At 38.8% G+C, this 503778-nt stretch overlaps 3 protein-coding genes and 1 pseudogene across 6 annotated transcripts; all 4 read right to left on the bottom strand.

Annotated features, from left to right (window-relative positions):
* Window positions 1-107559: 107559 nt before the first annotated feature.
* Window positions 107560-135160, bottom strand: LOC131044928 (secreted RxLR effector protein 161). 3 transcript variants are annotated; one of them, XR_009105734.1, is made up of 3 exons: window positions 134829-135160; window positions 122445-122634; window positions 121864-122270 (listed from the first exon to the last, which is right to left on the bottom strand). XR_009105734.1 is itself a non-coding variant. In XM_057978409.1 (2 exons), exon 2 carries the CDS (start codon window positions 125373-125375, stop codon window positions 124707-124709), a length of 669 nt encoding a protein of 222 aa, XP_057834392.1. In that variant the 5' UTR covers window positions 125376-125428; window positions 134829-135160; the 3' UTR covers window positions 123816-124706. The 3 variants fall into 3 exon arrangements, 1 of the variants encoding a protein (XP_057834392.1); XR_009105733.1 differs by lacking the exons at window positions 121864-122270; window positions 122445-122634 and adding an exon at window positions 107560-107895; XM_057978409.1 differs by lacking the exons at window positions 121864-122270; window positions 122445-122634 and adding an exon at window positions 123816-125428.
* A 13475-nt stretch (window positions 135161-148635) lies between these two features.
* Window positions 148636-455402, bottom strand: LOC131044912 (2-C-methyl-D-erythritol 4-phosphate cytidylyltransferase, chloroplastic). 2 transcript variants are annotated; one of them, XM_057978402.2, is made up of 12 exons: window positions 454956-455402; window positions 454794-454867; window positions 408784-408846; window positions 366111-366166; window positions 355515-355594; window positions 320461-320543; window positions 305860-305937; window positions 288413-288481; window positions 265139-265207; window positions 221277-221323; window positions 149146-149236; window positions 148636-148991 (listed from the first exon to the last, which is right to left on the bottom strand). In XM_057978402.2, exons 1-12 carry the CDS (start codon window positions 455095-455097, stop codon window positions 148938-148940), a joined length of 906 nt encoding a protein of 301 aa, XP_057834385.1. In that variant the 5' UTR covers window positions 455098-455402; the 3' UTR covers window positions 148636-148937. The 2 variants fall into 2 exon arrangements, with proteins under 2 accessions (XP_057834385.1, XP_057834378.1); XM_057978395.2 differs by having other exon boundaries at window positions 454950-455395.
* Window positions 189799-192961, bottom strand: LOC131046051 (28S ribosomal RNA; annotated as a pseudogene).
* LOC131044903 (uncharacterized) lies at window positions 225191-227791 on the bottom strand. Its single transcript, XM_057978387.2, has 3 exons — window positions 226453-227791; window positions 225950-226358; window positions 225191-225834 (listed from the first exon to the last, which is right to left on the bottom strand). Exons 1-3 carry the CDS (start codon window positions 227713-227715, stop codon window positions 225632-225634), a joined length of 1875 nt encoding a protein of 624 aa, XP_057834370.1. The 5' UTR covers window positions 227716-227791; the 3' UTR covers window positions 225191-225631.
* Window positions 455403-503778: the final 48376 nt, after the last annotated feature.

Genomic DNA, 503778 nt, shown 5'->3' with positions numbered 1-503778 from the left:
CAAAGAGGAGGAAAAAGGATGTAAGGAAATAAGACTGAATAAAGGGGTTGGCAAAAGTTAGAGAACCAATCTAATGTTTTGCAAGTGTTTCAATTATTAGCATATGAACTAGGTGGATGGTGAAAGGCGGAGGAAAAAGAAGCCTGATTGTCGAAGAGACCAGATTGCAACGTTTGTGTTTTTGGTGTCTAAGATGAGCTACTATTTGTTTTAAAACCATAGTTGATCTGTGCTAGTCTTTTTGAGACTGTAGACTCTTGTTTTCTTTCTCTTTCTTGTCTGCATGTCTCACTCCATGAACTCTGATTATTTGTGTATGCTTCTGTCTTCACTAAAAGTAGAAAGGGATAACTGACTCCAACTTGTGGCATGGGAATTGATTTTATATTAAAGGTTTGAGTGATTATGTTTTGATAAATTGAAAGGAAAATTTATATTTTGATGAAAATTAGGGGATTTTTCATACATCAAGGCCATATGTCGCACAGCGTTCGGCACAAATAAAAATGTTGATCAGATAGCCTCAGTTGAGTTGGACTACTTGGCTCATTAGGTTAGACGTAAGGGTTAGTGGATCTTGATTGTATCCTCAATACAAGCCAAGAGGCACTAGGTATAGAGGAGGGGAAGAAGTCTGGCTAGTCGCCATGTTATGTTATAAATGCTTATTAATGAATGATTTTTTATTTTTGATGTTTCTTTAGCCAGTTCAATGGATATTATTTTGTTATTGAATGGATGTGAGATTCTTAAGTGTGCTCTCGTTGAAATTATTTTCTTGAATGGGATTGGCTGAAATCTGTGTTTGTGTTTGTGATACCTCAATACCTTTGAAATTGAGGTTTGCTTTTCCTTGGTGAGTGGAAGGAATGCATGGGAGAAAATATAGAAGGACGCTGAAGCTGTAAGGTAAATGAAATATCCCCTTTTTAATTTTTTTTTTTTCAGTTTTTAAACATCACAAACACCCGTTAAGGTTAGGAAATATAAAATCAATACTGCTGAAAGAGAACCATTCCACTTTCTGATCACCAAGAGCCCAATGTGGGAAGGTGAGAGCATACGATGAATATGGGATCGTTAGCTCCAATAATCAATTGCAATTACAATGCTGGGTGGCAAGCCAACCACTTCTGCTTGTCTAGTGGGCAAGAACAACTAAAAGAGAATCACTCAACCACTTTTTGGCAGGAGGACGATTATTACAACTAGGAAATAGATCACTCAACGACTTATGTAGTGGGAGGACAATTATTACAAACAAGAAAACAAATCACTCAACCACTTATGCAACGAGAGGACTAAAATACGATGAGATAAGATAGGTGGCAAAGCCTGCCTCTTCCACTTATTCAGTGGGTCTTGTGTTACAATTCAAAATAAGATAGCTGTTAGTATTACTAATCAGCTTTACATTGCATAGCATGAATTTTTAGATTAAAGATATCACTGTCCGAAGCTGCAAATAATGTTTAATGCACTCCACAAGCTACAAAAGACCAACTACCCCCAAAAACAATCTCACACTCCAAATTTCAGAATATGATATACTTTTCCAGTAAGCTGAAGAACACAAACCAACTACTTCTAACCACACTAAAATGCACACAACTCCTCCAAAACTCAAGCGAAAGACTCGAGACTGATTGCAAAAAGACGTCCAAGCTAAGACCAACACAAAACAACAAACTCACTCAAAAAATCTATGCACACATTTCTAAGCAACTCCAACATGGTACAACTTGGGCATGAGAGTGATTGGCATTACAAAATTCACATCTCCAAATTAAACTCTTAAAACTAACATATAGAATCACCTAAGGCCTAGGAAAATAAAGGAAGAATACCCATAAGCCACAAAGATTCACCCATAGACTTATGATAAAAAAATAAACCACTTCAGTTTTACAACCGACCAACAACTTGAAAACTCACAAAACACCCAAAACACGTCAGAAAACATCAAATGTTACTACATCAATGAACTCCATCTGTTCTTCAATGTAAAGAACATTCTCACAATCTCAACTAGTTGCTATCTTTCAAGCAAGAAGCCAAGAACCAGCTAGGAGGTATGCATTCCTCGAAGCAATCACTCTGAATTTCTGCAACACTTCATTGCCAATAAACATGGATAGTTTCAAATGAAGGCCAAGGCACATATTTATAACTTCCTCCCAAATTGAACTTATTTTCCCTCAAATGTGGGATTAGACATTCAAATTTCCTTAATTTGCATTTCATTTCATTTTTCTCAAAATCGCCCATCACATGGTGGCAAATACACTTTATGAAAAAAAACATCAATAGTGTATTATGGCATCCAAAGAACAAAGTGAATTATATCATAAAATTATCTTATTTTCCTCCTAAGGCATCCATCTTGCCTTAATTGCTTATTCTAGCAACTAGAATTAGTTTAGGAGCCCCCCCCCCTCCAATTAAGTTGTGGGTGGGAGGAGGTGGCTGGGATTGGTAGCGATGATTCAAAGAGCTTCTTGGCTTCTATACATAACATGCCCCCGTCCCCTACTATCTATAGGCTATCATGATTGGGAAGGAAAGGTTGGGTGAAGAACGACAGATTCCTTCCCTCCCCTTTCAAATAGTAGGGGCCATAGAATTGTAGGGGCCCTCCCACCACTAGAATCCCCAACTAGAATTGCCTACCGGATGTAGTTCAATGAGAAAGCAGTTCGAACAATAATTCACTTATAAAATATTTTCCTCAACCATGAATCACCCAACATATAATTAAGGAAATGATTTTAGATATCAATATAACTTAAGCAATCCCCCTTAAATAAATCATCCAACCTTTGCCTTAAGTTATTATTTAATTTAAAACACCATTTTTCAACAAATACTTAACTTGCCAAAACAAGTTCCAAAATTCCTGGAAGACAAACTGCTCAAACTGACCTATCGGAAATAGTCATCTGAACTGACCAACTGAACCCCTGCTAAAAATAGTACTTACTAAAAATAACATATTGCTAAAAATAGTAAGTGTTTCCAAAGTGATTTTTACCACATTATGAGCAACCGTCTCAACTTACTACTAAAAATAGTAAGTCCAGAAAAGTCTTCAGATTCATTTGCATGTTACACCATCGCGAAGCTCTCTGAAAACCCAGAAAAAACCCAGAGAAATAAACTGCCCTCACCTCCACTTACTAAAAATAGTAAGTCTGCCACACTCCACTGCTTGTTATGCATGTACCCTCATTGCGAAGCTTTTTAAAACCTAGAAGAAATCCATAACCAAAAGTGACAAACTCCAACATGCAAGCCACCAAAAATGCTGAAACATCCTCCCAAGGGTAGGAAACCCTATTTTCTGCTCTCGACTAGCCTACGAGTCTTCGGAATAGGCTAACGGCCAACTGAACTAGTCGTTGCTGAGAAGGGGACCTTATAGTATAATCAATGAAAGGGGAGTTGAGTGGTACCCTATAATTGAACCAATGGAAGAATTTGCAAGTAAGAAGTTCTTATTATCCCCTGTGGCACATAGCACATTCTGTAGGGTGGCCTGGTGGAACAACAGATTCACTTCCTCTATTTGGCATGAAGCAGTCCATCTCATGGAATGGACCATGAGTGTTTGGGGAAATCCATCTAACTCTTTATTCCTATCTTTTTGGTTAAAAATAGATGTGTATTTAAATTAAGAATGAAATCTATAAGTATGAGAACTCCTCTTTGGTTCACTAAATAAGAGGCCGAACTTAACTTGTCCTCTGTTATATTCATTTGAGGAGATTTTTGGATATTGTAGGAAGCATTATGGAGGAACCTATGAGCAATTTTAGCAAGGAAAATTGCTTGAAAAAACATTGGAAGAAACCTTCAATGTTTTATTTTTTGGATACATGGTAGGATATAATGCAAATTTAGATATAAATTTGGTACCCATTTTGTGTTATAAGAAATATGGAGTCGTAACTTAGATGACTATTTGAATGATTGAATCATTGTTTGTTTATTAATAAAGATAAAATAGGTTTTGAAGGGACCCAAAACCCTCTTCAAAATGACCAACAACAAACCACACGTCTAGAGTGAACCAACAAATACAGGTTTTAAAGGGATAGCCAGTGAGACAACAATCAAACTACAACGGAACAAAACCCTTGGACCTCAAGTCCACAAACCACAAAACAATGGAAATTGCAATAGGCAGCTAAGCAATGGCTAACTTTTTCCTATCAATCCTTACCCCCTTAACCCTAGGATGGGAGTTTGAAACCAATTTAAAAAGGCTTCTCTTCCTTCTTTGGATGGTCATCCAAGAAATGTTTTTATCTAAAGAAACCCACAATACAGAAACCTAGTGTAGGGGTAAAGATCAATAGGCTCCTTTGTGAGAGGCCATTGGAAATTCAAAACCCATTGATGCAAATCAGGGAGGGAAGACCAAAGTCCATTGAACTTGTAAAGAAAACTGTCACGAGAAAAGAAAATTTCATTTTCAACCACCTCCTTACCACACACCACAACTAGAGGAGCAAGAGAGCATCGCATCGGGCGAGCCTTCCCACACAGAGGAGAAGAAAGCACAACTGAACCCACAATGTTAGCAATGGAGGGACAACCATTTGCCACCCTATGAGGGTTAACACAAACACCCCTAGAACCAATGATCAACGAATTGACAATGAACAACAATCTAACAATGAACGACAACCTAGCGATGAGCTGCAAGCGACAAATCATCGATGAGTGGCTTTGAACACAAAAGAGTTTCAGCAGAGGGGGGAAGCAACATTTTTCCCCAAAATACTATTATGTTCCATTGAATCATTGTTTGTTACCATTATCAATCAAATTTGCACCTAGGCTAAGCTATTAACTCAATCACTTGTTGATACATGGGATCTCCTTTAGGTTGTGGGTAGCCTATAGCGAAGGAGAACCTCCAGAGCAGGCTGGTTCCTTTAACTACGTACCTAAACTACTGACTTTTGCTGAGCAAAGGGTAAAGAACTATTTGAAATGAACTAACAATGCTGAAAAATGACCTATAATTAACCAGGTGATTCACCAAAGATGTTTTTTAGCTTACTACCTTGCCGCTTTAAACTTACAATTATTCAAAAGGTCATTTACTTACACATTTTATGACTTCCAACTACCCACACATCAACAATTCACAAGAAGGATGTTTTGTAATGCTATTTTGAAGGATAACTCAGAGGTTTTCACAACTACAACAACTATACAAGATTTTAACAGAACCTATGACCTGTGCAAGTAAGCCACCAACTGCTCAAGTGTTGTTATTCTGAACATGTTTTAAAGGTTTATGATATGTGAACTCAATAAGAATGAACACAAACTGATTGCAACATATAAGACAATCACATAAAAAGGTATAAAATGACACAAATTGCTTCAAAGAAATGACAAGAAGATATTGAACTTGAAATATTTGCTTCTCATTGATTGAAAATGAATGATTACAATGCCAAATCAGTCTTGAAGGTGATTGAGTTTTTGAGTTACAACTTTTCTTAATGCTTACAAATGATGAAGAAGAGCTAACTGAAAAAGGCTACAGCTGAGTACATAAATACAAGAAACATCATGTGTGATGAGCTTGCCTTTAATGATTGAAAAAGTCTTCAAACGTTGCTGGGTCAAATACAACTGAGTTTGCCTCCAAAAAGGTCTTCAAACTGCCCAAAATGGTGTCTTAAATGCTTCAACCCACCTTTTGACCATATCCATATCCTTGAGAAGCCTTGAAGAAGCCCTAGATACTTGAAAATGCTGAGAACTTGGTTAAAATTGCTCCCTACATCCTCTCAACTTGCTGTCCAACTCAACAATCTGCCACTGGATGCTTGGGAATGGCTTGGAAATGTCCTTCAACTGCTACTAATTTCTCTCCATCACCTGAACAACTCATCAACCGCCTCTTTATTGCTCCTAGATCTGCTCATGTGACCCTATATGCTTGCTTGATTTTCCATCATGTTTCTTTGACCATCCCCTAAAAATAACATTGAAGATATCCTACTCTCATGAGCTTTCATGACACACAATTTCTTCAAAGTATTTCACTTCATACGCTACACTCTCAACAGTGATAACTTTCTAGAAAACTCACTATATAACTGTAGATATCACCTTTCTCTGCTAGCTCTTAAGCAATGTCACTTTGTGCCTTTGACTCAATAAGTTGTACAATGCAACTATAACCTTTGTGTTGATTGTCTTCAACGTGCTGAATACTGTCTTTTCTAATTGTCCACTGTCATGTCACAAGAACCACCGTGTCTAGGACTATCATCTTATCATTGTCAAAGTAATCAAAAGTTATGTGACTGTTGTTACTCTGCAAAAGTTTCTATGGCATTGAAATTTACCACAAAGAGTGATAATAAACATTTGCCGGTGAGATTTACTTTGTGTTGGCATTGAAATTTGGACTGTCAAAGTAATCTCTCAAGGTTGTTATTGAGACAATAAACTTGGACAATCCAAATTTCAATGACAATAAACTTGGACAGTCCAAATTTCAATGCCATAGAAACTTTGCAGAGTAACAACAGTCCAAGTTTATTGTCATTGACAATAAACCTAGTTGAGTAGGGGTTTGAGTGCCTCGTGACTTTAGATCTCTAATATTAATTATAGAATTAATTTTATCGAGTAGACTCGTTTAGTAAAATATTTTGAGTCATATATGTTATGTTTTGAGGATTAGTCATAGTAATTCTTAAGAGATCACCTAGAATGCCTTGTGTGTAAAACACAAGTAGGCATTTGTTTATAAATCAGATAATCTTATGCAAACTTAAGGATAAAACATATAATTGTTTTATGCTATTAGAAATTCTTAATGGGGCACCTAAAGGTGCTATATTGTAAAATGATGTTTTCTTGCTCGCTTAGAAATTGACAAGTAGGAATTTATTTGTACAATAGATAATCTTATATTGCATTCTTGAAGGATACAAATTAAATTGTTAGTTAACTATTATTAAGACTTAGTAAAGGTTGTGGTTAGACCTTATAATTGATCTTATTATGTTAACAAAATGGGAAAATTTGTAGTTTTCTATTTGAATAGAAATTTTGTTTGTATGATAGTTAATGATTGACAAAATTGCATTTGAGCTATTTTTCTAATAAAGTGATTGAGAAAAATAATCTTCATGGATTTCCACACTTGAATTCCAAGCTAGCAAAGTGCTTAGAACATCTCAATTGGTTTAGATTTCCTACTATGTTGATATTAGTGAAGTGGAATGATATATTTGGGCATCCTTCTTCCTAGCCTCTACACATCCACAAAAAGTTAATCTTTAGATGATAATGATTATGTGGTTGAACTTCTAAATGCTTTCAATATGGTATAGTGACTCATTTGCACTTTGTTGGAGTGAAGATGGAGGAAGATCAACATATGACTTTGCTACCTTGTTATGAATATTGGGAGCACCTTAACCAAGTTGAAAATGGATGAGGTGGTGACATCCTTACTTTTTAAAAAGAATCAAAGAAAGAGTTCTAAATCTACTAAGGAGGTCTTATCTAGTCATGGAAGATAAAAGTAGAAAAACAAAAGTGATAATAAATGAGAGAAATCTAGATCCAAACGTTTTGAGGGATCCAAATCTCTTAGTTATGCCAAGATGAAGTGTTGGAATTGTGAAAAACTTTGTCATTTTGAATAGATTACAAGGAGGAAGAGAAGAGTGCTTTTGACAATGAGTGAAAAATACACCCGTGCCTTTTTTAATTCACCTCACATTGGGGTTGGTTCTTGATATGTGAAGTTTATGATGGTGGGAAGGTGTACTTTAGAGATGATCCACATATGTTTTTTTTTTACCATGGTAGAGTCCTAATTTGATTCCCTAATGGATGAGTGAATGAAATCAATGGTCTATTGTGTATCCCTAATTTGACATGAAACTACTTTTTGTAAGTAAACAACGATATAGGTGTGTAGGTTGTTGTTTTTTTTAGTGGAGAGGGCAAAAATGGTGAAAATGGCTATGGTGCTTGTTAAGGATGTCTAGATAGGCAATCCATTTCAACTAAATCCTTGCATAGTTAAATGCAATAACTCATTTGGTTCTACAATGTAAAGATCTACAAAATCTACACCACCATTAGAATTAGTAGGAAAGAGGAGTGTTGCATCCACTTTTGATGGTCATGTCTTATGGGTAGATTAGGGTGCACATGCTTTGGAGACTAAGCTATTAGTTGAGAAGAAAATATTATGGCACACAAGGATGAGCCAAATAAGTGAAAAGAATTAAAGGCGTTTAAAAATAAAAATCATGTCAAGGGGTTAAATGATTGTAATTTTGAATTTGATTTTTGTGACTTAAGGGCTGGTCCATTCATCTTGGGTATAGAGATTAAAAACAATAGAACAAACTTAAAACTTTGGTTGGGATAAAGTATGTGAATTCAATGCCAGACAGATTCAACATGACAACTTATAGACCATTATATGTTCTTATCTGGCGGGGACCAAGTTATTAGTCGACTAGTGTCCAACTTCTCTTAGTAAGACGAAGGATATGATTAGAGTACCTTATTCTTGTGCCATTTAGAGTTTAATGCATGCTATGATTTGTACAAGACTAGACATTACTTAAGGGGTGGGAGTCCTTAGCTGTTTCATGGTTGATCCTAGACAAGCACATTGGGATGTATTGAAAAGGGTCTTTAAATATTTGTAGGGTATCTTTTACTCACATTTTTATCATGCTAGTTTTAGTGGGAACCGACACAATGATAATTTATGGATTTAGGTTTGGCTGGCAATTTTTTTAGCAATAAATCCATTAGTGGATATGTTTTCACTATGTTTGGTAATGCAGTAAGTTGGATAAGCAAGTGATTGGTCAAATCTAATTTATCCATTGTATGATCAAAGTGCATGACAACAAATCATGCTTATAAGGAAGCCATCTAGCTTAAATATTTGTTCTTAGATGTGGAGTTGACTTTAGGAGCTATTATAGTTCTATGCAACCATCATAGTGCAATATTGTAATGTTCCCATTGAATATGGTCTAGCATATTGAAACTACGTTTTTGGAGGGACTATTAATTAGTTCGAACCAACTACTAATCTTGAAGTCATCACCATAAACATATGAAGTGATTCAATTATATTTAGTTTAACATTAAACGATTGGTTAATTAGTGGAAAGATACGATTTAGAGAAGGCAATGATAAACGCTTGCTAAGAGACAAGACGTGTCTCTTAGAGCATTTTTTCCACCGTAGATGAAGGCCATCCAATTCATTAGGAAAGACATCAATTCAATTTATCTTTTATTCTTTTATCTAGTTTGGATTCCCTCTTCTAAGAGCAATTGCCTTTGGCATTTCGGTTGCATAAGGAACACAATCATAAATTAGAGACAACACCATCTTAAGTTGCAAGCACATAAGTATACATTAGGAACAATAATGTATCATCATAGAGTGATACTAACATCTACAACCTGCATATTTTTATCAGTGGATTAGACATAGCAACCATTTCAAGGAGGAACATTGCATGATCATCATCAGGATGTTAGAAAGAGAAAGATCATTCATCATCTATGAGTCATAAGGAGCAACATACCTCTATTCACATGCATTCAAAGTACTAAATCAGATACAACAATATCTAGATATTGCAAATTATCATCTATATATACTTAAACATTCTAATTACCAAATATTTGTGCATATTGATAATTGTATATCTGAACTAGTATAAATACCAATATATTTCATAATTCATATTATTTGAAAAGGAGCATCAACATCTAGTCAATATCATCAAAGTAAGAAATCCTTCACAATTAGATAATTGCCCCTATCTCATAAGTAACCAAATAACATGACATTACAAGTTGTATCAAAGCTAGAAGTTCTGCCAGCTTGTGAAGAGACAAGTATGGGAGAAGTCAATGAAAAGATACAGTAATTCATGGAGGATCAACAAAATAGACAACAATAGTTAACACAACTATTAAAAACATTGACTCAAACAATGATCAATATCAATCATACAATGAAAGAAGAAAAGAGTAATGAAGAACGTTCAAATATTCACACCTCAATGTTTGGACCAATAGTTCCCACCTTTACTCCAAATATTGATCAACAAAGGAACGAAGAACCAAACCTAGCTAAACTACAAAAATAGTTTCATCAAGACTAGTTAAATGGAGGACCACAAACAAAAATGACCCTTTAAGATTACATGGATTTGAGAATGATGCACTTGTCCAAGAAGGACCAACATTCCAATTTAAAAAAAGAAGACAAGAAAAATTAACTTACCATATCTTGATGGCTCAAATAGAATCGCGACACATGCATGGATACAAAAGGTGGACACCTACTTCCAAATTAATCCCATGATGGAAGAAGCAATCAAATTTGTATTTTTACACCTAGATGGGGTTAGACAAGAATGGTGGTACCAAGGCATAATGACCATGGGACATGCACAAATTACCTTGTACACGGATGTCACACAAAGGTTGATTGAAAGATTCGACAATAAAGACACTGAACTTTAATTCAAAGAAATAACACAATTAAGACAAGAAGAATCAATCGAGGATTATATCACAAAGTTTTAAGACTATCAGTATTGGTTGATGACATATCCATAAAAATATTGATTGCATTGTTCATAGATGGTTAAAAGGACCCTCTCAGAGGCTGGTCAAGGCCCTTAGTCCAAATACTCTACAAGAGGCCATCAAGAAAGCACGTGATATGGAGACAAACACGCCTAGGAATGAGGAGTAAACAAAGCCATCATATTGAAAGGAAACACCCAAGAAAAATACCAAGGAAAGTAAACTTTGTTTCACTTACAAAGTACCATGGAGACTAAAACATAATTGTAGGAGAAAGGGAAAAGTCCACTACATAGAGGTTAGATCCAACAATGAAGAAAAATATAAAATTAATAATCACCAAAAGGAACTACAAGAGGAAAACCTCCCACCAAAGGAAGAGGAGAGTATAATTGCTACCATGCCGAGAACTCCAAGATTTAATTTCTTCAAGGTACGAGGTGTATTACAAGGACAAAAAATTGCATTGCTAATGGATAGTGGGGCAACTCATAACTTCATTAATTCAACGTTAGTAACAAAAAACAGGTCTTCAAACAGAAGAACATGAAGGATTAAAGGTAATGGTGGTAGATAGCTACCAAATAATGTGTGCAAATAAAGTTCCAAAACTAAAAATCACTATTGGGGACCACACTATGACCGATGATTTTTATGTTGTAGATTTGGGAGACACCAATGCCATATTGGGCATCTAATGGATGACATTCATTGGGAAATACTCACAAAATTTCCAAACTATGGAATTCAAGTTTAAAGATAAGGACAAGAAGGTGGTATTCAGGAGCCTATCGGATGGAACCTCTTGTGTGGTATCAACCAAGAAAATGGAAAGCATATTTAGGCATGACGACATTGCATGGGCGACCCAATGTCTAATTTCCACCAAGGTAACTAATAACCAATCCAAATATTATCACGATGAAGATTTACAAGCCATTCTAAGCAAACATAGCCTAGTTTTTGGAGAAATACCACTATGTACCACTAGGTAGGCCTCCACATAGGGAGTTTGAGCATACTATTGAATTAGAAGAGGGGGCAAAACCCATGATAACCACTCCATATAGACATCCTAAAAGTTCAAGGATGAGATCAAAAAATCAATCAAAGAATTACTCGACATGGGGCACATAAGACCAAGCTCAAGTCCATTTGCATCATCTATAGTTTGTGTAAAGAAGAAGGATGGAACCCTAAGGATGTGCATTGATTATCGAGCACTTGGCAAAAAGACAATTAAAAATAGATACCTTATACCCAGGATTGATGAATTATTGGATGAAATACATGGAGAATTTTCTTTTTCCAAAATTGATTTGAGATCGGATTACCATCAAATAAGAGATCAAGAAGAAGACATCCACAAGACTTCCTTCTGGTGCCATTTTGGCCATTATGAATTTTTGGTCATTCCATTCGGTCTTAAAACACACCAATAACCTTACAATCTTGCATGAATCACATATTCAACAAGCAATTGAGAAAATTTGTACTAGTGTTTTTTGATGACATCGTTATATACAACAAAACTTGGGAATAACATCTGAGACACTTGGATGAAGTCTTAGGAATAATGGAAGCAAAATATTTATATGTCAAGGAATCCAAATGCGAGTTTGGTATGATTGAAATATTATATTTGGGTCACAACATTAATGAGAAGGGAGTTCAAGTACATCAAGAAAAGATACAAGCCATTTTGGACTGGCCTACACCAAAAACCCTTATTGATTTACGAGGATTCTATAGGTTATGCAGTTATTATAAGAGATTTGTCAAAGGATTCTCATACCTGAAGCACCCTTCACAAGCTTAACAAATAAAGGAGCTTTTAAATGGATAGATGAGGAACAAGGGGCATTTGACAAATTAAAGGAAACCATAAGCAATTGTCCAGTCTTAACACTTCCAAATTTCCATCAACACTTTGTTCTAGAATGTGATGCTTTGGGAAAAGGGATAGGAGCGATATTGATGCAAGATGGACATCCTATAGATTTCAAAAGTAGAAAGATAAGAGACAATGCAAGATTTTATTCCACCTACAAAGAAATGCCAACCATAATACATGTGTTAACCAAATTCTAACAATACCTAGTTAGTGCGAAATTTGTGGTAAGAACTAATCATAACAATCTAAAGTATTTTTTGGAACAAAAGGATCTTAATGAAAGACAAAAAAAGTGGGTTGACAAAGTCCAAGCCTATGATTTTGATATAATATGTCAAAGGAAAGAGAAATATGGTCACTAATGTACTATCTTGAAAACTAACCATTTGTTCCTTGTACGTGATATCAAATGATTGGAAGGCTCATCTTCTAGCTAAATACTCAAAGAATGCATTCACTAGTAATCTAATAGAGGGAAAAACTCAAGATGACCAATACAAGGTGATGGACGATATCATCTACTACAAAGAGAGGATCTACATTATACCTGAATCAAAGCTTAAAGGAAAAATCTTGAAGACTGTCTATGAATCACCTACGGTCGGACATCCAAGTTACTTCAAAACATACAAACAAGTAAGATAAAGATTTTGTTGGAAGGGGTTGAAAGATAATGCTCTTCAATTCGTAAGGGAATGTACTACATGCCAACAAAACAAAGACAAACACACCCTGCCTGTTGAGTTATTACAACCTTTACCTATCCTGAAACAAAATTGGGAAAGAATATCAATGGATTTCATCACAAGCCTTCCAAAAGTCCATGGCAAAAATTGCATTTTTGTGGTCGTTGATCAATTAACTAAACACACACACTTTTTGGCCATCTATTTAGAATTAAATGCATCTCAAGTAGTAGAATTGATCTTTCAAAGAGATATTCAGGCTCCATGGATTACCCAAGAATATTGTAAGTGCTCGTAATAGAAAATTCCTTAGCATATTTGGACTAAATTATTCTAGTTATAAAAAACCAAGTTAACTTCTAGCACTAGCTACCATCCCTAAATAGACAGTCAAACTGAAATTGTAAATAAATGGATCAAAGGGAATTTACATAATTATGTAGTTGGACAACAAAAAACATGGATCAAATGGCTCCACTTAGGGGAATTTTGTTACAACACTACATACCATATGCCAATTAAGATGATACCCTTCAAATCTTTATATGGATATGAGGCGTTATCATTTTTGGAGTTGGCCTTTGGCGAAAGAAATGTACCTAGAGCAAAGGAATGTGTCCAAGAATGCCAAAACATTCTTAAACCACTTAAAGACAAATTGCAAAATGCTCAAAACCAACAAAAGTTGTATGTGGATAAACATCAAATTAAAAGAAGATTTGAGATTGGAGATTTGGTATACCTTTGACTACAACCATATAGACGATCAAACTTGAAGAAAAGTGGTGCAAAGAAATTGAAACTAAGATTCTATGGACCTTACAAAGTGATCAAACAAATTGAAGAGGTAGCATATGAACTAGAATTGTCAGAAAGTAGCAAGATCCACAAAGTTTTCCATGTGTCTTGTCTAAAGAAATCCCTAGGACAACAAATCATTGCATTCAAAGAGCTTCCACCCTTGAATGAGGATGACAAACTGATCTTGATCCCTGAAAAGATTATAGATATAAGGGAAAGGAAGATAATGAATAGAGTTCTTAAAGAATACCTTACTAAATGGAAGAATATTCCTCTTAAAGATGCAACATGGGAGAATGAACGAATTCTCCAACATCCAAACCTTAGATTGCTTGTGGGCAAGGCATCTTAAAGTAGGGAGACTGTAATGTCCCCATCAAATATGGTCTAGCATATTGGAACTACATTTTGGAGAGGCTATTAATCAGCTCGAACCAACTATTAATCCTTAAGTCATCACCATAAATCATATGAAGTGATTTAATTATATTTAGTTGACATTAATTGATTGGTTAATTTGTGGAAAGGCCCACAATTTAGAGAAGGCAATGATAAATGATTGCCAAGAGATGAGACGTATCTCTTAGATAATCCTTTCCCATTGTATATGAAAACCATCCAATTCATTTGGAAAGACATCGATTGAATTTATCTTTTGTTCTTTTACTTAGTTTGGATTCACTCTTCTAAGAGTAGTTGCCTTTGGTATTTCAACTGCATAAGGAACACAACCATAAATCAGAGACAACACCATCTTAATTTGCAAGCACATAAGTATACATTAGGAACAACACATTATCACCATAGAGTGATACAAATATCTACAACCTCCATATTATTATCGTCAAATCAGACATAGCAGCCATTTCAAGGATTAACATTGAATGATCATCATCAGCATATCATAAACAACAAGGCCACTCATCATCTCCAAGTCATAGGGAGCAACAAACCTCTATTCACATGTATCCAAAGTACTAAATCAAATACAACAGTATGTAGATTTTACAGATTATCATCTATATATACTTAAACATTGAAGATTCCTTTGCTTATTTATACATATTTACATATGAGACAACAAGTGATGTCTCCTGCTCCTGCTCAGGCGTTTTCAAATTCCTGCTCGCAATGGCTCCCCTGCGTTGGCCCCTACCGTTGTGAATGGCGCTGCTGGTGTTGGCGTCACTTCTATTGTGGGTAGTGGTGGGGGATGCTTCTCGGTGCCCTTTTCCACTGCCTTCCCTCCCCTTTTTAATGTTGGGTCTGTGTGCGTTTCTCCCCTGGTTGTGGGTTCTAGTTCCCCCACGATTGGTGTTCCGGTTTTGGATTTGGATGCCCTAGCTATTGTAGATGATGCTCCAGTTATTAGGGAGTCTCCTAGGATTGGTGTTTCTCTTGACGACCCTCCTTCAGGTGCTAATGCCCTGCCCAAACCTCTTTTTGCTGGGATTTGTAGATTTGCTCGTGTGGTCAGATCTGTTTCCCATCCTTCCAAGGGGGTTCGACCTCTTCCTTGTGCCAAGACTTCCCCTGTTGTGGTTTGTGGCCAGAAGGTTGTGGAGAATGTTGATTTCTATAAACGTTGTGCTTTGGTCTGCAGATTTGATGGGTTTGGCCTTCTCTTCTGGACCTTCATCGTTGGGTGAGTGATTCTTGGAAGCCTTTAGTTGCTCATGGCATTGAGCTTTTCCCTTGTGCTAAAGGATTTTTCGTTACTTCTTTTACCTCTACTCTTGATCGTGATTTGATTATGGGAAAGTTATAGACTTGGAGGAATCTCCCCCTCTCTATTAAGCCCTGGACTTATTCCTTCAACTCCCTTCCTGAATCTCTCTCTGTTCGTCCGATTTGGGTCTGCCTCCCCAATCTCCCTCTCCATTTTTGGGAGCCTTCTTGTTTCAAGGCCATCGATAACTCCATTGGAAGCTTCTTGAAGGTTGATGATGCCACGTTCTCCATGGGTCATTCTACCTTTGCTCGTCTATTAATTGATGTCGACATATCTCTGGCCCTCCCCAGGGATGTGGTTCTTATGGTTGGGGAGAGGCCTTGGACTCAGCCACTGGATTATGAGGGCCTCCCATTTCGCTGTCAAGGGTGCTTCTCAATGGGTCACTTAGCTTCAAACTGTTCTCTCTCTCACCGCATAGGTGTTGCTACTTGGTGGAAGGGTGTTACTGAAGATCACTTGACTATTAATGCTTCAGACTCTTTTTCGATTGAATCCTCTCGAGATGAGGTGCCCCTTACTGCTGATGAAGCCTTTGCTGATATTACCACTATAGTGGACTCTTCCACCCCCTTGGCTCCTACATTTGTTGCTCCTGCGCCTCTGCTTCGCTCTTCTCCTAGCGGTTCTTCTCTTGATGTTGTTCTACAACAACATTCTGTTGTTGTTCTGCAACAACAGTCTAGCAGTGTCTCTGCAGGGTCTTCCCCGCCTGGTTATTCTTTGATTCCTAATGACAATGGCTTTCCTGATGGTTTACAAGCGGGATCCTTTCCGCTTGGTCATTCCCTTGATGGCCTCGACAGTAGTATTGCCCAGATTGTTGTTTTTCGCAGGCGGAAGGGGAAGTCCTCCCCGAACCCCCATGGATTGGGTGTCCACACCCCTCCTTGAGTTGGGTTTGAGTTGTTTAATGTTGGACAAGTTCCCTTTGTTCAACCTTGTTGGTCCCGAACTTGCTCTGATGTGCTGCTTTTCCTGCCTGTGGGCTTTTCTTTTTTTTGATAGTCTCTATCTATGTTAAGGGTCAACGCCCTAGTTAATGCTGCTTTTTTAACAAGTAATCTATATTCTCTAATTACCAAATAGTTGTTCATATTGATAATTGTATATCAAAAATAACATAAATACCAATATATTTCATAATTGATATTATTTGCAAATTAACATCAACATCTAGTCAACAACATTTGTAATAAATCCTTCACAAATAGATAATTGTCACTATATCATAAGTAACCAAATAATGAGACATTACAAATACATCTAGCAAAGAACCTCACCTTTCATATGAGGATGACACATATTCTGTCCAATACTATATTTATTCATTACATGTTAAAGAACAAGAAGGTGATGTTAGAGAAATTTAACACTTTATATAATGTTGCAAATGCATTGACGAAGAATTGGTGAAAACGTAAAAATTTAGGTGGCATTATAAGCTTGTGTTTCTCTGCCACTAGCAATTAGTTGATAGTGTTAGTACTCCCTTTGCTCTTGCAAAGTATTTAAAAAATGAGAGAATGTTCAGAAACGTGTCTCAAACTTGCTCCTAATTTAAGAATATTAAAAGATAATTTTCAAACTATAAAATAAAATAAAAAATCAATTTCTCAACTCTAGAGTTTATTTATCATCACTTCCAACATGTATGTCTCTTCAATCTCTACAATTAAAAAAAGTGGCCCTAGTGGCCTCTTGGGTCAAAAGTTATAGCTTCTAGAAATTGGGCCTTCCACATTTGAAAAATAAAAAATATAACACATAAAAGAACTATTAGAGTGAGTTACAAACCATAAGACATCTTTTAATGGATATAATGGAGTCAAATAGAATGCTAACGTTGGTGAGTGGATTATGATGGGCTTATAGATGGTGAATGGAAAATGACATTTTTAGCTCATGGACTCTTATTGAGATTTGGGTGTTGAGTTTCTAACTAGAGATTCAGTTGCCACATTTTACACTAATACATTTGGTGTAGAATTCTGACGAAGGTTTCCGACGAAGAAGGTATATTGTGACCAAATTTAATTTTTTTTTGAAAAAATACCCGAATTCGTCGGAATTCCGACGATAATTTCACATTTGGTTTTGACGGAGAAGGCATTAGGAATGTTTTTATTTTTATTTTTTAAAAAGTGCCCGCGTTCGTCGACAACATGCATTACTTAAAAAAAAAAAGATATACCGCAATTCAGTTTAACCCAAAGCTACAATCCCATGCAAGCAGAGCTCTATCACTCCTTGCGTGCGATCTCCTCCACCCAATCCTAAATCAAACGACCTGCCTATGAAAAGCAGAGCTCTATCACTCCCACCCAACCCAACATTTGAGATTCACTGCGGCGGCACATTCCAACTTTGACAACATTTCGCGCAATTTAACAACTAAAAGGTTAGGGCGCTCTACTTCATATGAATTTTGCATATGAATTTTCATTTTGGGGTTGCACATTATCGATTTAACATTGATAATATTGAATTTTGCATATGAACTTTGGACCTACTGCAAGGGAACTTTATGCCATGCTATCGACAACTAGATAATCTATGAAGATCATGATTATCGACAACTAGATTAACCTTGATCATGCTAACAAAATATGTAAGTTGAACCTTAACAACAAAATGTTGAAGAAAACCCTTAAGTCTTGTTGAAGCTCCCATACATCATATCAGGAATAATCCTAAAAAAGACCTCTTTCCTTACATTCCCATCACCAGTATACTAGAGCTAATAGACATACTAGCATGCATAATTCCTCTGAAACATAGCATTAATTCACAAGGGCTTCAAGAATGATAGCCAGATAATTGCCAATTTCTACTACTTTCACCACAAAAGCCGCCGAGAGCCAACCATCTTCTGCATCTAGCATCCTTTGGAAGGGGGTTAAATTTCTGTTGATGACCCCAATTCGGTACACCTCCCATGCATCTTCTATTAGGGTTTTCTTTCTTTCCTTCTCCGCCTTTGCTTGGACGTGCTCCTCTTCCTCATCGTTCGGGTCCTCTTCCGAATCTGATGAGATGTAATTGCTTGAGTTGAAGTACAAACCCAACACGCTTACCCAGCTACTTAAATCCAGGTTCAAGATTTCGTTAGCAACGGCCTGCCCATCCACAAAGCGAATAAACCCATCTATCTTTTGGATACATGCCTCCTTTGAATCCAAAACATCGACCATTGGGCAGAGAATGTCTTCGTAGACAAAACCATCACACCAATGTCTACCACCACCCAAGATGGAGGTCACCAGTCTCCATACCGCATCTCCTGCCCTATCATCGGTATGAAACAACCTCCTGCACTGTATTTGAAAACTTTCCTCTCTACACATGCAACTCAGACCGAAATGATGAACCATTTTTGCGACCCTTAGTTGAATATCGCATGCCTCCTCTCTACAAACACAATGGCCTTTTTATAATGATCAATCGTGAAACTACTAGGCCACAATTATGGAATCGATTAGACCAATCTGATTCCTCTTGATTGAATATTGTCCTCGATATCTTCCTACAATATGTGCATAATCTTTCTGCAGTGCCAGCTATGTACCTCCATTTGTTATATTTCTCATACTCATCCTTCTCTCCTATCGAGATTGGTTTATCGAGATCCTTAGTACAAACCAAGGCGAAATTTCACATTTTTTAACCTATTCCTACTCTGATGTTATGATTTGCACGATCCTTATCGCTTCTTACTATCCTTAAGAGCTCTGCACTCTGTACCTCGTGAATGATTTCTTCTTTTTCATATCTTGACTCGATACTACTGAAGCTTTAGAGCATGTATTTCTTTTGGAGTCTGTATGAGAGAGATTGGGCAAATATGCAAATAACAATAGACCGTTGGACTTCATCGGGTAATTGAGAAAAGAAGAATTGGAGTGGTACATGAAGAACTATCCTCAACACTCTGTCACTTTGGATGTAGTAAAAAAAGAGAATTTTTAGCAAACTTTGGCACCCTAGAAATTCCAACTGAAAGTGTTAGTAGGATGCAAAACTTAACACAAGGAGACAATTAATCAGTTAAAAACTATAACAAGAAATTTAAGGAAGCATATAGAAAACTGGAGTAACCTTTAAGTGAAAAATAGAAAATAGAATAGTTCATACACGTATTACATAGAGATATTTGAGCAAGATTGGATAGAAGTACCTAACAAATATGTTTATTCGATTGCCATGGCATACCATATTGAAGCTCAAACATGGAGACAACTGAAGAAAGATAGGAATGCTAAAATCCTTGAAGATTTACAACTAAAAGTACATAAATTAGTAGTACAACAAGTAAACAAGGTCGGTGAACCTATAAAGCCTAATAAAATTTGGTATACATACTATAATAGGTAAGGGCATATCCAAAACGAATGCCCCAAGGACAGATCAAAGAAGACACTAGCTACAATGAAATTAGTATGACCCAATTCTATGTGCTATGCTATTTATCAAGAATGAAATATACATCTAAAAAAAGATTGTCTGAAGAAAAACCTCCAATCTAAAATGGAGGAAATCAATATTGTCATAATCACAACTATGATGTGGATAAGAAAATCAATGTTGGATACTAAATCCCACACTGGCAAGATAACCACAATTCCTACTGCATGTTGAATAATTAACAACAAAGTTATCACGACAACAATAGACAATCTAATTATAGAGGAGGTACATGAAGAGATTGAAGCAATAGAAGAAGAGGCGATGCAAATTGTTTTCACTGTGGAAAAGTGAGACATCATGCATTTATATGTTTGGCAGGGAAGAAAGAGAAATGTGATTTTTACGAGCAAGACACTCAATATATATTTTCATATGAAAATGCAAGGATATTGTTTCAAAAACTAGCTAGTCAACCTACCCATAGTGATGAGTTACAAAGAGAAGCAATAGTGATTTGAAGATGCTACAACAAGGAATTAGAGGATGTCATAGAATGGATATGGGGTCCTTGGATACTTCTATGGAAGAGTACTCTAGAGGAAAACCAGTCATGGAGAATAAGAAGAAAAATAAAACTAGATGGGAGAAGAAAGCACATGTTCTAACTAGACAAGGTACTGATATAGAAAGAATAAGAAGAAATAAATGGTAGAGGAAGGTTATGAAGAAAATTATAGTCTAGAAGAAGAAGATGATGAAGAACCAAAATATTTTTAGCCAAATAAAAAGCAACATGAGAGAGTGGTAGAGTAGGCTAAATAATCAACAATTCGACATTAACATGAAGAGGAGGGTTGTTTCACTAAGGAAGAAGTTCAAATGCTTTAAGAACTAGTAGCCCTTGCCAAACAAAAGGACTTGGTGCTTAAATTAAAACAAGGGGAAAGTACTGGAATAAGAAGAAACAAGTGAACCAGTTATTTGAGGACTAGAATTGGAAGAATGGTTGAAAGTAAATAGAACCCAACCCACCACCTCAGAGTTAAGGAGTATGTAAGTTAGTCAAGTGGTTGGATAAATAGACCAAATTTGTAGAAAATAGATGTCAAAAGGTTCACAAGAATGAAGAAGAGGCAAATCCAAAAATAGATATTAAGGTAGGAAAAGGAGAATGACAATTACAAGTAAAGAAGGATTCTAAAAATCACTATTATAATTAACCACTTAATATCTGAGAAGAAAACATAGCTATATCAGATAGCCCAAAAATGGCAACAATAGGAGACTATTAGGAAAGAACTAGTTGTAGTATCGATAATTGAATTATTGACACATTTTGAGGAACTATTCCCCTAAACTTTCATGGAGATGAAGGGAATTAAGGAAGTAGGTATTATTAAAATACAACTAAAGGAGACCACTAAACCACATAGGAAAAGATCATACTGCGTAAACCCTAACATGAAGAAAAGGGTGAAAATAGAGCTAAACAAAGCTATCCAAAGAAAGATTCATTATTACTCGTGTTGACTACTTAGCCAAATTGGTAGAAAATAAACCAGCCAAAGATTATATTGCATATACTGCTTCTAAATTCTTGTACAATAATATCATTACCAAATTTGAGTTCTCCTTAAGTATCATAAGTCATGAGGGAAAGCATTTTGTCAATAAAATAATGTTGTCTTTGATTATATTTGGCATAATAAAAGGTGAATTTTAATAATGTTATCTTTGATTATATTTGGCATCTAAACTCATTGGTAAGTTCTTATGTAGAAATGTTTTGATTCTTTTTAGTTTGTCTATCCATTTGGAATGCACCAAAGCAGTTATAAAAAGATCTTTGAAAGATGTATAAAAGTATACAGTTTCATAGAGTTCACAATATTTATTATTCTATTATTTTTGAAACGTGATAATGAGCATGTGAATTACCTGAAATATATAATTATTGAATAAAGTTGAAACCTTAATTTCAAGTTTATAAAAAATTTCATTTCAAAAAGTAAAGTAAATATAGTAGTTAATGACATATGCCTAGAGGCCCCACTGTCCGCATACCAAGAATTCCTAGGAATGTGCTGGTATAAAGATAATATACCATTGAGGAATCTTTATCAAACTTACAATTGGGGTAACTAGTGTTTGTACAATAATGATTTTTGTTTTATTTCCAAGTTAAATAACCCCGCCAATGGGTGGAAAATCTTGTGTACATATGTGTTTTTATACCTTATGCTTTGTATGGTTCCATGATGTAATCTACACGTGCAAAGTGTGTTGGAGAGATTGGTTTTTGTGTCTCATTCTGATAAGACAATGAGATGATGAGTTTTGGGTGCTGTGAATGCAAGAATCGGGCTTTGGAAGAGTTAGTGGAACTCTAGAAGGGTGTGTGAAGACATCACAAATATTTACCAAGGGTTGGTAATGCCAAATACCCAAGCCAAAGAAGGAAGATGATGACTGGCCTAATGACAGTGCTTTAGACTGCAACAATGCAGCAGTGGGTTAAAATAATCCAAGTGAAAAGGGGTGTAAGCAAGGGGTTTGTGTGTGTTTGGTGACAGGAAAGAGATTAGAAGGGGTTCACAATATTTGTGATAAGAATTTGGATTATTGGGAAGGGGGTTTGTCCCTTGAAAGTGTGACTATCCCAAGCATACATGACTGTCTTAATAGGACAGTGTTGCAGTAGTAGGATACTTTGTGACCTTTAGGGTGGTTGGGAGGGTAAAGCAGGGTGTTTGGCTATGAAAAAGAGTTCCCTTGAAGTTGTCATGCAATATCTTGGAGTGGTATGCACCCATTTGGCATTGGGAGTTGTGTCTAAGAGCCATTAGAAGTCCTAATTGGAGTTGGACTTGTGTGAGTAAGGTTTGAGAGTTTTGGTGTGATTTAGGGGTTGGAAGGGCTTAAGTTGGCCTTGGGAAAATTGAATAAGCCTAGACTAATGTATTCTACTGGTTGGATGTGGGTTGAGAAGCATGAGTCTGCTTTTGGGGTGTTCAAGCCATGTGAGCACCCAATAACCTTGCGAGGCTCTTGTAGCTCTATGAAGAGTAATAACCTATTTGAGTAGGTGAGTTGGGAGAAATATCTCCACTAGTTGGTTGTGTGTGTGGATTCTCTGCATCATAATCATATTCTTGGGATCAAGGAAAGGAGCTCATAAGGCCATGAACAATATAAATCCTAAAAATACCAAGGGTCATGATCCTATACACACCTACATTATTTAGAAGAATGAAAAAAACTAACAAGAATCCATGGTGTTTTCAAGTTTCTAATAGTTCCTAACAAGAATTTTCTTACATTATTTAGAAGAATGAAAAAAACTAACAAGAATCCATGGTGTTTTCAAGAATCCATGGTGCATGGGAATGGATAGTTACTTTCCTTTTAGACTAACTTGGGTCTATGAATCTCAATGGTGTTTATCCCAAAATTATATGTAATATCATTCACTTGCACCCAAGGTGTGACTGAGAATTTTGTCTTACTTGTCACTGATTTGGACAGTATTGAGAGGATCCTATAAGGATGACTATCACCATACTCTCGATGACTTCACAAAATTGATAATGAATTCACATGAGACACTCATGGATTACCCCAATTAGACATTAGTCAACTTAAGATATGATACAAGGATTGCATTCCACAAAGCCATTAGCATATCACCTGCTCTAAATCACCACAAAGCCATTAGATATGTTTTGAGATGAAAAAGAAGAGTTAAATGGTTTTGGTTCAATTTGCATAATTCCTATGTTCAAGTAATTTAATTTGGTATATTATACTAAAACGTGATTTCATAAATAACATTTCAACTTCTATATAACTAGTTCTATAGCCCATTTTTTTTGCCTGTGAAGAAAGACCATGTCAGACAATATCAGCGAACAAAAAAATAAGGAGACCATTGCTAGATTGTGGTCTAACTTGAAAAGAAAAGGTGATGGAAAATGTTATTGTCCCTGCAAAATTTGTAAGGAGTTAAAGACTAGAAGACTTATAATCAAATCAAGTAAGAAACATTGTAGGTTGCATGGTCACATTGAAGGGGGACATGATTATCATCCATTGGTAAGTTTTTGATTATATCATTTTAACAATTTATATACATAAAAAATCACTTGATGATGAGATCATGATCATGGTTTATTTATGTTTATCATTTTATATAGGTCAAGAACCCCAGAGCACATGATATGGATCAACACAACCTGGAGAATATGGCTTTCGAAGTGGAGGAACATGGAGGTGTGAATATCGAAGCTGAAGATAATGATCCCATGGAAGATGACGATCATGAGCCACAAAACACAATTGAAGATGATGGTACAAATACATTGATCCATGACACATTTAGTACTGGTGCATCTAATCATGATGATGAAGATGACCTTGATGTTGTTCATGATGTCCCTCTACTTGAGAAGGCATCTGAGGCCCTTTATGAAGGCTCCTAGACAACTCTTCTCTCCGATGTATTGTTGTTGGTGAAATTGAAGGTTATGAATGGTTTATCCAACATAACAATTACACATATGTTAAGGTATGTAATATATGTCATTATAGTTAATAAGTGGTGAATCATGTACCATTAATATTCTTTATAATAACAAATTATATTTTTTTGGCTGTAGATTGATAGGTGAGTTTTTGTTACCACCATCAAATATTCTACCTCGCTTATACTGATAATTATCTGCCATTATGAAAGATATTGGAATGGAGTATCAAGCAATAGATGCTTGTCCCAATGATCATATTATATATTACAAACAACATGAATTTCAAACTGAATGCCCTGAATGTCATATCAGTAGATATCGAAGAAATCAAATAACAAAAAGGGTGTCTCGCAAGGTTCTTCGTCATATTCCCATTATTCCATGTATGCAACGATTATTCAAGTGCACTAGCTTGACACAATTTATGGATTACCATGCGCGCAATAGAAGTCGAGATGACATTATTCGAATGCCTGCGGATGGTTCAACATTTATGGACATAGAGGAAAAGTGGCCACACTTTAAAGAAGAACCTCGTAATCTCAGGCTTTCATTGGCGGCGAACAATGTCAATCCATTTGGAGAGCTGAGATCTATTTAATCAGTGTGGCCTGTTTTTGTTATCAACAATAACATTCCTCCATGGACGCCAATAAAGAGGGAGCACATAATGTTGGCAATGATTGTTCCAGGTATTTTATCATTTAATAGTCGTCTACATTTAACTATAAATATTGCAGTAAAATGGTCATAATAATTATGTAATGTTTTTGTTTATTCGATTAGGTAAGTACCAAGTTAAAGATATGAATGTATATATTGAGCCTCTTATCGACGAGTTGTTGGAGTTATGGAATGGTGTCACTATGTATGACATCTCTAGACCAATATGACAAAGACAATTTCAATTCCATGCGATGCTTGTATGGACAATACACAATGCCCCAGGGCTAACACATTTTTTTTGGTATGTTATAGTGTTCAAGTTGTGTATGATAATTATAATTAAAAAAATTAACATATTTAATCCAATTATGCATTATCTTGTAGGTCTTCAAACAAAGGGAAAATTTGCATGTCCAGTTTGTGGTCCAAAGATGAAATCTCGTCATTCAAAAAGTTTAGGAAAGCAGGTGTATGATGAGTATAGGCATTTTCTCCAAAAAAATCATAAGTATCAAAATACTGAAAAACATGTTTTCAATGGGAAAGAAGAGAATACATCAAAGTCACGAAGAATGACACCTCACCTGTGGAAGTTGGAATAGAATAGAATTAATCGTCAAGGTCATGACATTCCATCTAATGGTTTATGTCATAAAACATCTTTTCTATTATGTTTTGTTTACTGATGATGTGATTGATGATCATCAAGGTCATCAAGGCATTAATGGCCACCTTCCTAAGGGACCAAAAAGTTATCCTCGACAATTTAGTAGGTTGCCCTACTACGAGCAGTTACAAATTGTGCATTTGTTTGATACTATGCATATTGGAAAGAATATAACATATACATTATGGAAAATATTGAATGGAAGGCGTGACAAAGAAAAAATGTCAAAATTTGTAGTGACATTCAGGGATCCAATCATGCAATGAAAAATGTCATTCAATCAAATAGCCATGGAAACCAGATTAATATAAGTGATCTTCCTTGGTTATTAACGGACTAGCAAAGCAATGCTATAAAAGAAGTCATACGAAAAATTCGATTTCCCACAGGATTTGCTACGAACATAAATAATCTCATATCAAAGAAAAGTGAATTTGGGTCAGGGATGAAAATGCATGATTAACATACCTTCATTAAGGTAATTCATGTTCTTGTGTTTTTACTATATATTTGTATATTGCGCATGTACTTTTCATTGTATTATGTTAGAAAAAATGAAAAGATAATTTTATAATTTGTTGCAGTACGTTCTACCTCTCTCTCTCCCAGACGACTTCGACAATAATGTCAAGCAAGTCATATATGATCTTGGAAAATACATGAGGTAAGTAGTGATATTTGTTCAGTTCGTTGTATAGAAATTATATTTGCGATTTCTTTTACTTGTTATGTAATACATTTTTTTGCGTCTTGAATATCTTGTAGGTGGTTGTCATGTAAAGAAATCCATAAAGAAGATATAAAATATTGAAAGAGAAAAATTCCTCATCTAATGTGTTAAATGCAAAAGTGTCTACCTTCAGATTTTTTCAATGCACAAGAACACTACCTCATACACCAAGTTGAGGAGATTGAATTGTGTGGACCTGTACACACTAGGTCAATGCGGATGGTTGAGAGGTACTTGAAATTTTTGAAAGCTTTGGTTCGACAAAGAGCACATCTTGAGGGTTCTATGGTGGAGGGTTCTATGGTGGAGGCACTTGTACATTTCTAAATATATTCCTAAGTTTGCAGCAAAGATCCACGTGGATCGCATTTGGGATCCTAACCCCATTAACAAATTCGAAGGGGGGTACTTGATGGGGAAAGGTAGATTGAGGAAAGTGAGAGGTAATTATAAGATGTTATTGTAGTTAATTAATTCTTAATCTTCAAAATAAATTGATTGTAAGACGTCTATTTATTTTTTGTACAGTTGGTCGAGAGTGGGATGCACTAGATTTGTATATTGCAAACAATCTTGATTGGATGACAGTATGGATTGAACATTGTCAACATTCTGGTCACACATTAACATGGGAAGGTGTGGCTTGATTGGTTAAAGAATCTCATCGTAATGGAGATTCCAATGTTACGCAAAGGGAAATTGATTTAGCATATGGTTTAAGTTATAAACAGGTACATATAAATTTATTAATCATGCATATGTTTATCAACTCACGATGCAATAATTTTTACATGTTTGACATATCACAGGTCAAACACCACAATGCTATGTGCTGCAATGGTCATAAATTTTGCAGCAAAAAGTTTGATGACACGAAGAAAACTTGTGATTCTGGGATAATTGCAGTCTTTGAGGTGACAAATATTTCATCGAGAAATGACATACATTCTCAAGAGTCTAAAAAATCAATACTATGGCATTTTGGATGATATACTTGAGTGTGACTTTAATTCCTTCAAATCAGTTTTGTTCGTCGTCAAATGGTACAGGATACGATTGAATAAAAATGATCCTGATAGAACTGTTATTGAACGTGATAATGGTTTTAAAATGGTTAATACAAGGTCATTTGAACCAGTTGGGGATGAGCCCTATGCTCTGCCAAGCCAATGTGACTAGGTATTTTACTCAGAGGTTCCACATAAACCGAGTTGGTCATTTGTTGTTAGACATGATCCAAGAGGAAGGCCGATAAAGTATAATGTGATGGAAGAAGAAGATACCGAAGAAGTAGAAGATGATGTAGATGATGATCACGATCGACAGTTACTCGATGATGATGAAGAAGAAGAAGCTAATGATGATGGTGATCATGATGATGGTGGTGGTGATGGTGATGGTGATGGTGATGGTGATGGTGATGGTGATGGTGATGACGATGACGATGACGATGACGATGATGGTGGTGGTTGTGGTGGTGGTGATGATGATGATGATGATGATGATGATGATGATGAAGATGAATGAAATGTATGAGGTATGCGATTAGTATATTATCTATTTAATATTGATTTCTTGATAGAAATTTATTTGACTTCTATGGTTAGATAATTAATTCATTATGTTTTGAATTCTAATGCTATTACATAATTAATTCATGATGCACCTTTTAATGTTTTTAATTCATGTTCTACCTCTAGCAGGTCCTAATAGTAGAACTATGCCACCCCAAGGAGATGGAGATAGGGAGAGTGACTATTTATGTGACATTTTTTAAACTTTGTGTTTATTTATGAAATTTGGATTGTTTATTAGCTATGTGATGGATGTTGATTTAAAATACATATGTGATGGATTACATGTTTATGATGATACATGTGACATTTTTTGAACTTTGTTTTTATTTATAAAATGTGGATTGTTTATTACCTATGTGATGGATGGTGATTTATGATACGTATGTGATGGATTACATGTTTATGATGACACATACGTGATGCTAATTATGATTCTCAATTACATATATGATGATACATATGTGATGCTTATGATGCTTATGATACATATGTATTTATTGTTTATCAACTTACAAATGTAATGCTTATGATTCTCAGTTGATGGTGCTGATTTCATGTATATATTTTGTGTGATGTTGTCACCCTTGGTGGGAACGGGTCATTGACTACAGACATTTTCAACCCTTTAGTTGAGGATCCTGCATAGTCTACATAAAGTAAAGGTAAGGGGTAAGTGAACCAAGATGGTGAACAAAAAGGGGGGTATAAGTGGCCATTTTTTTTTGAAAACAAGTAAACCTGAACTTCAAAGAGCTATTTGAAGGTTATGCACTCAAAACTAGGAGTTGAGAAAAGAATAAGAATTGTAGTAATCTGAATCTAGTTTCTAAACTACTAATTTTTTTAAAAATTAGATAAGATTAAGAGGGTCAAACCTTTCACACACGGAAAAGTGTTCCTGATTTTTTCATAAAAATATAACATAGCTGTTTTCGTGCGCTACACAAAATATATAGTTAGGTTTAGTATTTTGCAAAATATTTTGGTAGGATGATAGGTAAGAGTGAGATATAGAAGGTGTGTATTTTTTTTGTAATTCTCCGTTGAGTATTTTGTTTTTTATGTTTTTTGGAAGTTACCGCATCCTAAAAATTTGGTACCTGTTCGTGCGCTAGACATAACTTGCATCAAAATAATAAAAAAATGCAATTTAAAAAAAAAAGTGTATAGAATCTAGTGTAGAACAATAATATGTAATTTATTTTGAATTTGGTCAAGTATATCAAAAGTTATCAAAAAAATGATAGACATATGTCTGTGAGGGCTGTCAAGGCACTGATAAAGAAAATTAAAGTTTAGCATGCTAATGTTGTCCAAAAATAGAAAAAGTTATATGGTCAGAAAACTAAGAAGATGTGTGAGATTATGGTGGTAATTTTAGAGATATCCACTTGATCATTTGTAAACCTAATGATGATGAAGTCAAGAAATCATGTTGGAGGATGAAAAAATGTGTAAAGGGACAAAAAAGGGGGGAAAATGGGCTTGCAAGCCTTAGGGTCATTTTCCAACCCTCTTAAAAAGCCAAAACCCGCACGGGTTTTAAAAAACAAAAAGTACTATTCGCAGTTTTAAATAACCCGTACAGGTTATGTAAAACTAAAAACATTTTTTTTTGTTTCACAAAACCCGTACGGGTTATGAAGAACTAAAAACATTTTTTTTTGTTTCACAAAACTTGTATGGGTTATGAAGACATAATAATGTATGCTTGTAAACTTAGCATTTACTACACATGTTTTAGACATACCTAGATATATGTGTTTATGTATGTATATATGCATATCTATAGTTATATATACATATATGTTTGTATACATGCATGTATCTCTTCTTTTCCTCTCTCTCATCTTCCTTCCCCCATCATTGTCTTTGTCTATTATGAGCCCTAATTGTCTTCCTTGAGTTCTATCTCATCTCTCTCCCCCTCACACTTCTTTTTTTTTTTGATTCTCTCACCCTTTTCTCCTTATTGTTATCTCTCTACCTCATGTCTCTCATCCTCTCCTCCTCCTACTCTCTCTCTTTCTCATTATCCTATCCTATTCTCACCATCTCCCCCTTCTCTCTCTTTCTCTCCCCCTCCCTCTCCCTCTCCCCCCTCTCCCTCCCCTCTCGTTATCTTCTCTCTGTCTCTATCTGTCTCCTTGTCTGTCTCTCTCTCTGTCTGTTTGTTTGTTTGTCTATCTCTCCTATACTCTCTCTCTCTCTCTCTCTCTCTCTCTCTCTCTCTCTCTCTCTCTCTCTCTCTCCCTCTCCCTCTCTCCCAATTTCTTTTCTATCTCTCCCCCTCTCTCTCCCTCCCCCTCTCCTGCTCTCTCTCTCTCTCTCTCTCTCTCTCTCTCTCTCTCTCTCTCTCTCTCTCTCTCTCCCTCTCCCTCTCCTTTTCCCAATCTCTCTCTCTCTCTCTCTCTCTCTCTCTCTCTCTCTCTCTCTCTCTCTCTCTCTCCCTCCTTTTCCCACTCTCCCTCTCTTCATATCCCCTATTCTCTCTCTTACCCCCCTCTCTCTCTCTCCCTCTCCTTTTCCCAATCTCCCTCTCTCTCCCTCTCTCCCTCCTTTTTCCCAATCTCCCCCTCTCCCTCTCTCCCACTTCTTTTCCCAATCTCCCTCTCTTCCTATCCCTCTCTCTCTCTCTCTCCCAATCTCCCTCCCTCTCCCTCCCTCTCTCTCTCTCCTTTTCCCAATCTCCCTCCCTCTCCCTTCCTCTCTCCCTCTCCTTTTCCCAATCTCCCTCCCTCTCCCTCCCTCTCTTCCTCTCCTTTTCCCAATATCCCTCCCTCTGTCCCTCTCCTCCTCTCCTTTTCCTAGTTCTACATAACCCGTATGGGTTATGGGAAAATCTTAATATATTTTAGTCCCAACGGCCTAAAAACTAGCATTGCAAGTTGTTTCAAGGCCCCACTGCTTCCGCACATGATTTTCTGGGACAGTAATAGTCAGTTTTTCATATTCTTTTGTCACTTTTGCTTTGGAATGATTGATTTTACTCGTATATTGGATTTTTTTTGAAGTTATTTTATCATTGTAACTTTATATTATAACAAAATCATGATCATTTGTTGTTTTTTTGCTTTGATCATGATTGATTTGTCTTGTATTTTGGTTTTTTTGAAGTTATTTTATTACTGCTACTTTAGATTATAACAAAATGATTATCATTTGTTGTTTTTTTGCTATTTGATTGTGGATTGTCATCATGATGTTATGTGTAGGACAATGGGAAAGAACAAGAGAGGAACAAATGAACAAAGAGAGGCAACAAAGGAAAGACAAAGGGATTGTATGAAGAGATTACGTGAAGGTATGTCATCTAATGCACCTAATGAAAGTGATGAACATTCAACAATTGAAATTGATATGATGAATGCACCAAATCAAAATGATCAACATACACCAATTCAAATACATATGATGAATGCACCTAATTAATGCAATGAACATACACCATTTGAAAATGATTCGGTGAATGCACATGTTAATAAAATTGAAGAAGATATACCATTTGAATTTGATGTGATCAATGCACATAATGCACCTAATGAAAATGAAGAGCATGCACCAATCTTAACACCTCTTAGAATAATTTGTAGAAAACCAAAGTTCCTAATAGATATTGATGAAAATATTGTGAAGCCAATGCATGATAAAATATCCGAAAGAACTTGTAGAAGAACGGTTAGAAGAATTTGGAATAACCATTTTGAAAACTTAAATCAAAGTGGAAGATGCCAATTAGTTTTTGAAATGATTAAAAATTTGAAATTTAGTGAGACAATGAAAATTTTGGGGTTAAGAACATCCGAAAATAATAGTGAAAGAACCATTGTGAGAAATCTTTTTGATGCATACGAACCCATTGGTTCGAAATCACGCACTAAAGATGCTAATGTTACTCATCATGTCCTCACATCAACCATAATGGGAAAGGAAATGAAAAAATCTCATTTAATAAGCAAAACAAGCAAGTCATTAAGGATAAGTAGAACTGCATTACACTATGCCTTAGAGAGGCGAAAGAAAATCGAGGATCCTAACAATAATTCTCTTTGGGCATTCTCGGGTAGACTTCCACGCAAGGACAAGGTTGTTGTTGATGCACTAAGAACGTTAATTGAGAAATATTGGCATGACAACACAAGGGTTTCACCCAACCAAAGAGATGTTGTTAGAAGGCGAATTGGAATTAGTAATCGTGAGCCACATCCAAAACACTATTTAGATACCACTCAAACACAATTTTATGAAAGGTTTCTTCAAATCTTTCCTTAGATTAAAATTAGTCAAAGATTTTTTGAGATGAAAAAACCATTTTATGTTAAGATTAATCATGCATGTACTACATGTTGTAGGGTCCATGTTGAATTTTCCATGCATTATGATATTTATCGCTATATCTGTTGTAATTTGCACACTAACGATGTTTTGCAAGAATGTGGTCTACAAGCACCTCCTAAGTCACCGAGAGAATTTATTTGAAGTGTACCATGTAGACGAGATGATGGGTGCATTTACTATAAGATGATGTGTTTGAGAGGTTTGTGTCCTACATGTGGTGGTTTGCAATAGTTGCATAGATGCCTACATCTGGATAACACACATGAAATTGGTAAGGAACTAGTTTCTATTGGAAAATATAAGTCAGTCACATATGGTGTTAAATATGGAAAAGAATTAAAGAGGTGTGAGTTAGTGAAAAGGGATATATGCGTAGCTGATTTTATGAAGATGTTTCAAGAGAAACTAGTGTATGAGTACATAGGTCACACACATAGAGCTAGGTGGTTAGATGAGCAATTCAAGTTGTGTAAGGACACTTTCCCCCTCGGCACTATTGTCTCTGTTGTTGATTTTGCTGAGAATTATACACTAAAGCCGCAAAATGAAGTACAATCTATGTATTACCACTCTACACAAGTTACAATTTTTGTACACATAGCATTCATGCATGCACATGATAGCACCAAGGAGGACAAAAAGGTTATAAGATAATATCACTTCTATATTAGTGATGATCATACTCATTCCTCAGAGTTTGTGCAAGGATGATTTACAGTCTTCTATGATAGTTTAAGGGAAAGAGATATAAGATACAACCAACACTTAATATGGTCGGACAATTGCACTGCACAATTCAAGAATGCAAGGATGTTCTATTGGTTGACTAGGATGCATGTGACAAGTGGTGTGCAACATTTTTGGAATTTCATTGAGGCATGGCATGGAAAGGGAGAGCATAATGATGCGGAAGCATGTGTGAAAAGAGCTCTTACAAGAGAGGAATTGAAGTACGAAGGTGGTGCAATGTTAATAGATGCAAAAACAATTGTGCAATAGTGTAACTCTACGATGGGACCAGGTAATAGAGGTAAGTCTATGGTTTCTAGATATTTTTGGTTATTAAGTGAATCTAACATTGAAAACTATCTAGATTGTTGTACACTTACTAGATCAAGTGACATGCATTCATTTAGAAGTTCAAATGCAACATCACTAGTTATTTATACTAGACAAATTGCATGCTTTTGCTCTTCATGTATGCATTTTTTGTGGGATGAATGTGAATCAAAAGAGTGGGTTGACCAATGGGCTTGTAGACCTTTGCAAACCTTAGATACATGTGAACTTCCTAGAGCACTACAAATGAACCAGATTGAAGCAGCAGTGGATTTTGACCATGTATCAGACATAGTTGAACCAGGTAAAGGGTTGCAATTTGCTACAATTTTAAGCTTAATTTATTAGTATTAACTTATGCTGATTTTGGTATTAACTTATATCCTTCTATTAAATGCAGGTCATGTATATGCAGCTATTGCGAATGAGAACAACGAAGAAGGAACAAATTAATTTTTTTGTCGTTGTATTGAGGCCAAAAAGAAATTGACTTCTATAGTGGTTGATGGAGAGGGTATTGAGTACCCAATAGGATCTGTTGTTGTGACAGGGACATGGCTTAGAAGGTACCATTGTTGTATCGAGTTGTATTGAGACCTCTTAAACTCATTTATTTAGTAGTCTTTGTATTGATTTTGGTATTAACTTATCCTTCTATAAAATGCAGGTACCCTATCAAAAATTCTAATGCCTGGTTGTTTGAGGACTTTGAGACACATAGACATATTCTTCATTACTCAAACCTTCTTGTTGCAACAAATATTCATTTGATTAAATATCGTGGTACACCTCTTAACAAGGACTTGTGGAAAGTTCATGAATCAAACCATGAGGCAATACTTGAGACACTAAGGGTTAGAGCTGATCCAGAAGGTTCACTTGCTTTATTTTGGGCCATCTAGAAGAATAATTCTACAATATGGTAGAATAATTTTGACAATTTTGTATATATCTTTTGCGAAATGTTGGAACTTTGCTTTTTTGGATGTTCTCTACATGCATATGAGCTGTAATATGCATATGAGTTGTAATGTGCACATGTAGATGCCAAATTTTGTATATAAAAACATCAATGAGTTGTAATGTGCATATCTAGATGCTAAATTTTGTATAAAAAAACAACAATGAGTTGTAATGTGCATATCTAGATGCTAATTTTTGTATTAAAAAACAACAATGATTTGTAATTTGCATATTTAGATGCAAAATTTTGTAAATATAAATAGTAATGAGCTTGATCATTTATATAAGATGCCAAATTTTATATATGAAAGTGTCCATGGGGCTGATTTGCAAATTTTGAGAGCCCAAATTTGTACCATTTTATTATAAATACATTTGTAATAAACTTGTACCATTTGATTATAAATTTGTACTATTTGATTATAAATAACTAAGTCCGATTCTGACATATGTTAAATAACTTGCAAATGGGTATTTGAATATGCAAATTTTTTCCAAGTGTTTTGGGAAAGTTGAGTTATTGTTGAATTACCCGATTTGAAGGGCTAGTAGGAATAGTCCGAAACTGAGAGAGGCCTTTTTAGGCAGTGACAACACAAACCCGTAGGTTCAAACAAATCGTTCATAAGTGCCATGGTCTTCGAGTTACACTATGTCAAAGTTTGACCCTTTTTTCCACTTTGAGCGCTCAAGGGAAAACACTGCTATGAGGAGGCTCATAATGATCAGACGTCTTGGGGAGTGAGACAAGGGCACACCTAGTGTAAAACTGGCCACCCAGATGCACTCACGTTGACGGTTCATTCCCACAACAAGTAGAACGAAAGATGCACTATTTTGCCACCTCTCACTGACGGTTTTTGATGCAACAGAAAAAATCTCACCACAAGAAAATGGAATCGAGTTGGCTGAAACCAAGAGAGGATGTTTTAGGCAGAAAAAAAATGACCCCATGGGTTCAAACGAATCATCCATAAGTGCCACGGTCTCTGAGTTACGCGATGTCAAAGTTTGACCATTGTTTCCACTTTGAGCACTCAAGGGAAAACGTCGCTACGAGGTGGCTCATAACGATCGAATGTCTTAGGGAGTGAGACAAGGGCACACCTAGCGTAAAATCAGCCACCCGAATGTGCTCGCATTGACGGTTCGTTCCCACAACAAGCAGAACGAAAGATGTAATATTTTACCACCTCTCACAAATGGTTTTTGATGTGACAGAAAAAATCTCACCACAAGAAAATGGAATCGAGTTGGCCGAAACGGAGAGAGGATGTTTTAGAAAGAGACAACATGACCCCATAGGTTCAAATGGATCATCCATAAGTGCCACGGTCTTCAAGTTACACAACATCAAAGTTTGACCTTTTTTCCACTTTGAGCGCTCAAGGGAAAACGTGGCTACGAGGTGGCTCGTAATGATCAGATGTCTTGGGGAGTGAGACAAGGGCACACCTAGCATAAAACCGGCCACCCAGATGCGCTCGCACTGATGGTTTGTTCCCACGACAAGAAAAATGACAGATGCAGTATTTTGCCACCTCTCACTGACGATTTTTGATGGTTTTTGATGCGACAGAAAAAATATCACCACATGAAAATGGAATTGAGTTGGCTGAAACCGAGAGAGGATGTTTTAGGCAACAACAACATGACCCCATAGGTTCAAACAGATTGTCCATAAGTGCCACGGTCTCCAAGTTACGTGACCTCAAAGTTTGACCTTTTTTCCACTTTGAGCGCTCAAGAGAAAACGTCACTACGAGGTGGCTCATAATGATCAAACATCTTGGGGAGAGAGACAAGGGCACACCTAGCATAAATATAGCCACCTGGTTGGGCTCGCGTTGACGGTTCGTTCCCATGACAAGCAGAACGAAATATGCACTATTTTGCCACCTCTCACTGACGGTTTTTGATGCGACAGAAAACATATCACCACAAGAAAAGGGAATCGAGTTGTTCGAAACTGAGAGAATATTTTTTAGGCAGTGACAACAAAACCCCATTGGTTCACATGGATCATCCATAAGTGCCACGGTCTCCGAGTTACACGACGTCAAAGTTTGACCATTTTTTCCACTTTGAGCGCTCAAGGGAAAACCTCGCTATGAGGTGGCTCGTAACGATCAGACGTATTGGGGAGCGAGACAAGGGCACACCTAGTATAAACCCAACCACTTGGATACGCTCGCATTGATGGTTCGTTCCCATGACAAGCAGAACGAAAGATGCACTATTTTGCCACCTCTCACTGACGGTTTTTGATGCGACAGAAAAAATCTCACCACAAGAAAACATAATTGAGTTGCCCAAAAATGAGAGAGGCTTTTTTTGGAAGCGACAACATGACCCCATTGGTTCACATAGATCATCCATAAGTGCCACGGTCTCTGAGTTACGCGACGTCAAAGTTTGACAATTTTTCCACTTTGAGCGCTCAAGGGAAAACATCGCTACGAGGTGGCTTGTAATGATCGAACGTCTTGCGGAGTGAGACAATGACACACCTAGTGTAAACCAGGCCACTTGAATGCACTTGCGCTAATGGTTCGTTCCCACGACAAGGAGAACAAAAGATGCACTATCTTGCCACCTCTCACTGATGGTTTTTGACGGTTTTTGATGCGACAAAAAAAATATCCCCAGAAGAAAACGGAATCGAGTTGCCCAAAACTGAGAGAGCCTTTTTTAGGCAGTGACAAAATGAACCCATTGGTTCACACAGATCATCCATAAGTGCTTCAACTCTTCTTTTATAGGCGATTTGGATGAATAGGTGTGTCTCTTACCCTAAGGCCGACTTGTTTTGGAATAAAATTTAAATGAAAACCTTACCTAAGCCGACTCATCCTTAGATAAATTCGCTCCAATCTCTTCATGCACGAAGGACTCATAGAAAATTCACTCAATCAAAATACACAATATCAACATTACCGGTAATAGTACTTGGGTATACACAATATGGGCAATAGATAGTTTAAAAGTATACACCATATGAGTTACAAGTAATGAACAAATTGGATCACATTTCAAGACATATACACAATGAACAAATTTGATCACATTTCAATAGCAAATAACTAAGTTTCAAGAATATCATGTTTCATATATATCAATGAAAAAGTTGGATCGAGTATCAAGTTTCATATATATCAAAATGAACATTAATCGTGTACATATCAAAAAATGGCATAGATGCCAAATAAATAATAGTTACAAAAATGTGGCATGTGCCATGTCTGTCAAAGTCGATATATACATATACAAATGTCAAATATATAAAAAAGTTGGTCCTTCAATGACCACAACTATAACTATATGTCTCTATCGGTATCTATGACTGTGGCAGATCATCAAAATCGAGCCTCTTCGAAGCAGTACGTGGCTACACAAGGACAATTCAAATGTCGAATCAGATATATTTTCTCAATATAACATCAAAATAACTAAATACCGAACTCTAAATTGTGTGAAGTTGAAATGTTGATTACCTCATCTCTATCTTCTACAATTGGGTGAGGCTGAGGATCTGTGGGATGTCCTGAAGGAGGTTGTAACTGGTAAAACAACATCAATACATGTTAATAACATATATGTCAAATAAAACATAATAACTAAAAATGAATAGACTAAAAAACTAAAGCATACTGAAGCCTCAGATGGATGTGATGTGGTCGTAGGAGGCAAAGTCACAGATGAATCAGTTATGACCATTTCCTATATCCATGGTAAGTGATCCAAAGGATTTAACTAGATGGTTTCAACTCCATTCCATTGTGCACTTAGTGAAAAGGAGTTGATCTAAGACAGACATACCTTTTCCCTTTGTCGTGTTGGATCCCATAATATACGTGTAGGACTTCTACTGAAATGGAATGGTAGAATAACAATAGGAAGTTTGGAAGGGGCATGTAATAGTTTAAAGGAAATCATACAAGTTAATAACCCAAAGTTGTTGACAAAATAGATAAAATAGATATTTTTAACATATGTAAAAAAAATGCACACCAAAGCCTCGTATAGTTCTCCTATAACCTCAAGAGGCCTAGTCGAATCTGATGCAACTATTACCATTTCCTATATGAAAAATGATAACATATGATATAGACATAAAATGATTTAGTTATTTCGAACAAGCAAGAATGCAATCCAAAGTGAATATGAAGATATCACCTCTTCCCTATGCTGAACCTCATCGACATCAGGTGCATTCATTAATTCTGTAAACCCCATATGTTTCTGTATATAGAACAAATAAATTAAGTGCATTTATCAATATCTACATATACATGTTTAATCATAATACATTTCAACAATTGAATTTAAATTGTAATGAATTACCTTCTGTCGTTTGGGTGTCCGAGAGGATATCTTTTTCTGCCTAAGAGTGCTAGAGGATGGCTTTCTCACACGAGATGTCCTCGAGGCAGGTGGGGTAAACTAATGGAAAAAAATTAACATAAGGGAAAAGAGCATGTATTTAATATATCGCTTAAGTAAAAAATATATAAATTTAAATGGTACTGCATAGCTATCTTGGCCAAAGTCAATGGCCGAAAGCATGATATCATCAAGTTGGGACATCTCAGCCACTAATAAGCCCTACAAAATACCAAGTAATGATACATATAATTAACAAAAGATATTTTGAAACCAATGTATTATTATATTTTTAACAAATTTACAAATCTTTACCTCTGGTGGCGAAACTACTCGTGACCATGGAGTCGACTGAATAGTATGTGGTGTACTCCCACCACCTGCTGCACCCTGTAATGCATTTGATTTATATGTCACTTTAAATTGTTCTAAAAATAAAAATTCATTTCTTTTTATAAGATTTAGTCACTTAATTGATAACATATCATAAACAGAATTAAACGCACCTGTGTCTGATAGAGAGGGTACAACATATTGAGCAGTTCATCGATGAGGGCCACATCCTCTGCAGTGGAAGCATGGCATCTACTCCCGCAACATGTACACGAATGAGATGTCGAACCATCCTTGTCCGCGTCAGTGTCTACACCAGAACATACACCTTGGAAGGTGGGGTACATATGCTGAATGGGTTGGCTCGTTATGCATGAGGTGCTGCTGATGAAGGAGGTGCCACTGAGGAAGGAAGTGTTGTTGATGAAGGAGGTGTCACTAATGAAGGAGGTGCTGTAGGTGCTAGTACATCCTCTGCTTCGACTAGTTGTGTGCCATGCTGAACAATGACATCAGTCAATGATGCAGCTGCCTGAAGAGGCTGTAGTTCCATAGACTCCTTAAAGGATATAGGGACAATGACATGAACCATGGGTTTAGGAGTTGTACACCTCCTATGCTGTGGGTCTACCACCCTATGGGCCCCAGGTCTATCCTGCATAGAGCCTCTCCCTCTACCCTAAAATTATCAGATGTCAAAGTAATTCGGCTTCTCGCCGAGGATAAACTAACAATACAACTTTCTCAAAAAATATAGAGGCACCTCCCAATTATTACAAGGTGGTTGGTCAAAGACCATATACCACCTATCCCAAAAAGCTTCTTTCAACCTAGCATGAACACACCAATGTATAGGAAACCGAGTTGTATTTAGTTCTAGGTTGTTACTGGTAACAAGATCGGTGAAAAGAGCACATATGTCAGCTTTACCTATGCCCTTTTTCTTCACTTGATCATATGACAACCCATCCGCATAAAATGTTTGACATCTATCCCTCCATGAACCCCATTTCGTAACCTCCCTAGATACCTCATTTACACTATTAGCCATTGTTTCTAGTGTTCTGGAGAGGGTTGAGTGGTGCACAAGCCTAGAGGTCCTCAACCTATTCACCGATGTAGAAATTTGGGCACTATTTAGTGTAAGGCGATTGATGAGATCCTCTTGTGTGGCATCTACATGATCTAATGGAGGACGTGGAGGGTTTCGGGGTGGTGGTGGTTGTTGAGGAGCAACATTTTCAGGATTTTGAGGGTTTTCTTGTTGCTCTTGTGCAATGTTAACAGGGTTTTCTTGTGTTGCTTGTGCAAGAGGAGGTCTTTGTTGTCTATTTCGTTTTTGGGGATTGCTTGAAGAATCTGACATCAAATTAATAAAAACAAAACTTAGATCAATTAAAAAACCCTATTTTAATTAAAATGCAAACAAGAACAATCAAACAAATCAAATCTTACCTGTTCGAAGGGGTGCCATTGTTGAAAATTGCTCTCAATGTTGAGAAAACCCAAAATAGTCGCAAACCCATGCGGGTTCCATGTTTTTTTTGCTTCCCCTTGCTGCTGTTCCATGGGTTTTGGCATTGAAAATGACCAAAATCCATGGCCTACACAAAAGAAATATGTTTCTCAAAATCCGTACGGGTTTAGAGGAACTTTTGGTTTTTAAAATTGTTTTTCCTCTAGGCTTGGTGTTACCAAGCCTAGCACATTTTTGAATTTTTAGAACCCGCATGGGTTATGAAAAATTTGGTTTTTTTTGGCATGTGGCCACTTTTCTGTTCACTACCTTGGTGCACTTACCCTAATGAATTAAAAAATTTACAATGATTATGATGACAACATCTTTTTTTTATTTAATACTCTTTCTGTCTAGAAAGTTCATGTTGTTCATGTTGTGTGCTATGTAATTTTTAGCTAACATAAGATAATTGAATTACATGTGCAGGAACCTGAACCCCTTTGACGAGGATCCTGCACAGTCTCATGGATCGACAGGTATAAGTCAATACACCCTATAGAAACAGTTTATTTTTTTAAAATTACTTGAAAAACAAACTTCTTCAGTTTTTCAAACCTCGACATTAGCAGCAAATCTAATACAGTTATCAACACTTGAGGCCCCAGTTGGACTTATTCAAATTTTAATCTCAACGTCAACTTTAGGGCCAACTTCTTCATCAACATTACCCTCATTTGCAAAATATCTCTCTCATTACCAACTAACTCTCTCATTTGATGGAGTGCAGGTACCACCAAATTGGTATTTGTCATATGTGGCTTCCTCGAGTGAGGGAAATGCAGGAATAGAAAATGAAAGTGAGACATGTAGTAGGTCTACAATAGGGAGATCAACTAGAGGTCAAAAGATTAGAAGAGAATTCAATAAACACATGAAATTTTTCCTTGCTCAAGGGGGTTCATGTTCTTATGATGATGAGCCCAAAGGCGACATTGAGGTTCCCTTGAGGTACAAACATCTACAGAAACAATGGGTACCCGAGGAACTTCATCCAATAAACACCAATTTTTGTGTTAACGATAGGATATATCGCATAGAACATTCGTCGTTACATGGTTTGGGCCTATTTTCCATGGACGACATAAAGGTTTGTTACAACAAAGTTGTTGAATTGATGGAGTTTGTCGGACCTTGTTACAATTACAATAATTGGATGCAGATTGTTTGATATAAAAAAAGTATGCGTAGGTATGCACTGTCAGCAAATTATATACAACAGAAAGATAATGATCAAAGTAAAGGAGTGGTTGTATACATTGATGGAAGACCAAAAACAACATGGAATATTGCAGGTTTTATAAATAGTATGCGACTTGGGTCAACTAATAAACAACCCAATTGCATATTTGAGGCGCGCGAGGGAAATCATGTATTTGTATGTGTGATAAAATCAATAAGTGCAGTGGAAGAACTGCTAATCGATTACAATTTGAATCGTATAGATACAAACAAAGTTACTATTATGGGGGTGGTACGTACTATATTCCATTTAAATTAACCAACCTCCAATTAATGACTCCAATATACCATTTTATTATGAAGTTTTTTTGCTAAGTTTATTGGTTTCATTTCGCTAACGTTTTTATAATTTTTCTTTGTCATGAGGCGACATGGATCCATCACATAGCGCAGATAGGGATGTAGGTCGTGACACTTCTACCGAGCAAGTAAACCTCATTGTAATTGTACAAATTAGATAGAAGCAAACTGTTACATTATTATGTTCTTTTTTTTAGTGTTTTAGAGTAATTTTGTAATTGTTAATGATATTCTTGTCACAAACAGATGTTTGGGGAAAGGCAAAGGGAGCTATAGTACCTGAGCACCTCTCTAGGGATGTGGACTCAACATGGTTAAGTGATGATGACCCTGCAAATTCCACAAACCCTATGGAATTGATAAAAAAGTCTATTAGAAAAATTAGTAGAGAGATTGTTGCTTTGGCATCTGTGGAGCCTCAGACTAATGAGATACGAGAGAGGATGCAAAAATTGATTCGGACAATAGAAAAATTGCAAGTAAGTAGTAATGAAAGATTTAATTATAACAAAAGTCCAATAATGGTTTATATTTTATACTCTTTTATGTCATTAACTAAAATATGTACGTGTTGTTTTTACAACAATTTATGTGTCATCGCCAAACTGGTGTCCTGTAGTTCAGGTGATGATGATTTTATTGGCTTATCACTTGCTTGGCTTATCACTTTGAGTACCGAAAATACATCATACTTGATACTGTCAATGTTCATAATAAAGGTTCATCCTTGTTTACAATTCTTGCACTTTTAATATATTTAATGTATCATTCTTCAGGTGCTATCAATGTTCTTGTGCAAATATCGCCGGTGCCTCATCAGAGGTTACCCCCACCTGTATTGCTGACTACAATGTTGGCAACATGCAACATGTAGACATCCTCTACTGCACGTCATATTGGCCCGCCCACTGTTGGTAGATCCCTCTTTTTCTCTATCTCCCGTTATGTGTTTATTTCCCTTCAAGTGTTCTTTCTTGGGGGAATTTCATAGTGGATTCATTTTCTGTAGCAGGAGATGCACATGAGGATGCGCTAGAGGCAACTAACACTGATAACATACCATCATTTTCAGGATCTTCTCGTATTGCTAGTATGGGAACGTTGCAGGCCACATTGGTGGTGAGCGACGAAGAAATGATTCCCTTAAAGATACAAAAGGTTCCATGTACTTTAAAATTATTATCATATATAGTATAATTATAATTTACTTTCTGATCACTCATTTTGGACTAATGATCCCATGAATTTTTTGCAGGAAATGATATTTTTTATAAAAATCTTAATGACATTGCATTGCAGATATTTGGACCCACCATACGTAAAAGGTGGAACATCATATGCGAACTAACCCTAATCCATTATTTTGATTTCATATCATTGCTAGAATAGTTTTCCTTTGATCCATTTCTTGAACTATAATAAATGTAGCTTTAGTTCATTTCTGAATCTAACAGGTTAGTTTTTGCTTTAAAAGGTGGAATGACCAAGAAAAAAGGTTAAAAGATGAATTGACAAACCATGTGGTTGAGTGGTTTGGAAAAGACACATTCGACAAAACCAAGCTCCTTGAAAAAGTTTTCACATATCTAAAGTATGTGAGGGACATATACAAGACCCATTTAGAGAATAACATAAAGTACGAGCATCCCCCATGATTCCAAAGAGGGAGTGGAAGGACCTGATTTTGGATACGAATGAGAGAATTGAAAGGGAAAAAGGAAATACACCACTAGATGCTAGAAGAAGGTATGGGATACTATTAAGAATGTAATTATGTACTAATTAATTACTCTTTATATTTATATAATCTAACATATTTCAAAATTTTCATAGACTGAGTGACACGTCAGATAAGCAACCAAGGCGAGACAAGAAAAGCACGGGCAACACAAACTCGGGTCTGGTGGTTATATGAAACTTGCCGCACGAATTGTAAGTATTTGTAAATGAAATATCACATCAAAATATTTATAAATTGCAAACGATTTTTTTCTTATCAAACAATGCAAGCAAAATTCACGATACCAAGAAAAAATGCAGGGCTCTGAATTCAATCGAGTGCCCATAGAAGATGACAAGAGAATTGTCTACCAGAAAGGCTATACAGTCGTGGTTGATCGGCTACAAGAATTGAGTGGGCAAATACAAGATTCTGGTGCATCCGTCACACAGGTAAATAAGCTAAATGAAAATTGTTTCAAATTGAATACTTTACCTGCAATAATCTTCAAACATAAAGTGACTATATTTGTTTTAAATAAGAAAGCAATGATAACAATGTGCATAACATTGGAATGCAACCCGCTAACCGTGAAACACCACTTGCACATGAAGGTCCAGATGTGCATCCCAGTAGTGGAGGTATTCATTTGCTATTCAAATTTATCTATGTAATTATTAATACAATTAAACATATTAATTTTTAATTAGAGTAGTAATTAATGTAACCTTTTTTGTTAATATTTTAGAGCATGTAGTCAGTGGTGACCAAGTGGAGCATGATCTGGGTACACAACATCATGAACATGATGTTCCCCAATCAGGTAAAGAGGACCACTGTTATTCCTTTAAAAAAAATTAATTGCAATTGGTGTTCAACATTAATGTAACCTTTAGTATTTCAACTCCAGAGGATCTAGAGGGTGTTCAACATGTTGAGGTTAAGGCTAGACAAAATGATGTGGCCCCATCAGGTAAAGAGCACAATAGTTATGTTCTCTAAATTAATGAAATACTTGTAACAATTATAAAAAATATTTTGAATTTTACCCATTTCTTTGTTATTGTAGAGGACCCCCCTTCGCTTCAGTGTCCTCATCCTTAGTATAGGACTAGGTATACATTGAGATCACGAGAAGAGGGCAGAACAACTAAAGAGGGGAGAAATGATGAAGATAACGATGCTCCACTTAATATTTTCATAGCTTCAAAGAAAAAACAAAAAAAGAAATGATTGTAATCTACCTTATTTGATAATGACTGATTTTTATGTGTTAATGAATGTAATTATGTGCTAATGAATGGTTATGAATGATACGTGTTAATTAATATTGATGAATGTTGCATGTTAATTAATGTTAATCAATGTTATTTATTAATGAAAATTATGTGATATTAATGAATGAATGTTATATTTTATTAATGGTAGAAAGAATGAATGAATGTTAGATGTTAATGGGGAATTTAGAGTGATGTTAGGGGGGGTGAGGGGCCAAATGAGCTTCCACCTTCATGTGGTTGGCCTTGTTAAGTAGAGAATATTAAACTATTCTCGAAACCAAGCGAAGCTCAATAAGATAACACACTTTTCAATATTTCATTATGTTGCACAGTTAATCTTATTGAATAATGTATATTGAATCTTAATTGTAGGGTCCAACAGAGCCAACACGAACAACACCACCACAAGTTTCTGGGTATAATGAAATCCCATATTGTCTTGTATGTACACTAACAATATGAGTTATGCTTCTAGTGTTGATATCCATGGCGAGACTGCAAAAGTTATGAATATGCCTCATCCTTGTAAGTTTTTTTATTACTTGACATTTTCTTTATCATTTTTAAATTTTCCTTATCATTTTAAGTCTAACCACTTTTATATGGAATTAATTTTTCTAGTTTTTATTACTTGACTCCATAGTTGCTCTATGTGAGGATTATTATGACTATATGTTGCTATTACTTGGTGATTCATATGGACTATTATTTAAGCATTCTCCTTATCACTGTTGTATGATCTTCATGGTTTCTATCTTATATTTGTCAACCAATCTTAGATTTTCCCTCGATGATCATGTATTTTCTTTCTATTTGTATTCCCCATAATTTGAGTCTTTCTCATACTATTTTTTTATATGCTTTCTCATCACCTAGACTAATGCATAAAGTTCTATCATAAGCTAGATAGTCCCTCATTGTTGAAAAGAAAACCTTTGAATAGTAGCATACTATTTTACCATCTTATAACAAGATGGCTCCCATGACATCCTCAGTAGCATTTGTGTAAGCTTCAATGAGCAACAAAGAATTAGGCAAGGTCAACATTGGAGCATTGTGATGCAGAGCATGAAAATTATATTGTCAAACGTAATTGACAATATTCAGAGCATGATTATGCTAGCCTGTTGGACGAACCTTCTTTAACAACTACTCAGTTAGAACTAATGATTCAACCCTCTTCTTAAATAAATCAAAAATTGAATTGATCTGGCTAGCATTGAATTCTTATGAGTATGCCTTTAACTCTTAAGTATCTAATATGTTTTGATCATTCCTACTCCATGGGTTTTTTATATGTACACTTCCCTCATGTATACCTTGTGCTTGTACCATGTCTCTCATGTGTCTGGCATATGTGTTTTATATCGTATGTGTATTTGTGTTACTTCATGAATGAGATGTTTTCACATGTCTATTCCATGAATACCTCTCTCTTGTATGCTTTATGATCAATGTGTCTTCAACATGTCCACTCCATGAGAACCTTTCTCATATATGCTTGTAACTTATGTGTATTTATGTATTACTTCATGGTTTACAAGTATGATTAATGCCTTGCATGCAGAGATTACTTTAGTGGCGAATATTCGCCAATGGCAAATTTTTCACGTCGGCCCTATCGGAAATGGCAAATATTTTGTACCATCTGGGGGTGGCCATGTTGCCAGAACATTATCAATTTCCGTCAACGTCATGGCCCGATCGCCATATGTTTTATGCAATTAAATGTTTCTATGCAATGATTTCGCCAATACAATATATGGTGGACACATGGTAAATTTAATTATTTTGCCTACACTCTTCGAGTTTGCCTTAATAGATGACCTTAATTCGCCTATAGGCATGTGAAGATTTGTTATCCAGGGGGACCCAATTTGCCCAACATCTTGTCGACGCGTGTCTCCAGTCACCCCAACTTTCGCCAACTATATTGTATTCACTATTTGCCTATTATTTGGACGATCTATAATCGCCTTGAAAATTACGTAAGTCGTATTTGGAAGACCTATAATCGCCTCGAAAATTACATAAGTCGTATTTGGATGACCTATAATCGCCTCAAAAATTACATAAGTCGTGTTATAATTACACGGGATTCGCCAAATACTTGTATACTGGTAAATTCCCACGGAATTCGCCATATAAGGATTGGTATAAATACATGCAAAGATCAGATCTATCTCAACACAATCTGGTGGGTTCTAGGCTCTGAATTCTGATCAATAGTGAAGTTTCAGACCAAGGAAAATCATTATTGTTGACTGTATTGGCGACTACTAGTTACCTAAAGCCTAAAGGTGAGCGATCATATTTTTGAAGTGGTATATTATACATTATAGTCTATTATTGCTTCTTCAGCAAATTGATATTTTTTTGGCAGCCTTTATTTCATTGGAGATGTCGAACAGGAAGAGGGGTAGGAAACCTGAATGTGGGGAAGGCCAGGAGAGGCCAACAAAAAGCAGAACGTTGTCTTCGTACTTTGGCATTGGAAAAGATTGTGGTACTGGTGAAAATCAGGAAGGTACATCATCACAAGTACAAGTACAAAATTCGCCACCTACACCGCATGTTGAAGATGGCGGCGAACCTGTTATCTCAAATCAGGATGATCTTGAAGAAGATTATCTAGTAGATACCCAAGTTAGCTGGAATGATATAATCGACTTGGGTGATAATTCCATTGATGATAATGCATGGAAGGGGAAAAGAAAAGCCATATCAAAAAACAGTGAGCCACAATCAAAAAAGGATCGAGAGTGGGATATGTCAGTCAGGAATTTTCAAATTAATTGGGCATCGAAGTATCCATTCATTGAACCAGTGGAGAATCCAATTGAAGGCAAGCCTCCAATAGAATGCAGGTGTAAGATTTGCACTTGGAAAAATAAGAAGGAAATTAGGTTGCAGCTAAAATTTGACACCATAGAAAAGCACATGGGTAAAGTTTATGAAAAACAAATGATAGACGGGGTTGAAAAATCAGTGATAAGATGGAAAACAAAGGATGAATGTAAGCATGCGAGGAATGCCGAAGAGTATTATTTTCATGAGAAATTACAGACGAAGCCTGCTGAAGTTAAAGGTTCTATTGAAGCTATTTTTAGAAAAGCAATGCAAATAGAACAACTGGGAAAAGTTGTTCAGTTAAGCGTTGTTTTATATATTTTGAGCAGAGGGCGTACTATGATAGATTTCCCATCAACTAGTGGTTTATTACACTTTTTGAAAGTTCCTAACTATCCTAATAGACACTGGTCAGTAAACAGCGGATGGGAATGGGCAAGTTGTCTTGCTGAGGTTGAAATAGAAGATGTATAGGAAAAAATAAGAGAGTCAAACTTCATTGCATTTTCTTTAGACGAAGTTATGGCAGTAGACAATACTTCATGGGTATGCATGCATGTTTATACTGTAGAGAATCATACCCGCCAACCTCATCTACTATCTTTTGCTAAAATGAAGGAGAGTGCGACAGCGGAAAATTTATTTCAACTAGTAAAGAGAAGTTTAATTGAATATGGAGGTATGGATGACATGACGGTAGCCAAAAAATTGGTTTGTGTTGGAGCAGATGGAGCTTTAGTAATGCAAGGTCACAAGAACGGTCTTTGTACAAAGAATGAAACTTCATTTGCACTGTACATTACTGCAATTCACTGCATGGCTCACAAAATGAATCTAGCTTTTGGAATTGTGAGCAAGTTTGCTTCGATTAAAAAAATTGAAATTTTAATCAGAGAGCTCTACTCACACTTCTGTCAAAGTCCCATGCGATTTATGGAATTTCAACACTTTGCTAATGGATTAATTGATGGGAACAAGCTTCTCAAGGATAATGATACCAGATGGATCTCTTTGGATGGTCTAGCGCATCGAGTGTTTTCAGAATATCCATCCTTGATTGGACTATTTCACACAACTCGCTACGAATCAGATCAACCGAAATTTCCTGAACTTCTTGGCAGGTTAAGTAATTTAGAGACACTCTTAACTTTAGCAGCTCTTCTGCCCATGCTAGAGGAAATGAGGAATATTATGAAGGCTTCCCAAAAAAGAGCTCTGTATATTGCAGAATATGCTACGCTGCGTAAGATGACATGCATGACCCTCGATAATCTCTATCGAAATCAACCAACACTATCTGATGAAAAATTTGTTAAGTGGCGGACACTCGCAGATTTGAACAATCCTGATAATTTTTTACAAATCAGTGCAGATGGGGAGGTATGTGCCAATGTAAGGGGAGTTGAGATACCAATGCACTTCTATGCTACGGTTGACCCTGAGGAACCAGGAAAGCGCCCCAGGAAGAAACTAGCAAGAGTTACAAAGGAAGATTTCAACAAGATTGTTGAGACTGTAACTACTTTTGTGAAGAAAATTGCATATGATCTTTCCTCAGAAATTAGAAGCAGATTCCCTCCTGACAACCTACTTGAAGCCATGTCTATTGTGTTTCCTCATTATTGGAGCCTCAACAGTGCATCTGATTTTCGAAGTAAGCTACTGACTTTTATAAAACAATTTTGCATATCCAGAGAATTGAATGGAGTAACTATAAATGGAATATTAGATGAAACTCATCTTTGAGAGCATCATCTCATTTTGCATACGCTATGAAACAACAATATGCCAAAATGGAGAACCCCCGCGAAGAGGGATCAGTAACAAGGGTTTGGAAATATATAGCTGAGAACGGATCCTTATGCGATTCAATGCCAGAATATGTGAGGCTTGCTGCTTTATATCTTACCATGATATTGGGTTCAGTGGAAGATGAGAGAGTCTTTAGTGCTTTGGGGTTCCTAAATCAAAGCTAAGAAACAAACTAGACAAAAATTTGGAAAATTGCTTGAGGCTCTATACATCTAGGTATGATGTCCACACTTTTCCTTATGATAGGGCACTGCAAATCTGGAGGTCCAAATGTGAAAGAAGAGGTTTGGGCAACACTTCAAACCAAAGTGCCAGTGGGACTAGTGGACCTACTGGTAGCATTGAGATGCAGTTCGGCGAAGATATGCAGACTCAGACTCAGAGTAAAGAAACCACAAATGAGAATCAAGAAAGCACTGAATTTGATGAGGATGAATGGCAACTATAAGAGATTGGTATTTATTAATCTTAATACTGTATCTCATCATTCATATTACAAAAGCATATTACTTTTTGCAATTAGAATTTAATATTGATTTGTAATTTTATTTTTCAACTTTTTATTTCCAGATTTAAAATAGCATAATAAAAAAAAACCATAATGTGTTTATTGATACAAAGATGTTTATTGTTTATTTATACATGTTTGAGTCTCAAATCTGTGTGATATATTTCAAAACCATATGATAAATTTCATTCAATAGTAATACACATGTCGAGAACTTAGATTTTCATTAATTTTTTCAAAATATAGCCATATGATATAATTCATTCAATAGTAATACACCAATCTGTGTGATTCTACATGCCAATTGCAAAAGTGAATACAAAGTTTCAGAACCCTTTGCAAATGACCCTAAATTCCCTTTTATAGAAACAAGAGAGCAACAACAACTCCTGTATGATTCTCCAATGTCCATGCAAAAGTGAATACAAAGTTTCAGAACCCTTTGCAAAATTGCAAATGACCCTGAATTCCCTTTTATAGAAACAAGGGAGCAACAACAGCTTCAAGTCGAATTGCAAGTTTGCAACATGTCAACACTGAACATCAAAATCACAAACTCAGCACATATTTATATGGCCATCACAGGCCGTATTAGCAATTTAACATATGCTACATGTTTGATGTCTCTTGTTCAAAAAAAAGAGTTCAAAATTAAATATTAATTCACGCCATGAGTCATGACAAATTAACATAGATAATAGCTATAGCAGTGCCTAAAACCTACTAACCAGAAATAGAGAAATGCATAAATGTTAAAGCAAGGGAGAATTTGAGAATACAAATTTACTGGCTGAAGTTTTGCATTGTGCATCATAGATTCATAGGCTGGATTAGCAAAATAGCAATAGCGAGTGTTGTTTTTTTCCTATTCATAAATTAGATTCATAGGCTGGATTAGCAAAATAGCAAACAGGAAAAAAAAAAAACCTTGAATTTAAGAATAAAAGAAGAAAATTGTGCAATACATACTATGATTCTTAAGAATTTTGTGCCAGTTTTTGTAGGGTGCTCCACTCTTCGTCTGATGGAAGGTCAATATTTTGTAAACTATGGAAAGTCAACTCCAACTTCGTCAACATTCCATATTTAGAAGATTTACTTGACATCACTGTTTCATCCAATAGAAAATTTAGAGTTGTAAATGGTTGGATGAATTCCAGAAAGCTTTTGGGAGTTGTGTCCTTTGGAAGCAAGTCTAAATCAGACTTCATTTTTTTCTCCATGATTTTTTTGTAAGCTTCTTCTCCAATGAATTTATTTTCTGTGTCAACAGGCTTAGGAAAACCAAGTTTAATCAAATTATTTTTCTTTTCTTGCAGCTTCATTATCTTTTTTCCACAACTGTCCATAACTTCTGATGTTTCCCTTAGCTTCTGGCATTTTTCAATGATAGATGATGTCTTAACTGTGGCATCAATGCGGATCTTAATTCCCTTGGATGCCAAGTAGCTGTCACTGGAACTATAGACTACTTTCTGAATCTTTTTTGCCATTTCCTCTTTTGAATAAACATGTGTGCTCTTCTCATAGTGCCCTTTGATTTTAAAAAAAATTTGTCTCATACTTTCAGTCAATTGAAACCATTCACACAACTTCTCACTCCTCTGCATTATTTGCCGCCAAATGTTTTCTTGTATATACTTCGTTGTATTTTTCATAGTATCTTTCAATCTATCATCCAAAGTTTTTATTTTATCATTTGCATTGTGCAGGTCTTCTTTCATTTGTGCACATTTTTTTCTTTCTTCCTCTACTTCCTCTTGCAAATGTTTTTCTTTTTCCTTCCCATATCCAATAGGTCCTGTAATTTTTTCATTTCGGCGACAACAGACTCATAACTTTTGTATAATTTTTGAAAAATGGCTTTTTCCTTAGCAATTTTATTACTGCTTTTAGCTAGTTTTTGTGTCAGGTCCTTCTATTCTGCATCCTTCTTGTCCTGCTCTGCAATTTCTACTACAGAGCCCGAATTTTTTATCCTTTTCTATAATTCATTGCACTTGCTATCTGCTGCTTTCCTCCTTGATTTCTCGTTTTCCAGGTCTGCCTGTAACTTTTCTATTTGTTTCTCCAGTTTATTTTTTTCTCTCTCCACCTTTAGCAGTGAAGTGTAGACCACTTAGTTAGTCCTTTTTGACACACTAATTTTGTCCACATTATGTACTTTGGAGAAATCCATTTGGAGGGTGCTAACTTGAAATTGAGAGGGATCTATCTGACTGTGTGGTGGATTTTTATCTTTAGATGGGCCCGGGGGCATAACAACCATGAACTCCATCATATCTTTCTGTGGGTCATATGTTGGAAATACCCTGTTCCTTACAGGCTGTTCGTTTACAACTTCAGACACAAAATTCCTATGAAATGCTTTCTTTTTTTCTTTATTTGCTTTTGTCGTGTGTTCAAATTTTTCATAGTAATCACGAAATTGAAAATCTGGGCTTGCTGAAGCAATTGAATGTTTGAAAGGTGATATAGGAATACCATAGGCTCCAGTTCCACTTATTCTTGTGGTTTTAACTAATGCTTGACCAGGAATAGGATTACCAACAACAGTTCCTGATGCTGTCCCACTCCCACTGACACTTTCATGTGTAGTTTTCATAGTCTTTTGAGGTGTGTGATCTGAAGCTGCAAATGATTGATTTGTAGTGTTAGTGGCACTTGATATAGGATTCTCAATAGTATGAGATTGAGTATCTACCTCTAGTGGCCTCTTGCGAGAGATATTTTGTTGTTTCCCTTGTCCAACACCAATCACAACGACACTTGACTGAACAATAATAGGAATACTATCCCCAGATTCCCCACCAGTGGCAGTGGCACTTAATTCACCACCAATGGGAATACCATGATGTGGTGGTGGTTGTGGATTTGAACCAGAAACAAATGTAGGTGGACCCTGAGGGTAATGAGTAGTACCTATCCCTAGTGAATCTGAAGAATCAAGTCCAATGACTGGTCTATAAGGACCTTTTGATTTTGACCCTGATGGATTTTGTACCTGAAGTGGATACCAAATGCCCTCTCCTCTAGGACCTAGACCACCACCTTCAAATCCCATTTTTTCCACAATGCTTGACCCTTTGATATATTTCTCTTTCATTGCCTCATTGACTGCACCTAATATTTTAGGGATTGTAGTAGTTGTTTGAGTGGGCTCAACCTCAGGATCATACTGATCAACATCTTCACTCCTGTCATATGATGTTGTGGGATGCTCCATATTCCATAATTTTCTAAACTCTTCATCCTCGTCGATGCTATCAAATTCTGCACTTGTCTTTGGTTCACCGAGATTCCTCCTCATAGTCCAAAAATCATTTATTTTGGTTTGAGTCCAATAATTCTCTTTACATTCATGCAGAATTGATTTGGGAATAGTTTTCTTAGATGGATTAGCAAATTTTATGTAGAAATTGTAGGACCTCCTATTTTGGATGCCCTGGCCCTCCATAATTTGTGATGAAATTTCTTCTGTTGAAATGTTATTGTCAGCTGCAATTTTCTCCATCTCTTTTTTAACCTCATCCTAGGAGTCCTTGTTTCTAAGCTTTTCTAGCAATGGTTTACTTTCATGTTGACATAACGCTGAAGAGTTCCCATTTTTCTTAAGCCTTGCTTGAACTACACTGATTGGATCATACTGCCAGAGACCCTCGTCACCAAAGTTAAAAACTGTCAAGAAATCATGTGCCACAGCGAATGTTTTTCTCTCAAATGTGAACCCTCCACATGAGAAAGGCAAGGAAGGAAATATGCTCTTCTTTTGCTAACCATGGAAGTGCCTATCCGTGCTCTCCAATTGCCGTACATACTCTAATGCAAATACCCTCTCTGTCACATGTATTGGAAGTCTGTATGGTTTTACTGCCAATCCGTAAAACCTTAACACAGTGAATTCTTCCATGAAGAACTAGTCAGCCAATTCTATTTGACTTTTGAGTTGAATGCAATCTCTACAAGACACAGGCAACCTATGCATTGGAGTGCTTGTAATTTCATTATACATTGGTGCCAAAAAGAAGTCTACAAAATGGTTGTAGTTCTTTCTGTTATCATGCATCCTTATCTTTGGGCTCCAATCATATATTGGATAGTCTGTTCTCTTCCCAGTCTTCTCATCAATCTTATAGCTCACAATTTGAAGCTTGTTGGTCTCAAATATTGCATGATACTTGGATAGAAGGAGATAGCACAAGTAGGATGAGAACCTAAATGTCTTACAGGAACCTTTTTTGATCATAAGTAATTGTTTTTGCATGGATTTTACAATGTGATCAATAAAATTATATCTTACTGGCTGACTTGCACAATGTATATTATAAATCATTTCAAGAAGGCTTGCACCCACTTCCCTATCATTTTCCAATCCCAAGCAAAATGACAGCAAGGAAATAGTATCCCCAACCCATGGAACAAAAAATTTAGAATCATAAGGAGGCTTATGATTCTGATCCAACACAATACTAGTACCAATCTTTATTAGACCTTTGATAAATGAATCTCTGCGACTTGGATCGAGACTCTCATAATTCCCTGCCAGCTTTTCAAGATCAATTTGGACGTTTGAATTTTGGGCTTCAAATCCTAGGTTCAACAAACGAGCAAATTCTCCCTCGTTTATGGATAGAATTTCCTCTTTTGTATTTTTATTGACAATTGCTTTTTAATCTTCATCATAATTTTCGGCGCAGACCATGACAAAATCAAGACAAGGGAATACTTCAGGTAACACCATGCTTCCCAATCCAACATCCCACGATGCGATTTTATTTGTTTTTTGTTGTAACATTGGGTTGAAAACAGTAAATTTTGCCCTGGATGCATCTGCCGCCTTACTAGACAATGTATATCTAATATCTATGATACGCTTTTCACCATGGATAGCAGGGTCATAAATATCATGGTATTCATCAGTGAAACCTGGTGTTTTAACCAGTTCGGTTAGGTTAAGGTACATTTTGTTTTTCACTTGGCTTCTTGTTGAACTACTACTTCCCATTTTTCCCATCACTATTATTGTTAATAATTCAAAATAATGCTAGGCAGCTAGATAAAAATCTGAAAATGCTAACCCTCAAATTGGACCACGAGATTACCAAAAGCAAAAAAGGCGGGATGTAGGTGTTCTAGATTTTACCCGGAAATTGGAATTTCTATTTCACTATATTGGTGTAGACAGTCTCTGTTGCAACTTGCATTCCTCAATCTAGTAGCTGTTTCTGAATCTCCCTCGATTTATAGGTTTATCCAAGAAATTAAAGACGATTATGACTTACGAGTCTCTTATTATGAAAACTCTAAAAAGTAGAAAAGTAAAACCTAAAGGGCAAAATATCAAGAATCATGTTGTAATTTTATTAATTACTATTAATAACTATTCGATGCCGAAGGACAAAACATTCATTACTTCAGTATAAATTCCGAGGACATTAAGAATCATGTTGTAATTTTATTAATTATTATTAATAACTATTCGATGCCGAAGGACAAAACATTCAATACTTCAGTATAAATTCTGAATTTCTGAGGACATTAAATGTAATACGTTCAATTCCGGGCTAAGTTCTCCCAAATGTGTTCACTTCCCACATTCAGGCCGAAATCCACCCTAAGCCGTTGATCTTTGCTCATCCAACGGACGAGGGACCAAGGTACCTGTTGTGACTTTACGGGTGTGTTTTTTAAGTCTGTTAATAATTTTAAACTTTCATCCGAAAAAGTGCTTTACAGACTTACTTATATTTAATTAAATTTAAAACGTTTCAATTTTGGGCGACGTTCTCCCAAATGTGTTCACTTCCCACATTCGGGCTGAAATCCACCCTAAGCCGTTGATCTTTGCTCATCCAACGGACGATGGTACCTGTTGTCAGTTGTCATGGGTCCCATCACTTCTGCTAGTTTTTAGGCACGTCACCATACTCGTGTCACTTTTCCGGTTTGATTTTTAGTCTATTTAATCATTTTAAACCTCCGCCCGAAAAAAAGCTTTATAGACTTAATTGTATTTAATTACATTTAAAATGTCCAATTCTGGGCAAAGTTCTCCCAAATGTGTTCACTTCCCACATTCGGGCCGAAATCCACCCTAGCCGTTGATCTTTATTCATCCAACGGTCGATGGTACTTGTTTTAAGATGTAGTGGGTCCCACGACTTCTGCCATTTTTCGGGCACGTCACCATACTCGTGTCACTTTTCTGATTTGATTTTTAGTCTATTTAATCATTTTAAAATTCTGCCCAAAAAAGAGATTTTTAGACTTAATTATATTTAATTAAATTTAAAATGTCCAATTCCAGGCGAAGTTCTCAGAAAGGTGTTTGCTTCCCACATTCGGGCCGAAATCCACCCTAGCCGTTGATCTTTGTTCATCCAACGGTCGATGGTACCTATTTTTCGATGAAGTGGGTCCCATGACTTCTGCCATTTTTTCTGGCACGTCACCATACTCGTGTTACTTTTCTGGCTTGTTTTTAAAGTCTACTAAATCATTTTAAAATTCCACCCGAAAAAGAGATTTATAGTCTATAGAGTCATAGACTATAAGTATAGACTTTCACTTAATTCTATTTAATTAAATTTAAAATGTTCAATTCCGGGCATTGGGCAATAGTTTGAGATAACTATTAAAAATAATGTTAATATTATTTGTAAAAAATTTAAATTCAAAAATAGTATTAAACATGAAACTTAGTTTCTAGAATAAAACAAATAACTAAATAAAAATATAAATTTTGATATGCAATTTGAAAGGTAAAAGTTTAATATTAAAAAGAAAACATTCAATATTAAATCTAAAATATTAATTTAACGTTTAACAAAATTCTTTGAAAATATGTTTACGATATATCATTTTCAAAAATAGTTTAAAAATATATATAAAATTTCAACATAAATTTAGTCTATTAATTTAAAAAAATGTGCAACTGCAGTCCTCAACCTGTTAAGGCGAGAAAATTTGGAAAGTACAAATGCCAAGGTGGCGATTAATTGTTGCACAAGGAGTTGTCTGCGGCATGCCACATGAAAGGAGGAAGGGGAGGATGACAGGAAATCTTTTTCCTGATCTCATGGCATTAATGTCTTATTGTGCACATTCATTACCCGACCTATAAGAGTTAAGATGGAGGCAGATGTTTTTACCTTTTCATTTGTGTACCACTTTTTGCTTTGAAGCAGCTGCAAGTGCAGAACAAATCTGTAGTTCATAGTTCGTAGAATCATACCTTCTGCAAGACAATGGAGGCCAATTTCACACTTCAAACAGACAAGAAGTTGGTGCCCTTTTTGGGCAAAGTATCTGATAAACGAATGCAAGGACTATTCAAGTTTAAGGAGGAGAAGTTGTGGGCGGCAACTCGACTGATGCTTGCGAAGGAGGTGGCACATATCAGTCACCAGTATCGAACTAACATGGAGGTTTACTCTCTGATTATGGCGTGGGCTTGTGAATTCGAACCGGAGGTGGAAAAGGTAAAACTCACATTGGTCAAATTGATTGATGGGGAGTTTTTGATTAACCTGGATTCAATCTTGGAGTGGGTGGTGTCAGGAGTTGGCATTCGAATTATGGAAGGGGACGACCAGGAGGAATTGCTTCCTTTTATTCGTGGCCCAGAGGATGAAATCAAATACCAGTGTCGTGAACGAGCCCGAGTGGGGTGGGAAGCGATGAAACTCTTTGTTAAATTAACGAGGGTGGATGAAGTCCTGAATGCTTTGCATGTGGTGGCAAGGATGGAGGTTGGTAGGGCATTGAGAGATAGGGCTGAAGAAGGAAGGGCCATACAGCTACTGGCAAGCTTGGAGGGCGACCCCGACTTCAGGTTCCTAAACTACATTCCAAAAATGAAAGCTGAAGCGGCAAAAGGGAAAGCCAAAGCATCGACCTCTGAGGAGGGAAGGGACTAGGAGGACCAGGGGGATAGTGAGACTGAGTGAGCGGCCTATCGGCAATGAACTAGTTTTTTTGTCTGCTTGCTATAAGCTGTGGACAAATTTTGTATCTTGAAACGTTTCAATTAATTGAATGAAAAAACATTGACCGATAAACTTTTGTATCTTGCAACTTTTGAAATTTTGTATTTTGAATGACTATATAGTAATAGTATATATTTATAAAATTATAATCAACCATAATCAATGTACAAATAATTAATGGAATGAATTGAATTTTTTTTTTTATAGCATTACATAAAAAGATCACGGTATTAAATTTATTTCCATTGTTTAACAAATAATTGAAATAACGTAGCTCATATACAAAAAGCATTTGAAAGAAATTAATTAATAAAAATGAAATAGAATCATAGAAAGCATTTTTATATCCATAAGAATGTAAGAGGCAAAGTGAAACAAACTGGAATTTGAAAAATTATCATTAAATTATTTATGCTTTTGAAATTTACAATTTTTTCATCAGAGACTTGAGTCCCCCAAAAACTTAAAAGCCAAAATGAGTGAGCCTCTGGCACTCAGCCTGTTAGGGTTCAAGGACATAGGAAAAAAAAACTACAGGTAGTGGAATTGTTTACAATGTTTCCCTATGAATCTGGCCCTCCTTCCATGTAGAATTCTTCAGACAACATAAGCTAAGAGAATTCTTCAAGCCACATGTAGTTTGGAAAGTCGTCCAGGAGGAACTATTTTCGGAGGAAGTCCCTGTGACGCGTCAGCTACTCCACATTCAAGTTTAGGAGAAACGGTTGCCTGGCCACTGGCAGTGTTTGATCAGGGAGGAGAAGCTTGGATAAATCACTCGCCCAAGGGATCCCCACCCCTACTTCTGCAATAATGACAAGAGTAATGTCGTCTCCAAGGAAGTCTTCCTTAAAAATCTTCCTCAACAGCATCAACACATCCACCTTGTCTCCTCCCAAGTCCAGAAGAGACGCTAAGAAGCGGGATGTAAGGTTCGTGTTAACACAGTACTTATTTTCGTTTCGCAAAAATTCTTTGCCCAGCACCATCCACACAGCTGCATTGGTGAACAACCCAACCTCCTTGCAGACTGATTGGAGGGTTGGGTCTCTAACGGAGCCTAGAAAGGCCCTCTAGTCCTCTGCAAAAATGCTTCTCAAGTGGATGGGAGTGTCCATCTTGAGAAAACAGATTAACAAATTAAACAACCTGAGCAGTGAGCCTATAAACCTAAAATACCGTGAGCTCTGACGATTTATCTACTAAATGGCAAAGGCTAATTGAAGATGAAAGAAGCAGAGATCATATATAAATTGTTGAAGCTCTTGATTGTAATAATTACTTCTTTAACAATATTAACTGCTATAAATTTTTTTAAATCTTTCGTATCTCTGCAAATCTTTCCCATAAATGCACAAGTGTGCGAAATTAGAAACATCTATGAACCAGTACCAAATTGGCAAGTATCACATTGGAAGTCATGGGGACAGAGTGGATTGCCGTAAGTGAAAAGATATATATTAAATGAATGAAATTATCGATCGTGATTCGTGACATTTGATACGTGTCTATTGAATCCAATTCCATTCCGGGCACTTTCTGGTGAGCTATGTTCTCTTCAGAAAATTGGGCTGAAATAAAACTTCAGCCATTGATATACGATCATCGAACGGTTTAAAATCATTGATAGATTTTAGGTATGTGTCACCCTTTACATGTCAAAGAGGCCGCGCTTATTGATACATCGTGCAGAGTCCGGACTCAATGTATTATGTGATGTGATGTGCCTTGTCTATTAATGGCAATGAATTTATGAAATCACCAATGAATTATATATTATACCATAAATAACAAAATATTCGCCAAAACAAATTAATTTTTTTTCAAACGGTGGATAAAAATCGCCAATACATTTAAATAATTTTTCCTTCGGAGTAAAATTTTTCGCTAATACAATTATATATTTGTTCCTTTTAACAATAATTATTTGCCTCCCACAATAAATATTTTCCCCATAGAACAAGGTATTATTCGCCAGAAATTTATGGCATTTTCGCACACTAGAAAAAAATCGTTAGTACAAAATAATTTTTTTGTCATTTAAAAAAAAAAGTTCGCCATCGATATGAAATTTCCCCCCGAAAATAATGTTTGATTCGCTAGGATTTTACACAGTTGCCCGCGGGGGGGGGGGGGGGTTTCTTAAAGTTATCCCTGCTTGCATGTATTCATATGTATGGTTTGTTCTTTACATAGCTCCTCCATGCCTTGCATATATGCATGTATGCTGATTCTTTGCTTACATGTATCCATTATCTTATGCCTTATGTGTACACTTCACATCTTATGGTATTTATTTATACTTTATGCTACGTGTATGCACATCTTATGGTATTTATGTATACTTTATGCTATGTGTATGCTGCATGCCTTAAGTGAGTTCATGTGTACACTTCATGATTTACATGTATTTGTCCCTTATGTGTACACTCTATGTTTTGCATGAATTCTTCTTGCCCAAAGTATATTCGTGTGTATGCTCTATATGTATTCTTTATGTTTTATGTGCATACTTCATGCTTTAAGTGCATCCATGCGCCTCATGTATATTTCTTTTAAATACATTTTTTATGTATATATACCTGATAAATTGTGGATATTAATGTGTCTATTGTGTCTTCAACATGATGTACTCATTATATGATTTATACATGTACTTTTTCATATATGCATTGTACCTTAGGGGGTATTTGTGTGTATTACTTCATGTCTTGCGTGGATGCTTCATGCTCCTGCCTTGCGTGTAACAATATGTATGTTTCATGACTTAAGAGAATTCATGCTCTACATATATTCAAGTGTATGCTTTATGACTTCAGTGGATTCATCCGGATGCCTCATGCTTTATGTATGCTTCCTGCTTTATGCGTTAAGTATATTCACGAGTATGCTTCATGATTTAAGTATTCATTGTATGCTTCATAATTCAAGTGTATTCATTTGTATGCTTCATGCTTCAAGGTATTCATTTTTATGCCTTATGACTCATGTGTATTCATTCGTATTCCTCATGTTTCAAGTGTATTCTTCATGCTCCATGCACAACATGTGTGCTTAAGTGAGTTCTTGGACACTCTACGTGTTACAATGAACATCCCATGCTTTATAAGATACATATATTCACATCTATGATCCTTATTCAAATCATGCCTTAAATATATTCATGTATTTGTATGTACTTATTTATTGGTATGATCCAAGATTTACGTTTGATCAATATCTTATGTGTATTCATGTGTCTTGTGCACTATATGTGTCAAAGGTATATTTCATACTTTATGTAAATACTTCATCCTTTATGGGGTTGCCTCATGTTGTTGTGCTTTCATCATGATTACTTCATGGATGTATGGTCCTCCCTAATGCATACTCATGTTGTTGTGAAATTATTTGAGTTTGCATGGGTATGCTAGGTATCATGTCACCTTGATTTTTTCAAGATCAACTTGAATGGGAGAGTGGTTGATAATCTAACTAAATTTGTATGGTGCCAAAATTTCATTTGTTGAGGTTGGTTTGCAACTTATGTTGGAATAGCTCCCCAACTCACTTAAATTATTGAATCCTTTAATTGGACAGAAGCATGTATAGTTGATTGTCTGCACTTTTGGAAGTTGGAGGGTCTTATTCAACTTTGTAATGCAATAAATTCTAATATTGGAGCTTGTGTAAAGTAATGTCTTATTCAACTGGAAGGTCTTATTCAATTCTGTAATCCAATCAACTCTGATGTTCAACTTTTAGAGTAACATCCCATACAGTTGCAACACTTCAGCATTAGATGAGCTGTCAATAACAATACAACTAGGCTTTTAGAGTAACATCCCATACAACTAGGCTTTTTGTTATGTTCCATGGATATTTTTGAAAATGTTATTGACAAGGACTTGATTTTGTAATATTCAGGGAGAAGTTCAATCGCTTGATAGGTTTATTATAGTCACGAGTTGTAGATAATTCTCCCGGCATGGAAAACTATGATGTAAAAATGAGAGAAGACCTTAATGGTAGAAATGAACCAATCGAAGTGCAAGTTGCAGAGACTTAGAGATGGCAAGATGAGAGGAAGAAGGCAAGGGAAGATAAATATAACCTTTCTTGTGGCAATGACTTGTTTTCTGATGCATTGTCTCTCTTTCTTACCGGAAATGTAAGTCGACACATTTTGCTTGTGTTATCTATTCTATAGTTTAATGTGTATTTCATTTTCTTCCAACCCCCATTCAAGAATGATAAATCATCCTATTGACAATACTTATTTATTCATTTTTTGGTATATTGGATATAATGGCACATGTTGTAGGTTTGTGATGATGCTTGTTTGACTCCAGAAGATATAGAAAAAGCTTTTATGGGTATGCAGTCTCAAAGGGCACCAACATCCACTTCACATTTGCAGCATAGACCTTTTGGATATGAGAGTACACCATGTCGGTTATTTAGAGATGCATACACGCCAGATAGACCTAATGCTTATCAACTTGTACCATGAACAACAAAAGGTGAGTTGTTTGGGAATGGGCAGGTTGAAGACCCCATCCAATAGGCTCAATAGACTTCAATACCCGAGGTCTCAAAACCAAGGTCAAGGTCTGAATCATACCCCACATGCTAAAAGGGAAACAACAAGCACCATTGTAATTGGCATGCATATTCCTTTTTTTTTATAAAGGAAATCACCGTCGAAATTCCAACATCAACCCAACTTTGCACCGACGGTCAAACCGTTAGACCAACAACATCCTCGTCGGTGCATAGTTCCTAGCAGCCATCGAAATTTCGACACCAATTGAAGAAACATCCGACGAGGATGTTGTATCTCCGATGACACTTTATTGTCAGATGCTCGTCGTAGTCGTTGTTGATGCAATTTCCTAGCCAACATCAGAATTTTGACATCCATCCGATGACATTCTTTGGCTGGATGAGCGATCATGGCCATCGTCAGAAGAGTTCAGGATGTCGTCGGAAGTTCGACGTTATATGGCACCTTCGAAATGCCCGACGACGAGTTTTTGATGACTTCATTTGTCGGCAGTCCGAGGAAAAGTATTCAAAATTCCGACAATAGGCTGTTGGAAATCAACCCCAAATGTACTAGTGTTATTTAATTTTAATTCATTTTTTATGATTATCATTGGATGGTTTCATGTATTGTTTCTCCTATTTATTGGGTACTTGAGATCTAGAGGTTTTGATAGTGAGTATTGCTTGTATGATTATGTTAGAACTATTTTAGATCACTTATGGTGATACTCTTGTAAAGTCTTACACTCTTCATATATATTGTAACATCTGATTACCAAATAATACATTAAGTTGTTTTAAATGGAAGATTTTTCTCTTGAAAGGATTTTTACCCATTTAAGTCACTACATTATGGTATATAGTTTTGTTTTATATTTTCTCTTTTAATTACACATATTTCATTTATTTGCACACACTTCTTCAAATAAATTAGTGTAGGAAGCACATTTTGCAACTATACTTATCATTAATATTAATCTATAATGCAATCAAATACATGTAATATCAAAATGATATCCTTAACTTTGTTATTTAAAATTCCAAACACACATGTAACCTATAAGATAATGGCCAAATATGGTAATCTCTATAAATTATTCAGCACACATTACTTCCAACAAGCTCATGCATACTATTATAACTTAATTTATGCCAATTTGCCATTAAGGACATGAAAGCTCGGGATATAACCATTTTCCTATTATGGTTGGTGCCTATTCGAGTAGCAATCAAAGTTAAATTAAAATTAATTTCAAGTGAAAATTAGTTATTTCACTTGATTTACTTGTTAGCTCAAGTCAACAAAAGTGATTGCATGTGGAAATAATTACTTTTATTTAAATGATATTTATCTTCAACTAGTTAGAAATATAACTCCTTTATAATGGTTAAATAATAGTTATCATTTTTTATTGAGTTTTTATCGAGTCAATTTAGAGAACTTTTATTTATTTATAAGTAGGTTTGAATGGTGGAGATAACTTTTTCTTTTTAATGTTTTTTTGATAAATTAAATAATTTTTTTTAAGGAAAATAAAGGAAAAAAAGGAAGAAAGGGAGTTATTTTTAGAAATAAATTAGAAGAAATGGGAGGAGAATCAAGGATCAAGAGAACATAATTGAGCTCTTATTCTAGGTACTAAGTATCTTACTGGCCTATTTATGAACTTAGTTAATCCAATTGAAGAATATATTTTAGAATTGAATCTTTAATGTTCTATAAAGAAATGCATTATACTTGTAACTCTTTAAAGATTTTACTAAATTATGTGGCTTGGATATATTTTATTTGGGCAAGAACAATGACTTTTGGATCTTATAAATTGATTCTAGTATGTCTAGGCATGGTTCTATTTTCTTTAATGGATTTTGTGAGCAGGGCTATTCAATTTTTCATTAGTATTGATTACAATATAGTCTAGTTCGATTTATTTTATGTTTGATTCAACAAAGACATTAGATGGTCAATTAGATTAGGAAGTTGCATAGATTGGTTTAAGTTCCTACTATTTCCTTAGGTAGACCTTTTCACATTTCTTTTGTGCCCTATTCGTTAGCATTTTCTAATGAGAGTCTCTTTGAAATTTGTTGGTAGTGAGTTTCTCTATTAGTCATCAACATTTTGCCATATTGTTGGTTTTTATGGGAGGCCTTTCCTTGTTTTGTTAAATTTTCATTTATTATGGTGTGCATCATATCACAACTAGATGGTTATGTTCATGGAGGAGTAATATTTCAAATTATTTTACCTTTACTATGTTTGGCAAGTTGTTTCTATTCTATTTCAAGATATCCACATTTCCATATACCCTATTTGACTCAAAATTTGATTTTTTCTATATGATATAGTCTTTGTAATGAAACAATATTAACAAATGATAACAAGTATTAATTAACTATACACACACACACACACACACACACACACACACACACACACACACACACACACACACACACACACACACACACACACACACATAAATGGTTTATATTTAACATAAATCTATATTTGAACAATTCCTAAAAGGTCTTGCAAGTTGCACGTTTATTTATTACTAAACTAGAAAACTCATTGATTTTTCCATATAATAACACATTGCCAATCCCTAAAAGATACTCTTATATGTAACTAGAGGATGAATTAATATGAACTTCAATATAGGTAGTACCTAATATCCCCACAATTAAAGATAGTATCCTATAGAGAGGCTAATAAAGAAGCAGATGAACTATCTAAACTCGTTGTAGAAGGAATTGAAATAAAATCATAACATAATGACAAAGAAAGGTAGGAGGTGATTCATTATAAAGAATTGAGCTTAAGGGGGTGCAAAGCTTTAGGGAACAATGACTGAGGAAGAATTAATACTCCAACAATACTCTTGTTACATAAACTTCAGGATGACCTTACTACTAAGGGAGAATTGGAAAGAAATAGGCAGAAGATAAAAGAGGAGGAAAGACATATTAGAAGCATGGTTAAATAATAGACTTGTCCCTAGGAAAATCACTGAGACCATATGCATCAGAATTATAAGACAAGGACACAAAAATGCAAAGAAAAACGCTGAAATTAAATATCTGTATATTGTTGAACTTTGATATATATTTTTTAATGGTTCAGGGTCATCAAATAAATACAATCATGAACTCTTATATGCTTTAATCATGACCATACAATCATCAGGTAGTTATCTCTAATAGCCCATCTTTTTTTATTTTGAAGTTTATGGAAGTTAGATAGGAAATAATAGGAATGGATGGAAGGAAGAATTCCTTTTCTTTCAGATATTTATGAAAACCTTTTATGATAATATATTTTTGGCTTTGTCGTTTATTGATAAAAAAAAGATAGTCTCGTCATAGGGGTTGAGTCACATTTGTTTAGGGTAATTCTCTACACTAAATGCTACTCATATACTTATTGTTCAATAACTTTTCTGCAAGACCAATTGAATAGCTCACATTGTGTGTGTGTGAAAAACTGGAATAAGTATCTGCAAGCTGTAAGACACAACACTTCAATTAAGTCATTACATGTATGGTTAGACAAATATAAGCATGAATAATAAAACCATAACAAATTGACCAATTGCCTTCTAAAAGATGCGAGTATAGACTTGCTCTCAGATTTGTATAAGCAATACCAGTGACTAGACTACACCAATACGAAGGATTTAATCTATATGAGCATGATATTAAGCTAAATGGATGCAAGATTATGCTAGATGGATGGATAGTAAGCTTTATGAATTCAAGCAATCATAATTGAACTAAATATGCAAAAAGAAATTAAACTAAGATGCAATAATCTCAAAAAGAAAGCACAATATCTTCAATAACTCCAAAGCAAAAACTGTATAATAACAATAAATCTCCAGGGTGTTTTGAATGAGAGATGAAGGCTGAATTTATAGAGAATCACAAGAGAGATCAAGAAAAAGCACAATTTAGGATAATTGAAATAATTGAGAGACCAGATTCAGTAAACCTTGAGATAGATTCCAATTATAGTTTGATTGAAATGCATTCAGATTATAAGTTTGAGTTTGCATTGGAGACAAAATTTAATTAATTCTATGCACTTGTGATAAAAATAGGTAATTATATGCATATTCTTTGATTTATTCAAGAAAAGAGTCTTTTCAATACAATTGAATTTCTTTTCTCAAAAACTTTGAGTTCCAATTTTAGGGAATGATTAAATTCCTTTAATTGCTTTTCTGATTTCAAGTTCTCAATTTAGAAGAAAGAAATAATATCTCAAGTTTGATTTCTCTCTCAATTCAATTCTTTTATTTTATTTTCAATTTAACTCTTGCTTTGCATATTGATTCCTCTTTTGTAATAAATTAATTCCTTTTTTATGATTAATGACAAATTTATTAATTAATTAAATATGCTAGGATATTTAATAAATTAAATAGGATAATTGATCAAAATGATTTTCTTGGAATGATTTAATTAATTAAATAAATTTTAATTAATATATAGAATAATTCACTTGCCATGTAATATTCAATGATTGAAGAATTAATTAATTGTGTGCTCAAAGTTGATTTAATTGTCTTTGGTTAGGAACTTGGTGATGTTGTCAAAATTAGGGGCCCATGGTTTAAGTGACCAATTTTAGGGTATTACATTTGCCCCTCTTTGAATTAATGTGCGAGCAACGCATTGGTTCAAAGAATAGTTGATGTCTAGGAGATACCAGTTTTGAACTTGATTGATCACGAACCAGATGAAGAGCAAGGTGTTTAGCTTGATTTGAAGCGATGAAACTGAACAAAGTTGATTAAAGCGAAACCGATCCCAAAGTTGATTGAACTAGGACCAATAAAGAGAAAAAGATACCGAACTTGAACTTGATTGATCAAGAAGTGGATCTTACTAGTCTAGAACTTGATTGAACTAGACACAACAAGCAAAGATAAAATCGATCTTGAACTTGATGGATCAAGATACAATGAGTGAAGATAAACTGTCCAGCTTGATTTGAAGCGATGAAAATGAACACCTGCTTAGATTGAGCGTGTGATCAAAGATACTCTTTAAACTTTTGATTAAGTTTAAACGAATAATCAGCTTGATGAAAAATGATGAAACTGACTAACGTTAAGAGACTAATTCAGATGGAGGCAATATCAGCTTGATTTGAAGCGATCAAACTGATATGCCCCTAGCGATTGATTTGATTAAGATGATCAAGAAATCTCAACTTGATATGAAGCGATGAAGCTGAGATGCCCCTTAGCAATAAGAATTTGTTTGATTTTCTTTAGTTGAAAAGAAAAAAATTTGTTGGACTTTTGATGAAGATTTGATAAAAAAAAAATTCTCGCTTTGAAGATGTAGGGTCATGGGGTCATGAGTATTCCCCCTCAGGAGCGAAATCGAAAAAGAGTGAGGGTACATGATTTTAGGCAATTGTTGACAATGATAATGACTTGAGCAAAAAGGTTTAGTCGGAGGAATATTTGAAGATTTAGCGATGATTGATGAGAAATTGAGCGCAAATTGAAGAAAAAGAATGAACATTTGAGGAAAGCGCTAAGTGGGCGCAGTTGTACAAAATTGAATAGAAGAACAATCTCGGATTTCGATTTTCGATCTCGAAAATGGAATCAGGATGAGCAAATTAGCTAAGGGTACAATTTTCATGTCCATCGGAGCAAGTTGAAAAATTAGGTTTTGGGCTATATAAGGGGTCCAAGTGTCATTTTCAATTCATTTAAACCTCTCCAAGTTTGAAATTTGAAAAGCCCTCTGCGAAGAACAATGGTCATTTCGATCCAGGAGCACCGATTTGAGCGCTAGAGACGTCATAATCAACCACGGATTTACGAGCCAATGGTGAGTGACTAATCTTATGCCTTTTTATTTCATCAATTTTGGATTTTTTTGTTGAATTTTTTTGTTTTTTAGTCATTTAAAATTCGGTCCGTATCGTTTTGTCGTGCGAGACGACAATGTGTCTCGTACGACAAACTGTGCTTTAGTATTTTATCATTTGAGGCCATTAGTTTTGTCGTTCGATACCTCCCCATGTATCGTAAGAATGTTTTCTTAGAAGACCACTTTATCATGTGGGTATATGTCTTTTGTTGTATAGGAGTCTTTTTTCGTGCTATAGCTATTCCTGACTCGTACGAGTTTCTGCCTACACTGTGAAATGTTGTATAAAAAACAGTGACCTTTTTTAAGGGTGCAAACATGAAAATTTGATTTGGCAATTGATGTAGTTGTTTTTGTGTGATGTTTACTTTGTTTTGTAGCAAAATTTGAATGACTTTCTAATGCTCTATTGTTTGATTCTCGCAAGTGTGATTACCACATGTTCATTTCCAATGCATCTATCCTTCGACTATGAGGCTAGTGCGTGAGTTATCCGATATAGATAGAGAACATATTGACTTGTGCGGGTTTGCCCACCTTTTACAGATGCTAGATATCCATGTGAATCATAGGATGCTTACTGCACTAGTTGAGAGATTTCATTTTGAGCATAACACCTTCCATTTACCAGTTGGGGAGATGACCATCACTCTAGAGGATGTTTACAGGATATTGAGGATTCCATTTGCTGGGGATAAGGTTGATTATGGTTCGGCTCAACGTCCTTGTATATTAGTCTTGAGACACATTTTTCATGATGAGGACATCCTTACATGGGCTATTAGTTGGGATGATATGATGGCCAGGTATAGTGAGCAGTTTCCCTTGGCATGTGTTTTGGTAGGATTCATTGGTTGCTTTGTTATGCCGGATAGGGGACAACAGGGTTTCTTATGTGGTTGGACTAGGATACTAGAGAGAATTTTGGATCATCCTGAGAGATTAGGATGGGGTTCTTTTTTATTAGCCCGCATGTATCGTGAGATGCATGAGGTTGTGTACAGGGAGGGGAAGAGCATGGCATTAGGGCTCTTGATTTTACAGATATGGGCCTGGGAGCATCTCCCAGTTTTCTGACCTATTATGGAGGATGCCAGAGATCCAAAACAACCGATAGTTTATAGATATTCTGGATATGTTACTTAGCCCCATCTGGGCAAGACAGAGTACTGGCAACGACAACTCGATGATCTGATCGTTGTTGTCTAGAGACCGTACACGGGCCTTGAGCTTTGGGATGACTGGAGAGCTGTGCAAAGAGATATGTTCATGACTCATCCTCTTATCGATAGATCTATGATGGTTATTGAGTGATTCATAGTATCTCAGGTCATGAGGCAGTATGGTAGGCCTCAAGGGATTTCATAGGAGTTTACTGCATATGCTCGTTATGCAGACGAGGAGAGACGAGGATGGTACCCTAGGTTGTCCTACACATTGAGCATGTAGGTGTTGATAGGGTTACGTTGACTTCGGTAGGATTATTTGGATGACATTGCAAATGTGGGGGTATTGCCCCAGTACTGGATTGGTTCCAGCAGCATTTGTTCCCTAGGTTTACGGATCCAATTGAGCAGGCACCTCTCATGGAGGAGGTTGAGGATGATTCCCCTACACAGGCACATGGACATGCACAAGGAGAGATATAGGGACAGGGACAAAGAGAATAGGCTCCTATGCAGGCTGGTGGTGATCCTAGTGCGAGCAGCAATAGGGTACCGGCTGGGGGGAGACAACAACAAAGAGGTGAGGGCAGATCCCTAGGAGCTGTTTATGTGAGGATGAGTGGTCTAGGGTAATGAAGGGACAACAGAGAGGTGAGGGCGGATCCCTAGGAGCTGTTTGTGTGAGGATGAGTGGTTCTAGGGTAATGGAGGGTGGAGGAGAGGAGGATCGAGTAGCTCCTAGACAGGTATGACAGAGGAGGGATGAGAAGGGTGGAGATGGAGGTGAAGATGGAGGCGGAGATGGAGGCAAAGAGCTTGTGAGGGAGAAGGGGGTAGCTAATGCAACACAGTTGATGAGAGCGAGATTAGCAGGTTTGTAGTCACAGTTGATAGTGGCCTAGTCATAGCTTGCAGATTGGGACCGACAGCTGGTGGAGCTCAGAGCAGAGCGCGATCATTAGGTCGCAGAGATGAGGGCAAAGCGAGATGCTCTTCAGCAGGAGGTTTTGCACCAGACTAGTCGGGCAACATATTATGTGGCAGCGTATAGCGTAGCTGTTCCATTAGCTCAGCAGGTTGTACCCTACTCTCAGTACATGGCACGATCTAAGGGAGCTTGGGCACCGAGGCAGGATGTCAGTTAGTAGGCTCCACCTCCTCCACCACTTGCCGATGAGGGAGAGACAAAGAGCTAGATTTTTATAGCTCTTAGATTTTGTTAGATACCCCATTTTTTTAGCCCATACAATTCTTACTCCAATGGGAGATTGTATATGACAATTAAATCACTTGTACTCTGAGATATTGATGATTATATATAAGAGATCTTGATTTGATTTCATTGTACTTGTGTCGTTTGATTTATGAGATGTTTTTCTATATGTATGCATATCTGTTCAGTATGGATGTATGTAATGCAAATGAATATGATTTGTTTGTTTTTGTTTCTTTTCATATGCAAATAAATGATGAAAATGAGTAATGAGTAATGCAAATTATTTATTTTTTCTTTTCTATGCAATAAGATGTATGTAAATGAGTGTATGAATCTATATAAAATGCTTATGTATGCAGCTAACATCTCAATACACAAGTACTCGATCAGAGAAATGATGAAACAAAGACCACTTAGTTGAGAAATGATGATACTTCAAACCCTCGTTCAGAAGATAAAGAGATCATTGTTATCATGCAGAAATCACTCAAAATGCAGAAAATACAGAATGAATGTAACTTAAACTAGTCACTGGATTTGGAATGCTTAATTTTTATCACCGAGCGTTTACAAACATAGCAGGAAGAATAGAGTTCCTTCCTTTTCATGTGCAATTAATTATCTTGTTTGCAATGACCCTTTTTTTTCGTTCATATCCTTGGACAGATCACACATGCATCCAGATTGCACATTTAAAGAAATTCCCTCAAAACAGACAAAGAAATGATGCCAACCTCCCTGTAGCATACAAATAAGCGGAGTCGAGGTATGTGTGGTGATTTCACCTTGATGTGAAGGCTCTTATCATAGACACCCAACTGATTAGATGTTTCCAGATCATCAGAATCATTCCTACAAGCAGAAAACAAAGAAAAATATTATGCCCCCAGTCCTTGCTCCTCTTAGTCAAGATAAACTTCCTCGAGTTACTCAAAGGGAATAATAATCGAAAACCAATATAAAAGACAACACACAGAAAATTTCATGCATATCTCAAACTGTTTAGTGATTGTTTTCAGTAATTTTGTTTTGCTTGTGTACTCAATGATAAAACTCTTCATTAGTTAGGAGACAGGTGACTGACTCAGATTGGACGATTAGGTATCACTGACAGAATGATGACTTGGTTGATACTACTTAGGAAACATAAATTACGCAGTCGATTACCCTAAGACTAGGACATTGATCAATTTCAAGCCATGAGGGTTCTAAAAGAACCAAAATGTCATAAAAGCGACTAAAAGATATGTACAAGCAAAATCAAAGATGCAGGAAAGCGGGAAATGCCAATGTTGTGTTGATAGATGGAGAACTTGAGTACAAGAGGCGCCTGTTTGCCAAGTTTTCACCTGCTTGGCAAATATCTTTTTTTTTAAGGACTTTTTAGCTGTACAGGTTGCGCGAGTAGAGAATACTAAGTGAAGAAATTATTCAAGTGGATAGTGTTGATCGGTTCATGAAGATATTCTCCTTCTAATGTTGAGAGTTGATAGGCACCAGAGCCAAAGATTGCAGTAACAATGTAGGGACCGAGCCAGTTGGGTTCAAACTTCCCTTTGTTGTCTCGAAACTGTTGATTTTTAGGATTTTCTCTCAGAACAAGGTCACCAACCTGAAATTATCGTTGTCGAACCTTCTTGTTATATCGTTTAGACATTTTCTTTTGATACACTCTCAGATGACCAAATGCCACTTGCCGACGTTCATCCAACAACTTGAGTTCTTGCAATCTAGTTATTATGTAGTCTTGATTAGTAGCAAGACCTTGCAAAGAAACTCTCAAAGATGATATTTCCACCTCAATAGGTAAGACTGCTTCAGATCTATACACCAAAGAAAAAGGTGTAGCCCCGGTAGGAGTTCTAATACTTGTTCTATAAGCCCATAGTGCAGGATTGAGTTGCAGATGCCAATCCCTCCGAGATTTGTTTATTGTTTTGTGTAAGATAGTCAACATGTTTTTGTTAGATGCTTCAACTTGTCCATTACCTTGAGGGAAATATACGGATGATCAATGTTGTTTGATTTTGAATTTTTCACAGAGCTCATCTAGATCTTTATTCTTGAATTGTCCTCCATTGTCAGTCATAATGGATGAAGGTATCACATACCTATAGATGATATAGTTAATGATGAACAAAGCTACTTGTTTACCGGTTGCTTTGATGAGCGAAACCGCTTCTACCCACTTAGTGAAGTACTCAGTGGAAGCTATGATAAACTTGTGTTCGTTGGATGATGCGGGATATATTTGACCAATGAGATCAAAGACCCATTGCTGAAAAGGCCAATGTGTAATATGAGATCACTTGCTGGAGCATGTATGAGATTCCCATGTTGATAGGGTTTCCCTAGCTTGCGCACACTTCTCCTATTCGTGTTGCTCACTCCACCAACTCCTTTAGGCCTTGCTATGCTTCAAGACCTCCTAGTCCATCTCAAACTCTGTTAGGACTATTTTTTTGTCCACCTTAAGGTGACATTCAACAAGTGTCTTCACTAGCAACTCTACCAATTCAATGCTCCTCACTAATTCTCAATCCTTCAAACTGGCATTTTGTCACTCTCACCCCCAATGTTGTCATGTGTTTAGTAGAGGTGTGGAGGTGTTAATTAAATGTGGGATTTGGTCAACAAGGTCCTTTTGTTTCATTTCTAAACTCATCATCTTCCTTACCAATTTCAAGAAAATGCTCAAAAAGAGGGCTACTAGGAAAGAGCCCCAATTAGGCCTCCAAATCCGGGTTTTTAGGATTTCTTGGTCATACGGTTCAAGTGACCCTGGGAAGAGTTTTATGATTCTTCAAACACTCTTTTAACCTCAAGATATTTTGTTTTTTTTAGACCCCCAAGTGTTCGTACAATGCCCTAACCCAAAAAATGAGATTTTACTAGGGTTTTAAAGGCTTCTAGGACTGTGACTGTTCAACTTGGTGAAAAGGTCATCAAATGGATTTGTCAAGGTTTCTCCTTTCATCTGAAACTCTATATGGACCTCATGATCAATTCCAAATTCTTAGGTTAGATTTTTGGTTTCACCCCTGCATTCTTTCATCATTTTTCACCTTGTCTCTCCTAGTCAGGTTGCAACAGGACTCGCCTAGGGCAAGGTGGAAAAAATAGAAAACTTCATTTCCAGAACTCCTCCCTACATATTTACAATGTACATTGGGTTTCCTACCATGTCCCAATAGCCCGTGATGATTGCACGGTGGGATTTTATGGGGCAGCCATTTTTCAGAGGTATACTATTTACAAGCCAAAACTGGCTTCTTGAAGACAAAAAAATTAAAAGAACTAATAAAATCTATTTACAAAGCATGAAATGGATTGAATGGCACCAGAACACACCAAAGAAAAACTATCCAAGTTTGGTTGAATAGATTCAATCCATTTGTATTCACTCTTTTATGCAAAATAAGACAAAAACAGTTATAACAGTTCGAAAATGAGTGGTTTCAGATTGTCATTCGCAAAAATCAATGCTTCCAGCCTTGGTATCCATGCAAGAGAGGGTTTAAATAGTCTTCCCCACATGTGGAGGCATATTAGGCCAATTTTTTATCCCTAACTCCACCGCTAAGCTCTTTTAGGACCAAGTTGTCATGACAACTTTTATAATTTTTCACATCTTGCCTTTCTCACTTAGGCAACCTATTACAAGTCATTACTAACTTCTATTTCAACATTTCTAAGGATATTTTGAACCCCTCTAATACTTTAATCAACCTATTCCTCTTCTGACCATCTAGAAGGCATCATTGACTACTCAAACCAAGAACAACCAGCTAAGTGCAAACCTAGAAATAAATCAATTAAACTAGGCATACACTTGACTCAACCTAGACTCTAATCACACACATTGGACCCTTCTGGAGTCCTTATTGGAAATCTGACTTGGATAAGGTCAGTACAAGCCAAAATTGAAGAAGGACCATTAGCCTAAGTCCTAGGTGCTCGTGTACCATTCTCCCAAACAAAAGAAAATTAAGTCACCTCCTTTTAGCGATCCTTGAACTCATTATCTTCTCAGCCTTTAGACTTGGTTTTGCTGGCATTTGAAGGTTATTTGCATCATCTGCTATCTCTGTTTGATTGTGATCTGAATCTGGAATTGGCCCTTTGTAAGCCACTAAATTTTCTATATTGAAAACCAGTGACAGTCCTATTTTACTTGGTAGATCCACCTTATATGCATTTTCTCCATAATTGGCTAAGATGGCACATGGACCCAATCTTCATATCTACAACTTATTAGGTACCCCTTTCTAAAACCTTTCTTTTTTGAGGTGTACCATGACAAGATCTCCTACTTGGAATTGTAGGTTCTTTCTTCTCTCATCAACCTTCTGTTTGATCTTAGTTGTGTTATCTTTCAATGCTTTCTTAACTAATTCATGTATCTATTTCATAGACTGAGAAAAATCTTCAGCATATCTACTCCTTGTTGTTGCATTCCATAAGTCTCTTAGTTCAAGTATACCCCTTGCGTGAAGACCATAGATCACCTCAAAAGGGCTCTTGCATGTGGTTCTATTTATGGTATCATTGTAAGCATATTCAGCTTGTGCCAACACTTGATCCCATGTCTGACTATATTCCTTGGTAAGGCACCTCAATAGGTTTCTTAAACTCTTATTTACCACCTCGGTATGTCCATCTATTTGTGGATGGTATGCAGACCCAAAAGATAGATTGATGCCAAGATTTTGCCCAAGTGTTTTCCAAAAATGACTCATAAACTTTCAGTCCCCGTCTGAAACAATGCTCATGGGCAATCCATGTATCCTTATCACTTCCTTAAAGAACAATTGAGAAATATGACATGCATCATGAGTGGTCTTTCAAGGTACAAAGTGGGCCATCTTACTAAACTTGTCCACTATGACATAAATGCTATCAAATCCTTGCTTTGTCCTTGGCAAACCCACTACAAAGTCCATACTAATGCACTCCCAAGGTCTATTTGGTATGGGAAGAGGTTGGTATAAACTGGCATTTGAAGATGTGCCCTTGGCCTTTTGATAAACAATACAGGTTTCCACATACTTCCTAACATCTTGATTCATCCTAGGCCAATAGTAATATCTTTGGACTAACTCTTGAGTTTTGTTGACCCCAAAATGACCACTAAGACTGCCATTATGCTTCTCTTGTATGAGATTTTCTCTTAATGAACCTCTAGGCACACAAAGTTGTCTTCCCTTAAAGAATAACTGATTTTGCAAGGTATAATCAGACAACTCACTATGGAAATGGTTTTGGTACTCTTTGCATACCTCATAAGCATTGGAGAAATCTTCATCATCCGGGTATAGGTCTTTAAAACTATCAACACCTATGCTTCTAAACTGAATTTCTTGGACTGTCAAGTGTCTCCGACTCAATGCATCAGCACCCTATTTAGTTGACCCTTTTTGTGCTTGATTATAAATGTGTAGGCTTGCATATATTCTACCCACTTCATGTGCTTGTGACTGAGCTTGTCTTGTGAGTTTAGGAAGCTTAAAGCTTGATTGTCTGTGTAGACTGCAAATTCCTTAGGAAGGAGATAGTGTCTCCACTTCCTCAAAGCCTGCACTATTGCATACAACTCCAAGTCATATGAGGAGTATTTCCTCTTAGCATCACTTATATTCTCACTATGAAAAGCTACTGGTCTTTCTTCCTGACTTAGGACAACACCTACTGCAACATTGCTTGCGTCACATTCCACTGTGAAGAGTTTCTCAAAACTAGGCAACACCAAAACCGGTTGAGTGGATATCCTTTCTTTCAAGGTTTCAAAACCTTTATTTTCTTGTTAATCCCATTGAAACTTTGCCTTCATTCCACCTTTGATAGTGTCCAACATTGGTGCACATATAGCACTGAATTGCCTAATGAATTTCCTGTAATATTGAGCTAGACCATGGAAGCTTCTCACCTCTGTTGCTGACTTAGGAGTAGGCCAATTTACTATGGCTTCAACCTTGCTAGGATCCATCTTGATATTTCCATGTGACAACACAAACCCAAGATAAACCATCTCATGCTTCAGAAATTCACACTTGTCCAAGTTCATGGTTAGTTTCTCCTCATACAATCTTTGTAGTACAATTTGCAAATGCTTAACATGACCTGCGTTATTCTTACTGAAAAATGAGAATATCATCTAAATATACCACCACAAATTTACCTATGAAGTCCTTCAACACCTCATTCATGAGCCTCATGAAGGTGCTTGGGGCATTTGATAAGCTAAATGGCATTACTAGCCATTCATAAAGACCCTCTGTTGTCTTGAATGTCGTTTTCCATTCATCACCCTCCTTAATCCTAATTTGGTGGTATCCACTTTTAAGGTCAATCTTGGTAAAGTATTTGGCTTCCCATAAACAATCCATTAGGTCTTTTATTCTGGGAATTAGAAACCTATATCTAATGGTGATCCTATTTATAGCCCTAGAGTCAGTGCACAATCTCTAAGTACCACCTTTCTTTGGGGATAAGATAATAGGTACAACACAAGGGCTAATGTTTTTCCTAATTAGGCCTTGGTCTAAAAGCTCTTGAATTTGTTTAGAAATTTCAACATTTTGTAGGCCGCTTTGTTAGGTAGGGATGCTTTGGGTATGAAGTCAATTTGATGGTTTATGGCTCTTTTAGGAGGTAAGGTGGCTGGATGTCCATCACTCACTATTTCTTTGAACTGTTTCAAAAGGTCTTGAACCTCTATTGGCAAACCCGGTTTCTCCTTATTATCTTCCTCTTTAGGTTTCATCACTAATGCAAAACCTATTCCCTCACCTTCCTCAAGGGTCTTCAAAAACTGTTTTTCACTCACCAAAAGGACATTAGGACCTGTTGCTTTCTTTTCACCTTCCTCAAGGATATATCGTATCTTGAATGTGACTCCATCTTTCTTGAATGAATATGAATTATTGGCTTCATCATGAATAGCTTGTCTATCAAATTGTCATGGTCTTCCTAATAGAAGATGGCATGCATCCATGGGCAGGACATCGCATAACACTTTGTCCTTGTACCTCCCAATGGTGAAATCCACCCATGCTTGCTCGTTTACCAAGACATGTTGGCCTTTATTCAACCAAGTGACCCTATATGGGTTGTTATGAGGAATCCTTTGTAACTTGAGCTTACTCATTGCCTCTTCTAACACAATGTTTTCTATTGACCCCGAGTCAATTATCACTTTACAAACTTTTCCTATAATCTTGCATTTGCTTCTAAATAGTGATCTCCTTTGGTTAGGCTCTTCCTTGACAGGTTCTTTGATCAAAGTTCTTCTTATCATTAGGTTGTCACCTACCTCTAATTCTAAAGCCAATTCTAAGGTCTTGCTACTTGAAGACTCTTCTTGAAGGTAGTTTACCCTTCTCTCACCACTCTATAATGAAGCTCCCTTCTCTGGACATCTATATGATGGATGACCAAGCTGATTCCCATGGTAACATTTCATTGAGACAAAATATGATGAACCTCTACCTTGTCCACTAGTTCTTCCTCTAAAAACATTGTTTGATCCCCTTCCTCTACTAGATTCTCCTCTATTTGAACCAACTTCTTGTTGCTCAATGAGTTTAGACTCACCTTGTGTTCTTTTCTCTAAATTTCTTCCTCCAAAGCCTCCCCTATGGCCTCTATTTTCTTTCCTCTACCTCTATCCCTGCTACTACTTGAATCATTTTTCCTTTTTAGTTTTTCTTCCACTTAAGGGTAAGTTGATAGCTTTGATGTACTATCTTTGGGCTCAATAGACTGATTTCCTCTTGGATATTCCATCTTAGTCCATTTACGTATCTAGCTACCTTAAGGATTTCTTCTTCTACAACATGAGACCTAAGACTAAGTTTGCGAAACTCCTTCATATAACCACTTACGTCAAGGTATTTTTGCCTTAGGTTTTGTCTTTTCCTATGGATCTGTACTTCATAATCATCAGGGAGATAGGCTTCTTTAATTTTGACTAACATCCCTTTCCAAGAAGAGATGGGAGTTTTACCCACTTTCTTCCTCTCATCCTGCACAAATTTCCACCATGTGAGAGCGGCTCCCCTCATCCTAGAATTGGCCACTTTGACTCTTTGAGCTTCAGTTATTCCTTAACAGTCAAAATGGTTCTCCATGCCCTCTATCCATTCTAGAACCACTTCTACTTCCATCTTACCAGTGAACAATGACAATCCCTCTAGTGATTTACCACTTAAGCCTTTCAATGCCTTTAGGAAAGGTTCATGTTCCAAAACAGGATCATGTTCAGGTACTTTGTCTACTTTTGACACGTCTTTACCCTTCCCTCCTACTCCTTCAACCTTTAGCAACACTTCATTTGCCTTGGTTTCAATTTCACCAATCTTACCTTCCAATTCTGCCAATTGTTCCTTCAGGAGCGTATTTTCTTCCTCCTGATCATCCACTTGCTTTGCCAACTCTGCATTGCTCACCATGTTGTCTCCAACATACTCTTCCAATTCTAAGGACATCAACTTTACCTATCCCAAATCTTATAGGCTCTGATACCAATTTGATAGGGTTTCCCTAGCTTGCTCACACTTCTCCTATTGGTGTTGCTCACTCCACCAACTCCTCTAGGACTTGCTATGCTTCAAGACCTCCTAGTCCCTCTCAAACTCTATTAGGACTATTTTTTTTTCCACCTTAAGGTGACACTCAACATGTGTCTTCACTAGGAACTCTACCAATTCAATGCTCCTCACTAATTCTCAATCCTTCAAACTGACATTTTGTCACTCTCACCCCCAATGCTGTCACGTGTTTAGTAGAGGTGTGGGGGTGTTCATTCAATGTGGGATTTGGTAAAAAATGACCTTTTATTTTTTTGCTAAACTCATCTTCCTTACTGATTTCAAGAAAATGCTCAAAAAGAGGGCTACTAGGAAAGAGCCCCAATTAGGCCTCCAAATCCGGGTTTTTAGGATTTCTTGGTCATATGGTTCAAATGAACCTGCAAAGAGTTTTATAATTCTTCAAACACTCTTTTAAACTCAAGAGATTTTGTTTCTTTTAGACCCCCAAGTGTCCGTACAATGCCCTAAACCAAAAAAATGAGGTTTTACTAGGGTTTTAAAGGCTTCTAGGACTGTGACTGTTCAACTTGGTGAAAAGGTCATCAAATGGATTTGTCAAAGCTTCTCCTTTCATTTGAAACTCTGTATGGACCTCATGCTCAATTCCAAATGCTTAGGTTAGGTTTTTGGTTTCACCCCTGCATTCTTTCATCATTTTTCACCTTGTCTCTCCTAGCCGAGTTGCAACAAGACTCGCCTAGGGCAAGGTGGAAAAAATAGCAAACTTCATTTCCAGAACTCCTCCCTACATATTTACAATGTACATTGGGTTTCCTACCATTTCTCAATAGGCTGTGATGATTGCATGGTGGGATTTTATGGGGCAACCATTTTTCAGAGGTGTAGTATTTACAAGCCAAAACTGGTTGCTTGAAGACAAAACTGTAAAAGAACTAATAAAATCTATTTACAAAGCATGAAATGGATTGTATGGCACTAGAAAACACCAAATAAAAACTATCCAAGTTTGGTTCAATGGATTCAATCCACTTCTATTCACTCTTTTATGCAAAATAAGATAAAAACAGTGATAACAATCCGAAAATGAGTGGTTTCAGATTGTCATTCGCAAAAATCAATGCTTCCAACCTTGGTATCTGTGCAAGAGAGGGTTTAAATAGTCTTCCCCACACGTGGAGGCATCTTAGGCCAATGTTTGAACCCTAACTCCACCGCTAAGCTCTTTTAGGACCAAGTTGTCATGACAACTTTTACAATTTTCCACATCTTGCCTTTCTCACTTAGGCAACCTATTACAAGTCATTACTAATTTCTATTTCAACATTTCTAAGGCTATTTTGAACCCCTCTAATACTTTAATCAACCTATGCCTCTTCTGACCATCTAGAAGGCATCATTGACTACTCAAACCAAGAACAACCAACTAAGTGCAAACCTAGAAATAAATCAATTAAACTAGGCATACACTTGACTCAACCTAGACTCTAATCACACACATTGGACCCTCCTAGAGTCCTTATTGGAAATATGACTTGGCTACGTTCAGTACAAGCCAAAATTGAAGAAGGATTATTAGCCTAAGTCCTAGGTGCTCCTATACCACATGTAGCTGACACTTCTCACAAGTTTTAGAAAAATTAATAACGTCTTTCTCCATGTCTAGCCAGTAGTAGCCATCCCTTAGTAGTTTCCAAGCTAAAGTTAGACCATTTGAATGAGATCCAAAAATACCTTCATGGACTTCCGATAATGCACATTGGGACTCTTTAGTTTCTAGACACCTAAGCAAAGTACTATCCAAACCTCGCTTAAATAGGTCGTTAGTGATGATGACGTATCATGAAGCATTTCGGATTAGGTTCCTTTTCTCATTACAGGTAAGGTTTTTTGGGACAATTTGGTCTCGTAGATAAGAGTAAATGTGGCTATAGTGAGATGAGTCATGTCCAATAGTAGAACAAACCATCTGGGACTCAAGAGAAACATATGCAGGGTAATGTAACTCTTCAACCAGGAATTCAAAGAAAAAATTAGATTCTTGTAACTCTGGTATAGATGCCAAGGTGGGCATAGCATTTTTTGCTTTGTGTGCAGATTTGGGAATCTGTTGGAATGATACAAAAGTAAAATACTTCTTGAGATTATCCACCATTCTCTTATAAGGCATCGATTTCTTATCTCGAGTTTGATATGTATCATTGATTTGATTGATGATTAGCTGAGAATCTCCATAGATGTGTAATTCCAGAACCTTCCATTTGATAGCCAGCTTGATCCCGTTTACCAAAGCTTCATACTCTACAATGTTGTTTCTGCAAGGGAAAATAATCTTATAAGCCTTTGGGATTGAATACTTTTGAGGAGTAATAAAAAGTATTCCAGCACCAGAACCATGTTGAGTGAAAGACCCATCAAAGAACATCTTCCATGATTGTTGAGTAAGGTGCATTATTGATTCATCTGGAAATTATATATGCAGAGGTTGAGTGTCTTCAAGTGGAGCATCAACAAGTTGATCTGCAATTACCCATCCTTTGATGGCTTTGCATTCTACATATTCAATATCAAAATCTGTAAGAACCATGACCCATTTAGCCAATCTTCCTATAAGTGTTGCTTTGTTGAGAAGATATTTGAGTGGATCAATCTTAGCTACTAGCTTGATGGAATGTGCTAACATGTAGTGTCTCAATTTTTGTGATGCAAAGACTAATGCCAAGCATTCTTTTTCTATTATAGTGTAGTTCATTTAATAAGACACCAATGTTCGGCTGATATAATATATAGCTCTCTTTTTTATTTTCATCTTGTTGTGCCAGAAGTGCCCCTAATGATGAATTAGTAGTTGATATGTATAGAATCAATGGTTTACCTTGAATTGGTGGCATCAATATTGGTGGATTAGATAGGTATTCTTTGATTTGTTGAAGGTGTTGTTCACATTCTTGATCCCAGTTGTATGTTACTCCTTTCCTTAATACTCTTGTGAAGGGTTGAGCTTTATCTGCTAGCTGAGAAATAAAGCGTCTGATTGACTGGAGATGTCCTTGTAGATTTCTCATTTGAGTGATATTCTTTGGAGGTGGAATTTCCATTATAGGTTGGACCTTCTCAAGATCAACCTCAATTCCTTTCTTTGAAATTATGTAACCAAGTAATTTCCTTGATGTCACTCCGAATGCACACTTTTTAGGATTTAGTTGAAGCTTGAATTTTTCCATTCTATCTAGTATGAGACCTAACTCTTGAATATGTGTGGATCTCTTCATAGTCTTCACTAAAGTGCCATCAACATAATCTTCCATATTCTTATGCATCATATCATGAAAGATAGTTGTTACTACTTTTGGTAAGTTGCTCCTGCGTTCTTTAGCCCAAATGGCATGACGTTCTAGCAGAAGATTCCCCATGCACAGGTAATAGTTGTCTTTTCTTGATCTTCAGGAGCTATTTTGATTTGATTATAACCGAAGAATCCATCCATTAGTGAGTACATCTCATATCCAGCAGTCATATCCACTATCATATCAATGTTAGGCATTGGAAAATTATCTTTCAGACATGCTTTGTTGAGATCCCTGAAGTTTGTACAAACCCTAATAGATTTGTCTACCTTTGATACAGATACCATGTTTGAAATCCATTATGCGTAGTCTATTGCTCTGATAAATCCAGCTTTTAGCAATTTTTCTAGCTCAACTTTGACTAGAAGCCCCACATGAGGGTGCATCTTGCAGAGTTTTTGTTTGACTGGTTTAACTCCCGGTGTAATAGAAAGATGGTGCATGGTGAGATCAGGATCTAGGCCTGGCATATCAGAGAGTATGTCCATGCAAAGTTGATCTTCTTTTCTAAAAAGAGATTACTGAAATCTTTTAAATCTTTTCCTGATAATGATGAGGCTAAGTGGATGATATGTGGTGTCTCTTGATTCCCAATATTTATTGGTTGAGTTGGTCAATCAATATAGAAGACCTTTCCTGGAAATGACTTGGCAGTATATCAAGTATCTCACCTTCAGGTGCCTCAGATAGGTTTTCACCCTTAGGTACGTCCTTTATTTTTTCTATTTTTGATTCTGACACCACCATGATGTGGTTTTCATCGTCAGATCTTATATTTTTTCTTTTTTTGATTTTTGTGACTAAGATACTTGATATCTGTTTCAGTCATGTTCTCACTATGTTCGCTGGTGGAAGAGTCCATTGGTTCAACTGCATTAAGGTAGTAGGCTAACGTGTAGTCATTGGCAAAGATAGGTACATTCATAGGTTGGTTTTGGAGACTATAGTCAATTAGTTTAGGATAAAGTTTGGACAAGCTCGAGAGAGTTCACAGTATTATCATCATAACTCCAGACCAATAAGTTGAGTTCTAGAAGACTACCTTGCGTAAATGTCTCGAGACCAGGAATAGTTACAACATGATCATTGAAGTGCACGTTAATATTTAGTTGACCAAATACAATAGACCTACTCATAGCATCATTTTCTATGCCAGACTAGACTACATATCGTGGTTCGACAGTAACAAGATCAATAGACACATTCATGACAGAGGAGTCAGAGTTTGATGCTGAATAGGTATTGTCATCAATAGGACTGTTGTTGGAGTCATCAGAGTCATAAGAGGAAGTTTTCGACTCTTCTTCAAGTGATTGAGTGAATGTATGTATAATGTCAATACCTACATCTTTGATGTTGCAAGTTCCTTCATGATTTGGTTCCTTTATCACTTGTATCTGACATACCTGTTGACATAACCTTGATGGTTTTATGAATTTTTGTCTTCTACTCCATTCAACTTCTTCTAGACTAATGACTGGTTCTATTTCTATATCTTCCAATTTTTATTGTGTAGTTCCATACCTAACCTGTTCTATCCTATTAGAGAGAGACATAGTAGGTGAATTTTTTTCTTGTCTTCTTCTTTCTTTCAACTTTTGTTCACAGTCTACCTGTCTTTTTAGTTTGATTTCTTCTATCTTTGTTTGTAGTTTTAAGTGTATCAGCTCTTGTGTGTCATCTGTGATACCATTGGACTCTTTTGGAGTTTGTATACTAGATGTATCTGAGAGATGATCTGGACCCCATTCATACTCATTCAAGTCAGTTTCTGAATCATCTACTTGTTGTCTACCAATGTATGTAACTGGGATTTTCAGTGGTGCAAACAATTCTCTGATTCTTTCTACCTCTTCTCTCATATCCTCTAGGACTTATACTCCTTGTAATGTTGTAGCTGATACCATTGGAACTTGATTACTGATTGTTTCCTCTCTCTTGATTGCTATTTCTTTTTCTTCTTTTTCATAGTCTTCTTGCATCTATTGAGTATTTACTTCCTGTGATGTTGAAGGTAGTATCTTTTTCCTCCACTTAGACTGATGATTGGAAGTATGTTTCTGGTCTGATGTCTTTCCTAGATTATATCCCAGTCCAGCTTTGTCATTTGCAGACTTAGTTTATAGATGAATAGGTTCAATAATACCTTCTTGATTTTTTCCCAGAGGACCAGTACATGAATATCCCATGTATTGAATCATTTTATATCCTGGACCATATTGTGTCAGAGAAATCTCACAATGTCTTAATTCTTTGTTTTCACTATCTTCTTTGAAAAGCCATTTGAGAACATCATCCTCTTCTATTTCATTTGCAAGGGAAGTAGAGGATTGTACAAAGAGACCATCATATATGACATTTGGAGTGGAAGTCTTTGGCTTCATAACCTTTGATGGTTTTCCTGACTGTTTGGGTGATGGAGGAAGATAAATGAGTGAAATTATTGGTTCTATCTTGTATCCATCCATGCCAGTATCTATGATTTTCAATTTCTTTTCTAAGTTCTTCATCAAGGTTTCTGAACTTTTAGCTGTAGAGGCTGCTCTATTATGAGGCACAAAGGTATCAACACTCTTTGTCAATGCATTACAGGGGGAGTTTGTGTCAACAGGAATATTGACTTCAACCCCGTTATAAGGAAATTCACCGATGATATGCAGATGGAACTATCTTCATTTCATGAATCCATGGCCTGCCCAGTAAGATGTTGTATGACAGAGGAAGATCAAGAACCTGGAAAATAACATCACTTTCTACAGGTCCTACTCTAATTGGTAATAGTATCAGACCTTTAGAGGTTCTTTCTTCTTCATCATAAGCTTTGATTGTTATTTTCTTAGTCAGGTCAATGACATTTTCAAAAAAACCAGCTGTGTAAGCAGATTATAGGTACTAACATTCAACCCAACACCTCCATCTATCAAAACACATTTAACTCAGTGTTTATGGATCATAGATTCAATGTGCAATGCTTGGTTATGTGGGTGATTCAGTGAGTTGTCATCTTCTTCAGAGAAAGTAAGATAATGAGGCGAAGTCAGGTGACCCACCATAGATTGAAACCGATCAATATCTAAATCTTTTGGGACAATAGTTGTGAGTAACGCTTTGTCGAGGATCTCTTTATGAGCAAAAGAGATTTTGAGCAATTCAAAGATGGAGATTTGAGCATTCATTCTTTTCAATTGTTCGACAATGCTATAACTAGGAGAGAATGATGAAGCCAACTGTTTGGATTTAGCCATGTTTGTATCTATTTGTCTTTTCAAAGAACTTGGTAGGTTTGATGTTGTTTGAGTAGGAGTTGAAGAAATAGCTCCTTGGAGAGTGACTTTCTTTTGAGCGTGGGTCACAACATTTGCATTTTGTGATTCATTTTGTTTATCTTTGATTATAATCACATTGCAATAATCAGGTTGGGAAGACTCAATCATGTTAATCACATTGTCATTGCTGGTATAGGTGTAATTAACTTTGGTGCCTCCTTTTGACATTGAGGAATCACCTTGTTCATAAATAGGTAAGGGATCTTTGAAAGCTTTGTGATCAGCATTAGTTGTGTAATTTCCAATAATAATTTTGCTAGCGTCAATGAGATCTTGAATCTCATGCTTGAGCTTCATGCAATTGTTTGTGTTATGACCTTTGTTTTGATGGTATTCATAGTATTCATTTTCTCTCCACCATTTTGGTTTAACTTCCAGATCATATGGCCTAGAATTGTCTGGTAAGGTTATCAGATCATTTGCCAATAAAGTTTTGAAAGTAGATTTGTATGATTCCTCCAGAGGAGTGAAGTCACATTTAGGTTTCGAAAGCCAAGGTTTCTCTTTAAACCACTCTTTTACTTTGTTCAGAGGGTTTTCTGTTGTGGTTTCAGCTGCTTTGAGTGCTTGCGTACCACTAGCCAAGTTAAATATCGTGGATTTTGATTTTTCTTTAACAGTGTCTACCACTCCATCATTAACAACTTTTTTGTTGTTGTATTTTCCATATTTCCAATATTTGTTCTTTTCTTTGGAGCTAGAAGCTTGACGTGTTTCTTTCCAAAGTGAGATATCTCCTTTCTTTATAAGAACATCTTCTATTCTTAGGGCACTATCTACCATTTTGTTGAATGCGAGATATACTTGCATTTGGATACTGTACTTCAATTCAGGGATTAAGTTGTTGATGAACATATCCATCTTCTCATAATCTGGAATAGGTCGTGAATATCTAGAGAATATCTTTCTCCATCGTTGGAGAAAAGTGAGAAAGGGATCTCCTATTTTTTGTTTGGTATTGCAAAGCTCTATCGTAGTGACTGGGTGACGAATGTTATTGGAGTATTGTTGTAGAAATAGTTAGATTAATTCTTCAAAAGTTTTTATTCCCATAGGTAGGCTTGAGAACCATTCCATAGCTTGTCCCCCTAAACTTCTCGGGAAAAGGCACATGAGATATGTTTGGTCATGCATGAACTCCATACATAAAGCACAAAATTCTCTAATATGGTCTTGGGGATCTGAGTTGCCATCATATTTTTCAAATTTTGGGATCTTCACTCGTGAAGGAAATGGAGGCATGTAAATGTTTTTGTCAAATGAAAGGGCATATTGTGTCCAAAGAATATTGTTTTGATGATTTATCCTTGTTTTTCAGTTCTGTGATCTCAGTTCGTAATGCTTGTAATTGTTTGTTTACCATTGCTAAGGGTGTCTCTTCCTCTTTAGTGATGAGGGTCTCAATCTTATAACCAGTAGGAAGTTTAGCTCCTTGCTTTGCTAGTTCTAGAAAATAGTCTTGTTTTTCTCTAGCCATGATAACCTTCATCATTTTTCGAAAATCTTTATCTTTTTGACATTTTTGTATATCAATTTCTAGAGGTTCAGAGGCTTCAGATTCACTTGATGAGGAATCACTGTCAGTAGCCTGAATACTGAGATCGTCATAAGTTTTGTGCTTAGCAACTTGTCTTTCTTGTTTTTTTCTAGATATGGTGGGAGACAAGGGTTGATCATAAATTGGCATATCTGATGATGAAGGTTTATCAGTGAGAGGATCCTTTACATAAAATGGATTATTTTGATATGAAAAGGATTGTCCTTTGCCCTCGGCAGCTTTCTTACGAGAAATTCTACTTTGAATAGGCATTTTTATTGACTAATGTGACCTAAAGTTGTTTGTGATGCAGAAGTCAAGATCAAATTTGGAGCTATTTGTTCATTTAACGTATCGATTGAGAGAAGCAACTAAGATTGATTCTAGTTTCAGGAAAGATCTATCCTGTGTAAGACGTTTATCTAAGTTACCTAGTTTGATTTAAGAGAAGTGTCTAAGACTCGGTCTGGTTTCAGGAATGATCTATCTTGTGTAAGACATTTATCTAAGTAACTTAAGTTTGATAAATGGTTGATTGAACTAGCTGAAAGATGATTGACAAAATCGTGCAACACGATGATAAAAGTGCATTGTTTAGGTTTGTTTATGCTCAGAATGATGATAACCAGTTTTATGCTCGCTGTAGACAGTTTTGGGCAAGTTTTGACTGTTTTGGACTGACAAAATCAGAGATTCGTACGACAGGTTTTACAGGACCAGGCGATAGTTTAATAGCTTAAGGACGATAGAAACATATTTTCGTATGAGTTGCTGGCTATGTTCACACGACAGTAGATGGGTATACCTCAGACGACAAACTGATGAATGTAATGGTTTTTTGTACGACATAGAATCAGAGATCAAACGATAATTCCCTAAGCAGGACGATAGTTTATTAGATTTCGTACGACACTGAATGAGAAACCAGACGACAAACTGTTAGACCTAATGAAATTTCATACGACAACAATTATATAGTAGGATGATAAATCAGAAGACTCGTATGACAACTTACTAGGCAGAGACAAAATTTTTGACAAACCAAGTTTTTAATGACTGACGATGACCAGTTTTGAGATGGACTGAGTTTTTGGACAGCTGAGATAGACTAGTTTGCGACATGGACAAAGTTTTGACTAAGATAGCCTAGTTTTTGACACAGACATAGTTTTGACTAAGATAGACTAGTTTTTGACACAGACAAAGTTTTGACTACTGAGTTGTTTATTGTTTTCTCTAGTTTTGGTATTTCAATTTTAGTTTCAGGGATGAAAACACAGTAAACACACAATATGTATAATGACTTCAATCACAACACGCTAACCCTATGGAAATTGGTGAGAGAAGAAAACCTTTGCTTGTAGACTCAGGTACACACCCAATAGCTAATCAGAATATGACCGTTGAGTCTCACACAATAGATTCTCAACGCTGTATTAGCCGACTCCAAATGCTAATGGGGCACGAAATGGCAAGTATCTTGGGAGAGTTACTATCTCTCTTGCACAAAGATTATCCCCCCTTTTGGAGGTGAACCGGGTAGCTTCTAATCTTAATTGGAACTAGTAAGGGATCCATTTGACGCGTCAGAGTATAAAATCAATTAAGAAGTCTCCCAGCCTTGAAAACCAAGGTTTGATATATCCGAAGCTACAAAGGAGAGCTATTCCCGAGCACTATCGTTGACTTGATTTTCATCAAATCGCGTTTATTTTATAGTGGGTTGGAGTACTTGGCGTTTAGCTGTTCCCACTTGGGTCGTTCCCCTCTCACCGACCCTAATGGCTTTGGCCTTATAGGCTCCTCGGGAGGGTAGGCTCGCTAAAGTTACACAAATCTCAAACCTAGAAAATGCCTCAAGGGTCTGGATTTCTGATTGTCTATGCAGACAAGAGCATACTCTCCTACCTCTCAGAATTTTCTTAAAACATGAAAGACAAATTTGTTGGTATTTTGGTATGGTTTTGTCATTGATGTCAACACCTACTAGACTTTATCAACTATAGCACTTTAAGAGAATCAACAATATTCACCGGCAAGCAAATGACTTATGCACAGTCACCGGTATCTGGTACACCATCAGGATATAATGATCACTGACACTTGGAAGGGCATGGAAAACACTTGGTTATGTCAAAGACATCATGTGGACACCTTGTCTTGGAGATTTGTTTATTGGTATATTCGTATTTGCATATTTGTTGTTACCGGCAAATAGGTCCAGGTTATACACCGATAGGTTTATCTTTTCCAGATCAGCATGACACGCTATGGAGATGACTTATTATTGTTGTAAATGCATTAAGCCGACATGTTGAATCAGTTATTGCATCGGGCATTAATTTATTTGTAAAATGATTTTATTGTAATATCTTATAGAGTCGACCTACTAAAATTGGTCTTAGGTTATGATATAAATATAAGATCTTATTTGTAAGATTGGTAAGGAAATGCGAAGAAGAATTCTGTGAAGGTATATGCGAGATTAAGCAGAGCTATACATGTAGACATCATTTGAAGGTGAAGCAAGGTTTTTGTGAAAGCATATCAGAACTACATCGGTATTGAATCCAACATATGAAGATGCTATTTTGTGTTTGAGCAGTGAGCTCTAGGCACTTGGCCTTTCTGCATGTGCAAACCCCATTTGTATACACATACTATCTGTAGTAGTATCATCTGATTGTGGGTAAGGTTTCCCACCATGGTTTTTCCCCTTACAGGGTTTCCATGTACAAATATTGGTGTTATGTGTTGTGGATGACTTTGTTCTTTTATTTCATGCATTAATCTTTACCGGTATTGCAATTATCTGATAAAACTATCCACCGGTATAAAAGACTGGTTCACCAATATTAAGCAGTAAGTTGGTTAAGTTGTTTTGTTTTGAATTTATTTTACAACTAATTCACCCCCCCCACCTCTCAGTTGTCAATAGGACCTAACAATTGGTATCAAAGCTTAGTCCTCTTTTGCAGAAGTTTAGCAGCTTGAGGAGATCCAATGTCTACTAACTATTTCAGGAAGGACAGTCCTAAACTTGGTGGAACCAACTATGGCATATGTAAGATCAAAATGGAGACACATTTAAATTGCATTGGAAAGGACATCTGGGATGTTACAAAGAATGGCTATACTGCTCCTACTCAAAGCCAACCTAATCCACCTAACTTGACTAAAGATGAAGAAAATGACTGCAAAGCAAGAGAAGCACTTTTGAGCGCATTAACAGATCAACAAATCATGAGATTATCAGACAGATCAACTGCTAAAGCTATTTGGGATCATTTGGAAACATTGAATGAAGGAGATTCCATAGTCAAAATTGCAAAGCTTGAAAGCTTCCGGGTCGGGTATGAAAATCTGAAAATGGAAGAAGATGAAAGGATTTCTGCTTTTATGGAAAGAGTTAATGAAATTGTTTTGGGTATTAAATGTTGTGGAGGAACCTTAAGTGAAGATGAAATTATTTCAAAAGTTTTAAGAGGATTGCCACCGACATACAAAATGAAGGTCACTGCTATAAATGAGTTAAGAACAATGCCTAATACATCAGTAACTAGAGATACATTGATTGGAAAACTTTCAGCCTTTGAAATTGAGGAATTTGGTCTTGTTGCTACTATAAAGACAGATTTAGCTTTTAAAGCATCAACATCATCTGTATCATCATTTGACAAATCTGATTGGAAAGCCTTTTATGCAAGAGAACTTGAAGAACTTGAAGCACTATTTGCAAGTAAAATGCCTAAAGGTCCAGTTGGAAGTAAGTATGAAGATAAAACACCCTTTAAATGTTTTAACTATAATAAGATTGGTCATATGGCTTCAAGATGCCCTGATAGACATGCTAGACTAAGAGAAGAAGCTAGAAGGACATACAAGCTTAACCCTAAATATCAGAGATACAAATTTAAGAAGAATAAAGATAAATCTTGTTATCTTGCTGATGAAGGAGTGACTGATGATTCTGATGAGGATCTAACAGACAATGGATGGGTTTTTGTTGCTATAACAGAAGATCAACCGGCACCTACAGTCCAACCGGTAGAGCAGACCTTGGCAGCTAAAATTGAAGTAAAGGATGAATGGATCATTGATTCAGGATGCTCATATCATATGACAGGAGATAAAGGTAAATTCTTGAACTTTCAAGAATATAATGGAGGTCTAGTGAGATTTGGAGATGATAAAGCTTGTTTGATCAAAGGTAAAGATACAATATCTCTTGATGGTAAGCATAACACTGACAATGTTTACTATGTTGAAGGTTTAAAGCATAATCTTTTGAGTGTTAGTCAATTAGTTGAGAAAGGATTTCAGTTACAATTCAAAAATGGAAAATGCAAAATCATGAATAGAACTGGTTTAGAAATTGCAACCGGTAATCAAACTAGAGGAAATATCTTTCATTTGAATAATAGTGAAAAGACATGCTTGATTGCACATATTGATGAAAGTTGGCTATGGCATAAGAGACGCTGTCATGTAAACTTTGATTGCATGGTGAAAATCAGTACTACTAAGGCAGTTAGAGATTTACCTAAAATTGTCAAACCTCACAATACAGTATGTAAGGAATGTCAATTTGGAAAACAAGTTAGAACTACCTTTAAAATTATTCCAGAAAAATCCAATAATGCTCTTGACTTAATTCATACTGACTGATGTGGTCCAGCTAGAACCAAAAGCTTGCAAGGTGATAGATATTTCATGCTAATCATTGATGACTATTCTAGAATGTGTTGGGCTACTTTTCTAAGAGAAAAATCAGAAGCACTTGGGAAGTTCAAACTGTTCAAAGCAATGGTAGAAAATGAAACCGGTAAGAAAATCAAATGTCTAAGATCAGATCAAGGAGGAGAATTTACATCTAAGGAATTTAATGCATTCTGTGAAGTGAATGGAATCAAAAGACAAATATCAACACCTCGGACACCACAACAAAATGGAGTTGTTGAAAGGAAAAACATAATCATCTTGGATACAGCTAGAAGTATGTTATTAGAAGCAAATCTACCACATGTATATTGGAGAGAAGCAGTAAGTACAACGGTCTATACATTCAACAAAGTTCACATCAAAGGTGAAACTGGTAAGACCCCACAAGAACTATGGTTTGGTATTACTCCTACTCTTAAATATTTCAGAATATTTGGAAGTAAATGCTATATTAGAAGAGATGAGTATATTGGGAAATTTGATCCTAGAAGTGATGAAAGAATATTTCTTGGTTATTCATCTAAGAGTAAAGCATATAGATGTTTTAACAAAAGATTGCAGAAAATTGTTGAGAGTACAAATGTGAAGATTCATGAAAAATTCAGAGGAACTTCAAGGTATATAGATTCTGAACCGGCAACAAAATTCTAACAAATGAACCTACACTGAACCCACCAGTATAGAATGAAGATCCATTTACACCGGTACCATCTGAAAAGTCCACTGTGACTGAGGAACAACAACAAACAAAGACACCCCGGTATGTAAGACTAAATCATTCTGAAGATCAGATAATTGGAAACAAGTATAAAGGAGTTATGACAAGAGGAAGATTGGCAAATGAAGAGGTATGTCTTATTTCTCAAATTGAACCATCATTAGTTAATGAGGAATGCGAAGATAAATATTGGATTAAAGCTATGGAAGAAGAATTAGAACAAATTGAGAAGAATAACACTTGGACATTAGTTCCCCGACCTATAGATAAAAATGTAATTGGAACCAAATGGGTATTTAGAAACAAACTTAATGAAGATGGTAAGGTTATCAGAAATCAAGCAAGACTAGTGTGTAAGGGATATTCTCAAAAAGAAGGAATTGATTACAATGAGACCTTTGCACCGGTAGCCAGAATTGAGGCAGTCAGATTATTTTTGGCTTTTGCAGCACACAAGAACTACAAAGTATATCAAATGGATATTAAATGTGCATTTCTGAATGGAGATCTTGAAGAAGAAGTTTACATTGAACAACCTGATGGATTTTCTTTGATAGATAACAAATATATGGTTTGCAGGTTAAGGAAAGCTTTGTATGGATTGAAACAAGCTCCAAGAGCTTGGTATGCAAGACTGGATAAGTATCTTTTGAAGATTGGTTCTTCTAAAGGTAATGTGATAGCAACTTATATTATAAAGTGACTAATGATGACATCTTGGTTATAGAAGTTTTTGTTGATGATATAATCTTTAGAGGAGAAGATGGACTATGTAAAGAATTTTCTATTGAAATGCAACAAAAATTTGAAATGTCTATGATTGGAGAAATAAATTTTTTTTAAGGATTGCAGATTACACAGACTAACAAAGGTATATTCTTGAGTCAATCCAAGTACTTAAAGGAGTTACTAAAGAAATTTGGGATGGAGAACTCTAAACCGGTAAGCACACCTATGAATACAAGTGACAAACTATCACTAAGGGATGAATCTACACCTGTTAATCCAACTAGGTACAAATATATGATAGGAGGTTTAATGTATTTGATACAAACCAGACCTGATATCATGAATGCAGTATGTATTGTTTCAAGATTTCAGAGTAATCCTAGAGAAAATCATGAATCAACAGTAAAAAGGATTTTTCGGTACTTACAAGGCACAACAAATCTTGGATTATGGTATCCTAGAGATGAAAACTTTGAATTATGTGCATACACAGATGCAAATTGGGCAAGAGATGTGGATGATAGAAAAAGCACCAACGAAGGAGCATTTTTTCTTGGAAACAGACTAGTTTCTTGGTTGAGTAAGAAACAAAGTTGTACATCCTTATCAACAACAAAATTAGAATATGTTGCAGTGACAACTGATTGTACATAGGTACTATGGCTTAAACAAATGTTGAAAGACATAAAGGTAAAATGCAAGGAACCTATAACTATCTATTGTGATAACACTGCAACAATTGATATATCTAAGAACTCAGTACTACATTCTAAAACCAAACATGTTTCTATCAAACTGAATTTTCTAAGGGAGAATGTTGAAGCAAAAGAAATTAAACTGGTTTATGTGAATACTAAAAAGCAGATTACAGATATTTTCACTAAACCTCTACCTAAGGAGACCTTTGAATATCTTAGAGATCAACTTGGGGTGATTCCCCCACCGGTAGATACTTAGGAAGTTGATATCTATCATCAACTGGCAGAATTAACAGTTACTTCGGTCTTTGATGAGGAAGCTACTTCTCAGGGGGAGTAGTTGGTATAATGTATTGATTGGTATTTCGTATATGAACTTGGCTTGGTAGTAACTTTGGCATTTTATGTTAAAGGGGGAGAGATTGGTATGGAAAAACACAAGGAAACACATGTTACTCTCAGCGGGCGAGATTGTTACTTTGGGAGAGGTTACTTATATTTTGATAATTATTGGTATTTTGGTATTTGGCATTTCTGTTTTGGCACTTTGATGGTTTCTCCATCTTGTGTTGCCATCAATGCCAAAGGGGAAGATTGTTTGTATTTTGGTATGATTTTGTCATTGATGTCAACACCTACTAGACTTTATCAACTATAGCACTTTAGGAGAATCAACAATATCCACCGGCAAGCAAATGACTTATGCACAGTCACCGGTATCTGGTACACCGATAGGATATAATGATCACCGGCACTTGGAAGGGCATGGAAAACACTTGGTTATGTCGAAGACATTGTGTGGACACCTTGTCTTGGAGATTTGTTTATTGGTATATTCGTATTTGCATATTTGCTGTTACTAGCAAATAGGTCCAGGTTATACACCGACAGGTTTATCTTTTCCAGATCAGCATGGCACGCTATGGAGATGACTTATTATTGTTGTAAATGCATTAAGCCGACATGTTGAATCGGTTATTGCATCGGGCATTAATTTATTTATAAAATAATTTTATTGTAATATCTTATAGAGCCGACCTACTAAAATTGGTCTTAGGTTATGATATAAATATAAGATCATATTTGTAAGATCAGTAAGGGAATGCAAAGAAGAATTGTGTGAAGGTATATGTGAGATTAAGCAGAGCTATACATGCAGACATCATTTAAAGGTGAAGCAAGGTTTTTGTGAAAGCATATCAGAACTACACCGGTACTGAATCCAACATATGAAGATGCTATTTTGAGCAGTACATCCTTATTGGATTTAACCATCCAATTGTAGTCAGTGTGACTCCTATTTTGTGTTTTAGTAGTGAGCTCTAAGTGCTTGGCCTTTCTGCATGTGCAGACCCCATTATATACACTTATTATCTGCAGTAGTATCATCTGATTGTGGGTAAGGTTTCCCACCGTGGTTTTTCCCCTTACAGGGTTTCTACGTACAAATATTGGTGTTATGTGTTGTGGATGACTTTGTCCTTTTATTTCATGCATTAATCTTTACCAGTATTACAATTATCTGATAAACCTATCCACCAGTATAAAAGATTGGTTCACTGGTATTAAGCAGTAAGTTGGTTAAGTTGTTTTGTTTTGAATTTATTTTACAACTGTTTCACCCCCCCTCTCAATTGTCTCCGGGACCTAACAAGATTTGTTCACTAACCAGATAGCAAGTTAGGTGCCTTAAAAAAATGAGTTTAATGAATACACAATGTTTACTCGAATCTCCTCAGGCAACCTGCAAAGACAATGAATCAGTAGTCATATTGTCTTTGTTTGACAAGCACAATCTTCGACAAGCATTCTGCAAAAAAATTGATTAGGCTGTGAAAATTCCTTAGACATACAAACAACAAGCTAGGGTCAGCATTAGTATGATAAAAATTGAATAAGAAAACCTGAAGAATGAAATTTTCTTTTAACCAAAAAAACACAGAATACTGTACGACAATTCTCACTGAGTCGTACGATAATTCGTATGAGATCGCACGATATCTGCAGTTTGTCGTTCAGTAGTGTGGGAAAACTTGTACGATATATCGTAGCAATTGTACAGACGAAAATCTAAAAAAATAAAAATCTGAAAAATAAGAAAAAGTTAGTCTTTGAGGCCGAAAGATGTAGTCTTCTGGCCCACGGTGGGCGCCAGGAATGTGTGTGTGAAAAAGTGGAATAAGTATCTACAAGCTGTAAGACACAACACTTCAATTAAGTGATTACATGTATGGTTAGACATATATAAGCATCATTAATAAAACCATAACAAATCGACCAATTGCCTTCTAAAAGATGTGAGTATAGACTTGCTCTCAGATTTGTATAGGTAATACCAGTGACTAGACTACACCAAGACGAAGGATTTAATCTATATGAGCATGATATTAGGCTAAATGGATGCAAGATTATGCTAGATGGATGGATAGTAAGCTATATGAATTCAAGCAATCATAATTGAACTAAATATGCAAAAATAAATTAAACTAAGATGCAATCATCTCAAAAAGAAAGCACAATATCTTCAATGACTCCAAAGCAAAAACTGTATAATAACAATAAATCTCCAGGGTGTTTTGAATGAGAGATGAAGGCTGAATTTATAGAGAATCACAAGAGAGATCAAGAAAAAGCACAATTTAGGATAATTGAAATAATTGAGAGATCGGATTCAGTAAACCTTGAGATAGATTCCAATTATAGTTTGATTGAAATGCATTCAGATTATAAGTTTGAGTTTGCATTGGAGACAAAATTTAATTAATTCCATGCACTTGTGATAAAAATAGGTAATTATATGCATATTCTTTGATTTATTCAAGAAAAGAGTCTTTTCAATGCAATTGAATTTCTTTTCTCAAAAGCTTTGAGTTCCAATTTTAGGGAATGATTAAATTCCTTTAATTGCTTTTCTGATTTCAAGTTCTCAATTTAGAAGAAAGAAATAATATCTCAAGTTTGATTTCTCTCTCAATTCAATTCTTTTATTTTATTTTCAATTTAACTCTTGCTTTGCATATTGATTCCTCTTTTGTAATAAATTAATTCCTTTTTTATGATTAATGGCAAATTTATTAATTAATTAAATACGCTAGGATATTTAATAAATTAAATAGGATAATTGATCAAAATGATTTTCTTGGAATGATTTAATTAATATAGAATAATTCACTTGCCATTTAATATTCAATGATTGAAGAATCAAACGAGGTTTGGATAGCACTCTCCTCGGGTGCACGTGACAAATCCAAAAAATCCTTAAATGAAGCCCATGAAGGTATTTGTGGAAAACATTCAAGTGGTCTTACACTATCTAAGAAACTTATATGCTTGGGTTATTATTGGCCAACTATGGAAAGAGATTCCTTCACATATGCCAAGAAATGTAAACAATGTCAGATTCATGACAATCTGATACATGCACCAACACAAGAGCCGCATCCTTTGGCATGATCATGGTTGTTTTCTCAATGGGGTCTGGGCCTAGTAGGAAAGATTCATCCTTCATCTTCAAATGTACACAATTTCATTTTGACTACTACAGAATACTTTACTAAATGGATTGAAGCAGTGTCTTTAACAACAGTGGAAGGGAAACAAACAACTTCTTTTATCCTCAACTATATCATCTATCTCTATGGCATCCCCATCTTCATTATTACTGATAATGGAAGACCTTTTGAGAATAAATATGTACAAGAACTATGCGAGTAATTGTGTGCTCAAAGTTGATTTAATTGCCTTTGGTTAGGACCTTGGTGATGTTGTCGAAATTAGGGGCCCATGGTTTAAGTGACCAATTTTAGGGTATTACACATTGAGTTTAACAAATTGCAACATAACAAAGTTATGTTGATTCTTCAATAAATGTTTAAACAATACTAACAATCATCTCTAAATTATGAAATGAACCAAAAAGAAAAGAGATCTAGGAAAGCTTGTAAATATATTGAACTAAATGACTTTCTCAAATTTGAACTTCTCCTTCCTAAGCCACAAAAATTGCAAAATCAACTTCAAAGTTTTATACCTTGATCTTTTGTACAACAAGCTCTCAAGTCTTAACTCAAAGTCCTGATCAATACTTAGTATGGTGTTTTGCACATCCATTAAGATTTGTCCATTACAATAAATCAATATAAAACAAAGAAACCAATGCTTTTTGCTACTATTGAACTCCAAAATCATTGTTCTGCCTATGTCTTATTCCAAAATACAATCGTTGTGTACCTAGAAACAACCTTAGTCTAGCAATCTATTATGATTCTAAATTTGTTTGGTTGTATTATTAAGTTATTGCCCCTAAATTATTAGAAATGGTCCTATTTTATGATGATTTCCCTCCTATATTAATTGTATTGTTCTTAATACAAATGTACCCTTGGAGGAAGCCACTTGTCCAATTTTTGGTTAAGCATGTTCCACCTAACCTTTTTGTCGTGTTAGTTTATATTATCTTACCTCTATTTTAGAAATAATATCTAAGATGATTCTAAACGAGGAAGTATAGTTATTTATAATATTGTTTATTTAGGAAAGTGACAGTATTTGATTTTATTTGGATTGAAACATTTTATGTTCCTTCTTATAAGTGAATATAAAATATTATAATTTTAATTGAGTTTAAAATTAAAACATGACTAAATTGTTAAGTGAAACTGTTATTAGAGTCACACTATTACACACATACTAATTTATTTATACTTATTGTTTTGTAAAAAGGGTGTGAACTTAATAAGCCATTCTAGTAAGTAACCATAGTTTCACCTAATTGTATATGAAGTGGTATCGTCAATCCTCTCAACCATCTAAATTTAGGTAATAAGGAGTAAGATTAGTATCTTCATATCCTCTTAACCATCAAAATTTAGATAATAAGGACTAAGGTCATAGCAACTAATGATATGTATAATTCTATCATTCATGGATGCATTATTTTATATCATTTATTTATTTTTTAGATTAAAAATTAGGTCTTATTTGATCTATTTAAATATACCAAATTTATGGGTTAGTATATTATTTAAACATTAAGATTTAGAACATTTTATAATATTATAAAAAAAATTGAAAACCATTCATAGCATTGATATCATTGGTAACTTTGGTTCATATGTATGGCTAACATTGTCACACTTGAACTATTGCACTTGTAGTCTAATATAGGTACAATAATGACATTGTCCCTATAAATTATCATAAAGTAATAAGGGATATCTTATAAACTTATCTTTCATAAATGATTAATTTTCCTTGTATAAGAAACTAATGAAAGATTAATAGCAAGCAAAGGGACCAATTTATGTTTGTTAGTGATAAAGAATCACCATCATATAGTTCAAAGGGTTCAAAGGGAAAAATGAATCACCATCATATAGTTTAAAATGACAATACAATTATAATCTAATAGTTATATAGTTCAAGGAATTTATTTTATTTTGTTAGGAATAGGTATTTAAGAGAAAATTATTAAACAAGGGTTAAAGCAAAAATTAGTAAACATGTATTGGTGAAAGTTCCTAAACACTTTTTGAATCATATGCTTCCTTTAGTGAGTAGCAGTTAAAGAGAAACTATTTAGGAGATTTGGGTCTTAGAAAGGGTTGTGTGCTCACACTAACAATTCACATAAAACATAGCTTAGAAAATGGAAATCCATATTTATTACACCTTGATTTTATTTAGAAATAGGTAAGTAGGAAATATGGTGAACGAAAGAGGTTCTCTATACATAAATTTTTACTTGTGAGGTAAGTTTGTTCTTAAAGTAATGTATTTATCAGCTTATATCAAACATTTAATTACATTATTCACTCAAGTAATTCACAAGAATCTTGAATGGATTGTTTGATTCCTCAAAGCTTTAGGACAAATTCTGAGATAAGACTCTTTAATGACGATGATCTTGATGCACTTCATGTTGGATATTGTTGAGAAGTTTGTTGGAATGTTTTGTTGTCATTGATGTCAACATATTCGTCTGTGTGTTTCAGTGTTGTAGTCAGATTAAGTAATTTGGTTCAGCCAGTGTGTTTCAGATGAGTTGTTGCAGATTAAAGGGTTTTGAGATAAGTATCTCTAGTTGATTCAACAAAAGTTTCAATAGTCTGCATGATGATTTGATCAAGTTCTGTGATCTGGTATTGCGGTTGGTTTTTTTGTTGTTCAGTGTTTTGGATTTTGCTCTGGAATTTCAATATCTTTGTTTGTGGATTTGGTAGAAAGTTTGGGATGTTCTGGTGTGTCCTCAACTCAAATAGTTCATGATTTGGATGTTCGCAAGAGTATCTTTCATTTGGAGAGTTAGTTGAGTTAGTGTTCTTGAGGTTCAGTATAATGATGATGAAGATTCTAGTAAGTGGTGATGTTGCGGTTGTTGTTGTGGTAATTCATGATGCTTGTGGATGTTTCTTGATCATGTCCTATTTGTGTTGGTGGTCTGCGTTGATCGTTGTACGTGTTATTGAGTTTTTTCCTTATTCTGGTGGTTTTCTTCATGTTCTTGGCCGACATGATAATTGTGGCATGTAGCGGAAGTTCGAGGCATAATTATTGGAGGAGTTTCTTGTTCGCGGTGGTGATTTGGGTCCAGACTATGTCTAAGTCGACATTGTTTTGGTCCGCATGTGTTATTCTAGCTGTGTACTTATATTTTATAATTTGTATTGTGGGTTGAGCCGACTTTGAAATATAGGTTGATGATTTGTATAAAATGATGTGATTTCATGTTGCGGATGTATTTGTGGAATCTACAAGTGTGTGTAAAGTGCGAATAATGCTTTGATCTTTCAGTAGCAGAGGAGAAATACGAATGACGTATAGCAGAGCAGTATATGAACTTAATCGGAACTGTAACTAGGCATTAGGAGATGCTATTATATTAGTTCATGATCTTCCGACTATAATCCAAATCTTTTTGTAAGACAGCGAGTCTTCTCCAGGGTTGTAGCCCTTGTTGTTATTGTGTTTTGAGTAGTGAGCTCTAGGCATTGTGCCTGAATGTATTGGCATTCCCCATTGTAATATTTCATATACTTCTAGCATGGTATCATCTTATTGTGGGTAGGTTCCCACCGTGATTTTTCCGTTTACCGGGTTTTCCACGTCAAAAATCTTGGTGTTATGTGTGTTATTGATGTGGTGTTGATTTATGCTTTCATTGTTAATTATCAGATCTGAATTTGAGTTTATGTTAAGTAAAGTTTTGTGAAAAATGATTCACCCCCCCTCTCAATTTTATACCTTGTTGCCAACAATTGTTATCAGAGCTAGATCCTCCAAAAGAAGCTTGGCCGCTTGAGGTGATCCGGGATGACAACTTATACTTACAAGAAGGATAGTTGGAGATTTGATGGAACAAACCACTCTCTATGGAAGAACTAGATGGAGTGTCACTTGAGATGCATCGGTGAAGATTATTGGCAGATTACAAATAATGTATATAATGTTCCTCAGAATGGTCCTTCATCTCCGGATGAGATTAAAGAACCTGAATTCAATATTAGGGATAAGGAAGCATTATTGAGTGTTTACTGACTCTGAGATGAATAATGTGATGGATTTATAGACAACTCATGAGATCTAGAAGAATCTAGAGGCTTTGTATGAAGGTGACAGTCATCTGAAAGTTGCTAAGTTGCAAAGCCTAAAGGGATAGTATGAGATGCCGAAGATGGGAAAATATGAGAACATTATATCCTTTATGCAGAAAGTGAATGAGCTTGTGTTGAATATCAGATGTGTCAGTGGAGTGTTGGATGAATCAGAGATTGTGTTAAGGTGTTGAGATCCTTGCCTCCTGCTTACAAACATAAAGTTGTTGTTATCGAGGAGATCCAACTGGTGACTAATGTGACTAGAGACATGCTGATTGGTAAGCTTGTTGCCTTTGAGTTGAGCGAATTTGGTGAATCTCTTCCTAATTTTGAATCTGCATTCAAAGCTACTATTTTTGGGAAGTACAGATATGATCTAGGAGAAATTTCTATAAGGGTGTCCAGATATGAGAAGGAGATGAGAGAACTTGAAGAAGAAGAAAAAGAACTTGAGGAGTTTGAAGTGCTTATTGCTAGAAGATTTCCTAAAGGTGTCGATAAGTACGAAGGTAAATTGCCTCTTAAATGGTTTTCATGTAACAAGATAGGAAATTTTACCTCAAGGTGTTCAGAAAGAGTTTCTAAGAAGCCATTTAAACCATATAAGACTAAATATCAAAAGAACTCTTATTATGCTACTAATGAAGGTGTGATAGATGACGAGTTTGATAAGGGAAATTCAGGAGACGAATGGGTGTTCATTGCTATCAAGGAAGATGATCTGGTTACTACTGATTCTACTAGCTGCATTAATGAGGAGAAAGCTTTGGCGGTAAAGTTGAAGAGAAAGATGAATGGGTTATTGACAGTGGCTGCTCTCATCATATAACAAGTGATAAGAGTAAATTTGTGAGTATGGAGAAGTATGATGGTGGTGTAGTAAGGTTTGGTGATGAAAAAGATGGTATAATCCATGGTAGAGGTTGTATTTCTCTTGATGGTAAGCATAATACTGATGATGTCTTATATGTTGAAGGTCTAAAGCATAATATTTTGAGTGTTGGATAGATGGTTGACAAGGGATATGATCTGCAATTCAAGAATGACAAGTGTAAAATCTTAAGTGGCTCCAGAATTGAAATTGCATCAGGTACAAAGACTGAAGGTGATATCTTTCACTTGAATGCTGGTGGTAAAATTTGTTTGCTTACTCGGGTTGATTAAAGTTGGCTATGCCATAGAAGGATGTGTCATGTGAATTTTGATTGCATGGTCAAGATAAGTTCTATTCATGCAGTGAGAGATCTTTCTAAGTTGGTAAAGCCTACTAATCCAATATGTAAGGAATATTAGTTAGAGAAGCATAAAAGAGTTACTTTCAAAAGAAAATAGTAGAATTCTAATGGATTATTGGTTCTTGTGCATACACACTTGTGTGGTCCTTCTAGAGTAAGAAGCTTGTAGGATGACATGTATTTCATGTTGCTGATTAATGACTATTCAAGGATGATGTGAGTTACTTTCTTAAGGGAGAAATCTGAAGTATTGGAGAAGTTCAAGATTTTTAAAGCTATGGTTGAGATTGAGACTGGACTGAATCTGAAGTGTTTGAGATCTGACAGAAGTGGCAAATTCACTTTCGGTCAGTTTAGTGCATTTTGTGACGAGAAGGGGTAAAGAGACAATTATCCGCACCTAGAACCCCTCAGTAGAATGGTGTTGTAGAGAGGAAGAACAAGGCAATTCAAGAATCTGCTAGGACTATGATGATTGAAGGAAATGTTTCGCATATCTATCGGAGAGAAGTTGTGAGTACTGTTGTATATACTCTTAACACAGTGCATATTAAAGGTAATACCAATAAGGGTTTATGAGTTATGGTTTGGTCATGTTCCTACTGTTAGACATTTACAGTTACTTCCCCCATTGACGAGAAGAGTGAGTATTGGTGGGCAACTCCATCTTGTCTTTGAAGTTGTGGTTGTCCAGACATGCATCAAACAGGTGTCCCCTCGACCTGTTGTTTCCATTGGTGATTCGGGACTTCCAGGATCCTAGTAGTAGGTTGGCTACAAGGAGCACAATGGTTTATTTTATACTCTTTTCAATTCCCTCAAATTGGAGTGATGGCGGGATCTTTTCTCCCCTCCCACTATTTGGATTTGCGGGTTTTGCTCCCCTCAACACGGATGCCGGGGAGTCCATCTTACTGTTAGTACTCGCTGGACCTATTCCTTGCTTCCAGGTTCTTTTCGGCAACTAGTGTACAAATGATTTGGTTAAGTTCTTGTGCCCACTTACAAAGGAGGGGGTTGTGCATCGTTCGATGTTGATCTGAATCCGAAAGTCAATCAAATACTTGCTTGAGTAATGAAATAGATGTTGCAATTAGTTATATAGATTTTTCTTGGTTATTCAATTAAGAGTAAGGCCTATCAGTGTTATAATAAAAGATTGAGAAAGATAGTTGAGAGTGCTAATGTGAAGGTTGATGAAAGCAATATGAGACAGATAAGAACCTGTGGATATGATTCAGATGATCAGGATGTCAGTTCAGATAAAGGAAAGCAATTGCAGACCCAGAATCAAGATTCAATTGATTCGAAAAAGCCTGCGAATAAAGGAGAAAGTACAAGTGCTAGTGTAGAAGACGGAGTTCAAGAGTCCGGTAATTAGGAAAATTGTAAGACTTCCAGGTATGTAAGACTAAATCATTCAGAAAATTAGATCATAGGTGATAAGAACAAAGGTGTGACGACTAGAAGAAGAATTGTTAGAGAGTATTGCTTGATTTCTAAGATTGAACCTAAAAATGTTGATGAAGCTTGTAAAGATGAAAATTGGGTTAAAGCAATGGAAGAAGAATTGAATCAGATTGAAAAGAATAATACATCGATTCTTGTTTCCAGACCTAAGGATAAGAATGTAATTGGAAATAAATGGGTCTTACAAAATAAATTGAATGAACAAGGTGAAGTTGTTAGGAATTAAGATATACCTATTTGTAAAGGTTATTCTCAGATCGGAAGGAATTGATTTTGAGGTGACTTTTTCTCTGGTAGCTAGAATTGAATCTGTTAGATTATTTCTTTCTTATGCTGCTTACAAAGATTGCAAATTATAGTAGATGGATGTCAAGTCAACCTTTCTTAATGGTGAGCTGGAAGAAGAAGTTTATATTGAGCAACCAGATGGATTTCAGTTGACAGATTAGAAAGACATGGTATGCAGGTTGAAGAAAGCACTGTATGGACTGAAGCAAGCCCCCCGGAGCTTGGTATGCCAGATTGGATAAGTATTTGATGAAGCTTGAATTCAACAAAGGTATTGTTGATAGTAGTTTGTATTTTAAGATTGATCATGATAACATTTTTCTTGTTGAGGTATTTGTTGATGATAATATTTTGGGTGATGATAGTTTGTGCAAGAAGTTTGCTGATAATATACATAATAAATTTGAAATGTCTATGATTGGTGAGATGAAATTTTTCTTAGGATTGCAAATTACACAATCAAGTAAAGGTATTTTCATATCTCAATCTAAGTATGTGAAGGAATTGTTGAGGAAGTTTGGTTTGGATGATGCAAAGCCAGTTGGAACTCCTATGGTGATCAGATGTAAGTTGACAAAGGATGGTGACTCTCTGAAAGCAAATCAAACCAGATACAGATCTATGATTGGTGGAATTCTCTATTTGACTCAGACTAGACTGGATATTATGAATGTTGTTTGTCTTGTTGCTAGATTTCAAGTTGATCCTAGAGAATCTCATGTTGTTGCTGTGAAAAGAATTTTCAGATATTTTGAAGGAACTATTTATTTTGGTTTGTGGTATCCTAAAGATAATGGTTTTACTTTGAGTGCTTTTACATATGCTGATTGGGTAGGTGATGTTGATGACTGAAAGAGTACTAGTGGTGGTGCATTTTTCTTGGGAAAGAGATTGGTTTCATGGATGAGTAAGAAGCAGAATGCTATTCTCTATCTATTGTAGGCTGAATACATTGTTGCTGCTAGCAATTGTATACAGGTAATATGGATGAAGCTTATAGTTATTTATGACGTGCGTACTGCTATATACTGTGATAATTCTAGTGCTATCAATATTTCTAAGAATCTGACATTGCATTCCAATACTAAGCATATATCAATAAAGTTTCATTTCTTGAGAGAGAAGGTGAATGAGAAGGAAGTCAAATTAGAGTATGTGTCTACAAAGGAACAAATTGCAGATATCTTCACGAAGTCTTTGCCTAAGGATGCTTTTGAGTATCTTAGGGAGAAGCTAGGGGTGATTGCCCTTCCAGATAAGAACTAAGATGTATGGATTTGCATCGGTCCGGTGGATATCACAAAGATATCTTGTGACCTCGATTGATGTGTGGTGACTGCTACTCAGGGGAAGTAGTCAGTGTTTCAGATATTCAGATTCACTAGTACAAAAACAACAATAAATGACTAAAAAAACTACTAAAAATTGTATATAAATGACTAATCTTGGTCATGTGACCATTAGTAGTTTATTGTTGGTTATTTATAATGCGACCAAATTTATGACTAAACTATTTTAGTCATTAATTGGTTATTTTAATTGATTGATTTGGTCATTGATTTAGTCGTTAATTTAGTCATTGATTATTGATAATTGGTCATTTATTTAATCATGGTAATGATTTATTTAGTCATATATTTAATCATTAATTTAGTCATTGATTGTTGTTAATTGATCATTTATTTAGTCATGATAATTATATATTTAGTCATTACTTTAATTATATATTTAGTCATTTTTATTCACCGATTTCCATCCATTAGTAGTATATTTAGTCATTTTTATTTATTGGTTTCCATTAATTGGTAGCAAATATAGTCATGATATAAATAATTTATTAAATACCATAAATTTTGTAGTGCAAAAATAACATAATATTAAACTTGAACTAGAACATAAAAGCAAATAAAAATATTACATATACGAATAAGCTACAACATGCTAGAATTTAAAGCTTGATTCAACAACATGATAAATACACCATGATAATTAAGACCCTTGAACAACACATTCAAAATATTGCATAAAACAGTGAGCCAAAATGTCTAACTAGTACATGACAAACATGATCAATTGTCATTTTTTGCAAATATTTTAGTGGCCACCGTGTGAAGGTTCCCTCTTTCTTTTTCAGATGACCAACTCCATCTATTTTGTCTTCATAAGCAAGGGGTATGTTACTTGTGACCGTTAAAATGTTTACATTTAAATCTCATGTTCTTTTCAAGTTACACCCTAACTTTATCCCCTTCTTTGAGTTTATCAATACATTTCTACAAAAAGTAAAAAAAATAACACGTTATATTACACAGGTAATGAATACCCTTGTTTGCATAATAAAACAACCATTACTTAAATAGTACTTGCATGTGTATGTTAAAATAATTGCAAAAGAAAAATTTCAAAAATAATTACTGTAGCATAGGAATTTGGAAATCATCACAAACAAGATAAACATACTAATCATTAGCTCAATCACATAAACTCATTGCAACGATCTATCCTAATTACATCCAATAAAGACATAAAGATAAAACATTCAAAAGTAAATACTATGCAAACCATATGTGGATATGAATGCTTCCTTCATGCGGCTCCATTGTTCTTCTTTCCTCTTCAAATAGTTTGGTTGTGGATCTCACCTACAAGTGCACACACATGATTGAAAGCAAGTAGGTAAGAAAATTGCTCAAAAGTACTCGAAGCGTGATTGATTAGAAATTCGATAATCTGGTTAGGGATCAAGAATCAAGGGATTTGAGTGAAGAAATTCATCCAATTTATAGACAAATTGGAGAAAAAGATCAAATTAGCATGATAATGATTCGAATAGAAATCCAAATCAAGAATAGCAAAGTTATGACAAGTGTATGACAAATTGCTATGCAAGGATTTATGACAATTTATGACAATTTATGACAAATTGCTATGCAAGGACTTATGACAAGATTTTGGAATAGAAATAGACATTTAGGAATTTAGGAGAAATTAGAAAATTAAGTTGGAAATAATGACTTGGAAATTAGGAAATTGATGCAAATTAGGTAAATTAATTAATAATTTCTCATTCATTAACTAATTTACAAAAATAGGAGGAAATTAATTAGCCAATTAAATAAACATTTAATTGTGACAAGAAGACCTAGGATAAATAAATAAATTATTTAACCTAGAGGGAAAATGCCAAACAAGATTAAATGAATAAACCATAAAACCTTGGAAGATGAATTAGAAATGCAAAGACGACAATTAGGTCTTGACAAAGGATAATTGATATCGATTCGATCATGATTTTGGATTGATAAATGATTGAGATTGATTGACAAATTGATCAATATTGATAAAGAGACCAAATTGATATGCGCCAATTGACATGATCGAAGAGGACAAGGATCGATGACAAATCGATCATAAAACGATGAGATTGACAAGTTGATAAGAGATTGACAAGATTGACCAAAATCATGATCAAAGATTGCTATCGACAAGACCTAATTCGAAAGCGAGAAAAACTAAAGAATGCAGAAGAAGGACTCGATGCTCGCAAATGATAAAGACCAAGTGCGTGACATAGGAGAAATGTTAATGCGACGCAAAAACCTAAAATGAGGCAATGCGCAAATGTTAAAGTATGATCCCGCAAGCATTGACCATTTTTAGGTGTCTACATTTTGCCCCTCTTTGAGACAATGCGATTTTAAGCGTTGTTTCAAAGAACAGTAATGAAAATGCCCCAGACAATAACAATGACATATGCATGCCCCCTCGAGGAATTGGCCGGAAACATCGAGAAAAGAGGCCAATTGATCGATAAGAATGATAGAAAATGATAGGAGCAAACAGACTACCAAGACTGATGGAAGAAATGTTATTAAGAAGAAATTAGACAGAGGACAGTTAGAGACGAAGAAAAACTTGCTTTCACTAATGCACTTTGTAGGTGAGAACCTTTATTTAATGTAGCAAAATTGATGCAGAGCATCATGGCATTGAAGGCCAGAGCTGGAACGCAACCCTTTTTTGCAAAAGACAGACACATCGCAGACAAACAACAATCACAACAAAAAGGAAAAGGACCATAAACCATCCCGGTCACTCTAAATCACTCAGTGACATCATCAAGCAACATAGGAACATGACCGAAGCCAAAGACAAATCAATAAAAAGATAAGATGCACAAATTCCAACAAATCAAACAAACATCTTGATCTTCATTGTCAAAAGTTGAAAGTGCTGATAGGACGATCATGTTGTCTGGTTTCAGGACACGCGGTACCCCGTCTAAGATAGGACATAGTCTGGTTTCGAGTATACCACACCTTGTATAAGACCCATGATAGTGTGCCAAGGACGAATGATTTTGATGTTGATTGATATGACAATTTTGATCAGTTTGAATGTCTGATTTGATGGAAAAGCTCATATGTTTAACGCATGATTTCATTAAAGCACAATGTTGGATTGCGAGTCGTTGGATGTATGCTCAGTGATCTGTCTTATGCACCAAGAAGATATTTATTGCAAAATGCGTGTTTTTTGGATTTTAATGTTTTGAAAAAAAATTTGTTCATTTTTTCAAGACTTTATATGACTTTTTAGGGATTTTTTCAAGACATTTTTCAATTTTTTTAGAGATTTTTTCAGGACTTTATTTGATTTTTTTGAATTATTTCAGGACATTTTTCAATTTTTTTGAATTATTTCAGGACATTTTTTTGATTTTTTTGAATTATTTCAGGACATTTTTCAAATTTTTTTTTGAATTATTTCAGGACATTTTTCAATTTTTTATGATTTTTTCAGGACATTTTTCAATTTTTATGATTTTGCCCCCAGTGTCTAGCAAGGCAAGGAATATGACAGGTGAATAAATAGGCTTTCTGAAATGATGGTGGATAGAGGGAAGACAAAGGCCTTTTATCATGGAGACAATACAGATACAATTTTCAAGGGCTATTGCGTGATGGGACAAGAGACTGGATATGACAATGTAAAGCAGGAACATGGCATGAGGGACATGTCAAGAGGTTTTTGAAACCATGTTGAAATTTTCGTCCTTATGTCAGATCAAGATCAAGGAATGAAAAAGAGTGTATGGATAGTGATAAGATATGGATAAGATAAGCAAGACCAAGAATGGATAAGGGACATGGACTGAAGGTCGAGGTAGGCTATGGGATAGTGGCAGAAAGTTGCAATAAGACAGGGAATATGGATGAAAGGTTGTAATAAGCAAATGGATAAATGACCAAAAGCTATGATAGACTAAAAGCTGCAAACAAGATGCATGATGCTCATGAAGATCGTCAGCCTTGTCAAGATCAAAGGTGGAAAGAGGAAATGGACAAGAGGGACAATAGGATATGAAGGGTAATGACATGGTATGATAGGATAATGAAGGGCAATAGGATATGATAGGATAAAACCTGCCCCCAAGTGTGGTGTGCAAGAAGTTCATAGATTATGCATGACGCCTGTTTGCCAGGTTTTCATCACGGTACTTGCCCAAGGTGCCTGTTTGCCAGGTTTTCACCAGTGGACGAATTATTTTTGCTTTACTTTTTTTCTTTTGTCTTTTTTTTTTTCACTTTTTTTTTTTTTTTTGTCTTATTGACTTTTTCAATAGAAGATGGACACATGATAGGGGATGGAAGAAGGACTCAAGCGTCTTTTTGTTTGGATAGTAGCCTTGAAAAAAATGGACCATGACCTTTAAAAGTATGCTCAATGACGTTGGTAGGATAAGGACATGGAAAAAGAGATGAAACTAAGGCAAGGATTTATGCAAAGGATGGGATCAACGGGATCGAAGGATGGAAAATATGCATTGGATAATGGATAGGGTATTGGAAGAATTGGGCTTCAGTGGATGGAAATGAAGGCAAGACCGACATTGGCACACACCTTGAGGGGTGATGGACTGATGGAGGACAAATGTATTTTGGATATTGAGATTTTGACGAAGGAAAGGCTATGGATTTTGGGACATAAGGGCCCAAAATGGATAAAGAAGGTGACAGAGGAACAAATTTGAGAGGGTTGGATAGAGGAATAGCAATTTTGGATGCCAAGTTGGATGTTTCTTTAGGCTTTTGTGCTTCAAGGAGCCACTTAGGGATCCACATGGTTTTTTATTTTTCATGCTTTTGTGGTTCCTTGGAGTGCATTGCTTGCATAAGGGATTTAGGAACCCATATATATTTTGACTTTGCTTTATTTTGCTCAGTGGGCCTTTGTGACCTTTTGGATTTTTCCTTTTCTTTTTGGATCATATTTTTCTTTGCTTTGACATGTTGATCCTTGAATACATGTGGATTTCTAGACTTATGACTTTTATACTTGGCATCCAAATTGCTTGGAGGGGGAAAAGAATGCATGGATGGATATGAATGAAATGGAGTTCTTTTGGATGGATGAAATTTACTCAAGGATGTGTGCCTTTGCTGACCTTGCATAGAGGACGAAGGGATATAAGGACCTAGAATGGATGGAAGTGATGATGGGGAAGGTGGACATTTGGATTTTGACTTTGAAGGGATACCAACGCCTTGAGTGTGAGCTCTGTAGCCATGACCCTTAAGATCTTCTTTCATATTGAAGGGTTCTTTCTCATGAAGGTCTACTCTTTTGCCTTTATGAATATCTTGACTTGTAGGATACTCTTTTCTTTGGGAAGAAGACGCGAGTCCATTATGAGGTGGATATGAGATGAGAGAAATAATGAGATCTTGAAGTGGATCGGATTGCACCAAAGTGGAAGAGCCCATTATGCATGTCGAGGGTTCATGAACATCTTGCACTGACACGTTAGAATCATGAGGGGGATTAGGATCATGAGAGGGACTAGGATTTTGTAGTGGACATGGTTCAATGACAGGCTCTTCAAGAGATGGAATGGGAGAAATAATGGGATCATCAAAAGGAATGAGATCTTGGAGTGGATATGGAGCATTAAGACAAGGAGATGGAGGAACAAAAGGATCTTGTGGAGGATTTAAAGGAATAATTTGATCTTGACAAGGAGGAAGATCATTGGAATCCTCTTTAAAGGTGCTTTGCTCTTGACTTTTAATGGGATCATCGGAAAGGATGGAAGGGATATCTTGATCTTTCTTAGGAAGTGGAATGTCAATGGGATTTGAAAGGATATTGTGTTCTTGGAATGGAAGGGGATCATTTGGGATTGGATGGACTGGGATATCCTGATCTTGCTTAGGGAATGGAGTGTCAATAGGACTTTGGATAGGATGGACAAGAATAGGGGAATCATCATGAGTTTCTGGGAAAATGGGATCTTGGTCAACAATTGGATGGGATGATAAGGTTTTGGGATCTTGATCTTGATCTGTTTTAACACGCGTTTCTTTATGCTCTAAATTATCCTCTTGACATGGGGTTAGACTTTGGATATGAATGGAGGATTCTGGCAAGGGCTCAATGTTTTGGGATGAAGGAAATGCACTTTGAACATTTGTGATGGATTCTGGCAAGGAATCAATGCTTGAACATGAGGAAGAGGGACTTTGAATGGGGTTCTCTAAAACAGGTAATGGCAATAAAGTGCATGGTGGCATTGGGTCTTGTATTTCTGAAACATGACAAGGATATGCATCATGAATTGGATTATCAATTATGGATAGCTCTTGGATAATTGCATCCTTGGGTGTATTGTTTGATGAGGACAATATGGAAGGTTCTTGTGAAACTTCTAAAGGTGTAGGGATAGATGCCACTGGAGAGTCAATTTGTTTATGGGGGGATGAGGCATTGCTAGACATAATTGTATTATCTTGATCTTCCTCAAAGAACTCACTTGGTAGTTTCCTTAAGAGCATTGCAATAAAGCCACCTTTCTTTCGAGGTTTTGACATGGTTGTATCTGGAATTTGAACTTGTTTGGCAAGGAGTTGGTTCTGATCTAATGTCATGTTTTGATATTGGACTTGGTTCAATTGTTTTGACATGTTTGAAACTTGGCTTGGTGTGTGCTGCAACCTTTGTTTTTGAATGTTTGGTTGGTGTTGTTGACGTTGATATGTTGATTGAACTTGTTGATATTCCACCATTGGTTGAACTATTTGTTGACATTGTATAGTTGGTTGGACATATTGTTGAAATTGGACCATTGGTTGTGTTGGTTGTATATGTTGAACAATTGGTTGTATTGGTTGAAAATCTGATTGATAGTAAACACCTTCTTGTTCTTGTTGTGGAGGCACATACTGTTGAAATTGATGTTGTCTCTTTTCTTAAAATTGTTTCATCATCTCTATTTGTGAGAGGAGAGCTGGTATGTCTGATCGTTCAAGAAGAGATCTTACATCAATTGGCTCAATCTTTAGATTTCGACCTAGAAATTTTTGAAACATTTTGGACATTTGTGATCTATTCTTCTCAATGTTTTTCACTTTTTGTTCCAATATCTCCTCTTCTTGAGCTAGTTTCTCCTCCAGTTTTTGTATTTGGACATTTGTTTCATCATAGAAAGTTTGATTGATATTGCCTTGTTGTTGGGTTGGATATAATTGTGATTGCATTGTCGGTTGATATGTCAAACTTTGTTGCATCATTGGTGCTTGGAACCTTGTTTCAATAGACATGTCACTATGCAAATGCAATATTTTTGAAATTTTTCAAGAATAATATATGATATGCAACTAAATGCGAACTAAATAGACGAGCATGCAATCTATGTTTTTGGTTGTTTTTCAAGATTTTGACAAACTTTTTGGAATGCAAATCTAAAAGAGACCCTTAGGAAATTGAAATGATGTCTAGACCTCAAAGGACAAAAGGACCAAGTGACAAAAGGACAAAATGACAATGTCTCCCCTATATGCTTAGATACTAAGCTAGGTTTGACCAAATGACAATAATGACAAAAAGACAAAAGTTTGATAAGGTCTAGACTTCCTAACAATGACTTAGGGTTTATCAAAGATTTGGATTACTCAAGTATGACAAAACCTAGTTTTTGAGACTATATGCAAAGGGACAATTACTATGCAAATAACCCTAATATGATATGATAATGACCTAAGCTTAATGAAGAGACCTAGGGTATGCAAATATGAATGTATGACAATGGTATTACTCTAATGCAAGAGGACACATGCAAATGGATGACCCTTATTGATATGCAAAGGAGTATGACCTAGGTGAAACCTAACCTTGGTAATTGACAATGACTTTGCAAAACCTAAGATGAACCTAAACCTAAATGACATGAATGTTGAGACAAGATTTTGAAAAATGTTTGACAACCATGTTTGAAGATGTTTTGAACTTTGTTGGATGAAATGCTCTTATGTTTAACCTTGTTTTGAATCAATCTTGCCTTGTTCTTGAAATGAGATACAATTCAACTTTTGACAAGCAAAGAATACAAGATATTGCAACTTAGACTCAAGACAATCATGCTCATTCCCACATTTCTTATGGTAGGCAAGGACATTAGGTACTTGAGAGGTAGACTCATTATGGGATTCAAGGAGAATACATAGATGCTTGACCCCACGGGCTCCCCTCCATGGCACTCACTTCTCAGGACAACCAAGCATCAGTCCCCATGGAAATCTCCCCATGGCGAACTTAGTATCTCTTCCAAGTATCCGAACTTGTCCTTCTCAAGCAACTAGAAGGGTTTTTGGCTTCTAAAAACAAGGTGTTTAGTAAGGATTTCTGTTAAGTGTTACTCCTTGATGTCACGCAAGCGTGATTGAGACATTAAGCCCATCAAGATACCAAACAAATGTAGTCGCGCAAGCACGATTTAGACCGTGAGGTCCTACTTAGATGTTGATATGAGAAAGAGTCCAAGGGTCATCACTTCCCAAGTAACTGCAATTCCCACGTAACCCTTCCTTCAAAGCTTTCGCCCATCAGGTATTTGTTTATAGTGAGTTAGAATGCCAAGGTATTCTAGCCGTACTCACTTTGGGTCATTCCCTTCTCACGATTATCACTTGCTTGCAAAAGCAAAGTGGTCGAGAAGGCAGACCCTCTAAAGGTGACACACAATCAAAACAATGAGCATGGTATCGAAGATCTGGATTTCTGATCACCCTAAGAAGGATGAGAGCATACTCTCCTACTCCAATGTCACACTCAACAATCAAAGCAAAAACATGTTCATTCCAACCTATTTAGAAATCACTAGGTGCCTAAAACATTAATGACAAACACCAAGTTTAGTTGTTTCTCCAAGGCAACCTGCAAAACCCAAGTTAGAAGTTTGAGGTGTTTATTCTTTGACTAGCGAACCTGCAAATAATTCATTAGTAGTTTGTGAAATAATTCTTTGTCAAGCGTTTTGCCACAAAGCTACCAACAATGTTAGAGAATCAAGAGAAATGAATCACCATCAAAATTAATCCATTAAAGTTGTGATTCTTTGTCCTCTTAGATTAATCTATGTGAAATTTATCAAATTTACCACTCTAGATTAATCTAGATAAAATTTGCATGAATAGATGATTAATTTGTCAAGCTAAATTAATCTAGATGAAAGTTGCATGATTTTATTTTTTGAAAATTTTGACCATTTGCAGTAGCATAATTAAAAATGTCATAACTTCCTCAATATTTATCCAAATCACAAACCGCAATATGATCTGGAAAGGTAAAAACGTGATCTAATATACCCAGAAATCGTTTATTTTAATTTTGCACGAAATTTTTTACATGATCAATTGATTATGACTGTTTTTTTTTTAGAAGAAAAATCTGCAATTTCTCCACAAAAAAATCTGCAACTTCACAAAACATTCAAAAAAATATTAGATTCAAGCATGTTCACGTCGGGTTCACCAATTAATGTACGTTAGGAATTCGGAAATCATCACAAACAATATAAACATTAACCATTAGCTCAATCACAAAAGCTCATTGCAACGACCTATCCTAATTACATCCAATAAAGACATAAAGATAAAACATTCAAAAGTAAATACTATGCAAACCATATGTGGATATGAATGCTTCCTTCATGCGGCTCCATTGTTCTTCTTTCCTCTTCAAATAGTTTGGTTGTGGATCTCACCTACAAGTGCACACACATGATTGAAAGCAAGTAGGTAAGAAAATTGCTCAAAAGTACTCGAAGCGTGATTGATTAGAAATTCGATAATCTGGTTAGGGATCAAGAATCAAGGGATTTGAGTGAAGAAATTCATCCAATTTATAGACAAATTGGAGAAAAAGATCAAATTAGCATGATAATGATTCGAATAGAAATCCAAATCAAGAATAGCAAAGTTATGACAAATGTATGACAAATTGCTATGCAAGGATTTATGACAATTTATGACAATTTATGACAAATTGCTATGCAAGGACTTATGACAAGATTTTGGAATAGAAATAGACATTTAGGAATTTAGGAGAAATTAGAAAATTAAGTTGGAAATAATGACTTGGAAATTAAGAAATTGATGCAAATTAGGTAAATTAATTAATAATTTCTCATTCATTAATTAATTTACAAAAATAGGAGGAAATTAATTAGCCAATTAAATAAACATTTAATTGTGACAAGAAGACCTAAGATAAATAAATAAATTATTTAACCTAGAGGGAAAATGCCAAACAAGATTAAATGAATAAACCATAAAACCTTGGAAGATGAATTAGAAATGCAAAGACGACAATTAGGTCTTGACAAAGGATAATTGATATCGATTTGATCATGATTTTGGATTGATAAATGATTGAGATTGATTGACAAATTGATCAATATTGATAAAGAGACCAAATTGATATGCGCCAATTGACATGATCGAAGAGGACAAGGATCGATGACGAATCGATCATAAAACGATGAGATTGACAAGTTGATAAGAGATTGACAAGATTGACCAAAATCATGATCAAAGATTGCTATCGATAAGACCTAATTCGAAAGCGAGAAAAACTAAAGAATGCAGAAGAAGGACTCGGTGCTCGCAAATGATAAAGACCAAGTGCGTGACATAGGAGAAATGTTAATGCGACACAAAAACCTAAAATGAGGCAATGCGCAAATGTTAAAGTATGATCCCGCAAGCGTTGACCATTTTTAGGTGTCTACAATTACAATGATTCTATAGCTGAAACAAAAGACATTGCACCAAGGGTTCAAAGAGAAGTTTGAATCTTGAATATAGTCAAAAGAGTAGTTGTTCATTCAACATGCTTTCAATTTCAATAAAGTCAAGGAGCCGCTTCAAGGGTTTGGACGTGAAAAGAGCTTCTATTAGGTATTGGAGAAGTAAGCAGGGGTTGTCAACAAGTCATAAATACCATCTTGATGAAGTCAATAAAGCACCATGCATGTTATTCTCGCATATTTCAGGTCATCTCCTGCATATTTCAGGTCATCTCTTGCCAGTTTTCACTCACCATTCGTAAAAGAGCTCATTAAAGTCACAATACATGCAAGTTGGGAGTTATCATCGTATTATTAGTCAATGTATGGAAACAAAGAGGTTTTTATTGAGAGACTTCAAGTTTAGAAAATCAAAATGAATATGAAAGAGATCCTAACCCCTCTTAAATCTAGAAATAAATAGCTTGCATGAGCATTTTACTTCATATATTGTTGTCATTACATAGAGATCTGTTTGTGGCTAGGATTTCATATAATAGTTGTTATGAAACCTTTGTATAGAGAAAAGACTATTTTCAGGCCTAAACACAAAGGATACCACACAAGGAACTTAGAACAGTGAGAAAAGGCAGATAACACAATGAAAGCACCGTGAAAAACACTGTTAATAAAATATCTTGGAAAACACTATTAGCTTGTCAGCATTTGGAGATGGAGGTCCTTTCAGTTTTGATTCTTTCATGGGGAGGAATAAAAACATAAAGAGAAGTAAAAAGAAAGGAGAGTCAAGTGGAAAAAAGAAGCCAAACCTATGGCAAGAGATAACTCTAGCATATTTACTATTTATATGAACTTTGATTTGTTTACTGTAAGATCAGTATGTTTTAAATCTCATGTCTTTTTTGATAGCCATGACATTCATGGTCATTCTAGTTTTTATTGGTAATTTCTGCGTTTGTCCTTTTCAGAAAATATGTTCAATTGCTTCTCTGGCTGCAACCTAGGTGAATAGTGAAACCTTGTTGCATTACATTATGGTCTCTATGATTAGGAAGTATTAGATTGTTTTGATGTATATGGTGATTATGAGTGTGTTGATCTTTCATTTTGTCATTACAACCTACCACGTTATGCTTTCTTACCATGTTGCACATATGGTACTATTATCTTGTTGTATTTATTATTTATTTTGATGAGTGTAACATGCATGTCCTATACTACATGATTAGATAAACTAAATAGTAAACTTCTACAAATTGTTTGCGAACTGGCTAAGTTCAAATTTGGATGCTAAAGTAAAGTTAGGCATTTTTCTATTGCAATATACAATATTTAGTATCTTCGTGTCTTACTTTTTATTTGAACCTGGCAAAATAAGAGCTAAATTTATTATTTTGTAAGAAAGTTAATAGCATAATCCATGGTAATATAGAACCTGGATGCCTTCATTGCTATATAGTCCAAAACTACAAAGTAGAAAAATATCTAGGTAGCTCCTGTAGTGAGTCTAGCTCTGAATCTGGTAGTGTAATGAAAGCTTACTAAATCAATTGAATAACCTTGATTCATAAGTCAGTTCAGCTTTAGTGAGGTCATTATCATGCATGGTATGAGTAATTTAAGGATCTTAAAGACAATCATATAAATATGCAGACCAAATATCGGTGCAGTCAAGATAGAGAAGACTAGCAAATGGCCCGAATAGAGAATTATTTCATGATAAGAGTCATGGATGACAGTATGGTTAATAACTTAATACAATGAGAAGAGAAGTAAAATGTCTAGAGTCCACAGACTCAAAAACATAAACATAGCCAATGACTAAATAGGTGCAGTTCTCAGTCATAAATCACAGTAAACAGTCACAAGAATAGCCATTCACCCCATTTGACACAACCCTTAGCACAATAACAGTGAGAAAGGGAATCATAGTAGTAAATGCAATCACTGTGACCTAGTAAAAGTTAGTGGTATCTCTCAGAGTATTCAAATCATCAAGGATGCATTAATAATGATGAAGACATCATCAAAATGAAAGAGCCAGGTTTCAGTGATCTTAAACACAGTTAGCAAGGACAGACCTAGGGAAATATCCTTGTTTTTGCACAATACATCACATCAAGATATAGCAATGACAACAAACAACTATGGATGCCACACTCATGTACAAAAGAGCAGCCCTGTGTAGATAAGAGGATCATATCAAATGTCTTAGAGCAGTAAAGATGGTCTGTGATTCTTAATCATCGTGAAATGTTAAAAGGTTTTATGTTGACACTTCAAAAAGGCTTTATGACAGTGAGAAGATATCATCAAGCTCAAGAAGCATTCATGGAGGTTGAGTACCAAAGAGCAGGGATAAAGTAGCCAAAGGTCACTGTCAAAAGCAGTGACAAATTAAAAAAAAAACATTCTCATAACAGTATAGCTTGATCTCAGTCTAAATAAAGACAGTGCTAAGCAGGTCACAAAGCAGATCTTTGCTTCAAATAACATTCCAAAAGATACTTTTGGAAGAAGATTGATAGAGACTGGGAAAAATGGATTAGGAAGAGTCACTCAATAAAGAACAATATAAGAGCAGTCCCATTAACCATTGATGTTGCAGCAAATAAGAGCATGAAATTGTAGGATTGTTTTTTTTCAAAGTATGTCATTAATCATCCGTCTTCATCACAAAAGAAGACAGTTAACAAAGGATACGTTGCAGGCCTCATCTCAGTCAGAACAACATAAGGAGAAGCCCATGTTTGAAGCGAGCTACAAGGAGTATACCTTAGAACTCATAATGCAGTTATAGTATTAAAAAAAATAGTGATTTGCAGTCACAAAGATTTCTAAACAGAAATATAGAGTTATGAGAGCTTTGATAAGTACCCATGCAATGAGATGTGATGAAAGACAATGATCTTAGTGCTTAATGCAATCAATGAGATGTTGTGACAGTCTATAAAGCAGTCATGAAGCGTAGAACACTTGACAGTGAAACAGACCATTCACAGGATTAGAAGCCAATAATGACAGTGCCCATAGGACAGAGAAACTGTAACAGTCCATTGTTAAGTTGAGAAGGCATTAGCAACACACTTCAAAAGATGATCTTAGTCCATCACACAAAAAAGAGTTGTCAAAGAGATGAAAATGCTATATGATACAAAAGGGTAGTCCATGTTGTCTTGAGGACCATATAAAGAGGTCTATAATTTCATGATAGTCATTCACAGTCAACAATAATAGTATAAATCACAGTTAATGAGCTATAACAATGTGACCATCAAAAGCATCAGCCTCTAAGAGCTAATACAGTCCAATCTAGACATAGACAACCATTGCATTTTCAAAGGACTGCGACAGTGCCCTATACCATGAGGTAAGAGCACAGTCATCAAACATGTCATAGTCACAAGACTTCAAAAGATAAGTTACAGGTAAGAGTATTTGCAACCTTTGTAGACTCAACCAGACAACATAAGAACAATAAAAAGATGTTATGACATTCAATGCAAGGGTAAGAAGATCAGAAAAAGGCTTTAAGAGCAGAGATTATAAGTCAAAGAAAATGATCGATGAGACCCTAGGGTATGATCAAACACAATGATTAGAAAATAGTGAAAGAATATTAACAGTCCTCTGCAAGAAAGACATTCTAATACAGACCTTGAATAACAAGATATAGCCATTGAGAACCTATGTATCATTTGCAATCCATATTGCAAGAGAGAAGATCAAAGACAATCATGAAATGATGACAGAATCTTCATAAGATTTAAGACATTTCTTTTGACTGTTAAAATGGTGTCATAACATCACACCATTATGGGCATACAATGAAAGTTCACAAAAGTCACCAGTCATCAAAGTGCAGCCATTCACAGTTGAGGGGAAATGTAAAGGATCTATTCAGCTATATCAAGGTCTGTCAAGGATAGGTTGAAAATCTAAGACAAGAAGATAGCCATTAAAGATGAAGGATACTCAAGTGACACCAAAAGATACATATTACAGCATTCAAGTGGCACCTACTGCCCAACACATCTGCTTCCTTCCATGAAAACATGTCTAGAGCATAAAACTCATAATTCAAGACTTCACAAAATGATTAAATTCGTGGTTGTTTTGCATCAAATGAGGTTTACACCTTGTGGAAATGAAAACATCAAGGAAATCATCCATATCAATTGTTACGCAAAACACAACCACCTGAACTCAACCAATATCACAAATAAGCCTATCATGCCCATATCAGATAAGTTCAACCAGATCAATTTCTAAACATGAGATCTCCCAACAAGCAAGAAGACAAAGCACAAGATCTTTTAATAATATACACCCCGACCACAATTCAATCTTTCTATAGTAACATTGCACATAAACAAATCTATGAAATTTTGGAAGCACAAACAAGGTGCACAAATTCCTTGAAAAAATTGCTTAAAACAAATCTGAACCACAAACTATAATTACAGTAGGATGTGAACAAAAATGAATTTAACAAAAATTATCAAAAAAAATTCATGAAAAATGTGAGGTAGGTGTAGAGCATAATTCCAACATCTTCCCTGCCTGCACTAAAATGGGAGCTTTAGAACAGAGCTTTAAATTAAAAATTTCAACATTTTAGAATAAATTATATTTATAACTATAATGTTGTGTTTATTTTTAAGTTGGAATTATTGTTTTAGGACAAAAACTAGAAATTTTCTAAAAAGGAACATATCAGTAAATCAATATACCTACATGCAAAATGGGTAGGAGTAGACAAGGCACATGATCTGTTTGACAAAATCCCTTAGCGTTGTCTTCTTATGGAATGTAAAGCTTGCAGGATGTGCACAAAATAGATTTGTTGAAAAGGCTTTGGAAACTTTCAAGCAAATGAAATTGGTAGGTGTCAAGCCAAATTCCACAACATTTGCCAGCATCTTTCCTGCTTGTGACAAAATAGGAGCTTGTGAACTAGATATGGAAATCTATCAAAACATAATGGAAGGGGGTTTTTTTAAGACAAGGCTAAGTAGTCCTTTTGTTTGATGCATGAGGTGAAGAAATAAAATTTAGCAAAATAAAAAGCTATTCCAACAAATTAAACACCACTCCAATTCAGGTATTAATAGACTTGAGATTGAATTTGAAATTGTAAATACACAGGTATACATACTGTGAACTCTCTTTGATATGGTGTCAAAATCAAATTCCTATACATAAATATTATAAAAATAATATTATTGGAGTAGAGGACAAAGTGAAGATTTTGTATCTCTACAGAGCCAACAAAAAAGGTTTTCATTTTCTTTGTTCATCTTGACAAATTAGTTTTTTATTACTCTTGTACGGATTCATTGCGAGTTTCAATTTAAATCTTTATTCTTAACAAATGCATTTAATCTCTGACTCGGGTATGAAAATGGTGTTTTAATGGTGCCCGTGGCGGGTTATGAAATTTATGAGTTGTACAATGAGAAGGAATTTGTTTTAAAGTGTTCTTTTTTTACGTGAATTGTTCAGTACACTACAGAAAAACAAACCTTGTCTTAGGAAAAATATAACACCTACAAGCTCTCACAATTTTTGTGATTCTTAGCTGAATCTTGGGATGAAAAAAATATCATCCCTTGAAAATACAAATCAAAGAAAGCATGCAAGCAATAGCTAAATCCTTAAAAAACTGATAGAACCAATTAGACAAGAGGAAAGATTTGGGAAGATCAAGAGGATGAAAGGCATTGGTGAATGAATTGTAATGGAGAAGGAGGGAAACAGATGTTTGAAACTTTAAGGAAATTAGGGAGGGGATCTGACAAGTTATTGGAAGAAAGATTGAAACGGTTGACACAACGCTAGATAAAAAATCCCATGGAATAGAGCTTAAAAAATGATTGTTCTAAAAAATGGAAGATCTATAAGAACAAAGAATGCTATGCTATGACCAATGCCAATACATAAAATATCAAAGGATTCCAGATACATACAGTGACAAATATGTTAGTTTTACTTTCAGATTAACAGTAAACTTAGAAAATAGATTTAGTAACTAGAATTAGATTATTTTTTGTTAGATTTTTCAACTCAGTGAATGACAGAAAGCAAACAAAAATGAGACAAGACAACATCACCCTGGGAAAACCTCCTAGGAGGAAAAACCCAGCAAGAAGAGATCCTCAGATCTGATTATGAGTTATACACAATATTTTGATTACAACACTTATCTCTTTAGGAGGTCTGATATGACCACACTTAGGGCTGATGTAGATGGCTAATCAGTATCAGGTCTGCACCTCAGATCTGCACTTTTGTCTTCATCAACCAGCAACCTGGTCTACACTTTTGACACCTTGTTCTTGACAACAGTTTGCCCCTTTCAATGGAGATATCCACACCTAATGTTTACACCTTGGCAGAAGATGTAGTTCGCATTCATGCACAACAAATAACTGACTAAATTCACTTAAACTTCAGAGTTAATTCGCATTTGTGAGGGAAGATGTCATGTGTTTAATGAGGTCAAGTTCTTCATTTATATGTGGCAAGGGACCTATTTGAGGTTGGCTTGGCGCCAATTCTTTTATTTATTTTATCCCCTTTTGTGTGATGTCTTTTGGGTTATAGGGTCGGCCCTATTAGAGGGAACACATTTCCCTTAGAGTGGCATGTGAGAGGGGAGAGAAGGTCCAATGTTGCCTTAAGGCAATTGGAATCCGCATCCTACCTAGTTACAATCAACACTCCTTCTTAACTAGGGAGGAAATAATTACATAATCAGAATATCATAATCTTCCATCTTGCACACAAGCAAAGAATGGATTACATAATCAAAATGTTGTAGTCTTCCATCTTGCACACAAGCATAGAATGGATCCACCTTACATTGCTCGTAGAGGGTGGAGAGGATATTTTCTACCATCTTACATTACCCGCAACGGATGGTTACATTTGCTCTTCTCCTTGAGAAGAATACCACCTTGCATTGCCTGCAAAGGGTGGTTGATACAACACAATGTATCACTGAGGTTGAGACTCCTTCTCAACCAATGTTTCATTTTCCACAACACCAAGTTTGTCTCTGAAGTACATAAACTTCACTCTCGACAGAGCCTTGGTAAGAATATCTGCCATCTGATCATCAATACTGACATACTTCAGCTGAATGTCGCCTCTTTGCACCATATCTCGAATGAAGTGATAATGAGTCTTCACATGTTTTGACCTGTCATGAAACACTGGATTGACATACATCTTTATACAACTTTGATTATCGCAATGAATAACTGTAGATTCCCAAGGTTGTCCAAACAACTCAGAGAGGAGCTTACGAAGCCACACCGCTTCTCTAGAAGCAATACTTGCTGCAATGTACTCAACTTCGGGTGTACTTAGTGCTATTGAGGACTGTTTTCTGCAAGCCCAAGAGATCACTGCGGATCCTAAGCTAAAACAAATGCCAAAAGTGTTTTTCCTGTCCTTGACACTTCCTGCCCAATCTGCATCTGAGTAACCTTCCAGGGTTATTGGAGTGTTAAGTGGATACTTCAACCCATAACCAACTGTGTCTCGCAAGTATCTTAGGATGTGTTTAGCTGCAACAAGATGAACATGTTTAGGCATGCTCATGAACTGGCTGAGAGCATTCACTGCATAGCATATATCTGGTCTAGTGTTAACTAGATACATCAGGGATCCAATCAATTGTCTGTACTCAGATGGATCTGCAAAATCGGAGTTAGCTGCAGAAACACTCAACTTCTTTAAGTTAGATTCCATAGGAGTAGACATGGGTTTACAATCCATCATTCTATATCTTTTCAAAATATCAATAGAATACTTTCCTTGACTTAAGAAAATTTCGTTAGATCTTTGCCATACTTCTAGTCCTAAAAAATAATGCATTAGACCTAAATCTTTCATTTCAAATTCTGAAGCTAACTATTTCTTACATCTAATGATAAACTCATCTTTACCAGTAAGAAATAAATCATCCACATATAAAACCAGAATTAGCATTTCATCATTGGATATTTTGAAGTAAATGTTAGAATCAACATCATTCTTACAAAATCCTAAACTTAACAAATATTTATCAATTCTTTCATACCAAGCACGAGGGGCTTGTTTGAGGCCATATAGAGTTTTCTTCAATCTGCACACATGAGTATCTCTTTCACGAATCTCATAACCCTCAGGTTGTTCAATATAGACTTCTTCATCAATGACACCATTAAAGAAGGCAGTCTTAACATCTTTGATGTAGCTTCCAACCTCTAGCTGCAACAATAACTATTATAGTTCTAATAGAGGTATATCTAGCAATAGGAGCAAATGTTTCTTCATAATCTATGCCTTTCTTTTGAGAAAAACCACGAGCTATAAATCTAGCTTTATATTTTTCAATACTACTATCAACATTTTAATTTTAAATAACCATTTAGAGGAAACAACAGATTTACCTTTGGAACTAGGCACTATGTCCCAAACATCATTCTTGATGATTGACTAATATTCTTCATCCATAGCTAGCTTCCAGACATGATGGTTCAAGGCTTCTTCAACATTGCATGGCTCATACTCAATGAGATTGCTCATCAATGCAACATAGCTGGAGAATACTTGAGGTCTCTAGCTTTCTCTGAAGGTGCCACTGGGAGCTGCAAATCTTTCAGCTTCTTGAATGGTGTTTCTCACCCAAAGTGGCATCTTTTTGCTAACAACAAGTCACTAGGTATATCAATAGGATTCATGGGCTCAGGTGAATCATTATGCTCTTCTTGAGGTGGAGGCTCAACAGACTCCCTCTGAATCTCAAGGTTAGTATCGATATTCATATCTTGATTATTATTAACCTCATCAACAACAAGTGAACCTTTTGATTTCTTAAAAGCAATATCTTCTTCAACGTAACATCCCTACTTACCTCAACATACCTTTGACCTGGAATGTAAATCTTGAAGGCTTTGGAGGATTCATTGTATCCAACTAGCATCCCTTTCTTTCCGGAAGGCTCCAACTGAGTTCGCTTTTCTTTAGGCACATGAACATATACAGGACTTCCAAAAATTCTCAAGTGGCTGATGTCAGGTTTGGATCCTGTGAAGCTTCTCCAGGAGTCATATTCTTTAGAACACGATGGGGACATCTATTCTGAATATATACTGTTGTTCTAGAAGCCTCAACCCAAAGAAAAGTCTGCAAGTCTTGATCATGGATCATAGCCTTTGCAGCCTCAATAATAGTCCTATTCTTTCTTTTAGCAACTCCATTTTGCTGAGGATTGTAGAGAACACAAAACTCCCTCCTAATTCCTGACTCAACACAGAAGTCATAAAAACTGCCAAAGGTATACTTACCTCCATTGTCAGACCTTAAACATTTAATTCTTTTACCAGAAATGTTTTCAGCCAATGCCTTAAATTCTTTAAATCTACTTAAGACTTCATCAGATCTTTGGTCTTTAAGAAATAAATCCAAGTTTTCCTAGATAAATCATCTATGAAGATTACATAGTAGAGACATCCACTAGGAGAAGCTATAGACATAGGTCCACATAAATCAGAATGAACAAGTTCTAATTTTTCTTTAGCTCTACTTTCACTTCTATGAAAAGAACTTTTAACATTTTTACTCATAGCACAACCTTTACAAGTATCGTCGTGAAATTGACTGAGTTTAGGCATACCTTTAACTATCTTTCCGAGGGAAGAAAGAGCTTGAAAGTGTAAGTGTCCAAGCCTTCGATGCCATAGCTCACAAGATTCAGGGGCCTCATTAATGAGGGCTTGAACAGGGTTAGTGGAGAGCTTATACAAACTATCATATCTATTTCCAATAACTCGAGCAGATTTAAAACTAGATTTCTTAGGCCAAGCAAGTACTTTACCCTTAGAAAATGCTACTTGATAACCTTTATCTTCTAGAGCAGAAATAAAAATAAGTTTCTTTTAATTCCAGGAACAAATAGGATATCACTAAGGTGAAGTGAAATACCAAAATTTAAATCTAAAGAGGTAGTGCCAGAACCTCTTACCGAATATCGAGCATCATCACCAATTACCACATGTAGACTGGTATCCTTTTCTATTAAGTCTGAAAGATGCTCATGATAGCCTGTGATGTGTCTGGAAGCACCACTGTCAATCAACCATGTGTTACTATCTAAGGGTATGTTGCTTGACAAGGCATAAATGAATAAGAAGTCTTTATTTTGTTCTGAGACCTCATTTAGGTTGGCTTCCCTTTGTGGGGTTCATTATGACATTCTTTAGCATAGTGACCAAATTTGTCACATCTAAAACATAGAACACAAGAGAGATCTCTTGGCTTCTTCCAATTACCACATTTCTTGCATTGGGTTGCAAGTATTCCTCTTAGGATTATTCTTCTTCCAATTACCACCTTTCTTGCATTGGGTTGCAAGCATATGTTGATCATCCACTTGAGGACTCTTGAGTTTTCCTCTTGTGGCAAGGCGAGATTCCTCATGAAGGCAATCATTCTGAAGACGATCAAAGGTTGGGAATTCAGATCTCCCACTTATGGATTGAATGAAAAAATCCCATGAGTCTGGGAGACCATTCAATGAGATCATGACAATGTCCTTGTCTTCTATGTCATGACCAATTGTGCCTAGTTGATCTTGTTGGAACCCTAAAATTTGCAATTTTTAGAATTCCAAATTCCAAGACAAGGAGCAAGAAAAATTCTAAATATATATATACATATATATATACACACACACACACACACACACACACACACACACATATATATATATATATATATATATATATATATATTGAATAGGTACAAGTAATATATTTTATATTTGTTGCACAATATGAAACCATAACATAAACACAATAATGGGCATAAAAAATGGAATGTGAAGCACCAAAGGGGGTATTTACATCATTTAAAGACCATTTATCCATTATATACCCATAAAATAGCCTTAAAATACCTCTAATATGCCTAAACAACTTGTAAAGTGACAATTAATTACATAAACTAAGGCAATTTCGGGATTTGGAATTATTTTTATTTAAAAGGGGGGTGTCTTTTCACCCAAAGGGGTATGAAAACCATTCAAACACATATATATGTGTGATGTAAAATGTAAAAAGAAAGAGAGAGAATAGAGATACAAGAGGTGGAGGCAATTTTGTACTTTTAAACTTTTTATGAAAAATAACCAGTTGCATTTTCTTTCTCATATGTGTTGAGAGTTAACATATTTTTAGAAGGCAGTTGCTTATGATATTATCTAAAAGTGGATAAGGTTATTCGTGTTCTTCCAGTAAAATTTTGTGTTTTATATTGTAGATTTGGATCAAAAAGATTTGCTCGCGAATTGTAATTGTTCCTCGTATTTCTTCCTTGGATGGTCTCTTAAAAGTTGGTTAAATTCATTCAAGCAGTTTACAATATAGACATTGAAGTAGAGCTCATAAGAAACAGTAACTGACAGACTCATCGAGAGGTGGTGGGATTAAAAACTGTCTCATAAGTTTACACAATAAGTCCTGAAGAAATATAAGACTCTGTAGCCCAAATAGGAGGAAAGGCACTGATCATTTGTAAACAAACCCTTTAACCATACCAGTTACCCTTTACCTTTAAGCATTAGGATTAGTAGAGTAGGTATAGTAGGTAATTTAGCCAAAGTGTAACATATATACTTTTGTAAGATACATAGATCCATACACACATCTGAAATCAGTCTGTTTAAGAAACTTATGCCATTCTGAGAATAGGAGATATCAGATTAAGACACTAAATCTGCTATAAAAAGCATTAGTTGAAGGAACAACTAGTGAGTAGGTATACCCGCCTAGGTCCTGCAGAGCCTAAAGTGAGAGAGTTAGCAACCAAATAGGTTCACTCTATAAGTTGGCCAAGGCAATTGGAGGGTTTGATCATAGGAGTTGGCATTTCCTTAGAACCTATCCAATCTGTCGATTTGAGACCCAACAGATTGGCGACTCTGTTGGGGAAGAATTATTAAGACTCTGCTGGGGAAGAATTATTAAGACTCTATTGTGGGAGAGAACTCAAAAGAAAGAAATAACTTATGTCCTCTATGAAAGAGGTGGCGACTCTGTAAAAATGAAAATTAAATGAAAAAGATCAGTAGCATTCAGTATGTTCCAATATCCATATTTTTATGAAGAAGCATCTTCAGAAAAGAAATATGCACAGTGGAAACCACAACCAGAAAGAGACAGGAATATTCCAAGAAGATTTAAGCCATTGGATTTCGGTAACATCCCTGAGTATCCAAATGAATTTCCCTGTGAGTTGAAGATCTATATGCCGAGGTTCCATGGAGATGAAAGAGAATCACCAATTGGGCATCTAAAATCATTTTATTGGTTTATTGAGACCTTCAGAATCTACTCAGAAGAAACGATCATGAAATGGTTTGTGCTAACATTGGAGGATGTTGCAGAGCAGTCATTCAGCTTGTTACCCCCACAAAGTATCTCATCATGGGAAGAACTTGAGTGGTGGATCATGGAAGAATTCTACGGTGTAATCGAGGACAACACTTCAGTCGCTAGCCCTTCAATTAGTTATCCATACCAAAATCAAATTCAATCGGATTATGATTGCAGCAATACAATCTACAACATAAGAAGAAAGGAAGGTGAATCTATAGAAAAATTGATTGGTAGAATAATGGTGACTTATTTCCAAATGCTTGATAATACACAACTTAATTCAGCTATACTGGAGGAATTGATCGTGAGAGAATGTGGGTCTGACAGTTTGGAATTAGCATGTTCAATTCTTGAAGAATTGAATAAAAAAATACATGATTTGCGTGAGACGAGTAACATCAACATAAGAGATGCAAATGAAGATGATTATATAGAAGAATCAGTTATCCCTTTGGAAGTCCCATCTGATGAAGAAGCAATTGATGATGTTTGTGAGTACAAGTCAAAACTTGAAGAAATTGTTGCTAACATTGATGAAGAATATTGTACCAGTCATGAGGAGAGTGAATCCATACCTGAGTACCTTGATGATACAATTGATAAAGAGGAGGTATGCGAATTTGAAAATGGCTTTCAAATGTTTTCAAACCCCTTATGTGATGAAGTGATAGAGGAAAATCATATTCACTACTGCCATGGTATGTGTGAAAAGGATTTTCATGTATTCTCAAATCCTTTATATGATGAAGAAAAAATTTCAGATAGTATGGACAATACAAACATGTGTGAAGACAACATGGGTAATAATATGACTAAGTCACGTGATAAAAGGACCACAAAAGTAAGAGAGTTACAAAAGGAAGGTACATCACATAGAGATAAAATAAAAGGTGAAAAGAAGTACCAGTTAGATAATATGCAACATTCCAATAAAATAGAGATGAAGAATATGCGGATGCCACAAGAAGCAAACTTTTGTAAAAGTATAAATATCATTTCCTATGGAATAGGGGATAATGGGAATCCAGGTGAAATAAAGAATTCTTATAAAATAAGAATGGATAATGCATCTTATGACAGGAATTGCCAATCAGGTGATATCACTAATTTCAAAATTTTTATACTACTTCATGATGAGAATCAGATGTTTGATAGAGGAAAGAATTGGTGTCCAGTTTTTGGGCCTGAGGCCACCAAAACAAGTCAATGAATTAGGCACATGGTCTGCTCTACCAGAGATCTAAATTCTTGCTATGCCCACAAGGGGCATCCATCCCCAGACAGAGCCACTGTTGGAACCCTAAAATTTGCAATTTTTAGAATTCCAAATTCCAAGGCAAGGAGCAAGAAAAATTCTATATATATATATATATATATATATTGAATAGGTACAAGTAATATATTTTATATTTGTTGCACAATATGAAACCATAACATAAACACAATAATGGGCATAAAAACTGGAGTGTGAAGCACCAAAGGGGGTATTTACATCATTTAAAGACCATTTATCCATTATATACCCATAAAATAGCCTTAAAATACCTCTAATATGCCTAAACAACTTGTAAAGTGACAATTAATTACATAAACTAAGGCAATTTCGGGATTTGGAATTATTTTTATTTAAAAGGGGGTGTCTTTTCACCCAAAGGGGTATGAAAACCATTCAAACACATATATATGTGTGATGTAAAATGTAAAAAGAAAGAGAGAGAATAGAGATACAAGAGGTGGAGGCAATTTTGTACTTTTAAACTTTTTATCAAAAATAACCAGTTGCATTTTCTTTCTCATATGTGTTGAGAGTTAACATATTTTTAGAAGGCAGTTGCTTGTGATATTATCTAAAGGAGATAAGGTTATTTGTGTTCTTCCAGTGAAATTTTGTGTTTCATATTGTAGATTTGGATAAAAAAAGATTTACTTGTGAATTGTAATTGTTCCATATATTTCTTCCTTGGATGGTCTCTTAAAGTTAGGGTTAAATTCATTCAAGCGGTTTACAATATAGACATTGAAGTAGAACTCATAAAAAACAGTAACTGATAGACTCGCCGAGAGGGGGTGGGTTTAAAAACTGTCTCATAAATTTACACAATAAGTCCTGACGAAATATAAGACTCTGTAGCCCAAATAAGAGGAAAGGCACTGATCATTTGTAAACAAACCCTTTAACCATACCAGTTACCCTTTAATTTTAAGCATTAGGATTAGTAGAGTAGGTATAGTAGGTAATTTAGCCAAAGTGTAATATATATACTTTTGTAAGATACATAGATCAATACACACATCTGAAATCGGTCTGTTTAATAAACTTATGCCATTCTGAGACCAGGAGATATCAGATTAAGACACTAAATCTTCTATAAAAAGCATTGGTTGAAGGAACAACTAGTGAGTAGGTATACCCGCCTAGGTCCTGCAGAGCCTAAAGTGAGATAGTTAGTAACCAAATAGGTTCACTCTATAAGTTGGCCAAGTCAATTGGAGGGTTTGATCATAGGAGTTGGCATTTCCTTAGAACCTATCCAATCTGTTGATTTGAGACCCAACAGATCCTTTAGTTAAGAGATCTTCATGAAGTAAGACATAATTGAATCTTCCTTTGCCATTTTAATGTGAAGTAATTGTTGCCTTAATGCAATTTCTCTACTGAGGTTATTGATCTCATAAATACCTTCTAGACATTTGAATATCTCTATAGCTGTAGTGAACTTGGAGATAGAGGTGACAAGGTGATCTTTGACTGAGTCAATGATGAACTTTCCGGCTTTGAGAGCATTCCTTTTAAACTGCTTTAGTTCTTCTTGATCCGTGGGCACAGTCAGCTCTTTGTCTTGCACAAATTGAAGGAGATCATCTTCCTCAAGAGCAAGTAAAATGCGAACCTTCCAGGCATCAAAGTTAAGTACCCCTTCAAGTCTATCTTCAACTTTCAGTCCTATCATTGTCCTGACAGAAAATGAAACATCAACTGGAATAAAAGACTACTGAAATTTGAAAGTTAATATATATAACCTAGGGCTCTGATACCATGTTAGTTTTACTTTCAGATTAACAGTAAACTCAGAAAATAGATTTAGTAACTAGAATTAGATTATTTTCTGTTAGATTTTTCAACTTAGTGAATGACAGAAAGCAAACAAAAATGAGACAAGACAACATTACCCTGGGAAAACCTCACAGGAGGAAAAACCCAGCAAGAAGAGATCCTCAGATCTGATTATGAATTGTACACATTATTTTGATTACAACACTTATCTCTTTAGGAGGCCTGATATGACCACACTTAGGGCTGATGTAGATGTCTAATCAGTATCAAGTCTGCACTTTTGTCTTCATCAACCAACAACCTGGTCTGCACTTTTGACACCTTGATCTTGATAGCAATCCACCCCTTTCAATGGAGATATCGACACCTAATGTTTACACCTTGGTAGTAGATGTAGTTCGCATTCATGCACATCAGATAATTGACTAAATTCGCTTCAACTTCAAAGCTAATTCACATTTGTGAGGGAAGATGTCATGTGTTCAATGAGGTCAAGTTCTTCATTTATATGTGGCAAGGGACCTATTTGAGGTCGGCTTGGCACCAATTCTTTTATTTATTTTATCCCCTTTTGTGCGATGTCTTTTGGGTTATAGGGTCGGCCCTATTAGAGGGAACACGTTTCCCTTAGAGTGGTGTGTGAGAGGGGAGAGAAGGGCCCGACCCCTTGGCGGATTCCAATGTTGCCTTAAGGCAATTGGAATCCGCATCCTACCTAGTTACAATCAACAAAATAAAGTCTACGAGTAGCATAAGAAAATGAACTTGGATCACTGTTTGAGATTATTGTTGCAAACCCATAGATAGAGGTCTCCATGAAGCTAAAAGGCAGTCTTGAACATCAAATGACAACCACAAGAATATAACAATATCCAAAGACTCAAGATGTAGTGATAACAATGATCTCAGAGAAGCCTCATAAATAGCGAGGTCATCAAGCACAAAGTCTATCAAAGGAGCCTTCATACAATAACAATATTTGATGCATTCCTCACCAAGGAGTATGGACTTATGATTGAGAAAAGCATGAAATACATCAATGCACAATGTCACAGAGATTATATTAGTGAATGCAACCCTGCAACTCTAGTGAGCAACAAAGGAAACAAGGTTTTTGATAGCCAAAAGCACCAAAGAAGGATAGGTTTTTTTTCCAAAACAACTATAAAAGGCCTTGAAGAACTCAAAACAGTGGCTTATTTACTATCAGGATCAGTAATAAAACAATACAATAATGCAGTAATAGAATGCTAGAGACAGTCCTAATTTGTTAAGAGTGAATAGAGGCATCCATGGGGAATCATTCACCGAATAGTAAAGAAAACAGAGGTCTAGTAACAAGTCAAGATGGAGTATTTGTTAATAATATGTGCATTTATTAGTTTTCCTATGCCTTAAGCATTGTCACACTTAGAATCAAAGCATAAATAAGTCTTTTGATATGCAAGCAGTACAATATCTATTAATGTGTATAATGAAGAAAGATCTATCAATGTGTATAATGAAGAGATATGTGCCATATGATAAAGGCAGTTTGTGGAAGAAATTAATAGTCAAAACAAACCGTTTTTATTGATACCAGAGCAAAGTTACATAACCCTACCAAAGAAGATTTTTTTTGAAAATACACGAACCTACCTCTATATCATACATGGGAAGAGTTTGCAAGAAGTGGGCTATCCGACGAAAGGTGAAAATGGAGATTGCAGTAGCTATGTTCACGCCATCCATTGGAAAACCTAGATTATCCTGTCAATGAAGCTGATGGGAAAATATGGGCAGAGCTTTCAGGTAAAATTAAACCCCTAATCCTTCTGGCGTTGTCTTCCCGCGTTGTCTTCCAGGAGCATATAATTAGCGGGAAAATGAATATTGAACGCCCAGAAGAAAAGAACGGGAAGATGATTGAGCAGGATGAAGGCCAATAATGGCTATGAGGGGGAAATATTTTTTGTTTTTGATTATTTAATATTTTTATCAATATTAATCTATAAGGTTAGTTCAAATGGAGAGAAGTAGAGTTTGATTAAGGTGTTTAACTTTAATTGGTTATTAAATAATGGTTAAATTTTAAAAAATAATAGTCATTTTCTATTTAGATCCATGTTTATTATAAAGCAATGTTTTAATACATGGTATAATTCAAAATGGTATCGTTTTATGTAATGGACTTATTTTTTTAATTTGATTGACAAGTTAATATTATGTGGTTAAATTTTGTAAATGTTTTTATCATCTCTCAATATCACGACGTATTATCAAGTTTCTATGTTTTAAATGTAAAATAATATTGAAGTTGTTTAAAAAAATTAATCAATATTTTCAAGAAACAAATTTAAACAAAAATATATATTAATCATAAAAAAATCAATGTTATTGAAATTAATTTAAATTTAAATATTTAAAGATTTTTTCAATGAAAGATCAAATTTTGAAAATTTCATTGAAACCAAAACTTATTTATATTTTTCTTTTCAATTATCATTTCTCAATACCATGATATATTATCAAGTTTCTATGTTTTAATATAAAATAATATTGAAGTTGTTTTAAAAAATTAATCAATATTTTCAAGAAATAAAATTAAAAAATTTAATGTTGTTGAAATTAATTTAAATTTAAATACTATTTAAAGATTTTTTCAACGATTGATCAAATTTTGAAATCAATCCTTCATTGAAACCAAAACTTATTTATATTTTTCTTTTCAATTATCTAAAATATTTGGTAAACTAAAAATAGGAGGATGAAACCCCATAATTTAGAATAGCCATGAAAGAATATATTTGGAAACAAATTAGACTCTCGTGAAGAAAACCAATCTTTATAAAGGAAACAACTTAAAAGAGCACATAAGCATTAGAATATTCGTAAAACCTTCCCTGTCACCATTGCCCTTCTCTCAATTATGATTTTTTGCTCTCTTAACCTTAGTTGTTGTTCTCTCCTAGATTTGTGGTATTCCCTTGAGCTGATAATACCACCATGATTTTACGACTCTTCTATGAAGTTGTTGCTTATGTTTTTCAGGGAAAACTAGATATATGACATTTGTATAATATTTAGTTGTAATAGATGAGTAATAGTCATTTATTTAGTCATTTTTATTTATGTGACTAATTATTTAGTTGTGTTTCTTACCCAATGACCAAATTAGTCATTTATAGTTGTGTTGCAAAAAATGACTAGAATTTAGTCATTTTTAGTTGCCATGACTAAAAGTTTTAGTCAAGTAGTCATTTATTTTCCATATTTCTACTAGTGGATTTGTTAGTTTTGATATTTAGATTTGTGAGAGAGAATTGTGCAGTATGTGCTTTTTGCATTGATGTCAAAGGGGAAGAGAGAGCTATGTGAAAAACCTGTGTTGAGTTGTGTGCACGATCTTAGGGGGACCTAATTATTTTCTTTCTTTGCATTGATTGTTTTTCACATCATATGTTATCATCAATTCCAAAGGGGAAGATTGTTTAATTTTGTTGAGAAGTTTGCTGGAATGTGTTGTCATTGATGTCAACATATTCCTCTATGTGTTTCAGTGTTGCAGTCAGATTAAGTAAGTTGGTTCGCCCAATGTGTTTCAGATGAGTTGTTGCGGATTAAAGGGTTTTGAGATAAGTATCTTTAATTAGTTGATTCAACAAAAGTTTCAGTGGTCCGCATGATGATTTGATCGAGTTGTGTGATCCGGTATTGTGGTTGGTTTTTCGTTGTTCAATGTTCTGGATTTTGCTCCGCATTGCTCCAGAATTGCAATATCTTTGTTTGCGGAATTGGCGGAGTGTTTGGGACGTTTTGGTGTGTCCTCAATTCAGATGGTTTATGATTTGGATGTTCACAAGCATATCTTTCAGTTTGACAGTCAGTTGAGTTACTGTAATTTCATGCTGCAAATGTATCTGTGGAATCTACGGGTGTGTGTAAAGTACGACTAATGCTTTGATCTTTCGGTAGCAGAGGAGAAGTGCGAAAGAAGTGTATCAGACTAGCATATGAGCTTGATCGGAACTGTAACTAGGCATTAGGAGATTTTATTCTATTGGTTCATGATCTTCCATATGTAATCTGAATCTTTTTGTAAGACAGTGAGACTTCCCCAGGGTTTTAACCCTTGTTGTTATTGTGTTTTGAGCAGTGAGCTCTAGGTAGTGTGCTTGAATGCATGTGCATTCCCCATTTTAATATTTCATATACTTCTGGCAGGGTATCATCTTATTGTGGATAGGTTCCCACTGTGGTTTTTCCCTTAACCGAGTTTTCCACATCAAAAATATTGGTGTTATGTGTGTTATTGATGTGGTATTGATTTACGCTTTCATTGTTAATTATTAGATCTGAAATTGAGTTTATGTTAAGTAAAGTTTTGTGAAAATTGATTGACCCCCCCTCTCAGGTTTTTGCCTTGTTGCCAACACTTCCATTATAGAAGTGTAGTCTTTAACAAGTGACTTGAGACTTGGTTGGTCTTGATAAATCTATCTTTGGCTAGAGTAATGCACATTTTATATATATTGATGCTAATCTTGGATGGTAGAGGAATACCTATTAGATATGTATAGATACATATATACATATCTTAGATGGATATATGTATGGATATATGTTGTTCATGTATACATAGATGTCTATCTCTTATGGATAAAAGTTTACTTGAGTATATAGATGGATAAAAGTTTACTTAAGTTCACATATTAACTTAGGTTAAATTGTAAAAAGACAAAAATAGTAAAAAAATTGGAACTTGAGAGGGGTTACAACATACAAAACATGGTTTTTGTACCACATCACTTACCAAAATGTTATCACATGTAAAACAATATTCATTGTATTGTAACATTTACAACATCAATGCATATTACCACAATAAAGTGTAGACAACCTCTTCACTTGATATTTACCATAGGAGAGAGTGTGGTATTCAACCTAAGAAGTTAATTTCGTGTTTAGGAATGAGATACTCTTATCTCATCCCTAGATCACATGAATTTGGTAATACTTTACTTGAGTATTAGTCTTCTCCATCTAAACCTGTGTCTTTTCTAACTTTTCCCTCACAAAATGGTATCAATATGCCTAGTTCTAGCCTAGTAAATGTAATTTTGAGCAAGACAAATTACACTCTGTGAACTACATTTCATCACTATTTGATTCTTAAAGTTAATACAATCACTCAACCTTTTTAGTCACATTTATTCCTTACAAGCATGTGTTGCATAATCCATGGCCAGTAACACATAATAAAATTAACATCTAATCATCCATAAAGAAATAAAGCATAAACAACATTCACTGAATCTCAAATCAAAGTATAAACCAACATAGCATAATATATGAATAAAACATCACAATATAGTGTATCCACAAATATCCACTAAAAAGTCAACCATGGTCAAAATAAGTATCGAAAAAGTCTGATCGAGGGAGGGGTACTACATAAGTGGTTTGCCTTTTGAGGGTTCTTTGTCATTCGTGATGGTACAATTTCATGTATGGTCATACTTTTTTAGCAACATAATATTCTTTTCTTATTCTTGTCTCCAAGATTGGGGGACAATAATTACGTTTCAATCTTCTCTCTTTCCAAAGATTTCATTTTCCTTTGTTGGCATATTTCATAACTTGATGTCCTTTCATCCATAAAATTATCCTACATGCAAGTACACATGTGTCCCTTGGTTAGGACCTATTCCTTGCTTGCAATGGTGTATTTTATGAATAATCTCTCTTTAGTGATTGTGTGTAATCCTTCACTGAGATTCCATTTTTCCTAGCAATGGGAAAGGTGTGTATTCTTAATTTCCTTCCCCTTTCAAAGATGTCATCTTTATTAAAGATCTCCTCTATTTTTTAGAGGTAGAAATATTTAGGCAAAGATCTCTTCCTCCTTTCACCATGCATCCCTCAAAAGGATCCTTTTACACTTGTTGCAAGTATTCTTTTACCACTATCTCTCCCTTGCTTCAAAAGAGTTATGCCTCTTTAGCTTGGAGTTATGTAAATTGTTGCTTAAAGGATATCTCCTTCGCATTGAACATGTTTATCCTTGTCTCTCATTTCTACCTTTATATGTCAACATTAGGCTATGTTCAAATATAAAATGGGGGAAAGGGGTGCATATATGCAACCTCCTTGTTGCTTATGTTCAATTCAATTTTGCAGGATTTCCTTACACACTATGTTTTATTTGGTTATCCTTGTGGATTTCTTTGCATACAATTCTTTGCTTGGTTATCCTTGTTCGATTGTTGTGAATTTCCTTGCATACGATGCTTTGCTTGGTTATCCTTATTTAGGGTTTCCTTGCATACTATGCTTTGTTTAGTTATCCTAGTTGTGTTGTTGCAGTAACACCTTTGTAGTTGCTTCCCTTGTAATAAGAAATATTCGCTTGGCAAAATATTTCCTTTCAATTTGCACTCATCAAACGCCTTGCAATAAGAAATTGAGAAGAGTGGAACTAACTTAACCTAGTTTACTAGACTATTTCGACTCTTACTTTCTTTTCCAAACAAATCACATAACATAACACAACTTGTTATTATGTGAGAGTCAGTGCTCCCATGGATCACGTAGTATAACACAACTTGCTAGCCCATGGAATCCATGTTCCTTCTCTCTCTCTCTCAATGATCACCTAGCATACTACAACATGCTAGCCTATGGAATCCATGTTTCTTTTCTACTTCCCTATGAGCCCATTGCATAACATACTTTGCTAGTTGTTGGATCATGGTTCATCACTCGATGCATGGTCTTTCTCTTTCAATGTGACCACTTGTACTCTTACAATAACATTATGAGAATGATATTAGCAGTTGAGATATTTTAATTATCGAAGTCTCTTCAACTAGTTGACTTGGAACCTTTGTTTTTAGTACAAACCCCTTTTGTGTGTCTTTCTGTCTTTGTTTATCTCTCTACTTTTTGTTTGTTTTTGCTTTGTTTTGTGTGTCCTTGTATTTGATTGTGTGAGTTAAAATCCTAAGCTTGGGGGTTGTTCCCTCAATTTTAGTGATGTCTTATCTCCTTATATTTTTGCTCCTAGTTGCTCATATCTCTCTCTTTCTCCTTATATGATTAATTAATGATGATTCCACCAATCAGATTATATCATTAAAATTATTGAAAAAATAATTTTTTAACCACCATAAAACAAAAAATTATAATTATAAAATACAATAAATTATATGAATATATTGTATAAATAATAATAATATAACATAGAATATTTTACTAAGAAAATAATGGAGAAATTGAAAAATAACACGTCAATATAATAACAAATAAAAAAATAATAGAACAATTAAGCCCCAACTTGTCCCCCCCAAAGTTATGATTTTCATATAAAAGATATAATTAGATTTACAATTTTTTATTTTTTATTTATTTTTATTACTTAAATTGTCTACATCATCCACTTCCTATGTGTACAATCACAAAATTTAAATAAACAAAACTTCAGGACAAACTTAATTGTGACAATTATTGTTCCTTGTATCTCAAACTTACATATCTAAACTGTCATGGCTACAACACATTTTTTATTTATTTTTTATATTAAGCAAAGCAAATTTACAAAACATAAAGCTACCCAAGAGCAACTGAAGAGAATAAAGAAAATCTCTCAAAGGAGACTTAAGTCCAAATAGTTGAACGAACTAAAACCCAACACACATTTCACTTGGAAATGTTTATCCTTGCCAAAACAACAAATTAGGATGTAAGGTGCTTTTAATTTTCAATTATGGTTTTTGTGTGGCACTTTTTTTTTTTACGAGATTTTATAGAGTCAACTGTGTAAAAATAATGTAATCTCTTTCAAAGGAGGGATTGTAAGTTGCTTAGCATAAACTAAGCAACTAAGGAATTTGAACACAAATAGATTGTAAATCCATTTCTAAACTGAGGTAGGTACTGCGTGAGGCAAGCACAACTTTGCGATTAATTGTAGCCACTTTGGAGTGGTGGTTTAAGGCATGGAGTGCCCCACCATGAAATTTGAACATGGAATGATTTACTTATAATGTAAAAACACATCAAAATATCAAATTGAATGTTGGACGAGACACTTGTTTTTTAAAATTTTGTGTGGCCTCACTCAAGTGGAGATTTTAAGCTTGCTTGTTGTGGGATTCAATCAAGCTTGTTTGAGATAGAACTTGTCTCCTTTTAAAAATAATTGAATGAATTAATTACGAATATACAACATATATAAAAGAATTACAAGACGATGTTCTAAAAAGAATGAACCGTAAAGCTAAATCTTCAACATGAAGCTAAAAAACTTAAAAGGCTAAATAAAGCTAAAAAACTTAAAATGCTAAATAAAGCTAAAAAGCTAAATCCTAAAAAGCCAACTATGCGTTCTTATAAAAGAAGCAATAGTTGCACTTAAAAGACTAAATGAACAAAAAAGCTAAATGAGTCGACAACTAAGATGACCATTATAGAATAGATATAATATTATTTAATACCTTCCAAATTTAACATAGATTGACATGTAAGGTAAATCCTTACCAAAATGCTTAACCGAGGTGTTGCAAAACACACTTTGTTATAGTTGGAAAACTTAATGAATATTTGAGTATTTTGTAGGCATTTTCTCAAAATGAGTATTCACAAAGTAAACTTGTGGATCAGAGGTGCCAAGTTTTTGCAACTTGTTACAGTGAACCTGTAACCCTATGGAAACAAAATGCACCAAAAATGTGGCTTAACATTGAAAAAATTCCTTTGTGTAAGGTAACCCTCATTTTGTAGTTGCATTTTACATAATTTATAGTTTTTCAAACAATATGTATTTTTTGAAGTAGCAAAGTTTTTTTTGCCAAACACCTAGTCAAACCCATGTTTGCAAACTATGATGTCTTGTAATCTATTTCACTTGGAAATATTCAACTTGCTTTTGAAGGCCAGCCAATTTATCATTTCTTACAGTCAAATGAGGGACTTAGAATTTCTCTAATTATTTTAACAATCATTAGATGTGAGAATGACCAAGCATGTAGATATTAATTAGTGTATTGGTGAGGAAAAATTAAGATTTCACCAATTATGATAATAAAACCACTAATCTTGCCTACGAGACCAAAAGATTGAAAGATGGGTGAATCTAATAGATTAGCAACAATCCAAATAGGAAAATGGATAAAATTCTGATTCGATTCATTGGTTTTCTTTGCTACCCTCTTTTAGTTGAGAATTGGATGTGAATTGTGAAATTAGGGCAAAACAATGGATAATTGAAGAGAGAGAATAAAATCAAATTGCTACAGGCATCCAACAGAGCCATAAATAGGGATCTGAGCAGAATAAAAGAATTAGAACCTGTTCTTGAAAGTTCAGGCTAATTTTCCAATACCGGATAGTAGAGATTTGCCTTGGTCCTTTGATTTTGGCTTTGTCAAAATCTAAACTTGTTTCTTGTCATCAACTCTGTCAAAATCTCCAAGTACAACTCTAGAGTCAATTCCCTGCACATTGAAAAAGAGAAGAAAAGGTTGTGGATAGGGATTTGCCTTAGGTCAAACCCTAGTTTAAGAATTAACCTTGAATTGAATAATGTAAATACTAAAGTAAATGCTAGGAGATATACCTCAGATCTACAATGATTGATAAGAAGATTGATGATGCAATGTTCTTTAGCTATGATCACAAATATTGGATGTAAAGGCATTAACACATGAACATAAAAGACCCTAATCAAACACACATGTTTGCATGAAGATTGATGTAACTTTACTCCATAATGCTTGAAGTATGAAATGTTGTCTTGAATGCTTGAGGATGTTGGATGATAAATACTTGATGGATGCAAGAATACTATAGATAAGTAGTTGATGTCAAAAAAAAATGATAGGATATCTTTATATAGGGTTCCTTAGGTAAATTACCGATTAGGCCGACCTCAAATGGTCAAGTGTAGCCATGGGGATAGAAATCCATCAAGGAGGGAGAGAGCTTGTTCATATTCAAATTGGGTCATGTTTAAGGGTGACCAAGGCGATGGGGGACACCTTGATCTAGGGCCAAGGCACCCAACACGCTAGTCCTCCAAAACCAGGACCAACAACTCAGAAATCAAGGGAAGGCAACTCTAGGATGGGGCCCACTCAGCGGTGTCAACATGTGATCAACATTGGAGTAAAGAAGACCAAAACAGACCCAAAGGAAATGGAAATAGGGCACATTAAAGTTGGATCACAAACATGAGGTGTGAATTGTACTGGTTACAATTTACGACGCTACATTTAGCCCCCACTTTGACATGAGTATGAGCCTCTACAAATACTCGCGATAAAGTACACAAATGAGGAAAAGAGAGAGGAACAATTAGAAGCAAGATCACGAGATAAGACGTTGCTAATTTTGAGGAATCAATCCCCCAATCTTAGGATATTAACTCACACAATCACATGAAAGGACATAGAAAACAAGATAGGCAAAAAAGTCAAACAAAGACAAAAGGCACACAACACAATGGGTTAGCATTAAAAACAAAAAGCTTCAAGTCAACTAGTTGAAGAGACTTCAATAATCAAAATGCCAGCCACTAATCTCATTCTCGAAATGCTATAGCAAGAACATAAGTGGTCACATGAAAAGAGCAAGAGCATGCATCAAGCAATGAACCATGATCCACAAATAGCAAAGCTATGAGCTCATGGGGAGGAGAAAATAGAGAATATGGATGCCATAGGCTAGCAAGTTGTGTTAGGCTAGATGATCCATGAGAAGAAGAGCAAAAGAGGTTGTGGAATTGACAGGCTAGCAAGCTCGTTATGCTAGGTGACCCACGAGAACATGAATACTTAGGGGACAACAAGCTATGTTATGTTGTGCAATTCATGTAGGGAAGGAGATAATCGAAATAGTCTAGCAAGTTGTGTTATGCTAGTTCCACTCATCTTGCTAAAATGCCATTTGGTTTTAGGAGTTAAGTATCTTGTCTAAGACTTTGGTTTGGTTTCGAACATGCAACAACTTGTATTAGACCTACAATTGAAAAAACTAATGTCTGATCTCGAGAATGCAACATGAGGATGTAACGACTCGTTTAAGACAAATGATGTCCAAAATGATGATGAAGCATGAGGATGCAACAATCCCATATTGATAATTGATAGTTGAAATGCAACTAGGAGGCCGCATATATGCCCCCCCTTAAGATGTCAACATAGTCTTATGTTGATGTCTTAAGGTAGATAGAAACTAGTATACCCACCTTCAACACCAAGGAGATATCTATTAGGCAACAATGTATGCATTCCAAGCTAGAAAGAAAGATGCATGTATAATATTGATTTCATTAAGCAAGGAAGAGATAATTGTAAAAGAAATATCTTGCAACAAATGTAAAGGGATCCTTTTGAGGGATGCATGATTGACAAAGGATGAAAAGATAAAGATATCTAGCTCCGATAGTAGAAGAGATCCTTAATATGATGACATCTTGGAAATGAGAAGAGGACTAAGAATACACACCTCCAATGTTTAGGAAAAAGTGGATTCTTAATGAAGTATTGCACACTTTCACCAAGGAGGGATAATTCATAAAAGATAAACCATTTCAACGAAGAATAGATCCTAAACAAGGAACACACATGCACTCGCATGAAGGATAATTCTATGCAAAAAATAACATCAAATTATGAAAAGATGCAAGTCGACAAAGGAAAAGTGAATCCTTATAAAGAAAGAATGATTGAAAGGCTATTCTTGCCCCCCAAACGTGGAGACACGAATAACAATGCAATTATGTTGCTACCTAAGTATGATTGCACCTAAAATTGTACCACCATGAATGACAATGAGCCCCCAATAGATAAGCTAACAATGCCACATAGTGAGGAGCAACATAATATGAACTTAAATGTTATGTAGAAGGAATAAGATGAAAGTCCAACTTATTGTCATCTAGTATTTGAATGATACTAGTTACAATAAGTTGCTGAATTTTATCTGCAAAATCATGATATTCATTAGTGGAATGGCCATGAATTTGATGATACTTGCAAAAAGAAGGATTGTGTTGATTTTTCTTACAACTCTTTGTTTGATTTTTTAAAGGGAGAGCAATCAAGTTGGCCTTAAGAAGCTCATACAAAATACTCTCTTGTTGTGATGAGAAGTTGTAAAAAGACATAGATGTATTAGACTATGGTGGAGGGGATGCTGACAAAGGACTTTAGAAACCTAGACCTTCTTTATAAAAGTGTGATGTAGATTTATGATAACCATCAAAACTTTGTTGCATACATCCTAAATCATGTCCAATACATCCATGTATAGATGTTGAAAAGTCTAGAGGAGAGGGTTCATTCTTCGTGTCAAAGCCTAAAGAGCCCCCATCATGATCAAGACGTGTTGGAAGGAGAGGTAAAAAATGATTTAGAAGAAGCTTGGATAAATGACACACAAGTCTCCTTCAAGGCTTCATTCTTAGATTGAGGGATCTTATACCCATTGAAAGAGGGTGTAAACTCTAATGTACCCCAATACCTTGATAAGGAAGCGCCATTTATAGGAAATTGTGTTGTTGAAAGAATCATAATATTAAAGGGGGAAATGCATCCCACTTCATCATGAATGAAATTATAAGGATTAGGATCAAACTTGATTGTGTGAAGTTCATTATTAAATATGAATTTGATTGTGCAATGAAGAGTAGAAGGGACTACTTTCATAGCATGAATCCATGGTCTACCTAGAAGAAGGTTATAATTAAAATGGATGGGCATGACATAAATAGGAGTAGGTAAAGTCATGGGTCCTACTTTGATTGGTAATACGACTATACCAAGTGACTCTTTAAGAACATTATCAAAGCCACAAACACAAAGAGGATTGGGTTAAATAAAAAAATAATTCCAATTTATCTTATCTAATAAGTCAACACAACAAATGTTAAGTGTTGATCCATTATCAACTAAAGTACCTCTTATGTTTTGTTCATAAACACGAGTAATCATAAGGGGATTATCTATATTTTTAACCTCTATAGAAGGAAATTCATCTTGTGAGAATGCAATATCATTTGCTTTAGAAGATGGATGAGAAAACTACCTTTTGTAAAGTTGCTTGAATCAACTTATGGTAAGTGAGAAGAACATTGGAATCTTGCTTGTTTATAAAGTTAGGCCCTTCAATACCATATTTTTGTGCTAGTTGTCTTTCCATAGTACCTCTTCTACATATGTATTTTGCAACTTTCAGGATATTAGGAGATTTCTTGGGCTTAGACTTCTCATAACTTGAAACATGAATGGTATTGACTTGATTATGTTCTTTGTTTTGCAAGGATATATCTATAGAAGGGAGAGCATCAAGGAAATTGCTAATGACCTCATCCTCTTGCTCCAAGGTATCTTTACAGGTAAGATGAGCTTGGGGAGAAGGACTAGCTATGTCCATCAACACTTCTTCTCTAGGAGAGGTACCATGTATGGAAGGTAGAGTAACATTAAGAAAGGTGTTTATGATATCATTCTCTTCCTCTAGGATGTCCTTATGGGAGAGGAGCATTTTAGGAGAAAGATCAACATCATTCATCCAAACTTCATCCTTAGGAGAGAGTTTTAAAAGAAGTGTTAATGATCTCTTCTTGCACTAAAGTGTCCTCATGGGAAGGAGAATCCTTAGGAGAGGGTAAACCATAGTTATGAATGAAAGGAATAGCTAAATTATCATCATATGCATAAAAGGGAACATCATGAACATCTTGAATAAAACTTGAAATTGAACTAGCAAAAGAAGATAACAACTCCAAATGCAATTATGATCAAACAAGATACTCACAAGCCATAAACAATGGAATCAAAGAAATGTCAACTCAATGTATGCAATAAAATTCTGCAAAATCATATTTGAAATTAGAATATATGCAAATGTAGCAGTCAGGTTCACCAAATGTATTAGCAAGAAAAAATTAGGTTTTCACCAATTAAGATAATAAAATCACTAATCTTGCCTATGGGACCAAAACATTGAAAGAGGGGTGAATTCAATAGATCTAGCCGCAATCCAAATAGGAAAATGATTGAAATTCTGATTAGATTCACTAGTTTTGTTTGCCACCCTCTTTTAATTGAAATTTGGATGTGAATTGTGAAATTAGAGCAAAACAATGGATAATTGAAGAAAAACAGTAAAACTAGATTGCTACAAGTATCTAATGGAGTCATAGATAGGGATTTGAGTAGACTAAGATAATTAGAACCTATTCTCAAAAGTTTGATCTAATTTTTTACGAAGGGTAGTAGAAATTTGCCCTGGTCCTCCGATTTTCACTCTGTTGAAATATGTACCTGTTTGTTGTCGTCAACTCTATCAGAATCTTTGAGTACAACTCCTAAGTCAATTCCCTGCACATAGAAAGATAGAAGAAACTGTTGTGGATAGGGGTTTGCCTTGGGTCAAAACCCAATTTAGGAATTAACCTTAAATTGAATAATGTAAATGTTGAAGTAAATGCTAGGAGATATACCTCAAATTTGACAATGGTAAATAAGAAGATTGAAGATGCAATGCTCTTTAGATATGATCACAAATGTTGGATGTAATGGCATGACAAACACATGAACATGAAAGACCTAATCAAACACACATGCTTATATAAAGATTGATGTAACTTTGCTCCATAATGCTTGAAGAATGAAATGTTGTGTTGAATACTTGAGAATGTTGGATGATTAATGCTTGGTGGATGCACAAATACTATAAATAGGTAGTGGATGTCAAAATGAATTGATAAGACGTCTTTATATAGGGTTCCCTAGGCAAATTATCGATTAGGTTGACCTCCAACGGTCAAGTATAACCACAGGGACTGAAATCCATTGGGGAGGGATACAGTTCGCCCAATTTCAAATTGGGTCCTATTTAAGGGGGACCAAGACAGTGGGGGGCGCCCTAGTCCAAGACCAAGGCGCCCTTGGTGCTCCAAAAATAGAACCAACAACTCAAAAACCAAGGGAAGGCAACTCCAAGATGAGGCTCACTAAACGGTGTCAATAGGTGACATCAAGGTTGGAGTAAAGAGGACCAAAACAAACCTAGGGGGAATGGAGAGAGGACACGCTAAAGTAGGAGCACAAACATGAGGTGTGAATTTTACTGGTTACAATTTATGACACTACAATTGGTAAATAATGTTATTTAAACTATGAAGTAAATGAACTCTCTTCATTATGAAAATAAGACAATCGATATCTATTTCCACCATTAACTACCTATAAAATACCCTCCACAATTTCATTTATAAAATTATACATGTCTTGATAACTTAAATGAAATCATCTCTTCCTTTGCGCACACATCTACTGATATATATGAATACTTCACAAATTGCATACTTGCATAATAGTTACAAAACAAGATTATTAATTAGATGACGTAAGTATAATCCATATGTTGCCAAATACTCAACTACTGAAAAAAGTACCAATGGAAAAAATTCTTTTTTGTAAAATTGAAAGTACATCTTTCCTCAACAACCAAGTCTTTACATTTAAAAACTTGGATTTACTTCTATAATATATTACAAGACAAGATTATTAAATTAGAAGATGCAACCGTAATCAATATGTCATCATATTCTCCACTAGTGAAGAAAGTACCAACGGGCAAAATTCTTTCTTGTAAAATTGAAAGTACATCTTTCCTCAACAACCAAGTCTTTCCATTTAAAACTTGGGTTTTAGAAAGAAAAAAATAGAAAGAAATGGTACTTTGATGCGTCCTGGCAGCTTAATCTTGGTTCAAAATTCTTTCTGCAACTAGTAAGTCATCTGGTGTAGTCACCTATAATTTAAAAAATAAAAGATTTACTAAGTTCAGAAATATTTAATATATTTAGTATGCTAGGACTACATCTGCTAAAATATACTCTTCGTAGTATTCTCTATCTGATTTGCTTGAGGAATGTTTAAAGAACCTTATGTTTTTAATTACTTGCCTTGATATTTGTATAAGAACCTTGAGTAATGTAGACAGGATGTTTCAAATACTCCACAATAGATACATCATCAGTGACTTCTAAGTTTTCCCTGTAATGACACAGCCTTTTAAGTAAGAGAATTGAAAAGAAACATTGCATTGCTATAAAAAAAACTGTTTATTTAAATTAAATAAAAAAAGGTCTGCATTAAAATATAGTTATGGACAAATTTTCCTTCATCATGGTATGCAGCGGGATCATAGTAGCACATGCATCACAGTTAATGCAGAGAATCTGGTAAATGCATTAAGGTTTATATCGAGAAGCGGAAATTTATGATTCCATAAGCTTTGTTTGTTTGTTATACACTTCTAAACGGATGTCTACAATCTGCTTGATCTTCAAAAGCTATCCACGTTTTTAAATATTATTGACGCTTAAATGAAGTTCACGTTTATTAACCACTTATATACCTCTACAAGCTTTAATACTAAACTCTACACTATTTCATCATTCGTTAACCATTCCTTTTAATATCATCTTTATCATGTTTTTCCATATACTTTATCTACCTCACAGGCCTTGAAATTCAAGTTAACACATATGATGCATAAGAAAAAATAGCGATCCTATAGATCCTCTAGCCTCTATCCAAAATGTCAAATTTTCTTACACAGTTTTAATAACGTTTGCAATGCCTGCCGCTTGTACCGAATTAATTTGTAGGTCCATTTATTTGTTGAGTTCTCAAGCTATCATCTCGTACACGTGGTATAAGAGGATGGGCAAGACTTGGTTTGCTCCTAACCTTGATTATGAAATCAAAGTCTAAGTAAAAGAATTAATTACATATAAACATATTCAAGGTGAAGCGAAAAAAACTCTCCTGGCTGGAGCAAGGAGGATCTCATATGCCCAAAAACTATTGGAATGTGAAGTCCAACGGTCACATGATCATTCACTTTCTCTCAATTCTTGGTTTTACATCTGAATGTGATTGTATAAATGACTGTGCAGTCCATGTATGTATAGATTGGATATCGATTAATGAAGTCATTCCCTGCTTGAGATTGGATGTAGCCTTTATAATGAACCAATATAAATCTTATGTCTCTTTTCCTTCTTGTATTTAATTTACTTTCTGCTGTTTTCTCTGCTCGTTTAAATTAACAAAAACATGCTGGCTGGTACCTACAATATAACCTTCACTTTTTACCTTTATCTGACAATTCTACACACCTTTATCCTTATTTCTACCGTACCTTTTGTCATTTGATACGGTGCATCTGAATTTAGCTATATATCGTCAACCTTCCATTGCATTTCTAAACAGTTAACAAAATTCAGAATTCCAGTTAGGATTTTTGGAATCCATGTAAAGTTTTGAAAACCATGTTTCTTATAAGTACTTTCTGAAAACTCTTCTCTTGTTTCACGTTGAGCTTCTAGGTGTTCCACTTCTGATCGTGCCATTTTGCTTGGGCCATGTTCCTCAAAAAGACAAGGTGTGCATAAAGTTAAGGAATCCTAGCTCCAATACCACTATAAAAGCTATGCTACTTGTATCTTGAGGAGACGGGACAAGAAAAACAATTAAGATATATTATTCAATGCAGGGCAATGCATTTAAAGTAGACAGATGCATCGAAAAGACCGAGGGGTAGTAAAATACATAATTTTTATTGGGTAATGGCCCTTGTGCTGTTAAAAATGGGTGATTGGGGTAGCTGTGAGACAATCAATTCAAGGATTTTATTGCAGTTACACTAAGAGTTGTCTCAATTCATTAGTTACCAGATCTGTGGTATTAAAGAATAATTAAACATATTAAAGGAAGTGGCTAATTGTTATCGACTATTTCCCCCCCACCCTCATACCTCTATGACATACAAAGGTAAAACAACAATAGTAATGTTCAAGAATTAACAAACAAGGGTGCTTGCTAAGGTGGGCGATTATTAATAAACCATTTGCGATTCATCCCATACTATACTAAATAAATAAATATTAAGGAATTCAGACTTCTATAGAACTTTCTGGAGTAAATGTCAAAATGATTAAGTTTGATTCTTACACAGTGATTCCAGAAAGTTCTATGTATTAATTGCTTCGTCAGTGGCTTGCCCACAGAAACATATTGCAATAAGTATTCCCATAGGCTGACCGCTGAACTTGGGTCTCATTTACAATATCTAAGGCTTTACGTTGATGTTTGAGCCTCAGTCTCTCATCTACCACATCTGTGCTTCTGAGATAACCTGTATTTATGTTCAATTTTGTGCCAATAACCTGACACATAGGTATTGCTAAAAGAGATAAGATCTTTAGAATTCAGAAAAAGTATATATGTACATTAACCAAGAAATGAGTAATAATGTCAACAATTAGTATAACATTAGAAGGGAAAATTCACATAGAGCAATAATACACTCACAACTCCCACCAAAATATGCATTTCATGTTCTCTTCTGTGTAGTTATGATAGAGAACATCAAATTAGATGAACATGATTTCACATATTAGAATGTTCATTTTATGTTGATGTTTGATACTTAGGTAGTAGGGTTATGTTGAGGTAGTTCATGTCCTCAATGATGGTTGCTCGTGCAAATGACATTATTCAAATTCTTGACAATGATTGCTTGTAGCTTATAGTCAAGGTTGTAAACACTCTAGACCAAGCCACTTTATTTTCTTCCATACAGTGGAAAAAGTGTTGGTCGAAGAGAAAGAGTAACCAAAGTCTCAATTTGCCAGAGCCTACTTCCAATGTCATAGATTTTTTAAGGGATTCGTAATTCTCTTTAGGTCCCCTTGCCTTGCTCACTACTTCTTACTATGGAGATAACCATATGTTCAGCCACCTTCACACATAGCATTTTAAAGGTTCTAAATTTGCTTAAGCTCTAGAATAGGTTTATAGATCCTCACTTATTGTCACAGCAGTTGCAATATCTCAGATTCTTAGTTTAAGTCAAGTTCATCCTAGTCAGCTGCCAACAAATTAAACTTGGCATAATAGCTCTACTTATCAATAGCATCTGCAATATCTGAGATTATTAGTTTAAGTCAAGATCATTGGCAAAATAGCTCAACTTATGTTATGCCCTTACCACGGAATTTTAAACAAACTTGCAATTTTCTGTTTTTTTTTTTTCAGCTCACAGACATTTCATCAACAGTTGGTAGGACAGCAAATCAAACAACATTTCTGAGTATTAACAATGTAGAGAAATTGCACTTCGTTTATGTATATGTATATGTATATATATATATATATACACACACACCTATATTCCACGGGATTTCTGGGATGGGGATGATAGGGAACGACGGGATATGTTTCCAGTACGAGGGTACTTTTGGGCCATTTTTGAGGGGATAGTAGGGGACGGCTGTTAAAAATAGGGGGATTTTTAAAAGTATAGGGAAATTTAATATATGCATATCATAACAATGATAAAACAATGAACATTCATCATAGACATTAATAAATAGCATAGACTTGAATTGAGATTTCACACGAGAATTGACAAACACTTCACCAAAATTCAAATGCTAATAAATAGCATGGACTTGAATTGAGATTTCACACGAGAATTGACAAACACTTCACCAAAATTCAAATGCTTTTCATTCATCATTGCCAATAAACATGTCATAGACATCCATAATAGACATAAATATTAAACATCCATAACTATAAAATGACATAAACTGTAAACAAAAATGTAAGTCCATAATCAGCCATCCATAGTAATGTCAAGATAGAACTAAGAAAATATATGGCTGTCTATAATCAGCACATGGTAGGTCTAAAAGTCTAAATCAAGATCAAAGCTTGCGTCTCTAAGTCACTGTCACTATGAGGGGATCGTTCTCTTGCTGCTCTTCTCCTTGTTTGCAAATGTAAAAAGTGAATGAGTTTTGCTTCTATTTGTGTGTTTTATGCTTATATTAGAGTTTCTAATATCTTATTGTTCTTTCAAGGTTTGGCAGGGCCAGCCAGACCTTTTATGTAAGGTAAAAAAGTGTTTTTTTTTAATTTGGCGTTGGGAATAAGTTTGGGCCATAAGGGACAGCTAGAAGTCCTCAAGATGGCTAGGGGACACCTAGGAGTCCCTTGGCTGTCCTAGGGACTTCTGGCCATCCCCTACGGCCGAAAAACATCCCCTTTGTAGGAAATGGGCAGGGTACGGGAAAAAAACATCCTTGCGTCCCCAGTATGGAGACGGGGGCACCAAGGTTTGGGACGTGTCCCCATGGAACATAGGTACACACACAAAAACATTTTCACAAACAGGTTGAAAACATGTAATATTGTAGTGAAATTTCAACAAAAATTTGACATACAATTGACTGAAGCAAATATGCAAATATACAAATGCCCAAATTAATGATTTTTGACCTCTCACCTTTTTTTAAATGTGTCTGGTAAACTTGTTAACGTGACCTGTGATGTTGGCATGACACACCCTCCGGCCCCATGTGAAACGCTTTTGACCTGGAGCTATGAACCGGTGAGTTCACAAACGGGGGACCTCATCCCCATTTATCAAAGTTGAGGCTCAAAACCGTGAGCACATTGGATCAGCAAAGGCACAAGCCTGCAATCACAATGGCCCAATGGGGGTTTGAACTTTGGTGGCCACAACAACAGCACCACCACTTAACCAACACATGATGGAAGAACCCATTTTCTGACCTCTCAGTTGATATAGAAGTTGCTGGTATAATATTTCTGAGTGTAACGAACATCAAATACAAGGAAGTGCAGCAACACTCTTACTAGACTTTATATATTAATAGCTGAAGCTATTTATGCTTTATCAGAAATAATGGTAGATTGATTTGCAACTTTTCTAAACTCTTATTTCTTTCCCAAAGATAGCAGTGCCTCCAATAAACATTGAATAACAGTTTGTGAACTGGCGGCCAGCAATGAAGATGTAAACAACAGCCCCAAGGGGAGTTGACTCACTCACAAAATTCCCATTTTCTCTTTTACATGGGACGGCTAGCGATGGAGATGCCAACATACATAAGGAAACTCACAACTTTTCCATTCCCATACCAGTTACTTGGAATCTACTGCAAATTGGGGCAGCTATGAAAATCAATACTTTTAATCTTCAATTTTGTAATTTGCCTGCAAATCTATATAATAATATTTCAATCAACAATCTGAGCAGAAAACTCAAACTGGAAGAAAACAACATATCTTTCGTGCACAATCTCTTTCAAATCTACACCGATCTACACACCTATGAACTCTAGATGAATTCACCAAGGATCAGCAAAATGGGTTTTTGTCCACGAAACCAATATTCATATTCGCCTTGATAAACAACCAAGAATGAATGAAATGATTCTCCTAAACCTCCTTTTATAAGCCACCATGGAGCTTTCCAAAATTTATATTTAAAAATCATTTTTTTTTTAAATAATCCTTTAAACTCCTTTTTAGGTGACTTTATATTATTTTACTTTTTGAACTTTTAAGTCATTTAATGTGTCCTTTTTCAAATTATTAAATGTAAGTTGTCTTTCAAATTACTTTTCAACAACTTAACATTTAACTATTTAATCCTTTGATTATTAACTGCACATCTAGCCAAACTTATGAAAAAATATTAAAATGGATCAAATATGAATTCCCACCGTGCCAAAATACTCTTAAGCTGTCAGGGTGATGAACTTAATGAAAACTGGTGCTTTCCGAAAATATAAAACTTTCCGAGAAGTTTGGGAAGCTCCTAGAGTATTGAAACCGCATCTACAAATTACTGTTGGACTCATCTTGAATACCTGAGCTCATTGCCACTATCAAAACTCCCTCCCAATAAAGTTGGCATTCTCCAAGAATAACAGCATGCATAGATAAACCTCTTTTCAAATTTGTGGTGACCTTAAGAAATTTTAATATAAAAAATTTACCACTTTTTTATTACCAAGATCTCAGGAGGGTGAGTTGAGATCATACAGTGAGTAAACATTATTATTTGGCATTTTCTAATCACCAATATCCTATAAAGGTGAGATGAGAATGCAAGGTGGATGAAGAATGATTCTATGTACTTTTATTTTATCATAGAACATTATCTGAAAGATATCACAATAGATTGCATGACCACTAGAAATCTTCACAAATATGCTAGAATATATCTCAAATAGACAACATACATATATGAACCAATTATTACGAAAAGTAATTGGTAAAATATTGAATGTATTGAAAGAATGATCGAAAGATCATTATAAAGAATTTACAAGATGTTTCTAAAAAGAAACAATCATAAAATAGAAACAAGCTAAAATGTACATTATATTACATAATTGACCATTAAATAAATAATAATAAGATATTCTAATACCCTCCCTTAATGGTCAATCTATCAACTACACCAAGTGGCCCCCTAAATTTCACAAATTTGTCTAGGCTCAGAGACTTGATGAGGATATCTGCTGTCTGGTCCGCCGTTGGAACATATAGCAACTAAACTAATCCGTTTTCAACCAACTTCCGAATGAAATGAGAATGAAGTTCAATATGCTTGGTTCTCTCGTGGAAGACTGGATTTTTGGGTAGTTTGAGCACCCCCTGATTATCGCAGTAAAGGGGAGTAGGACTTGCTTGAGACATTTGCAAGTCTGAAAGCATTCGTTGAAGCCAAACTGCCTCACAAGCTGCCTTAATTGTTACTCGATACTCTGCTTCTGTCGAGGAAAGAGCCACTCCCCGTTTCTCCTTACTAGTCCATGTGACTACACCAGATCCCAAACTGAAAACATACCTAGATGTTGTTTTTTTGTCATCAACACTATCATCAACAGTTTTTGCCCAATCTGAGTCTGTGTAACTAGAGAGTCTAGGATCGTGACATCTGTTGTACAAGAGTCCAAAATTAGAAGTGCCCTTCACATAACGCAACACACGCTTCACGGCTACCCAATGATCAGCCTTTGGAGCTGTCATGAAGTGTGAAATGTAGCTCACTAAGATCAGGCCTAGTAGCAGTAAGGTAGATGAGATCGCCCACCAATTGCTTGAATGTTGATTTGTTCACCACAAGTGAGTCCGATTTGGCTGTCAGCTTCAGCCCTTTCTCCATAGGTGTGGATGTAGGTTTGCAGTCTTGCATCTGAAACTTGTCCAGCAAACTGCAAGCATACTTGGACTGAGATATGAAGATACTACCCTCAGTCTGCCAAACTTCAACACCTAAGAAATAGTGCAGAAGTCCCAAATCTATCATGTCAAAGGATTGGCACAAACTCTATTTGATCTAATCGATCAAAGTTGTCGAGCTACCAGCGATAATGAGGTCATCAACATAGACAACAAGAATAAGAATCTCATTACCAATATTTTTGACATACAAATTACGATCAGATGGACTCCTCTGAAAGCCATTATCTGTGAGGTACTTGTCAATCTTAATGTACCAAGCCCAAGGAGCCTGTTTCAGGCCATAGAGTGCTTTCACAAGTCTGCACACCTGATGTTCTTTTCCAACAACCTAAAACCCTGGAGCTTGCGTCATCTAGACCTCTTCCTGCAACTCACCATTGAGGAATGCACTCTTAACATCCATCTGATGGACTTTCCAACCAAATTGAGCTGCTAAGGCAAGGACAAGCCGAATGGTACTCATCTTGGCTGTAGGAGCTAAAGTCTCCTCATAGTCAATGCCTTCCTTCTATGAGAAACCCCGAGCAATGAGACGAGTTTTTTACTTGTCAAGGCTTCCATCAGCTTTGTACTTAACTTTATACACCCATTTGCAGCTAATGGGCTTCTTCCCTGGTGGAAGAGCAGAAAATAACCAAGTGTTATTCTTTTGAAGACTCTGGTATTCAACTTCCATAGCCTTTTCCCACTCAAGGATCCCTTTAGCCTCAGAATATGTTTGAGGCTCAGAAACACTATGAATGTTGGCCATGAGAGCATAATTAACTGTATGTTGTTGCTTGCCCTTATTTCTGGAAGATTTACCCTCAATGAGCTCATCAGGACGAAGATTACTGATGGTCTTAGCCCACCATTTAGGCCGAAGAGTAGAAGTACCAACATCAGATGTAGGCTTCCAAACATATGCTAAAGAGCCAAAGACTTTCAGATGACTAATCCTGGGTTTGCAACCAGTCCAAGCTTCCTCAGGAGTCTTCCCCTTAATAGCATGTGTGGGAGACCGGTTAAGGAGATAGACTGCAGTGTATACTTCTGCCCAATATTTCTTAGGAACATTCCTGTGTTGCAACATTGACCTAGCCTTTTTTATAATGGTGCTATTGCGACGTTCTACAACATCGTTTTGTTGAGGAGTGTACGATGTGGTTAACTAGCATTTTATGCCATGTGTATCACAGAAAGTGGAGAAAGCAATAGAACAAAACTCCCCCCCATTATCAGACCTAAGAGTAATAATAGAACAACCAAACTCTTTTTCTACAAAGGCCTTAAATTTCTGCAATACAGGAAACACATCTGATTTCTGTCCAAGAAAGTACACCCACATTTTACAACTGAAATCATCAACAAAAAGAAAGAAATACCTACACCCAGTAATAGAAGGTGTATTCATTGGACCACATACATTAGCGTGAACCAACTGTAGTACCTTAGAGGCTCGCCATGAGTCACCATCCTTAAACGGTGTCCTGTGTTGCTTCCCAGTCTGACAAGCTTCACAAACTCGCTAATTCTGATTTTGAATTTCAAGTAGGCCATGTACTAAATCTTCTCGAACAAGTTGAGCAAGGTAGTGAATGTTCAGGCGACCATATTGTTGGTGCTAGAGTCTGCTAATAAAGGAGGATTTAGCTTCAAAAGCATGCTCAAGAGAATCACCTGTATCCATAAGTCTGTAAAGACCATGATCCTCAATGCTAACAGCTACAGTACTGCGTGTCGCATGATCAACAATCGAACACTTGTATGCACTAAATACCACATCCAGCTGAGGAGAGTGCCACATAATTTGGCTCACTAAGAGAAGGTTTAGTTCCATGCTAGGAATGTACTATACATTGAGGAAAATGAGATTCCTCCCACCAGACTGTATCTAAATGTTGCCCTTGATGACAACAGTATACTCTTCACCTCCTCCAAAAACTACTGAATTAGTAAAGGGAGAGAATTCTATAAACCAATCACGCCAATGAGTGAAATGTCGAGATGCACCAGAATCTATATACCAGGCAGAAGACTTCACAATAGGTCTTTTAGCCATGAAGGTGTAAAAGGCAAACTCTTTCTTCTCTGTGTGCTCAGTGACATTGGCTTTAGACTGAGACCCTCCCTGCTTCCGATGTTCGAAAGCCAAACAATTGCGACAATCCTTGATCATGTGGCCATATTTATGACAGTAGTTGCACTAAACCTTCTTCTTCGAACCATCCTAAGCCTGACCGGAGCCTTTTTGGTGAGATGACTGAGATTTGCCTTTATCTATGTGGAAGGATTTGGCTGTAAAGGCTTGCTCTGAGGAGAACGAAGTGGCACTGCTACCAAACTGTTGTTTCCAACGATCCTGCTGTAGAAGTTTGGTGCACAACTCTAGAAATTTCAGGTCAACATTCGTTGAAGTAATGTTGAGAGTTTCTATGAAGTGATCATAGGATTTAGGTAGACTTTTCAGCGTTATTACTACCATATCCTCTTCCTCCATTTTCCGACCAATAGCTTCGAGCTGATCTCGAATGTCCTTAATCTTTGTGGGATGCTCCTGTAAGGACATGCGTTCATCCATCATGATGGAGAACAACTGGTTCTTTTGGAAGAATGCTCGACTCTTGTTGGATGTCTCATGCAATTCCTTTAGGTGCTTTCAAATATCTGATGCTGACTTGCCAGAGGGAATTTGAGGCAACTAGTCATCAAACTTGTCCTGGTCCTATCCAGCTGTGGTAGGACGAGTCTCCTTTCCCAAAATGAGCTCATCAAGGCGGCGGTATTTGAAGATGGTCATCATCTGTTGCTTCCATGTGTTATAATTTTTGCCGTTGAATCGTTGACTGCCCTCTAACATGATGTTGGTCAATGATGCCATTGTGCACACTTTTCAAGGCACGAAAAAACGAGAAATTTTGAAAAGGCGAAAAACTGAAGATGGAAATCTGAGGTGTGAATCCCAATGCAAAAACAGAGGCAAAATCAAGTACAAACTTCAAAAAAGGATGAAGTATGGCTGGCACAAATCCCAAGAAAAAATTTCCGCTGACCTAGAAAAGTCTGATGAGGACCCAAAAAACCTAGAAGGAATTTCCAATTAAAAATTAATTCTGGGAGAAAAACCGAGGGTTTTCTATAAGCCCTAGTCGAAATACACAAAAAAGGGACAAAATATGTTGCTGGTTGAAAGGACCCAAAAACACAGAGTAGCCGGGAGAAAAGAAAATGAAATCCATAGAAGAGGCGTGAAAAATCGCAGGTCACAGAGAAAATTTGTCGCCAATAAGAAAATCGCGTCACTGAAGAACCGCCAAAAAACGCGAAATCGCGTCATAGAAGAAAATGGTGGAAGGAAGAGGCACCAAAACACAACCGTAGGCAAACAAATTCGCATTGTTCTTTAAAAACGTGAAAACAAATTGCGTGTGCACAAAACATACAGGGATTTGCTGCAGAAAAAGAAACCATGGTGCATAGGCAAAAAAACACTAGTTTGCATCATGTGCAAAGTAATGGCATCACATCAGGCAATAGAGAAAAAATCCGACGAAGGTTGTGCGCACAGGTTAGGTTGTAGGTAGACGAAAAAAGACTAGTTGGAAATTACTGGCAAAAAAACCACGAACTCCAAGCACAGAAAATACGATGCAGGAAAATAGAGTAAATAACGCAAAAGAACTGCACATAGGCTGCCTGGAAGAAAATCGCAGTTGAAAGAAAACATTACTCTGCAAAAGGTATCCTGATTCTAAAAAAATTTCAAAAACCCCACAATCTAAAAAAAATTGCCCAAAGAAATTAGTTTTTCAAAAACAAATTTATTTTCTTTCCCGCTCTAATACCATATTACAAAAAGTAATTGGTAAAAATATTGAATGTATTGAAAGAATGATCGAAAGATCATTATAAAGAATTTACAAGACGATGTTTCTAAAAAGAAAGAATCGTAAAATAGAAACAAGCTAAAATGTACATTATATTACATAATTGACCATTAAATAAATAACCAGATATTATTCTAGTACCAAATCTATTATTAGAATATCTTGCTACTCTAAATACCAATACATGTTGGAAAACAAAACAAAAGCTTTCAGTGCAAATGCAGCCTTTCGATGAGATCACCCTTGGGAATACTCATCTTGGAATTGGTCATTTAACATAAGGCTCACGCTTGACAAAAAAATAATATGAAAAATAGCAATTGTCTCCAAGGCCAGCAAGCAACTTATTTTATAACAGCAACAGAGCACAAACTCCAACACCCCATTTCCTCGTCAAAAATAGCAATCAAAATATTAATTAGATTCACTCCTTAAAATAGTCCCACTTTGTCTTGTAACTCTTGTCATAGAATCTACCATGATGAAATCTACAACATGTCCTCAGGTTGTCATGCCCCGATTTACATCAAAGGAACAGCAAACAGAAATAGAAAATTGTAAGACTTTGCATGCTGCAATCAGCCATCTCCAGTAATCAAGGAATATTGCAGATCCGAAATAATAAGAGATAATGAGATAATATTAATAGTGGGTCAATCTTCTTCCCTTTTAGATAGAAATCTCCACAATAACATTAAGGGTTAATTAAAGTTAATGACACTTAACTGAAGGAGCGATTTATCTTTGAAGAGACATACGAACTGTCAAAGGGACAAACGTGCAGACACCATCTTGGGAGGAAGTCACAACCTTTCAACCCCGATAAAGGAGTATTAATGAACTATTATCACAAAATTTTGCACCCTTGCTGAGCTATCAACTCTGCAACCTTGTGAAACATGGAAACAACCCCAAAGTGTGGGACCTTGCGCAAGGGGGTTGAGTCTCTGGAGAAGGCCGACTTCCTTCTCAATCCGGTGCAGGTGTTGAACCAACTCAACACTTCAGAACTAATTCCTAAGCCTATCCTAACAACTTGCAGAGGTAAAAGGGAAGAGAGAATGCTTGAAATAGAAGGAGGTGATGCACCAAGATGAGATTGTTCCTCTCCCCACCGAGATGACACAAAGAATTAACTGAAACACCCAGGAGATGCACAAACTTCGGTTGCATGAGTGACTCCAATGCATGTATGGAGGTTAGAATTCGCTAAGTGTCAAGAGGGGAGAAGGATTCCCACAAATCACACTCAGAAAACAAGTTAACACAACATATATGGAGAGAAAAGCCACAAGACATACACCTATAATGAAGGTAAAAAAACATACACAGCATACATAGGTTGAAAGAAGGCAAGAATTGTGATTTTCAATTAATTATAAGGCCAATGGCCAAACTTACAGTTGCATAAATGTAGGTAAGGCCAATGGCCAAAGGATTCCCACAAATCACACTCAGAAAACAAGTTAACACAGCATATATGGAGAGAAAAGCCACAAGACATACACCTATAATGAAGGTGAGAAAACATACAAAACATACATAGGTTGAAAGAAGGCAAGAATGGTGATTTTCAATTAATTATAAGGCCAATGGCCAAAATTACAGTTGCATAAATGCAAGATAAATACACGAGAAGTGGGAGAGCATGGGATAGCTAAAGCCAACAGGGAGAGAACCCTTTACAATGAGGCTTAACAACCTTTATATAGAAAAATGGTTACAAGGGTGATCATGACCCCTGCATGTCAGTTTGGAAGTGCAAGGAAGTGCATGCACCTGACTTGTACATGCAAGTAACCTAGCCATACCCACAAAGGGCAATCTTGAGAAGGTGGATTGATTAACCTTCCAAAGTCAGACATGACATAAGTCACCAAGCATGGCCCCGTACCTCCCTTGATGGAAATCCTGCTAGAAAACATTTAATGCACCCTTGTGGCTCCACAAAAGAAGGTGCATAAGTCACCAAAGTTGTCGGAGCAATTAAAGCTTTGAGTGTCGATCATGCCATCGGGAAGTGTTGCAAGCCAGAAGGAAGTCCGATGATATCGAAAGCTCGGACTCTCGAAGTGAGGAAGACAAGGGAAGGACTTCGGAACCTTGGGGTTTTGGAGTTCTGGGATAGGAGAAAGGAGAGCAGCAAGGAACTACGGAACCTCGGGGTTCCGGAGTTTCAGAGAACTTCAAAAGGCTAAGGAAAGAACTACGGAACCTCGGGGTTTCGGAGTTCCGGGATAGAGAGAGAAGAAAAGGAACTTTGGAACCTCGGGGTTCCAGAGTTCCGGAGAAGGAAGGGGAAGCGAGGAAGAGAACTTCAAAACCTCGGGGTTCTGGAGTTCCGAAGAAAAGAAGGAAGAAGGGCTAGGAGGGAACTTCGGAACCTCGGGGTTCCAGAGTTCTGGGGAAGGGAAAAAGAAAGGAACTTCGGAACCTCGGGGTTCCGGAGTTCCGGGAGAGAGAAAATAAAGCGAGAGAAGGAGAGGAACTTCGAAACCTCGGGGTTCCGAAAGAACTGGAGAAGGGAAAGAGAAAAAACTCCGGAACCTCGGGGTTCCGGAGTTTTGGAGGAGAATAGGAGAAAGCAAAGGGAAAAGAACCTTGGAACCTCGGGGGTTCTGGGGTTCCGGGAAGAAGAAAAGGCCAAGGGAGGAACTTCGTCTGGACAAGGCTGCACTTCACACTTCATGATTCTCTTCTCCTTGATCAACTGGGGCAGCGCTGGTCCATGGAACATATCTTTGATCGGTTCTCACTGATGGACCAAGGGTGTCATAAAATGACAACATGAACCACACCAAGCAATCAAGGGAGAGGATGGGCTAAGAATTAAGAACAACAATCATTGAATCATTCAAGCAGATCAAAAAGAAGGGAAAATTATTTTCCATAAGATAGAGTACAGCGATCAAGGAAGAAACAATTCCAGTCAAGGATTCGATCACATTAGATCATTGGGTATCTCGGACCATTATTAACCAAACTAAAATTTTGTGGTATGAATAACATATTGGCCAAATTGATTGTGGTATATATATTTACATATTGCTTATGCATAATGGATAATGCTGAAGTGTATATTCATGTGGTAGAATATAGGATATGTTTGCCTGTCATATATATATCAATGCTGCGTTGCTGCCTATGCATAATAGGTAATGATTAAGTATGTGCATATGATAGAAAGGTATGCCTGATTGTCTGAAATCCATCTTGTAGGGAGGTCTTGGGGTGTAAGAAAAAGGGGTATAAGTGGGCTAAGTAGGCCATCCTAGAGTTGACTATAATGGCTCCTAGGACCAAAGGGCACTTACGTAGAAGAGACAAGGAACCCACTTACGACCTCTGCCCAACTCCGCAAGATGGCACTCGTCTTTGGGGAGATGAGACATTGATGGGGAAAGTAAGTACAAGCCGCTAAGCAAGCAAGAGGGCTGTTGTAGACATCCACTCTTGGGCTTAGTGTAGTGTAAATGATGTTCAATTTACATTCAATATGCAAGTTATATTCTATTTTATATTATCTTGTTTTATGTATTATTGATTTAAGATATAAATCTGACTATCTTCTTTTGTATGGCAGGTGAGAGGAGCATTTATAAATTTCGATGTCCTTTCTCACAAATACCATTTGATATATATATAGCAAATTGGGTACGATCAAGCAATGCCTTGATCGGTCATGACTGATCAAGACATTACTTGATCGTGCCCCTTTGCTAATTATATTAATAACAAACGGTGCATATTAACAATCGATGCCAACCGGTATATGTTATACCTTAACAACCGATAACTATCGGTGTATGCTTAACCTTAACAGCCCGACAATAATCGGTGCTTCTTTATCATGCCACCCGATATTAATCAGCGCACATATAACCCGATATCAATCGGTGTTAGTTTATATTAACACCCGATACTAATCGGTGTTTGGTTAATTCGATTAATCATTTGTTTACTATTAATTATGTTAACCGATATAAATCGGAATGCATTAGCATGATTTAGTAATCGGTGAACATAAATAATGATATAGGATGATTATAGATATTAAGCATTTGATCGAATTGAATAGATTAATTATATGCAAATGAAGAATGGTTATTGAATGAAGGATTAATTGCTTGAAGGTTTTCATTATAATTATTGATATGATAAATGATTGAATGAGAGACTTCATTTATCTCATTCAATCATTTATCTTACCAAAGCTATCATGCATTAACATGTAGAAATGGCTTCGGGCGAACCTATCATGTCTCTTCCCCCAAATCTTAATATACTTGTATGATACATGAATTGTGATGTGATCTTGTCTAACCTTGATGATTATATATATATATATATATATATTGTAGGATTCAAATCCAGGAATCATGTTTTTCAAAAAGATATTTTACTTGGTAAAATGTAACCCTAACCCTAAATTGTTGCAAAGGTTATTCTACGACACATTTTAGGGAAATTTAGGAAGGGGGCATTACACAAGTTTACAACACCCTTTTTCAAAAATCCACTCCCCATTTCTTGAAACTAAATATTATGTCAATACCATTTTATTTTTACTTCTAATTTCCCAAGTCATGACCCTCATATATAAAACATGGTTTTCTATCATAATCAAGAAATAAGGATAGAGCCTACATAAGCTACATAATCTGCACATGCAACTTTTGTTTTTCTTGTGAAGTTCTCAAGATCAAACTCTTCTCGAAGACTATCAAGCTCACCAATTACTTGCTCGATTTCTTCAGCTCCTTGTGTATTCTCTTGCTCCCTGAAAAGTTAGAAATCAACAAACTGATCCTCTACCTCCATTAGAACCAACTCGGTATTTTCTAACATGTCCTTTGTTGACTCAAGCTCAAGAGTAAGCTCTTCAACTTTCCTCTTTTTTCCTTGGAAAGCACTAAGGATCTTCTTTGCAGATTCGATGGCATAATCATGATCTGTGATCAATTTGTCTCCAAAGAGTCTTTGATTAGTTGCAGATTAGGGAGAGCAACTTCATCCTTAACTCCTTTCCGTCTCTCTTCAATTTGAGCCTTCTAATAGAGTTCTATCAAACTGTGTGTACGGTCAAACCCAGATAGAACTCGCACCTCATTCTCAAAGGACCTCATGAATTTATCCTTCCACTCGTGAACATGCAAAGGTGGTGTATTGGTGATTGGTTGTAACTGAAAATCAGAACTTTGTTTCTTGTCTTTGTTGCCCTCAAAGCTGCTCCAAGACTCCTTTTCTTCACCACTCAATAGCTACAATTGCTCAATATCATAAAGAGGATCAGATTATACTAAATCTTCAAGTTTTTTGCCTACCACCAACTTCGTGAATAGGTAAATCAGATTTGTATTTTAGAACCTCTTTAAACTTTCCATCATCAAGAACCATATGGTCCTCTTGCTCTACATCCTCCTCAATGTCCTCTTGATCAAAGGACGTGGTAGCCCCCAACTTGTTCAATGAGTCATTGCAGATCGTTGTTCTAAAAGTTTTTGCAGAAACATATTCGTCTTTAGTGGTTGCAACCATCTCAAAGGGGTCATTATGGACTTTTGCCAAGCAAACTCTTTTTCCAAAGACACCTTCTCCTCTAATGACCTCTTCGTAACTTACAACACAATCTGTTTTTTTGAGCCTCATCGGGATCAAAGGGAAATTCATCCCACATGGTTTCCTTGTCATCCTTACCCGTCTTCACACCTGGATCCCAAATACTCAAGGGTTGATTACTTTGTTCAGTTAAAAAGTGCTCACCATATCTCCAACTTAAATCTTGAATCTTCTCTTGGTTTCCACACATTGCTATTCTCACCAAGAGCAATGCTAGAACCCAGTGATGTTCCATCTTCCCACTCAAAAAGTGGATTGTCACATGTCTTCTCTATACCCATCTCAAACAATGGGCTATCATTGATAGTGACATGCATACCAAAGAGGTCTACTTGTTTATTCGTCATAAAATCCTCTTGTGAAAATTCTTGCGAGGTTTGGACAACAAGTGGGAAATTTTCCAACACCAACTCTTCAACATGATTAGATATGAACTCATTCGAATCATCATAAACATCATCACCATAAAAGTTTTCATAAGTTGATTCTACAACATCACCAAAACTACTTTCAACATGCTCTTCATTAGTGAACACATTAGTCTCAAGACCATCATGGAATGAATCTGAATTAGGCTTCAAAACTGTTGTTTTGTTCTTTTCACCAAACCAATCATCATTATTTCCAATCACATGCAAGTCGGAGGGAGTATTTTGGGGCTTTGTCACACATTCTTCATATGCCAAGACAACCTTCCCATCCAAACATTTGTATTTTGCAGCACTTGTTAAGTATACCCTTTTAATGTCGGGATCTCTCATAAGCATGATCAATTATTGTATCAACTTACATATAGATTTCTCCATAGTCATCTTATTCTGAATTTTTTCAGAAAGTACAGGGCAGCAGGAATATCTGATTTCTCTATCACTCATGGAGAAATTTACCAATGGAACTCACAGGCTAGCAGGAAAACTAACTCTGATACCACTGAAATGTCCCCTCACAATTTTTTTTCAATTTTTAAACACAATAATTTCACCCATTAGCGTTAACAAGATGAAATATTGAGAGCAATACATACTGGCGATTGGACCACCCACTTCCACTTTTTAGCGGGATAAACAAATGCTGGAAATTAACAACTTGGCGATATGACCAGCCACTTCCACTATCAATGGTGAAAATTACAAACCCAAGAAATCTGAAATTAAGTAAATGACAATCACTCAACAACTTTTCAGCGGGAGGACTAGGAATAACAAAGCTATCACTCAACCACTTATTCAACGGGAGAACCAAAAATAACAAAATATCACTCAACCACTTATTCAGTGGGAGGACTAGAGTACAAAATGAAATAGATGTTTGCCCTCTCGGGTAAACGGTTAAATACAGAACATAATGGAAATATATTAAATAACCAGCCTCTGTATTAATTCCACAGTCCATGCACAATAAGTGCTTATAACATTACATCTGACACGACTAACATGATCCTACTTTGAAGAAAAGGTACACAATATATAATACCTGAAGGGGTGCGACACAACCGTCACGACTCCAACTACCCATCGGCTAACTAACTGACCGCCGTAACTCATTAATACCGACGACAACATAAACATAATATAACAACATAACATAATGATTATTCCCGTCAACATCATCCCCCCCAAGAAAAGAAGTCGACTCCGACGACTTAATACAAAATAGAGATGAACGACAGGAACTACTGACGCCAGTCAGGCCCGGATCTTATACACTTGCTACGTCCTCGCCTGAAAACCCTTTTCTGCTACCATCCGATGCTCAAGTGCGGATTTCACCAATATTGCTTCCTTTGCCATCACAGTCCTCCTGTGCCTAACCCAAACTTGTCTGCAAAACACGTTTTTCAGTCTCAGCTTCCACCAACTGCTACTCAATTGATACTATCTCCCTAGCCAATTTGTCCTCGATAGCCACCCGTGCTGCTCTCCCGGCATCCAACTCTTGGGTACTCTGAACTAAGTCTCACGCGACTATTGCCTCCAACCTGGTGGTCAGCTCCTCCCGAGTCCTTTGTGCATCCACCAAGGCAACCTCACGTCCAGCCGAGACATACTCCGAGTTCCTCAAAGCGTACTAGTCATGCCTGGAGGTGGCCACAATCTGCTGGCACAAATGCTAGGAGACACCTCAAATCCTCCATCACACTCCCCAAAGGCTAAAAATTGAACTGAATAACTCCCTGGTGTCATACAACTGCGCGGACCTGCAATGCCTTCCCTCAAACTCTGTTTGTTCCCAACCTCCAAATCCGTCTCCCTCTACGGCTTATGGCTTCCCCGCCAATGCTTAGCTGCAGGCTTCTTTCTCACAGTATGGACAACCACAACACTTCTCGTGGTATTCTGTAGCTCAAAAATAAATTGGGGGTTTGGGGGCAGCACCCCCAGCGGGGTCGAGGGGCAGCGCCCCTCGCGGGGTCCTGGGGCAGCGCCCCCGCCGCCAACACCAATTTACAACCCTCAGAATCATACGAAAGTCCATGGCGCACAACATTTCAGAGATATTTTAAGATGCCAAAAACCCTTCTTTTCCATTCTGAATTTCCAGTGTCTTGGCTTCAAACTCCAGCTAATCATTTTAAATTTGGTCGTCGTTGTCTTTTTTTTTTTTTTTTTTCTTTGCTTTTTTACACCCTTCTTACCATACGGACAAACCTCCACTGGCACCTTCGATCGTGCAGCCACCTTCCCGTGCGGTCGACACCCTTCTTACCGTACGAACACACCTCTAGCATACCGACAACATGCTCAACTGTGCACACCGTATGGTCCTCCTTCCGCACGCCCAACGCAGTTCAACCGTACAGTGACCATTGACGACAAAGCGACTGCGTGTGTGTTTGTGCAGTTGCATGGCTGTGCGGCTGCGGTCTGCGCGCTGTGCGGCTGTGGGATGTTCGGTGCGTGAGTGTGTGGGCGGGCGGGTGAGTTGGGCGGCTGCGGGCTGCGTGTTGTGCGGCTTTGTAGTTGAGGGTGCCACCGCCGGTGTCCACCGTACGGTGTTACCACCGCCGGTGGCCCACCGGACGGTGGTCACCGTCAGTCTTACCACCGCACGATGGTCGCCGTCGATGTTACCACCGCCGGTGGCCCACCGCACGGTGGTCACCGTCAGTGTTACCACCGCACGGTGGTCCCACCGTAGGTCCATCCCCTTTTTTTTTTTGACCATACGGTCGCTGTCATACGACTGTACGGTTTTTCTTTCAAATTTTTTCAATTTTTTTTTTAAAATTTTTATTTTTTATTTTTTTAATGACCATACGGATTTTTATTTTTTTTATTTATTTATTTTTTAAGTTGTCTAGAGAGTCTTCGGCTCGGGTCCCTTCTCTCTGGGATCGCCCTTCATCCTTCTCGATTTTCCTCGCCCAAAAGTCTCCTGCTTTTGTCCCGTGCCTCTCGAGTCACCTGCCTGGCCTCTTAGGTCCCCTTCCATCCTCTCGGGTCCCCCTTCGGGCTCTCGGGTGTCCGTCCGGCCTCTCGGGTCCCCTGTGCGCTTCGCGTGGTAGGGTTTCAATTTGGGCCCGTTGGTGGCCAATCTATTTTCAATAGCCATCCGAAGACCTGGAACCACAATTTCTACAGGGACCACGGTCTCCTTCCCGTACATAAGAAGAAGAAGGATAATAAAGATTTTGAAGGTTGCGGCCTTCCACACAGGGTTCCAATCGTTGCCGACACTCTTCGGATTATTTACGTCGCCAGGGTTTGGGGCGTCTCCCTTCCAATATTCTTTGTATTCCGACAGGTACACCTCTATTGGTTGCTCTGGTTCCTCTACTTCGAGCCTGTAGCTTTGGAACATTTCGTAATCCTCCATTTGCCAGTGGAAGAGCCCATTAAGTGAGCATACCTCATCTTCAGAACATCCCTCCAATTCAAGCACCCCTTCACTATTCGGCTCCATCGCGCTCTTGCCCTTGCTTTCATCGGGACCCCCTTCCCCTTTATTAGAGTCCTCTGAGTCCGAGTCGGAAGAGGCGAGCTCTTCGCCAACATCTTGGGTGTGTAAGTCAATGGTATATTCCCGCCCTCCCTTCTCCATGGAAAGGGTATTTTTCTTCCAGTTGTGGTTTACCCTCGCGTTGATCAACCATGCTCTCCCTAGGATGGCGTCATAGCCTTTCTTCTTCGAGGGAATAACCACGAAATCTAACAAGAATGGTTGCGTACCAATTGTCACTTGCTGGGCCATCAACAGGTCGAGTGGCTTAATGCCGTGTTGGTCCGCTCCCACCAGGTTGAATGTGGGTGGCCACAGGGTGGGCTTCCCCAGCCGCTTCTATGTTTCTTCTGGTAGTACATTCACCCCAGATCCCCCGTCCACAATGGTGTCCTTCAGAATGGTCCCACGGATACCCATTTCTACCATAGCTGGGTGTCTACCATTGCTCAAGGCTAGTAACATTGGGTCAGTCGAAGGGCTGACGGAAACCTCCACCTGTGGTGTACTCTTCGAAGCGGTGGCGGGAACCCCTACCTGTGGTGCACTCGACGATGCGATGGCAGGAACCCGTACCTGTGGTGCACTCGACGATGCGGTGGCAGGAACCCCTACTTGTGGTGCACTCGATAATGCGGTGGCGGGAACCCCTACCTGTGGTGCACTCAACACTGTGGTGCTTTGCACATTGGTGAGGATGGCAGTCCTCAATTGTGGCATAGAGTCTAGAAGGTCTTTTACCTTTATCGACACCTCTATCTGCAAGATTTGCCCAATGATGTTATTTTCCGCTTCCGTACGGGATGATGTACTCGCCACCTCGTTGTTCCGTCGTTCGGTCGTCATCTCACGTTCAATGTTGGCCTTTGCCTCCCGTAATCTCTCCTTCTCCATACCGGGGTCGGGATAAGTGGCTTTTTTCGTCTGGGCACGGGTGATCGCCAGTACTTCTTTCTTACCAGTCTTCTCAGCCTTCTCAATGTTGAGGAGATTAACCCCTGCCTGCGGGCAATTTGCGTCCTCATGGTCGCCTAGCCCACACCAATGGCAGAGGTGCTAAGGGGTGGCTTCCTTCGTGCAATCACGGGCGAAGTGCCCCCACTGATTACAGGCCCTACATTGGATAATTGGTCGGCCCTTGGCGTCATACTGGATACGGCTTCCGTTATTGTTATTGTTGCTATTCCTCCCGCCGCCGCGTCTGTTGTCCCGATATCCTCCAGATGATGCCGTTGTGTTAGTATGTTGGCCGGTACCCGCTGGGGCGGATGTTGTGGCCTGCTCCGTGAACAACACCTGGTTCATTTGCATACTTCGGGTTTTCATGTTGTATGGGCACTCCTTGGTGGAGTGTCCCATCACTTGGCAAATCTCGCAGAATGCCTTCTTTTGGCAAGTACCCTTTATGTGCCCTTCCTCTTTGCACTCAGTGCACCATATGTCCCCTTCATTCCGACCAGTGCTTCTCATTATTTTGAATTCCTTTCTCATTCGCTCCATGTCTTTCTGGAGCGCTTGCACCCGTTTGCCAGCCTTGTCGTCGCTGCTGCTTTCCTGTGAAGAGTCATCGTCCTCGGATGAGGATTTATTACTTTTCTTCTTCTTTGATGTTGTGTGTTTGCTCTCCAGGTCCATCGCCCTATTATAAGCGTCGTCATATGATGTCGAGGGTACAATTTTCATCTTCCTCCGTAGGGAGGATTTCAACCCTTCAACGAACCATCGTTTCTTCAATCCATCTGCAGGTTGGCTTTCCATTTTACCCAAGAGTTCTTTCAGCCTCCGACTGTATGCCCGTACTATCTCCCTGGTACCTTGTTTGGTACTGTATATCTCCGTTACAGTTTCATTGTCATCACGGAGCAACCGAAACTCCCCCGTGAATTCCTTCTGTAGATTGGCCCACGTGGCCACTTTTTGCTTGTCCACATCGGAGTACCAATCTATGGCAACTCCTCGTAACGTGGCTGGGAACTGCTGTACCTAGTCATCCTGGTCTGTTACTCCATTGGCGGACCAAATGGTTTCACATGTACGACAGTGCCGTAAGGGGTCTTCCTTGCCCTCCCTTGTGAACTTTGGCAATTTTTGTTTACTCGCCATCCCACCGCTCGGTCTCGCTCCTCTAATTCCTTGTGTGCTTGTACCTGGCGATCCTCCGCCTCCTGCAACTGAACCTCCACTCGTGGGTCCTCCGGAAAAAGTTGCTGACACCGAACCAAACAAATTGCCTCCCGTACGGTACCCTTGTGCTCCCTCGACACCTTCGATCGTACCGTCACCTTCCGTTGTCTCCCTCCGGTTGTCCTCTGAAATGGACAAATTCTTTAGCAAGTCTCTGGTAGCATCGATCAGGTTTAGACTTCGTCTTGTTTGTTCCACCAACTCTTCGCGGCTTCTTACCCTACGATGGTATTCTGGCAAACTGTAGAGTTCTCCTTCGGCACCCTCCGTGACTCCTTCTCCGTTCCCTTCGGGCAACCCTACGACAGTGTAATTCTCTCCGTCTATCTCTGCCTCCGCAACCTCCATGACACCTCCTGGGTTCCCTTCGGGCAACCCCTCGGCCGGTCGTCCCTCGGCAAGCTGCCTTAGCCTACGCCTTCTTTCTATCTGCTGTCTGAGATTCAATGCGGTTTGTGCCACATCCCATTCGTCACTCTGTATCTTTTTATTTTTGTCCTTATTTAGTCTATTGGGCATAAGTCACTTCCATACATAGCAAACACATGCCATGTACACAAAAAAACTTTTATTATTTTTATTTTTATTTTGCCTTTCGGCCACAATTTATATCAGCAGCGTGTCAGGATTATTACAAGGTTCAATTTCCTCCTGGCCTGGCGCCATCTCGTTCCGTTTCCCGTCGGCTGTTCTCTTCGTAGCGTTGCACGATTTGTTGTCGTCACTCTTCCTGGGCAATCTCCTCTAGGCGGGCCTGTTGTGCCAGTGATGCCTGTGCAAGCAACCGCGGGAGGTGGTTCATCAACCGGTTTACTGCCGGGCTAACCTCCAGCGCTGTCCACACAGCACTTGGTGGGATTTCTGCCTGCGCCGCTTCTCGTCGGACATAGGTCTGAATGGCTACCTGGAGCAAAATTGAAAATTCTCGCGTTGCCGTGTCTTCTCCTGTGTAAAGTTCTGTTCGGGTGTCGTCGGCGTCTGGGTTTATTTCACCAACGGGTAGGCCCATTGTGTCTGTGCGCCATCCGTGTCTTCCGTTCCCGAGTACGTCTAGGCAGCGGCGCCAAATGTTTGCCCTCTTGGGTAAACGGTTAAATGCAGAAAGTAAATGCACAAAACATAATGGAAATATATTAAATAACCAGCCTCTGTATTAATTCCACAGTCCATGTACAATAAGTGCTTATAACATTACATCTGACACGACTAACATGATCCTACTTCGAAGAAAAGGTACACAATATATAATACCCGAAGGGGTGCGACACAACCATCGCGACTCCAACTACCTACCCGTCGGCTAACTAACTGACCGCCGTAACTCATTATTACTGACGACAACATAAACATAATATAACAACATAACATAATGATTATTCCCGTCAACAATAGAGATAGGCGTCAAAGCCAACCTCTTCCACTTATGCAATGAGCAATACAAGAAAGTATAATGCAGTATGAAAATGGACTGTTCCAGTACTACTGAATACAGTCTTACAATAAGCTAACTCTGCAGGATATTGTCAGTACATTAAAGCTCCAACCTCTAATGGATACATGAAGGTACTCCAAGAAGCTACAAACAATAATACTGGAAAACACAAGCCTAAATGAACACTTTACCAAATCTGAAATAACACACCAGCATCACCAAAATCAAACCAGCAGCACTATGAAATCCATATATCCATCAAAACACCTCTGAATGAGCTCCAGTAAATTGCAGATGAAACAAAAGAGCTAGACAGCCAAGGAAGGACAAGGAAACACGCCACCAAAGGGGTCTCAGCGAGGGCACACTCTCCAAAACAAAAAATCGAACTAGGGCAAACAACTGCAAGTTCGATTTGAGATATGAAATCAACCACTCCACCAAAGTCTGAGCAAATGGGCGCCAAGAGCATACGAAACTTTTGAATCCGTAACCACAAATTTGAATGAAAGCTCCAATCAGAACGAGCAGAAAAGCGGATCAGCTATAGGGTTTTTTCACCAATTTATCACACGAAACTTCTTGAAATCCACTAGTAATCTTTGAATGAGATCACTCTATCAACTAGGAGTTATCTTTCAAACTCGAAATTGAAGATGAGCTAGGAGGGCATGCAACCCCGAAGCCAAGACTCTGAAAGCAATTTAGTAACACTTCATTATCAAAATTTAGCATCCTAGAACAAGAGCCCAACACTCTTATTCATAACCTTGGTGCCTCCAAATTCAAATTCACATTCCCCCCAAATGGATGCCAAACCCAAATGCAAGATCATTTAACATTAATTTGAAATCTGCATTTCATTTCCCTTTTCTTCCCAAATCAACCTTCAAGAGGTAGCAAAATTCCACGAAAACGCGTTTTCCCCTCCCAGGCCCAAGTCCCCCATCCCCAAAACTCGTCCCCAAAACTTTTTCCCTTTGTCCCCCCGTCCCTGAAGCCTGTCCCCGCGTCCCCCCGTCTCCCCGTCTCCCCGTCCCCAACAGCCGTGGAACAATAAAAAATACTTTATTAAAAATGACAATAAAATAATAATGTTGCGTCCAAGGTAGTCAAGTGAGATATATTATAAAATTAACTTATTTCTCCATAAGGCGTCCATCTTGCCTTATTAATATTTCACTTTATAAAATATTTTTCCTGAACAATAAATCGCCCAAACCTTATGACATAAAATAATACTTTATCTCCTCAAATTGTCCTCTTAAGCCATTAAAAAAATACATATGTCATAGGCCTAGGCCAAGGGGGGCATTAAAAAATATTAAAAATACTTTTTCCATGTGCTGAATAACTGCCAAAGTGAATTGAAGGCCAAAAGTACTAAAAACTGCATTACTAGAAATAGCCTCTAAACTAGACCACTAAAACCTGCCAAAAATAGCACTAAAAAAGTAGCACTTACTAAATATAGCATACTGCTAAAAATAGTAAATGTCCAAATGCATTTTAACCACATTCTGAGCAGCTGTCGCAAATTACTAAAAATAGTAAGTCTGAAAAAACCATCAAATTTATTTGCATGTCACACCATCACGAAGATCTCTTAAAATCCAGAAAAACCTAGAAAAATGAGCTGTCCTCACCCCCACTTACCCAAAATAGTCAGTTTACCAAACTCCATTGATTGCTACGAATGTACCATCATTGTGAAGCTTTCAAAAAACCCAAAAATAATCCAGAATCAAAACTGTAAAAATCCAACATGCAAGCCACCAAAAATATCAAAACATCCGCTTAGAAAATAGGAAACCCTAATTCTACCTTTGACTAACCAACGGGTCTCGAAATTGGCTAACAATCCCCAAAACAAACTAAAGTGGAAAAGGGGACATTACAAAAGGGCATTAGCAACAATTTTCTTCTTACCCTTATCATACTCTATATCCAAACCATATGCATGAATTTTACTAGCCCATTTTTGCTACCTCTCATCAAGATCATTCAGCTCCAAAAAGTACTTCAAGTTGCTATGATCAAACCTAACCACAAATCTCCCACCTGCTAAGTTCTATTTAAACTTCACCAACGCATGCATGATGGTGAGCATCTCTTTCTTGTAGATGGAATAGAGGCTCTCTGCATCCTTGAGCTTCCAACTCTCATAAGCGATGGGGTGTCTATTCTGCACCAATACCATGCCAATGCCTTTACTTGATGCATCACATTCCAACACAAAGTGTTGGGTAAAATGAGGCAATGCCAAGATTGAACAAGTGCTCGTCACCTCCTTGAGCTTATCAAATGCCTGTTGAGCCTCGCCTGCCCATTTGAAAGCTATTTTGTTAGTGAGATCTGTTAGAGGCACCCCTAGCTATAAAACCCCTTAACAAATCTTCTGCAATAACTGCATAACTCAAAGAAGCCTTGTAATTATGTTAGTCTTCGGTGGTGGCCAATCAATAATTGCCTATATCATCTCTTGGTGCACTTGAATTCCCTGAGCAATGATGATGCATCCCAGAGAAAGAATCTTTGTCATTCCAAACTCATGTATGGAAGCCTTAACATACAATGATTGTGCCTCCATGATACCCATGACCCCATCCAAGGGTTTCAAGTTCTCTTGTAATGTCTTGCTATAAATAAGCATGTCATTAGAGAATACAAACAAGAACTTCTGCAACTACTTATTTAAGATGTGATTCATGCAAGACTAGAAAGTTGTGGGGGCATTCGTCAACCCAAAGGGCATAACCATGACACTTAAAAGTAGTCTTATGTATATCTTGTTACCTTACCCTAATCTGAGATCTATTTGAGAAAAGTAAACTGCACCATGTAGCTCATTTAACAACTCATAGATCTTTGGATTGGGTTAACTGTTTTTTATTGTTTTGTTATTTAGGGCACTATAGTCAACACACATTCTCAGGGTCTCATCCTTCTTCTTCACTAGGACAATAGAAGAAGCAAAGGGACCCGAACTAGGTCAAATGTGTCCCATATCTAACAATTACTTTATGGATTTTTCAATTTCATCTTTGAACTTCTTGGGATGTCTGTAAAGAGTTGTGATTACTGATTTAGATCCTTCCTCCAACCCAATCGTATGTTCAAATCCTCTATTTGGAGGTCTCCCTAGAGGGATCTCATTGAAAACCAAACTATGTCTATCGAAAACTTCTTGAATATCATCTTGATAGTGTTGAGGACTATCATTAGAACACTTGCAAGAGTTGAATTTTGGTGTACCAGACATAGTGGCAATAGCACCACCTTTCACTTCCTTAGGTGAAGATCTGTCATCTCCCAACTGCTCATCCTCTAAGTCACAGTGTTTGCTGCCATGGATGTGTTCTGACTTCTCCTCTTCCTCACTATCAGAAACTACCTCACTGTAACATACATTTCCCTTCCCAAGAAACTTGTGTCTTTCTTCCCATGGTTCCTTGCAGCTGAAACACAATTTCTTTCTACATGATTCATTCCAAACTTCATCATCTAATTTTTTTTTCTTAGGCCGCTCCTTGTGGAAAGGCCTTTTACCCTTGTCATTCTAACAAGAGGATCCCTTGGACTGAAATTTATTCTTGGTAGTTGTAGATTCCATGTCTCTAGCCTTCTTGATGGCTTCCTAAAGAGTGCTAGGAATTTGGGCCTTTATCTATCCCCTTAGAGGGTCCATCAAACCATCCATAAACAACACAATCAACCTTCTTTCTGATATGTTTATAAACAATACAGATGGTCTCTAGAAATCAGCAATTTAGGTGTCTACTGAACCTTTCTGTCTCAACTGGGCTAACTCCTTGAAATGATACAAACTTCAACACCATTGTTCAGTTTAATCCACTTAATAAATTCATATATACAAACTCACATAAATGATTAAACTCAGATCGACACACAAAAGACCTATAGCATAATTTCAACTATCATTAACTACCACTTGTGCCAAGGCACTTATTTATAGGCTTATAAAGACACTCTTTTTGATATTTGAGAATAATAATTGATCAAATGTTTAAAGCAAACATTCCAAAAGATGCAGAAAAAGCAGGAAAGAAAGATATTTAAAACAAATCTCATCTAAACAAATATAGAAAGTTAAAACATTCCACAAAATGGTGCATTTCCACACCGCTGAACTTCAAGAGTGCCTTGCTATGGCAGCAAAAACCTGCTTATAAACTTGCAAAATGACTAAAAGCTAAACCAAGTTCTGCGGAAAAGTATCATATTTCAAACAGCTTGTGATGAATGGCGAACCTCCTTGCCATTATATGGAATGAACTGAGGTTTAGTACTGTAAATCTTGTTTTTCCTTTTTTTTTTGGCTTTAATGGCTGACCACTAAACATAAGTGTTACCTTTTTGGTTAATTCTAACAGAATTTAAGTGTTTGGGCAGGCTTACATAACAACTTAGCTAGGCAGAAGTTTTTAATGACATTGCCATGTATTCAAATGCTTTAGTCACATATGCAATGACTTAGCCATTTTTATATGTGGTGAAATTCTATGATGGCTTTTGACACCATTGGTGCACTACCCCTAGCATTTTAACCAAATTAGGATTTGGGCAGAAGTTTAGGCAGAACCAGGCTTAGTGAGTGCCATCAGACACTTTGCCCTATTTTAGTGTTAGGCATAACTTTGTGATGTTTTGTCATGCCAAGAACATGCTTTGGGTACTTACTAACATGGCAAATGACAGCCACAAATGTGCCCCTTTATACTTAGTCATGCTTTTACTTTGTTTTCTTCGCTGAAGACTTTTGAAACATCAAAACCTGACATTTTCTTGATATTTGCTGCTCAAAACCCTGTTTATTCTGTAGTTCAAAATCAGCCTTATTTCTGCCCTCAGAACTGCTATTCACTCTTGTGTTCTACTGTTGAAAAGGTTGACTGCTCTTGTGTTCTGCCGCTTGTCCCCAACTTTCCTTTATCGCTGCTCTTTTCTGTTCTGGAGAATGAGAGAAAAAGGAAAAGTTTAAGCCATTAATACACGTTATTTGCTCCGATAAAGATCAGATCACCCCCCTTTAATTTCTGCAGCAGGGTGGCACTTATCATTATAATTTTGTTTTTACTTGAAATTTTCACGGGCCTAACACAATGCATGACGTCATGTTGACCCTATCAAACAGTAGGGAATCTTTGAGTCACTAGATAGCTAACCATATGATCATAACCCTTTCAAGGCTATCATGGATGGGATTTAGTGCATAGTAATTTTGTGCTTGTGCACCAGGTCAAGAAGCCACCCATTCTAGAAATAATCACTAAAACCTCATAACGTTATAGATTTATGGATTGAAACGTTTTCACACATCGCCCCATTGCAAATGGGAACCCCCACTTTTTCGACTTTTAGGGTAGGTGTTTTGCTTAGGTTGCCTTGGTTTATTGGTAGTTTCCTAGTTTTAGCCTTTGCTTATGAGAGGATGTTGGTCAAAGTGTTGAAAGGATGTTAAAATTGCTAATATGATCCTAAGTTTCAAGGTTGCAACAAGTTTTAAATTTGAGCGTAAATGTGTCTAAGTGTTGCAAATCGGTGATGTTTTGTGCCTAAGCATCAAGTGATCCTTTGGGAGTTGTTTTTTCACTCCTACTAGGTAAATTAAGTCAAATTTGCACCTTGTCCCGATGGAACCCCAATTTTCTCGCTCAAATTCAGATAAATTTGAATAGCTCCCGATGCATAACAATAATATTTGACATGTCCAAATGTTTTAATGGTAAAAATGATCAAATTCCCGATGGTAAACCTTTAACTTAAGGCCTAGAGGTCAATTATCCCGATGGGGGACGTTTTTCCCCAAGTTTTTAGGCAAATTTCTGATGGAGCTTGATTTTCCCCATTCAAATTCGTGATAGGGGGCGTTTTTACCCAACTGTCCTGACATTTGTCCTAATGGACCACGTTTTTCCACTGGGAGGCCCAAAATTTGTCCAAGTGTTGGAAATTTTCTTGATGAAGATCGAATTTCCCCAGGAATGAAGTATGAACTTTAATGCGGATGAAAATGACTATCCTGATGGGGGTCGATTTTCCCCAAGTAAGTTTGTGAGCAAATTTAATGGAACTAAGTGCAGATGATTGTCCTAATGGAAGGCGAATTTCCCCAAAATGTGTTTTGTGACCGAAATTGATGAAGATAACCATCCAGATGGGGGTCAATTTACCCAAAAGTGGATTTTTGACTTAGTGAGTGAAATGAAGAGATTTTTATGCATCCAGATGAAGGTCAATTTTCCCACAAGGGAAATTGTGATGAATTATGAAAAATTTAATGAGGATTTATATCCAGACATGGGGCATTTTTCCCCAGCTAGCCCAAATTTGAGGAATGAAGATGAATTTGATGACAAGTGTGGTTAAATTTAATTGTTTTTACCTTAACAACAATCATTTAATCATTAACAATAATTATTTAATGTTGGGAAACAATTATACAATGATTGAGATTATTTTTTCCAAGGCAAATCGATTCGATTTTCCCAGGCAAGTTTTATCCCACATTGCTTGTGTGGTGAGGTTTCCAAGTAGAAACTAGTTTAAATTTGCCCAACCAGCAATAGAATAATATTATATTTGCTAATGTGACTGATTGAGGACACCGTTTGAAGGCTGATTGGAGTTTCCAGCTGGGTGGTTTTTGCCCAAGTGTCATTTAGACACCATCATTGAAGAGGAGAATTTCCAGAATTGTTGAAAGTTGTTGGTTACCATTGGAGATTTAGGCGATTTTTGTGTTTGGCGCCACCATTAGAGAGAGCTGCGATTTTGTGTGTGTGGCTGATTGCCTCACACTTTGGGCGATTTTTGAAACTAATATGAGGCGCCATTGTTGATCCAGGGCTGAGATATTCATTTCTAGATCTGAACTATTTCCACCTAGCCATGGTTAGTGAAGGGCAATTTTATTTGAACACCATTTTTGGTGAATTTGAAGGCATTTTGTGTCGACACCATTGCTGGTGCAGGTCTAAAACTTCATTTTCTGAGTTCCCTTCAGACTGGAACTTCATTTCCAGTGACCTACTTGTGCCTAGGCATGGTGATTTCTGATTTTGAGGGGGAAAATAATTTAAGTGCAAGTGTGTGACATGGCTGTGATCACTTCCAGCCATTAGTATTTATCTTTTTCAGTGTGTCTTCAGACTTTGGAAGCCATTTTCAGACCTTGGAAGGGTGTATTCAGACTTAAAAATCAGAAAATCAGACTTTAATACACCATTTTCAGAGTGTATTCAGACTTGCGTATACTCTTTTGAGCTTCAAATCAGTCATTTTCTGAGTATACCAGGGTGTCTTCAGACTTGGTACTCAGAAAATCAAATCTCAGACAACTTTCCAACCATTGAACTGCATGTTACAGGGGTGTTCTCAGACATTTACACTCAGAAATCAGAACTGAGACAAAACCTTCGATTGCAATTTCCTCCATTTTCTGAGTTTGGGAAGGTGTATCCAGACATTGTTCTCAGAAAATCAGACTTGATGCAACATTTAGAAACTTAAAATCAGTCATTTTTTTAGCATTGACAGGTGTTTTCAGACCTAGAAATTCATTTTTGCGCACCAAATCATACATTTTTTGATTTTACAAGGGTGTCTTCAGACTTACCAATTGTGATCAGACTTGAATTAAGTCTGCAAATCGGGTTTTCTAATGACAAATTTTGATCAAATCTCTTGTATTTTCCAGAATTTGTTTACCTAATGTTGAATTTCTGATTTTCATGAGCTTACAAGTCTGAAAACTATTTGAGATCAGAACCTTGATTAGTTCTCGAAAATAATTTGGACAAAGCGAGGAAAATTGAGGTAACCTGATGGGGTTCAAATTTCCACTCCATCAAATCGTGATCAAATCAAACAAAATTTCAAGGACAATGAGTCCTGATGGAGATCAAATTTCCCCTTAAGGGCAGAATTACAAAGGAAGGGACAAATCAATTCAAATGAAGATCAATAACAAAGTAGTCCCTATTGGCATCAAATTTCCACCAGGTGAATGAAGGGACAAGGATAATTCGGATGTTTTGAGGACTGATCCGTCCGTATGCGGATGGATTTCCCACCAAGTTTGTTTACCCTCTCGGGTGAATAACTTAAAGTACACAGATAACGCAGAATAATAATGCCATAGATATCAGATGTAATATAAGAGATGTTATTCCAGTCATAATCGTTCCCTTTACAAGTTACATTCTGAAGTATATAAAGATGCCGAGGGGGTGCGAGCGCCAACCGTCGCACCGCAACTACCACCCCTCGGCTGCCAACTAACCAACACAATTACAACTTAATTAACTAGTTTTATTTCCGTGTACAATATTGCCGCCAACATCATCCCCCCCAAAAGAAAAGAAGTCGTCTCCGGATGACTTAATACAAAATAGAGATGACATTAAACAGAATTGATGATGCCAGTAGAGCCCGGAACTTATACACCTGCTGCGTCCTCGCTTAAAAACCCTTTTCTGCTACCATCCTATGCTCAAGTGCGGATTTCACCATTAGTGCTTCCTTTGACATCACAATCCTCCTGTGCCTAAACCAAACTTGTCTGCAAAACATGCTTTTCAGTCTCAGCCTCCACCAACTGCTACTCAAATGATACTGTCTCCCTAGCCAATTTGTTCTCGATAGCCACTGGCGTTGCCCTCGGCATCCAACTCCTGGGTACGTTGAGCTACGTCTCACGCTAGTACTGCCTCCAACCTGGTGGTCAGCTCCTCTCGAGCCCTCTCTGCATCCACCAAGGCAACCTCACGTCCAGCCAAGACATACTCCAAGTTCCTCAAAGCGTACCATTCCTGCCTGGAGGTGGCCACAACCCGCTAGCACAAAGGCTAGGAGACACCTCAAATCCTCCATCACACTCCCCAAAGGCTAATAACTGAACTGAATAACTCCCTGGTGTCATACAACTGCACGGACCTGCAATGCCTTCCCTCAAACTCTGTTTGTTCCCAACCTCCAAATCCATCTCCCTCTACGGCTTATGGCTTCCCTGCCAATGCTTAGCTGCAGGCTTCTTTCTCACAGTACGGAAAACCACAACACTTACCGTGACATCTCTAATGCCCTTCGCCCAACTCCAACAAGTGTATTGTAGCTCAAAAATAAACTGGGGTCTGGGGGCAACGCCCCAGCGGGGTCGAGGGGCAGCGCCCCCACGGGGTATGGGGCAGCGCCCCAGCGGGGTCGAGGGGTAGCGCCCCAGCGGGGTCGAGGGGCAGCGCCCCTCGCGAGGTCGTCGTAGTCTTTTTTTTTTTTTTTTTCCTCTGTAATGTCCCCGATGGCACCAGAGCCATACAACCTCCCCGTACGGTCAACAACCTCCTTACCGTACGAACACACCTCCAGCGTACGGACAACTTCCCGTGCGCTCAATATCCCTCCAGCGTACGGTTGTGTTTGTTTGTGTGGTGTACTTGGCGTGCGGGTGTGTGCAATCTCCTTCCTCCGCGTTGTTTCCCTACTTTATTTATTTTCCTTTGTTCGCCTCTTCGATTGTGTGGGTTAAAATAGCCACCGCACAATGAACCCGCGGTGCCATTGCACGGTGGACACACGGTGCCACCGTACGGTGGGCACACAGTACCACCGCACGGTGACCACGCGGTGCCACCGCATAGTGGACTCGCGGTGCCACTGCACGGTGGATGCGTGTCCCCACCGTACGGTGCACTTTGCCTTTTCTTTTTCTTTTTTTGAAAAAAAAAAAATCCGACCGTACGGTCACTGTCGTACGGATACGTACGACCGTACGCTTTTTTTGTTTTTTTTTCGATTTTTTTTTCAAGTGTCCAAATTCGGCTCGGGTTTCGTGCCTCTGGGATCGCCCTTTCTCGGTTTGCCTCGCTCGAGAGTCTCCCGCTTTTGTCCCGTGTCTCTCGAGTCGCCTACCCGACCTCTCAGGTCCCCTTCCATCCTATCGGGTCCCCCTTCGGCCTCTCGGGTGTCCTTCCGGCCTCTAGGGTTCCCTGCGCGCTTCGCGTGGTAGGGTTTCAATTTGGATCTGTTGGTGGCAAGTCTATTTTCAATGGCCATCCGAAGACCCGGAACCACAAATTCCACAAGGACCACAGTCTCCTTCCTGTACATAAGAAGAAGAAGAATAATAAAGATTTTGAAAGCTGCGGCCTTCCACACAGGGTTCCAATCGTTGCCGACACAATTGATCTTCGGATTATCTACGTCACTGAGGTTTGGGGCATCTCCCTTCCAATATTCTATGTATTCTGGCAAGTACACCTCCTCTATTACTTGCTCTGGTTCCTCTACTTCGAGCCTGTAGCTCTGGAACATTTCGTAATCCTCCATTTGCCAATGGAAGAGCCCGTTCAATGACCCTGTCTCATCCACGGAGCACTCTCCTAGTTTGAGAATCCCTTCGTCATTGGGCTCCCTGCAGCCCCGTCCTTCGTCCCTCGGGTCGCCTTTTCCTTCATCCTCCGATTCTGAAGATGATGCCAGTTCCTCGTCGACAACCTGGGTCCTCAGATCAATGGTGTACTTCCGCCCCCCTTTCTCCATAGAAAGGGTGTTCTTTTTCCAGTCGTGGTTCACCTTGGCTGTAACCAGCCACCCTCTGCCTAAGATGGCGTCGTACCCCTTCTTCTTGAGTGGGATTACCACAAAATCTAGTATGAAAGGTTGCATACCGATGGTGACTGGCTGGGCCATCAAGTGCCGAGTGGCTTGATGCCGTGCTAGTCTGCACCTACCAAGTTGAACGTGGGTGGCCATAGTGTTGGCTTCCCCAGCTTCTTCCACGTATCCTCTGGCAGTACATTCACCCCCGAACCTCCGTCCACGATGGTGTCTTTGAGGATAGCCCTGAGAATTCCCATCTCTACTACAGTAGGATGCTGACCGCTATTTAAGGCCAACAACATTGGGTCAACCGAGGGGCTGACCGGAACTTCCGCCTGTGTGGCACGCAAAGGTGCCTGCGCAGTGGTTTGTATGGAACTAAAAATGGCGGTTCTTAACTGTGGCATTGTTTCTAGAAGGTCCTTTACCCTTATAGGTACTTCCATCTGCAGTACTTGCCCAATGATGTTATATTCCGCTTCAGTAAGGATGATGTGCTCGCCACCTCGTTGTCCCATCGTTCGGCCATCATCTCACGTTCAATATTGGCCTTTGCCTCCCATAATCTCTCCTCCTCCGTACGGGGGTTGGGATAAGTGGTTTTTTTCATCTGGAAGCGGGTGATCGCCAGTACTTCTTTATCACCAGTCTTCTCAGCCTTCTCAATGTTGAGCAGATTAACCCTTGCCTGTGGGCAATTTGCGTCGTCATGGTCGCCTGGCCCACACCATCGGCAAAGGTGCTGAGGGGTGACTTCCTTCGTGCAATCACGGGCGAAGTGCCCCCACTGATTACAGGCCCTACATTGGATAATTGGTCGGCCCTTGGCGTCATACTGGATACGGCTTCCGTTATTGTTATTGTTGTTATTCCTTCCGCCGCCGCATCTGTTGTCCCGGTAACCTCCAGATGATGCCATTGTGTTGGTTTGCTGGGCCGTACCCGCTGGTGCAGATGTTGTGGCCTGCTCCGTGAACAACACTTGGCTCATTTGCATACTTCAGGTTTTCATGTTGTATGGGCACTCCTTGGTGGAGTGTCCCATCACTTGGCAAATCTCGTAGAATGCCTTCTTCGGGCAAGTACCCTTTGTGTGCCCCTCCTCTTTGCACTCAGTGCACCATATGTCCCCTTCGGTCCGACTGGTGCTTCTCATTGTTTTGAATTCCCTCCTCATTCGCTCCATGTCTTTTCGGAGCGCTTGCACCCGTTTGCCAACCTCGTTGTCGCTGCTGCTTTCTTGTGACGAGTCATCCTCCTCGGACGAGCTATCCTTCTTCTTTTTCTTCGATGTCTTGGTCTCGCTCTCGAGATCCATCGCTCTATTGTATGCGTCTTCTACGATGTAGGTGGAACAATTTTCATCTTCCTTCAGAGGGAATGCTTTAGTCCCTCCACGAACCATCGCTTTTTCAACCCATCTGCTGGTTGACTCTCCATTTTTCCCAATAGTTCCTTCAGCCGCCGACTATAGGCTCGGACAGTCTCGTTCTTGTTCTACTTCGTTCCATAGATCTCAATGACTATTTCGTTGTCATCTCTCAGGAGGGGGAACTCTATCCCAAACTCCTACTTCAAGTCGGGCCATGTGCCGACTTTGGCCTTGTCCATATCTGAGTACTAGTCTATGGCCACTCCTCTCAAGATTGCTGGGAATTGTGTTACCCATTCGTCTTGGTCGGTAACACCGTTCGCTGACCATATGGTTTCGCACGTTCGACAATGGCAGACGGGATCTTCCTTCCCGTCGCCATTGAACTTCGGCAGTTTCTGTTTACTCCCCATCAATGGGGGTCGTCTTCTTGGAGGTGGCTGAGCCTATGTCTGGGCCACTGCACCGCTCCCTCCGGTCCCTCCGGTGTCGGTGGTGTGTCCTGCGTGGGTGACTAGAGGTACGGTGTTTTGCCTGCCGAGTGTGGCACCTACCGTACGGTTATCCTCCCCTTTGTTGTCACCCACACCCACTCCTGGCTCCCTTTGGCGATCCTCACTTTGTGGTGTAAGGGATAAGTTTTTGAACCGATCCCGGGTCTCTTCGACTAGATCTCTCCTTAACCTTGTTTCCTCTAGAAACTCTTCGTGGCTCCGCACCCTACGGTGTTCTGGCGACGCGTAGAAATTTCCGTCGGCTTCTGCACCCTCCGTGACACCTCCTTGGTTCCCCTCAGGCCACCCTTCGGCAGGTTGTCCTTCGGCAAGTTGCCTCAGCCTCCGTCTACGTTCTACTTGTTGCTCCAGAATCAAGGCCCTCTGCGCGGCCTCCCACTTGTCTGTTTCTGCTTTTTTATTTCTATTTGTATTTAATATATTGGGCATAAATCACTTCCGTACATAGCAAGCACACGCCATGTACAAAAAAAAAACTTTTATTCTTTTTCCTTTCGGCCACAATTTATCTCAACATTGTGCCGGGATTATTATAGGGTTCAATTTCCCCTTCGCCTCTTGCCATCACGCTCTGCGTCCCACGACGATTGTTCCGTTTGCGCGTCGTCGGCCTCTGGGTTAATCTCACCGACGGGTAGGCCCATCATGTTTGTGCGCCATCCGCATTTTCCGTTCCCGAGTACGTCCCCGGCAACGGCGCCAAATGTTTACCCTCTCGGGTGAATAACTTAAAGTACACAGATAACGCAGAATCATAATGCCATAGATATCAGATGTAATATAAGCCATGTTATTCCAGTCATAATCGTTCCCTTTACAAGTTACATTCCGAAGTATATAAAGATGCCGAGGGGGTGCGAGCGCCAACCGTCGCACCGCAACTACCACCCTTCGGCTGCCAACTAACCAACACAATTACAACTTAATTAACTCGTTTTATTTCCGTGTACAATATTGCTGCCAACAAAGTTGAAATCAAGTTTATCCTATAGGTGTTTAATTCAATGTTTGTTTGTTTTGCGGGTTTGCTACAAGGAAAGCACGACGATCAAGGTTCAATTGAGGTGACGGAGGATGCATATTGCAAGGAAACTCAAACAATGCGGATAAGGACGATCAACATTTCAAGGATTGAAAGAGGATTTCAAGACAAAGATTTCCAAAAGCAAGGATGTGGACTAGATCAAACATGAAGAAGACTTCACCTTGATGGCGAACAAATGAAGGAATGCAAGTTCAAGACATGAGCACAAAGGATTTCACTTCAAGAAATCAGGAACTACATCAAGGAATCTCAAAGTCAAAGGCACCAAGGAAGGGAATACTTCAAGATTGGGAAAATTTTCCAAACATGAGGAGGAAATAGTTCAAAGAATTTCCTAACATATGGATGAAATGCAAAGTATCACAAGGAATTCCAAGCATCATGAGGAATGTTCAAGGATAAGTTAATTAAATCTACAATGCAAGCTGAAGTGGTATTCAAGTCACCATTCGTTCAATCAAAGGGTACCAAGTCAACATTCATTCAAGGAGGGAATAAGTGACACGTGACACTACATCAAATATTATTTATCTTACTTACCTTCATCTCTCATTGGTCAATGTAATGGTGGTTGTAACAAACCCTAATTAGGATTTCTATCTTTCGATCTTGGCCATTGATCTTGAATCGATTTGAGCTATTCATTGCATGAGATATTTATATAAGGCTTAGTGCTCCCATTTGTAAAGGTTAATAATAGAAGAATAGTTAGTAGAAGAAGAGTAGAAGATAGTAGTTAGATCATTAGAAGTTAGGAGTAGAGTAGGAGGAGAAAAGGCAAAAATTGTTGCCAAGGCTTGTAAATGGATACACTACTTTCATTGAAATTATGGTGAATTGTGGCATTCTTTTTACATGTTGCATGGTTTCTTGTTCTTTAACCTCATGGTTTAGATGAAGTTCATTGATCATGAAGGAGAAGTGCAATGGTATTTGCTGAATTCCTTAAGTGTTCATACTTTTGGTAGTTTGTTGATTGTAAGCTACTGTGCAAAGTTAGCCTAAACCTTATGATTATGGTTGCTAAGTACAATTGTGGATGTTTGCTCAAGTTGTGTCAGTATTGGGTATTTGAATGAATGATCCTCAATATGTAAATCTTTTGACTCCTTAGAAGATTACACTAACTTGGTGTAGTTGTTGCTTGTCTTGGCAAAGCCAAATTATGTTTGCGAGAATTTGTCTATCAAAGCACCATATATTATCTTCATTGTCCTTAGGATTAGATTAGACTCTCTAAACCCTTTCCTTTTGATCTTTCTTTGTTAGATGAGTTGATCCCATGTTCCAGCAACGCCCAAGTATTCAAGCATTCATGTACAACGTAAGTTCCTTGTGATTCTAGCATTATCACATCAATCCATTGAGCTTATCCACAAGTCAAGACCTGACATTTCATAACCTTTGTCTCATTTGATCACGAAGCATAACATTTGAGAGACTTTGTTCAAGAGAGGATAAGATACCTTGGTATTTTATTCTGTGTTCGCATGTGCATAAAACACACATCAACAGGTCCACACTCCAGATTTAAATATGCTTTAAAGTACGGCCACAAATATTCATGGGATAGCCATGTTAATTCAGTTATATGCATTAATTGCAGTCTTGCTATGCTTTATTGTGCATCTTCATTTCCACTTGCATTGTTTGGCATAATATCATGGTCATCTACTACAAGGACAAAATTTTCTTTGGGCCTGAGTTGAAATTGAAGGAGAAATTCTTGAGGGTCATTCATGATACACCACTAATAGGACATCTAGGGTACTTCAAAAACTACATGTAGGTTAGGGAGAGATTCTCTTGGAAGGATCTTGAGGATGATGTCTTGTGACACAATCGTGAGTGGATGACTAGTCAGTAAAACAAGTCAAAGCATACTTTCCCCATAGGTTTGCAGCCATTACTTATTCTAGAGAAAAAGTGGTAAAGTATATCCATGGATTTTATTACAGGTCTTCCAATGGTGCAAGGCAGAGATTGTATCTATGTGGTAGTTGACCAGTTCACCAAATATGCACATTTCTTTGCCATTTCATTACTGTACAAGGCACCATAGATTGTAGAGTTGTTCTTCAAGGAGGTGTTTAGAAAACATAGATTGCCAAAGAACAATGTTAGCGATCAAGATAACAATTTCCTCAATGCTTTATGTAAGGAGCTATTCAGGTTGGCTAGCACAATGCTAACCTAAAGAATCAGTTACCACCCTCAAACTGATGGTTAGACAAAGATTGTGAACAAATGGATGGAAAGATATTTGCGTAGTTATGTTGCGGGGTAGCAGAAGGCTTGGATTAGGTGGTTGCACTTGGTTGAGTATTGTTACAACACCACCTATCATATGTTGATTGGGATGACTGCTTTCAAAGCGCTATATGGATATGATGCTACATGTTTTGTAGACTTAGCATTTGGTGACAAGAGGGCTCCTTAGGCTAAGGATTGGATTTAGGAGAGTCAAGATATCCTTAAGTCCCTTAATGATAATCTTTAGAGTGCCCAAAATCAGCATAAGATTTATGTGGATAGGCACATAATTGAGAGAAGCTTTGAGGTGGGTCACTTAGTTTTCTTGTGCCTACAACCTTACATGCAATCTTCCTTGAAGAAGAGTGGTACAAAGAAGTTGAAACCTCACTTCTATGGCCCTTATAGGATTGTATAGAGAGTTGGTGAAGTAGTCCACGAATTGGAGCTGCCAGAGAATAGCAAAATTCATGTTTTCCACATTTCTTGCCTAAAAAAGGCACTTGGGCAGCATATGACATCATCACCAGAGCTTCCACCGTTGGATGAGGGTAGATTGGTTTTGGTTACTAATGCTATTTTGAATGTTGGAGAGAGGCAGTTTAGGAGCAGAGTAATTAAGGAGCATCAAATCAAATGGAGGTACTTGCCCATAGAGAATGCAACTTGGGAAAGTGAACAAATCTTGTAGCGTTTTAATCTACAATTGCTCGAGGGCAAACTATTCCAAAAGCGAGGAATGTAATGTCCCCTTCCAAGGAGTCTCACCGCATAGCAATCATAGAGTTGCTTAGCATGGATTCTGACTTAGAGGCGTTCAGTCATAATCTGACACACGGTAGCTTCGCGCCACTAGCTTTTCAACCAAGCGTGATGACCAAATGTGTGAATCAACGGTTCCTCTCGTACTAAGTTGAATTACTGTCGCGGAGCGGATCATCAGTAGGGTAAAACTAACCTGACTCGCGATGGTCTAAACCCAGCTCACGTTCCCTATTGGTGGGTGAACAATCCAACACTTGGTGAATTCTGCTTCACAATGATAGGAAGAGCCGACATCGAAGGATCAAAAAGCAATGTTGCTATGAACGCATGGCTGCCACAAGCCAGTTATCCCTGTGGTAACTTTTCTGACACCTCTAGCTTCAAATTCCGAAAGTCTAAAGGATCGATAGGCCACGCTTTCACGGTTTGTATTCATATTGAAAATCAAAATCAAGTGAGCTTTTACCCTTTTGTTCCACACGAGATTTTTGTTCTCGTTGAGCTCATCTTAGGACACCTGCGTTATCTTTTAACAGATGTGTCGCCCCATCCAAACTCCCCACCTAACAATGTCTTCCGCCCAGATCAGCGCGCCTAGACGCACCTTAAGGCCAATAACAGGGGCATTGCCCCATCTCCGCCTCACAAAATAAGTAAAATAACGTTAGAAGTAGTGGTATTTCACTTGCGCCGAAACAGCTCCCACTTATTCTACACCTCTCAAGTCATTTCACAAAGTCGGACTAGAGTCAAGCTCAACAGGATCTTCTTTCCCTGAAGATTCCGCCAAGCCCGTTCCCTTGGCTGTGGTTTCACTAGATAGTAGATAGGGACGGTGGGAATCTTGTTAATCCATTCATGTGCGTCACTAATTAGATGACGAAACATTTGGCTACCATAAGAGAGTCATAGTTACTCCCGCCGTTTACCCGCACTTGGTTGAATTTCTTCACTTTGACATTCAAAGCACTGGGCAGAAATCACATTGCGTCGACATCTGTAGGGGCCATCGCAATGCTTTGTTTTAATTAAACAAACGGATTCCCCTTGTCCGTACTAGTTCTGAGTCAGTTGTTCGCCGCCTAGGAAAAGCCCCCCAAAGGGAGCGCCCTGCGTCCGTCGCCCGATCAACATGAGACAGCCCGCCCTAGCCACTGTAGCAACTTGGACAGGCCGCCAACAGCCCACAGGTTCGTGTCGCAGACCCCTAGGCCCAGCCCTCAGAGCCAATCCTTTTCCTGAAGTTATGGATCCATTTTGCCAACTTCCCTTACCTACATTGTTCTATTGACCAAAGGATGTTCACCTTGGAGACTTGATGTGGTTATAAGTACGACCGGGCGTGAACGATACTCGGTCCTCCAGATTTTCAAGGGCTACCGAAGGCGCACCGGACACTACGAAATGCTCTTCCAAGCGCTGGACACTATCTCTAGTTGAACCGATTTCAAGGTGGGCAGGCTGTTAGAAAGAAAAGATAACTCTTCCCAAGGCCCTCGCTAACGTCTCCGGATTTCCTAACGTTGTCATCCGCCGCCACGTCCCGGTTCGGGAAAATTAACCTAATTCCCTTTCGATGATCGCGTAAAGTGCGCCCTTGAAACAGGGCTTCCCCATCTCTTAGGATCGACTAACCCATGTCTAACTGTTGTTCACATGGAACCTTTCCCCACTTCAGTCTTCAAAGTTCTCATTTGAATATTTGCTACTACCACCAAGATCTGCACCGGGAGCCAGTCCACCCAGGCTCACGCCCAAGGTTTTGCAACAACCCCCACATCCTCCTACTCATCGGAGCCTCGCACTTGCCCCGACGGCCGAGTATCGGTTGCGCGCTTCAGCGCCATCCATTTTCGGGGCTAGTTGATTCGGCAGGTGAGTTGTTACACACACCTTAGTGGATTTCGACTTCCATGACCACCGTCCTGCTGTCTTAATCAACCAACACCCTTTGTGGGATTTGGGTTAGCGCACAATTTGGCACTGTAACTCGGCTTTCGGTTCATCCCGCATCGCCAGTTCTGCTTACCAAAAATGGCCCACTTGGAGCTCGCAATTCCATGGCGCGGCTCAACAGAGCAGCCGCGTCGCCTTACCTATTTAAAGTCTGAGAATAGGTCGAGGACGTTACGCCCTCGATGCCTCTAATCATTTGCTTTACCTTATAAAACTCGCACATGAGCTCCAACTATACTGAGGGAAAATTCGGAGGAAACCAGCTACTAGATGGTTTAATTAGTCTATCGCCCCTATACCCAAGTCAGACGAACGATTTGCACGTTAGTATCGTTGCGGGCCTCCACCAGAGTTTCCTCTGGCTTCGCCCTACTCAGGCAAAGTTCACCATCTTTCGGGTCCCAACAGGTGTGCTCGCACTCGAACCCTTCACAGAAGATCAGGGTCGGTCGACAATGCACCCCTCAAGAGGGGATCTCGCCAGTCAACTTCCTTGCGCCTTGCGAGTTTCCCAACTTGTCAACTCACACACATGTTAGACTCCTTGGTCGCGCTTGTGCCGCCACAACGGCCCGCGCTGGCACGCCCCCGAGCTGAGTGGCGAACCAGCTAACGTCGTTCCACACCCAACCGGGGCGCATCGCCGGCCTCCATCCGCTTCCCTCCCGTCAATTTCAAGCACTCTTTAACTCTCTTTTAAAAGTCCTTTTCATCTTTCCCTAGCGGTACTTGTTCGCTATCGGTCTCTCGCCCGTATTTAGCCTTGGACGGAATTTACCACCTGATTAGGGCTACCTTCCCAAACAACCTGACTCGCCGACAGTGCCTCGTGGTGCGGTAGGGTCCGGGCCCGACAGGGCTCTCACCCTCTCCGGCGCCCCCTTCCAGAAGACTTGGGCCCATTCCGTCGCTGAGGATGCTTCTACAGACTACAATTCAGTAGGCAGAGCCGTCGATTTTCATGCTGGGCTCTTCTCGGTTCGCTCGTCGTTACTAGGGGAATCCTGGTAAGTTTATTTTCCTCTGCTTAGTGATATGCTTAAACTCAGCGGGTATTCACGCCTAACTTGGGGACACGGCAAGGGGCCAAGCACATTTTACCTGCACACTAGCAGGCCGCTATGGCCTGGTTGAAGTTCCACACTTGGCCTCGCTCGACCCGCACAAACCAACGCTGACCCGCATAGGCCACCGCTCGTCGCGACGGGGCGAGGGACCTCGTGCTCATTTCAGCTGACTGTGTCGCTGGCGGGCACAGACGACCATTTTCCCTCCTCCGTGCAGGAGGGCAATTTTGGAGTGTGACACCCAAGCAGACGTGCCCTTGGCCGAGGCCTCAGGCACAACTTGCGTTCAAAGACTCGATGATTCACAGATTCTGCAATTCACCAAAACGAGCATCAAATCTTCATTGAAACTTTCGGATAACATCTGGATATACGATTTAAGCCTTCTGCAACCTTTTGGAATCGATTGCAGATCACCGAAAACGGGGTTCTTAGCATCTGCATGAAAAGTTCCCCCTAAGGCATAAAGCCCTAGTTACCGGATGAAGATCCTACACCGGATTCGGGTGTAGATCCATTGTCTGCTTTGGATTCATCTTTTATGACCCACATCTTCTCATGCTTGTATCTGATCTCCTCTACCTTTGCCTTCCCCTTCTCATCCGATTTGTTCTTGTCTACCAGAGCATTATTCTTGCTTCTGCAATATTTTGCAATGTGACCGGTTTTATTGCATGCACGACAAACAACATTTTGCAGAGGTCTAAAGTTAATATGATTTGGTCTCATCCTGCACTAGTTAGAAATATGTCCAAACATCCCACAAGCATAGCATCTCTTATTTTGGAAGTTATTCATTATTGCTCTACACATATTTGACTTGTGACGAAAATTATTGCATATGAAACACTGACCGGTAAAGGTAGGACCATTGTTCATATTGTTCATTCCATTATTTATCCTACTTCTGCATTGATTCGCCATATGACCAAATTTACTGCAAGTAAAGCATCTACCATTGAATTTATAAGCATTAAGTTGTCTTACCGGAGGATTCTTGCTCTTCTTCTGATTAGGTTTTGCATTGCTTTGTCCAGATCCAGAGGATTCACCTTTCTCAAATGCAAGACCTCGCATGTCCTTTCCATGTCTCTATCTTTCCAGCATCTCATCAAGCCTTGTTGAGCTGGCTTTGAATTTGTCTTTGTATTTATTAGCAGTAACAAGTTCATCTCTTAGGGCAACAATCTGTCTTTCAAGTTCTTGACCATTATTCCTTGACTATGTCAACTCCAGCTTCAACTGATCATTCTCATAAGTAAGCCTGAAGCATTCATCTGCTCTTTCCTTTAATGATTGTGTCAAACTCTCTTCATTCTTCTTTCGGTCCTCAATCTCCTTAGTCAGCCTCATCACAATGGATTGCATCTCATTCTTCAATGCAACATTCTCTCTCTCAAGCTTGTCAACATCATTAGCTTTACCCCGATTTTCCATGATTTGATCTTCTTTCTCCTTCAGCGTGTCCATAAATTCCTTCCTCTCGTCTCTTGAAGTGTTCACTTGATCCTTCAAGTCATTAATGAAATCATCAGCAGCATTCACGTTTATTTTCAAGGAATTGATCTCATTTCTTGTTCCATCAAGATCCTCAAGTGCCACACTAAGCTGTCTCTGAAAACCGGAATCCATTGATTCAATCTCCCGGACCTTCCTCAAGCGGTTAGGCTTCCTCAGAGGAACTAGGCTCTGATACCAATTGTTGGAATCAGGGATCAATGAAAGGGTGGTGGTCAATCAATGATCTACCGGTTAGAAAATTTTCTGATTTGACTTTAAACCATTGGAAGCATAAACATGAAACTGAAATGCAGGAACATAAAACAAACAACCACAAAATCCTAATACCGGAATTTTTACGTGGAAACCCAAATGGAAAAAACCAAGGTGGGATTTGAACCCACAATATTATTCCACTATGGCCAGTAGAAAAACAATATACAATATGGGGAATCCACAGGCATTCAAGCATACTACCTAGAGCTCACTACTCAAATACAATAAGGGCTACAACCCCGGAAGGCTCACTGCCTTACTGATTAATTACAATGATGATTTACAGTAAAAGAACTCCAAAATAGCATCTACAATGCCTGGATGAGTTCCGGTTAAGTGCCAAATATACTGACTGTATCACCTTTGTTGTTTTGCTTTGTTCTCTGTATCAATCAGCTACCGGGTCAAGAATGCGCATGTGAAACTGTGCTACAAAGGATTCTTGATCACCACTCACTCACATACATTCATACCATCCATCAAAAATATCTCCCACACCGGTCTTATATATCCGCAATCACAAAATAGATCATTTATCAAGTCGGTCTGCTAATGTAATGTGTAGTCATATGTCGGCTTGACTGGATCACCAAAGATAAATGCGGATTACCAAAACAATGATACAATGATGTTTCTATGTCGGCTCAATCATCACATATACGATTCAATACACTGCAATCATCGGAAAGCTTCCGGACCAAAACTGCTTTGTTCAACCTGAAATACCGGTTAACTGGCTACCGGTTGACATCCTCTTCCGGAAATCAAGATCCGTGATTACCAGATAGGAATCTCATGAAGAGTTGCCATCAATGACAACCCTAAACCAATAATCAACCATTAGAAGCCATCGGATGAGTGTCAATTACCAACAGTTAGGGGATGGCTTGGGTGTCCCCAGCCATCCCGAGGATGGTCATCGGTCCCCGGAAAAAGTGTTGACCATTTCCAAGTTTCCAGGATGGTTTCCAAAAATTTTTGAAGATTGGGGACGGCTTGGAAACATTTACGTCTGTCCCCAAGTCCCCAAAACGGTTTCCGTTTTCAGAACGTGTGCCTTAAGGTCGAAAACACGTTTCCAAGTAACACTGGATTCGAGCTATGGGAGAACTTAGCAGCAAGTGATGACAATCAGCTCCAAGATGAAGGCTCATCAGCCTACATACAGCATCAAGATTTCACCACATAAGCAAAGACAAGAGCCCAAGGAAGACATTGCAACACTCTTAAGTCTTAGCTCATACAATGCAGCTAATAGGATCATTATCATGAACTTCAAGCAAGATAACACAAACAGTAAGATCAATACATTCAAAGCAAGAAGGAAGGATCGAGCATAAGCATCACAAGGTCTACATCAAATGCAGCACTAAGAGTGAATTCTCAAACAAGAGATGAACGGTGAAATGATCAGGAAGAGATATGCCTCAATCACCTACACTTGTGATGATTTACAAAGATCAAGCTAGCTGAGGTGGCGTCCAGTCATCACTTATCCAATCATATCATCTCAAGCTAAGGTGTCCAGATTCTATGTACCTAGCTCATCCATCATAGAGATAACTACCACATATGGGCACAAAGTTTGATGCACCTACCATTGTCATTTATTGGTCAATTATTCAAAGAAAGACATGTGTCCCATCAAATGTAATTTTGTCATTGGTCAAGCATTAAATGCTTTGTAATGGGTGTAACAAACCCTAATTAGGGTTTTTATCTTTCAATCTTGGCCATTGATTGTGAATCAATCTAAGCCACTCAATTGGAATGAGAGCACTCTATAAGGCTCCACTTTTTCATTTGTAGAAGTTAATAACGAATAATTGATAGTTAAGAGTTTAGTAGCAAATAGCTAGAGTAGAGTAGAAGGCAACGATTGTTCCCAAGACATTGTTGTAAGAAGCATGTAAACTTCATTGAAGATATGGTGAACTCTATGTGTTGATTCAACAATTTGCATGGTCTCTACTTCTCATTTGATTTTCATGTTGTTTAGATGAATTGAAGAACTTTGTGTATGATCAATGGTGAAATTTGTACATCCATACTACTAACACCTTGTTGATTGTAAAGTGTCTTGTGTAGTCAACTGGATCCATCTTTGCCAAGCTTAACTTCAATTATCGCTCCTTCATTGATATGCTTCACCTTGAAGATAGCTATGCATGTAGTGGTGATTTGGAAATCATAAAGTTGTCCCTAGAAGATCACACTAGCCTTGTGGAGATGTTCGTTGCATGTCAAAGCAAATCTTAGTTGAATTTCACTGAAGATTGTCCATTGCTCTTACATTCTTAGGATTAGATTAGCCTTCTAAACCCTTATCCCTTTTGCTATTTTTTTTCAAATCAAGTTAAGTGAAATCCCACATTCCAACGACATTTGAGCATTCGAGCTTTCAACATAAGTCGACTTTTTGAAACAGCAATATCACATCAAACAACTGAATCCATCCAAGAGCACATCAAGACCTGACATTGAGAACCTTGGAGCTGTCCCATATGATCACGCAACTTAGCATTTGGGAAGTATTTGTTCAAGAGAGGATAGAATATTTAGTATTTCATTTTGTGTTGCATAGTGTGTAAAAACACCATCAAGAGAATTGGCGCTAGGAGTGCATGACAATAAATGAGCACTTGAAGCAATATATGAATGGTTATGTCGGAGCTTATCAAGTCAATTTTGAAACAGTTCCCAACAGAATTGGCGCTAGAAAGAGGGCATGATCATTGTGAATGCCTAAGCAGCTGAACTCCAGATCTTATCAACTCATATTTGCAGGAGTTATCTCAAGCCTTTTACTCTCTTCCGCGCTCAATAGAATTAGTTGACAGCGAAAGCATAAATGGGAACTCTTGAATAGGTGAATTCAGTGGAAAGAAAGAACGTTGGTCTATCAACTAGACTTGCAAAAGCAAGAAGCATTGCAGGTGATTTTTTTTTCAAATCAAGTGAAATCCCACATTCCAATGACATTCAAGCATTCGAGCATTCAACGTAAGTCCAACTTGTGATTCCAGCAATATCACACCAAAGAACCGAGTCTATCTAAGAGCACATCAAGACCTAACATCGAGAACCTTGGAGTCATCGCATTTGATCATGTAGCTTAGCATTTGGGAAGTCTTTGTTCAAGAGACGATAGAATACTTAGTATTTTATTCTGAGTTGCATAGTGCGTAAAAAAACCATCAGCAGTTTCCTTGTTCAAGAGGGTACAGAATACTTGGTATTTTATTCTGTGTTTTGGGTGTCATAAAAAACACATCAACAAATTGGCTCATTAGAAACACACACCATGCCAATGCTAGTTCAGAGCTATTTTATAATGTAATACTTAACCAACTACATCTTTATGTTACATTGACACTTTGAGATCCTTGAGGTCTCTGCAGGCTACCAAGAATTTATTCATTAACCATAAATCATTCCAGAACTCCACGCTTTTCCAATCCCCCAGCCAAGACACCTGTATATCAGCCCTGATGAAGCTAATACTAAACTCCAAACGTCTGAGCTACTAGCTGCTGTTATGGAGTAATTTCTCCAGCTGGCCCTTGTTTAGATATTTGTTCCAAAGGGTTTGCAATGTCCCTTGCTAGGCTGAGACATGTTTTAACCATAAACAATCTATTTCAATATACTTATGACTCAAACTAAATATATTAGGAGACATTTCCACCTTAACATGAATCCAATCAGTGATATTCCATAGTTCAATCAATTAATTTATTAATAAGTAAATTGTTCATCCCTCATATATCCATAATAAGTTTACAGATCCAAGCCCTTACCTATCTTGGGACCATGCCCTCAAGGTTTATGGGTCGCTGATCCCTACCCTGTCTTGGGCTCATCCTATTAGTTGGATTTAGACCACCCCTCTTTGGAACATCTTAATTCCCAACTTCTAAAATACTGACAGCAGTAGCAAGGATTATATCCAAACAAATTCTTCTTACTATTTATTATCTTGTGAGCTCTTTTTTATTTTACAATCTACTAATCTGGTCTGCCACTATATATTAAATATGACTCTCATACTTATTGCAGTCTAAATTAAAATTACTATTAAATTCTGCATAAACATTATCAAGCTTCATATAGTAAGCATTCTTATCAAAGACATCCCCATGCATAGCATCAAGAACAAGGATGTCACTGTCTGCAAATTAATAACAGTTCTGATCGGTGCTGTTTCATTCCCTTCCAGCTCTTACAAACTGGAGTAAAGAAAACCAATATATAACACCCCATTCCCTCAAACTCTGATTGGTTTCTTTATACATAGATCTCACATAAACTTTCATACAAAGGTTGTATCCAATCAACCATTGAATGTGACTTTTGTTTAATAAAACCGGAAACATATGATTTCTTCATAACCTTAATTATTATAAGGAATAAGACAAATCGGTTTTCATTATAGAAAGCATTTTGAAAAGTTAGCCTCTTTTGACAACAAGTCATAATGAATCGTATTTTGAAAACAAAATATTCCTTAATGAACATCGCTCCATTTGGAGAGCAAGCAACTGTTTTTTCTTCTAATCATACCCGTTTCCTTAACAAAACATATTAATCATATACTAACATTTTATAATATAATATGGTCATCATCGTATTAGTTGCTATCGTTTCTGATATAAATCATTAGTTACCTTGATGTAGATTGATGCTAGTTGTTTTAATCAAATTACTGCTCTTTAATAATATATATGTTTAGATTTGGAAACCATCATATGTGGCCAATGTCTGCAGACTATCTCCATAGTAAAATCCCTTATTATTAATTATAATAAGGGAGTATAACATCAATTAGTAATATTAAGTATATAAATCACGTTTATAATGTAATATTAATTTATTAATAAATATTAACAAATATTAATAAAATAATAATATTTAATAAATATATAAATTTCAAATAATTATTCGTTGATAAATATCATATTAATTAATAATAATAATTGCTTCATTTGTACTATATATAATGATCAAGGAGACGACATGATAGGGTTATACTATTACACCATTGACTTTAACCTAGCCAAAAAGTTCAGCCCCAAAGGATTTTTTTGTGAATGGTGGTTTTTAAGGGTAGTGTTATCACAAAAGCTTGCAACCTTGTTGAGCTATCAACTCAGCAACCTTGTGAAACATGGAAACAACCCTAAAGTGTGGGACCTTGCGCAAGAGGGTTGAATCTCCGGAGAAGGCCGACTTCCTTCTTAATCCAGGTGCAAGTGTTGAACCTCCGGAGAAGGCCGACTTCCTTCTTAATCCAGGTGCAAGTGTTGAACCAACTCAAAACTTCAAAACTTATCTCTAAGCCTAAATTAACAACTTGCAGAAGTAAACGGAAAAGAGAATTGCTTAAAATAAAAGGAGGTGATGCACCAAGAAGAGATTGTTCCTATCCCCAACCGAAATGACACAAAAAATCAAGTGAAATACCCAGGAGATGCACAAACTTCAGTTGTATGAGTGACCCCAATGCATGTATGGAGGTTAAATTCACTGAATGTCAAGAGGGGAGAAGGTTTCCCACAAGTCACACCCAGAAATAACTTAACATAGCATATTTGAAAGAAGAGCCACAAAACATACACCTATGATGAAGGTAAGGAAGCATACACAACATAAATAAATAAGTTTGAAGGAACAAGAATGGTGATTTCCATTCATTATAAGGCCAATGGCCAAACTTACAGTTGCATAAATGCAAGATGAATACAAGAGAAGTGAAAGAGCACATAATAGCTCAAGCCAGTAGGGAGAGAACCCTTTACAATGAGCCTTAACAGCCTTTATATAGAAAATGGTTACAAGAGTGATCATGACCCCTATGTGTACAGGGAAATGTCAATCTGGGAGTGTAGAGAAGTGCATGCAATTGACTCCTGTACATACAAGCAACCTAGCCATACCCTGAAAATGCAATCCTGAGAAGGGTGGATTGACTGACCTTCCAAAGTCAAAGCATGCAGACATGACATAAGTCACTACAACACGCATGGCCCTGTACCTCTCTTGATGGAAATCCTGCGAAAAACATTAAATGTGCCCCTGTGGCTACACAAAAGAAGGTGCACAAGTCACAAAAGTCATCAGACCATTTAAAGCTTTGAGTGTTGATCACACCATCCGAAAGTGTTGCCAGTCGGAAAGAAGTCCGAGGACTTTGGAAACTCGAGTTCCTGAAGTGGGGAAGACAAGGAAAGAACTTCGGAACCTCGGGGTTCCGGGAAGGACAAAGTAGAGCAGCAGGGAACTGGAAAAAGGGCTAAGGAAGGAACTTCGGAACCTCGGGGTTCCGGAGTTCCGGGAAAGAAGAAGGGAAGCAAAGGAAGAGAACTTCGAAACCTCGGGGTTCCGGAGTACCGGATAAAGAAAGGAAGAAAGGCTTAGGAGAGAACTTCAGAACCTTGGAGTTTCGGAGAAGGCAAGGGAAAGGAACTTCGGAACCTTGGGGTTTCAGAGTTCCGGAGAAAGACATGAAGAAAGGCTTAGGACGGAACTTCGGAACCTCGGGGTTCCGGAGTTCCGGAGAAGGCAAGGGAAAGGAACTTTGGAACCTCGGGGTTCCGGAGTTCCGGGGAACAAAAGAAGAGGGGGAAAGAAAGGGAGGAACTTCAGAACCTCGGGGTTCCGAAGTTTTGGGAAAAGAAAGGAGAGGCAACAAAAGGAAGGAACTTCGGAACCTCAGGGTTTCGGAGTTCTGGGGAAGGGAAGAAAACGAAGAGGGAGGTTCCGGAGTTCTGGAGAAGAAAAACAAGAGAAGGCAAAGAGAAGGAACCTCGGAACCTCTGGGTTCCGGAGTTCCCGGGAAGGAAGAAAAGGCCAAGGGAGGAACTTCCTCTGGGCAAGGCAACACCTCATACTTCGTAATTCTTCTGCTTTTCTCCTTGATCAACTGGGGCAGCGCTGGTTCATGGAACGTATCTCTAATCAGTTCTTGCTGATGGACCAAGGGTGTCATAAAATGACAACATTTTGGCAAATTCTGTGGGATGCTTGCTTGCTCAGCATGAAGTCCAGAAGCCTTGAGCATCCATTGGGCACTGAGTCATTGAAAGACCCAAAACATATGTGCGCCATCACTTCGAGGAAAACTAGAAACTAGAGCGCACACTCTATTAAGGAGAATGTGGTGGGTGCACAAGCACTTATGAAAGCAAAACAACCTCTAATCTAATATTTACATAGTCATCAACACCCTCTTCAGAAGCAGGGCTTAAGATGAATCCCATTCACTGGGATTGGAAGAACTTCACCATCAAGCCTAGAGAGCTGAAATGCATTCGCCTCCTTGCATTTAGTGATGACATATGGACCACTCTAGATAGCATCAAATTTGGAGTGTCGCCCAGCTTTGGCTCTGTCTGCATCCCACTTGAGAACTAGATCTCCCTCTTTGAAGACCCTATTAGTCGCCTTTTTGTCAAAAAATTTCTTGACCTGCTCTTGATGAGTCTCAAGTGTATGCATAGCCTGACTTCTAACATCCTCCAGCTCCATTAGCTTAGCTAGCCTTACTGTCATGGCATCATTCTCTGTCAATTCCAATTGATGTGCTAGTTCAAGAGAAGGTAACTCCAGGGAAGTTGGGAGTCTTGCTTCCTTCCCATATACTAGCATAAAAGGGGAGTTACCGATCGCCCTCTTGGGTGTGATCCTGTCAGCCCATAAGGCTGTCCTCAACTTAGTATGTCATGCCCTCTGATTGTCTTCAATCGTCCTTTTAATTATCTTGATGAGGTTCTTGTTGGAAGATTCAGCTAAGCCATTACCCTGAAGATAATAATTGGATGATGTCTTCAAGTATACACCATGCTTAACTGCCCAAGAACTGATTTGGGTTCCCACGAATGCCCTGGCATTGTCTGATATGATGGTGGAGTGGACACCGAATCTTGTCACAACTCCATCAAGGAATTCCAACACTGAAGCCTCAATGGCATCCCTCAATGCGACTGCCTCTATCCACCTAGTGAAGTAATTTGTTGCAGCCAAGATCCACTTGTGGCCAGCACAAGAAGGTGGATTTATCATGCCAATGAAGTCTAAACCCCATTGTGCGAATGGTTGATTTGCTTGGATGGGATGAAGAGGTAGGGCAGCTAGTCTTTGCTTTCCAGAGAAGAGAGCACATTTCTTGCAATTCTTCACCCATCTACGTGAGTCACTGAATAAGGATGGCCCGTAATAACCAGCCATCATTATTTTAATAGTCGTAGTCCTTGCAGAGAAGTGGCCCCCTGAAGAGCCATCATGAAATTCCTCTAACAATCTGTTGACTTGGTTTTGCTTGATACATCTTAGTAAGACTCCAATAGAGTTTTTTCGAAAAAGAGTGCCATTCACGAAGACAGGGAATGGACTGCAACTTGAAATGCCTTCTTTTGGTCCTGTCCAGTCCTTGCGGGTATCTACCTTCCATTAAGAAGGAGGTCATGTCACTTACCCAACTGTTTACCCTCTCAGGTGAATAACTTAAAACACACAGATAAAACACATAATGGAGAATAATAATGCCATAGATATCAGATGTAATATAAAAGATGTTATTCCATTCATAATCGTCCTTGTCCCCTCACAAGTTACATTCGGAAGTATATAAAGATACCGAGGGGGTGCGAGCGCCAACCATCGCACCGCAACGACCACCCCTCGGTTGCCAACTAACCAAAACAATTACACATAATTAACTAGTTTTATTTCTGTGTACAATATTGCCGCCAACATCATCCCCCCCAAAAGAAAAGAAGTCGTCTCCAGATGACTTAATACAAAATAGAGATGACATTAAACAGAACTGCTGACGCCAGTCGAGCCCGGAACTTATACACCTGCGACGTCCTCGCCTGAAAACCCTTTTCTGCTACCATCCGATGCTTAAGTGCGGATTTCACCATTAGTGCTTCCTTTGACATCACAATCCTCTTGTGCCTAAACCACACTTGTCTGCAAAACATGCTTTTCAGTCTCAGCCTCCACCAACTGCTACTCAAATGATACTATCTCCCTAGCCAATTTGTCCTCGATAGACACCCGCGCTGCCTTCTCGGCATCCAACTCCTGGGTATGCTGAGCTACATCTCACGCTAGTACTGCCTCCAACCTGGTGGTCAGCGCCTCCCGAGCCCTCTGCATCCACCAAGGCAACCTCATGTCCAGCCGAGACATACTCCAAGTTCCTCAAAGAGTACCATTCCTGCCTGGAGGTGGCCACAACCCGCTGGCACAAAGGCTAGGAGACACCTCAAATCCTCCATCACACTCCCCAAAGGCTAATAACTGAACTGAATAACTCCCTGGTGTCATACAACTGCGCGGACCTGCAATGCCTTCCCTCAAACTCTGTTTGTTCCCAACCTCCAAATCCGTCTCCCTCTACGGCTTATGGCTTCCCCGCCAATGCTTAGCTGCAGGCTTCTTTCTCACAATACGGACAACCACAACACTTACCGTGACATCTCTAATGCCCTTCGCCCAACTCCAACAAGTGTACTGTAGCTCAAAAATAAACTGGGCCCATCGGGGTCGAGGGGCAGCGCCAACACCATTTTACAACCCTCAGAACCATACGAAAGTCCATGGCGCACATCCTTTATGTGATATTTTAAGATGCAAAAACCCTTCTTCTCCACTCTAATATTTTCAGCGTCCAAGCTCCAGATGTCAACAAAAAATATTTTTCACTCCGGTCGTCGTCGTCGTCGTCGTTTCTTTTTTTTTTTTTTAAAGTTTCCTCTGTAATGTCCCCGATGGCACCCCAGCCATACAACCTCCTTGTACGGTCAACAACAGCACTAACACCTCCAATTGTACAGCCACCTTCCCGTGCGGTCAACACCCTTCCACTGTATGGCTATGTGTTTGTTTGTGCGGTGCTGTGTTTATGGTTGCGTTGCTGTGCACGCTGGGCTGCGTGTCTTTCTTTGTGCATGACAGTTGTGGGTTTCCTTTGCCTTCTTTTTTCTTTTTCTCCCTTTGCGTTCCTTCTCCTTTTCTTTTCTTTTTTTTTTTCGTTTTAATTGTTTTGTCTTTGCGGGCTTCGGGCTTTGTAGTTGCAAGTGCCACTGCACGACGATGGTTACCATCGCCGGTGTCCACCGTACGGTGGTCCCACCATCGGTGTCCACCACACGATGGTCCCACTGTACGGTGGTTCCATCGTGCCCCCTTTTTTATTGCTTTGACCCAGCCGTACGGTCAACTGTCGTACAGACCCGTACGACTGTACGGTTTTTATTTTATTTTTTAAATCCAATTTCCTAATTTAGTTGTCTAGAGAGTCGTCGGCTCGGGTCCCCTATCTCTGGGATCACCCTTCATCCTTCTCGGTTTTCCTCGCCCAAGAGTCTCCCGCGTAGGTCCGGTGCCTCTCAAGTTGCCTGCCCGACCTCTTGAGTCCCCTTCCATCCTCTCGAGTCCCCCTCCGGCCTCTCAGGTCCCCTGCGCGCTTCGCGTGGTAGGGTTTCAATTTGGACCCGTTGGTGGCAAGTCTATTTTCAATGGCCATCCGAAGATCTGGAACCACAAATTCTACAGGGACCACAGTCTCCTTCCCGTACATAAGAAGAAGAAGAATAATAAAGATTTTGAAAGCTGCGGCCTTCCACACAGGGTTCCAATTGTTGCCGACACAATTGACCTTCGGATTATCTACGTCACCGAGGTTTGGGGCGTCTCCCTTCCAATATTCTATGTCTTCTGGCAAGTACACCTCCTCTGTTACTTGCTCTGGTTCCTCTAATTCGAGCCTGTAGCTCTGGAACATTTCATAATCCTCCATCTACCAGTGGAAGAGCCCGTTCAATGACCCCATGTCATCCTCGGAGCACTCTCCTAGTTTGAGAATCCCTTCGTCATTGCGCTCCCTGCAGCCCCGTCCTTCGTTCCTCAGGTCGCCTTCTCCTTCACCCTCCGATTCCGAAGATGATGCCAGTTCCTCACTAACCAACTGTGTCCCGAGGTCTATGATAAACTTCCTTCCTCCATTCTCCATAGACAGAGTGTTCTTCTTCCAGTTGTGGGTGGCCCTGGCTACCACTAGCCACCCTCTCCCTAAGATCGCATCATACACTTTTTTCTTTAGTGGGATTACCACGAAGTCCAGTATGAATGGTTGCGTCCCAATGGTAACTTGTTGGCCCATCAGTGTCCCAATAGGTTTGATTCCATGTTGATCTGCTCCTAGCAGATTGAATGTAGATGGCCACAGCATCGGCTTCCCCAGCTTCCGCTAGGTTTCTTCTGGAAGAACATTCACTCCTGATCCACCATCGACGATGGTATCGGTTAGAATGGTGCCAAGGATACCCATCTCCACAATGGCAGGGTTCCTTCCAGTGTTAACTGCCAGCAGCATGGGGTCTATTGCAGACCCCCCAGGAACATCTGTGCGATGGTTGGTATTGGTGCGTGGTTGGGAGAGATTATTTAGCAACGCCATTCGTAATTGAGGCATCGTCTAGAGGAGGTCGTGTACCTTCACAGGCACTGTTGCTAGGAATAATCATTATGTTATGTTGTTATATTATGTTTATGTTGTCGTCGGTAATAATGAGTTACGGCGGTCAGTTAGTTAGCCGACGGGTAGGTAGTTGGAGTCACGACGGTTGTGTCGTACCCCTTCGGGTATTATATATTGTGTACCTTTTCTTCGAAGTAGGATCATGTTAGTCGTGTCAGATGTAATGTTATAAGCACTTATTGTACATGGACTGTGGAATTAATACAGAGGCTGGATATTTAATATATTTCCATTATGTTCTGTGCATTTACTTTCTGCATTTAACCGTTTATCCGAGAGGGCAAACATTTGGAGCCGTTGCCTAGACGAACTCGGGAACGGAAGACATGGATGGCGCACAGACACAATGGGCCTACCCGTTGGTGAAGTAAACCCGGAGGCCGACGACGCGCGGACAGAACTTTATACAGGAGAAGACACGGCAACGCGAGAATTTTCAATTTTGCTCCAGGTAGCCATTCAGGTATACGTTCGACGAGAAGCGGCGGAGGCAGAAATCCCACCAAGTGTTGTGTGGACAGCGCTGGACGTTAGCCCAGTAGTAAACCGGTTGATGAACCACCTCCCTCGGTTGCTTGCACAGGCATCGCTGGCATAACAGGCCCGCCTGGAGGAGATTGCCCAGGAAGAGCGACGACAACAAATCCTGCAATGCTACGAAGAGAACAGCCGACGGGAAACGGAACGAGATGGCCCCAGGCCAGGAGGAAATTGAACCTTGTAATAATCCCGACACACTGCTGATATAAATTGTGGCCGAAAGGCAAAATAAAAAATAAAAATAATAAAAGTTTTTTTGTGTACATGGCGTGTGTTTGCTGTGTATGGAAGTGACTTATGCCCAATAGACTAAATAAGGACAAAAATAAAAAGATACAGAGTGACGAATGGGAAGTGGCACAAACCACGTTGAATCTCAGATAGCAGATAGAATGAAGGCGTAGGCTAAGGCAGCTTGCCGAAGGACGACTGGCCGAGGGGTTGCCCGAAGGGAACCCAGGAGGTGTCATGGAGGTTGTGGAGGCAGAGATAGATGGAGAGAACTACACTGTCTACACTGTTGTAGGGCTGCCAGAAGGAGTCACGGAGGGTGCCGAAGGAGAACTCTACAGTTCGCCAGAATACCACCGTAGGGTAAGAAGCCGCGAAGAGTTGGTGGAACAAACAAGGCGAAGTCTAAACCTGATCGACACTACTAGAGACTTGCTAAAGAATTTGTCCATTTCAGAGGACAACCGAAGGGAGACACCGGAAGGTGACGGTACGACCGAAGGTGCCGAGGGAGCACAAGGGTACCGTACAGGAGGCAATTTGTTTGGTTCGGTGTCAGCAACTTTATCCGGAGGACCCACGAGTGGAGATTCAGTTGCAGGAGGCGGAGGATCGCCAGGTACGAGCACACAAGGAATTAGAGGAGCGAGACCCAGCGGTGGGATGGCGAGTAAACAAAAATTGCCAAAGTTCACAGGGGAGGGCAAGGAAGACCCCCTACGGCACTACCGTACATGTGAAACCATTTGGTCCACCAATGGAGTAACAGACCAGGATGACTGGGTACAGCAGTTCCCAGCCATGTTACGAGGAGTTGCCATAGATTGGTACTCTGATGTGGACAAGCAAAAAGTGGCCACATGGGCCAATCTACAAAAGGAATTCACGGGGGAGTTTTGGTTGCTCCGTGATGACAATGAAATTGTAACGGAGATATACAGTACCAAACAAGGTACCAGGGAGACAGTACAGGCATACAGTCGGAGGCTGAAAGAACTCTTGGGTAAAATGGAAAGCCAACCTGCAGATGGATTGAAGAAATGATGGTTCGATGAAGGGTTGAAATCCTCCCTACGGAGGAAGATGAAAATTGTACCCCTGACGTCATATGACGACGCTTATAATAGGGCGATGGACCTGGAGAGCGAACACAAAACATCAAACAATTGGTACGCAACCATTCTTGTTAGATTTCGTCGTTATTCCCTCGAAGAAGAAAGGCTATGACGCCATCCTGGGGAGAGTGTGGTTGATCAACGCGAGGGTAAACCACAACTGGAAGAAAAATACACTTTCCATGGAGAAGGGAGGGCGGAAATATACCATTGACCTACACACCCAAGATGTTGGCGAAGAGCTCGCCTCTTCCGACCCAGACTCAGAGGACTCTAATAAAGGGGAAGGGGGTCTCGATGAAAGCAAGGGCAAGAACGCGATGGAGCCGAACAGTGAAGGGGTGCTTGAATTGGAGGGATGTTCTGAAGATGAGGTATGCTCACTTAACGGGCTCTTCCACTGGCTAATGGAGGATTACGAAATGTTCCAAAGCTACAGGCTCAAAGTAGAGGAACCAGAGCAACCAATAGAGGTGTACCTGCCAGAATACAGAGAATATTGGAAGGGAGACGCCCCAAACCCTGGCGACGTAAATAATCCGAAGAGTGTCGGCAACGATTGGAACCCTGTGTGGAAGACCGCAGTCTTCAAAATCTTTATTATTCTTCTTCTTCTTATGTACAGGAAGGAGACCGTGGTCCCTGTAGAATTTGTGGTTCCAGGTCTTCGGATGGCCATGGAAAATAAACTTGCCACCAATAGGTTCAAATTGAAACCCTACCACGAGAAGTGCGTAGGGGACCCGAGAGGCCGGAAGGACACCCGAGAGCCCAAAGGGGGACCCGAGAGGATGGAAGGGGACCTAAGAGGCCGGGCATGCGACTCGAGAGGCACGGGACAAAAGCAAGAGACTTTTGGGCGAGGAAAACCGAGAAGGATGAAGAGCGATCCCAGAGACAGGGGACTCGAGCCAAAGACTCTCTAGACAACTTTTTTTTTTAAAAAAAAATTGAAAAAAAAAACACCACCGTACAGGGCCGTACGACAGATGACCGTACGGTTGGAAGAAAGAAAGAAACGTACGGTCATATGACAGGCGACCATACGATCAAAAAAAATTTTTAAAAAAAAAAAAATTTGAAAAAAAAATCGCACAGTCGTACGACAGGGACCGTACGGTCACAAAAAAAAGGGGAAAATGGCCACCGTACGGTGGGACCAAGGTGACACCACCGTGCGGTGGAACCACTGTGCGGTGGAATCACCGACGGTGACACCACCGTGCGGTGGAACCACCAACGGTGACACCATCGTGCGGCGGTCACACCGTGCAGTGGCAGCCACCGAAGGTTGTTGCCGAGACATGAACCCACCACCGCACACCGCACCGAACGCCGCACAGCCCGACCTTGGCAATAAAACCCCTCGCAGAGGAAGAAGACACCGCACCGCACAACGCGCAGCCCGACCACCGCACAACACCGAACACCGCCGCACAGCAAGGGATAAAGGAGGAGGAAGACGCACCGCACGGCCCGATCAACACGCACAGCAGCCGCAAAAGGAAAAAGAAAAAAAGAGACCAAGCCCGCACAATCCACAAAACCACGTAAGGGCAAAATGACCGCCATAGGTAGACCAAGCGGCCGCACGATCGAAGGTGCCAGTGGAGGTGTGTCCGTATGGTAAGAAGGGTGTCGACCGCACGAGAAGGTGCTCGCACGATCGGAGGTGCCAGTGCTGTTGTTGACCGTACAGGGAGGTTGTATGGCCAGGGTGCCATCGGGGACATTCAGTGCCAAAAAAAAAATAAAAAAATGACGACGACCAGATTTAAAATGATTCGCTGGAGTTTGAAGCCAGGATACTGGAAATTCAGAGTGGAAAAGAAGGGTTTTTGGCATCTTAAAATATCACTGAAATGTTGTGCGCCATGGACTTTCGTATGGTTCTAAGGGTTGTAAATTGGTGTTGGCAGCGGGGGCGCTGCCTCTCGACCCCGCTGGGGGCGTTGCCCCCAGACCCCCAGTTTATTTTTGAGCTACAGAATACCACGGGAAGTGTTGTGGTTGTCCGTATTGTGAGAAAGAAGCCTGCAGCTAAACATTGGCAGGGAAGCCATAAGCCGTAGAGGGAGACGGATTTGGAGGTTGGGAACAAACAGAGTTTGAGGGAAGGCATTGCAGGTCCGCGCAGTTGTATGACACCAGGGAGTTATTCAGTTCAGTTTTTAGCCTTTGGGGAGTGTGATAGAGGATTTGAGGTGTCTCCTAGCATTTGTGCCAGCGGATTGTGGCCACCTCCAGGCAGGATAGGTACGCTTTGAGGAACTCGGAGTATGTCTCGGCTGGACGTGAGGTTGCCTTGGTGGATGCACAAAGGGCTCGGGAGGAGCTGACCACCAAGTTGGAGGCAATAGTCACGTGAGACTTAGTTCAGCGTACCCAGGAGTTGGATGCTGGGGGAGCAGCACGGGTGGCTATTGAGGACAAATTGGCTAGGGAGATAGTATCAATTGAGTAGTAGTTGGTGGAAGCTGAGACTAAAAAACGTGTTTTGCAGACAAGTTTGGGTTAAGCACAGGAGGACTGTGATGGCAAAGGAAGCAATATTGGTGAAATCCGCACTTGAGCATCGAATGGTAGCAGAAAAGGGTTTTCAGGCGAGGACGCAGCAAGTGTATAAGATCCGAGCCCGACTAGCATCAGTAGTTCCTGCCGTTCATCTCTATTTTGTATTAAGTCGTCGGAGTCGACTTCTTTTCTTGGGGGGGATGATGTTGCCAGGAATAATCATTATGTTATGTTGTTATATTATGTTTATGTTGTTGTCATTAATAATGAGTTACGGCGGTCAGTTAGTTAGCCAACGGGTAGGTAGTTGGAGTCGCGACGGTTGTGTCGTACCCCTTCGGGTATTATATATTGTGTACCTTTTCTTCGAAGTAGGATCATGTTAGTCGTGTCAAATGTAATGTTATAAGCACTTATTGTACATGGACTGTGGAATTAATACAGAGGCTGGTTATTTAATATATTTCCATTATGTTCTATGCATTTACTTTCTGCATTTAACCGTTTACCCGAGAGGGCAAACAGGCACCTCCAATTTTAATTTTAAAATTTGATTTAGTATAGCATCCTCCGCCTCCGGTCGGCTGGAAGTACTCGCCGTACCCTTCGCCTTCGCCCTTTCTCATATCTCTTTCTCAATTTCCTCGCGTGCTTCCCGTGTCCTTCGCTTCTCCATCTCCGGGTCTGGGCACATTGCGTGTCTGGCTTGGGTGTGGGTTACGGCCAACACTTCCTCTTCTTTGGTTTCGTCGACATTGAGCAAGTTGACGCCGAACTTCGGGCAGGTGGCATCTTCGTGGTCTCTCGGTCTGCACCATTTGCACAAATATTGTGTGGCCTCTCCCTTCGGGCAGTCTCGGGCGAAGTGCCCCCACTGGCTGCACGCTCTGCATTGTACCATCAGTCGACCTTTGGAGTCGTATTGGATCCGGCTCCTTGTGTTGTTATTGTTGTTTCGTCCTCCCCACCGATTATCTCAGTAGCCTCCCGAGGTTGCATTGTTGTTCGCTTGTTGGCCCGTACCTGCTGGTGCGGACGTTGTAGCCTGCTCCGTGAACAACACCTGGTTCATTTGCGTATTCCAGGTTTTCATGTTGTATGGGCACTCCTTGGTGGAGTGTCCCATCACTTGGCAAATCTCGCAGAATGCCTTCTTCGGGCAAGTACCCTTTGTGTGCCCCTCCTCTTTGCACTCAGTGCACCATATGTCCCCTTCGGTCCGACCGGTGCTTTTCATTGTTTTGAATTCCTTCCTCATTCGCTCCATGTCTTTTTGGAGCGCTTGCACCCGTTTGCCAACCTCGCTGTCGCTGCTGCTTTCCTGTGACGAGTCATCCTCCTCGGACGAGCTATCCTTCTTCTTTTTCTTCGATGTCTTGGTCTCGCTCTCGAGATCCATCGCTCTATTGTATGCGTTTTCGTACGATGTAGGTGGAACGATTTTCATCTTCTTTCGGAGGGAATGCTTTAGTCCCTCCACGAACCATCGCTTTTTCAACCCATCTGCTGGTTGACTCTCCATTTTTCCCAATAGTTCCTTCAGCCGCCGACTATAGGCTCAAACAGTCTCGTTCTTGTTCTGCTTCGTTCCATAGATCTCGACGACTATTTCGTTGTCATCTCTCAGGAGGCAAAACTCTATCCCAAACTCCTTCTTCAGGTCGGGCCATGTGCGGACTTTGGCCTTATCCATGTCTGAGTACCAGTCTATGGCCACTCCCCTTAAAGTTGCTGGGAACTGTGTTACCCATTCGTTTTGGTCGGTAACACCATTCGCTGACCATATGGTTTCGCACGTTCGACAATGGCGGACGGGATCTTCCTTCCTGTCGGCATTGAACTTCGACAGTTTCTATTTACTCCCCATCGATGGGGGTCGTCTTCCTGGAGGTGGCTATGGCTGTGTCTGTGCCCTTGCGCCGCTCCCTCCGGTCCCTCCGGTGCCGGTGGTGTGTCCTGCATGGGTGACTGGAGGTACTGTGTTTTGCCTGCCGAGTGTGGCACCTACCGTACGGTTATCCTCCCCTTCGTTGTCACCCGCGCCCACTCCTGGCTCCCTTTGGTGATCCTCACTTTGTGGTGTAAGGGATAAGTTTCTGAACCGATCCCGGGTCTCTTCGACTAGATCTCTCTATAACCTTGTTTCCTCCAGAAACTCTTCGTGGCTCCGCACCCTACGATGTTCCGGCGACGCGTAGAAATTTCCGTCAGCTTCTGCACCCTCTGTGACACCTCCTTGGTTCCCCTCACGCCACCCTTCGGCAGGTCGTCCTTCGGCAAGTTGCCTCAGCCTCTGTCTACGTTCTACTTGCTGCTCCAGAATCAAGGCCCTCTGCGCGGCCTCCCACTCGTCCGTTTTTGCTTTTTTATTTCCATCTTTATTTAATATATTGGGCATAAATCACTTCCGTACATAGCAAGCACACGGCATGTACGAAAAAATCTTTTATTATTTTTCCTTTCGGATACAATTTATCTCAACATTGTGTCGGGATTATTACAGAGTTCAATTTCCCCTTCGCCTCTTGCCATGACGCTCTACGTCCCACGATGATTGTTCCGTTTGCATGTCATCGGCCTCTGGGTTAATCTCACTGACGGGTAGGCCCCTCGTGTCCGTGCGCCATCCGCGTCTTCCGTTCCCGAGTACGTCTAGGCAACGGCGCCAAATGTTTACCCTCTCGGGTGAATAACTTAAAGCACACAGATAAAACACGTAATGGAGAATAATAATGCCATAGATATCAGATGTAATATAAGAGATGTTATTCCATTCATAATCGTCGTTGTACCCTCACAAGTTACATTCGGAAGTATATAAAGATACCGAGGGGGTGCGAGCGCCAACCGTCGCACCGCGATGACCACCCCTCGGTTGCCAACTAACCAAAACAATTACACATAATTAACTAGTTTTATTTCTGTATACAATATTGCCACCAACACCAACTAAATTGAGTGTTGTTGCCAATTGGTTGATCCTCTTGTAACACAAGGGCAGCCTCTGAAGTAGTCTTAGAAGATGAGACAAGTTGTTCACATAGGCCCCTGCCTCTTACAAGCTTAGTGATCTTGATGTTGATGTCATACTCCATCACCTTGGTTATCCACCCAGCCCTCTTCTCACTGATGTCCTTGTTTAGAAGGAAATCCTTGACACTTGCATGTGGAACTAAGAGTTGGATCCTATTGTTGGACAACATGTGTCTGAACTTTTTTAATGCCCTTACAACAGTGAGGACCTACTTCTTTGCATAGTTATACTTAAGCTCATAGTCCTTTAGCCCCTCACTAAAGAAAGCAATAGGTTGCTCCAAATTATCATCGTTCAGCTGTGTTAGGATAGTTGAGATGCTGGAATCTCCTTTGAAGGTATAGAGGATAAAATCCCTTTCATAATTAGGATTGACAAGGGTAGGGGCCTGAGCAATTGCTTGTTTGATCTCTTTGAAACCGGCCCTTCCCTCCTTGGTCCAACTGAAAACCAAGTTTTTCTTCAACATGGAAGTGAGGGGTTTTACCATGGTGGTAAGGTTGGGAATGAGCCTCCTCACAAAGTTGATTCTACCCAGGAAACTTTGCAATCCTTTCTTGTGACTAGGGAGCGGAAGAGAAAGAATAGCCTCCACTCATTCTGGATCAATGGTCAAGCCCTCCTTGATACAATGTGTCCTAGCAACCTTCCTTGATCAATAGCAAATACATACTTGCTAGGGTTCAAGGACACACCATACTCCCTACATTTTATGAACACCTGCTCAAGATGACCAAGATGGTCAGCTGCATGCTTCGAATAAACAGTTATGTCATGAAGGTATACAAGCACAAACTTTGCTAATACCCCCTTGAAAGCCATGTCCATTGCTCTTCGAAACGTAGCACCTGCATTGGTTAGCCCAAAGGGCATTTTGCAATAAGCATAGGTACCCCACTTAGTAGTAAATGCAGTCTTCTATTGGTCTGATTCTTGGACCAAGATCTGATTGTAGCCTGAATACCCATCCAAGAATGAAAATCTTTTCGAGCCACTGACCTTTTGGAGAATCTACTCCATATAGGGAAGGGGATAGTGATCCTTGAGGGAGGGTCTATTGAGATCCCTGAAGTCAACACATAGTCTGATTTCCCCATTCTTCTTTCTTACAGGGACAAGGTTGGCCACCCAAGAGGAGTGCTTGATAGGGAAGATGATATTGGCTTCTATGAGCTTGGTCAACCCCTTCCTCATTAGTGGCTCAATCTTGGGGTTTATTGGCCTTTGCTTTTGTCTAACTGGCTTTGCATCCGGGTTTAGCTCTATGGTATGATGGGCTAAGCTACGGTCAAAACCCTTCAAATCTTCATAGGTGCTAGCAACTATGTCATCATATTTTTGGCAAAGCTCAACGAAGGCCTCTTGTTCGGTTGAGGAACACACCTTGCCCAAGTTTAGAGACCTACCCTCGCCGACAACAGCTAGCTTGTAATCACCCCTCTTTGCAACCAAGTTCATCCTCTTCTTCAACTGATCATCCGAATTGAAAATGTCTTCCAAGGTAACTAGACCTTTAGGCAACTTGTTGGAATTGAGCTGCATGATTTGATCTCCATACTGGTCTTGCAGCATAGACTGATTTTTAGCAGAAAATTTTGCTTCATTTTGCAAGAAGTTGACAATCTGCTGATCACTTTTTAACACTTGCCAATTTACCTGATTTTTTGGGACAGGAGGCCTTACAAAAAGCCTAATGTGTTGTTCCTTCTCATTTGCAACATGCGTTGGTATGTCGAATTGAGCACCAACCGCTGCAAGCCTATCAGCATGCTTGTTCTGACCTCTAGGAACACCCTATATGTTGAAGGCCTCTAATCCTTCAATCAAGTCCCAAACCCTGTGTTTGTATGATTTGAGCAAGTTGTTTTTTGTTACGCTTTGACCACGGATGTGATTAACAACCAGCTCAATATCTCCAAACACTTGCAAAGATCTGATCTTTCAGCTTTATGCAAGTTGGAGACCTTGGATTAAGGCTTCATACTCAGTGACATTGTTGGTGCAACCAAATTGAAGCCTAAAAGAGAAGAAATATTTCTCTTGCTCATGAGAAACAAGCGTCACACCAGCACCTGCACCATTCTTGTTTCTTGAACCATCAAAAAACATGGTCCATAACCCCTCTGAATCTCCTTGTGTCTTGATGAGGTTAGGGATAGGAGTATCCTCTTCATGGATACAATAGGTGCCAAGCCCAGTCTCTTCAATCTCAGCAAATGGATCAAACTGAAAAGCATTGGCCCATTCGTCCAGCAAGCAATCAAGGACCTCTTGCAAAAGAGTAGCAGGCTCACGGACAATACACTCCCCCTCTTCATGAAAAGTGCAATTCATGTTTATAGGGCTAGGCGTGTAGGGCTCAATGTGATTTTGGGTAATGGGCTCTGCCCTTATGGTAACCTTGGTACCATACCTTGTTTGAAATAGCATGTGGGACCAATCAGAAGACAGGTACCCACCTATTTTGGCAGTGAAGTCTCTAGACAGGCAGATGGCAAAGAAGGCGGGGAGGTCGATGATTGATACGTCTTGCAAGACAGTGCAACCATCCAATTGGACCACCCCTTTAGTCACAAGTTCATATTCTATGCCAAGAAGATCAACTACCTTCTTCGGCATGACTGAGCTACTAGCTCCTGAATCTATCATGAAGTTGTGAACCAAGTTATCTCCTATGATTAAGGAGAGATAGAAAGGAGGAGGCTTGGTGGCCTTGCTTGAATCTTCTTCCTCCTTGGGTTGCACCAAACTGGTGGAGACTGCCCTTCTGCTAACTGTTGCCTCATCACCTAACTGATCGACATCCTTCAGTGCCTCCTTAAGCAAATCCCTTTGAGATGGTATGGAAAGGGCCTCGCACATAATGACATTGAGGTTGGCCTTCTTCATTTGATCAACTATGTTGAAAGGAGCACTAGCTGATTTCAGAGGCCCCTTTGAGGCTACAAGGTCTACTTTTGTTCTTTGGACGACTTGGGCCTCTTCCTACCTCTTGCTCCCTTGCAAAGTATTATGGCTTGTATCATGGCCGGCTACATTGGGCATTGGATCTTGGGCTGATGTTGAAGGTGAGGCAGCTTCCATGGCTCTCTTTTTTTGACCTTGTATACTGTAGCATAGACTCACCATTTGTTTGGTTCAAACCACAGAATTATGCCTCCTGCCAATTGACAAAGGTAGAATCCCCTTGCAAGTAAGTCTGAGTGCTAACACTAGGCTGATTTGGGTCATATTGCAAGCCAAAAGTGGTCAGCTCATCCTGAACCACTAAGGTTTGGACAAACCCTCCATTTTGGAATGCACCATGGTTGTGTGGCAGATTGCATGGTTGACACCAATCCTGCTCTTGGGCGAGGTTATTTTGCATTGGAACTATCCCTTTTGAGTTGCTTGCAGCTGTGGGAATCACACTATTCAAAGGCCTGGCATTGCTCCATTGGTTTTGCCTTTGAAAGGGTGGCCTATTCTGCTGATAGTTCTGATTTTGTGCCTGATAAGGTCTGCTATGCTGGGCTTGTTACCTCTTTAGTGTCACCAACTCATTGCTAAAATTTTGCAATAGAGCCTTGACCTCGTGGAGCTCATTGGAGGATGTAGAAGGTGTGGATGATTGTCCTGCGGGCGCCATAAGGATAGGAGCCAAGGTGGGTTGTTGAGTAGGAGCCTCTGGGAAGAGAGGCATTGGAGGCCTTGGAGCTATCTTCCCAGCCTGAATCAAAAAATAATTTCTGCCCTTACGGCTATGTCATATGCACCCGATAGAGAGGCTCCACCCATTGATTGTACCATGACAGTTATATCGTTGTTGAGAGCTCAAAGATAATACAAGAAGGCATGATTTGGAGACGGCTTCACTAGAGCAGGAATTCTGTTCCATGTCTTATGGAATCTGAAATTGAAATCTCCAATGAACTCGTGGGGTGCCCTCTTGATCGTAGTCAATTGCTCCACAAGTGATAGGTGATCACTTTTGTCTATGAAATGGTTGCACAACCTCTCCCCCAATTCATCCCAATTGTGAATGGAGCTAGACGACAACCCTCTATACCACTGCAAAGCTTTGCCTTTCAAAGATGTGGCTAAGAGTCTGACGGCAACATCATCCTAAGTGATATTATGAACGGAGCAGATGTTTGCAATCTCTTGAATGTGCTCAATGGGGGTAGTAGTTGTTTCACCAATGAAGTATGGTATACTCTTCAACACAGCCACTGGTATATCATTCCATTGAGTCCAAATAAGGGGACTCCCCCCCATTGAAGGTAACAAAAACCTGATTTCTTGCCATGTGAAACAATGGTCTATTGATATGAGTGGTGGGAGCCCTTGATAGTAATGGTCTTGTGACTGGAAGGGTAGAATGAGACCTGGGAGATGGAGTGTTTATAACCCTGACTTCCCTAACTTGTGATAATGAAGGTCTACCTCTCCGCTTTCTAGAGTCTGAAGATGAGAGTTCTTCGAACTGGAAACTACCTCTAGAAGACGCCCTCGTATGAATTATGGGCATGAAATCCGGAGCTGCAACAAGTCATGAGCAAGCAGTGGACCTGTTGAGCAGAGACTCCGGAACCTCGAGGTTTCAGGGCTTCGAACTTAAGAACTTCGGAACCTACGGGTTCTGGACCTCCTAAGTAGAAAACTTCAGAACCTCTAGGTTTCGGACTTCCGAAGTTGCGAGAGTTGCGATGACTTGGGAACCTGGGGTTCCGGGGTCCCAGAGTTATGAACAAGAACTAGACCTTGAGTAGAGTCGCCAAGTGCTTCAAAGGTGACTGCCTCTAGAGGCTGAGATGCTAAGAATAACACTGAATCCTTAACATGTATGTCGAAACTAAGTCCCACCGGGCGTGGCAAAAACTATTATCACAAAAGCTTGCACCCTTGTTGAGCTATCAACTTAGTGACCTTGTGAAACATGGAAACAACCTCAAAGTGTGCGACCTTGTGCAAGGGGCTTGAATCTCTGGAGAAGGTTGGCTTCCTTCTTAATCCAGGTGCAGCTGTTGAACCAACTCAACACTTAAAAACTTATTCCTAAGCCTATCCTAACAACTTGCAAAGGTAAAGGGAAGAGAGAATTGCTTAAAATAAAAGGAGGTGATGCACCAAGAAGAGATTGTTCCTCTCCCTACCCGAAATGACACAAATAATCAAGTGAAATACCCAGGAGATGCACAAACTTCAGTTGCATGACTGACCCCAATGCATATATGGAGGTTAGAATTCGTTGAATGTCAAGAGGGGAGAAGGTTTCCCACAAGTCACACCCAGAAATAAGTTAACACAACATATATGAGGGAAGAGCCACAAAACATACACCTATGATGAAGGTAAGGAAACATACACAACATAGATAAGTTTGAAGGAAGGCAAGAATGATAATTTCAATTCATTATAAGGCCAATGGCCAAACTTACAGTTGCATATATGCAAGATAAATACAAGAGAAGTGAAAGAGCACATAATAGCTCAAGCCAGCAGGGAGAGAACCCCTTACAATGAGGCTTAACAGCCTTTATATAGAAAATGGTTACAAGAGTGATCATAAACCCTGTGTGTGCAGGGACATGTCAGTCTGGGAGTGCAGGGAAGTGCATGCACTTGACTTCTGTACATACAAGCAACCTAGCCATACCCTGAAAAATGCAATCCTGAGAAGGGTGGATTGATTGACCTTCCAAAGTCAGAGCATGCAGACATGACATAAGTCACTACAACAAGAATGGCCCTGTACCTCTCTTGATGGAAATCTTGCCAAAAACATAAATGCGCCCCTATGGCTCCACAAAAGGAGGTGTACAAGTCACAAAAGTCGTCGGAGCATTTAAAGCTTTGAGTGTTGATCACGCCATCTGGAAGTGTTGCCAACCGGAAAGAAGACCGAGGACTTCGGAAACTCGGGTTCCCGAAGTGCGGAAGACAAGGAAAGAACTTCAGAACCTCGAGGTTCCGGGAAGGAGAAAGGAGAGCAGCAGGGAACTCTGGAACCTCGGGGTTCGAGAGTTCTGGGGAACTGAAAAAAGGGCTAAGGAAGGAACTTTGGAACCTCGGGATTCCGAGGTTCCGGTAAAGAAGAAGGGAAGCAAAGGAAGAGAACTTCAGAACCTCGAGGTTCCGGAGTTCCGAAGAAAGAAAGGAAGAAAGGCTTAGGAGGGAACTTCGGAACCTTGGGGTTCCGGAGTTCCGGAGAAGGCAAGGGAAAGGAACTTTGGAACCTCGGGGTTCCAAAGTTCCGGAGAAAGAAAGGAAGGAAGGCTTAGGAGGTTCCTTCGGGGTTCTGAAGTTCCGAGGAACTAAGGAGTTGGCAAGGAAAAGGCAAGACTTAGCAAAGAAACCTCAGAACCTCGAGGTTCCAGAGTTCCAGGGAAGGGAAGAAGAAGAGAAAGGATTCCGGGGAACAAAAAAAGAGGGGGAAAGAAAGGGAAGAACTCCGGAACCTTGGGGTTCCGGAGTTTCAAGAAAAGAAAGGAGAGATAACAAAAGGAAGGAACTTCGGAATCTCGGTGTTCCGGGAAAGGTAAGAAAACGAAGAGGGAACTTCGGAAACTCAGGGTTCCGGAGTTTCGGAGAAGAAATACAAGAGAAGGCAAAGAGAAGGAACCTCGGAACCTCGGGGTTCCGGAGTTCCGAGGAAGGAAGAAAAGGCCAAGGGAGGAACTTCCTCCGGGCAAGGCAACACCTCATACTTCATAATTCTTCTGCTTTTCTCCTTGATCAACTGGGGTAGCGCTGGTCCATGGATCGTATCTCTAATAGGTTCTTATTGATGGACCAAGGGTGTCATAAAATGAAAACAGGTAGCACCGTCACATTGCTTACGCTTGCACAATTTGTCCTATTTGTACAGTAATAGTTTATTTTTCTCATATTCTCTGGTCCATGGGGACTATCTCCAAATTCGGTTTCTCCCTTCTTGAATAATCAACAATGATTCAAAGATTTCAATTATGTTTTTTTTAATTAAAATATTATTTTTTTGGAAGGTAGGGCATCCAAATATGGCCCAGGTATGTCCTAGGTGCATGTCGGACATTCCCAAGCAGAACGCATAGGCCTTGGTCATACCCTAGACATACTCAGGGCATACTTGGGTTAAGATCCTTTCCTGATATGGACCTGTCATGGTTGGTAAGGTGGATATATAATAATTAACATTAAAGTACAGTAATAGTTTATTTTTCTCAGATTCTCTGGTCCATGGGGACTATCTCCAAATTCGGTTTCTCCCTTCTTGAATAATCAACAATGATTTAAAGATTTCAATTATGTTTTTTTTAATTAAAATATTATTTTTTTGGAAGGTAGGGCATCCAAATATGGCCCAGGTATGTCCTAGGTGCATGTCGGACATACCCAAGCAAAACACATAGGCCTTGGTCATACCCTAGACATACTCAGGGCATACTTGGGTTAAGATCCTTTCCTGATATGGACCTGTCATTATTGGTAAGGTGGATATATAATAATTAACATTGAAGTACATTCTAGAGCATATTAACAAAAGATATAAAAAAGCTTATATAGAGTCCATCAAAAGATGAAAAGAAATTTCTACTAGCATACCGTTCAACAAGCTCAAACCCTTTTCGAAGCAAGTCAGGTTTTATAACCTGCATATAATGATAATGAGAAGAATTTGATTAGCTAGGAGAAACAGACTGAAGATCAATTCATTGCTAAGAATTTCTGATGAAATGTTCAATACAATTGTATTTAATAAGAATATTTTCTAAATGTTTGAACAAAAATAGAAATTAGTAAAATAATAGTTAACCAAAAAAACAGAAAATTCACCTTAAAATAACCCATATGTTGGACAATTACATCTTAGTATGGTAAATATAGGTTAAAAATTAAATATAATACATAATTGTTAGTATAAAAATAAAACAAATGTAAAGTTTTGTGTAGGAAACCACATGGTTTATAAGCCAAGGCATATTAATGTAAAAGTTAACTTGATGAAATAATCTATATGTATTTGCTCTATCATATTCAATTTGGTATCAGAGCATTTTTCAGTTTTGGTTGAATGCATAGATGATCTGATTAAGATTAGGGGGGCGGGAAGCAAGTAAGAAGATCTTTCCATGTTTTAACTTAAGAGCTAGCCAACTCAGAAATGTTGTGTTCCCAAAATACACATTTGATGGCAAAGTATTCCCTTTGAAGAATCAGATCGAGTGCAGTCCAAGTGTAACTGTCTCCATATCACACATAGCATAACAACAATTTATCATCAATAGAAATGCACAAGTGATGGTATGAACTGCAATAAAATCGCTGCATTATTTTCAGTTGTATTACTAATGTTTTGAGGAACATGTAATAAGGAGGGGAATGCTGGAATATTACATCTTAGTATAGGAAATATAGGTTAGATAATTGAATATATAGAATAACTGTTAATATAAAAATAAACTAAATGTTAGTTATGTGGTAGTCAGTTGGGTAGAGAAGTTTTGTATTGGAAACCATGGGCTTTATAAGCCAATGCAGATAAATGTAAATTAACCCAATGAAATAATATATCATATAACATTTTGTTTCTGCAACAATGTTGAAATAATCTAATGTGTTTGGTCTACTGATTTCAATGCATACCCACTCACACATATATACATATCATTAAAAACTACATTTTAAACAAAAACAATAAGCTAATTTTCATGCCCCCGCCATAATATCGCTGCCTTCACATAGCAGATCACAGTATTAATAATTTAATAGCAATTAAACCTAGGTGATAATAGCAATTTATTGTAGGGCGCCAACCAAGGTAAAAAGGGATATAATTATCAGCGATTAGTTAATAGAATAATAAGTAGTGCTTTACGAAAGGATGCATCCTTGCAAAGTGAAGGGATGTGCCGCCTCCTCATTAGAAGATATAAAAGGGAGGACAGTTCAACAAAGGAGCAATGAATCAAGGAAGGATTAATAGAAAGGAATGGGAAGAAAACAAGGAAGTGACAATTTCAAAGGGGATAAATTATGAAAGGTTGTACTCTTTCAAAGGGTGGTAATTGTGAAAGGTTGTGACTCTTGCAAAGGACAGAGATGATGAAGAGGTGTGACTTATCCCTCAAATTGGAAGATATCAAGGGAACAAGGTTTCATTTGAGGAGAACATGCAAGAGAGATCAATTTGGAAAATAATTATTATTCTCAGAAGGTAGCAATGGCGGGTGGTGACCCAATTCTTATGAAAGGTGGTGACCCTTTCACCAATAATGTATAAAGGAGAAATCGTCCCAAGCATTCAAGGATCACTTATCATTGTATCAATCATCACTCACCAATACATCAAATCAGCATTCATTCAAACATCACTCATAAATCCATCAAAAGCAATCATCAATTATCAAATCAAGCAAACAATCATTCAGAAAATCATAGCATATAAGACTGATGAACCAAGTCCAATAACATGACCAACAGCTGCAAATGAAACCAAGTCCTTTCTCTTCACACCAATGAACTTACACACCCCAAAATCAACTCCAAACACCAAAAACTCTAATTTTGATATACTCCCAGCACGCTGAAAACACACAGACCAGCAACACCAAACCCCACTAAAACACTCACAACTCACCCAATTCTTAACCAAATGAAAAGAAACTGAAAGCAAATGATCACTAGGAGGTAGGCAATCATTCTTAGGACAACAAAACATGGCAAAGTGACCTCAATAATTTATGCACGCATTCCAAAACGCTCAGCCACATGATACGGCCAGCTTAGGTACGATTTTGCAAAAAAAAATCCAAAACACCATTTTAAGCTCTATAAACTTGCAAAATGAATCGCCTAAACCATAAAGAAAGATAGATGAAATACCCAGAACGAGGAGAATGACACACTGAGACCTGCGACCCAAAATCCACTTCAGCACACAACGCGACTAGCAACAAGAACACACTACAGCACTCCCAAAAATAAAAAATCTAATATATAAATCTGCAACATTATCTTCAATCCACTCCTTTGAATGAAGAGCAGTCTCTGGCTCGACTAGTTGCTGTAATGCAAGCAAGAAATCAAGCTATGGCTAGGAGGTAAGTGTTCCCCGAAGCTTTCACTCTGCATTTCGACAACATTTCATCATAAAAATTCTTGGATACCAAAAACAAGAGCCCAACACTCTTATTTATAGACTTCGTGTCTCCAAATTCAAATTCACATTCCCTCCAAATGAACACCAAACCCAAATGCACATTCACTTCACATTATTTTGAAAGTTGTCATATCCCAGTTTTTTTTGTTTTGAATTCTTAACAATGAGAGCTACAAGCAATCACCACAACCCGTTAAGATTAGAGAAATAATCCAAACTGCTGAAAGGGAACCCTTCCACCTTTTGTTCACTGAGAGCCCAGTCTGGGAGGGTGAAAGCATACGGTGTTCCGAGGATCGTTAGCAACAATAATCAAACAGAAATTACAATGCCTGGGCGGCAAGCCAGCCTCTTCTGCTTATCCAACAGGATAGAAACCAAATTCTTGGTGGTAAACTGGCCAAGGGAAAATGACAAGAAACTGAAATTCAATCACTCTACCACGTATTTCAGCGGGAGGACATTACATTAAACTATCACTCTACCGCATATTTCAGCGGGAGGCCAATTGCATTAAACTTATCACTCGACCACTTATTTAGTGGGAGGACTGAGTACATAAACTGAATTTCAAAGTAAGAAGGCGGCTAAGCCAGCCTCTTCCACTTATGCAGTGGCAATTACAAAATAAGGTCAGCAAGAATGATTGATCAATACTACTGAACAACCTTACAAAATTAGAGATGAAAGAAGGAGAGTAATGCATATTTCTACAACAAGAATATAATTTTCTGTTACAATCAATCTGCAAGCTGAAAGTACAAAACAACAGCGCATGGAAACACCCAAATGCTCATAACTCCCTCATTTTTCATCCAATTTGACTCAAACCAATCCCAAACCCACCGTAATTCACTCACAACAGCAACCAATCAAAACCACAACCCAACAATTTTTTGGCACGCATCCCAATGCAAGCACAAAACCCAACGCTAGACCTAGGAAGTTCGATTTTGTCTAGAAAAATCATTGCTGAATTAAACTTGCTAAAAACTTACACAATGTATCACCATGGCTAGGAAGGAAGGATGAGCCGGTACCCAGAATCAAAGATGTAAATATCTTAATCGGCAATAAATCGTTTGGCCAAAATTTTTTTAAAAATCGGGAATCGGGAAAAAATCGGCAATAAATCGGCAAAATTATCAAACATTTGAAAATATATAATTTTTTTAAATATTCTAAAAAAACCCATGTATACACTAAATTTATAGAACACAATAGCATATTACTGGTTTCCATCATATATAAATCATACTCATAGTTTGAGACTTTGAGTCAAATACATACCATATGGCATATAGCAAAGTGATATACCAAAAAAACAAGTTCAAGTTCTAAATAGTAAATACGATTGAGTCAAATCCATATTGTAGAGCCTAGACCACAAAACAAATCAGTGAAGTCTGAATACATATTAAGTTCATGGTTTCATATCATTGAAAACTGGAAATCATAGATTGCGTTTGCGACTAAAGCTCAAAAAACTCTGTTGCCGCTGAGTGGGTGCTGAAGTAGATGGTGTTGCAGCAGCTGCTGCTGCTGCAATATCCTCAACCGGTGATGAATCTGCCTCTTCTGGATCAACAAACTCATCTCCCGCCTCCTCACGTTCTGCCACCTCTACCGCTCATTCAGCTGCCTCCCTCTCCATCTCATCTAACTGAGCGTTAGTGATAAATGCATCCACATCAATATCACCAGTAGCACCATCAAGTTCAGCAATCCAATCCGCTGTGTATGGATCAATCTCATCAATGCAAGTGCGTCATATGAATTGTTCCCTTGTACCCTCTTTTCATGCAGTCGAAGGTTGTACCGCACATATACAAAGGTCATTCAAGTGCTTCTGAGTCAACCTATTGCGCTTTTTTGTGTGAATGGCCTCAAAGACACTCCAGTTGCGCTCACAACCAGAAGCACTACAAGGCTGAGATAATATGCGGATTGCAAGCTTTTGAAGATTAGGCGTTGTGGCACCATAATCTTCCCACCACAGATCTGCAAGCATACAAATTGGCATTTATAACTTGGTAAATATTTTTATAAACTTAAAGATTGAAATAAATGGTAAAGTTAAACCATAAAATAGATTTAAGAGCACTTTTTTTTTTACCTGGCAAAAGGGTGTCTCTCTTACGAATACCAATAGGTGAAGAAAACAATGCCCCACCTCCCTTCGTGTACCTCTGCAACTCATCAACAATGAGGTCTTGAATATTTTCATCAGGAACCAACCTCTGAATACATGTGTCAAGGCCAAGTTGAACCTCCTGATCTATTTTGAAACTGCGGGAGTAAAAGAACTTGGGGTTCAAATAGTAGGCAGCAGCATGGATATGCTGGTGGAGTTGTCGGTTCCACCTTCGATCAATTATGCGCCATATGGGTTCATATTTAGTCCTCTCTGACCCATACAAGTGCTGAATTGCCTCTTTGGCCTTATCCATGGCCTCATATAGATACCCTATGGGGCTTTTATCCCCATCCACCATCCGTAGAACCCTCACCAATGGTTCTGACAACTAGACATGACAAATTTAACAAAAATCAGCAATGTGTAATATTAGAAAATTTAAAAATATATCATCAATTGAAATTTGACCTTTCAACACTTACATTGATGATCTCCTCCATGAGTTTGGCAAATCTATCATCAAAAACGGCCTTCACGACCTTCTCTGCTTCAAGCTTCCTACAATAAGGGCTTTGCAACCATCTTTCACTCACAAACATCCTCTTCAGGTTGGGCAATGCACGTAATATGCTTTGTAAGTTGAGGAAATTTGTGGCAAAACATGTGACTCCTGAACGCACAAGATCCTTACCATCAGTGTGTTGTCTCATAAGCTCCAAGACCCATGTGTGGTTGTAGATGTACTTTGTGATTTCCCTTCCATCTTCAACCACATTCTTCACCCAACTAAGTTTCCCTATGTCCTCGAGGAGTAAATCAAGGCAATGAGCAGCACAAGGGCTCCAAAATAATGACGGATGCCTAGCTTGTAGAAGTTTACCCGCTGCCACATATGCAGCTGCATTATCGGTCACAACCTGAACAACATTCTGCACTCCCACTTCGGTCACCACCTCATCCAACATGTTGCACAAGGTTTCTACATTCTTCACTTGATCTGAGGCATCAATCGATTTTAAAAATACCACCTGTCCCCTTGAAGCAACTAGAAAGTTTATGAGTGTCCTATTCCTACTATCCGTCCACCCATCAGATAAAATGGTGCAGCCATTCCTTTCCCAATTCCTCCTTTGTTGTTCCACCAGCTGATGTGTGTTTTGGACCTCATCCTGCAATAATGGCCCACTCAACTCATAACGACTTGGGGACTTGAACCCCTTACCAGAAATGGTCAATCCACTGACCATTTGCTCCCAATATGGACTCTCAATAATACTAAACGGAATATTGTTGTAAATCCAAAATCTAGCTACTGCCGCTCTTGTCTGCTGATGCACTTCCTTATTCCATGAAGTACCTAACAATCCAGGTTGTGCACCAGGAGTGTTACGAGGAATGAAAAAAATAGATGTATTGCTGCCCACCCCAAAATTTTCTGACTCTATAGAACTGATATTCCTCGTTGGGCCTGTCATTGCCTCTGCTGTCCTCTTTTTTTCTGTTTTCTTTTGCTCAAATTCTGAAAGTTTTGCTTTTGCCTCCCTTTGAACCTCTTCAGGACAACTATCACATACCGTAATATTTTGTCCACTAATCTGTGCAAGGTGAATTTTGAGTCGGTATATTCCACCGGTCATAGTTTTCCTGCAATGGTTACAAATAACCTCTCCTGCCACTGCACCTGGTGTGCCATGTTTCCACATAGGATCCCTCTTTCTACCACCACCTCTAGTTGTAGAAGCCATTGTCTTTTATAAAAATTCGAAAGAAACCTAGCAAAAGAGACCAAACATGGATCAATATATGCCATTAAGAAAAAAATGCTGGTCTTTCTTTAGCTGATATTGGAATGGCATGAAAAGTCTAGATTCTACACATTACAGACATTCTGAAATATATAGTTATTGAGAAGAAACTAGCAAACGATCTGTTTTAGTTCGTTTTTAACAACAATTACAAATTTACAACATCTTCAAAAGACAATTATTCTTAATTTCTGACATTTTCACGGTTCACCTTTATTCCCAAATCCTTGGTTTAGTTCATAGGCATTGGTTCTTAAATTGTGGCTCTGGGTCTAACTTCTAGCATAAATCACAAGGTTTACTATAAATCATGTAATATAAATCGAAGGTTATGTGAAACAGGAGTTGTGTAATTCTAAATTCTAATTACTAATTACTAATTATAATATACTGTTTACAAGGTTTTGAACTTTTGATTGTGTTTACTGTTTAGTGTTTACTGTTTTATATATTGTTTTATTATAATATACTGTTTAGTGTTTACAAGGTTTTGAACTTTTGATTGGTTGTCTTTACTTTTGAATATATCTCCTTCAACGTACAGGGGAAGGAGATTTTATCGTTCACACTTCACAAATTACCTAATTTTCATTTTAATTGATTGCAAACTAATACATGATAATTTATTAATTATTAATGATAATAGATATATCATTTTTTTTTAAATTCTCTAAAATATAGCTTAACAGTCTCAGAGCAAAATATTACACAACTGTGTGATATAGACTCAGTTGATAATGATAATAGATATATCATTTTTTTTTAAATTCTGTAAAATATAGCTCAACTGTGTGATATAGACTCAGTTATCAAAAGTTAAAAGTAAAACTTCAGAAGACATGGCGTAATATTTGTTGATGTTCAACTTCACAATGGACAATCGAGCCAAACCTGGAAGTCGTGACTGTAAGGGATGTCAGCCTCAGGTATCGGCCGTTGGGGAGGAGGGAAGTCGCGGAGGCAGTAGTCGAGCCGCAGTCGTGTGTGCCGCAGTTGCGTGTTTTCTGAGGCCGAAAGAAAACCCTTTTCTCTTCATTCCGCGCGACCCTTTTTACCTTTTAGGGTTTGTGGCTTTTTTTTAAAATTCTTTTTTCTTTATGCCGATTGCCGATTGCCGAGTTTCTAGGTTTTAATCGTGATTTTTTGCGATTAAAAATCGCGATTTTTTGTGAATAAATCGCACGCGATTTAAATGGCGATTCAATCGTTCTGCCAAATGACTCGCGATAAATCGCGATTTGCACGATATTTACATCTTTGCCCAGAATGATGGAGTCGCCTGCTTAAGAGGTGTGAGCAAAATATACTTTCAACAGTCCCGCAACCAGCAACCAAAAAACACTCAAATCCCACATAGAACACTCCACAATCTGCAACTCATTCGCCCACAACACTGGGAATACAAGGACACAGCTAGGTACTATCTTGCAGGTACGAAACTAAGACTTGGCTAGGAAGCCATACTTCGAAGCTCAGATTTTCAGTAGCCAAACTGGCAACATAACGATGCAATTTTCAAAGATGTCCCAAATGAGAGCCCAAGGCTCTTATTTATAACTCTTCAACAACCAAAATCAAATGCAAATTCTTCCAAACGCCACTCCTTCATTTGCATTTCATTTCACCCAAGTGTAGCGCCACTTTTCACAAGTCAAACCTCACGCCAAAAGGGAAGGGACCCACGTTAATTACTTGGCAAATAATGGAGATGCAATATAACATAAAATTCCTCTAAAATATTTCGCCATCCCATAGTACACATGAGTTTCGCCAAACACTTAGGATAAAATAGGCATTAATCCCAATTTTAATAAATCAGTCGCAAATAATCAGATTAATTAAATATTAAACCTTAGGGAAATAATATTTAATTATGTCGCATATGACTCTCATACTGATTATTAACACAACTAGGATGAAACTAAGCCCGAACGACCACAGAATTGCTACATAATCAGAAGCCTGTCTACTGCCAAAAATAGAATTGTGCCACACTGCCACTTACTAAAAATAGTAAGTCAAGAACTAATGCTTAGAAAAGCATGATCATCACATCCAGAGGCAAAACATGGAGACCTCAGTAGGACAGTAACACCAGATTGGCCATTCCCTGACTTACTAAAAATAGTAAGTCCTCGTTTCATCAATGTTGAACCCCTCATTCTTTATTCCACCTAGCCTACGGGTCTCAGGAATAGGCTAATGGACCACTGGAAGGTCATCAGTGAGAAGGGAACATTACAATCCGCCCTCCCCAAAATTGCTTGTCCACAAGCAACTGTAAGGCTGGATGCAATAAAATCTCCTCATTTTCTCACGTAGCATCCTCTGCTGGTAGATTCTTCCATTTGATCAAGTATTCTCTGATCACTCTTCTCCTCAAAGATCATTCCCTGAATTCAAGGATAGCTTCCGTAACCAAAACCAACTCTCCCTCCTCATCAAGCGGAGGTAACTCAGCTGAAGCAACAACATTATGTCCCAGAGCCTTCTTAAGGCGAGACACATGAAATACATTATGGATCCTGTTGCTTGCTAGTAATTCCAACTCATAAGCCACTTCTCCAACCCTTCTGCTGACTCTGAAAGGCCCATAGAATTGAGGCTTCAATTTCTCAACCCCACTCTTCTTGAGAGTAGACTGTATGTACGGCTGAAGCCTCAAATAAACCATGTCGCCCACCTCAAAGGTGCGCTCAATTCGCTGCTGATCAGCATATAACTTCTGTTGATTCTGTGCATGCTGGAGATTGTCCCTCAAAATCCTCAGAATATCTTGACTTTGCTTCATCATATCCTTTGCCTGAGGGGTTCTGCTATCACCAAATACCAAGTCCGGGAAGCTAGGAGCTTCATAACCATATAGTGCCATGAATGGTGACATCCGAATGGACATGTGATAGGAAGAATTGTAACAATATTCCCCTAGGCGAAGCCATCTCACCCAAGTATTTTGCTGCTCCGAGACATAGTTTCTGAGATAACCTTTGAACCACTTTTTCACTATCTCGGTCTGCCCATCAGTTTGAGGGTGATAACTGGTGCTTGGAGTGAGCACAGTACCACACAATCTGAAAATCTCCTGCCAAAAAGCACTTAGGAACTTGCTGTCCCTATCACTCACAATGTTCTTCGGTAAACCATGTAATCTGAACACCTCCCGAAAGAACACTTCAGCAACTTGTGCTGCTATAAAAGCGCTGGTGATGGCGAAGAAATGAGCAAACTTTGTAAGTCTGTCCACCATCACATAGATACTATCCTTCCCTTGAGCCCGAGGCAACCCCGTGATGAAATCCATGGAGATACTCTCCCATTTTTGACCAGGAATAGGCAAGGGTTGTAACAAACCAGCAAGTAGAGTGTGCTCATCTTTGTTCTTCTGACATGTAAGACACTCCTTAATGTACTTCAAAACATCACTTTTAAGTCCCTTCCAAGAGAATCTCTCTCGGATCTGCCTGTATGTTTTGAAATAACCTTGGTGACCAGCAAGGGGGATGTCATGGAAAGTCTTCAAGATCTTCTCTTTTAACTTAGATTCAGCTACTATGAAGATTCTTCCCTTGTATAGTATCAATCCCTCAACCAATTTGTACCTTTCATCATGAAAAGTACCTTCTATAAGGCTGGTTGCAAATTGATTTTTGGCATAATCAGCAAGCAACAACTTCCTCCAATCAGCAGTAAGCTCGCAAAGTGAGCTTAAATGGGGCCTTCTGGACAAAGCATCTGCCACAACATTGCTTTTCCCCTTAACATATTCAATATCGAAATCATAAGCCTGCAGCTTACTCACCCATTTCTACTGTCTCTCATTTAAATCCTTCTGATGCATGAAGTGTTTAAGACTATTGTGATCAGTCTTAACAATGAATTTACTCCCCACCAGATACTGCCTTAATTTTGCAAGGGCATGCATTATGACAAGCATTTCCTTGTCATAAATGGAATATAGTCTCTCCGGACCTCTCAACTTTCTGCTCTCAAAGACTATAGGATGTTTATCCTGCATGAGGACCGCACCAACACCTTCTCCAGATGCATCACACTGTAGCTCAAATGGCTTGGTGAAATCAGGTAATGCTAAAACAGGGCAGGAACTCATTATCCTTTTAAACTGCTCAAATGTTATCTGTGCCTTTTCGGACCATTCAAAAGCTCCTTTCTTTGTAAGATCTGTAAGGGGGGCAGCCAACTGAGAATATCCCTTCACAAACCTCCGATAGAATCCACACAACCCCAAAATCCCCCTCAAATGTGTTATGTTTTCGAGAGTAGGCCAATCAATGATGGCTCTAATCTTTTCGGGATCCACCTTCGAACCACCAGCACTGATAATGTGACCAAGGTAGAGCAACTCTTCCATCCCAAACTCACATTTGGACTCCTTGGCAAACAGGGACTCAGATTCTAATATGCCCAACACTTCATCCAACTGCTGTAAATGTTCTTTCCAAGATTTGCTGAATATTAGGATGTCATCAAAAAATATCAAAACAAACTTCCTTAACTGTTCTTGGAAGATTCTGTTCATGCATGACTGAAATGTAGCAGGAGCATTAGTCAAACCAAAGGGCATGACTAGGAACTCAAAATGCCCAAAGTGGCATCTGAAAGCAGTCTTCTCCACATCTGAAGCTCTCATTCTAATCTGATGGTACCCCGATCTGAGGTCAATCTTGGAAAAGAACACTGCCCCATGTAGCTCGTCAATGAGCTCATCAATTCTCGGAATAGGATACCAATTCTTGATGGTCTTCTGATTCAGGGCTCTCTAATCCACACACATGAGCATGATCCCATCCTTCTTTCTCACCAAAACAACAGCCGAAGCAAAGGGGCTTTTGCTAGGCCGTATGTAACCCATGTCAAGCAATTCCTGAATTGCTTTCTCAATCTCATCCTTCTGCTTCTTCGGATATCGGTAAGGAGTAGTCATGACTGGCTTAGCTCCTTCCTCAAACTCAATAATGTGTTCGGCACCTCTTTCAAGAGGCCTGCCAAGAGGTGGATTTTCGAACACCTTGCTTCTCTTGGTTATCAAAGCTTGAATGTCTTCAGGATAATCTTTGTGCTCCTTTTGTGGTTCTGAAGGCATGACCATGATCTTGTTGGTATTTTGGTATGGTTTTGTCATTGATGTCAACACCTAATGAATACACCTACTTTGGAGATCCAGCAACATTCACCGGCAAACCGTAAACTTTGCAATAGTTACTGGTATATGATTCACCGGCAGGATATATTGTTCACCGGTACCTGGAATGATATGGAAGACACTTGGTAATGTCGAAGACATCATGTGGACACTTTATTTTGAAGAAATAATCATTGGTATATTCATATTTGCATATTTGTTTTTACCGGCAAATAGGTCCAGGTTATCTAAGGTTACACCGGCAGGTTTATCTTTTCCAGATCAGCATGGCACGCTATGGAGATGATTTATTATTGTTGTAAATGCATTAAGCCGACATGTTCAATCTGTTATTGCATCGGATATTATATTATTTGTAAAATGTTTTTATTGTAATATCTTGTAGAGCCGACCTACTAAAATTGGTCTTAGGATATGGTATAAATGTAAGATCTTATTTGTAAGATCAAGTGTGGAATGCGAAAAAGAATTTTGTGAAGGTATATGCGAGATCAAGCGGAGGTATACACGAAGACATTATTTGAAGGTGAAGTTAGGTTTTTGTAGAAGCATATCAGCATTACACCGGTACTGAATCCAGCATATGAAGATGCTATTTTGTGCAGTACATTCTTATTGGATTTAACCATCCAACTGTAGTCAGTGTGACTCCCATTTGTGATTGAGTAGTGAGCTCTAGGCTATTGGCCTTTCTGCATGTGCAGAGCCCTTTTTGTACACTTACTATCTGCAGTAGTATCATCTAATTGTGGGTAAGGTTTCTCACCGTGGTTTTTCCCCTTACAGGGTTTCCACATACAAATATTGGTGTCATGTGTTGTGGATGACTTTGTGTTTAAGTTTCATGCATTAATCCTTACCGGTATAGCAATTTACTGTTAACACTGTCTACCGGCATACTTAACTGGTTTACCGGTATTAAGCATTAAGTTGGTTAAATAAGATCAAGGTTTGAATTTATTAGACAACTGATTCAACCTCCCCCCCCCCCCCCCCCTCAGTTGTCTCCAGGACCTAACAATTGGTATCAGAGCATAGTCCTCTTTTGCAGAAGTTTAACAACTTGAGGAGATCCAATGTCTACTAATTATTTCAGAAAGGACAGTCCTAAACTTGATGGAACCAACTATGGGATATGGAAGATCAGAATGGAGACACATCTGAATTGCATCGGTAAAGACATCTGGGAAGTTACTAAGAATGGTTATACTGCTGTTGTAGCTTGTCAAACTGCTCCAACTACCTTAGAAAAAGATGAAGAGAATGATTGCAAAGCAAGAGAAGCACTTTTGAGCGCATTATTAGATCAACAAATCATGGGAATATCAGATAGGTCTACTGCTAAAGCTATTTGGGATCATTTGGAAACACTGAATGAAGGAGATTCCACAGTCAAAATAGCAAAACTTGAAAGCTTCCGAGTCAGGTATGAACATCTGAAAATGGAAGAAGATGAAAGGATTTCTGCTTTTATGGAAAAAGTAAATGAAATTGTTTTGGGTATTAAATGTTGTGGAAGAAATTTGAGTGAAGATGAAATTGTTTTAAAAATATTAAGAGGTTTGCCACCGGCATATAAAATGAAAGTTACTGCTATAAATGAGTTGAGAACAATGCCTAATACATCAGTAACTAGGGATACATTGATTGGAAAACTTTCAGCTTTTGAAATTGAGGAATTTGGTCCTGTTGCTACTATAAAAACTGATTTGGCCTTTAAAGCATCAACATCATCTGCTCCATCATTTGACAAATCAGATTGGAGAGCCTTTTATGCAAGAGAACTTGAAGAAACCAGAAAGGAGAATGAAGAGCTTGAAGAACTTGAAGCACTATTTGCAAGAAAAATGCCAAAAGGTCCAATTGGAAGTAAGTATGAAGGTAAAGCACCCTTTAAATGTTTTAACTGCAATAAGATTGGTCATATGGCTTCAAGATGCCCTAATAGACATGCTAGACTAAGAGAAGAAGCTAGAAGAACATACAAGCCTAATCCTGAATATCAGAGATACAGATTTAAGAAGAACAAAGATAAATCTTGTTACATTGCTGATGAAGGTGTGATTGATGATTCTGATGAGGATCCAGCAGACAATGGATGGGTTTTTGTTACTATAACAGAAGATCAACCGGCACCTATTGCTCAACCGGTAGAACAAGCCCTAGCAGCTAAAGTTGAATCAAAGGATGAATGGATTATTGACTCAAGATGCTCACATCATATGACTGGAGACAAAGGTAAATTCTTGAACTTTCAAGAATACAATGGAGGTTTAGTAAGATTTGGAGATGACAAAGCCTATTCAATCAAAGGTAAGGGTTCAATATCTCTTGATGGTAAACATAACACTGACAATGTCTACTATGTTGAAGAATTAAAGCATAATCTTTTAAGTGTTGGTCAATTAGTTGAGAAAGGTTTTCAGTTACAATTTAAATATGGAAAATGCAAAATCATGAATAGAACTGGTTTGGAAATTGCAACCGGTAATCAGACTAGAGGTAATATCTTTCATTTGAATAACAGTGAAAAGGCATGCTTAATTGCACATATAAATGAAAGTTGGTTATGGCACAAGAGACTAAGTCATGTAAATTTTGATTGCATGGTAAAAATCAGTACTTCTAAGGCAGTTAGAGATCTACCTAAAATTGTCAAACCTCATAATACAATTTGTAAAAAATGTCAATTTGGAAAACAAGTTAGAGCTAGTTTCAAAAGTATTCCAGAAAAATCCAATAATGCTCTTGATTTAATTCACACTGATTTATGTGGTCCAGCTAGAACTAAAAGCTTACAAGGTGAGAGATATTTCATGCTAATTATTGATGATTATTCTAGAATGTGTTGGGTTACTTTTCTCATGTAAATTTTGATTGCATGGTAAAAATCAGTACTTCTAAGGCAGTTAGAGATCTACCTAAAATTGTGAAACCTCAGAATACAATTTGTAAGGAATGTCAATTTGGAAAACAAGTTAGAGCTAGTTTCAAAAGTATTCCAGAAAAATCCAATAATGCTCTTGATTTAATTCACACTGATTTATGTGGTCCAGCTAGAACTAAAAGCTTACAAGGTGATAGATATTTCATGCTAATTATTGATGATTATTCTAGAATGTGTTGGGTTACTTTTCTCAGAGAAAAATCATAAGCACTTGAGAAGTTCAAACTATTCAAAGCAATGGTTGAAAATGAAACCAGTAAGAAAACCAAATGTTTAAGATCAGATCAAGGAGGAGAATTCACATCTAAGGACTTTAATACATTCTGTGAAGTGAATGGAATCAAAAGATAGTTATCAGCACCTCGGACACCACAGCAGGATGGAGTTGTTGAAAGGAAAAACAGAACTATCTTGGATGCAGCAAGAAGTATGTTATCAGAAGCAAATCTACCACATGTGTACTGGAGAGAGGCAGTAAGCACTGTTGTCTATACATTCAACAAAGTTCACATCAAAGGTGAAACCGGTAAGACCCCTCATGAACTATGGTTTGGTAATATTCCTACTCTTAAGTATTTCAGAATTTTTTGAAGTAAATGTTATATTAGAAGAGATGAGTATATCGGCAAATTTGATCCTAGAAGTGATGAAGGAATATTTCTTGGTTATTCCTCTAAGAGCAAGGCATATAAATGTTTTAATAAAAGATTGCAGAAAATCGTTGAGAGTACAAATGTAAAGATTGATGAACAATTCAGAGGAACTTCAAGGTATATAGACTCTGAACCGGCAACAGAAGTTGTGACAAATGAACCTACACAAAATCCACTGGTACAGAATGAAGATCCAATTACCCCGGTATCATCAGAGGATTCCACAATATTTGAAGAACAACAGCAAACTAAGACACCCCGGTATGTAAGACTGAATCATTCTGAAAATCAGATAATTGGAAAAAAATTTAAAGGAGTTATGACAAGAGGAAGATTGGCAAATGAAGAGGTATGTCTTATTTCTCAAATTGAACCATCATCTATCAATGAGGCATGTGAAGATAAATTTTGGATTAAAGCTATGGAAGAAGAATTAGGACAAATTGAGAAGAATAATACTTGGACATTAGTTCCCTGGCCTAAAGATAAAAATGTAATTGGAACCAAATGGGTATTTAGAAACAAACTTAATGAAGATGAAAAGGTTGTCAGAAATAAAGCAAGACTAGTGTGTAAGGGATATTCTTATAAAGAAGGAGTTGATTACAATGAAACCTTTGCACCGATAGCCAGAATTGAGGCAGTTAGATTATTCTTTTCCTTTGCAGCTCACAAGAACTACAAAGTTTATCAAATAGATATTAAATGTGCATTTTTGAATGGAGATCTTGAAGAGGAAGTTTATATTGAACAACCTGATGGATTTTCTTTGACAGATGACAATGATATGGTCTGCAGGTTAAGGAAAGCTCTGTATGGATTGAAACAAGCCCCAAGAGCTTGGTATGCAAGATTGGATAAGTATCTTTTAAAGATTGGTTTTACTAAAGGAAATGCCGATAGCAATTTATATTACAAAGTAACTAATGATGACATCTTGATTATTGAAGTATTTGTTGATGATATAATCTTTGGAGGAGAAGATGGATTATGTAAAGAATTTTCTCTTGAAATGCAGCAAGAATTTGAAATGTCTATGATTGGAGAAATAAAATTATTTTTACGATTGCAGATTTCACAGACTGATAAAGGTATATTTTTGAGTCAATCTAAGTACTTGAAAGAACTACTAAAGAAATTTGGGATGGAGAACTCTAAACCGGTAAGCACACCTATGACTACAAATGACAAATTATCTCAAAGGGATGAATCTACACCTGTTAATCCAACTAGATACAAATCTATGATAGGAGGTTTACTGTATTTAACAGAAACCAGGCCTGATATTATGAATGCAGTATGTATTGTTTCTAGATTTCGGAGTAATCCTAGGGAAAATCATGAATCAGTAGTAAAAAGGATTTTCTGGTACTTACAAGGCATAGCAAATCTTGGATTATGGTATCCTAAAGATGAAAATTTTGATCTATGTGCATACACAGATGCAAATTGGGCAGGAGATGTGGATGATAGAAAAAGCACCACTGGAGAAGCATTTTTTCTTGGAAAGCAGTTAGTTTCCTGGTTGAGTAAGAAACAGAGTTGTACATCTTTATCAACAGCAGAATCAGAATATGTTGCAGCAGCAACAAACTGTACACAGGTACTTTGGCTTAAGCAAATGTTGAAAGACATAAAGGTAAAATGCAAGGAACCTATTACTATATACTGTGATAACACTGCAGCAATTGATATATCTAAAAATCCGGTATTGCATTCTAAAACAAAACATGTTTCTATCAAACTGAATTTTCGAAGGGAAAAAGTTGAAGAAAAAGAGATAAAACTGGTTTATGTGAACACTAAAGAATAGCTTGCAGATATTTTCACAAAACCTTTGCCTAAGGAGACTTTTGAGTATCTCAGAGATCAGCTTGGAGTCATACCACCACCGGTAGAGACTTAGACAGTTGATGATTGTCATCAACCGGCAGAATTAAATGGACAAATCTTTTATTCCGGTATTTGATGAGGAAGCTACATCTCAGGGGGAGTAGTTGGTATATTGAATTGGTTGGTATTTTGTATGAACTTGACTTTTGTGACTTTGGCATTTGATGTCAAAGGGGGAGAGATATCTATGGAAAAACACATTTAAGGAGAAATTGGTATTGTTACTCCCAGGGGGAGAAATGGAGATTGTTGGTTTTTGTATTTTGGCATTTCTGTTTTGGCACTTTGATGGTTTTTCCATCTTGCGTTGCCATCAATGCCAAAGGGGGAGATTGTTGATATTTTGGTATGGTTTTGTCATTGATGTCAACACCTACTGAATACACCTACTTTGGAGATCCAACAACATTCACCGGCAAACAGTAAACTTTGCAACAGTTACTGGCATATGATTCACCGGCAGAATATATTGTTCACCGGTACCTGGAATGATATGGAAGACACTTGGTAATGTCGAAGACATCATGTGGACACTTTATTTTGAAGAAATAATCATTGGTATATTCATATTTGCATATTTGTTTTTACCGGCAAATAGGTCCAGGTTATCTAGGGTTACACCGGCAGGTTTATCTTTTCCAGATCAGCATGGCACGCTATGGAGATGATTTATTATTGTTGTAAATGCATTAAGCCGACATGTTCAATCGGTTATTGCATCGGATATTATATTATTTGTAAAATGTTTTTATTGTAATATCTTGTAGAGCCGACCTACTAAAATTGGTCTTAGGATATGGTATAAATGTAAGATCTTATTTGTAAGATCAAGTGTGGAATGCGAAAAAGAATTTTGTGAAGGTATATGCGAGATCAAGCGGAGGTATACACGAAGACATTATTTGAAGGTGAAGTTAGGTTTTTGTAGAAGCATGTCAGCATTACACCGGTACTGAATCAAGCATATGAAGATGCTATTTTGTGCAGTACATTCTTATTGGATTTAACCATCCAACTGTAGTCAGTGTGACTCCCATTTGTGATTGAGTAGTGAGCTCTAGGCTGTTGGCCTTTCTACATGTGCAAAGCCCTTTTTGTACACTTACTATCTGCAATAGTATCATCTGATTGTGGGTAAGGTTTCCCACCGTGGTTTTTCCCCTTATAGGGTTTCCACGTACAAATATTGGTGTCATGTGTTGTGGATGACTTTGTGTTTATGTTTCATGCATTAATCCTTACCGGTATAGCAATTTACTGTTAACACTGTCTACCGGCATACTTAACTGGTTTACCGGTATTAAGCATTAAGTTGGTTAAATAAAATCTTGGTTTGAATTTATTAGACAACTGATTCACCCCCCCCCCCCCCCCTCAGTTGTCTCCAGGACCTAACAAATCTTGCTTCTATCCTTGATCATTGCTGAAATATCTGAGGAATAGCTGCCCTTATCTACCAATGGATTGGAAGGCATTATCAAACACTCTGCTGCCCATTCCACCTAATTATGGCGGATCAGCCTTTCCATTCTTTTCAAGGATACAACTTTAAGTCCCCCATGCGACATTCCTCTCAAAACTACCTACTTCCCTTCAAACATGAATTTCAGCTCCATGGTTTGTAGGTTTAGTGTGATCTCACCAAGAGATCTTAGCCATTGAATCCCGAGCACTGCATCATCAGTCCCTCCAATACTTACCACAAAGAAATCATCTCTGATTTCATGATTTCCCAACTTCAGAGACATGTTGGAAATCATTCGGTTACAAGATATAGTGGAGCCATCTGCTACCATGACTTTGAAGCCCTCAACTTCCTCTGCCACTAGTCCCTTTTTTGCAACAATCCTCTCATCAATGAAGTTGTGTGTTGCACCTGTGTCAATGAGAGCAATGACACGATGCTCTCCAATCACACCCCGAACTCTGAAGGATTCATTTTTGTGAATGCTCGAAAGTTGAACAACCACTCCTCTATCTTCTGACCCAAATTCAGGCCCTTCAGGAGCCTCTTCATACTCACTGTCCTCAACTTCAGTTTGTTGTTCTAAAATTTCAGAATCTGATCCATCTTCTGAACAGCATTCCATCTGATGCAAATTCCCTTTTCCATGGCACCTTTGTCCGGGGACCCAAGGTTCTCTAAAAGAATAACATAGATTCTTTCTCCGAAGCTCTTGACGGAGCCCATCATCCATACGCGGAAGGAACCTCTTGGTCTGATTCGTGAACTTCTTCTTGTCCTTTCTGACAGGGAAAGGCTTGGACTAAGTTTTACTCTTTAGGGCAGCCAACTCCATGCTTTGAGATTTTTTGATAGCTTCTACCAAGGGGGGTCGATCAAAAGCTTTGACCCATCCTCTCAATGGTTCAAGTCCTTCAGTGAAAAGGACAACCAACCGCTTCTCTGAGATGCTAGTCACGATGACTGACAAGTTTTAGAATTCAGTCACATAAGTGTCCAATGAACCTTGCTGCCTCAGTTGTGCAAGTTCTCTAAACTTCACCTCTGGATCCCTGGTGTCAAATCTCTCAATCAGCTTGTTGGTGAAATCAGCGTATGTGGTGACTAAGTTGTGACCAAGGGTGACCAACCCATGGTACCACCATTCGTGGGCCACTCCATCCAAGTGCAAGGTAGCAAACTTGATGGCGTCCTCCTCCGGCATCGGTCTCAAGGACAAGTAATTGTCCAACTTTTGTACCCATGCTCTAGCTGTACTCTTAGCGCTTCCATCAAAGTGTGCTAAGGTCACTCTTCCAAGAGCTTGCTAGAAATCTCTTGGGGCAGCAGACTTGTAGTCATTCCTCCTTCCTCTCTTCATTTTCTGATTCATGAATTGATCCAGAGTTAGGATATCTCGGATCTCACCAGGCAGGGAAGCATACTCCATGTAGTTGTTTCTTATTTCATCAGTTGTGGGTATCTCTGTTTCAGATTGTTGTACTTCTTTTGGCAAAAAGACAGGTTGTAAAGGCCTTGGGGCTGAACCTCCATTGTTACTCACGTTGTTACTCCCGTTCCCATTGCCTACAGGAGCGTTAGAAGTGCTGGCTTCCGGACCATTGTTGGGTTGAGTAGGGGTCCCAACAACGTTCTGGTTAAGCTTGGCTAGCAGTAGAGACATCATGTCCATCATGGCAGCAAATTGTCTATCTGCCTTCTTATCAGGTGCCTCATTCTGGTCTGTGGTTCTATCTGCCATTGAATCCACTGAATCTAAAGGATCTATATCCTTTCCTCTATTTCTCAGTTCTTCTAAGAAAGTATCCTCTTCCGGCACTATCGGAACCTGAAACTGCTCTCTTCTGCTCTCTGTTATAGTATCTCACGTCTCTGTCACTCATGGAGACTTCTGAACCCACTGACTCTCACAGGCCGGAAGGGAAAACCAGCTCTGATACCACTGTAATATCCCAGTTATTTTTTTTTTTTTGAATTTTTAACAATAAGAGATACAAGCAATCACCACAACCCGTTAAGGTTAGAGAAATAATCCAAACTGCTGAAAGGGAACCCTTCCACCTTTATTTCACCGAGAGCCCAGTCTGGGAGGGTGAGAGCATACGGTGTTCCGAGGATCATTAGCAACAATAATCAAACTGAAAATACAATGCCTGGGCGGCAAGCCAGCCCCTTCTGCTTATCCAGCAGGATAGAAACCAAATTCTTGGCGGTAAACCAGCCAAGGGAAAATGACAAGAAACTGAAATTCAATCACTCTACCACATATTTCAGCAGGACGACATTACATTAAACTATCACTCTACCGCATATTTCAGCGGGAGGCCAATTGCATTAAACTTATCACTCGACCACTTATTCAGTGGCAGGACTGAGTACATAAACTGAATTTCAAAGTAAGAAGGCGGTTAAGCCAACCTCTTCCACTTATGCAGTGGCAATTACAAAATAAGGTCAGCAAGAATGATTGATCAGTACTACTGAACAACCTTACAAAATTAGAGATGAAAGGAGGAGAGTAATGCATATTTCTACAGCAAGAATTTAATTTTCTGTTACAATCAATCTACAAGCTGAAAGTACAAAACAACAGCCCATGGAAACACCCAAATGCTCATAACTCCCTCATTTTTCATCCAATTTGACTCAAACCAGTCCCAAACCCACCGTAATTCACTCACAACAGCAACTAATCAAAACCACAACCCAAACAACCCAACAATTTTTTGGCATGCATCCCAATGCAAGCACAAAACCCAACGCTAGACCTAGGAAGTTTGATTTTGTCTAGAAAAATCATTGCTGAATTAAACTTGCTAAAAACTTACACAATGTATCACCATGGCTAGGGAGGAAGGATGAGCCAATACCCAGAATGATGGAGTCGCCTGGTTAAGAGGTGTGAGCAAAATATACTTTCAACAGTCTCGCGACCAACAACCAGAAAACACTCAAATCCCACATAGAACACTCCACAATCTGCAACTCATTCACCCACAGCACTGGGAATACAAGGACACAGCTAGGTACTATCTTGCAAGTACGAAACTGAGACTTAGCTAGGAAGCCATACTTCGAAGCTCAGATTTTCAATAGCCAAACCGGCAACATAAAGATGCAATTTTCAAAGATGTCCCAAACGAGAGCCCAAGGCTCTTATTTATAATTCTTCAACAGCCAAAATCAAATGCAAATTCCTCCAAATGCCACTCCTTCATTTGCATTTCATTTCACCCCAAGTGTAGCGCCACTTTTCATTAGTCAAACCTCATGCCAAAAGGGAAGGGACCCACGTTAATTACTTGGCAAATAATGGCGATAGAATATAACATAATATTCCTCTAAAATATTTCGCCATCCCATAGTACACATGAGTTTCGCCAAACACGTAGGATAAAATAGGCATTAATCCCAATTTTAATAAATCAGTCGCAAATAATCAGATTAATTAAATATTAAACCTTAGGATAAGGAAATAATATTTAATTATGTCGCATATGACTCCCATACTGATTATTAACACAACTAGGATGAAACTGAGCCTGGACGACCACAGAACTACTGCAAAATCAGAACCCTGGCTACTGCCAAAAATAGAATTGTGCCACACTGCCACTTACTAAAAATAGTAAGTCAAGAACTAATGCTCAGAAAAGCATGATCATCACGTCCAGAGGCAAAACATGGAGAGCTCAGTAGGACAGTAACACCAGATTGGCCATTCCCTGACTTACTAAAAATAGTAAGTCCTTGTTTCATCAATGTTAGACCCCTCATTCTTCATTCCACCTAGCCTACGAGTCTCAAGAATAGGCTAATGGACCACTGGAAGGTCATCAGTGAGAAGGGGACATTACAAAAGTACATTTCATTTCTCCTTTCGCCAAATCGACCTTCTCATAGGAGCAAATATACTTTATAAAAATGACAATAAAATCATAATGTGGCATCCAAAGTAGATAAGTGAAATATATTATAAAATTAACTTATTTCTCCATAAGGCATCCATCTTGCCTTATTAATATTTCACTTTATAAAGTATTTTTCCGAAACAATAAATCGCCCAATATATAATTGAGGAAATGACTTAGATATCAATATAACTTCAACAATCCCTTTAAAATAAATCGTCCAACCTTTGCCTTAAGTTATAATTTAATTTAAAACACCATTTTTCATCAAATACTGAACCTGCCAAAACAAGTTCCAAGGATATGGGGAAACCAGCTGAGAGAATTGCCTTGCCAGGAAAAGTCACTGAACTGAGCTGAAGAACCCTTGCCAAGAATAGCACCAAAAAATGCTTGGAAGACCAACTGCTCAAACTGACCTGCTATAAATAGCCATCTGAACAGGGTTTATGACATCCTGCTAAAAATAGTACTTACTAAAAATAGCATATTGCTAAAAATAGTAAGTGTTTCAAAGTGATTTTGACCACATTCTGAGCGGCCGTCACACTTACTAAAAATAGTAAGTCCAGAAAAAATCACCCGATGCATATGCATGTCTAACCATCTTGAAGCTCTCTGAAAAACCCAGAAGGAATCCAGAATCCAAACTCTCAAACTCCCACATACACCCCCTGAAAACACCAAAGAATCCTCCTATAAAATAGAAACCCTAATTTCTACTCCCGAGTAGCCTACGGGCCTCCAAAATAGGGTAAGAGCCAACTCAACTAATCACTATGGATATTACAATGGTATTCAACTAAAATAGCTTAGTAGAGATGCATTATGGACCTGGTGAAGAGTCGCCTTATGGGGGCCAGCAAGGGCTCAGACATCGTAGTGTGGATTCAACAAGACCTCTGACATCGCAGTGTGGACGATACGGTTAATGAATGGAATCATGAACGTCACCGTGTACAATTGGGCAACGATACTCTCAGAATGCATCAAGGAAATTATAACTCTCAAACACGCATGTACCATCATGCCATCGCGCTCTTCCTAGAAGCACTCCATATGTAGTTACCCGCAAATAGTTGGGGACGGTTCCAACCTCTCAGTCGAGTGCAACTGAATAAACCGGCCATGTTTTATTCAATGCATCTGGATACACTCATGGTCGGAGATGAGCACTCTTAGCCCTCAAGGAAGAAAAGGCAGCAAGCATTGCAGGACAACACCGATTGGAGTGTCAAGGATGAGTGTTGAGGATTAAGGTAGCCCTAGCAAGGACACAGTGGAGGTTTCATCCACCGAGAGTGAGTGAAGATAATACGTTCTGAATGGCACTTCATGGTAGTGACCAGGACGAAGGGGAAGTTCAACCCAAGGGTACGCTAGAGGACCTGTTCATGTGTGTTTTATGCACATGCAAGCATCAAAATAAAATACCAAAGTACTTTACCCTCTCTTGAACAAAATCACCTCAGATGCTAAGGATAAGATCAACTAAAATGATTCCTAGGTTTCTACAGTCTAGTCTTGACGAGTGGGTAACTCAATGGTCGAAGTGAATTGTTGTTTTCACTTGGGGACTTACACAATTGTTCGAATCAACTTTGCTTATCATGAATATGGAATGGGTGTGCTAATAACTTAGGATTTAACAATGAAGCTTTTGACTCAATTCTAACAAGACTTTCTTAAAAAGGGGAAAAAGGGAATAGGGTTCAGGAATCTATTCTAAGCCTAGAATGCAAGAAGTGGTGAACAAATTCAGTGGAATCAAACTAGGCAAGGTCTCACCATCAAGTTGAACAGATTTTGACACAAGCTTAGTGCAATCATCTAAGGTGTATTTCATAGATTTTCAAATTACTACCATCAAACATTGATACCATCCAAGTTGATGCATAACAATGGACGTATAATAATCGAAGTTAAGTTTGCATATAATTCCAGTTGACCACGAATGGCGCACTTACAATCAGCAAGAGGCTAATGGTATGGATAAATGGATTCCACACAAATACAATCAACAAATTCTTTCATTCAATCTAACAAACTTGAAAACAAATTCTAATCTAACTTGGAGGAATTGAGAACCTTGAATGCAAGACAACACTTAAACAAAAATCACCATCAAGTCGATTGATGATTTATATTCAAATTTGCAGCATCTACCAACAATTCTCAAAAAATCTCTCCCTTGCAAATGAGAGGCAATGGGGAATATATAGTCTCATACAAAATGGATGGCCAAGATTCAATAAAAAATCAAGGGCCAAGATCATGCCAACAAAGCCCTAGAGTTGCCCTAATTAGGGTTTACATAAAAAATGGGGCCACCAACATATGGCCCAATAGAAAGACACCTAGTCATCAAATAGGGAATCTTCTAGAAGATTTCGCCCTACATCTCTTTCTCTCACAGCATAATCCAAGAATCTAGACAATACAGAATCTAATTCCTCCATGGATATGTTGGGTAAGGTATCTTGCTACAAATCAATCACGTCCAACGTATCCGAGCAAGCATACAAGGCGTTCTCCCAATCTGGCATGAGCTTCTGCCAATTGTGGACATGAATCAACAAAGACACTAAGTCATCCATCTGACTCTTCTTCAAAGAGTCCAACTGATTGAAGTACATGAACTTCATCTTGTCTCTTAATTCTGCTAAGTGTAAACCATTGGCTTCACTGACATCAACTCCCAATAATTCCTCAATTGAGGCAAGGATCTTCAACTGGATATCATGAATTGATCCCTTCATCTCTGCACAATTCTTGTGTGCGCTCTCATATGTTGATTTCTTCATGGCCAATGAACAATGCCAGCCATACAAATCGAATTTGTCTCCATTATGCACAATATTCTCCTTGATCAATGTGGACATAGGAATTCTCTTCAAGGCTCTAAGGCATGGAATAGTCTTCTCCTAAATAGGTCGAAATTCCTCCCAAACTCCCTCCAAATACTGTATCCTGAATATGAGTGTCGTCGTCCATTTCTCCACTTCCGAGAATGTATCTCTCGTTGTCTCACAATGTGTATGTAGTCTACGATCAACTGCAATAGGGGAAATAAGGGTGGGATTCTCACGCCTTATCCCTGCAATGTACTCTCCAAGTCCGATATTCTCTTCCTTATATTCTTCTTTCTTTTATATCTCCATGTCTAATCTTGTACTGATTGCCTTGAGAGTATCACCAACCTCCTGGAATTCCTACTCTTTTGTAGTACGACCAAAGGCAACTGAAGTAATTTGGAAATCCATGGGAGTAGCAACGTCCTTCATCACATATCCAATAGGAACAGCTACCTGCGCAATTCGCATTCCTGTCTCATCTCTAGCTATATGTAACAAAATCTCAGCCTTCTTTGGTTCTTTTTCCTTCTTGCTTTTGGCTAAGTAGTCGTCAATGTCGTCAATACGCTATGCCTCTACCATCTTCTTACTTTTCTCCATACTCCTCATCAACCAATCAAGAATAGCAGCCATCTCCTTACCATCATTGGGACACATCTCTCGATCAAGATCTCTCAATGCTGAGATAACATCATCATCATCATCATCAGAATTATCTTTAGTCAAATCATATACATTCTTCCCCAAACTAACCTTCAAAAGGACACTAGCAGATCCCGGCTGATCATCATCTTCATTAGGTGGAGCAGATGTAGCTATGGCATACAAATCCTGAACATTCTTTGGTAATATCACTGTGTTGGAACATTGTTCAATCTCTTTGTTCTGTTCTAGTACTTCAACTTCCTTGATTGATGAGACACTGAGGGAGGTGAAAGAATGATAATTTTTTGCTTCTTTTTCTTAACCTCCTCAATCTTCTTCCCTCTAGCCTTGTAGTGGGCACCCTAGAATGCCCAAAAACTAACCCCACTGCTGATAGGAATTTAGTCAAACAGTTTGCAGCCAACTCCTTATTCCTCCGTTTAATGTTTCAATGTTTTTTTTTGTTTTTAAGTCTTTGCACAGGTATGAAACCACATAACATGAACTAGAAAGAATTTACAATAATAGGCAAGCTGGAAATTGAACTACTGCTGTTATAATATTATTTCCAGAATTAACAAAAATCAAATACATAGCAGGTTATTTTCAACTCACTAAATACTCCAGCATTTTGACATAATGTTCCAACCAAAGTTTCTAATTCTGCTGCTACAGTAACATGAATAGTGCTGCATGAATAGTGCCAGGTGAATAGTGCTGCGTGAATAGTGCCAGGTGAATAGTACCCACGGGAATAGTGCCGCGTGAATAGTACCCACGTGAATAGTGTCGCGTGAATAGTACCCACGTGAATAGTGTCGCGTGAATAGTACCCATGTGAATAGTGTCGCGGCCTGTAGCTGGAAATGCAACCAAATAATGCTGCTGCTTGTAGCTGGAAAAGCACCCAATCTGCCTATAAATGAAGCTGATAGCAAAGGACTCCAAAGGCCAAACCCCAAGGGAATGACGTCTAGAATGTCACAAGAGAGGATAGACGTCCTCTAATGCCAAGAACGGATCTGCAACTCACACACCAAATTCTTCTCATATTCCACCTCTCCAATGAAGCCACAAAAGCTCCCTTTTATTCTTTCTCCAAGGGGCGACCCAACTCACTCAAGCAATGTGGGATAAAACATGTTCAATATAAGACATATTAAAATATTCACTTATGTCTCCCTTGGTTGCCCCTTTGATTTACACATATCTCCATAAAATAAATATTAAAGTAACACTTTAATATTTTACAATTAAATTAAATGTTACTTTAATAAAACTTCAGGCATTAAAATATATTAGCAATCGGACTCCGAATAGCGTGAGTGATAGCTCGTCGGAAAGCTCTCGCCAAGGAGTATCAAATCCAATCACCAAAACTAGCCCCCGTTGTGCTGCTGACTTACTAAAAATAGTAAGTATGCCTGAAACTAAGTAAATCAACTTTGTTTTGGCCCAAACTGGAAATGACTAGGCCAAAACACTCCAGGATCCCTTTAAACCCTTCGTTAGCCCTCGGGACCATGTAGAGCTAGGCTAACGCACATATACTTGGTCAATCTGCTAGAGTGGGGACATTACAGTCCGCCCCCCTTGAAATTGCTTGTCCTCAAGCAATCTCAGTCCAGCCTGCTGTATCACCTGCTCATTCTCCCATGTAGCATCTACCTCCGGCAGGTCTCTCCATCTGACCAAATACTCCTTCACTATCCTGTTTCTGAGTTTCCTCTCTCTGGTGTCCAGAATAGCCTCAGGTACTAACACGAGCTTCCCCTCCTCATCCAAAGGAGGTAAATCTGCAGAAGGTACTACAATCTGACCAATAGCTTTCTTAAGCCTAGACACATGAAATACATTGTGCACCCGACTACCCTCTGGAAGCTCAAGCTCATAGGCGACTTCGCCCACTCTACGAATCACCCTGTAGGGACCATAAAATCTAGGCTTCAACTTTTCAACTCCGCTCTTCTTGAGTGATGACTGTCTATATGGTTGTAGCCTCAAGTAAACCATATCCCCTACCTCGAAACTGCGCTCTATTCGGTGCTGATCAGCGTACAATTTCTGTTGATTCTGGGCCTGCTGTATATTCTCCTTGAGCACTTTCAGGATGTCCTGACTATCCTGCAATAAGTTTTTGGCTTTGGGCACTCTGCTGTCCCCCAAAACTAAATCCATGAAGCTAGGTGCATCATAACCATAGAGTGCCATGAAAGGAGTCATCCTGATGGACATATGATAAGTGGTGTTATAACAATACTCTCCCATATGCAACCATCTGACCCAAGCTTTTTGTTGTGCAGTTACATAGTTCCTCAAATATCCCTCCACCCATTTATTCACAATCTCTGTTTGCCCATCTATCTGCGGATGATAACTAGTGCTAGGTGTAAGATCTGTACCACACAACCTAAACAGCTCCTGCCAAAAAACACTCATAAACTTACTATCTCGATCACTGACAATGAATCTGGGCAACCCATGTAACCTGAATATCTCTCTAAAGAAAAGATCTGCCACCTGTGCTGCTGTGTAAATGGACGGAATAGCAAAGAAGTGAGTGAACTTCGTCAAGCGGTCCACCACCACATAGATGCAATCCCTTCCCTGCACTCGTGGTAACCCAGTGATGAAGTCCATCGAAATACTTTCCCATTTTCTATCAGGAATGGGCAAGGGCTGTAATAAACCTACAGGAAATGTGTGCTCTCCCTTATTCTGTTGACAAACCGCACACTCCCTGACATACCTCTGAACATCATCCTTGAGCCCTCTCCATGAGAACCGCTCTCAGATCTGCCTGTAGGTCTTGAAGATCCCCGAATGCCCAGCTGTGGGTGCATCATGAAATGCCTTTAGTATCACCTCTCTCAAATGTGATGACGGAATCAAATAAACCCTGTCCTGAACTCTGATCAATCCATCTATCACCTCATAGCGATCATCCTGTATAGTACCTGAAATCAATCCAGAAGCCCAAGCATCTCCGACATACTCTGCTATAATCTGATCTCTCCAATCTCCTGAAATCTCTACCAGAGCACATAAGTGAGGTCTCCGAGATAAGGCATCAGCCACCACGTTTTTCTTACCTTTGACAAACTCTATGTCAAAGTCATAAGCCTGCAATTTAGTAACCCATTTCTGTTGCCGGTCATTAAGATCACGCTGGCTCATGAAATATTTTATGCTATTGTGATCAGTTTTGATCACAAACCGTCCGCCTACTAAGTATGATCGGAATTTGGCCAATGCATGCATTATGGCCAACATCTCCCTGTCATAGATAGAATAGCTCCTCTCAACACCTCGGAGCTTCCTACTCTCGAATGCAATGGGATGTTTCTCCTGCATCAATACTGCCCCTATCCCATCACCTGAAGCATCACACTGAAGTTCAAATGGCTTCGTGAAATCTGGTAGAGCTAAAACCGAACAAGATGACATCACTTGTTTGAAGTGGTCAAAACATCGCTGCGCTGCTTCTGTCCATACGAAGGCTCCCTTTTTAGTGAGGTCTGTCAAAGGTGCTGCAGTCTGTGAAAACCTCTTAACAAACCTCCTGTAAAACCCGCATAAACCATAGAACCCCTTAAGTTGTGTGAGGTTCGTGGGAGTAGGCCAATCTACTATAGCTCTAATCTTTTCAGGGTCTACTCGAACTCCATCTGCACTAATAATATGCCCAAGGTATAGTAATTTTGTCATACCAAACTCACACTTAGACTCCTTGGCATATAAAGACTCTCTCTCTAGGATAGATAATACCTCCTCCAAATGCTGTGAATGTTCCTCCCAGGTCTTACTAAAGACCAAGATGTCATCAAAGAAGATCAAGACAAATCTCCTCAACTGCTCCCTGAATACTTGGTTCATACAACTTTGAAATGCAGCGGGTGCATTGGTTAGTCCAAATGGCATAACCATAAACTCAAAGTGGCCATAGTGACATCGGAAGGCTGTTTTCTCAATGTCCTCTGCTCTAATCCTGATCTGATGGTATCCGGATCGCAAATCAATTTTGGTGAAGAAGCATGCCCCATGCAACTCATCAATCAACTCATCAATCCTAGGAATGGGATACCTGTTTTTAATTGTTTTCTTATTCAGTGCCCTGTAATCGATGCACATGCGCATTGTCCCATCCTTCTTCTTTACCAAAACTACAGCTAAAGCAAAGGGGCTTTTGCTAGGCCTGATGTGCCCCATTTCCAACAACTCCTTAATTGCCTTCTCTATCTCATCTTTATGTTTCTTAGGATGACGATAGGGAGTGATCATCACTGGTTTGGCTCCCTCCTCGAGCTCAATAACATGCTCTGCACCCCTGTCAGGAGGAACCCCGTGAGGAATATCACTGAATACCTTGGCATGCCTATCAAGAATCTCCTGTATATCTGATGGATGACTCTTCACCCGAGGCTCCGGTGAAGTTGGCATAACTAAGCACTCTGTTGCCCACTCTATGTCATTATGTCGAAAAAGTCTCTCCATTCTCTTCAAAGAGACTACCCTGCAACTCCCATCTGAAAGTCCCCTGAGAACAATAGTCCTACCCTCATGCTGAAACCTCATTTCCAACTTCGCTAGGTTGAAAGTGAACTCAACCAGCGATGCCATCCATGTCATACCGAGGATGACGTCGTAATCTCCCATGTCCACAACGTAGAAATCATCCTCCAACTCATAGCCATCTCCAAATCTAATGTGAAGATTTGAAACCTTCTGAGTACATAATAGCTTTTGGCCATTAGCCACCATGACCCTAAAACCATCATGCTCCTCTGTCTGTAAACCTCTCCTGGCTACCAACTGTGTATCTATAAAGTTATGTGTAGCCCCAGTGTCAATGAGAGATATCACTTTCTGCCCCTGGATAGTACCCCTGACCTTAAATGTGATTGCCTTTTGGGCCCCTGTCAAGAGTGCCAACGATCTATCATCCTTAGGAATGCTGCTCTCCTCTATCATGTTACCCTCATCTGAATCGGAGTGCTGATCCTCCCCCTCTGACTCTGACTCCTCTGCTGAAAAATACTCCATTTGATTTGCCTTAGCCTTGAGAGGGCATTTATGAGATAAGTCCCAAGGCTCTCTACACTGGAAGCATAGTTTCTTCTTTCGAAGTTCATTCAAGGTTTCACTGTCTAGTCCTTTTGATCCTTCTTTGGGTTTGTTATACTCTTTCTGAAATGGTTTTTTGTCTTTGTCCTTGCGGTAGGAAGAATCTGTTGAATGGTATTTTCTTTTGTATACCGAAGGGGCTAAATCTCGTGCCTTTTTAGTTGCTTCTGCTACGGTGAGTGGATCATGTCCCTTCACCCAACCACGTAATGGATTAGCAAGCCCATCACAAAATAACACCACCAATCTCCTAGGAGAGATATCAGTAACAAGTACAGACAAACGCTGAAACTCGGCGATGTAAGCATCCACTGACCCTGACTGTTTTAACTGTGCTAGCTCCTTGAAATGTAACTCGGGATCCCTAGTGTCAAATCTCTCAATCAATCTTTCTGTGAATTCCTCATAGGATGTAATCTGATTATGCCCCAGAGTCACCATGCCATGATGCCACCATTCATGCGCAACGCCGTCCAAATGCATAGCCGCATACTTGATAGCCTCATCCTCAGGCATAGGATTTAGCTGCAAGTAAGTATCTACCTTCTGCACCCAAGCTCATGCGGTCATCTTCCCTGAAGCATCATAATAAGGCAAGGAAAGTTTTCCAACTTTCTTTCTCAGCTCAAAATTCTGATTCCTCCCTCCTGCTCTAGGCATATGTCTCATCCTCAAGTCCATATAATCTCTGAGGGAAATATCTGCCTGAAACTCGGGTCCACTGGCCTCCCAGTCCCTCCTGAATTGACCCTGTAACTCAGTAATCTGCGGTTCGTTCACTGGTTGAACCGGATCCCTAGGTGGGAAGGTCGGTAGAAGAGGTCTCGAGCTCGCTGTTCGAGCTGGGCGTGCAACGTGTCTAAAGTTATCCGCCTCATTCCCATTGTTGCCATGTCCATTATTACCATTAATGTTATTCTCAGGGCCATTGTTGTTGCCTCGGCCTCCATTATTATCATTGCCCCTATTGTTATCGTTTCCCCCATTGTTATTGTTTCCATTGTTGGCATCACCTGGATTAATATTGACACCCATCTGTCTAGCCATAAGCTGCAACATCATGTCCATTCGCCTATTCTGCTCTTGCTGCATACGCTGCCCTTGCTCTAACGTACCCAGTAACTGTCTGAACATTACCTCCCCCTGATCTGGAACGGTATTCCTATCATCTCGGTCACCCATACTGCTGTCCTGATCAAAGAATATTTCCTCTATGTCTGTATGACTGGATTCTATGTCCACCTGCACGGATGAACTAGACTGCTCACTCTGACTATCCGGATTTCTATTTTGTCTGGCCCTGGTATTGCGAAAATTATAATGCCCCTGTCGCATGCTCAATCATACATTCTAAACCTGTTTTATTTCTGCAATATTTTTGGTGAAAGTTTCCCACAAGATGGCAGAATCTTCTGCTCTGATACCACTGTAGTGGGCACCCTAGAATGCCCAAAAACTAACCCCACTGCTGATAGGAATTTAGTCAAACAGTTTGCAGCCAACTCCTTATTCCTCCGTTTAATGTTTCAATGTTTTTTTTTGTTTTTAAGTCTTTGCACAGGTATGAAACCACATAACATGAACTAGAAAGAATTTACAATAATAGGCAAAGCTGGAAATTGAACTACTGCTGTTATAATATTATTTCCAGAATTAACAAAAATCAAATACATAGCAGGTTATTTTCAACTCACTAAATACTCCAGCATTTTGACATATGTTCCAACCAAAGTTTCTAATTCTGCTGCTACAATAACATGAATAGTGCTGCATGAATAGTGCCAGGTGAATAGTGCCGCATGAATAGTGCCAAGTGAATAGTACCCGCGAGAATAGTGCCGCGTGACTAGTACCCACGTGAATAGTGTCACGTGAATAGTACCCGCGTGAATAGTGTCGCGTGAATAGTACCCGTGTGAATAGTGTCGCGGCCTGTAGCTGGAAATGCAACCAAATAATGCTGCTGCTTGTAGCTGGAAAAGCACCCAATCTGCCTGTAAATGAAGCTGATAGCAAAGGACTCCAAAGGCCAAACCCCAAGGGAATGACGTCTAGAATGTCACAAGAGAGGATAGACGTCCTCTAATGCCAAGAACGGATCTGCAACTCACACACCAAATTCTTCTCATATTCCACCTCTCCAATGAAGCCACAAAAGCTCCCTTTTATTCTTTCTCCAAGGGGCGACCCAACTCACTCAAGCAATGTGGGATAAAACATGTTCAATATAAGACATATTAAAATATTCACTTACGTCTCCCTTGGTTGCCCCTTTGATTTACACATATCTCCATAAAATAAATATTAAAGTAACACTTTAATATTTTACAATTAAATTAAATGTTACTTTAATAAAATTTCAGGCATTAAAATATATTAGCAATCGGACTCCGAATAGCGTGAGTGATAGCTCGTCGGAAAGCTCTCGCCAAGGAGTATCAAATCCAATCACCAAAACTAGCCCCCGTTGTGCTGCTGACTTACTAAAAATAGTATGCCTGAAACTAAGTAAATCAACTTCGTTTTGGCCCAAACTGGAAATGACTAGGCCAAAACACTCCAGGATCCCTTTAAACCCTTTGTTAGCCCTCGGGACCATGTAGAGCTAGGCTAACGCACATATACTTGGTCAATCTGCTAGAGTGGGGACATTACAAGCCTTGACTTCTCCAAGTGTGTTCTTCCTTCGCTTCGGAGCTTGACTTTCCTCATCTGCATTAATCCTTATATCGTTGATAGTTCTTTGATCATCTTCGGAAGAGGATTCCTCATGTTTCATCTTTTCATATGTGAAGATAACACCCATGTCAACTAACTTGTTCATTTGAATGTCTACCCATCCTTAGGAGAAACTCAAGACCTCTCTCATCAATACATTTAAATCTGTTACTTCTTGTTTTGACCAATTAGGCAATAGAATAGCCTTTTTCATTTCATTCTCATACTGTGGATGCGTATGATCCTTGTCATCTAATATCTGATCAGGAATGAGGAAAAGTCCAAACTTCCTCATAAAATCCACGGACATTCTGGACCAAATTCTTCTTTTCATTGCTTGTTCATCCATTAAGTTTGCCCAATAATCTTTTATGTCCACCTTGTGAATGAACTTATCTCCCCTGATCCTTCCAACTTTCTTATTCGGATCAAATCTTTCTCTTCTTTTGTATGTCGCAAGGCGATAAAATGCAAGCTCTTCAATCACTATGCTAGCTGCTACAGCGGAATGGCAAACCTCCAATGTCTTCCCTACTGAAATAGGAAATGACATCCCTGTTCTATCTTTGTCCTTCTGGATAGAAATTGCCAATTTTTAATAAATTGTTAATTCATAATATTGTTTCTAAGTTTCTAACTTGTCATTTGACTTTGAGTCTCATACTTATTTGAGATTTTTGTTTGTAGATATGTTTGGTCCTTCATCTCACCTACTATATGTCATTTGATACGTTCATACAAACTCTACTAATCTTGCAGAGATTTACAAAACATTTGATAGCATGCTTGGGTGGATGAAACAAGCAATTTGTGATAGGGAGCCTAATTTAGGATTATATGATCAACATATCAAGCCCATTGTGATGCAGTAGTAGAATAGTATAACACCTCATTTCATATGGTATTGTTTTCTCTAAATCTTAAACAGTGTGCACCAAAGGCTGGGAGGCCCTCCTTGTGATGACGAAGAGGCAAAATAAAGACTAATGAAGGTCCTTCAAAAGATGTATTCAAGTGAGGATTTGACTATACTTCATCCACAATGGCTTGCCTTTACTAATCTTTGCAGTCCAACATTCGACAAATCAGAGGTGAAGATTGATACAGCTACATTAGCTCAAAGTAACCCTATTGGATGGTAGATTTGGCATGACAAGGATACACCAGAGTTGAGGATGCTTGGCATTCACCTCCTTTCACAAGTTGTCAATTCTTTTGTTGCAAAAAAGAATTGATCCACATACAAATTTATCCACTATATGATTGGTGGTCCTGTTAATACTTTTGTTGTAACTTGTCAATTTTAATTGTGTTAAAATTGATCAAATGTATTGGAAAGGTGTTTCGAAATTTTCATGAAAGTTTCTGAAGGCTTTAAGCCATAAGACCAAAGACAAAGTTACAATGTTTATTGCTAACCAAGATCTCATGCTAAGAAGAAAAGAAGGATGGGAAAAATATTTTGATCTTTTCCCTCTAAATACGTTGAATGGTGCTTAGGGTTTGCTGAAGGTTGGCATTGAAGGAGCTTCTATGGTGGCATTGAGAGAGTCCAAAGGCCTTGGCACACATTGCAGGAACACGATAGCTTTTTAGAGCACATTGCAGCCATCAGACAGATATATGGCATATTGAAAGGGGTTTTGAAAGGGTCATCCATCAGCCTTGGTGTGAGAACAACACTTGCTCCCCTAAGCTTCGCCACATTGCAGAAAAAGAGAAGAAAGCTTCTCACTTGTAGACCTGCGTGTTTGCTTTCCCAAATGCCAGGTATGCATCTTTTTTTGGAACGTTTAAGCATTCATGAGTCTTCAAAGAGGGTTTGAATAGGCATTATAAGGGTGAAGAGAATTTAGAAGTATGCCATAGGCTATGTTGATGAGGCATCATAAACTAAACTTGAGAATGTTCCATTCATTTGTTGATCTCAGTCTAGTCCTCTACATGTCTATCAGTTGAGCAGGATCACTGGTGTTGGAAATTATATTTGGTTTTAAGTACAGAGAAGCCAAAACTGAAATTAATGTCATGTTCAAGAAGAATTGTATACAAAAGTTGAAGTTTTAGAGCTGTGCATACCATTACCAATGTTTTAGATCCTCCAAGCATCGAGAATACATTTGGGTCAGATTCTTTTGATACAACAGTGTATACTTAACAATCAAATGGCAGAGTGCAATGAATATTGGTTTGATAAGTGTTGGCAAAAGAAGGGTATTTTTAATCCAAAGAAAAGAGCTTCACCTCTCATAAGAATGAAAAGTTACAGTGATTGAATGAAGAGACCTAGATGGACAGTTCATACAGCAGCAAGGCTAAAAAGGTGGATGTCAGTAATGATAAGAAGAACAGTCTTCCTAAAAGTGACAATGATAACTATTATTGATAAGAGCACTAGCATGATAGACCTGTGACAAAAAAAGGATAATAGCTAAACCATTGAGAAGCCTTGGCAAGGGTCATTATGGTTTTTAATTGTGTTAAGTTTGGTTTTTATGTGTATTTTACGGTATTTGAATGATGCATGATGGAAGCAAATGCAAAAATGAAATTAAACTAATACTGAGAATTAAAATCAGACTTCCAATTACAACAGCAATATAATATATCAGAATAAATTTTTATTTCCACTTAAAGAGCAAATTTGCATGCCAAGTGTCCTCAACCTGCCTGGTTGAGCCTCCTTATTTGACTGAAATTCAATATATGATGAAATAGGAGCTTCCTGAATGTGCTGACAGCTCCAATTGATTTTATTAACCCTAGAATGAATTACTAAAAACAATTGATGAAGAAATATACAAACCGAGATGGAATTCTGACACCTTGCCAGGCGTGGCCCTCCAAGAATGAAATTGTTAGGGGTAAAATAACGTATGTTAGTAAGAATAATATTTATAAGTGTGTTATGTTATGTTTATGTTTGTCGCTGAGAGGTTCCCGTCGGGTAGTTGGTGATGGTTGGCAACTTGACCAACCATCGGGTCTTTATATTGTTTGGTTGGAACCTCGGCAGGGAGATTATGTATGGACAATTTTGGACACTGGAATAAAGATATAACTTTTCTGGTCTAATTAGTATCATTGTCATTTATGCTGTGATGTACAATTGTTCTGTTACATGAATGCTTGGTATGTGTGGGAAATACTGTGTTATCTGATTATAACATTTTGGCGCCGTTGCCTGAACGAACCTAGAGATAACTATGGCGGCAGGCAGAAGCAATTAATGGGCCGACCGTTTAATCAGCAATTAATTGTCGTGGACAGCGACACGCACGAAGAGAGTACCACGGAAGAGGAACGAGAGGATCAGTTGACGGCAGATTTGGTGGAGTTGCGGGACGTGTCGATCACGCAATACATGCAGCGAGAGGCTCAGGAGAGAGCCGTCTCGGAAGGCACGGTACGTGGTGAACTCACCGTCAGCACCCCCGTCTTTGACCTACTCGAGATTATTCCAAGGTTACTCGCCAGAAATTTGATTGCACTCCAAAACCAAAGGGAGGAAACGGCAAAGGAACTTCGGTAGCAACAAGCTCTCCAACGGTACGAGGAACGGAGTCGTATGGGGGAAGAGGAGAGGGAGGCCAATCGGCGCCGTACCTCTGGCACTTGATGCCCCTACGGCCAAACAAAGACAGACGTACCACTGCTACTGAAGGAGTAAACGAGGGAACTGTACGAAGATCTCTCTGCATAAAAGAACAGGCCGACAGGAGACGGTGACTAGGAGAGGTTGCCGACTCGAGGAGTCCGAAGAAACACAACAGAAGTCGAAGTGTGAGTCGGAGTCGTAGTCGGGAGAGGCAAAAACTGTGTACGTGGAAGGAGTTGGCCGAGGTCGCCAGGAACCTGCCACTTCCAGACGTAACGGAGGAAGATCTCACCGACCAGGCCCCACACTCGACGTCAAGTGAAGAAGACTCCAGAGCCGAATCACAAAGCACCCATTCGGAATTTTCCGAACAAGGAGAGGAGGCGGTACGAGACCTGCACGAGGAAATCGCCACTATTTTTGAAGCAACATTGTCTGGCATTAAAAATTTGTCCTTGTCAAAGGGCATCAAAATAGGAAGGTCAGATCCGGAAACCTTTGGAAGGAGGGACTATAGAAGCGAAGGTGACCAAAGCCTGGTTGGCAGGGGCCTGACCAGACCAGGAGCGTACGGTACCTCCCGGACACATAGTACCTTTCTGGCATATAGCCATTTTCAGGCACTGCATAAAACCGTATAGAATAGAACGATGGCACACACCCCGGAGAAGCAGAAACTCCCAAAATTCATGGGCGACGGGTCAGAGGACCCGGTACGGCTTGCAAGACATGTGTCACCATCTGGGAAGCAAATGGCCAGGACAACCGGGACTACTGGGTGAAGGCATTTCGAGCCACTCTGCGAGGAATAGCTATTGACTGGTACACAAACCTCGATGCTCGGCATAAAACGTCCTGGAGCAATCTGAGGAAGGCCTTCAAGGAAGAATTCAAACTCCTACGGGATGACAACGAAATTGTGGCAGAAATTTACAACACCAACAAGTACTGGTACGGCTCCAACTGGTACTGGTACGGTATCGGTAGGAACATGTACAACAAGAATTGGTATGGTACTAGCAAGTACTAGTGTAGCTCCAACAGGTACTGGTACGGCTCCATCAAGTACTAGTACAGTACCAACATGAACTGGTACAACAAGAATTGGTACGATACCGGCAGGAACTGGTACGGTGCCAACATGTACTTGTACGACAGGAATTGGTACAGTGCCAACAAGAACTAGTACGGTGCCAGTAGGAACTGGTACGGTACTAGCAAAAACCAGTACGGTACCAACAAAAACTGGTACGGATGACTTGGAGGCAAAAACCAGTACGGTACCAGCAGAAACTAGTACGGGTGACTTGGAGGCATTAGCAACCCAAGTGGTAGAGCTCACCTTATAGTTGGAACAGAAAGATAAAAAGCTACTGGAAGCTACTCACATGGTAAAGAAAGTACGGGAACGGCAGGTGCTGGCGGAAAAGAACCTGAAACTTCAGGCCAGACAGCAACCTCCTCCTGCGACCACTACAGGGATGCCTCCTCCCTCTTCTCGGTCTTAGCTATGTTTTATATAATTCATTTTCTCTTGTCTGAGTCATCTGGAAGACGACTACGTTTTTGGGGGAGTTAATGTTAGGGGTAAAATAACGTATGTTAGTAAGAATAATATTTATAAGTGTGTTATGCTATGTTTATGTTTGTTGCCAAGAGGTTCCCGTCGGGTAGTTGGGAGTTGGTGACGATTGGCAACTTGACCAACCATCGAGTCTTTATATAGTTTGGTTGGAACCTCAGCAGGGAGATTATGTATGGACAATTCTGGACACCGGAATAAAGATATAACTTTTATGGTCTAATTAGTATCATTGTCATTTATGCTGTGATGTACAATTGTTTTGTTACATGAATGCTTGGTATGTGCGGGAAATACTGTGTTATCTGATTATTCACACCGAGATGGAATTCTGACACCTTTCCAGGCGTGGCCCTCCAGGAATGAAATTATTGAATATGCTGATCACATATGACCTTATTTCTCCAAAATAACTTCTTATTTGCTGATCCTATTCACCAACAATGAATTTTAATGCAATTTACTGAGTCAAAACCCTTGCAATTATTTTTAACAAGCTCCAGGCAAATGAAAATGGTACGGCTTAGCTGGAGAAGGTACGGCTGGCTCCAAAATGCATAAATTTCACTGAAATTTGTCTTCTTCCTGCTTCGATCTATACTCCAGACTGATTAGATGCTGCTGTTGCTGATAAATTTCTGGTTCCTAGCCCCTTTTGGCCCAAACAAAGCATTCCACGCAAATCAGATTGATGAGAAGTGAGAGGGGTTTCGTCCTTTCACCAAGAAATGGAGGTTTTCGTCTCCAAATCCACTCCAGAACCCTGCAAATTTCGTTGCAGACCTGCTGAATAAGGAAAGCTGCCAAAATAATGAATAACAATGATGCCAAAATCTTCCCATGAAGTCTCTTTTCTTCCCAAATTCCCACGCCCAAGTTACAGCTACAAAATTCCATGATTCCAAGAGAATATTCCTCCTCTAAATGGGCGCCCAAGTTGAGGGTTTAATAATTATGAGTGAGGCCATCATTAAAATAACGTTTTATGTCTAGAGATGGGCGCCCAAGGGGTGATGTTCTAATTCTTCATTAACTTCCTATAACCCCTTTCTTATAAAGTTACTTTATAAATGTTTCTAGTTATAGAAAAAAGTAACTTTATATTTTATTATTATAAAGTTTCATTAATAGCTCACCAAGGCCAAAAAAATGACTAAGTATAGGCCCTCGTTGGTTAGCCAGTCATCTCCAAACACTGAATTTCACCTATGGAGATGGATGCCAGGTGAATCTACCATCCTAAATGATCACTAAGAAAGAGGGGACATTACAATCTGCATAGATTTTACCATTCAAGTTGCTTCAGGAGATGTAATTTTAGTTGGTTAATTCTCAAATTTGCTGCTCTTGCAACACAGAGAGGACAAGATAAGCACAGACAACTGCTTTTTCTAGTGTTCCCCAAGGTGGAAGTCTTAGACATTATACTGGGAAACTGGGTGCAGTTAATGGAATGCAACCAGATGGGAAGGTTGATATGTCAGCAATACAATCAAGGGAGATATGGAAAGGCATAATGTATGCAGCTGCTGCTGCTATGATACATGAAGGCAAGGTGGAACAGGCTTTTAAAACTGCAGCTGGAGTTTTTTGAAGCCGGCTGGTCCAAAGAATGGTCTCGGTATGCATTTCAAACTCCAGAAGCACAATACATCAATCTTGAGAGACAGTCTTCATGATCCTAAATGCAGTTCACGTGTCTCATACAATTCATGATGACAGTGAAGACTGTCAGAAACATTATCCAGGTGAATTTTAAATATGAGAGATTTAAATGACAGTACAGACAAAGCATACAGAGCTCTATGACAGTCACAGATACGTGGATTGTGTCATGAAGATAATGAGTAGGTTTTTCATAGATACAAGGCAATAAAGCCATGAGGGAAGGCAATCATGAAAATATATATCTTGTGCAGATGCCAAGCTATAGAAAACCCTTTGAAGTCAGAAGACACATCATGGATTAGAGAAATAAATGAACAGACGTAGAAGACATCCATAAGAGATCATAAATAGATATGCTCATAAATGGGATTGTTCAAATAGATGGTCATGAATATACAATTATTTGGAGCAGGATACATTGACATTTTCATGTTTTGTGAAAGTACAGTCATACACATGATAGTCATCATGGAGAGTTCTATGAAGAAAGTCAGGTCATATGATGGTCCACAGAACGTCTGATTGATGGTGGACGATAGAAAGGTTTCATGCAAAATGACAAAGAAGACATGCTAAATATATGCCTGATGGCCACATAGATGACAAATATGTGTTCAGAGTTGACAGTAATGATAAGTTACAAGGTCTACAAGACTGTCCGAACCAAAAGATAACATAGTTTTGTTATAAGAAATAACTGTCAAACAGAAGAGTACGAAGAAGGATAAACCGCAGTCATAGACCAAGGCATGGCTGTATAGTGAAAGGCACAGTAAAGTTATGAAATGGCAGTGTTAAGAAAACAATTGACAATGAGAGATAAAGAAATATAGATGAAGATACAAGCAAGGTGTTCTTAATGGTGGTGACATGTGTCATTCCCAGTATAGAACTTCTCCTATGCCCTCATAGGGCATTCAACCATCTTCAAACTTGTTTTACACATGCCCTATAAGTTTGGATGACCTGGAAGACAAATGGAGGGATTATAGCAAAAGTTATCTTATCTACAAGCATCTAGGAGCTTTCTCAGCTGAATAAAGTCAAGACACCAAAGAATCCTCATTCAAGCATGACTTTCAAGGAACCTTTGAAGGAGCCGGCAAGGCAGGAGAATGTGACAAAGGTCCAAATTCAGTTCACCCAACGCCACTTTGAAGTTTTTGTGGAGTCAAACAAGGGAATAAGTTTTCTAGTGCCTAAAGGATGAGGTTGGACTCAGTCAACTAAGAAAACACTTGTCTTTTATGTTCAAAATGTATGCCTAAACAAAAGAAAGTGGTTGAACATTTGATATAGTACACCTAGGTTCATGTTTTGAGTTAGTTCTTACAGTCCAAGCCACGCGTTGTAACCTGAAACAAGGATCTTTTTGGTCTGATTAAGTATCGTAACTCAATTTTCAGACATGTACACCTTCTCAATCAATAAAAGATAAGTTATTCTGCCTTCATAGAAGCTTTTTTATTGTGTGTTATCAAATGATTGATGCACTTTATTTGTGATTTGTATGAAAATCCTTTAAAGAATCTCACTATCAGCAGGTGTTTGTACAGGATATAGGCTGTGTGGATGATATTAACAGTCAAAGTTGTGAAGAAATGTTACATTTTCCTTCTATGATAGTAAATATCATGACCTCCCTATGAAGTATTGACGCATGAGCATACAAAAATTCTGAGTTGTGCTGGCATTATCATTGGTTAGTTGTGTCTCCAAAACAGTAGTATAGGTTTGTAATCAGTTTGGTGCATCACCCTAGCAGAAATAGGTTCACTGTCCAGTTTAGGTGGATTGTAGCAAGTGAACCAGCCCTCTCTGGAGGTTGACCTCTAACTATCAAAGCCCACACTTTAAGAGGTCTTCCCATGTCTCACTAGGTTATTGAGTTGAGAGTTCAACAAGGGTGTAAACCTTAGTGATTATAGGTCCGAATTGTCTGACTTCAATCTGTAGACATACTCCAGTTTTATGATGGGATGTTGATCCCAAAGACACCACAAAAATTGATGAGGAGGCCCAAAAGGGATTGGTTGGGGTTCCAGATGAGGCAACCCCTCATAGTGGTATTGACTTAGAGTTAGATTTTGATTTTGATGTAGCGTTGGCAAATGTCAATTAGCGACAACGTACTTTCCATTTTTTTGTCATTTTTTGGTTGAAATTTGCAGTACTTGGGCATTTTGTCGTATTTTTCCATTTTATATAATATATTAATATATCATATGCCCATTGACAATGAATTATAGAATCAGTTAAATTTGACTTTGTTAATTTGTTTGACTCGTGCAAACTATCAATTCAACTTTAATGTTATGTTTTAAGGGTCTATGATGGATATGATGAATACCTTATCAATAATATCATATGAGTATTTAAAGGTTCCCTATCTTTTAAAAATTTCCCTATTTTTAATATAGGTGTCCCCTAAAATAGCCTCAAAAATCTGTCCCCAAAACACATCCCATGCTGTCCCCATCATAGAAACTTGGTGAAACATTGTTTCAAAATCTTAATAGGGCAGGTTAGATTTTGAAGAAGACAACTAAGCCCAACTTGTATGGGAGAAAGGGAAAAATGTTATGAGAATCAACAAAATTTAAGACATAATTCAACAATTTACTTCCCTGCGAAGAAACTTAGACAACCTTTTGTCATTTGAGACCCGCCAAAAATCCAATGTCAAAGAAAAGCATCACTGGGTAAGAATAATATTTTATTAAATTCTTGTTGATTCATCATTCATAGAAAATTTCAACTAAGTATCTGTGCGAAATAGAACTTGCATATAAAATTTAGTGCATTTATTGAATAATAATATATTAGTTTGTTTGTTCTTTATAGCATAAGACTCTGATGTAGGAAATTTATTAGTACAATCCATGAGAACAAGTATATTCTTAACAAAACTTATAACGTAAACTGTGTTTTTGTCAATTAAAATATCTACAATTTTGTGAGTAGATTGATGTAGAGAAAAATGACAATCAACATGAATAGTTGCAAAAAAATTGCAATTGACAAAGAAGGGAACGATCATGGAAATATATAAAACATGAACATTTGCATCTATACTAAAGAAATATTGTTCTCTTTGAAAAGGTCAATCCCAATAAATTATTGCCTTAGGCAGCATGGCATACCTGGGGTGTTTGCATTTCCCATAAAGTTTGCCGATCCAATGTCTTTACCACAAAGCTATCATTATTTGCCTACGTAACCAAAAAAATATACATATTAAGATGTATGCCAGGATGCTTTACTTCTAAAAGCTAAGGCTAGTTCAAGAGTAACTGGATCATATTTATTTATAATTTTTGAAATTTAATTTTAAATCTAAAGATGTACTCAATGGCAATGTCTTGTATCAAATTGACCCAATAGTGAGAAATCAAAAGGACCTATGCGTAATCTGTTATAGAAAACCAAGAAAATTGAAGAGCACATCATTTTGACCTACATGTTTACTCCATCTAAGGGCGCATGGGAATTTCTATTGTAGAATATCTTTTTGTTACACCACCCAACCTTCTGTTGATAATGAAATCAAATTTTATGGGACAGATTTATTGTCAAATTTTACAATGTTTCTCCACATATTTTCCTTGCTGCATTTATAACTGCCTTTTCCATAATCGTATTTTTATGGAAATTGTTGCAAATCTACGTAAATATAGAGGAGGAATTTATAAAGTGGATATTTTGAGTCTTACAAGCTAAGACCATCATTTAGGTGCAATGTCATGGGATTCTGACCAGATATGGGCTACTTATAACTCAGTTTTGTCAATATAGAACAACTCTTCTACTGTATGAAAATCATGTAAAAGTAATGTTCCTAATCCATTTCATTATTTGTAAAGCACTTAACTAGTCCATATATGAACTTAAGTATCTGTTTCATTTAAAGGGAATATTGAGAGAGGAACTAGACAATTTTCTTTTCCATGCAAGCTTAACAACCCCAGTTTCAGGCAAGAAATGAAAATAGCAGAGTACATCAGTCAATGGAAGTATGACTATTGTCCTCTAGCAGTCTCGCCTATCTAGGCTCGTAGGCTGGTAACCTAATTTAAAAAGAAAAAGTGGCCTTAGCAACCTTCTCCCTCCCACAAGACATAACTATTGGCTTTGTGGGAATTTAAACTATGCATCAAGAAGACTTTATCATCTTTACCACTCAGAACTCAGAATATGCAAGAAAAGTGTCATAACCAAGACTATTCTAAAAGGCTTTTATAACAGAATCACAGATCTAATGCAACTATACAAAGCGTCCATAAACATGTTTAAGCTATCATAAAAAGAGAGGAAGAGAGACAAACATGTCTAAAACATAGCTTATGAGATTTAGTTTAATATCCATAGTAGAAAATTGCAACAATATACAAGTCCTTGACATGAAGGATAGGGCACCTTTATTACAAATTTCAATATCTATATATTATCAATATGTCAATCTTGGTTTGCACGATGATATATCTAAGTTACTGTTTAAGGTCTGGGTATGCCCGTATGGGGGAGAATTCGGGGTAAAATCATAAATACATACATATTTGCAGCCTCAAATCAGGAATTAAGTTTAGAATACCATGTAGCATACATATAATAAACAAAACCAAGAGCAAAATTAAAAACAAATGGTACTTTAATGTCAATTTGTAAAACTCAAATGTATAATAGATATTCACTATTCAAAATTGGCAATCAATGTCATATAGGTCTTCATAGAGATCAACATGATCACGATTAGTGACATTAAATGGTGTTGGTAGACTAGAATAACCACAAGCAGAGCCACTAGACATGCACTTAAAGTATATTGGCTATCTAACTCCTCAAAAAACTAAGATTGTTGGGTAGCAAAAGCATCCAAGTCAGCTAGCTCTAGCTCTATATTCCACAACTTTTTTGCCCCTTGTAGTCATTTTGCCTATGTGAATGAAGGTGCAAGTTGGAATGCATGTAAGCTAACTCCTCTACCTTTTTTGATGCCAATTGGTTGGGATTTACTAAGTGGATGTGTAAAACACGGATTTACTCCTGAGAGGTGGGGGGGTTGAATCAATAGTAAATAAAACTTAAACTCTTATCCAATTAATTCTTTGGGAAAACTTATTCAAAGCTTATAAACTTAATTCTCAAATGAAAGTACCAAACTGAAAGATGAAAGTTACACCATACAAAAAAACCAATGCACAAAAGATTATGTGGAAACCCAAGATGGGAAAACCACGGTGAGAAATGCTGCTAGGATCTACTGTCCTAATCTCACCTCACAATTAAAACTTCAATTACAATGTTTAAGGGCACCAACCCTTAGGAGTCACCAAACCCCTTTTCTAAGAGCACCAACTCACATTTCAAAACCTTTGAGCACCAACTCAATAACGTTAGAGCACCAACTCAATAACATTAGAGCACCAACTCCAGGAACAATACACTTACAAAATATGTTTAATCGCCACTTCAAGGATCAAATATACAAATATACTTTGACAATCTGAAACATCAATACATCTTTGAATAGACTGAAGAGAAACGCATAGAAAAACTAAGATACCAGCCTGGATATCAAATGCCTTTATATATTTGCGAGAATGATACACTAAAAACAAAATAGACGAAACTGAAAATCAATGTCTTTGTATATCTGGAAGAATGATGTACTGAAACTAGAGAAAGACCTGCAAACGATACTCCTCAAAAATACTATCAATTTTCACAATCAATAATCTGAAAATCGAATCAACGATGTGTTGTGCCTCACCCACACTCCCCGTCACCGACAAGGACCCCCTTTCGTTGTTCACCTTGTCGAGGCCCTTGGTAGAAGTTTTGTTTAGCTTGCACAATTAGATGCAGGATGGGGAAGAATCAATCTGATTGGAGGATGTCATAGTGACTGGAGGAATCGCTCAGAGTGAAAATTTCGAGTTTTTTGCCAAAGTCCAAGTTCAAATAGGCAAGATGCCTGAAAGTGGCCTTATGGTGGTAATGGGTAAATTCAAAGCAAAACGATAAAAAAAATGAGGGTGTTTTAAAGTCAATTTTTGCACTCTTACCTTGCAGTACCGAGTTTTTCCCTTACAAGCATTAACCAAGTTTCAAAAGGGAAAAATAAAAGGGATAACATATAGAAATATCCTTTGGCATGTTATCCTCTGAGTGCAAACCTTTTTCCCAAAGGGAATTAAACCAACTCAAAGATGAAGATTTTAAAGGGGATTTACAATGAGGCATTTCATTTTTACCTCTCGAAACCAAAATTTCCCCTTAGAAGGCAAAATGACAAATTGTAATGAAGGGAAATGCGTTAAAATGTCAAGGGTCGAAGTTTCACTTTTGCCTCTTGTTGTAACCTATTTCACACATCGCCCCATTGCAAATGGGGACCCCTTGTTTTTTTTGCTTTTTAGGGTTCTGCTTTAGCATCACAATTGCTAATGATCAGTCTTTTTACAATAAGGAGTTAAGAGTTTTTAAGAATTCATCCCAAACCAAGTTGAGAAATCATGCCTAGAGTCATGTATGAATGTTGTCAAAGTGCTTAGAAGGTCTGAAGGACGAGGATCGCAATTGCTTTGGGTCATTTCTGACAATTTGCTATTTTTAGAAATTTTAGTTTTTTGTTTTTCTGCTTTTTTGAAAGTGGCATATGGGTTTTGTTCCTCAAGTCATTTCATCTCTACCCATGTTCTCGGAATTTGAAAATCTTGTCTCTAGGTATAAAAAGCAGGGCTTCGAAATTTTTGTCTTTTTCTAAGATTAGGGTTTTGTTCTTTAGGTCATTTCAGTCTTGCCCATGTCTTCAGATTCGAGAAATTTGCCTCTGAGTATAAAAAGAAAGGGTTTGCTTTTTTTTGCTTTTTTCTGAGATTAGGGTTTTGATCTTTAGGCCATATTATTACTGTCCATGTTCTCAGAATTTGAAAATTGGGTCTTTAAGGATAAAAATGCAAAATGCAAACCCTAATTAAGGTTTTGTTCCATAAGATCAGCCATATGATCAGTGCCCATTTTCTCAAATTTCAAAAATTAGGTCTCCAACTGCAAAAAGCAAAGTTGAAACCCTAATCAGGATTTCGTTCCAAATGAACTGCTGATCAAGTATGAAGATAACAGTGGGAGATGACACATTAAAAATTTTGCCTAAGTTGAAGAAATGAAAATGGCAGATGATCAATCAAGTCCGCCAAGGCTTAGAGTCAAACAAGTGAAATGGCAGATGATCAATCAAGTCCGCCCAAGAATGTCAAGCATAATCAAGATCCGCCTCATGATCAAGCTAAAATATCCGATACTTGGTAAACTCCTACCAATGGTTAATTAACTCTTGGCAAGAGTTAGTTAAACTCCTACTTGAGGTTAGACCATGTTGGAAGAAAAAAAATAAAAAATAAACTAAGGCATGGAAGTGTAAAGCAAGTTGGAAAATTAATTTGTCACATAAAAATTTTAAATTATTTTCCAAAACTATAAAAATTATTTTCAAGAGAAAATTCCACACAGAAATTTAAAAAAAAAAAAATTCAAGAAATTCAAGAATTTTGGAAAATTCTAGAATATTCTTTGCCAATTTGCTTTTTTGGCAAAGGGTGAAATTTTGAGAGGAAAATAAACTTTCCATTTTGGAAAGACTTGAAACAAAAATAACACAAAAAAAAATTAAATAATTAAAAACACCAATTAAGAAAAAAAAAAAAAACAACAACAACAACTACTTCTAAGATAAAAAAATCCTAAAATCTCTTTATGTTTAACCATTCACTTTCACAATTTGTTATTCAGTTTGAGAATTTGGAGAGCAATTGAGAAGAAGTTTTCTCTAAAAATTTGTGAATTTTGAATTTTTTAAGAGAAATTTTCCAGAATAAAATTCTTCCAAGTGTTTAAATCAAGGAAGTAGGTGTTTTTTTAAGATTTTAAGACAGAATTTTAGAGTTGAAGGTAAATTTCAGTCATTCAAAGATTCAATCCGACTGAATTTTCTTACCTTTCTGTCTTATTTCTCTCGATTTTATCAATTTCTTGACCAAATCCTTCACTTTCAGTCCTCTTTTTTCGCAGAAACTTAACCTTTTGACAGGCTGAAAGTGAAATTTTCAGAAAAGAGGATTAAAAATCAGAATTAAAATCTGAAAATAATATGGAATTTTCATGTGTTTTTGCAGGTTAAGGGAGACAAAGGTTGAAGTACGTCTTGTCTAGAAGCATGGAAGATGGCACATGGCTGTCCAAGTTAAAATTCGCCCATGGTAAGGGAACAAGGTTTGATCAGCTTGGAATCATGTCAAAGCCTAAGCGCATTCAAGAATGGCACACAAACTTCCAAGTCCGCCAAGGTCAAGAAGGATGGCAAAGGCAGCATGTCCAAGACACACCAAGGTTCACCTTGTCTAAGATGGCTAAGACTCTTCAAAGTCCGCCTCATGCACAAACAAGTTGTCCGACACATGCTAAACTCCTACCTTCAGTTCAGAAACTCATGGCAAGAGTAAACAAACTCCTACTTGAGGTTAAGCAGAACAAACATGTCAAGGCACATGTGAAGTCCGCCAAGGAAATGATTGTCCAATGCTAAGCCAAGTTTGGCATGAGACTCTTGAACCCCGCCCAAACTTGGCATAAGGCTGTCCAAGTCCGCCCTCCAAAAGCAAGGCAAGTTTGGAAAGAGATTGTCCAAGTCCGCCAAAGTGGCAAAGGATAAAGCAAACAAAGTTGGCAAGAGACTTTCAAAGTCTGCCAAGCATAAGAAGACAATGTCTAAGCTTCTTCAAACCCCGCCCATGCACAAAAAGGTTGGCAAATGAACATCAAACTCTGATCTGCAGTCAAGGGGAAAATCCTAAGGTCAAGTAAACTCCACCCATGGGTTAGGATGGATAAAGCACTTCAAAGTTCGGCACAAAAGAAAGAAAACATTGGAAAAACAAATAAAGCATGAGCACATGACCAAACATCTTCCAAGTCTGCCAAAGAAAAAGAAATGGTTAGGAGAAAGAGATATGGCAAGGCTTCCTCCAAGTCCGCCCAAGAAGAAAAGAAAAAGGTTTTGGCAAGAAAGAATTAAAAGATGGCAAAGTCCAACTTAGGCAAGTTGAAGTTGGCAAAACATTGGCCGAGTCCGACTTGGCATAAAAGACTCCAAATTTGCCATGAAGACAAGGTTGAAAGAGAAAAGAAAAGAGATCTTTGGACAAGGTTAGAAGAAAATACAAGTTGGTAAGGTAAATTATACAAAGTTTGCCAAGAAGGATAGACATAAACATTCCAATTTGACTAGGCATAAATGGAATATGTGAAGATGCCTACGCAAGACATGAAAATTTGCCTATGTGCTCAAGGATAAGACATGAAGACAATCAACTCATGGTGCCAAAGACACAAAAATGGCTAAAAAAAAAAAATTAACAAAGTAGCACATCAAATCAAGGGTCAAACAAATGAATGGGCTGAAAAATAAAAGTTTGACACATAAAAAATGGCTAAGTATAGCATTTTCCACAACCAAAAGAACTAATTTTTGACTAAGTGTTGGAAGAGAAACCGGAAGAAAGAAGAAGAATAAAGAGGGAAAGTAAGGAGAAGATGAATAAAATCCTTGTCCAAGGGCGGAGTTTGTTCTATTTAGCACAAGCCAGATTCAGAAGTGTAAGCAAATCCACAGGCGAAGTGTGTCCGAGCATAGAAATGGTCAAAATCTTGGCTAGGAAGGATCCACATAAAGGTGCCACAAAATAAAATTGACTAGCCAAAATTTGGCTAAGTATGGGAAATACTTCACAGAAAAAAGTTCCAATTTCCTTCATTGTGGCGTAGGCACAATGGCATTCTTCTCCAAATTCAAGATGCTTGAAATAGTTTCAAGGCATCAAGAAAATTCCTCAGGCTTGGCGAAAATTCCAAATTTCTTGAAGGATTTCATCTCCTGAAGAATTAAAGACAAGCTCGCAATCAAGATCAGATAATGGCAAGAGAACTATTCCAAACAAATTTCCATACGTAGGCAGTTTTTCGGCACAAATTGGAGAATTCAAGGAGGACACTCAACAGTTAGATTGTTCCAAGTCAACATCTTCAAGTTCAATGAACCTGAATTATCCAGAAGCTTCTAGAAGGCACACTTCACAAATGTAACAACCTTCTATTTTATTATTGGTTTATATTTAGCAAGAAGGACAAGTGCCCTCAAATGTAATTTTATCATTGGTCGAGGGGTAGTTAGTTGTAACAAACCCTAATTAGAGTTTTATTTTGTAATCTCGACCGTTGATTAAAAATCAATCCTAGCCATTGAATTGTAATTGGGGAGCGTATAAATTGAGCTCAAGCCCTCATTTGTAAATCATGGGAGCATGTTGCAAAGCATGTTGAGATAAGTAATTGTTGTGTATGATTGCCAAAGTAATAAGTAATGCATTGTTCGAATTGATGCTGATTACCTCTTTTATTTTGGAATTTGCATGGTTCTTATCCCTCATCATTGTTTAGATTTCATTTCATGTATGTTAGAAGAATGCAAGATTTGATAAGTATTGATTTATGGTAAATTTCCACTCATACTTTTGATGAACAGATGAAATTTGTTCATTGTGTGAAGTTAGTCTGAGCTTATATTGTGGAGGTTTAACTCTACTTTGAGTAATATTGTTCAACTATTGGTATTATATAAGTATGAAAATCATAAGCACATCCCTTGAAGATCGCACTCACTTTGTGTAGTTGTCCTAAGCGTGGTGAAGCAAAGTGTTGTTATTGAAGTCACCTAGTCAATGCCATCTCTCGAATTCTTAGGAATAGGTTAGGATTTCTGAACCCTTATCTCCTTTTCAATTTTCTTGAAGTCCATGATCCAAGTCCCAGATGATAGAGCTTCATTGTCTAAACCTCCATTGTGAATTGAACATGCCAAGCGTAAGTCCCTTTGTGTATTACCAGCATATCACAACACCCATTGAGCTTATCCCAATATCAAGGCCTGACAAAAGAAACCTTGGAATCGCCATATGATATTAGCATAAGCGGTGATTTTTCAAGAGAGGATAGAGTGTCTTTGGATATTTTATTCTAATGTTCGGTAGACGATAAAACAAACACCACCTCTCAAAGCCGAAGTTTTCCCTTTAAGTGACACTTTCCCCTCAAAATGCCGAGTTTTTCCCCTTCAAAAGGGAGCGCTAAGTTAAGTGGATGGCAAAATAAAATAAAATTCAGGGGATTTTGGTGAAATTGCAAACTCTACACTATAATCGCTTTTTGCGGTTTTCCCTAAAATCGCCGAAGTTTTCCCTTTAAATGACTAAGTGGCAGTTTTTAGAAATGAGAAGGAAAGATGTTTTATAAAAAAAGTCCCCTGCTTTGCGTTTTTACTTAGAATCCCCCAACATTCCCCTTTAAGATGCAACAAGTCAAGTTCGAAAGGACTGCAAAGGGAGAGAACTCTAAGTGAATGTTCTAAAGTAAAAGTCCACGTTTTTGTCTTGAAAAGCTGAATTTTCTCCTAGGAAGGCAAAGTGATAAATAATAGAAAAGGGGGCGCTTTAAAGTAAAGTTCACACTTTTGCCTCTCAGTCTGAACTTTGCCCCTTAATTGCAAATGAGAAATACAAAGAAAGGGCGTTTTAAGATGAAGTTCAATGTTCTGCCTCTCAAAACCGAAATTGTTCCCAAACGCAAGTTCTAAGGAAGGGCGAAGTAGAGATGGGGCCCGTCGATCATGCCTATAAACTTAATATTTTCATTTCACAAATCTCCCTTGAATCGCCAAACTCTGCCCTTCAAACACAAAAGGCAAGTTAAGGAATAAGTGAAACGAGAAGGAAAGAGGGCCCGATATTGGCAAGTCGTAGGGTTTTAGATATTTCTTTCTCATGTTTTGGCTTGCAATCGCCCATTTTTTCCCCTAAACAATGGAAGCATAGTTTTGGGAGTGCACAGGCGGTTTATTCCATATCACCTGCTGAGACAGGGTGTTCACCTTGCAGAAAACAAAAATTTTCCCGGCTAAGGCACCTTCAACAGGCAACTTTTTTCGAAATTTCAGGTGCAACAATTCATTGAAATTTTGATGAAAAATATTAATGATGAATGCCATCTTTATTCGAACCTAGGGTGCGTGTGCAATTTTCTTTACAAATTTTTATTCAAAGATCAAACCCTAGACGGCATAGGTGTACACAGAGCTTAGATCAAACTTTGAAAATTTTGCCCAGGAGAATTTTGAGGATGGCGGCCAAAGTGAAAACTTCAAAACAATATTCCAAAAGCCCCTTAAAATACCAAAAATCTCCCGGTATTTAAACAAAGTTAAAACTTAGATAATGCTCAAACTGCAAATACGGCCAAATCAGTGAAATTTCAAAGCTTTTGAATTTAAACCACGCCAAAATCAAAATTTCCAACCAAGAAAACAAAATTGAAGAAACTAGAACAAGTTACAACTTTTGAAAACTCACCATAATGTTGTTTTATCATAATACTGGTTATTTTAATTACTAACATCGTTGTTGGGCACAGCTAACCACTTTTATATTTGGAGTTTGCCTCGTAGTTTACATCCTAGCGTGCAAGGTAAATGCCTCCCAAGGTGACCGAATCCTCTAAGGCACCTAACACACCAGGGACATCCTAGGCACCCAAACTTGACAACCTTCACAAGTTAGAGAAAATGAAGTACTGATATCGAGGAGTGATACGGGAATCAAAGGTCCAAAGAAACTGGGAGAATGTAGGCGACATTAACGTTGAACATGTTGATATTCAACATTTCAGAGACAAGGTATATGTTGCTAATGCCTACGGGAAAACAAAGAGGATGGTGGAAAGTGGAATTGCACAAGCAGTAGGTTTCCCACAAGCTATCCAAAATTATGAGCTTGTGGTAGAAAGCTCCAAGCACTATCAGTCGGACACCAGGGTGGTACTTGCAAACAGGACAGTAATGGCTGATTTTACCTCATAGCCCATTGGAGAGGCCTTCGACATCCCATTCCACGATGATGCAATTGTGGTGGCAATATAAGAGGCTCAGGCAGTGTATGACACCAATCCCAATAGGTGTAAACGGAAGATGAATGAAAGTTGGTTTAAGGAAAAGAGACCCCCTCGCAGCCAGTCACCTGAAGCTCTTGCATGGGAAAAGATACCAGTAAGGAGGTCGTTTGCTGCCACTTTGCCAAAAGATCCCAACCCAACAGAGGACGTGATTGAACTAGAGCATCAACCTACCACTCCCATGCAACAACTTGATTCGGTTGTCATTAATGCAATTGATTCGCAAGGGCCTACTGTGCAAGAGACCGAGATACAAATTATTGATCTGTATGGACCTGAACACCAGATTGACGAAGGAGAAATATAGCCCAATGATGAGGATGGCAGGCAAGATGCTGAATAGGAAAAAACAGAGAAGGCAACTGATGAAGATGATGATGTCACTAAAAGGGATGAGGAAAACAAAAATGAAGATCTCCATGGAAGTGAAGAACAGCAAGTACTTGAGGTCACTCAACAATTGCTAAGTGAGGTTGGAGAGAACTCGGTTGTAGGCAAAGATCAGGATACAAAGCCAAATCAACCTTTATCCATTACTGATCAACCGCGGGTAGATAGTGGATCTACTGAAGCATCAAGAGAGCAGGGAAGGAAGTTAATGGTCACTTCAAGACAGACTATCCCTCATGCATGGTTACAAGCCTGCGCCCAAAGGAAAGCCATTGTGAGGCCACTTATAAGCCTAGATGACCTATTCTATCGAATAGGAGAGCCTCAGACTAAAGGGAAAAAGAAACCAAGGGCATACTCCAAGGTGACTAAAGATGCCCAAAGGAAGAACCGAACAGTGCATATTGCTGCTCCACCCGAAGCCAAATCCGCAGAAGAGATAGGCTTGGCTGATTACAATGTGATGTCTATCCCAATGGGAAAGGCAACTAAAAGTCAGGAGGTGGACGAATTCAAGGATTCCATGGACACCATATTGAGCCAAGTGGAAAGGATGGTTGTCGAAAGAGAAATGTACAAGGCTCATGCACTACAGGCTGAAAATTACATAGATCACTTATTGAAGCCGTTGCAGCACGTTAATGAGGCTTATGTCCCTCCTCTAGAGATGGCACAAAAAACAACTGCAGAATTTGAGTGTGTTTGAGACACCACCAAGGCAACCAGGGAATGGATGGAGGATATTACAAGGGCAGGAAACAAGGAGATTAGTGATTTGGTCTACTGTGAGCGGGATGCAAAGGGGACCTTCCAAACGGTCAAGGCCCTAAGCAGCAACATTGAAGGAACACGAGCAACAATTAAGAAGATGTTTACAATCATGAAGACCTTATTTTGGACTCACCCATTGATTCCAAATAAGCAACAGATCTTCGAGCCACATGATTTCAATACTTTTGAGGGTTGGTTCCAAGCCTTAACAATGAAGAGTGACATCATAGACATCATTAATGAAGGATGGGAGGATAGTGAGGCAATTTTGCTCCGTATTGGGAATGACTATGCGGATCTCCTAAAAAAGCTAGTTGGTGAATGGAGGCCAAATATGGACTGTAATGAATTCAAACTGCTCTCGAAGAGCCAATAGAAGAAGGAAGGGGCTGCATACACTACACATGACTTAAAATGCGCCAGCAAATTCCACGTAGCCTTCCAGGATTATAAGACCAACGGGGTTGATTGGATCCAGCAAGTTAGAGAGGTAGATGATCTTTACATGGATACCAGCTTCCGGATGCACCACCCACCTATGCCTCCTATCGACAAGATAAGGGTCGTCTGCGTTAAGTTTCAAGAGCATGTTCACGTAGAGTGAGCTGCAAGCCAAGATATTTGGAAAAAGTACCTAGATGGAGAAAATGATTTTTTATTGTAAAAGGGGGAAATATCTTCTTTGGGCTGATAAAAAGTGCATTCCCAAAGTTAGTTATCTCTCCCCAACTACTAAGGTGCAATTTCAGTTTTTGAGTTCCGTGCATTGCACTTTTTGAGAGACAGCTATATGGTTGGTAGTTGGTTAGTTAGTTGGGAGGTATGTTCCTTATTAACTAGGCATGGGTAGCCATGTTTTATGGATGAATCTGGGCCATTTCTTTGGTTCTAATCCTTGCCATTCATCCCATTTTCGAAACTCTATTTAAAGGGAGTGGTTTTCCCTTGTTTTGTAAGATCCAGAATTGTTGCAAAAACTCGGCAAAAATATTTACAAGTTTAATGGAATCTCAAATTGTACATGCTTCCTGTGAGTGCATGGTTCTTTCTTACTCATTTAAATTTTTGTAACGCATTTTATTTAAAAATAGTGTACTTGGGAAAATATTTGATAGAAATTTTAAGTTCATACCATTAAGGATTGACTGATTGCCAATCCCCCTGCATGGTTAATCTGAACATATTCATGTATTTAGTTCAGTTGTTAACGCTTATATGAATGCATATTTTAGATTCAGTATTAGTGTTTAAGAGTTCAAAAATCTGACTTTCCTTTGAAGATTGCACCAAATTCTGCTTAATTGTGTTCAACTGGCGAGGCAGAATATGGTAACTTTAGGATCTCCGTGTATTTGCCCATATGCACTATTTTAGATAGAATATTTAGTATCTCTTCCTCGGTCTCTTTTTTTTTTCCCATTTTATATAATTTGAAGTTGAGGTAAACAGCATCATGTTCAATGATAATCTGATGAAAACAAACTTGTGGAGTTTTAGGGGTGTCTTATGTTAATGCATGGTAGCTTATGCAAGATAAGATCTTCCTAACCTTCCTTGTTCTGTTATTTATCGACATGCTTCATGTCTGATTTATATTGCATATGATTATCAGATTGTACAAACATTGCTTATCATTATGCTATCGGGCTAAACAACCCGATAGCATATTAATGTCAATTGTTAATTGGCATTAATATGCTATCGAGGTATTAACCCGATAGCATATTAAATGCTATAAGTTATCGGGTTAAATTCGCCGATACATACTTGCTATCGAGTGCATAAACATTGGCACCGATTCACATCTGTTATCAGGCTTAATTATATCGGGCATATTTGTTAACGGGTTTAATGAATACACCGCTTCATTTGGCATTAACATTGGTTAACAAATGCACCGGTTGGATTATATACATCGTGCACTTTGAATCATCAGTGTTTATATGAACCGATTCATTATATTGATCAGTCATTATATTATGATATTACAATATGCTATCGGGGGTTTTTGAACCGATAATCAGCATTGTGTTAATGGTATAATTGTAAAGGCACCGATCAATGGGTGCATTGATCGGTCATGCCTAAAAAGACATGACCAGTCAATACACCAATTGACCGGTTGCCTAAATGATATATATGCCAATTGAATTCATTTGGAGAAGACATAGAAAATATTAAATGATCTCTCTCTTCAGACCTGCAGATAAAAATCAGAATTATTAGACATTGACATAATTCCTCATATCCATATATAGCATTCATAGTTCATAACTTGTTCTTTAATTGAAATTGAAATAACTTTACATCTTATAGAACCTTCAAGCCTGTCCTATCCATTAACGTAAGTCCCCTCATGTCTACCAGAAAGACGCGTTGACCTCTAAGCCATTCCAAAGTCAAGACCCGACAAACATGAACCTTGAGGTTGCTTTCCAGTGATCGTTTCAGTAGCACTAGAAGCTTCCTTATGCAAGAGAGAATGGGATTGCCACAAAATTCTATTCTGTGTTGACTCGAAAGAGTTGATAATCTGACTTTAGCCACATCAACATCATGCTGTCACTATTAAAATATCACTAATGAACATTGAATATGCTGTTATAAAAATGTCTATCACAAACCAAGAACTGCAAAACCATTACAGTTATACCTTAATGTCTGAAACGGAACATAAATGAAAATACACTGCTTGAATCTTCTTTCTCACATGTACTCTTTGTCTTACTCAGCAGTCTTTCATTTGTACATTAGAAGTCTTGAATACCATTCTACTTATCTTGCTTGAAAAACTTGTTGACGGGAATAATCATTATGTTATGTTGTTATATTATGTTTATGTTGTCGTCGGTAATAATGAGTTACGGCGGTCAGTTAGTTAGCCGACGGGTAGGTAGTTGGAGTCGCAACGGTTGTCGTACCCCTTCGGGTATTATATATTGTGTACCTTTTCTTCGAAGTGGGAGCATGTTAGTCATGTCAGATGTAATGTTATAAGCACTTATTGTACATGGACTGTGGAATTAATACAAAGGCTGGTTATTTAATATATTTCCATTATGTTCTGTGCATTTACTTTCTGCATTTAACCGTTTACCCAAGAGGACAAACATTTGGCGCCGCTGCCTAGACGAACTCGGGAAGGGAAGACACGGATGGCGCACAGACACAATGGGCCTACCCGTTGGTGAGGTAAACCCGGAGGCCAACGACGCGCAGACCGAACTGTACACCGGAGAAGACACAGCAACGCGAGAATTCTCGATTTTGCTCCAAGTAGCCATTCAGACATACGTTCGACGAGAAGCGGCGGAGGCAGAAATCCCACCAAGTGCCGTGTGGACAGCGCTGGAGGTTAGCCCGGCAGTAAACCGGTTAATGAACCACCTCCCCCGGCTGCTTGCACAGGCATCGCTGGCACAGCAGGCCCACCTGGAGGAGATTGCCCAGGAAGAGCGACGACAACAAATCCTGCAACACTACAAAGAGAACAGCCGACGGGAAACGGAACGAGATGGCGCCAGGCAAGGAGGAAATTGAACCTTTGACTTGTGCCCAATAGACTAAATAAGGACAAAAATAAAAAGATACAGAGTGACGAATGGGAAGTGGCACAAACCGCATTGAATCTCAGACAGTAGATAGAACGAAGGCGTAGGCTAAGGCAGCTTGCCGAGGGACGACCGGCTGAGGGGTTGCCCGAAGGGAACCCAGGAGGTGTCACGGAGGTTGCGGAGGCAGATTTAGATGGAGAGAACTACACTGTCTACACTGTTGTAGGGCTGCCAGAAGGAGTCACGGAGGGTGCCGAAGGAGAACTCTACAGTTCGCCAGAATACCACCGTAGGGTAAGAAGCCGCGAAGAGTTGGTGGAACAAACAAGGCGAAGTCTAAACCTGATCGACGCTACCAGAGACTTGCTAAAGAATTTGTCCATTTCAGAGGACAACCGAAGGGAGACAACCAACCGGAGGGAGACACCGGAAGGTGACGGTACGACCGAAGGTACCGAAGGTGCCGAGGGAGCACAAGGGTACCGTACGGGAGGCAATTTGGTTGGTTCGGTGTCAGCAACTTTTTCCGGAGGACCCACGAGTGGAGGTTCAGTTGCAGGAGGCGGAGGATCGCCAGGTACAAGTACACAAGGAATTAGAGGAGCAAGACCCAGCGGTGGGATGGCGAGTAAACAAAAATTGCCAAAGTTCACAGGGGAGGGCAAGGAAGACCCCTTACGGCATTGCCGTACATGTGAAACCATTTGGTCCGCCAACAGAGTAACACACCAGGATGACTGGGTACAGCAATTCCCAGCCACGTTACGAGGAGTTGCCATAGATTGGTACTCCGATGTGGACAAGCAAAAAGCGGCCACATGGGCCAATCTACAGAAGGAATTCACGGGGGAGTTTCAGTTGCTCCGTGATGACAATGAAATTGTAACGGAGATATAAAGAACCAAACAAGGTACCAGGGAGACAGTACGGGCATACAATCGGAGGCTGAAAGAACTCTTGGGTAAAATGGAAAGCCAACCCGCAGATGGATTGAAGAAACGATGGTTCGTTGAAGGGTTGAAATCCTCCCTACGGAGGAAGATGAAAATTGTACCCCCGACGTCATATGATGACGCTTATAATAGGGCGATGGACCTGGAGAGCGAACACAAAACATCAAAGAAGAAGAAAAGTAATAAATCCTCATCCGAGGACGATGACTCTTCAAAGGAAAGCAGCAGTGACGACGAGGCTGGCAAACGGGTGCAAGCGCTCCAGAAAGACATGGAGCAAATGAGAAAGGAATTCAAAATAATGAGAAGCACTGGTCGGAACGAAGGGGACATATGGTGCACTGAGTGCAAAGAGGAAGGGCACACAAAGGGTACTTGCCAAAAGAAGGCATTCTGTGAGATTTGCCAAGTGATGGGACACTCCACCAAGGAGTGCCCATACAATATGAAAACCCGAGGTACGCAAATGAACCAGGTGCTGTTCACGGAGCAGGCCACAACATCCGCACCAGCGGGTATTGGCCAACATACTAACACAATGGTATCATCTGGAGGATACTGGGACAACAGACGCGGCGGCGGAAGGAATAGCAACAATAACAATAACGGAAGCCGTATCCAGTATGACGCCAAGGGCCGGCCAATTATCCAATGTAGGGCCTGTAATCAGTGGGAGCACTTCGCCCGTGATTGCACGAAGGAAGCCACCCCTCAGCACCTCTGCCGTTGGTGTGGGCCAGGCGACCATGAGAACGCAAATTGCCCGCAGGCAGGGGTTAATCTCCTCAACATTGAAAAGGCTGAGAAGACTCGTGAGATAGAAGTACTGGCGATCACCCGCGCCCAGACGAAAAAAGCCACTTATCCCGACCCCCGTACGGAGAAGGAGAGATTACGGGAGCCAAAGGCCAATATTGAACGTGAGATGACGACCGAACGACGGGACAACGAGGTGGCGAGTACATCATCCCGTACGGAAGCGGAAAATAACATCATTGGGCAAATCTTGCAGATGGAGGTGCCGATAAAGGTAAAAGACCTTCTAGACTCTATGCCACAATTGAGGATTGCCATCCTCACCAATGTGCAAAGCACCACAGCGTCGAGTGCACCACAGGTAGGGGTTCCCGCCACCGCATCGTCGAGTGCACCACAGGTACGGGTTCCCGCCACCGCATTGTCGAGTGCACCACAAGTAGGGGTTCCCGCCACCGCTTTGAAGAGTACACCACAGGTGGAGGTTTCCGTCAGCCCTTCGACTGACCCGATGTTACTAGCCTTGAGCAGTGGTAGACACCCAGCTGTGGTAGAAATGGGTATCCGTGGGACCATTCTGAAGGACACCATTGTGGATGGTGGATCTGGGGTGAATGTACTACCAGAAGAAACATGGAAGCGGCTGGGGAAGCCCACCCTATGGCCACCCACATTCAACCTGGTGGGAGCGGACCAACACGGCATTAAGCCACTCGGCTTGTTGATGGCCCAGCAAGTGACGATTGGTACGCAACCATTCTTGTTAGATTTTGTGGTTATTCCCTCAAAGAAGAAAGGCTATGACGCCATCTTGGGGAGAGCGTGGTTGATCAACGCGAGGGTAAACCACAACTGGAAGAAAAATACACTTTCCATGGAGAAGGGAGGGCGGAAATATACCATTGACCTACACACCCAAGATGTCGACGAAGAGCTCGCCTCTTCAGACTCAGACTCAGAGGACTCTAATAAAAGGGAAGGGGGTCCCGATGAAAGAAAGGGCAAGAACGCGATGGAGCCGAACAGTGAAGGGGTGCTCGAATTGGAGGGATGTTCTGAAGATGAGGTATGCTCACTTAACGGGCTCTTCCACTGGCAAATGGAGGATTACGAAATGTTCCAAAGCTACAGGCTCAAAGTAGAGGAACCAGAGCAACCAACAGAGGTGTACCTGCCGGAATACAGAGAATATTGGAAGGGAGACGCCCCAAACCCTAGCGGCATAAATAATCCGAAGAGTGTCGGCAACGATTGGAACCCTGTATGGAAGACCGCAGTCTTCAAAATCTTTATTATCCTTCTTCTTCTTATGTACAGGAAGGAGGTCGTGGTCCCTATAGAATTTGTGGTTCCAGGTCTTCCGATGGCCATTGAAAATAGACTTGCCACCAATGGGCCCAAATTGAAACCCTACCACGCGAAGCACGCAGGGGACCCGAGAGGCCGGACGGACACCCAAGAGCCCGAAGGGGGACCCGAGAGGATGGAAGGGGACCTAAGAGGCCGAGCAAGCAACTCGAGAGGCATGGGACAAAAGCAAGAGACTTTTGGGCGAGAAAAACCGAGAAGGATGAAAGGCGATCCCAGAGACAGGGGACCCGAGCCGAAGACTCTCTAGACAACTTCAAAAAAAAAAATTGAAAAAAAAAATCGCACGGTCGTACGACAGCGACCGTACATTCAAAAAAAAAAAGAAAAAGAAGGGAAAAATGGCCACCGTACGGTGGGACCAAGGTGACAAGGTGACACCACCGTGCGGTGGAACCACCGACGGTGGCACCACCGTGCGGTGGCATCACCGACAGTGGAACCACCGTGCGGTGGACGGTGCACCACCGTGCGGTGGAAGCACCGACGGTGGCACCACCGTGCTGTGGAACCACCGACGGTGACACCACCGTGTGGTGGAACCACCGACGGTGGCACCATCGTGCGGTGGGAGCCACCGAAGGTGGTCACCAAGCAGCCCGCGGAAGAATAAAACGCCGCCAAACATCAAAGACGCCGCACAACACCACCGCGACGAAGAACAAAACAACCCCGCACACCGCCATCACCGCACGGCAAGGGGTAAAGGGAAGAAGACGCCGAACACCGCACCACCACGCCACCACGTGATGCGAAGGGTAAAGCACGGGCCGACCGCCACAGGTAGACCAAGCAGCCGCACGATCGGAGGTGCCAATGCTGTTGTTGAGTTGTATGGCCGGGGTGCCATCGGGGACATTACAGTGCCCAAATAAAAATAATAAAAAAAAAAAAAAGCGACGACGGCCAGATTTAAAATGATTTGCTGGAGTCTGGAGCCTAGACACTGAAAATATTGGAGTGTAGAAGAAGGGTTTTGACATCATAAAATATCACAGAAATGATGCGCGCCATGGACCCCGCGAGGGGCGCTGCCCCTCGACCCCGCTGGGGCGCTGCCCCAGACCCCGCGAGGGGCGCTGCCCCTCGACCCCACTGGGGGCGTTGCCCCCAGACCCCCAGTTTAATTTGAGCCACAAAAGACCACGGGAAGTGTTGTGGTTGTCCGTATTGTGAGCAAGAAGCCCGCAGCTAAGCATTGGCAGGGAAGCCATAAGCCGTAGAGGGAGGCGGATTTGGAGGTTGGGAACAAACAGAGTTTGACGGAAGGCATTGCAAGTCCGTGCAGTTGTATGACACCAGGGAGTTATTCAATTCAGTTTTTAGCCTTTGGGGAGTGTGATGGAGGATTTGAGGTGTCTCCTAGCATTTGTGCCAGCGGATTGTGGCCACCTCCAGGTAGGATAGGTACGCTTTGAGGAACTCGGAGTATGTCTCGACTGGACGTGAGGTTGCCTTGGTGGATGCACAGAGGGCTCGGGAGGAGCTGACCACCAGGTTGGAGGCAATAGTCGCGTGAGACTTAGTTCAACGTACCCAGGAGTTGGATGCCGGGAGAGCATCATGGGTGGCTATCGAGGACAAATTGGCTAGGGCGACAGTATCATTTGGGTAGCAGTTGGTGGAAGCTGAGACTGAAAAACGTGTTTTGCAAACAAGTTTGGGTTAGGCACAGGAGGACTGTGATGGCAAAGGAAGCAATATTGGTGAATTCCGCACTTGAGCATCGGATGGTAGCAGAAAAGGGTTTTCAGGCGAGGACGCAGCAAGTGTATAAGATCCGGGCCCGACTGGCGTCAGGAGTTCCTGTCGTTCATCTCTATTTTGTATTAAGTCGTCGGAGTCGACTTCTTTTCTTGGGGGGGGATGATGTTGACGGGAATAATCATTATGTTATGTTGTTATATTATGTGTATGTTGTCGTCGGTAATAATGAGTTACGGCGGTCAGTTAGTTAGCCGACGGGTAGGTAGTTGGAGTCGCAACGGTTGTCGTACCCCTTCGGATATTATATATTGTGTACCTTTTCTTCGAAGTGGGAGCATGTTAGTCATGTCAGATATAATGTTATAAGCACTTATTGTACATGGACTGTGGAATTAATACAAAGGCTGGTTATTTAATATATTTCCATTATGTTCTGTGCATTTACTTTCTGCATTTAACCGTTTACCCGAGAGGGCAAACAAAACTTTGAATCAAATATTCATTTCAGATTTCAGTACATCCATCAACAGACATAGTATATTCAGAATTTATTCGAAGAACATATCACCAAACTGCTAGTTGTATTCGACCCTTGCATCATATATCAATGTATCTATTCTTCAAACATTGTCTATGAAGTTAGAAGACTTCTTCCTTTTCACGTGAGACACAGCAACACACTCTCCACACTCAAAAAAAATAACACATACATACTCTTATTTAATCCACCACCAATCAGGTAGAAACTTTTGTGAAATAGTTGTAACTATTCTCAACTACTTATGCAACTAGCTTCTAGTTCAAACTCCTTGTTCATTCTTTAAAAGCTTGTCCCTTTTAACACATGCATAAGTCATCAATCTGAATAGTTTGACTATTTATAAACCTGTTCTTTCAGTTATAACTGTTCATAACCAAAATCAATCAGCTTATAAAATCAATGTCTATCAGCTATCATCATTTCACAAATTGATAGCATGTTCTGCAAACATCGAAGAACTCTAGTAATGCTTCTATCAACAGAACCACATGACAGGCCCGAGAAGAAAGGTATGAAGAATCTTCCATTCTGTTTTTACTGTCATTCATTATGCAAATTTAAACAATATAGATTAAGTCTGATAAAGTCCATGTGAGAATGATATGAGTATGCAAATGTCCAAGACATATACTGCAAGCACACACTAACTTACTGTCATTGTGTTTCATATCTAGGAATGTGTAAGCATCGGATCTCCAAACTAAGGCAATCATGAATTTTCTACAGGTGGAGTAATGTCTTTTCTGCAGATACAATACAGAGAACATAGCTCCCACAAAATGACATCAATTGCAAACAAAAATGCTAGCAGGAGGAAGGAGGATGAGAGAGCATCCTTATTATACTTGTTACAGAGATGAGAGATAAAATTATGAATGAACTTTAAACTTGAAAAAAATTATTAAAATATGAAGAAAAATTCAAATTTAGAAAATTACAAATTAAAAATAAAAAACTTACTTGCAATAAAACTTTGATTGCAAGAGGTTATTGGTGTTGGAGTGTTTGGCCATAATGGTGTTGGAGTGTTTGGCCATAAAGGTACCACCAATTGTGAGCATCTTACTTATACTTATCATGAAGAGTGGAAATACTTTGACCAGTTGATTGCGCAAAATCACCAAACTTATATATAATTACATCCTCCAATGAGGATTAGAGAGGAGACTAGCAAATGCTAGCTTATATCCTTCATCAACTTCCATATCTTTGTATGTTGTGAGCCTCCTTGGCAAAGAAGGGATCTTGGTTCTATGTATTTTGCAGTCAATGCATCAAGAAGATACAATGAAATGGTATTTTTTTAAACTACTCAACAAGAATTGTGTGCACTTGTTTGAAGAAAGTTTCATTAAGATCTTGTTTCTTTCCATTTATGATGGTTATCATCTTCTCAATCATTGAGTCAATGCCATCGTATAACTATCTCAAAATTGGTTTTGTCATATTCTCAATCAACAGTTGATATTGACCTTGATGCTTCTGACGAAGAAGAATATGAATATTGAATATCAATTGTAATTTGAATTTTCATTGTGTAATGACATTTTGAATATTGAGTATTTCCATTTTCTCAAATTATGAATATGAGGCATCTAAATATTCTAGATTTTGACCATTATGAGTATCACTCTTCTTATAATTTATATGTTTGAACATGATATATATATATATATATATATATATATATATATATATATATTCCCGTTCCCATACCCAAGCGGAAAAATATTGTGGTACGGACCGGGTTTCGATTCCTGTACCCGCACCCATACCCAAATCAACAACTTAATATAATGGTCATACTTATGATGGGTTTGGTGAAACTCAAAAATTATTCCACATGATTCTACTAAGTGTCATCTAGGATCATCTACTTAATATTTTTTTCCCTTTCAGTGTTGAATTGCCTCCATGTTGACCAATGTTGGCTAATGATCATGCAAGAAAGTGCCTCTTGTACCTTCACAAGTTGTCTCAAGACAATTATATTGGACACAAATTGGGTCTCAGTAATCGTTATCCCTAAGATTTCACCCTTGGCTAAGCTAAACACTCAGCTATCTTGTATCCTCAAGCTGTGGGGTTATGGTGAAGATGAACCTCCAGAGAGGGCTGGTTCACTTGATGGACCTCTTGAATACTACTTTTTTGACAAGCTAGAGGGATAGAAGGAAACACTAACTGAAAAGGAAATGATCCTAGGAGGTGATGCACCGAAATCTATAATACTATACTTGTTTCAACTCACAACTTCTCTCAAAACTAGCTTCACTCTATGCACAACTCAGTTTGATTCAAAATCACACAATAGTGTTTCATAAGAAGATTTGTTTTCATTTACTCTTTTAAGGAAAATTGAATGTTTCCACAACTAAAGCTAATAAAAATGTCAATACAACTTATAACCTGTATGAGCTTTGTTTATCCAAGCATAAAGTGTTTGCAAAACAAGACATAATCTAAGGATTTGAGACTAAATCACATAAATTGTATCAATCATTTGGAATACATTCAACACCTGAATTTGATAAGGCAAACATGCTGCTTTTTATTGAAATAATAGGAGTTTTCCAAAGGTGAAAATCTCAAAAAACTATAAAATTGCATAAAAATGTTGTTCTAAACTGAATTCTCTCAGTAATGCATTACAAGACTGTCCTTTCTTGCTCTAGAGCAAAGAAAATTAGCCAGAACTTCAAGAAAACCTAGGCGCCTGGTCTATAAAGAAAAAACTCCCAAAAGAGTTGGCACCTGACTTCAACTGACGTTTGATGAGTCTGCAAGTTGAGGAAGAAGATCTCCTTGACTGAAGGTGGAAAAGCCACAAATTTTACAACTCTTGGTTAAAGTGAGTTGACTTTGACCTTAACTCCAACTTTTCAAAAGGGAAGCTATGAAACAACTACCATAATGCTCTCAATGACTCTTCAAGCCCAACTCAGTCCAGACAACAATTCAAAAGATTGATGATCCAACTCATGCCAGTCATAGAGAAAAGGAGCTCTATTGCATAGCTTTGCAGCTATAACTCATATATGTTGTTATTCTTAAAATATCTTACTTTGGTGGATATTTTCGGATTAATACTGTCCCTGGCATATTGTTAGGCTATTACTACATAGCTGTCCTTAGTTTATGTCAGTTTAACTGTTTTGTTTCAGTTTTCGTATTTTTTTGAGAGTCTTGATGCACTCCAAGAATTACATCTACAAGTTTTTATGCCTTGTTGATTAGCTCCAGAACTTTGCTGCAATTTTAATCTAAAATGTACTGTCACAGAGAAGAATTAACAATAAAACTATTAAAAAAACTGCAAACCTCCTTGATCGTAGCCTTGACAGGAACTCCAAGTACTGCTGCTCCATGAACCCACGCATCCTGCAAGACCTGCCAGAAAGATTGAAATTAGTTGCATCAAAGATAACAACAAAAAAGGAGAGCCAGTATCAGAAAACTCATATATGCAAAAGAGTATAATAAAATGCAACAAATAAAAAGTTACTTTCAACAGTTAACACTGATAAGATTCATGCAGCTCCATAACAATTTGTACACTAAGGCTGTGTCAGACTAGATACTCTATACATCAGCTATAAATCAATGAGGAAAATCAAACCTCATAAATACTTGTTCATTGAATGAATTTTATGGTTTATGTTCCAGTTTACCATCAATGTACAACTATAAAACAAAAATAGCTTTCATCCAAATTTATTACTATTAGAATATTTAATTCTATTTTAGTCACCTATTTTTAGTTCCTTGTTTAATGGTCATTTACCTTTTTTATGTAATTAGCTTTTAAGCTTAATTTAGCGTTTAGCTTTTTAGTAGTTCACTTTAACGATTAGTTCTTTTTATAGAACGTCGTCTTGTAATCTCTATATATACGCTTGTATATCGTTGAATAGATTATCTGATTATTGAATCATTCATTCAATTATTTTTCATGGTATCAGAGCATGGAAATTAAAAATCTTGGAAGTTTTTTTTAATTAAAAAATTTCGAAGTTCTTTTTAGAAGAGATTTTTGTAGGTTGAACGAAAAAAAATCTCTTTCTGGGCAAAAGTTTTTGCAGGTTCAAGGGTTCCTATATTTCTGCAGGTCATCTTTAGCGCATATTTCCCCAAAGGAAAATCGTGTTTACCAAAAATCATGTTTTTTCGCGATCTGAGGTATTCACACTGGCAGTTTTTTTTGTGACCTCCTTCATGATTTTCGCGGGAATAAAGTTTTTTTTCTGCAATTTTTTTGCCAGCCACGGGATTCTGAGGGTTTTTCCTCCGACTGCAATTCTAGGCAATGCGTTTTTTTTTTGTCGCGATTTTCGCACGTGTTACCACACGCGATTTCCGCCCTTTCCACGTCGTTTTTTTTCGACGATTCTCCTGCTGGCTCCAGCAATTTTTATTCTGTCACGCTTTCAGTGGATTTTGGTGTGATTTTCTGTTGATTTAAGGTTTTACGGATAGGGCTTGCTTTGCTTTAACCTTCTGGGTTTTCTGTCGGTTATGACCTAGGGTTTTTTTTCAACCTATTCAATAGCACCCTAGGCTTTACAGCACATACAAAGAAAATCGCCTATTTTTTCTGATTTTTTTATCTACAGGAAATTTATTCTGGGATTTCCATAATTCTGAGAGCCATTACAGTTTTTTACGATTTTTTAAAAAAATCATCTTTTTTCTGTTTTTTTTCAAACAAAAAATTAGAGGTATTTTTTTTTCTGATTATTTTCAGGAAAAAATTCAGGGTTCAAATTTGCAAAAAAATTCAATTTCTAGGTGTTTCAGCAAACCTTGAAATTTGTGCATTGGGATTTGTGCTTCTATTGTGATTTTTTTAATCAGATTCTTCTGTCTCTTGCTTTCATTCAGTTGCCATCGTTCAAACTCGATTTCCATGATGGCATCTTTGACCAACATCATGTTGGAATACAATCAAAAGTTCAAAGGTCGAAACTACAACACCTGGAAATAGCGCATGTTGACCATTTTTTAGTATCGTTGCCTTGATCAGATTGTTTTGGGCAAGGAATCTCGTCCTACAACCGCAGGTGATTATCAAGACAAGCATGATGTGAAGAATCGAGAGGGTGTCAGGCTTATCAAACTCTCAGTCATAGATGATCAACTCCCTCAGGTGCCTTCAAGTAAAACAGCTAAAGAGATCTAGGATCTCTGTTGTCGGGTAATTAAGCACGATGGCATCTTTGACCAACATCATGTTGGAATACAGTCAAAAGTTCAACGGTCGCAACTACAACACCTGGAAATAGCGCATGTTGACCATTTTTTAGTATCGTTGCCTTGATCGGATTGTTTTGGGCAAAGAATCTCGTCCTACAACAGCAGGTGATTATCAAGACAAGCATGATGTGAAGAATCAAGAGGGTGTCATGCTTATCAAACTCTCAGTCATAGATGATCAACTCCCTCAGGTGCCTTCAGGTAAAACAGCTAAAGAGATCTGGGATGTCTGTTGTCGGGTAATTAAGCATTAAGGTAAATTGTGTTAGCATCGACAGTTAACCCATTGGTTGTCGGCAGTTGGCATCGGGTAACTGACCAGACTCCTTTATATTGTATCTGTTTGCAGTCTTTGGACATGCTATTGTAGTCAAACATATTGCTATCATTGTATGTACTGGCTTATTATGAATCAATAGAACACTTGCGAGTTCCATATATTCTGTGTACTTCTGTCATTTATGCAATGTCTTAACCTGACACCCTACGGGGAAAACATATGGCGTCGTTGCCTAGACATACTCGGGAAAGGAAGGAGCGGATGGCGTACAGACACGATGGGCCTACCCGTTGGTGAGATTAACCCAGAGGCTGACGACACGAAAGCAGAACTCTACGACGGAGAAGACACTACAACGAGGGAATTCTCCATCCTGCTTCAGGTGGCCATCGAGACCTACGTCCGAAGAGAGGCCACGGAGGCTGACGTCCCAACAAGTGCAATGTGGACCGCACTGGAAGTTAGCCCCGCAACGAATCGGTTGATGAACCACCTCCCCCAGTTGCTTGCACAGGCATCACTGGCATAGCGAACCCGCCTGGAGGAGATTGCCCGTGAGGAGCGACACCAACAGGTCCTCCGACAGTACAAAGAAAACAATCATCGTTGGGAAGCAGAGCGTGATGGCAAGAGGCGAAGGGGAAAAATTGAACCCTGAACTTCTGGGAGGAATAAAGCAATACTGTAATAATCCCGGCACAATGTTGACATAAATTGTGGCCGAAAGGGAAAATAATAAAAGTTTTTTTGTTTTGTGTACATGGTGTGTGCTTGCTATGTACGGAAGTGATTTATGCCCAATATACTAAATAAGGACAAAAATAAAAAGATACAAAGTGACAAATGGGAAGTGGCACAAAGAGCGTTGAATCTCAGACAACAGATAGAATGAAGGCGTAGGCTAAGGCAGCTTGCCGACGGACGACCGGCCGAGGGGTTGCTCGAAGGGAACCCAAGAGGTGTCACGGAGGTTGCGAAGGCATAGATAGACGGAGAGAATTACACTCTCTACACTGTCGTAGGGTTGCCCGAAGGGAACCTAGAAGAAGTCACAGAGGGTGCCGAAGGAGAACTCTACAGTTCGCCAGAATACCACCGTAGGATAAGAAGTCGCGAAGAGTTGGTGGAACAAACAAGGCGAAGTCTAAACCTGATCGACGCTACCAGAGACCTACTAAAGAACTTGTCCATTTCAAAGCACAACCAGAGGGAGACAACCAACCAGAGGGAGATGACCGAAGGTAACGGTACGGCCGAAGGTGTCGAGGGAGCACAAGGGTACCGTACGAGAGGCAATTTGTTTGGTTCGGGGTCAGCAACCTTCTCCGGAGGACCCACGAGTGGAGGGTCAGGTGTAGGAGGCGAAGGCGGAGGATCACCAGGTACAAGCACACAAGGCATCAGAGGAGCAAGACCCAGCGGTGGGATGGCAAGTAAACAGAAATTGCCAAAGTTCACAGGGGACGGCAAGGAAGACCCCGTACGGCACTGCCGTACATGTGAAACTATTTGGTCCGCCAACGGAGTGACGGACTAGAATGACTGGGTACAGCAATTCCCAGCCACGTTACGCAGAGTTGCCATAGATTGGTACTCCGATGTTGACAAGCAAAAAGTGGCCACATGGGCCAATCTACAGAAGGAATTCAAGGAGGAGTTAAGGTTGCTCCGTGATGACAATGAAATTGTAGCTGAGATATACAGTACCAAACAAGGTACCAAGGAGACAGTACGAGCATACAGCCGAAGGCTAAAAGAATTGTTGGGTAAAATGGAAAGCCAACCGGTAGATGGATTGAAGAAACGATGGTTCGTTGAAGGGTTGAAATCCTCCCTACGGAAGAAGATGAAAATTGTACCCCCAACGTCATATGACGACGCCTATAATAGGGCGATGGACCTAAAGAGCGAACACAAAACGTCAAAGAAGAAGAAAAGTAATAAATCCTCATTCGACGATGACGAAGACTCTGCCGGGGAAAGCAGCAGCAGTGGCGAATAGAGTAAAAAGGTGCACGCGCTCCAAAAGGATATGGAGCGAATGCTGAAGGAATTCAAAGCCATGAAGGGGAGTACAAGTAAGACTGAAGAAAACGACGTGTGGTGTACGGAGTGTAGGAGTGACGGACACACCAAGGGGTCCTACCCCAAGAAGGCTTTCTGCGACATTTGTCAGATTGCCGGACATTTGACAAAGGAATGTCCCTACAATATGAAAACCAAGAGTCAACAAGTTCTCTTCACGCAAGAGCAGCCAGCCGCCGAAACTTCGCAAACCGCCAACAATAATGCATCATCTGGCGGATACCGGAACAACCGGGAGGGGGGAAGACAAATAATAACAATAATAATAGGAGCCGAATCCAATATGATGCGAAGGGACGGCCAATGATCTAGTGCCGAGCCTGCAATCAATGGGGCCACTTTGCCAGGGAATGCACCTCAGAAGAAACTCCACAAAAACTATGCAAATGGTGTGGGCTTGGAGACCACGATGATGGAACTTGCCCAAAGTCTGGAGTGAACCTGCTCAACATTGACAGGACGGAGGAACGGGTATTGGCAATCACACGGTCACAAGCAAAGAAGGCCACATACCTAGACCCTCGCACAGAGAAGCAGCGGGCGCTAGAGACAAAGGCTGAAGTGGCGAAGGAAATGTTGGCACAAGGGAACACTCAGGAAGCGGCAAGTACCTTCCACTCTGAAGCTGAGGAAAATATCCTGAATCAAATGCTGCAGATTGAAGTACCTGTGAAGATGAAGAACCTCCTGGAAACGATGCCACAATTACGTACGATGCAAGTAACTCCACAGAGTCAGGTGACCCAGAATACGGATGTTCTTGGCGGAACACCAACAGACCCATTGGTCCTGACACTATACAGTGGTCGGCACTCGGCGATGGTAGAAATGGGAATACTTGACACCATTTTGACTGACACCATTGTCGACGACGGGTCGGGAGTGAATGTGCTTCCGAAAGAAACCTGAAAGAAGCTTGGCAAGCCGACATTGTGGCCGTCAACCTTCAACTTACTGGAAGCGGATCAACATGGTATCAAACCTTTTGGAACGCTCATGGCGCAACAAGTGACCATTGGGACACAACCATTTGTCCTCGACTTCGTGGTGATTCCGCTCGCGAAGAAAGGATATGACGCCGTTCTTGGCAGAGGGTGATTGGTGACGGCCAGGGCGAATCACAACTGGAAGCGTAACACGCTATCCATGGAGAAAGTCAGGAGAAAATTTATTATCGACCTGAAAACACAACTCGTGAGTGAAGAACTCGCATCAGAATCGGAATCGGACGGCGAGGGCGGAGTTGACGAAGGAAAGTATGGTAGGGAACCGGATGAGGAAGGCATCCTGGGAATCCAAGGATGTTCGGAAGATGAGACCGATTCCCTTAATGGGCTCTTCCACTTGCAAATGGAACACTACGAGCTGTTGTATAGGTGCAACATGTTGCAGGTTGACGACGAGTCGGACGAAAATGAATTTCCACCAGCGTACGGGGAATACACAAAAGGGGATGCTCCTGTCAACGAGGCACCAGCACATAGGTTTGACATGACGAAACCAATCCGGTACGAAGAGTCCGTAAAACCTACAAACCTTGGCACGAAAGCAGAGTCAAGGAACATCCTGGTTGACGACAACTGGAATACAGTCGTGAAAGCCGCCACGTTTAAAATATTCATGGAATACAAGGATGTATTCGCCTGGACGTACAAGGACCTCAAAGGGGTACCGCCAGAATTGTGCGTACACCAAATTTCACTCGTACCTGGGGTCGTACCTGTACGGAAGAGGCCGTACAGAATGAATAAAAGCTATGCTACGAGAGTGAATGATGAAATCGAGCGTATGCTCGAAGCCGAGATTATTTTTAAAGTGCAGACCAGCAAGTGGGTGTCACCCATAGTGATATCCCTTAAAAAGGAGGCAAATCAGATCCGAATCTACGTGGATTTCAGATGCCTTACGCGGTCACCATAAAGGACCCATTTCCAATACCATTTACGGATAACATCTTGGAGGAAGTGGCCGGTCATGAAATTTATTCATTTACGGATGGATTTTCTAGGTATAACCAAATATCCATTGCCGAAGAGGACAAATTAAAAACGACCTTCGTAGTGGAAGATGGAGTGTACACGTATAACCGAATGTCGTTCGGGCTATGCAACACGCCAGCGACATTCCAACGAATAATCCTTCAAATATTTCACAAGATGTCAGTAGGGAACTTCAAGGCGTTCCTTGACGACTGGTCCATCTACAATAACCAGGATGCACATCTGGCCGCACTTGGCGAATGCGTGGAGAGATGCAGGCAAGCCCGCCTAGCACTCAATCCCAAAAAATGCAGATTCATGGTGCCTCAAGGGAAGCTATTAGGACACATAGTGTGTAAGGCTGGACTCAAGACTGACCCGGACAAGGTTCGGGTGATAGTGGAAATGGAGGCACCGGCAGATGTCACAAGAGTCAAATCCTTCCTAGGACACATAGGGTATTACAGGCGGTTCATCAAAAATTTTGCTCAAGTATCCTGCCCTCTAGACAAGCTGACGAGGAGAGGTGAACGGTACGCATGGGGGACAGCTCAGGAAGAAGCCTTCCAAGAACTGAAGTCACGGTTGGTAGGTGCACCAATCCTGACATATCCGAATTGGGACAAAGAGTTCCATGTACACGTCGACGCATCAAATTTTGCCATAGGGGCCACACTGGCACAGGTTGGCGATCACGGGCTAGATCACCCCCTATACTTCGCGAGTAGACTCCTATCAAAGGCGGAAAAAAACTATAGTACGACAGAGAGGGAAGCCCTGGGGATGGTGTACTCCGTCTAGAAGTTTAGACATTACTTACTGGCCACGCCGTTCACATTCTATGTGGACCACCAGGTGTTAATGTACCTAGTGAATAAGCCAATCATTCAGGGGCGAATCAGCCGATGGCTGTTGCTACTGCAGGAGTTTACATTCAACATTATTGTACGACCTGGGAAAAGCCATGTGATAGCCGACCACCTATCTAGAATCAAGTCAGGGGAACCGACGAAAGGAGTAAATGAAGACTTCTCGGACGCCCACTTATTCCGCATTGCCGATCTTCCTGCCTGGTACACAAGCATCGGGGAATATTTGTCGACATCACAATTCCCTAGAGAGATGCTACCAGGGGAGCGAAGGAAGCTCGTACTAAGGAGTAAGACATTTCAACTCATTAATGGCCTTTTGTATAAAATGGGCCCTGACCAGGTCCTACGACGATGTGTCCTGGAGGAAGAAATTCAAGGTGTTTTACGGGAAGCACATGAAGGCTCGGCAAGAGGGCACATGGGGCCCGACACCAAAGCCAGGAAAGTTCTATTGGCAGGGCTATGGTGGCCGCCACTACACAATGACGCCCGGGAGTGGGTGACAAGTTGTGACACGTGCCAACGGGCAGGGAGGCCGCTGAAGAGGGATTTTATGCCCCTCAACCCGTCCAATGCCCAGGAACTGTTTGAACGATGGGGGTTGGATTTCATCGGACCTTTGAAGGCAAGTCGAGCCTGACGGTGCAGATACATCGTGGTGGCCACAGAATACTTGACCAAGTGGGTCGAGGCACGGGCTCTGCCAGACAATTCAGTCGTCAGTACGGCAAGGTTTATCTACGAGCAAATCATTACACGGTACGGGATTCCAATCCAATCGTCGGGTAACCGGGGAGGACATTTTGTCAATCACATAATCCGGTTGCTCACGACGGAGTTCAAGATATTCCACTCCTTATCAAGCCCCTGCTATCCTCGGGCGAACGGGCAAGCCGAGGCAACAAACAAAATAATCGTCTCTGTGATTTACAAGTCTTGCGGAGTGGAGAAGGAAGATTTACGGCCCTAACCCCAGCCGACATTGAGGTCAAAGTAGCCCTTGCCAAAGCACGCGTCCATGACACAGTACAAATGCCCATCTTTTCTATTAAGGAATTTGAACCATGCTTGCACACTATGATCAAAACCTATGATCCAGAGTTGCGTACGCCATCATTTAAGTTTCAGCATACAGATATCATAGTTTCTTTCAATCCGGATGATTTCGAGAGGGTTTTTGGCATCCCGGATAAAGGGAGAAAGATTGACAAAAATGCAACGAAGATGTCCCAAGAACAGAAAATGCAACTGTTAAAAGAAATGTGTTGGGATGACTTGACGACAGTCGACTACGCAAGGATTCTAGCACGGCAGGGCAGAGGGTTAAAGAAAACAATCCTGAAACCTGGCATCTGGCAGTGCTTGCTCAATTTGATGCAAAGTCGATTAACTGGCGCAAGTAGGGCATTGGATGCAACGGTACCTATGATTGCACTGATGCAGAGCCTGAAGAAAGGTACGGTATATGATTGGGCGAGTTTGTTATCGGATAGAGCCCACGATTTCCTGATGTTGAAGCACAAAGTTTTTTACATGTCGTACCATGCCATCAGGTTGTTTTTGGACTCCGTACGAGTACAGGTTCCAGCCAATCTGAGAGGGCGGCGACCACGAGACTGCATTGATTCCTTACAACCAGCTATTTTCTATTGGACAGAGTTGGACGCACTCACGGCTAGTGGAGAGGGTCAAACCAGCAGGAAGAGAAGAAGGCAGGTCTCGGTGGTGGTGTCGACCAGTGACACCGATTCAGGCTAGGTAGAGAGTAGTGAAGACGAGAGTGTGGAGTCTAACGAGACATCGAGGTGTTCCGGAGGGGACACTACTTTCCGACTCTCGAAGTTGGACGAAGTGGAGGTGGAGACAGGGACCCCTGGTACGGAAGAGGGCAGTTGTGCAATGTCTTTTGGCCAGGTACCACGTGTAACCCGCAGGCTACCAACAGGGGGTGTGGCACGACCTCCAGGAGAGGGGGTTCGGGCAGGGCAGTTGTTATTCACACCAGCATTCCTGCACGTGGACGGGGAATTGACACCACTTTCCTCATCTGGGGTGACGACGGGAGTCCTTCTTGGGGTGGCCATTCCAGCATTCGGGCAGATGCATCCTTGTCCTATAATGTAGACACCTGCAGTGACCACCACTCCTTGTATTCCAGTGCACTCACCTGTCACGGAACAGGAAATAGGGAAGGGAGGCATGGGGCAGGCAAAGGACAATGGGGAAGCAGTGCAATGCCTGACCAGGTCCTACGGCGATGTGTCCCAAGCATGACATTGCACCACTTGACTTTCCTCGGGACCTTCTGGATCCACATGCAGAGGAGCTTGCTCCAGATATTCCAAGTAATATTCTTCATCCTGCAGCAGATGTTGGTACTTCTACTCTCAAGCCTAAGCGGTGGGCCAAGACCATTGATGATCTTCATGATGATGAGCTCATTGAGGGTAGATCAGCTACATGCAAGAGCAAGCAAAACACAGTTAATTTTGCTCTTATGGCCAACAATCATAGTATTTATGAGCCTCAGACATGTACAGAGGCTAAAGGTGTACCTGAGTGGGAAAAGGCTCTGGCAGCTGAGCGACATAGTCTTCTGAAAAACAACACTTGGGTATTGTCATATCTTCCTCCAGGGAAGAAGCCCATTGGCTGCAAATGGATGTTTAAAGTCAAGTATAAAGTTGATGGAACCCTTGATAAATACAAGGCTCGGTTAGTAGCAAAAGGGTTTTCACAGAAGCAGGGCATCGACTATGAGGAGACATTTGCTCCCACAGCCAAGATGAGTACCATTCGGCTTGTCCTCGCTCTCTCAGCTCAGTTTGGATGGAAAGTCCATTAAATGGATGTCAAGAGTGCCTTTCTCAATGGTGATTTGCAGGAAGAAGTCTACATGACGCAGCCTCCAGGTTTCAAGGTTGCCGGTAAGGAACACCAGGTATGTAGACTAGTCAAAGCACTCTATGGCCTCAAACAGGCTCCTCGTGCATGGTATATAAAATTGATAAGTACTTGATTGATCAAGGCTTTCAGAGGAGTCCTTCAAATCCCAATTTGTATATCAAACATACTAGTGATGATATTCTATTTCTAGTAGTCTATGTTGATGATCTCATCATTACTAACAATGCAGCACATTTGATCATGCAGGTCAAACAGAATTTGTGTACGCATTTTGATATGACAGATTTGGGACTTCTCCATTATTGTCTCGGTGTAGAGGTTTGGCAGACTGATAGCCACATATTCATTTCTCAGTCAAAGTATGCCAAGAGCTTACTGGATAAATTTTGAATGCAAGATTGCAAACTTGCATCTACACCTATGGAAATAGGGCTGAAATTATCAGCCCAATCAAATTCACCTGTAATGGATGAGTCTTCATTCAGGCAACTGGTGGGCAGCCTCATCTATCTCACCGCCACTAGACCTGACATCAATTATGCTGTGAGCTATATTTCTCACTTCATGTCAGCCCCAAAAGTTGAACATTTGGTTTGCAGCAAAGCCTGTGCTTAGATATGTGAAGGGCACTCCTGATTTTGGCATTTTGTATAGTAGAAGCAAAGATCCTAGGGTGGTTGGCTTCACAGACTCAGATTGGGCAGGTTGTGTTGATGACAGAAAGTCAACCTCTAGATATGTTTTTCAGCATGGGTACAGGTGCAGTCACATGGACCAGCAAGAAACAATAGGCAATAGCTCTTTCCTCAACTGAAGCAGAGAATCGGGGAACTGTTAAGGCAGCATGTGAGGCGATTTGGCTACGTAGGATGCTTGCAGACATGCAAATGTCTCAACTAGGACCTACTCCCTTGTTTTGTGATAATCAAGGGGTTCTGCAATTAGCCAAAAATCCAGTCTTCCATGAGCAGACAAAGCATGTGGAGCTTCATTGTCATTTCATCCGCCAGCATGTTGAAGATGGGTCAGTGATACTGCAGTACATTCCTACAGAATATCAAACTGCAAATATCCTCACCAAGTCTTTGAGCTCGGGAAAGTTTCTCAAATTTAGAGGGCAGCTTGGTGCGATAGATAGAGTGACCATTAAGGGAGGGTATTAGAATATTTAGTTCTATTTTAGTCACCTATTTTTAGTTCCTTGTTTAATGGTCATTTACCTTTTTTATGTAATTAGCTTTTAACTTTAATTTAGAGTTTAGCTTTTTAGTAGTTCACTTTAACGATTAGTTCTTTTTATAGAACGTCGTCTTGTAATCTCTATATATATGATTGCATATCGTTGAATAGATTATCTGATTATTGAATCATTCATTCAATTATTTTTCAATTACTACTTTGAATGCTTTATTGGCATTTGGTTTCTAGTTATAGTTACTTTAGCTCTTTCTACTTTTCTCAAGTGAAGTCTTGTTACAGCATGGACAACTGTAAAACATTGTTCTAAATAAAGAGTATGAAAAGAAAAAATAACACATTATGAGAGAAACTTTGAAAATAAACATTGAAATATAAATCTTCATTAATATAAATCTCTTCTATTAAAATTCCTTCTTGTCACTTAAATTATATTTGTTGCCTTCTTAAATATAAACTCTGCCATTTTAAATATACTTGCTGCTCCATAAACGTTAATCACTGTTCCTCTAACAATAATCACTTCAGTTCATAGGATATGGGCAATAATAAATTCTTGTCTTGACTTGGGTGCCTTTATATATATACATCTTTTGAGTGTATTTTCCAAGGTCCGCCAAATATAGTTTGAATGTATTTTCCATAAAGAGAGGTACCAATCAATGATCTTGCTTATGCACCTTGCCATCAATGACAACATTTCCAACAATATCAATCTACCATTACTAGCCATGCCAATCTTACGAAGCATCTTCTACACAGTGAGAACTTACAGCAGTATTCACAGGTATTTTGATGTCAGTTTTAGCTCGAGCAATGTTTTATTTCCAACCATTGTATTAGATAATATAATTACTTTCAGATGGTATTGTGAACTCAGAAAAATCAATTATGGGGCTTGTAGTTCAATTTTCATGCCTATTGTATGACATTATGTCTCTTACCAGTTGGAGGCTATGTGTTTGTTATAATTCACCTATCAGATGTTGCCACTATTGTATCTTGATATTAAATACCAGCAGGGTTGTATTGGCCAATTGTTTGTGAAATTATTGATGAAAAGTTGATGCATGAAAACAGTTTGTTAAAATGTCCATGAATTGCTCATCGCCTGCAAATGTTTGTGAATATGCACATGCTAATAAAAAAAAGTTGCAGTTGTTCCTAAACACTTAATTCAGAAATGTTGATTAGTTAAATGTTCCACCAACTGTTTGACAAAATGTCTGTGAGCTAGAGTCAAAAAATTTGCACGATTGTTGAAATATCTTGATAGGGACATTGCAAATGGAATCTAACTTAGCATCAATTAGTAGAAGTCATCCAACTATAAGCAATGACCCAGCTTGGAAATATGCCATAATGGGACTGCTATCAAGGAATGTGATTTGCCTCTCATGCACAAAGAAGTTTTATGGCTTATTGTTAGAAAGATGTTGGATGACATCTACAGAAGGCTTCATGCCAACCAATTCTATTAAAAAAATTGTCAGTCTACAATTCTCACACAATACCACACTGTACCAAACCATGGCCAATACACCTTTAATTTCTTTTGCAACTGACAATAAAAACCGACTCTAATACCAAATCAAGAATTTTGAAGTTTGAAAGTTTTTTACACAATGAAATCAGAAAATTCAAATTATTACTATTCGTGTTACGTTGTAACTATTATATAACTTATATGATTAGCTATGAATCTGAATCATGATATATTTGTTGCTATTAGACAACTTTTGTTGCTGTCACTACTGTTATGATTAATTTAATTGTTGTTATACTGCTGTTATAATGTTGTTATGATATATTTAAGTCTTTTTTTAACGTTCTGAATGATTGTTTCTAAACATTATTAAAAAATTGCTTTGCCATTGGGGACGTATAGCTGTCCCTGAGATGATTGAGGGACATCTCAAACATCTCCAGCCATCTCAGGACTGACCAAATGTCCCCACAGCATTTCTTATTTCTGCAACACATTTTGAAAACTTTTCGAAGATTTGAAGAGTTTTAAGTGCAGCTAGGGGGCATATCTTACCTTCCCCCCATGCCCAAAGTGCCATTGGGGATAAGGTAGGGATTTGAAGGTCGAAGACATGTCCTTGTGGAACACAGATCCACAACAATCATAACTATAAATTTGACCAAATAATACATCAATGATTAGTCATGATCACAACATCTACAAAATGTGTTTCTTGTCACAAATCTCTGGGCATAGATAGAGCTTGGTCTGTTTAGCAACCGGCTTCAGGAACTTCGAATCTTGGCTAATGCCCATAGAATTGAAGGGGCTCCCCATAGTAAATTTAATTAACCTGCTAGAAGAACCTCCCACCCCTTTGATTGATATCTTCAGAGTTGTAGTCGTAGTCAAGGATTACCTTGTTTCATACTACAGTCATTATACTGTTGAATACGAGTTATGTCATAGTAGGAAGGAAATGTCACTTTCATTGTGCAAAAATGTATCAATCATGCCCTACAAAAGCAGCTCACAGAATAATCCCATCTATTAGTGTAATGTCCCCTTCTCATTGGTACTCAGATATTCATGGAGTTTGGCCTATTACTTGACCCTCGTAGGTCAAGGGGTTGATAAGAGTCGCTTGGGCAGTTGCTTGTGGCTTCACATTCCATTTCAATTTGATTTTTGGTTAGATAATATATTCTCACGTATGATGTCAGGTGTGTTGCACTTTATATTCATATTGATATTTTAATTATCTAAAGTGCAATTAAATAATAAAACTCACTTAAATAATATTATTATTTTAAGGGGAATCTTCTCGAAAGTTCAATTAAATATTATTTTATTTCTTCTAGAAGGAGGCCGGCCCCTTGAAGGAAAAGAATAAATTGAGGGAGCAGCCTCATTGTTGGGCAGCCAGGAATTGATATTTCCATTTTTGAGAGTTTGTGGAGCCAAAACCCCCATTGATAGCATAACTGAGGGAGTGAAAGATCTCTTGAAGGGTTGCATTTGTGGAGGTGATACTTCAGTCATCTCAATAGTGCTTAATTTGTGGCCAAAGGCCAACTTGCTAAGGTTTGATTTTGGGAAGAGTCTAAAGGAGACATTGGGAATGGTAGAGCACTTCATTGATTGACCACAAGGAGCTGCTGCATCTACTTCAATCTCTGAGTTATATTTTCAGATTTGGTTTCAGACCTACCATGGCTAAGGAGAGCCACAATTTTGCCCTTTTTGGCTCACACTTGCATATAATTGCACTCCTAGATTGGGGCGCTCACCTTGGAGACATTTTCGGTGCTAGAAATCTTCATCATTTGTGCTAACAAAGTGTCGAATTACATCTTCTATATTCTGAAGTGGAAGCTCAGTTATTCTCAGTCTGCTTATCCGTCACAAGTACACAACAATTTCACACATGGAGACCTAATTATGCCACGATTTCCCTACCTAGTTGGAGTGCTGCATTGATGAGACCATGGCGATAGTTTTTGGTGCTTGAGAGAGCACTCAGAAGCTGCAAACAAAATTATTATTGACAATCTACTTCAGAACAGGGGCGGCTGGGTAAAGGCTCCGATTTGAGCTAAAGAGGGGCTCTTTTCATTGGATATTGGTTGCTTCTTCACCGGCAAGCATAGGGCGCTTCTATAAACATGTTCTGAATTTTATAGCTATTTGCACTGTCAAATTAGGAGCTTAATGTTGCTGCTGTAGGTGTGCATACATGTTGAGGTGTAGCTTCATATATGTCATTGTGAGCCAAGAGTCTTGGCCATCCTTATAACAGCATTGTACTTGGGATGGCTTACAATAAAGGGGTTTGAAATTGGACTTATGTGTTTAATGTGATGTGAATTTATGCCCAGCATTGATAGTTGCATGCCAATTGTTTGACATAATGTCACTTTGCTGTAGATGTTGATTTGTACTTGCATTATCTATGTATCTCTTTCATGTAGTTTAATTTATTAGTTTTCAAATTCAAGGTTTTGCAATTATATGTTCAAACAAGCGAAAACCAAAAACTACATCAGAATCAATAACATGCAGAATTATGCAAAGGCTGTCCAGTGTCAATAACATGCAGGGTTATGCAGTCTGAAACTTAGAACAGCAGATTAAAGGTTAAAAGACAACTGTTTGTCAATATTCCTTGCACATATCAGTCATATAACAGCAGGGGATATTACAATTAGTATCCTAGTTGAGGTCAAACTGGAACATAACAAGTTATCTTTTCACTCAATCATTCCTAATTGTTAATAAGCTTGACAATAGAACACGCAGCTTTCAATGCTTCAAAAAAACTTCAATAATAAATACCTCACCTGAATATGCACACCAATTAAGCATGTCTTTATTAACTACTGTTCATATATATGTAAATATGAAAATCATAACTCCTATTCAATTACCCATGCTCACAGCAATTCTCTAATGTATGATAAATGCTTGATCAATGTCATCATATGAATCTTTGAAATTTCATTATATTTTAAACATTTTTTAGCAATTGTCCGTTTTCATCCCCTAACACATATGCCCATCCCCTACCATCCACCTCCCAAAGAATTTGAGAGGAATTGGTTTTTTTGTGCAATTATGTTTCCTTTTTCAAGTCGCATTATTCTGAGTTACAAGTCCAAGTCAAGATTTTGGGTTGTCAAGTCCGAGTTCTCAAACTGTAGTTATGATACTCCCTTGGAAGTTTTTCCTCCTAGAGGAGAAAAGAGGGAGAAAGATAACAAAACACAAAAATATAAGAAAAACTAGAGACACTAAACTAAGGACAAACAAGCTTAACGATTTAAAAGAAACAGAATGGAAAGCAAGTGATAGAGGGCAAGTAACTAAATAGGATTGAAGATGGCAATGTTACAAGTTTTATGATGTTGAAGACTATCAACTATTAGCAGGCATGATATGGCACTATGAAAAATTCTTGGATGTATACAATACTAAGCTAGGCAAATTGAAGCATAACTAAGTACATTAGAATACTAGGCAAATTGAAGCATAACTAAGTACATTAGAATACTGACCCAGTGTATCAACACAAAAACATGATTGAATCTTATAACAAATCAAATAATCAACAAAATTAAAAAATTGCTAACTACAAACACCATGGAAAGAGCCACTAGTAGTAAGGAGAAGGTTTACTAGCTTATTTTCCACAAGATTTCCTTAAGGCTTAAACCATGATCCTCGAGGTAGAGTGGTCCCCTTTTGAGGTTCAAATCTAGTTAAGAACACTTCTGTGGCAAAATGTCACTCCACTAAAAGGTACCCGGTGCCATCAGGAGCAGCATGTTAACTACTTGCTTGATGTTTCTCATATTTCATAGCTAGTGTCTTGCTTAGACCATTCATGTGATATACACTCTTTGAGGAACAAGGAGTTCTTCTCTATTATTTGGGCACTTCTTTCCTTAGATTACTTCAAGTAGCATAATAAAGATTCATTGGGCTGCATGAGGGATCACCATGCATTTTATAAATTTAAAACACTAAGCAAATGTTTTGCCTTACTACAGCAATAGGATTTTATGTCCCAGTAAAAATTCTCACTTCGTATGCCATGCAGTTTTATCATCTTTACATTTGCTTCTCTTATGCTTTTGCATAGATTAGTGGCTTGTGATATAAGATATAAATCATTTTTGTGATCTTAAATTTTGTAATATACTAAGATGTTATATGTATATACAAAGATATTTTCTGTCACACGAGATACTAAGAATAAATCTAAAATTTCTAAGGCCATTTTGATTGAAAATAGTATAGCATTTGTAATAAACACATGTTCATTTCTCTGCTATAAGTGTATGTATCCTTAATCATTTCCTATCAGGCTTGCATGCTGCCCCAAATCAAGTTTTTTGCTCAAGACATTCTGTAATTGAAGTTTGTTCCATTTTCTTGATGTGTCCATGCCTTCTCATCCACTCTTGGTCTTCAGTGTGTCTTCACATACTGTCGTCTCAAATTTCATAATGCCCAACAAGAGAAGGATATAAAGGACAACCAACAAAAACTGGGCCAACCATGGATCAAACTAAAGTAGTTATGCAAGTGAAATTGCAAAACAAAGATACTTATAGACAGAAAAAATATCTTTTTATAAAGGTAAATTGCAAAGCTTAAATAAATTCTAATAAAGTAAAGAGTCATTTTAAATTTCATAGGGAGAAAATAACTGAGAATATGCAAACCTTTTCCACATCTTCAGGTGAAACAAGAGGACGTGCTGAATCATGCACACATACAAGATCAACTAATGGATCTATTTCCTGCAATTAGCAACCACGATGCTCATCAATGCCTCTTTTTGACAATTTTAATGATCAGACAAATTAAAGAGATAAGGCAATCTGATGATAAAGACTCCATAAATAAGTGAATGCTTAAGTTTTCTTTTCTTTTGGATTAAGGAGAAAAATTCACCTCTTTGAGTATTTATTCACAATGTATCAGTATGTAAGAATATTTCTGTCCAATTTTGCTGGATTTCCATTTTTCAACAATTTGGATCTCACTAGTGTACCCATCATCAGAATATGACTATTAAAAGAGAGCAATATTTATATTTTTCCTGACCCTGATCTGGGAAGGACTGCAACATATTGGCATATCTGCTAAGTGAGAACCATGAAAAAAAAAAATTGGCCACCAAAGCATCATTCTTCAAGAAAATGTGGGTGATGAATGCAGAAACCCAAGACAAGCATGAGGTCAAAAGAACAAACACCACAGTGGAGGAAAATACATGGAAAGAGATGCGAAGAATCAACCTTTTGAAACAGGGAGGAGGCCTATCGATAGTATGGCGTTTGGGGGGGAGGGGGGGGAGGGGGCGCAGACCTCCCTTGCTAGTAGGGCAAACAATGTTGACTTGGTGGTCAGCACTTCCTTGGAGACTCGTGACATGGCTTAACCGCCTCTCATGGATTGGGTTAAATCTGGCATTTGTATTGGGCATTGATAGTTAGAGCTTTTGGCGCAATGGCAAACGATTCCCACGATTGGTATCAGAGCCTTGGGTCAAGGGTTCGAGTCTCCCTTCAGTGGGTGCTGAAGGCTCAGTCAGTGCTGAGGGGGAGATTGTTGACTTGGTGGTCAGCACCTCCTTGGAGACTCCTGACATGGCTTAACCACCTCTCGTGGGTCAAGTTAAATCCGGTGTTTGTATTGGGAATTGATAGTTCAAGCTTTTGGCGCAATGGTAAACAATTCAACGTAATTTTGGGAAAGCCAAAAAATTGAGGATCTCATCAATCTACTCATCCTTCTCCCATTTCATTAGTAGGATAGAAATAGGGGTATCAAGGGAGGTTGGTACTCTCTCAACAGCAATAATTGAGGGAGAGGACACCCTGAATGCCCTAATCATAGTAGTCGGGAGGACGAAGATGAGGATGAGGGACTCAATTGGTGGCCCAGCCAATGAATGACCAATGGAGTTAAGAGAACTTCGTAGGATACAATTTGGTTGCATATACTAAAACCAATGTTGTTAAAATGGACCAGAACTATCACAACACCCTCTTTCTTTCCATGGATCAATTTCAATATTTGATTTTGGGTGAATTGAGTTACCAAGATGGCAAAATAATTCAAAAAACATAACTACAACCAATGTCAATATGGGTAGAACCATATTGAATGTGGTAATAACAAGGCTACATGTCAAGAAAAATATGTACCAATAGAAAATAAAAAGCTAGAAAAAGCTAGTGACTAAGTTTAACGAGTTATTGGGATTAATGGGTCCCATGTTAAAGAAAGGACACTAAGTCCGAGAGAGGAAATTGGTCATTTTCCACATTAACCCTTAGCATGTAGAGAACTAAGACAAAGATTCTTGTTTCCAAGTTTAGCTTGTGCATTTCAACCTCATCTAACAAAATAAAAATCATTAAACACAAGCATATCAACTATAAAGCAGTGCTCCACAGGGATGCATGCCGCTGGAAACTACAGGTGTCTCCAAAACGGGGATGTCCCCAAGATGCAAGAACACCAAGGGAACGTCCAACCGCCGTCCCTCCACTGCCACCATGCACCGGAGACATTTCCTGGTCAAGGGGAGTGTTTCAAGATGTTTCTTCAAAGGAGATGCAGGAAGGGGACGCTAGGACATCCTCAACACTCCCAAACGTCCCTCTATATGACAAGGGACACACCCAAGTTTCCCGTGGCACTAGAGAAAAGGTTTAGATTTTTTTTCAAAAAAAAATGAAAGCAAAAGAAAAAGTGACTTCTACTTGCCTAACCCTAACCTTAACTCAGCCCCAACCCCCAAAAACTCTCCAAAAAGTTTTAAAAGAGGTACTTACTCTCATTTTCAATCACAAAAATTGAAAACTCAGTGGCTGCAGTCTGAAAAAATTAGAGTGAAGAGGAAGAGTGAGAGATTGTGGTCAAAGCCTGGAAGGAAACTTAGGAGAGGGAGCAAGATTAAAGGTGGGCTATTCAAGTATCATTCCTATTGTTCGTTTTTTTTATTTTTTTCATTTAAATTTATGAATGAATCAGTGATTGAAAATTTAAAATTGAATTTTGAACGAATGAAAAGTAAAAGCAAAACCCTGCAACAGCACACTCAAATTCATTGTTGTTTGCTTGAATAATGCACAGTTGCACTCAAATTCATTGTTCAAAACTTCAATGTTCATTGTTTACCTCAAAATCGTTCAAAACAACAGCATATAAGTTTTTTAGTTTTATTTTATTTTAACATTGTTTCTTGCAGCATCATTATCATGATGAGCTCTTCAATGAGGATGAGAGTCAAGAGGTACAAGTAGGAATTCAAGTTAAAATGAATCAAATGATGATCCTGGCGTAGAAAGACTGGGCGTGAGTCTAATACTCAAACTGAAACGAGTTCTATTGAGAGTCGAAATTATGGCTGCCCTTCTCAAATCCTTGAAAAAAGGGCCTCTTTGATCCAAAATCACCTTTACAACAGTTTGCATCTAAGGTACCACATGTGTAAGTTTGAATGGTTTGGCAGCATTACTAGAACTAATTCTCACTTCCTTCTTGTTTAAGGCAATGGTGTAGATGTATGCAAAAAGGCGGAAGGGAACTTGAAGTGCAGGTCTGAAATATTAAATTATGGAGTTGTAATGAAGATGAAATACTTGTATCTGCTAGTTTGCCAAAAAGGTGTACGACAAATCAGAATTCTACAGTTTCTACTTCTATTTTGTAGAGTCTACGGCCACCAAGTCCATCCAGTTCAAGGGCAGGAGAGTGTAACGGCAAACATAAGATGACCATGTAGAACACCATTCTACTACTGAGAGGGCGGGGGATAAATCAGTAGTAGAGTATATTTTAGATCCTTAACAATTTAGAATTTTGATCAACTTTGTAAAATCTGAAACTGAAACTGAAACTTAAAACTGAAACAAATGCAACCAAACAATAAAGCAAACACACAAGAATTTTTCATCTCCTTGAACTCTCATCCATCTTGATGATGGATCATGGAGTGTGATCCAAAATGTTGATGATTAAAAACTTGCACACAATCAAATCCAGAAGCTATTTGCTACAAATACATGGAAAACCTATGGGAAAACCACGGTGAGAAATGCTGCTAGGATCTACTGTCCTAATACAGCCTCACAAATTTTTAATGTGTATAAAGTATTTAGGGAACCAACCCTAAGGAATCGCCAAATTCCTTGTCTGAGAGGACACCAAATCCCTACAAAATCGCCACTTAACAAACTGAGCACCAACTCAGCATCCTTATAGTATCAAACATAAGGATGTTATAAACCAAACAAACTTATCAATGTTTTCTGATCTGAATCATTATAATTTACAGCACTGAATATGGATAACCGATAAACTAATTGTCACAAATTGAATATTAATCTCATAAGATATTATTGAACACCTTTACACTTGACAAAGTAATCCGAAAAACAAGGTGTTTACAGTCTGAAAACTGTTTGCAATCTTCAACAATCCTATTCACACAATCTCAGAACAAACTCATCAATAAGGTTTCAATATATCACTGCTATGATTCACACTTCACAACATCTTGAATCTGCAAGCAAGTATTATTTAGAATAAATCTTATCCACTTCAGATATTTGATTCAAAACAGTCTCACCAATTCATTCAGTGATGCACAACTGCAAAGATACTTGTCAGGCTTCTAACAATTTATATCACCCTCATTTGAACTGTTGTTAGTTGTATAAAGTTATTGCCACAATCATTTCATATGAATCTCTTCAATGTACTTTTTGATGTTCATTCAAATGTTCCTCCCATTCAATGCTTCAGATGATTGCCATCAACCAACAACAAAACCACATCTCTCGTCATAAAATATATGAGTATCAATTAAAGAGAAGTTATAACTTCTAACAAACTGTCTTCCTTTCAGTTGTAACTGTTTCCAACTGCTAACTAATTCCAACCGATTAATTTCTTTTATCATCTCTATTAAAAAAATAATATCCGTGTCTTCTAATATCGATAGCTCTTATCATTTCTATAAAACAATAATATGCTAAACTTGTAATATCGATGGTTTGCTGATACAACTTCCCAAGACAGGTGGCAATCAGTTACAAATAGAACTGAAGCATAAAATGACAGCAAATACAACAGCTACACCAGAATTCGTGGCACAAACATGTCTGAATATTATCTTCAACAATCGATCTGATATCCTTCCTACATTATAACTGTTGTCATACATCATACAGATTGGAAGAATGCTGATAAGGTTTGTTAAGATTGGATTAACTCTGTTTCCATTTTTTATTAGAATGATCTAGAATAATAAATTCTGATTATCATATCATTCTGAAACAAAGATATACTGCCTTCTCAATAATGTCCTGTTGTTATCTTTCATTCTAGCAGATCCATTGCAGAGAAAACTTAATGAGGACATAAATGATTATACAGAAAAATATTGTTACAGATTGTGATGCTGCAAGTAAATGTATCTAGGTAAATTTTCAGGCTAGGGTTCAATTACATTGACATCAATGACAAACACAAAGGTTGCTAACAGACTAGTCCATCTTCACAACCATTGGCAGAAGCAAAGGATGAGGCAGATGATGCCACTGGCAAATTCTTCTTTGACAATGGAATTTCATTCCATGTGGCTCGCTCTCCTTATTATAAGGAAGTTGTGTCAAAGATAAGAAGGGTGGGACAATCATATGTGCCACCTAGTGCGACTTAATTGAGGGCAACAATCTTCGATCAGAACTTATTGAAGATTAATATTTTGATGGAGAAGATGAAGAGAACCTGGGTCACAAGTGGTTGCAGCATAGTCATGGATTGGTGGACGAATATTAGGCAATACCCACTCACCAATTCATGATTACATCTATAGCAGGCTGTTATTCCCTTAGGGTTATTGATTGTTCAAGGCATAGCAAGGATGCTCATTTTCAGATTTGGATCCTCAAGGATGCTACAAAGGAGGTTGGGCCACAAAATGTGGTGCAAGTAGTGGCAGATGTGGCCCATGTGTGTAGAGCTGCAGGGAAGTTGATTGAGGCATCCTATAGAAATATTTGGTAGACTCCTTTTTGTGTGCACACAATGAACAATGGACTCAAGGACATGGGTAAAATTAGCTGGATCAAAACAACTATCAATGATACTAGAGATGTGCAGATGTTTATCTGCAACCACCACACTTCACATGCACTCTTCATGTCCTCCAAGAAGGAATTCCTGAAATCTGTAGAGACTCAATACGCATCATGCTTTATTCTCTTGGAGAGGATGATGCGGTTGCAAGAGACATTGCAACCAATGGTTATGATAGTAGAATGGAACCGGTGGCCTGAGGCAAAGACACAATAGGGGTTGAGGGTGATCTTAGAGATGTGCAGATGTTTATCAATAACCACGACACTTCACATGCACTCTTTAGGTCCTAAGTATGCATATCATACGTTATTCTCTTGGAGAGGATGCTTGAGTTGCAAGAGGCATTGCAACTAATGGTTATGACAGTAGAATGGAACCAGTGGCCTGAGTTGGAGACACAACAAAGGTTAAGGGTGAAGGAGGTGGTGAAGAATGATGTCTTTTGGGCTAATGCCAAATATATTGTCTCCATCATTACTCTAGTCTTAACAGTTATTAGATATGAGGATTTTAATACATCTTCCCTTGGAGAAGTGTATGAGTGCATTGATTCTATGCTTGGTGAAATGAAGGATGTTGTGCGAGAGGACGCCACATTGCAATTCTACACCGAGCATATCCAGACGATCATTCAGCATGGATGGGAGAAGCTCAACATTCCCTTACACATGGTTTCCTATGCATTGAACCTGAAATGGTACGTGCAAAGGCTCGACAGAATTACACCTATAGAGGAGGTTGAGGTGAAGGATGGATTCATGAAGGGAATTGAGAAATTGTATGATCTTAGAGAGGCCAGCTAGATTCGTACTAAGTGGACAAAATTTGCCACTCTTTGGGGGTATTGAGTGGCGGCCAAGATAGATCTAGAGATTATGTCACTAGAGGGCCCCAAGTTGTGGTGGACTATGAATGGGCCTAAATCTTTGACACCTACTCTAGGCATTCATTTGTTGTCCCAGGTTTCTAGTTCTTTTATTGCTAAGAGGAACTAGTCTACTTATAGCTTCATCCACTCCTTCAAGAGGAATAGGCTTACTTCTCGAAAGGCAAAGAAGCTTGTGGCGGTACATAGTGCCTTGCGTCTCATTGACCGCAACACAATTACATTCAAAGAGAGTCCAATAGCCACATGGGAAGTAGAGCCAAAAGAGCCCACACAAATTGATGATGATGCTACCCAAACAAGGCTGGTTGGTATTGATATAGATGAGCTTGAGCATGTGGGGTCTAGCAGTTCAAGTGATGAGGAGATTAGCAAGGAACTTGGGGATGATTAGATTCTAGAGGCATCAGGCCATTAGCCATTGACTCATGAGTCATGAGTCATTACTCTTTAGTAGTACTATCTAGTATTTACTATTTTGTTTTTGAAATTTGAGATTTGAACATAGTTGATAACTTGATTGTAATTATAAATCATAATTATTGAAATTTAAAAACTACTACTAGTTCAATGCAATCATTGCAGTGTTTAAACTTTAAACTTTACCTATTCCTTAGGCTTGTACAGTTATACATTTTTTTATAACTGATTTTTCATGTACTATATGTATTCCAGTGCCTCCCCCAACCATCGTCCCCCCACCATCCCCAAACTTAACACCCAAGACTCGTCCCCAAATCACCCCATCTCCACGTCAAGAAACTCCATGGAACCTTGCTATAAAGGGACTTCTCACCCAAAGTTCACAATGATTCATGGTTAACTAGAATCCCTATACAACATCAACCAACAAAAACTAGGCTCTAATGAAAGCACAATCACAAAAGCCTCAAGAGACCTTGCACATGCCTTGATAGTCTTTAGCACTTTTGTGCTTTTTATACAAGTGCCTTTTACACTAGTCATTTTTCACTACCCCACATGATTTGACAAAGTTTTGCACACTTCTAGCACCATCTACAAATGGAATGTAATATCCCCGTTTTTACTCCTTCCCATTTTGTTAGCATTGGCTTAGTTTTAAGGATTATGTGGCATCTAATGATGGTTTGGAGTTTAGTTGGTGCTCTGGCTGGTGACAACGCTCTTTGTAGCATTTTGGGTTTTTCTGGGTTTGTTCCTAGTCCTTGCAGAACAGTGTTATATATAGTAACTACTTGTTTCAGCACCAATCTTTTTGGGTTTTTTTGGGGGAGAGTTATGTTCTCCTCAATCCTTGGAGAACATTGTTATTTATATAGTCCATGCTAATTTCCACACCTGTCTTCATCCTTTAGCATTAATTATGTACCGGCATGACTGATTCTCATTTCTAGTATCTTGGCAAGTTTCTTGTAAGTGTGGTGCAGGGCATATCTAGATATTTTTGTGCAATCATGGGCTTCATCTGCTATAAACATCATACATAATACTTGTTGTCCAGATTGGTGGATATTTAGGATTCACGTGGTAAAATTTGCTCCTATGATCGGCAAGAAGGTTTGCACCTTAACAAACATGTTCTGACAAATTGAATTGGATCTTAGCTCTTAATAAGGTGGCAGTGTGAATTCTACCTTGCTGATCTGCAACCTTCCAGGTGGCTGGGCAAAGTTTGTTAACTGTCCAAAATGAAATCTGATGCCATAGATTCTGATATTGTTCATGGATTAAATTGCCATTGTCTGCAGCCAAAGTTGCAATTCCTTATTTTTGTTAATTCTCTGGAACCAGCAGCAGTTAATATATTTAATTTAAGGTTTCAATTTATAGCATGGAGCATATTGTTTGATGTAATGTCCCCATTTTAGGGTTCTCTTGCATTGCAATTGGCAGTGACCGTCTAGATATGTGTCACACTTATCAGAGTGGTTATTTGATGTTACCAATGAACTCAGATGGTCCAGAGGACTCATATGACACTTTCCAAAGTTATTTCTGGCTTATGGTGTGTTCTCTAAGATTCTTGGAGAAAGCATCTATTTATAGTAAGTCACCCAGTCAAGCTCGATTCTCATTATTCTTCATCGGCATCCCCTAGTGTAGTCCAATTTTGATTCTAGTGCATTCTAGCAATTTCCACAAAATGGGTGTGGCTTCAATTATATTATTAAGGTTGCTTAATATTATTTAAATTACTTAAAAAGTACCTTATTGTTATAGCTCATTGGAACCTGGATAAAAAAAAATTAAATGACTTTGGAGGCTGGGAATGTTCAAATAATAAAATAATTCACTTTTGGGGGATATAAGCTTTATTTAATTAATAATGTGATTTTATTGTTTTTTTCAGGAAGTTCTCAAAAAAAGCTATAAAAAGGGGTTTGTGACCTCATTTGGATTATGTAGATTATGTTATTTCTCTTTGGTGAAAACCCTTGGGGTTCTTGGGATTGAACTTGGTTCATCTCAACCTTTTGAAGAACGAAAACCCTCTCGGAGAAGATTGGCCACAATGGTGAAAGATCCTCACTGGTTAATGCGGTGAGAATCAAGATTTATTCAAAGTCTCATATTGGGCATAGATATTGCAGGTTTGCCTTTTAATTTCCAGGTATTTGATTTTTAATATTTTTGGCAGTGAGATTTGTATTTCAAGGAATGATTCACATATACGGATAAAGGATTTTGATATTGGAATAAGTCGCTTCAAAAGGGGCTTATGCTATAATTTCTAGTCACCCAAAGAAAATTATCCATTCTAATTGCCAGCTGTGAATCTTTATAGTTTGCCATACTTTATGAAGGCATTGAAATTTTAAGGGAATTTCGTTAGTTTTTCTTAGGAGTTATAGTTCATCTTGGTCTCTTTTAAACTTTCTGTACAGCAGAAAAGGAATGTATGGAATAAAAAGGCAGCTCAAGAAATCCTAAATCATGTAAGACTGTCATAAAACTAGTCGCTGTCATTGTTTTAAGCCAAAAAGTGTTTAGCTGCTAACCTGGGGGTTGCAATGAAATTTTGGTTAAAAATAACAATTTCTTTGTGAGAATTTGGCAGCGATTAAGACTCTTATTGGCACTGCTGGTTGCTTTTGGGGAGTCCTATTACCTATAGGACTGTCATACCATATGACTAGCTTTGGGAATGTTTGGATTTTCTAAACAAAAGTAATCACCCAATATTTCTCTAAGAGTTGTGTAAAGTTAGGACTGTAGAAGTGTGGAAAAAGGCATTGCAGCCCTTGAAAAAAGAGTTTAATAATAGTTGGACTCCTTAAAAACTGCATCAGCAAGGGAAGACGTGGACCTCCATACCGATGAAGAATATTCTGAAAATTTTATATGGAACTAGCTGCTAGCTTTCAAGGTGATTGTGGAATCTAACATTATATACAGTCATGAAGATAAGTTTATTACTGTCTTTTGTCTAATTTCTGCAGCTCTAACTGTTCAAATTAAACATAGCAATCAAGCATCCAGGTCAACCAAAAAGTAACTTGTTGAAGTCCATTGCAACTAGGATTCCCCAAATCAGCTAAAATAAATCAAATTTTAAGGTCTGCAGATTGGTACAGGTGTATACAGGTCAGCAAGGGAAAAAGTTTCAACAGCTTTATGTGAAGAAGTATGCAAACAAGGAGGTATTACACTGTATAAATCATCATGAACAGCCTGTTTTCTGCTTACAAAAGCCTGCAATCATATTTGTAATATCTTTTCAAATATTTGGAAGTCAGCAATATTTAGTATTGTTCCCATTGCTTTCAATTTTGAGTATGTTGTTTTTATTTTGGACATCAAAATATTTAGATAAATCAGTTCCTGGTGCTTATTCAATGTTCCATTTATCAACACATGCAAAATATATGAAGATCTAAGTTCTACATAAAACTGGAGTTTGTCAAACACTTGTGCAAACAATTGTTGAAATGCACATTGAGAAATTACAGTCAGGTGAAATACATACAAAACTCTTATTGGCATTAGGGTATCAAAAACTTTCAGGAAACTCTCATAAAATACCTCAAACTGAATCTCTTCAACAAGGTTGCAAACTATCTGTTTGACATATTGTCAGTGCTAAAGGAGTGCAAAAAGTTTGGGTTCAGTCCGTGGTGGAACATTACATAAGAGCCTTTATGTGGGCTCATTTCTTGTCTTGACTTTCTTTCTTAGATTCCTTAGCTATGATGCAAAAGGATTCAAGAACTTTCACACAAACTAGAATTGGATTGACCATCAATCTCTGAGTTGACAACTTGTCATTGCAACAAATCACAAGTCTCCTTCATCTGGCTCTTCAATTGGTCTTCCTTTCTCCCAAAGGCCTTGATAATGGCAGCATCACCAATTCCAATCTCAAAACCTTCATCAGAAAGCACCACCTTATTCATCAATAATTAAACCGCGGTCATAAATCGGAAGCATTGAGCATATTTGCTTTAATATCTTTCCAACCTACTACAGTTGTGACTGTGATATTGGTGGCTACTCAGAAGAGGCAGTTGCATATGCTACTGCAACTAAGACAGACTGTTTTACTAGAGCTGTCCACATTTTTTTCTGGAGAAGACGAACTAAGTATCACAGTTAACAGTCTGTAGAAGCAAGAGCCTTTATGCAGGCTCGCTTCTTTTCTTGACTTTCTTTCCTAGATTACTTAGGCTATGATGCAAACGAATTCAAGAACTAACACAAGTTAGAAGAGGTGGCTTCAGAACCAATCTCTAAGCTGAACAACTTGCCTTTGCAACAAAGCCCAAGTCTCCTAAAGCCTTCATATGGCTTTTGAATTATTCCTTTCTCCCAGAGGTCTTGATAATGGCAGCATCACCAATTCCAAGCTCCAACCCTTCATGAGCAAGAGCCACCTTATACACCGATAAATAAACCATAAGCAACAAATTCAAACAAATTCAAGAACTAACACAAGTTAGAAGAGGTGGCTTCAGAACCAATCTCTAAGTTGAACAGCTTGCCTTCGCAACAAAGCCCAAGTCTCCTAAAGCCTTCATATGGCTTTTGACAGTATTCCTTTCTCCCAGAGGTCTTGATAATGGCAGCATCACCAATTCCAAGTTCCAACCCCTCATGAGCAAGAGCCACCTTATTCGCCGATAAATAAACCATAAGCAACAAATCCCCAAGCATGGTGGCCGTCACGGTTCAAAACACATTGCACAAAATCTCCATAATGTCAATTCTGCCAAACTCATTGGAAATCAAATCCAGGGCATGAACAAGCAACAAACAAATGGCCATATCAACGCTTTCTTATAGCAGAAGTCGTGCTTTATTGAGCACCAAACCAATGGCCTGCAAAAGCATGGAAAATGGTCTCATGGGAGCCACCCAAGCAGTCACAAAGAAAAAAATAGTTGTTACTGTTGACACTTTGAAGGTAAAAATATTGCACCCCATTCTGTGGATGATAAAATTGCACTACTTACAAAGGAGATTTGATTTGAATTGCTCCTTTGAATCAACAATTTCCTCTGCCCTTTGCATCATCTCATGTTTCTAGTGTGTTCCTATATGTTGGCTGCAGGTTTCATCTTTAAAACAAAATTAGTTTTTATCCTCTTTCGAAATCTACTCTACACTATTCACAGCCCATTTTCAATAGTGCTTTGACACCATATTGAAAATGGTAGAGCAACAATATTGAAATTGAATAGAAACAGCACCATGATTGCATAGCAAAATGACAATACAGAAATGTAATTCATCTTTATATTCATTCTAATGGCTTAAAAAGCCATTATTTCTCCCATATAGAACCGACTAACCTATGGGAATAACTTCCTAAAAAACTAACAATCTAACTATTTTATTAACAATAATATTTAAATACTGAGAAGTTACTAAGGTGACTTTATTTCTAATATATTTATTTACTAATGATATACTATTATGTAATATATTTCCAACAAGGAGGACAATATCATCAGCAAAAAAATGTATAGACATAACCACGTAATGTAAAATACAACCATCATCTGAATGTGTATGTCATCAAGTAAATTAACTCATCAATGTAAATGTTGAATAGGGTCAGTGAGAGAAGACACCCTCGTTTGACCCCAATAATACTCTTCAAACAATCAGAGAGACTGTGAGGTATAAAACTACCCAGTAATTGTCTCGTACAGCCTCCAAACGACAATAATCAAAGAGTTTGGGATGTTGATATATCTCAACTTTTGAAAAAGCAGGTGTCTCGAAACCAAGTCAAAGACCTTTTTGAATTCAAGAAAACAACAAAAAATTTTAGAAGACATGTAACAAGCCTCATGAATAACAGCTCAAAATGTAAAGATATGGTTAATAGTCTAGTAGTCCTTCTTGAATCCCAGCTCCCCTTAGCTCTGATATTATTCCTTTCCAAGTACCCCTAGCAGCTGGGTGTCCAACACCATAGTATAAAATTTGGAAAATCTATGCCCAATCATAATAGACCTATACTTGCCAGGGATACAGAAAGTCAAGATTTCTAAATAGGGATAATGATGTGTTGGGACCATGAACATACTACTTAAAGAGCATGGCAAGGGGAAGGCAAGGAAATCCACACCATATTGGATGAGTTTAGCTTGGAGACCTCACAATTAGCTGCCGTGCAAATCTTTAAAATAACTCTCTTACCAAAAGAAGCAAAGAAGACAAATGAGGATGGAAGAGGAGTGGAGGCAGTGGAGCAAGTTGGTTAAGAACATCATCGAGGTAAATAGGTGTATATAACAATAAGTGAAGATGGATTCAGCTTGTACAAAAATAACTTACACCCAATATTTTATGTATGCTCCAATCATAGGTTACAGCTATCATTTGGTATCCGAGAAACAACAATTTTGTACATACAAAATGAGCTACAAAGGGATGCAAACTATGCTCATCACCCTAGGAATTTTATGATGTAGCTGGATATATGTTATAATTCCATTGACCTACTTTGGTCACTTGAGAGTTGAGAACATTAAAAAATAATTTATTTCTTTCTTCTCAATTCTCTTGTTCTTTCTTCTAGCATCCTTACAAGAATTGTGTACCTCTTCTTCTCTTTCCTCAAAACCTAGATAGATAGGAAAATATTGTCAGATTGATAGAACTATTTGTAGGAAGCTAGGATGAATGCTAGGTGCACTTTGACATGAGGTAGTCACTGCAATTTATGTGATACCTCATTGAGTACTTCCATTTTTGTGAAAGGTCCACTATATCTTGAAGACAATTTTTTGCAACTTCAATTGACAAGGAACTGTTTTATTTTACTCCAAAATAAGCTGTGTCGTTTACTTCAAAAGATTATTAAGAATGTAGGGCTTGATATAGTTTTGATTATAATGTTCTCTTCGAAAGATATTTTGTAATCCCTTAATTTTCTTATATCTGTTAACAGTTGAGGTAATAACTCAAACCAGTGTCTTTCCTTTGAAGTTGTAAAGGCATGGCTTGACTGGTGTCAATTGAATCAAATTTAAACATTACTATAAAGTGGCTCACGCTTGTGTTCAGAAATATGCTGCTACTATACATAAATAGTACAGAAGATAATTTTACATCCCACAATGCTTACTTTCTTGCTACATGTAATCTAAAAACTTTAAGATTTGATTCGCTCCTTCTGTTTATCTATTTGATTGTAGATAGTCTCCAAAACTCAATTTTAGTATTGTTTGAAATCTTCTCCCAAGTTTCTTCTTAAATGTTACACTAGAATTTCCCCAGCATCACTTCGCAATACACGATTTCATATTTTTTTGTGTGCCCAATCATCAACTTCTGTGTATTGAATCTTAAGCAAGTTAACATAAATTTTCAAACTCAGAAGTGAAACATAAAGAATGAGAAAAACAAAGTCTGTGCTTTGAATCTGAAGCAAATTAACATAGCACAATAAATGTTTGTAGTGGATGAAGTTGAGAAGTACTCAGTGGTGATATAATGGTTCATACTTCTTCCCTAACCTTGCATTATAGTAAAGAACTATGACATAAATAAGTGAACAGGTAAATATAAAAAGTACAAAATAAATTCAACGCTAGATTCTATATTCTATCTCACAAATGACACCTTGTAAGCTTGCTTCACAATTTACTAATCCTGTCTAAACAGAAGGTTCAATCCTTGAGCTTGACACTATTAATAATTCTCCCTTTACTGTGTGTTTGTGATGGAGTAGATTCTTTTATAATCATAATCCTCACCTGCTAAATAAAAGGTAGTGAAAACAAAAGAGAAAAGCCACTTTCCAATCATGTATCCATGATTTAATAAGAAACAACAAAGATACCTGAAGCCCATTATATACTGAATCTTGTCTTTCTTTTCCTGGAGACGCAAACTTAAGATTTACCGACACGCTTTTGCGAGCATCTGCAAAATTGTAATATTTAAACCAGCCTAGTCAAAATCATTAAATGTTAAATGCTAGATGGTTTAGACACCTATATGCAAGTCAGAATATTTTAGTGTCACAGAACTGAGAAAGTAAAAGTATTTTGAAATATACAAGCAACATGTGATGTCCTTTTAGCATCACCTTAAAGTTAAAGAAGCTAGGCTTCAATGCTAAGGTAAAAATTTCAATTACAATCCATCATACGATTTATGCGAAAAACCTTCCCTATTCTTTATCCCTTAATTAAACTATCCATAAGACTTCCAATTACAAGTCTTAAGAAGATAAGATCTGTAAAGCATCCATCGAGCTAAGCAATGATTCAATCACTTCCACTAAGCGAGAGGACATTGACTAAGCTGAAAATATAAAATATCAGAAGAGATCTTATCTGCCTTTGGGGATCATTACACGAGTACTTGCACAAGACAATATTGATGAACCAGAATTGGGAATTCCATAGTAGTTGATGAGCTGATGCCAGGTTTGGATATGCTTGAAGAAGAAAAATGGTCAATCAATGAAGATAATGGTTGTGATATTAATGATGAAGGGTACAATTACTTCTTACTCTTAAAGATATTCTTTGAAGCCAGTTGCATTAAGAAAATATAAGCGAGCTAGTTTTCCCAAGGCTAAGACTATGGGATGGTGGATGGCAAATTTTTCACAAATGGATGATTGTTTGCTTCAATGTGCATACATTGACAATAATATGACGTTTGATGATTCAGCCCTCGACAGGTTATTATATAAAGGTTCAACAAAGGAAAAGGTTGAATAAGTGTTGCAAGCACAAGGTGCACAACTACTACCCATCCTGGAATTGGAAATTCATAAGCAGCTGGTGAAATTTCTCTTCAACATCTTAAGTAATTTCCAGAAGATGATACTTTAATTGAGTTGAAGTAATAGGAGGACAGGATCAAATCAGATATCTAAAGATTATTATCCCCACAAATGTATTGCAGCCACAAGATCTTGCTACCTATCTTGAAACACTTGTAGGAAAGGTTTTCCCTTAAAGAAGTGTATGAGTACTATTGGGAGTCAGTTAACATTAATCACTTCATCTTGAATTCCTCACTATATCATCGTTTCTATTTGCTTAACTCTTCAACTTATATGAAAATTTTACAAACATGTTCATGATATGAGCTACCACAATTAGAGTCCTGACTCAATTGGAGGGGTTGTTACTTTTCCTAGCCCGTTAATGGCTTTATCTAGCCATATTTTTGTCTATGCTCATAAGTAGGTAGGTAGTGTTGTTTTTTGTGTTTGTCATGTTTCAATGTCTTTTCCTTTCACATAGGTTAGGTGTTAGAATAGGCTTGAACCTATTGCCCACAAATAAGACATTGGTTTTTTGCATTTCCCAAAATTCTAAAATTTTCCTATGGCCCAAGTATGTCCCATGGTTGGGTTCATCCCATTATGTGTGTTGGTTAAGTGGAGTTGTTGTTGTTGTGACCACCAAGGTTCAAACTCCCACTAGACCATTGTGATCATAGGCTTGAGCCTTCGCTGATCCAATGTGCTTGTGGGTTTGAGCCTTAGCATTGTTAATTGGTGATGAGGTCCCATGTTTGTGACCTCACCGGTTCATAGCTCCGGATCAAGAAGCATTTCACATGGTATCGGAGGGCATGTCGTGCCACCATCATAGGTCACATTAAGAAGTTTACCCAACACTTAAAAAGAAAAATAAAAAAGCATGTCCCATGGTCACCATCACATTAAAAAGTTTACTCGACACGTAAAAAGAAAAAATAAAAAGCATGTCCCATGGTCGCCAAAAAGAGCCACTATTAGTACAAAGATTAGTACTCCAATGAAACTTCACTTGGAGTCAAGGTTGTAGTTACTAATTTTGTCATTCTTCTTGTCTTAATGAAGCTAGTTAATTATCCTTTCTATCAAATTGCCAAGTTGTCAAGTGGTGGTCTACTTTTGTTAAGCTAACACTATTTGCAAATTGCTCAATGGAAGGGAGACAATGAATAGAGACGATCAATCAAACTCTTTGACTTGTTAAGCATTGAAGGATGAAAGTAATGTCAATGATTTGAACCCAACTACAAATATTAGATAATATCAAAGGGAATCCCTCTAGCACCTCATCCAAAATGCCAATAACGCAGAGATACATTCAACTAAGAGAAATATCACACTTTTCTATTGGCAATGCCCATCTAGAGTTCCAACCAAAGTGATGGCAGTGTCAAGAAATAGAAACATAAGACAAATCAAAGAAGTAACCACCATTCTAAGCTAGCAATGCCATTTGAAAATAGTTACTATATTTTTAAGTGGAAAGTTCATATTGAAACCAGACGAAAACATCAAAGTCAATCACCATTTTAAGTTGGTTCATTGGGGTAAAAGTACAACTAATAAGTTAGAATGAGGATAACAGTGCAACTAGGAGGAGAGAGTTTGAATAATAAGTGAAAAGTGTTTTTCTTATTGGCAATACCATTTTAAAATTGCCACCTAATGTCAGCAACAGCTCAACGAAATCTTGCCTAAAAAGGATCATAAAGGTTGCACTTCTCATGTGACAATGCCAATTTATATCTGAGATAATTGAAGTGGTGAGACCAGCAAGAAATCATGACCAACGTATGGGTAACAAAATAAAAATGCATTTTTGACATGGCACCAACAACACATTTCGACACCAAAGTTGACATGTGTTACAAAATCAGACCAAGCCTCCTGCCATGTATTTTAAATGGTGTTGCTGTAATTTTTATGCCCTAGGTTTATTAGACAGATTTATACCCTTTAGTTATGCCCTAGGTTGTAATCAGATTTAACATAATTCAGTGAAACCAGAAATGAAGAAAGTAGATCAGAACAAACACAAAAACCCTGGGAAAACCTCCACGCAGGAAAAACCCAGCATTAAAGATCCTTAGGTCAGAGTATATATTCTCTTGATAGCAAAAGTACAATACTTAGCTCCTGTTACAAATCTGAATCCTTCATGAATGACAGATCTGCACTCCTTCAAGTCTGTACCAATATTGCTTTTGTCCTCTAGAACTAATTCGCCTAAGTCTGTACAATTTCGCACCTCTCAGGAGAAAGTTCGCACTTCTTTTTGGCAGAGGTAATTCGCTGATGATGAATGTTTAATTGACTTGCAAGTGTCTTGTTTTATATGCACCTTTAACCTTGATTTAATTGCAAGTCGGCCTCATTAATTTGGGCGCCAATATTGAGTAGCATGTGGTATTTAGGATAGGGCTGGGCTTATCCTTGGGTCACGTTACCCTTTAGGATAGGGCCTAGTCCTAAGTGGGTTCGGATGTTGCCTTTAAGGCAATCCGAACCCATCCCTTATCCTAGTTACGAACAACACTCCCTCCTAACTAGGGAAGAAGAGAATACATAATCTGAACCTTTATAGAATGGATCTAGCACACAAGCATAGAATTACATCTTCCACCTAGCACACAACAATAGGATGGTTCTAGCACACAAGCATAGAACGTGTAATACACAAGTGGGTCTTTACATAATTACAATTATCCATCTAGCACACAAGCATAGATTTGGACATAATTCATTCTTGCACACAAGCAAAGAATGATTCAAAGTGCTGCAGAAGAGTCACTGAGATTGAAGCTCCCTCTCAATCAGGGTTCCGTTTTCCACGACACCAAGTCTGTCTCTGAAGTATTCGAACTTCACTCTGGATAAAGGTTTGGTAAGGATATCCGCAATCTGTTCATCTGTGCTAATGTACTTTAGATGAATGGCGCCTCTTTGCACCATGTCCCGAATGAAATGATAGTGAGTTTCTACATGTTTAGACCGATCATGGAATACGGGATTTACAAACATCCTTATACAGCTTTGATTATCACAATGAATGGTGGTAGGACCACTAGCTTGACCAAATAATCCAACAAGGAGCTTGCGGAACCACACTACTTCTCTGGATGCAACAGATGCGGCAATGTAGTCAGCTTCTGTAGTGCTTAATGCTACCGAAGATTCGTTTCTACATGCCCAAGAGATCACTGCAGAGCCCAAGTTGAAGCAGATACCTGAAGTACTTTTCCTGTCCTTGACACTTCCTGCCCAATCTGAATCTGAGTAGCCTTCCAAGAGGATTGCGGTATTAAGTGAATACTTCAGCCCATAACCAATCGTACCACGCAGGTATCTTAGAATGTGCTTGGCAGCAACCAGGTGAACAAGTTTAGGTAAGCTCATGAACTGATTGAGAACATTCACCGCATAATAGATATCTGGCCTAGTGTTAACTAGGTACATCAGGGAACCAATCAACTGCCTGTACTCAGATGGATCTGCAAAATCAGAGTTAGCTGCAGAAACACTTAACTTCTTTAAGTTAGATTCCATAGGAGTATGCATAGGTTTACAATCTATCATTCTAAATATTTTCAAGATATCAATAGTATATTTTCCTTGACTTAGAAAAATTTCATTGGAATTTTGCCATACTTCTAACCCTAGGAAGTAATGCATTAAACCTAAGTCCTTCATTTCAAATTCTGAGGCTAATTCCTTCTTACATCTTATGATAAATTTACTTTCACCAGTGAGAAATAAATCATCCACATACAAAACTAAAATAAGCATCTCATCATTATAAACTTTCAAGTAAATGTTAGCATCAGCATCATTCTTGCAAAATCCTAAGCTTAGTAAGTACTTATAGATTCTTTCATACCATGCACGAGGAGCCTGTTTGAGCCCATATAAGGCTTTCTTCAATCTGCAAACATGAGAATCTCTTTTATGGATTACATAACCTTCTAGTTGCTCAATGTAGACTTCCTCCTCAATGACACCATTGAGGAAAACTGTCTTAACGTCCATTTGATGCAGCTCCCAACCTTTGGCTGCAGCAATAGCTATTATAGATCTAATAGAAGTATATCTTGCAACAGGGGCAAAGGTTTCTTCATAATCTATTCCTTCCTTTTGAGAAAAACCACGAGCTACAAACCTAGCTTTATATTTTTCAATACTACCATCAGCATTATGTTTAATTTTAAACAACCATTTAGAGGAAACAACAGACTTACCTTTGGGTCTGGGTACAATGTCCTAGACATCATTCTTGATGATAGACCCATACTCTTCATCCATGGCTAATTTCCAAGCATGATGGGACATAGCTTCTTCTACATTGTGAGGTTCAGACTCAATGATATTGCACATCACAGAAATGTAGTTGGCGTGATTTTGGAATCTCTTGCAATTTCTAAAGGTTCCTCTGGGAGTAGCAAATCCCTCAGCATCTTGAATCGTGTTTCTAACCCAAAGTGGTCTCTTCTTGCAGACCACAATATCCTGAGGTATATCAGTGGAGTGCATAGGTTCTAATGGATCATTCTGAACTTCCTGATCTGGATAATCAGTAGACTCCTCCTATATCTCAGGGTTAGCATCAACTATTGAATCTTGATTTTCAATCACCATATCATCATTGTTGGATAATGAACCTTTAGATCTTTTGAAAGCAATATCTTCTTCAAAAGTTACATCTCTACTTACCTCAACATACCTTTGACCTGGAATGTAGATTCTAAAGGCTTTGGAAGAATCGCTGTATCCCACTAAGATGCCTTTCTTTCCAGATGGATCCAACTTGGTTCGTTTTTCCTTAGGCACATGGACATACACCGGGCTCCCGAATATCCTCAGGTGACTGATGTCAGGTTTGATTCCTGTAAATGCTTCTTCGAGAGTTACATCCTTTAGGGCGCGATGAGGACATCTATTCTGAATATAGACTGTTGTTTTGGATGCTTCCAACCATAGAAAAGGTTGCAGGTCTTGATCATGGATCATGGCTCTTGCAGCTTCAACAATGGTCCTGTTCTTTCTTTCAACAACTCCATTTTGCTGAGGATTGTAAGGAACACAAAACTCCCTCTTAATTCCTGCTTTAACACAAAAGTCATAGAAACGACCTAAGGTGTATTCACCTCCATTGTCAGACCTCAAACATTTAATTCTATTTCCTGTAGTATTTTCAACTAAGGCTTTGAATTCTTTAAATCTGTTTAGGACTTCTTCAGACTCTTTGGATTTAAGAAAATAGATCCATGTTTTCCTAGAGAAATCATCTATGAAGATAACATAATATAGGAAACCGCTAGGAGAAGCTATAGACATAGGACCACATAAATCTGAATGAATAAGTTCTAACCTTTCTTTAGCCCTACTATCGCTCTTATGAAAAGGATTCTTTACATTCTTACCCATTGCACAACCTTTACAAGCATCATCATGAGATAAACTGAGTTTAGGCATACCTTTAACCATTTTACCGAGATTGGGGAGAGCTTGGAAGTGTAGGTGACCCAATCTTCTATGCCATAGCTCGCATGATTCAGGGGTCTCATGAATTAGAGCTTGAATTGGATTAGCTGCAAGCTTATATAAACTATCACATCTATTTCCAATAATACGAGCAGATTTGAAATTAGATTTCTTAGGCCAAGAGAGTACTTTCCCTTCAGAAAATGCTATTTGCAAACCCTTATCTTCTAAAGCAGAAATGGAAATAAGATTTCTTTTAATACCAGGTACAAAGAGAATATCACATAGTTGTAAGGAAATACCAGAATCTAGTTTTAAAGAGGTAGTGCCAAAACCTTTTACCAAGTATCGAGCATCATCACCGATTACTACATGAAGGTTGGTGTCCTTTTCAATCAGATCTGAGAGATGCTCACGAAATCCTGAGATGTGTCTGGAGGCACCACTGTCAAGTATCCACGTATTGCTATCCGTAGGAACATTGCTGGATAGAGCAGAGATAAGAAGGTAATCTTCACTTTGTTCGGCAACTTCATTTAAGTTGGCCTCCCTTTCCTTTGGGTCATTCTGACAATCTCTGGCATAGTGGCCATACTTATCACATCTGAAGCAACGAATGTGAGAGGAATCTCTTGACTTTTTTCCTGGATCACAGGAGGAGGATCTGAAATCTTTGCTTCTCTTTTCTTTCTTCCAATGTCCACCTTTCCTAGATTTAGCTAAGAGAACATGATTATCTTTGTGAGAGTTCTTGAGTTTTCCTCTTACCTCAATTCGAGATTCCTCTTCGATGCAATCAGATTGAAGACGCTCAAAGTTGGGACAATCGGCTCTTCCACCAATGCTACGAATGAATGGTTCCCATTCATCAGGTAGACCATTTAATGCAATCATAACAAGATCTTTATCAGAGATTTGGCAATCAAGAGTACTTAGCTTGTCCTTTAGTTCATTGATCTCCATGAAGTAAGCTATGATTGAGTCTTCTTCTTTCGTTTTCATGTGAAGAAGCTGTTGTCTTAGAGCAAGGGCCTTGTTGAGGTTGTTGACTTCATACATCCCTTCCAAGTGTTTGATCATTTCCCTGGCAGACACAAACTTTGATATGACAGTGACAAGATGATTCTTGACAGACTCAATTATGATCCTCCTAGCCTTGAGGGAATCTTTCTTGAACTGTTTCAGCTCTTCAGCATCTTCTGGAGGAGACAGCCTTTCTTCTTCTACAAACTTCAGCAGATCATTCTCTTTAAGGATCAATAAAATACGGACTTTCCAAGCAGCAAAATCAATGGCTCCCTCAAGTTTATCTTCAGCCTTCAAACCTGACATCTTAATCTGAAAACACACAGCAGCTATATGCACAAATGATTTGCTAAAATCAGAGGTTAGTGACAACCTAGCTCTGATACCATGTAATTTTTATGCCCTAGGTTTATTAGACAGATTTATACCCTTTAGTTATGCCCTAGGTTGTAATCAGATTTAACATAATTCAGTAAAACCAGAAATGAAGAAAGTAGATTAGAACAAACACAAATACCCTGGGAAAACCTCCACGGAGGAAAAACCCAGCATTAAAGACCCTTAGGTCAGAGTATATATTCTCTTGATAGCAAAAGTAAAATACTTAGCTCCTGTTACAAATCTGAAACCTTCATGAATGACAGATCTGCACTCCTTCAAGTCTGTACCAATATTGCTTTTGTCCTCTAGAACTAATTCGCCTAAGTCTGGACAATTTCGCACCTCTCGGGAGAAAGTTTGCACTTCTTTTTGGCAGAGGTAATTCGCTGATGATGAATGTTTAATTGACTTGCAAGTGTCTTGTTTTATATGCACCTTTAACCTTGATTTAATTGCAAGTCGGCCTCATTAATTTGGGCGCCAATATTGAGTAGCGCGTGGTATTTAGGATAGGGTTGGGCTTATCCTTGGGTCACGTTACCCTTTAGGATAGGGCCCAGTCCTAGGTGGGTTCGGATGTTGCCTTTAAGGCAATCCGAACCCATCCCTTATCCTAGTTACGACCAACAGTTGCCACCACAAATGTTCACTATTTTGAACAAGCCACCCAAGATAAATATTAGTGCCCAATAAATTTTTCCAACCGTTGATTGATTTAGGTGCCCAAATCGAAGAAAGAAAGCAAATTATTAAAGAAAATCACAACCAATCTCAAGCTATTTTAAGTATCTATTGCAACTTTTCAAAATAAAATAGAGATAGGGTTTATTTCAAAGCAGCTTTATTGCATTATTCTATTATTGATTTTCTCTAGAAGCTTCTCTTAGATAACTTATAACTAAGCGCCTTGTGCACATAGAATAAAGAAAGAGAGTTTGTTTCATTCAAGTTAATGGATTGGATTATCATGTTGTAGGTGTGAGACTTTGTCAAGTTATCAAAACCATATAAATGAGACTCGGACTTCGCACAAACTCGACAAGGGTGACTCAACTCGCGACTCAGGACTCGATGAAAAAATCTCGGCGAAGACTCTGCAAGACTTGGCAAAGTGAAAAACCCAAGAAATTTAGAGATTTTTAAGGAATTAAAACTTGTTTCATGCACCCTTTATTAAATAAAACCTAAATACACAATAACATCATCAAATAGAAGCTAATTTGATCACATACATAAGTATACATCGATCACATTAGTATAAAGTATAAACACAAATTGTAGCTGAAGGAAATAGCAAACATAGATATATAAATTTATATTGTCGAAATGTATGCAAAACTCATGGAATACGAAATCCATCACATCAAATTTTCCACACAAATATCAAAACAACTACAAGTCTATGGCTCAAAGGAGCCTGCATCCTTCCTACGAAGACATCTAAGGTAGGTCTTGGATGATTCAGTAGCCACAATCTTTGCCCGTGACTCTATTCCACCCTCACCAACATCAGTTGTGTCTATGTCTGGCTCTACTCGTGCTCTAACCTCCTCCTCTGCCATGGCTACAACATCAGCCACTCTATCTACCTAGTCTATCCAATCAAGGTCCTCATCACTAAAGACAGGATCCGTAGCCTCAATGATCCACTCAAATTCTGGATCGACCTCCTCTAGCGTGATCGGGGTGGAATCATGGTCCAAAACCTGTCGCTTCCTAAGACGGTGGTTGTAATGAACAAAGACTAGATCATTCAACCTATCCACAAACAGTCTTGTTAGACATTTTGTCATTGATGTCAAGTGGTTTTTGTCAAGCCTGTGTCTTTCAAGCTAGAGGTTTGCTCAGAGTATTATTGGACTGGGTTTGAAGTGCTTTTCGAGCTACTATTTATTCAATAGATTTTCTCAGTTTCGGTTGAGCTGCTTGACATGCATGAGGTGCTTGAGGTGCTTGACGTGCTTGCGCTGCTTGAGCTATGTGTGTGCCTGCTTGAGCTGCCTAGGTGTATGCATCAGCTGATTGGTTGTCTACTTGGCATTTGTCAGCTGCTACATCAGCCTCTTTTGCCACATCATGTTTATTTCGTGGGACCATAACACCTTTTCAAAGATGGTCAAATGTTTTCTACGCTCTTCTATTGACTCAATTATATTTTTTTGAAGGTTCGATAAGTAAATTGTTTTAGGCGGCATGATGTCATGTTTTTCTTGTAGTTTCTAGAAGACTAATTTTTAAAACACGACTGGTAGAAGCTCGGTTGGCATTTGGCGTTTGGCAGAAGCTTGACTGTAGAGCTTTAATTTTTTGAACCGAAAATATGATCTTAGCCATACGTTTTTTGAGGCTTCGTGGTTAATTGATTTTGCAAGGCGTTACCTTTATATTCTATTAAAGGATGTCGCCTGTGACGTTTTTTTGTTTTTTTTAACTTTAGTCATCTCTATTTGGTGGCAGTGGTAGTGCTGTTTGTGTCAGATTTTGGTTGAGCATGCCTTTGAAAGGAAAGACGCTTATTGGTATAGAATTTTTTCCTTCCAGCTGTTACGGCAATTAAACCTTTAGCTGCGGAGCGGGTGTGGTGTTGATATTTTTTTTAAGGGAGAATACGACTTGGGAAGGATGCAGCGTCTTTATGCTTCTACGAATTGGGCATTAATATTTATTATCTTGCTCAATGATGTATCATGGTGAATTTATTTCATGATAGAAGTCGCATTTTGTTGAGAGTATTCTAGAAATGGATAGTATCGATACCTGAGTACTATCGAATATATAGCACAGGCGCAAATGTTGAGCTGCTCCTGAATACCATATTTTAGCCAGTGACAGAAGGTGGTGTGGAAAAATGAAAAAAGGGAGTAGATACAGTGAGTCTGTATAAAGTTTTGTTAATCATTCTTATGCCGTTTTTGTGAAGGGGATGCTATTGTGGGAATCTAAGGATCCAAAGTGATATATTTTGATATTGTGACAGAGCAAATTTCTAAACAGTGAATATGTGGCTGGATGCTTAAAGGAAGAATTGTGCTCACTGTGAAAGTTGTGATCTGATGTTACTGTGACTGCTGACATATTCTCATGTGTAGGAAATTCAGTTTTCAGAACAGTGGGTTACTTGGAGTTGGTGCTCCTGATTTGTTATTTCTCAGTGTATGAGAGTTGGTGCTCTCACAGAGGTTGGAGACTCTGTCCCAAAAATATTAGCTGAATGGAGATTGGTGTCTCATTCTCACTGGGTTTGTGCTCAGCTTGTATTTTGCGTCGGTGCCCTCTTTATAATAGAAGAAACTCTTATGCCGTGGTTTTTCACCCGAAAGGGTTTTCCATGAGAAAAATTTTGTGTTGTTGTCTTCGAGCTTTGTATGCATTTCTACACTTTTGTTTCAGTTTGTTTTATAAGTTATTGGTGGTTTTTAAAATTTGCAATACTGATTTACCTCCCCCCCCCCTCTCAGTATTGTTTGTGTGATCTTCAAGTCTATTGTGCCTCTTGGAGTGTATGTGCTCAAACATACTCCAATTGTGCTCACAACCGAAAGCACTACATGGTTGGCTCAAAATACAAATGCAAGTATCACATTGCCCAAATGTAAGTATAATGCTGCCCCAATGCGATTTGTTGAATAAATTTTGGTCTACCTCCTTGCCGGTTGCCCTACCATGCAATCTTGTTTTTCCTCACAACTCACTCTTCTCCTATTTTTCCAATACAATGAAATGAGTTCACTTTTAGGGTTAAGGAGGCAATATAAGTCAAATAAAAAAACAAATTCCAACAATTTTTTGAAAGTTCTTTTTATGTTTTATTTTTGCTTTGACGTCGGCCAAGTTCAGGCTTCGGGACTCGTCAGGTCCAAGCCAGGACTCGCCCAGAACTTGGACGAGTCTGAGTCTAGGCCTCTAGGACTTGCCCAAGGTAACCCAGCTCGGGACTTGTCGAGTCTTGGCAAGTCCAGACGAGTCCTAGATCTTTGATCAAAACAAACGATCTATGTTTAACTTTGCATGGTATCTATCTTATATCCTTTGGAGTAGCTTTGTATACTTCTACATTATTGTTTCTTTTCAATCTCATGCTTCAGTCATTGTTGTCATTCATGTTGTTTCCTCTGTTCAAAACTACATTTATGTTAAAACAAAACTTTTAATTTTGTTTTAAAAAATAGATAGTATTGAAGTTTAGTTGCATTACAGAAAAACTTGTTGTAGGATAAGGTACTTTTAGTCTTGTGCTCCTAACTTTGATATCAAACAAATAGATCTAGATTGTTTCGAAGCATTTTGTTTAAATGCAAAAACCTTAGAAGATAATTTGTACAATGTGCATAAGTAGAAATCTAATTTATTTATTTTAGAATTTGGGAGTCGATTAAATAAGGGAGCCTTCCCTACTCATTTGAAGAGAAGTTTTCCCTTACACACTATTCCATTTCGTGTTGTCATGAAAATGAATGAAAATGAGAAATTCAAACGTTAATAGTACAAAAGCTTAAGGAGTGAACTAATCACACATATAAATAGCACTAGATTTAAGAAACCAGAAAGGGATTTAGAGGGAGACACAAAGAATGAGAGCAATGGAAACAACCCGAACATGTTTTTGCTACGTAGTAAGCCATTGTTGCTATAAGAAACTATAAAAAGGGATTTAGGGAAGTCTAATGTTAATATAAAGGAGGAAGGACTGCATGTGGACAAAGATAGAAAGGTTCCTAGTATTGCAAAGGATGAAACAAATGTATAACAAGAGGGCCCTCATATTGGTAGCATTTTTGAGCTAATGACACCGAATAGGCCCCAAGATGGAGGGGGAAAAAGCAAACAAGCTCTCGTTTCAAAAGGTAAAGCCTGTAAAAATACCACATAGATCTTTCTTTTGCAGTAATTGTAAGCCAGCAAACATAGGACAAGAAGAACATGAAGGAGCAGCCAAAGCTAAAAGGCAAAAGGTAGTGGGTAGGGTTTAGCAACATCAAAATAGAAAACAAGCGTATTCTAGAGCTTGGTGATAACATAAAAGAAGAGACGGAGCATTACTTGGGGATGGGTCTCTTATGTAGATTCAATTCTCTTTAACGCTCACTCCCAAATATGAATAAATGGATTGAGAAATCCTAGCTACCCTTGCTAGAAGTGCTCGTGATGATTTACCCCAATGCACAAGTCTTTTTTGTGGTGGTCTCTAATTCACTAATACAGAGAAATAAAAGCTTAGAAAAAGGCCTTAAATTTACGGTGACACATCTTTGTTACTAAAACCATGGTTTCCAAGATTAAATCTTATAATATCCCAGTTATTTTTATTTTTTTTTCGTTAGGCCAACAATAGTCATTAACAAGAAGATAACCCGTTAAGGTTAAAAATCATAAACTGAAACATGCTGGAAAAGTAACCCTTCCACTTTCTGATCACCAAGTGCCCAATGTGGGAAGGTGAGAGCATACGGTGTTGAGGGGATCGTTAGCTCAATTAACTGAAAACAATACAATGCTTGGGCGGCAAGCCAGCCCCTTCCGCTTATCCAGCGAGAAAGCAAGAAACTTGGCGGTGAACCAGCCAAGTGAGACACACAAAGATACGAATCACTCAACCGCAATATTTCAGCGGGAGGACCATTACACTCAGACATCACTCGACCACTTATGCAGTGGGAGGACTGAAATTACAATTTGCTTGATAATAGGCAACAAGCCAGCCTCTTCCACTTTTCAGCGGGATGAAAATTACAAATCAGAATTGGTTAGTAGTACTACTACTTAACCTTACAAAAATTAAGATGATATGAGAAGAGAGTAATGCTGAATATCCAAATAAGAACATGAAATTCTGCTAACATCAAATCTGTAGGCTGGAATTGCAAAACCAGCAGCCTAAGGAATCACTAAAAAGCTCACAACTCTCTCAATACATATCCAAATCACCCAAAATCAGTGCCAAACCCACACTAGACTAGCTACGATGACAACCGGCCAAAGACAAGCTACCATAACTCCCTTATTAATTTTGCACGCATCCCAATGCACTTCAAAAACCCACGCCTAGCTTAGGAATTTCGATTTTGTCTAATAAATTCAAAGCTCAACCAAAGATGCCACAAACTTACAATGTATATCGCCAGTACTAGGAAGGATGAAAGAGCCAATACCCATAACGGTCAGTCACTCCAACAGAGAGGTATGATCGAAAATGCACTTCAGCCATAGGCAAACCATCAAGTTCCAAAATCGCTCCAAACACCAAAAAGGACTAAGATACGCACTGAGAATATAGTAGATTACAACACACAGCTAGGTACTATGTTTCAAGTACGAAACCGAGAAGCACTAGGGAGACGCACTCCGAAGCCTCAAAAGTTCTGACACCAATCCGGCAACATAACATTGCAAATTTTCAAGATACCAAGAATGGGAGCCCAAGGCACTTATTCATAACCTCACACCACCAAATTCAAATGCAAATGCTTCAAATTCATCTTTCCCCATTTGCATTTCATCACATCTCACGTGGACCCCAAGGGTGGCGCCATTCCACAAGTCAAACCTCACGCCAAAAAGAAAGGACCACGATTTTCACTTGGCAAACACTTGAGATGAAATAAAACAATATCTCCGTTAATAATTTGACGTCCCCTTCTTAGACATGAATTTCGCCTAGCACTTAGGAGATATTAGGCATTATTCCCAAAGTCAATAAATCAGTAGTAACTAATCAAATTAATTAAATATTAAACCTTAGGATAAGGACATAATATTTAATTATGTCACTTATGACTCCAATACTAATTATTGTCAAAACCAAGATGAAGCTGAGCCAGGAACACCACTGAACTGTTGCAGGATCAGGACCCTGTCCACTGCCAGAAATAGAAATATGCCATACTGCCACTTACTAAAAAATAGTAAGTCCTGAACCACTGCTTCGAAACACATGATCTTTGCGCCCAGTGACAGAGCATGGAGAGCTCAGTAGGACAGTATCACCAAAATGGCCAACCCTTGACTTACTAAAAATAGTAAGTCCTCACCTCATCAATGCTGGACCCTCATTCTTCATTCCACCTAGCCTACAGGTCTCAGGAATAGGCTAATGGACCACTGGAAGGCCATCAACGAGAAGGGGACATTACAAATCTGTTCACCAAATACTTCAAGGCATCATCTATATGGGTAAGGCTTCCAAACCTCCCTCTTTACTTTTGGATGCATTCAAATTTGAAAAATAATAGAGATTCTTTAGGAAATTTTACCCATAGGCAAATGCTTACTGCTTCAGCAATAATCCTGATTCAGATGGATTTATGCAATAGTCTTACATAAAAAATCAAGCTGAAAGCAGGCAATGAAACTTTCACTTAATTGTCAGATTATAAAATAAATATTTTTTTATGTTGAAACTGCTTTCAGTTATGACATCAGATAGAAGATTGTATAAAATTTAAAATGCAGAATGTAAATGCACAGAACATGATGGAAATATATTAAATAACCAATCTCTATATTAAGTCAACAGTCCATGTACATCAAGTGCTTATAACATTAAACCCAGATACGACTATCATGATGATACTAAGAAGGAACGGTATGCAATATATAATAGCCGAAGGGGTGCAACCAACTGTCGCGTCCAACTTCGGAACGACTAACTAACTGACTGCCGTAACTCATTATTACCGACGACAACATAAACATAATATGACAACATAACATAATGATTATTCCCGACAACATCATCCTCCCCAAGAAAAGAAGTGGTCTCCGAACGACTTAATACAAAATAGAGATGACATTAAACAGAACTGCTAACGCCAGTCGAGCCCAGAACTTATACACCTGTTGCGTCCTCGCTTGAAAACCCTTTTCTACTACCATCCTATGCTCAAGTGTGGATGTCACCATTATTGCTTCCGCAAGAGTTCTTTTTTGTTTTTTCTCTTGACAGCACAATCCTCCTGTGCCTAAACCAAACTTGTCTGCAAAACACGCTTTTCAGTCTCAGCCTCCACCAACTGCTACTCAAATGATACTATCTCCCTAGACAATTTGTCCTTGATAGCCACCCGCGCTGCCCTCTCGACATCCAACTTTTGAGTACGCTGAGCTAAGTCTCACGCTACTACTGCCTCCAACCTGGTGGTCAGCTCCTCCCGAGCCCTCTGTGCATCCACCAAGGCAACCTCACGTCCAACCGAGACATACTCCGAGTGCCTCAAAGCATACCATTCATGCCTGGAAGTGGCCACAACCTTCTGGCACAAAGGCTAGGAGACACCTCAAATCCTCCATCACACTCCCCAAAGGCTGATAATCCATCTCCCTCTATGGCTTATGGCTTCCCCGCCAATGCTTAGCTTTAGGCTTCTTTCTCACAGTACGGAATAACCCCAACACTTACCGTGACTTCTTTGATGCCCTTCGCCCAACTCAAAAAGTGTATTGTAGCTCGAAAATAAACTGGGGGTCTGGGGGTAGTGCCCCCAGCGGGGTCGAGGGGCAGCGCCAACACCAATTTACAACCCTCAAAACCATACGAAAGTCCATGGTGCACATCATTTTTGTGATATTTTAAGATGCCAAAACCCTTCTTCCCCACTCTAATATTTTCAGCGTCTTGGCTCCAGACGTCATCGAATGATTTTTCAATGTGGTCATCGTTTTTTATTTTTTCTTTATTGTTTTCTTTCACTGTAATGTCCCCGATGGCACCCCGGCCATACAACCGCCCGTACGGCCAACAACAACACTGACACCTCCAATCGCACGACCACCTTCCTGTGTGGTCAACACCCTTCCACCATACGGATCACCCCATACGGAATACACGACCAACCATCTACCATACACACGGTACGTGCCTCATACACGACCAACCGTCCACCATACACACCGTACGAGCCTCATACACGACCAACCGTACGGGCCTCCTTCTGCACGCCCAACGCAAGTGAAAATCAACCGTACAGTGGTATTCCACCGCCGCCTCTGTCGTCGGTGGTCCATTGTACGGTGGTCCCACAGCACGAGGTCCCACCGTACGGTGGTTCCACCGCACGGTGGTCTCACCGCACAGTGGTTCCATCGTACGTAGTCCAACCACCACTGTCAACGATGATTTTTTTATTTTTTTATTTTCTAATTGTCCAGATTCGGCTCAGGTTTCGTGCCTCTGGGATGGCCCTTTCTCAGTTTGTCTCGCCCGTGAGTCTCCTGCTTTGGTCCCGTGCCTCTCGAGTCGCCTACCTAGCCTCTCAGGTCCCCTTCCATCCTATCGGGTTCCCCTTTGGACTCTCGGGTGTCCTTCCAGGCTCTCGGGTCCCCTGCGCACTTCTCGTGGTAGGGTTTCAATTTGGACCCGTTGGTGGCAAGTCTATTTGCAATGGCCATTCGAAGACCTGGAACCACAAATTCTACAGGGACCACGGTCTCCTTCCCGTACATAAGAAGAAGAAGAAGAATAAAGATTTTGAAGGTTGCGGCTTTCCACATAGGGTTCCAATCGTTGCCGACACGAATGATCTTGGGATTATCTACGTCATCGAGGTTTGGGGTGTCTCCCTTCCAATATTCTCTGTATTTCGGCAGGTACACCTCCTTTGTTACTTGCTCTGGTTCCTCTACTTCGAGCTTGTAGCTCTGGAACATTTCGTAATCCTCCATCTGCCAGTGGAAGAGCCTGTTCAATGACCCCGTCTCATCCTCGGAGCACTCTCCTAGTTTGAGAATCCCTTCATCATTGGGCTCCCTGCAGCCCCGTCCTTCGTTCCTCAAGTCGCCTTCTCCTTCAACCTCTGGTTCCGAAGATGATGCCAGTTCCTCACTAACCAATTGTGTCCCGAGGTCTATGATAAACTTCCTTCCTCCATTCTCCATAGACAAAGTGTTCTTCTTCCAATTGTAGGTGGCCTTGGCTGCCACCAGCCACCCTCTCCCTAAGATCGCATCATACCCTTTTTTCTTTAGTGGGATTACCACGAAGTCCAGTATGAAGGGTTGCGTCCCGATGGTAACTTGCTGGCCCATTAGTGTCCTAATGGGTTTGATTCCATGCTGATCTGCTCCCAGCTGATTGAATGTAGATGGCCACAGCGTCGGCTTCCCCAGCTTCCACCAGGTTTCTTCTGGAAGAACATTCACTCCTAATCCACCATTGACGATGGCATCGGTTAGAATGGTGCCAAGGATACCCATCTCCACAATGGTCGGGTTCCTTCCAGTGTTAACTTCCAGCAGCATGGGGTCTATTGCAGACCCCCCAGAAACATCTGTGCAGTGGTTGGTATTGATGCATGGTTGGGAGAGATTATTCAGCAATGCCATTCGTAATTGAGGCATCGTCTGGAGGAGGTCGTGTACCTTCACAGGCACCTCCTGTTTTAAAATTTGATTTAGTATAGCCTCCTCCGCCTCCGGTTGACTGGAAGTACCCGTCGTACCCTTCGCCTTCGCCCTTTCTCGTATCTCTTTCTAAATTTCTTCCCGTGCTTCCCATACCCTTCGCTTCTCCATCTCTAGGTTTGGGCACATTGCGTGTCTGGCTTGGGTGCAGGTTACGGCCAGCACTTCCTCTTCTTTGGTTTCCTCGATATTGAGCAAGTTGACGCCGGACTTTCGGTAGGTGGCATCTTCGTGGTCTCCCGATCTGCACCATTTGCACAAATATTGTGTGGCCTCTCCCTTCGCGCAGTCTTGGGCGAAGTGCCCCTACTGGTTGCACGCTCTGCATTGTACCATCGGTCGGCCTTTGGAGTCATATTGGATCCGGCTCCTTGTATTGTTATTGTTGTTTCGTCCTCCCCACCGGTTATCTCGATAGCCTCCCGATGTTGCATTGTTGTTCGCCTGGGAGCTGTCGGTACCGCCCGATGTAGTTGGTTGTTCCTGCGTAGGCAATACTTGTTGGATTCGTGTTTTCATGTTGTAGGGGCATTCCCTGGTGGGATGCCCCATCAACTGGCATATATCACAATAGGCCTTCTTTTGGCAAGAGCCTTTCGTGTGGCCGTCCGTCTTACATTCCGTGCACCAAAGCTCCCCTTCGTCGGTCTTGCTCGGACCTCCCTTCATAACGTTCAGCTCTTTCATCATCTTCAGCATGTCCTTCTGCAGGACTTGCACCTTTTTGCCAGACTTGTCGTTGTTGTTGCTTCCCTTGGAAGAGTCATCATCCTCGGACGAGCTATCCTTCTTTTTCTTCTTGGATGTCTTGGTCTCGCTCTCGAGATCCATCGCTCTATTATATGCATATTCGTACAAGGTTGGTGGAACAATTTTCATCTTCTTCCGGATGGAGTGTTTCAGTCCCTCCACGAACCATCTCTTTTTCAACCCATCTGCTGGTTGACTCTCCATTTTCCCCAACAATTCCTTGAGCCGCCAACTATAGGCTCAAACAATCTCGTTCTTGTTCTGCTTTGTGCCATAGATTACGGCTACTATTTCATTGTCGTCTCTGAGGAGGTGGAACTCTATCCCGAAATCCTTCTTCAGGTCGAGCCATGTGCCGACTTTGGCCTTATCCATATCTGAGTACCAGTCGATGGCCACTCCCCTTAAGGTTGCTGGAAATTGTGTTACCCATTCGTCCTGGTCGATAACACCGTTCGCTAACCATATGGTTTCGCAAGTGCGGCAATGGCGAACGGGATCTTCCTTCCCGTCGTCGTTGAACTTCAGCAGCTTCTGCTTACTTGTCATCCTACCGCTGGGTCTCGCTCCTCTGGTGCCTTGTGTGCTTGTACCTGGTGATCCTCCGCCTCCGCCTCCTGCACCTGACCCTCCACTCGTGGGTCCTCCGGAGAAGGTTGTTGACCCCGAACCGAACAAATTGCCTCTCATACGGTACCCTTGTGCTCCCTCGGTACCGTCACCTTCGGTCGTCTCCCTCCGGTTGTCCTCCGAAATGGACAAGTTCTTTAGTAGGTCTCTGGAAGCGTCGATCGGGTTTAGACTTCGCCTTATTTGTTCCACCAACTCTTCACGACTTCTTACCCTACGGTGGTATTTTGGCAAACTGTAGAGTTCTACTTCAGCACCCTCCGTGACTCCTAGGTTCCCTTCGGGCAACCCTACGACTATGTAGAGAGTGTAATTCTCTCCATCTATCTCTGCCTCCACAAGCTCCGTGACACCTTCTGGGTTCCCTTCGAGCAACCCCTCGGTCAGTCGTCCCTCATCAAGCTGCCTTAGCCTACGCCTTTGTTCTATTTGTTGTCTGAGATTCAACGCTCTTTGTGCCACTTCCCATTCGTCACTTCGTATCTTTTTACTTTTGTCCTTATTTAGTATATTGGGCATAAATCACTTCCGTACATAGCAAGCACACGCCATGTACACAAAAAAAAAAAAAAAAACTTTTATTATTTCCCCTTCGACCACAATTTATGTCAACATTGCGTCGGGATTATTGCAGGGTTCAATTTCCCCTTCGCCTTTTGCCATCGCACTCTGCGTCCCACGACGATTGTTCGGTTTGCGCATCGTCGGCCTCTAGGTTAATCTCACCGACGGGTAGGCCCATTGTGTCCGTACGCAATCCGCTCCTTCCTTTCCCGAGTATGTCTAGGCAACGACGCGAAATGTTTGCCAAATACGGGTAAACGATTAAATGCAGAAAGTAAATGCACAGAACATAATGGAAATATATTAAATAACCAGTCTTTGTATTAATTCAGCAATCCATGTACATCAAGTGCTTATAACATTAAACCCAGATACGACTATCATGATGATACTAAGAAGGAACGGTATGCAATATATAATACCCGAAGGGGTGCGACCAATCGTCGCATCCAACTGCCCTTCGGGATGACTAATTAACTGACTATCGTAACTCATTATTACCGACGACAACATAAACATAATATGACAACATAACATAATGATTATTCCCGGCAACAAAATCAAGCTGAAAGCAGGCAATGAAACTTTCACTGAATTGTCAGATTATAAAATGAATATTTTTTTATGTTGAAACTACTTTCAGTTATGACATCAGACAAAAGATTGTATAAAATTTAAAATGCATTCTAAGAGATCCTCTTGGTTGAAGGCTGCATGTCTTTGACATCAGTTAGTGGGTTAGTGATTGGATTCAGCTCCTAACAGCCTTGAAGGGGAAGAAAAAATGGAGTAAACAAGTCTCAGAGTAAGTGAACACAAATGGGTTAAAAATAGTGCATGAAGAATATATAAATGTTGAAATGGAAAGGAAAATAGCTGAGAAAATTATGGAGGAATGTAAAGCTACATGTGGATTCTGAGGTCAAAATACAAAACAGTGCAGTAATGAATAGAGAAGCAATTTCGAAATTTTTATAATTATTGTATGGTAACTCAAAAGAATGTTTAGAGATGCGAGAAATCTTAAGAGCAAAAGCCATTTTCCTCTAAAGAGGATTTTATTTCTGTTGTCCTCATTTTTGTTTCCAAAAATGAAGGACCGCTACATAAAAATTTTGTGAAAAATTGAAAAAAATTATTCTATGGCATGCTTCCCGAGGCAGAATTTCGACTAATCCTTGGATTGGCTTAATCCTCAGTCCATCCTCGAACTACGTTTCGAATTTCGTCAAATTCTAGGTTCATTTGCTATGTCTTTCCTTTAATTTCGGGTTTTAAAATCCCGACTGCAGGTGGAGAATTTTCTTCAAACTGCAAGTTTTAATGATATCCATTGTTTTGGTATTTGTAGGGGAATTTTTGGCTTATTACCTGTGCACTTTTATTCAAGGATGAATAATTGTAATTTGTTTTAAATTTCCCTTTTATTGTTTTTATCATTTTTATTGTTTTTTGGTCTTTTTTAGTTAAAATAGGGATTTTTTGGCTAAATTACAAGTAAACTTGTAGTTCTCTCCAAAAACCCCTACTTTAATGGTTTTTACATGTAATAGGGATTTTAAACCCCCATTACATGTGTGCAAGCAATTCTAACTTCTTGTAGGGATTTTATTTCCCTTTTACAAGTAAGTAAAACTTGCATTTCTCTCCAAAAAACCTGATTTTGCCCATAAAGTGCATTTTTGACAATTTTAAACTTGCAGTTTGTTCCGAAAAACCTGAATTTGCTTTGTAAGTGAAAAAGTGCAATTTTAAACTTGTCTTTCTCTCCAAAAAACCCGAATTTGCTTTGTAAGTGAAAAAGTGCAATTTTAAACTTGTCTTTCTCTCCAAAAAACCCGAATTTGGCTTTGTAAGTGAAAAAGTGAAAATTAGAACTTGTCATATGTTCTTAAAAACCCGATTTTCACATACTTATGCATTTTGAACTTGTTCTTGTCTCCCAAAAACCCGATTTTCAATTGGAAGCAAATTTGTTGAAGTCTTCAATCGATTTTCGTGGAGATCTTCTAGGAAGGAGAGGCGTTTTTGTTTCTACCCTATTCTTATGTGTATGAAACCACTTGTCATGCCATATGGAGATTGCATTTACTGGTTTTTTGCTTCAAATCAGCAACCACGTGTTTCCAAAATGCCACATTTTGGGGGTTTAAAACTTCATCAAGCTGCAATCTCCTACTTCGATTTTACCTCTCTCACCTAGGCGTGGAGTTTGGGATAAGTTTCAATTCATTTAATGAGCCATCTAAGATGCATTGGTTGCCACGTTTTTTTCACGTGACCCTCCTTTGGCTGCGTTTTTTAAGGATTTAATGCCATTTCTTCATCTCCTCCTTGGACGTTTGGCTTTGACACTTTCATGCATGATATTACCCTAAGGATTTGACCCTATTCACTTGCATCTATTACCACGTTTTTGCAACTAAAAAGGTTTTTTCCAAAAACGTGGCAAGGGTTTTGGGGATTGCGGATTGTCTCTATTTATTGATTTAGCTTCTTCATTCCAAAGATTGTTGCATTTTTGGAGAAGCATTTTCAGTTTGAAGAAAGGTATGTTCTCTTTCCTTTCTTTCCTTCATTTTATTATTTTCTTGTTTTCTTAGTTGCTTTTTTGGAAATATGTTGTTCTTCCCCCAAAAATCGGTTTTTGTGAGAGAGATCTTCCCCTTGGAATGCAATTTTTGGATTGCATTGTTCTTCCTAAATTCCCTCTTTACTTGTATTTCGGATTTTTAATCCCGATTACAAGTTCGCTGGAAATTCTTGTTCTTCCCTTACGGTTAAGGAATTTAACCATTTTTGGTTAAAATTCCAAGTTGAAAAGTGTGAAATACCCCTCCCTTTCTGTAATGTCCCTACTAGTTAGAGATCATTAACCTACAGAACAGATTGTTAGAACACAACAAACATATATATATAAATAATCTAAATTGCAATCTAACTTTAATGCTTAATTAACATAATCATAATTTTCATCTAATAAAAAAGGATACAATGCCATACGAAAGTATGTCCTTAGGCAACCGTGAGGCTCGCCTTTTTGGAACCCCTTGGTTCCAAGCCCTCCAGAAAATCGAAGATGAGTTCGAATCCTGTCTCTTACACACAAGCCATTCAAGGAAGACCCTTGTCTATTCCTTGCCTTGGGTGATGCCTTCATCATCCAAGTCCTCAAAGGGGATAGGCCTAACCTTTGAGTCTTGTCTTGGGTATAACCTCTTACACCCAAGCCAGCCAAGGAAGACCCTTGCCTTTCCTTGTCTTGGGTGATGCCTCCATCATCCAAGTCCTCAAAGGGGATTGACCAGATCCTCCTCTTCTTGGTTGAATTTAGAGAACCAAGCCATACATTTGTATAACAATTTCAGTTCATAAACTATTCCTTGTGTTAACATGAATTCTTAATGTATTATTAAATTAATATATACATCAATATGATTTTCCATCTTTTACATATGCATTACATTCCTTAAAATACCTTGTATTCATAATCCTTCTTAATATACAAACTTATGTATACAACAATTACAAGATTATATCTTTTACCTATTTTTAATGACTAGTGAATATTATACATTAGCATATGTATAAATATCCACTAGACTACAATTAACATCATCCATTAATGAACCTTATTCATTATCTATTATTCATTAACTAATATTAATGAACCTTAATAATTAACATCCTCTATTACTATTAGTAAGAATGACATTTCGTATCCTATACTTATATTGTTTAATATAAGTGGGAACTCGATTTCTTACCTCTCCTCCGTGGTCTGCTCTTCCTTACCTTCTTCCGCAGCCTGCTCCTCCTTACCTTTCCTCCACAGTCCGCTCTCCTCCTCCCCCCCTTCCTTATCGATGAATATCCCATTTTATATCTTACAATTAGAATGATTGGCTATGTTTCAAAAGACATACCCCAATCATTCATAATCGCCTTCTTTACTTTATGCTAATCGAACATTTAATCATATAATCGATTAGCAATCTAATTATTACCGATTAGTTTTCATTAATCATTGTCTTCCCGAACCATAATAATAGTCCGCTGCTGGTAACCTTCTAACATTTATGAGTCATTGATGCACTAATCTCTTTTACATCAAGGTTGGTCTCCAACGAAACTTGAATAATCTTTACATATTTATCTGTATTGTATTAGTATTGACCAGGGCTAGATATATCCCGTAATCCCTTCTATCTCCTTGTCTTGCTGATAATTGATATTGAATCTTTTACTAATCGCACCTCCCTAAAGCATAATAATTCAATTTTGTCATATAAATAACAATGAGTAGTTTATTATCACTGCCAATAAACACTAAAGCTGATTATCACTGTCTATTGCTGAGGGGACAATCTCTAACACTTGCAGTCCCTTTGAAGTTTATTTATTATTATAATTGTTTTCTAATTACTTTGTTATTTTGTGAATAATATAATATTATAGAATTTATATTATTATTTGATAAATATTAATATTTAATAAATATAAATTATATATTAAATCTTGTTTATTATTATCATTAAGATTTTATTTAGTTAATTCTATTCATTTATTTGGTTATATATATTATATTTTAATTATATTATTATGTATTATTAAATTCTATTTTAAAGCGGGCATCATCCATTTTGGACTGTTTAGATGGGGATATTTATTAATGTTTGATCTTAATCATTGGTACTTTATAATACACGGAGCTTTCTCAAAGGTAGGTCCTATTACTGATTTGTTCATTCATTGATAGTTTGTGATTACATGGAGGATATAAGTGCTGATCATTACAACTTAATGTTATAATATCGGTTAGTTGAAAGAGATGAAAAATCAGTAGTTAAAACTATTTAATTTGTATTAGTTTTATCAACTTTTACATTACTGAATATCACTGTCTATTGTGAGGGAACAATCTCTGACAATAGCAGTTTATTTATATTTGATTTAATAATAATCTTTATTAACCATAGAGTCATCTTTAATGAGACTATCGTAATTGTTTTTTTCTTCCTATGTCTTTGTATGAGTTCCTTGATGCCTTATATTATATATAAAGGAGTTTTCCTTTAGTTGTTCGGTTCTAGAGTTCTAGTATCTAGATAGGGACGTTGCACTTGTTTATGGTTAAGAATAAATTATGATTATAATTTATAATATATAAATTATGTTTATAATATAATATTAATTTATTTTTATTTGAATATTTCCAGAATATTATTAGATATTAATTAAATAACACATTCAATAAAAATTCAAATAGTAATTCATTGTTATTATTATATTAATTAATAATAATAATTACTTCATTTAGGATATATATAACGATCAAGGAGGGGACATGACACTTTCAAATTCGTGTTTTAAAAACCGGATTACATGTTGAAGAGTTCTTCCCATTTTCATGAAAATGACATTCCCGGATTTTCCCATTTCTATCCATTCATTTTTCCCATATCCGTACTTTCCATTTCCGTCATTTTTCGCAAGTCAAATTCTCATTTTCCATCCATTTCTTCATTTGCAAAATTACAAGTGTACTTGCATTCAGGTTTTAAAACCCCGATTGCATGTATGTTCTTTCCAACTTGTATACTTACGAATATTTCCCCAAGATCCAAAATTTGTCAAAGTCAAGATTTTCCTATTTCCATATATTTCCCCTCTTCCTCTCACAAAATCGTGAAGTTCAATAATCGAAGTTTTTCCCATTTGAAGAAGGAAGAATGATATTTGCAGCTGACTATGATGTTGCCTTAACTCTTTTAAGTCTTCATCACAGTATTCCAAGTTCATAATCAATGTGAAATTTGCCGACATCTCCAGCTCCAAAGAAGATGAAATACAAATATGACAAATATCAGAACGAGGTTGCACCTTCTCAAGTTTCTTCCCCTTTGGATCGTATCAGAGATACGGAAATAGGGCACGTGGATATGTCGAAATTCATCAAGAGGGAAGAAGATCCACAGGATAATAACTTGCAGTGGCTGTTGGACAGCCATATCCATCATGCATCTTCTTTCCCAGTGGCTGCCCTAGAACCTGAGTTTATTCTTGCCTGCGCCCATCATTTTGATAAATAGACAACAGTCATCAAAAATGATGATAGCGAAGCTATAATTCGTCTTGATGCAGATACAATCAAGAAGGTCTTCAAAATACCTCCTGCACCTGTTTACATGGAAATCTCCAAAGAAAGTGCAGCAGAGTATTACGTGAAGAGGGAAAAAGATTGCAAGCGACATATCAATAGATGGATCCAAGAGCCACGAGCCTCCTTTTCAAGGTGGGCGAAGTTGTACCGCTGCGATTTCAAATGGGAGATAGGAGACACCATAACTCTTCTCAGCAGGATGATGGGCCTTGAGCATTCCAATGTTTTTGAGCCATGGATGTACCAGTTCATCATATTCATAAGGCAATCTCATCATATTTCATGGGGAGAAGTCATCAGCGATGCCTTGTACGAACAACTTGCAGCAGTTCCTACCACCATGACCTTCTTCATGAATTCATATTTGGTATATTTGGCAGCATCACTTAGACACTTTCCAAGTCTTTCAACCAAGGGTGATCGCTCACTTATACCAGTTTGGGAATATTATGACCAGTTGCCGTTGAGACCCAGCAGACTGCATTTCAGAAGAATCCACGATGCATTCTTCAGATATTTCATGTGTCAATTTGATAGAAATCTCAGGAACAAGAGAGTATCAGATGAGGCATGGGAAAAGGTGTGCGAATATGTATGTTTGTTTCTGCAGTTTCCCACCTTCACCTATATGAGAATTGGATGCTATGGTGGTCAGCCATATATGCTTCCCAGATACCCAACTGATAAGATCATTCTTATGGAGTTGGGAAGACAGATCATGGCTGTCCACACTTTTCAGTCTGCTAGACACAAGGTTGGAATGGGGATCTCTACCACAAACCCATTGAAAATTGGCCGGTATTCCCTTGTCACATCTGTGAAAGCTAAGGCCATGGAGACTGAACTGCAGGAAATCAAGCTCAACAGGTTTAAACCTAGAGCTGATTTTGATTATAGGGGTATGAAGGAGAAGATCAAGAAATCCTTTGTGCATGTGCATCGCATTGAGGACATTTGGGTAGATCTCCGCACAGAAGCCAAAGTTCTGAAGATGGATTACTGCAGGCTCACTGTTGAGCAAATTGTTGATTTGAACTTGGTGGATATCCCACAAAGTAAGATTGATGATGGGCACATACTTGATCCTGAATACATTTCACGGAGGGTTGAGGAAGCTCCACTTCCTTTGATCCAATGGTCGCACAAAGAGTGCATATCCATCCTTGAGAGATTTCAGCCTATCTTAGCTAACACTAACGCATGGTTGAAAAATAATGTTGTTAGACTTATAAAAATCAAGGTTGGTAAAGAAGATGATTCTACGGGGCCTCTTAGACGGAAGTCTGAAATTCAGGTTGACAACAAGGAGGGTGCATCATCTTCAGGCACCAAGATCAAGTTGCGAGTCAGTCGTGCAATAGTGCTTCCTCCTGAGGAGATGACAGTTCGTGGGAAGGAAAAATCACGATTTCATGTTCAGATGATTGATCTAGATAATCCAGAAGAGGGGCAGCAATCTGATGGTGCTCCCAAGTCTCCAGTTTCAGACTCGCCTCATGAGATCATTCCTCCAGTTCCTATTGAGACGCCGCTTTCTCCTTCTGATTTGCTTGTGGATGAGTCTCCTCGGAATGATATTCCCATTTCAACATACGAGCCATCTCCTGATCCTCAACAAGAGAGTGTGTTGGAAGTTCCTGAGGATATTCCTACTTGCATCCAATTATCAGAAATTGATACTTCCACTTCTGGTTTTGAAGAATTCATGAGGCAATCTTCATGCCCATTGGTAACTGAGCAAACTGTGGTCCCTGTCCAAACAGATATTCCTCCCAGGATGACCACAGCAATTCAAACAGAAACTGCTTCTCCTTTGCCTACGGCTGCTATTGGAGGAGAGTTGATGACTTTGCCTCCATGGCTCAGTTCTTTTACTCCAAAAAGGAAGAAGCAGGAAATCTCACCTGATGCAACTAAAACAGTCCAGATCCAAAGTTGCTAAGAAGGCCAAGACTATCTCCAGAGTAACTATTGACAACAAGATGAAGGTAGCTGAAATTGTGGAACCTATTGCAGATAAGCCACTTGAGGAAATGTCAGCTGCCGATTATAAGGTTACAAGGATAGAGTTGGGAAAACAGACGCATGAGGTCATTAAACATGATGCTCAGTTTTTTGTTGCTTCATTGGTGCAAAGGTGTGATGAGCTTCTAGCAAAGAAAGAGAAGCTAGAAGAGGAAAACCGACAACTTATGGCAGTCGTTCATAAAATTACAAAACCTGTTGTTGAAGGGAGTAACTCCATAGGTTCTTCTGGTTCCCAAGAATCAATTCGTGGAGTGGAAAGGGCTGCTCAGAAGGTACAAGCACTAGATTCCTGGGTTGATCAGCTTCATGATCTATGTGCACAGGTAATGAAAGACATTTTTCAGATGATGTCTAAGTTGGAGATTGTTGAGGAGAAACTGGATCAGACTTCTAATACTTTCAAAAAGAATTTGGAAAGTGTTGAAGAAAGTTTGACAATCTGGCGTACCATGCCCCAACAACAGCTAAGTGTTCTACAGGAGCACGCCATCATCTCTTCCAGGGTCATGTACTTGGAATTTGAAGAACTCCTGGAAAACAAGGCCCTTGTTCTTAAATCCCTCATTGAGGAGATCGCTAATGCAAGGAGATTCCGGGGTCAAGTTTTCCGAGATATTGTCTCACATTGTGAAAGGGCCTCTTGCAACATAGTAAGTCAGGATGGAGAGCTGATTCCAGAAGAAGAAGTTCTTGCTGATTTACAAATGAGGATTCATAATGAATGAAGGAGCGAACAATTCACGGTCGCTTCAATTCAGACATTGATGAAACACCAAGCCTTTCTGCATGAAATACAGTCTATCTTGAATAAAAACAATTCTGCACTCCTCCGGTGTCATGACACTATTGTGAAGACCATGGTTGTTGACAAGAACACCCATGAACCGAATCCTGAGGAACTAGAAACGAGCATCCAGAAATTTCAAGGATTTGTGTCTTCACAAAATGCAACTTAAGTGTTTTTCAACACTTAGTTGTATTGTTCCACTTTTGTAATCTTTAGTTGTAATTTTGTTTTGACAAGTTACATGTAAAAGTATTTTTTGTAAAAAGCAAGTTACACATTACTTGCACTTTTGTAATTACATGTAAGGCAACTACAAGTTGTGTCCAATTAGGACTGTAGTTGGAATAAGTCTTAGTTAGTTAATGAAGTCTTAGTTAGTTATTGAATAAGTCTTGGTGGTTGAGAGAATCTCTCAAGTTAGTTAGGATCCTCCCACCTTTTTCTCAAGGGTCCTCTTCTATAAAATACTTGACGGGTCTATTGTAATTTTTATCTTTTGGAAAGAAAGCAAAAACTCTGCCAAATTTACAGCAAAAAGTCTTTGAGCTTATGTATGTGAATTGAAAGTTTTGAAGAATAATAAAGAACGATTACTCAAGTTTTGAGTCTTTGAGCTACATGTTTGAGTTTGAATCTTTTTATTTCTTCCATGCAAAGTGTTTCTAAAGGAGCTTAGTCTAATCTGATTTGAAGTCTTTGAGCTGCAAGTAGAGAAGATTAATTAAAATAGGAAAATCTCTAGAAGGAGCAGCAAGTCTTTGAGCTTGCGTCTATTCTTGAGGAAAAATTATTGTTTGATAAGAAATAGCAGCAAGTCTTTGAGCTTGCATTAGTTCTTGTCTTTGTGTTGAAAGAATAGATTATTCCAGTCTTTGAGTTGTTGTCTTTTATTCGTTGTAAAATTTAGTATAGCAAAGGGTAGATAGGACTTCACATAATCAAGTCTTTGAGCTTGATATTGCTGTCCCGTCCCAAAGGAAGTAACAGAAGTCTTTGCGCTTTCAGGAAACTTCATTTCCTTTCTCTCATTTCACTTGAAAGTGGTTACTGTTGTTCATATTCAATCGCTATCATTTTCTGTGAAGAGAAAAGGATAATGTCTTTCTTGAAAAAAGAAGAAAGATTGCTGTCCCATCCTATTTTATTTTCAAAGTTGTAGTTAGATAGGGGGAGCCTTCCCTTAATTAGGAGAGTTTTTACTCGTGTGTTGTGGTTGAGACCACAATTTTGTATATTTCCCCGAGTGTACAAAATTTTCAACCAACAATTTCCGAAGTTAGGAACAATACTGAAAATGATGCGGTGGTGTCACTTTCCTACCTAAAAAATATGAATGGTCAACAATTAAAAGTGGTAAGTCTGAAATCCAAAAGCAATGCATCTTTGAAGGTGCTTTGGTCACATTTAAAACAGAAAAATTGATTGTTTTTACATAAAATGCTGGTTGGCAGTGTTCATTTAGGGGTCATTTTCCCACTATGGAGATTTAGGGATCATTTTCTCCATTGTGGAGATTTTGGGGGCATTTTCTCCACTAAGGAGATTTTGGGGGTATTTTCTTGACTGCAGAAATTCAAGGGGCATTTTCCACAATTGCATAACTTCTACAATATTGCTCGAAACTTCTCCAGATTTGAAACATGACATTCTTGACACTAGGAAAATCCCACAATTACATAACTTCAACAGTTTTGCTCAGATTTTCCTCAAATTTGAAACATGTCAGCCTTGACACTAGGAAAATCCCACAATTGCTTAACTTCTTCAATTTTCATCAGATTTTTCCCAAATTTAAGACATAGATACCCAATTGGGTGTTCTTAAAAAAAAACCCTTGATGACCCTCACACTTAGATTTTTGGCTTTTTAATTTGCGGGGAATGAATACAATGACTAGAGCATCACCTAACATCAAAAATCCACGAAAACTTTCTCAAATTGGTTATACATGATGGGAATTGAGATGAGGGTATGAAAACTTACAAGACCTAACATGAGACAAATTTAACAACTCACTTCGTGGACAACTGACAATGTTTAGACTTAAAAACTAGCTTTAATAAATGTTCCATGGGGATGTGTTCCTCTTAAAAATCCAACCATTTATAGGATGGGGACATCCTTGCAACGTGAGGACTCCGAGAAATGTTACCCCACCATTCAACCAATACCATTGCTATCAAGGGATATTTTTCGAACATCCCCAAGGCCCTTAAGAGACTAAGTTGTGTCTCTAGAATGCAATGGAAACACCAAGGCATCCCCCATATCATTCAGCTCAAAAAGTGCATTTTTTATGTTAGTACCAATCATCCTAACTCTAATCGTTTATGGGCACCACCCATGCCCTAAGCAATCACAAAAAACTTTTTGAGGACAGAAAATTTGGTTAGAAATAGTAAGGACATTGTGTTTAAAAAAAATTTGATAGATTTGTGAAAATGGCAGTACTCCTCAACCCTGTTGGAGCATTTCCCCCATTCTTCTAGAGGCTCCACTCACCAGCATCCTGCCACTATCCTACCACTGTAATATACACCCCCGTTCTGATTTTTTTGTTTTTCTGTTTTTTTTCCTTTTTTTTATTTTCTGCTTTTTCTGGGTTTTGGTTTTTTGAACAGTAAGGCTAAAATGCGAAAAATCTTACAAAATACCTGAAACTGGAAATACAAATATGCATATAAAACTTATTAATTGACATTTTCAATGATTCTAAACAATACCCATATAGATTTTCTCATTACAATGCTTTAAAACATGTTTTCTAGCTACTGTTCCAAAATGTATATACAAAAAATATAACAGCAACTCCCAACCTCAGAATATGGCATCCAATATGCAAGAATATGACTGATTTTAATGCGTACAATGGCTACAACAAAATCTGGTTCGAACCTCCTTCAACATGCACACAAAGAACTCAAACTCCCAAACACCCTTCATCCAAAAAGCTCCCTAACTGAACCAAACTGAACATTTGTAAAAATGAAAATTGCTTGAATGCTCTATGGAAATCTCTGTGTGAAATCTCCTTGTAATGTCCCCATTTTTCTTGTCATCACTCAGTTGCATAGTTTTACCTATTAGCCATCTCCGCAGGCAATTACAGAGGCTAGGGGATGATTGGCTTTACCACGAGGAGCCTATACTTAGTCACTTTTTGGCCTTGGTGAGCTTAAGTTACATAGACTTTATAATAATTCATTATAAAGTTACTTTTTCTATAATTAGAAAAATTATAAAGTAACTTTATTAAAAAGGAGATTAATAAAAGTTAATATGAATTATAAAATGACCCCTTGGCACATTTCCCTAGAAGTTATAGCTTAAAGGTTATAACTTAATAATATGGCCACTTTTAATGATTAATTAGACCCTCAATGGGTCAAACTACTTAGGGGAAGTTATTTTTTTATAAAAAGAAACATTTTAACATGTTTTTTGATGCCAAAAGTACAACCCTAACCCCAAATTCGAATTAGGGTTTGAGGAATGTTTAAAAGACATTGGGGGCAGCATTTTATTCATTATTCATTGGATATTTGACAATTTCTTCCCTGGAGAGCTCTGCAGCAGCAAGCTTGATTGGAGTTTCAGGTTGAGAACAAAAACTCTCACCCTAATTCAGTGTGTGGACGAAAACCCATTCACCTTTGCATTGAAGGAATCCTGTTTCAGATCATTTGGGGCCAATATCTGGAGGAGAATTCATAGTTTCAGCAAGAATAAATCATCTACAACACATTTGTGCAGATTGGAACAGATTGGGGAACATTTTCTAGTAGTTATTGTGCTTTTAATGCTGGCCATACCATTCCCAAGCTGGTCGTACCCTCTTTGCTTCTCCTGTGAAGTCAATAAAATTAATTAGAGGGTTTTGATTCAAAAATTTGTGTAAATTCATTGTTGGCAGCAAATAAAGACAAATCAGTGGTTCTTTCAGGGAAATTATAACACATTTGGGCTACATCAGCATTTTAGTGGGGAAAAAGGGTCAATTCTAGAGGTTTCTCCTGGCAAGATTTTGGAATAAGCACCTGATTTGCTATTTCTTCCATAAATTGCTTTTGATAATTATATATAAGGAGAATAAAACACATTGGAACAATTTGCAGCACCTGGAGGCTCCTGTATTGCTTTGTGCACCACCTCCAACATCAAAATAAGCTCATCCAGGCAGGGCGTTGGACACCTGGTAGGCCAGTTTTGGCTCTAGTTGTCTTAAATAGTCATTCTCTTGAATTTATAATTTGCTGCAATAAAATCTGAGTTCTGAAATTTCATTTCAGTCAATAGTTTCTTTTATGTATTGCAGTCTTTTGGCAAATTTTCATTGGCATAAGCAAGCAAAACCCCAAAAACTAAAAAAACATCAAAATTTACCTCAAACCAATAAAACAATTAGCTAGTCAAAGATTTGAAAGCAAACAAAAATACTTCAGACTGGATCAGATTCTCAGTTGGCATCTTTCACTCCCCTTCAAATCCCTCAGAGAAGTAACTTTCAACTCTGCAAGCAATGTTATCTGTAAGGATTTCCATCCTTACAAACCCGAATAGCAAAGCCCTCAAGAAATCAAAAAATGAAGTATCAAAATCCAGCATACCCCAAAATGAGCTCTCAACTCCATTAAATACACTCCCTCACTTGGTCACCCAAAAAAAGGAGGGAATTCTTCTTTTAATTTTGATTTAAAACTTTATAAATTTGCCAAGAGAGGCACTCATCCCTAGGAAGCACATTTTTCCCCCTTTTAAAAACAACTTTTAATGCCTCATGGTCCTTTTTATAAAGTCACTTTATAACTTTAAATAACATAATTTAACTTTAATGTTCAATGTTATTTAAAATAAATACTATAGACCATATCAAGCATGGGCTCACCACTAAAAATGTCATCTCTTGAGGAAAGGAAACTGCCAACTCGCCCAACCATGCCCTAGGACCAACTTACTGAAAATAGTAAGTAGGCGAAAAATCACCCAGAACTCCAAGAGACAACTGGAATCCATTGGCACTGCTCTGCTAACCATCAAACACCATGAAGTTCCCTCATCAAACCGTTCCTAACCAACAAGAACCCCGAGGAATAGGCTAACGGTCACAAACCAAAAAACACCTTAGGAAGGGGACATGACAACCACTATCTCCTCATTTTCCCCAAACGTAGGCCGTTGGTCTCCTAGAAGTCCCCAAGACCCATCTCCATAACCCCTCAAAACTTAGTGGAACATAGCTCTAAATGGAAGATTTCACATGCGTATAAAATGATCCTCATTCTATGCATATAGGATTAATTTTTATGTATGATATAATCACGATGTAATGGGTATTAGGCAGGTTATGAAAAGTCTGATCTGAATACACTATATGTTGTGGCACAATATCAACATATGATTTTAAACTTTAATGAACGCCTCCAGATGCAAACACCAATGGAATCTATTGTAACAAAAATAAGGTAACTTAACTTCTAACTGTTTAGACTTACATCATACAATGCCTCTACTCACATTTGAAAGCCTTAAACTCATGCTTTTCTTGCAAATTTTCACTATATACCATCGGGTAACTAGCTATTTATCCTTGGCAATGACATATGCATGACAGAATGGTACATAAAGCAAGCATTATAGTGGATTTTGATCTCACAAAACAATACACTCCCTTACAATTGTCTCAGCTATATAATGTCTCTCCTATCCGGTGCAATAAAAGCATAATTACAAATAAAAGGTTACAACATAAGAAAACTCACATATAAATAATCACAAAACCACAAGCCCAACAATTATGTGGCACAACACCACTAAGATAAAAATTTGATCAGATTATACACTTCATTTCCCAAATAAAAGGAAATGAAAAGAATAAATCAAAAGATGAACTAAGGAAAACATTTTACTAACCTTCAAATACATCTCTGTACGAAGAATCACAGACTGCAATAATTTCCTTGACTTTAGATATACGAGAGAAAGTGAAGAAACTGCTTCAAAAAAGGAACAAACCATTAAGAAAACACAAACATATGTACCAAGCCCAGTGTTGGCTAAGAGTGTTTTGCATAGATCTATTTATAGAGCTGTTAACAACTACACATTTATGAAAATGTTTTCCATTCACATTCAACATACAAACAAATGAATCACTTGCAAGTTGAGGCATCATAACATATTTGACAAAACCTGTGCATTTAAGTGTCCAAAACATAGATATGAAGAAGCTACACAGTAGAATAAGCCTGAAACTTTTGCCATGCTGAAAGAAGGCTTGATCTGAAATGCATTAGGTTGAGTTAGCTGAGTCAGATAGCAAGGAAACTAATCAGTTCTCAGATCAGGTTAATTTAGCTGAGTCAACTTACAAAGGAGCAAATCAGTTCTTTTGAAGACTTGCAAGCTTACAGATGTTTAAATGACCCAATATTGGAAGAAAACATCTGCAACAAAGAGATCCAGACACTCAAGAGGCTGGTGTTAGCATAAAGCATACACAACAGTGACCATTTCATCTAGAGCCAAAATAGTCTTAATAATTCAAGTGGGACTGAAATAATCGAACTACAATAAAGGATCACTGGCTGTTTTTGTCTGTAGCCAAAACCATTCCACATCAGACAAAATAGCAGACACCAAGAATCTGAGGGGAGCTAAAACTGTTGGAATGCAAGTGTTTTGGGTTATGAAGACTTGAGCTTTTCTCCAAAGAATCTTTGCACTCTTATTGTATATACCATACCCTGCAAGGGATTGTAACGACAATTGAACTTGTGTACTTTGCACTGTTCCTTGTAAAGCTAGTGCTTAAGGAATTGAGTGCCAGTAGGAGTCTGTGACTGAGCAAGCTGCACAGCTGCCAGGTGTTGTAGTACTCTTGTTGTTGCAAAGTGCTACAAGAACCCTTGAGACAAGTCATTTGTAACTAATTCAATAAGACAGTAGCTTGACTAGGCTTATACATCACTCTTCCTAGAGATTTTAACCCAAAGTAGGCTTTCCAAAAACATTTTTAACTTTTAAATTGAACTGACAAACAAAAAGTAATAACAGTGTTGATGGGAATAATCATTATGTTTATGTTGTCGTCGGTAATAATGAGTTACGGCAGTCAGTTAGTTAGCCGACGGGTAGGTAGTTGGAGTCGCGACAGTTGTGTCGCGCCCCTTCGGGTATTATATATTGTGTACCTTTTCTTCGAAGTAGGATCATGTTAGTCGTGTCAGATGTAATGTTATAAGCACTTATTGTACATGGACAGTGGAATTAATACAGAGACTGGTTATTTAATATATTTCCATTATGTTCTGTGCATTTACTTTCTGCATTTAACCGTTTACCCAAGAGGGCAAACATTTGGCGCCGCTACCTAGACGTACTCGGGAATGGAAGACACGGATGGCACACAGACACAATGGGCCTACCCGTTGGTGAAATAAACCCAGAGGCCGACAACGCCCGAACAGAACTTTACACAGGAGAAGACACGACAACACGAGAATTTTCAATTTTGCTCCAGGTAGCCATTTAGACCTACGTCCGACGAGAGGCAGCGGAGGCAGAAATCCCACCAAGTGCCGTGTGGACAGCGCTGGAGGTTAGCCCGGCAGTAAACCGGTTGATGAACCACCTCCCCTGGTTGCTTGCACAGGCATCGCTGGCACAACAGGCCCGCCTGGAGGAGATTGCCCAGGAAGAGCGACGACAACAAATCCTGCAACGCTACGAAGAGAACAGCCGACGGGAAACGGAACGAGATGGCACCAGGCCAGGAGGAAATTGAACCTTGTAATAATCCCGACACACTGCTGATATAAATTGTGGCCGAAAGGCAAAATAAAAAATAAAAATAATAAAAGTTTTTTTTGTGTACATGGCGTGTGTTTGCTGTGTATGGAAGTGACTTATGCCCAATAGACTAAATAAGGACAAAAATAAAAAGATACAGAGTGACGAATGGGAAGTGGCACAAACCGCATTGAATCTCAGACAGCAGATAGAACGAAGGCGTAGGCTAAGGCAGCTTGCTGAGGGACGACTGGCTGAGGGGTTGCTCGAAGGGAACCCAAGAGGTGTCACGGAGGTTGCGGAGGCAAAGATAGATGGAGAGAACTACACTGTCTACACTGTTGTAGGGCTGCCAGAAGGAGTCACGGAGGGTGCCGAAGAAGAACTCTACAGTTCGCCAGAATACCACCGTAGGGTAAGAAGCCACGAAGAGTTGGTGGAAGAAACAAGGCGAAGTCTAAACCTGATCGACGCTACTAGAGACTTGCTAAAGAATTTGTCCATTCCAGAGGACAACCGGAGGGAGACAACCAACCGGAGGGAGACACCGGAAGGTGACGGTACGACCGAAGGTGCCGAGGGAGCACAAGGGTACCGTACAGGAGGCAATTTGTTTGGTTCGGTGTCAACAACTTTTCCCGGAGGACCATCGAGTGGAGGTTCAATTGCAGGAGGCAGAGGATCGCCAGGTACAAGCACACAAGGAATTAGAGGAGCGAGACCCAACGGTGGGATGGCGAGTAAACAAAAATTGCCAAAGTTCACAGGGGAGGGCAAGGAAGACCCCTTACGGCACTGCCGTACATGTGAAACCATTTGGTCCGCCAACGAAGTAATAGACCAGGATGACTGGGTACAGCAGTTCCCAGCCACGTTACGAGGAGTTGCCATAGATTGGTACTCCGATGTGGACAAGCAAAAAGTGGCCACGTGGGCCAATCTACAAAAGGAATTCATAGGGGAGTTTCGGTTGCTCCGTGATGACAATGAAATTGTAATGGAGATATACAGTACCAAACAAGGTACCAGGGAGACAGTACGGGCATACAGTCGGACGCTGAAAGAACTCTTGGGTAAAATGGAAAGCCAACCCGCAGATGGATTGAAGAAACGATGGTTCGTTGAAGGGTTGAAATCCTCCCTATGGAGGAAGATGAAAATTGTACCCCCGACGTCATATGACAACGCTTATAATAGGACGATGGACCTGGAGAGCGAACACAAAACATCAAAGAAGAAGAAAAGTAATAAATCCTCATCCGAGGATGATGACTCTTCACAGGAAAGCAGCAGTGACAACGAGGCTGGCAAACGGGTGCAAGCGCTCCAGAAAGACATGGACCAAATGAGAAAAGAATTCAAAATAATGAGAAGCACTGGTCTGAACGAAGGGGGCATATGGTGCACTGAGTGAAAGAGGAAGGGCACACAAAGGGTACTTGCCAAAAGAAGGCATTCTGCAAGATTTGCCAAGTGATGGGACACTCCACCAAAGAGTGCCCATACAACATGAAAACGCGAAGTACGCAAATGAACCAGGTGCTGTTCACGGAGCAGGCCACAACATCCGCACCAACGGGTACCGGCCAACATACTAACACAATGGCATCATCTGGAGGATACCGGGACAACAGACGCGACTGCGGAAGGAATAGCAACAATAACAATAACGGAAGCCGTATCCAGTATGACGCCAAGGGCCGGCCAATTATCCAATGTAGGGCCTGTAATCAGTGGGGGCACTTCGCCCGTGATTGCACGAAGGAAGCCACCCCTCAGCACCTCTGCCGTTGGTGTGGGCCAGGCGACCATGAGGACGCAAATTGCCCGCAGGCAGGGGTTAATCTCCTCAACATTGAGAAGGCTGAGAAGACTGGTGAGAAAGAAGTACTGGCGATCACCCGCGCCCAGACGAAAAAAGCCACTTATCCCGACCCCCGTACGGAGAAGGAGAGATTACGGGAGGCAAAGGCCAATATTGAACGTGAGATGACGACCGAATGACGGGACAACGAGGTGGCGAGTACATCATCCCGTACGAAAGCGGAAAACAACATCATTGGGCAAATTTTGCAGATGGAGGTGCCGATAAAGGTAAAAGACCTTCTAGACTCTATGCCACAATTAAGGACTGCCATCCTCACCAATGTGCAAAGCACCGCATTATCGAGTACACCACAGGTAGGGGTTCCCACCACCGCATCGTCGAGTGCACCACAGGTAGGGGTTCCCGCCACCGCATCATCGAGTGCACCACAACCTCCCTGTACGGTCAACAACAACACTGGCACCTCCAATCGTGCGGCCACCTTCCCGTGTCGTCAACACCCCTCCACCGTACGACGGACCACTGACGACGGAGCGGCTGCGTGGTTGTGCGTCTTAATCTTTGCGTGCGTTTTTGGCCTTTCCATACGGTGGACCACCGACGGTGATCACCGTGCGGTGGGCCACCGACGGTGGTGACCACCGTGCGGTGGTGACACCGACGGTGACCACCGTGCGGTGGTGACACCGACTTTCCATACGGTGGACCACCGACGGTGATCACCGTGCGGTGGGCCACCGACGGTGGTGACCACCGTGCGGTGGTCACCACCGTCGGTGGGACCACCGACGGTGATCACTGTGCGGTGGGCCACCGACGGTGGTGACCACCGTACGGTGGACACCACCAGCGATGGTAACCATCGTCGTGCGGAAAGGCCAAAAACGCACGAAAAGATTAAGTCGCACAACCACACAGCCGCTCCGTCCTCAGTGGTCCGTCGTAGGGTGGAGGGGTGTTGACGACACGAGAAGGTGGCCGCACGATCGGAGGTGCCAGTGTTGTTGACCGTACAGGGAGGTTGTATGGCCGGGGTGCCATCGGGGACATTGCAGTGCCAATAAAAAAAAAAAAAGACGACGACGACCAGATTTAAAATGATTCGCTGGAGTTTGAAGCCAGGACACTGGAAATTCAGAGTGGAAAAGAAGGGTTTTTGGCATCTTAAAATATCACAGAAATGCTGTGCGCCATGGACTTTCGTATGGTTCTGAGGGTTGTAAATTGGTGTTAGCGGCGGGGGCATTGCCCCAGGACCCCGCGAGGGGCGCTGCCCCTTGACCCCGCTCGGGGCGTTGCCCCCAGACCCCCAGTTTATTTTGAGCTACAGAAGACCACGGGAAGTGTTGTGGTTGTCCGTACTGTGAGAAAGAAGCCTGCAGCTAAGCATTGGCTGGGAAGCCATAAGCCGTACTGGGAGACGGATTTGGAGGTTGGGAACAAACAGAGTTTGAGGGAAGGCATTGCAGGTCCGCGCAGTTGTATGACACTAGGGAGTTATTCAGTTCAGTTTTTGGCCTTTGGGGAGTGTGATGGAGGATTTGAGGTGTCTCCTAGCATTTGTGCCAGCGGATTGTGGCCACCTCCAGGCATGACTGGTACGCTTTGAGGAACTCGGAGTATGTCTCGGCTGGACGTGAGGTTGTCGTGGTGGATACACAGAGGGCTCGGGAGGAGCTGACCACCAGGTTGGAGGCAATAGTTGCGTTAGACTTAGTTCAGCGTACCCAGGAGTTGGATGCCGGGAGAGCAGCACGGGTGGCTATCGAGGACAAATTGGCTAGGGAGATAGTATCATTTGAGTAGCAGTTGGTGGAACCTGAGACTGAAAAACATGTTTTGCAGACAAGTTTGGGTTAGGCACAGGAGGACTATGCTGGCAAAGGAAGCAATATTGGTGAAATCCGCAATTGAGCATTGGATGGTAGCAGAAAAGGGTTTTCAGGCGAGGACGCAGCAAGTGTATAAGATCCGGGCACGACTGGCGTCGGAGTTCCTGCCGTTCATCTCTATTTTGTATTAAGTCGTCGGAGTCGACTTCTTTTCTTGGGGGGGATGATGTTGACGGGAATAATCATTATGTTTATGTTGTCGTCAGTAATAATGAGTTACGGCAGTCAGTTAGTTAGCCGATAGGTAGGTAGTTGGAGTCGCGACGGTTGTGTCGCGCCCCTTCGGGTATTATATATTGTGTACCTTTTCTTCGAAGTAGGATCATGTTAGTCGTGTCAGATGTAATGTTATAAGCACTTATTGTACATGGACTGTGGAATTAATACAGAGGCTGGTTATTTAATATATTTCCATTATGTTCTGTGCATTTACTTTCTGCATTTAACCGTTTACCCAAGAGGGCAAACAAACAGTTTTACAACTCACTACTAGTTTCATTTCACTTAGTAAAAAGTGTTATTTACTTGTTGGTGATTTAATTCTATTAGTTAATGGTACTCAAATGAAAATACAAGCAGAGAGAAATATTACAATTACTCTTTTTTGAGGTTGTATTGTCACGTTGAACTATGAAACCTCTAATTCCTACACCAGAATACATAAGCAGGGCCACATTTATGGCATCCTGAGGATTATTGGTTGGGTGCAGGACTGTTTTCCCTTTTTTGCCTGCTCAGTTTAAGAAGATTATCCTCATTGATTCAATCATTTAAGGAAGGAATTCTAAAGGGTTTTCTTCAATATTATTCTCTTAATTGAAAGTATGTGAACACGGGAAATAGCATATGAAGGTGTAAAGGGGTATATGATACAATATAACCTTGTCGGTTGCTTGAGGATAATCATGCAGACAAACGGACATACTCCTAAATCTTCTTACAAGTGGCCCCTGCGAATGAAGTTTTTGATAGAGAAGGTCATCGTGAGCAATAAAGGTTAGCAACCATTCTATCATAACAAGCCTGAACAAGCTATAACCGCCGGTACAAGGTACACATTATAGGATTATATAAATGAGGTTTGATAGATGGCTCTATCCTCATCACATTTGTGATGTCCCCATCTTTGACCTTCTAATAAGAAACCATAAAACACTTATGTGATCAAGGGTGGCAGCCTTGATACATCCTCAATTAGATGGTAGCTAGGAAATAACAAGAAGTTCAAGTAAATAATTGTATATGATATCAATAATGGCTGTAGCATAAAGACAATGTGGAGGAAAATTGTCTTATTCCATAAGACTTCACAATTTTCCTATCTAACCTCCAAGCAGAGCATAGAAGATAGGATGTAATGAAGGCAAGAGATTGAAGGTGTCATTCTCATAATCAAGGAATGCAGATTTATGAGCATCAATAGTAGGTAGCATCTATTTATGAAGAGACCTCATCAATCATGGAATCAATATCATACCAATCATATAAGGAGATCACTTCTTAACATTATAACATACATTCTTCATTATTGCTGTGATAAGAACGGAAAGGATATCAATGACCATGAATCCGATCAGTACCAGGGTTACCAAGAACAATGCATGCTGTCAAAGAAGACCCTACCCCTGACAAGGAGGATCCGACCAGTAAATAACAGTTAGCCAGCCCATTAGAATTATCAACACTTAGTATCGATTGAAGAGGGACATCAAATAATATCGATGAAGGGAACTAACCAGTCCATTGGTTAGTTATTCACCTAATAATGGTTTAATCAAGCAACTCCAATTAACAAAGCATTGACAATAAAAAAGGTTACATTATGATCCAAACAGTGATTATACTCATCATTACAAGCAGTGAATTAGCATAAATGGTGTTAATAACTAGCATTCAAGAAAGGATGCAATTAAGCAATAATCACCGATCACAAAGAGATATGGTTAAGGAAAGATATGACCCTTCCTATCCAAAGGATGTGATTTATCCAACAAACTGAACTGATTATGTTGATGACGAGCCATGATTAAGGGGAAAGATATATCTCTTAATCATTCAAAAGATGCATCCCATTGACCTTGCAAGCAATATAATGGGAATCAATCCCTCTCCAATCATATCAGATTTGAATTTATTTCTTCTTTGTATCCATATTGGATAGGCTCTATCAAGCATTTGCCTTTGGCATATCAGGTTGCATACATCAAGATTCATATCAGAAACAGCACCATTATTGTTGCAAGAATATACATTCAGATCAGAAACAGCGACTCATCCCTATAAGCGATACCCCCTCTTAGTTGCACATTCATATTGCTACATCAGACATAGCAGCATATTCATAATTGCACAATCATATCGACATAACATACACAGCGAATACTGCTATAAGCAATAATTGGAAAGCTATTGCATGAGTTGAAGGATCGATATCAAACATAGCACTATACAACAACATTGCTATCATCAGGAGGTCCATTCCATAACTCATTGATATATCAGGAAGAGCAGAGATCTCTATATATCTGCAGATTGGAATCTCTTAATTTTGCATAATTCCTAAAGTCAAATCAGATACAGCAGTCATCTAATATCCAATTCGCATATTATTATTTGCAGATTATACATATTACCAAGATAATCTTAGCATTATCTATATATAGACCTAATCACCTTGCATATATCCAATTGTCATATAAGAGATAGCCGTGATATTGTCATATATATTCTATCGATTATATAACATAAACATTCATAAGTGGTATCATAGATCATCATTTTTAGTGTTAAGAGAGGATTGAGGAAAGAAGTCTCTTGCAATTGATTTTTGCATGTTTATTGTCCCAATTTCATTAGTTATTGCAAAAGAGGACATTACAACATTCTACAAGTGCTAACTTTCTTCTTGAATCCATAGATATTGAAAAATTGATCTCTCTTATAATTGATGAATGTGCATGGCTTAGATATTTGGGATCTTTAAGACACAATACCCATTCCTTAAGGAGAATTATTCATTAAAGGTAATAGCATCTGCTTGTTAAGATGTTGTGGAACATCACCATCAATATGACAGAGATCTTCAGCAGTCAACTGTTCTAATTCCAATTGTATACTTTTCAATATATTGCTGTAAGAGGAGTTATAAATTATAGACTTAATGGATTGTTGGTACATCATGGCAGTGACTTATTACATGCTATACGATGCTACTATCAGTTAAAGATTTGTAAACGCTTGTAAAACAATGGCTTAGAATAATTCTGTTTATACGTGCTGGGGTTTAGAGACCTGGCTGATTTTAGTGATGCATTAGTTTTAAGTTATTAATCATTTAGAGTTGAAGCTATAAAGGCAGCTTACCTTTTTCTAGAAACATCCACAACCTTTATTCACCTTACCATTATTTGTCAGGTCAAGCATCAAATTAATATGGTAATAAAATATGAGAAGATTCTTATATTATGAATACATTAATAATTAAATAAAATGAAATTAAGAATCGTAAGTTGCTGAATAATAATGAATAAATTACTTGAGCCTACTCCAGGTGATGTTCTGTTCAAGGAACCAAGCCAATCTACGATGTAGATCTCTTATCCTAAAGGGGCCTATTATTGTTATTAGAATCCAGAAAGTGAAATTGGATCTTGTATCAGCTGTAGCTAATAGGATTGTAAAATTCTTATGAAGATATCAAATCTGTTGTAGGTGAATCAAACTGTGTTGTGAACCATGCAATGGGTCAAAAGTTTAAACTTCAATTGGTTACCTTTGGGAACCTATTAAAAAAAAAATGGGTCCTATCTTCAAGGTACTTGACACATATATGTATCTCAAAAATGTTTTCTGGAAAAAGGCTCACAAATACAGGTCAATTAAAGAAGGGAAAAGCTTCATGACCAATGCATACAAAGGAAAAATTAAAGATCTCCTTGGTAAATGCCACCAAGAAAAACAATTAATAAATATTACTTAAAAATTTGTTTCATTTCTTTCAATGGATAAATGCAGTGATGGAATAGTTGAATGTGAGACTTCTAGCAAATGGAAGAGTTGTGGTAGCAGTTTCAAGGTACATGGCAGTTTGGTTTGGGAAGGCAAAACTGGGCAAAGACGAGTGGTATCCAAGAGGCAAGATCAAGGAATCATTTTCTCATCTATTGAAATCCTGAGATTTTGGGCACCAAAAGCCTCCTAATTGGTGTGTGATCCAAAATGGATCAAATAAATTTAGCTGTGTAAATTAACACAAATGCTAATCAGTTCTTTTGTAGGCTTGCAAACTCAAAGACATTTCTAAGACCATTTGAGAGCTCTGGGATCTCAAGACGTTGGTATCAGCAGAAAGGATACTCATCAGTGAGCATTTCACCTGCAGCTAAAAAAAGTCCTATTTTGACTAGGGCCAAAATAGTCAAAGTACAACAAAGGCTCACAAGACAGATTCAACTTTCATCCATAGCCAAAACCAACTCATAATAGATAAAATAGTAGAGTCCACAAAACCAAGGGGAGCTAAAGCATTTGAATCCAATTGTTTGGGATTCTAATGAATGTTGGGCTTCTCTTTGACGCATCCTTCCTCTCCTGTTGCATAAATATACCCCGAGGGCTTGTAAAGACAACCAAATTTGTATAGTTTGTATCGGCCCTTATTAACCCTGTGCTTCACAAGTTCCAGAGCTGGTTTTGAGGAAGCTTATACCTTACTCTTCTTCGATTTATTCCTCCAAATTGAGTTTTCTCTAGTCCAAATTCTCTATTATGCTCTACTTTTCTGACATGTTCAATCTTGCTCATATTCACTGAGTTGCTTTAACATTTTAGCACTTAAACAACTCAATTTAGCACACTAAATGCTGCTTTCCTGAAGCAATCTGTATTAAAACAGTCAGCAATTTATTTTAGCAAGCTCTGAAGATTTAGGTTGATGAATGAAGTAAAGAAATATTCACACTAATTAGGGATCAAGACTTGAATATCAAAGTATTGTACCTGTAAAGAGCAATAGGCATCCCCAATAATGGAAGATATTGTTTGGGTATGCTTGCCTGCAAAAGATAAGAAATCGAACAATCAAAAAAAGCATGTAAATGAACTTTATGCAGTTTAAATTAAAATATTATCTCTAGGTGATTACAGAGAAAACTTTGTTTGCTTTTGTCCTTTCAAACAGCTCTATCAATCTTAGGAAGGAGAATGTTAAAGTTCCATAAACATGCACTAGTAGCAACAGATTTCTAATAGACATAAAACAAAACAGGAGAATGTATACACTTAGAAAGGAAAATGGCACAAAAACTCACTTGTAGGCCCAACAATGACATCCAATGTAGGTTGGTCTGTGATAAAGTAATCAAGAACATGAAAAAGAACAGATAGAAGACATATTGGTGTGGAGATCTCCCCCTTGACTAGGCCAAACATGTGGTAAAGTTTGATGGCTATTGGTGAACCTAAGAAGTATATATAAGTTCTCATATATGAGATAGGTGTATGTGCCTAAGATGCTGATGTGCTTCAACATATTCATCTTTTCTAAGTTCAGGCCTGTATTGAGAAAAGTATTATTTTAGCAAAGTCCCTTTGCTGTCCTATGGTAAAGTCCCCTTGCCCTCCTAAGGTAAATTAGTGAGTCATTAGTAAGACCTGCTGTAACTATGACAATGCAAAGATTATTTTGACGATCTAATGCAGAATTCACATCCCAGAAACCCTCTTCATATGGGTAACGTTTCAAGGGTGAAAACGTGAAAACACCTAAATGCCCACTGTTCCAGCCAAAAACAAAAGTCCTATATGCTCAAGAGTCAAAATGGATGGAGGGGGACCTAAATATGCTGAATGACTAAAAACTGGCGATCAGATGTGAAATAGCAAGGCAGAAAGGTGGCCAAAGAAGAACCTAAGGCACACTAGAAAATCTACTCATAATAACAGCAATGCGATCTCTATAGCCACCCACCCCAATCTGGGGGTATCAATGGAAGGTACACCACACCAACAAGCCCCTTGAGGAAAAGGTTAATGGTCCTATTTATGACATATAAAAAGAAAATTTCATCACTTTATCATCAAGATTTCATGCCACAGAATAGCTGTTATAAATGTTGTATAACCATTGTTGTATCTACTGTATCTTTGCTTTGCCATTGCTGCTGTAAATTTAGGTGCTTGTGGAATGTTAATCTGCATACAGATATTGATGTAAGTATAGATGTTTAGAAATTTATACATTTGGGGCTTTATGTTGGTAAAACTAACATATAAGCTAAGATTCGTATATGTCAGTTTATGTACCCAACGTTGTAGCAAATTAGCAATTCAGGATGACGAGTCATCAATTGGCAAAAAGATGGATAAAAGATAACCAGAGAAAACCACAAAGTGCAAGCAGATTTATCCGGCTCTTGAGAATGAATCATCCACATGATATTGGTATTGGCCAAATACTAATCTGGCTCAAGACAAGTCAATATGATTCTTACTCGGTTGGAGCAATTATCTGTAGCGTCCATTGCAGAACAAGGTGCAGGTACAGGGTTGGTGATAGTAGCTGCCAAACAGAATTTGGAGCCACCTGTCTATACCAGGCAAAAGAAAAAGGAGGCAGAGAAAAGGGGGTAAGTTCAAGGATCTAGTAGACTTAAGATGAAACCAAAACACCGTTTGATCCCAAAATCATTGGAATGTAATGGAGATTAGGCAGCTTACCAACTCGTTGTTTGAACTGACAAAGAAATCGGAAGGTAAATGGAATAATTGATTAGAAGAGGAGTGGCAAACACATTAAAAGGTCATGGCACATGAGGAGGAAGTTGTAGGAGGGGTTCCTACAGTTGGCACGCAATATATGAGTGTTAAACAAGAGGGATGCAAGGGGAAAACAAGCCATAGCAGCCCTGACTTTTATGACAGCAGTCTTGCTACTGAGCATAATCAAGATTTCGATGCTTTGGTGCATGAGGATGATGGTTGTGAGGGGTCATCTCATGCAAACACTCATTGTTTGGGTGTTACTGATGCTTTTGATATTGAAGATACATGTCATAATGAGTCTGATTTTTCAAATCAGACCTTAGAAGATGGGAACAAAACAGAAAATGTGCCTAATGGTGATGGTTCCGAGGAGAGTTTGATGGATCTGTGTGAGTCTATCTTGATAGGGGAGGTGTATGTTGAACTTGGCAAATCAACAGCCTCTAGCATGTCATTCGAGCCACCCCACCAAGTTCATAACAAAAGTGATATAACTTCTCTTCCTCAAGATATGGCAGCCTTTGGTCAAGAAGAGAATAATGATTTGCATTCTAGACTTGAAGGTACACATGGTGCAATCATGGGTTATGATAATGTGAATAATACAATCCATCATAAATCAGATTTTGTGCATTTTGGGACAGCTGATATAGAGCAATCTCAGAGGATGAATGAAGGATGTTTGGCAAGAGCCAAGCAAGCCAAGTTGATAGCTCATCAGGCCAAGCTTCAACTTCAGCACATTCATGATACTCATCACCATATTGGTAAGGAGGAACACGAGCTATCTAATTCTGATTTTTCAGTTGATATTGGTTATTTTTTACATGGTGGTGATGGAATTGATAATGAGGCTCATAGTGGACCAGCCACTAATGAGTTATCCTTTACTGGCATAGAAGGTGTTCCCAATGCACCTTTCATTTTGTCACCTCTTTCATATGATAAGGCAGCGTTGTACTTATTGATTGGTGACTCAGTTTTCTTAGATTTGACAGTCGGCTATGAAGATCAGCATGTAAGGGACTTCATTTGTTATATGGCTCAACAAAACATTTACTTAGCAACCTTTAATGAAGGCACATTAATTTGTGGAAATATAGGTAAAGTTACAACAACTATTTGGAGGTCTTGGAAAAGTATTCAACACACTTTACTTGTTGGAAATTGGCTCATTGATGGATTCATATCAGCATTGATGGTTGGTAGTACTTGTGGCTTCAATTGGAGTGAAGTTCTTAGCTGGTTAGATAATGTTCAGGTTCACAGCAGCAGTATAATGAGTATTGACATGATGGATGGATATGACAGTGCAAAGATTTGGGATCCTGGTATTGACATGTGTGGTGTATTTCTTCAGTGGATCCATGATGAGTTGTTTCACTTTGGGTATAAAAATGTTTATATCACAGTAGCGCAGCGGTTGGGTGAAGCAACGTTTATCAGATTGATATGGGATCCAGTGAATTGGTTTTCAGCGTGCAGTTGCAGATTGCTTGAGGGCAAGCAATCTTCAGGAAGGGAAGATTGTAATGTCCCCTTTTCTAGGTGACATGAGATGAGCAGGAGTTGACCTACCATTCTAGTTCTCATAGGTCAATGACATGGTTAGGGGACTCATTCTGAGGGTCATGGAGCTTTGCAGGGGCTTTGTGAGCCATTTTGGTCCTTCAGAGGACAGTTCCTATTTTTTAGGGAGAACTGGCAGTTGATTGAATGACCACCTGGGGGACCAAGTTGTAGAGCAGGATTCTTTTGAGCAGTTACAGGTGTTTGGAGAGAGGTTCCTACTTTTTAGGGCGATTCACTACTTTTTAGGAGGTTGTGGCAGTTTCCATATTTGAGGTTCCACGGGACCATACCATGGTTTCAGTTTCAGGAAGATTGGGTGTGTTTCCTAGTTTTTAGGAGTATCCCTAGATTTTAGGGATGGGACTGCAAGTTGGCCCATCTTGTCCGGCATCAGTCACAGACAAGTGACGAAGTCAGATTCATGTTTGGTTGGTTATTTTGGGCTATTATTGGATCTATGGAAATATTTTAATACATTTAAATATTTCCTAAGTTAGCGATTAAATAAATTAAAATAAGGCTATGTATATAGCCATTTCAGAGTAATAAGGGGTTTTTGGCTTCATCTGGTTTGATATGCCTATGTGTTATAGCTCGTTGGAAAGGTCTTGAACTTTGCTACATGATTCTCACCTCCCGGAGTCTTTTTGGATGCTTGAAGCTATTTGTTCGCAATAAAGTGATATTTTTCTATAGTTTGACGCCATAATTGGGAAAGTGTCACTTTAATTATAAAGCGCAAGCTTTATTATTCTTTAGGGTTCAACTTGCAAAGGGAAAGGAGTTATAAGGAGATGAAAACCTAATTGATAGCATCTTTGATCATTTTGAAACTCGCGAATTTGGGAATTGCTCTAGAAGAGTGATTTTGGCCTGGGACGTAAACCCCAGGTCTGAACTTGCTGGAACGTAGCCCTCAGCAGGAGTTGACAATGGATTTATCCAGGATTGCACAGAGATTGTCAGAGATAGAAGACACATCTTCTTGGCCTGAAGATTCAACATGCATATTGGGGGTTTCAACAGGGCGGCTGGTCTATTTCAGCTGGCACATGATTTGCAGCAGCTTCCACGCCTCCTTTGCAACCACGCCTTGTTTGTATGTTGGCTTGAAGGGTTGTATTTGGCTTATTTGGTCTTCCTTGTTCGTTGCCAGTAATATTCCTCCATCTGGCATCAATCCAGATTGAGAACAACTCCAAATAAATGTATGGATTCTTGCTGAATACAAATCTAGGTTATTCGGATTGCTTAAGTGTTCTTACATATGAACATTGTTTACTGTTTTATTTCACAGTTGTTGCTATTTATCAATTACTTTACTTATAACATCAAAACCCAAAAAGAAACAATCCCTTTCTGCAACTTCTATCTATTCTATAAGATCACTGGAAAATTACAAAAATATAGTATGTTTAATTAAGAATTTATAGCAGCAACAGCAAAAGGATCCATTTGGGATCTTTCATGCTCTTGGGGATAATTAATTCCCGTGATGCTCACACTTTGATGAAATATGGGACGGGTTGATCGCATCTATGTCTCCCCTCCCTCTCTTTTGATGTTCTCCCATTTCTCATATTAAGTGTGCAACTCTATAGGTGGAGTGCTAGTGAGGGTTGTTTGCCTTTTTATTTGCACCTTTCAATGTGACACAATAGAACTGCTATTCAAATCGGAAAGGGAAGCTACCTGTAAAGTAAACTAAACTTTTATGGACAATTTGTACTTGCTATTCACAATCTTTATAGTGGGCTTCTATATTGGTTCACACTCATGCTAAATATAATCAAAAGTGTGTTGTTAGACTCACCTAGAGAAAAAGGCTACGACACTCTTCACCTCAAGACAAAAGATTTTGTATATAAATCTATCTACTACAGAAAATAATTTGACACAACTAAAAGACACAAATGATTCTCAATTAAATGCTGAGATCAAAAACCATATGTGAAACAAAATTGGATTGGAAATACACAAACATTAAGCATGGAACTATTACACACAAAGTTACAAGATTTGTTTTGATAGTAATTGTAATACAAAGCTAAGGTTGAGAAAAAGGAAGATTACAGGTTGATAAAAATGGCGAGCAACTAAAAGCAGAAACACTAGAAAAAGAAGAACAGCAAACAAAGAAATCAGAACAAAAGGAGGTCAATCCTTACCTCTAGAGAACAGGAAAATCATCATTGGCTAAAAAGAAATTCAGTCACAAACCTTACCAGCATTTTCATTAGGAACCTTGTTCGAAAATTCCATTCAAAGAAATAACCAAAAAACACAAAAACATCTCCCCCAAAAGGGGTAGAAACAAATAGCAGAGTAACAATATGGATATAGTCAAAGGAGAATCAACTAGGCCAAGAAACTACCAATTTCATGATAATTTATGCCTCAACAATTGTGTGAATAGAGCAGCACATCAATGATGGTGAGATCAAAATTACAACTTCACAAATTTGTAGGAACCCCAAACCCAAAATTATGATCGCTTTTGACGGGCTACCTTTTCTAATAAGGGGCAAAGGATGAGCAAAGCACTTAGGATCTGGCTCTAGAGATCAAAGTCTCCCTTCAACAAGAAGGTTTGGGGAGAAGCATAGAACGAACCTATCCCAAAGTGCCCTAATTAGAAAATTCCATAGCATTTGGCCATCTCGAGAAAAAGTGTAAGGTTGGATAAAAGAAAGGTGGGGTCACTCTTTGAAATTTATCCCAAAAGACTTCTTTTTGTTGGAATGCCCTGGTGAAGAAGATAGGGAAAAATTGCTAATTGGCCCATGGATCATTGATTATGCAAATCTTTTTCTACAAAGATGGTCCCCAAGTTTCAATCCAATCAATTTTTTAATCCAAGAATCCCCAAGTTGGGTCAGATTGTACAATCTTCCTAAGGAATACTAGGACTTTTCTATCTTGAAGCAAATAGGAAACACAATTGGCAAATTCCAAATCCTTGATGAGCTAAACTTGAATAGGGGATCCAAATTTTATGCCAAAATCCTTCTTTTAAAATATTTGCTCAAAACCCCTACCATAATGTAATGTCCCTTATCGAACAGTATATTGATTATGGGATAATTAAAGTTTGGTTATAAATTCTTACAATAACTTAGGTATTTGGAAATGTAATCATATAATATTGATACTCATTTGCACCGAGTACACAATTACTTGCTGTGACAATATTAATATTCAATGAACTAGAGGTTGATATTGCCAATGGTAATATGAATGGTTGTTTCTGATTTGAAATATATAATATACACAGTCAGTTACTATTGTTCAGATCTGGGAATGATGTTCTGCAGGGTATATAGCGCTGTAACTGATGTGACTAGACCTTCGCTTCAGGCACACGATGTTGGGCCTTCGACCTGCTCCCCTTTAGTTTCTTCAATTGTAATGAGAAAACAATCTATAACCCTATCGATGCCTATTGAGAAAGTTGGATTGCCTACTTTATACCTGGCAAGGGATGTGATGCCTCCAAAAGACATGTCCTTTGTCTCTTCATAATAATCAGTTTGTTATAATCGCTGTGCTTAACTGCTACCATCACCAATCTAATTTGTGCCTCTTTATTAACAAAATTGCTGTCTTTTTGATGATTAACCTTTATTAATTATAAATGGCATTTATCCTTTTATTAGTCATCTTCCCCCTAGACCAATATAGATTTTAATATTAATCAAATCACTGCCACTTAATAACAATCGATCAGGGATGATTAATCAATTAGTTAACTGCTTCTACCTTAATCGGTTATGAATGATCTCTTATCCTTCCTTTATCATCAGTGATCGTGTATTGGACATCATATAAGATTGCTTGGCTGAAGACACTGACGTGACTGTATGTTGTTTCGCCTATGGAAACTATTTCAGAGACATAAGAAGTAAATGCACAATACAGAATAAGAGATGCTAGTATGGCATAAGATAAGTGTTATAACTCCAAAGAAACAAGTATATTTTCCTTCATATAGTCCCCAGTTACAATGATGATTTCCCGAGGGAACAAGATACAGTATATAATACCCGAGGGGGTGCGACCAACCGTCGCCTCCAACTGCCCTTCGAGTGAACTAACTGACTCCCATAACACACAATTACCGATGATGACACAACATAATGACGACACTATAACATAATTGATTATTCCCGACTACATCATCCCCCCAAAAAAAGAAGTCGTCTCCTGACGACTCAAAACAAAATAGGGATGACATACATGACTATCAAAGACAGAATCAAGGAACAGAAGAAGAAGAGGGCTGAGAAGGCATCCCTGAAGGAGGAAGTTGCACCGCCGATGAAGAAGATGCAGGAACTGCTGACGCCAACCGAGCCCGGAACTCATACACCTGCTACGTCCTCGCCTGAAAACCCTTTTCTGCTACCATTCGATGCTCAAGTGCAGATTTCACCATTATTGCTTCCGCAAGGAGTTCTTTTTTCCCTTGACATCACAGTCCTCCTGTGCCTAAACCAAACTTGTCTGCAAAACACGCTTTTTAGTCTCAACCTCCACCAACTGCTACTCAAATGATACTATCTCCCTAGCCAATTTGTCCTCGATAGCCACCCGCGCTACCCACTCGGCATCCAACTCCTGGGTACGCTGAGCTAAGTCTCACGCTACTACTGCCTCCAACCTGCTGATCAACTCCTCCTGAGCCCTCTGTGCATCCACCAAGGCAACCTCACGTCCAACCGAGACATACTCCGACTTCCTCAAAGCGTACCATTCATGCCTGGAAGTGGCCACAACCCTCTGGCACAAAAGCTAGGAGACGCCTAAAATCCTCCATCACACTCCCCAAAGGTTGATAACTGAACTGAATAACTCCCTGGTGTCGTACGACTTTGCGTGCTTGCAATGCCTTCCCTCAAACTCTGTTTGTTCGCAACCTCCAAATCCGTCTCCCTCTACGGCTTATGGCTTCCCCGCCAATGCTTAGCTTCAAGCTTCTTTCTCACAGTACGGAACAACCCCAACACTTACCGTGACTTCTCTGATGCCCTTAGCCCAACTCAAAAGTGTATTGTAGCTCAAAAATAAACCGGGGGTCTGGGGGCAGTGTCCCAAGCAGGGTCGAGGGCAGCGCCCTCGTGGGGTCTGGGGCAACGCCACAGGTGCGCTCCCTCTAATTTTTCTAACATCCTGGTGATATTTTAAGATGCCAAAAACCTTCTTCTCCACTCTAATTTTTTCAGCATCCTGGCTCCAGACTCCATCAAATGATTTTTCAATCTGGTCATCGTTTTCTTTTTTGTTTTTTTATAAATTAAATGCATACTTGTTTGAATGTCGGCACCATTTTCTTTTCACATGCCATCACCACCGTTTATCCTTGACGTGTCGTGGTATTTTTCCTTTCACCCTTTTTTAAACCGTCGCCGCCGTAGTCGTGCTCCTTCAGGCCTACGATGGTATTCCACCGCCAGTGACCTCCGTCGACGGTGGTCCACTGTACGGTGGTCTCATCGTGGTGGTTCCACCGTACGGTGGTCCCACCACCACTTTCAAATATTTTTTCCAAAAAAAAAATAATTTAATTTAATTTCCTAATCTTATTGTCCAGAGAGTCTTCAGCTCGGGTCTCGTGCCTCTGGGATCTCCCTTCATCCTTCTCGGTTTGCCTCGCCCAAGAGTCTCCCGCTTTGGTCCCGTGCCTCTCGAGTCGCTTGCCTGGCCTCTCAGGTCCCCTTCCATCCTCTCGGGTCCCCCTCCGAACTCTCGGGTGTCCTTCCGGCCTCTCGGGTCCCTTGGGCACTTCTCGTGGTAGGGTTTCAATTTGGACACGTTGATGGCAAGTCTATTTTCAATGGCCATCCGACGACCTCGAACCATAAATTCTACAGGGACCACAGTCTCCTTCCTATTCATAAGAAGAAGAAGACTAAAGATTTTGAAGGTTGCGGCCTTCCACACAGGGTTCCAATCGTTGCCGACACGAATGATCTTGGGATTATCTACGTCGCCGAGGTTTGTCTCCTTCAATTTTACCTCTTGATACTTGATGGGTTCTTCCTTTGGGAATTGGTGTGCGGTAGTGTCACTCACAGGGGTGTCTCCCTTCCAATATTCTTTGTATTCCGGTAGGTACATCTCCTCTGTTACTTGCTCTGGTTCCTCTACTTCAAGCCTATAGCTCTGGAACATTTCGTAATCCTTCATCTGCCAGTGGAAGACCCCGTTCAATGACCCCGTCTCATCCTCGGAGCACTCTCCTAGTTTGAGAATCCCTTCGTCGTTGGGCTCCATGCAGCCCCGTCCTTCGTCCCTCATGTCGCCTTCTCCTTCACCCTCTAATTCCGAAGATGATGCCAATTCCTCACTAATTAACTGTGTCCCAAGGTCTATGATAAACTTCCTTCCTCCATTCTCCATAGACTCAACCCTACTCTCCACTACTGGCTCCCTCACTGCTCATGCATTTAGCATCTCCGGTGTCTCAGTCTCTGGCCATCCCCCTCTCTCAAAACAGGCAGCAAATGCCTGAGGACCCCCCTCCCGTACAAACCTGAGTATTCGCTCCAACTCCTGGGCGGTGCTATCTGAGGCCTCTGCCTGTAGGGATGTTATGACCTCCCGCCCTCTGCGTACCTCGTCCTGCAGATAAGTCTGCACCATCTCCTGGAAATATGTCTGCCCTCAACCACATCCTAGAGGTAAGCCTCCACGTCTATCCTGCCTAGGTGTCTGCTCTCCGTGTGGACCTCTGTAGGGACCTCTGCCTTCTGTTCAAGTGCCAACTCCCTCCCCTGCACTTCTGCTGAATGTGCCATATCTCCAGGGGAACCGTGGCTGTCTATGTTAACCACCTCCACCTCTACGTCCGCCCGAGGGTCCCTGCTCCCAGAAGTCGCTCGTGGGGGAGAAATGGTAGTAACCGGCCTAGGCGACATAAGTGTTATCTCCATCTCCCTCAGCCAACATTCCTCTTCGCCCATAGTACCTATCTGATCCTTCCCCAATTCCTGCGCCTCTACAGTGGGTACGGACTCCCCCACACCCTCGGATGGTATTGCCTCTCTCACTTCCTCTGCTGCCACTATTGGCGGCACCATGTGAACTAGCGGCCTCTGTTGGCGAAAGGCAGGGATAGGTGCAACCGTCACCGTCGGCGGACTCAAGTGTGCTGAGGCTGTCAGCATGAGTGTAGCAAACAAGACTGGTGTGGATGCCCGTACGGTCTCTGCTAGGCTCTCCTTGCTATCTCCCTTTGAGTCACTCAAGGCCTCCGAGGTCTCATCCCTCCCACTGTCAATATCCTCAAACTCTGACACCTCCTGCCTTTGTCGTTTCTGCCCCACCCCGAGTACCAACGTGTTGTGCGAATTGCACACCCATCCCCGTCTTGGACAGGGACCCCCCAGTTTGTGCCTTTCTGTCCTTGCAAAAGAGGAAGGGGATATGAAGGGTCAAGTGCCGCTAAAACCAAACTCGACCTCTAGGGCCATATTGCGAACTTAAAACTCCCCAATTCTCGCAAAATCGCCTAAATGTGAAGAAAGAGTTAAGGCCTGCAATGACGTTGAAATGCCGATTTTCGCCAAGGGATACAAAGGAGATAAAGAATGCAAAGTGCCAAGGTTGACAAACTCGCACTTTTTGGAAAAAAAAATCAAAAGTTGGAAAAAATGCCCCAAATGGCCAAATTCGGACCTTTTAGCCAAAATGTTAAAAAGTGAAAGTTGGCAAAAGTGCCCAAAGGGCCGAATTTGGACCTTTAAGTGAAAATCTGAAAAAGTGAAAAGTTGGCAAAAATGCCTCAAATGGCCAAATTCGGACCTTTTAGCCAAAATGTTAAAAAGTGAAAGTTGGCAAAAGTGCCCAAAGGGCCGAATTTGGACCTTTAAGTGAAAATCTGAAAAGTGAAAAGTTGGCAAAAATGCCCCAAATGGCCAAATTCGGACCTTTTAGCCAAAATGTTAAAAAGTGAAAGTTGGCAAAAGTGCCCAAAGGGCCGAATTTGGACCTTTTAGTGAAAATCTGAAAAGTGAAAAGTTGGCAAAAATGCCCCAAATGGCCAAATTCGGACCTTTTAGCCAAAATGTTAAAAAGTGAAAGTTGGCAAAAGTGCCCAAAGGGCCGAATTTGGACCTTTAAGTGAAAATCTGAAAAGTGAAAGTTGGCAAAAGTGCCCAAAGGGCCGAATTTGGACCTTTAAGTGAAAATCTGAAAAGTGAAAAGTTGGCAAAAATGCCCCAAATGGCCAAATTCGGACCTTTTAGCCAAAATGTTAAAAAGTGAAAGTTGGCAAAAGTGCCCAAAGGGTCGAATTTGGACCTTTAAGTGAAAATCTGAAAAGTGAAAGTTGGCAAAAGTGCCCGAAGGGCCGAATTTGGACCTTTAAGTGAAAATCTGAAAAGTGAAAAGTTGGCAAAAATGCCCCAAATGGCCAAATTAGGACCTTTTAGCCAAAATGTTAAAAAGTGAAAGTTGGCAAAAGTGCCCAAAGGGCCGAATTTGGACCTTTAAGTGAAAATCTGAAAAGTGAAAAGTTGGCAAAAATGCCCCAAATGGCCAAATTCGGACCTTTTAGCCAAAATGTTAAAAAGTGAAAGTTGGCAAAAGTGCCCAAAGGGCCGAATTTGGACCTTTAAGTGAAAATCTGAAAAGTGAAAAGTTGGCAAAAATGCCTCAAATGGCCAAATTCGGACCTTTTAGCCAAAATGTTAAAAAGTGAAAGTCGGCAAAAGTGCCCAAAGGGCCGAATTCGGACCTTTTAGCCAAAATGTTAAAAAGTGAAAGTTTGCAAAAGTGCCCAAAATCCCGAAATTCACCATTAAGGGGTGAAAATGTCAAAGTTTTTAAAACTTTTCGAATGCCCCTCTTGCCTGAAATTGCCAGGAACAACTAAATTCACAGAAGGAGTAAAAGCGTTAAAACTTGGGAAATTTTCAAATGACCCTCCAGGCGTTAAATTTTAATATTTGTTAAATTAGATTAATTAATTTTTCAAATTGATTTATTGAAATGAAATTGATCGTTCGCAAGTCGCAGGACGTCATTAGAGAACCAGGAGAAAGACCTGAAACGCAAATCGAAGAAGGATCACAATCAAGGCTAGGCGCTGAAGACTGGAAAAGAAAAAAGACGTGGGAACGCGCTGCAGGAGCGCGAGAGCAACCAAACATTGGGAACTGTGCCGCTGAACAAAGATGAAGTCCACCACCAGGACCAAAGACCAAAGAACACTCTGAATGCTGCAAGTTTATGCCTTCTCGAGAAAAAGCACACAACAAGATTTAATTCCAAGAATTCAATTTCTAAAAAGCTGAAATTGTTTCATTGTAAAACTGCTTGTAGGTCCCACTCAGATATTTTGAAAGAAAGGGGAAACAAGTCAGTTGTGGAGAGTTATGTCCAACTACCGGATAGACTCAAATTGAAGCCAAATAGTGGCAGGTAGTTGAAATTGTGGTTGAATGGATGAGTGAGAATTTAATGGGCATGGGTTAAGGCTGCTAGTTTCTGGAAGGCAGATCAGGACCCTTGGATGCAGTCCATCCTGGCCTTTGATTCAAAATTGTAAAAACTGTAAAAGGCAGAGGCCTTTCTTTTCTAAAGGGTTAGATAGTTAGAGATTGTTGGATAGTTAGACTCTGTTGAGAGAGTTAGATTTTAGAGTTAGAATAGGTTAGATTTTAAGCAGTAGCATAGAGATGCTGCAGAAATTGTTGTAATAGGCAGCTGAAATCAATATATAAACATTGATTTGGTGTTTATTGTCTTGTTTTCATCCTGTTTGCATGGTTTCTCTCAGCATTTTAGATAGATCTTTCTGTTTTGGGTGTGCAGGTATTTGATAGATTCAGGCTCATACCATTGAGGATATACTGATTGTGTATCCTTTTGTATGGTTAACCTGAGCCTTTAATTGTGCTTAATTCAATTGCAAGTGTCCGTCTGAGCTGCGCCAGAATTGGGTGCTTAGTCGTGCGTCTCCAGTCTGAAAATCTTCCAAGTCCCTTTGAAGATTGCACCGTTCCTGCAATGTTGTGAGCTATTATGGCCAAGCAGGAATTGGTTATGTTGAATCCGTCTACCCGCATACCCGTGTTGTTAGTTTTAGATCTCCTAACCCTTTCCTTTTGCTCTTTATTACGTAATTCGAGAATCGCAGCAGACCAGCTTGTTGCAAATCGCAAGTCCCCTTGTGCTCCCAGCAAATCACATCGACCACTAAGTAATCCCGCAGTCAAGACCTGACAATCAAAACCTTGAGGTCGTCCCCATTGATCAAACAAAAAACAGCATTAGGGATTTCCTTATCTCAAGAGAGGATAGGATACTCAGCGAGTACATTCTATTCTGCGTTGGCCGAATGAAGTCACAAGTTCAACGATTTTAGACACGTCAACACAACCCTATGTCAAGATGCCTCCACTATAAAATAGGCGGCTCGTCGGGTGCCAAGTTCCCCTCCGGCCGAATTTCCAACTTGTCTGCTGGAAGTTGTGAAAGTGTTGCCTCCATAAATAACCCGATGGCGTAGTGCAGCATATAAAACGTGCGATGTTGCAATGTCATGAACTCGGACATTCTGTCCGCCAGTACTCATGCCCAATCATATTGTACTCCATTCATCAACCCGTTCATCAGGATGATTTGTGGGAGCGCTATGTCCAATGCCCGGCTAGACCCCATCAATCTGCTCTTGACCACGTCCATGATGCAGCGCCATGGCCCTTTTGCCACAAAAGATGTCTTCATCCCTCTCCCCTTAGTGGCCTTGGCTATGGAATCAAATTCTGCAGGTGTAAGATTTCTGGAGACCATGCGTATCCAATGTTCTTTCTGGTCTGCCTTCATCTTTTGCGCCTTCATATCTATTTTCTTCCCATTCCTCCCAAGTATGCCAAATACCCTCGTGAAGTCGGTTGTCGTGAAGGAGATTGTGACTGTGTGCTTCATGTACTAGAAAGTGCTTTTCATGGTGGTGCAGTCGAATGTTGCTATCATTGTCCGCATCGATGGCTCAAATTTCTTGATCTGAAAAACCGGCATCTGAACAACCCAATGCACTCCTGCCTTCCTTAACCAATTTTTTATTTCATGGTTGTCAGGGTTCTGCTGCCACCACCTCCTACACTCTCCTCCATTAACTCCCTCGAATATAACCATGTCAGCTGTAACCCTGGTTGTTGCTTTCCCCGTCAGTGGCTTCTTTTTGCTGTTACTGGCAACCCTCACCCCTGAAGGTAAAACCCTTGTCGTTTTATCCATGCTCTTCTGCAGATTCGTCTTCCACTACCTTTTTCCTATTGAATGCATTTCTCTTGTTCCCGCTTTCTGTCTTCAACTGCCTGAGGTAGTTACGCCACCTTTCTCTTTTATTCTCGGACGTAATCTCTTTTTCCCTCGCGATTGTATCTTTGGCTGGGGCGTGGGCACTTTTATTTCTTTTCTCGGCGGCTAGTATATCCGCAGTGGACAACCACTACATGGTGGTCACCGGCGGTGGCCCCCCGACGGTGGTTCCACCGCACGGTGGTTCCACCATGGCCACTTAATTTTATTCTATTTTTATTTTTTTTTATTTTTTTTGTTTGTTTTGTTTTTTGTTTTTTGTTTTTTAAGTGTTATTGGTATCTTCCTCGGGCTAGGTGGGGTTTCCATCGAGCTGGGTGGGGCCTTTACTTTAAATTTCCCTGGTTTTATTTCATTTTTTCCATTATATTTCAACACCAATTGACCCGGGGTAAAGCCCATCTTCCGAAGGTGCTTATCGTGCCAGTGCTTCCTTCGCTGATGCACGACCTCGATTGCCCATTGTGCCAACATCCTCCGCTCCTCGAGTTTATTGAGGGCGTGCAATCGCTCTCGTAGGCTTTCCATATCCCTGAGTTTATTGTCAATAGCGATCCGCAAACTTGGTACCATGAATTCCACAAGGACTACAACCTCCTGCCCATACATCAACTGGAAGGGTGTGTGGCCCGTGGTGGTCTTGTAGGCCGGGTGGTAGGCCCACAGAACCGACAGTAACCTTTCCTCTCAATCCTCCCCTTCAACTCCACAAGACTTGTAGATAATCGTGACCAAGATTTTGTTTGTGGCCTCGGCTTGTCTGTTCGCCCGAGGGTAGTAGGGACTCGACAGAGAATGAAAAATTTTGAATTCAGTCATTAATAACTTTACCACATGGTTGACGAAATGTCCTCCTCTGTCACTGGTCAATTGAATAGGGATGTCGTATTTGGTAATAATCTGCTCATAGATAAATCTAGCCATGCTCATAAATGAATCTAGCCGTACTTACTGCAGAGTTGTCTAGGAGAGCACTAGCCTCCACCCATTTAGTTAAGTATTTTGTAGTGACCACAATGTAACGGCATTGGCATTCACGGCTGGCCTTGAGAGGCCCTACGAAGTCAAGTCCCCACTGTTCGAATAGTTCCTGTGCGTGTGAAGGGTTTAAGGGCATAAAGTCCCGCTTCAAGGGTTTGTCTACCCGTTGGCAAGTGTCACACCCCACGACCCACTCTCGAGCATCGTTGTGTACCGTGGGCCACCATAGCCCTGCTAGCAACACCTTTCCTGTTGTCGTGTCCGGGCCCATATGTCCGCCTGCGGGGCCCTCATGTGCCTCCCTCAAGACACTGGAAACCTCCTCCTCCATAACACAACACCTTAGTACTTGGTCCGCTCCCATTTTATATATTAGGCCATTAATTAACTGGAAAGTCCTGCTCCTTAACACTAGTTTCCTTCGTTCTCCTGGAGGCATGTCCTTCGGAAATTGAGATGACGACGGGTACTCCCCAATATTCTTGTACCACGAGGGAAGTACGGCTATCCGAAACCGGTGTGCATCTGGGAAGTCATCATTGACTCCCTCTTGAGGTTCCCCTAACTTGATCTGGAACAACTGATCTGCTATGACATGGCTTTGTCCCAGTCTCACCACGATTGTGAATGTGAACTCCTGAAGCAACAAGAGACAACGACTTACCCTTCCCTGGATGATGGGCTCGTTCACCAAATACATAAGTGCCTGATGGTCTACATAAAAGGTGAATGGTGTGGCCAACAGGTAGTGACTGAACTTCTGCACGGAGTAGACCATGCCAAGGGCTTCGCGCTCTGTGGTGCTATAGTTCTTCTCGGCCTTAGAGAGCAATCTACTTGCAAAGTATATCGAGTGATCCAGCCCGTGCCCACCTACCTGAGCTAGTGTAGCTCCAATGGCATAATTCGATGCATCCACATGGACGTGAAATTCCTTGTCCCAATTCGGGTAGGTGAGTATGGGGGCTCCCTGCAATCTTGTCTTCAACTCTTCGAATGCGTCGCTCTGTAGCTTCGTCTAGACATATGGCTCCCCCTTCCGTGTAAGTCTGTCCAAGGGGTGGGATACTTCGGCGAAGTTCTTGATGAACCTCCTGTAGTACCCCACATGGCCAAGGAAAGACTTCAGTCCAGTGACGTTCGTCGGGGCTTCCATCTCTACTATGACTTTGATTTTGTCAAGGTTTGTTTTTAGTCCCTCCTTGCACACAATATGCTCGAGTAACTTTCCTTGTGGCACCATGAACCTGCATTTTTTTGGATTGAGGGCTAGCCGTGCCCTTCGACATCTCTCCATGCACTCCCTGAGGGCTTTGAGATGCGTGTCCTGGCTGCTATAAATGGACCAATTGTCCAGGAAGGCCTTGAAGTTCCCTGTAGACATCTTGTCGAAGATGTGCAAAATGATACGCTGGAAGGTCGCCGGTGCATTACACAGGCTAAAGGGCATTCGATTGTATGCATATACACTGTCTTCCACTACGAAGGTTGTCTTTAGCTTGTCTTCCTCCACAATGGATATCTGGTTGTACCCAGAGAACCCATCCATGAAGGAATACATCTCGTGTCCAGCCACTTCTTCTAGGATACTGTCGGTGAAGGGGATAGGAAAGGGGTCCTTGATGGTGACCGCGTTCAGACACCAAAAGTCTACACAAATCCGGATCTAGTAGCCATCCTTTTTGAGTGAGATCACAATGGGGGACACCCATTCACTTGTCTGTACTTTGAAAATTATCCCCACTTCCAGCATCCGTTTAATTTCTTCATTCACCCGTGCGGCATAGTTTTTATTCATACGGTAGGGTCGCTTCCTTACAGTTGGGCTCCGGGTACCAATGTAATGCGGTGTACGCATAGCTCCGGGGGTACACCCTTTAGGTCCTTGTAGGTCCACGCGAACACATCCTTATATTCTAGGAAAATTTTTAATGTTGCAGCCTTCAACACCAGGTTCCAATCATCTCCCACAAGAATCTTCTTGGGATTGCTCGCCTCTCCTAAATTTGTTTCTTTCAACTTGGCTTCCTCGTATCTGATGGGTCCGTCTTTGGGAAACTGGTGTGCCGGAGTGTCATTCACACGGGCCTCCCTCTCCTTGTATTCTCCGTACTCTGGGGGGAATACCTCCGGTTGTTCTTCGATGCTCAACACATTACATGAGGGTGTGAACAATTCATAATCCTCCATTTGCCAATGGAAAAGGTTGTTCATAGAATCCCCGTCATCCCCCAAGCATGCTTCTAATTCTAGAACCCCTTCGCTGTTGGGCTCCATTCGTCGTCGGCCTTCATCTTCCTCCCACCGATCTCCATCCGACTCTAACTCCGAGGAGGATGCCAACTCTTGGCTCACCATCTGCGTTCGGAGGTCTATCACGTACTTTCTCCCCATGCTCTCTAACGAGAGTGTATTTCTCTTCCAGTCATGCTTTGCCTTGGCGGCAATTAGCTACCCCCGTTCAACGATGGCATTGTACCCTTTCTGTTTTAACGGGATCACTACAAAATCCAACACGAATGGCTGTGTGCCGATCATCACCTGTTGTGCCATGTCTGTCCCGAGGGGTTTAATCCCATGCTCGTCTGCTCCCAATAGATTAAACGTGGGGGGCCACAACGTGGGCTTCCCCAGTTTCTTCCATGTCTCCTCTGGGAGCACATTTACTCCTGACCCTCTGTCCACGATGGTCTCCATCAGGGTGGTCCTGAGGATGCCCATTTCTACCACAACTGGGTGGCGTCCATTGTTAACAACTAACAACATTGGATCGACCGTAGAGCTTTCAGCCTTCTTCGCTTGGTGACTTTGTGCGGGCACAGCATTTAGGATAGCCGTTTTTAAGTGCGGCATGGTTTCGAGGAGGTCTTGGACTCTCACGGGTACCTCCATTTGCAGGATTTGCCTCGCGATGTTTTCTTCCCCATTAGTCCAGGATGTGCTTGTGGCCTCCCCGCTATTTCTCTCTTGTGCAGTCATCTCCTTCGTAATCTCCGCCCTTGCTTCCCGTACTCGTTCCATTATATGCGGGGGTCTGGGTAGGAGGCCATCTTTGACTGCGCCCTCATAACCGCCAATACCTCTGCCTGAGTGGGTTCAATGTTCAAAAGATTGGCTCCGGGTTTCGGGCAGTTTGTATCCTCATAGTCCCCCGGTCCTCACCATCGGCAGAGACGCTGTTGGTTAGCCTCCTTCGTGCAATCTCGGACGAAGTGCCCCCACTAACTGCAGGCCCTACACTGGATCATAGGTCGGCCCTTGGCATCATACTGGATACGGCTCCGGTTATTGTTATTATTATTATTATTATTCCTCCCGCCGCATCTATTGTCCCGGTACCCTCCAAAGGATGCTGTTGTGTTGTTCTGTTGGGCCGTACCCGCTGGTGCGGATGTTGTGGCCTGCTCAGTGAATAGCACTTGTGCATTCCGTGTCTTCATGTTGTATGGGCACTCCTTGATCGAGTGTCCCATCACTTGGCAAATCTCGCAGAAGGCCTTCTTTGGACAGGTACCCTTCGTATGTCCTTCCTCTTTGCACTCCGTGCGCCATACATCTCCTTCGGTTTGACCCGTGCTTCTCATTGCTTTAAATTCTCTCCTTATTCGCTCCATGTCTTTCTAGAGCGCTTGCACCTTTTTACTTGACTCCTCGCTACTGCTGCTCCCTTCGGAAGAGTCATCGTCCTCGTCTGATGAAGATTCATTATTTTTCTTCTTTTTTGATGTTTTATGTTCGCTTTCCAAGTCCATCACCCTATTATAGGCGTCCTCATATGACGTTGGTGGAACAATTTTCATTTTTCTACGCAAGGAGGATCTCAATCCTTCCACAAACCACCATTTCTTCAATCCATCCGTCGGTTGGCTTTCCATGTTGCCCAACAATTCCTTTAGCCTTCGGCTATATGCGCGGACAGTCTCCTTAGTACCTTGCTTGGTACCGTAGATTTCGGCTACAATTTCGTTATCGTCTCTTAGCATCTGAAATTCTGCTTTAAATGCCTTCTCCAAGTTCTCCCATCTGTCAATCTCAATTTTGTCCATGTCAAAGTACCAATCAATGGCAACTCCTCTTAGCATGGTTGGGAACTGCTGCACCCAGTCGTCATGATCGGTCACCCCATTGGCCGACCAAATTGTTTCACATGTACGGCAATGCCATACAGGATCTTCCTTGCCATCGCCTGTGAACTTTGGCAATTTTTGCTTACTTGCCATCCCACCGCTGGGTCTCGCTCCTCCGATGCCTTGTGTGCTTGTACCTGGTGATCCTCCACCTCCGCCTCCTACACCTGACCCTCCACTCGTGGGTCCTCCAGAGAAGGTTGCTGACCCCGAACCGAACAAATTGCCTTCTGTACGGTACCCTTGGGCTCCCCCGGCACCTTCGACCGTACCGTCTCCTTCGATCATCTCCCTCCGGTTGGTTGTCTCCCTCCGGTTGTCCTCTGAAATGGGCAAGTTCTTTAGTAGGTCTCTGGTAGTGTCGATCAGGTTTAGACTTCGCCTTGTTTGTTCCACCAACTCTTCGTGACTTCTTACCCTATGGTGGTATTATGGCGAACTATAGAGTTCTCCTTCGGCACCCTCCGTGACTCCTTCTAGGTTCCCTTCGGGCAACCCTACGATAGTGTAGAGAGTGTAATTCTCTCTGTCTATCTCTGCCTCCGCAACCTCCGTGACACCTCCTGGGTTCCCTTCGAGCAACCCCTCGGCCAATCGTCCCTCGGCAAGCTGCCTTAGCCTACGCCTTCGTTCTATCTGTTGTCTGAGATTCAATGCTCTTTGTGCCACTTCCCATTCGTCACTTTGTATCTTTTTATTTTTGTCCTTATTTAGTATATTGGGCATAAATCACTTCCGTACATAGCAAGCACACATCATGTACACAAAACAAAAAAAACTTTTATTATTTTCCCTTTCAGCCACAATTTATGTCAACATTGTGTCGGGATTATTACAGTATTGCTTTATTCCTCCCGTAGGGGTTCAAGAGTTAGTTTCCCCTGCGGCGTCTTTCATCCCGCTCTTCTTCCCATCGCCGGTTGTTTTCCTCGTAATTACAAAGAACTTGTTGTCGTCTCTGTTCTCGCTCAATCTCCTCCCTTCGGTGCTGGTGAGCGAGGGATGCTTGGGCTAGGAGACGAGGGAGTTGGTGCAACAGACTATTTGCCACCAGACTGACGTTGAGTGCGTCCCACACTGCACCCTGCGGTACTTCTTCCCGTGTCGCCTCTCTCCGCACGAAGGTTTCTATGGCCGCTTGGAACCGGATTACGAAGTCTCGCGTCAATGCATCCTCTCCTTCATGGAGTTCGTTCAATCGCTCATCATCCTCATCGACGATGTTCTCGCGGATAGATTGACCCATTTATCCTTCAGCCATGTATGCCCGGATTAGACCTAGCAACAACGCCAGATGTTTCGCCTATGGAAACTATTTCAGAGACATAAGAGGTAAATGCACAGTACAGAATAAGCGATGCTAGTATGCCATAAGATAAGTGTTATATCTCCAAAGAAACAAGTATATTTTCCTTCATATAGTCCACAGTTACAATGATGATTTCCCGAGGGAACAAGATACAATATATAATACCTGAGGGGGTGCGACCAACCGTCGCATCCAACTGCCCTTCGGGTGAACTAACTGACTCCCAATTACCGATGATGACACAACATAATGACAACACTATAACATAATTGATTATTCCGACTACATCATCCCCCCCAAAAAAAGGATTCGTCTCCTGACGACTCAAAACAAAATAGGGATGACATACATGACTTCAAAGACAGAATCAGGGAACAAAAGAAGAAGGGGGTTGAGAAGGCGTCCCTGAATCAGCAGATGGCGGGGCTGAGGAAGATGTTGATGCCAGCTGTACTCACGGGTCGTACACCTGCTATATCCGTATCCTCAACTCTCGCTCCACAATCTTCCTCTTTTCTATGGCAAGCTTGACCATCCTGGCAGTGGCGCCAAATGTTTCGCCTATGGAAACTATTTCAGAGACATAAGAAGTAAATGCATAGTACAGAATAGGAGATGCTAGTATGCCATAAGATAAGTGTTATAACTCCAAAGAAACAAGTATATTTTCCTTCATATAGTCCCCAGTTACAATGATGATTTCCCCAGGGAACAAGATACAATATATAATACCCGAGGGGGTGCGACAAACCGTCGCGTCCAACTGCCCTTCGAGTGAACTAACTGACTCCCATAACACACAATTACCGATGATGACAAACATAATGATGACAGTATAACACAATTGATTATTCCCGACTACATATATAGTCTTAGCCTTAATTTACTGACCATTGTTCTTTGCAGAGACACTGTGATGTGCAAAAGGTTACTTAACTACTGATTAATGTTTCTTCATCCATCGGCATTATTCACTATTGGCATCGCTGTTCACTATCCTTAATCGATGCTTTATTGATATCCTTACTTTGGCTTTTGTGTTCATGCTTGCCAATCGGTCATTGTTTTTGTAGTCGAGTGTATTAGTCTTCACGCTATTTGGAATGTTTGCCAAAAGTTTCAATCTTTAATTAAAACTTATTGAATTGGGGACATTACACATAATCCATTTTGTTGGAAATAGAATCTAGAATCTAGAGGCAACCTATAGATATACAGATAAATCTTGTCTATTGCAAAAATTGTAAGTAAATTTCCCATTACTCAAGAGACTACAAATTCAAGCCTGTAGTCGGCAAAACTGTCATAATAATAAATAATATTTTGTTAGCATAATGGGCAGTGTAATTGGTTTGTTCCCTAGTAGTTGCCAAAGATTGGAAGTCTTAACCAACCGCCCAACACAAAATATACTTTAATTGTTGTATCGAGATATATGCAAGATTGTACACATTACACTTGATAATAAAGAATACATCTTTTTGCCTCATGTTGGGTTGAGTATTGTTATTTTGGTATTGAATTTTGGCATGTTTCTATATTTTGTTTACTCTACGTAATCAAGTAAGTTCCCTTCAGGAGTAAACATTTTGGTGTCGTTGCTGATTTGAACCTAGAGATCTAAGAGTGACTGAGAATGGCGATAGCCAGGATGACAGAGTAATGGGCCAACCGATTGGACAACCAAATTCATCCGAGGAAGAAGATGATTCCAAGTAGGACAAGTTGACACATGACCTGTTGTACTCATGGGAGGTGTCCATCAACCAGTATGGTTGATGGGAGGCTCATGAAAACGAGGCCCCTGAGAGTGTTGTACAAGACGCCCTAACAGTGAACAGTGCCATCGATCGTCTCCTTTCCAAACTACCAAGATTGTTGGCACATAAACTCATTGCCCTCCAGGACCTACGTGAGGACAAAAACAGAATGCAACGTCAGCAACAAATACTACAACGGTAACAAAGAGAGAAACTGTAGAGAGGAAGAAGAGAAGGACACAAGCAGACATCATACCCCTAGCAATTATGCCTCTATGACCAAACAAAGGAAGAAAACTTATTGCAAATTCTCAGAAGGAGAGAGGGGCCAGTGAGAAGATCTCTCCAGATAAAGAAACAAAGTGATAGATGGCAGCAATTACAGAGAATAGTTGAGGAGTCCCAAAGTCCAGCGAGGAGTAAGAGAAGTGTTAGCCGAAGCCGTAGTCGAGAGATCCAGAGACCACGTACGTGGAGTGAGTGGGACGAAGTTGCCAGGAACCTACCACTCCTAAACAAAATAAGCGAGGATATTGCCGACCAGGCAAATAATCAATCTATACACTCAATGTCAGATGAAGGGACTAACTCCACATAAAGTAGCCCATCCGTTTAGTCGATGCGTGACAAAGAAGGCAATGAAGGCAAGGACCTCCAAAGCAAGGTTGCCAAGATTTTTGATTTTTTACAATGCCCCAAGAAATCTAAAAATAGAAATTTGGATCAGTAGGAGAATTGGCTTGACTTGGACTATGAGAATAATCTTCATTTGGCTAATAACCCATTGTTTGATATGGGTGTTGATTATTATTTGACAATCCACTCTTTGAGTTAGATGGTGGAGTTTCTTCCAATTTTAGAGATGTGATTGGAGTTGACCATAGGATTTTAGACCCAGGTGTAATTTCCAGCACTAAGGTGGAGTCCAAAATGGAGTTGTAGGCAACATTTCGAAGTAAATCTTCAGATGATGCTTCAATGTTTGCAATGGGTTGGGTGTGTTGGTGTGCTTGGATTTGCCCCTTTGACACTTGCAAGCTAAGTGTCCATGATGTATTATCAGTTTATGACCGCAAAGGCATTCCCAAGAATGTTAATTCTTCTATACCAGCCACCTGATAGGGATTAATTTGCTTCATTTATGGGACATCATGAGGGGAGATGATGAGGTTTATGTTTTATGGTTGAGTAGATTATCTTTCTTGTTGCCCAGGATCGTGTCGAGTAGTGGGATTGCATATGTGGACCTCACTGAGATGCCTTGGTAGGAGATGTTTCATGGTAGAAATTTCAGCCCCTTCAAGTATTTCAATTTGAGTTTTGATGATGGTTACAATATTGGATTACAAGAGAGGAGAGTGAAGTTTCGGCTCAATGGATTTACAATTATAGTCAAAGTGGTGCAACATTAGCATGCTAGTTTCTTTCTGAAATTGACATGGGACCTTCGGGTCATATGTGGTTGCAATTCGGTTCAATCTAACAATTCTGAGATTGTGTTGGCCTTGCTTGAGAGCAATCAATCTTTGGGGAGGGAGGAATGTAATGTCCTCATTTTCGGGTTCTCTTGCACTGCAATTGACACTGACCTTCTTGATGAGTGCAACTTATTAAGAGGAGATATTTGATGTTTCAATTGAGCTTAGTTAGTCTTGAGGACATTTATGCCACTTTCCAAGGTGATTTTCGACTTCAAGTGTGTTCTCCAAGAATCTTGGCGACGGCATCTATTTATAGTAATTCACCCAATTGGCTTCGTTTATCCTTATTCATCATCCAGATCACTCTAGTGCAATCAGATTTGGATTTTAAAGCTTTTCAACAATTTACGCAAAATGGGTGCATTAATGGCTTATTTTAATTATTTTTATTAAAGATGCTTAAAATATATTAAAATATATTAAAAGTACCTGAGTGGCTATAGCTCATCAAAACCGGGATGAAACGTTTTACATCATGGATGCATAAAATAGGGATTTTGCATGTCAAGTTATCATTATTTTAATAATCGGAGCTTAAATGGAGATTTAATTAAAAAGGTGAGTTTTAAATTGTGCTTTCCATAAGTTTGGCAAGGAAAAGTATAAAAGGCATCTAAGGGGCTCATTTGGCATTATGCGAATCATGTTATTTCTCTCTAGTGAAATCCTTGGGTTTTGAAGATTAAATGCAATTCGTCTTAGGCCTTCTGGAAGATGAAAACCCTCTCGAAGAAGATTGGCTTCAGAGGTGGAAGGTATTCCCTGTCAATGCAATGAGATTTGTTTGGAGTCTCAATTTCTGTGAAAGAAGTTCTTGCAAGTTCGATTGAAGAATAATGGTAAAGATTCGCTCGAAGGTTTTGAATTGAAGCCCTTGCTAATGTTGCAAGAATGGTCAAATGTTGGGTAATTAAATAAGGTATTTCGGATTTCCAGGCCATTGAGCTTATTGTTTCTTAGAGCCTTGAGGCTGATCTAGAGTTATATTTATTTAGGCATTTGAATTAGCAAGACAAAGTATCGGTTATTCCAAGGTGGAGTTTACTTTGGATGTTTGAAATTTATTTTAGTCATGTTGATCGATTTAATTCCAAATGCGTCTTTATTTGGACGTTGATTTTACATTAAGAAAAATTACAAAAAGAATGAATTGCAGAAGAGACAAATTCTTTAAAACTAATGTGGCATGCTGTGTGGGGTCAAGGCTTATATGGAAGATTTATGCATATGAATTTATAAGTGAATAGGAGAAAAAATTGGACTCCATACCAAGACGCAGAAAAGCAAAACTCTGCAAAAAATCACAATTAATCATTGAACACCAAGGTTGCTGATATTTTCCCTAAAAATCAAATAAAAATTGCTCAACAATTTCAATGACTTTAAACGCATATAATCGCAAAAAAATCTTGCCAATTAATCGCTAATAAAATCAGTGAATGGTAAAAAAAATCCCACAAAAACCCTAAATGCCTATGAATCGAAAAAAAAAACACGCAAAAACTTTATAATCACATTGTGTGACACCTTCTTCTCAATGATGGCATGGAGGAAAAAGAAGGGCTTTCCGAGTAGAAAGTTTTCAACGTGAACAAGCAGAGATTGTTGGATTGCACACCATCGACAAACAGCATATCCTTCCTAAAAGTCGGGTCGAAGTCTTGCAGAAACCACTAGAAAAGCGAGGGTTTTCACATCTACAACTTGTGCCTTCTAGAGGTATGTAAAATATTTGCCCTTGAATGTTTATTTTGTTTCAAAAAATTTATCAAAAAACTTTTTAATAGTTTTTTTTTTGTTTGTCAAAATTTCTTTCAATTAAAAATTAGTTTTTTTAATGAAACAATATATAAACAAATTTATTAATATTAATTTAAAATCTATATATAAATTTTAATTTATTTAATGCTTTTTATTATTATCTTTCATCAAATCACATAAATACACATTTTTTGTGTTTTTATCACAGAAAATAGTATTTAATATTTCTTTTGAGCTTCTTTAAAAAGTAAATATATTATTTAATAATAATATTTTTATAGCAGAATTTCATGTGTCTGTGATGTCTTCATAAACGTTACAAAACCCGAAACTTTGCCTAGAGTTATTATTTATATTTTTATGGTATGTTTTGTGCAATGTAATCAGCAATATGAATACGAAAAATCTATTTTTTATACAATTCATGTGTTGAAGTCTATTTTATTTGCTTACAATCTCTATGCTATGGAAATGCACTTAATAAAAAAAAAAGGTAGTTTTTGCTTGTTTTTCTTCATTTTTTGTGTTTTTGTAAATCCAAATTTTCCCTATTTTTTTGAAAATGCACTTAATTCTAAAAGGAATAACAATTGAACAAAGAACAACACACAATTCCAAGAACTAAATTGAGAAGTTGCATACAAAGATACCAGTTAGATGAACAACATCAGTACAAAGGTTGACAAAGTTACTCAGTTTCAATTTAATAAATTGAATTACAAACATAGGTGAAACAACTTGAATAACAATTTCTTGAGCATAAGCATAGCAATCCACTATCTTCTCTCCTCTTGTGGCCAAGAAACTTATTTATTGATTACAAATGCCCAATCTTTTGGGATTTTCAAGTAATAATTATTTTATCCCAAAGAGCAAGCTTTATAGTCAACTTAAGCTGACAACCAAGAAGCTTAGACAAAAAAGCAAGTTGCTCGACAAGCAAGTAAGCAGCTCAAATAGCCAAGCAAGCAACTCAACCAGTCAGGCAAGGAGCTCAAGCAACTCAACTAAACAACTAGGCAGCTCAAGCGGGTTGCCAGGTAAGTCAAAAATGTGATAAATAACTAGTAGCTTAAAGGATATTTCATTCCAATTCTTTTTTCAAAAACTAACCTTTGACATCAATGACAAAATCTTCAACAAACTCCCCCTTGTCATTGATGGCAACTCCATCTGCAACAAACCTGAAACCCAAACTTTTCTGAAACAATGTTGCTTTCCCTAAATTACCACTCCCCCTTTGACACCAATGACAGATTTCAATCTATGGAATTGAAATGGGGCATAAAATGTGACAATAAACACTCCACCCAAGTTAGAACAGCTCTTCAAAAAATGGAGTGGAATCACTCCCAACTTCTGCCTCAAACATTCAAAAGTATCCCTTGGCAAAGGCTTAGTGAACAAATCTGCAATCTGCTCTTTACTAGAAACATATTCCAACTTAACCTCCTGATTACTAACTTGTTCTCTAAAAAATGATACTTAACAGTAATATGTTTAGTCCTAGAATGCATAACTGGATTCTTAGAAATGTTAATAACACTCATGTTGTCAAAAAAGATAGATAGAGGATGATCATATTATACCTTGATATTCCTCAGTGTTTGCTTCATCCATAAAACTTGTGTACAACATGACACTGCTACAATGTACTCCACTTCAGCTGTAGACAAAGAAGTAGAAGCCTTCTTTTACTTAATCATGAAACATGACAGCCACCTAGAAAGAACACACCTCCACTTGTGCTCTTTCCATCATCAACAGGAACCACCCCAATCTGCATCCATATAAGTTGTGAGTGTTAAAAATTTTACCATTAGGCTACCATAACCCATAATCCACGGTACCTTTAAGATACTTGAAGATCCTCTCAACAGCATGAACATGAGTATCCTTAGGAGTAGCCTGAAATCTAGCGACGTAACCAACAACTTGCATAATGTCAAGTCTAGTAGCTATAACATATAATAAACTCCCTATCATAGACCTACACAAAGTTTGATTAGCATATGGAGACTCGTCATTTTTACTGAGTTTACATCCTGTCACCATAGGAGTGCTTACTAGATTGCAATCCTCCATTTTTAACCATTTTAACATTTCTCTAATATACTTTGTTTGAGAAATAAAAATACCTTTATCTGATTGATGAATTTGCAAACCAAGGAAGAATGACAACTCACCCAACATAGACATTTTGAACTCCAGCTTCATATTGGTAGCAAAAACTTGACACATCTCTTCACAATCACTACCAAAAATCAAATCATCAATATAAACTACAACAAAAAGAATATGATTACCTTCTTCCATAATATACAGATTGTTGTCCAGTATCCTTCTTCAAAATCCCTACTACTATAGGTAACTATCAAGTTTGTCATACCAAGCACGTGGGGCTTGTTTAAGGCCATAAAGAGCCTCTTTCGACTTGCAAACATAGCTTTATTTTTTGATAAAACAAACCCATCAGGCTACTCTATATAGACTTCTTCATTCAGATTACCATTGAGAACAGCAAATTTAACATCCATTTGAAAAATCTTGAAACCTTTAAAAGAAGCAAAGGCTAAGAACATTTTGATTGCTTCTAAACGTGCAACAGCAGCGAAAGTTTCATCAAAGTCAATACCTTCTACCTGTGCATAACCTTTGCACACAGTCCTGCTTTGTTTCTTACCACTTGACCATCTTCATTCAGCTTGTTTCTGTAGACCCACTTTATACCTATCACATTCTTGTCATTAGGCCTTGGTACAAGTTCCCAAGATTCACTCTTCTGAATCTGACCAAGCTCCTCTTTCATGGCTGCCACCCAATGTTTATCTTTTGTTGCCTCCTCAAAACTGTTTGGCTCAATCATGGACAGCAAAGAGATATCCTCATCTTCAAACTAATTTACATTTCTTCTTGTAGTTCTAGATTTGTCCTCTTGCAAAATCTGATTGATAGGGTGATTCTTTTGAGTTACACCGGCTGTCCCAAACTGAATATTTGAAAATGCATTATCAGGATGTGCATCTGCTGCCCCATCTTGAACACTTTCAGATGTATTTCTGACTTTCAATCTACTTTCCCAGCTTTTACATTTGAAAAAGATTGTTGAACAGCACTTTCTACTTCATCTCCTTCAGAGCTATCATCACCATTTTGCAACTTATCACATGTGTTAGTGTTTTTATGAACTTTCACATTAGCACTTTCAACAATCTTGTGTAATCTTTTCTTAAAACATTTAGAAGTTGTACTTTTGGAAGAGTATCCTAAGAAGATACCTTCATCGGCCTTGGGATCAAATTTCCCAAGATTGTCTTCATCCCTCTTAATGTAACAAGGACTACCAAAATCTCTAAAATACTTAACTGAAGCTACCTTACCTTTCCAAAGTTCATATGGTGTTTTCTTATGCTTTTCTCTAATCAGCCCTCTATTCTGAATATAAACAACAATATGGACTGCCTCTCTCCAAAAGGAATCATTCAGCTGAGACTCATTCATCATGCTACAAACCATTTCTTGTATTGATCTATTCGACCTCTAAATAACACAATTTTGTTGAGGTGTCATTGCAGCTAAGCATTGTCTCTTAATACCATGTTTCTCACAAAAGTTTATAAATTCATTAGATGTGAACTCTCCTCCATAGTCTGAACGTAAGCATTTGATTTTCAAACCCTTCTCATTTTCAACTAAGGCTTTAAAGACATAAAAATCGCACGTGCCTCAGATTTTTCGTTCAAAAATGTAACCCAAGTCATTCTCGAAAAGTCATCAATTAAGAGAATTCAATACTTCTCACCATGCAAACTTGTGGTTCTAGTAGGCCCACACAAATCAGTATGAATCAGCTCAAGAGGTTTTGTGCTTGAATGCTCCTTAGACTTGAAACTCTTCCTTGTTTGTTTGCCAAGTTGACAATCTTTACAAACCATGTTTGAAGGCTTACTCAGTTGTGGCATGTCTCTAATAGTGTAATATTCCCTCTTATTTTTTCGGTTTTCAAGCACAACAAATATTACAATGCACCCGTTAAAGTTAGGAAATATAATCTCAATGCTACTAAAAAGTAACCCTTCCCTCTTATTTTTTCGGTTTTCGAGCACAACAAATATTACAATGCACCCGTTAAAGTTAGGAAATATAATCTCAATGCTACTAAAAAGTAACCCTTCCACTTTCTGATCACCAAGAGCCCAATGTGGGAAGGTGAGAGCATACGGTGATAACGGGTTCGTCAGCTCACTAATCCGCTAGAAATTACAATGCAAATACAATACTGGGCGGCAAGTCAACCCCTTCCACTTTTCAGCGGGATGAAGAACAAGAACTTGGCGGTAAACCAACCAAGCTAACAAGACCATAACAGAACCAAATCACTCTACCGCTTATGCAGCGGGAGGACTTTTACATAAAACTATAACTCAACCGCATATTTCAGCGGGAGGACAATATCACTCAACCACTTGCTCAGTGGGAGGACAAAGCTGAATTACAAAACATACAGGCAGCTAAGCCATCCTCTTCCACTTGTTCAGCGGGAAATGCAACATAGAATGAATTTGTCAGTACTACTGAAGCAATCCTTACAAAGATAGAGATGTGAAAGAAGATAGAATGAAGTACATATCTCAAGAATTCAATAACACATTCTCGCCATAAACACTACTTGTTCTGAAATCAGATACAATGAAACGTAGAACCAGCCATCCCAAAAACCACTAAAATGCTTGTAACTCTCTCAAAACTGAATAGAATCATGCCAAACCAAATGCAAATGAAGCGTATAACATAAACAATCAAATCAATACCTTGAAACTACGACTGGAGAGCAACAACTGCGATGCACGCAACCCAAGGCAATTCTGGAAATGGCGTTTTGGCTAAATATTTCGATTTACAACCGTAAATTGGAGAGTTCTCCAAATGCCACACCAATGTAGGAGAATTATTGTCTCTCAGATATGCTTCCAACGAGCCCTGACCAAGAATGATGCACTCAACACGCAGATAGCTACGAGCAAAATACACTTCCAGCCAACACACACCAGCAACACCAAAAAACGCAGCAGCACACAACTCTTCACCAACACACCCAAAAATCACCAAATAGCTCACAACTTCGAACCACAGCTAGGAGTGATGTCTCACACTCGAAACCGGAAGGAAAGATCTAGGAGGTATTCACCCTCGAAGAAGTCTCGAGTCATTCCGACAGCATAACGATATATTTTCTCCGGATGACAAACGAGGAGCCAAACACCTGTTTATATAGCTTTTCAAGTCTGGAATTCAAATGAAATTGCCTCCAAATTCTCCTTATTCAAACTGTGTTTCATTTCATGTGGTGGACCCAAAATGGCGCCCACTTCCCAAGTCCAACAATCGTGCCTACGAAGAAGACCACGATTTTGGCATGATATAACTTTGAAGTATATCGAAAATAACGTCTCCTTATATCCATCAAATAATTCGCCTAGGCAAGACTTGGGAAAAATATCAATTTCTGCACAATTCCCCATAACATCAATCAATAATAAAATAATTAAATAATAACCTTAGGATAAGGAATAATATTTAATTAAATCACTTATAACTCCAGTACTGATTATCAATAGAATCCGGATGAGGCTGAGCAATGAGGATCACTGAATTGTGCTGGAACAGGAACAAATCCAGGACTGCCAAATATAGAATGCCCCAAACTGCCACTTACTAAAAATAGTAAGTCATGAAATAATGCTCTGAAAATCGTTATCTTCGCAACCAGAGAAAGAGCTTGGCAAGCTTAGCAACTCTGCACCATCCCGACGGCCAAACCCTAACTTACTAAAAATAGTAAGTTCACATTCCACCCCTGACAAGTTTGGTCGGAACTCCAAGGAACATGGAAACCCCTAATTCACCTTTCCACATAGCCTACGGGTCTCCGAAATAGGCCAATGGACCACTGAATGCAACATCACAAGGGGACATTACAATCCGCCCTTCCCAAAATTGCTTGTCCTCAAGCAATCGCAAGCCAAGATGTTGTAAAACCTCCTCATTCTCCCATGTAACATCCTCCACCGGTAAGTCCTTCCACTTAACCAAATACTCTCGGATGGTCCTCCTCCTCAACAATCGTTCCCTAACATCAAGGATGGCCTGAGGAACTAGCACCAATTCTCCCTCTTCATCCAAAGGAGGCAAATCGGAAGAGACTATCACATTGTGCCCAAGCGCCTTTTTGAGGCGTGACACGTGGAAGACATTATGTACTCGGCTACTCGCTGGTAGCTCCAACTCGTAAGCCACAACTCCCACTCTCCTGATGACCCTGAATGGTCCATAAAAACGTGGCTTGAGTTTTTCCGCTCCACTCTTCTTGAGAGTAGACTGTCTGAAGGGCTGAAGTCTTCGGTAGACCATATCATCAACCTCAAATGAGATCTAAATACGCTGCTGATCAGCACACAACTTCTGCCGATTTTGTGCAATTTGGAGGTTGTCCTTCAGTGCCTTCAGAATATCCTGACACTGCTGAACCATATCCCTAGCCCGAGGTGCTCTACTATCTCCAAACACCAAATCAGCAAAACTAGGGGCCTCATAACCGTAAATTGCCATGAAAGGTGACATCCTAATGGACATGTGATAAGTGGAATTGTAGCAGTCTTCACCAAGATGTAGCCATCTTACCCAGGCCTTCTGCTGCTCTGAAACATAGTTCCTCAAGTAACCCTCCAACCACTTATTTACTATCTCTATTTGTCCATCTGTCTGGGGATGGTAACTCGTGCTTGGGGTGAGCACAGTACCACGTAATCTGAAAATCTCTTGCAAGAAGGAGCTTAGGAACTTGTTGTCCCTATCACTCAAAATATTTTTAGGCAAGCCATGTAGGCTAAACACCTCATGAAAGAACAAATCAGCAACCTGAGCTGTTGTAAAAGAGCTAGTGATGGCAAAAAAATGAGCAAATTTTGTCAATCTATCTACCACCACATAGATACAATCCTTCCCACTGGCCTTTGGCAACCCAGTGATGAAATCCATAGAGACACTTTCCCATTTTTGACTGGGAATTGGCAATGGTTGCAATAAACCAGCGAGTGCTGTGTGTTCATCCTTGTTCTTCTGACAAGTATGGCATTCCCTTGTGTACTTCAAGACATCTCTCTTCAACCCTTTCCAAGAGAATCTCTCTCGGATCTACTTGTAAGTCTTGAAAAAAACTTGGTGGCTAGCAAGACGAATGTCGTGAAAAGTCTGCAATACCTTCTCCTTCGAATTCGATTCAGGTAGGAGAAGGATCCTTCCCTTATACAAAATCAATCTATCAACCAAACTATACTTTTCACCATGAAAAGTTCCTTCAACAATGCTGGTTGCAAACTGATTTTTGGCATAATCAGCAAACAATAGGTCCCTCCAATCAGCAGAGAGCTCACATATAGAGCTTAGATGGGGTCTCCGTGAAAGGGCATCAGCCACTATGTTGTTCTTCCCTTTCACATACTCGATGTCGAAGTCATAAGCCTGAAGCTTACTAACCCACTTATGTTGCCTTTCATTCAAATCTTTCTGGTGCATGAAATGCTTGAGACTGTTATGATCAATCTTAACAACGAACCTACTTCCCACCAGATACTGCTTGAATTTCGCAAGGGCATGCATTATGGCAAGCATCTCCTTGTCATAGATTGAATATCGCCTTTCAGGCCCTCTCAGCTTCCTACTTTCAAAGACAATAGGATGCTTGTCTTGCATAAGAACTACACCAACACCTTCTCCTGATGCATCACATTGCAGTTCAAAAGGCTTGGTGAAATCTGGTAAGGCCAAAACTGGGCATGAGCTCATGATTTCCTTAAACTGATCAAACATTGTTTGTGCCTTTGCAGACCACTCAAAGGCTCCTTTCTTAGTGAGATTTGTGAGGGGGGCAGCCAACTGAGAATAACCCTTCACAAACCTTCTGTAAAAACTACATAGACCCAAGAATCCTTTCAAATGAGTTATGTTCTCAGGTGGTGGCCAATCAAGGATAGCTCTAATCTTTTCGGGATCCACCTTCACACCCTTTGCACTGATGATGTGCCCCAAATAGAGCAACTCCCTCATTCCCAACTCACACTTAGATTCTTTGGCAAACAATGATTCAGACTCCCGAATGCTAAGAATTTCATCTAAGTGTTGTAAGTGCTCCTTCCAAGACTTGTTGAAGATGAGAATGTCATCGAAGAATATGAGCACAAACTTCCTCAATTGCTTCTGAAAGATCTTGTTCATGCAGGACTGAAATGTGGCTGGAGCATTAGTCAAACCAAACGGCATGACTAGAAATTCGAAATGCACAAAGTGGCATCTGAAAGCAGTCTTCTGAACATCAGAAGCCCTCATTCGGATTTGATGGTAGCCCGATCTGAGGTCTATCTTGGAGAAATACACGGCACCATGCAGCTCATCAATGAGTTCATCAATCCTCGGAATGGGGTACCGATTCTTGATGGTTTTTTTATTTAAGGCTCAGTAATCCACGCACATACGCATGGTCCCATCCTTCTTCTTCACCAATACAACAGTCGAAGCAAAGGGGCTCTTGCTTGGCCTAATGTAACCCATCTCTAGAAGCTCCTTAATGGCTTTCTCAATCTCGTCCTTCTGCTTCTTTGGGTAACGGTAAAGAGTAATCATTATAGGCTTAGTACCCTCTTCCAACTCAATGATGTGTTCAGTACCATGCTCAGGCGGCCTACCCGGGGGTGGAGTCTCAAACACCTTGCTCCTCTTTGAAATCAAAGCCTGAATGTCTTTAGGATAGATTCTCCTTTCTTCAAATGAGTGGGATGGCATGACCATACACTCAAGAGATCTTCTAAGTGGCGGATTTCCAAAGAGCTTGAATATCAGTAGTGTAGCTTCCCTTATCTTCTAATGGGCTTGATGGCATTAACACACATTCTACTGCCCACTCTACTTGGTTATGACGGATCAGCCTCTCCATCCTCTTCAAGGATACAATCTGAGGACCCCCATTAGACATCCCTCGCAAAACCACCTTCTTCCCTTCAGTCATGAACTTTAACTCCATGGTTTGCAAGTAAAGAGTGATCTCACCAAGAGATCGTAGCCACTGAATGCCGAGGACCACATCATCAGTCCCTCCAATATTGACAACATAGAAGTCATCCTTGACTTCATAATTACCAAGCTTCATTGACATGTTCGACACCATCCGTTTACAACAACTTGTTGATCCATCAGCCACCATGACCTTGAAGTCTTCAACATCATTAGTGATAAGACCTCTCTTGGCAACAATCCTAGCGTCAATGAAGTTGTGAGTTGCTCCGGTATCAATTAGAGCAACAAGTCGGTGCTCTCCCAATGCTCCTCAAACTCTGAAGGATTCATTCTTGTGGAAGCTAGAGAGTTGGGCAACTATACCCTTATCATCTTGATCACTTTCAAGCCCTTCTGGAACCTCTTCATACTCACTTTCCTCCGAATCAAGTTGTTGTTCCTGAATTTTCAGAATCTGATCCATCAGCTGAATATGCTTCCATTTGTTGAGCATTACCCTTTACATGAAATAACACAAATTCTTCATTTGAAGTTCTTGACGGAGCTCATCATCCATCCGGGGAGAGAACTTCTTAGGCTGATTAGAAAATTTCTTCTTGTCTTTACGGAATGGGAAAGGCTTTGACTAAAATTTAGACTTAGGGGCAGCCAACTCCATGCTTCTAGCCTTCTTGATTGCATCAGCCAAGGTGGGTGGATCAAAGGCTTTTACCCAACCTCTCAATGGTTCGTCAAGTCCTTCAGTGAATAGGACCACAAGTCTTTTCTCCGAGATACTACTAACCATAATTGAAAGACTTTGAAATTCAGTTATGAAGGTGTCCACAGAATCCTGTTGTTTGAGTTGTGCTAGCTCTCTAAACTTCACCTCTGGATCCTTGGTATCAAATCTTTCTATCAACGTGTTGGTGAATTCAGCATACATATGGATCAAGTTGTGACCAAGGGTGATCAACCCATGGTACCACCATTTGTGAGCAGCTCCATCTAGGTGCAAGGTGGCGAACTTGATAGCCTCTTCTTTGAGCATAGGTCTCAAGGACAAGTAGTTGTCCAACTTCTGCACCCAAGCTTTAACCGTGCTCACACTGCTTCCATCGAAGTGTGCTAGAGTGACCTTCCCAAGGGCCTGTTGAAAATCTCTGGGAGTGCAGTAACGATTATCATATCTCCCATCCCTTCTATTCTTTTGATTCATGTACAGGTCAAGAGACATAGCATTTCGAATCTCTTGGGGAAACGTTGCATACTCCACAAAGCTGGCCTGAATCTCCTCAGCTACAGGAACTTCCACTTCAGGAGGTGGTGTTTCCCTTGGAAGGAAAACAAGTTGCAATGGCCTAGTCAACGATCCAACAGGCATTCCATTACTATTGCTGCCATTGTTGCTGCCATTTCCATTACCATCGGAGTTGTTGGAAGTGTTGACATTATTACCACTTATATTCTGATTTGGATCTTGATTATGCCCTCCTCCAGCACTCTGCCTAAAGGTGGCTATCATATGGGACATCATGTCCATCATAGTGTCAAATTTCTTCTCTATTTTCTCTACAGCCATAGCTGTTTCATTATATCTAAATAGTCTTTCCCCCATTGAATCTGTCAAGTCCACTAAATCAACTTCCTTATCTTTGTTTCTCAAGACTTCTAAAAAAGTCTCTTCAAAAGGCACTGCAAGAATCTGATATTGTTGGCATCTTTGTTTTGTGTTGTAGTAGCGGACGTCTCTGTCACTCATGGAGAACTTTGTTTACCCTCACTTCACAGGCTGGCAGGAAAAACCAGCTCTGATACCACTGAAATATTCCCTCTTATTTTTTCAGTTTTTGAGCACAACAAATATTACAATGCACCCGTTAAAGTTAGGAAATATAATCCCAATGCTACTGAAAAGTAACCCTTCCGCTTTCTGATCACCAAGAGCCCAATGTGGGAAGGTGAGAGCATACGGTGATAAGGGGTTCATTAGCTCACTAATCCGCTGGAAATTACAATGCAAATACAATACTAGGCGGCAAGTCAACCCCTTCCACTTTTCAGTGGGATGAAGAACAAGAACTTGGCGATAAACCAGCCAAGGTAACAAGAGCATAACAGAACCAAATCACTCTACCGCTTATGCAACGGGAGGACTTTTACATAAAACTATCACTCAACCGCATATTTCAGTTGGAGGACAATATCACTCAACCACTTGCTCAGTGGGAGGGCAAAGTTGAATTACAAAACATGCAGGCGGCTACACCATCCTCTTCCACTTGTTCAGAGGGAAATGCAGCATAGAATGAATTGGTCAGTACTACTGAAGCAATTCTTAGAAAGATAGAGATGTGAAAGAAGATAGAATAAAGTACATATCTCAAGAATTCAATAAAACATTCTCGCCATAAACACTACTTGTTCTGAAATCAGATACAATGAAATGCAGAACCAGCCATCCCAAAAACCACTAAAATGCTTGTAGCTCTGTCAAAACTGAATGGAATCATGCCAAACCAAATGCAAATGAAGCGTATAACATAAACAATCAAATCAATACCTTGAAACTGGGACTGGAGAGCAACAACTGCGATGCACGCAACCCAAGGCAATTCTGGAAATGGCGTTTTGGCTGAATATTTCGATTTGTAACTGTAAATTTGGGGAGGCACACCAATGTAGGAGAATTATTGTCTCTCCGATATGCTTCCAACAAGCCCTCACCCAGAATTATGCACTCAACACGCAGATAGCTACGAGCAAAATACACTTCCAGCCAACACACACTAGCAACACCAAAAAACGCAGCAACACACAACTCTTCACCAACACACCAAAAAAATCACCAAATAGCTCACAACTTCGAACCACAGCTAGGAGTAATGTCTCACACTCGAAACCGGAAGGAAAGATCTAGGAGGTATTCACCCTCGAAGACGTCTGGAGTCATTCCGACAGCATAACAATATATTTTCTCCGGGTGACAAATGAGGACCCAAACACCTGTTTATATAGCTTTTCAAGTCTGGAATTCAAATAAAATTGCCTCCAAATTCTCCTCATTCAAATTGTGTTTCATTTCATGTGGTGGACCCAAAATGGCGCCCACTTCCCAAGTCCAAAAATCGCACCTAGGAAGAAGACCACAATTTTGGCATGATAAAACTTTGAAGTATATCGAAAATAAAGTCTCCTTATATCCATCAAATAATTCGCCTAGGCAAGACTTGGGAAAAATATCAATTTCTGCACAATTCCCCATAACATTAATCAGTAATAAAATAATTAAATAATAACCTTAGGATAAGGAATAATATTTAATTAAATCGCTTATAACTCCAGTACTGATTATCAATAGAATCCGGATGAGGCTGAGCAATGAGGATCACTGAATTGTGCTGGAACAGGACCAAATCCAGGACTGCCAAATATAGAATGCCCCAAACTGCCACTTACTAAAAATAGTAAGTCATGAAATAATGCTCTGAAAATCGTTATCTTCGCAACCAGAGAAAGAGCTTGGCGAGCTTAGCAACTCTGCACCATCCCGACGGCCAAACCCTAACTTACTAAAAATAGTAAGTTCACATTCCACCCCTGACAAGTTTGGTCGGAACTCCAAGGAACATGGGAACCCTTAATTCACCTTTCCACATAGTCTACGGGTCTCTGGAATAGGCCAATGGACCACTGAATGCAACATCACAAGTATGGGGACATTACAAATAGCTTCCTTTCTACTGATCTAAACCAAACTATCGAAGTTCATGTGTCCCAACCTCCTGAACCATAGCCAAGTTTCATCCAGCTGATTCAAACAACATTTTTCACTCTTGACATCATCGAGAATGTACAAATTGTCAACTACCCTACTTGCACCAATAATATGTTTACCATCTTTACTAATTTCACAATAATCTGAGTTGAAAACCAAACTATGTCCTAGATCACATATTTGACTCACACTCAATAAGTTGTGTTTTAGACCTTCAACATATAAAACATTCTCAATTTTTGTCTCACCATCATTCAAAAACAGTGTGCCTTTACCTGCCACTTTGGCTGATGAGTTACCACAAAATCTCACCTTGCCTCCATTTGTCTTTTTGAGAGTAACAAACTTACTTTTATCTCTAGTCATATGCCTAGAGCAACCACTGTCAACATACCATGTGTCCTTTTCATTTTGCGCAAGAAAGCCTATTTGCCCAATAAAGAATTCCACTGGGACTTCCTTCTCCTTCTTCCTCCAAACTTTAGTACCCTCCTTTGCTTTGTCCTCTGTATCAACCTTCTTAGAGAAATCTGCCATGCCACTTTTGCAAGCTTTTGCAGTGTGACTGAATTTATTACATTTATAACATATAGCATTATAATTTCTTGGAGAAGAAAAAGAATTCCTATTCATGAATCTGAAATCATTTCTTGCAAACATTCTACAATTGATTGTTTTGTGTCCAAAGTAATTGCAAGAGAAACAATAATTATAAAAGAACGAATTCTTAAACCTAGTCATATGTGCTTTCCTTGAGATGGGACGCCTTTTGAAAGCAGTATTTCTGACATTTGAAGGGGAGTCCTTTGTGCTGTTATCATTGTTCTTCTGTTGTTCTTCTGCTGTTCTTCTTTTGTTGACTTGTAACTTTGACCTTCTTCAAGTCCAACTCCACCTTTATCAGTAGAATGTGTTTGGGAGTCAATAATCTTGTCCATGGACATGAAGCTTTTACCATCTATTTTCTCATGATTCAGTTGTGTCAAAGATTTGTCCAACTTCAACTTCAAGTCTCTCAGTTTTCTTCTTTAAGCTTGAGCTGACTTATAATTTCTTCTTCAGTTTTCTTTGCTTCTTCAATATGAATCTTCAAATCAATTATCAATTTCTTTGCATCCAAGGCTTCAAATGACTTGTTCTTTTCTTTATTTCCTTCTTGTAGCAGTAACTTCAAGTTCTGATTTTTCTCTTTAAGCCTCTTGATTTCACTCAGAGCACTTACTATCTCTTGTTCAAGATCCACTTCTCCTTCTCCTTCATCAAAATAATTTTCATCTTCTTGATTATCAATATTAGTTTCCTCTAGGGCCATGAATAAAATCTCATCATTTAAGGATTTCTCATCATTATCATCTGATGAATAGTTTTCCTGCTTAGAATGGAGACTCTTTTTGAAATTCTAAATCTTCTTTTCCTTTCCCTTGTATTACTTTTTGTTGAACTTAGACTTCTTTTCATAGCTGTTGTCCTCACTTTTCTCATATGGACATTTGGCTGCAAAATGTCCTACCTTGCCATAGTTTTAACACTTGAAAGGCAGCTTGCCTTTATATCCCTTTTTAACTTTCTTATGAAGTGTGCCTCTCCAAAGTCAGATTCTCCATCAGAACTATCACTTGACACACGTTACTTATATTTACTTTTCTTTGAAGCTTTAAAGGTTGTTTCCCTTTTGGATGAAGAATCAAAATTTGTCCTCATCAAATAGGCTGTTAAAATTCCATGAAGTTTGTCAACAATCATCTTGTCAAGATCAGCCACCTCTTCAATTCTTGAAACTTTTGCATCAAATCTGAAAGGTAAAGACCTTAAGATTTTTTGAACTACAACATTATCTTCAACCTTTTCAACTAGGCCCTTCAAAAGTTTACAGCTCCATCAACTCGCAAAAAGTAAGCAGCAACGTTTTTTTTTTCCTACATCCTAAGACTTTCAAACTACATCCTATGAGTCTAAAGTTTGGCTTTCTTAACTTTGTCATCTCTTTCATATGTATTTTGGAGTTTCACCCACATGTCATGAGCTATATCACAATGCATGACTTTCACAAATTGGGTCTCTAATAAACCACATAAGATTGCATTCATGGCTTTTGCATTGCTTTCAAAACCCCTCTTCCCATCAGCATCTGTTATAGGATTTGGAGGGATTGTGTAACCGGATAATACATTGTTCCAAACATCGAAACCAAGAGATAAGATAGTCTCGCATTCAAACACACCAGAATGCATAATTAGAGCCATTGAATAAGGGTGCTCAGTTTGTAGCAAGACCTTCAAGGGCACTCATGTGTGCTATCATGATCAACCTACAAGCTTTTAAGCTCTATTTATGAAGGTATCTTGTTCTCATACCAATTGAAAAGAACACAAAAAATATTGAAACGTGGGTGTGAATCAGAATTTTAACCTTTTTAAAAATGGAACCACATAAAACATAGAATAGGAAACAGCAAAACACAAACTCCAGAATTTCCTATGGAAAACCCTTTCGAGTAAAAAACCACAACACAAAAGAATGTTATTAACTGAAATTGGGCACCAACCCAGATTACAAATTAGCACCAACTCACAGAGAACACCAACTCTGATTCTCTAAGGCACCAAACTCAAATTGAGCACCAACTCACAGACTCTGAAAATAAACTTGAATCTTAGACAAACTTGGACAAATGAACTTCAAACCTTTCATTTCTGCACATACACCTATGGCAGTGATAAAATCAACTCTAAATGTTCATTGAGCTTCAGACTTCATCTGTCATACTAGAACAACATACAATCTTCATACAATAACTTCCAATTCGAGGTTCCTCCTTATCGTTGTAGCTTGTTGACTACCTTTTTACTGCAACTCTATCACCTTCATCCGCCTTTTTCTGTTTTAGCCACACCCCCAGTCTTTTCAATCCACGAAATCTTTTTTTCGACTATAGGCTTCACTCTGTATGTCAACTGCCTCTAGCAATTTCACAACAATGTCTCTCATCAATTTTTCGGTACAGTTTTCCTTCAATATCACTAGTGATTTTTCAGCATAACCAAACTAAAACCGCAACCCCTCTCTTCAACACGCCTCACAACTTCACCCACTCAAGTTCATTACAGACTCATAACACTGCACGTACATAAAGACTCACCACTCTCAAGAAAAACTTCAATTAATTTGTTTAAACTGCCCATGCCTCCTCACAGGCATATTTCCCAGCCACCACATATTCCTTGCCATGTTCAATCTATAACAGATGTTGTATTACGACCCACTCCTTTGCATATCTGTTACACAATACCAACCCAGCTCATGATATCTTTTTTAAAATCATGCCGCCATTATAATGATTTTATTCATAATGAAAACAATAACCTTTCACGGTTAACAAGCTAAAATAGCAAAGGAAATCTGCACACTATATAACATGTTGAATCCTCAATTTTAGCATCTTTTCCCCTAGAATGTTCAAGTTTCCCAATATGTAAAAATCAGAATGATTCCTCGCAATTCATATACAATGGCCTTTAGAGGTGAATTTGAATGCAATTTGTATTAGATTTTCTCTTTAGACCCCACACTAACAACATTGTTTCCTTCAAACGCTATGAGGTATAGAACTTGAACAAAAAACTCCTATTGATGCAATTGCTTCATAATATTACCACTGGTATCTATATGAAAAATTAAACCTTTTCAAAAGCTATAGATGTAATAGTTGAAATTCCATATACAACCAACAGCAACTAAAAGATACTTTATAAGTTTATACTCACCCCCATTCGCTTTCCTCTACCTCCAGCTAGTAAAATAACAGAGACGCTTTCTTTTGGTACATCCTGACAAAACATCCAAAGTCAAACATCAAAAAACGAATTCATTAACCAAACTGAAAACAAAACATAACTTAATGAAAGATGTGATTTCAAAAGAAAATCAATAGAAACCTAAATCTGTAAAAGCCTTTCCCTAGAAAAGTTGTTTTTGCAACAAGAAAGACTACAAGAACCATTTTCAGCTTTAACATGCAAATCCTACCATATTCTGGCACTCGCAGCACTTAGTGGTAAGTTTCTTACTCTATCTAGTTTGCCTGATTCACAAGTCATTTATTTGGTTTACCCAGGCAAGCCACCAAGCAGAAATTTGTGTGTAATACAAAGGTATCAGACTACTATAGGAAGATCCTACAAGTCAAATGTAAAACCAATACCTTCATGTAGTTTGTTTATAGGTTAGCATCTTAGACTACATTTGTAACATCAAAGTTCTTATGAGATCAAACTCTTAAAAGCTCCAACCATGCACAAATAAGTTCCTTGATGGTTTGTAATAGGACAAGAATTCTACTGTCAATAATAAGATTGAATTGTCTCAGATTCATGCAGCCTCTGATTTAGCTTGCGGTGTGACCAAATCTTCCTTGAATCCTCACATTACAGAACTGTTGTGACCATTTCACACATCGCCCCATCGCAAATGGGGACCCCCTCTTTTTGCTTGTTTTTCGCTTGTTTTCGCTTTCGTTTTTAGGGTTTTGTTAGTCAGTTAGTTGTCTGGATTTAGGGCTAAGCCTTAGGGTTTTAAATTTTGCCTTTTCAAGCCAAAATCCAGTCATTTTTGAGAGCTTTTGAGCTTTCTTTTCTAGAATGCAAATTTTGAATGCAATGATTTCGCCAAAATGGTCTAATTTTCAATTGGAATGTTCATGCAGAGCTTAAACTTGTCTAAGTGTTGACCGTCAATATGAATTTTTGTCTGATTGAATGTTTTGACCAAATTTTGTCTTTTTTGAATTTTGATCCTAGGTATTGGAATTGATTTGTTTTCGCCTCGTGAAGTGTTAAAATGTGAAAAATCTTGTTATTTTGGCCTATAGGAGCAAAATCGCTCCTGTCCCTCAGTGAAGGACGGGAGCTCATTTTCAAATATCTCATCATCCTTGCAGAGTCCGGACAAATTTTACGTTTGAAGTGGTAGAGAACGACAAGATCTTTCATTTGAATAGAAATTGAAGATTTTTATGAGCACAGAAATGCCTCCAGGAGGAAAATCGCCCCTGTCCCTCAGTGAAGGACCGGAGCTACAATTCAAATTTCGCCCTGTCCTTGCAAGATTTTGAAAACTTAATGATTTGAGGACGTCCGAAGGAAGATACTTTGCCAAATGAATATAATTTGAGATGCAAAAAACGAAGGAAAATGACCTATATTGACTAAATCGCTCCTGTCCCTCTCCAAGGGACCAGGGCGAGGTACCTTGTAGCTCTCGTCCCTCTCCCAGGGACCAGAGCGATTTCCTTCATTTTGCAAAATCCAGACAAGGGTCAAGGCAAGTTTACGTTCAAAAACAAGGGAAAACATGAGATGAGCGCATTGAATATAAATTGAAGATTTTTGGGACGTCCATACCAGTGTTAAATGCCTAGTTCGCTCCTGTCCCTCAGGAAGGGACCAGAGCGATTTTTGATATAACTGCCTTTTTTGCAAAATTACAAACAATGTCAAGGCATGGGCGGATAGAGTAAAGAAGGACGAATCCGTTGAATATAAACTTAGCGCATGGCAAAGTGAGATGAAAGCCACAAGGGAAGGATCGCTCCTGTCCCTCTCCAAGGGACCAGGGCGATACAAGGGTGATGATGCGTCCCTCCAAAGTTCAAGGTCGTCCCTCCAAGGTTCAAGGCCGATCCAAGCCAGGACGAAGGATGGCGAGGACATTTCAAGGCATTTCCATCAAGCGCAACGTTGCAAAAGTCATCACATGGAAGGATTCGCACTCTAAAGACCTAGATCGCTCCTGTCCCTCTCCAAGGGACCAGAGCGATATCTACATAATGGCGTAAATTTCAAAAGGCAAACAAGTTTCAAGTTACCAAGAGGGTCGAAAGGACATCATTCCACGCATTGAAGATAATTGTAAGTTGAAATAAACAAGAACAAGCTCATTATGATGAACTTCGCTCCTGTCCCTCAGGAAGGGACTAGAGCGATATTGATATATTAGATTAATCCATGCAAGATTTACGTAAAGACAAAGATACACAAGGTTACATATGCTCCAGGACATTATTTGAAGATAATTTGCAAAAGTTTTAAACGTCCAAACATTGCTAATCGAGGTAAAAGTCTCCCATCGCTCCTGTCCTTTGGACAAGGACCAAGGCGATACTATTAAAACACCCCCGTTCCTTCAAAGATCAAGGCGAGGCGAGGTTAGGAAGTGCGAAGGACGACATTTGGAGGACATTGCAAAGAGGATCGAAGTTTAAAAGTCGCCAAGATCAAGGAGAAATAATGGATCGCTCCTGTCCCTCTCAAAGGGACAAGGGCGATGGTCCCTTTAATGCATCCAAACACATGATAAAAGCGAATGGGAATAAGCGCAAAGGACACAAGCAATGATATTTCGAAGGTCAAAGATACAAGGTGAACGTGAAGACATGGAGATCGCTCCTGTCCCTCTCCAAGGGACAAGGGCGATGTTAGACAAAACACATGATATTCTTTGAAAATCAAGGACGCACAGGGTTTTAAATGACATTCAAAAGATGATGCAAGGAAAGGATCGTACCAAAATGAAGAATTTCAAGCAAAAACATGGAGATCGCTCCTGTCCCTCTCCAAGGGACCAGGGCGATAATGGTCATGGGATGCACTTGCTCGCACAAGGAAGAAATTCAAGTTCGAAGGACCACCAAATGATCGATTTGGGACGTGGAAATGAAGGGGTTGAATGTTGAAAACGCAAGAATCTGGACCAAAATCATGGATCGCTCCTGTCCCTCTTCAAGGGACCAGAGCGATGAGGTACGTCCCTTTATTTTCATATTTTTGGCGCCAAATTAAACAATTCAAATTTTCTTTAAATGCTAAATCAATTTAAAAAATTGAAAATCCATTTTTTATTGGCATTTAATATGGCGTTAACATTTATTAATTATTTTTGCCTTATTTAAAAATCGAAATTTGCAATTTAAAAAACGCAAGGCATTAATAATTAATTATTTAATTAATAAAAAATCGATTTGAGCGCTCATGTATGGAGGTCGGCCTTGTCATTTCATTGCAAATCATTTAAAAAATGGTTTTATTTTTATTAAGTCGGCCTAAGGGGTAAAAGGATGCAAGCGCTATATAAGGGGGGTGGAATTATCATTTTCTACATCATTATTTTACCTTCCTTCATGCGAGTTGACAAGAGGCGAATGTAGTGCGAGTTTCATTTATCCAAGGTGGCGAAGACACTCCAAAGGTGGTGCGAATTGCATCGAAGACCAAGGGTGGCGCGCTTAGACATTCCAAAGGTGGTGCGACTTCAAACCAAAGGTGGCGTAGACATTCCCAAGGTGGTGTGAGGCGTGCGAAGTGTGTTTGAAGAGGTGCGAATTGCATTAAAGATCAAAGGAGGTGCGAATTTGAAGATCCATCCAAGACCACGCCTAAGGCGAATTTGCTAAGGACTTGGTGATTTATTTGTGCGAAATTGAAGATCACATTCTCTCCAGAGGTGGCGAAATCAAATTTGAGGGGTTCATATTGAAGATTATCTTTATACCTCAATTTTGCCTAGGCAAATTTTGTTTTTGCATTCTAGAGTTAGCTCTCTATCGAGGTATGGCGATTTAGTTATTATTGTTTTATTCATTCATCGTCATATTTCAAATTTTGAATCTTGAATTTCTCTTAGCTCAATCGTTGTATTTTAGGAAATGATAACTCTAGAGACTTATCATGAGGTTTCCTAAAATCTATCTCTCTTATCTACGTTATTTATTGCAAAAATCTATTTCTTATAATGAAATGTTGTGTAGGTATGGCGACCCCAAAGGCGGGAGCATCCACCAGTCGCTCGGCTCTCATGAAAGAAGATCAGAAGACCGAAGAAGTGGAGACCAAGATCGTGTCCAAGTGGAGCAACATTGGAGATACAAACTTGGGAAACTTTAGCACGAAGAAGTTCCGAGAGGTCCCTTACATCGGCAAGCCATCACCTGTCGCCCGGAGAATAATAGAAAGTGGCATCATTAAGGCGGCCGGTTTTCCTCCAGCCATTCAGTGCCACGAGTTGATGATCGAGTGTGCCCGTCATTACAATCCACAGTCCAGGACAATTGTGTCCAATGAGGGAAACACTTTGGCGTACCTTTCAGAGGAGGCCATAAGTGAAGCCTTCCATCTTCCAGAGCACAGGGACATGATATACAAGAGCATTGAAGGAGCCAGATCAGTGTACGATGATGATCCAGATGCTTGCCTAAGCATAATCAACAAGAACTGGCTACTTAAGAGTCGTCCCCGTCTGAGCAAAGTACCGAACACACCACACCGGATTGATTTCCAAGAGGAGTACAGAGATTTGATTACCATGCTCAACAGAGTTACAGGAGCACCTCATGCCTTCTATTTTGAGAAATGGATGTTTTATTTCATCCAGGTGATTGTTCAAGGAAAGGGTACAATACATTGGGCTAGGATAATTAGCCATTGCTTAGACGTACAGTTGAGAAGACTCAGGGCTACTAAGTCCTTCCACATGAGTTCATACGTCATCTATGCCTTAATCAGGAGCGTTGAGTACGCAGGACTACCTCACAGAGGAGTGATTGGAAGAGGACCCGGCGAGGTCAGAGTTTGTGAATCCTATACCTACTTGCATCATCCACCAGGGAAGAACTACAAGTTAATCAATGATACTTTCACGATGAACATCACCAGGACGTTGCAAGGAGGGATTCACAACAGATTATCTCAGGATGCCCAGGAGTTAATCAAAAGGTACGGTGCTTGGTTCATTCAGTTTCCCAAGTTCACTTACATTAGAGTGTATGGATGTCCTTTACCTCCATACATGTTGCCGAGGTACCCTACAGATAGAATTGTGTTACTTGAAGTAACAAGGCAATTGGCAGCATATGTGAAGGCATTCAGACACAGACATCAGAATGGAGTTCAGGTACCTATTATTTTGGGTAATTCAGTTGAGGTATGTCCCAATGTCTCAGCCATGGATGACGCAGAGAGGGAGTTAGCCTTGTATCCTTTTTCATCTTTTGCTTGGAGGAATAGTTTTGATCCTCATGGACATTTAGAGGAGACGGTCGGTAGAAGATTTAGACATGAGTACCAAATTGAAGATTTTATGATGAATCTCCTAGATGATCTTGAAGTGAAACGTAAGATACATTCTAGATTGCCTTTGGATTTTATCAGGAAATGTAAGATTTATAGAGTGGCCGACCAAGCCCAGGACAACGGCAGGCACATCCAATCTTCATATGATAGAGAAAGCAAAACAATAAGTTTGAATTGGAATGAGCCCGAGGCCGTGGATTTAGATGATTTGATGGCACCAGTCTTGTCTTGTACTCGCAGATGGGTAGACATTCAACATCAGAAGTTGAGAGAACAAGGCATAGCTATGTCTTTTACTTTGGAAGAAAAGCCAGCCGAAGGCGGGGCCAGTGTTAGTGAAGGCAATCCTAATCCTAGGAATTCAGGAGAAGGTAACCTTCGATGCGCCAGTGAGGGCAATCTCCATCCGAGAGGATCAAAGAGAAAAGAGAGATCAGAAAAGAAAGAGTCTTCCAAGAAAAAGCTAGGTGCCGGCAAAGATCAAACACCAGGTACTTCTTCCAGACCAGAAGATAGAACAGTTCGAGTGGAAGAATCCATGGAATCGATGGTACAGAATGACAGACAGGAGGAAGAACAGGCACAGCATGTTTCATCCGATGGATCTCTCCAAGACTATGATTTAGATAACGATAATGAAGTAACATCTCCTCCCAGACAAGAAGAAGTAGTACACAAAGAAATTCAAGTTCAAGAGACAAGATCAAATATCCCAGATTGGTTGAAGGAAAGATTGACTAAAGTGATCGTAATTGAGGACGAGGACAGTGCAATCGATTTAGAGAGCCTTGTTGGACGCTCACATATGACAACAGAGAAGAAGAAGGCTACAAAGATGTCCAAGATGATTCGAGATGAGACTGGATCTAGAAAACTGCAGATAGCTACACCGGCGGCAGACAAATATGAGGGTGAGATCCTAGCAGAAGACTATCATATACAGACTATTGAGTTAGGACCATCCACAGCAGAGCAGACTTTAGATGATGCCACCGACACATTTGAGGCATTGAAGGATAAGTTTAGAGAAGAAGTGGAAAAGAATAGAAAGCTTGAGAAAGAGGTCGGTGCATGGAGGACATATTTTAGTCACATCAATGAACCTTTGGGACGTCAGGATCCAGTTAGATCACCATTGCAGGCATTGCCCCTTCAATCAATCAATGAAGCAGAAAGATTCAGGAATATGGTTCAGCGTACATGTAATTGGATGGATAGATCTCACACGGTGGCCATTGAGTTTATTACAAGGATGTCGAAGATCACCCATCAGGCTATCCAAGTTCTTCAGATAATCCACAGATTGATGGCAACAGTAGCTGCATTTGCCCATACCAAGGACGTTGTCATCCCTGTCTTGAAAGTTATAAGACATACATCTAGAAGAATTTTAGCACAAGAGAGGATCTTAGAAGGTGATTCTCACAGTTTGTTTCAATGGTCAACCTTACTCCATATAAAGAGTGTTCTCTTTGAGGACATCAGTGTTAGATGTGGTCAAGTTGAGGAGGTGATCAATCCGATCCAGGACAGAGTATTTGAGGTACTTCGTACCATTCTTGGCAGAAGGATCGAGGTCGAGACAGATGTGGATTTACAAGAGTTTGAGGATAGAATCACGATCATCTTTCGCAAGGACGCAGATGTTACAGATGAGCAGTATGATCAGATGTATGCCACCATGCTCCTGATTGATAGAACAAAGGAACTTGAACCTACTTGGGACGCAGCTCTTCTAGATGCATTTGATCAGGTTATCCACTTAGAAGAGAGTATCAAGAATCTTCCCGAGATTCCAAGCACAGAAATCGAAGGAATCGTGGCAAAATTCATTGCATATGCTAAGAAAGAGAATTGGAAAGGGAATAAGATTCTAGATGAAAGGTTGTTACAGATGACATGACATCTTATTTCTCATTGGTTGATGCCTCCTAGATTTTTGTGCCAAATTTAATATTTGGCTATGTATTTAATATTGTTCAGTAAAAAGGAGGTCATTTGTAACAAACCCTAATTAGGGTTTAGGTGTCATGATCTTGTCCATTGATTTACTTTCAATCTGGACCTTTCATTGTAATTGGGGATGCTATTTATACCCCCATTTTTCATTTCATTTATAATAGTCAGTTAATAGAGAATAGAGTTAAGAGTGAAATAGAGAGATTAGAATTGTAAGCAATTTTTATTTTGTAGCAAGATTGAGTCTTGAAGAGAGAAGTTCAAGCAATTGTTGTATATGATGACTTGGAAATCAATAAAATATTGAAGTTATGGTGTTTTGTTGCAAGTTTCTTGAGTTATCTTCATGGTTGTTGGATGTACTTGAATCACGCTCAATCAAAGTAGTTTGTTAATTAGAAAGACTAAGTGTGAGATTTGATATTTGGTAGGATTCACAATCCAAACCACTAGCTTCTTGCTGATTGTAGGAACGCCTTGCGTGGTCGACTGGAAAACACTTTGAGTCCTTAACCTTCAAGCATTTTTGCATCTAGGATATGTACCTTCGTAGTAGTGTCCTTGGTCTTTGATGCATTGAACACCATTATTACCTTAGAAGATCGCACTAATTTCAGTTGAGTTGTTATCTTATGGCAAAATTGAAATTGGTTGAGTCTTGCCAAATCTCATTCATGCTAAGTCGTTCCTAGGGTTAGGCTAGATTAGATTTACTTAAACCCTATCCTTTTTCCATTTTTTTTGAAAGTTCTTTTTAGATTAGTGAAATCTTCGAACCATTGAATCCGTAAGAAGCCTTGAAGGAAACAGCAAATCACATCATACCACTAAAAGCTTGTCCACACGTGGAGACCCCACTAAAAGAACCTTGGAGTCTATCTAACTGATCCTTTTTGCAGATCTTCAGCAGTTAGAGACTATTTTCTCAAGAGAGGATAAGATGCCTGTCGGTATTTTATTCTGTGTATGATTGTGTACAAAATACACGTCAACAAGAACCCAGAGCAATACACAACACTGAAATGTGGAACTTGTCACTTATTCACTCACATGTAGAGATTGTAGCGTGTAAAAAAAACAGAGATACCTGTAATGTTGTCCCCTTATTTTATAACTTATGAAATAGGGGCAATTAACTTCCAAAGGTCAATTGCAAGAGACTTATTTTCTTCAAGTTTCAAATATCACTATGAATTACAATATATGATATCACTTGAACTTATGTAATTCAGAGAATATAAATAATGATAATGTTCTTTCAATGACTAATATCAATACCACTGCTATCTCTGATTAGCCAATTAGATGTATGGTAAGTGATTTGATCTTATAAATATATTTGCACTTAGTGCAACAATATGATCTCTGCTATATCTGATATGGCAACTTAAATATGCAAGATGATCTTGATAGCTTTCTCTGATTTGATAATGGAATATATGCTATGATCTTGTCTTATAATCGCTTATAGTGATTGAATTGCTATGTTTGATGTAACATTTTATAATATCCAATGTCTGATATGATAATATCGCTTATAGTGATATAGTTGCTATTTCAGATATGGAATTATAATCTTGTAACTAGTCTGATACTGTTTCTGATGTGTTTGGTTCTTCCTTGCAACAATGGTGTTTTCTCTGATATACAATTTGTTCTATATGCAACCGGTCTTGACACTAGGCCAAAATATGCTCTAATGAGCAGATCCAATCAAGGTTAGAAATTGTAATTTCCCCTTCTCCGCAGTGATTAGTTTAGTGGTCCATTGGCCTATTCTGGAGACCCGTAGACTATTTGGAAAGGAGAATTAGGGTTTCCAACTTTTGTGGAGTTATGCTCGAGCTTTTTAGGGTTTATCAGGAGGGAATTCTTCAATACTGTCTAAGGTTTCCTTCTAGGTTTTTCATGAGCTCCAAGGTGGCATAACATGCATTTGATTCTTTGGTGAAGTGAGAACTCACTATTTTTAGTAAGTTAGGGTTTGCCTGTTTGGATGATGTTGTCTTACTGAGCTTTCCGAACTCTTTCTCCGGGTGCGAAGATCATGTTTTTCGGAGGAGTATTCCATCACTTATTATTTTTAGTAGGTCGTAGTATTGAGCAATTCTATTTTTAGCAGTTTGGACAAGGTCATGTTCCTGTAGCAGTTCAGTGGTCTTCATTGCTCAGCTTCATCCTAGATTTTGTTGATAATCAATATTGGAGTCATAAGTGATTTAATTAAATATTATTTCTTTATCTTAAGGTTTAATATTTAATTATTTTATTACTGATTAATGATATATTGGGTGACTTAGGAAAAGACATATTTATATGTAATATTAATGTTATATTTTCCTAAGTTAGGCGTTGAAATTTGAAGAATGCATTAAGTTATTGTTGAAGACTTAGGCAAGTTCGAACTTGCTTAATTATTGGTTAAAATGCAACTTGGGTGCCCACCTTGGGAAATGAAATGAAATATCATTTGGACGCCATGTGATAGTGAAATGAAATGCAAATTGGAGAGGTGAATTTAGGAGCATTTGCATTTGAATTTCAGAGGGAAAAAACTATAAATACAGGTGCTTGGCCTCCCATTTGGATATCTTATGAAATTGCATTGTTATGCTGCCGGTTTGGCGATTGAAAATCTGAGCTTCGAAGTGTGGCTTCCTAGCTAAGTCTTAGTTTCGTACTTGGAAGATAGTACCTAGTTGTGTTCCTGTAATTCCAGTGTTGTCCGTGAGTGTTCTGCAAATTGTGGAGAGTTTTGTGTGGATTTTGGAGTGTTTCCTTGTTGTTGGTCGCGGAGTTGCTGAAACCATATTTTGCTCATACCTCTTGACCAAGTGATTGCATCATTTTGGGTATCGGCTCTTTGGAAGCGTATTGGGAAGACAATCACTCTCCTATCTTGGCGTGGCTTTTGGTGGTCATCACAATTTTGGGTTGCAAATCGAAATTTGCCGCTGTAGTGACATTTTCAGACTTACCTTGGGATGTGTGCAACACATTCAGGGCTTCCAAGTTGCGAGTTTGAGGTATTGGATTGGTTGCCTATGTTATATTAGTCATTTGCATTTTATTTGGTGTGATTCCGGTTAGTTTTGAGAAAGTTATGAGTGTTTTGGTGTTTCCGGTAGTGGCTGGATAGTGTGTTTTCTAGCTTGCAGAATTAGAACAGCAGTAGCGTTCAAGTGTGGTGTGTTTTTGATAGTGGATTGTTTGAGATCAGCATTAAGCTTCTTATCTTATCTCATATCTCTATTTTGTAACATTGTTTCAATAGTACTGATCAATCATTCTTGATGTTCTTATTTGTAATTCCCACTGCATAAGTGGAAAAGGCTGAGTTAGCCGCTTTCTTGCTTTGTAATTCAATTTATGTACTCAGTCCTCCCACTGAATAAGTGGTCGAGTGATAAGTTTTATACAATTGTCCTCCTGCTCAAATATGCGGTAGAGTGATAGCTTAATGTAATGTCCTCCCGCTGAAATACGCGGTGGAGTGATTGAGTTTCAGTTTCTTGTTATTTCCCTTGGCTGGTTTACCGCCAAGAGTTTAGTTTCTATCCTGCTGGATAAGCAGAAGGGGCTGGCTTGCCGCCCGTGCAATGTAATTTCAGTTTGATTTATGGTGCTAACGATCCCCGGAACACCGTATGCTCTCACCCTCCCAGATTGGGCTCTCGGTGAACAAAAGGTGGAAGGGTTCCCTTTCAGCAGTTTGGATTATTTCTCTAACCTTAACGGGTTATGGTGTTTACTTGTAACTCTTATTGCTAAAAACAAAAAAAAAATTAAGAGGAATATTACAGTGGTATCAGAGCTGGTTTTCCTGCCAGCCTGTGTGTTCAAATTGATCAGAGCACAAGTTCTCCCTGCCATCCTGTTGGATTGTGGTTTTTGGGTTGCATATCAGAGTTTGGAAGAATTTCTACTACAGATAAGTCTATTTGTGAGTTAATGCAAGGATTGATTGAAGGATCCAGATATTAAAATGGGGTTAGTAAAGGTTCTTGCAAAATCCAAACATAAGGAAGAGTCTGAAAACAATATCTTTAATACAAAGACAAATGATGGAGTTGGTGTTTTGACACCTAACTTTGAGACAGTGCTTCATGAAGACTCTTTGGTGATGCATGCACCTACCATTGATGAGGTTGTCAATCAAGAAGAAGAAAAAACAATATTTGAGGTTGTGCATGATGAATCTCTTAATGTTTCTTATGCAACTAGTGACAATACTGAATGCACTCATGTGCTCCTAGAGGAAGAGCAGATGAAAATTGAAGATGTTAAACAAGAGGAAAAGGTTAACAGATTGTTGGATGGAGATTCGTGTTATGAAGATGAAAACATTTCAGCTAATGATGAAGTTCCTAATGACCAAAAGGCTGTCCTATTTTGTGAGTTTAAAATATGCCAAAATGATGACATTCAAGGGGCAGATTTAGAGGAACAATCAGAAATTGCATTTCAGAACAATGGTGTTGAGACTCATAGTTTGAAGAATGAGCTTGACCAAATTCTGAAAGTGTTTGAGCAATGTCCTAAATTGGAATTTTCAGATTTAGGACAATAGGATTGTTGGTATAAGCTCGACAAAGGAAATACTTTTCAGATCGTTGATAACCCATTGTTTGAGATGGGTACAGTGAAAACATATGACAATCCACTATTTGAGTGGGAAGATGGAACATCACTTGGTTCTAGCATTGCTCTTGGTGAGAGTAGCAATGTGTAGAAGTGGAAACTAAGAAAAGATTCAAGATCTAAGTTGGAGGATACTTGGAGCTATGGTGAGCATTTTTTAACTAAACAAAGTAATCAGCCTTTTAGCATTTGGGATCCTGGTGTAAAAGAAACTAAATTTGAAGAGGATCCAATATGGGATGAATTTACATTTGATCATAATATTGTATTGGTTTTAAAGAACAATGTTTACATGGAAGATGGCATTGATGGTGTTGATGACATGACTGATATATCAATGCATGTTGCTGATCTTGAGCATAGACAGTGTGACCTCGTTGATCTAGATTCACAGTTCATTGTTGTGGGTGATAAAGAAGAGGCACAGGTGATTTGTGACAGCCTAGAAGACTTTGATGCCCAGTGTGATAGTTCTGATTCTGGTATTCATTATAACAGCAATACATTTGCCTTGCATGATTATGATTGGAAGAATGAATTGTTGGTGTCTGCTGAAAATGAAATACACACTTTATCTAGATTGGATGACATTAGAAGCCTAGTTGAAAAATTCATCTTCATGACACCAAGACACCAATGTGAACAAAATGTACCCCTTGCTGATTTGCACATGATCAAGAACACAATGGAAGGAATAAAATTGGTTTTCTTACACATGATGCATGATAGAGATGTTGCTTGATTACACTAGGCTTTCTTTCAGCAGTTATTTCATCTAGTTGTCTGAGCATATTCTGTACGGAATATTTGAATTATTCCCTCTCCTGCTCTTTGGTTGCTCGCCCTATTGGGTTGGACGTGACACTATAGTAAGCCAATGCAACCTGATTTGTCGGTTTGTCTGCAGGTGGGGCAGCAATATGAATCGTACGATTCCTTTGCTCATCCTTGGTAATCCTAGAGTAAGTCTTTGGCTTTTTCTTTCCTTTAGCTTTTATTTCTCCTATCCGAGAGAAGATATCCTCCAGGTTAATTGGTGACTTGATAGTCGCCTTCTGCTGTGCCCGAGCTATTAACCAGTCCTGAGGGATGGTTTGTCCAAATGTGACTACTAAATCCCCACTCTGCTCTTTAAATGCCCCAGCCGATTCACTGCCTATCTGCAACTGATCGGACACAGAAAGGGGAATGGGTGCCGTATCCAATCCTTTACTAATGGTTGAATTTTCTCCCACCTCATTGAGCAACTAATGGGTATCCTCTAGTAGTGGTTACTCTTCAGTCCTGTTGGGTTCTTGGGTTCTACCTTCTTCCCTTTCTCCCTCAACTGTGGTGTCATCCTTGTTGCCACCTTCCTCCTGCTCCAACTCATGTATGCTCCCTTGTGTGGGTTCTTGTTCGTCAGTTCCTTGATCTCGTGCAATCTCTCCTTCTTCAACCTGATTCTCAGGTCTATACAAACTAATGATCCTTGCCTCCATTTCTTGCTGACTTTGTATTTGCAAATCATTTGCTTCTGATGCAATAGGATCATCATGTGAAGATGGATTTGGTAGGTGATCAAGTTCAACCACATCATCCTCTGAACTGGGGTCCTTGAATGAGAAAGTAACCTCTAGCCTCCTGATCAGCATCTTTTCTCTTCTTGTCCTTTTTGATGTCCGAGCCCCCTATTGACTCTTGCCTTCTTTCTCTTTTTTTTCAGGTTTCTCAACCTCCTCTTTTGGCGCGCTTGATGTCCCTTCATCTTCTGAAGACTGGGAATCGAAACTACCCATCATATTATATGTAAATTGGGTTCCCTCATGGGTTAGCCTCTCTATTTGTTGGGATAGCCAGTTATCTGTGTATCTTCTTGGGCCCTCCATGATAGCTTCAAGATCCGTGATTGGGTCTTGAGCCCAATCGATGGCTGGCGGGAGGTCCTTGACTGCCTCAAACTCCTGGACTTGCAAGCAATTCCCATAGTCTGTTACCTGATCTGGGACCTGGCGGTACTCATAAAGTCGCATTTGTTGAACACTCAACCTTGAATATTCCCGTCGACAGACTTCAAAGTCATCTAAACACTTGCTCCAGTAGTCCTCTATTGATACCTTGGCCCTGTAATGCTTGTCATAGGCCTTCTTTCCCAATTCAACAGGATCAAAGCATTTCCTGGGGAAGTGTTCCTATAAGCAATAGGACGCTAGTTCGTCGAATGATTCCTCGGCTTGCACCGAATTCTTAAAGTGCACATCAAGGTTACCTATGATCATAGGGAAGGTGAATCCTGACTGTTTTTTGTCCCTGAGTATGCTGCCTACTGGGTGTGCCTGCCTTGCTACCTCCATGAGGACTAATCTATCTGATGGGTAACGGGGAAGTCGATACAGTGTTCCCTCAAAGCCTAATATTCTGATGTAGGTGAATCTAGGTGTTTGCCCTCTCGGGTGAATAACTTAAGACATAAAGAACATAACGCAGAATAATGCCGTAAATATCAGACAAAGTATATCAGGTATTCAATTCATAACAAGTGTCTTTTACAAGTTACATTCCGAAGTATAAAAGGGTACCGAGGGGGTGCGAGCACCAACCGTCGCACCGCAACTTCCACCCCTCGGTTGCCAACTAACCAAAACAATTACACATAATTAACTAATGTTATTCCCGTGTACAATAATGCCGCCAACATCATCTCCCCCAAAAAGAAAAGTCGTCTCCAGGCGACTTACAAAAATGGAGATAATGCAACCTATACAATATACATATCTGAAAGACTAGGGAGGGGGGCTGAGAAAGCGTCCCTGAAGCAGAAGTGTGAGATGTCGGTGTCTGGTCCGCAAAGCGAGCGCGAAGCTCATACACCTGCTGAGTGCGTGCAGCCACATCCCGTTCCGCCACCAGTACCTTCTCTAAAGCTGTCTTCACCATGTGTGCGGCTTCCAGCAACTCCTCCTCTTTCGTATCCACTGCCTCCGTCGCACAGACCAACCGACTCTGCTCGGCTGCCAGACAAGTCTCTACCTCGGCCTTCGTTGTCCGGGTCTCAGCCGTCTCTGTGCGGGCCATCTCTAGCTGTGCCAACAACTGCGCCCTCTCGACTGCCCATGAGGCCTGCTGACTGGCCACCTCCTTCTCCAACGCTACTCAGGCAGCCTCCCTGACTACAGACTCCTGCTGTGTACGCCTCAATGTATAATAGGCATCCCGGTAGACCTGCTCGATCTCGCGGACAACTCTCGTCACCCGACTCTCCACAACGGGCTGACGCAGCCTCCAAGCCTGGAGCATCTCCTCTGTCTCCGCAGTCGGCCACCCCTGAGACTCAAAGCAGGTAGCAAAGGTTGTCGGGCAGCCCACCCGCATAAACTGTAAGACCTGCTCTAGCTCCACCACCACCTGCTGCAATGCTTGCGTCTGGGCAGTGGCCACCACCCGCCTACCCCTCGTCACCATATCAGCCATGTCAGCTAGATAGGTCTCAACATCCTCCCCCGTCTGTGCCGAAGCCTGTGAAGTCCCTGGTGGAATGATCACTACTGTATCCTGCTGTGAAGGTACCGCCTCCGCCACCGAAGGTGCACCATCTCCTGGTGCCTGCCCAGCAGAGGCGACCTCCCCCGCCTCGTTCCCAACTGTGAGTCCATGTGCCTCCCCTGACGAGTCATCCAAGTCGACTACCTCCGCTCTAGTCTCTCGACACGGTGAGAATACAGCAGCTCCCTCCGGCTGTGCCAGTGTCATCTGAAACCGCTGTGTGAGCCAGCTCTGCATAGCCTCAAGGTCAGCACGCATCTCCGTGACCGGGGGATGGTTCGCTGTCGTCGGCTCCTCCAACAACGAAGCAGAAACAGTCACCACAGCGTCACTACCCACGACGTCCAACCGCAAATGAGGCTCGGTATCCTCCACCTCCATCAGCCCCTGCTCCTCAACGACCACTACCCGATGCGGTGACTCCTCCGTCCCTGACTCTGCCATGTCCTCGGTAAGTGCCGCTGTGGTTGGGCCCGACGGTGCTCCCTAGTGCTCGTGCTGGAGGGGACCAAGTGTAACAGGCGTATGGCTCTACCCGAAGGCCGGAATACAGGTGTCGGCTACTCCAGATGCTGGCACAGGCGTGCCCATCAGTAACAGAGGTGGGGCAAACAGGACTCGTACAAGCTCCTCCATTGCCTGACTGCTATCGTCCTCCTCATCTTCCGCCTCCGAATCCTCCGTGCTGCTGGAATCCCTCCCGCTGTCAGGCTCCCCTGAGACCGAGGCCCTATCTACCGCCCGTTTCCGCTTCGCGGAAGAGTGCCCAATGTCCAAGTGCCTCCAATAATGTATTGGAGGCTCTCCTGCTGTCAACGGTCCCTGTAGCCGTACCTCCAACACGTCCTCCGGCACTGCTTCCCGAGTGGCCTCCAGGAATAACCCTATAGCGTAATGAGGCATATAGAATGTGCGATGCTGGAGCGTCAAAAACTCATACATACGCTCTGCCAGTAATGCGGCCCAGTCATATACGATGCCATTCATCAGCATAATCTGAGGGAGGGCAATGTCCAACGCCCTACCCGACCCTGTCAATCTGCTCTTGATGACATCCATAATGCATCTCCAGTGGCCCTCCGCAACAAGTCTTACGGATTCCGCGACCCTTTGTGGCTCTGTTGTCCTCATTTTTGTTTCCAAAAATGAAGGACCACTACGATGAAATTTTTATGAAAAAATAAAAATTATTACTCTATGGCACGCTTCCCGAGGCGGAATTTTGACTAATCCTTGGACTAGCTTAATCCTCAGTCCATTCTCGAACTACGTTTCAAATTTCGTCCAATTCTGGGTTCGTTTGCTATGCCTTTCCTTCAATTTCGGGTTTTAAAACCCAGACTGCAGGTGGAGAATTTTCTTCAAACTGCAAGTTTTAATGATATTCATTGTTGTGGTCTTTGTAGGGGAATTTTTGATCACTTACATGTGCATTTTTTATTTCAAATATGTCACTTGTAATTTATTTTAAGTTTCCCATTTAATGTTTTTATCTTTTTGTTGTTTTTTGGTCATTTTTAGTTAAAATAGGGGTTTTTTAGCTCAACTGCAAGTAAACTTGCAGTTTGTCCAAAAAACCCCTACTTTAATGGTTTTCACATGTAATAGGGATTTTAAATCCCCATTACATGTGTGCAAGTCTTTAATACTTGTTGTAGGGATTTTATTTCCCCCTTACAAGTATTTTTAAACTTGCAGTTTGTCTTTTAAAACCCGATTTTAACATAAAAGTTCATTTTTGACAATTTTTAACTTGTCATTTGTCCAAAAAAACCCGATTTTGGCTTAATGAGTGAAAAAGTGAGATTTTAAACTTGTTGTTTTATATCCAAAACCCGATTTTAAGCATGAAAGAGGGAAAAGTGCAAATCGAACTTGTTATTTTGTATCCAAAACCCGATTTGCTCCCTTTTGAAGAAAAAGAACTTGCCATTTGTTTTTCAAAACCCAAAATGCAAGAGGGAAGCGATTTTAGACTTTTTCAAAGCGAAATTTGTGGAGGAATCGTTGGATGAAGGAGGCGTTTTGGGTTTGCATCCTATCTTCTTGCATTTTTGGACATCTATCATGCCATTTCAAGGACAAATTCGCTGGTTTTTACCCTAAAAACAGCAACCACGTTTTTTCCTAACGTGAATCATTAATGCCACGTTTTGAGGGGTTGAATCTTTAACATCTTGCATACTCCTAAATCGTTTTGCCCTTTTCTACCAAGGCGTGGAGCATGGGATTGGTTTCGCATCATTTAATGGTTCATTGAATGAATATTGAATACCACGTTTTTGGCAAAAACGTGATTCTCTTTGGCTGCGTTTTAAACCTTTGGCATTGTTTCCTCTTCAAACACCTTTGGTGTTATTGCTTCAGCAAATACCTTGATCGTTTTGCTTCAACAAACTTGAAATGAACACTTTCATTGGCATTTTACTCCTCCAAGTTTAAGATTGCTGCCATTTTTGGGGGCATTTTCACAAAAAACGTGATAAGGGTTTAATAGTCCAGTTTTGCTTCTTCATCTCAAGAAGTATTGCATTGTTGGAGAAGCATTTTGATTTTCCAATCAAGGTATGTTCTTCTTTTCTTCTCTTCTTCTTATTATTTTCATGTTTTCTTCATTTTTCGTTATTTGTTGCATTCTTCGCATGTGTTGTTTTTCCCTTAAAATTGGTTTTCATAAAAGAAATCTTCCCTTTGAAATGCAATTGTTAAATTGCATTATTCTTCTCAAAATTCCATCTTAGCTTGTATTCGGGATTTTTAATTACAAGTTCGCTGGAAATTCTTGTTCTTCCCCTACGGTTGAGGAATTTAATCATTTTTGATTAAATTTCCAAGCTTTAAAAATGTGAAATACCCCTCTCTTGCAAATTCGGGTTTTGAAAACCGGATTACATGTTGAAAAGATCTTCCCATTTTCATGAAAATGACTATCCCGGATATTCTCATTTCTATCCATTCACGTTCCCCATATCCGCACTTTCCATTTCCATCATTTCCCGCAAGTCAAAATCCCATTTTTCATCCGTTTCTCCATTTTCGAATTTACAAGTATACTTGTATTCGGGTTTTAAAATCCCGATTGCATGTATGTACTTTCCAACTTGTATACTTGTGAAAATTCCCCCAAGATCCGAAATTGGTCAAAGTCAAGATTTTCCCATTTCTACATGTCTTCCCTCTTCTTCTCACAAAACCGTGAAATTCAGAGATCAAAGTTTTACCCATTTGAAAAAAGAAAGAATGATATTTGCAGCTGATTATGATGTGGCCTTAACCCTTTTAAGTCTTCATCACAGCATTCCAGGTTCGCAATCAATGTCAGATTTGCCGGCATCGCCAACTCCAAAGAAAATGAAATACAAATATGACAAATACCAGAATGAGGTTGCACCTTCCCAGGTATCTTCTCCATTGGATCGCATCAGGGACACAGAAATAGGGCACGTTGATATGGCAGAATTCATTCACAAGGTAGAAGATCCACAGGATAACAACTTGCAGCGGCTGTTGGACACCCATATCCATCATGCGTCTTCTTTCCCAGTGGCTGCCCTAGAACCTGAATTTGTTCTTGCATGCGCCCATCATTTTGACAAAGAGTCAAGAGTCATAAAAAATGATGATGGTGAAGCCATAATTCGTCTTGATGCGGATACAATCGAGAAGGTCTTCAAAATACCTCCTGCACCTGTTTATATGGAAATCACCAAAGAAAGTGCAGCAGAGTATTATGTGAAAAGAGAAAAAGATTGCAAGCGCCACATCAATAGGTGGATTCATGAGCCACGTCCTTCCTTCTCAAGATGGGCAAAGTTGTACCGTTGTGATTTCAAGTGGGAGATAGGAGACACCATCACTCTTCTCAGTAGAATGTTAGGCCTTGAGCACTCTAATGTCTTTGAGCCATGGATGTATCAATTCATCATGTTCATACGGCAGTCGCATCACATTTCATGGGGTGAAATCATCAGCGATGCTTTGTGCGAACAACTTGCAGCGGTTCCTACCACTATGACCTTCTTTATGAATTCTTATTTGGTATATTTAGCAGCATCACTTAGACATTTTCCAGGTCTTTCTACCAAGGGTGATCGCTCGCTCATACCAGTTTGGGAATATTATGACCAGCTGCCTTTGAAACCTAGCAGACTACATTTCAGAAGAGTTCAAGACGCGTTCTTTGGATATTTTATGTGTCAGTTTGACATGGATCTCAGAAATAAACGAGTATCAGATGAGGCATGGGTCAAGGTATCTGAGTATGGGTGCTTATTCCTACAATTTCCCACCTTCACCTACATGAGGATTGGGTGCTATGATGGACAACCATACATGCTTCCAAGATAGCCGACCGATAGGATAATTCTTATGGAGTTGGGAAGACAGATTATGGCTGTTCATACTCTTCAGTCTGCTAGACACAAGGTTGGAATGGGGATCTCCAGCACAAATCCATTGAAAATTGGTCGATACTCCCTTGTCACATCTGTGAAGGCTAAGGCCATGGAGGTTGAATTGCAGGAAATCAAGCTTAAGAGGTTCAAACCTAGAGCTGATTTTGATTATAGAGGTATGAAGGAAAAGATCAAGAAATCCTTTGTGCATGTTCATCACATTGAAGACATCTGGGCAGATCTCCGCACAGAAGCTGAAGTTCTGAAGATGGATTACTGCACGCTCACTGTTGAGCAAATTGTTGACTTGAACTTGGCAGATATCCCACAAGGGATGATTGATGACGGGCGTATACTTGATCCTGAATACACTTCACGGAGGGTTGAGGAAGCTCCACTTCCTTTGATCCAATGGTCACATAAAGAGTGCGTCTCCATTCTTGACAGATTTCAGCCTATCTTGGCCAACACTAACGCATGGTTGAAAAGCAATGCTGTTAGACTTATCAAAATCAAGGTTGGTAAAGAAGATGATTCTACAGGGCCTCTTGGACGGAAGTCTGAGATTCAGATTGATAATAAGGAGGGTGCTTCATCTTCAAGCACAAGGATCAAATTACGAGTTAGTCGTGCAGCAGTGCTTCCACCTGAAGAAACAACTACTCGTGGGAAGGAGAAATCACGGTTCCATGTTCAGGTGATCGATCTGGATAATCCAGAAGAGGGGCAGCAATCTGATGATGCGCCTAAGTCTCCAGTTCTAGACACGCCTCACGAGGTCATTCCTCCAGTTTCCATTGAGACGCCTCTTTCTCCTCCTGATTTGCTCATTGATGAGTCTCCTCAGAATGCAGTTCCCATTTCAGCATACGAGCCTTCTCCTGATCAACAGCGAGAAAGTGTGTTGAAAGTTCCTGAAGATATTCCCATTTGCATTCAGTTATCAGAAATTGACACTTCCACTTCTGGTTTTGAAGAATTCATGAGGCAATCTTCATGTCCGTTGGTAACTGAGCAAAACATAGTCGCTATTCAAACAGATATTCCTCCCAGGGTGACCACGGTGATTCAAACAGAAACTGCTTCTCCTTTGCCTACAGCTGCTACAGGAAGTGAGTTGATGACTTTGCCTCCATGGCTTAGTTCTTTCACCCCGAAAAGAAAGAAGCAAGAGATCTCACCTGATGCCTTTGACTACCAGCAACTCAAACAGTCCAGATCCAAAGTTGCTAAGAAGGCGAAGACTATTTCCAGGGTAACTGTTGATAGCAACAAGATGAAAGTAGCTGAAATTGTGGAACCTATTGCAGATAAACCACTTGATGAAATGTCAGCTGCTGATTATAAGGTTACAAAGGTAGAATTGGGCAAGCAAACACATGAGGTTATTAAACATGATGCTCAGTTTTCTGTTGCTTCACTAGTGCAAAGATGTGACGATCTTCTTGCAAAGAAAAACAAGCTAGAAGAAGAAAATCGACAGCTCATGGCAGCCATCCATAAAATCACAAAACCTGCTGCTGAAGGGAGTAACTCTATAGGTTCTTCTGGTTCCCAAGAATCGATTTGTAGAGTGGAAAGAGCTGCTCAGAAAGTACAAGCACTGGATTCCTGGGTTGATCAGCTTCATGATCAATGCGTGCAAGTGATAAAAGACATTTTTCAAATAATGTCTAAGCTGGAAACCATTGAGGAGAAATTGGATCAGACTTCTAACACTTTCAAAAAGAATCTGGAAAGTGTTGAGAAAAGTCTGGCAATCTGGCGTACCATGCCCCAACAACAGCTTAATATCCTGCAGGATCACGCCATCATTTCTTCCAGGGTCATGTACTTGGAATTCGAGGAACTCATGGATAACAAAACTCTTGTTCTTAAATCCCTCATCGAAGAGATCAGCGATGCAAGGAAATTCCGGGATGAAGTTTATCAAGGTATTGTCTCACATTGTGAAAGGGCCTCTTGCAATATAGTAAGTCAGGATGGAGAACTAATTCCAGAAGAAGAGGTTCTTGCGGATTTACAGATGAGGATTCACGGTGAATGGAGGAGTGAACAATTCTCGGCAGTTTCAATTCAAACATTGATGAAACACCAAGCCTTTTTGCATGAGATTCAGTCCATCTTGGATAAAGACAATTCCGCGCTTCTCCGCTGCCACGACACTATTGTGAAGACTATGGTAGTTGCTAAGAACACTCATGAACCGAATCCCGAGGAACTACAAGCGAGCATCCGGAAGTTTCAAGGATTCGTGTCTTCACAAAATTCAACTTAAGTGTTTTTCAACACTTAGTTGAATCTTCTCTCTTTTTGTAATTTCTTAGTTGTAATTTTGTTTTAACAAGATGCATGTAAAAGCAGTTTATGTAAAATGCGAGTTACACATTACTTGTACTTTTGTAATTACATGTAAGACAACTACAAGTTGTGTCCGATTAGGACTGTAGTCTGAATAAGTCTTAGTTAGTTAGAGTAACTCTTAGTTAGTTAATGAAGTCTCAGTTATTTATTGAATGAGTCTTGGTGGGTGAGAGACTCTCTCAAGTTCGTTAAGATCCTCCCACCTTTTTCTCAAGGCTCCTATTCCATAAATACTTGAGAGGTCCATTGTAATTTTTATCTTTTTGAAAGCAAGCAAAAACTCTGCCAAATTTACAGCAAGAAGTCTTTGAGCTTATGTATGTGAATTGAAGGTTTTGAAGAATAAGAAAGAAGGATTACTCAAGTTTTGAGTCTTTGAGCTACATGTTTGAGTTTGAATCTTTTTATTTCTTCTATGCAAAGTGTTTCTAAAGGAGCTTAGTCCAATCTGATTTGAAGTCTTTGAGCTGCAAGTAGAGAAGATTAATTAAAATAGGAAACCCTCTTGAAGGAGCAGCAAGTCTTTGAGCTTGCGTCTATTCTTGAGGAAAAATTATTGTTTGATAAGAAATAGCAGCAAGTCTTTGAGCTTGCATTAGTTCTTGTCTTTGTGTTAAAAAGAATAGATTATTTCAGTCTTTGAGCTGTTATCTTTTATTCGTTGTAAAATTTAGTATAGCAAAGGGTAGATAGGACTTCCAATAGTCAAGTCTTTGAGCTTGATATTGCTGTCCCGTCCCGAAGGAAGTGACGGGAGTCTTTGAGCTTTCAGGAAACTTCATTTCCTTTCTCTCATTTTACTTGAAAGTGGTTACTGCTATTATTCAATCGCTATCCTTTTCTGTGAAGAGAAAAGGATATTGTCTTTCTTGAAAAAAGAAGAAAGATTGCTGTCCCATCCCATTTTATTTTCCAAGTTGTAGTTAGATAGGGGGAGCCTTCCCTTAATTAGGAGAGTTTTTACTCGTGTGCTGTGGTTGAAACCACAATTTTGTATATTTCCCCAAGTGTACAAAATTTTCAACCAACAGGCTCTAGCCACGTTGTCCAACTCCGCTGTCGTCAAGTTCCGGGAGACTAATTTAATCCACCGCTCCTTCTCCTCCCGTGTCATCTTTTTGGCCTTCAAGTCAATTTTCTTGCCCTGGCTGCCCGGAATGCCGAAAACCCTCGTGAAATCCCCTGCTTTGAAGGATATAGTGACATCCCTCCGGAGGTATTCAAACGTGCTGGTGCATGTATGCCTGTCGAAGGTGTCCAACATGAAGCGTAGGGCACCCTCATACTCCCGGATAGGGAACACGGGCATCCGAATAGCCCACTCTACTTGTGCCTTACGGAGGTTTTGCTTTACCAGGTCATTATCGGGGGTGTCATGCCACCATTTTCGGCATTCCAATCCATTCAGGCCTTCAAAAGTAACATTTTGTGGCATCACTGTGTTTTTCGCACTTATGGCAGCCTGTGGTGCTTTCTGTTTTTGTTTTTGTCGGGCGCTGGCATCCATGGTGCCGCCTACAACACGTACTCCTGAAGCTAAAATCCTGATATTGCTACCCCTATCCCTCTGGCTGCTACTGGAAGAAGCGTGCAGCTATTTCTTCCAACTCCTTTTCCCTACTAAATCCATCAATCTCCGTGTAACTGATTGTCTATTTAAAAAAAATCGTACACCTTCGTAACGGCCCTCTTTTTTTTTTTTGGCTGCCGCTATGCGGCTGCTTCTTCTTTTTCTCCCCTGTGCATGGCCTGTGTGGTGTCTTTTTACGGCGTGTTTCTCTTCCCTTGCTGTGCGGCGTGCTTTTTTTTTCCTTGCTGCGCGTTACACGGTGGTCGGGTTGTGCGTTGTGCGGTGGTCGGGCTGTGCGGCGTGTGCGGACCGTTCTTCCCTTTCGTGTCGCGTGGTGGTCGGGCCGTGCGATGCGTCTTCCTCTTCCTTTATCCTTCGCGTCGCGTGGTGGCGTGGTGGTCGTGCTGTGCGGTGTGCGGCGTCTTCTTTTTCCGCGAGGGGTTTTATTGCCAAGGCGGGGAGGTGTTTTATTGTTTGCGCGAAGGGGTTTGTGCGGTGGGTTCATGTCGCGGCAACAACCTTCATTTTCTTCCGTCTTACTTGTACTCCCTTTCATGGCTTTGAATTCTTTCAGCATTCGTTCCATGTCCTTCTGGAGCGCGTGTACCTTTTTACTCGATTCGCCACCGCTACTGCTCTCCCCGTCAGAATCTTCATCATCGTCAGATGAATATTTATTACTTTTCTTCTTCCTTGATGTTTTGTATTCGCTTTCTAGATCCATCGCCCTGTTATAGGCGTCGTCATATGACGTCGGGGGTACAATCTTCATTTTTTTCCGTAGGGAGGATTTCAATCCTTCCACAAACCATTGTTTTTTTAAGCCCTCAGTCGGCTGGCTCTCCATTTTACCCAACAATTCCTTTAGTCTCCTGCTTGTTGTGAAGTTTTCACACATCGCCCCATTGCAAATGGGGACCCTTGCTTTTTTTTTTTTTTTAGGGTTTGTTTTTTGGTCTTTTAGGGTTTTGTTAGTTAGCCTTTGCATTTTGAGTGTCGCCCAGGTGATCACATGGATAAGCAAGTCCGGCTTGAGTGATGTCTTGATCCTGAAATTTGGCTAAGTCTGGAATGTCCTAAAAATTTGGCTAAGTCTGAACGTCCTGATCCTGAAATTTGACTAAGTCTGGAAACTGAAAAACCTCAAAAAACTAGATTTTGCAATATAACTCCTGGAGGTCTGAAACCACTCTCAAACATCCTGAAAGTATATATGGAATATAACTTAAAGTATATAAGTGACATTTCCTTCTATCTTTCTTCTTTCTTATACTTAAATGTTATATTCCATTAAAATTGTCCTGATAGAGAGTTCAAAAAGTCAAATTTCACTCCTGACCTTCACTGAGGATCCAGAGCGAAAAGCGCTCCTGTCCCTCTCCAAGGGTCCAAGGCGAATCGCTCATGTCCCTCACCAAGGGTCCAGAGCGAAAAAGCTTAGTGGAGTCATTCCTGACCTCGTTTGGACAAATTGAGACATCAAAGGCATGATGGAGGACAAAATGAACGTGATAGAGCATCCAGACTTGATTAAGGACGATGAAATGATAGAGTATTTGTCTAGATAGGTAAATTCGCTCCTGTCCCTCACCAAGGGACCAGAGCGATTTTATTCATATACACATTTTTAGACCTTGTTTGGACTCGAACTTTTATTCATGGCGTGTAAAGAGATGATATTTTCCTCAGCGAAGGAAATTTGAAGTGAAAAGTAAAAAGATTTGGCCCTAAGAGCAAAAATCGCTCCTGTCCCTCACTGAAGGACCGGAGCTTGAATTCCAATTTCGCATTATCCTTGCAAGATTTAAGTGGTTTCGCAATTTGAGGAGGTCAAGGGGAGTGTGCTTTGTCCGTTGAATATAATTTAAGTGGGCCACAAAGGAGAAAATCAACCTAAATGACAAGTTCGCCCCTGTCCCTCTCCAAGGGACCAAGGTGACTGGCTAGGGCAATCCTGTCCCTCTCCAAGGGACCAGAGCGATTTTCCCTCAAGACAAGATTCGGGCAAGAGAAAAACAAGTTTTACATTTGAGGTGGGTGAAGGAAGACGCAATCGATCCGTTGAAGATAATTTTCAAAGCTAGCAAAGGACGAATTGGCTTGTAATTGCAAAAGTGCTCCCGTCCCTCACTGAAGGACCGGAGCTTGAATTTCAAATTTGCACTGTTCTTGCAGGATCAAGACAATTTTATGATTTGAAGAGACCAAGGAAAACATGATTTATCCATTGAATATAATTTGGAAGGCTAACAAAGGACGGATAAGCTTGGATTTGCAAAATAGCTCCTGTCCCTCACCAAGGGACCAGGGCGAAAATGCTTTAAAGTGCACTCATTTCAAAGATCGAATAAATTGAACTCGAAATTCTAAGTAAAAATGCCATCTTGGACGTCAAAAATGAGGTCTTGGACGTAAAAAACAAGAAGTGTGAGGTCTGGAATGAGATCGCTCCTGTCCCTCACCAAGGGACCAGAGCGATCTTGTTAATAGCCATTATTTTTCATGATTGGGTGCCAAATATCCTTCAAATTACATTAAATGCCAGATTCAATAAAACCTTGAAATATTTTTGGCATTTAATAAAAGCGCATGGTATTTAATAATTAATTTTGAGCCTAAAAAATCGAATTTTTTAATTATAAAGGCATTTAAAATTAATTATTATTATTTTAAAAAATAAAATGGGAGTGCTTGGGGTATTATTTAATGTTTTTTATCAAGTCGGCCTCTCCTTTTATTTCATTTTTATTTATCTTTTGGCCTATTTTTCAAGTCGGCCTATGGGAAATGAAAGGATGAGCGCCCATATAAGAGAGGTGTGTTGAGCGATTTTAATCCATCATTCATTCATTCACACAAGTGCGATTTGGGGAAGGACAACAAGGTGCGAAATCTAGCTTGTGTGGAGCGAATTTCTACCAAGTGTGGATACTAAGGAAGGCGAAATTCATCTTGAAGGCTATTGGAGAGGCGTATTTCTTGCTAGATTGGAGGATAAAATCCAGATGTTTTGAAGGTATTTGAAGGCGAATTTCCAGATTTTTTGAAGAGGAAGGTGGAGTTCTTTTCCAAGCTAAAGGAGGTGCATTTTATCCAAGGGAGAGCTTTGATCTACACTTTGCCTAGCCAAAATTCATCTATTTTTTTAGAGTTAATTCTCAAGAAGAGGTATGGCAAAATCATCTTGACACCCTTATTCAAGGTTTGATTTTTTTAAGCATTTTTGGGAAAAATCTAAGTATTACATCGTTAATTAGGAAATGATAACTCAAGATTTATCATGAAGTTTCCTAATTAAAATCTTCAATATTCCTTTTAAAGTTTAATTTTTAGATTTCAAGATATATTACTAATTTTGAAATGTTGTGTAGGTATCAAGATGGCGACTCCAAGCTCGAAAGATCTACGAGTCGGAAGACTCTCCTCAAGGAAAATCAAGCCAGATCAAGGACGATCAAGCAAGGACAAGGACGACCTTCTTCGATCCAGCCTAGCATCGACAAGGCCGATCTTCTTTGGACTAACGTCATCAAGGGCGACCTCTTCCAAATCCAGCATTCCAAGGCGAGGTACATCATCATCCTGCAAATCAAGGACACAAGAAGTCAGAACAAGGGTTCGTTGAATAAGCAAATAGTTCCAGATGAGTTAATTAAAGCTAGCTTCTCAACAACACCAAGTTGAATATCTACCAAGCTACAAGTGTCAGACGAGGTGGCATCCTAGTCATCACTCCTCCAGTCAGTGTGGTCCACCTCAGCATTTCCAGATTCAATGTACCTAACTCATGGAAGGTGGCACAAACTTCTATGTACCTACCCCGGCTATTCATTGGTCGAATTTTCTAGAGAGGACATGTGTCCAAGCAATACAATTTTATCATTGGTCAAGCATTAAATGTTATGTAATGGTTGTAACAAACCCTAATTAGGGTTTTCATTGTAAAATCTTGGCCATTGATCTCGAATTGATCTAAGCCATCGAATTGTATTGAGGGCACTATATAAGCCCTGGCATTTCATTTTGTAAAGGTAATTAGCAATAATTAGCAACAGTTAGAATAGTTAGGAATAGTTGGAAGCAGTTAGAAGATAGAGAGAGAATAGCAATTAGAGTAGAGTAGAGAGAGAAGGCAAAGATTGTTGCCAAGATGTTGTTGTAAAAGACTTGTAACTTCATTGAAGAAATGGTGAAATTTATGGGTCGATTCGACAATTTGCATGGTCTTTATACTTCTCATGTTTGATTTTATGATTAGATGAGTGGAAGAAATGTGCTTGATTGATGGTGAAATTCGTATATCCATACTACTAGCAGTTTGTTGATTGCAGACTTGCCTTGCGTAGTCAACTGGAATCATTCAGCTTAAGCTTAACTTCAATTGTCGCTTCTTCATCGATATGCATCAACCTGATGGTGTCTATGCCTGCAGTGATGATTTGAACATCATAAAGCTTTCCTTCGAAGATCGCACTAACCTTGTGGAGATGTTCCTATGATGTCAAAACAAGACTTAGTTAGAATTTCATCAAAGATCATTCATTGCTCTTACATTCTTAGTGTTAGGATTAGATCCTCTCCTCGCCCTCGTCTTTTTTCCTTTTTTCAAATCTAAGCTAGTGAAAATCCTGTGTTCCAGCAATATTCAAAGCAAATCAGAAGTTCAGGCATCAAATGTAAGTCCCCTTGTGATTCCAGCAAATCACATCATACCACAAAGAGCTTATCCACACGTAGAGACCCTACATACAAGAACCTTGAAGTCATCCCGATTGATCCTTTTCGCGACATCTTCAGCATTCGGAGGCTTTACTCAAGAGAGGATAAGGTACCTTTAGGTATTTTATTCTGTGTTTGATAGTGTACAAAATACACGTCAACACTGCTATATGCCCGTACTGTCTCCTTAGTACCTTGCTTGGTACTGTATATCTCTGTTACAATTTCGTTGTCATCAAGGAGCAACCGAAACTCCTTCGTGAATTCCTTCTGTAGGTTAGCCCATGTGGCCACTTTTTGCTTATCTACATCGGAGTACCAATCTATGGCGACTCCACGTAACGTGGCTGGGAACTGCTGTACCCAGTCATTCTGGTCTGTCACTCCGTTGGCAGACCAAATGGTTTCACATGTACGGCAGTGTCGTAAGGGGTCTTCCTTGCCGTCCCTTGTGAACTTTGGCAATTTTTGTTTACTCGCCATCCCTGGTCGTCTTCCTGGGGGCGGTTGTGTCTGTGTCTATGGCCCTGCGCTGCTTCCTCCAGTGGCGTTGGTGGTGTGTCCTAGAGGTACAGTGTTTTGCCTGTCACGTGTGGCACCTACACCCGTACTGTTGCCCTCCCCTTCGCTCTAACACGCTCCTACTCCTGCTTCCCGTTGGTGATCTTCACTCTGTGGCGTAAGGGATAAGTTCCTAAACTAATCCCGAGTCTCCTCGATTAGATTTCGCCGTAACCTTGTTTCTTCTAGAAATTCTTCGTGGCTCCGCATTCTACGATGATCTGGCGATGCGTAGAAATTTCCGTCGGCCTCTGCACCTTCCGTGACACCTCCTTGGTTCCCCTCGGGCCCCCCTTCGGCAGGTCGTCCTTCGGCAAGTTGCCTCAGCCTCCGTCTGCATTCTACTTGCTGCTCCAGAATCAAAGCCCTCTGCGCGGCCTCCCACTCGTTCGTTTCTGGTTTTTTATTTCTATCTTTATTCAATAGGTTTGGCATTAATTGTCGCACATTTCCATAACTCTCAATTCTTAGATCAAAACATGTCTTTATTAATTCATCTACTCAAGTACAACTCGTGTCAATGACACTTTTATTTGAAAATAAGAAGTTCACGGTTCAATTCCCTCCTGGCCTGGCGCCATCTCTTTCTGTTTCCCGTCGGCTGTTCTCTTCGTAGCGTTGCAGGATTTGTTGTCGTCGCTCTTCCTGGGCAATCTCCTCCAGGTGGGCCTGTTGTGCCAGCGATGCCTGTGCAAGCAGCCGGGGGAGGTGGTTCATTAACCGGTTTACTGTCGGGCTAACCTCCAGCGCTGTCCACACAGCACTTGGTGGAATTTCTACCTCCGCCGCTTCTCGTCGAACGTAGGTTTGAATGGCTACCTGGAGCAAAATTGAAAATTCTCGCGTTGCCGTGTCTTCTCCTGTGTAAAGTTCTGTCCGCGCGTCGTCGGCCTCCGGGTTTACTTCACCAATGGGTAGGCCCATTGTGTCTGTGCGCCATCCGTGTCTTCCGTTCCCGAGTTTGTCTAGGCAACGGCGCCAAATGTTTGCCCTCTCGGGTGAATAACTTAAGACATAAAGAACATAATGCAGAATAATGCCGTAAATATCAGACAAAGTATATCAGGTATTCAATTCATAACAAGTGTTTTTTACAAGTTACATTCCGAAGTATAGAAGGGTACCGAGGGGGTGCGAGCGCCAACCGTCGCACCGCAACTTCCACCCCTCAGTTGCCAACTAACCAAAACAATTACACATAATTAACTAATGTTATTCCCGTGTACAATAATGCCGCCAACACTAGGGAACTGAATGAACCATGCACCGTATTTCCGAATCAGGGTGGTAGCCTTCTTTGTTAATCTTAGTGTAACCCTCCTTGCATTAATCTGACCATGCACATTGTAAAAGCGTCATTTACACGCTCGTACTGACCAATCGCATATGCAATGTTGTTCTTTTCTCTTTGAGCTATGTCATAGTAGTGCAGCTGAGGGTAGCAGTCATATACTTTCACCTGATTTGGCATGTTCCCAATCTCACCTCTTTTGATTAATCCTGGTAGTGGCTGATGTCGAGCAAACATATAGACCAAGTAGGAGGTCATGGAGAAGTATTTTTTCTCTTCGAGCTCAACCAATTGTGTATGAATGTTATCGCTGATGATTTGAGCCCAGTCAAACTTAGATTTCCCACCAAAGACTTGCCCGGTAAAGTAGAACATCCATTCCTCAAAGAGATTAGAGTGCGGAAGTCCCATGACCCGGCTAAGCAAGGTAACCATATCACCATACTCATTGTGGAAGTCACTTTTGTGGGTCTTTTTGCCGATCCTAGTGCTCGGGGCTCTTCTTTCCTTGAACCACTCTTCGTTTATCAGTGTTTTGCACTGACTAGGATTTGTGTCATAAACAATTTGGGCTTCATCAATGGTTATCGCAGAGGCGTGCTCAAGAAGTGGGATATCGAAGGCCTCTCCAATAGCTTCAGGTGTGAAGTCGGCCATTACCATTCCTTTCAGCACCACTAATCTGGTTTTCGGCTGATAATGCTTAGCGGATTCAACCACCAACTCATAATTTTGCACAGCCCGTGGGAAACCAGTAGCCTGAGCAATACCACTCTCCAACATCCGTCTGGGCTTGCCATAGGCGTTAGGAGAGTATACCCTATTCCTGAAATCCTGAATGTCGATATGTCCCAGGTCTGTATCTCCTATATTGTCCCACACACTTTGCACCTTTGACTCTTTGACTACTTCCCCCTGGTACTGATATTTCATTTTCTCAAACTTGCGGGGAATGTCAACTTTGGAAGTTCGTGATGTTGTCTTTCCGGGCTGTGCTTGTTCACCGCAAGCAAACATCAGATTGTTGCCTTCCCAACCATAGACGATAAGGTCTTGTCGTCACCCCCAAGCACAAGTTCGCTTACTGCGAATTGCATATGTTCATTGTTTATGAAAGACTACAAGACAATTGAATATATATGAGGTAAGGCTACCAAAAACACCTCAAGTTGGCCTTACTGATTTGACACCAAGAATAGGGTCAGTCCTATTTAATTACAAGTTACTTATTTAGGGCCAGACCAATACCTTTATATTAAACATATAAGTTGTGCATTTTATGGAGAATTGCTAAGGCAGAAAGGCCAATTAGCAATTCCAAGACTAGGTCGGCCCTCGCTAGGGATTCGACCTAGCTACATGTCAACACGTGATACTCTGGTTGTGTCAGGTGCCTTTGAAGACTTTGTTTGCTGATTTAGGCATTTATCCTGCACAGTCGGACACGAATTACGAGACAGACCTTAATGCAAAAAATATGGGTTAGCAGTGCCAGAAGACTGCGTTAGTATAAAAATTGTTAAACGGCCAGATAATTTTGAATTCAAAAGTGTTTCAAAACAGGCCTTTAAACAATTCAAATTCTACCCTGGGGATTAAGTGTAATCTGGATTCGAAGATTGGTCAATTCTTTGGTTAGTTGGTTTGAGCAAATTGCAAAATGCGGCTTCCAAAAAGACGACTCTTATGTTGGTGAATAAGTCTGAATTTCTAGTTAGAGGGCCGATTTTGGGAGATAGTGATTACTGTTGACGTTTGCTAGGGTTTAATCTTCAAGATTTTACATAATGCAGTTACATACTAACTCTAGGCAAACAGGACAAACATGATTCTTTCAAATTTTAACCATGTGGAAGATAGATTCTGACTTACCTGACAGTAGTGAGAAGGAACTTTGTCGAATACAAATATTTGAGGAGAGCCCCGCATTGAGAGGAGTTTGTTGTGGTGGATTTGAAAGCACGAGGACACGTTTTGCCTCCCTTGATACACACAAAAAAAGGCCCCCTATTACTAACTTCGAGTATTCTTGAATTTTCGGCTTCTAAAGCCGATCTGCATAACTGGAACTCTTTTGAAATGGAAGATTTGCTTTCAAAAATGACAAGTGCCAATTTTATCTCTGTTTTCGCGCGTTGGGCCTAATAGCTCTCTTCTTATTTCAGCTAAGTGATGGAGATTGCGCGAATTTGAAGCTTTTTGCGACTAACCTGCCCGATTCTCTTAACTCGGCCCTTAGACGTCTCTCCTCAGCAAAGGAACGCGGATTTTGAAATGAATTGTGCGATTCTCTTAACTCGACCCTTCACTCAGGATGAAACTGAGCGATCTCTCCTCTGGCGAAATGTGAAATGGAGTTCATTTCGATTCATTTTTGGCTTATTGACCTCCTTGCGCGAATTTGAATCTCAGTCTTATTTCGGCTATGAAGCAACTTTTCGCGATATTTACCCTTGGTCTCGGTTTTCGGCTTAAAAAGAACTTTTGCGAGCTTTACCCTTGGTCTCAGTTTTCGGCTATTTTAACTTACTTCAGCTTGGAAGAAACTTTGGCGAGCTTTTTGGTTTTTAAGCTACTTTGGATTCTTTGTTATTTTCGGCCCACAGGGCATCTTCGAAAGCCTTACCTCTTAACTCGGCCTAGGAGGCTGATTTTTCATTTTAAGTGTTATTTGGCTTGGAGAGGGAGGAGTTTTTTGACTTTTGAATTTTGGCCTTAGAAGCCGATTTGATAGCTCTTTTAACTTTTGTTATTTCGGCATCCAAAGTCAATTTGAGAGTTTTAGACGTCCTTCGGCTTTAGAGGCCGATTCTGAAACTGTATCTCGCATTCCGTCCTTGGAGGCCGATTTTGAAACTTTTAAGTGGAATTTCGAGATTAGAGACCATTTGCAAGTTTTGTCTCCCACTTCGGCCTAGGAGGCCGATTTGTAAATTTTAAAGTGTTTGAATTTTGTATTTTGGCCTTTCAAGCCGACTTTGTGAGTTTTAACCTTGCATTTCGGGCTATAAGGCCAATTTTGAAACTTTATCCTTGCATTTTGGGCTATAAGGCCGATTTTTTAGTTTTAACCTTGCATTTCGGGCTATAAGGCCGATTTTGAAACTTTATCCTTTTGTCTCTCACTTTGGCTTTTTAGGCCGAATTTATCTTTGGAGGCCGACTCTAAGACTTTATTTTAAACAATTCGCTCGCAAGTCCTGTTGCTCTGCCAATATTCGCGATTTTACCTTAAGACTCCCTATTCATCTTCCCTTTGCGAACAGAATTGCGATCAACTCTCAGGTTATGGAATCTCCAGAACTTAGGACTCAAACCTAGCTCAAACCTGGGTAGGGTCACCTCCTTAACACTCCAACCTCTTCAATGTTGTATCTTCCCTCCCGGAATCTACCAAAATTTTGCTACTAGGGACCTCAGCGAGGAAGCGGCCCAAAAATTAAAAGGGGGCCCCTGTCTGCGACGAGGAGTGTGTGCAAGGCACAACACACTCCACTTTGGTCGGAGTAAAAAAAAAACATCATAAGACAACAAGTGTTGCAAACCACAGTACCTATACGAGTATTAGACCTTCTACAAGTCATGCCAGAGTTGAAGGTGGCCATCACCAATACAGTCGGCCAAGTACAATGCAAGCCATCAAAGGAACCAATGATGAAGTCACTCGCAACCTAGCCACTAATCCCAGGTTGCTAACAGTATGTATCGAGAGGAAGCCAGTTGTTGTCGAGATAGAGATAATGAGAATGAAGCTTACAAACACCATCATCAATGGAAGCTCGAGTGTCAACGTGCTGTCAAAGAAGACATGGAAGGGATTAGGCAAGCCAACACTCTAGCCACCGACCTTCCATCTAGTAGGGGTGGACCAGCATAGCATCAAACCATTCAAGACACTAATGGCACAAAAGGTCACAATCGGCACGCATCAATTCTTCTTAGACTTCATCATCATCCCATTGGAAAAGAAGGCGAACGACACCCTCCTTGGAAGGGGTTGGATAATCACCGCCAAGGCAAACCACAACTAGAAGAAAAATTCACTCTCCATTGAGAGTGATGGGAGGAAATGTCATTGACCTTCGAAACTAGACGGTCAGTCAAGAGTTGGCATTAGACTCGGAGTCTGACGCTAAGAATTTGGGATGGAGGAAGGAAGTGCAATGGAGCCCAACGACGAAGGGGTGCGAGAACTCAAAAGTTGCTCAGAGGACAAGACTAGCTCTCTCAACGGGCTATTTCATTGGTATATGGAAGACTACAAAGTTTTCCAACCCAAGTGCAACGTGTTGTAAATCAGGGAGATTGAAGAAGTTGTAATGGAGAATGCCACTTTTCCTCTGAAATATGAGGAATACAAAGAGGGAGTGACGAGAGTAGACGATATGCCTGCCCATCGATTAAAAGAGGGATAAAATGATAAAGTACGAGGAACCGAATGTAAAGAACGTCTTGGGGGGAGAAAACAACCCAAAGGTGGTTGGGGATGACTAGAACCTCGTACTCAAGGCAGCAGCATTCAAAATCTTCATGGAATACAAAGATACCTTCGCATGGACATACAAGGATTTGAAAGGGGTACCTCCGTAGCTATGCGTACACAAGATCCCTCTTGTACTATGTGCACAACCCATACAAAAGAGACCGTACAAATTGAACAAGAACTACACTGCCAAGGTGTAGGAGGAGATTATGAAAATGTTGGATGCAGTTATAATTTTCAAAGTAGAGACGAGTGAGTGGGTCTCACTAATTGTTATAACTCTTAAAAAGGAAGCAAATCAGATTCGGATTTGTGTGGACTTCAAGTGCCTCAATACAGTTACAATCAAAGACCCCTTTCTAATCCCGTCTACCGATAGCATACTAGAGGAAGTGGCAGGTCATGAGATGTATTCATTCATGAACGGTTTTCAAGATATAACCAAATCAGCATCGTTGAGGAAGATAAATTAAAGACCACTTTTGTGGTGGAGGATGGGGCATACACATACAACAGGATGCCATTCGGCCTATGCACCGCCCCAGCTACCTTTCAATGCATCATCCTATATATATTCGAGTAGATGTTAGTAGGAAATTTTAAGGCATTCCTTGATGACTGGTCAATTTATAGTGCACAGGAAACCCACCTCACTGCACTAAGGGAATGTATGGAGAGGTGTCCAAGGGCATGGTTGGCTCTAAATCCGAAAAGTGTTGATTCATGGTACCACAAGGGAAACTACTTCGCCACATAGTATGTAAGGAGGGACTAAAGACGGACCCAAACAAGATAGGGGTCATCCTCAAGATGGAGAGCCCAAAAGATGTGACAAGAGTAAAATCCTTCCTCGAACACATGGGTTACTACCGGAGATCATTAAGAACTTCGCATAGATTTCATACCCGTTGGACACACTAACAAGAAAAGGGGAACCGTTTGTGTGGGGAGAAGAACAAGAAAAGACGTTCAAGGAACTTAAGTCCAAAGTGGTGAGAGCACCTATCTTGGCATATCCTAACTGGGATAAGGAATTTTGCATACACATGGATGCTTCCAACTATGCAATTGGGGCCACACTAACACAAGTGGATGTGCATGGACTGGACCATCCTATTTTCTTCGTCATCCCCCTACTCTCCAAGGCCAAACGGATCTATAATACAACAGTGAGAGAGGAACTCGGCATGGTATACTTCGTACAAAAGTTTTGCCACTACCTGCTTGTGACACCCTTCACATTCTACATGGACCACCAAGTGTTGATGTACATGGTAAACAAGACGGTTATCCAGGGAAAGGTGAGTAGGTAGTTGCTCCTACTGTAGGAGTTCACCTTCACCATCATTGTATGGCCTAGGAAAAGTCACATCATAGCGGATCAGCTGTCAAGGATTAAGTGAGGAGAGCCTTCGAAGGGGGTAAACGAAGATTTCCCCAATGCTCACCTATTCAGATTGTTGCATTGTTGCCTTGATACGGGAACATCAAAGCGTACTTGTCCACCTCCACATCCCAAGAGACATGTCACCAACTGAACGAAGGAAGCTAGACTTGAAGAGCAAGACCTTCCAACTCCTCAATAGACTATTGTACAAGATCAGGCCAAACCAGGTCCTACGAAGATGTGTAATGCAAGAAGAGATCCCAAGAGTGTTGAAGGAGTCACACGAAGGGTTAGCCAAAGGCCACATGGGACCCGACGCCACTACACAGAAAGTGCTACTGACAGGGCTATCGAGGTCAACGCTCCATATGGGTACTGGGATGCGATACATGCTAAAGGGCAGGTAAGCCACTAAAGAGGGATTTCCTGCCCTTGTTCCCTTCACAATCATAGGCCTTGTTTGAAAGATGAGGTCTTGACTTTGTCGGACCATTGAAGGTGAGTAGTATGCATCAATGTCAATACATCAGAGTGGCAATAGAGTACCTTACGAAATGGGCAGAAGCAAGGGCACTTCCGAACAATATCACCATCAACACAGCAAGGTTTCTTTATGAGCAAATTGTGACACGATTCGGCATCCCCATTTAGATAACGAGTAATCGTGGGGTACATTTCTTGAACCATGTCATTTGGGCAATGACAGCTAAGTTCAAAATAGTTCACAACCTTTCTAACCCATCCTACCCCCAAGCCAACAGTGATGCGAAGTCCACAAACAAAGTTCTAGTTTCAATTATATAAAAATCCTACAAAGTGGAGCAAGAGGACTGGGAAGAGAGACATCTGGCAATACTGTGGGCATACCACACCACATTCAAGGTAACGACAAGATATACCCCATTCCAACTCGAGTAAAGGCAAGAAGTGGTGGTACCAACGGAATACACCGTACCTAGCCTACGGATTGTCGTGGAGAACTGTATAGGGGACGAGTAGAGCCTGAGGGAACGTCTCTTAAATCTCATGAAGCTGGACGAGCGACATATGACGGCACAATGGGCGATGAAGGTAGCTCAACGACGACAAAAGTTCTGGCATAACAAACACCCCCACCGAACAAACTTCCGACCCGGATAGTTGGTGCTAAAGTACAACAGTCGTAACGAACTCCAACCCGTGAATTTCCGAGTTTGTTGGTTGGGGTCATATAAAGTTAGAAAAGTTGGAGAGAATGGTGCAATCAAACTATCAACTCTCGACGACAACCCCATTCGAGATCCAGTAAATGGTTCAAAGCTTAAAATTTACAGAGAAAGGGAAAGACCTGTGGTGATAAACATGTTAGGATATGCTACTCGTGGCAACTGGACAATGGGAAGAAATGAAGAGCTTGAAGAAGACCCCATGATAACTGAAGAACCATACGGACTGGTCCTCAACTAGGCCAAACCAATAATGGCGCTAAAGGAGAGGCTAGCAAGAAAAAATGTGAAAGGCATTGCAGTCCCGAGAATCCACAAGCATCTCACCGCGCTCTATTTGGCACACCTGTACTATGGGTACGGATGAACGGCTATTGGAAATGGAAGATGTCGTACGAAGGGCGACGTGAAGGCTATGTGGCATATGACATAGACAAAGCAAAAAGGAAGCGAAAGGAAGAACAAGCTGCCAAGGGAGAAATCCAAGAAGAAGACTTAGAGGAAGAAATTGATTTGGAGGAATATAGTGCCACCCTTAATCTAGAAGACTTAGACGAAGAAATTGATTTGGAAGAATATGGAGCCACCCTTAACCCATGCCTGCAGATGGTAGTGAAGGCAGATGACTTGTTTGTCACGGAGAGGGATGATCACAATGAATACATCATTAAACGTTGCATAGAAGAAGGGAAGGAGCCCCCACCCTTGCAAAACTGCAAACTCTCTTTGGAGAGTTATCCCAAACCCAGTCGAACCTCCAACGATCAATGGAGAGAAAGAAGTCTGGTATCACAAGTATGATGGCAGGTATGTAGACGAGAGTTATAAGGGTGTGGGGCTAGCGCCACTTGTGGACAAATTATTTGATCTTGAATATATTGGAACATGTTATGAGAACGAGTGTTACAAGACACCCCCAGGAACTTGTTAGTGGCGATACGCATTAGACGTGAAGGTTCGGTCCAATGTCTAGCCGAGTGGAATGAAACAAAAGAATGAAGAAAAAGGGGAAATATCAGTGAAAAAAAGCAAAGACGAAATGATTAAAGGAAGAAAATAGAAGCATAAGGGAATCAGAATTATAAAATTTTAAGGAAAAACGACGAAGAAAATAGAAAGCGAAAAAGGTGGAGGTAAGTAATGATTGTTAGAGATTTTTTCAAAGTATTGAAGATTAAAAGATTAAAAATGAAAAGGGGTAAAATATTCTTATTATAAAAATTAAAAAGGTGGAAGTGCTAAGGGAATTAAAAAAGAAAATAAAAAATATGGAGTTGAGGGAAATAATTAAACAAAAGCAAAAAATAAAAGATTGTCAAAAAGAAAAAATAAAAGAAGCAAGGAATAAGGAAAAAAAGAGATTATTTTCTATCAACTTCATAAAGTAATTAATTAAAATCCTAACCCTGAATGATGGAGGCTATAATAAGCCTATTCGTTCTAGCCACTTAGCCATTCCAATCAAGCAAAGAACAAAGCATTCCAAGAAAACCAAGCCGCACAAAGCACTCAAGAGATCATCTGAGGGAGTAAGGGAAGCACTATACAAACAAAAATAGGAGGACTACACGCACAACAAAGGGAATCAATACACTGTACGGAGAGCACAGCGAGTGACTAAAGAGTTGTTTCCGTACGCCATATGGAGGACGAAGGTGGCTATAGATTTATTTCCGTACGAAAGTACGGACATGCAAAGATTATCATCCGTATGTCATAGGAAAAGAGAATCAGTACACTCATTGTGTCATACGGATCGATAGGGTCAGCACGTACAGTAATTTAAAAAACAAGTACAATACATCACACAAGTCCATATGCGAATCATGAAAGGTGTCATACAATGTTCAAAAATTTGTACCGTGCGATGTTGCAAAATCCATATGGGGCATTGAGGGAAAATTCGTATCTAGGATAAAACAATTGGACGCAGCGAGGAAGGAGTCAAGTAATCCATATAGAACAAGAAGAGTGTCAGCCTTGCACGATAAAATTTGAAACATGGTCAAAATCAGTTACGAAAACCCTAGTGGCGACAATTATTCCAAAAAGAATAAAGGCCAAACATCACATCATCCAACAATGGCAACGGTAGCAAGTAGCAGCAAAAAAATGGTCCGACCGAGGGTTCAGAAGGATGAGAAAGTGACAATGCAAACTCTCACATTCGAGATTGTGAGCGACATCGAGTGCTACATGTGGTGGGAGGAAACTTGAAGGCGGAAGTAGACAAAGCAATCCTAATGCTGGTTTTCAATGTCAGAGAGTTCGAGCCAGTTCTGCAGACCCTGGTAGCAGGGTATGACCGCCATTCCCAAATGTCAGTTGTGCAATTTCAGGGGAGCATGATTACAGTTTCATACCAGCCAAGGGAGTTCACGAGGGTTTTTGGCATTCCTTCGCCCAAGCTCAAGGTTGCCAAACCCTCGACAAAGATGACAAAGGAAGAGAAAAACAGGTTGTTGAACCTAGTGTGTCGTATTAACCTATCACAAAAGCAGCCCGAGAGTCTGTGGAACAGTAGTAGCAGCCGAGGGGTCAAGAAGACCTTTATAGACATAGTAAAATGGCAATGTATCATGGACCTGATATAAACTTGCCCTATGGGGGGGCCAATAGAGCTTCAGACATAAATGTTTGGATGATATACCTCATGAATGGAATTATGACCAGCAAGGTGAATAAATGAGGCGAAGGTACTTTCTAAATGCATCCAAGAGTTCCTCTCTCTCAAGCACAAAACATTTTATAGGTGTCATCGTGCCATTGGCCTCTTCCTAGAGGCACTTAGAATGCGGGTACCCTCAGACAAGTGTGGACACTTCCAGCCACTACACCGATTGGACCCGACAAAGCCTGCCATGTTTTATTGGACATAGTTGGATACATTCACGGGTTCAAGATTAGGTGGGCAAGCGCTCACGAGGAAGAAAAGAAGACACGGATTACAAAGTACTGTGGAGCGAAGTGTCGATGATGAGGACAGCCAAGACGAGGAGGAGGAGGACATAGTGGACACATCATCCTGAGAGAGAGAGTGGAGACAACACCTTCAAACTGGCACTCCATAGCAACGAGTAGGGTGACACGAATGAGGAAGAACCATCGGCCATGGAGATAATAGTAGCCGAGAGAATTGTACCCGAAGACGTTACAGAGAGGACAGTGGCCGAGAGAACCATACTTGCGTCAAAGGTAACAACTACCAACGGGGTTACTGATAGGGCTACAGCAAAGAGGGCAATAGAGGAGGTCAGGTTTGCACCGGCACGGCTGTCCCCAACGGTACACCTAGTGGCACCCAACACAATCTACGTCTCTATGCCACACAAAGTGCAAGAGGCTACTCCCATTGCTAGTTTGGCACAATGTAAGCTAGCCAGAACTCCTGCAAGTACTTTGGAGAGTGTCGCACCTACAAGTAACATTGTACCGTACAATGCCACACCAAAGCCCGAGAATACCACACCAGCCGCCGAGAGGGTGGTGGCATCGAAGGTAAGCGTTGGGCTCAATAGCTTCTTGGATAGATTCGAAGTGAGCATTGTGGAGATCCCACTGCCATCACGAAGTCTCATGGTGGGCACTCAATTCCGGTGGGAGGAAGGGTATGCACAACATGATTTCATTCCACGGAAGTCGCGAAGAGAGCCCATCACGCAGGAAGAGAGACCAACAGCCGAAGAGGAGGTTATTGAGATTGAAGAGGAAAGCGAGTTGGAGTTGGTAGCTGACGAGTCTAGTCAGAGTGAGATGCACGACAATCATATCAGGGTTTTAAAACCCAACCCTCTAAATGCCCTCAAGACCATACAAAGGTATTTAGCAGAACTAGAGGACATCACTACAGTCACCCGAGGAGTGGCGGAGCTCACCAAGCAAGTTGACATTGGTCTTGTACCAACAAAGGCCAAGAGACTCCTCACCTTTATGAGGAGTGGCTATGAACAAGAGTTTGTGCAGCATTTTACAGCCCAAGGGTGGCCAACTACAAAGACGCCAAAGATGGTGGAGGCATGGTGACGGCCACATCCAAAGGAGGGATAGGGTGGTATGTTAAGCACCCTACATAGCATGGAGAGCGCGTTGAGATATATATTTTATCAGTTGCAAAAGGCAACCCACTAGGCAGGTGAGGTCGAGGCAAGGAGAATGATTGCATTGGAGCAAACAGCAACTGCTCGAGAGGACTTGATTCAATAGTAGAGACTTACAACTGCTAAGAGGGAGCGTAGAGTTGCTCTGGAGGAAAAGTTGGAGCATCAGAGGGTGGCCATGACAGGGAAGGATGTGCAACTGAGAGAGACAGAGGCATGCTTAGCAGCAATAACAGGGCAGTTGGAGAGTACGAAGGACCTGATGGAGGCGATGCAAATGGTGAAGATAGCACGTGAGCGCCAGAAGATAGCTAAGGGAGACCTACAACTTTGAGCTAAGTAGGTGCAGGACCTTCGTCGACAACTCTCCACACCCCACAGTGCACCTAGGCCGATGTCCCCAACCACTCCAGAGATGTCCTCTCATCCCCCTACTTCTCAGTAGATTTTGTATTTGAGCTGCCTCATTTTCTTTCCATCATCTAGAAGACAACTTCTTTTTTGTGGACGCTAATGTTGGCAGCATTTTTGCCAAGTACACAAATAATATTTTGATTAGGAATAATCGGCAATGTAATGAATAATTGTCCTCGAGTAGTTGGTAGTTGCCAATAGTTAGCACTCTTAACCAACCGCCAAGCAGTATATATTGTTGGATTGTATAAGGACGGGGTGATATATGCTGCTGTACACACAATACATGTTAGAAATAAAAATATGTTATTTTGTCATATGTTGATGTTACTTCCAATTTACTGTGTAAATTATGTTTACTTTTACATTCCTCTTTACTCCGTATAGTTAAAGAAAACTTCCGTAGGGAGTAAACAATAGCATACCAGTCTATTGTCCAAGACAATAATGGTAATAACTTGTTTGCAATCGAATACAGTTTCCAGATCCGATTCTCAGTCAATAGCAATATTATTCTCTATTTCTTTTTACTACGGTTTTCCACCTATTAATCCTCTAATCTGAATCGATGATCTACATATATATATCCTTCTCGATTGGAAGGACATGTCCCTTCTCACGGTTATCCCCTTTGGAAGGTGGCAACCCTTTGCCTCTAATTAACAATAATTAGAGTGACCGCACCTTATCCTTAACACAATTACCTTTTGGATTATACTTTGTTAATTCCATAAGTCGTTGTATTGTTATCAACGCTTTAAGTATAGTCATTACTTTGTGTTTGTGTCATTGCTTAGCAACATTTGATTAATATAATCGGTGAACACAATTACCGAGATTGCTTCTTCTTATTCTGGTTTGTTCTTAGTTAATTAATGCATGATCATGCCCAGGTCTTATAATCTTTGGCCTAGCATGTTACTTAAGAAAATTGTGAAATGAGAAGTTTTCTGATCAATGGTGTCCCTTGATTCATCTATTTTTGTTTTCTCACTAGGTAAGGAGTTGTTGATAGTAGGAGACATGACAGTCTGCCCTTCCCAAGATTGCTTGCCCTCAAGCAATTTCATATTTCGTTGAGTCTTTTGTTACCATGTGGATCCAAATCAACCATTAGAGTTTATGGTATTAACTACTGCTGCACGGCTCTAGTATTATCCTAGTTGCAATTCTTTTAACTAAACTTATAACAACCAAATCTCAAGTTGGAGATAATTTTCTCTCCCTCCTTTGATATCACTTTGTGAATAGATGGCACAATATCATAGATATCTCTCAACGTGAACACAAGAACTTATGTATTAAGATAAAGATTAGAAGCATGACACACATCCATGACCCCAAATATAGAGTCAAACACTGAGCGTACACTTGAAAACACAGAGTATACACATGGATATATACATGCGCGGAGCATACACTCTAATACTCATATTGTTAGATTCCTTCTTATTGACTGGGATGATTAACTGATTCAGGATGGCGGGATCATAGCTCTGATTCCAATTGTAATGTCCCTTACTAGGAGGCTGCCAATTCCCAAGGAATAACATACATCACTAATTATTTTTGCCTTTACACTAATTACACAAACTAACTATGATGTTGTCCATATTCAAGCCCAAGTCTTACTTCCTTCTAATTCCTAGCCTTGGATGGGAACTCTTGTCTAGGGTGTAATGACACCACCTCTACTATGGAACACCAGTCCATTCACCCTTGGGCTCACCTGATTTGGGATGGATTTACTCCGCATCTCACTAACAACACCACGCCTCTCCTCATGGGAGGAAGAATTAGAATTGATTAAGTACTTGGACTATGAATATATTGATATCTCATTGTACAATGAACATATATATATTCATACATAAATGAAAGTAGACATAACTGATATATATAACTGATTTTCCTATTACTGTCATATATTAACTATGAAATGTAAATCAGACGAAACTTATTTCATTATAGCCATGTATATGCTTGTTCTCAAATAAACTTATTGAAATATGATTATAAGAGAGTATTAATGCACAAGTCAGGCACAGCAAACCGGTCTGCTGTCCAAGACAATAATGGTAGTAACTTATTTGCAATCGAATACGGTTTCCAATCCAATTCTCAGTCAATGGTAATATTATTCTCTATTTCTTTTTTCTACTTTTTTCCACCTATTAATCCCCTGATCTGATTCGATGATCTGCATATATATCTCCTTATTGATTGGAAGGACATGTCCCTTCTCACGATTATCCCTTTTGGAAGGTGGCGACCCTTTGCCTCTAATTAACAATAATTAGAGTGACCGCACCTTATCCTTAACACAATTACCTTTTGGATTATACTTTGTTAATTCCATAAGTCGTTGTCTAGTATAGTCAAATCATGAATGATAATTGTTATCGATGCTTTAAGTATAGTCGTCGCTTTGTGTTTGTCCCATCGCTTAGCAACATTTGATTAATATATCAGTTAACACAATTACCGAGATCGCTGCTTCTTATTCTGATTTGTTCTTAGTTAATTGATGCATGATCGTGGCCAGGTCTTATAATCTTTGGCCTAGCATGTTACTTAAGAAAATCGTGAAGTCTCATTAATGAGACGACTTTCTGATCAATGGTGTCCCTTGATTCATCTATTTCTGTTTTCTCACTGGATAAGGAGTTGTTTATAGGAGGGGACATGACATTTATAGCCCAATGAAAAGAAAAAGTGGGGATGAATATTCTTCCCAAAAAAAAGGTATTTTTGTTTTAAATGCAAGTGAAGTAGCTGCTGCACCATAAGGGATGGCTAGCTGTCCCCCTAGACGGTAGGGGGACGCCTAGACGTCCCTTGGTCGTCCCCTATCAATTTTGGAACATTTTGATAAAAAAAAAAAAAAAAAAAAAAATATTTCGAAAAATTTCCTAAGCATCCCAAGTCCCAAAAATGTATCTTTTTGAAGACGGGGTACAAAGGTAGGGGATGTGTCCCTAGGGAGCACTGGTACTTGTGATTGTAATATGGTGAATGTGATATTTGTTTGCATCTTTTAGTTTTACTTGTGAATGATTTACTTAGGGATTATGGATGTATAGAATAAACTAGGAATATATCTTAGAATAAATCAGGACTTAGCATTCCTGCAGTCATGTTTTTTATTAAACACAGTCATAGCTGCAAATAATTCCCTTGGTGATTGGAGGTTAAGTTTCTTAAGTGCTTCAAACTAAGTGAAATTTCCCCATGTTTATTGGGGGAAGAATACACCATGGATGACCTATTTGATAATGAATGAGCTAACAAGTTCTATAATGAATGGTTTAGAAGGTATGACACTTGTTGAAGGTTTTGTAAATGGGGTAGCAAGTTAAGTAGACTTGATCTTGAGGAAACTTCATGATGAATGAGTCAAAATAGAACTAAGATGGGTGACCTCTTTGGAAGTCCTGATGCTTCACCTAGATGCAATAAGTACTAAGTAGACTATTCATGTTTATGAGAGATGGGTTCTTATGAACAACTGCTAGTGAAATATGAGTCAATGAAATTAGCTCAAAAATTATGCAATAGAATATGGCTAAAACATCAGATAAAATGAAACTTCTCGAATAGTCTTGATTGATGTGATTCCTCTAACATTCCCCTTGCAAGAAACCACTGTTGTAACTGTTATGAACCCAATCTGGAAATCTGATAAAACAAAAAATTGAATTGGAAATTCTGATATTGGTATCATTGAGAATCCGAAATCGAAAGTTCGGTAAAAAGTCTAACATGGGTGCTACAACTTATATCTAAAAGTTAAATATCCAAGATTTAATGAATCGAGTATAATTGTGAACTATTTCTGCGGAGCTTAACATTGGAAAGCGGGAGAGATTAATAGGCATGTGGAAAAATTGATTTGTGTTTGCATTGTAACGATGGATCATGGAGTATACTCAAACGTTGACGTTAAAGATACATACACAGTTTTCTCAGGAAGACAAACCAAAAAAAACTGTATGTAAATATCTCGAAGCATTCGACAACGACGGGCAAGAAGAATTCTACACACCTGGAAAGCATCAGCATCAGTAGTCCTATCTGCAAGAGCTGCCCTTATCCTTATAGTTGGAGAACAAGTGAGCCCTGCACATGACTAACAACACTAGCTCATTTTATGTCCTCTCAATCACTGCAAATTATTGGTAACATGGTGGAAAATACCTACCTTTACCTCTAAAACAGAGAACACTTGTACATATATCTCTCCTTCTTCCTCCCCATGATGTTGCAAATGAGATTGAAGAGCAAGAGTGGGTAGGAATAACAAGAGCACGGCTGCGGCGGCTGCCGAACTGTGCCAATGTTTTGTCCATTGTCTGCCTGTCTGCTTGATTGCTTTTCTTTTCCACCTCTTCGCCACCAACGCTGCTCTATGCCTTGGACTTCACTTTACCCACCCACCACAACAGGAAATATTGAATAGTCCCATGCACATGAACGAATTAATATGGTAAGCAGCGACAAAATAAGAGCATCTGATAACAGGGCCAATCTTATTTTAGTCTGCACCACGACACCATTTTTGTGAGCGGTTAGATACCCCTCGACATAAATTTAGACTCATTATACAAACGCAAACAATAAGAACTCGGCCACTTGAATTATTTAGGCCTCGGACTTGATCGAGGTCGATATAGGGGAAAGGATTGAATAGTTGTGCACCCTAACTTCGCACTTCTCAAATTCTTACTTGGAAATTTCAAATCATTTCGATTTTTTTACAGCTGCTTATAACTAAGGTTTCAAGGCCACATCATCAAATATGTTGCCACATCAGCATGTTTTTTGTCAAGGTGTCCAAAACAGTCCCAAAAAAAAGTGAAACCAATAGGCATGTAAAAGAGACCCCAATAGTTGTGCAGCTGATATGGCATCACCTGATTGGTTACTTTTTACAATATTAGTATATTTATTAACAACTATTGGTACATTTCCTAACAACTGTTGGTACATTTCCTAACAAAAATTGATATTTTTTGTTTCAAATAATAGGTTTTATTTGTTCAATTTTTGGAACAAAAGGTATCAACAACCCTCACAACAATTGGTACATGCTCAACTACTGGATCCTTTCCCCTAATAACGCAAAAAAATATGAGGATTAATTTTTTTTTTAATTACATCAAAGGTCTATCTTATATGAACTTATTCAGCTAATTTATAAAATCTATGGCTATTAATACATTCATGTGAATGAAAGACGATTGAAAATATCTTGGTTGTTCATTAATTTTTGACATTTTTAAAATGTTCGGTAAAATGCTCCTCCATCATTACCTGAAACCTAACAGCAAGGCTCCATTTTGTGTTTCGACGGACGAAACCCATTTTTCCGTTGAAGACAATCGTCTTTAAGCTCGTGGTTGCTCATGATTGCGTGGAGTCTGATATTCCTGCTTTAGATTGTGTCGTTAATATTTATTGGACTCGTTCACTTTATTCGTTTCGTAAATATACATATATGCCCATAAGGAAAAGTAGTGCAGGTTTTGTGCAGCAATGAGCGGGTGACTTGTCCCATCCCCACATTTCAAGCTATTGTTTCGTCTAATGCCACGTTTATTAATTGTGTTGTCAAGTATGAAAACGTGACATGCACAATGAACAATTAAATTACAAGTAGTTACACGCAGATTTAAAGCATAAAATAATTAAATTATTGGTACTTACAATATTCTTATTCTAAGAATAGTAGTTTAAATTCGTTAACTACACCACAAATGAAAGCAAATATGTATTCAATAATGAAAACTTAAAAACCACTTAAATGAAATGTGAAAATTAAATATTAGTACTTTTATCTTCACTTTAATTAGAAGGTAAAGCCAAATTGTGAATAATGAACGAGAGTGTGGGGATGTGAAACATCTTGAAAAAAAACCTTTTGCCCTCAGATATTTGTTTAAGAACTTGTTGAACTTAGTTTTATTATTTATTTTAATTATAATATATATGATTAAAATAGTCTAAAAATATTTATTAATTATACATTTATAATTATTTTAATATAATTTTTATTTTAAAATTATTAATAATCATCATATTATAATAGGATAAATATAATATAAATTATTTATTTTAATTATAATATAAATGATTACTATAATGTAGAAATATTTATTAGTTATACATTTATAATTATTCTAATATATTTTTTATTTAAAAATGAGGCAAAACAAAATAAATGTCGATTACAAATAAAGTTGTGGATAAGTACATGATGGCAATGAGTAGTAAAATGGCAAAATGTAGCAAATAAAAAAATACAAAAAATTGAAAAAGAACTCCTTGTTGCCTTTGTACATATTCCTACAAATATGAGTTGCCTTTGCCACCTTCATAATTTTCGGGAGCAGACCTATAAATATTTAGTTGTAATTCCTTTGTGTATGCAAAAAATAGACCAAATTTTTTCTAATTAACCTAACAAATTATAGACCAATTTCAATTTTTTTTCCTAATGAACCTTTAATACATTTTCGATGTACCCATTGCACACCAAGGTGCAATTGCTAATGGTTATTTCAAATACATATATCTAAAAAAATGATAAACTAACAATTGTGCCTTGGTGTGTAATGGGTATGCCAAAGAGGTGTGGAAGGTCAATTAGAAAAAAAGAATGGTCTATTTTTTACATACAAAATTAATGTAGTATATAAGGTCAATTGGTAGGCCATTTAGATATGATGTCATTTGTGCGATAAAAGTCTCAATGGTGAAGTGGTGGCTTCAAATCAACTATGCATCTACTTACAAGGATCCAATCATAATTGAAAGAAAACATTTGAATCAGGAATATAGTCAAGTTCTATTACCGATAGGCTCACATAATGTTTACAATAGAGAGAGAGAGAGAGAGAGAGAGAGAGAGAGAGAGAGAGAGAGAGAGAGGGAGAGGGAGAGGGAGAGGGAGAGAGAAGAAGAAGAAAATAGAGTTGGAAATGGAGAAAAAGGAGAGGGATAAGATATGGGGATAAAGAGATTCAGGAGAGAGGAATAAATAGAGGGAGGGAAAGGGAGAGGTCCATAAATATAAAGATAGAGATAGGAAGTGATATATAGAAAGAGGGAAAGATATAGTGCTAGAGAGAGAGAGATAACTAGGTAGAGACAGAGAGATAGATGAAAGAAGAAATATGGAAAGATCTATAGATTTATAAAATAATGGTTATTAATACATCCATGTGAATGAAAGATGATTGAAAATATCTCGATCGTTCATTGATTTTTGGCATTTTTAAAATATTCGGTAAAATGCTTCTCCATCGTTACCAGAAACCTAACAACAAGGCTCCATTTTGTGTTTCGATGCACGAAACCCATTTTTCATTGCAGACAACTGTCTCTAAGCCTGTCACGTGGTTCGTCATGGTTGCGTGGAGTCCGATATTCCTGCTTTAGATTGTGTCATTAATATTTATTGGACGTCATACAGTTGTTTCCTTTTTAAACGAGAAATGAATAAAAACAATTCCCGAAATTATTGGATTTTCACTTTTTTAAACTTCTCCTAGTTCTTTGTGTGTTTATATCTTTCTAAAATCCTTAAACAGATTTTGAGTGAAGTTAGAAAGATATTGTTCTAATTTATTTTTAATATTAACATTTATTTTAGACTTTCAAAAATGATAATTTATTTTATAATTTTTTGTTTTTATTTTTATCATACATTATAGTTAGAGTTAAATCATATAATTATATTTTTACTTTTTTCATAGACTGCAAGAAGATTGAATGTTTATTAACCCTTCATTTACCAACCCCATTTTTTCGTTCACTTTATTCATTTCGTAAATATACATATATGCCAATAAGGAAAAGCAGTGCAGCTTTTGTGCAGTAATGAGCGAGTGACTTGTCCCATCCCCGCATTTCAAGCTATTGTTTCGTCCAATGCCACGTTTATTAATTGTGTTGTCAAGTATGAAAACATGACATGCACAATGAACAATTAAATTACAAGTAGTTACACATAGATTTAAAACATAAAATAATTAAATTACTGGTACTTACAATATGCTTATTCTAAGAATAGTAGTTTAAATTCATTAACTACACCACAAATGAAAGCAAATATGTATTCAATAATGAAAATTTTAAAACCACTAAAATGAAATGTGAAAATTAAATATTACTACTTTTTATCTTCACTTTAATTAGAAGGTAAATCCAATTGTGAATAATGAACGAGAGTGAAGGGATGTGAAACATCTTGAAAAAAAAACCTTTTGCCCTTAGATATTTGTTTAAGAACTTGTTGAACTTAGTTTTGTTATTTATTTTAATTATAATATATATGATTAAAATAGACTAGAAATATTTATTAAGTATACATTTATAATTATTTTAATATAATTTTTATTTTAAAAATTTTAATAATCATCACATTATAATATGATAAATATAATATAAATTATTTGCTTTTTGTTTTTTTTTGTTTTTTTATAGGTAAATAGGTCGTAGCCGCAATATTTTGAATTATTATTATTATTATTATTATTATTATTATTATGTTTGATTAGATTGACCCAAGACCTTCTCCATCCTATGGAAGGCCAAGAGTCACAACTTAGAATTCCACTTTAGATGTCCCTATTGGGAATTGAACTTGGGTCTCCACAGTGAGAACCCAGTGTTTTAACCTATAAATTATTTATTTTAATTATAATATATATAAATTATTTATTTTAATTATAATATATATGATTAATATAATCTAGAAATATTTATTAGTTATACATTTATAATTATTCTAATATAATTTTTATTTAAAAAAGAGGCAAACCAAAATAAATGTTGTTTACAAATAAAGTTGTGGATAAGTACATGATGACAATGGGTAGTAAAATGGAAAAATGTAGCAAATAAAAAAATATAAAAATTTGAAAAAGAACTCCTTGTTGCCTTTGTATATATTCCTACAAATATGAGTTGTCTTTGCCACCTTCATAATTTCCACGAGCAAACCTATAAATATTTAGTTGTAATTCCTTTGTGTATGCAAAAAATAGAGCAATTTTTTTTCCTAATGAACCTTTAATACATTTTCGATGTACTCATTGCACACCAAGGTGCAATTGCTAATGGTTATTTCAAATACATATATCTAAAAAAATGATAAACTAGCAATTGTGCCTTGGTGTGTAATGGGTATGTCAAAGAGGTGTGGAAGGTCAATTAGAAAAAAAATTGATCTTTTTTTACATATAAATTTATGTAGTATATAAGGTCAATTGGTAGGCCATTTAGACATGATGTCATTTGTGCGATAAAGGTCTCAATGGTGAAGTAATGGCTTCAAATCAACTATGCATCTACTTACAAGGATCCAATCATAATTGAAAGAAAACATTTGAATCAGGAATATAGTCAAGTTCTATTACCGATAGGCTCACATAATGTTTACAATAGAGAGAGAGAGAGAGAGAGAGAGAGAGAGAGAGAGAGAGAGAGAGAGAGAGAGAGGTAACAAAATAAATAGATAGGCTCACATTATGTTTGCAATAGGGTGAGAGGAAGAGAGAACTAGAGATCAGAGAGAGAGAGAGAGAGAGAGAGAGAGAGAGAGAGAGAGAGAGAGAGAGAGAGAGAGGAATAAATAGATATGGAAGTAACAAAATAAATAGAGGGAGGGAAAGGGAGAGACATAAATATAAAGATAGAGATATGAAGTGATATATAGAAAGAGGGAAAGATATAGTGCTAGAGAGAGATAGAGATAACTAGGTAGAGACAGAGGGATAGATGAAAGAAGAAATATGGAAAGATATATAGATATAGAGGTCTAGAGAGAAAGAGAGAGATGGTGAGATAAAGTGATAGAGAGATAAAGATATGAGGATGTATAGAGATAGGGGGAGAGGGAGAGAGATAAAAAGATAGACAAATAGAGAGATCTAGAGATAGACAAGTGGATATGGAGAGAAAGTGAGAGAAGTAGGGGGAGATAAACATATATTGGAAGAGAGGGGGGAGGGGTATAAGGAGGAAATGAGGGAGGGAGAGATGAGGAGAATTAGAGAGGAGAGATAGAGAGGGGGGAAGGGAGAGGGAGAGGGAGAGGGAGATAGATAGGGAGATAGATGTAGAGAAAGATGTGGATATAAAGAGATAGAGAAATGAGAGAGTGATATAGAGAGATGTGTATAAAAAAAGATGGATCGAGAGGAGTGAGAGTGAGATAGAGAGAAATGGAGAGATAAAGATATTGTACAACAAAGATAGAGTGAATAAGAGAGAGGTGGAGATAATGATATATAGATAGAAAGGATGAGAGAGATATATGGATATAGAGATAGAGGGGGAAAGAGAGAGAGAAAGGGACAAATATAAGTAATAAAGAGAAAGGTTTAGAAAGAAGGAGAGATGTAAAGAGGGGGAAAGATAGATAGATAAAGATAGAGATGGGAAGGGAGAAATGGGGAGTGTGTCTGTGTGTGTTACGAAGAGAGAAGAGTGGACAAATATAAAAAGAGGAAGTGATGGGGAGAGACAAAGAGTGGGAGAGATAGGGATATAAGGAAGGAGAGAAAGGGCTAGATAGGGATAGAATGAGGTAGAGATAAGGATAGAAAGGAGAGATAGAATATATACAAATTAAAATATATAAACAAGATGGAAGAGAGGGAGAGATGGAAGGAGAAACATAGAGGGATAGGAAGAAATAAAGATAGGAAGAGGGGGATAATGAGAGGGGGGAGATAGATAGAGACAGACAGACAGACAGAGAGACGGAGAGAGAGAGATATAATAATCAAATAACATGCTACCCTAAGCATAACTCCCTAAGGACATCCTTAAATTATTGACATGAAATGGGTATCGTAAGGTATTCTCTCTCTCTCTCTCTCAATTTAAATTATTGACATGAAATGAGTATCATAGGTTATTCTCTCTCTCTCAATTTAGATTTTAAGTTGAATTTTATTTTATTATATAAATTAATATAAAAAAATTAAATATAATTATTCTAAAATAAATAAATTTATTTATTTTTATCAATAAAATGGTTTTTTATTCATATATCAAGATTTTGAAACTCGTCCCGAACCAGGTGGGGCTATAGAAAGGAAGCACCTTCCCTAAAACATGAGCACCTAAGTGCAGGGACTCATTAATAGATCACATCAATCATCTATTACCTCCACCCCAATCTTGAGTACACTCGAGCGTATTGAGAATTCATTCCTTTGATGTTTTTTTTAGCTTCTTCCCCTTCACCGTCGTCCAACCTTCCTCCGGTGCAAAAACACCTTGTGACACCTATGAAGTATCACCAGAGAGACCACTTATTCATCCATTTGCACTATGTGAATTATCCTAACTGTTACTCTTTGCCCTTATCCCCTCCTTGACCTTCACCTTTGACTTATTCTCAAACTTTTTCTCCTTAATAGTTTCAATAATCCCTTCACCATCCAAACTCTTATGAGTGATAGCATCATCTTTTTCCACTAAACAGCGGTGAGTTACAACATCCCTCCACCACGTTGTCTTATTGATTGTTTTCCTTTTAACACATTTGGCAGCCAGATGCCCAATTTGGAAACACCATCTGCATTTGAGGGGAATACCTTCACAATCAACCAGGTGTAGCCAACAACCCTTAACAAAATTCAATAATAACTCTGCTGGCAAATTAGCTGACATATCCATCTCAACAAAAATACGAGCATAGGTAGTGTGCATAAAATCTATGTATCCCTCATCCACACCCAAAAAACAACCGAAAGAATTACCTATAGCTATAAAGCAAGAATCAAACATGTTTTGCAACATAAGATTTGGAATCCTTACCCAAGTAGGAATCTTAGTGAAGGATTCAATGAGGGTCTTGAGCTCAATATACCATGGTTTTATCAAGAGTGTATGCTTATCCTCCCAACTCCATAGATGTTTGCATAGGATACTATCTATGTCTTGAACACTATCAAATACCACCACAAAGAAACCATGAGCACATGGATAAATATGCACATCCCCCACTAGAATGGATCTCCAACATTCTATGATCCATTTATGCAACTCTCCAAGGCTCGACAAAAACCCTTGGAAGTGCCCAATCAAACCCATCTCAGCAAAGTATATCTCATTCTCTATTATTTAATTAAAACTATCAACTCCAAGACATACAGTTGGTCTTGCATTTACACACTCCATTAAAAAGGCCCTCTATAACATTTTTGAAGGTCTCATTCCCTTCAACACCCAAGCTCTAAGCTCCCATCTTCACCTCAAACTCTTGTTTCAACCCCACCTCATGTTGTTCCTTCCATCCACTGCCCTATGTTCCCAACACCTCTCCCTTAAAAGAGGAGGAAGCGCCATTATATCTGCCTCTGTTCTTACAGCTATTTGTTGATACAATAAACCTTGTTGTTGTATACATAGGTGTGTTTTCCCCAATCATTGTCTTGGGGGAAGGGGAACTTTACAAAATTGTGGTTTCAGCTACAATGTGTGAGATTGAATCTTTGCTAATTGTAAGGGAAGACTCCACCTTTGCTTACTACTCTCTCTATTTGAAACACAATTTTAACTATGAATCCTATTCTAAACTTGGGTGATACATCATCTTATTATCTCTTTATAATATATGTTATTCTCTCCTCTTTTTTAGGAAATAATTTACAATGCATAGCAATAATGATTTATATAACTTCAAAGTTACAAAGAAATAACTTAGAGTATGCAAATGAAAAACACAAATAAGAGAAACAAAGTTTCTATAAAGGCACAAAGTCCTCCATTGCTTCTCCGGGACGAGAAAATAGTGTTCAATCTCAAAGACTTGTAATCACTATAATCCTATCAACCTTCTTCAAATAACTTTTATAACCCACAGTGTGTACTAAGATAACAAATAAAAGCAGAAAGTCTCTATCCTAATATCCTATTACAATTTCGATAATGTTTCCTTGAAAATAATAAAATAAAGCTCAAAGTCTTCAAATCTCCACTTCCTTACCAAGATAAAAAAGCAAAGCACAAAATCTTTGGAATACTATCTTACAATCCAACTAACTTTTTCTCAAAATAACAAGATGAAGCTCAAAGTCTTCAAATCGTTACCTCTTACACTAATTACTAATTTTAGCTAATACACAAAGTTTACAAGCCAACGCTTATTCTACTCATTAATATTTTCTCAACACAATGCTTTTATTTGATAATAAGATTTTATCACAAGAATGACATAAGAACACTCTCATTATAAATCACAATGAATCCAACACAAATTATGAACGCCAAAGGTGTCTTCTTATTTGATCAAATTTGCAAAAACAACAATATGAACTCAAAGTTTCACTTTTCTTCTTCACTTCGACAGAGTTTCGTTGCCTAAGTTACAGATTATCGTAATTACAACGAGCAACCTCACATATATAGGTGAGGTGCAATGAGCTAATCTAGGAAAACTATGACTAAATCAAAGAAGAGTCCTATTTGACTTAGAACTCGTGCACATTGTAGATGCAAAAGTGTGTATACAAAATGACACTTGAAGTGTCGATTGAGATTAAAAAATCACACTAGACTAGAGATCCATAAAAATGACTAACTGCTTGGAGCCTCATCTTATTTCCAACATTCTTCACCAATGGAGTCTTTGTGTCCTTGCTTGGTAGCTCGTACTTTAAAATTCTTAGGTCCTAGTATATGGAACTTGATGTCTGAAATGGAGTAAGAATGAATTTGAAGAATTCCCGAAGTTAGACAAAAAAACTCAAAAATTGCTATTCAAGGTTTAAGAAGTCCATTTTAGACTTTTAAGTCTGATTTGCAACTTAGAAGATCAAATAATGACAAATGGTGGCAATCGGGCTTATAGGGCTAATTTACACCTTGCTCAAAGCAAGAGAAAGGAAAACTACATTTTGGTGTATATTGAGGTTAAAACCCTGACATGCATCATGGGAAGGAACCACGGTGTATGGCAGGATTATACCCCCGATATCCCCAACATGCACCATGTGATTACTTGGGAAAATCACAAAAGAAAATGGTGTGAGTTGGGAAAAGAACCCCGACATACACCATGAAGGAGAGACTTGATGTAGATCGAGGTTGTAACCCTAATATACACCGTTTTGCATGTGATATGATGTTGGTGTAAGGTAGGGTTATAACCCCAACTTACACCCAAAGGGAAGGACTTGGTGTAAGTTGGGGTCGTAACCCCACCTTATACCACAAACAAGTGTGACTTAGATTTTTCAGCCTTAGGTGTAGATCAGGTTTATAAACCCGACCTACACCTAACATGAGTTTTTACATGGCTATGAAGTGGTGTAAATCGAGGTTACAAACTCGATTTGCACCGGACTATAAAATTTGAAAGGAAGTGTAATTTGGGTTTGTAACCCCAATTTAGACGTGTGTGCACAATGTAATTCGAGTTTGTGAACCCGATTTACACCAAAACACAAAAACTAACTTAAAAAGGCCCAAAAAAGGACTAGGATTTCCAAATCAAGAACTCAGGGTCCTAAATCATGCATGAGGGGAATAAAGTCTACCTCAAAATGTGTGCTTAGAGCTCATGGACTACAAATTGGATAAATTTTTTAGGGGTATCATGTTTTTGTGACAACCAAAAATGAGGACAACACGTTGTTTTCCTAAAAGCCTTTATCCAAGAATGTTGAGCCTGTGAGCACACTGATCTATTGGAGTTAGTGCACACTGATCTTTGTAGACCAACCAGAACTAGAAGTCAATAAGGTGACAGGTATTTCATGCTCTTAATTGATGATCACTCTGGAATGACTGGTTACTTCCTTAGGAGAAAAGTATGAAGCCTTAGAAAATTTTAGGAAATTCAAGGTCATAGTTGAAAATGAGATAGATAGAAGAATCAAATGCTTGAGGTCTGACAGAGGTGGAGGGTTTACTTTTGATGAATTCAATATCTTTTGTGAGAATCATGGGATAAGAAGACACTTGTCTGATCCTAGGATGCCACAACAAAATGGTGTACTTGAAAGGATGAATAGAACAATTCAAGAAGTTGCTAGATCAATTATGAATGAATCAAATTTTACAAAAAACCTACTAGAAGGAAGCAATACACATTGTAATATACACTCTTAACAAAGTACAAATTACAAGGGATCATGGGAAGACACCTTATGAACTTTAGTATGAAAGGTTTCCATCTATGAAATATTTCAAAGAATTTGGAAGTAAATGCTATATCAGGAGAGATGAAGAAAATTCAGGAAAGTTTGACACAAGAGCTTATGAAGCCATTTTTCTTGGCTACTTTACTAAAAGTAAAGCTTATAGAGGTTATAACAAAAGATTAAGAAGAATTGTTGAAAGCACAAATGTGAAAGTTGATGAAGATGTTGCAAGGTGTGCACCCTTGGTATCCTTGTGTTGTGCAACACAACGCTCGGGTTTGTTACATGGCTTAACCACCTCTTGTGGATTTTATAAGTCTAGTGGTTGTATCAGGCATTGATAGGTCGATCTTTTGGTGCAATGACAACTGTACTTCTAATAAATGGTATCAGAGCTCGAGTCACAAGTTCAAACCCCCTCGCTTACACTAGGGGTAATTGTTGCAAGGTGTGTGCCCTTGGTCTCCTTGTGTTGTGCAACACAATGCTCAAGTTTGTGCAATTGCTTAACTGCCTCCTGTTGACGTGCATTTTGACACACCCACCAACAGTCAGGTAGTTTATGCAAACACTCACCACCTCTCCTGAAAAGTAACGGGTTCAGAAGAACTCACTACCCCAAGGTCTATGTAGTCGGGTCTCGACGGTGATGGATAACTCAATGGCTGATGTGGTTATACCTGTAAAGGGGCCTGCTGGTTAGAACTAAATCTCGTTGGTTTACGAACAATTGCACTTCCTTTTTTTTTTTTCTAATTTATGATTTAAGACTCTCAGGGGAAATAAAATGTGAAGCGTAAGGGAAACAAGAAAATAACAATAAAGATCAATACAATGACAACTTAATAAACTATTCAATTAGTTCCCTGCAATTTGAGCAATTATCAGATATTATCCAAGTTAGCATTCAACAAAGGAATTCCATAAAACCTGCAAAATCATCAATTTCACAAATCTGTGGACATATAATCATCAACAATATGGCCTATCATAGTAATTCCCATACACCACTAACGTGCGCAATATGGTTCATATCATAATAAACAAAAAGATTACCATGTTGCTAACTCAAAATATTAGACGTTACCGATTACATAGAACAATTTGGTAGAATATAGATGTAAATCAGGCAATTTACAAGTTGCTTTTCATATTAATCTCCATGAATGTATAGCGAAAATAACTCAAACTTCTTAACAATCTACAAAAAATCTCTAAAAATCTCTAAGTGGGCCACAAATCATCAATTTGGGGACCCTTACAAATGAATTCAACTTCTCAATTTATAGAATTTTTTCACCCTATTATTTAGGAAATAACTCTATCCTAAATTAAGAACTAAAATTAGGAGTCGCAGTTAACTTGCAAGTTTCTGCCTGGACACTCCGCTTAACAACTACGAAACGGACACTGCATGAGCACTACGAAGACCATGCTGGGTGAGCCACGTTTTCGTAATCATGCAGGATTTCTTTCAAAATTGGGACTTGAGTAGGAGGAGCAGTTTTAAAAATAAATAAAAACTTTGCTATCTTTAGGTAAAACCGAAAAGAACCTCGGGACTCCGGAGTTCCAAGGTAAAACCCAAAAGGGACCTTGGGACTCCAGGATTCTGGAGTTCCGAGGTCGACACCAAAAAGGGAAGAAAGAAACTAAAAAGGGGGTCCATATTTTCACTCAAGGAAACCAAATGGGGAAACAAATATGCTAGGCATAACACCTCCTATGGATTCTATAAGTCTAGTTATTGTATCAAGCATTAAAAGGTCGATCTTTTGGTGCAATGACAACCGTACTTCTAACAAAAGACACTTCAAAGAATACAGTTGTAGAAATGAGATATGAATTTGACGAGTCTACCACAAAACCAGAAGAAGAAAAGGTTGAAGAAACAGAAGTACGGGGAAGATAAGGAAGATGCTCCAAATTTTTCTTCTAAGACTCTGAGATATGTGTAGAAGAATCATTCAAAATAAATTATTGGAGACAAGAACATAGGTATTATCACAAGAAGTAAAGTTGTTGAAGAACAAGTGAATTTATGCTTAATTTCATTAAAAAAATAAAAAAACAATAAAGGATGCTTGCAGTGATTAGCATATCATATCAAGAAAATTCAAAAAATTAAATAACTATCAAGACAAGGCATGGAAAGATTCATTAGTTAGTATTTTATAAGCTTATGTGATGGTATGGAATGTTGGAAGATCCATTTTATTCAATTTAAAGGACAATGAAACATTACAATAAGAGTGTCTTTAGCTTTGTTGGTGAGGCAAGTGTTATCCTATTTTATAATACTGGTGTTATTAATTAATTTATTAATTATTGTATCTGGAAGAGTCTTTTACATTATAAAAAATTCACATTCATATTGAATAAATTGTTGCACAGGTAGAGTTAAGGATATAACTTTCCCACTACTTTTGCATGTCATTGATTTTCATACATTTAAAAGTTGATTTTCTATTGCCTTGAAATCATTTCAAAGGCACTTAACCAACAAAAATATCCTTGGTTGCAATATATTTAGCCAATAGGCTATATTATGGATAGCATTTTAGCCTGAAAACATGTCTCACACCATAAACAATTGTTTTGTGTTGTCAAACCTTTTGGAATCAAGGGAACACTGAGAAGGGGGGGGGGGGGGGTGAATCAGTGTTCGGTGAAATTGACTTAAATAATTTGATCATGTAACCACATTATGCAAATGAAGTAAATTAAATGCAGAAACACAAAGCCAAGATCAACACCACCATAACACCAAGATTTTTTTACGTGGAAACCTGGTTAAGGGAAAAACCACGGTGGGATTGAGACCCACAATATTATAATACTATGATCAGGAATATAATAATATTACAGAGGGGAATGCACATGCATTCAGGCACACTGCCTAGAGCTCACTACTCAATTACAATGAAAAGGGCTACAATCCCCAAGGAAGGCTCGCTTCCTTACAAGTTATTACAAATAAGAACAAGAATGTCTGAATTGAATAGTAGCATCTACAAATGCCAAAAAGCAATTCCCGTTAATCACAATTAGTCTTCTACCACTGTTCTGTCTCTCTGCTCTATCATATATTAGAGCACAAAACTTTCAATCACACACAAAACTTCGCACAATCGTTCATACAACCTTCTTTCATCATCACTTACTTCCAAATGATCATGTCAATCGGACTAATATATTCACACCATCAAATTAGGTCAATTCTATGTCGGCCTAAGAACCGCATTACACGCAACATGAAACCTGTAAACCAAGTCAGCTCAATCTAATCCAAAAACAACTATCCATACCAAAACAATATGTCCACATGCTTCCCATATGTCTGCTCGTTGACCTCGAACACACAAAAAATCATCAAAATTACTTTGCATGATCCGCACAACAAATCTTTACACGTTACTACACCAAAACAGTTATACTAGAAAAACGTTCTACTGGATCTTCTAACCAACACCAAAATTAAAACCGAAGGCCAAAAACCTAAATAAGTTGAATTGCATATCCACAACATATCTCCAAAATTTGTAAAGCAAAATACCTAACCAAAATAATCTGTTGACCACCAAACTGCTCACTTTGTCGGTTACATTGTTCTTCTTACCGAACCTCACTGAACCTCAATCAATCTTCCAAAATGAAGGAATCACGAACTACATATTGGATATTTTGACTCACCATATGTCATTTGCCATCAATGACAACAATTGTTCATCAGTGCAACATCTCATGACAACAATCTCCCCCTTTGGCATAGATGGCAACACTTAGTGAAAAATGACTAAGTCTCGGTATCAAAACCAAAATAAAACTTCTGAATTCAAAAGAATCAAAGAATCAAGAATCTCCCCCTAAGATCAACACTTTTCACTCATCTATTCTCCCCCTTTGACATCAATGACAAAGGTAGAGTTTCAAAAATTAAAAATGCTATTTACACAGGTGCACACACAGTCCTTATACATTCATAAAAATTTGAAGATATCAGCATAAGAGTTCTTCAATGAGTCTAAGTAATTGTCCCCACCTTTCTGCAGATTCTCCAATACAGTTATGAACCTACTAAATAAGTAATCTTGTGCCTTTTTTGTCTTTACATCATTTGGATCACCATTGTCTAGAGCATCTTTGGCATGTTTGAAATCACTCTGTATAATGTCTAGCTTAGGAGTAATGAAACTCCTAACTGCACTAACTCTCCCAATTATTTTCTCTCGGACATGGTTCAAGCTCCCAAATTCCTCAACTAGAGATGTTACATGATTCTCATGACTACTCAATGATGTTATCAAGGAATCAACTGACTGAGATATTCATTCAAGCTCATTCTCATGCATCTTAGACTTTCACTGAATATTTATCGTGAACTTGTTCAAAGATAGACATGACTTGTACAAATTCCCACCTGTGGATAATGCATCTTTCATTTTCTTCCAACATTCTCCTAATGTGGCTTTATCTTAGACAATCATTCTTTTCAGATTTCGAAAGCCTTTTGTATTAAATTTGTTTAGGATTTTTTCTTCACCCGACCTTTCGAAAGACTCAATTTTTTTGTCAACAGAATCAATCAATTTCTTTAATTGCCTGGATGGAGTATCTGAAATGTCATTTTGAAATGAGGGCATCAATTTATTAAGAACACTGGTTGCCAAATTTAGCAACATATTATCCTCAACATGGAATTTCAAAAGATCTTTGCTTGCTTTGGCCTATGCAAATGATGCAAGTTGTAACTTTTGAATTGGGGACAAAGAATCCAGGTTGATAGGACCTTGAATGAATTATGAATCATTATTGATTGTCTTTCCCTTTACTTCCTTTGTAGAGTTAGTTACTTCAGTCTTGATTTCAACCTTGACATCCACTTTTTCTTTTTTTGCATTCTTCTAAAAACCCAGAGGGTCAACTGCAACAACTAGAGGATTCTCAACCTTGTCCTTTCCTTCCTCAACTTTCCATGTATCCTCTTCTCCAATGTATTCTTGCACACTAACTTTTGCATGCTCAGAAGTATCATCCGTTGTCTGCTTGGATTCTGGATTGACTTGAGATGTCATGTTTTGTTCTTCCGGATGATGTTCTTCTTGCCCTTTAGATTTATTTACCTCGTACCGATTGTCTAACAAAACTTTTGTCAAAATCTTTTTAGTTTCCTTGACAACTTCATCAATCTTCCCTAACATAATTTTTTTTACTGTGTGTTTGCTCCTAAATTCATTCTTCGTTAGTTTCAGCAATCTATCTATCTCCTCTGTAGTGATGACTGAACATAAGTTAACCAACACATATTCCTTCAGTCTCTCATCTTCCTTACTAGTTGTTTGTCTTCTGGCATCCAAAATGTCATACAAGTTCTCGGGTATGACAAACATTAGTTCAATCAATTGAGATATTCTACAATAGCCTCTTCTAAATTCCTCTTACTGGATTCATCAAAATTGTCATACCACTTAGATAATAGTTTCAAATTGTCATTCTTAACAACTTTATTTACAATTTGCTTTAATGTCATAGGAGGAACAACTGTAAATTTTCCTTGCTTCAAAGCTTCATCAAACTCAGATTCTTTAGGTTTCTTACTAGATATTGTTTTATCAGTAGGCTTCTCCTTTGAGATCTTGGTAAATTTTAGAGTTTAGGCCTTCACTTCCTTCACGACTTCATCAGACTCAGTCTCTTCTTTATCCACAGTCACAAATTTGACTGTCTTCCTCTTCTTTTCACAACCGGATGACTTAATTGAAGATTTATCTTGGCTTGCTGACTTTGTAGGACTGGAGGAGGGAGTTGTGCTTCTTACTTGCCTTGGCTTAGATACTTCTATTTTTGCTTCCTTCTTCATAGACCACTCCTCAAAGAGAATATTTTCTTCTCTATCTTTCTGGATAGCTTCCTTAGTTATTCCCATACTCTCTACAAAAGCTCTACTTCCTTCTGAACCTTCTTCTGAATTACCAATTTCTTAAACTATTGATGAAGTTTTAAACTTTTCTCCTTGTATGTTCTGAATCTTTCCTCATTAGGGTCCACCGGTTTGCTCAACATATGTTGTGCATACAGTTCCAAAATTTGTTCTTCAACCTCATAGTCCATAGGCATGATCCATACAATTCGGGGCTCTGATACCAATTGTTGGAATCAAGGGAACACTGATAGCGGGGGTGAATCAATGTTCAAAAAAAAAATGACTTAAATAATCTGATCAGTATCTACCATGAAGCAGATGGTATCTTGATATTTTTCTACAACAAACTTAGGTATTATTTCCCTATCATGCATTTCATTCTGAAAGTTGTTGAAATATCCCCATAGATTCTTTCTTTGGACCTTGGAGTCACCGAAATTGTACAGGTGTTCCTGAATTTGAACTCCTATAGGTCTATCAAATGCCCATTCCACCAGACCAACACCTAGAACCTCCTTCATAAAGCAGAAAAATAGACATAGAAGCAGTGTTCCAAATTTGAAAGGATGTTTCTTATTTTCTTTGATCTTCTTGATATTTTTTATAAGATCACTCCAGGTCAATTCACATAGATCATATTTCTTTTTCTCTCTCATCATCTCATATGTAGTATAAATGGCAGTACCGGAAATAGAATTTTCTCTACTAGAAAAATAGATTTTTTACCCAATGACCATTGATGCAAACCTGATGTCGTGTTCCAGAATGTCATTGATAGTCATCGCTAGTTTGTCAAATTTAGATCCAACTGCATTGATCACAATTTCATCCTTCACAGATTTTAGGGATGGTAGTTCCTTGGTTGCACATAATCCAGTTATGGCTCGAATGACTGACTTGGTGATTTTGTGAGGCTTATCTAACTAGACAAATGCATCGTGAACTCGGCTCAAGATATATCAGATCCATTCATGTTTATAAAAACATCAAAAATCTGACGAACTGCACAAAACCCTTGCTCTCCAAATCTTGAAATTTTGGTTTCAGTACTAAGCTCTCATCTGCTAGTTGATTGTTGTACAAATTTAGCATTTGTGTGTTACCCAATTCCTTAATGGGGCAGTGCGTAAATACCCTAATATCCTCAATATGCAACACTTTGTAGGGAACAGATGAAAATCATCTTCCATTGAAATGAATGGATGATTCTTGAAATTCGAATGCGCACACTCAGTGATTTCCACAACCAAAGGAGTTGCAGTACTAGATGCAGCCATCTTATTGAATTCAAACTTCAAACTTCAACTGGAAAAGGGGTTTCACTATTAAATACCTTTCAACCAGACTCAATATCGCACACCGAGTCTGGATATCGCTTCAGAATTTCTGCAAATTCTCCTTTACTGCACTCTTTTGCTCTTCCGCTTTGAATAAAAGGTGAGAAATGAATGATTAACTTGCCTTTTATCCTTCACATACCTAACTTTTTATTGCAATAAATGCTCTTAACCATAATACTTTTGGTACCCTTCATTTCATGAAGATCTTCTGCGGACCTATAGATTCTTCTGGAATCTATCATAGATACCTGCAATCATCATATATACCTTTGTAACCTACCGAAATCAGGCATAGATCTAAGACAGGGGGTTTGAAAGATTTCATGAAAGCTCCCCCAAGGTCGGATGCCTTAGCTTAGTTACCAAATGAGGTTCCAATACTGGAGTCAAGTGCAGACCCATCTCCTGCCTCAGAGTTACTCTTCCTAACCCATTTCTTCTTGTACTGCTCTCTGATTTCTTCAACTTTTGCCTTTCCCTTATCATCAAATTTGTTCTAATCTACCGAAACATTCTTCACATTCTTTCTTCTATAGTATTTTGCAATGTGATCGATTTTGTTGCAAGCATAGCAAGTAATGTTGTTTCTCTGCTAAGGCCTGGAATTATTTTGATTTCCCTTTGATCTGCATTGGTTAGTAATATGTCCAAATCTTCCACAAGCATAACATCTTACATTCCTCCTATTTACCATACTTTTGCATTCAACTGGCGTATGATCATATTTATTGCAATTGAAACATTGACCGGTGAATGATGAATTATTTTGATTTGTTCTATTTCTGCATTGACTTGACATATGACCAAATTTATTGCAAACAAAGAATTTACCATTGAATTTATAAGCATTAGGTTGTCTTATCGAAGGACTATTGTTTTTCTGTTGATTTCTTTGACTAGATCTAAAGCTTTCTCCTTTTTCAAATCCAACTCCTCCCACATCACCTTCATTCTTCTGACTTTGTAGCATTTCATCCAGCTTGGCTGAGCCAGCATTAAATTTTTCTTTGTACTCATTAGCAGTGGTATGTTCATCTCTCAGAATTATGATATGTCTTTCAAGCTCTTGCTCATTATTTTTAGATTGCAACACTCATTAGATCTATCCTTTAATGATTGAGTCAAGCTTTCCTCATTCTTCTTTCGATTTTCAATCTCCTTTGTCAATTTCATCACAATGGCTTCCATCTCATTCCTCGAGACTGCATTATCTCTAGCAAGTTTTTCACATTCATCTGTCTTGTCTTTTAGAACTTGATCATCAATGTTTTGCTCTTCTTTCTCCTTGAGTTTGTCCATCATCTCGTTTCTCTTCTCTTTGGTTGAGTTCACTTTATCTTTTAATGACTCAATGAAATTTTTATCATCTTTGAGATTTGTTTTCAATTCCCAGACTTTGGCTTTGGACTAATCAAGATCATCAAGTGCGACAAGCAGTTGTTGTCTCAGACCACTGGAATCCATTAAGACACCTTCCTGGATCTCCCTCAAGATGTTAGGCTCCTTCCAATGAACTAGGCTCTGATACCAATTGTTGGAATCTAGGGAGCACTGAGAGGGGGGGGGGCTGAATCAGTGCGGCAAAATTGATTTAAAAATATGATCATGCAATCACATTATGAAAATGAAGTAAAGTACATGCAGAAACATAAGCCAAGATCAAGAACACCATAACACCAAGATTTTTTACGTGGAAACTCAATTAAGGGAAAAACCATGGTGGGATTGTGACCCACAATATTATAATACGATGACCAGGAGTATAATAATATTACAGAGGGGAATGCACATGCATTCAGGCGCACTGCCTATAGCTCACTGCTCAATTACAATGAAAAGGGCTACAACCTCGAAGGAAGGCTTATTGCCTTACAAGTGATTACAGATAAGATGAAGAATGTCTAAACTAAATAGTAGCATCTACAAATGCCAAAAGCAGTTTTGGTTAATCGCAATTAGTCGTCTGCTACTATTTTGTCTCTCTGCTTTGTTTTGCTGCTTTGTCATATATCAGAGCACAAAACTTTCAATCACTCACACCAAAATTCAAACAATCATTCATACAATCTTATTACATCATCACTTACTTCCAAAGGATCATGCCAATCGGACTAATATATCTGCACCATCAAATTAGATCAATACCATATCAGCCTAAGAACTGCATAACATGCAACATGAAACGTGTAAACCAAGTCGGCTCAATCCGATCCAAAAACAACCATCTAGACCAAAACAAGATGTCCACATGCTTCCCATATGTCGGTTCATTTACCTTGAACACATGAACAATCATCAAAATTACTTTGCATGATCCACACAACAAATCTTTACACATTACTACACCAAAACACTATTATACTAGAAAAAATGTTCTACCGGATCTTCTAACCAACACCAAACTTAACACCGGAGGCCACCAACCTAAAATAAGGTGAATTGCATATCCACAACACATCTCTCAGATCCATAAAGCAAAATACTTAACCAAAATAATTCGCTGACCGCCAAACTTCTCACTCTATTGGCTACACTATTCTTCTTACCGAACCTCAATTAACCTCAATCAATCTTCCAGAATGAAGGAATCATGAACTACAGATTGTATATCTAACTCACCAAATGCTAGTTGCCATCAATGACAACAACTAATCATCAATGCAACATCTCATGCCAAAAAGACCATCTATTGTAAGACAATTCTCAGTTGATGGGGTGCACAAAACTATCATACCTACTAGGAAACATCTTTGTAAAACCATCCAAAATCGGATCTTTGCAAAAAGAAATCTTCCCAAAATCAAATCTTGTAAAATGTAATCTTCTAGTTGTAAAATATCACATCATCTAGATTGTATTATGTGATGAATCCATGAAATGGGGCCACCTGGCCTATACAATAGTGTTGGTTGCCAACTATGCACTCTTGTCCTTTCACAGAAAAATCAAATTTTGTTTTGTAGTTACAACTGACTTCTTGAAGCTTCTTGAAGAAAATCAATTTTTTTTGGGTTTTGTTTTGTGTCTTCTATCGACTTCTTGAAGGGGGGAAAATCATATTTGTTTTGTCTTTTAGGGATAAACCGTCCTAGGGTTTCTCTTTGGCAACTATATGCCAACAATGTGCCAATTGTCTGCCACTATTTGTAAACTAGAAGCTTCTACCAACTTTAGCCAACTTGTTGTTAACTATGGTTTGCCTCTTTACAAACTAGCATCCTTTCATCGAAGGCAATCAAATTATTTACTTTCCTTGCACTGCAAGTTAATGTACCATCCCAAGTGGGTATATATCGAAGACTTTTCTTTGCTTTTTCGGATGCTAAATATTTTGGTATGCCTTTGTGCATAATTTGGGTCTTATGATAGAACCCCCAAGAGATCACCACTGCTATTGTGTGTTGTTGTTCGAGCTCTATATGGTCTTGAGACAAAACCCTCAAGAGTTATCCTCTAATGTGTGTTGTTGTTTGAATTCTATATTGAGTTATGTGTAATCTTAAAGCTTAAATTGTTGTTGTGAGACAACTTGTCCCTCACCCCCACGGTTTCCTGGGGGGTGGGGTCCCTTTGGTCGACCCTTCCAATAAAAAAACTTGTCCCTCATCCCTCATCCCTTGTCTCTTATCCTTCCTATTAGGAAATGAGAATTAGAATTCTTTGTCTCTTGTTCTTGTTCTTTATTCTACAATTATAATTCTATATTAATATGTAATTAATTGTTGTCCTTTGAAGTATACCCCTCAGGGGATACTTCACTAACGAAGATGAAGGAAAGCCCTTGTCTGGTGGGGGGGGGGGGGGCTACAAATTCTATATCAATTCAATAACAAATATAATCTTTAATTTCCAATTGCGAGTTCAAAAAAATAGCACATTAGTGGTATCAAAGCTTCAACATTGCCACTTGTGGGTTTATTTTATGAATGAATGGGAACAAAAGTACCATCAAAGAGAGAGAAAGAAGAGTTCCAATATGAGAAACAATGATGAAGAAGCAAGGGTCTTATTTAAACGTTCTGAAATCTTGCAACTCGATCTAGCAAAAAAATTAAAAGAAATCACCCAATTGCTGAAAGGGATTAAATAGAGTTAAGATGGTGAGAATTTCATCAATGAGAGGGGTGAAGGCATCATTACCAATAAAGGAAAGTCATCTTACAGGGTGAAGCAATTTATATGAAGCAAGATCTATCCCTGATAGTGAGAAGAATTTAGCCAAAACATTTAGGGCTAAATTTTTGCCATACGAAGAGGTCGGGAAGGATCAAACCAACCAGACTGATGAAATTGACTGCCTCTTGGTGGAATATATTACGTTAAGCGAAGTAGTTAAGAACAACATGTCTTTCCCTAAGTATTGTGGATTGAAAACCAAAGGTGAATATGGGAGGAAGGAGTATCAATGGAAGAAAAGACATTCAACAACACTTGGGCAAAATTACTTTACCTAATTTTCACGGAGCAAGTAGTACTACAACAAGATATTGGTTACAAAATTTGGACACATATTACTCATTAAACCCAATTACAGAAGAAGAAGCCATCAAGTTCACCACCTTACACTTGGAAGGAGTAGCCCACAAGTGGTGGTACCATGGGCTCATAACTCAAGGTCATGACTCAATTTCCACCATAGAAGATTTCAATATAAGGGTGATGGAAAGATTCGATAGAACTGACCCCGAAGTTCATCTCCACAACCAAGCCCAATTGAAACAAGGAGTTAGAGTAGAAGATTATGTATCAGAATTTCAAAGACTTGTGGTAATGGTGCTTGATGTGATAATAGGAGGATAATAGTACTCTTTGCAGAAGGACTACCTAAGCCACTTAAGGGGTTTCCTAAAGCCTTAAACCTTGTCAACATTCCAAGAAGCCATCATAACATCTCTCAACTTAGAGGATTCAGTGGTCAAGGATACTTTCAGTAGTAAGAGGACAACCCCACCCATACAATTCAAGAAAAGTTTTCAAAAAATCCAATGCCTTTGAGGATGCCTTTAGCAAGGCCCAACCAAACAAAAGTTAGTAGAAATGAGCTGAGACAAAAGAAGTTGTGCTTTACATGTAAGGAGCCATGCCAACCCGGGCATCGATGCCTAGGTAAAGGGAAAATACATTATATTGAGGTAATCTCCGATAGTGAAACAAAAAGTGAGGAAGTTGATGTCAAAAATGAAATAGACACAATCAAGGGGCCTGAAGGCGATACACTTGTAGCTCTTACTAGAGAGCCACATTATAGTGCATTCCGAATAAAAGGCGTTTTGAAGGTACAACGAGTAATCATCCTCATTGATAATGGAGCCACCTATAATTATATAAATAAAGTAGTAATAAGGAGGCATAGTCTGTACACAAATTCGATTGAAGGGTTTGGAGTAAAGGTAGCCACAGGTAGCCAATGGGACTACTATTTCCTGCACCTAGAATGTTCCCCAAATGGAATTGTCTATGGGGGAATATAAATTAAAGGATGATTTTTATGTGATTGACATGGATATGGAAGTAGTTTTGGGTTGTCAATGGCTCCATGCAATTGATAAATACAAGATTAGCCATCAGAAGTTGGAGACGACTTTCCTATATAATGGGAAAAAGATAGTTCTATAGGTAATTTCCAACAAAACAATGAAAATATCAGCCAAAAACATGGAGTAGGTGTTCCATAAGAAATAGGTAGGCTGAGCATAAGAGTGCCTTATTACTAATGCCAATGATGCAAAGAAAGAAGGTGCTAATGACATACAGATTCAAATTATTTTGGACAAACATAACAAAGTCTTGAGAGACATACCCCTTGGGTTGCCTCCTAGTAGGAGTTTCCATCACATTATTAAACTTGAAGAGGGGAAAAAACTAGTGATGATCACTCCATATCGCCATCCAAAGGTTTACAAGGAAGAAATTGAAAAGGAAATCAAAGAGTTACTTGACATGGGGCATATAAGGCCTAGTACCAACCCTTTTGCATCTTTCGTAGTGTTGGTCAAGAAGAAATATGGAACCACGAGGGTGTGCTTTGATTACTAAGCTCTCAATAAGAAGACTATAAAGAATCATTACCTAATACCATACATTATAAATTTATTGATGAGTTACATGGAGCTAGCTTCTTCTCCAAATTTGATTTGCATTCAGGATACCATCATATCAATGTTCGGGATGAAGATGCACACAAGATAACATTTCAGTGTCACTATGACCACTATGAATTCTTGGTGACGCCCTTTGGTTTAACAAATTCTCTAGCAAATTTTCAATCATGTATGAACAAGATATTTATTCTACAATTAAGGATATTTGTTCTTGTGTTTCTTTATGACAACTTAGTTTATATAAAATATTGGGAAGATCATCTTAAACACTTAGATGAAGTGTTGGGAATCTTAGAGTAGAATTCCTTTTATGCCAAAGCTTCCAAGTGTGAGTTTGGGGTACAAGAAATCTTACATTTAGGCTTCAAGATCAACAAACATGGAGTGAGTGTTGATGAGGATAAAATCAAAGCCATCCAAGAGTGGCCTAGAAACAACAACTTGACATAGTTGAGGGGATTTGTGGGGCTATGCAGCTACTACCAGAGGTTTGTTAATGGGTTTTCACAATTGGCAGCTCCCTTAACAAATCTAATCAAGAAAGGAGCATTTATATGGACAACATCCACCCAACAAGCTTTTTATAAGCTTAAGGAGGTAATGAGTTCATGTCCCGTCCTAAAAGTTGTAGATTCTTCACTTCCTCTAGAGAGGGAACATGAGTCGTTTTGATGCAGAACAAACACCCTATAGCGTTTGAGAGTAGGAAGCTTAAGGAGGTTGAACATAAGTTCTCCATTTATGATAAGGAAATGATAAGTTATCCATTTAATGACCAAATTCAAACAATATTTAGTTTGCAATAATTTTATGGTAAAGCTTGATCATAATACCTTAAAGTATTTCCTTAATTAGTGAGAATTGAATGATAGACAACAAAAGTGGGTCAGCAAAATCCAGGCTTAAGATTTTGATATTAAGTATGCGAAGGGAAACAATAATATAGTGGTAGATGCTCTATCTCAAAAACCTCATTTGCATTCTCTTTCTGATATATCTATTGATTGCAGAGCATTGATTACTATAGCGTATGTAAAAAATTCATTTTCAAGTGATATCTTGGATGACAAGGTGCAAGATGGCAAGTTAAAAATAGTGAATGAGTTGATTCTATACAAGGGTCAATTATATATTACACTTGAATCTAAAATGAAGGAAAAAAATCTTAAAGGCATGCCATGACACTCCATTGGCTGGCCATCTATGGTTGTACAAAACATATAAATAGGTACAAGAGCATTTCTCATGGAAAGGATTGAAGAAAAATGTGATGCAACATGTAAGGGAATGTAAAGAATGTTAACAAAACAAAGTTGAGCATGTTTTTCTAGTAGGATTACTACAATCTCTACCTATTCCCAACCGAAAATGGGAAAGCATATCTATGTATTTTATTACCAATTTGTTGAGGACCAAGGCAAATATTGTTTGTATGTGGTGGTCAATAGACTTGCCAAGTATGTACACTTTTATGCTATATAATCAGACTTTAAGGCACCCTAGGTGGTTTAACTTTTCTTTAGGGAGATTTTTAGAGTACATGGGTTGTCAAAAACGATCATAAGTGATAGAGACAATAGATTTATTGGCCTATTTTGGCAAGAGTTATTACGTTTGATAGGAATGGAAATTACACGCAGCACCAATTATCATCCACAAACTGATGGACAAACTGAGATAGTGAACAAACGGATTAAATGATATTTACAAAACTGTATAGCAAGTCAGCAAGCATCTTAGGTCAGATGGCTACGTCTTGGGGAATGTTGTTATAATACAACTTACCATATGTCAAATATAATGTTCCCCTTTAAAGCATTATATGAATTTATGATGCAAATTCTTTTGTGGATTTGATATTCAATGATACTAGAGTACCTAGTGCTAAGGATTTGATTTAGTAAAGTAAGGATATTCTAGAAGCCCTCAAAGAGAACTTGCAACAAGCCAAAAGTTAGCCAAAGTTGTATTTAGATAGAAATTAAACAAAAAGAGCATTTGAAGAGGGTGATTTAGTGTTTTTGAGGTTACAACCTTTTAGACAATCGTCTATGAAGGGAAGTGAAAAAGAGAAGTTAAAACCATGCCTTTATGGTCCTTATAATATGATTAAAAAGGCGGGACAAGTTACTTAAAAGTTGGAATTACCTCCTGACAACAAGATTCACAATACTTTCCATGTTTCATGCTTAAAGAAAGCCCCTAGACAACAAATCAACCCATCCATGGAGATCCCTCCATTGGACTATGAAGGAAAATTGATCCTTGAACCTGAATATTTTTTGGATGTAAGGGAGAAGAGATTACATAACAAAGTTATTCTAGTATACTTGATCAAGTGGAAGGGACTACCACTAGAAGATGCGACCCGGGTAGGAATTGAAATCTTCAAACACCCCAACCTAAAATTGCTCGAGGTCAAGCAATTAGGGGACAAGAGAATTGTGATGAACCTATGAAATGGGGCCACCTAGCATAGACAACAGTGTTGGCTGCCAACTGTGCACTCTTGTCCTTTAGCAAAAAAATCAAATTTTGTTTTGTTGTGACAACCAATCATATTTTGGTTTTTAGTGAAAACTGACCTCTTAAATCTTCTTGAAGAAAATCAAATTTTATTTTGTTTTATTTTGTGTCTTCTATGGACTTACTGAAGGGGGCCAAATTAGATTTTCTTTGTCTTTTAGGAACAAACCGCCCTAGGGTTTCTCTTTGACAACTATGTCCCAATCATCTGCCACTATTTGTAAACTTGAAGCTTCTACCAACTTCAACCAATTCACTTCTAGCTATGGTTTTCCTCTTTGCAGACTAACATCCCTTCATCAAAGGCAATCAGATTGTTTAATTGCCTTGCAGTACAAGTTAATGTATTGCCTCAAGTGAGTATATATTGAAGACTCTTCTTTATTTTTTGGTATGCTAAATATTTTGGTATTTCTTTGTGCATAATTTAGGTCTTGGGACATAACCCCCAAAAGATCACCACTGATGTTGTGTGTTGTTGTTCGATCTCTATGTGATCTTGAGACAAAACATTCAAGAGTTATCATGTGCTATGTGTTGTTGTTCGAATTCTATATTGATTTTTGTGTAATCCAAAAGCTTAAATTGTTGTTATAAAAAAAATTCTATATTAGTACAATAACAAACATATTTTTTGAAATGCGAGTTACTAGTGTTAGATCACATAAACCTTAAGGTCTTTACATGTTAATTCTTTTGCCTAGGGAGAGATGATAAGTTTCCGCTTATTGAAATTATCGAAGGTAGACTGATAACATAGGTATTGAAGAGTGGCATGGAAGCTTTTTTTCCCAATGAAGATTGTGTATTTTCCTAAATTTTAGCTTATGACTGTCCACCTTGCAGTCGAATAGGTTGCTTTAAAATTTATCTCCTTATGGGGCCATCCAATCCAAAGAATATTCACGATTCCTATGAATGGAAGTATAAGTCCAATATTAGATTAACCCTTTTTCCACCCTCTTTTTCTCTAATTAGATTCTGAACATGCAATCTTGGGTTTTTGTATGGGGCTCTGTTAAAACATTTTCATGTTTTTAATGTTTTTCTTTAATTTTGTTTGAATAATAAATTGTAGATCCATTTTCCTGTGGTCAGTTAAAAACTTTTCCACGATACGTGTACACAAAATTTTAGAAAGGGAATCCAATCCTCTTCTCTCGAACGATATAATGGATACATGATATTTGCACTTAGCTCAGCTATCTGTAATTGTGCGTAGATTTTACCTATATATAAGATTCATTTGAAACTTATTGTTGATAGGGCCAAACCTTATTTTATAGATTATCCATAAATATATTACTATTACCACTTTGATGCAGAGACAAAAGTCTTTGACTCCTTACCATTCAAAAAACATACATCCATACACACTGGGAATTAAAGAGATACACTCAAAACTCATATATTTTATTTAAAACAAATAAGATAACAATTACATACATAAATTTGTACCTAGCAAAATAATCTTGACCTTGTTTGCCACTCAAACTAAAAAAACTCTACTCAATCCTCTCAAATCTCTCTTCATTCAAACCTTCATTGTAATCTATACGTAATCTACCTCTTCAAAAAACTTCTCTAACTCTCCCAACTCACATCTTTGTTTTATTTCAAATCCCTTCAGAATACACTGAACTCCTTCCCTCTTTTCACAAAAGTCTTTGATGTAGGAGCATCCACGGTTCGTGGCAATCTTGCATTAACCAAAAATATTTCCTTTCTGTTTTGCTTTCTGTTTTGCAGTTTCAGCATTTCATTATGCATTTTTGGGCATTGGCTCACTGGATCTTGAGGAGTTGGATTTTGCTTGAGGACTTGATCATCTACCTTATTCCCAAACCGTGGAGCATTTGGATCATTTTTTGGCAAGTTATCGCTACTGGTTGTTGTGATAGTTTTCTAGTACCGGTTGCCTGGACCTATTTGCATTTGTAATCTACCGGGATCTACCGGGTCCCTTATGTAGCTTGTGGAGCCTTGAGCATTGATTTCGATGTTCTTTGGCATGTGGGCAACCTTCCCTTTGATCTACACTTCATCTTTTGGATTTGCCAGAGGAATTTCTTTGGCAGAGGCTAACCTTGTTCTTCGGCATTTGATCCTTTTTTGGGCTGACCGGATCCTCTTGGATCATATAAATCATTGTAATTGAGCATTAGAATGCAGATAAATAGAGATTAGTGAAGATATAGAACATAGAAGATAATCTGAAGATTTGAGGTCTCAGTTGTGACCTGATTTGTAATTAAGCATGTTTTAGCAGGCCAGTGAGCCAGTTTCTGTAATCTGGTTGTTACCGGTTGATTGTAAATAGTTTTCATGATATAATTCATTCAGTTCTGCATTGCCTCCATCAAATCCTTGTGTTTCTATTGTGTTTACTCTTGTTGACCAGTCTGGATTAATCTCTTTGAGATCCCTCCTAACCGGTGACTGCACCAGACTTCCTTCCAGTCGCTTCTATGCAAACCCACTCTGCCCCCGCCTTTTCTTATGTTACAACCCTTTCTTTTTATATTGTATATCTGCTAAGGATTTTCTTAAGTTCGATTCATATTCTTCTTGGAAGCATTCATTTCCCTAACATTATTTTCAACCTTCACGCCATATTGATGTCTTATAATGTCCCCTTCTCACCGATGACCTTCTAGTGGTCCAATAGCCTATTCCTGAGATGCGTAGGCTAGGTGGAATGAAGAATGAGGGTCCAACATTGATGAAACAAGGACTTACTATTTTTAGTAAGTCAAGGAATGGCCATTTTGGTGTCACTGTCCTACTGAGCTCTCTATGTTTTGCCTCTAGATGCGACGATCATGTTTTTCTGAGCAGTAGTTCTTGACTTACTATTTTTAGTAAGTGACTGTGTGGCACAGTTCTATTTTTGGCAATTGACAGGGTTCTGATTCTGCAACAGTTTTGTGGTCGTCCGGGCTCAGTGTCGTCCGGGCTCAGTTTCATCCTAGTTGTGATAATAATCAATATGAGAGTCATTTGCGACATAATTAAATATTAATTCCTTATCCTAAGGTTAATATTTAATTAATCTGATTATTGGCTATTGGTTTATTAAATTGGGATTAATGCCTATTTTATCCTAAATTATGGTGAAATTCATGTGTACTATGGGATGTCAAAATATTTTAGGAGAACATTATTTCATGTTGCATCTCCATTATGTGCCAAGTGATTTACGTGGGCCCTCCCCCTTTTTGGCGTGAGTCTTGACTTAGGAAGAAAGTGGCGCTACACTTGGGTCCACTTGTAGTGGAATGAAATTCAAATGCAAGGTGTGGAATTAGGAGGAATGGCATTTGGATTTGAAGAGTGAAGTTATAAATATGAGGCTTGGGCTCCCATTTGCACTATCTTGAAAATTTGTAATGTTATGCTGCCGGTTTGGCGATAGAACTTGAGGCTTTGGAGTGCATCTCCCTAGAGCTACTCAGTTTCGTACTTGAAATACAGTACCTAGTTGTGCATTGTATTCTCCTACATTCTTAGAGTTTACCATAGACAATTTTGGTGTTGAAGTGATTCTGGAGACTCGCTGGTTTTGCCTATGGCTGAAGCATATTTTTTATCATACCTCTCTGCTAAAGCGACTGACGGTTATGGGTATCAGCTCTATCTTCCTTCCCAGAACTGGCGATAAAATTTGTAAGTTTATAGCACATTTGTTTGAGTTTTGAATTTATTATGCCAAATCAAAATTCTTAGGCTAGGCGTGGGTTTTCTGTGTTGCATTGGGATGCATGCAAAATAAATAAGGGTTTGTTTGGGGTGTGGGTTTGATTGGTTGTCATTGCTTATGATGTACGGTGGGTTTGGGACTGGTTCAAGTTGATTTGGATGTAAAATGAGGGAGTTATGAATATTTTGGTATTTCTATAGGTTGCTGGTTTGTACTTTCAACCTGCAGATTGGTTGTAACAGAAATTCATATCCTTGTTGTAGAAATCTACAATGATTCTTCTCATCTCATCTCTATGTTGTAAGGTTGTTTCAGTAGTACTGATCATCCTTTCTTTCTGATTTCATTTATAATTCCCACTGCTTAAGTGGAAGAGGCTTGCTGCCTTCTAAGTTTTGTAATTCAGTTTTTGTACTTAGTCCTCCCGCTGAATAAGTGGTCGAGTGATAAGTTCAATACAATGGTCCTCCCACTGAAATATGCAGTAGAGTGATAGCTTAATGTAATGTCCTCCCGCTGAAATACACGGTAGAGTGATTGAATTTCATTTTCTTGTCATTTTCCCTTGGTCGGTTTACCGCCAAGAGTTTGATTTCTATCCTGCTGGATAAGCAGAAGGGGCTGGCTTGCCGCCCAGGCATTGTAATTTTAGTTTGATTATTGTTGCGAATGATCCCCAGAACACTGTATGCTCTCACCCTCCCAGACTGGGCTCTCGGTGAACAAAAGGTGGAAGGGTTCCCTTTTAGTAGTTTGGATTATTTCTCTAACCTTAACGGGTTATTTGTTGTGGATGAATTGTTATTGGCCTAAAAACAAAAACAAAATTACTGGGATATTACATGTCTTGTGTTCTGCCAACACATTCTTCCATTTTTAGTTGATTCCTCCACCACCAATACCCACGACTTCTCTTTAGAGATGTTACACTCACTTAATGTGCACCTAGTCTTTATTTCATTTGGATTTTCCTTCCGTTAGTTATGATGCACATTTATAGTCATTAAAAATATGACACTTTAGTAGATCCACATAACTCATTTCTATTACCATTTTGGCACAAGTAGGCTGGATGTTGGTAGCAGTTGTGGGATTTGACGTTATACCTGCCACTTGTTTTAATGCTCTTATTTTGGCACTGCAGCAGGATGCTTCTACATCAGACACCCATGGTAGAAACAAAATATTTCCTAAGTTTAAGTTGGAAACATTTGTACACTTTATGCTTGTCTTGGATCTGTCTCTCTTCTTTGTCTAGAAGAATCCACCCATTCATTTATGTCGGCAACCTCATAACATTACTCCCTTTCATCCTCACTCTTTTGCTATCATTCATTGAATCCAATTTTTTTAGTTTTTACTTCCCCCCAATATAATCCATCAAAAGTAGATAAATAAGTAAATTTGTATTTCCTCTTTCAATTAAATAAATTTCTTATATTTATCTCCTTCACTGTTCTAACTTTTTCCTCTCTTTTCATTGTGTCTCCTTCTTGAATTTCCATTGTTTTAGTGCCTTCTGAAAGACACGTTATTACCAATTGATTTCTTTCATTCAAAACAATGTTAGTAAAACAATCAAAAGACCTAATCTTCTCATTTCTTAAAAAGGATCATCAAGGGACCTTGATTAGTACTATACTGAACCAAAGATTTACCAGGAATTTCTTCGTTTACCTTCTCATAATGCTTTTCAAATTTGACTTCATCAAAGTTATCAATTGTTGTAATTGTTTCCTCTATCTATTTACACTCATTCACATCAAGGAACACATAAAAAAATTGATTTTACTTTACCTTTCGTTGTAACCTTCATCCCACCTAAAATCAACTCTTCCCATTCTCTATCAACTGCTTCAATATACTTCAGCAAATCTTCCTTCTCAACTTCTTCTTGGTTAGATTTAGCAAAAGTAACATGTTCATTCTTCATGCAATCTATATCATCAACTAAACAAACTCTTGCACTGCTACATACCTTTTCCATCATACCATGCAATGCCTTCAGCTTATGTTTCACTCCATCCTTCATCAATGAGTAAACATTGCTATATCCATCATGCACTGCTCCCCTGTAAAATTGCCAAAGCCTCCCTAACAAAACATGAATGCATTCATAGGCATAATATCACACATTATCTTATCATAATATGTTCCAATATCTTTACCAAGCTTTGTTCGTTGATCCAAACTTTCTTGTCATCTTGTAGCCAAGCTATCCTATATGGATGCAGATGCCTCCTTCTTTCTAGCTAAAATTTTTGCACCATCTCTTTGTAAATAGGATTATCAGTACTCCAACTATCTATGATAACATTACATACCTTTTCTTGACACTTGCATCTTACCCTGAATGGGTTCTTTCTTTGATTAGATGCATCATCTCCACTCACCAATGCCCTTCTTATCACTAGGACTTCACCTCTTTTAGCTTCCTCTAATCGTGATGATTCAACTTCCTCATTAGCATTTGAAACTCTTGCTTTGCCTTCATTTATTCTTCTCATTTTTTCTTTTCTGGACATTCATAAGCCTTGTGTCCTCCTCCATATTTGTAAAAAGTTATCTTGTAGCTTCCTCTTCCAAACCTCCTACTCGATCTTCCTCTTCCTCTCGAGGTTTGTCCATGAGGGTAGGAATCAACTTCCCTATGATTTTTACTATTTCAATGCTCTTCAAATTTTTTATTTTTCTAGTTTGAGTCCTCATCCCAATCTCCATACTATCTTTCCTCTTTCTTTCCATCTCGACCTCTTCCTCTTTGCTTGTTCTCAAATTTCTTATTTAATATTTCTTCAATCTTCAATGCAAATTGGAATGCATCTTTCATGTTGGAAATTATTATCCAAGACATTTGTTCTTGGATGAATGGTTTCAACCCATTTATTTAGCAAGCTATCTTCTCCTTGTTGGCCTCCAAATGGCCTCTTTTGATCAAAATCTTGTGGAATTATTCAGTGTACTCCTTAACAATCTTGATTCCTTGTTTTAAGCCTCACATTTTCTTTAGTAAATCTAGCTCATAATCAATTGGAATGAACTATCTCTTTAGATTTTCTACCATCCGGTCCCATTTTGTGATCTTTTCTTTACAATTTCTCCCTCTTTCTAGTTGCACTTCTTTCCACCAAATTGAAGCAAGTCCTTTTATCTTGGTTTTATCAAACCTCACTCTATCAGGATCTCCAATTTCCTCAAACTCAAAATACTCTTCCATATCATTCAACCAATATGCCAATTCTTTTGGATTTAAATTCCCACTAAATGTAGGAACATCGATCTTGGGTCTTTTTCCTATCCTTGATAATGCAATTGAAAATGGGTCATTTTCAAATATTGTCATTGCTTCTCTTTTCTCATTTGTTTGGCTAGCATTCTTCGAAATCTCTTCTTCTTCATCAATCATCGGGTCTCTTATTCTTGCAACCCCTCTTCTAATATATTCTTGTAAGGTTTCGACTTGTATTCTTAAGGCTCTAAAATAATTATCACGAACAATTACCACTTCTTCCCCTACCTCTAACTCCAACTCTACCCCAACCATGTGGGACTCCTCTTGCATTCATTTTCCCAACACCCACAAACTCAACCCTGGTGTGAGCTACCTCCCTCTAGTGAATTTTCCTGCACACTCGGGATCTTTTGGCTCTGATACCACTGATGTAGAGACAAAAGTCTCTGAATCCTTACCATTCACAAAACACATATCCATACACATTGGGAATTAAAAATATGCACTCAAAACTTTTTTGTATTTAAATAATATAAACTAACAATTACATACATGAATATGCAACTAGACAATCTTGACCTTATTTGCCACTCAAACTAAAAAAACTCTACTCATTCCTCTCAAATCTCTCTTCATTCAAACCTTCATTGCAATTTGTAAGTAATCAACCTCTTCAAGCAAATTCTCTAACTCTCCTGACTCACACTTTTGTTTTCTTTCAACTCCCTTTGGAATAGATTGAACTCCTTCCCTCTTTTCACAAAAGTATTCCTTCCAATTTCTTCTACGCAAACCCACTCCGCCCCTTCCCTTTTCTTACGTTGCAACCCTTTCTTTTTATATGGTATATCTACCAACGGTTTTGAAGTTTTATTCATATTCTTCTTGGATGCATTCATATCCCTCACTTTATTTTCAACCTTCACATCATTTTGATGTCTTGTGTTCTACCAACACATTCTTCCATTTTCAGCTAATTCCTCCACCATCAATACCCACAAGTTCTCTTTAGAGACGTTTCATTTACTCAATGTGCACCTAGTCTTTATTTCTTTTGGCTTTCCCTTCCTTCAGTTATGATGCATGTTTATAGTCATTAAAAATATGACACTTCAATAGATTCTCGTAACCCATTTTTACTACCATTTTAGCACAAGTAGGTTGGATGCTGGTAACTATTGTGGGATTTCACGTTATACTTGCCACTTGTTTTAATTCTCCCATTTTGGCACTACAAAAAGATGCTCCTACATCACACTTAAGCATCAACCATTTTTATTATATATTTTATGCATATCTTGTGATCATTGTAGACCACAAGACTACATTTCTAAGGAAATCTATCAAACACTCCCATGCATTATCTATGCCTCCTCATTTGGTATGCATATATATCAATTTTTGAATAGTTGTATCTTGAAGAACCACAATCAAGAAGATATGCTTAGATTCAATCTCAATAAATATTTTAATGCTTGTCAAGATACAAATTTAATGACATACATACAACAATAATATCATTTTACATGTGCTCATCATGATTTGATTTGATTTGTGGCACTGCATTTCCAAGGCATCTAATTTTTTGCCACAAACTTCAATTGATGGCCTGGAAATGATAGATCATTAATAAAATATAATTCATTTACAAATATGGAGTGTAGATACTATAAAAAATAGATGTGGGCACATTCATTATTGGTAAAGAAGAAAACAGGATGAAGTGGATAGAGTATTATGAGAGTGCATGTATATGGGTATGGTGGAGGAGGAACAAACACTTAAGTCTATGGTTTCAAATTCCATGTCTATTTTATAGTGCTACCAACCTCTAATGCTTAGATTAGCTAGGTTGACATGGCTTACTTGCAATTGTGAAAAAACAAAGATATAGGTTTAGAGCTCAAACCCTCTGAGTGATGGCAAATTTGTTTCAGGGAAAGCAAAGTTGGGGAGATTAAACAATGTGGAAAATAACATGTAAACCATAATTGTGAAAACTAAGTTAGTTGAAATAGAATTTTCCATGTGGCCCACTCTTACCAATGGAAAATATCGGGACACTAAATTTTTGGTAGTTGGACTGGCCAAGAAATATAAATGCATGGAGACGTAAATATTATGCCTGTTGAATCCCTTTACCTTGGCCCCTTTATCCAGCCTCCCAAGTCCACTAAATCAATCTTCTTAATCCAACTTGAATATGCATTCAGAATACAAACCAAACACGTATTTCAATTGAAAAATATCAATTCATAGTTATTGCTCTTGAGACTCCATAATACATGTATAATGTAAAGCTATTTATTCAATAGATAATCTAATATTTTGTGATAAATATATTTATTAAAAATAATATTTATATATTAGTAATTTAATATATTGCACCTTTTATATGTATATATATATATATATATATATATATCACTACAATAGTATATATATACATATGAATATATATACATATATGCATATGGATATATGTACATATGTATATGTGCATATATGCATATGCACATATCTACATATATGCATATGTACATTTATCCATACATATGCATATATGTACATATATGCATATGCACATATGTACATATATGCATATGCACATATGTACATATATGCATATGCACATATGTACATATGTACATATATGCATATGTATGGATATATGTACATATCTACATATGCATATGTAGATATGTACATATATCCATACATATGCATATATGTACATGCATATGTAGATATGTACATATATCCATACATATGCATATATGTATATGTAGATATGTACATATATCCATGCATATGCATATATGTACATATGTACATATGCATATGCACATATGCATATATGCATATATGCATATGTACATATGTACATATGTGCATATGCATATGCAGATATGTACATATATATATATGTATATATATATATATGTACATATGTACATATGCATATATGCATATGTATGTATATATATATGTACATATGTACACATATATATGCATATATATATATATATGTATGTATATGTACATATGTACACACACACACACACACACACACACACACATATATATATACATATACATATACATATCCATATGTATATGTATATATGTATCTATATACATATACATACATATACATAGACATATACATATATATATACATATATATATATATGTACTTATATATACATATATATGTATATATATGTATATATATGTACACATGTATATATGTGTACATATATATACATATATTTATATACATGTATATACATGTATATATACATGTATATACATATACATATACATGTATATACATATTGATCGGTATAATATATATTTATTTTTATTAAGAAGTAAACCGAAGTACATACTAAACCATCATTCATCCAAACCACCATTTGAAAACTAAACTACCCTGCCAAAACCATACTGATATTCAAACTGAGACATCAAAAAACTTACCCCACCCCACTATAGAAAAAGTTTCAATACATCGTGCCTCATTGGCATTAACAATTTATCAGAGAAGAACACTAAATAGTAATTAAGGCAAAAAAAATTAATGTACCGATGGGTATCATTGATCATCAACCATCTGCAGTATCCGCCAACCCAGAACCACCAATCGCATCGCCCTGTTCAACCTATCTTGCCAGCTCCACAGAGAGCTGTATGGTGATTGACCTCCTTCTTTGCGTCTCGTCCACCGACCTAGCCTCCACTCCCATCTCTCGAATGATTTCTTCGAGCTCCATTATCTGAACATAAACCACCAAGCCTTCCCATCCTCTCCTAGCATCATCTTTGAACCGAGCTTTGACTTCCTCTTAGCGTCAAAAAAATAGAATTCGAGAGTGCCTAGCCCGCAACTCATCATTGTTCTCTGGAATACCTTCAGACAAGTTAAATCCCCAACTCAGAATGACCCACTCCAACAAAGACTACAAATTTAACAGGTAAGCATGCAGAATGATCATCCTCAACACCTTCCTCACTTCCTCGCACGCATGTCCCAAGTCTAGTCCCCAAGCCATGATTAGAGAATAAATGTCTGCTCTTGATCGATACCTATGACTGATTACCGCCACCTCCTCACCTAAAACCAACTGAACCACTTTCAAGAACAAAGGGTCTTTTGCCAGAAACATTTTCTCAAGCTTCTTCACCGGGACATGACCCCAAAACGCTGGCATCAACTTTGAACCTCAGGGTAAAGTTTTCTTCCATTCTGGACATCCTCAAAAAACACTCTGTAAAAAATCATCGAGCTCTGCCAAAAACTTGTAGCCTTTACCACCAAACTCACAAAAGAGCCGCATTGAATACGTGAATATATCAATATAGAAATTGAGGAGGCACGCTCCACAACCGTCACCATTTCAGAGTGCATTCTGCATTAATTCCGATTAACTCAAACTAGACTTACAGTTTTGGATAAAAAGCCAGCCGCAAGTCGCACATATCGAATTTGCAGGAGTACATTCTTGGTAGGATGTCTTAACTCCATCGCCATGTTTGAAAGACCGTCAACAATGACATTCCCACCTCTTTTCACATAAGAAATGCAAAAATCTTAGAAGGATTTTAAATTTTCACAAATTATATGCATGAACTTATTTAGTTTCCAACACGGGGTATCACCTTTGATCAGTGCATTGATCACTACCTTGGAATCCCTTTCCAAGTGGACTTTCGATGCCTTCATGTTTACTGCCAAGTCCGCCGCTAACAAGGCCGCTTGAGCCTCCGCCTCATTATTGGTTTCATCTTGTAATCTTCTAGCTTCCGTGAAAAGGATCTTCCTCTCATCATCATAGGCCACACACCCCACACCTGAAGTGCCCAGATTCCCTTTTGAGGACCCATCAAAGTTAATCTTCACCCAACCCCTCTTCAGCTTTGACCACATCACTACATCAACTTCAAAAGGACAACTCATTGGATTAACCCTGGGAAACCCATGAACGAGTCTGAGCGGCCATCTCGCTAGGATGCAACTGTCATTCAAACTGTATGGGTGTTTCACAAAATTATGGTTAACTATCATCGAGGAAACTACTTCGGAGATAGCCCTCTCCACCCTACCACACATTTTATCTAGCCCCCTCATTTTGTCTTGAAAAATTCTCCTATTTCTTTCTTTCCACAATTCCTAGATAACAATGGAAGACGAGACCGTCCATACACTCGACAAGATTGATTTACTATTCTGCAAAAACTAACTTTTAAGAAGATCATAAATATTATCTGGGAGAGGGATTGGCCACCCTAACTTTCCAAGTACGAACCTCCAAATATCCTGAGCCAAATCACATTTTAACAATAAATGATCCAATGATTCTTCTTGATCTTTGCACATAACACATTGTAAAGGACCATTAAATCCCAAACGCAACATTCTATCTCTCGTCAGGATCCTCCTCTTCATAACCAACCAGGCAAAAACTCCCGCCTTGGGAAGACACTTAGAGCTCCAACATAGTTTTGAAGTCCAATCCGATTGGACATCTGCTTTCTCAATAATGTTGTATCCAATTTTGACTGAATAAGCACCTGATTTTGAGCCACACCATTTTATAACATCATCTTTTGGGCCAAGGATTGGGGAGCACTCTTCTAAAATATTTTGAAAACACCTTTTTCGCTGGGAAGATAATGGCAGCACATCAACATCTTTCCATTGCTAAACATCCACTCCATTACATCGCTCTAAATACAAGTAATCCTTAACTTTTGTGCCCCAAATGGCCTCGAACACCTATTTAATAAGAGCTATATCCTCCCTCAAGGATAAGGCAGGTTTTCCATCCCAAGAATCTATCTAGAAATTAACTTTCTCCCCATTCCCCAATTGCCAGGTGATGTGCTCTGTGATCACTTTCCTGCAAGACAACAAAAAATTCCACACTATGGATCCTCTAGGAGGCTCACAAATAGTAAAAATCCTCTCACCATGTAATGAGTCCAGATATTTGTGTTTCAAGATCTGAACCCATTTGTGATTGGGTTTTACATACATCTGCCAAATCAGTTTGGCCCCCATAGCTTCATTCGAGAAGCACCACTTTCTTAGCCCAACACCTCCCGCTAAACGAGGTTGACACACATTATCCCAATCTACCAGTGGAATTTTATCTTCATCACTCTTGCCATTACAAAAGAATTTCCTCATAAACTGGTTAATGCTTCTAATTATTTTATCTAGAACTTAAAAGCACATCATGGAATAAATCAACATTGCAGATAAGACTGATTACAACAATAACATTCTACCAGCTGAGGTGAGCCATTTGCATTTCCAACCTTCTAGCTTGTTGACACAACTGTCAAATAATCTTTGTCACAAATGTGTTCTGTTAGCCCCCCCAAACAAAGGTATTCCCAAGAATCTCCCTTGGAGAGAGCCAACTTTGACACCCAAGATCTTAACTATTTCTCTTTGCTTTCTAAGATTTGTATTAAAGAAAAAAATGTCTGATTTCTTCCAGTTCACTTGCTTCCCGAACGCTTCACAAAATACATTAAGAGTTTTTTTTATAAGATGAGCTTCCTTTAGTGAGGCATCCCTGAAAAGGATTGTGTCATCCGCAAACTGTTGATGAGTGACTGCATCCACACCATCAGCAACTAGAATGCCTTTCCATTTGCCCTCACCTCTCAACTGTTGAATATATCTACCCAGGACCTCAACCAAAATGATGAAGAAAAATGGAGAGAGAGGATCCCCTTGCCTCTGACCGCAAGAAGCTTGGAAAAAGCCTTGTGAACTTTGATTGACTAACACAAAATTCCACGGTCCATCAATGCATGCTTTCACCCAATTAATCTAGTGGGCCGAAAACCCAAACTTATTAAGGACACGAAAAAGGAAATCTCGGTCCACCATGTCATAAGCTTTCCTAATATCCAATTTGATTAATATCCACTCAACCTTTGCTTTTCTGATAGAATGTATGGCTTCATGAGCTATAATGATACCTTTGACAATTGATCTACCCGACACAAAGCCACTTTGTTCCTCTGAGATAATAAATTTTAACAAAGGCTTCAGTTTGTTCATAATGACCTTGGCAATCACCTTGTATAACACATTGCACAGAGAAATGGGTCTAAAATCCCCAAAGGATGTCGACTTCTCAACTTTGGGGATTAAGGCAAGAAAGGTACAATTTATCTCTTTTTCAACCTTGAGATTGACTCTCGCCTCTTCCACCACCTGCCAGACCTCATGACCAACCACATCCCAAAATTGTTGGTAGAAAAAAGCCAGAAATCCATCTAGTCCTGGAGCCTTGTCACCCACCATCAAGAAAACAACTTGCTTCACTTCATCAATTAAAATGGGTTTACATAGGACTTGATTTTGATTATCCGAAATAATCTTAGGAATATTATTCAAGAGATTATCTTGATGTCGAGAGTCTAAGCTCTAGCTCTTTGAGAGTAGGTCTGAGAAGAAATCTAGAAATTCTTAGTTAATGTCCTCCAAGCTATTCAAAAAAAATTTATCCTTGTTCTTGATGGCCGTCACCTTATTCCAAGATCACTTGAACTTAACAGAGTTATGAAAAAACTTTGTGTTTCTGTCTCCTTCCTTTAGCCAACCTTCTTCGGACTTTTGTTTCCAATATACTTTTTCCCTGGCCAGGATTTCATTAAGTCTGGATTTGAGAGCCTTTTCCTTGTTGAAGGCATCCAATGTCACGCCTTGGTCCATAATATTCGACTCCATGTCCTTGACCTCAGTGATAGGGAGAAACTGAAAAGGACTGGCTCAAACTGTGTGTTTGTAATCAATTTGGCTTGCAAGTTCCCTCAAAGGTGATTGTTGAAGGTTTTTCCACTTGTTTAGGTATTGTTTCTTTGATGTCTTTCCTTCTCTATGCTTCATACCAACCCTGAGATCTTTTTGCCATGTTAGTTCTTATTTTCATTCATACTTGCTCTCAAGATTCACCAAAGTGCAACTTTGCTTCCTAACTCCAAATACCAAAATCTCTCACTAATTGTTGAAGGAGCTCTAGGACATTGTCTAACATCCTATTAGGCTTATTTCAACTTGGTTTGGTGATCTATTCAATTGTCTTCTTACCCGATTTGAAGAAAAGCTCAAAACAAGGCTACAAGGAAAGAGCCCCAAATAGCCCTCCAAAACTGCTAAAACACTTATAACTCCACAAAATGCCAAAACACTTCATGAAACCCTTGCATATATGGATACCCTTTATGGATATAATTTAATTTTGTGCTATGAGGAGGTCTGAAAAGACCGTACAATTGATGTCCTATAAATGTGCCTAAAAACAAGGGTTTTCAAGGGTTTTGAGTCTTCAAACACCTTATCACCATTCCAAACTCTTCTTCAGACTACCAAATATTTTGAGAAGGTATGTACCATCATAATAAATCCTTCCAACTTCCTTCCCTACAAGCTTAAAGACAAACAATTGATGTGCAACCAAGTTTCAAGAGGAAAAGTGCTCAAAAACCATTGTATTCAACACTTTGGCTACTCAAAATGCATTCCAAAAAACTATTCATTGAAACATCATCCCATCTGGTCTAAAATATCTGTCCAAACTTCATTCCACCTTAGGAAACCAAAAATGAGGTCCACTTGGTGGGGGTTTGCAAAGAAGCTTTGTTTTACACCATGAAAATTCACTAGCCGGGCTATAGGAGCTTGCCTAGAAAGCAACAAAAACCATTTTCTTTGTCATTGCCATCAAACAAAAACTTGTATAAAAAAGAAGGCTATGTACATAAACTTGACTCTCAGAGGCCAAGGAGAAAGAGCCAAAGAAAATCAAGTTTCTCCATTGTTGAAGCCAAACCCTTACTCAACTGAGAACAGGGCTAAAACAAAATAATTTTGATACAATGTTAAAACTTCACACTAGCACACAAACCCAGGTGAGAAATATTTAACACAACATGGCACTACTGCCCAAATGAAAACAATATAGCCAAATGCTTATGAAGTACGAACTGCTATAGCATATGGATAAAAAATGCAAGAAAAGTGACAAAATTCTTAGTTTTTGTATTGAATTCTTCTTGTTTTCAAACGCCAACCTGATACAAAGTTGTGTGAGGCTTTAAATGGTCACTCAAAACCTAAATCATTCCCAGGTATGGACCAATAACCACCTTTTGCCTTATTTTTACAAATTTTCCAAAAATTGTCAAAATGTTGCTTGACAACTTTGACAATTTTTGGTATAATGAGCATTTTTTACTTGTGAGACAAATGGACTTAACTCTATCATGTGAAATGGTTTAATATAATTACTCAAACATATTTCAATTCCTAACAAGTATTTATAAGGCGTTTTAACCATTTTTCCACATTTTGCCCATTCCAGGCTTACAAAGCATAAAAGGTCAAAAATTGACCAAAAACTCAAAAAACAACAAAACTAAGACACAAAGGACACTTAAACACACAAAAAACACCCTTTGGAAATACAAAAATTCCATTATTCAATTGGGATCAACATAAGCCATTTCAAACAAAAATTTGATGAAGTGCTCCATGAGCTTCACTAGATGCTTCTGCACCATACTCCCCAAAAGACAAAGAAGTCAAGTGACCCAGTTTGGAACCAATGAGGGATCAATTATAGACTGAAGAAAGTCTGATTCAGGAACCCAAGTAGCCTTAAAGTCTGGTTTGTTCCTCCACTTGATCAAATGCTCCATATAGACTTGGTGCCTAGTCTTTTTTAGAATCCTAGAATCCAAAACTTTTTCAGCTTGAGGCATTGGTGTAGAAGGAAGAGGTAGGTCTGAAAGTGATTGGTGAACTTCTGAAACTCTGTCATCCTCCTTGGGAAGCTTCCCTTTGTATGCAACTAAATCTGCAATATTGAAGATAGGAGACAATGCAACATCATTAGGCAAATCAATCTTATAAGTATTAGAGCCATACTAGCCAAAACCTTACAAGGACCTATCCTCCTCATTTGGAGTTTTCTGGGAATTCCTTTTTGAATTCCTGGACTTATTCAAGTGCACTATAACAAAGTCACCAACTGAAAATTGTACATCTTTCCTTGTTGCATCAACTCTTGCTTTGACCTTTTGTGAGGCATCTTGGAGAGCTTTCTTTACTTGATCATGGACCTCCTTCATAGACTGAGATACATAATCAGCTTGACCACTTCTTTGTTTCACATTACCAAGGTTTCTCAACCCATAACACCCCTTGGGTGCATACCATACACTATCTCAAAAGGACTCTTGCTAGTAGACCTGTTGACACTATCATTGTAGGCAAACTCTGCTTGGTGAAGAATCTAATCCCAACTCTGTCCATAATCTTTTGTCAAACACCTTAAGAGGTTACCAAGTGTTCTATTGACCACCTCTGTTTGGCCATCGGTTTGGGGATGACAGGCTGAACCCAAAGACAAGTTAGTACCCAATCTTTTCCAAAGAGTTTTCCAAAAATGTTCAAGGAATTTGACATCTCTATCTGAAACAATACTAATAGGCAAATCATGGATTCGAATAACCTCTTTGAAAAACAAATGTGCAATGTGACTAGCATCATGAGTGGTTTTGCAAGGAACAAAATGTGCCATTTTACTGAATCTATCAACAACAACAAAAATGCTATCAAAACCAAGCTTTGTTTTGGGTAAACCAACCACAAAATCCATACTCACACATTCCCATGGCCTTGTAGGAATGGGTAATGGCTGATAAAGACCAGCATTGGTAATAGTGCCTTTTGCCTTTTGGAAAACTTTACACTGCTGAACATACCTCCTGACATCCCTTTGCATTCTTGGCCAATAGTAGAAACGTTGCACAAGTTCCAATGTTTTGTTTAGACCAAAATGACCACTCAACCACCCACTATGCTTCTCTTGGATCAGATTTTCCCTCATTGAGCCTTTGGGAACACACAACTGTCCACCTCTAAACAACAAACCATTTTGCAAGGTAAAGTCAACATATTCACTATGAAAATGGTTTTGAAATTCTTGACAAACCTTGTAAATGGCTGCAAAATCTTCATCATTTGGATACAAATCCTTGAAGCAATCAACTCCAATACTCTGAATCTACACTTCTTGCACTATTAGTAGCCTTCTACTCAAAGCATCTGCTACTTTATTACATTGTCCCTTCTTATGCTTAATGGAAAATGTATATGATTGCAAGTACTCAACCCATTTAACATGTCTATGACTCAACTTATCTTGTGAATTCAAAAAACTAAGAGCTTGATTATCTGTGTAAACAACAAACTCTTTGGGTAGCAAATAGTGCCTCCATTTTTGAATAGCTTGGACAAGAGCATACAATTCAAGATCATAGGATGAATACTTATTTTTTGCATCATTGATATTTTCACTAAAGAAAGCTACTGGTCTATTATCTTAACTCAAAACAACACCAACTGCTATGTTACTTGCATCACATTCAATAGTGAACAACTTATCAAAACTAGGAAGAATGAGTACTGGTTGTGTAGCTACCTTTTGTTTCAAGAGTTCAAACCCCTTATTAGCCTCTTTGGTCCACTGAAACTTTGTCTTGACTCCACCTTTAATATTATCTAGCATAGGTGCACAAATCTCACTAAATTCCCTTTGAACTTCCCGTAGAACTGTGCCAAACCATGAAAGCTTTGCACTTCACTTGTTGTTTTTGGTGTTGGCCAATTGGTGATGGCTTCCACCTTTGATGTGTCCATTTTTTAAGTCTCCACCTGAAACTACAAAACCAAGATAGACCAGTTCTTGCTGCATAAATTCACACTTCTCCAAGTTTATTGTTAGTTGCTCATCATACAATTGTTGCAATACAAATTTGAGATGCTTTAGATTTCATCTTTAGTTCTACTGAAAATCAAGATATCATCTAAGTATACAACAACAAATTTACCAATAAAATCTTTAAGCACTTCATTCATGAGTCTCATGAATGTACTAGGAGCATTAGTGAGACCAAATGGCATAACAAGCCACTCATAAAGTCCTTCATTAGTTTTGAAGGTTGTTTTCCACTCAACACCCCCTTTATCTTGATCTGGTGGTAACCAGTCTTGAGATCAATCTTTGTGAAACACTTTGCACCTCCCAAGCAATCCATCAAATCTTCAATCCTTGGGATAGGGAATCTATATCTGATAGTGATTCTGTTAATGGCTCTTGAATCTGTGCATAGCCTCCATGTTCCTCCTTTCTTTGGTGCTAACGCTATAGGTATGACAAAAGGACTTATGCTCTTTCTTATCAAACCTTGATCTAATAACTTTTGTATTTGTCTAGCCACTTCTTTATTCTGTTCTGGGATCATCTTATAGGCTGCTTTGTTGGGTAAAGAGGCTCCTTGAATGAAGTCAATTTGATGGCTTATGGCTCTAGTAGGTGGTAGGGTTGTTGGTGCTCCATCACTTATGATTTCTTTAAAGTTGTCTAGTATTTGTTGCACTTCATGAGGTATTTGAACCTTCTTTTCTTTCTTTTCTTCCTTTGGTTTCACTATGAGAGTAAATCCCACTCCTTCACCCTCTTCAAGAGTGTTTATGAACTCTTTTTCACTCACCAACAAGGCATTTGGGTATTTGGACTTGTTGCCCTCTCCTTCATCATTTAAGGACTGAATTTTATATGTGACTACATCTTTTTGAAAAGAATAAGAGTTCTTCTCACCATTATGAATGGCTTTTCTATCAAATTTCCATGGCCTACCCAGAAGTAGGTGGCAAGCATCCATTGGGAGTATATCACACAAGATTTTATCCTTATAACCCCCTATTGTGAATCAAACCGAGCTTGTTCATTCACCACCACATACTGCTCCTTGTTGGGCCAAGTGACCTTATATGGACTACTATGTGGAACTCTCTCCAATTTAAGTCTATTTGTTGCTTCCTCAGACACAATATTGTCTGTAGACCCTGAATCTATCACTACTCTGCAAACCTTACCCATGATCTTGCACTTGATTCTAAATAAAGATCTTCTTTGAGTTGGTTCCTCTTTGTTTAGGTCCTTGATCAAGACTCTTCTCATCATTAAACTTTCCCCATCTTCTGAAGCTAAACTCACTTCTTGTGTCTTATCGCTTGCTACATCTTCTTCCACATATGTCACTCTTCTTTCACCTCCTTGAAATGGAGAAGATTTCTCGGGGCATCTATAGACAGGATGACCCAACTTTTGGCAATTGTAACACTTCATGGTGGAGAAGTAGGACCCTCTTCCTGGTCCACTAGATCTACCTCTTCCTGGGTTGCTAGATCCCCTTCCTCTATAGCTGCTCTTGCTATTAGAATCCCCACTTTGCTCTATAAGTTTGCACTCTCCTTGGGACCTTTGATCAACTCCTCTTCCACCAAAATTGCCTCTATGGCCTCTACCATCTCTTCCCCTACCTCTGCCTTTGTTGCTTTGATCTTTCTTCTTCCTACTTTTCTCTTTAACTTTGAGTGCCAGTTGGTAACACTTTTGCACTGTATTGGGACACAATAAACTCAACTCTTCTTGTATATTCCATCTCAAGCCATTGAGATATCTTGCAACTTTCATGTTCTCATCTTCCACAACCTTTTACCTCAAACATAGTCTTTGAAACTACTCTGTATAGCTGCTCACATCTAACTCCCTTTTCCTCAAATTCTGCCTCTTCTTATGTAGTTGGATTTCATAATCATCTGGTATGTAGGTTTCCTTGACCTTAGACACAATTCCTTTCCAGGTTGCTATAGGTTGTTTCCCCTCTTTTTCTCTCTCAACTTTAATGAACTTCCACCATGTTAAGGAAGCCCCTCTCAACCTAGACTTAGCTACCTTCACCTTTTGTGCCTCTATCACCCCATCACATTCAAAGTGATTATGTAGGCCTTCAATCCACTCCATGACTGAATCTGGATCCATCTTGACACTAAAAAGAGCTACACCTTCTAAGGTTTTGCCACTCAAAGCCTTCAAGGCATCCAAGAAAGGTTCTTGTTCAAGAACAGGGTCAGGTATAGGTATCTCATCTTCTATTGCTACCAATTTGCCCCTATCTCCTACCTTATCACTCACTTCTTCAATTCTGACCTCTACTGAAACTAGTTTTGTCTCTAGCTGCTCCAATCTCTCCCTTAGTGCTCTATTTTCCTCTTCTTGGTCTTCTACCTTCTTGGCTAACTCAGCATTGGTCACCATCTTGAAACTACTCACTTCTACCCAAGACTTACTTCTTGCTCTGATACCACTATGATAGGGAGAAACTCAAAAGGACTGGCTCAAACTATGTGTTTGTAATCAATTTGGCTTGCAAGTTCCCTCAAAGGTGATTGTTGAAGGTTTTTCCACTTGTTTAGGTATTGTTTCTTTTATGTCTTTCCTTCTATATTCTTCATAGCAACCCTGAGATCTTCCTACCATGTTAGTTCTTATTTTCATTCATACTTGCTCTCAAGACTCACCAAAGTGCAACTTTGCTTCCTAACTCCAAACACCAAAATATCTCACCAAGAGTTTTACGAGGTCTAGGACATTTTCTAACATCCTATTAGGCTTATTTCAACTTGGTTTGGTGATCTATTCAATTGTCTTCTTACCCAGTATGAAGAAAATCTCAAAACAGGGCTACAAGGAAAGAGCCCCAAATAGCCCTCCAAAACTGCTAAAATGCTTATAACTCCACAAACTCCCAAAACACTTCATGAAAAGCTTGCATATCTAGATACCCTTTATGGATATCTTTCAATTTTGTGCTATGAGGAGGTCCGAAAAGATCGTACAATTGTTGTCCTATAAATGTGCCTAAAAACAAGGGGTTTCAAGGGTTTTGAGTCTTCAAACACCTTATCACCATTCCAGACTCTTCTTTAGACCACCAAATATTTTGAGAAGGTCTGTACCATAATTAAAAATCCTTCCAACTTCCTACCTTGCAAGTATAAAGAGAAACATTTGATGTGCAACCAAGTTTCAAGAGGAAAAGTGCTCAAAAACCATTGTATTCAACACTTTGGCTACTCAAAATGCATTCCAACAAACTATTCATTAAAA

Source organism: Cryptomeria japonica, chromosome 3, assembly GCF_030272615.1.
Source record: "Cryptomeria japonica chromosome 3, Sugi_1.0, whole genome shotgun sequence".
Classification (NCBI taxonomy): domain Eukaryota; kingdom Viridiplantae; phylum Streptophyta; class Pinopsida; order Cupressales; family Cupressaceae; genus Cryptomeria; species Cryptomeria japonica.
The sequence above is the reverse complement of the archived record's forward strand: the minus strand, read 5'-3'. Positions and strand labels throughout refer to the sequence as shown.

Coding starts and splice junctions, on each gene's coding strand:
- LOC131044928 (XM_057978409.1), bottom strand. CDS start 125,375: ATGTATCTAGTTAACACTAGACCAGATATATGCTATGCAGTGAATGCT.
- LOC131044903 (XM_057978387.2), bottom strand. CDS start 227,715: ATGGCTTCTACAACTAGAGGTGGTGGTAGAAAGAGGGATCCTATGTGG. Junction 226,359..226,452: donor TCATGGAGGAGATCATCAAT/GTAAGTGTTGAA, acceptor TGTCATGTCTAG/TTGTCAGAACCATTGGTGAG. Junction 225,835..225,949: donor GAGAGACACCCTTTTGCCAG/GTAAAAAAAAAA, acceptor GTATGCTTGCAG/ATCTGTGGTGGGAAGATTAT.
- LOC131044912 (XM_057978395.2), bottom strand. CDS start 455,097: ATGGACAAAACATTGGCACAGTTCGGCAGCCGCCGCAGCCGTGCTCTT. Junction 408,847..454,793: donor CTGATGCTGATGCTTTCCAG/GTGTGTAGAATT, acceptor ATGTTTTGTCAG/GATGTACCAAAAGAAAGCGT. Junction 320,544..355,514: donor GTACAGAGATGTATTTGAAG/GTTAGTAAAATG, acceptor ACAATTTTGCAG/ATGCTCGCAAAAGCGTGTCG.